This window comes from Planococcus citri, chromosome 2 (assembly GCF_950023065.1).
Source record: "Planococcus citri chromosome 2, ihPlaCitr1.1, whole genome shotgun sequence".
In the NCBI taxonomy this organism is placed as follows: Eukaryota; Metazoa; Arthropoda; class Insecta; order Hemiptera; family Pseudococcidae; genus Planococcus; species Planococcus citri.
The window spans coordinates 31,441,338-32,018,053 of record NC_088678.1 but is presented as its reverse complement, the minus strand read 5'-3'; the positions used below and the strand labels follow the sequence as shown (position 1 = coordinate 32,018,053).

The 576,716-nt window shown below is 35.0% G+C and overlaps 12 protein-coding genes and 1 long non-coding RNA gene across 22 annotated transcripts; 3 read left to right on the top strand and 10 right to left on the bottom strand.

The window, feature by feature from the left end:
* Positions 1–4,071: 4,071 nt before the first annotated feature.
* On the bottom strand, positions 4,072–5,689 carry LOC135833687 (uncharacterized). Its single transcript, XM_065347449.1, has 3 exons — positions 5,352–5,689; positions 5,215–5,274; positions 4,072–5,081 (listed from the first exon to the last, which is right to left on the bottom strand). Exons 1-3 carry the CDS (start codon positions 5,673–5,675, stop codon positions 4,170–4,172), a joined length of 1,296 nt encoding a protein of 431 aa, XP_065203521.1. The 5' UTR covers positions 5,676–5,689; the 3' UTR covers positions 4,072–4,169.
* A 16,099-nt stretch (positions 5,690–21,788) lies between these two features.
* On the bottom strand, positions 21,789–23,497 carry LOC135833686 (uncharacterized). The gene is made up of 4 exons (XM_065347448.1): positions 23,457–23,497; positions 22,969–23,354; positions 22,832–22,894; positions 21,789–22,745 (listed from the first exon to the last, which is right to left on the bottom strand). Exons 1-4 carry the CDS (start codon positions 23,482–23,484, stop codon positions 21,876–21,878), a joined length of 1,347 nt encoding a protein of 448 aa, XP_065203520.1. The 5' UTR covers positions 23,485–23,497; the 3' UTR covers positions 21,789–21,875.
* A 1,538-nt stretch (positions 23,498–25,035) lies between these two features.
* LOC135833685 (uncharacterized) lies at positions 25,036–27,845 on the bottom strand. The gene is made up of 5 exons (XM_065347447.1): positions 27,628–27,845; positions 27,459–27,503; positions 26,911–27,296; positions 26,761–26,820; positions 25,036–26,650 (listed from the first exon to the last, which is right to left on the bottom strand). Exons 1-5 carry the CDS (start codon positions 27,692–27,694, stop codon positions 25,715–25,717), a joined length of 1,494 nt encoding a protein of 497 aa, XP_065203519.1. The 5' UTR covers positions 27,695–27,845; the 3' UTR covers positions 25,036–25,714.
* Positions 27,846–30,183: 2,338 nt separating this feature from the next.
* LOC135834059 (uncharacterized) lies at positions 30,184–33,151 on the top strand. The gene is made up of 2 exons (XM_065347896.1): positions 30,184–30,189; positions 30,740–33,151. Exons 1-2 carry the CDS (start codon positions 30,184–30,186, stop codon positions 33,149–33,151), a joined length of 2,418 nt encoding a protein of 805 aa, XP_065203968.1.
* Positions 33,152–35,164: 2,013 nt separating this feature from the next.
* Positions 35,165–38,636, bottom strand: LOC135835425 (uncharacterized). The gene is made up of 8 exons (XM_065349665.1): positions 38,508–38,636; positions 38,242–38,301; positions 37,996–38,064; positions 37,716–37,784; positions 37,601–37,636; positions 36,872–37,254; positions 36,600–36,665; positions 35,165–36,529 (listed from the first exon to the last, which is right to left on the bottom strand). The coding sequence occupies exons 1-8, from the start codon at positions 38,566–38,568 to the stop codon at positions 35,480–35,482; spliced, it is 1,794 nt and encodes a 597-aa protein (XP_065205737.1). The 5' UTR covers positions 38,569–38,636; the 3' UTR covers positions 35,165–35,479.
* Positions 38,637–63,735: 25,099 nt separating this feature from the next.
* Positions 63,736–66,571, bottom strand: LOC135833684 (uncharacterized). The gene is made up of 5 exons (XM_065347446.1): positions 66,442–66,571; positions 65,486–65,844; positions 65,354–65,407; positions 64,759–65,004; positions 63,736–64,678 (listed from the first exon to the last, which is right to left on the bottom strand). Exons 1-5 carry the CDS (start codon positions 66,503–66,505, stop codon positions 63,998–64,000), a joined length of 1,404 nt encoding a protein of 467 aa, XP_065203518.1. The 5' UTR covers positions 66,506–66,571; the 3' UTR covers positions 63,736–63,997.
* A 13,210-nt stretch (positions 66,572–79,781) lies between these two features.
* LOC135833683 (uncharacterized) lies at positions 79,782–81,298 on the bottom strand. Its single transcript, XM_065347445.1, has 3 exons — positions 81,251–81,298; positions 80,900–81,148; positions 79,782–80,811 (listed from the first exon to the last, which is right to left on the bottom strand). Exons 1-3 carry the CDS (start codon positions 81,281–81,283, stop codon positions 80,176–80,178), a joined length of 918 nt encoding a protein of 305 aa, XP_065203517.1. The 5' UTR covers positions 81,284–81,298; the 3' UTR covers positions 79,782–80,175.
* Positions 81,299–92,162: 10,864 nt separating this feature from the next.
* On the bottom strand, positions 92,163–94,038 carry LOC135833682 (uncharacterized). Its single transcript, XM_065347444.1, has 5 exons — positions 93,929–94,038; positions 93,572–93,852; positions 93,396–93,449; positions 93,041–93,289; positions 92,163–92,952 (listed from the first exon to the last, which is right to left on the bottom strand). Exons 1-5 carry the CDS (start codon positions 93,987–93,989, stop codon positions 92,314–92,316), a joined length of 1,284 nt encoding a protein of 427 aa, XP_065203516.1. The 5' UTR covers positions 93,990–94,038; the 3' UTR covers positions 92,163–92,313.
* Positions 94,039–158,770: 64,732 nt separating this feature from the next.
* Positions 158,771–210,114, bottom strand: LOC135834057 (uncharacterized). The gene is made up of 6 exons (XM_065347895.1): positions 210,018–210,114; positions 160,115–160,521; positions 159,955–160,020; positions 159,596–159,857; positions 159,268–159,434; positions 158,771–159,157 (listed from the first exon to the last, which is right to left on the bottom strand). The coding sequence occupies exons 1-6, from the start codon at positions 210,112–210,114 to the stop codon at positions 158,771–158,773; spliced, it is 1,386 nt and encodes a 461-aa protein (XP_065203967.1).
* Positions 177,871–450,213, top strand: LOC135835428 (LIM domain only protein 3-like). 10 transcript variants are annotated; one of them, XM_065349672.1, is made up of 9 exons: positions 177,871–178,429; positions 225,087–225,117; positions 270,325–270,408; positions 336,720–336,793; positions 405,518–405,615; positions 441,626–441,872; positions 442,180–442,305; positions 448,662–448,803; positions 449,083–450,213. In XM_065349672.1, the coding sequence occupies exons 5-9, from the start codon at positions 405,594–405,596 to the stop codon at positions 449,275–449,277; spliced, it is 732 nt and encodes a 243-aa protein (XP_065205744.1). In that variant the 5' UTR covers positions 177,871–178,429; positions 225,087–225,117; positions 270,325–270,408; positions 336,720–336,793; positions 405,518–405,593; the 3' UTR covers positions 449,278–450,213. The 10 variants fall into 10 exon arrangements, with proteins under 10 accessions (XP_065205744.1, XP_065205742.1, XP_065205745.1 ...); XM_065349670.1 differs by lacking the exon at positions 270,325–270,408; XM_065349673.1 differs by lacking the exon at positions 336,720–336,793.
* On the top strand, positions 381,851–393,350 carry LOC135835426 (uncharacterized). The gene is made up of 7 exons (XM_065349666.1): positions 381,851–382,744; positions 386,555–386,785; positions 386,868–387,065; positions 387,387–387,485; positions 387,585–387,799; positions 390,982–391,144; positions 391,217–393,350. The coding sequence occupies exons 2-7, from the start codon at positions 386,575–386,577 to the stop codon at positions 391,330–391,332; spliced, it is 1,002 nt and encodes a 333-aa protein (XP_065205738.1). The 5' UTR covers positions 381,851–382,744; positions 386,555–386,574; the 3' UTR covers positions 391,333–393,350.
* Positions 450,214–455,703: 5,490 nt separating the features above from the next.
* Positions 455,704–457,495, bottom strand: LOC135835424 (transcription factor Jra-like). Its single transcript, XM_065349664.1, has one exon. The coding sequence runs from the start codon at positions 457,328–457,330 to the stop codon at positions 456,713–456,715; it is 618 nt and encodes a 205-aa protein (XP_065205736.1). The 5' UTR covers positions 457,331–457,495; the 3' UTR covers positions 455,704–456,712.
* Positions 457,496–475,522: 18,027 nt separating this feature from the next.
* Positions 475,523–476,487, bottom strand: LOC135835423 (uncharacterized). Its single transcript, XR_010556886.1, has 3 exons — positions 476,263–476,487; positions 476,015–476,184; positions 475,523–475,912 (listed from the first exon to the last, which is right to left on the bottom strand). It is a non-coding gene; the product is annotated as an uncharacterized LOC135835423 (long non-coding RNA).
* Positions 476,488–576,716: the final 100,229 nt, after the last annotated feature.

The following is a 576,716-nucleotide window of genomic DNA, read 5'->3' as shown; positions in this document are numbered from 1 at the left end:
ATTGAATGTTATGGAGATTTCAAGGGGAATGGAGGTTGGTTCGGCTAATAGAGGTTTTCGAGTTGAAGAGTTTCGAGTTATCGAGGTTCCACTGTATTACGATTTTATCGATGTACCTAGACCTACTTGTTCCCTAAGCACCTAGGTTACTACATATGTATGTATTTGGCTTTTATGCTTTTTATCGTCACATTATCAGTGCAGATACATACAATTCTCATTTTTAGCCACTTATCATTCGCACAGCATTATTTATCTATCTTTTTTTTTCAGTTCAATTCATTTAAATTACCTCAACTTTTTATGTGTACCTATTTGTATGGAAAAAATTGTGTGTCATTTTTGCATGCATCATAAAGGTTATATTTATGCATTTTTGAACATTTTTTCACTGTGAAGAATATTCAATTATTATTCAGAATTTAAACCTTTGAATCTCAATCTATGTTTTTTCAATTTTTTTTTTACTAGATTCATTTTACAACATTAAGTAATCAAATTTATACCTAATAAAAATGTCGCAAAAACAAAATTGAAATTGAGTATTAAGACAATAAAAGCCAATAATGATATGTTTCTACAGATCACAGATCAAACAGTCAATTTCATTTTTTGATTAAAAAAATTTCAGTTTTTTTTCAAAATTTTTGTTTTTGCACAATTTTTTATGATTTTTTGTATTGAACATTTTTGATTGAAATGTCAGTGTGCTGAAAAAAAATTGAATAGAATTTTACCTTGGCTAGTGTATATCACAGCATGATGATACAGGAATAAAATCAAAACCAAAGAAAATGTTGCCATTTTTTGAACGTAGTTTCTGTAAGCTCTCCACTCTTGTATTATTGAAGAATGTATTGCTGTAAGTATTCCACCCTTTAATTCTTGGTACCTATCATGTATCTGCCAGCTACATTCTATGTGAAAAAAATAAATAAAGTGATTGTTTCACTTTGAAGAAAAGTTCCTAACACTGATGTGGGTAATAGGAGTTTTGACGTAGGTAGGTAGGTAGGTAGATGCTCGTGTACCTACGTGTATGAAGTTGGATAGGTGATATGTATTCAGTTATGTAAACTGTTGAAATCTTGGTGGCTTGCAATTTTTGACGAGGAGGTATCTATGAAAACACAAATGTACGTTCCCAACCTGTAACCTTGAAAAAAAGTATTGGAAATTTGTGAAATTCTTTGGAATGAACAAAAAACTGCAGGTGAATTCATTCCTCATTGTTCATCGGTGCAGTTTTCTCACGAAATGAGGTTTGGAATCAGTCTGTAACTTCTTTAAAAATTGAAAAAATAAAATCCTCCAAAAAAACTCTTCAAAAAAGAATTACACCCCGCCCTCTCCACGATTCCTAATGAACCTACTCCATGAACAAAAATTAAAAATTTCAGTAAGAAAATGTTATGATATCATGGTGGAATCCGCCCCTAAGAAAAACAACCTACCACTTCACCATTTATTGTATAAGACAATCTATGAAACAGCTAATGAGCCAAAAATTTGGGGGCTGACAAATCTTCCACACTCCGAGTCAAGTTAGATTACTAAACTTATTTGAGGGATCTGTCCGCCCCCAAATTTTTGGCTCATTAGCTGTTTCATAGATTGTCTTATACAATAAATGGTGAAGTGGTAGGTTGTTTTTCTTAGGGGCGGATTCCACCATGATATCATAACATTTTCTTACTGAAATTTTTAATTTTTGTTCATGGAGTAGGTTCATTAGGAATCGTGGAGAGGGCGGGGTGTAATTCTTTTTTGAAGAGTTTTTTTGGAGGATATCAGTACTTTTTTTCTATATTATTGTGATGAAGTGTTTAATCTAATTAATGAAAATAGCATTGGTGGCAGGAGCATGCAGAGAGTGGACAGATTACTGGACATTTGTCATTAAACTGACTGGAATAAAAACAGTGGGTTTTCAAGAGTGATGGGGGAAGGGGTTGACCAAAAATTCGCCGATCAGTTAAAAAAAGACTTTCAATTTTGTCAAATAAAATGACAAATAGCAAATATAAATCTCTAAAATGAAATGAGAGATGAAATGACAAGTTTACCAATAATTGATGAAAATACCTATTAAAAAAATTATTATTTTCCTTTTTGAATTTTTTGAAGTTTCAAAATGGAATTTTTTAGTTTAGGAAAAGGATAGAAAAAATAGCTGAGTGATGCGAGTGAAAAAACGTTCAAAAATTCAAGAGGTGAAAAACAATGCGTTTTTCAGGTTCCATTTTTTGGCTTCAAAATTTTGGAATTTAAATGTCAACTTTTTAAAAATTTAAATTTTGAAAATGAAAACCAAACAAACCTGAACAAAGTAAAGCAAAATGTCATTTCAAGAAGTAAAAAAAAAACATGTTTTTTCAGGTGAAAAAATGTATCTTGTTTGTTTTAAATAAATTTGCGTAATGAAATTTTTTCCATGTTTACTTTAAAAAAAAAAAAAAATGGGCAAAAGAAAATTTGTACTTTAGGAAGTGAAAACCAACGTTTTTTTACAATTTATTTTTAAAAATTGAACATGTTAAATAAAAATCATATTGAAAAAATCAGCTTACAAAATTAAAAATTGAAAAAATATTTTCATTCTGATGGGGTTTGAACCCGAGTTTACTGCGTGGCGAGCGGAAGCTTAAATCATTCAGCCACTAGGCTGTTCAACGTTTTAGCGCATTTCAACTGCATACAACGCCGCCAACACGTGTTGTGCTTCAAAGTTAACGGTCATTTTGATATTGAGCATTTTATGCACAATAATAATAATTATTGCGCATAAAACCAAAGCTCCGTTTACTTTGAAATTAGTAAAAGGCACTTTTACCATGTTCAGAGTATATTTGAACAAAATTTCAGCGTTATTGGTGCAGTATTCGAAGCTGTAGCTTTGTCTAAAGAATCAAAAATGGCGAAAATTAGTATTATTAATTTACTGTTTCTTTAGACAAAGCTACAGCTACGAATAGGGCACAAATCACGCTGAAATTTTGTTCAAATGTACTTTCAACATCGTAGATGTGCCTTTTGATGTACGTGCATCTATCCCAGCTTTGGTTTGATTGTACTTTGGATAAATATACTGCTCGTTTTTTCAAAATTTGTCATTTTTCAGCATCTTTAGACTCCACTCAAGCTTGATGTAATTGGGCTACAAAGCTCAATTTTTGCATGAACATCAAGTTTTTGGTGGAGAAGTGCCTTTTGATATTTTGGGTCAATTTTGAAAATTTTTGGGGCCCAAAAAGGGGGGGTGCAGGGTCAATTTTCAAAAAATTTACAATCTTTTGCTTTTAGTCAGTAATGGTTGACAAATCGAAGCTGTATTCCAAATTTCATCAAAATTGGTTCGGCCAATCCTTCAAACTTTGAGTAAGTGTTGAAGAACAATTTCGCCAAAATAACAAAAAAATGGCTACTTGAAACTTTGCGAATTTTTATCGTACAAAAATTATTCTTATATATTCTGAAAGGTCTTTGAAAAATAAGAAAAAAAGTATTTATGCGTTTTTTGAATAAACGCATAGTTTTTGAGAAAATTGCGTTGGAAATATTCTGGGCTAACATTATGAAATGATTTGAGAATATAACTCCGTCTGGCGTTGCGCCGCCTACGGTAACGCGTTTCATGACGCGTTTGAAACCGTGGGAGGGCGGGGTGGCAACGCTACCGCGTCGCCTGATAAGATGATGAAGTGACAGACATCAATATGTTTTGGCTCGAATGTTCTGAAAGCTTACTTACAAATCCATTGCTATGTGCCTTCAAAGCAGGATTAAAAGTGCCTACTTAAAATGACCATTAGAATCAATTCTTCATTTGACATTTTGAAATAACATTTTTTGCGAAGTGTCAGTCGATTTTCTTACTTTAATCAGCCATTTTCTCATTGTAAAAATAACAATACCAATTTGAGTTCTCAAGTTTGCAATCAATAATGAAAAGATGAAGATTGGAAAATCAATGTAATTATCATTTGGCTCCTACATTCAAGCGTTGGTATAAAAAAATGTAAAAAAAGCTATATTTTTATTATTTAAATTGAAAAATCTCAATGAGCACTTTACAAAAAAACTATTGCGAAGGTTCCAGTTGAACAAAAAAACTTTAAAAACTTAGTTTTATCCACCTTTACTACTATTTAAAGTCTTGACACGTTTGCTTACTCAACAATGATTGTTACAGGCAATTCACCTTTTTCTAAACTTATTAATTCTTGTAAATTGAGGTTTTTCTGTATGTTTAGGCTTATATTTGTAGTATTTATTGAAAACAGTTCTTGAAATTCGTCTTGCTTGATTGGGCAGCAATATGCATGCTTTAGATCATCCGAAGCAATTGAATCTGGGTCTTCAGCCCAACTTCTGATATCGCATGGTAATATTTTATCATCATCGCATTCCTTTCTTGCAGGAAGAGCTTCTTTAGTGTTATGCAGTACAATGAGAATTCCAGATTGATCATCTTCATTAAGAACGGTTATGTACCACATAGTTGGTCTAAATACATCAGTGGACATTGTTGGCATTAAAGATGTCATCATCGTTTTAAGGTTCAATGCTGACAAAGCAGCGTGTTTGTACGAAAATATTGTTTCAGCTTTGGTGTAAATTGTCAAGAAGTTTTTAAATGTCCGATACGCGTAATTCGAAGCCAATAAAATTCCTTTATGAATAGCTTTCATCAACGGTATAAATTGAGGAAGAATGGGTCCTGCATTGATCATGTGGTCAGTGGATTTTTTCCAGTAGGGCAACGCCATGTGATCTTTAGGCACTAAATGATATATCTTCATGTTTGGATATAAGGGATCTTTTTTCTTATCAGTTTCAATAGGTTCATACGGTTGTTTCATTTTGATAAAGGTGTCGTCATCCAATCTCAAGTTGAAGGTTTTTGTGTTGAATTCTCTTAATGAAACCGTATCCAGGTATTTGTGTGCATAATGTTTATGTGTGAGAAGGTCGGGAGTCAGGATCTTATGTTTTGTCCATAATGTTTGTTTGTTTTTGAAATCATAACATATTTCGTACATTTGATAAGTTTCTGATAAAAACTCTGGTTCTTTTTCGCCCTGAAATATTTACACTTATTTGAAGTCAACTTGTTGAATTGAAGTGAGTATTAAAAATGAATGTTTTTTTCTTTTTTCGAATTGTCATGTGAAGAAAGCTAAGCAGAAGATTGCATATATTGTTCATTCATACCCGTCCAGTGATAGATAAACTTTCATTATATGCTTTGAAATACTTTTCTGAACCACAATTCTGAAATAGAAAAGGCATGTGAGACACGATTATCAATAAATTTGTGAATTAAAAGATTGCATAGTAAAGGTATGTACATAATAGACAACAGCGATTAATTGCTGTAAATCTTTGGCACCACAGATGAAGTTGTTCCCTATTTCATCTGTCTGTGTTACCAGCCAAGGCTGAGGTTCTTTGTCACACATTTGCTGTTCGTTTTCTGTAAATTTGGCTACAAATAAGCAGCCTAATGTGTCAGGCATTTTGTTGTTAAGTGATTCCAAATCTTTCTTGAGTGTTTCATCCATAGTTCTCAATCCAGGACAAAGTGGAATTTCTTCAGGATATGTATCATCATCTGCAAAGGGTGCCAGGTTATGAGGTTCATTTAGGGTAGAGTTCTTCTCCTGGAACACCATGAATGGCGGATAATGGTTTGCTGTTGAGTGAACAGTCGTGTTATTGCGATTTAATTGAAATACGTAGATAGGTACTCGTATTTTATTTCTAGGTGCATAAAAAATGAAGCATACTAGAACTTTGAGGCTGATTGTCATCTTCAGTATTTGTTGTTATTGTAGAATTTCCTGTGAAGTGGTTATAAAATTGTAAAATGTAAGCAAACAAAAAATAAGTACATACATATTTATGTAGATTATATTCTTAAAAATATAAGATTATTTTTGTTCTGTATCATTTCGTAGCTTTATTTTCAGAGGTGGTAGTATTTTGACTGAAGTATATGGAGGTTTTCATTCAGAGTTAAACATTTTGGCCATGAGGAAGGACAGTTAAATCTTCAAACAGATAGCGTTTTTGAAAAATGGTTTATTCGCTCCAACTCCCTCCCAATCGCTTTCAGAAAAAAATGGTCACTGTCTTTATTTGAAATTAGGCATCGACCCATGCCAATACATCAAAATATAAGCCTACTTTGAATGTACCATGAAACTTTTGTGGATTCCTTCTTTCTTTCATTCTTTTTCCTTGGGTACATAGTGACAATAATTCTATTGAAAAATACGCAGTAACAAGCAGGTCTGCGGTTTTATTATTTGAATACATTCCCTGGGAAGATGATTTGTCATTGGAGGTTGAAAAATAATAAGCTTGAAAGAAATTCAATTTGTCTTCTTAAAGAAATTAATTTGAAATAATTACCTTGTTTGATAAATGTAGAAGCACAGTACAAGACCAAAATTGAAACCAAAGAAATCTGTACCATTTTCAATCATACGTAGAATGAATGCATATTTCTTGACTTGATGAATTTATTACTAAGTAATAGGTGTTCTACTGAGCTCTTGGTAATGTCTGCTGCAGAAGCACCTACGAAATGAATAAATAAAAAAAACAGTCGCATTAGTGAATAAAGTGATTTCATAACCTTGAAAAATATTGGTAGGCTATGTGAAACGCGTACATTAATAGCTAAAAATCGAATGAAACGTCAACGATTTGATGTCGTGCGTGATTTTTAGTGGGTAGGTAGGTAGGTAGGTACCTACTTCATAAAAACACAAGCGTCTCTTCTGCATGTGTTACACATTTTTGAGAAATAATCACGTAAATGATGTGAATTCAACCACTATGAATTGTAAATGTTGTAATTATTGTGACTTTGTTGGAATTTGTAAATGCTCATTTTTTTTTTCATTATAATATGTACTTACCATATGCATAGATTCATATTACTCTGAAAAGTGTGACTGTTTTTTCCCATCCTATGTACCTACCTACATAAAAGTTTCTCTCCCTGGCCAATTTGTACATAGGTTTCATACAATATTAGAAAAGGAAAGTGAAATGTCATCTTCAGTCCCCAACCACCCTTATAGGGGCGATGGGATGGTTTTTTTTTCAGTAGGTATAGTTGAAATGTTGCGCCATATAACCCAACATTGGAGTCTAATTTCCAGGGATTGATACAACTGGGAGAATTGATCTGTTTGTGGCGCTTTGAAGGTTAATTGAAAGTACTTTTAAAGCACCTTTCAAAAATTGAATAGAAATATCATTTTTTTTTATTTGACCTCTCAGATGACCCCTCCCTTGCACCTGTCTCTTGATTTTTAAAAAATTGAAATAATCACTTGACACATGAATGCGAATATCAACTTAGTTTTTTAGGTTTTGCTCTTTCATCATCCTCATAAGCCACCAAAAGCTAAAAATCCAAAACAAATCTGAACACTCTTGTTTGAAAAGATACTAACTTGTAAATTTTTTCAAATTAATAAGAAAAATTACAACGTAAATACCTTAATTTTTTTGAAATCTGTACTTTATTATTATGAATTAATTTGAGAATTTAAAAATGTTAACGTATTTACACTGTATTACCTTCATGGCATGAAAAATATTTATTTGATTGTACCTACATATTATACTCGTGCAATTATGCATCGGCTTTGAAAAAATTTAACCATTTAGAAAAAATACTAATATGTGTACACTTGTGCAAGACCTACCCTTGTTTTGAAATACCTTTATAATTTCTTATAATAATTTAAGATTATTACGCTGACCCATATCCATCATAATCATCACCAAGATCTGCTTTAGATAGCTTACCTGTCTCTAAATCTACCAATTTTTGAATATCGAGGCTTTTCTCTATCTGCAAATCAGTTATCGAAAACAGAGTTTCAACTCTTTCTTGCGTTATTGGGCAGCAATACGCATTCTCTAGATTATTAGGAGTAATCAAATGCGCATCTTTGGACCAACTTTTGAAATCGCATGACATTTCATTGACATCACATTCCTTCTCTTCTGGAAGATCCTCTCTGGTGTTGTGGAGTACAATGAGAACTGCATATTCGACATTTTCATCGTAAACCATCATGTACCACATACTTGGTCTGAATACATCGGCTGATGTTTCTGGTACCAAGTGATTCATCGCAGATTTAAGGTAAAGTGCCGAAGACACATCGTGTTTATAAGAAAATATTTTCTCAGCTTTGGTGTAAATTGTCAAGGAGTGTTCGAATTTTCGATGGACGTAATTCGAAGCCAATAAAATTCCATTATGGATGGTTTTCATGAGTTGGATAAATTCAGGCAGTAGAGGTGCTGAATTGATCATGTGATCGGTGGATTTTTTCCAGTAGGGTAATGCCATGTGATCTTTGGGTACCAAAGGGTATATCTTCATATTGGGATCCACAGGGTGTTCTTTCCTGAGTGAACTAAAAGGTTTATAGGAATTTTTTATATTTATGAAAGTCATATGATACATTTCCAAACGAAATGTGTTTGTATCGAAGTTTTCTAATTCAACTGTGTCCAAGTTTTTGTGTGGGCAATCTTTATGCGTAAGAAGTTCCGGAGTCAAGATGTTATGTTTTGTCCACAATGTTTTTTTGTTGCTGAAATCGTAACATACTTCGTACATTTAATAAGGTTTTGGTGTGAACTGTGGTTTTTCAGTGCCCTAAAACACAGTAAGATATTTTGAGTAATTTTTGAGATAGGTATTGGAAACAAATAATTTTTTTCAAGTTTCTATCAGAAGAAAGCTGCGCAAATAGAATGCATTATTTATTCATACCGACTTCCGAGCAATTGATATCCTCTTGTATGAGAATCTTAACCTTGTGTATTCTTTGAAGTGCCTTTCTGTACTACAATTCTGAAAAAAAAAGACACATGAGATAAGATTACTGATGAATTGAGAGAGCTCATGGTTAAAGGTACTAGAAATTACATAGTATTCAGCACTGATCAACTGCGAATCTTTGCAGGGCCTATTCTAAGGAAAATTTGGAGCTGCGCAAACATAGCTCACGATGCGACTGATCAACAAATAATGAGGGCCCGAGCAAAGCGAGGGCAAAAGCTTTTGAAAATTAATGATTATTCAGAAGTAAAACAACATTAAGTACCTATTTTTAATGCGAGAAGTCAATTTTTCTACTTTTTACTAACATTTGGTCAGAGAAAAAAAAAGAAAAGAAAAGTGATCTAGCCCGAGCGAAGCGAGGGCGAAAACTGCGAAAAATTGATAATTTGAAACACAAAGAACATTAATCTTGATGCAGAAAATTAATTTTCATGGCTTCAAAATTTCTTGTTTTCTGGAAATTAAAACATTTTCAGAAGTAGGAATGCGAGTGCAAAGCTATCAGAAATTCACAATTCTTCATTTTTTCAGGACAAAATTCAAAATTTTTACGAATTTTTGACGAAAAATAGAACTTTTTTTTGGTATTTTAGCGAAAAATTGGGACTTTCTGGTATATATGTACTTAATTATGAGAGGATTGAAGAGACCATCTTTTGGTAAAATTCAAGTGAAACAGCATTATTTCTAATGTGAAAAGACAATTATTGTTCTACTCTTCAATTTATACTCAGAGAATGCAAAGGGAAAACGATTTAGCCCGAGCGAAGCGAGGGCAAAAACTTTTGAGAATTTTGATTTCAAAGAAGTAAAAATCCATGGTTTTTGGTAACTTTTTTATTTTCCGAATTGTTTGTCCAAAATTGTTTTTTAATGAATGAATGAATAAAATGAAAAATGCACGCAGCTGAATTTTTGGAACTGCGCAAAATGTGCGGAGCTGCGCCTTAGAATAGGCCCTGAATCTTTGGAACCACAAATCAACTTGTTTCCTTTTTCATCTGTCTCTACTGCTAGCCATGGCTGAGGCTCTTTGTCACACATTTGCTCTTGATTTTCTGAGAACTTTCCCACAAATAAGCAGTTTGCTGTGTTAGGTACTTTGTTGTTGAGTGATTCTAAAGCTCGCTTTAGTGTTTCATCAGTAGTTTTTAGTTCTGGACAAAGCAGGATTTCTTCAGAATTTGTACGTTTTGCTGCCAATTTCAGTTTTTCATCGATGATTTTGTATTTTGATGGTAATATGAGGTTATCAGGTTTATTTATCATCATGTGTCTCTCCAAGAGCACTATGAATGGTGAATATTGTTTTCCTATTAAGTAAAGAATAATAATACATATTAGAATACAATTTTATTGAAGTAGGTACCTATTTGAATAGTCAATTTCCTAGGTTAGGTATACTTAATTTTTACAATTATACATATTGAACATTTTTGCTTTTTATCGCCGCCGCATCAAAGCAGATTCATAAAATTTTAATTATTAATTATCTACTATTCAGACATTCGGTGCATTTGTTTCTTTCATTTGTTGAATGAAAAGAATTACTCTTTGATCTGATTCCATTACCATTATTAATGCTATTATTTTTCTCTCCAAACAATATTTTCCTTATTTTTATTTAGAATTTGAACCTAAATTTTTGTTTTATTCCATTTTTTTCAGAAGTAATGCAAAACGTTTCCCAAGATGAAAAAAGTTGTTTCATTGCAGAAAAAAGTCCATTTATTGGAAAATGGGTAATTTTGTTTAAACATATCTTTTTTCATTGAAAGTATTGAGAAATGATATGCCTACTACTTTAGAATAATTTGAAATATTACCTTGACTGGTGGTTAGAGTCACATGGTACAAAACCAAAATCAAAACCAAAGAAGATTTTGCCATTCTTTAAACGTATGGTATGAGTTAGCGTAAGCGTTCAACTTTTGTCTCGAAGAAAGTATCACTAATGAAAGAATTCCATTCGAACCCTTGATTTTAAGTAGGTATCGCCTACTGTGAAAAAAATAATGCAATTGCGTCAGTAAATGAAGTGATTGTTCCACCTTGAGGAATAGTTTCAAGCACAGAAATGGGTAATATGACTTTCAGCACATGCGTAGGTAGAAACTCGTGTTTGAAGTTGAACAATAATGTATCAGTTCATTATAATGATTGAAGTGAATCATCAAAATCCTTGCCATCTGGGAATTGTGTCAAAAGGTCTATGAAAACACAAGTGTGCGATCCTCCGCGTTACATTGAAAAAATTACTAGAAATTTGTGCATGTCCTTGAGAAACAACGAATCATTTTTTCGTTGAAAGAAGATGAAATTTTATTCAAAGCAATTTATGCGCATTATAATGAAGTTTTCGAGCTTTAATGATTTTTATATGCCGATTTATGGACTATAATACCTACGTAGAATTTCCTGTTCGATCGTGTAATTTGTTGAGAAAAAGTACATATTATAGTTACATTATTCTTTCAAAAAACTGCCATGAATGGTGTTGAACATATATATTTTTTTTAAATATTTTATGGCCACTTCAGGGCACATTTAGGTGGCCAAATTTGGCCAAACACAAAATGGCCAAATTTGGGAAAAAACTGCAATTTTGAAAATGAAATTTTGCGCACAAATTGATCACATTTTTTAAAAGCGATATGTGCAATAGATTCAAAACTTTCTCTACTTTCAATTGATGAGATTTTGAAGCCAATAAGTTTCATCTATGGCTTGTAGGGTCAGATTTATCAAAAATAAAATTAAAAAAACTCAAGGTGGCCAAATTTGGGCACTTAACCTCACTCACTGAATTAAGTATAATTATTCAATTTATAACCAAGCATAATATTATAGGTCTATGTGAGTACCTACCTAAGTGCAATTTTGCTCATTGATTGACATGAGAGTTCATCAGATTCATTAGAGAACAATAATGATGATTGAAAAATTAAACTAGCAACTCGAGAATCGAGAGTTTTTGCTATATTTACATCATTTTAAAGAAAATCATTACCTAGTTATTGTGTAAAAAGAAAATTTGAAAGGATAATATTGCAGTGAAACATCAAAGTTTTGGTCAAAATGTAAAATAATGTAAAATGTCGTGTGACTAATTGATTCATACGTTTTTGAGATCGCTGAATAGAAATATGACTTTTTATTTGACCTTCTCGGATGCCCTCTCCTCTTGCACCTGTCAGTCGATTTCCAGAAAATCGCAATAATCATGAGACACATGGTTTGTTAGGTTTGGAAGCGGTGAACACGAATATTAACTCGTTTTTTAGGTTCCACGATTTAGTCTAAAAATCCAAAACAAATCTGAACAACCTTGTTCGAAAATATGACAAATTTCGTCGAATTAACAAGAAAAATTAGAACTTGTAAATAATGTTTTTGAAATCTGCATTTCATTTATAATGAATTTATTGAGAATTAAATGATTACATATACATTGTATTACCTTCATGGAATGAAAAATATTTATTTCATTGTATTATATTATGCAATTATGCATTAACTTTGAAAAAATTTAACCTGTAAAACAAAATAATATACTAATATGTACACTAGTGCAGGGACAACCCTTGTTTCGTAATACCTTTGTAATTTCTCATAATGATTTATGATTATTAAATCCATGCATGTCCATCATCATCATCATCATCATCAAAGTCTGCTTTAGATGATGTAACTTTCTCTAAATTTATTAGTTTTTGAATATCAAGGCTTTTTTGTATCTGCAAATCAGTTATCGAAAACAGAGTTTTAACTCTTTCTTGCGTTAATGGGCAGCAATACGCATGCTCCAAATTATCCGCAGCAATCAAATGTGCATCTTCGGACCAACTTTTGAAATCACATGACATTTCTTTGACATCACATTCTTTCTCTTCTGGGAGATTTTCTCTTGTGTTGTGCAGTACAATGAGAACTGCCTGTTCGGTATCTTCATTGTAAACCATCATGTACCAAATACTTGGTCTGAATACGTCGGTCGATATTGTTTCTGGCATCAAGTGATTTATCACAGGTTTGACGTAAAGTGCTGATGACACACTGTGTTTATAAGAAAATATTTTCTCAGCTTTGGTGTAAATTGTCAAGGTGTGTTCGTATTTTCGATGGACGTAATTCGAAGCCAATAAAATTCCGTTATGGATAGTTTTCATGAGTTGGATAAATTCAGGCAGTAGAGGTGCTGAATTAATCATATGATCAGTGGATTTTTTCCAGTAAGGTAATGCCATGTGGTCTTTGGGTACCAAAGGGTATATCTTCATATTATTGGGATCCACAGGGTGTTGTTTCCTGAATGAATTAAAAGGTTTATAGGAATTTTTTGTACTAATGAAAGTCATATAATTCAGTTCCAAGCGAAATGTGTTTGTGTCAAAGTTTTCTAATTCAACTGTGTCCAAGTTTTTGTGTGGGTAATCTTTATGCGTGAGAAGTTCGGGTGTCATGATCTTATGTTTTGTCCACAATGTTTTTTTGTTGCTGAAATCGTAACATACTTCGTACATTTGATAAGGCTCTGGTTCAAACTGTGGTTCTTCAGTACCCTGAAAAATACATGTAGGTATTTGGGTAATTTGTCGAGATATTTTCATCAGAAGAAAGTTGCACAAATAGAATGCATTATTTATTCATACCGACTCCTGTGAATTTGATAACTCCTCACTGTATCTTTTGATATACCTTTCTGTACCACAATTCTGAAAAAAAAAGACACATGAGATACAATTAATTGATGTATTGAGAGGTTTCATATGGTTAAAGACTCTAGCAAATTACATAGTATTCAGCACTGATCAACTGTGAATCTTTGGAACCACAATTAATAACTTTGTTTTCTTCTTCATCTGTCTCTACCACCAACCACGGCTGAGGCTCTTTGTCACACGTTTGCTCTCCACTTTCTGAAAACTTTGCCACAAATAAGCAGTTTGTTGTGCTAGGTACTTCGTTGTTGAGTGTTTCTAAAGTTTCCTTTAATGTTTCATCTGTGGTTTCAAGTCCTGGACAAAGCGGAATTTCTTCAGGATTTGTATATTTATTTCCTGCCAATCTGAGTTTTTCATCGATGTTTACGTATTTTGATGGTAGTATGAGATTATCAGGTAGATCTATCGTCGAGTCTCTCTCCAGGAACACTGTGAATGGCGAATATTGTTCTCCTATTAAGTAGAAGATGATGTTAATATGATTTTATTGAAGTAGGCACCTATTCGACTAGTCAATTGCCTAGGTTACGTATCTACCTATTCTTAGTTTATATTGAACATTTTTGCTCTTTTATTGCCGCAGCATCTAGGCGGACCCATTAATTTTCAATTTTTAATTACTATTCAGACATTTGAATACAATTGAGGAGTCGGCCTGCAAAGTGACCTAACTGCAAAAAAATGATTTTTGAGATAGCAACGCTATCTGATAGTTTAGGACATGCCCTACAAAAGGAATATATCACCTTCATCCAGTTTCACTCGTAACACCCCTCCCCCCCCTTGAAAATGATAAAATTAAAAGCATGGCCTGCAAAGTGACCTTATTTTTACGATTTTCCGAAAATGTGTTTCATAGGGTACTGTTTGTTGAAATCAAAATTAATTTTAACCCCTTCTGAAGAAATTCAAAAATTTTAGAGACATCGAAAATCGCACTGGAGGCTTCAGAGTGATTCGAAATGGTAAAATCGTAAGTTGAGAATAAGCCACAACTCCAGTTTTAGCTAGCTTCCTGTACACTAAAAAATCTTGAATGAATGAATAAATCTTTGCTCTCATAAGAAATAACATACGCAATGAAAAACCGGAGAAAATTGCGTACATATCACTAAAAAACAAAAAAAAAAAAAACGTATGTGCGGCCTGCAAAGTGACCTTAACTGCAGCATTTTTCATTTTTGTTGCACCCTGTAGCGAACCCGTGTTCATATTTTTCAGAAACGAAAAGGTGATTAAGTGAGTGAGGGTTGACCCTTTCGATTCCCTAAAACAGATTTCGAAAATGTGACTTCATTTTCCTAGGACACGTTTTTCTCATTTATCTCGAAATCAATTTTTTGCAGTTAGGTCACTTTGCAGGCCGACTCCTCAATTGTTTCTTTCATTTGTTGAATGAAAATGATTACTATTTGACCAGAATCCATTAGGTATCAACTCTCTAAATTTGAAACAGTGAAATTTCACTACTGAATTGGTCAGTCAAAATGATTTTTTACTGACCAGATCAGTAGATTTTTCACTGTTTTGAAGTAAAAAACTACTGCTTTTAAGAAATCAAAATGTCATGACTGCTAAAGCAGTGAAATTTCACAGTTTCAAATTTAGAGAGAATATTATATTTTTTTTCTCCAAAGAATGTCTTACTGTTTTACATTACATATTATTTAATGCTTCCAGAAAATAAAAAAAAAATTATTCCATTACATATAAATTAGAAAATGGTTAATTTTGTTTAAATTCATATTTTTTCCTTAGGCGCATTGAGAAAATATGTTGTGTCTACTTGATAGATTAATTCGAAATATTACCTTGACTGGTGGTTAGAGTAACATAGTACAAAACCAAAATCAAAACCAAAGAAGATTTTGCCATTTTTTACACGTAGATATGAGTAAGCGTAAGCGTTCAACTTTTGTCTCGAAGAAAGTATCACGAATGCAATAATTCTATCTGAACCCCTGATTTTATGTACCTATGTATCGCCTAATGTGAAAAAAATCATGCGATTGCTTCAGAAAATGAAATGATTATTCACCTTGAGGAATAGTTTCAAGCACAAATGTGGGCAATATGACTTTCAACGCATGCATAGGTAGAAGCTCGTGTGTAAAGTTGAACAATAATGTATCAGTAGTTCATTGTAATGATTGAAGTGAATCATCAAAATCCTTGCCGTCTGCGATTTGTGTCAAAAGATCTGTGAAAACACAAGTGTGCGATCCTTCGCGTTACATTGAAAAAATTACTAGAAATTTGTGCATGTCCTTGAGAAAAGACGAACCATTTTTTCGTTGAAAGAAAAATAAAATTTTCGAGTTTTAATGATTTTTTTCTTTCAAAAAACTGCCATAAATGGTGGTGAACATGATTTTTAAAAAAGAAATTTCTGCTATGAGTACTTTTAGTTTGGATTAAAATGTTGTTTTATGACATTTCTGAGTCATAAATACTTACCATTTTATTCATCTTTTTCAATTTCAAAAAAAAAATCAGTTTTCATAGGTCAATTCTAGGAAATTTTATTATTTGTTTTTGAAGATGGCCTTTTTGGGGCACATTTAATTGGCCAAATTTGTCTTTTCACGAACTCAAGGAGGTAAATTTGGGCAAAAAAACTAGAATTTTAAAAACAAAATTTCGCCCACAAATTCGATTAAATTTTTAAAAACGAGATGTGCAGTAGATTCGAGATTTTCTCTATTTTCGATTGATATGATATTGAAGCCAATAGGTTTCATCAATATATTTAGCTTGCAAGGTTGGATTTATCCAAAAAAAACAAAACAAAACAAAACAAAAACATTACGGTGGCCAACCATAAAGTTATAGGTCTATGTGGGTATCTACTTGCTCATTGATTGAAATGAGAGTTGATCAGATTCATTAGAGAACAATAATGATGATTGAAAATGAAGCTTCCAACTCGAGAATCGATTTGCTATATTTACATCATTAAAAAAAAAATCATTACCTAGGTACCTACTTATTATGTGAAAAGAAAACTTGAAAGGATTAATATATACGTCTTAGGGGCGTATTTGCCTATGTATAGATATATTTCTTTAAATTGAATGTTAAACGAAACTTCAAACGTTCTTGTCATTTTCGGATAAAGTTTGAGACTCTTCCTTGGTTGGATTGATCACCTCTTCAATATTCAATGATTTTTCAAGCTGTAATTCATTTATCGAAAACAATTGTTTTATGCGTTCCTGCGATACCTGACAACAATACACGTGGTTTAGTCTCTTATCAGGAATCCAATTAGAATAAAGCGACCATTTTTTAAAATCACAATGTAGAATTTCATCTTCGCTACATTCTTTCTGTTTTGGGAGTTCTCCATTTGTATTATGAAACACAATCAGAACTCCGGATTTCTCACTATCATCGTAAACAAATTTATACCATACATTTGGTTTGAATAAATTAATTTGAGGAGCGCCTTTCTTAGGCTTCAAATGTGTTTTGTCTCCTTCTACTACGAGTATATCGAAACTTGATACGAAATTCATCATTGGTATAACCTCTGTATCAGCTTTGGTATAAATTTTCAAGATTTTTTGCGATGTTGTGAACAAATTACTCGATGCTTTAAAGATTCCGTCATTTATAGATCTTATTATTGGGATTAATTCGGGTAATATGGGCGCTGAGTTGATCATATGACTGGTGGCTGTTTTCCAATATCGTAACGCCATGTGGTTTTTTGGTACCATAGTGTACACTGAAGTGATATCCGGCTTAGTGAGTAGATATGATTCTTTCAGTTTTTCGAATGTAGTGGAGCTCAAGTTCAAGGAGGAGGTATCAGTGCTGAAATCTTTAATATCGATATCTTTGGCTCCGTGAAGCTCGGCAAACTCATTGGCGAATAGCGGAGGTGCCATAGGATTATATTTCGTCCATAATGTTTGATTTCGTTGAAAATCGTAACATATCTCGTACATATGGTAACGGATTGGTTCGAATGAAGGGATTTGACCGGTGCCCTAAAAAAATTCGGAGTAGGCATAGTATGTATTAAATAAAATAATGTTTTGATTTTTTTTTTGAAGTCGTGGTGTAATTTAATCGAACACCGCAGTCTTATTTTAGAGATGCTTACTTCTTGTGTAGCCTGTATTACTTTTGCCGCGTCCTCTGATAAAGTTAGGTCTGAACCACAATTCTACGAGAGAAAGAATTACCTAACTTACAAAAGTATCACCATTAGGTATTGTTTCATGTGAAAAAAACTTACGTAATATTGAGCGTCTATTAACGTCTGTTGGTCATTGACGCCACAAGTAACCGGTAATCCATCATTTTGCTTTCTTACTTCCAGCGATATTTTTGGTTCTTGTGTACAATACGAGGTGTATTCATTTGATTCGAAATTCCTCACAAATAGGCACTTTTCAGAATCAGGGAATACTTCGTTGAGGGTTTCTAGTATAATTTCTGCTTTTTGATCATTGGTGCGTAATTCAGGACAGAGTTCAATTGAGAAGTTGTCCAGGGCTCTCATAGTCAAGCGCGATTCCTGCAGTTCTGAGTCTGGTGGTAGTACGTAAACAGATCTTGGTGATAGGGATGGTTGAGATTTCACTAACAATGGGTCATACTTTTCTGCTGAAAATTATTTGAAAAGTTGACGAATTATGCGTTTGGTGATTCAACTTAAGAAAAAGTACCCGTTTGAATTTACGTGTTTGGAAATTGATCTACATTGATTGTTTTATTTCTCCAGCTTTTGGTTGTTACATCGAATGAATTGTCTCAAGATATTGAGAAAAGGTTTACCGATTTATTTTGCTATTAGAGTTATCCGGTTGGGAAAATCGAGAATAAGTTCAGCTTTTTTATTTAGCTACGTAGTACGTACCTATATTTTAAGGGAAATGGCGATTGTTCCCTTGTGTAGAAAATATGTCAATTTTCCTATTTGTTATATTGTACCACTGCCCATTACCAAAAAAATCTAGCATACACATACCTGAATTTTTTGGATGATTTTTGTCGTTTACTGCAACTCCTAGAAAATAACTTGAAAATTAATAAAATGCAGGGCAGAGGGATAGTTTTTTCCCTCGGAGAAATTTGTATGCATTCGGTTCAAGCATAAATAATTAGTTCAAGAAACACTACTGAAAATAACACCGTAATTTTATTACCTACCTTGTTCGATGAAACTGATGATGCTGAAGGAAACAAAGATGAGAAATATGGGAAATTTGTCCATTTTTTTTTTTTTGGTTTCAGAAGAAGATATTTTCAAGTCGAATGCGCTATTCAATTTGAACTTGAATCATTTCATAGAACTGGAACTTCCTATTAAATTATGTATTCGTTATTATTATAGTACATATGTTGCTGTGTAATTCCCTTCTTTGAAAAATTTTTCGCGAGCAGAACAGAGACACATAAACTAAGATTTATTTCTAAAATTACGACATTTTTAGTAACGATTCATGCAGAAATTTTGTTTATTCACATGCTACAAACAATGATTTATTCAAAATTGAAATCGAAATGTTTTCTTATAATGAAAAGTGTGTGTTAGTCAGAAGGTTGTAGGTATAAGCCATACTTGCGTACTGGCAAACATTAGATAATGACGTACGTACCCAATTCTGAAATGGGAATCATTTTTTATTTTCATGAATTGGACATTTTCCTGTTTTACTTTACCCATTGTCTTAGGGGGAAACTTCTTTAACTGAAACTTATTGAAAGGTAACACACTGATAGGTTATATTTTCAATCTGAAGCAACGGAATTTAAGCTTATATGTACCATATTCAATTGAAAATTTCAAGACGTTGTTTATCGTGAAACCAGAAGATTTCAAAATGAATAAGAATATACCCATTTTACTTTTTGATGCTCTATGTTCAAAGGTTTGGAAAAGAAACCATGTTAGGTACTTTCGAAGTATTCAATTCAATTCAATTCAATAAGGAATTTCAGACATGAGCGCACATTTTAACCGTAGAGAAGAGAATGGCAAAGATTAGGGTTGGACTCCGGGTCCAGATTTTAATGATACTGTATTATGATTTTATTTCAGGTCTATCTCATTTGTGTCTAAAATCGGACACTCGTATGAAAAATAATAATTTTGAAACGTTTGAAATTTGACAAAAATTCAATGATTTCGGAACGTATCTATACCTACTCTTCGCAGAAATTCAGGTTCAATTGAAATCAGAGGTGGCCATCTTCTGCAATTCTCTTGATGTTGGTGGACTTATAGTAGATTTTTTTTTTGTTTTTTCCGCTCCCACCCCCTAAAGTTCTTACCACTGGTGAGAAAATCAGGTCATGAAATTTACACCCACTTCGGTGAAAAATAAGTAGTGTGGGTAAGATCTCCCCTCCAATTTTACAAAGAATGAAAAAATTCAAGTATTTGACAAAATTTTTAAAATTGTCAACTTTCTAGTTCCAACACCTCAGTCAAGTCCTTCCTTGGTAAAATCAATTTCTATACCAATTTTAGTCTCATATCTCCATTCTCCACACACGACTAACCTGTGAATTAAAGGGGAAAGCTCCTATTTACACCTATTTGTGAAAAAAATTCCTAGCTCCCCTTCTCCTCAGTTCTCAAAATATAGAAATCCGAGAAATCCTGTTAAATATTTCTGAACCATCTACATGATGAAAAAGTAACACTTGTCTTCTTCCTCAAAAAATTAAAAAAATGTATATTTTTTATTATTTTTCAAAAACTTTAATACTTAGTCAGAAAAGCAATATTTAGCATTTTCGACCCCCCCCCCCACCTCCACGATGAAAAAATAGAACTTGGTGTCTTTCTAAGTTCCTAACAATGATTTGATCTGTTGAAAAATCAATTTCAGAGTTATCAAGTTACCTTGATTTTTCAGCTTTTATTTTAATTGGATGAGTTGAACAAGCCCAGATTATCGTTTGAGGGACCAAGGAATTAATATCATTTAGTAACTGATCATTTCGGCGTTAATTGTCAATAGCTATAGGTATGTACCTAATGAAAATGAAACATCAAACAAGTAAAAAAGTTTTTTCTTGAAGAGAAGTCTTTTTGAAAAAAAAAAAAAAACTATGAAAGGAGATTAAAATTGATACCTACATGAAAAAATAAAAATACTGATTTGTTTATTTTTATTTTATTTTTTCAACTTCGGAGGTCTCTATGTAGTACTCCAAAATTGTTGGGGAACTGAGGGAAGGATTTCCGTGGAAAAAGAATTATCTACGTACATAGCAGTATTTTGCTCAGAGTTGAAAATTTGTTCATTATACCTAATTTGTTCATACAGACATCAATTTTTCATCCTTTTCGATATTTTTCAAGTTTAGAGGTTTTATGCTAGGCGACCAACATCATTTTCACTTGGAGGACCAAGCGAGGAGGTTTCCTGAGAATGTAGTTATTCATTGTTGATTTTTTTTCCAACTTGGAGGGGCTTTATATTACAGATCCAACATTATTTGGGAGACCGGGGGAGGGATTTCTTGAAAAGGTGTCTATTTAGAAAGATTCTACGGACATCAATTTTTCATCTTTTTTGTTTTCCCCCTGGGAGCTCCATACAAGAGAGCCAATATCGTTGGGGCTCTTTGGGAGGCTTCTTACTAGGTGCCTAATATGGATTGAAGGGCAGGGGAAAGTTTTTTCTTGAAAAGGGGATTGTTTAGAAAGTTCTGACGTAGAAACAAAGAATTTTGATTAATGTTTGTTGATTTTTTCAACTTAATAGGGGCCTCCCGGCGTCAGTTTTTTGCAAATAGGGGGAAAATAAACGTAGGGAATCATTTTATCACCGGGGGTAACAACTTTGAGGGGTGAGAGCTATCAAATTTTAACCTTTCAAGATAAAAGGTATACATTCTAAAAAGTACGTACAATATGTAAATGTATTCCGAATACTTTTCAACCTCACAAAGATTACTTACCTATAATTCAAACTTTGGCAAGAATTGATCAATGGAAAGAAAGAAGTCAAAGCTTGAATTCAGCGTTTTTTGAAAATAATGAATTGGTATTCGTTATATTGGATGCTACAAATTTATTGAAAACACATAAAAAGCTAATAATATTCACTGAATTTTCCTATAGGTATAAATACATGGGTAAAAATTACAAAATTTTCTTGAGACAATTAGTAGGTACTAGGTAGGTAAGTATAGTTTAATTATTTGTCTTCGGTAATTTCGCTGTATGGTATGACTTGAAGTCTTTACGTACCTACAGTCTCATTTTGATAGGATACATGAATCTTACTTGTATATAATCAACGATTCTTTTTGTCAAATTCTTCATCGTGTTCTAAACGTATCATTTCTTCAATATTAAAATCTTTACTAATCTCCAAATTGTGTATCAAAAACAACGTTCTGACTTTTTCTGGCCTGATTGGACAGCAATACACATATTCCAAATTTTTTTCGGTGATTGAGTGAGGGTCTTCGGACCAATTTTGAAAATTACATGGCAGCCGTACTCCATCATCGCATTCCTTTTGTTCAGGTGGATCTTCCCTAGTGTTATGTAAAACAATGAGAACTGCAGAATTGGCATCTTCGTTGTGAACAATTATATACCACGTATTGGGTGTAAATACCTCGATTGATAATTCTGGCACGAGGTATTTCATTGCTGATTCCAAGTAGAGTGCTGACGACGCAAGATGTGTTAATGAAAGTATTGTCTCAGCTTTGGTGTAAATTGTCAAGGTTTCGTGGAATTCTCTAAGGACGTATTTCGAAGCCAACAAAATTCCATTGTGAATGGCTTTCATTAGAGGTATAAATTCGGGAAGTAGAGGAGCCGAATTAATCATATGATCGGTCGATTTTTTCCAGTATGGTAATGCCATGTGATCTTTGGGTACTAAAGGGTATATTTTCATATTGACGTCCGCAGATTCATAGTCATGCTTCATAACAGTAAAAGTTTGTTCAGGCACTGACAAACTAAATTTTTCCGTGTCAAATTCATCTAGATTTACAGTGTTCAGGTTTCTATGAGGGTATTCTTTATGGGTGAGCAGCTCAGGAGTCAAAACCTTATGTTTTGTCCACAATGTTCTTTTGTTTTCGAAATCGTAGCATATTTCATACATTTCATAAACCTGAGGTAGAAGCTGAGGCTCTTCAGTGCCCTGAAAATAAATATATTTCAAGTCTAGTTGTTGAAACATCATCAGAAGAAAATTTAGTGGGTACAAGTTCAAATTTATATTCTTACCCATGCTCTGGCGATGGATGCTGCGTCGTGATATTTTTTGAAATATTGTACTGAGCCACAAGCCTTCAAAAAGAACATGATACATTACATGAAACATGATTAATAAATTATATGGCAGCATAGTATGGAGCATTTACTTTGTATTCAGCACTGACTAATCGCTGTTTTTCGGCGGTACCACAAATTATCCTTTTTCCTTTTAAATCTCTCACAACTGTTAAACGTCGTTTAGGTTCTTTCTGGCATACTTGATCTTCGCCTTCTCGAAACTGTGCCGCAAATAAACAGCCTTTAATAGTTCCAGGTTTAATACGCTGAAGTGAGCGTAAAGCTTCCTTCAGGATTTGGTTTTCTGTTCGAAGTTCAGGGCAAAGCGCAGTTTCCGGAAAATTTGACTTGTCTGTAGCCAAGCTCAATTTTTGATCAATGAATGTGTACTTGGATGGTAGTATGTAATCGTCAGGTAAAGGTATTGACGGGTCTTCTTCATCAAACAGCACCATGAAAGGTGGATATTCTGGCGCTGTTATCGTATAAACAAGAAATGCGTTAATTGCTTTTTCACGTGAATAAGGTTCTACGTAATCCGTTTGCAAGTGGGTAACTATACGTAGATAGTACATACCTGGTTGTTGAGCACCTTCCGTGCTCATGCCAAGTCCAGAGTTGACTGTAAAATAAGTGCAAATGGTTGTGTTGTAAATGTTGGCAAAATAAAAAATACGTCTGATTAGTAATTTTTGGGCAGGAAATAGGAATCGACGATTTTTCAAGACATTTTTACTCTTGAAGATAATCGATAGATGCCCTAGCTGCAGTTTAATGCAAATTCGTTCATCATTTGTTAGATGAGTAGGTACAAGGCTACCAAAAATATTTTCCAGCTACAGAAAACTTTTTTATCATTTTCTGCTTTTTTCTCCATAAAAAATAAGAAAAAAACTAGAATAGTTTCTAGAAATGTGAAAATTTTTGAAACAATTAATCAATGCTCAGCTGATAAGATGTCAAATAAAATTGTTCAAATAACTTATTGCTCTTTGCAGAAGTATTTTTTTCTTAGTGCTGAAAAATAATCCAACTTGAAAAAGATTCAATAAAATTGTCTTGAAGAAAATTCTTACCTTGTTTGATAAATGTAAATGAATAATGCAGGGTAATAATCAAAATCACAGGAAATTCTGCCATTTCTAAAGTTGATTATGAATGCTCAACTTTTGCCTTGAAAAACGAATGATTATATAATATTCTACTCGAGCGTTTCATGACTCTACCATTATGTGAATACAATAAATCAATCGAATGATCATGAAAAGAAGTATTTGCACAGGTGGTAAAATTTTTTCAAGAATGAGGTTTCGATGGTTTCGGGTAGAGTTAGTAGATAGGTATCAACTTTCGTTTTCCATTTTTACCTATCTAACGCCATGGCGCAGTTGGCGGCGTTCAAAAATCAGGGTTTGAATTTAATGTGGAATTCTCCATTGACTCCAAAATGCTTAAGTTTTATCGTGGTGTACTCAATGGAGAATGTTAAAGCTTAATTCAAATTACTACCATACTTTCAGTCCACTCAAAAAAATGATTTTCAGTCGTTTTGTAGGACTTTGGCGATTTTAAATTCCATCTTGGAGTCTCAAAAGTGGAATTTTTCGAAACTGCATACGTAAGTACATCAATTAAAACGAGGGGGAAAATTTGACAAATTTTTATTTTTTAGTATTTGTAATTGTGACCTGGAATGAGTGAGGAGTTCCAAAGGCAACGCAAAAATTGGGTAAATACACATTGTAAAATGCATTTCATCCAAAAAATACGATGTACAAGCCATCAACTCGGATTGAACTGAAATTTTACTCACAGTAGGAACATGTCAGTAGACCTTAGAATGAACACTTTCTGGAGCGATTGGAATTACTGAAGCAAAGTTAGCATTTCGTTGTAGCTTTCAGATCGACTTGAAAACGGTGGCTGATCGATTCAAAAGAAACCGATTTTCAGGTTTTCATCTCTATTAAAGTTATAATTTTTTTAGTACATATCAAATAATTCAAAAATTCGCCAAAAAATCGAAAAATCATCTTTGGCAGTCAAAATTGAAAATTTGGTTCTTAAGCTCTCGTGACATGCTCTTTCATTGAATCCTATCTAGTACCTACACGAGAAAAGTGTAGTGAATTTATGAGTAGGAAGGAGGAAAAGTTCTCAAAACTTGGGAAATCAAATTAAATTAAGATTTTTAGTAGGTATGTAGGTATTTCAAAACGTGTGAGAAGTAAAAACACAAATTTTTGATTTTACTTCCTCACTCAATTTTATAAAAAATGTAGGTTACCTAATTCAGTTGGCAATTTGGCATATAGTTATATGAAGCATGTGTTTCCAAAACGCACCAAGTCCATTTTTAAAGATTCTGAGGTTGCAAGGCCATCTAGTGCGGCCCAAAATGGCTGGTTTTTTGATATGTTGTGCCCAAGGGTCTTGGCTACAACATATCAAAAAATCAGCCAATTTGAGCCATTTCTATAACGTTTCCAAATTGTACTAAGTAAGTATCATGAATTTCTTATCAATATTTTTTTGGACTTAGTGCGTTTTGGAAACACATGCTTCATATGTATACTTGCTTATGGTGATGAGAAATGTGTTTTTTTTTTTCTAAATAATAATAATACTTATGACTGATTATATTTATATTAACATAAACGGTATCGTAATTAACAATTTTTATGGAGCATCGGTTGCTTTTAACATTGACTGAATCATTATGATAATTGATAGGTAGGTAGTAGGTACCTATTTTATATTGGCTAATATGTAAGAGCTAACATGAAAATGAATAATTGCATATTTTTCTTTTGAATTAGTAATCGAGGAAAATGTTCAGAGATTAATAGCTGTAGTTTCCGCTGCCTCGGAGGCGCTGTCGTTTCCTTTGTATTTAGGGAAATCTTTAAAGGTCACTCTCTTCACTGGAATCATTGCTTCGATATCAAATAATGCGTTCTCGAGCTTTACTTGTATCGAAAACATTTCTTTTACCATGTTCTCCGATGCTCGACAACAGTACACATTGTCTAGACTTTTATCGGAGATATGCTCCGAATAAGCAGACCACTTCTTGATATCACAATCTATAATCTCATTGTCTGAACATTCTTTGAAAGGGATATTTTCACGGGTATTATGCAGTACAATTACAACTCCGGATTTTTCGCTTTCATTGTACACGAATTTATACCATATATTTGGTTTGAATAAATTAATAATTTCAGCATCTTTTTTGAGCTTCAACTGGATTTCGTCTCCCTTTACAATATCAAAACTTGATATAAAATTCATCATCGGTATAACTTCCGTGTCGGCTGCGGTGTAAATTTTCAAAATATCTTTCGATTTTACAAATAAATTATGCGACGCGTTGAAAATTCCATCGTTGATAGCCTTCATTATGGGGATAAATTCATGCAATAGAGGTGCCGAATTGATTATGTGGCTAGTGGCTTTCTTCCAATACAGCATCGCCATGTGGTCTTCGGGCACCAAAGTGAACACTGAGCTGGTGCTAGGGCTGGTGAGTTGATATGATTTTTTAAGATTTTCAAATCTCGCCGAGCTCAAGTTTAAGGAGGAGATATCTGTGCTGAAGTCTTTGATATCGATATCGCTTAGGGTTTTGTGAAGCGATATTTTATCAGCGATTAGTGGCGGAGTCATGGGCGTATATTTTGTCCATAGTGTTTGATTGCGTTGAAAATCGTAGCATATTTCGTACATGAAGTAACGTATCGGTTCAAATGGAGGGACTTTGGTGGAATCCTGAAAACATGCGGATATTAAATAGGTACCATTTCGCAAGGTACTCAGATAATTCAGTCTAAAATAAGTTAACAATGTTACGTTCTATGAGGATAACTAGAAATGCGTACTCTTTGTGTAGCCTGTAATTCTACTGTGTATTCTACCAATCTCTGGTCTGAAACACAATTCTGCGGTGGGAAAATTAACATAATTATAATTGTATGTACTTACTACATACTACTTGTATTCTATAGGTAATTTTTAAAAAAATGACATACGTAATACAGAGCATCTATTAATTGTTGCTGGTCACTGACACCGCAAGTAACTGGTGATCCGTCATCTTGTTTTCTTTTTTCTAACGATATTTGCGGTTCTCGTTCACAAGCATGCGGTTCATTCCTTGTAAACTCTCTCACAAACATGCACTTCTTGGAATTGGGGAATACTTCGTTGAGGACTTCCAGAATAATTTCCACTTCTGGATCCGTAGTGCGGAATTCAGGACAGAGTGAAATTACGAATTTTTCCTCTGATCCTGATGCTAATTGCCATTTCACGCCCGTGTCGTCTTTTACTATTAATTCAGATGGCAATTCGTAATTAGATTCTGGTGATAACCACGTGTCGGATGTTACGACCAAGAACGGTTCGTATTTGTCAGCTGAAAATTATTTGAAAACTTGAAATTAGCGAATGTTATTCTGATCTTTTTCTAATCTTTCAACAAGCACAATTAGAAAAAATTATCATATGTAATACGTATCTAGCTACCTATGTACCTTGCACCTACCTACAATCCTATATACAGACGTACTTAACTTACCTAAGTTTTGTGATTGATTGCTGGGACTGGTTATTCCTGCTTCTCCTGTGAAATCATTTACAAATGAACAAAGCATTTACTTATAGGTACATAAATGTGAATTTCAACCAAGTGAATTAATTGAATTTCAGTACTAAAAACCATTGAAAATAAAATCACAAATTACTACCTTGTTTGATGAAACTGAGGGCGCTAAATGAAACGATGATCAAAAATAATGCGAAAAATTTGGCCATTTTTGTGGTTAGAAAAACTAAATCTCCTCGAGGAAATGGTAATTTCCAATTTGAATCCCTATTTTACTCGTACAATTTGAAGTACTTATTGAAAAATATGTTTATTCACGTTCCTGTCACGAAAAAACCAATGCAAATTGCAAAAGGAAGGAACACAATATTTAGTAGGTACTTAATGGTATCGAACTTATTTCACTATACTTCAACTATGCATGTAGAATACGTACCTAGCCAAGATTATATGTAGGTAAGTATTGTTTATTCAGTTGTTAGGTTACAATGATTCATTTTAAAATTTTCATCGAAATTTTTCAAGTATTAGATGTGCTGTACAGGGGTGTACGGTTGGTATATCTTTGGCTAGTTACGTGCACCTGACATTGACGTAATCAACATTGGAATTTTTCATTGTCATGACTTTCAAATTTTCATGTTTTATTCTGCACGTATTTTGAGCTGAAAACAATTTGGAAAATTCATATTATCATGTCTGGATTTTCTGTCATATTTTTTTTGCTTGCGTAGGTAGGTATGTTTTGAAATAGGTAAATGTGTTAAGTTTCCTTTGATTGAGAATTTTCTCAAAAATGGGTACCTGTAACGTCTTCTATCTGAAGAAGGTTTTGAATTGTGAATATGTTTTTTGTTCAAATGAACCCAATGTTTAGAATTCCAGGTTTAAAAAATACACTCACGCGAGAAGGCCGACTTTTCTTCAAATTAAAATCTTTTACGAATAAATTGATTCACTTAGTTTGAAACATTTTTTCAGCAATTGATCTGTTTACAATGATAATTAATTCGATTTTTTTTGTGAAACTATTGTGTAGGATTCAAGTGAAGTGAATCGAATTGAATCATTCACAATCGATTGGCGATTGAACAAATTGATTTCTAGATGAATCGCTCGCGAACAAATTGTTCAATAGTTACTGAATCATTCGCAAACGAATTGAATTTTTTAGTAAATCATTCGCGAACGAGTTGAATAATTTTTGGTGAATCATTTGCGAACGAATCGATTCATTTGATTAATTTTTTATGAACCATTCACGAACGAATTGATTATTTTGTATAAGTGACTCGTTCGCGAACGAATCGATTCATTTACTCAATTTTTGGTGAATCATTCGCGAACGAATTAAAATATTTTTGGTGACTGAAGACTGAATCATTCGCGAACAAACTGATTCGTATAAGTGACTCGTTCGTAAACAAATTGATTCATCTGCACAATTTTTGATGAATCATTCACAAACGCATTGATTTGTATAAGTGACTCGTTCGCGAACAAAATTGATTCGTATAAGTGACAAGTGACTCCTTCGCGAAGCGAACGAATTGATTAATAAATTAAAGAGTTTGATCAATTTGTTGGCGAATGATTCGCCAAAAATTAATCTATTTGTTCGCGAATGGTTCTTTCAAAAAATGTGTCAATTCGTTCATGAATGATTCACCAAAAATTAAGGGTCGTATTAGCACTTTGTCGGAATCGTGGAGGCCTAGTAAGATGTCAAGTTTCATCGAAATCACTTCAGCCGTTTAACTGATATGAATTGTTTTGTTGAAAAAACAATAAAATAAGCCTGTGATGAGCAGGACTGCCCTGACCGCCTGTAGGTGTTCTTAACGTAATTTCTCCTCAACGTAGTTTTATGATCTTGCCGACCTTAGGCAAGATTACGCGAATCTTACTGTAGGAACGCGCTCAAGGCTATCGTGCGATAATTCTGTTGAAGCTGGGGTCCAGCTCCAACTTCCTATTCGCTAAAAAATCAGTCTTCTGAAGAAACAGTTCGCGATCGTTTCTTCTTAAGCTCGACCAGCTAAATGTTGCTGGCCAGAGTATCCTTATGGTACTCTGGTCCCTACATTGTAGTGTACCCATCTGTAGATGGAATTAATTGATTTCTTTTTATAACGCGATCCTTTGTTAATTTCCTCGTAAGATCGTGGTACTTTTTTGGTTATTACCCAGATTAATCCGGAAATCTGAGGTTCTATCCCTACAAATATGGTTCTACTAAGCATACCTGCCGAAGCGACTAGTATTGGGGTCGCCAGGGAGAGGCAGGCAAAGTGTACAGTTATTACAGAAGCGTACCTCTTTTCCCAGTTAATCGTCGAACCTTTTAATTAGGGGTGCGTGCACCCTCACTTTTACTAATTAGATATACTAAATTAAATGTAATTGTATAAATCAATAGGTGATTATCTTTGTAATTTAAACTAGCTGTTTTACCTTACTTTTTGTTGTTTTGATCTGCCTTTATACCAATCTTCCGAGCCTAGCTCGTGTGCGTTTTACATCATCCGCATAATCTTGGCCGATTATGCTGCCGCCATTGTAACGTCATGGCAACACAGAATAATTTACACCTGGACTCTTGTAAATTATTTGGTACAGACATCTCAATTATTGTATATATTTCCGATTAAATTTATTGTACATTATTGCTCCTTGAGTTATCATTTCGCTCTTGATCATGAAGGTAACCAAGGATTGTTCTAATTAAGTGAATAGTGAAGTCGAATGACTAAGTCTCTCCAATTCGAGCTAAGCAGGCACCTGAGAAATATTTCCTCTCTAACGAATATTTCTCAGAATTTGCCTATCACAAAATTATAAGAATTTCTATCATATACAGTCATAGTCATATTATTTATCCTTCTTCTATCAGGCTTTCTCACTCTCACTATTACAAGCCCGCCAGAAACAGTTTACAAAACAATAAAGTATTTAAAAATCTGAATTTATAACGTGAGTATATTAAACGCAAACCAATGAGAGCGAATGCGGATCCTGGTGTGAAAAAACAAAAGAGACCATTTTTTGCAAGTTTGGCAGCTTTAGCATAATATTGCTTATCTCGCATACCATTACTTTTGTTTTTGAACAATAAATTTCCAAAAACATTTGCCCTCGGTTTCGAAAGCTGGCCCAATTCTGGAGCTATAATTTAAAGATTAGATTTTAGGCGAAGTTTGTATGTACCTAAATCGACGCGTTCCTTCATTTTTAAATCTATAAAAATACAGTAGATAATAGGTCCCAAAGAACCATTGACCACTAACCAATACCAAAGGTTACAGATTAAAGTGAAGTTGATTGTGTGTGATATACATTTCCTTAAGAAGTGTCAAAAGTGTGATGTGTTCCCCAACTTCATACAGTTAAGGACTAAAACTACTACCAGAACTGGACAAATAGCCATCCTCAAAGCTAAAAGAGAATGGCTAAAAGCTGAGATCAATGAAAAATACAGAATAAGAGCTAACCTGGAAATGGATTGTTATAAAGCTCACAAACAACTGAGCAAAGAATACCACCCTGTTGAATGGGATGTGTTTGAAACCAGACTGTACAACACCATTTACAAAATGAGAAAAAGCAAAACAGAAAAACTGAGCAACAAACTGAGAAACCTCATAATCAAACAGAAAGGAACAACAACAGACCACATTGAGAATGATAATCAACCTGAGACAATAAAAAACCTGACAAACAAAACCTTCACTGTAGCTGAACAAGAACTACTCAAGAAAGGATTGAAGTTTGCCCTGCCACCTAAACAAGCACCCATTGAGGACATAATAACTGACATTGATGTAGCAACCAAAAGGCTTGATTACAACACCAAAACAAAAATCAGACAACAATGCATAGATGTCATAACAAAGACTAGAACCACCAACCAACCAACAACACACCACAAAACCATGAAAAGTCTCAAACAAAAAGATGTGCTATACATGAAAGCAGACAAAGGAAATGCCATAGTAGTTATGGAAAAAGATGACTACAACAACAAAGTCAATGATCTGTTGAAGAATGGACCCTACAAAGAACTTGCCAAAAATCCACTGAACAATATGATAAAAACCACAAAGACAGCAATCAAGAACAAGAATTACAAAATACCCTCCAACCCAAAAATACCAAAGTTATACTGTCTGCCAAAGATTCACAAACCAAACAACCCAATGAGACCAATAGTATCCAACATAGATGCACCCACATACCAGATTGCCAAACAACTTGTCACTGAATTACAAGCCATTAATCAGCCTGTCACATACCAAATAAAGAATAATGAAGAGCTTGTGGAGAAACTGAAAAACTACCAGATAACACCAACTGATAGACTCATTTCCTTTGATGTCACCAACTTATTCCCCAGTGTACCCATACCAGAAACCTTGGCCATAATGAAAGACTGGCTCCAAAAAGAGAAAGTTTCCCAAGAAAGGATTGCTGAACTCATGAACCTCACAGAACTATGCATGAAACAAACCATCTTCCAATATGGTGGAAAGTTCTACCAACAAACAGGAGGAACAGCAATGGGGAACCCTTTGTCACCATTCATGGCAGACATTTTCATGGGCCACTTGGAAAGCAAACTGAAGGAAAAAGAAAAAGACTTCCCTAAGATTTGGTTCAGATATGTGGATGACATATTCAGCATTGTACCAGAGGACTTCAACATAAATGGTTTCCTTGAGACCATGAACAAACAATATGCAACCATCAAGTTCACCTATGAATATGAAAACAACCAACAACTGCCATTCTTGGACATCCTAATCACCAGAAAAGACAACAAATTGGAATATGACATCTACAGGAAGCCTACTCACACCAACAACTACATTCCTGCTGACTCTTACCAGCCCTGGAGCCAAAAACTGGCTGCTTGTAATAGCATGGTCCATAGATGTTGTGCACTACCCTTGAGCCCAGGAAACAGAAAGAGAGAATTTGACCACATTAAAAGAGTAGCCAACAATTTGGGATACAAGACCAGAACCATTGACACCCTCATCAAAAACCATATAAGCAAACAAAGATTAAAAGAGATCACCACATTCCAAAGAGATAAACCAGACAATAGAAGAGTCAAGTTGGCCCACTACCCAGTCATAACCAACAAACTTTGTCAGATCTTCAGGAAAAATGATCTAGAACCTGTCACAACTAATCAACATAAACTGAAAACCCTACTGGTAAGCCTCAAGGACAAGGACCCAAAAACTGACCAATCAGGAATCTATAAGATCACATGCTCTGGCTGTGACAAACTTTACATTGGACAGACTAAGAGAAACATCATAACCAGATACAAGGAGCATATGCACAAAGCTAGATACAATATTGAAGGAAAATCAGCAATAGGAGACCACATTATAGCAACTGGACACACAATAACTGAAGTCAACTTGACCCTAGAAAAACCAGTTGCCAGAATATCAGAACTACCAATTAGGGAAGCAATAGCCATGCACAAAAACAATAGAGAAAAACTCCTCAATGATGACTTGGGACCTTTGGACATTGACCTGCTCAAATGCCTACATGGAACCAGTCACATACACATTCCAACAAACAGACACACCCATCCTGGTAGTGACCACACCCAAGTTTTAGGACCAATCACAACACAGAGAAACTGACACACCCAAAGGAGTGACCACACCCAACTTTTACTTTAAGATGTACACTTTGTATTAGTTCATTAAGTGCTCTTGCCTGATGATGAAAAGTTGTACTTTTTGAAAAGATCTTTGCAATAAAAAGCATTAAAAATAAGGAGAGAGTTTTTTCTTTTTCCAACAGTAGATAATACTTGATTTGAATGAGTCAGTTGGATCAAATTCGTCCACATTTACATTTTTTTATACGAATTGAAAAAAATTAATAACGACACAGGTGTGCAAATCAATCAAATAACGTACAAGTTTCGTTTATTTCTGGGTATCTATTTGAACAGATTTTCTGATATTTTGCAACTTGCGACCAATTGTACCTATTTCTTTTTTTTTGTTTTAGGGTTGGTTTGGTTTTTAGGAATATTGTGATTCACTCAAAACAAAAAAAAAATGACTAAACACAGCCAGGTTATTTAAGTTGAATTTTTCGATTAAAATGAACAGATTTCATTCTACTTCTTCATAGAATCGTTTCCTGAAGCTATTGGTTCTTCACGATTGTTATATCGTTGCAAATTCTCGACTGCAAATTGTCAACTATTCCTATACCCAAAACTTCAAAACTTGAGTAAGAAAGACTACATATTTTCATTTTTTATGATTGTTTGACTTTTGCATTTTTGGCTCAAATCAACTGAAGAAGAATACTCGTAATTTTTTTCGAGTCCACTTACTTATAGGTCATTCCATGCCAAATCGGCGGATTTTCGCACGAGGATTCTTCGATTTTTTTGAAAATCAGATCATGTGTAGAGGTCATCAAACGATGACGAATGACGCAAACCGGGCATTTTTTTCAATTTTTTTGACGGAGCTGTGGTGCTTCAAAGTTCTCAAAAATGGCCAAAAATGGAAAATTTCAGTTGAAAATTGCTCCGGTTGTACGTGGTATGGAATTTTCAACTTTTTTTCAAATTGTAGTACATTGAGAGGGTAATCGACGAATGATGTCAAAATCAGTGTTGCCACCTTCTGAAACCTAAAAAACTCGATTTAAAAACTTATAATTCAAATATAACCACGATGGCCCCCAGTAAAAATTCGGAAAAAATTCTCAGTTTTAGTCCTTCTTATGTAGAATGACATATCAAAAAATTGGAGGGGCCTTTTTTTTCATTTTCGAGAAAAAAAAATTACAAGTTTTACAATTGCTGCAAAAGTACCATCCGAAACCTAAAAAATGAAAATTTTTGCATTTTTGAAATATTTTACCAATGTGTAGACGATAATGTGAAAAAATCCCTCTCCCACCCAATTTTTCAACAAATTGATGAGAAATGCCATTTTTCATGCTATAATTTTATCTTAAGAGTGAAATATATTGAAAAAATGTCGCCGCCGTTGACAAATTGGGGTGAGGGGGATTTTCGTCACATATTCGTCCACACATTGATAAAATATTTCATTTTTTAGGTTTCTGATGGTACTTTTGCAACAAAAATAAAACTTGTAATTTTTTTCTCGAAAATGAAAAAAAAGGCCCCTCCAATTTTTTGATATGTTATTCTACATAAAAAGGACTAAAACTGAGAATTTTTTCAGAATTTTTACTGGGGGACATCGTGGTTATATTTGAATTATAAGTTTTTAAATCAAGTTTTTTAGGTTTCAGAAGGTGGCAACACTGATTTTGACATCATTCGTCAATTACCCTCTCAATGTACTAAAATTTGAAAAAAAGTTGAAAATTCTATACCGCGTACAACCGGAGCAATTTGCAACTGAAATTTTCCATTTTTGGCCATTTTGGAGAACTTTGAAGCGCCACAGCTCCGTCAAAAAAAAATCGAAAAAATGCCCGGTTTGCGTCATTCGTCATCGTTTGATGACCTCTACACATGATCTGATTTTCAAAAAAATCGAAGAACCCTCGTGCAAAAATCTGCCGATTTGGCATGGAATGCCCCTTATGTGCTTAAAATTCAGCTACCCTTTCATTTATTTTAAAAAGGGAGGAGAAAAGTTGAGAAATTATGGCCAATTAATATAGTTATTTATTGAAAAAAATAAGAATTTTTGCGTAATTTAAATATAATTAACTACAATAAATAATTCTTAAAATTAACATAAATATCTTATCTTATCATTTAAAATGAATCATTTTTTTTACATGCGAACTTGCACGCATGTAATTTTTGAAGAAAAAATCCCTCTTTTCGGGTTTCTTGGCCAGATTGATTTTTTTTGTGTCTGTTGAGTAGGTAGGTATTATGTGCGGTTACCCAAATATGTCCATTTCATGAATTTTATCCATTTTCTAATTATTGTTTTCGCTATCTCGGTATCAAGTGGTTATGTTAAAACTATGCTTTTTTCATTAGCAGGATCGTGCGACTCTGTGTCGACTTCTTGCTTAGGTGTGGATGGATCAACTGGAACGAGGCTCAAATTATTTTCTCCAGTATTTGGCGAACCTTCTTCATCTTCCAATGATGTATCACTCAATTCCGATTGCAGAACTAGGTCTAGTGAATCTTTTGGGTTGTTCTTGAGGAATGCTAAATTAAAGTCGGTGTGGAATTTTTTAATTAAATTAGTTAAATCAATAGTACTTTTTATTTCTACATCCACTTGGAATAATTCTTTAGCTACTGTCGACGAAATTGCAGTACATCCGACAAAATCCAGCACTTTTTGGGTGAATGTAGTCTGCCTTGCAAGCCACTTAGCGAAATTACAAGCTAATGTATTCTCACATGGCGTACCTTTTGGCAGTTCATTGTAATTGTATAAAGTGATCAGTGCTGCAGATTTGTCAGTTTCGTTGTAGATGAATTTATACCAAATATTTTCAGCGATATGCTCTTCAGACGGTCCCAATCCGATATAGTTTAGGAGAGGTGTTATGAGAGGTGTATATACGTTAGTATTAGTCATCGCTTTGGTAAAGATGTGCAACTTTTTGCCATCATAGTCGAACGCACGAACAGATAGTTTGAGTAAGCCTTCGTTAATGACGCGCATTAATCGGCGAAATTTTGGCAACAGGGGTGCTGTGTTGACGAAATGGCGAGCCGATGTTTTCCAATGCGACATGGCGAAATGTTTTGGTGGAACTAGGTATTCTGGGTTCATTCCTAACCGTGTTGAGTCAGATTGGTATTTTTTCTTTAAACTTTCGAAGGTATCAGTTTTTATTTTGAGATCGTACGTTGAAGTGCTTAAGGAGTCCAATTTTATGTGTCTTTCTGCATCTTGCGGTGTTTCTGGAGTGAAGAATAGCATAGGTTCTAATACCTGATTTCTCGTCCACAGAGTTTTATTCGCGTCGAAGTCGTAGCATATTTCGTACATGGGGTACGTAGCCCTGAATTTAAAAGGAGTTACGTTTCGTTCGTGACCCTGAAAATATTAGTTTGGAATTGAGCGATGTTCTTATACAAAACGGCATGTAATCACATTATTCACTTACTAATTCGCGAACTTCGTCCAAAGCATTGTGTCCATATTGTACGAAATCTGTTTCTGAACCACAATCCTGTATATTAATTTTGTGATTAGTAAACGTTTGACATAAGAATGGAAAATTTTTATACTAATTTTTTTTTAAAACTTCGTAACAATACAAAGTGAAATTTGCGTCTTAAAATCAGCGCTTTTTAATCAAAATATGCAGGCGCCTATCCTGTTATTTTTTAAAATTCTAAAATTTTTATCTCATATTGTCATGATTGTTAGGCTTACATTGAATTCAAAAACAAGCAGATGGTGGTTTTTCTGTGCTCCACAATTAGTTCTTATAGGCGATTCAAGTGATTGCTGGTCCTCTCGTTTTTTCCTCAGCCAGGGAGTTGGTTTTTCGATACATTGTTTTACGTCGTTTTCAGTTGTAAATAGGCAAGTTTTTGTGGCGGGGTTGGCTTTGTAGACAGCATTTAATAACCCTTGTTGGTAGTCCAATCTTGTTTCAGGGCATAATTTTTCTTCTTGGGTACCTCGGGCACCTATTACAGATAGTTCTGTTTTTCCATTTTCTCCTCTTAGTATTTCGGATGGAAGAAAGTAGTCATAAGATTTTGTCGCTCTATCCCATATTTTTACCACAGTGAAAGGTGGATTTGTTTCGTCTGAAAATGAGTGTTGTTATAAAAGTTGGCGATGAATTTTATAGTTTTTAATTTGTAGGTCTAGGTATTTATAAGAAGAAATGATAATTTGCAGTTTCTTCTTCAGAGTTGAGATGAAATAGTGTCAGGATCCTTTACGTAATAATACATATTATATGGTTGGAAAATTATGAAGTACTATTGAAAAGTAAAAAAATATTTGACTTTTGAAATTGTTCATTTCAATTTTTCAATGCAGTTTTCCTCGACAAAAAATGATCCAAAAAGATATGTAAAGCTTCCACTTTTTAAGAAATTAAGGTGACTTTGAGCTTCTGCTTGCTCATCAGATACCCGTCATATTTACCTGTTAATAACAATGGTTTTTCTTTGTCAGCAATTCCTGCAAAAAACATGATTTTAATGATGATTAGGTATTGAAGATTTTAATACGTAATTACTAAGTATTGAATTAAACTTACCTAATGGGTCTTTGGATGTGCTTTGACTATTTTTCTGCTGATTTCCGGCACCTTCGAAGGGTACAATCGCTGTAAATAATTATCAGTTATGATGAAAAGTGAGAAAAAAAGTAGATCATCTAAAGAGTGTACCTTACAGACTTTTTGATAATAATTGTTGTGAGAATTCTAGGTATTGCTTAGGTATAGGTAAGTAGGTACATATAAACAAAATAATAAAACAATACTCCATGAAAATATTCCCATGATTAGGCCTACTGTACTATTGAACTAGACTCACCTAATGGATCATTAGAGGCCTCTTGATCATTTTTTTGCTGATTTCCGATATCTTCGTATAGTACAATCGCTATAAGTAAATGTTCAACAGTCATAATTAATAGTGAACAAAAAAGAAAAAATTCAATAATCTAAAGAATACCCGAAAGACTTTTTGGTGATAGTTTTTGAGAAAAATTAAGATATTAAAATAGGTAAGAGGTATTCACTAAAATTATGACTAAAAAATGGGTACTCATCAACATACCTCCTGGTTTTGACTCGGAGTCAGTCGTGTCTTTTTCTATTACACCGTTTACAATATTTTCTGTAACGAAATAATAATTATAGATGTAATAAGTAAGTAAGTATGTAAAATGAAGAAGGAATTATTACAGCTAAAAGTATAAAAGATACATGTGATTATTTTTCAGTTTTTTTATTCTTAAATTTTTTTAATTAAATAGCTCATTTGAAACATTGTGTGATTTCGATTTTATATTTTAAAAGTTATACTTGAAAGTGAATTCTTACCTTTAACAATGCAGTTGAATGCAAGTAATATAAAAATCGGTGAGAAAATAAAATTTCGCATTTTTAATCTTCGTTTTTTTTTGCTCTACAGTCAAATCTGAGAACAACTTATGATTCGAAAAATCTAACGGTTTTTGAGTGATAATGAAGATATAGGCGCTGATTTCAATACCTACTTCGTTCATACACATCTGTATTTCTTCAAAATGTTTTCAATATTTATTTAGGTGCGAATAAAATGAGTCAACCTGGTGTTGCATCGATTTTCTGACGTGCGTAAATCTAATGCTTGTCGAAAAATTATTCGAGAAGAATACGCACCCACGAGGCTATTATCAAGTACATTTTTATGAAATGAATAATTTTGCATGACGGAAAATTCCAACTTGATTTTTGAAAAAAATATATGCTCATCAAATCTATAAATTTGTCCAAATTTTCGAATAGTTCTTTTGTTCCAACTTTTGCTTGAATTGCTAATAAATTCCTGATTTTTTTACCATCCTAAACATCCTCAAAGTATTGGATTTTTGCCTTCGCTATCTGAAAAGCCTGACTTTTATTTCCAACATTGTCAAACGAAAGCCCTGTTTTTTGACAAGAACTCAAAGAATCCTGGTTTTTGCTTCAATTCCTCCCACACTCCCCCTCCTCCCTTGAGAAAAAGTTGAATGTACACCATAAATTGGCAACAATGCAATGTTTTTCGTCAAAATTTCCGAGAAGAATCTAGGTTTTTATAAAAATTGTCAGGAAGTTCCTTTCCACTTCTGTAAAAATTAGCAAAAAGTCCTAATTTTTGTAAAACTTATCAGAACGTTCCTGTTTTCTGTTTATGTGAAAAAAGTTCTGTTATTAGCGAAGCTGCCAAAAAAGGTCCCATTTTTTGATGTCCTAATTTTTGTCAAGTAAAAGTCTTGTTTTTTTGCCATTTGCCTAAATTATTGAAAAAGTTCTGTTTTCTGTCAACGTCAAAGAAGTCGTGTTTGTTTTTGTTTTTTTTTTTTGCTTTTCTCAATCAACCTTTGCAATTTTCCACTATTTTTTCTGGTTTTATTTGAAATTATTGGAAACATTTTGACCCAGAAAAATTCTGGCTTGAATAAATTTGAAGCCTCAGTGCAAAATTCGTGTTGTAGAATAGCAATATTGAAATTTTGAATTTTTTTCAATTCGTTCCATAATTGAATAAAACAGTTCAAAAAATCAAACGAATTGGTAGGATGTTTAATTTGTTTATTACTAGATCAAAAATGAAAGGTAGATATAAGTGTGGTTGAATGTGATATTATATGGTTTCAAAGTTGGCAATAAAAAAAATCACGTTTGACGTTTTGACGAATTTTCATGTAGAAAAGTTCCAGAAATTCAACAATTGTCACTACAGTCCTTCACCTTATTGCTTCGAAGAAAGAAGTTGAAGCTGTTCAAAGTTGACTACACGAGTTTTTTCTGCAGTAAAAAGATTGTCAAAAAATCAACATGGAATATCAAAAGTATGAGTATCAACATGCGAACCAAAATTTGAAGAAAAATTATTTTGAGTATTGTACCTTACCACGTATGTAGATGTTGAAAAAATGGGGAAAATCAATTGAAGCGTATAGATAAATTTATTGTACATATGATTTGAAGGATACATAAAAATTGAAAAAACTTCTCAACTGAAGTTACTTGGTGGGTTTGAAAAAAAATCACAAAATTATTATGCATACTTATCAACTACTTATACATATAATATTTTAATAAATTACATCAACTTTGAGACAAATGCATAGGTATAATTTACTACATAATTAGATACAGATATCTACTTATTGAAAATTCATATCTACTTAAAACACTTCAACTAAAATAATACGCTTTTTATGTATACGTACACATTGAAATTTTGATTGAATTTCCAAAGAAAAAATTTTCGGTAAGGATCTTCAACATAGGTTCTTACATAATCAATTTAAACAATGAGGTGATGATACACTTGATACTTTTCATAAAACTTATCAATATCCAGCAACTCGAGGTTACCTTCTAAATTGACATTAAAAAGTCTCTTGACTTGACCTTTATCCACTTCACAACAATAAGCGTATTTCAATAAATCATCTGATAAATTTCCAGGATTTTGAGACCATTTTCTAAAATCACAAACAACTGGTTTTGTGCATTCTTTTGGGAAATGTTTTGTCTTCGAATTTTCTTGTGCATGATCGATATCTTCTTGTGTATTTGCAGGAATTTTATTTTTATTTTCTGGGGTAGAATTGACATTTTTTGGTGGATTATCTGGTGTGTTATGCAAATAAATCATAATTCCTTGATTCACTGCCGGAACGTGAATGAATTTACACCAAATATTCCAGTCTTCAGTATCGTCGTTTCGAAATAAAAAGCGTTGAACAAAGTTGAGGAATTGCCAAATCAGAGAAAAAGGCGAATGGGTTGTTGTATATATGTCCACTTTCTGGTTGTACTCGAGTTGTGCTGATGCAGCGATTTTCCTGATTCCATTGTTTATAGCTCCCATCAGTGGTTCTAATTTATACCACAGGGTCGCTGTGTTCAAATAATGAGTAGTTGTTTTCTTCCATAGTTTCAATGCCATATCCTCTTTTGGTACAAGCATTTGTGGGATCATTCTGTGAAGTGAGTCTGGATTCTGAAATTATAATAAGTAGATGCCAGGATTTAGTGAAAGAAATTCCGCAAAACCAGGTAATGCTTTTGGATAGTCCCTGGGCCATATTGTAGCCATTTTTCAGGAGCAGGGGAGGAAACATAAAAATGCCAACTTGCGATTTTTTTTTACTTGAAATTTCCTACTCAAAATTTTTGAAGAACGAAATACATAATTATACACAGGGATTGTGTTCAAATTTTTCTCAAAACAGCAAATTGAGTAACCGAGAGAAGTGGGGAGGAGGGTGAGCAAGGCAAACTTTTACATTCAAATTGTTCGTTATTAAGTACAATGTCTTGAAACATCCCAAGACTTTTTTTAATGAAGCAAATGTTGAAAAAATAATTTTCTCATTTCAATTTTTGATTTTATTTTTATCTTCAAGGTTCTTGATAACCAATGTAATGAAATTATTCCAATGAAGAACTGTTTTCAACATAAACAAATTTTTTAAAATGATTATACAAAAATTTAAAGGAAAATTTAAATCAGTATATGTAATTTAGGGAAAAAAAAGGAAGAGGAATTTTTCCAGTCGGTATTTTAAAATCCAGTTGGCAACAATGGTAGTCATGTTGGAATTCGGAATTGCCAATTTACCAACTTTTTTTCTATTTTCCGGACGCTTGGAGAAGAAAGCCCCCCTGTCCCCTTGCCACCACTTGGGTTCACCTTGGATCGACATGTTATTGAATTGACATGTGATTGATGTGATGACTTTGCTTATGTAGAAGGTAAGTACTTGAATTTTAATGACATCATTTACTCATTATTTTGGAACTACAAGTAAATACGTACAAAGAAAATGCTATTTCAAATACTTGAGAATCCACCAAAAAGTGCACTTTGACTTTGAAAACTAAGAATGCAAGTAAAACATATCAAATGTACTTGTGAATGTTGTCATACCTGATTTTTATACTTGTCAGCTGTTTTTGAGAAGTCGTGTTTGCGCCATAGTGAGAAGTAATCTGTGCTCAATCTTGCTTCTTCCTCTGTCATTTGCTGTGATTTGAATTCGCCACCTATTAACATCGATTCGGTTTGTACATTGTGCCTTGTCCATATTGTTTTTGAGTCGGCGGGATCGAAACAGACGTCGTACAAGCTAAGAAGTTCTGATGTCACTGGCCTCGGGCTTACCACCTAAAAAAAAGTGAATTGTGTCAGTGAACTACTGTGGGTATAGTATAGGTGTAGGTAGGCACAATATTTCAAATATGAAGATAAGTAGCTTTTCAGTTCTATCAATTACTTCATACTTACGTTATTCTTTTGTGTGTTTCTGCAAAACTACGCGTACGAATATAGATACATTATGTAATATGCGTGTTAGAATTAGTGAATTTTTATTAAAATAGATATGCATAGTATTACTTGTGTAAGTACATAAATGTATGCATGCTCATTGCTCATGTGAAAAAACTACTTACATTGAAACCAAAACGATAGAGACCATAATTTACTGAACTACCGCATTCCGTTGGCCTGTATCGACCATTTACAATAGCTGTAAATAAAGGCATCACTTCTGCTTCGCAATTTGAAGTGTTGCTATTAATCAAACAATATACATCATCAGGGTACATATTAGCAGTATTTTTCAAGTATTCTGTGACGTCTGACTTTCGAGGGCATACGCGATAGGAAATTTTATTATTTTGTTCAATTTCCGGGTAAATCATACTGCCATTTTCTGATTCTTTAGCTTCTCGAGGTAGGCGAACTTTGATATCGTCCGAGAGGACAGACTCCTGAATAACAACTAGAGCTTCATGAAGTGATACTGTATGGAAAAATTGTTAGGATTTTATTTAATATTTGTGTTTTTAAACTCTGCACATTGTGTTAAATTATTAGGTAGGTATTCATTCTGATCGTATTTTTGGGCAAGTAATTCCAGATCTCAACGGGTACAATGCCACAGATAGCAATAAAAAATACTCATTTATAGGCTGACTCCCCGGACACGCTATAATATGCATAATTAGGATGACGTGGAAAAAAATACAAGGAAACACGTAGGTATCAAAGATTTTCAGAAAAATTGCCGAGAAGGCTTACTTTGAGTGGGGGACTATCCACAATTTTTCAATTTTCTCTCCATTAGAATAAAAAATTTAGAGATTTTGAAAATTCACCTTTACAAGCAGGTGAATTGAAAATGATTTTTACCGAATTAGAATACCGCGGATAAAAATTCAAAATACGTATCGTCTTCTCATGTTAGAATTATACGGTTGAGGAGTGTCCAGAGGAAATTTGTACAATACGTAGTGAGCAACATTGAAAAAAAATGTTCTTTTGCTTAGTTGTAAAAATCCGTTCTGGAATTTCTATAAACAATAATAATGAAGATATGCCTACCTGGATTAATGTTGAAAAATGTATAAATGACCAAAAGAAGTATTGTCTGAGATGTCTGCATTTTTGAAACGACTGTTCTGTACTTCGTGCAAAAACAATATGTTTCTGAAAACGTAGTTTATGAAAAACAAGACCGTTTGTTTGACAAGCTGGGTAAATTTTACGTCAAGTAAAATATGTACTAGTGCTTTGTTTGCTTACAAAGTACGTAGATTTGAGGTGAAGTCATCACGTTTACCTATGACTAAGAAATTCGCAACTGTTTTCTCGCAAATCGCTGAAAATTTTTTTAAAAATGGAATTTGATATTTGACTAAGCCATATTCATGCAATCGTATAGCATAGGACGAATCTGATTATTGTAGCAACATTTCATTTGTTTTGGGTCTAGTCTAGTTTTTCATTGAATTTGGTTGGCTTGCTATCAGAGAAACAATTCAGATGCTTAATCAAAAAATTGTGGTCTTTCAGGATTTAGAAAAATTTTTTCAAATTATAATGGTAGAAAATTTATCCCCCATCAAAAATCATTGTTTTACTTCGTAAATTATGAACTTTCAAAAGCTCTTGCTTTCGCTGCGCTCGGATTTGAAATTTTTGATAAGAATTTAAATCCAGAAAAATTGATTTTGGATTAAGAATTTCCAAAACTTCTGTTCTCGCTTCGCTCAGACCACTTCACATTCCTTTTCTAAACTGAAATTTCTGAAAAACTTATGCCCAAATCTGAGAAGTACATATTAAATCCAGAAAAAACAATTGTACCTTCTCATCATAAACATTGTTTGTTTTTATTTTAATGCGTGAAAAATTTAAAAATCTTCCGCCCTCGCTTTGCTCGGATCAATTCGCTTTTCTTTTTTACATTGAAAATTTTTAAGAAATTTTAATTCAAATCTGAAATATAGACCAAATTCCGTCGTTCGAAGTTTTAATTTCAGAACCTATTCCACAAATTTAAGACCTTTAAAACCAAAATGACTCCTCCTCCCCTTCTTTTTAGGAGAAAGTACTTGAATACTTGAAGCTTTCGATTAAAAAAAAAAACAAAAAAAACAGCCTCTTAGCTTGAATGAGGGGCTGAGTGAAAAGTGGGTGAACTTTTTTCTCCCCTTTTCTACTTGTGACAGCTCAATTGTAGCACATACTTACTCATTTATTTATTTTTTTTTTTTCATTAGAAAAAAAATATGGATAAATTGCATCAAATTATTTCTGAAATTCTGCTACCATACCCAAATAATATATGTATAAGTACTACCAAGAAAACGATATTAGTTTACTTGAATTATAAAACATTTGAACTAGCTAAAATACGAGTAATACTTTAGATGAACATTGAAAATATTGAAATGAATTTCTAGAACTCTAGAAGTACCTAGGTACCTAATAATATTTCCATATTTACTTTTATAGAACTAATATCTAATATTCAACCATTAGATTAGATTTGGTTTGATTTATATAAACGTTGATATGGTACTTGTGATGAATAATATCAGCAAAATCGATGGTTTTACTTCAGCATTCGCCTTTTCAATCCTATCTTCAATATCCAAAAATGCAAGATTGTATAAATAATTCAAGTTGAATAACTTCTTCACTTGTTTATTGTCCATTTTGCAGCAATAAGCATATTGTAGTATTTCATCTGACAAGGTTTCAGGTTCGTGGGACCATTTCCTAAAATCGCAGGGAATAGGATTTTCGCATTGTTTTGGGATAGATCGCGGATTCGATTTTCCCGTTGCAGGATCAGCATCTACTGGAGGGTTACCTGGCGAATTGTGCAAAAAAATATTAATACCTTGATAGAAGATCGGGTGGAAAACAACTTTGCACCAAATATTTGATTCAATCTGCTTGTCTCGGAAGATGGACTTTCGAATGTTTCTAAACCATTGCCGAAGTGGAGAACGAGATGAATGTACTGTAGTATAAATATCCATATTTACAGGTTGTCCTTTAAAATATGTTGCAATAATAGCTTTTCTGATGCCATCATTTATAGCTTTCATTAGTGGAACTAATTTATCCCAAAGAGGTGCCGTATTCACATGATGAGTGGTTGTTTTTTTCCATATCCTTAGGGCCATATCCTCTTGTGGTACAAGCATTTGTGGGACCATTTTGTAAGGCTTGTCCCGCTGAAATTGGTTGTTGATACAGTTAGTAGCTTTTGACGTAAGATGAAGTGGGGTAATTGCAAAATCGCATTTGGCGATAATGCGTGAAAACAGTCATGTTTTTATTGTTCTAATGAAATTTTATTTGATATTGAAATGTATTTAGAAAAATGCTAGACAGTGCTGCCAGACGTACGGAAAAATCCAGATTTGTACGGAATTTTGAGATGTACGGATTGCATGTACGGAAAAACGTACGGATTTGCCAAAAAATACGGAAATGTACGGATTTCTCGATTTTTACCCTATAAAACATGCAAAAATGGACGTTTTTTTGGTTTTTGGAACCATATTTTCAAAAAATTTTCGCTCTCGCTTCGCTCTCGCTTCGCTCGAGCAGTAATTTTACCTTCCTTCTTTTGAAATAATCACACATAACGAAAAGTTTTCAAACAATTATGTCTGATTTCAATTTTTCATGTCTAAAAGGTCAGTTTCGCACGAGTTCAAAATCAAGAAACATGATATTTTTGGGTTTTTTTAGCGTACGGAAATGTACGGATTTCCTTTTTCATGGGCTGGCAGCACTGATGCTAGATAAGTAGGTACCTATATTCCTAACCTGATATGTTATGTTATGTCTGCAAAATCAATACCGAAGTCACGTTGATTTTCAATGTGACAAATATGTATAACGCACTTGTATCATACCTGATTTTTGTACATTTTGGCAACATTTGAAAAAGCTTGTTTATTTGACAGTGTGAAGGGATCGTCGTTGAATTCTTGTTCTTCTTCAGTTTTGATTTGTTGTGATTTTAACCCCTCGCCTTGGAGCATGGAAGGAGTTTGCACATTGTGCACTGTCCATACAGTTCTCGAATGATCAGTATCAAAACAGACATCGTATAGGCTTAAAGTTTTTGATGTTATTTGTCTCGTGTTATTTTCCTTTTAGAAAAATGTGAATAATTAATTACTACCTATGTGGGAAAAACTGCACAAACTGGTTTCAGATATAATTTTAATTATAGGTAATTGTATCAAGCATATCTAGGTATACTTACATCGGTTCCTATGTATCCACAATACTATACAAAATGTACAAACATGTGTGAGAATGAATTCGTACGTTGTTGCATACTTATGTGATCAATCGGTGATTATGTCAAAATTAGTATGTACTTGGACTTACATTAAATCCCATGTGATAGAAGTTGTATTTTTTTGAACCATAACATTTCTGATAACTTTCGCCACCTTCATTTATAAAGAATATAGGCTTTATTTCTTCTGGACAAGGAGACCCTCCACAAGAAAATAGGCAATATTCATCCTGGAGTGCGGTAAGCGCCAAATCTTTTGAATATCTTGTGGTGTTTGGCTTTCCAGGGCATAAAAAAATGATTCCTTTTCCATCTTCCTCGACTTCTGGGTACATTATTTCGCCATCTTTTTCTATAGCTTTGCTTGGTAGGGAAACTTCGGTTGATGAGTGAGAATCTTTCAGAACGACTAAAGATTCGTAGGATGAAGCTGTTCAAAAAATAAGTTACAGTCATTAAGGACAGAAAAAATCTTATTAATTATTAAAAATTTGATTGAAAACTGCCAAAGATAGAAATTTCAACCAAAAATATCGAAGTCTCTTTGTCAGAATCCTTTCAGCCAGAGGCCTCTTTGCCATTCTGAACTCGCTAGGTATGCTGTTTTCAGAATTCGTTTTTGTTTTTTCTTATCGAATTCTTACATAATATTTATTGTGCTTTGTAACTGCTTAAAAAAATCCAAACAGAACACGAGAAATTGGAGTATTTCAATTTTCAACCTACCTTGAGTGATATTGGAAAATATGTAAGTAATAAAAACAAGCAATAAATGCGATGTTCCCATTTTTAACGACTGTTTTGTACTTAATACGAAAGAAATATGTAGCTGAATGTTTTTTTTTTCGAACAAGATTTTGTGTTTGTTAAGTTGAGTCAAGTTTACGTCAAGTAGGGAACCTGTGCTTTGTTTGCTTTTTAAGGTAGGTATAGATTTTAAACAAAGTAACGACGCGACATTGACTGATTTCATATTATTTTTCACACGCGTGGACAGGATACTTTGGCAAAATGTTGAAAAAATATGATTTATGTACGTTGTGTCCGACTAATTCCTATTTTATGAAATCACATATACCTGGTAGCCCAAGAAGTCTTCAAAAACTGGGGGATAACTCTGCGAATGGTCACAAACATTTTCTTGCGAACAATTATTCGCTCGCTGCGGAAATTTCGCGCGTGCATTGCGTGGTAATAATAATTCTAGCGATAACATACTTAGTTCACATTATTTGTTTAAAAAAATGGAAAAAATCGAATACAATAATATCCTTTTTTATCGAAAAATTGTGTTGGAACCTTCTTTGAAAAATGCTAATTTTTATTTTTTCAGTGTGCCTATACCTATAGGGTTGAAAAATCAACTTTTGAAGCTGAAAATTGGGATCTGAAGGATAGGGTTTCTTGAGGTCCTCTTTCGATTTAAATATCCATGTCCTAGTATACAAATTTCTTAATGGGTGTAATAGAGTACCCTATCCAATTGACCAAATCACAAAAAAGTTGAGCTTTTAAAGAAAAATTATGTTGGAAAATGCAAGTTTTGAAAAATCTCAAATCCTTCATTTCCTACAAAAGAAATGAATTTAAATTGGTAATTTTTTTCAAAAATGATTCAACAACACAGATAAAAAACATTAAACAAAAACTTTTTTTGAAAATATTTCTAAAGGAATTAATAAGGAAAAAATTGTAATAATGATAGTAAAGAAGATCGTAAGTATGGCAGTTCACAAGTTGAGCAAAAATTAAAACTTGGTGAAAGAAATAGTACCTTAAGACCAAAAAATGAAAAAAACAAAAATCTATGTCGCTAAGAGAGGACTTTTCATCATGTCATAAAATTTTGTTGGAAATCGGACCCAAATATGACATAAAATTTGGCGAAATTGCGAGCTTCGTTTGGGGGGGGGGGGGAATTAATGATAAAAACATTTTTGCTTTGAAGCACGAGATGTAGCATAGAATTTTCTTCCATTTTGAAAAAAATTATTACTTTACCACTTAACTGGATGTTGGAATATGAAGATGATCATGGAGAATAATAGTGAAAAAAAAAACATAAATCCATAGGGTAAACAGAATGACAGACTGAACTCACTGATGAATTTTTATTTTTGTTTATTTTCATCACTATTTCTCTCTATGTTCATCTTCGTGAAATTTAAATCCGGAAAAATTCAATTTCACACGTTTAAAAAAAACATGTTTTACCTCTTGGATTAAAAAATTTCAAATTTTCACTAGATCACTAAAGATGTGAGGTAGCATCCATACCAGTACTTGATACTATGTTCATGACTGCATTATTCTCTTCCTTGGTCTATGCGTCGACTCCCATTTAAGCCAAACCCCAAAGTGACTGGAACAGTTTGAGGCTTCATGCACCAAACTGGAACATTCTCTCATCACTGCATAAGTAGCTGCGGCGAAGAAATACAAAGGAGAATTTGGTTTGTTATGCTTATGTATGTCCTCGCACTATAGGTGACCAAAGATGGTAATCTCGGGTAACTGATCAATACTTGAGCCCTTTGTGCTTGTCATGTTGTGATTGTGATATGTGATTCTATTAATTGTTGCAATATACATTTTTTACATCAAGCCCTTAAATTGTCTATATACATATTGTCGGATGTTACTTATTACTGGGTGATAAAAATGATTATGGAAACTATGAAAGCTAGAAAGCTCAAATTTGAGATGTGGAAAGATTTTTGTAACAGGTCATCAGGAAAAATCTAAAAAGTTCAAAATGTCAATTAAGAAAGCTTCTGGAGCAATTTAAAGCTCAAAAAAGCTCAATAATTATTAAAAATTCATCTCTTGGTAACACTGCATAGCAAAAAACTTTATGGCAAATGCTTAGCAAATAAGAAATACATCACATTATCGCTTCGTTCATAAAGCTCAATAATTATTAAAAATTTATCACTTGGTAACACTGCAGCAAAAAATGTATGGCAAATGCTTAGCAAACAATTTCTTCTTCATACCTATAAATAAACTTTTTGAAAAATTTGTATTCATGGCTGCATTTTACAAATAGCTGAGAGAGACTTAGCGGCACCCTCTAAAAAACGAGTTCTGAGAGCGAAAAAAGAAATCAACAGGTGGTTTGAACATGAATATGACATCAGATTTTTGATTGGCCCACATCCATGGCCTACAACAAATTTTTTGGACTTTTACCAATTGGGGTAGGTTCTGGGAGCCATGGGTGCAGTCATTGTGAAAAACTAAGGCTGTATTTGTGTTCAGCAACATGAAAAACATGATTTTTCTCATGAAAATTGGTACATTTTTGATATGATTCTTGATTATTCCAGTTTTTTAAAAATGAATTTTGGTACAATTTTGATATGATTTTCTTATTTTTATTTTTCTTCATCTTTTAGATACATTTAGAGATTTGCTCCATGAGTAGCAAATATATACATGTACATATATGAATTTGATTTTTATACTCCCAAAAGCATTGAAATTGATTTGAAAATTATTCATAAAGTTCTGGAAGAAGTAAACATCCATAAGCAGGATATTTCACTGGATTATACCTAGATTTACATTATTGACTGAGAATATTATCAACTGTGCTATTTAAAAAATCCTATTTCAACTTGACCTAAATTAATTAGCAGGACTATTGGCATAGAAATGAAAAATGTTCAATTTAATTTTTTTTTCAACTTGGCGTAAATTTATTTCATGACTCTTTCATAGTTTCCATAATCATTTTTATCACCCAGTAATAAGTAACATCCGACAATATGTATATAGATTATTGAGATCAAAATTTGTGACTCTTGTGTCCGTGGGGGGGGGGGGATGTTGAGAGTCAATTTTGAAAATTGTTTTATTAAAAAGAGACTAGAAAAGGGTCTTAATTTTTTCAAATTTTTAAATGGTAGGTTTCAGTCTTCTGTTAATCATGACCAAAAGTTACATTTTTTAAATTTTAGCCAATTATCAATCTTGAGCCTTATATGTATTCACCTACTCCATGTCCATGGAAAACTTCTGAGACAGATTTACTCAAAGTCAGATCAGTCTCGAGCTATGCGCCTTCGACCAAAGCAATTATTTCTGACATTGCAATTTTGAATTAAATGCAGATGTGACCTTTTAATTTGATTTCGTTTACCTACCTATTTGAATAATCGTTTGAAATATTTCATCATCAGTTTTCTCTATAACCTTTACCCAACTATTTCAAAACATTTTGACGAAAAATAGAGACTTTTTGAGAATTTTTTGGCAGCAAGACAATTTATTTCTGTCCAATACTTACCTAAAAGCTGAGCTTTTACTTGGATAATTTTGAAGAAAAAAAATGTTTAAGCAAAAACTAGATAATTTTAATAAAAATGAGCAATTTTTTCGAGGCTTTTCAGCTGCGAAAAAGCTAGAATTTTCAGCAATAGGAAAGACTTTTAGGCAATTTTTTTGAAAAAATAAAACTTTTTAGAATTTTTTGCAAACAACCGAGCATTTTTACAATTTTAAGGAAAAAGCAAAACTGACTATTTTTGGAGGAAAGCACGAATTTTTCATAATTATTGGGCAAAAAAATGATACTTTTTCGCAATCTTTGTTGAAAATAGTGGGTACACATTTTTTAGTATATTTTTTCGTGTAAAAAATGGGATTTTTAGGACATTTTTAGGAACAGGAATAAATACTTCTTGAATTTTTGTTGCGAAAAGTTTTTTCAGGTAAAAGGTGTGTTTTTTGGATAAACATTTTTTTTTTTAATTTTATGTTGAGTATTCAGGGGGGTTGGGCCGCGAAGCGGCCAGGGAGCGGAGCCCCCTAGTTGTGATATATGTTGGGTACTATTTTGAAAGGTCTACCACAAACATGGATTCCTTCTCATCATTGTTGTGGTATGTGTCTGTATAGTCTCTATTAATTTAGGATACAGTTAGTTATAATTACATCTAGCTAATCTGTGTGTTGTTATAAGGTGTATATGTGTAGATTTACTGCAAATGTACGAGTGTAGATATAGTAATTTTGAGTTCTTATTTTGTTACAGACGCCTTCAATTAAATAGGAGCTCTAACTAGTATATTATTAGTTGTGAATATTGTCAATCCTATACTTGATAGTTATAATAGGTGAGGTTACATTAATGTAGAGTTAGGAAAAGTAAGGGAACGATACGTCTATTCTTTGTGAATATATTCTGACCTTAACCACCCCTCAAACCAATCTTGAAAACATTCTCATTACCATTCTCTCCTAGTTTACCTATTACATACAAAGATACTATAATATGTAATGCTAAAATGTGCTATTGTGTTTCAGTTATTTCATGTTAGGGAAAAAAGATTGACTTTGGTATTTGAGGCACATTTCGGCCTCCACGGGAGTTGATACCAAATCAGTTCAAATTTTCTACGTTAGTTTTAGGACCCATTCCATAAATTTGAGGCCCTCAAAGCCAAAATTGCGCCTCCGCTACATTTTTAGGAGCAAGTAAGTACTTGTGTAGAACTTTTGATTTAAAAAAAAAGTCTTCTAGCTTTAGTGAAGGGCCGTGTGAGAAGTGAGTGAACTTTTTTCTCTTTGCATTTACGCTCAGTTACAGCCAGTGATGGTTAGTTACCGGTAATTTATAATTGGGTAACTTACCAGTAACTTACCGGTAAGTTACCAGTAATTTAAGTAACTTATAAATTTTCACTGAAATGGTTCTGAACATCAGAATTGAGATGAAGGTTACCTTGAAATCATCCATAACATCCAACAACTGACAGAAATGGGTAGGGACTTGTGTAGATGTCCCATTGTTGCGCCTTTGGGCTTGGGCAATACAAAAATTGCTGCCCCTTGCTTTCAATTACCAAAAAAATTCCTAATCAGAGTGCACCAGCTTTTTCTATTACAAAAAGAGAACTGAGAAGAGAACTGCATTAACTAGTTGCAAGAATGAAATTGAGGCAAAAAAAAATTACGTTTTCTCACCCTCAACACCAATCATTTCTCAAGTTCAAGTTCAACAAACTACAGAGCATTCAAATCAAACAAAAAAAAAAACAAACAAACACTTTTGAAGATTTGTAATAGGTACCTATCTATGTATTGAAGTAGTCAAGTAATACAGTGTGCTTTGTATCAAGAGGTTCAACAAAATTAAAATTTACAGCTTTATTTTACCTCACAATTCAATTCATTTTTTTTTGATTTTACAATTTATTATTTATAGGCCATCTCACAAGAAGTAGGTACGTACCTACTCTCTAAATTTGAAACAGTCAAATTTCACTGTTAAGTGTTAAGAAGGCAAAGTCCAAAATGTCATCACTGAAATGAATAGTGAAAAAGTACTGCAAAAGTCAGTTATTTAAAATTTTTTACTGCTGACCAAGCTGATCACAGTAGTTTTTGACTGATCAACACAGTACCTACCTACCTACCTAAATAAATAATAAAATTCGTTTTTGACTGATCAGTTCAGTAAATAATTCACTTTTGAATTTTGATTTGACTGATCAGATCAGAAAATTATTTACTGAAAAATTAAAATCCAGTCAAAAACTATAGTTTTTAAGATGCCAGAATGTTGTCATACCCTACTGTTAAGTGCTATACAGTAAAATTTGACTCTTTTAAATTTAGAGAGTACAAATTGTAATTTGTTATATCTAGACAGCTACAGCAGTACATGCAAACATCAAAAATTACCCATGTCAACATTTCTGTTGAAAATTTATAAATTACCGCGGTAAGTTTCCATGCATCTCTGGTTACAGCACATATTCATTTATTATTTTTTTTTAAAAACAGATACTGGACAAAATCCTCAATCAAGTTTGCATTGAATCATTTTTAAAATTCTGCTAGGTACCTAAGGCATATATTTACAAGAAAACAATAATAATTTATTTGAATTTTAATACATTTGAACTACCTATCTATAGCTGAAATACTTCTTGAGATGCTCATTAAATTTAGAGGAAATAATTCCCACAATTACTTATAGAACTACATAATATTTAACTGAATATTAGTTTAGATTTACCTAGTTTGATTTCGATAAAGTGTGATATGGTACTTGTAATGAATGTTATAATCAAAATCTATGGTTCAACTTCAGAATTCACCCATTTCATACGATCTTCAATATCCAAAAATTCAAGGTTGCACAAATAATTCAAGTTGAATAATTTCTCCACTTGTTTATTGTCCACTTTGCAGCAATAAGCATATTGTAGTATTTCATCTGATAGGCTTTCAGGTTCATTGGACCACTTTCTAAAGTCGCAGGGAACCAGATCTTTGCATTGCTTTGGTATAGATTTTGAATTCAATTTTCCCGTAACAGGATCAGCATCTACCGGAGGTTTACCAGGCGAATTGTGCAAAAAAATCATAATACCTTGATTGTCGCTCCAGTGGTGAACAACTTTACACCAAATATTTGATTCAATCTTCTTGTCTCGGAAGATGAACTATCGAATTTTGCTAAGCCAATGCCGAAATGAGGAACGAGATGGACGTATAGGTGTAACTGTTGTATAAATGTTCAGATTTGCACCTCGTGCTTTAAAATATGTTGCAATAGCAGCTTTTCTGATTCCATCATTTATAGCTTTCATTAGGGGAACTAATTTATCCCAAAGAGATGCCGTATTCAAATAATGAGTGGTTGTTTTCTTCCATAGTTTTAATGCCATATCCTCTTGTGGTACAAGCCTTTGTGGGATCATTTTGTAGGGTTTGTCAGGCTGAAATTATTATTGATAGAGTCATACTTAGTATAGCGTCCGATGAGTACTACTTATAGGTAAATTATACGTACCTAAGTATTTTATACTCAAAAAAATCATTAATTAGCAGGTATATACGTGAAAATGGGCATGTTTTTATTGTTCTGATAGGATTTTATTATTTTGATATTGAAATGAATTTAGTAAATTATATATTCCTAACCTGATATGTTATTGTCTGCAAAACCAAAAAGTCATTTTGATTTTCAAAATGACAAATAGGTAGGTATTTATGATGCACTTGTATCATACCTGATTTTTGTACAGTTTGGCAACATTTGAAAAAGCTTGTTTATTTGACAGTGTGAAGGGATCATCGTTGAATTCTTCTTCTTCAGTTTTGATTTGTTGTGATTTTAATCCCTCGCCTTGGAGCATGGAAGGAGTTTGCACAAAGTGCCTTGTCCATACAGTTCTCGAATGATCAGTATCAAAACAGACATCGTATAGACTTAAAAGTTTTGATGTTATGTGTCTGTTGTTATTTTCGTTCTATAAAAAAATGAATAGGTACCTATAGCTATGTGCGAAAAATTGTACTGCTGGTTTCAGATGGAAATTGTAATCGCACCAAGCATACTTACATTGGCTTCTGTGTATCTGCAATACTGTACAAAATGTGCAAACATGTGTGAGAATGATTAAATAAATATTCATCTGTGATTATGTCAAAATTAATAATATGTACATTGTACTTGGACTTACATTAAATCCCATGCGATAGAATTCGTATTTCTCTGAACCGTAACATTTCGTATAACTTACGATACCTTCATTTATAATCAATAAAGGCTTTATTTCTTCTGGGCAAGGAGGCCCTCCGCAAGAAAATAGGCAATATTCATCCTGGAGGGCAATAAGTGGCAAATCTTTTGAATATCTCGTGGTGTTTGGCTTATCAGGACATAAAAAAGTGATGCTTTTTCCATCTTCTTCGACTTCTGGGTACATTATTTCGCCATCTTTTTCTATAGCTTTGCTTGGTAGGGAAACTTCGGTTGATGAGTGAGAATCTTTCAGAACAACTAGAGATCCGTAATACGACGAATAAGCTGCTCAAAAATGAGTTACAGTTGCATTATTGCATTGCGATGAATTAAAATTAAAAAGAACATAATATTATCCTATATTTTAAAGAGAATTGGCAGGGAAGTTTATTTCAAGTGTGAGGCTACTCAGAAAAATTTTGTTTAAGGTTCCTTGGGTAAGGAGTCCTTAAAATAGGTGCAGTTTTTTAAGTGGTGTTCCTTATTCGGTATTGTTGATTTTTTTCCTATTTAAAGTAAGAACATAGCCTCAAATTTGAAAATGATCATATCTTATAAGAATGGGTGGAAAAAATTGAAGATTTCTAACTTAGCTGAACTTCATATGACGCGGACGTATCTATTATGGAATTTTGGTTCAAATTCAGATTGATAGTGCAGTTTGGTGCCTTTCATCATACATTGCGAAGAAAAAAATTGACCAGAATTGCCAATGAAGATTGATAATTGCACCTCTGAATGAATTTATCAAAAGTCTTATTGAAAAACTAAAAATGGGTACCGATATCATGAAGAACACAGTAGTAAGTTCGAAAAAATTCCAAAAATTTTATGAATGACCAAAAATTTGATTGAAAACTGCCAAAGATAGGAATTTTCTACAGCAATATCAAATTTTCCTTTCAAAATCCCTGCCAGAGGCCAATTTGCCATTCTTAACTCGCTATAGGTGAGTATGCTGTTTTCAGCATTCGTTTTTGTTCCTTCTGATCAAATTCTTACATTATACGTATTTATTGTGCTCGGTAACTGTTTGAAAAAAATCTAACGAAAACACGTGAATTTCAACAATCCGAACAAAATGTTTATGAAAGATATGGAAATTGGAATATTTCAACCTACCTGGATTAATATGGGAAAATATTATGTAAGAGATAAAAACAAGTAATAAATGAGATGTTCCCATTTTTAACGACCGTCTTGTACTCGTACTCGATACGAAAGAAAAATGTGACTGAATTTTTTTTTTTCGAAAAACTATACCTACTTAGGTACCTTCTGTTTGTTAAGCTGAGTAAATTTGATGTCAAGTAGATAACTTGTGCTTTGTTTGCTTTTTAAGGTTGGTAGATTTGAAACAAAGAAACGACGTTCGCCGATGACTAAGAATTTCATGTTTGTTTTCATACGTGTGACAGAATACTTTGGTAAAATATTGGAAAAATATGATTTACTTTGCGCTGACTAATTCCTATTTCATGAAATCACACATATGGTAGCCCAAAAAGTCTTCAAAAACTTGGAGGTAACTCTACGAATTGTCGCGAACATTTCTTGTGAACAATTATGGTACCTACCTATTGCACTCTCTGCAGAAATTCTGCACGTGCGTGGTAATAATACTTAATTTTTGCAATAATATTGTTTACATTGAGAAAATGAAAAAAAAAAAAAAAAATCGAATAAAATGATATCCTTTTTGAGCCAGGAATTGTGTTTGATAATTTTTCAGAGGTTTCTTTTTTGAAAAATGATCGTTTTTATTTTTTCGTTGTATGGTTGAAAACTCAACTTTAGAAGCTGAAAATTGGAATTTGGGGGATGGGATTTCTTTTGAGCTCCTCTTTCGATTTAAATACTATTATCCATGTCTTACAGTCTTAGTGGTACATATTAGGCAGTTCTAATCAGAGATTTTGGGATTGGCATAAGTAGCGTATGGAAACTTCGAAGCATTTGCCAGTTTTTCCCCAAGTTTTAAAATTGTAGTAAATGGTAATTCATAATATTTGTATCCAAATGCATGTCTTGACTCTTCATTTCAGCTAATAAGTGAATCGGTTAATTAAGAAACTGCATAAGTCCCAAAAACCAACTTTTCAGGAGAGACAAAAAACTTAATTACTTCGGTTCCTCGAAATATTGAATTGTACCACTACAGTATGTTTAATACTGTCACATTACACACCTTTTCCACCTATTAGCCGAATTCGCCGATGAAGGCTGTGGCAGTGAGTGCGCATCAAAGTTTTTGGAATTATGTTGTTTCATGAATAACTCGACGAAATTTGGTCAGAAAATCGTAGTTGGTGAATGAAATCGTAATTTTCGAATATTTTTCAACGTATTTTAAGGTGTTTATCACTTTTGGAACATTTGGACTTCCATTTTCAAACCATAAGATGTCCAAAAAACGTATACTCGTGGAGAATTCTGTTTTGATAAAATGCGTGGAGTTATGTAGTTTCATGAAAAACTGAGGTGGAGTTATGTTGTTTCATGAAAAACTGAGGTGGAGTTATGTTGTTTCATGAAAAACCGGTATCAAAATCTCCATGTTCTGCCGCGAGATGGCGCGTTTCGACACCACCAGTCGACGCGGCCGGGCCGAATTAGTAATAAACGACAATAAAGTGAAAAGTGCCAAAACTGGACTTATGCAGTTTCTTGATTAACTGATTCAAGTAATAACAACGAAGTAATGAATAAAAACATGCTGATAAAATTCATAAAACTGTATTTTAATTATGGTTATATCTACTACATTTATATTGTTGTACACCAATGCAGTATGCACGTAGGTATTCTCATTTCAGTTGTATATGTATTTACTAAAATTCCAACTGCCTGGAAGCCATTTCGAAAGTTTTTGGATCATTTCATTTGCCATATTTTCTGTACAAAATCGATGCGAAGATTCATTAATTTGAAATGTCTACTTTTTGTATTAAAATATCTATACTTAGATGGAAGATATGTACTTAAGATGTCTGAATAGATTCTCACACTCACCATTTCCATCTTGTTGCTCAATTATCATCGAAAATCCGAATGTAAATGATAGAAAAAACCAAACCAAAATAATGTTATACATTTTATTAATGAGAAACTTCATTCGTGGCATTATGAATGTATCGTGACAGATTTTTGTCTCGTCACAGCAACAACTTTACATGTACGAATTAGGTACCTACATACATAAATTCTGACGTGTTGAATTCTGATTCAGTATTCCAATCCTGCGGTAGAATCAAAAAATTAAAAAATTTGTGAACTAGACCTCATTTTTTGTTTATTTGATCGATTCGAAAAAAATCTCAGTGGAAAATAAAAATTCCAAAAAAGCTCATTTTTTAAAAAATTGATTAAAAACATTTGTCAAAAGTACTTTTTCAAAACAAATAAAATAAAAAAAGAAATTAAGTAAAAAGAAATAAAAAAACAAAATTAAAATTTTTTTCAAATTCATTTTTCTATTTTTTTAAAAAAAGTGCTTGTAAAAAAACGCTCTGGTCCACCCTGATCACTCCTTGCATTGGTCTCCGTATTTTATTCCAACATTTGTCAAAAAATGTTCCCCAAAAAAGGGCAAGGTGTTTATCCAAAGTATGCTTTCACTCATTCATTACATCCAATGAAACCACATCATTAAGTTCCAAAATCAACCCAATAACATTTTTTACTTTCTCGGATTTGGATGATACCTAATCAAATAAATACGCACATCATTTCCGAAATGGTTTCAAGGGACTGGGGGGGGGGCTGTGAGTCAAAGTGAAACTTGTGTTGATCTAATTTAATAGGATTCACATGGGCCTTTGAGGGTTAATTTTAACCTGCCAGAATTTCGGATGGATCGCGTTTTTTTTTTTGTGGTCTTTTGGTGGCAGATTACAGATTAGAAGTCGAGTTTATCCATCTTTGTGCATGAACATACATACTTAGGAGATCAGAAAAAAATATACCTTCTCGTAGTTCTACAAATTGTTTAGGGATAATTTTTGAGATATTAAAGTGACCATTAACTTCTGAATCATTTTGTTTTTGATCGGGAATCCTCTGAAATTTGAAATAATGTGAGGGAAATAATACATACAAAATCGTTAGGAATCGTTTTATTAAAGCTAGAATAAAATTAAAAATCGTTATGATTGCATCAGGTTCTTATCTGTTCGTCGTGCTGGCTAGTCGTATGCGTTATTATACCTGTGCGTCGAGTTTGCTGTGTGTTTAGAGCTCCGTTCTTATCTTGTATTACGTGTAAATGTAGTTATTCGACCTGCTTCGTTATAACGTGATACTAGTTTCATCCTATGGATGAAGTTGCAACTCTCAGGGCCGAAAATGCCCAGTTAAAATCACAAATTGCATCTCTAGATTTTCAAGTTACCAGCCTCCAAGCCAGACTGGAGCAAATGGTAAAAATTCAAACAAATCGTAACCAAAAACGCCCATCTTCTGTGTTATCCAACTCTCCACAATCTCAGGGGAAGAGTGAAGATGAAGATAGTGATGATAAAGTGGAAAACCAAACTGATAAAAATGCGAGTAAACCACCGCCAATATTCGTCGAATCTGTTTCAAATATGAAGTTCTTTGGACAATTTCTTAAAGAACAAGGTCTCGAGACTTGTGAACGAAAAACCCTCTCTTCTGGGAAAGTTAAACTGCAGTGTAAATCAGTGGACGATTACCGTAAATTGATTCAAGCATTTGATAAAGAAATAATCGAGCGTAAATACGTTGCAATGGGTGAAATTGTGTTTCACACATATCAAGTCAAAGAAGATAAACCGTTTGTATGTTTTATTCGCCATCTTCATCCAACTACGGACACTTCTGAAATCAGTGATGAATTGTCTGGCCTAGGTTACAATGTACGTAACATTATGAACGTTCAGATTAAAAAAAAGTCCGAAGGTAAAATCATTACCACACATTTGCCACTTTTTCGAGTCGAACTTGAACCTGACAATAACAATCAAGACATCGAAGATATTGACACCCTCCTGCATGCAAAAATTAAAGTGGAACGACCTAGAATCCCAAAAAATAAGGCGGATCGAATTCCGCAATGCAAAAGATGTCAAGACATTGGACATAGTCAACGTTACTGTAGAAGATCACCCCTCTGTGTGAAATGCGGCAGTAATCATCTTACATCCGAGTGCAAGAAATCTAAAAAAACACCAGTCAAGTGTGCCAACTGTCAGGGTAACCACACTGCAAATTACAGGGGCTGCCCTGTCTTCAAAAACAAGATCAAAGCAATTATCGATCCATCAGCTAAATCTACCAACCTGCATTCATATGATAAAAAAACACAGGACGATACCCCTGCATCAACTCAAGTAGGCAACTCCTATGCCTTAGTGGCCTCTAAAAACACCTCGGAGGGACATGGTTCCGAGCCAAAGTCATCGTTGGACTCAATTATGTCCAAATTGAACGAATTATTTGATTCAGTAAACAAGATAGACTCTAGGGTCAACTCCCTTGAAAGTAGCTTAAGCAAGCTCACTACCACATCAGTTAAAACTCGTTCTTCAAACAAGTAACAATGGAAGTATTTACAAAAATTGTTACTTGGAATGCTAATGGCCTCATCGGAAGGAAACTTGAATTGGAGCAATTTCTGGTATCTCATAAAATCGATATAGCCCTGATCTCTGAAACTCACTTCTCCAGCCGATTCGATATCAAAAAAATGAGGCATTATGACATATATTCCAGTAACCATCCTAGTGGTAAAGCTCAAGGTGGTGCCGCCGTCATTATCCGCAAAGGAATTTCACACTTCGAGCACCTGAAAATCCAAAATCCAAATCTACAAGCTGCCTCTGTAACCATTCAGATTAATGATATTGCTACAAATGTTGCAGCAATCTACTGTCCGCCCAACGCTCGACCTAGTGCTGATAAGAATACCTTCACAGACCTATTTGATAAACTAGGTACCAGATGGATATGTGGTGGTGACTTCAACGCAAAACATACAACCTGGGGCTCCCGGAGTACTTCTAAAAGGGGGCGTGAGCTCCACAAGGCAATCTGTGATGGCAATTGCTTTCCGATTTCTGATGGAAAACCTACTTATTGGCCTTCCGACCTAAATAAAGTGCCAGATGTCATCGACTTCTTCATTGCCAAAGGTTTATCAACAAACTACATTGAAGTAGTTAGCATCGAAGATCTGTCCTCGGATCACTCTCCCGTGCAGATGACAGTTAGTGCAACAGTTATCAAGAAAATACTCCCACCCAGTATATGTAACAGAAACACAAACTGGGACCTATACAGTGAAGAGGTCTCTAGAAACATCAACCTGAATACCAGACTCAAAACACCTAATGAGCTAGACGATTCTATTGCTAGCTTTTCCAACATCTTGTTAAATTCAGTTGCTACAGCCACCCCAAATAAAGCAACCGTCTCGAATAAGGAAATCTTATACCCAGAGGAAGTGCTCGAAATGGTCCAAAAACGCCGCAGAGCCAGGAAAAAGTGGCAGCACTCCAGACATCCTGCTGATAAAGCAGCATTCAACAAATTGAACAAACTCACCAAGCAGCTACTGTATACAGTTAATAACAATTCTTTTGAGGACTATGTCTCAGCCCTGGCACCTAATAAAGCTAGCAATTACTCTCTCTGGAGAGCCACAAGGAAAATAAAAAGACCAATCAATCGAATTCCTCCAATCAGAGACATCAATGGGCATTGGGCCAAGAGTGATGAAGAAATCGCCGAGGTTTTTGCAGATCATTTAGCCAGAACATTCACTAATAACAATATCCAGTCAGAAGTTACACCTAACTTGAACTTCTCATTACCAAGTTATAGTACATTCGTTACACCCAAGGAGACTTCTAAAATAATCTCTCAAATCAAGTCCAGAAAAGCTCCTGGTAATGATAAGATAACTCCCATAATGGTGAAGCAACTTCCTAGGAAAGGTATCCTGTTTTTGACCTACTTATTCAATGCTGTCATCCGCCTCAAATATTTTCCATGCTCTTGGAAATCTGCAAAGGTCATAATGATCCTCAAACCTGGGAAACCTGCTGAAGATCCCTCTTCTTATAGACCAATCTCCTTGCTGCCAATCTTCTCCAAAATGATGGAAGCAGTTCTTCTCAAAAGGATGGAAAAATTCACAGTAGAGATCATTCCTGAGTACCAGTTTGGATTCCAAAGAAAGCATTCAGCTATTGACCAGGTTCATCGTGTGGTCCATCAGATCGAGGGTGCCCTGGAGGATAAACAGTTTTGTGTCATCGTTTTTCTTGATGTGAGCCAGGCTTTTGATCGGGTCTGGCATGACGGCCTTCTTCACAAGTTGGGTTCAATTTTGCCCGCCAACCTATGTGAAATTATCAGTTCTTATCTCAAAGAACGCAGATTTGCTGTGTACTATAATGGTGAAACCTCATATGAACAGACAGCTGAAGCTGGAGTCCCACAGGGAAGCAAATTGGCCCCCAGATTATATCTACTGTTCACTTCTGACATGCCTACAAATCCTAATGTGATTGATGCAACGTTTGCAGATGATACTGCAAAAATCTCAATACATAGAGATCATCAAGTTGCAGTAAACAACTTACAAGTGGCTATGGACAAGTTTGCCAAGTGGGCAAATTGTTGGAAAATCAAATTAAATGAGAGTAAATCTTCAATGACCACATTTACCTACAGAAAATATGGCTATGCTAATATTTCAATCAATGGGTCAATCATCCCTCTGACAAATGTTTCTAAATACCTCGGATTGCATCTTGACTCCAGACTTAATTGGAACCACCACATCAAGGTAAAGAGAAAGGAGCTCGATTGCCGACTCAAAAACCTATATTGGCTACTAGGCAGAAATTCCAAACTTAGCCTAGAAAATAAACGTCTTGTTTATAACTCGATACTTCGGCCAGTCTGGCAGTATGGAGCGCCTCTTTGGGGATGCGCAAAAAAGGCCAACAGAGACATCATCCAACGTTTTCAAAACAAAACACTGAGATTGATGAGCAACGCCCCTTGGTACGTTAGCAACAGAACCCTACATAGGGACTGGAAAATTATGTCAGTGGACGAAATCGTCAGGATATCAGCAAAATCACACTCAAAACGATTATACCAGCATACCAACTCGGAAGCGATACAACTACTGGATAATAACTTCACAAGAAGACTTGCCAGAACAAAGACCACGGATTTCTTCGTGTAACTCTTCATTAAATGCCGAATAGGTAGAAAATTGGGCATTGGTCCGCTTTTCTTTTCTCCTCACACTATTGTAAATTTGTGTCTGTAAATTGTATGTGGTGAATGCCTCACGGCAGTTCTACTGTTTCTTTGTTAAATAAAAAAAAAAAAAAAAAAAAATGATTGCATCAGTTGTTGAAAAATTTATTGATAATTACATGAGAAGAGAAATGCGAAATACTTTTTTGTATGCTTATGTGTATAGGCTCAGGTACTTAAGTACATTTATTTTTAAAATTCGAATTTGATTCTTTTTATTAATTAAAGTAAAGAAATATCGTATATTTCTGTGCATAGGTATGCTCCTCAGAATCGTTGCTATGTGAAATAAAATTATTGCAACATGCTGGCATGAGAAAGAGTAGGTACATATTATAATATTGTGAAACTGGCTATCGAAGAGGGTGCATCTACCGCGTAGATTTGTTTTCACGATTTCGGCCCATTTTAATTTCGTCTTGAGAATCAACTACGATTTGCGGGTATGGTCCTTCCTCCTGGTGTTGAATAATTTTGCCTAATTGATTCGACTTATGTGATTGAGCTGGTTGATTATTATCGATATCGTTCGTCTGCAGTTGTGTATCGATATTTAAATCTCCCTCGAAATCCAAATACACGTTGAACAGTTTTTTAATTTCTTCTGTGCTTGGAATACAACTTACCGCGTATCGCAAAGTATCCTCTGGAACATTGGGAAGCCAGCTCCTCATATCGCCTTGCTTTCGCGTGTCGCATAATTTGATTTCCTTACTGGGTGGTTTATCAGGTGTATTTTGTACTATAATTAATGTAGCCGAGTTATTCTTTTTTTCGTGAAGCAGTTTGTACCATGTATTGGAAATCCTAGTTCCCCAAATCATACTACTGGTTGATGAATCGACTACTTTGGTGTAAACGGTTAGAAGTTGATTTTTCGAATGTAATATTAGAGCTAGTTTCTTGATAACTGAGTCAATTTCTGTCATCAGTAGCTGTAACTGGTCCCAGAGTGGAGCTATGATAATATAATGATTGATGGTTTTTTTCCACATCTTCACAGCTATATGTTGTCTAGGCACCATCAAGTTTCGAATCATTTTGGGCTTTTTCTGCAAAGTATTTTTAAAATTAGTTTTTTCGAATTTCAGTCAGATATCTACCATGGTGTTACAATTTGTTTCAAAATTACCGGATCGTTTTGTTTGTCGTATAATTTTGCCTTTGATTCGTAAGTTTTCCCATTGAACAGTAAAGCAGCGGTACTGATTGTCGGATTTTCTTCTTCTTCTTGCTTTAGTCTTTCTTCGTTGTATAATTTAAAAATAACCGGTGTCATGATGCTATGCTTTGTCCATACAGCCATCCGTGTTGACGTATCGACACATAGTTGATATATTGGAAAGAAAGCTGTGTCCAATTCAAACAGTAGCGGATGCTGAAAAAAAAACAAGTTGCACATGGCAAAATATACCTACAGATAGTCTTTGAGAAAAACTTCCATTTTTATTTTTAAATGCACGTTTTTGAATATTTTTATGTTGTTGCTCATATTTTTGATAGTCAAAAACATTTTATTAAAATTGGTTCCCTGCTCACGTAGTTCATCTTAACCTGAGCCGCTCCAGCTTTGAGAATCTCAGTGTCTGGAATTCGGTTGCTTGGAATTTTCCCATGCTCTTTCAATTCAATCTAGTACCTTTGTTTGGACCCAAAGACACTGTTTCGGGTATCTCCTTATAGTTACGTAGATAAACAATGGAAGTATTGAATGAAAATTCGCTTACTTTTTTTATTTTTCTGTTTTCCAACTGTGTCAACCTTCCAGGCTCTCCACAATACTACAAAATACGATTTTTTTCATCAAATTGATGGAAATTTTACCTATATTTTACGAAATGATCTGATGTGGCACTTACATAGAAACCAAATGAATATAACTTATGTTTCTTTGAAAATCCGCATGATTTTATTTCCTCGGTTCTTCCGTCGATCTCCGCTCGAAGCAGGGGTCTCACTTCCTCTGTACATATCTTGCTATGACCCTCGCCAAATGGTTTTCGAAACAGACAATACTCATATTCGTAAAACATATTTTGCTTCTTTGAAATTTCGGATAGATTTGTTTGGTCCTGACCTTTTTCTGCTGGGCAAGCTCGGATTACGTTTTGGTCTTGCAGCGTTGGAATATATGTGAGTGGAAGTTGCAAATAATTATCAGGATGCGCGTCTACGTTTACGTTCAACACAAATGTTTCGGATTCCATACCCTGTGCATCTGAGAAAAATAATGAAATAATATTTTTGTGGCAAGATTGTTTTTCGTTAGCTGTATTCACTTCAAAAAAAAAAAAAAATGTAAACTCTGAACGCAAGTATGCACAATTGCACATAAATGTTTGCGTGGGCTAACAATAATAAGTTATGGTTTCGTGAAAAATTGCTGCTTTCGATTTTATGAGGAAATTATCCTCCTTGAATCCCAGTTTATGCAAATAATATAGAACTGTACTCAGAATGGGTTGCCTATGTTACTCGTGAAGGAGTTTATTTTGTGACAGGACACCCTGTATAACTTCTTTTATTGATTGTTTTAAAATTTGAAATGGAAAAAAATAAATGTCAAAACAATTCACCTTGAATTACATTCTTATAAAATGTTATGTTAATCTCATAAGAACGTAGAGGGACAGAGAGGCGCGGGTTAATCTGCACCAACTTGTCTAAATTTTTTTTTTTTGAACTATAAGTACCTACCCCTGTAGGAAAAAAAATGAGGAGGTAATGACACCTGAACATTTCGAAAGTTCTGTAATGTGGTCAACCCTTATATGTATTGTATACCTATTGAAATATTGCAATAACAGATCCTCACCTGTGTGCACTGCTGAGTAAATAAATGCGAAAAAGTTGACGATTAGTAGAAAATAATTATTCATTTTTCCGATTTCTACTACTTTTTGAAAAAGTAACGTGTCGCGCAAAATATGATTCTATGGTACATGATGTGAAAAAAAATCGGAATTGTACCTAAGTTGTTGATGAGCGATGAAACACTTGTGTCAATACTGAAAACTTGTGGTAATTCTGACTTCTTCTTTAAACAATAAGTACACGATACCTGCGCCTATCGGTGATATTACAGCATAATACAATTTTTCGATTCATTGCTATGACGTAAAGTGGAAAAGATATTATGCAGACATATTTTATGTTACTGTCCTAAAAAATGAGCATTATCCAAGTACGAGACTGATTGACGAAACAATTCCATACCTCTTACCTATATTGAAATGAATCCCAAAAATAGATATCACATTTTTCATCGCCAGTGAAGCTTGAAAAAGTTGTACTTGACGATTAAAAAAAAAATAGGGAATAATTAATCCAAAAATTAAATCTGAGCCTGAATTTTCTCAATTTTTTTGGAATATTTTTCGGAAATTAATCACTGTTTGCCTGAAAAATAACATGAGGAAGAATGGAGAGTGTGTGGAATATTTTATAGAAGCCCCTTTTCATCATTTTTAGGTACTTACTCGTACATCTAATATAGGTTAGTTGTATCTGTACCTACCTCTGTACCTGGGTAATTCTCAAAAGGTGGTAAATTTTGTGTCCACAGCAAATTTCTCAATGGTTTTAGCATTTTTTTTTTTTGGTCCATACAAGCATCACCTCCCTTATATTTTACACTTGATATTGAGCTGTTCGGCCCCCCTTTCATTGGTGTACATTCGATTTTATACCCCAAATGTCCTTCGACTTGCCTGTCTCACACCATGTTTTTGAAAATGAATGTTATAAAGTGTTATGAAATCCTTTTTTTTTTTCGGAAAAATTGACACATTCTCATTATCATAGAACACTAAGGTATATTATTGTGCAAATTGCAGTCTCAATAAGTCCATAGGAAGCTCACATTTCACATTTGAAAACCGTCTCACAGTTTTTGCGCCAATTTTAGAGCAATATATAAGCAAAATTTGACATTTTCCCCCTCCCCACGCCTCACCCTCCACCTCTACAAAAAATTAACCCCAGATTCGAATTCTACGACCTCGAAAACATATTAATCGACATATTACACATCTATGAGGGTCGAATCCTAATTATCGCCGTTTTAAGGGGGGTTAGGGCCTACAGTGGGGGGATTGAGTTGAGGCCAACACTAGACAAGGGATCTGGGACACCTATACAAATGCTTCCCACTTGAAATTTTCCAAAAAAATGATTTTTGTTTTTCAAAATGATGCATATCAAAATTGACCTTAATTTTTGAGAATTACCCACCTAGGTACATAAGTATATTTTCCTTTTCAGTTTTACAAACGTCTCATTTATCAGAAAGTGTGGTTCGAACCAAAGATTTTATTTTAATTTTATAATTAATTGATCCAGAATAATAGTATTGGAATTAAAGTGACTGCGATGGCAATAAATCGTGAAAAATATTGAGACTGAAATCAATCAGTAGAAATTCAAGTATTTATATCGAAGCAAAAATCAAAATTCTGTAGACTTTTTTGTTGGGGGGAGGGCTTAAAAACCCTCACCTCTCCCTTCTCTGCTCTCATTCCCCTAAAGGTAGAAATCCGAAAGCTAAAATACTACAGTGAAAGACAATCCTGATGTTCCTTTTCAAAAGCTGTGAATTGTCAATTCCACGTCGCTCCTAATTCTTAAAAGTACCTACATAGATTTTTACTGACACTTGGCACTATTAATAATAGGCAGGTTTCAGTGAGATATGACTTAATATTGTACATGTTCAGATTAATTAAAATGAACTACATAATTTGCAATTGTATTTTTCTTTGTTTCAGGCTGGTATGGATTTCCATCTAAAAGGTGAGTGAGTAATTTTATGATTCAAGAAAGAATCGTATACTTATACGTATCAATTCATGAAAGGAACAATTACCATATTCATGCATCATCCTTTAAGTTTGAGGGTGTCCAAAACTCTTGCTTATCTTGCTTTCTTTGATTTCATACAACTTTTTTGTCGCGTGTCCCGCTATTGTCCTGAATTTTTTGCAAAAACTGCCAAAAAAGTCCTACTTTTTGCCAAAGCATTCAAAAAAGTCCTGATTTTTGCCTTAATTGCCCAAAAAATTTTTGTATATCGCCAAAATGCCAAGAAAGTCTTTTCTTTTTTGCCACCCCCAAAATATCGAAAAAGTTTTGATTTTTGCCTTAATTGCCCAACAATTTTTTGTATATCGCCAAAATGCCAAGAAAGTCTTTTCTTTTTTGCCACGCCCAAAACATCGAAAAAGTTTTGATTTTTGTCTCAATTACCCAAATAGCCATATTTTTTTTTAGCCAACATTGTTTCAAAAATCCATTTTTTTTGTCATTATCTAGAAGTATTTTTTTTTTTTTTTTTTTTTTTTTTTAGAAATTTACCATGATTTTGGAATTTTAAATTTTGAGCATTGTAGTATCTTCAAGGCTCAGAAGAAAAGTGTAAGACACAAATATTTTTAATGGAAAGTCCACCTTTAGGATTCATCTGATAATAGAGCCGCTCAAACTACACAAGTGTAAATTAGTTTGCTGGCTTTAGAAACTGGAGGAGCATAAGGTGTTGTATGAACTTGGAAAACCGCATTCATTTGACTGTATTCCAATTTCAGAATTGAAGAGGTTATAGGCAAGTAATTTAAATATCCAAAGTGCTTTAACGCCTTCAATTTTAAAGTTAGTCAAAACACTTTGAAACCCATAAAAAATTGAATTTCATCTCTGGAAGATATTGGAAATTTTAAAGCAAGTTTTTAATTAGGTAGGTAGGTTATAACATTCTTCTGAACTGATGAGCATCTCTAAAACTTTTGAAGAATTTATTTTGTTCTATACATTTGAGATTCTCAAGAAATGAGAAATTGTCACGCTTGAATGAAAATTTTATTTTCTTATACATATGAAAAACGTCTCATAACAAATGAGAGTAAATATCCAAAAATGCTACAATTTCGACTTTTATGTGAAATATCTTTTTCACTTCTTCGACTGTAGGTTTATAACAGTAAGCATATTGTACTCCAGTTGTCAAAATGGCCTTTCGCATCTCGACATCTTTGGTCCATTCCTTGAAATCACACCATGCTCGACTTTTTTTCATTTTAATCGGTTTATTAGGTGTGTTATGAATCTGAATCATCACGCCTGATTTTCTCGCACCGCTGTAGACGAATTTATACCAAATATTACGCTTGAAGAATTTCTTTTTGGAGAATGTTGTCACCCTGCTTTTAATTTTTGACCAAAAGTAAGGCTTGGTCCGTGTGAAAATTAACCAGGTTTCACCCGATGTGAATGTTGCGTAATTCACTTTAATTGCAGCTTGCTTAATGGCGTTGTCTATGACGGTCATTAGAGGTACCAGTTTTGACCATAGGGGCGATGTATTGATGTAGTGGTTGGTAGTTTTTTGCCATGCTAGAGTTGCGAAGTGCTGGACCGGTACCATTGGGTGGGGGATAACTTGAATGCCTTTTGAAGAGTACTTCTGTATGTATGAAATATACGTATTTAGTGACATTATAATTTGGTTTGATTTTTTTGAAAGCTGAGTAGAACTGTTTCTGTGCATTACTTCGTATTTTTGTTTTATCTGTAAGAAATGTTCTTCTGCATTCAATAAATATGGCTCTGTACTGATTTCATCCGCACAGAAGTATTTTTCTTTGAAATAAGGGCTACGAAAGAATGATGGCTTCATGATTTGATGACTTGTCCATATAGTGGTATTTTCCTCGGTATCGTAACAAATCCGGTACATTGGTATAAATTGTTCGAAATAGAAAAAAAGGTTAATCTGATCCTGAAAGAATTTTATCCTTTACTCATTTTGATCATCAGAATTATACGTGTTTTGTGAAAAATGGTACTTCCCCCTCACCCACTTGTAAATCTTCTGTTTGACGGATTTCCTCTAGATTGCTTATTCCACCGCAGTACTGAAATAGAACAAATGGTCGTACCAGTCACAGCTTTATTTACCTATGGCGAAATAATGATTTTCAATGACTCACGGCGTATCCGAAGCTATAAATGAACCGATTTTCTTTATCGCCACATGGCATTGGTTGATTGTCTTTGTCTTTGTCCTTGGTCTGAATAAATAACGGTTTCACTTCTGCTTGGCATAATCTTTCAGACTTGTGTGGTTGTGGAAAATTTGTCACAAATAAACAAGATTGTAGTTCTTTGAGTTCGGTTGATAATTTTTTCAATTGATTCGTTTTTTCAGGTTGAGCTGGGCAAGCGTATTCGCCATTGTGAGAAGCAGAACGAGGAACAGAGAAAGCTTCCTTGGGATTTCCACAAACTGTGTCTGGGTTTATGAATGCGAAAAGAGGAAGTTTAAATAGACCAATTCTTGTGGGAAATTTTAAGCTATAAAAATTCACTTACCTTTTCCAGCTTGATTTGACTCCAAGCAAGCAAATATTGTGAGTAACAGAAAAAATATCAACATTCTAGATCGAGCTTTTAGTTTGGCTTGTGAAGAAATGATTAATTTCTCATGGGGAATTCACTGTTGTGATTATTCGTGAAGTTTAAAAACCATCCAAATCGTACCGACTTCTGTTATTATGCAATGTTATTCGTCAGAAGTTACGTGAAGTTCGAAATATTATGGCCTATGTATAATGAATAATAAATCATTGACGTCAATAGGAATCTTCCGTTGAAACATGCTCATTATTGTGATGCACAAAGTGGATAGCGAGGTGTGCAATCTGTTTTGTTGGATTTCTTACAATTTTGTTGTGAAAGCTTTGGAAACCTCATTCGAATGACAATTTTATGATTTCGGTGCCGAACTACAGAGCACCTGAGCGCCTGGTAAACCACGAGGTTTCATAGGATGTCGATTAGAGTGCGAAAAAAAACCAGTAGGTGAATGTAATGATCTATGTATGTATTAACCATGGCACCACATACTATAATATTCAAAAACTTAACACTAGATTATGATGCCAAAAAATCGATATCTAAAACTTTATCTCGAATCTTAACATCGATGGAATATAAGTTTTTAACATCTTTCGAAGTGACTTTGCCACAATAAGCGTAATTTTGAAGCATACTCGAAATAATAGTTTTTCGAATACTTTCATCATCAGTCCATTTTTCGAAGTGGCATTCGACTTCTTTGTGTTTTTTGGTAATTTTAAGAGGATGGGTATTGTGAACATAAATCATAACACCTTGTTCTTCCACCGGATCGTATACGAATTTGTACCAAATATTTGGCTCGAAGCGATCCCTTTTGGTGAACAATTTCAGTACGTTGTCCACGAATGATGAAGCTGATTTTACTCTCGTGTAAATAACCAACTCGCGGGGTGGTTTGTCAGGATCTCTTTCAATGAGGGATACTCTCCAGTTAGCTATTTCAATTCCTTCGTCGATTGCGGTCATGAGTGGAACCAGTATTTCACAGAAAGGCGCTGTATTGATGTAATGATTGGTGGTTTTCTTCCACGTACGTAATGAAAAATGCTCGGAAGGTACTAAACGTTGAGGTATCTGGGGGAAGTGGGAGGTTGGATTTTCCTGAAAATATTGGTGAATTTCAATTTGTGCATTATTATAAAGAAATGCCCAGGTAATTAAAATCCACGTAATATCCATAGTACATAATGATTACCTTCTCGATGGCATACTCTTTTTGTAATTTTAGAAAATGATTTTCTGAGTTTTCGTAATACGGATAGGTGCTGATTTTTTCTGGACAGTATGGGTCGTCAAATATGGTGTGCTCGTCGGTGAAAATATTTCTCACTTGGTGTTTTGTCCATAGTGTTTCGTTTTTCGAAATATCGTAACACACCTCGTACATCATGGCGTATCTTACTATTGTATCATCGTCTATTATTGTTAATTCTGAGTTGTTTATGGTGTCTTGAATTTCTTTTCTTTCTTCATTCAGTTTTGTTTTCATTTTCTGGCAATACTGATGGAAAAATTCATTTATCAATGTATCACACGAGCATGAATATGCGTAGATCATTGAAAATTATGTAGTCGAGGAATGCATTTTAGGGAAAAGTTACCTATGGGTCATTCCACGTCAACTGGACCAAAAAGTGGTAGGTGGTTCGGCGATTTTTTTGAAATTTTTCCTGTGGAAAGACCTTCCGAAGGGGTGACCAATGGCGCAAATCGCAGCCCTCTAGCCCATTTTTAACGGTAGCCAGGGGGTGTCAAAGTTTTCAGTGAACCTAAAATATCATCCATTTCAGCAGTCGATTGCTGGATAACCGCGATACCTACCAAAATGGAACTTTTTCCCATAGTTAGAGGTTTTGAAAGGCTTTTTGGTGATATCATAAAAATCAGTGTTGCCACTTTTTTTCGTACAAAAAATTATCTCAAAACGTTTCAAAACGTAGGTTTCATATCGTTCCGACTCTCAAAAATTCTGAAAAAAATATATTGTGGACAACTGTTCATGCTGAACAACGTATTAAAAAATTGGGATGGTAACTTGTAACAAAGTCGATTTTTAAAAATTTGAATTTTGCGAAAAAATGCGATTTTTTTATTTAAAACATGAAAAAAAGTGTTGATTGGTAAAGTTGACCTATTTGACCCCTATTTTTACGTATCTGTTGAAAAAGTTGAGAAAACCCTTTCACTCGATAAAATGAAGTCATCACAAAAAAATCAAAATTCGAAAAAATTCAATTTTGAATTTCAAACATCAAAAAAAGTTTAAATTTATTTAGTTGTCTTATTTTGACCACTTTCTGACGTATTTCATGAAAAAGTTGATAAAAATCTCACTCACAGCAAAAAAAAATGAAATTTGCTTTTTTTTGGATTTTTTTGAATTTTGATTTTTTTGTGTTGAGTTAATTTCACCGAGTGAGGGGGGGGGGGTTTCAACTTTCTCAACAGATACGTAAAAAATAGGGGTCAAATAGGTCAACTTTACCAATCAAAACTTTTTTTCATGTTTTAAATCAAAAAATCGCATTTTTTCGCAAAATTCAAATTTTTAAAAATCGACTTTGTTACAAGTTACCATCCCAATTTTTTAATACGTTGTTCAGCATGAACAGTTGTCCATATTATATTTTTTTCAGAATTTTTGAGAGTCGGAACGATATGAAACCTACGTTTTGAAACTTTTTGAGCTAATTTTTTGTACGGAAAAAAGTGGCAACACTGATTTTTATGATATCACCAAAAAGCCTTTCCAAACCTCTAACTATGGGAAAAAGTTCCATTTTGGTAGGTATCGCGGTTATCGAGCAATCCACTGCTGAAATGGATGATATTTTAGGTTCACTGAAAACTTTGACACCCCCTGGCTGCCGTTAAAAATGGGCTAGAGGGCTGCGATTTGCGCTATTGGTCATCCCTTCGGAAGGTCTTTCCACAGGAAAAATTTCAAAAAAATCGCCGAACCCACCTACCACTTCTTGGTCTAATTGACGTGGAATGACCCCTATTGTATGTAATTCCTCTAATAAGAAACTGTCTACCAAAGTATTAATCAACTCGAGTATGGGCATACTTACTTACATAATATCCGAATTGATGTAAAAATCCATGCTTTCTTGAGGAACACCTCACTGGTTTATTTTTATGTGTGACCTCATAGAATGCTGGTTTCACCTCCTCTTTGCACAAATACGTTTGGTCTTCTGGAATTGGAACAGTTTCCTGGTACATGCAATACTTCAATATGCTGTTCGAAGTTGAATCAGTTTCCGATTTGTTGATTTCATTTTCAAATTGAGCAGGACAAATGGGTGCCTGCGTTTTACCTGTGGGTGTTGAAATGTTAATGTATACGGGTTCTTTTGGGTTATTACAACCTGAAAAAAATCAGAGGAAAAATTTAAAATGTGCTTATGTAAATGTTATTGCCGATCGATGGGTAAAATACATATGATGAATCGTTGGTTTCGGTGAGTATCGTATCGTTTATGTTTATTTGATACATCGAATTCGATGCTCGAATCTTGCTAAAAGTTGCCAAAATAATATAATTTTTTTGAAGAATTAAACATTTGCTGAATATCTATTAAACGAAAGGTTTAGGAATCTAAAAAATTTCCCAAATGACAAAAGTTCTAAATAGGTAGATCTACATTTCACCGATCGCGAATATTTCAATTGGAATTTGAAGCTATCATTAAATTTGAGTTTTTAAAAGTTGGTTTGACAATGATAATATGAACAAATGGAACTGTCGATGACTTTGAAGGAAAATTTATGCAATTTTTTTCCATTTTCAGGAGAATCAATGGTCTATAACAATTTGAAAAGTAGAAAAAAAGAGTTCCCCCTTTTTTTACAGCAAAGATTGAAATATTATGGTACTTGTTTGCCTGAAATTATTTCTAGACAGTGTTGTTATCAAAATTGACTTACTTTCTATGGCCAATGCCGATGTATATGTGATCAGGATCAACATCAAATGAACTATCGTCATTTTTATACTGACATTATCGCGGAATGAGTCTTGGTTTCTGGGTGTTTCAAAATTTTAGTTTTCAAGTACCAATTCAATTTATATTTTCTTGAAAACTGTGTAGATATTCGGAAGTGTTTGGTGTCTGTTCAAGTGTTTATTTACAGGCTTACGATACCTGCACTATTATGCGTGGATTCAATACGTAAGAGAAAAATAATAATATTTAGCAGCTGCGAAGTAACCTTGTCAGTTGATTTTTTAAAGTTATGATTTTCTGAAAGGAAATAATGTACGTACTGGTATATTGGTGACTAGCGCCACATTATTAGTTACCTGTAAGCGAGGTTAATCCTTTAGGATTCAAGGGTAGTCTTGATTGTCAGACTTGTAAAATAACCTATGTATTGAAAACTCAAAATCTCTGCTTTGAAATTTTTGTATCTACGTATCTAATGAAAGTTCTAGAAAAAAATCGTCGATTGACACTAGATAGCTTATGAATGATGTCAACAAAAACTTACTCCAAAAAACGTCATCTAAAATGTAGAAAATGAATTTCAATGAGTAGGTAATCTTGTGCTTTGCAGTTTTTATCATTTCGCTTGCAACTTGAAAATTAATCACGATGTTTCTTACCTATAACTGAAAATATTTCATAGTAAAGGTGGTTTGGATGACGTTGGTCTGATGACGTATCCTCTGTTCACGAAATCTGACTCATTAAAATTGAACGAAATACCTAAATATCATTTGTCATCGTAGATATATACCTATTTGCTTGCTTCATAGAGTATGCTGTATAGGTATTAATCCACAACATCGTCATCTACCTACTAGGTTGAATAAAACATCCGATGAATTCCTATAGATTTCAACATGCGATTTTTTCTTGTTGCGCTTAGTTTATGCTTGCATCATGTGTTCGCTTTCGGAAACTTTCGATTATTTAAAACCAAAGAAAGTAATACAACCTTATTTCTACTCATTATTGCAATTTTTCGTAGTAAACTTGATAGAAAATCGTCTCCCCATCATTTCAATTAGAACCAGAACCAGATTACCCACTGGCACTCATCGAATACCTAGACAGAAATCATTTACCAGAGGATACAACGCAAGAAGATGGTCAGCTGGTTTACACGAGGAATCCAGAAGAAAAAGTCAAGTTTGCATGTCCAGTTGATAAGAAGAATAAAATTATTAAAAAAATCTCGAAATATTTTTGGGCTTTGAAATATTGCCTGATAGAAGAAGATGAAGATTCATCGAAGGATAAACCATGCACTCAGCCAATGGAACCTGTACTTGTAAAAATGGGTAAACATGAAACCGAACGAATTTGTGGACCGATCCAAATGGATTACTTGTTGAGATTTGTTTACGTGGTATGGTCCAGTCTGGGTTGACTGATGGTGTTAATACATCATTTCAACAAATGTGCGCGTTTATTTACTAATTCTATTTAAATATGAAATGTTCTCCGATTTATAGAATTGCTACTCAATGAATCGCCTAACAGAATTTTTGCGGGATATAGTGAAACAAAACCTGCGCTATAAAGTAAGTAAATAAGTACTTATGTAAGCAGTATAAGTAAGCACAGTCAATCAAGAGATTGAATTTCGTTGTGGTAGACCTTTCTCGTGTACCTACTATTATCTTGAAATTTTTCCCATGTATAGATAAGTGCGTTGCCATCATATCCACCAATAGTCGAGATGTATCGAATTTGCTATAACGACAAAACAATGAAAACTGTCTACACTTTACATCATGTTCTATCACCTTCCTTATTACAAAATGAAAATTTACCCGTTCAGCAAATTCCAACCAACCAAGAAATCAGCACGGTGCAATATATATTTGAGAACAATTTATTTACCGAGATGAAAAAAGCTTTTCGCCGTCAAAAGGTACCTATTCTAAACTCGAAGAATAATTTATTGATTCATTATCAACTTCTCTCTAAAAAAAAATGTCTTTGAAGCCAACCTCCGAGTATTACATGGTGCCTCAAATGTTAGTCCCTACAGAAGAGATGGCATTTGCAACTTGGAAAAAGGCAACCTTTCATTATATCAATATAGCTCCTCTGTGGTATCCTTTAACACCTTTAATGAATTTGATCAATGAACGAATTAGAATGACAGCTTTTCAAGTACCAGTTCCACTCATTCTACTACACACAATAATTTGTTAACTTACGAAAGAAAAATCCCATTTGGCTCAGAAATTTTCGAACCGAATGAAAGGGAATCGAATGAGCATTCTAAAATCCACAATCAGTTACAATTTTCAGGGTTGAAATTATTTTTACGATTTTTGGCAAATTATTATTACAAATTAAAAATTAACTCATTTTTTGTGAAAAAAAAATCAAAATTTGATCACGTAGACGTAAAAGGCTGAAATTTAATGTATACCCTATTCTCGACATTCCTAGTGGATTGGTGATGGTTTAAAACTATTCTGAAGCCTCCAGCGAATTTTTGGATTCCATATCTCAAAAAAAAAAAACTTCTGTTAGTAGGGTGAAAATGAAATTCAGCATCTGCCTATAAACTTGGATTACCGTCTTTGTGGCCCTTTCGATCAATTAGTCACATATTCTCAAAATATTTTTGTGCTAATTCACAACCCAAAATTTCTGAATTTTTGAAAAGAAGACTTACCTAATTTATTGCTGGAGAAAATTTTGGAACTTGAACCGGCACAAAAATAGTTTTAAAATATGTTCCTAAATCGATCGAAAGAGTCACAAAAATTGCCAAACCAAATATATGTACGTACGAGTATATATAGGTTCTGAATTTCATTTTCACTCTACTTACAGAGGTTTTTCTAAAATTGAAGAATCTGAAAATCCACTGGAGGCTCCAGAACGGCTCTTACCCATCACCAATCAACTTGATAAGCCGAAAATAGGGTGCAAACCAAATTGCAAATTTCTAGGTCGATTTGACGACATTCTGATTTTTTTTCTATTTTTAGCGTAGATAAATAATTTACACGAAATCGCCAAAGATCCAAAAATCATTTCAACACTTGAAATTGTCAGTGATGGTCTATTTTAGGGTCTTTTTTCGATTCCTGTTCGTCCAACTCAAAAAAATTTGTTTTGTTTGGGCGAATTATTCTTGTTAGGTAAAATGAAGAAGAATAAGAAATGAAAATATATTTTTTTTGTTACAGCAAAATCTAAAACTATCTGTCTATACAATGGTCCTAAATATCGATTTGGAAGATTATTCAGAAAAATTGTATCTAAATGATGTGGAGACCTTGCTGATTCCGAATATTTGGTGTAAATTAGTTTACGACACCGATAATAAGTCTGGAATAGCGGTTGTTGTACATAACACACCAAAACAACCTCCTAGATCAAGAATATGTGGTGAAAATGCCAATTGTGATTTCGAAGTTTGGATAGAGGAATCAAAATTATTTGGAATTGAGTTTGATGAAAGAATATCTGAAATAGATATCACAAAATACGGATATTGCTGCGAAGTTACTCCAAAGATCATGGGTTTAATTAAAATTCACTTGCTTGTAGAATCTGTCTTGACTAACATCAATGGAAAGACAGTTGAGGAGGGAAATAAAACGAAGAAGGTATTTCAATTTTAATAATTATATTATAAAATATACTTAAGCATGTAAGAATACCAAATAAATTCTTGCACCTACTATTTGTGTGGTCCCCTCAATTTTCAAAGTGTGCAAACTAATGTGGTTTAGATTGCTGATTTACCAATGAAAGAAGCGAAAACTTTTCGAAAAATGGCACGGAAAACCCGTTAATTTTTGAATGTTTTATTTTTTAAATTTTCGCTCGCAAGGGAGTGGGGCGAAGGCCTCCTTCGCCCCCTCTTGCCTACGCTTTTGCTGGATTGTAGTCATATTTCAGGAAGAATGGGATGTAGCTCGACACAAAGTTTTAATGTGGAAGAAATTGTAGGTATAAATTTAAATACATTTGAGCATATTTTTTCAACATGTACACTGAGAAAAAAGAGTAGTACTTTCTACCACAATTTCTAGGTGTTTATGCCACAGAATGTAGCATAAAAGGCAAAATCACTATAGATGTACTTAAAAATGCTACAAAACATAGCAAAATATGTTCTGTGGTTCATTTGACTACAATGTGTAGCACATTGAGATACACAACGTATCATAATGTAAGATACTGTGTAGATCATTTGACTACAAAGTGTAGCACATTGTGATACACAATGTAGTGAGGTGCTTTTTCTTATCACGTACGTACATACGAGTACTTAATCATTTTATTCGATCGCAATTGAATGTTTTGGCTAATAGGTAATTTACCATTCACTAACGTGTGAAACTAATAATATTCACTTACATAACAAGTACCTATCTACATTTCTGTCAAGTTTGTCATCGAAATATCAACAAGTTTTTTGGTGAAGTGATCGTGATATTAAAATTTTTAAAAGTATTAGTTCCAGATTTTATTTTTGACAACATTACTTGCAATGTAACAGTGACATTGTATGATTACATGTACTTTTTCTTGTTAGCTAGTGGTAAGTGTTTGAATACAAGTAGAAAACTAACAAATACATAGGTACGGTTAAAATAGCAGCTTCTTTTAGAATCACGAAGATTAATATTGTTAAAAACGTGCAAGTTTCAAAGAAGTCCCCGTAGTCTAGTGGTTAAGGTTAGGTAGTTAGGAACGTAGGGTCGCAGGTTCGATTCCCAGTTAGGTTAGGAATTTTCGGATATGAAATTGGAAGTTATTAGCATCATTGGACGAAGAGATGAAATGTAAAGCTGGCCATACTAATAAAATTCGTATCAAACACACTCGTTATTTTTAAAAATTAAATTTAAAAAATTAAAATTACGCACTTTTACTGGTTATGATATGTATTTGTAGTTGATAGTGCTATAATTTGTGGTTGCTCAAAAGAAAGTACTATAGTTGTAGTGCTTGCTTCAAAAGGAAGTACTATAGTTGTAGTACTTGCACTACTACACTTGTAGTGCTTGAACTGCTACACTTATAGTACTTTGTACTACATTTTCCAACTGAAGGTAAATTACTACACTAATGTGGTATATTACACTACGGTTTTTTTTCTCAGTGTAGGTACTACGATCTTTCTTATTGGTAGTTGAGATCAATTATTCCACTGGAGGCACTGGATTTAATATTGAATCAATATTTAAAAAATCGACCATGAGTAACTTCGAATCAAACATGTTCATGGCATCTCCTATAGACGCTTCACAACAGTACGCGTATCCAAAATCAATCTCGGTGCTGGTAGGGGTACCCGTGCTGGTGCTAGCCTCACATGAATCCGTGCTATATGCCCACGTCTTGAAATTGCACTCTTTCAACATACTACTTCTGCATCTTTTTTCACTTTCTTTTGGTTTTTCAGGCGTATTATGAACATAAATAACAATACCTTGTTTTGTTACCTCATTAAATACCAATTTACACCAAATATTTTGCTTGAATAGGTATTTTTCTATTTTTTTCCACCAATTGGTGATTTTTCCGGGATACTTGGGATTTGGAATCTTTATTATTGTGGTAGAAATTATTAATTCTTCGAGTTTGGTTGCTTTAAACACGCTGATCGCAGCTCGTTTTATTCCTTGGTCTATGATATTCATTAGAGGAACCAGTTTATCCCGAAGAGGTGCTGTGTTGATGTAATGATTAGTGGCTCTTTTCCATGTACGATCAGCGAAATGCAGAGGAGGAACTATGTAGTGAGGTACCACTTTGAATTCGTTGTCTGAAGAAGTCTGAAATATAAATGTAATACATGCTTTTTAAATTGTGTATTTCAAGTGTTCTGCCATTACAAAGTTGAGCTGGAAAAAATAAATGTACCCCTTCTTCTGATTTATAACGATCTCTCAATTCAAGGAAAACTTCTTGTTTCATGTAGAAAGGGTCGGTGCTGATTTCTGTTACGCAGTCGCAGTTGGATTCTTGCTCTAATTCTGGAGTGCGTACGTAAGCTGGTAGGTTCAGAATTTTATGAGTTGTGTAAATTGTCTCGTGTTTGGACTTATTAAAACAAACGTCAAACATGTTCAGATCTTTCGGTAGGTCATTTTTTGCGTAATTATCCAAGTCCTGCAGAATATTTCAGCAAAGATGTATGTATAATAAGTACATATGTACTCGTACTTATATGTATCAAAATGAATACAGATGAAGTGAGTCGGTTTTTTCTACCTTTTCGGTCTTTGCTTCCAGTAGTCGTCTCATGTCATCATTTTTTCCGCAATACTAATAACACAGGTTAAAAAATAAAAACAACTTGGTTTTGATTTTGATTATGCCACGTCAACAATATTTATGTAGGTAGTAATTTCGTTAATGTGAGGGTAAAAAATTCATTGTAAGACTCACAAAGTATCCGAAATAATGTAACCAATGCTTCTTTTTCAAACCGCATTTTACCGGGTTCTTGTGTACTTTAAATATAGGCTTCAAATCAAATTGGCATACTTTTTCTTCACCTTTTTGAAAAACTCTATCGAATAAACAATATCCCAGTATCCACGATAAATTCTGCGCAACTTGTTTCAAATTTTTGAGTTGGTCTTCAGTTTCAGGAGGACATAGGTCTTTTCGTCGTATTTCTTTCAATTCTACATTGAGCGCTTCTTTAGGATTTTCACAAGCTGTATAAGAAATATTATTAGTAAACTTTGTGAAATGTTTGCACCTAAGATAGATCTACTATACCTTTTGAAGTGTGTGAAAATCCATGAAGCACGAAAGCTGCGATTAAAACGAATTTTAACATCTGTTCGCGTTTCAGATTCCTCTACCTACGAGTATGTAACCAAGTTGACGAATTTCGTTTGATATGGTATCGCATGATGCGTTACCCGATTGTGATGTGTAATTGTTCAAACAGTATTTTCAGTGATTGAAAAACGTCACAGTTGAAAATCGCAGGTTTAATGTTTGATCAAAGAACGTATGAACGAAAAAGTGATACTGGCTGATATGTAATCGAAGTGAAAAATTCTTGTTCTTTTTCAGAGCGTTAATGTGGAGTGAGGAAATTGAATAACTTACCCAAAAAATGTTCCAAATTTAAGTAAAAGTGAATTTCAAATTGAGCTGTGTAAAAGTTGTATGATTTGAAATACGTAGGTACCTATAGGTTTGTAAAAACCTATAGGTTTTTACATATCTAAAGTTTATCTAAAATTCATTACAGAAGAATAAAATATTATCAAAATACAATAATTCAAGTCAAGTCTGACTGGTAACCCCTCGAGATAAACGTCTCCGACTTGAATGGAATCGCGATTTTTGAAAAGACCGGAAAAGAGTACAGTCTGATACCCTGATAACCAATATTTCTGCAGCTCAAATTCATTTTTCCATTTTTGACGAATTTTTGAAAAATTAAAATTGCCATGTTTGGCGATTTGAGTACGATTTTTTTTTCAAGTAGGTATTTATTCAGCGAAAATCGTAAAAATTAGCCCCGAAAATGAAATCAACTCACCCTAATCAAATGTTAACAGTATAGGATACTTCGGTGCTTTCTGCGTGATTTTCGACTCTTTTAGAATATTAGAATTTTTTCAGAAGACCCTGAGATTAAAATGAGCAGCTAAAAATTGAGTTGTGGCTTATTCTTGACCCATTTAACCAGTTCATATTCACATTTGAGTCGATTACCTAGCAGGTCCTTGCAGTATGCAAATACGTATAGGTAGAGAGAAGGCCAATGAACCAAAACAAGGCATAGGTAAAACGATGCACTTGCTAGGTTCGTGACTAGAGGCGAGAAAAAATATTCATAACAATAAAACAACTTGTTAGTTGGTAAGCCTAAATTATCCATATAAATATAAGCTAATTGATAGCTTAATTTATCATTTTGTACACCAAGTTTAATCGTGAATAAACCTATCCGAATAGTGCACTTGTATTTCAATATTTGGTAGAAGAACTCACCATACCTACACCCAAACTTCATACAACAGTCCTTTAATTCGTATTTTTGAACTATATACCGCAAGGAATTTACAAAAAATCACCAAAAATCCAAAAATGATTTCAACACCTAAAATTGTCACTGATGGTCCATTTTAGGGTCCTCTTTCGATTCCCCTTTGTCGAATTCAAAAAAATTTGTTTTGTTTGGGAACTACTCTTGTTAGGTATACTTAATGAAGAAGAAAATATTAAAACATTTTTTTTTGGTGCAGCAAAATCTAAAACTATCTGTCTATACAATGGTCTTAAATATCGATTTGGAAAATTATTCGGAAAAATTATATCTTAAAATGTAGAGAGCTTGCCGATTCCAAATATTTGGTGTAAATTAGTTTATGACGCGGATAATAAATCTGGAATCGCGATTGTTATACATAATACACCAAAACAACCCCTACATCAAAAATATGCGATAAAGATGCCAATTGTAATTTTAAAGTTTGGATAGAGGAGTCAGAATTATTTGGAAATGAGTTTCATGGAAGAACATTGGAGCCAGTTAAGGAGGGAAATGAAACGATGAAGGTATTTTAATTTTAATCATCATCATAGTGACTAGTGTGCAACCAACATGAGCTAGCGTGGCCGCATCACAACTGAACCAACTATTTTCCGGACTGTATCAGTCCATCTTGTTGGAGTTCTTCCTTTCCCCCATGTTCCGGGGACCTTGCCAAAGAGAATTCCTTTTTCAATGTTTTCCGGTCCTCTTCTGGCTGTGTGTCCAAAGTAACTCATTATCCTCGTTTCACATATTTTATTTAGCCTGGTTGATTCTTGCAGTTGTTCCACAATTAATGCATTTGTTCACTTGTTCAGTGCGCAGTGTATGGTATCTTCAACATCCTGCGCCATACCCACATTTCAAAAGCATCAATTCTTCTTCGATCATCTTGCTTAAATGTCTAGGTCTCTGCTCCATATAAGAAAACTGGAAAACTAGCATCCTGATTAGTCTCCTCCTTGTTTTTATGGAGATTTTCCATTTAGTGGTGACTTTTCTCAGCCGAGACATCGCTGCTTTTCCAAGAGCTATTCTTCTTCTAATTTCCTTGGCTGATCCTTCATCAGCATCCACAAGTGAACCCAAGTAAATAAACGAGCTCACTTTTTCAAATTCATTCAAGGCTTCCGATTCTGGTAAGTGTCCAGCTCTATCAACTACCATGACCTTGGTTTTCCCCATATTTATGAGGAGACCCATGTCCTCACTGACTATCCTGACCCGCTTGATCAGTTCTGCCAGTTCCTCTTCACTTGCAGCTATTAAGGTGGTATCATCAGCATAATGAAGATTGGAGATTCTTCTTCCTCCTATCTTGATGCCGCCTTCCCAGTTCTCCAAGGCTTTTTGCATGATGTACTCACCATAGATGTTGAACAGCAGAGGCGAGAACATGCATCCCTGCCTTACTCCTCGTTCTGACTGAAACAGGTTTGACTCTTCTCCACCTACTCTCACAATCATCTCGTTCTTATCATATAGCGATTTGATCAGCTCAATTAGGTGCTCTCCCCATTGGGTAAAAATCTGCCGATGATACACGACAAAAAACGTGGCAGGAATTGTACCGGGAGATTTTAAGGGATGATCGTTCGTAATTACGAGTAATTTCGGAAATTACCAAAAATCATAGATTTATGGTTTTCGAAATATGGATCTATGGAAATATGGAAACGTAGAATAGACTAATCCATATTAACTTTGTTGTCTGGATATCTTTTTAAGCACTGGGTTGGTCAATTATAGATGTGATTAATTATAAGGTGATATCTCTCGCGATCTGGTTGTTAGCTCAGTGAATCTTCAGGGTCGTGATAGATCGCGGACGATTATTTGGGATTCCCTCCTGGAACATAATTCAGTTATGACGAATCATAACAGTTTAAATTTAACGTGAGGTCGTATAAGATGAATCCATGATACGATTTGGGTGTAAATCCCCGCTGGAATATAAGATGAGGCGTAGATTTATTTTCTGGAACGGCTATAAGGTGAAAATTAGATCGATTCTATGGTCGAAAATGAGATTTTCGACAGTATTTATAAGTTGATATATTATTAGATGGAAATACTTTGGCGATTCAATGGTCTATATGCACGGGACCATTTTATTAACTCGACTTATACACTGGAGCTATTATAGAGCGAAATAAATCGAGAACACACAAATAACTTCGAAACACGATTATATTGGATTGAAACGCATCGCAATACCAATAATCAGTCGCCATTTAAGGGATGAAAATTGAAGGTTATTTGACTATTATTTCGAGGGAAAAATAGATTTTAGGATACTTAGGTCAATAACACGAGGGTACTTATCAGAATAAACCTAGGACTGTTGGATACACGGGTTGCTTAGGTCAATAAAGGATTCACTGGTTGCTTAGGTCAATAAACTTAGGTCAATAACACGAGGATGCTTAGGTCAATAAGGAAATAATAAGGAACAATTAGGATACGAAACAGAAATAATAAATCGATCTCCACAATAAACTTACAGAAGGCGATCCAATAATAAGGAACAATTAGGATACGAAACAGAAATAATAAATCGATCTCCACAATAAACTTACAGAAGGCGATCCGAGGTCGATGAGCAATCTCCAACAGTCCCCTTGGGGACGCGAAATACGTAATTATTCAATTACGGACTCTCTTCAGTCCTGGGGGTTATTTCGCTGGTCCATATGAGATGATTATAAGATGAAAGGTCGCCAAGTTGACCTAGACTGGAAACATTACTAGTCCAGAAGTGAAAATATTTCTAAGTCGAAAAGGCGACACTTAGAAAATTACGGCATCGAAACGAACTTAGAAAGAACGGCCACTGGGTTGGGAGCAAGTCCCAAGCCCATAAACGAACATCGATCTCACACTTAACACAGGAACCGAACCAGAACTTGCACTTTACCGAACAGTAGAAGATACGAGAGAAGAGTGCTGAGAGAGTTGTTGCTCGGATCGTTTCTTATAAAATTGTGAATTTTAGGAAAAAGAGAGGGTAAGTTGTGCGCGCGCCATGAGTTATGATTGGCTAAGCATTACCCCCGGAAGTATTAAGGAGCGAATAGGAAGTCGAGAATATGACGTAATGTCTAGTCGATTGCATCATTTCGGAAGTAATATTTCCGGAAGTTGCGTCATATTCGATAATAAATAGGTAATATCGATTAGGTAGGTATACGGGGCGGCAGGTAGGGTCGATCTATAGATGAGTGGTCATTAAAGTCGTATAATTTCAGTGATGGAAAAATTTGACATCGATCGAATGAGAAAAATTCCAAGTATTTTTCTCCCACTTATAAGATGACGGATTGTGTCGTAATATTTCTCCCACTTAGGTGGTATGAAATCGATGTAATTACATACGATGTAGGTCGATTTTTTCTCCCAGTATAGACGCAAGAAAAATGATATTTTTCTCCCAGTACCCAGTAAGCATTGGAATGTCACAGTGACATCACATAATATCACTGCGGAGATGTGTAATATCACTTTGTGATGTCTCTGAGATTAACTGGTGATATAAAATGTACCCATCAAAATGGTCTCACAGACATCACTCAGAAGGGCCCACTGACATTTTTTAATGTCACAGAATGTCACAGATATGTCACCAGGAAATGTCTATGCAATATTGATGTAAATATTTCTAAAATATTCCCATTGAATGTCGTTGAAATACCAATTATTGGGGTTCATTTGAATTGTGTAAATAATAAGATGTATTTTCTGCAAAAATATTCTCTTCTCTCAACTCCTGAAGTTTGGAGTTGAGATTTGAGGCTGTTGACTCCGCCACATTCGGCAAAGTCTCCAGCGCCCATCATTAATGAGGGCAAATTCGCATGAGGCAGTATCTTCCTTATATACTAATTATCAACATACTTTATCTGCGAGAAGTAAAAATGATATAGTTTGAGGCAGAAATATCACTGTAATATCTTTTAGTGATGTCTATGTGATATCATCAAAGTTATATTTTTGAGACATTGCAGCCAAATATTTCTTTTTCCATTCCAAAGCAATGTCGCAAAATGTCACAGAAATATTACTTTGTAATGTCCTATACACATCACAAAATTACATCACTGTGATATTAATGTCACAGCATGCTTACTGGGTATAAGATGGCATAAAATGTTTTCTCCCAGTATAGACGACTGGTTTCTAATAGCTTTCTGTCACTATAAGTGGGAGAAATCGATTAGTTTTCTCCCAGTATAGGTGACATAAATGTGATCATTTTCTCCCATTACAGAATTTCAACACTTTCCGCCAATACTTTTCTGCTCATTAATCGGCTCGCGTATTTTTTCACGCGATAAATTCTGCCAATGTCCAATATCGATGAAAAAATGTTGGCACCACTGGGGATCGAACCTGGGTCTCCAAGTTGGTAGACGACTTCTCTACCAACCTGGCCACCAGGAGATGTATTGAAATGAATGCAAACTCTCTAAACTACGTGAAAACATACGCGTAAAATACCACATTTACGCTTGTGTTTATAAAATACGCAAAAGAATTACGCCAAGAAACCTGCTTGTAGCGTATTTTGTAGCTGGTTTCTTCCAACGCAAAAAACACGCCACTTAATTTGAAAGCATTGTGGCCTTACGCGAGAAAATATGCTACAGAATAATTATTGTAGCGTATTTTTTAGCAGATTTTTCTTTCAGTGCCCCAATCTGCCTTCTGGACAGCGCTTTTTCACGTGTATATTTGGAATACGTCAATAAACCAGCTGGTTTTGGCGTCTTTTTCAGCGTATGGGCAGATTTTCCCCCAATGGGGCTGGAACTCCCATCTCGCGTAATATCTCATATAGCTTTGTCCAATTGACACAGTCAAAGGCCTTTGCATAATCAACAAAGCATAGTACCATAGGGGTGTTGAATTCGCGGAACTTTTCGATAATTTGTCTGATGTTCAAGATCTGCTCTCTTGTACCTCTTCCAGGCAGGGATGGAAACCGAAATGAAAAAAAATATCGGTTATTTTTTTAGCGGTTATTTTTTTCAAAATTATTTATTATGGTTACAGTTAAAGGTTACGGTTTTGACCCAAAAAAATAAAGGTTTACGGTTAAAAATAAAGGTTACGGTTTTTTCCATTTATCAAAAATTAATTGCACTTCAATGTCAAAAAAGTGCGCCTGCGGCCAAAAAAAAATGAGAAAAAACGCAATTTTACAGCCATTTTTTGAGTTTGAAGAAAATTTTAGACAAATTGAGCCCTTTTTTTCTCAAAAATCGTAATAAATGTCATATTTTACACAAAAAAAAGAGATTTTTACTCAAAAAAATAACCGTTATGTGTTTAACCAAAACAAAAAAATGATTGGGTTAGGGTTATGGTTAAAAAATTTCAAATCAATAATATTGGTTATGGTTACAGTTACGGTTACGGTTACAGTTTTTGCCTCATTTTAGCGGTTAAAATTCATTTCGGTTAAAAATTTCGGTTACGGTTTCCATCCCTGCTTCCAGGCATAAAACCTGCTTATTCAGGTGGAATCTGCCTATGTAAGTATGCTTTGATTATACCAAATAAATTCTTGCACAGCTACTATTTGTATGAGTATAATGGTCCCTAATTTTTCTGTTTTTTGATTCTATTTTTTTTTTTTAAATCTCCAGTTAGTCCAGTTCCCACTAAAGTGAGTACTTAGTTGAGAGATTTTCTGATGAGAGTCAAGATAGTATAATTTTTTACTTTCATTCGAGTATCATAAAGCAGTATTTTCTGGCTTTCAGTGAAGAAGCCTGGATTTTCTCAAGGAGGGGACAAAAACAGATTATCAAGCTCGAAAAAATCGAAATTTAAAGGTAATTTTCTGAATTGTATGAAAATGAAAATCCTATATATTAAAATGATGTCGGTTTTTTTGTTCCCTCGAGATCTCAGTGAGTACTCAACCAATTTTCATAAAAGACCCCTCAATAGAAAGCTTGTGAAGTGTAGATTTGCAGGCTATTCTTAAAAGTTCGAAATGTTTGTCCAAAAGCTCAAAAAGCTCAAAAAATCATTTCAGCCAATCACAACGCAGCATTCGGCATATTATATAATTCCCACGAGATCTTAGCAAGTACTTAACCGATTTTCATGAAAGACCCCTCAATAGAAAGCTTGTGAAGTGTAGATTTGCATGCTATTCTTGAAAGTTTGAAAGGTGTGGTTAAAAGCTCAAAAACCTTGAGAAATTATTTCGGCCAATCACAACGCAGCATTCAGCAATCGACGTTGGATTATTTGTTCCTGCCAGACCTCAGTAGTCAGTATGTACTCAACCAATTCTCATAAAAGGTCCCTCAATAGAAAGCTTGTGAAATGTAGGTATGCAGGTTACTCTTGAAAGTTTGAAAGGTTTGGCCAAAAGCTCAAAAAACTTAAGAAATCATTTCGGCCAATCACAACGTAGCATTCGGCAATTATAATTCCCACGAGATCTCAATAAGTACTCAACCGATTTTCATAAAAGACTCTTCAATAGAAAGCTTGTGAAGAGTAGATTTGCAGGGTATTCTTGAAAGTTTGAAAAGTTTGGCCAAAAGCTTAAAAACTTCGAGAAATCATTTCAGCCAATCACAACGCAGCATTTGGCGATTAGAATGATGGTTTTTTTTGTTCCCACAAGACCTCAGTATGTACTCAACCGATTTTCGTAAAAGACCTCTCAATAGAAAGCTTGTGAAGTGTAGATTTGCGGGGTATTCTTGAAAGTTTTAAAAGTTGGCCAAAAAACTCAAAAAGTCGAGAAACAATTCGGCCAATCACAACGCTGCATTTAGCAAAGTTTTTTTGATTCCATGAAACCAGAGATGGGGCAATTAACAAAAAAAAAATGAATTGGGTTCAATTAGGGCAATTCTTCCAAAAAATTGAATCTAATTCAAAATCTGCGATTCAGTTTTCAAATGAATCCGATTCCTTCAAAAACCGCGATTCGCGATTCAATTTTTGTTATTTTTGCTACCTACTGCTGACTAGAAATGAAGTTTTTGATGTAAAATATAATAAAAAAATTTTGTTTTGAATCCAATTCTGAATCCAGTTCATACATGGTACATACATATCTAACAAATTTTTTTTTGTGAAAAAACGCTACTTTTTCACTACTTTTTTCAACCAAATTTTCACAAAGCTATGCATTTGACCCTCCCCCCAAACACACAAAAAATATACAAAATTGGAATCGAAAGTAAATTTGTATGTATACAAAGTATTTTTTAATTCCAATCAAAATAACTTTTAAAAAATAATACAAATGAACACATGTTATAAGACAAGGTGTCTTACAAAATTTCAAAATGAAAAAGCAGGACTTGAGAAGGTCGACATTTTTTAAACACTTACGATTTTATAAGAAAAGGAAGCAGAGGGGGGGGGGCAAAATTTTACATTGAAATTTTTTACTTTTCCAATGTCTTCAAACATCCCAAGATTTTTTTCAAGCAAGCGGATGTCAAAAATATAATTTTATTATTTCAATTTATGATTTTACATATTTTTACCTTTAAGGTTCGTGCTAATGTAATGAAACACGGCGAATAAAAAAATTTTTTCAACGTAAAATTTTTTAAAAATATATATATAATATAGGTATGTACTTACAAAAAATTGATGGAAAATTTGAACGACATTTGAGGGAAAAACATACCAATTTTTCGAAATGAAATGGCGAGCTTTAAAGCGAAATAAGTAGAAGATAAAATAACAATTTTGTCATTTGAAAGGTACAATTTTACTTAATACATATTCATAAAAGGTAGGTATAAAAATTTCGATTTCTCCTTCAAGTCTGGAATTTTTCAATTGCGGAAAAGAGAAACAAACCGACCCTGATGAAGCGAGGGCAAAAGCTCTCAAAAATCAGTAATTTGAAAAACTCAAAATTGAAAAAAAAACTAACGAGCCCGAGCAAAGCGGGGGTAAAAAGCTTTCAAAAATGCATGTTTTGAGAAGTACGAGTAAAAAAAAAGTTTCTTCATGCAGGGAAGGAATTCATTTTTCTGATTCAAACTTTGAACATTTCTTGATTTGAACAATAAGGTTCTCAGGTGGAAAAAGAGCAAATAGCTCTCAAAAATGTGTAATTCAAGCTCTAAAAAAGTCAACAAATGAGCTCTTTTCTACGGAATGAAGATTGAGAAAAATAAACGCATTTGAATTTTTCATTTTTTCACACCATTTCAACAAAATCTGCTACATTTTCACTACTTTCACTAACTATTTTGAAAATTACTACTTTTCCACTACTTTCACTATCTGTTAGATACCCTGTGAATTCGATTCAAAAATCAAAATCGATCCGCATTCAATTCCGCGATTCGAATCGTCCCATCTCTGCACGAGATATGCAGTAAGTACTCAATCGATTTTCAGAAAAGACCCCTCAATACCAAAGCTTGCGAATGTGTAGGTAGATATTCAGGCTATTATTTAAAGTACAAAAAATTTGGCCAAAAGTTCAAAAAGTTCAAGAAACTATTTCGGCCAAATCACAACGTTGCATTCAGCAAGGTTTTTTTGATTCCACGAGATTTCAGTAAGTACTCAATCGATTTTCATAAAAGACCTCTCAATAGAAAGCTTGTGAAGTGTAGATTTGCGGGGTATTCTTGAAAGTTTTAAAAGTTGGCCAAAAAACTCAAAAAGGTCAAGAAACAATTCGGCCAATCACAACACTGCATTTAGCAAGTAGTCTATCAGCGTTGTTAGCCGAACGGGTTAAGGCGACGGACAGATTATTGATCTCGAGTTCAAATCCTAATTTTACCAGCTCAAAAAGCTTGATACTACTTTTATTACCTAATTGTTGATCTCTAAACAACATTTTAAATCGCAAAGCTTTAATTTTTTGATAAGTACTACTTTTTAAAAGAACATCAAAATGCTCAATCAGCTTGATATTGCTATACACACAATTACATTTCTCATATATCATATATTTTCAACATTATTATTTCCACGCTCTAGGAGAACCGCGCAGTATGCGCGGTTTTAACGGGTTTTCTAGTACCTAACTGAAAATTTTCGAAAAAATGGCTCCAAAAAACGAAAAAACGTCCATTTTTGCATATTTTATTTTAAATTGCCGCTCACAAAGGAGGGGGTGAGTGATAGCCCCCTTTTAGAGTTATATTACAAAAAGAATAACTAGATGTAGCTCACAAAAGTCTTAATGTGGAAGAAATTGTATAAATTTAATCAAATTTGCGCATATTTTCTCAATATGGACTACGATCTTTCTTGAGATCAATTATTCCACTGGATTTATTATTGAATCGATATTTAAAAAATCAACCATGAGCAAATTCGAATCAAACATGTCCAGGGCATCTGCCATGGACGCTTCACAACAGTATGCGTATTCAAAATCAATCTCGGTGCCGTTAGGGATACCCGTGCTCGTGCTAGCCTCGCATGAAGTCGTGCTATAGGCCCACGTCTTGAAATTGCACTCCTTCATCAAATCACTTCTGCATCTTTTTTCACTTTCTTTTGGTTTTTCACGCGTATTATGAACATAAATAAAAATACCTTGTTTTTGTTCCTTATTAACTACCAATTTACACCAAATATTTTGCTTGAATAGGTGTTTTTCTATTTTTTTATCCTTTTTTTTCCACCAATTGACGAATGCTCCGGGATACTTGGTATTTGGAATCTTTATTATTGTGGTAAAAATGAGTAATTCTTCGAGTTTGGTTGCTCTAAACACGCTGATCGCAGCTCGTTTTATTCCTTGGTCTATGATATCCATTAGAGGAACTAGTTTATCCCGAAGAGGTGCTGTGTTGATGAAGTGATTAGTAGCTCTTTTCCATGTACGATCAGCAAAATGCAGAGGAGGAACTATATAATGAGGTACCACTTTGAAGTGGCTGTCTGAAGATATCTGAAAGATACATATATTTATTTTTAAATTGTAAATTTTAAGTGTTCCGATATTACAAAGTTAAGCTTGAAGAAATAAGTAAATATACCCTTTCTTCTAATTTATAACGATCTCTCAATTTAAGGAAAACTTCTTGTTTCATGTAGAAAGGGTCGGTGCTGATTTCTGTTACGCAGTCGCAGTTGGATTCTTGCTCTAATTCTGGAGTGCGTACGTAAGCTGGTAGGTTCAGAATTTTATGAGTTGTGTAAATTGTCTCGTGTTTGTACTTATCAAAACAAACGTCGAACATGTTCAGATCTTTCGGTAGGTCAATTTTTACGTAATTTCTCATGTCCTATGGATTATTTCAGTAAAGATGTATGTAATAAGTACATAGGTACTCGTACTTATAGGTATCAAAATGAATAAAGATGAAGTGAGTAGGTATAGGTTTTTTCTACCTGTTTGGTCTTTGCTTCCAATAGTCGTCTCATGTCATCATTTTTCCCGCAATACTACAATAACAGGAGTTGAAAAATAGAAGCAACTTATTTACGATTTTGATTATAGCAAGCCAAAGATATAGATTTTTGTTAATGTGAGGGTGAAAATCTCGTTATTAGTACATATGACTTACAAAGTATCCGAAATAACGCAACCAATGTTTTTTTTTCAAACCGCATTTTTCTGAGTCCTCGTGTGCTTTAAATATAGGCTTCAAATCAAATTTGCATACTTTTTCTTCTTCTTTTTTAAAATTTTTATCAAATAAGCAATATCCCAGCATCCACGTGAACTTCTGCGCAACTTGTTTCAAACTGTTGAGCTGGTCTTCAGTTTCAGGAGGACACATGTCTGTTCGTCGAATTGGATTTCTTAATTGTACATTATTTAGCGCTAATTTAGGATTTTCACAAGCTGTGTAAGAAATACGTATTATTGGTCAACTTTGTGAAATTTTTGCACCAAAGATAGATCTATGTATGTACTATACCTTCTGAAGTGTGTGAAAATCCGTAAAGCACGAAAACTGCGATTAACACGAATTTTAACATCTGTTCGCGTTTCAGATCCCTCTACCTGTGTAACCAAGTTGGTGAATTCGTTTCATGGGTATCGCATGATGTGTTAACCGACTGTGATGTAATTATTCAAACAGTTTTTTCAGTAATTGAGAGCGCGTCACTGTTCGTAGGTATGTTGATTTGTCAAGTTGAAAATCGCAGATTTAATGTTTGATCAAAGAACGTATGAACGAAAAAGTGATACTGGCTGATATGTAATCGAAGTGAAAAATTCTTGTTCTTTTTCAGAGCGTTAATGTGGAGTGAGGAAGTTGAAAACTTACCCAAAAAATTTTGCAAGGTTACATGCGGGATTAAGGTTCTTATTTTAAATGAAAGTGAATTTCAAATTGAGCTGTGTAAAAATTGTATTATATTATTAATTGTATTTAAAATAAGTAGGTACCTACGGTTTTTACATATCTAAAGTTGATTTAGAATTCATTACAGAAGAATAAAATTTTGTCCAAGTACAATAAGTAATTCAAGTCAAGTCTGACTGGGAACCCCTCGAGGTAAACGTCTCCGACATGAATGGAATCGGGATTTTTGAAAATAGTACAGTCTGATACCCCGATAACCAATATTGCTGCAGCTCAAAATTCATTTTCTCATTTTTGACGAGCTTAAATCCAAATGAAAGGTGACAAATTCACCACCAGTCACCAGTGGTTTTTTTTGTCTTTTTTTATGGCGAATTGTTGGTGAAGAAATCATCAGAATGTCTCATGTCTCTTGAAATTTTTTTTTGAATGTCTGGTGACTCCTTAGTGAATTTTGGTGAATTTTTGGTGAAAGATTCACCAGAATTCACAAAGTGAGTTTTTGACCTTTTTTTAGATGAATTGTTGGTGAAGAAATCACCAAAATGTCCTCATGGCCATAGAAATTTTTTTTTGAATGTCTGATGAATCCCTGGTGATGGTGAATTCTGGTGACTTCTTGATGGCAGATTCATCAGAAGTCACCATTTCATTGTCTTCTTTAGGCGAATTGTTGGTGAAGAAATCACCAAAATGTCCTCATGGCCATAGAATTTTTTTTTGAATGTTTGATGACTCCTCCTTGGTGAATGTGCCGACTTCTTGGTGGCAGATTTACCAGAAGTCACCAAGTGGGGGTTTTATCATTTTTATGGCGAATTTTTGGTGAAGAAATCACCGGAATGTCTTAATGGGAATTTTTTTGAATGTCTGATGACTCCTTGGTGAATTCTGATGACTTCTTGGTGGCAGATTCGCCAGAAGTCACCAAGTGGGGTTATTGTCTTTTTTATGGCGAATTGTTGGCGAAGAAATGCTCAGAATGTCCTCATGGCCCATGACAATTTTTTCGAATAACTGGTGATTCCTTGAGGAATTCTGGGGACTTCTTGGTGACAGATTCACCATAAATCACCAAGTGGGTTTTTTGTTATCTTTATGGCGAATTTTTGGTGAAGAAATCGCCAGAATGTCCTTATGGCCCTAGAAATTATTTTTGAATGTCTGATGACTCCTAGGTGATTTCTGATGATTTCTTGGTCACAAATTCACCAGAAGTCACCAAGTTGGTTGTGTGTAATTTTCATTTCGTGGGGCATTCCCTTTCTCGCGGTGTGATTTTTCTATTTGTCGTTCGAGGTCTGTCGTTCAAAAACCATGATTTCATCGTGGGATTATCCTGTTGTGCAATTCATTTAATCTGTCGTTCAATTAAAGTTTTCCCGTTCCCAATTGCCCCAATTGACTTTGAATGTGCAAATTCAACATTATGGTTTGAGTATCAGAAATTTCATTGGTCTTGGTTTCAGTTTTCGTGGATTAAAATCACATACCTATTACGAGTGGGTAGATATAGGTATTTATCTTATAAATTTTCTCCGAAATTCCTAGATTTTACATTGAAATGAATCAGGTTGGATAAATTGTATACCTCATACCTGGGTGATTGGGTAAATATTTTAATATGTACCTACTTGTACTTATGTTCAATTTGAAATGTCATAAAAAGTTAATTTAAAATTTTTTTTGAATAATAATACCTAATAACAATAATAACAAATTAATAAAATACCTAAAACAAAACAAAAATGCGTTACGCAACTAATACGCACGAGTGTAATGCTCGTTATTATTTTTTATCGCAAAGTACCTAATTTAACTTGCTTACTTACAAATATATTCTATTTTTTTTACACATACACATTATGTACATCCAAATAACTACCTACCTACTTACTTATTTTTTCTTATCCTTACTCGAATAATTACTATAGTAGCCAAAGATTTTCAGTCTGAAACTTTATCTTTACCTGTAAAGACTGTTGTAATCTTTTACTTGCACCTGCGGTGCTAAAGTCTTACATGGTCTAACTTCACCCTAACGACCTAGTTAGACCTATACCTAGTGCTAAGCACAGATAGGCACTGGCGATTTACCGCCTCATATACCTACTCTTCGGAGATAATATGAAATATAAATTATGCATATAGAGAAATATGAATAAAATGAATACTCGGTCGACTATAACGTTACATTAGCTTTATTGTTAATTAAGCACTGTATTATACATAGTCTGATTATATTACGTAAATAGAATTACGATTTAAATAAAGGAAGCGAGTACACAGTAGTCGCAAATACGTGTTAAAAACACCACCCAGGGACAAGGACATCTATGCCGGATAGGGCAGGTCTGACATAAATGACTCATTATGAGAATTTAGAGATGCTGCAGTTCATCTCTTGAGTAACCACGATCCAATCCAATAGTCCATTACGTAAAAGATATTCCATATCCCAGTAATTATTAGGTGGAAAGTACGTGCTCCATACGTCGAACGTACTGATAGGGCTCCGCACCTCGACCTATCTATTGAATGGGAACTAAGCTCTCGCTTAGTGAGTCCGTGGTTGACTGAAGTTGTGATCGGATAACGTGAAACACTTCACTGACGCGAACTAAACCGCTAGATAGCGTGGTTACGTAAGAGAACTGAGCGAAGGGTAGAAGGAGAACAATTTTCTCTCGCCTAAACGACAGAAAATGGCGCAATTCCTCCCTTTACATTGCCCCGAGTGTTTACTTATAGGAATATGTAACCACTCTAACAAATAAAAAGGGAGAATGACCCATGTGCCCTATCCTTGCCCCGGGTGTTTACATGTTGCTATTGAAATAAATAAATATAAACAAAACAAATTAACAAAATCTTCTTATCACATATGGAATCATAGTGATTACAAACTAAAAAATATAACTTCTGGGAGAAAAAGGATAAAAATAATTATAGTAAAAGACATGAAAAGAACATTTGAGATATATATATATATCAAATATTAAGTGAGATTAAATTACGTAATACAGAATAGTCAGATTACAATTGGGAATGTCAACAAATCGAACAGGAGATCGAAAATACATAACGGAATTTTGCCAATATTACAGTATGTTTTACATGTGTATATTATTACGTTGCTTTATGCTATTGTTTACATGAATTTATTTATTGTTTCAGGTTCCAAGAGAGATGCTGCGTATCTTGACTTATGTCTTCTTCGTGATTTGCTTTTTTCCGGGAAGTAAGAATTACGTAAAGTTGATAAGTTTCCAACTGTTCGATACTTTGTGACGTGATTTCGTTCTACAGGTGCTTACTCAGCAAGAAGAGGTAATAAACCCAACACAGCCTCTAGGATGATGCGATGATCAAGAAATGGACATTTATCAATTATCTTTTCCGGTAACGTTCGATCCAGTATGCTTTCAAGTTGTTTTATGTAGTTTGTATTGTGAGTATCTTTTTTCGATATGCTGATGGCTTCTAACCAATTTCTGAATTTCTTCGTTTTATCACTATGTATCGTGTGTTTTATAGGTGGTATGACGTAGATTTTCTTTACGCCTGAGTTATTCAACGTCTTAATCAGCGCATTGAAATCGTCTCTCATTTTTTCTTCGTTAACGGTTTCATGGAGATCTTTATGACCTATTGATATCAGAACTTTTTTAGGTAATTTCGTCACGTTCTTTGCGATTGATCTATTTAAATCTGTTGTTGATATAAAACCATTTACATAATCATTATATTCCAGTTTTTCAGTATAAGCTTGATCACCGGCTATCGCAAAATGAACCATTTGATGTACTAAGCCATCGCCCAGCATCCAGTACTGCTGCAGAAAGAAAATGGTTTCCGTTCCTTTGTTTCGTAACGTAAGCGTAGCACCAGTTGTGTATAGGTTATATCTAAACTTCCTACACGTCGAGCCAAATTCATCAGGTATGGAAGTTTTTAGCGTCATTCTTCTGATTTCTTCTTGAAATATTTTTCTGGTTACCGGTAAATGTACTACTTGTTCTTTATTGTCGTAGGTTGAGATTGTCAATCGATTTCGGTAGTTTTTTACATCACGGATTGCCCCGAAATGTCCCGGTTTGAGGGGGCTACGAGTTTGGTTGTTATCTATAATGGACTCGAACTTATTCTGCTCATATTTTGTTCTATATCGATTGATAGCATTACGTCGGTGAGTATTACGTAAAGGAGTTCTTGGTACGTATCTTGAGCCTGATGGCTTAAGTATTACTTTTAGATTTTTCGTATTAATTGGTTTTCTTTCAGGGGACTTACGGCGTAGTTGAATCATGGTTTTGCTGTTTTTTGGCGATGGCGGTAGTTTTTTCGGTGGTGATTTCTTCGGTGAAGATTTTGCTGGTAATTTCACTGTTTTCGTAATGGTTGATTTGAGTAGCGGGATTTTAAATTCGGCTGTTTTTTCTGTTTTCAGGTGTTCGTGTTTCCAATTGGTATCCTCGTCTGATGTATCTTCATATTTCGGTTCGAATTGCGATTCATCGATTTCTTTTTCGTTGGATGTGGATTCCGCCGGGATCTGTTCTTCATCGCTTAAAGGTTGTATAAATTCATCCATCGGATTATCATATTTGTGTTCCGGTGTTACGTTATCGATTAGTTCACATTTTTTCAGGTATATGATTTTTTCTACTGATGTTTTTACTCGATCATTTAGATGCTTTACGTCAGAGTTTAATTTCGCCACCTCGTTCATATAATCGTTATTTTCTATTTTCAGCTCTTGGTTCTCTTTGCGTAATTTCCATAATTGTTCGACTAAAGTGGCTGGTGACGTCGATTCATCTTTTACGGTTGTAATTTGGATATTATTTGCTTGTACCTCAACGTCGGATGCAAGAATCAGCGGTGTATTGCAGTTGGAAAATACGCATTTTTCGGTTCCAGGAGCGTAAGCCGTATACAGATTGGTTAGACATTTTTCGTGGTAGATATGTCTACACGAAGTTAGCTTTAATTTCGTATTTGTCCGGTCTTGGTCTGGGCCTTGTCCAAGTGATTTGTTGCAGCTTGAACAAGTAATGATGTTTACTCGTATTGCATCCATTTTCTTCCTAGTTGGTTCAGAATACGGCTTTTCTTCCATGAATTACGTTACGAAACTGAAACTTGAAGCTCGGAATTGTATGGAACTGAAGATACTCGAAAACAATCGACTTTGAATTACGTAAAGTGAAGATTTTCTTTTGGCCAAGCGTTACGAATTGCCATACGTGCCTGGGAATCTGTTGGATGTTTTATATTTGTAATCCAATGTATTTTATATGTATTGTACCTGTATATTATTTTGTACTTACATGTATCAGCTTTTCAAATGATATTTGTGATCGATGTATTCGTTCTGCTAGTCCCTTAACCACAATAAATGTTAACTGTTGTCACGCTGTTATACGTTTACACAATTAAATACCATTTGATGGCTTTGAGCGTCAAGTATAAAGCTATTACCTGTGATCTTGGTTTTTCACGTTATATCTTGTTCTACTTTTTTATTTTATTCGAATACTTTGTGCGATTTGTCTGTGTATTATTTGATTCGTACTAATGGATGAAGTTGCTCTTGTTGAATAAATAGATTTTACTCTCACGATGATAACATGTATTTTATTTTGATAAATTTATAACAAGTCAAGTATAGAACATTCAACAGGTACAATAATATAATAAGGAACATCAATATTCTACTCCACAACTGCTGGATGTATTGAATACGTTACGTAATGTCTAGATACGCTATGAACTAGGCTTAATTTGATTAAATAACAAAGAAAATCAGATACATTTCCACATCTACCGGAATATTCGTTACATAATATTTAGCACAAGTCTTAGGATTAAATACTGGACTGATCGTTTTGTATTTGACGATGAAAATATTTGATCATGCATTACGTAATGTGTCGATTCCTATGCGGTCTTCATATTCTTTGTATCTATTTTCTGGTATCTTGTCAGGTTGTTCAGGTACTTGGATTAGGAATAATTCGCTTTCATCGTGTATATCCTCTGCGATTAAAGAAACCATCTCGTAGTTCGCTGTATACGAATGAAACATGTTTTCTTGGCGATCTATGAAGTATGGAATCGGGTGTTTCTGATATAATTCTTCGAACTGCTCCATGTAAATGAGATCTGCGCCTTTTATCAACACCGCCTCTTCCTTTAACCATTTGTTGAACTTTTCTGCTTTTATCGCGTATTTTTCCATGGCTGCATAAGAGTAAACCATTGGAATCAGGAGGATCCGTTTTGCACCTTTACTGATCATAAGCTGGAGTAGTTGCTGCGTATTTTTGATAACGTTACGAAAAATTTCTTTTTTGACATCATGGCTTCCGATGGATACCACTAGCATTGGTGGCAGCTGTCTGATTGCATGTATTAGATGGTTTGTTAATTTCTTCGGCGATAACGTACCGGTTAAAAATAATGAGTTCATCATTGTCGTACGTAGAGGCTTATTTTCATATAATCCCTCCCATGCCATCGCGCAGAGGGCCCCATCACCGATCATCATGTAATTTCCGATAAAGTAGCATTTGATATGGTATCCGCGCAGATGTTCATAGGTATATTGGGTAATAAAATCCGTTTGGATTTTGTTAGTATACTGGTAGGAATATCTTGTCATTACGTCACTATCGAATCTGAATCCTTTCTTGAAGCATTCTCTTCGTAATTCGCTGATGTTATATTCAATTGGGATATCGTAGGTTTCTCTGTCATACATCGTCATTTGTCTGATCTCGATCGGTTTCTTGAATTTTACGTAATAAAAATCGTTATTGTCTTTCAGGTTTTTCCAGTGTTGATACGGTGTGGTAGGCTTTGGTTCGATGTCGATGTCGAAATCAATGGTTATTACGTTATTTGAATTAGACGTTGACGGCTGCAGATCTTCTGAGATTGGTTGTATTACGTCATTTCCGGCTGCTGGTTTTGAGTCTAAGTTTTTACCGAATTGGTTTGTTTCGAATCGTAATTCTTCTCCTAGCTCGATTCCATCTTCTTTTCTCATCTCTTCGTATACACGTTTCATTTCTCTGTCGTATAAAATATTTCGGAAGTCTTCCACTTCTTGTTGTAGGTGCGTTATTTTTGAATTACGAGAACGTATTTCTGTATCTTTATCGTTGACCTCGTCTTGTAATTCGGTAATGATCGTTTCAGCCTCATCTAGTTTTTTCTGTAACGTGTTGTTGTAATTTATGTATCGACTAATTACGTTACTGGATAAGTCGGTCGCTATTCATATTGGTTTTTCCGTGTTCACCTCGAAATCTGTATTACACCCTTCTATCTGGCATCTTCCGTTTGATTCTTTTTCTTCCAGTGCCATTAGCGTGTGTGTCATTCTATATATGCACATTTTGTGTGCTACATGTAAGCAGGGTCGTATGTATGCTAGTCCAATATAATAGTCATCAATCAGAAACATTTTACATATCGCACAAATTGGTTGTTTAGATTTCTCTTCTTCTTCCGTTAGTTCCGTCGCATCACTGATCATCTTATTCGCCATTCTGGTTAACATATGAATGGATAGTTAGTACTATTTGATTCGAAAATGACGTGTCTAGTCATATGAGATAAAATTACCTTAGTATGTCGATTAGAAAGTTTCGTCCTTTTCGTGTTCGGTACACCGTTTATGATGTCAGTTTCAGTCTTCGATCTCACCTTTGTTAAATTCCTTGGCTTTTTTCAAATAACTTCTAAATTTCAGCAAATTTAGTCAATTAATAGTACAAAGCACTTCACATCGTATTTATTTACTGTATGGTTGATTTCACAATGTGTTTCAATATTTTTGTTTGTTGTCAGTTTCGTCTACTGACCTGAGGTGGTGGTGTTTTTCTCATTTGCCTATGTTTGGTGGGTGAGGTGTCTATGGAATAATTTGAATTCATTGACCGTTTTAATCTTTATTTTATATGAAGTAGATAAACAAATAGGATACTAATTCGATTCTTATTGATAATTATTGGATAGCTGTGGTAACAAAATTCTTACGACATAAATAAATAATATAAAACGAACATGATATAAGGAGTATTATACTGGGCTGTAAACTAAAATTTTGCTTCAAGTAACGTAATCTTTAATAGTCAAACTATCTTCTCTAATCTGGAAAAAAAATAGCTCAGTTTTCTTATCGGTCATGTCTCGGTATTAAAGACATCTTCTGTAACGTAATGTTTAATCTTCTTGGTTTGATTCTCGATACTGCTGTGAATTTGTTGTTACCTTTATTGATAGGCTTTGAATGAGGTTGATTTACTAAATTGAGGCTGGATCATTACGTTATTTACTCGTGGAGTTTCGACGCAAGGTATCGTACCGCCTCAAAGTATGCCTGCGGCATAATAAATACATTTTTTCTTGAGTCTATGAAAGTTGGTCGAGGGTATTTTATATTAAGTTCTTCAGCGATTTCGACGTATGTCATTTCCACCTTGGTTTCTCTTTCTGCTTTCTCTTTTAACCATTCCTTGAACCATTTTGTCTTTTTGATGCACATTTCATCTTCTTTTGGTTCGATTGGAGGGAAAATTAAAATTTTCTTCGCGCCTTTTTGTATTATTAGATCGATGGCTTGTGTTACGTTATTCAAAACGTTTTGGTATTTTTCCACGGTCAAATCATGTAGCCCAAATGAAATTGCCACCTTTGTGGGAAGGTATCTTAAGTTCTCGTTTATTTGACGTTTTATTTGTCCTGGTGATATTGTGCCTCCTGTTAGCTCGCTACCACCGTGGATCGCTTGCAGTATTTTATTGCCTTTTAACGCTTCTCGAACCGTTCCATACAGAAAACTATCTCCAATTGTTAACCAATTGTTTATGAAAAATAATCGAATGGGTCCTTTTTTTCCTTCATATATATAGACTGATACGTACTCCCATCTTGATTCGAGTTGGTATTTTTCATCCGCTTTTATTTGTGGCAATTGATCAAACGTGTACCCTTTTCTTCTACATTCGGACATGAGGTATTCGATGTCGATTTCGATCGGCATCTGTACCTTTTCCTTCTGATCATGAAATTTAACAGCAGTGTAATATCGTATCGGATTATATGTAACGTAACGTAACTTAGGTCTTTCCGGGCTTTTCATACGCTTGCTTCTGCAGTCATCGTACCCTGAGTCTTCATCGCTGAGTGTTCTGCGTTTTCTATAACTTGTTTCATGATATCGAGTTGGTGAAGATGTTGTTTCTCGAAAGTGTCTTTCTTGTGCCATATTACGTGAGTTCATCGGTTCTTCGTTGAATTTTCTTCTTAGTGTCTCGTAATTATACTCAGTTTCTTGCAGTCGTATTTCCAGGTATGCGATTCGTTCTTCCATGAGTTTCTTTTCTCGATCTCGGTAACGTAATTGCTCTTCTTTTTCATCTAGTTTCTTTTCGAATTGTTTTCGATAGTTGGACTGATACATTTTTTCTTTTCTGAAATCCTCTGCCAGTATCTTGTAGCTTTTTTCTTTATTACGTAATTGTTCATCATTTAAACGGAATCGTTTTTCGATTTGGTTTAAATCTCGTTCCAAAGTGGCAATTTTGGCATTTTTGACTGCTATCAGCTTCTCAAGTTCGATATTTTTCTTTCCATAGTTAGCCATTAGTTGTTGTATTGGCAGCGTCACATCCATTAGTTCTCTGTATACCTTCGGTTTGACATCTATAGGACAGTTTCATTTGATTAATATCTGTTGTTGGATTGTTTAATATGGCATTTTAGCGATTTTTGTTCTTACCTTCTCTTTCCGATTCTTTATTTTCATCCATTTTGACACGATATTGTAAATCACCACTGTAAACGACGTTGTTTGTTTAAATGCTCCGGTTATTATTCAACACACTAGTTTAATAATTCCTTTAATTTTAATTCAAAGACATAACGATTACTTAAATTCGGACAAAACACATTCAACTAGTTGTTTACTTTCGAAATGTGTTAGAAGACATTTCTGATTGGTCAATCAAAATTATCCCCAACTTCTTTCCATGTGTTTTGAAAAATGGTTTCTCAGCTGATAACTACTTTGAATATTTTTCTACGTTGCGATTTTTATTTTACGAATGTTTATTGAAATTTCTATTATCGTTGGGATTTCTAATTTGCGATGATGAATTAAAATTTACTTCTCCGTAATTTGAGTATGATGTTCGACCTTTGTCATCATTGCTCAGGTAATAAGTTGAACACGTATGTTATCAGAATAATTTGACACAGGTAAGGAAAATGATAATTTTATTCTTCTTCTTGATGTAAATTATAACCAATAACTAAAATTGATATATTTCTTCTTATTACAGATTTATCTTACGTAATGTGAATCGATAATTTCCGGTGTCTTCTTATCATCCATTTTACAAAGTAAATAAAACGTAGAGTAAACAGTAGTAATTATAACGTAAAGAATAATGATATTTCTAATTCTAGATCGATTATTGAACTAAATCTATTACGTAAAAGTGATGGAAGTTTTTTTTTAGTCTGCATGTGCAACGAATCGTTCGATTAAGAATAAAGCTATCTGTAGATATATCTCTCGTGACAATACTAAATATTGGGAACCGATAACGTAATCTGGAACTTGCTCGTCAATGATTTCTTCTAGCCCTCGTAGGTAGTGTACGATAACACCATCTGCTTGATTTTGTAGAAATGCTCTGTAGCAATTTCTTGCACGGTGATTAATTGATCCAACTTTTCTGTTTGGTATAGGTGCTAGGAATATTTGATTAACGCCACGGTAGACAAAGTGTTTTATTATCGCCTTGATGTCATCGTAGGTTTCATGCTTTCTTGCCGCATCGTCGATCTGCGCTTCACCGAACGAAAGTAGAATCGATTGCGGTATTCTGATCAAATATTTGTCGATATTTTCGATTATTGTTGTTCTTGTGATTCCGGCTCTGGATAATGAGTTAGTCCTCCATCTTTTTCTTCTTTCTTGATTATTGCTAATCGCTAAATCCACTAAGTCGTGTACTAGGCCATCGCCCATGCACATGACGCCATTTAGAAAGTAAGTCGTAGTGCTGCCGGATGACGAATTTGCTAAGTATCTCGTAACGTAAGCGTAATCGTGATCTCGTTCGAATGAGTTGGAATCCAATAACGTCTTTGGGATTTTTGAACAGATATGTAAATCTAGTTCCCGGATTACTTCCATTACATTACGTAAAGTTCTTGGTAAGAAATGATGGCAGTCGGCAAGTACATCACGATTGTCACAGGGTCTGTTTTCGTTACGTTGTGTTCTTGGTGCTTCTATTGACAATTGCTCAATCTGGAGTCGCAATTCGTTAAGCGTATCGGCTTCTCTGCGTTCAGTAAGTAGATTTCGATGATTAGCTTCATGAAGCTCTATCATTAGCTGACTTCTTTCTCTGCGGATATTTGTATGTTCAACATGTAGTTCCGACAGCTGTCGCTCGAGATCGATCATTCTTTCTAGGTATTCCGATTCGTCGATCAATAAAGGAAACCGTTGCACAGTAAAAGTCACTGGATAAATGGTTCGATCGTCCAATTGCCCGGTGCACATTGGCACCATACAAGGCGTAGGGATGCGGAATTCGGGTCCGAAGTCATAAATGATCTCTTTATGGCAACGCTCATGAAGCACATGTGAGCACGATGAAGTCCGGACAAGGGCCTGTGTTGGCAGGAGGGCAAATTTACAAATGCCACAAGTTGGAAGTGAGATGGAATAATCATTCGTCGTGTTGTCAGCCATCTGTGAATTTACACGTGCGGTCAGATTTCCGTAACGTAATGACATTTATTGATGTATATAGAAGGATTACTTTACCTTGAGATTACTGGAACAAATTACGTAAATAATAACAAACTGGAAACTGGAAGACTTTTACGCAAGCAAAATTCAACACGTTTAATTAGTATTACGTAAAAAGACGACAGTGCAGAATGAATCTTGAAAAATTTACTCAGGTTTTCGCGAACACGAATATAACTTGACAAAATTAGTACGTTGTGTATCGGAGAGGATTTTTACAATGAGATAATTGATAGCTAGAAACCGCTTTCTGTATTGTTTGGTTGAAACATGCGCAACACTCTCATCATAATTTAGTTTTCTATTCCGCTTTCGTAGATTGTATCTTTGGTTAGCAGTGGATTTGATCAAGTTTCGCTCTGTGTCGTTTTCGACAACTTCTTTCAGGATTGAGTCAAATTCAGATTGCTTATCAGTCGATAGATTATTACGTAAGCTTCGTTTTATCATTTTAAATTCATCATTGTTATCTTTGGCTTGTTTCGTTGAAGATTTAGCAACAAATTCTTCAAGTAATTCCTTCTGGTTCGTGAATTCCAGCATTTTTTGCTCCAGCGTTCTGTTATTGAATTTAGAACGGAGTTTAGGCTCCTTGCGTAGCATTTCTTGTTGGTGTAACGTGAGGTAAGATATAATTTGTCGAACGCTTATCAGCTTTTTATCTTCACTGAATTTAATGTGTACTAACTCATAACAATTCTTTCCAGCACGTACGACTATTAAATATGGACCAGAGCGTTTTGTATACAATTTTTCGGTTGTTCCTTTATCAGATGAAGATTGCTTGTGATTCGTGATCATCACAAGTTCACCTGGTTGATGTAATCGTAAATCTCCTCGTTTATCATTGAACTTTTGTTCTTCTTGTTGTCTTTTTAATTTACGTTTTTCTACATTTAGATTGATTAATGCCTGGTGGTCTGTCATCTCATCAATCCTGGAGTCATCAAAGTCATCTGTATAAACTGCTTTACGTGCCAGCTGGTCTGCTATACAGTTTCCGTAGTCAGTCTGTCTTGCATACGTGTGATGGAGTTGGAAATATTCAAATTGTATTTTCAATGCTACGATTTCTTCGAATAATTCTTTATGATACACAGGTTTGTTTGACGAATTTTTCCATTGGTTAGCTTTCCATTTATTGTATTCCGTATTGATTGCAGTAGTGAGGTATTGTGAATCCGAAAATATCAATAATTTGGTGACTTTATTACGTAACATTATTTCCATAGCAGTTTTCAGTGCTATTAACTCGGCTAAATTATTCGTATTAATGTATTTTTCGTGATTGATTCTTTCAGATACGTTTTTAGTACCTTCTGGATGCCAGCAAATCCCAATACCCGCTACTGCGTCTTCGCTTCCGTTATCAGCACAGGCTCCATCCACAAAAATCCATATGTATCCGTCACTAGCAGTGTATACGTCGTTTAACATATCCAATGGAGTTTCTAAAAGTTCAGCACTCGTTACTGAAGGTAAAATTTTTTCTTTTATTTTACGTCTGGTAGCTTTTAATTCGAATTTTGCATTAATGGGTACATAATTTACAGGTAAACCGGTTTCAAATCCTGGTAATTGCCACAATTCATCTGGGATTATTTCGACTTCATTTGGACGATGGTTAATTTCATTTTCGATGGTTTTGATATGTTGATGCCAACCATGGTGAGTATAAGCACCGTCACTATCAAGGTTAATCTTTACTCGAAGGTGTTCTCCAATTAATCTCATCGTTCTTTCTACAATATTCGATTGAGGATTGTATGGAGTTGATTTTCCATTTTGTATACAATAACGTTTGAGTAACTTCTTCCAAATGTTGTTCTTGAATTGTACTGCATTATCAGTGTTTATTTTTCGTATCTTATGTCCTAGTGTAACAATTTCCTTAATAACTTCTTCCATTGTATCTGCTACCGCTTTTTGTTTGATGCTAATTAGTAAACGTAACCATATTTTTCCAGAGAAGACATCTTTGGCTACGAATACGTATTTTGGTTCGTCAGACTCATTCGCGATGGGACCCAATAAATCAACTGATAAGACATCTGCTAGTCGATATGCATTTACGTAAGCAAATTCAATTGGTTTTTTCATACCATAATTTTTATTTGCTTTACAATATAAGCATGCACTAGTAAGATAACGTACGTAATGTTTTGAATTCGCAGAATAGTACATTCGTCGGAAAAGAGTATCCAGTTTGTTCGCACCTACATGCCCAAATACTTCGTGTAAATGTGTCATCGTATCAGTAAAAAGTTCATCTGGCAAGACTGGGACTACTGTTTCATCTTTATTATTGAACATCAAGATTTCTTTACCGTTTTGAGTGTGTATTGAGAATCGCAGAGCTAACCTTTTCTTAGCTTCCAAATCACGTTGGTTTAATCTCTCATCAGGGACTTTTAATCGATATGTTATTCCTTTGCAGGTTTTATCCTTCTTTTGGAATTGATCTATCTTACGTAAGCTTGATATGAGACATTCTCTGATTTTATCTCCAACATTCTGGTCGATGGATACTAAATTAGCAAAGCTGCAATAATTTAGCGTGATCTCTGGAGCCTGTATTCCAAACCATCGTTTGTGTTTCTTACGTAAGTCATAGATTAGGTTATAACAGTTCAGTTGCGTAATCCAAATGGCAGCTTTCCGGTGTATTTCAGCCATTACTTCAAAATTAGCTACAATTGATTTTAGATCACTCCTTACGTGTATCTTCCTTCCATGGAGCCATAATTGTAGTTTACGTATAGTTTTCGTTAAATTGTACATTTCGCGTTCGATTAACGTATATGATTTTTGATGTTCTTTAAAGCTAAAACTCGTGAACATAACGATCTCATCTTGACCTTCGAAGGTTTGGTATAACACAGCATTCATCGCATCTGGTGACGTGTAAGTATCTAAGTATAAATCATATCCTTTTCTTGGTGAGATTAATACAAAATCTTTGATGTATTCTGCTTTTAATCGTTCGAAAGCTTCCTCTTGATCAGGTCCCCATACAAAAACTTCTCCCTTTTCTGTTAGCTTATAGAGATTATGTAATATTTGTTGATAACAAGGGATGAAACACCGGTATAGTCCCGTTAATCCAATTAGTTCCAGTACTTCATTGGCATTTTTCAGTTCGAATTTACCAGTTTTCTTATTTGTATGTTTTTCAACATACTCTAAAAATTTTAATATTTTCTTGGATTGTTTCTTGATAATCCCTGGCTCTAAATCAAATCCTAGATGATCCGTAGTTCTCCTGAAAAATCTGGATTTGGTTGCGTTTAATTTGAGTCCGTTCTTACGTAAAATTTCAAATACCTCAACAAGCAATTCGAGCATTTCTTCAAAAGTATCTGCACAGAGCAAGATATCGTCCACGTATTTAGTGATACCCTTTCTGTCTGGGATGATGTCATTAACGAGATTTACGAATAATGCTGAAGATATCTTGAGACCGTACGGGAGTCTTATAAATTGATATACTCTACCATCAATCTGGAATGCGCAGTATTTACGAAAACGTTCCTCAAGTACGATTTGCCAAAATCCAGCAACAAAATCTAATGTGCTGAAAAACTTGGCTTCGGCGTATTCCGTAATAATGCGATCCAAGAGACCCGCTTCATTATAATTCTCGTTTAAGATTGGATTGAGGTCCACTGGATTTAAACAGATTCTCATTTCACCATTCTTTTTTATATTGATAACGATCGGGTTGATATATCTTGAGTTAGAAGGTTCAATTACGTCAATTGCTAACATAATTTGGATCTCTCGTTTTACAGCTTCCATCATTTTTTTCGAAGGATTGTATTTTCCACATTTGTAAATGATTTCTTTTTCAGGTATGTTGAATTGTTGGCGTTGGCAGTACTGGGAGTAATCTCAGCTTCGATGCGATACTTACCTGGCTGTTCTTCTTATCCGGGTGCTCTCCTGTTTACTACCTCGTTGATTTAGTTTATAGACGCGACTTCGATGATATTCTTGATTGATGATATTTTTATACTTTTATAACGAATATATTTCCGTTTATTTCTCGATGTGTTTATTATTATTCGAATATACGATTAGTTCTACATGGTAGACAGAAGCGTAGGTTTCGATTCGTTGCTTGTTTTTTAACATTTCGGTAGTGATTGTGTACTTGTGTAAACTTCATTCGGACAAGATGGAGGCTATAATAAATCCTATAGTGGATCGTATCAAAGCTGAGCTGGAAAGTTTTATGCGATCGACAATCAGTGTTCCTGTGAGCAGCTCAGTAAGTAATCAGATTTCTAATCCGATTTCGAATGCGAATCCGATTTCGTTAGTGGGCAATTTGCCAAACTACTTTTTCATGCCGCCACCACCACCACCTCCGGTGACATCTGCTGTTCCGGTGACTTCGGCAGTTCCGATATCAGTATCAATTACATCCAGCGCATCTGATATGCCGCGACTTACGGTGACAACGTTTAGTAAACCTGCTGGTCGTTATGTGACAGCTCATAAATTGGTGAATTTACATACCACTGCTGCAAATGTGGTTTCGAGTAGCACCACATCCGCATCTTTAAGGCAACCTATCATGTCAACGGGTGCCTCCGCAGTACCGATGCCACCACCGGTGGGAAATATTGGATGTGCTCCGCTACCCTTCAATTCTATGTTACCGAATATCGATTATAAGCTGACGGAGAAAAGTAGCTACCGAAATTGGCGGCAGATGCTGTTTGACGAATTAAGAGTACGCAGACTTACTGATATTGTGGATGCATCAGTTCAGCGACCGAATACAAGAATCGATGATTCCATTCGGAAAGCGACTACTCGTTTACTGATAGTAGGTCGCCTCGACGAACACCACCAGCGTTTAGTCGAAAACATCAGGGAACCGGCCGAAATCATAAAATGGTTGGATAATGAGAAACTGCCAATATCGGAGAACTTACGAGAAGCTCTCTTTCAGAAAATCACGAACTTACGTTTTGAACCGTTTATTGACGAGCCGTCGAAGTTTACCAGGCAATTGGAGGATTTATTCGAACGAAGTAAAGAAGCAGGCATGGTGTGGACGGACGATTTCAAAAAGAGTATGCTGTTACATAAAATAAAGAAGGCGCGCAGCGACATATCGATGTCCATCCGAACGAGTAAAACCAACTACCAGATGATCAAAAAATGGCTATGTGACGAAGAGGCGACTGAGAAGGAGCTCAAGGCAGTAACCTCAACAGCGGCTTCAACAGGGGTTCATTTTGCCTCTGCCAATTCTTCGAACTCGAATGGAAGAGGAAGAAATTTACGAAACAATCGACGTGGCGATAGACGTGAACAAAACAACGATCGACGTGGGGAGCGACGTGAACAATACGATGATCGAGATCGACGTGGCGATAGACGTGAGCAATTCGACGATCGACGTGGCGAGAGACGTGAACGTGAAGACAATCGACGTGGTTCCTATCAGCGCAATTACGACTCGAGAGATTCCTATCAGAACCGTAACTCATCCGAAGGCAACCATTATGGAAGGTGTCGAAAATGTAACATGAGAGGTCATGCGATGAAAGACTGCAAGACGAATGGGTCTTATTGCTACTGCTGCAGAAAAGTAACCGATCATATTGCGAAGAACTGCCCCGAGCGTAAATCCGATGAAAAGTCTGGTAAATCTGGGTCCGGCCAAGGGAAAGGCGATAGCGGTGGAAAATCTATGATGGTCCGAGGCGATAGAAATTTCGAATTAAATTCGAAGTATTATTATCCTGACGACTGCCTTAACTCGGCGGGTAAGTGTTTCATGACAGCAGTACTGTCAGTCAATTTTATAATCGACTCTGGGGCAAGTTATCATTTGACAAATGAGCGGCGAATTCTCTCCAAGGTAAGAAAGTTGAGTAAACCAGCGGTAATAGATTGCGCTAAGAAAGGACAGGAGTCTGTTCTGAGTATAGAGGAGTTAGGTGAGTTTCATACTTACACTGTTTTAGGTAAGCCAATTACTTTTACAAATGTCTTATATTCTTCAGAAGTTTCTGAAAATCTGCTGAGTTTACGGCAGCTGGTACAACAAGGTGTGACATTTGATGGAAGTTCGCTATATTTTTATATCAGAGATGGAAATTCTGGTGACATAATTATTAGAGCTCAGTTTCAATCTCCGTTCTGGGTCAGTGATCTGCGTGTTCGTAATCCAAATGAAGTGGCTATGTTAGCTAATGCTGATGGAGGAGGTCCAAGTCCAACGCTTCCGACGATTCGTGAAAACTTGGGTCTTCTATGGCATACGAGATTGGCGCACGCTTCGCTAGGTTATCTTGAACTATATAAATCGAAGATGGCGATTTTGAAAAATGTAACTTTTGGTAAGGATATTATGGATTGTCAACCTTGTGCGTTAGCTAAGGTTCACAGGAACCCTTCGAAGAAGAAACGTCAGCGGAGTAAGATAGCTTTACAACGAGTTCATTCTGACGTGATGGGCCCTATAACACCTCTATCATTCCCAGGTAAACGTAGGTATGTGATAACATTTATAGATGATTTCTCGAGGTTCGCAATGGTATTTGTGATGTGTTATAAAAGTGATGCAGCTGACTGCTTTAGAAAGTACTTAGATGAGATGCGTAGAATGTTGGGAAAAGATGTTAAGGTACGGTACTTACGTACGGACGGAGGTACCGAATATTCAGGTGAGATGGGAAGGTTATTGAAACAGGAGAAGATTGAGATAGAGGTAGCTGAACCGGATACCCCAACTCATAATGGTGTTGCAGAAAGAATCAATCGGACTTTGCGCGAAAAGACAACAGCGATGCTGAGCGATTCGGGAATCCCAATGTCCTTGTGGGACCATGCTATATCTCAGGCTGTTTATATCTACAATCGAACTCCTCACAAATCGAACGGTTTTAAGACACCTTATGAAGTATTTTGTGGTGAAACTCCTGATTTATCGTTTATACGCCGGTTTGGTTGTCTGGCCATTCCGAAGAAAACTAGAGAGGATTATGAGAAATTTGATGAAAGAGGTATTAGAGGTGTAGTTTTGAACAATACTAGAAGTGGTTATCGAATTTTGTTACCTTCGAGGAAAATTATAGAACGTAAAGATGTTGAGTTTATTGAAAATATTACGTATAGAGATTTATTGAAAAGTAAAGATGTTGTTTTCGATTTTAGTTCAGACGAAACTGAAACTGATATTAACTGGCACGACACGGTAGAACGAGAAACTACCAACGAAGAGGTAAGTGTAGAAGTACCCAGCAAGACTTCTGGTGAATTGAATGTTGTCCCAAGTACTAGTGGTCAAAACGATGACTCTGATGAATTTGACATTGAGAACGTCGAAGAAACTGTGATTTTTGATGACTCGTCTAACGATACGTTTTTAGCTTTTGATCGTGTTACAGCATTACGTGCATGCTTACTCGAAGATGAAAAGGATCCAATGACTTACGCTGAAGCTTTAGACCGTACTGATCGTGAGTATTGGATAAAAGCCATGGAAGATGAAATGGCGTCTTTAGAAAGAAATGATGCGTGGGATTTAGTTGTACCGCCCAAAGGGGTGAATATCTTAGATTCTAGATGGGTATTTTGTAGGAAAACTAACGAGAATGATTCTTCAATACGATATAAGGCACGTTTGGTTATACGTGGATTCAAAGATAGAGAAGTGTACGATATAGGAGATGTGTACTCTCCGGTGGCTAGTAAACACACAGTTAGGGTAATTCCTGCGCTTGCAAATAAAGAAGGTTGGTCGATTATTCAATTAGATGTTATTACTGCCTTTCTTAATGGCAGATTGAAAACTACGGTATATATGCATCCGCCTGAAGGAATGGAAGTTGATGAAGGCCTGGTTTGTGCTTTAAAATGTGCTTTGTATGGGCTCAAGATTAGTCCGTTAACTTGGTTTTGTAGGTTCGATGAAGCAGCCAAGAAAATGCAGTTTACCAATCATCCAAATGAGCCATGCGTGTATATCTGGCGAAGGAAACATCTGGTGGTAATTTTAGTACTTTATGTAGACGATTTCCTAATCACAGGTAATTGTAAAGATAAGATTGTTGAGACGATTAGACGTTTAAAAGAGGAATTTCAAGTAAAAGAGTTAGGTTCTCCTAAAAAGTTTCTTGGTTTGGAAATTGCTAGATCGGAAGAATATCAAACGTTGACTTTGACTCAAACTAGTTTTATTAATTGTGTGTTGAAACGCTTTAACGCGTTGAATTTGCCAGCTGCTCATACTCCAGCTTTAACTCGAAATTGTGAAAAGAAAAGTAAGTCAGAGAAGAAAACACCAGAATGGAATCCTGGTAAGCCTACGCCTGGCAAGTCTTTGTTTAGGGAAATTACTGGCTCGTTATTACATCTAGCCAACGGTACTAGACCAGATATTATGTTCGCTACGAATGTGCTATGTCAACATCAAAGTAATCCTCAGCCCGAAGACTGGGAACGTGCTCAGAGAATTCTTCAGTATCTGAAAGGAACGGCAGAGCTAGGGCTAACTTATAGAGGGGTGATTAAGAAAGAAGGTGTATTTGTAGATGCGTACACCGATGCGTCGTTAGGGACTGGAGAAGAAGGTTGCTCTATTACAGGCTATTTTGTGCGAGCGTACGGTGATCCGGTTGTTTGGCGTACGAGAAAACAGTCGGTACCAGCGGGTTCCTCAGCTGAAGCGGAATATTTCGCTCTATCCATGTGTTCGAAGGATGCTGTCATTACGGTAGATTTATTAGAACGTTTAACAAAGAATAGACATGGACCAGCTCTCATTCATAGTGATTGTCAGCCTGCTCTCGCTATCGCTAAAACAACTGGAGCTCCCAAGCTCAGGCATATAGCTAAACTCAATTATCACATAGTTAGAGATTTTGTCAAGGGTAACAAGATTATTTTGAGATTCGTTAAGTCGGAAGATCAGCCGGCTGATGCCCTCACGAAAGCTCTTGCCTCAGGTCGATTTCAAGAACATTGCAGCTGTCTGCTCAATATGTAACATAATTTTTGTATTTCAGGCCATTATTAATTCGAAGACGATAGTTCCATTAGTTCCTATGTTTACGATGTACGTTATTGATCTCCGCCTCTCCGCTAAGATTAAAGGGGTGTGTTGGCGTTGGCAGTACTGGGAGTAATCTCAGCTTCGATGCGATACTTACCTGGCTGTTCTTCTTATCCGGGTGCTCTCCTGTTTACTACCTCGTTGATTTAGTTTATAGACGCGACTTCGATGATATTCTTGATTGATGATATTTTTATACTTTTATAACGAATATATTTCCGTTTATTTCTCGATGTGTTTATTATTATTCGAATATACGATTAGTTCTACATGAATTCTAATTTTTCCTTTTTCCCTTTGAAACGTCCTGGGAATTTACTGAAGATGTCTTTAAATGGAGCTAAAATATTGTACGCATGATCCGCTTGTTGAGGAGTTATTCGATTCTCGGAAACAGCTTCATCTAAATCTGCTCTTAGTCGGTTGAGATATATCTCTGGACCGGTATCATTTACACCTTCAGGTAGTTTGTAATATTTTCGTAATGTGTTTGCTCTGTTCAATAGCATGTAAGTTTCTGGAAGATATGCCTGTTGGATCGATACATGATTTAATTTCAATTTCGTGACGTACTCTTCTGGTTTCAAGAAAGGTATAGAATCAATATCATGTTTTGGTGTAGGTTGGCAATAAGCAACTCCTTCGTGTATTCTAGGATCAATTCCGAGTTGAATCATCGTTTGCATTCCAATCAAAAATACCTGATTGCAATTTTTCATTACGTAAAAAGGAATTTTCAGTGTATGTTTGCCAAATCTTAAGGTTGGTACCAATGCATAATGGGCGGTTTCAACAATTTGTTCGTTAGCTAATACACAACTCACTGGTTCGGATAACGGAATGTAATCCATATCTTCTGAATGATTTTCCATTAAGTATTTAGCCGTTTCTTCAGATATTACGTTAGGAGTTGCCCCAGTGTCGAGCTGTGCAGGATAATTACTTTTTCCAATGCCTACACTGACTACTGTTGTTCTGATCTCTACTTCATCTCGGTCCAGTTGGGATAAGACAGATGGATCATTTTGAGCACCCTTTTTCGTAATGTTTAGAATGTAATTCACATTTGATGTTCGGTAGTCTAAAATGTGTTTGTTGTTCTTTTCCCACGGAATTTCTCCATCACCTTTTTTGACGCTAACGTAATCATGAATTGTAAAATTATTCGTTCGTTGTATAAATGATGATAACAAATCTTTTGAATCAACGGTGTGATAATCTAACTTCTTACGGTGTCTGCTCAAGGCTACTATTACATGGGATAGACTTTCATACACAGGATTGCGTTGTTTATTTAGGCGTACAATGATAATGTGATCATCTTGTTTACCCTGATACTCGTGTATCGTGTTAACTTTGAATTTTCTGTTTTCAAGTATGGATTTTTCGTATTGCGTAAAAACAAGATATTGTGCCCCAGAGATCCGTGGAATGGTATCTACTGAATAGTAATCAAAAATTTCCATCTCAGAATGAACTACGGACGTTGAATACATGCCACCTTCGTATAGATCTGTGAGTAATTTAGCTGTGGTAAGTGTGCACCTGTATGATGTTGATAGATGTTCTTTTTCGTCAATTAATTGATCGGGTATTAATTGATATTGTGTTTTTCTTAAAGGTGAACGGTTGATGTACTTAATTTGGCGATCGTCCCCAATTAATACCGCGTTTTTAGCTTGCGATTTCATCATGGCAAATAGCACTTGACCAAAATGGACCAATAATGCTTCATCTATGAAGATACGTTTGTATAGACAATCATTTCCGTGCATTAAGTATGAATCAATAGTTCGATAATTACGTAACAATTCAACATCATCTATTGAGAGTCCTAATTTTTTAGCTAATCGTGTACGGAAATCTATTGCAGCTTCTTTGGTTGGAAATAGTACCAAGTCAGAACCATCATGACGAATCTTATTTAAGATATAAGTTGTTTTTCCACAGCCCGCTACTCCTTGGACCAACTTGGTATATGGTAATTCAAAGTTGTTGATATCAATGTTTTTACACTTGAGATACAAATCGTAATCACTTAGAACTCTTGATTCCTTGGTAACAATTAATGTTTCAGAGGCTGGGACTCGTTTGTTATCTTCCAGATCTTTCGATTTAATAAAACGCTTTCCATCATGTTTATATTTGTGATCTATTACGTTAGAAGATGGTACATGTTTAAAGAAACCATCAGAATTGTCATAAATACCGACCTCCAAATCGTCAATATCAATTAATTTCTCAATGTTATTTTCATCGGTGTTAATGATTTGATTATGGATTCGTTTAGCATTAAGGTGAGCTGTTTTATATGTATGATACCATATTGCTAATTGTTCGCGTGTTGCATTGATAATGTAGTCAAATTCATACTCAGGTTCTGGTATAGGTGGTCGGAAATCAATAGTGAAAGCATTGACTGGTAGGTCGAATGTTGGATCGTAATTATCTGGTTTCGAATAATCGTAGTTGTTAACTCTATTAGCTTCACTCAGTTCTTCATTAATAGTTTTGTCTTTTTCAGCAGTATTCGTGGTTGTGGTACGAACAATTACTGGACTGGAATCAGAAATTACATCAGTGAAGATTTCTTTTAATTTATCGTTCAATTTTTGTATTGGATAGTAAATTCCGGCATTGTTTTTGAAAAATTTCGTAATATCGGGTTTTACGTTACCATTGACATCTTCATCGACAACATAATTACCATCAAGTGAAGTATGTGGATTAACAGAAGCGAATAATAACGAAGTTTCGAAAATGACTCGTACGTTACGTAACTTTCCCAAAGCTGAATATAACCTTTGAAATGCGTGCCACCGTGTAGTTGGTACTTTGTGAAGATCATTCTTTGGTGGTAATACCAAAGGAAATAAGATGATAATATCTTTGAATTTTTTATCGATAAGAGCTTCCATTAATTGATCTGCTAGATGGGTAAATTGCCTGAAATCTACATATTTGCTGTTTAGTTCGCGTTGACCAAATGAAATGATAACGTTCTTCTTATTATATTTATTGTTTTTGACTTGATGTAATAAATCACGTAAGGCAATATCGTTACGTAAATATGCAGATGGTGTAATATCGCATTCGGCAATTTCAGACAATTTTTGGGCTAAAGAATCCCCGAAAAACTCGTATTCCGAAAATGGGAATTCTTTTCTTTTACGTAACTTATTATTTACTCCTGTTCGTTGTTCCCTGTCCCCTCCTCGTTGTCGGACGTGTCGGAAGCTTCCCCGTTTTTTGAACTTTCTTCATTTTGTTGTTGGAAATCGTCTTCATCGTTGTTTTGTTGTGAGGATGATGATTGGGGAAAATCAGTATGGTTAACTTGCGTTCTGAAAGTTTGAGCGCCGGAGCTCCCAGGAGTTGGCTGATTAGATGCCCCAGTGGTATTCGTATTGGGTTTAGAATTATTTTGCGAACCCTTACCAAATTTGACGAATTTCTTGTTCTTCTTTGCAGGAATTACCGGGGTAGATTGATACAATAAAGAATTAGGTTGACGTAACGAAGTAGGTAGTTGTCTGATGGTTAAATCACGAATGCGTTTCTCAAACGTTACTCTATCACAAGTAATCTCAAGTCCAAAATGATGTTGCATGTTGGTTGGAACAACTGCGTATAAAGTAGAGATAAGGTCATCATCAGTCATATTAGTATCACCAAGGATAATGTACCATTTTAGAAAGTCTAAGGCCCAACTTCTGGTCGAATCAGTAGCTAAGTTGATAGTTCTGAAATGGTTTTTTGCAACTTCATGTTGTTGTTGGTTCCACATGGTCAATATGAACGATGTACGGTGATTGTAATATAACGTAAATGGACGTTTGAGCGAATCCTTCCAGTTAATAGCGGCCTCACTGATCAAGAGTTCATTGAAAAATTCAATATACTGGGAATCAGAAGCTCCTTTATTACACATTTGTTGTTCGAATTTGAGAATAAAAGAAATCACCTCGAATAAATTGGCATTGGTCAACCTGTGTCTATTGTCAAAAATATTTTTTGATTTTAACTTATAATTATTGTTCTTTGCAATGTCCAATTCATAACTTAACTGTTGTTGTCTAGGATTAGCATCAGGTGTTTTCATTAGGTGGTTTGTTCCGAGCTGAAATTCGACCACCAGTTCTTCTCCCTTTTGATTGTAAATTAATCCTGAATTATTAATCATGCTGGCCATAACTTCCTTCGTTTGAGCTAGTCTTCCACTTTCCCTCAGAATCTCAATACCTGGAGCAGTTTGATTTTGAGTTGTATCAATAGTATTGTTAACGGCAGGAACATTATTCGGGATCAATACATTTGCAATGTTTGCTGTAACATTGTGTGTCGTATTGTTCTGAGGGATCGAGTTGTTTTGTGGGTGAACTGCCTGTGGGTATGTAATTGCTGGAATCGTGGGAACAGCAACCTGTGGCTGTGGGGTAGGCGGCGGTGGGTTAGGTATTCCATTGGGTGTGAATAAAGGAACTCGAGCAATTTCGTTGAAACGTTGTATCATTGGCTGTAAAACTTCATACGTATCAGACGCAGCATCTAACAAATCTTCACACATAGGTCTAAGTACTCCTATTTCTCCTGTGGCTTCCAAACCCATTCTCATGCTATTCAAAGCAACGTGATTGATGTAGGAATTTTGTTCATACATTTCTCTGAATAAATTTTTAATGGTTCGTGTATCCTTGATCATAGCTTCACGAAAATATAATAATCCTCTTTCGATTTGTTGAGTTACTCTTTTATAAACATCTTTGATATCCTCCCGTGTTTCAGACAATTCTCTTTCAAGTGAACGTATTCGCAGCTGCATATCCTCAGTAGATTTAATACGATCTTCATTACACTCAAGAGACCATTTTATGTGATCGCGTAATTCAGTATTCTCATCCGGAGTAGGTACTGTAATTTCAGCACTATCGAATCCCAATGAAAAATCCAGTGCATCGAAATTATAAACTCGTCGTGCTGCTTGACCTTCTCTTCTAGGAGGATCTATGATCGCGGCTATTGATAAATTTTTATTGGAAACGTCCTTGCCAATATTTTCACACGCAGCCTTGTTATCAAAATCACACCATTGGAGAGTTTGTTCAAGTGTGAAAGCACTTTCTTCTCTTTCCTCGCGAGGTGGTGTGGTAGCTTGTTGTTGAGTGGACTGATTTTGAGAAGGTTGGCTCTGAGGAGGTTGACTCTGAGGAGGTTGACTCTGAGGACGCCTGTTCATAGATTCATGTAATTCATCTAGTAATCTATTGTGAGCTTGGCTAGTGCGGGACTGTTCCTCATTATAACGTAAATTCAGAGCTTTGGAAATGCTCTTTCCTAACTTATATCCTTTAGCAGACACGAAATTAGCACAGGCTCTTACGGCTGGATGATCTTTTGTTTGAATAGTGGCTTTTAATTCTTCCCTATATCTGGAAAAATTACGTGATTTCGGATGATAACTACGACCTTGGCCATCTACCATCCTTTGAGGGGTTGGTTGAGACTGAAAAGCCTGGACAACGCTTGTATTCTGTCCCTGAGTACTCGAACTCGTTTGTATATTTTGAGTTGAGGTACTAGGTTGAGATACAGCTGGGTTCGGAATCACAGTAGTATTGCCAGTTTGATTGCCATTTGAGGAAATCGAATGATTTGCCTGATTCGGAGTTTGGCTTGGAGGGTTGGATTGAACAGTGCCTTGGACTGGCTGGACCAACTGAGGATTTCCTTGAGGAGCCATGTATTGGATTGGTTGAGGTGGACCATAAACCATGGATTGATTCGGAAAATAGAAACCAGGGGTTCCATACGGCATCGGAGGTTGACCATTCTGAGGCATGATTTGAGTTGAACTCGCGAAATATTGCGGATGAGGCCACTGTTGAACATAGTATCCAGATTGGTTCACCGGGGCTGCTGGAGTGTTACCTTGGTTTTGACCATTGGATTGTCCGTTGACATTTCCCACGTTATTTGATTGATTGGAATCCATTTCAATAAATTGAGCCTTTGACTGGAACTGAATGAACTGAACTGGAACGCAATTAATTACGCAAATGACACAACGTATCTGTAACAGAGCTAACGAAAAACGTAAGTTTGGAAGTATAACGAAAGCAAACGCTAGGTTACGCAAAATAAAACGGTATTGATAACTTCTTCATACGAAAGAAATAAACATAATGATTCGAATATCGTATCGAATACTCGGAGCTCTGTTGAAAGTGAGAGATAAATAATCTCGATGGTGGGGATTATAGGCCAAAGTACAATGCCTGTAGAGTTGGTATTTTCCCATAAAAACTTGAATATAATTTCCATTGTATAAAATTCAGCAAAAATCACGTTCCTCCGTTATCATGGTAACATGTTTGAACGTATTTTCATCGTAACAATGCTGAATATTCGAATGTAATCGCTGACTCGTAGGTAGGTACCTATTTCGCGTTGTTGAACACATTGAAATAAATGTAACGTAAAAATCCCCATCTATTTATAGCTCGAAAATACTTGTACAGTAAGATGCAAGTGTAAAACTTGTATTCTATTGCCGTATCACTGCTTGATAAGTAGGTAATGAACTCGCATTCCTACCTTCTCGAAACATGAAATCTTCTTGAACTGACGAAATAAATGGTTCATTCTTCATTACATAAAAATACACATGAAATAAATGCGAACCATAAATGGTACCATATTTCCATCTATTGACTGCTGGATCAAATCCTTACGTAAATGACTTCTTTATGGTGATTTATGGTCCAAGAAACTTAGAAATAACATCTTATGAACTAAACACACACATGTAAAAAGTAGGTATGGGTGTTGAAGTTGACCTTGGATGATGGTATTTGGTCCTTGGATCTTCGTGATTCTTATGGAAATTTTATGGCATTTATGGCACTCGTGCCCCACGTTGGGCGCCAAATGTAAAGACTGTTGTAATCTTTTACTTGCACCTGCGGTGCTAAAGTCTTACATGGTCTAACTTCACCCTAACGACCTAGTTAGACCTATACCTAGTGCTAAGCACAGATAGGCACTGGCGATTTACCGCCTCGTATACCTACTCTTCGGAGATAATATGAAATATAAATTATGCATATAGAGAAATATGAATAAAATGAATACTCGGTCGACTATAACGTTACATTAGCTTTATTGTTAATTAAGCACTGTATTATACATAGTCTGATTATATTACGTAAATAGAATTACGATTTAAATAAAGGAAGCGAGTACACAGTAGTCGCAAATACGTGTTAAAAACACCACCCAGGGACAAGGACATCTATGCCGGATAGGGCAGGTCTGACATAAATGACTCATTATGAGAATTTAGAGATGCTGCAGTTCATCTCTTGAGTAACCACGATCCAATCCAATAGTCCATTACGTAAAAGATATTCCATATCCCAGTAATTATTAGGTGGAAAGTACGTGCTCCATACGTCGAACGTACTGATAGGGCTCCGCACCTCGACCTATCTATTGAATGGGAACTAAGCTCTCGCTTAGTGAGTCCGTGGTTGACTGAAGTTGTGATCGGATAACGTGAAACACTTCACTGACGCGAACTAAACCGCTAGATAGCGTGGTTACGTAAGAGAACTGAGCGAAGGGTAGAAGGAGAACAATTTTCTCTCGCCTAAACGACAGAAAATGGCGCAATTCCTCCCTTTACATACCTTCAGTTATTAGAGAGTCAATCTTAAAGTATCCCTCGATAGTGAAATTGTAAAACAAATTCCTTGTATCTTTACTCTTAACTTTACAACAATAGGCGTACGCTTTCATTTCGTCATTAATACCACAACGTATTTCATCATCTTTCGTCCATCCGCGAAAATCACACTCTTTCTGTTTACCTACGAGACATCCGTTGGGAGGAGCTTTTCCAGGAGTGTTATGAATGATAATCAGAACAGCCGTCTTTTTCCCCTTTCGAAATACTAACTTATACCAGATATTTGACTCGAAAATCTTCAAATTGAATGATTTCTTCGAAGTTCCGTCAGTTTCTTCGATTGTGGTAACACTGGTAAAGATTGACAGTTCGTCGTACGAAGTTCTGGATTTTGAAGCTTGTATTTCTAATTCGAGTTGAGCTTTTTTGATCCCTTCATCGATGGCGGTCACCAGAGGCACTAGTTTTTCCCAAAGAGGTCCCATGTTCATGTAATGGTTGACTGCCTTTTTCCAGTTCAAAAAAACGAAATGTTCCGGAGGAACTAATGGTCGAGGTGTCATTATATAGGAGTTGCTGGCAGATGTTGATGTATTTTTCTGAAATTCAGAACTTATTAGACCTATGCATTGATACGTTTGTGTTTTACATTGAAAAAATTAAACCAGAAGTTTACCATTTTCTCCCGATCGTATTCTTTTTTTAAAGTTAGAAACACGTCGTGATTCATGAAATAAGGATCGGTGCTGATTTCAGTTGTATCGGACATTTGTGCAGTTTGCAAATACGGATTTTGAAAAAGTTGAACTGTTGAGATGCTATGGCTTGTCCACAGAACTTTTTTTTGAATGGTGTCGTAACATACATAGTATACGTTTGTAGTTGTACCCTTATGATTCCATAATCCGGGATTCTGGAATCAAGAAAACCTTAGGGTTTTTTTTTTCTGAAATGTTATGCACTGATACAGAACACGCTTACCTCTCGCGTTGTTTCATCTTGGAATATGTGCATGTGTGTGTTTTCGCAAAGCTATAAAGATTCATTACATTTACATGAAAACCTAGACCTAGTAATATTATTATACCTAGTGCATACTTAATTATTTTTGATCTTAGAATACTTAACACGTTATTATAGGTACATACATAAAATGAAAAAGCGTGTAGTCTTATGTGCTGCTTTTTTATGTATGAACATTGATTAATTTTTCCAGTCTGAACATCGGGAACTTCATGGAGAACGGGTTTTACTTCTTTTTTGCAATATCTGTCCTCAAAAGTTTGAAAAACTTTCTTGAACAAGCAGTATTTCATTTTGTAGTAACGCTGAGAAGCATATTCTAAGTTTGCTATGTCTGCTTCGGTTTCAGCTGGACACATATGCATCATTATAAAGGAAGTATCCTGTAGGGAACTTAGATCATCGAAACGAAATTTTTTCATTGCTGGAGATCTCACGTCTTTCATCACCATGTGAGGTTCGTACTTTTCACCATTTTCTGAAAATAATTAAGGTTGTATGGTCATCTATATATATTAAAAGAATCTTGAAAAATGTTGTTCCAGTCGGCGAGCCTCTCCCACTGGACCGATTTCGCTAATTTTTTTTTTAAATGTTCCTCATGACGCGTAGATATGTCATCAAACATTTAGAATTCAAAATTTTTTAGTTTTAGCCCAAAAAATTAAAAATGCACAATTTTGGACTATTGTAACTTTAAGCTTTCATTTCGCGGCCGAATATTTCTCATTTGCTAGGCATTTTCCTTATCAGCAAATAGTAAACAAAACATCCAGCTTATACTTTGCAGCCGACCATTTCTCCTTCTAACTACTCATTTGGTTTGAAAATTCATGATTTTTGAAGAAGTGAGGAAATCTGAATAAAATGAAACAAAGGAAAAAGATAGCAATTGAGAATGAGAGTATGTACTTCTAAGTATATAGGTCAATAAATTGAGAAAGTAAGTAAACCAGAAAAAAAAAGAAAGAATGAAGAAAATTAACATGGACATCTGAAAAAATTGAAAACGAAAATAAAAAGTAAGGTAAAAGTCATGAAACAAAGAATGAAAAGTAATGGAAAACAAATGCATAAGGAATAAAAGAAAAGAAACAAATTAATGAATTAAACAAAATCTAAATTGAAACCGCATCAATCTCGAAAAAACTGAATGAAAACGGAATGAAATCAGATCAAATTAAAATCAAAACCAGCTAGGAAACAATTGTAAGAAAAGAAAATGTAAAAACAAAAACTTAGTTAACTTTTTATAAACAAACTCAATCGTTGAAAAACAAAAAAAAAATGAAGGAAATTGAAATATTTGAAAATTAAAATGAAAGCTGAGAAAAAAAATGCCCCCCTCAAAAAAAATGTATTGAAGTGAGATAAAACAAATATGGTTGAAAAGGAATAAAAATGAATTCATGATGAACAAATGAAAAAATGAGTAAAAAATAAAACGATAAAAAAATGATAACAGAAAAGTTATGGGAATTTGATAAATCCAATAAAAAATGAGATAAGTATATGAAAAAGGAATGAAGAAGAATAAATGTTAAAAATTGATGAATAAAAACAAGAAAAAATGATGATGATGATGAATGTAAAAACAATTGGCGAAAAAAAATGAAGGATATCAAAACAAAAAAAAAACTAAAATTGAGTGAAAAACTGACATCAAGAAAAAGTGCAAAAATAAAACTGAAGAGAAAAAATTGAAAGTAAAACATAACAAAAAGAAAAAATTATAATAATAAATGTGAATTTAAACAAAGAAAATTGAATGACATTTAAATAAAGAAAAACTGAAATTGAATTGAAAACTGAAACTAAAAATGGAAACCTTGAGATGGAAGGATTTTTTACATTGGAGAAAACCATTGCCACTTCATCAACAATTTTGAACTTTCAGGGGAAATATTTTCAACTTTTTTGAGGGGGAGGGTCGCGAGCCGGGGCTGGGGCTGCGGAGCAGCCCAGGGGGCGGACACCCTAGTTTCATTATTATTTTTTAAATCGCTCAAAATAAGGTGTGAAATGAATAGCTGCTGACCTGCATTGGTGTAGATAATGTGTAGGTGTATGAGAAGTAATATAAAATCCACTTTCATATTGATAAGATATGCGCAAAAATTGATGTGCTGCTTAGTCGACGATAGTTCACCAAATTGCTGAGCGATCGTGATAGATGAGCTAGATAGTTACGTCTTTTCGTTGAAAAACACTTGGTTGTAAATCTTTCAATAAAATTATTTCATCACTTGGAATAAGCTAACAATTGAATCATCGATGAACAGAAAAATGTGGCGGCTTGCGAATCATGTTCATCCAGCTGTTTGCTGAAGCTGCATTGCTTACCAGCTTACCGTCGTAGTTTGAAAAAAACAATCACTTGTGGATGGAAAACTAGAATCGTGAAAAAAGAAGCTGCACGTTTCGTGAGGAGAAATAAAGTTTTGGCAATTATTACTTTAATATCTCAGGATGTCTACCAGGTCGCGAGAGTCGCGAAAGGTCACGATTTTTAACAAAAATCGCCAGAAAGTCGCTAAAAAATTGTCCCGACTTTAAAAGCTATAGATGGTGAATTTGCCCACGAGAGCTTCAGGATTGATACCTATTTGCATGGAAGGTGGGTAGTGGGGACCCTTGAGCACCTTCCGTCAGGAAAGTTTCAGACCCTCAGACCCCCCCCCCTCCTATTATGAAAATATCTCAACTTTCGATATACCAGTGAAAATTAAAGTGGAGGCAGAGACACTGGAGGGATGTGGATGAAGGTAGCATAAAATTGGACAACATATTCGTGTTCGGGGTGTTCGAGTCACATGAAAATGACTCCAACATTATGAAAATAGCTCAACTTTTACGTAATATAGTAAAAATTGAGGGGGGCAGAGGCACTGGAGGGGTATGGATGAGGTTTGCATAAAATTGGACGTCATATTCGTATTTGGGGGTTTCGAATCATATGGAAACGACACCTCGTTTGCCAAAAACAATAATTTACACCAGAATCCACTTTTACCCCCTCATGTAGGTAAGTTTTTTCAATTTTTGACCACGGTCCTCAAATTTTTTTTTTGAAAAAATATATGTTTTTTAGGCGTCAAAAGCACACTTAAAAATGCTATTCCCATTTTTGTGCCGAATCATGGTCATCGCTAAAACAGGTAAACCAAGCTAAGAAACTCCATTTTGAGGGGAAAATATGGGGGGAGGGGAGTGAAAATTATTGTGCGGATACCTCTTATGGATGTTTACAACATACTAAACAATTGGAAAAAAATCGTTTCACATGGGACTGAAAAAAAAAATTGTTATTGTAATTTCAGAAAAAGGGGATAGTTTCTCAAAAGCGGGGGGGTCTGGGGGGTCTGAAACTTTCCTGACGGATGGTGCTCAAGGGTACCCACTTTCCATGCAAATATCAACCCTGAAGCTCTCGGGGGCGAATTCACCATACTTATCCATTATCCACCTATAGCCTTTTAAAAAACATTCCTCAGTAAACACACCAAATGCTATTTGCCCTCGAACACACACAAATTTAGCAGTGATTTTTTTCAATTTTTTCATACGATTTTCTCATTTTGATTCGCCTCCCAATCGAATGATTTACATAGATTGATTTATTGATTGTTCATCGCGGAAAATCACATGACTTTACTTGAAGTCTCAGCTTTTTGTTCATGTTGATTTCAAATTGGTTTTCTTGTGTTGTTGATGATTTTTTTTCGAGCGATAACAGACCATTGTTTTTCTTGATGATATAAAATAAATTGTTCGGCGATGAATCAGTTTGGAATTTTTTTGTGATTACATATTTCGAATTATTTTTTTTTGTAGCAATTTCTAACATGTTTTTTGGTGATTTTTAGAATAAATTTTTCAATAATGATATGAATGATTCTGGTACATTTCCCCGAATCCATTATCCTGACCGGACATTTCCCCGAACAGTTACCTATTTCCCCAAATCTCGTTCCCTTGAATCCCATCCCATTCCTTCGAATCCGACCCCCCTCCCCCGTATTAAAATTGCCCGAACAACTCTTCTCCCGAATGGTTTTTTTTCTCAATTCGTATAAATATTGCCAAGCACTTCGTGTATTTAATGTAGGTATATCTTTTCTGCCCTTCAAAATAAGAAACTTCTCTAATTTTTAAAAATTCCAGGTATGCACTTGATCCAAAAACTTGGAAATTTTTCCGAATGATGAGTGGGTTAAGAAACTACTTTGCGGGTGAATGCATAAAAATTACTTCTATTGCTTATTTGATGTGTTTTTAGAAGTTTTTCAGGTGTTGATTGAGTTTGAGATTGATTTTTGTCTTATAATTTTATTGAACCTTTCAAAATTAAAATAGATATTGTTTCGGAACCAAAAAAGGCGCATCACACTAATGACTAAATCGAGGAATTTTAATTGATAAAAAAATACGCCCGCAGTCGTTTTTATCCTTATATTTTCGGAGTTATGAGAGAAAAATTTCGATCAGAGTTTCAACATCACATCCAATGGAATATTATTGATAAAAATTATAAAAGTTTTCATCAAATTTTGTGAATTCGGGTAAATGGGATTCGAGGAATCGGATTCGGGGAAATGGAATCCGAGAAATGGGTTTCGAGAAATCGAAATGGGATTCAGGGGAACGAGATCTGGGGAAGTAGGTAACTGTTCGGGGAAACGCCCGGTCGGGATAATGGATTCGGGAAAATGTACCAGAATCCTTTTTCCATGACGCTTTAGATGGGGAAGAAATCAAAATTTTGTATCACATTATTTTTTTCTCATCTGTAAAATTTTTTACTACAGAATTATTTTAAAGGACCTCGAGCCTAAATTAAAATGAAAGTTGAATTTCTAATCAATATAAACTACATGCAACTTGTTCTAAAATGGCCCCAAGTTCCCAATTACCTACCCCAATTGACCTTGAATGTGCAAATTCAACATGGTGTGAGCATCAGAAATTTCATTGGTCTTGGGTCTCAGTTTTCCTGGATTATCCGAAATTCCTTGATTTTAATTGAAATGAAAAAGGTTGGATCAATTATGTATCTGGGTATCTAATGTATGTTCAATTTGAAATGCCATGAAAAGTTTATTTAAAATTTTTGAAAATAATGATAATAATAATAATAATTAATATGTAATAATTGATAAATTAATTAAAATAAAACAAAACAAAATGCATTACGCAAAAGTACCTACTTAATTTAACTTATCTTTATTTTTATTACACTTAATACAATATATATGTATTTTCTTCGCAAAAGTTTCGCTATAATGACGAAAAAATATTGAAAGATAATATATTTCTGAAACTGAGGAAATATTTTGGAACGTAGTGATGACAATATTTTAGGTTTCAAAAAATTGATAAAGATTGGCAAAAATTCCTAAATTTTTGTTGATTTTTCAAAATTGACAAAAACAATTTAAAATAATAGCATAGAATGGACGCAGAATCTAAGATACAGTCGGCCCCGCTTATTATGGATCCGCTTAATAAAATCACCCGCTTAATGCAATCAAATGGCTTGGTCCCGATTTTTTGTACCTACCTAATTACACAGAAAATCACTCGTTTAATGTAATCAAACTCCCCGCTTAACAGAATCATTTTGTGAAAATATTGAGGTATTTTTGGGAAAATGGCTTGTTTTTTCATACTTTAAATCAAAAATTTTGAATTTTTTAGTTATTATTCTCTTATTTTTAAATTTTGATTTCTAACAACTTTCTCTCAAGTGATGATAAAGGGAAAAAGGTCTAAACATTTGAAAATTTGAAAAATAGATATGTTATGTATACCTAAATCGCGAATTCGGGAGTACCTATCGTAATTTTAATCCATCTTTTTAGTATGCATGTACATTGTGAAGTTGTAGTAATTTTTTTTATGTGAAAATTGTGTTTTTTCAAAAGTTCGCTTTATAAAATCACCCGCTTAATAAAATCAATTTGCCTCGGACAAATGCGACCATAATAAGCGGGGCCGACTGTACCTGTGTTTTATCCAAGTACCTACCTACCATAATTATACTTTCTTATCCTTACTGGAATCATTACTAGTAACCGAGGATTTTCCCTCTGAAACGACATCTTTACTTTCAGTTATTAGAGAGTCAATCTCAAAATATCCATCGATAGCGAAATCGTAAAAAAATTTCATTACATCTTTACTCTTAACTTTACAACAATAGGCGTACTTTTTCATTTCGTCAGTAATACCACGACGTATTTCTTCATCTTCCGTCCATCTGCGAAAATCACAATTTTCCTTTTTACCTACGAGACATCCGTTGGAAGGAGTTTTTCCAGGAGTGTTATAAATAATAATCAAAACACCTGTCTTTTTCCCTATTCGAAATACAAATTTATACCAGATATTTGACTCGAAAAGTTTCAAATTGAATGATTTCTTCGAAGTACTATCAGTTTTTTCGATTGTGGTAACATTGGTTAAGACTGACAGCTCGTCGTACGAAGTTTTGGCTTTTGAAGCTTGTATTTCTAATTCGAGTTGAGCTTTTTTGATCCCTTCATCGATGGCAGTCACCAGAGGTACTAGTTTTTCCCATAAAGGTGCCATGTTCATGTAATGGCTGGTTGCCTTTTTCCAGTGCAAAAAAACGAAATGTTCCGGAGGAACTAATGGTCGAGGTGTCATTCTATAATTGCTGGCAGATAATAATGTATTTTTCTGTAATTCAGAAATTATTATGCATTGATACGTGTGTGTTTCATATTGAAAGAATTTAACGAAAAGTTTACCAGCATCTCTCGATCGTATTCTTTTTTCAAATTTAGAAACACGTCGTGATTCATGAAATAAGGATCTGTGCTGATTTCTGTGTCGGACATTCTTGCATTTTGCAAATACGGATTTTGAAAAAGTTGAGCTGTTGTGACGCTATGCCTTGTCCACAAAACTTTTTTTTGAATGGTGTCGTAACATACGTGGTATATATTTGTGGATGTGCCGCAATGTTCCCATGATTCTGGTCTCTGAAATTAAGAAAATCTTAGGGGTTTTCTGAAATTGTATGATTATGAATTCTTGGTGCCCTGAAACAGAACACGTTTACCTCTCGTGTTGTTTCATCTTGAAATTGATCCACGTCTGTTTCTCCGCAAAGCTATAAATATTTTTACATTTACATGTATACTAGACCTAGGGATATTTTTGTACCTAATGTATACTTAATTATTTTTGATCTTGGAATCTCGCGTTAAGTATACGTACATAAAACGAAAAAGCGTGTAGTCTGATGTGCTGCTGTTTTATGTACGAACATTGTTTAATTTTTCCAGTCTTGGCATCGAAAACTTCATGGAGAACGGGTTTTACTTCTTTTTGGCAATATCTGTCCTCAAAAAGAAAAACTTTCTTGAACAGGCAGTATTTCATTTTATAGAAACGCTGAGAAGCATATTCCAAGTTTGCTATGTCTGTTTCGGTTTCAGCTGGACACATATGCATTGTTATATAGGAAGTATCCTGTAGGGAACTTGGATCATTGAAACGAAATTTTTTCATTACTGGAGATCTTATGTCCTTTATCGCCATGTGAGGTTCGTACTTTTCGCCGTTATCTGAACATAATTACGGTTATTTCATTATTTTTGTTTAAATCATTGAAAATATGGTAACGTGTAAAAAAAAAATCTATACTGACCTGCATTAGTGTAGATAATGTGTAGGTGCGTGAGAATTAATAATATAAGAAGCACTTTCATTTTTTCGAAGTGATGAGCAAAAGTTGACGTGCTGCTTAGTGCTTAGTCGAAGATCGTTCGCCGAATCGCTGAGCGATCGTGATATATAAGGAAGGTGGTAGGTCTAGGTAGTAGGTACCTACCTACGTCTTTTCGTTGAAACACACGTGGTTGTAAATTTTTCAATACAATTATTTTATCACTTGGAATAAGCTAACAAATGAATCACCCATGAACAGAAAAATGTGCAGGCTTACGAATTACGTTCCTCGAGCTGTTTGCTGAAATGTGCTAGGCTCAGTGGAAAGTCAACTAATGCATGGAATCTGTTTTTTGGTAGTTGGGTATGTGGTAAACCAACTGCAATACTTTTTTTTTCAAATATCAATCATCAGCCAGATATCTTGGCAATTTTCGCATTGCTTACCACCTTACCTTCGTAGTTTGAAAAAAACAACCACTTGTTGATGAAAACTATGTAGAATCGTGAAAAAAGAAGTTTTACGTTTCGTGAGGAAAAATGAAGTTTTGTCAATTTTTTACTTTCTGGGGCGATTTGAGGAAAATATTTTAGAATTTTGATGAAATTTTGGACGAATTTTTATTGCATTCATGAACTGCTCCATTTTGTTGAATTATCATAAAAATGTGTAAAACAATAAAAGTTTTTTTTTTTTTTGGGGTGTTTATAATTACAAGATTATTACACCCGTAAGGGGGGGCTAGATTTGGTTTGTGAGGCCGATGTTTTCTACTAGGGAGATGAATTTTTGTATTTCTGAGGGTTCGTCAGGGATAGTAGGTGGGTTTTCTTTTATCTGTAGTGTAAGTCTGTTTTGTTTTAGTTGGGGACAGTTGAAAAGTATGTGTTGGATGGATATGGGTTCGTTTCTGCAAAATTGGCATGAGGGTTTTGGTTCTTTTTGGTATAAGTGGTTATGAGTAATTTTTGTGTGGCCTATTCTTAGTCTGGTAATCAGGATTTCTTCTTTTCTGTTCAGGTGGCCTAGATTTTTCCAGGGGAGAGTAGTTTTTTTTATGTTGGAAGAGTTTGTTTGAAGTAAAAATTATTTTCAATGCATCAGAAATTTTATATAAATTTTTTTTCAATTCAATGGAAATCATTTCGAAAATTCTTGATTCATAAAAAGAGGAACTATGTAGGTAGATTGTGCTGAATAATGCACATTAAAATTTAAAAATAGTAAAAAAATTGTATATTAATATCATTAAAAGCAATCTCGTAAAACAGTGGTAAACCATCATGAAATTAGAAGAACATTAGTATAAGTATGGCAAAAGAACATTGATAATGATAATGGTAAAAAAAAAATTATCAAAAAATGTAAAAATTGTGCAGAGTGATCAAAAAATTGGCACAACTTCATTCATCCTCGCTTCTTTCATTTCCCTCCTCAAAAAACGTGGGCACCTAGATTAATGGAAAAATAATTAGGCCTATTACCTAGGGCTTGAACTGGAACCAATCACACAATCCGTTTTGGAGTCCCAGAAGTTCATTTTCATTTGATATGGTTTTTACCGAACTATAAGGCCATCTCAGCCAGGGGCATTTCAAAAAACTCGCTCAAAATTGGTACATATTTAAACATGGTTTGCGTTGAATTGAAAAAGTTTGAGTGGAAATGACCTTAACTCTGAATTCGCATATGATTATGCTCAAATTTTTAGATGAGGGTGAAGAAGGGGTAGAAAAATTCAAAAAATGGACCAATTGATAGGAAATCGAAAGGTTGGTACATATTTATTACTTACATCTCTTAAATAAATAATTACTCTTCTGTTTATTTTCACTACTGCCAAGTTTTGATTTTTTTTCTCTGCTGTGATCGGATGAAAATTTTCGACAAAAACAAGCCCCAAATAGGCGAGTCACTCGATCGAAAAAAACAGTTTAAGAAAACCAGCTCGCAAGATTAATGAAAAACTATAGAATTGAAGAAAAAAAAGAATCGAAAAGAAAAAAGTTCTGAACCAGGTGTCAGAAATTCTGAAAAAATTACAGATGCCAATTTTTTAAAATCATATTTTTCTGAATCATCGAACGTTTTTGACTAGAGAAACCATTCAAAGTAGGTATAGGTCTAGGTATTCGATTCAAATTTCACTAAAAATTGTACTTTTGGAGGAAGCATGCTCAAAAAGTCCCCCACTCCACCCACCGAAATTGAAGCTGTCCAATTTAATTTTTTAACTTTGGGGTGAATTTAAAAAAAATCAAAAATTTGCATTCAAAGAGGCCATACGAGTATTGCGAGTATGTAATGTTTTTAAAAACTCTGAATTTTGAATAAAATTAATAATCTCTCTTTTCCACTTCTCGATAATCTCTAGTCTCAGAGTCAATAATAAGGTTAGCCATGCGTTCTAAATCACTAGTAAATTATTTATATTATAATTCTACCATCTACTTAGGTATACTTAATTTGTCAATATCTTAATTGATCAATATCTCGTTTCAATTTTTATTGTTTGACTAAATCATCTTCATGTTTAATTATTAAGGAATCAATCTCAAAATATCCTTTAATAAAGAAATCATAAAATAAATATTTCACATCTTCTCTCTGGATTTGACAACAACTAGCATATTTTTTCACGTCTTCTGTGATGCCTCGACGTACTTCATCATCTCTCGTCCATTTATAAAAGTTGCAATTTTTCTGTTTACCCACAATGCATCCTTTTAATGGTAATGGAGGTTTTTCTGGAGTATTATGAATTATAATCAACACAGCCAATTTTTTTCCAGTTCGAAAAACGAACTTATACCAGATATTTGACTCGAAGAGACTCGTATTGAATAATTCCTCTGTGGTGGTATCCACTTTATTGACAGTTGTCCTTGTCACTTTATTCAAAATGACCAGATCGTCGTATAGTTTTGGATTTCTAGATTTCGAAGCTTTAGATGCTAATTGAAGTTGAGCTGTTTTGATACCTTCGTCGATGGCAATCATCAAAGGCACTAGTTTATCCCAGAGAGGGGCCATATTTATATAATGATTGGTAGCCATTTTCCAATGCAGAATAGCGAAATGTTCTGGAGGAACTAGTGGTCGTGGTTTCATTCTGTAAATGCCAGGTATTGATGTAGGTTTCTGAAATTTAAAATTTGTACTGGTAAGATTCACTGTTTCGGTATCAATCTGCCCAAAGAAAAAAGTTTACCATTCTCTCTAGATTGTATTGTTTTCTCAAAGATGTAAAAATCTCTTCATCAAGAAAAAAAGGATCAGTGCTGATTTCTGTTTTGGTCAAGTGTTGATGTTTCAAATACGGATTTTGAAAGAGTTGAGGTGTGCTGATGGTGTGTTTTGTCCATATAACTTTTTTGTCCAATGTATCGTAACAAATGGTGTATACTTTTAATTTAAATCCACGATATTTCCATGATTTGGGATCCTGAAATCAAGAGAATTATTTTTTCCTTCTGAAATGCTTAATAGATGAACTTTGATGCATTCAAATACGTAGAACGCGTTCAAATTACTTCTCGTATACTTTCGTTTTGAAATTGGTCCAAAACGCTCGGTTCTCCGCAACTCTGCAACGATTTATAGCATTAATACAGCTGAGGTGTTGTTGAACCTATTTGAATTATTTGATCATGGACTATAATGAATAGGTATAGGTATTCGCACTTACATAAAATGAGAAAGCATGTAGGCTAATGTGCGGTTGTTTCGTGTATCCGCATTTTATTGCTTTTCCAGTTTGATGATCGATTATTTGATGGAAAATGGGTTTCACCTCTTTATTGCAATATCTATCCTTATTCGTACGAAAAACTTTTTTAAATAAGCAGTATTTTATTTTGTAGGAATACTTGGCAGCGCATTCTAGATTTGCTCTATCTTGTTCGCTTTCAGCTGGGCACATGTGCATCGTTATGTAATAGGTTTTCCGAAGTGATTTCAAATCACCGAAGTTGAATGTTTTCATTGATTCAGAATTCGGCTGTGCTATAGCCATATATGGGATGTAATTTTCATTTTCGTTTCCTAACAGTCAACAATCATTCAGGTTAAGAAAGTGAGCTGAAAAATAGTTGGTAAGGATGTTAAAAGATCATTTGTACTAACCTGCATTGGCGTAGATGATGTAAACGTGCATAGAAAGTAATATAGAACATGGTTTCATTTCGATGACGTGATCCACCTATTGCAGTCGTTGAAATTGTCTAAACTCTGATGAGTCAGTTGAATTATTGTTCACGATTTTGATGTCAACTCGAAGTAGATGACATCTGGCGGACACGTTGCGAACTTTATGTACACAGGGATGACGATTTTCATTACTTGATTTTTATGTACTTAGGTAGTAGGTACAATTTGCACATTTCAAAAAATTATTGCGAAGCTTCACATTTTCGACCGTCAGAAATTTTGACCAATCTGAATCAGTCTTCAACCAACCAGTCACAGTGCTCACCACTTGAGAGATACTCGTTGAATGATTTGTGATTGGCCCTAATTTAAGAAGTTCGTTGATTTTTTTATAAATTGGTGATTCATCTCTTCTTGATGCCAGAGCCAGTGATAGCAAAATGTTAATCGATCTAAAACATATTAAAAAATCAAGGGCCTTCTTTTTATCCTTCCATTGTCCTAGATAATTTTTTTTTCAAAAACTGTTGGATTAAGAGATCTTTAAGGCCTTACGCTCTCACTTTGCTCAGTTTTTGAAAAAGGACAAATTATCCAAAAAAAATGTTTTGAAAAGGAGCCTCATCTGTCATACAATTTTTCTGGGCTGGATAACACGCAATCGATAGAAGATTCCAAAATACATCGACAGTCGAAATTTCAAAAATTAAAATTCATTTCTTGGTTTTTGGAGAATTTTTGAAAACTCATATTTTTGTGCCAAAAGTAGGGAAAAAATCACAATTCCACTGATTTGACACAGGAAACCTAAAATTCGGCCTATGCCCAATCTTTGACCTTTTGAGCTGATTGGTGATAGTTTCAAACTGTTCTGGAGCTTCCAACGAATTTTCAAATTCTCCAGTTTTCGAAAAAAACGTCATATGGAGTAAAAATGAAATTCAACGCTGATAAATATTCGCGTTTACAATTTTGTGACCTTTTCGATCGATTTAGGTACGTATTTTCAAAATCTTTTTGTGCCTGTCCAGATCCAAAATTTTCTCTTAAAATTAAAAATTGAGTATTGAAAATCCACATGGAGACTCCAGAACAGTTTGAAACCATTAAAAATCTACTCGGGAGGTCAAAAATAGGGTAGGAACCTTTCAGCTACATTCCTTTGCGCGTAATAATTACCTACCTATTGGAGAAAATTGTTTGAATTTCGAAAATCAGAGAACCTGAAAATCAACTGCATTGGAGGCTTTAGGATGGTTCGAAATCATTACCAATTGACTTGGGTGATCAAAAATAAGGTTCAAATCAAATTTCAGCCAATAATTTAGTAACATTTTTATTTTTCCCATTCAAGACCTAAATTTTAATTTTCAAAAATTCGCCAAAAATTGAAAAATGAATTTCAGTGCCTGAAATTTTGGTTGGTGGTGTGTTTTGGATTTTTCGATTGATTTCTTATTGTTCGTCGTTTCAAAAATTTTGTGTTGATCGAGACACTTCTCTTGTTAGTTGTAAAGAATACCTACTGTACATTCCTTAATTGTAAGTATATTACATAAATTAATTTCGCAACTTTCACGCAGACGTGACGTAAGAAAACTAGAATACTTGGTCCATTCAATATTTTATTTATACAATTTACACACATAAAATTTCTTCTAATCGTAGGTACAGGTACCTATACTTTGAAATATTAAATTCACAGTATTCACATAGTTCCTTCTATTGAAATTAATCAGACTAAAAATGTTTACAATCTCGACACTGGATTCTGATCCGAAAAGGCTAAAGAGTCTACGTCGAAATAATCTAGATTATTGCCAATGTAGAAATTAAACAAAGTCACAATATCACTCTGGGATACTTGGCAACAAAAAGCGTATTGTTTCGCAGTATCTGTAACACCTTGACGTATTTTTTCATCGCTCGACCAATCCTCGAAATTACAAGATCTTGGAATCCCTATCAAACACCCCTTTGAAGGTGGATTTTCCGGGGTATTATGAATTATGATCAATGCTCCCGTATTCGTGCTTTTTCTGTGTATGAATTTGAACCAAATATTTGATTTGAAGATCATCAGATTGAACCAGGTTTTTGGGGTAGTTACAAAATAACCCTCTTCAGGTAGAGCTACTCTTGTGTAGGTATTCATGTCGTTACATTCGTTTGGATCGAAAGATTCTAATTTCAGTTGTGCCTTTTTTATACCTTCGTCGATAGCATTCATAAGTGGTACTAATTTTTCCCAAAGTGGCGCCATATTAATGTAGTGGTTGGTAGCTTTTCTGAGAAGTTGAATGGCGTAATGTTCGTGTGGAACTAGTGGTTGAGGTACCATTCTATAATTTCCAGGTGTTGATAAATCTTTCTGAAATTTCAAGTCAAGATTTAATCAGAAGTGCTGAAAACATGAAGGGCACAAAGATGAAAAAAGTGTGTACATTTTTCTCTGATTCGTATTGTCTCGCCAGAGTTAGAAAAAGATCCCTGTCCATGTAATATGGATTTGTGCTGATTCCTGTTTTAGGCGATTCTCGACTTTTCAAGTAAGGATTTTGAAAAAGTTGTGGTGTTTGGACGGCATGCCTCGTCCATATAACTTCTTTGGCAATTTTATCGTAACAAATATCATAAGGGTAATAATTAGTTCCTTCATACGCGTAACGTTCAGGTTCCTGGAATCAATAATGGAGGCAAATTAGCATCATATTTCAAAAATAAAAACATTTTTGGCCACCCAAGCTTTTATGATGAAAAATTGTCAAGGGTGGTCCCCTGAATAATCCCTGAGAATTACCACCCCACAGACCCCTTGCTAATTTTTTTATGGGGGGTTGAACCCCCCCAAAATGGGTTTTTTGAAGTTTTATCCTCGGGGGTTGACTTTACGTCAAAAATAGCTTTATTTTTGAGTTCTACGTCAAATTCCCGATCTAGTGACATATCAACTGTCCTTCTACCTCCAAGGGGGGTGGGGCTAGAAGCATTCAAAAAAGGGGGGTTTCCTGAAAAATACATAAAGGTTATAGGCGCCTAAGAGGGGTGAAATGGGCCCCGAGAGTGTTCGGGTTGATACTGGCATGGAAGGTAGGTACCATTGAGAAATTACCGCGTGAAAAATTTCAGATCCACACCACCTCCCCTTTTTGGGGGACCCCCCCTTTTCTGAAATTTCAATATCACTTTTCTCAGCCCCATTTTAACCGATTTTGAAAATTTTTCAGGATGTAATGTATATCCTTAGTAAGTATCCCCACAAAAATTTTCAGCCCCCTCCCCTCGTATTTACCCCTCAAAATACCGTTTTTCAACTTATTTGATGCTTTTTAACTATAGTAAAAATTGAGGGGGCTAAGAGCTCTGGAGAGAGCTAGGTGAGTGTAGCAAAAATTTTGACGTCATATTCGTGCTCAGCAGTATCGAATCATAAGAAAACGACACCCTACTCATTAATACTCAGTTATTTTCCCCAAAATTCCTATTTTACCCCCACTCTCCCTAAGACACATTTATACACTATTTTGAGGGGTAAATATGAGGGGAGGGGGCTGAAAATTTTTGTGGGGATACTTACTAAGGATATCCATTACATCCTGAAAAATTTTCAAAATCGGTTAAAATGGGGCTGAGAAAAGTGATATTGAAATTTCAGAAAAGGGGGGTCCCCCAAAAAGGGGAGGTGGTGTGGATCTGAAATTTTTCACGCGGTAGTTTCTCAATGGTACCTACCTTCCATGCCAGTATCAACCCGAACACTCTCAGGGCCCATTTCACCCCTCTTAGGCGCCTATAACCTTTATGTATTTTTCAGGAAACCCCCCTTTTTTGAATGCTTCTAGCCCCACCCCCCTTGGAGGTAGAAGGACAGTTGATATGTCACTAGATCGGGAATTTGACGTAGAACTTAAAAATAAAGCTATTTTTGACGTAAAGTCAACCCCCGAGGATAAAACTTCAAAAAACCCATTTTGGGGGGGTTCAACCCCCCATAAAAAAATTAGCAAGGGGTCTGTGGGGTGGTAATTCTCAGGGATTATTCAGGGGACCACCCTTGACAATTTTTCATCATAAAAGCTTGGGTGGCCAAAAATGTTTTTATTTTTTCTTATTTGCCTCTATTACAAGGCATGTTGCATTTTTTTTATCGTAGTTGATCATGAGTTATAATCTCATTTTGTGTTTATATGTACAAAGATAGAAATAAATTGTGGTACTTACGTTTCGAAATTTTTTTTTTCGAAAGTCTTTAAAGAAGTCGGGCTCGTAACAAAACTGCAAAAAAAATTTTAAAACATTACAAATGAAACGATTTTTCAATTTAAGGTAGGAATGAATTACTGCCAGATACGCCGTAGATATTTGATGGGACACTCAGTAAAACCTCGTCTGATATATTTGTTTGTATGTACCTACTTACATAAAATGCAAAAAAGTGTATGGTTTGCCATGGTAAAAATCCGCATCGTGTGATCGATTGCGTTTCTTTATGTACTCGTTCCATGAATACAGGTTTTACTTCTTTTTTACAAAGTATAGTTTCATGCGGTTTGTAATTTTTTTTCACTAAGCAGTACTTCAAAAGGTATCTTCTTGCAGAAGCTATTTCTAAATTTGACACGTCTTCATCACTTTCAGCTGGACATCCGTGTATTAGGATAGATTCATTACGCATATCTTGAATATCACCGAAACGAAACGATTTCATGTCGGGTGAACATGGCTTTTTTATCATCATGTAGGTATCGAAATAGGTTTTCTCATCTCCTGTAAGGGTTCAGATTAGATGTTATGGAATCTTACTTTTATACAAAATGTACTTGTACCTACATTATGTAAAAAACCTAGTTGTCCGGTAGGCATCTCCACTTACCTGCTTCAGTATATGTCAAATGTAAAGGCATCAGGTATAACATCAACCATAATCTTACCATGTTGTAGCCGTGTGAAGGAATCGATTGGAGTTATTGCCCACTCGTTGTGATGAATTACTGTGATACGAGTATCTATGAAGACTCTTCGATGTTGAGTCCTTTTAACGACGACGTGTTTTTTTCACTTTTTCTTCAAAACATTGTTGCAAATCGTTCGCGAAAAAGGTGGTGAATTATTTGAACTTGGCTTCGTAAAATGTGAAAATCACAACTGAACAAAACGCAATCGTGCATGCTTACAGTGTTTTTATCATTTGTAAAGCTGTTCAATGTAATACGTTGGAAAGAACCATATTGTAGGTCTAGGTACATATTATTATAAAGAATGATACGCATTACGTTTCTCAGATAGGTACCTACCACCTAGGTCTATCAGGTACCTACGAACCATTCTTTTCTTCTAATGATTTTGGTAAGATTATGAATAAGAACAAAATCAAAATTTTCCAAATCCCAAAACTTTGTATGTTTTTGGAGGGTGAGGAAGGAGTGACGAATAATCTCAGAAAACAGAAATTCTTTTTACAAAATACCAAAAACAAAACGAAGAACTCGTTTTTGAAAGAAATTTATTTACATAATTAATTTGAAAATTTTTGCTTACCTATTCTCACAAATTGGGTAATTCTTTTAAATCATTTCATTAAAAAATTGGAAGAAACCTTCGGTAAACTCCATAACATCCATGTGCAATTTGAAAAACGAATTGTCAAAATGTTTTTTTCACATTTATAGATTTTGAAAGCATCTTGTGTATTAGAAATTGAGAGATCAATGTGCGATCTTTTTTAATTGAAATAAAATCTCAATTTATGATTCGACGTTCGAGCTTATCAGGTTTAAGATCCCAAAATGAATACTAAAAAGTATTTTTACGAAAACAAACTTCCATATATCTACTTGAAGAATTTTAAAAAATGGGGAAAAATGATTTCTTACAATCGGAATGATGAGAATTATGGAAAGTTTTCGGCTCAAGTGAAGCTCTGATGTTATTATTTTGAACAGAATAAATTTTGATAATTTTTCGTATCGATGTTGCTTATTAATTTTAATTGTAATATTGGATTCAACGCGAAATCTTGATTCGGTTCTATAGGTAGTTAGTTGATTCTGAGCATTTTTGGACTACACGAAAAGCTGACGATTATTTTCAATGCAATAATGAGGTTTGGAATTATGCCCACTGCCCAGTGAATGGGAAAAGGCTAAAGTAATCATGATCCGGAAACCTGGTAAACCTTTGCAAAGTACTGACTCATACCGCCCAATTTCACTGCTGGCTATTCCATCAAAATTATTTGAGAAGCTGCTAATTGAGAGACTCCTTCCGTTTTTTTCAAACCAAATGATTTACCAATCCGATTCTTATAGTTTATGAAGTGAGGTCATTATTTGGACTATCACTTCACCACTGCGATTTCTTTTCATGTTAAACATACAGATAGATGCCGCATAAGCTGGCAGTGGCTGTAATAATTGTAAAAAAAAATTGGCAGATTTTCAAGAATCTGGATTTTGGATGTTTTTTAAAATCTCTTTTTTTTACCCGTTTTACATTATAATCACCGACATTCAAATACTCAAAATAAATTCTTCTTTTTTAAAATTTTGATAGCTGCTACCCGAGCGGATTCTTGTGGATTCTAAATCTGCCAAAATTCAGATTTTCGAACATCTGTCAAAATTCATGTAAAAAGAACACATCTAATAACTCTTAAAATTTCTAGAACTGGATTCCAATTTTCAATTTTGACGGATAAAAATTCCGATTTGTTCCATTTCCTTGAAAATTTGATCAAGTTCAATTAGGCAATGGAAAGAGTTGTATGTATAAGTATTCTTGCCGAATTTTTTACCACATATACCTATATCTATTGATTTAGTTTCACCCAGCTGGCAAAGTGCTGCTAATTTGTAAGAAATGCTGCTAATCATGCTGCGGAAGCATGGATAGCAGCGCGCGAACTGGTTTCATAGCTGTGCTGCTATGCTTTGCACCCATTTACGCTACCATACGCTACTAGGTGTACCACTAGTGGCACGTAACGGTGTGCACTACCAAAGGTTAAAAAGTATCCGCATTCTCTATACATTTATCTTGCACTCCCATAGTGCTCCTATGTATACAGCCATAGTGCTGCTATGCACTGCTGTTCATGCTACCATAGCGCTAATATATGTACTCCTCTTTGTGCTACCATAGCGCTGCTATATGTGCTATTATAGCAATTACCATATGCGCTACCATGGTGCTACTATGCGCGCTGCTGTACGCATTACTATAGGTGTATGCTGCGCGTTGCTGGTGTAAAATAATTATTATAATAATTTAATTTCAAATATTTTTAAAAAATAGTAGGACAGTTCTAATCGCATTTATAGGGCCTATTTCAGGATCCTCTCATCTAGGCCTATTATTAGGGATTTTTTTCTACACTGAAAATTTCCTATGCCTGAGGGGGGATTCGAACCTGCGACCTTTCGTTCCTAACTACCTATTCCTAACCATTTAGCTACGAAGACCTGTCTGCAAGATGGACAGTAAAGGCAGTATATTTATTTATGCTTGCGATATGAGTGCTTGTAGGCTCGAAACATGGTTACAAAATAAGAATGAAGGTAAATGCAAGTTTAGTTCTCATACACAGGGCTTTTTTTGTGGGGGGACTCAGGGGGACACCGTCCCCCCAAAGAAAATTTCGAAATTATCAAAAAATTTCCATAAAAACTAAAAAAAATGAACGAATTTGAAAAAAAATGAAAAAATGAATAAATCTTGGTAACTTTTTTAAAAAAATGTTGAATTATCGGAATACTAAAGTGCGAAAACGAGATCAGAATAATTACGATGAAAATTCGTAAATCTAAAATTTAGCATTCAAGTTTGTACCTCAGTACTTATCTTGCACGTCGGGGAGCCCGCTCAAGAATTATTGCATCCCCTCCCCCCCGGTCGATCCTTTGGGACAACTTTTTTCTTAAAGGGGGAGTTCTGAGGAACATTTCTAGCCCTTGTACTAAAAAAAAAAGTGGCCCTACTTACAAAATGGCGGACAGTTTGATTGACAGATCAGCCGAAATCGCAGATTTTGCGTTCCAACATAGGCCTTGCACAAAATTTTTCAAACCTTTCAAAGGTAGATCGAAAGATCAGGCAAAAATTTTTCACCTGTCAAAATTTCAAGTGCTAAAGTGCATTTTTCGATTTTTGGTGAATTTTTAAAAATCAAATTCAGGCCAAAAATGAGGGGAAAAATCAAAATTTTACCTAACTGACCAAGAAAGCTAAAATTTGGGATATACCATATTTTCGACATGCCAAATCGATTGGAAACTGTTTCAAACCGTTTTGAGCAGTTTTGGAGCCTCCAGAAAATGTTTGAAATCAAAATTTCCACAAAATTTCATCAAAATGGAGTTGGAAAGCAGAAATTTTTCCTGCAAACTAATTTCAATGCGCTACAAAGTACTGCAGGTAAATTTCAAATCGTTTTGGAGCCTCCAGCGATTTTTCAAAAATTCTGGAGCCTCCACTAGATTTTTTAAATTTTGAATTTTTACAAAATTTCATCAAATGGAGATGAAAAGCTGAAATTTACTCTACACTCCAATTTTAACACTCTCTGAAGACGACTTCAGGTGGGTTCAAGTCATTTTGAAGCCTCCAGCGACTTTTTGAAAATTACTGGATGCTCCGGCAGATTTTTTAAACTTTAAATTTTTACAAAATTTCATCAATGGAGATGGAAAGCTACTTTGTGGAAATTTCAATTTTCCAAAAAACTCCATACGACCTTTCAAAAAGTCACTGGAGGCTCCAAAACAACTTGAAATCCACCAGCAGTCGACTTCGTAGCGTATTGAAATTAGTTTGCAGAATGAATTTCGACTTTCCATCTCCGTTTGATGAAATTTTGTAAAAATTCAAAGATTTAATAAAAATTTCAATTGTCAAAACGAAAATTAAACTATCAGAAGCAAAGCAAGAGCGAAATCTCGTGATAATTAATCGCTAGTTTGAGGAATTAAAAATTATTTGTTTTAGCTGCATTTTCTAAAAAATTTCAATTTTGAAATAGAAAAGCAACATTGGCATAAGCGAAGCAAGGGCAACATTTTTAAAAATTTATATCAATTCAAAAACTGAAACTGCATCATTTTAGGTGTAAAAATTTAATTTGGCTGATTTAGATACAGGTTTTAAAAATTTGAACAATACGTAATTTTCAAAAAAAATTAATTTTGGAATAGAAAAGTGAATTGGTCTAAGTAAAATGAGGACTAAAGCTGAAAAGTTCGTTACAAAAAATATCAGTTTTAAGTGATCCTTGGTATTTTTGAAAGCCTATATAGAAATAGTTTTCACTTTTCAATATTGCCTTCAACATTAGGTTAAAAAAATAATAACTTTATCAGACAGATTATTGTTCAAAGTTTACTGTACACAAATTTATATTTTTGATTTTTAAATGCTTCATTCTACTTTTTTGAGGATTTGGTCCAGAAAATTTGATGATTTTTGATATCCAGTGTTACACTCAGACTAAAATCAACGAACATTTCACTCATGCAATAAAAAAAAAATCATTTGCTGATATTTTTAATTTTAATTTTACATGTAGGCCAATGACACTGCTATTTTTTTCATCTGAAATTTTCTCAGTAGTAGGTATAGGTATTTTCAAAGTCTTCTTCCAAAAATCGTCGAATAAATCTTTGCAATATACCTGTATAGTGTACAATACCCTACCTGACATACCTATTTGGCATTTTGCACGGAGTGTATTTATCTTTCCCAGGAGCATTTATGCCAAAATGAGAAAAAAAACTTTCGAATGAAAGAGCAGGCAAAATTCAATGATTTTAATACCTACTATTGAATTAACTGCAAGATTTTACTCAAATATTCAAATTTAAGACAGAATCGCGTTTGCGCGGAAACTATCGAGTTAGATTTCAATGATTTCGATATCATTGCATGAGACATGCAATTTTCTGCAGAATGATTATCGTAAAGAATTCATGTTACTCAATTTTCCTGATAATGAAGTTGAATTTCTTATAAATGTATGGCATTGGGGTCAAGTAAATTTCTCGAATTAAGTAGTATGAAAACCGACTAATGGATGACCCTAAATTTTAAACCGTTTGAAAGAAATTATGTCGATTCCTTTCTTAAAAATCAGATTTTTGTTTCATTAGATAGGTAGGTACTTCTATTTTTTGCGTATCTAAGGTGCCAAAATTCCTCAAAAATACATGAAGGACCGTGTTAAAAGAAACTTCAATTGCATATTCGAAAAGAGCTCGAAATTTTCTTTCATAATGGTTGAAAAAAATATTACAATTTTCCAAATGATTTTTTTTAGAGAGCAATTCAATGTTGGTTTTGGTGGAATTTCTTTCAAGTGACTTGTTCTGGGAAAATTGAAGCGCTTAAATAGAAAAATCGCATTTACGAGTGAACTATCCTATGGATATTTCTGGATTTGGTATCATTGAATGAGGGGTAAAATTTTCTACACAGCAGTACCCTCAAAAAATATTAATTTTACCGAATTTTCGTCAAAATGAAGGGAATGTTATTAAAATGTTTAATTTTTCAGTCAACTAAACATCTCAAAACTAAGTAACAGACTGAACAGGTGCTCGTATAAATTTGAGACCATATGTGTAAAAGAAAATTCAATTTCAATATAGCATTTATTGGCGCTGTTTGACTCAAAAAACATGGTTTTCAAACTGATAGGTATAAAAGTTGGTACAAATTGATTATCTATACTCCTAAATGCACAAAAAATGGTCTTCTCTCTACCTTTTTCAGCTCGTAAATTCGTGATCGTGATTTCCTCGAGGAAGACTTTTTTAAAAAATGTAGTAGGCCTACTATTAGAACGACGATAAAATTATCTGTAAAATTGAACCATACAGTAATGGGGTCTGCGATGTGTTTTTAAATTTCTGGTATGTCAAAGTACAAAGTGAACAAATCAGTGACTAGAATCGCGCTACTTTTTTCAGCTAGGTACTCGTAGTAAAATCGTAATGGCATTAGAGTTTATTCAAGCAATCAAAAAAGTCATTCGCTGATATTTTACAAGCAGGCCGATCTTTTTTCATTTCAAATTGTCTCAGACTGATATATTTTAAAGTCTTCCTCTCGAATATCATTGCAACATACCTGTACATTGTACAATACCTTTACCAGATTGAAAACAATACGATTTCAACCTATTGTTTCTTTCAAATGTTTTCTATTTATGTATAGCATCTGTGCTTCTTCACCTTTACGTATACCTAGTACCTCTACCTGCTAATGCAAGTATTTCAACAAAATCTGAAACAGACACTGTCTGTTGTCTGTCTCTGTATATTGTGTTTGTAGTTAGTATGTAACGTGCTAACGCGCTTTGAAAAATAGGCTGAAGAAAACCGGAATCGAATTCCACAACGGCCGAGGTAGAGGAAGTCGAATGGAGGGGAAAAGTGGAAGCATAGGTGATTCACTCTTTATGTTGAATCTTCGCGAACGCGAACAGTCCAACCAGAAAATTAATTTGTCAGATATGTACATTTTAGAACTGAAAAGAAAGAATAGAATCTACGAGAAAATTTACGTATTCGCATTAACTGACTGCTCCATGGTGTTATCAAAAATTAATTATAGGTAGGAGGATATCAACTGGTTGTAGTGACCCATAATTGGCAGCCTATAATTTTTCGATTAGTACTACGTATTAGGGCAGTGCGCGGTATTTCACCACCAGCAGCACAGTTTGCGAAGTGTAGAAAGCTGTACTACCAGTTGTACTGTGGTGGGGCGCGGACTGGCTCAAAAGAGCCTATGGGGAAATCATGAAAATTGTGGCCTACAGGTAAAACCAGTAAAAGTCATTTTTAAAAAAACTTTTCATTGGTTTTTATGATTTTTCAATTTTTTTTATTTTGGTGGAATATTTGAAAAAATGTCGTCAGGATTCTTTAGAGGGGGGGGGGGGGGGGGAGGCAAAACCAAATTTTTAAACATGAAATATCAGAAATAGAGGTACTTTTCAAAAAACTTTTCGTGATTTAATAACGATTTTGTAAAAATGAAGGAAAAATTAGTGCAAGAACAAAGCGAGAGTGAAAATTTTTCGAAAAAATGGATCTTAAACATGAAAAAAAAAACGTCAATTTTTGCGTGTTTCATTTCAAACTTTTGCTTGCAAGAGGGGGGATGGTCCCCTTCCTTCCACACTTCACACTTGGCTAAGTCATTGCCTTTTTATTACGACACATAACTACGTTGCAAATATTCGTCAATTTTCGTCAATTTACCTGAGAAAGTCTTTCAATATTGTAAAATGTGTTTTTCATCATAAAATACCTTTAAAATATGTTTAAAACACACTTTTCTCACGGATATTTTCTTTGGCAGTGAGTGCTGCCATGCACATCTATTTGCACTGCTAGCTGTGTGATTAGTAGCGCAAAGCGGCATTTGCTACCATAGCGTGAGTGGGAGCATAAATAGCTGCACTACTAGTTGCGCTACTGCGGATGCCACCAAATTCTATAGAGGTGCGATGCCGCTGTACGCTTCTATTTGCACCGCTAGCTGTGTGATTAGTAGCGCAAAGCGGTATTCACTACCATAGCGTGAGTGGGAGCGTAGATAGCTGCACTACTAGTTGCGCTACCGTGGCAAGTCTTTTTTTTCTTTGGTGGTGAGTGCTGCCAAACGCACCTATTTTTGCCGCTAGCAGCATGGTTAGCAACAACGCTTCTAGCTGGGTGAATAGGAGCAGAAATCGCTGCACTGCTAGTAGCGCAACGGTAGCATGTCATATTTACGCCATGGTAGTGAGCACAGCTATACACTGCCAATTTCACCGCCACTTCTCATACTACAACATTGCAAAGTGAAGTGTAATTTACTTAAAAATTTGTGAATGTGTTAGTAATAGTAGCGGTGCTACCATACGCTACTAGTAGCGCAGCCAATTCTTTGCCAGCAGGGAAGCCATCGCGAGGATTCAGAGCTAGAAGAGGTCGAAAAAGACAATCTGCCCCAGATCACGATTTCTTGAAGAGCGGAAAAATAAAAACCTGAAATAAGCGATGAATTATCAATGATCGGGGATTAGACTTCCAAACTTTATGATTTTCCATGCTCTAAATTTGAAGATTGTGATCCGGTTGCCTGTTTCAGTTTAGTTTGACATTTTTCATTTAGGAGAGGGGAGGATGTGGTCTTTTTTAAATTTTTAATTCCAAAACTACTGTAGGTAAATAGGGTGTTAATGAAACTCGATTACTTTTTTTGTATTAAACCGAGGGAGGGGGGGTTGAAAAACTGTTTTGTTGGAGGATTGCTATCAAATTCAGTATGCATTCATTTTGAGTTGAAACACACTCAGAAAAAAATAGGGGTAAAGTCTCCTCTTATTCAAGGAAAGTTTTAAATCGTGGATATGTTTTTTGCTTAAAATCAGCTCAATACTTAAAATTCCAAAAAAAAAGTCTGAAAAAAATCAATTTTTGAAAAGATTGTGGATTTTTTACTCTAAACCTTATCAAACCTGCTTATGGGAGAATGACCTAGTTCTAGAAGATACTATTCGACATTCTGAGTCGACCCAGGGCCATTGTCATCAAAATTCAAGGGTTACAAGGCCGCTTTTGGGGCAATATCTAAGCGGTTAGGTAATTTTTTCAAAATTTTTGAGCATGGATGCCTTGGTGGAATATCACTTTTTCATTTTTCCTGCTGATTTTTGGTGCTCAAAAAAGTAGCGACACTGATCTTCACCACATCTCCAAGAAAGTGCTCAGCCTCAAAAACTTGCAAAAGCACTGAATTTGTATCATTTGTAGTTTTCAAACGAGCCCGCTCAAATTTTCCTTAAATACGAGTAGATATATTATTAGAATCAGAAAATGCAAATGTCATAAAAATTAACTCGAGCGTCAAAAATTATGTTGTTTTGGTTTTCAAATCATTAATTTTTCGAAGCTTTTGCCCTCGCTTCGTCTATGCTCATTTTTGAATGATTTTTGAAAATTTTCAAACATGGAAAAATCAATTTGAACGTAGGTAGGTACCTACCTATTTGATGGAAAATACCACATTTAGGTAAGCATAATAATTTTTAGTATAATGTATTATGTGTTTTATGTACAATAATAGGTGACGTCTGAAGTACATTTCCGGACTTGTCTGGTTATTAAAACTAAACTTAAAATACGTAAATAGCCTAGATATGATTTGAGCAACTCTGTGAGTTGTGAGTAAAGAAAATAAATCATTGCTTTGAAATTGGACGTTAATCCGCAGCCATTTAGACAAAATTGAGATCCATGTACCCTTCAATATCGAATTTATAAGAAAATATTTCCTTTATATGTTTTTTCTTGACGTCACAACAAAATGCGTATTGGTTTGCTTGAATCGCGCTTACTTGTTGACGTATTCTCTCATCATCCGACCACGTTGCAAAATAGCAACTCTTTTGCTCGCCTACGGTGCATCCTTTGGCCGGTGGATTTCCAGGGTTATTATGGATTATAATTAACAAGCCTGTTTTGCTAGACTTTTTGCTCCCACGGTGTACAAATTTGTACCATATATTCGGTTCTAACTCGATACCCGTTTTCGCATTTGTGACCACTTTTGTGATAATTGTCAAGTCGTCGGAATGATTGTATCGATTCGGATCTCTTAAATATAACTCGAGTTGAAATTTTCTGATGCGTTCGTCGATGGAGTTCATCAATGGTACTAGTTTATCCCAAAGCGGTGCCATATTGATGTAGTGGTGGGCGGTTTTCTTCCATATTGATTGAGCGATATGTGACGGAGGAGATATTGGTTGAGGTACCATGATGACGTTTACAGGATTGGGTGCATCTTTCTGAAAATAAAGAAATCAAGGCGATGTTGTTTCAAGAATTAAATATAAAAGAAATGTTTGCGTGTTTACATTTGTCTGCATTTCGTATTTTCTTTTCTGATCGAGGAAGGTATCCTCATCCATGAAATAGGAATCTGTGCTGATTCCTGTCTCAGGCAATTTTTGATTTTTCAAATAGGGGTTTAAAAAAAATTCTGCATCCATGATGATATGTCTTGTCCATAGAACTTGTTTGTTAACGGTATCGTAACAAAATTCATAATTGTATCTTTCGATAGTTTTATTATTCCAAGGTTCAGGATCCTGAAATCAAAGAAAGATCGATCAGGCCCGAGATTCTTATTTTTATTTAGGTATAGGTACGTAATATGGGACAATGTTATCCACCTTTTTTTGGTACTCGTCTTCAAACTTTCTTATAATGCCAGCTTTACCACAATACTGTAAGTAAGAATGTGTTTCGATAAAAATGATTAATTAAGTACCTAGTTCAAATGTAAAAAGTCATGCTCGAGGTTTATGATAAGCACATAAGTAGTACATACGTGGTATGCAAAGGTGTATAATCTCTGAGTTGGCGGTGGTCCGCATATCATCCCTTCTATTTCCTTATACAATACGGTTAAAATAGGCTTGGGTTCTTTTCTGCACACCACATCCTCATCATCTTGGAAAATTCTTTCAAATAAGCAGTATTTTAATTTATAGTTATTTTTTGACGATATTTCGATGTTTGATATTTCAAAGTCCGTTTCAGGTGGACATCTGTGCATTAATACTAAATTTTTGTCTCGGAGGGCTTGTGGATTATCGAAACGGAATTCTTGAAGGTCTTGAGGTTTCAAATTAAGTCTGAATGGCATGTATGGTTCGTAGGTATTCCTATCCCCTGTGAATATTTAGAAAAATCGGAAAATTATTTAATTTGCTTACGACGAATTGAGTAGATAATTTTTGTGTCCATCGCGGCTATCCGTTTAAGTAAATTAAGACTAATTGAATTTACCTGGGTAAGCGTGCGTGAAATGTAAGGAAATAAGGAAAAATAGCGAAATCGATTTCATCGTAATGAGTTGATTGGTGAAAACGATTCTGTTGCTGAGTCGTTGAAGTAGGCGTACCAGTGGCGTGCACTGAGTTGAAAGATTACCGGGCATTTTTCATTCATGACGATACCACCACCACCCCCCCCCCCCAAGGCCAAAATTTTTTTCAAGTCAAAGACGAAACTAGACGTTTTATTTTAGGAAGGGATAGGGTCAAGCGGAAATTTTCCAACTGATTTGGAAAAAATACTTATTTTACCAAGAAAACAGTCAATTTTAAGAATTTTGCTGATTGAAGTAGTATTCAATTCAGATTTATGACTGTTGATGAAAGTTATCTAAAAAACAACAAAATTAGAAGCTTCATATGGAATGTTGTATTGCGGAAAAGAGAAACAATAGACCCAAGCGAAGCGAGGGCAAAAGCATTTGAAAATTTGTATTTTGAGATGTGAAAAAACATTGACAAGTTCATTTTTTTGGCTTTAAAATATTCTAGAATTTGAATAAATGTTTTTTTAATTCAATTTTAAAAAGGAAAACTAAGTGAACGGACCCGAACAAAGTGAGGGGTGAAGTAAATTATTTGGTATTTTTTTAAACAAAAAGTAAATTTTTCTATCTTGGGCTCTTCAAAAGGTGAAAAAACATAAAAATTATTTAGCCTGAGCGAAGCGAGGGCAAAAGCTTTCAAAAATGTCTTATTCAAGTTCCAAAAAATTAGGTTTCTTTGTTAATTTACCCATGATAAATCTTGCGATTGATTTCGTCCATGCCAGAAGTAGATTATCAGCTTGTCACTGAAGATCTTATATGTATCTACTTGTTCATTTTTTAAAAATTTTTCCAGATTTTTAATTTGATTTATTTTTTAAAAATTTTCAACTTGTAAACATTTTTTAATTTGAAAACTTTTCAGTTTATTGAAGTTTTTTTTTTTTTATTATTTATTAATTAAGAGCCATTGCAAATCAAGCATTCAAAGTGTTTTGAAAATTTTGAGTATAGAATGAAAAATCAGTTTTTTTTTTTTGAAATGATTAAATAATTAAAATTTAACCAGCTTTGCACAAAATTTTGCATTTTTCAAATGTTCAATATGAGTATTTCTGGAATTTTTCTGTTAATTTTCATACTTCAGTTTTATTCTTAAAATTTTTGAAAGCATCATCATGAAGGGCCCGAGCGAAGCGAGGGCAAACGCTCTTCAAAATTTTTAGTTTGAAGAAGCAAAACTACTGTAATTTTGATACGAAATTCTAGTTTTTCCATCACTCACTCAGTGGCAGACTGGGTCGGTTTGGGCCCCCTGGTGGATGCACCGAATGAGGCCCCCAAAATTTTTTTCTTCCCCTTAAGAATCTTTCTCGTTCTGTTTTTTTCTCAGGTTTGGATACTTGAATGTAAGTTGTGCGATTGATTTTTACTTTTGTCTTTTTATTCAATATTTATTATGTGGGTATAGTAGGTACCTAATAGCAAAAAGAACCGATTTTTTTTTGAAGAGCGAGGATGAAGGAGAAATTTGCCATAAGAAAAAAATATCGAGTATGCCGAATTAAATGAACTTTTTAAAAATGAAATAAAAGATAAATTGACAATTTTGTCAATTGATATATGTACATATTATGTAATTCATATTTGGGCTAATGAAAAATTCTAATTTCCCTTCTGAATTTATGAAAGTTTCAAAAAATGTATTTTTTTTCGATTTAGAAAAGTGATAGAAATTGACCCGAGCAAAGCGAGGGCAAAAGCTTTTAAAAATTTTCATTTCAAAAGGTAAAAAACGATGGTTTTGAAAAATTTGTTCACTTTTTTAGCACAAAATTTTAGAACTTGAAAAATTTCAAATTTGAAAATGAAAAGCAAACAGGCTCTGAGTGGAGTGAGAGCAAAATCTAGTTTCGAGAAATAGAAAAACAACGTTTTTTTATAGGTGAGAAGTGTTTTTTTTTTGTTGAAAGATTCCTTGAAATTTGAATACCTAATCTACTCAATAGATTTTTATAAAAGTTCGATCTCAATTTGAAAAAAAAAACACACAGGCCCAAGTGAAGTGAGGACAGAAAATTTCAAAAATTTGTATTTTGAGTGGAAAAAAACAATGTTTTTTGTGGTGACTGATGAGTTTATTCTTTTGATCACACAATTTCAGAACTTGAATTTACTAAAATTGAAAATTTAGATTTTTGAAGAAAAAATCTCACAAAATTTTTCGTTGGAGAAAGTCCAAATATCATCTTTTTTTGGTTTGAACATGGCCCCGGCGCGGGGGGCCGCTTGTTGTTTCGGGACCCCTCGCAATTATGAATAATTTGAGAAATAGAAGATAACATATTCAGCCCGAGCAAAGAGAGGGCAAAAGCGTCTGAACAAATGAGAATTTTGAGAATAGATTAGTGATTTTGTCCGCAAATTAACAATTTTGCCAATAAATTCCGAATTTTTAAAATATGAATGAGAGGGATATAATACCTCCTCAACCCCCTTAAATTCGCCCCCAGACTTTCTGATCACGTTTCAAAATATTTGTGAAATACGACATTTACCTACCCATTATTTTTTTTCATTCAAGTTATAACTTATTTAATGTAGTACGTATAGAGAAGTACCTAATACCTATAGGTACTATTCTATGGTGAGTGTGTGCAGCAATTATCAACTCGCTGTGTTTAGTGAAGTCAACGATATTATGGAATAGTTTAGAGTTGAAAACAGGGCGGTTCGAGGGGAGAAGGGTGCAAAGGGGCAGATCGCCTCGAGCCCACGCTTTCTGGAGAGCCCGTCAAAAGAAGGGCCCGCTATTAAAAAAAAAACCATTTCCTTAATCGAAACACAAATTTTCGAAAGCTGTTGCCCTCGCTTTGCTCGGACTTGTTTTCTTTTCTTTTCCAAAATTAACATCCTGAAAAGATCTTTCAAATCCTAAACATTTAAAAGCGAAACAAACTCCTCGCATACATATATACAAAAACGTCGTTTTTTGCTTTTTTCAAAATACAAATTTTCACAAACTTTCGCCCTTGCTCGCTGAGGCCACTTTGTTTCTTGTTTTAAAATAAAAAATTCACATTTGGGTCCTCAAAAATCCAAAACAGAAAACCTCATATAAATACGATATCAATCGGCTAAATTGTTATTATTTCCCTACATCAGTTGGAAAATTTTTAGTCAACCCCCCCCCCCCTTCAAACAGCTATATATTTTCGTTCCTAGAAATGTTCCCAAATCATATTTCTACCACTGGTCTTGTACTGATAGGTTAAGGTATAAAAAATGAATTTTGTTGAGTAGAATTGAATATTATTTATAATAGGGTTAATTTATGGCATTTCAATGGCGGCACTAGTTTTTGATCACTTTTCGAAGTTCGTGTGAAACGACATTTGCCATTGCCTGCTTTTAAACATATCAACTGATCACGTATCACAACACTTCATCGCCATTCTTCATTCAAGTCATAATAGGAGGACATAGGTGGCCGGTGGGTACTACTTTGATAGCAGTATTAAGCAGTTTAATATTATTTCATTTCTACTTTGATTTAACAATTTATTTCACAGTAGATTTTTTGTCTGTTTTTTTTCCTAACTAACTCATTAAATATTTGCCTACTACCACCATCATCGCCGCCACCACCACCACCACCACCCCCCCAAAATTTTACCGGGCATTTGCCCGGTAAAGTATTAGAGTGCACGCCACTGAGGCGTACTGCGAGTAAAATTCAAAAATTTTTCTCTTTGGTGAAACGTTGTCTTCTATCATTTCTTGGATCAGAACATCATGATAGGCAATAGGCATGTGTTCAATTGTTTGAAATCTGCTGCGAAATGTGGCAGTACAATCACTAGTATAGTACGACATACCACATTTCTTGCTATTTACCAAAGCGCTCGCCATATGGTATACTTTTTGTATGGAATGTATTTTGTCATTATATGACAGTTCTGCTTCTCCTGCGTAAAAAAACTGATGTAAAATTTGGAAAGAGTAGAAAAATCTTTCTAAAAAATCAATCTTTTTGATCTTCAATTAATGGAAAACCACTATAATGTGATATCTATTCGGCAGCATGATTTTGCGTCTGACATTTAAATTATCACACTAGTAATTTGAAAATAAATTTGGTATTCCATCTTCATCTTCTCCTTTATCAGATTCAATTTCCTTAAAGTCAGGATCATGATCAACTATTGTTCTCCATACGATATTTTTGAGGAAATTGCGGTCAAAAAAATTCATTTGCATATCCATACCTAGCTATAAAGGAACTCAAAGTTCACAAAAAATGGCTAGCACAATAGGACGTGAAGGTGGTTGAATTTTAAAGTCACGCAATCTGTGATTTCGAGTAAAAATGAATGTTGTAAAATCATCCAGAAGTGACCATACGAACAATCAAAATGGGTTGACAATTTTACGAGAAATTTAAATACGAGTTTCGACAAAAATTCTTTTTGACCATTTTTGAAGCATACTGACAAGGGAACCTCTTGAGGTGTCCACATCCAATTTGAACGGGACCGCGATTATTGGAAAGAGCATGGTCTAAAACCCTTAAAACCAAATTTTCAGCTGCCCAACTTCATATCTCGATATTTGGCGAACGTTTAAAAATTCAAAATTGACTGTTTTTGGTGATTTATGCTTTCTTCAAAAACGTAAGTATTTGATCAGTAAAAATGATCAAAATAAGTCCTAAAATTGATATTAATTCCCCAAATCCAAATTTAAACATTTCCAGCCATTCTGGAGCCTCCAGCGCGATTTTTCAATTTCTCCAGAATTTTAAATTTGCTCCAGAAGACGTGAATATGAAGTTGGGCAGCTGAAAATCGAGTAGTGTGTCATACTCGACCTGTTTGACGAATATCACTACACTTCAGCCGATTCTGATGGGGACACCTCAAGAATGGTTTTTTGACCAGCTCTTTTTCAAAATAAAAATATCCAAAAATCAAAAATTTTTCGTTTACGATAAAATTTTCGAAATTTGCGCGAGTCGCAGTATTTTGTCATGAACGAACCCCACGAGGGCGAATTTCGCCATTTCCAGCCATTCTGGAGCCTCCAGCGTGATTTTTCAATTTCTCCAGAATTTTTAATTTGCTCCAGAAGACGTGAATATGAAGTTGGGCAGCTGAAAATCGAGTTGTGTGTCATACTCGACCTGTTTAACGAATTTATCCACATTTGAGCCGATTCTGGAGGGGAAACCTCAAGAATGGCGTTTTAACCAGATTTTTTCATAATAAAAATATCCAAAAATCAAAATTTTCTCGTTTGCGAGAAAATTATCGAAAAATGCGCGAATCGCTGTATTTCGTCATTAATCCAGCTCACGAGGGTGAATTTCCCCATTTCCAGTCTTTCTGAAGCCCCTGGAGAAATTGAAAAATCGCGCTGGAGGCTCCAGAATTACTGGAAATGGCGACATTCGCCCTTGTGAGGTTAGTTCATGACAAAATACTGCGATTCGCGCAAATTTCAAAAATTTTCTTGTTAACGGGAAATTTTTGATTTTTGGATATTTTTATTTTGAAAAAAAAGCTGGTCAAAAAACCACTCTTGAGGTGTCCCCTCCAGAATCGGCTGAAATGTGGATATATTCGTTAAACAGGTCGAATATGACACACAACTCGATTTTCAGCTGCCCAACTTCATATTTACGTCTTCTGGAGCAAATTTAAAATTCTGGAGAAATTGAAAAATCGCGCTGGAGGCTCCAGAATGGCTGGAAATGGTTAAATTTGGATTTTGGGGAATTACGTAATATCAGTTTTAGGACTTATTTTGATCATTTTTACTGATCAAATACTTACGTTTTTGTAGAAAGCATAAATCACCAAAAACAGTCAATTTTTGAAATTTCAAACGTTCGCCAAATATCGAGATATGAAGTTGGGCAGCTGAAAATTTGATTTTAGGAGTTTAAGACCATGCTCTTTCCAAAAATCGCGGTCCCATTCAAATCGGAGGGGCGGACACCTCAAGAAGTTTCCTTGTAAGTCTCAAATTGGATCATCATTTTTATGATTTCTTAAAAAAGGGTCATTCAATCTATCGAAACGGGTTAAAAATTTCTCCAAAAAACTAAAAATTTCTTTCAAAATACTTTAATAGCACTTTTAAAAAATTTCAAATCCAAAATTGATAATTTTTTTGAATTTTTGAAATAGTGTCGATGCAACTGATCAAATGATGGGGTCAAAGTTTTGTGAAAAATTCAAATACTTCAACGTAGTTGTTTTTTGATCACTTTTTGAAGATTTTTGAGCCCAAAATTGAATCAATTTTTCCTGTTGTTATCAAATGTTGGGAACTTGGTAAGAAAAACTACTCATAATTGATTAGCTCGACTTATTTTTTATATACCTACCTATTTTTTAGTGTAATATACTGTAAAGTAGGGTAAAATACCCATCTTTGGTCACCTTAGACAGTAAATTCCGATAAAAAAAAAGAGTAGTGGTTGAAACTGATAACTTTTTTTTATAATCCAAAAGGGCAAAACTGTTTCAACAGATAAAATATCCTCTGAAAAAATCAGTGTTTCAATTTTTTTATAATTTCAATTTCTCAAGTCGAAATCGGAATATGTCAAGTTTTTTTGTAAAAATGTTGCTCAGAAGGGCCTATACCTCAAGGTGGTCTGCGGTATGCAAATTGGAAAAATACTCGTCAACGATTAATTTTCTTGTTGATGAATGCCTAAAAAACCGAGAATAAAAAATTCACGTTTTTTAATTATTCAAGTGGCCAAGTTGGAAACATTGAAAATTCCAACTTTCCATCTTTGGTGATGAAGTAGCCAAACATGGATAAGGTAGGTGTGTCTCATCTTTGGACACCTCGGTATTCTGAAGTTTTGCATGTTGCCCCTTCGATATTTTGTTCGAGTGTATTGTTTAAAATGTCATCAAAAGAGTACAATTTTCTTTAATTATGATCAGAAGCACATGATCGATGGACTTGCCTCTATGAAAAAAAGAATGGACCATAAATTAAGCAGGTCGTGTAAAAAAAACGAAATGCGTCAAGTAAATTTTTCAAATTGAATATGAAAAATATATTGAACTTGCAAGTCAGTCTAACTCTAAAAGCTCGACTTTTTCCAGATTAGGAATTCTGAGTTGACCAATTGTGGTGATATAATCTTTAGCGTTGGAAACGTTGCAACAATAAACATATATATAATGATAAATTTTATGATCCAAATTAAGGTTCCATTTTGATATATCGCATGCAGTAGTTTCTTCTTTGCATGCTTTTGGCAAGTTCTTAACGGCATGCATTATCACTACCACCGCTTTCCTCGGGTCTTTATCCTCAGCGTAAAGAAGTTTCCACCAGATTACTGGAATTGGAACTCGAGTAACTGGGTCATCTCCCAAGTAAACTTTCTGCCTATTATACTCAAATTCTCCGTATGTTCCAGTAAATATTCGTATGGGTCCAATTTTCTTGTATAACTGATGAATTAATTATAAAATCAGTTCTCGAAGAGGTAAAATAACTATATCAATGTAGGACGTATGCGAGCTTTTTCGTGACATTATTCGAGCAAACCTTGCATTCTTACTTGGATCAATTTACCAGAAACGTACGCAGTAATGTTTCTCCAAAGATACGTTCCCCATCCATGTAATGGAGCATAGTTGATCATGTGGTATGTTGCTTTTTTCCAATGACCTAATGCGAAATCAGTTGATGGCACCAACATTTCAAGTTCGTATTGACGAGGCCTTTCTGAAATTTATTAACCTAAATTTAGTGCCGTGACTGTTCCTTTCGTTTTCATCATAAAAAGAATAGATTCCTAATTACCTAATAAGTATCTTAATGTACAATATATTTTGTACCTCAGTATATAGGTATATGTATAGGCCTATGATATTTTCAATGCTCACCTGGTTGTTTCAAAAATGCCTGTAAATTTCCATTCAACGATTTCAGGTTGTCTAATCCGTATGTTTCTATCGAATAATGATCCGAAATATTGTGCATTGCATTTTCATCGTATAGATTTAAATTGCGAAACAAATACGGTGATCTTATTTTATGCTCTGTAAAAAGAACCCTGCCACTAATCTTAAGATCTTTCGAATCGGTGAAATGTTCGTAGCAAATTTCGTACAAATGAGGATGATCCACGTATGCGAATAAATCAGCCTAGATATTTTACATTTTGAGATTTAAAAACAACTGGATTAGGTGTATTGCCTTTACGTAGGTAATTTTTTCAAGGCGAAGTATTGGTAAAACTTACTTTTGGAGTTTTCTTCCATAGTATCCAACGCAAGGCTTTCCCCGTTACTGATTTTGGAGTGCAGATCTCAAAATAAAATAATGTGTAGGTAAGTATTTATTGTTATTTTTAGATATCTCTTCCTAATTTATAATGTAAGTATACCCATGAATTTACTCACCTCGTATGCGAATTTATACAAGAAACCATCCCCGCATTTCATTTGCCCTATATTGTCTCTTATTCGAAGTATCAAAGGTTTAACTTCATCTTTACACATTGGTTCTTCTTCTTTCTTGGATTTTTTCTTCTTGAACAGACAGTATTTATATTCCTCTCTGCCGAGTCTCTCGATATTTTCAAGTAGTTCCTCGTTTTCTTTGGTGTGTTCGATGGGACAATAATATTGACCGTCTCGTTCCTTTGAAAAGTAATATTCCTGTTTTTGATGTTCTCTAGTTATTCTAACTCTTTTGGGGAAATGAAGAGCGCCCAAACTCTCCGTTAATACTAATGGTGTACGATTGAGAATCTGCTTTTCTTCTAGATCTTGATTAAGAATTTGATTTTTTTCTGCAACTGGCTGTTCTGTAATAAAGATTGTTTTTTTTTTAAAAAGTCAACGTTTTTGGTTCAATTTTAATATTGAAAGGAAAGAACGATTTTTTTTATTTTTACAAAAAATTATGTCTCATATTTGACTTCTGCATCAAGTTGAACAAAAAATTATCGAGTTCTCAAAATTCTCTTTCTAGATTGATTTTCACTCATTTGCAATTTTCAGCAGAATTTTTCTAACTTTGAAAGAGTATTCCTGGAGACTGGTTGAATTTTGAGAAAATGTGATCACGAGATATAATTGCAAAAATTATGTATGTACCTGTCTATGTAAGTAACTATGTATTTGAAAATTTGAAAAAACTGAAGTAGAGACTCTTTTAAAGACCTCAATTTTCAAAATGAGATCTCAACATCTCGAAATATAACCACTAGAGTTTTCAGAAATTTAATTGAAATTCAACGAAAAATGGGGATGAAACCCCCTCTGCAAGAAAAATATTGCAACTCGTGATGTATTTTTTCATTTAAACTTGATGAATGATGACGAAATGTTAAGTATTCAAAATTTCTGAAAGTCACTTTTGAAAGAAGTTCTCAAAAGTCAGACTTAAGATTTAGAAGTTTACTATTTTTTTCAATTTTCAAAATTTTACATAATATGATGATAATCAAGAATTCATTTCAAATTGACCAATTTTTTCTCCAATATTTTTTTGAATGTTTCACTGCTCTGAAATTCGTTCATGTTTAGGATTTGAGTTTTCTTCAAAGAATTGAAAATACGAGTGGATATAGTGAGATTCTAGAAATCCAAATGTTTTGATTTATGATACAATTTTTCATTTTTTTTTTCAAAATTTTGATAAAGAAGCTAATTTTGTTTCTCAATTTTCATGTTTTGAAATAAGATTTTTTAAAAATAATAATTTTGGAAAAATTCTGATGTCTAATAATGGTAAGTAAATTTTTGCAACTTTTCATTTGCAATGCTTCTAAAATGAATCAAAATCTGTCATATATGGGCCTGATAGGATCACCTAAAAAAAATTGGAGGATTTTGACCAAATTTAGTGAAAACCTTCATTTTTGATGAAAAGTCACTCGGAAAATTTTTCAACTCCAGAGGTATTCCTGAAGGAAAGTTTTTTGAAAAAATCGTGTTTTTTCGCTCTAGCCCTCGCCTAACCTGCTAAGGAAAAATTGAATGGCTAAAAATGGCTCAGCTCCAAAAACAGGCATCATAGTGGAGTGGCAAATGAAAAAAAAACTGCATTTGATGAAAGAAGTGTGAATTTTGGTATGATGAATTTTTGAACCAAAATGAAATTTTTAAGACCGGGAGCCACTCGAGCTCCCCCTTCCTTCGAGGGGGGTGGGGCTTACAATTTTGAAAATTTTCCCGTGGATAGAGTTTTAATCAGAAATCCAATATTATGGTGTCTGCTGTTAGATATTGATCAGCACTTTCTATTTTCACCATTGAAACCATCGTCCCCCTCTCCCCCTTGCGTGGGGCTCAGCCCCCTAAATTGTGGATCTGGAAGATGTTGAGACTCGGAAATGTTATTTTGTGAAAATATACTATGTAAAGTGTACAAATAATTTTGGTGGTTCATTTTTTGGTTCCCTCCCCCCTCTGCCCCCTGTGGCACCTTAATACTTCAAAAACGCGCAAAATTGCCGCTTTAATGACAAAACATGGTGGAAACGGTGAGCTAAATGCTAATTCTTCTTGAAACTGGCAAGAAACATTTACTGAAAGCATTACATAACGCGAAAAATGATGACTCTCCCCTTTACGCGCCCCCATCAACCCTTAATTGCAAAAAATACTCTACTGGTCAAAATTCCATCAGAATTGAAATATTACGCCAGTTACTGTTCAATATTGATCGATATGTTCCGCTAAAAGTGTCGGAATCATCGCATACCTTCCACCCCCTCATGGGGGCAGACCCCTAAAATGTGGAGTCAATGAAAAACCCACTTATGGAACTGAAATTCTGTAAATATGTACTTCTCTGGTCATGGGAATATATTTAATGGTCCATTTCATCGATTACAATCCTCACCCCGCCCCCACCCATCACCCCTTTATATACCATTATACAAAATTTGATCAAAAGTAACCCCTCCTGCTTTGTAGCACGCTCCATACAAAAATTACAGAAGTCGTTGTACACTTAATACACAGAGAATTTCATCAGCTTTCCAACGGTATGTTTGTGATCATTGTGAGATGAAAACAAGCGAACCTGTGTCCAATAAAGTGAATGAAGGTTTGGGTGCTCGGTCCATGCGAAAGCAATTTTTGAATTTTTTATCTCCTACTTTGTGTCGCGCTTCAGAGGAACGTTACATTACAGAAGTTATTTTATACTCGATCGATAGAGAATTTTATCAGCTTTCCAATGGTATGTTTGTTAAATGAAAACAAGCAAACACGTGTCCAGTAAAGTGAATAAAGGTTGGGGCGCTCGGTTCATTTGACAACAATTTTTGAGTTTTCTGTTTCCTACATTGTGTCGTGCTTTAGAGGAACTTTGCATTACAGAAGTTGTTTTATACTTGATCGATAGAGAATTTTATCAGCATTCCAGCGGTATGTTTGTGATTATTGTCACATGAAAACAAGCGATCCTGTGTCCAATAAAGTGAATGAAGCTCTGGGGGCGTTTGGTTCAAAGCAAGAAGAAATCGTTGAATTTCTGACAAATGGTCACCCCTGCCTTCATCTCTCAATGATAAAAAGCATACCGTTGGAAATCTGATAAAATTCTTGATCGATCGAGTATAAAACAGGGTGTCCACTCATTTCTGGAAATTATTTTCCCTGACTTTTCCAGGTTTTCCAGACCAATTTTTCCATTTTTCCAACGAATTTTTTTTTTATTTCAAATATATCTACTACTATTTTCTATGCTTACCCCACACTTTAATTAAAGAGGATTGGGGGGGGGGTGTAATTTTATTTCATAAGCTTCTCTTCGAACTAGATACTTCTTCGGATATAAAAAACAGCTAAACTTCGATCATCAATTTTTTAAATTAAAAATAAATTAATAAAAAATAAAAAATGCATCAATTTTGGCCAATTTATACAATATTCATATGACTTATACAATTTTTTTTTGTTTTCTGGATTTTTGGAGGCCTGAAAACATGAAATTTGTCCATTTTAAAATGAGAAACAAATTGGCCCGAGCAAAGCGAGGGCTAGAACTTTTGAAAATTTTCATTTCGAGATGCCTAAAAACGAGGTTTCTTTTAATGCGAAGAGTTTATTTTTTGGTTTCTTAAATTTTAATTATTGGAATGATGTTTTTTTGAAAGAAGCTACTTTGGAAAAAGAAAAGAGAACAGGCTCGAGCGAAAGTTTCTGAAAATTTGCATTTCGAGAGGCATAAAAACGAGGGGTTTTTCATGTGAGGACAAGTAGTTTTTTTTGGCTTTTAAAATTTTAGAATTTGAATGATGTTTTTTTGGAAGGAAGTTAATTTTGACAAAGAAAACAGAACAGGCCCAAGCGAGGGCGAAAGCTCTTGTAAATTTGTATTTCAAGATGCATAAAAACGATGTTTTTTTGTGAGGAGCTCATTTTTTGGTTTCAAAACTCGATTTTTATTATCTAGAAATGTTCATCCTGCCTTCGAAAAAAAAAACGAGCCCGAGCGAAGCGAGGGTAAAAGCTTTTGAAAATTTGTTTTTCGAGAAGAAAAAATAACGTTTTTCTTTCATCACAGGTCCTCATCCAAAATTTGCAATTGATGGTTTTTTCAAAATTCCTGGGATTTTTGGTGAAAATCACGAAATTCCCTGACTATTCCCTGACTTTTCCAGACCGACCAAATTCCCTAACTTTTCCAGGTTTTCCAGTCTTGTGGACACCTTGTAAAACAACTTCTGTAATGTAACGTTCCTCTGAAGCATGACACAATGTAGGAGACAGAAAACTCAAAAAAAAATTGTTTTCAAATGAACCGAGCGCCCCAACCTTTATTCACTTTACTGGGCACAGGTTTGCTTGTTTTCATCTCACAATGATCACAAACATACCGTTGGAAAGCTGATGAAATTCTCTGTGTATTAAGTGTACAACGACTTCTGTAATTTTTGTATGGAGCGTGCTACAAAGCAGGAGGGGTTACTTTTGATCAAATTTTGTATAATGGTATATAAAGGGGTGATGGGTGGGGGCGGGGTGAGGATTGTAATCGATGAAATGGACCATTAAATATATTTCCATGACCAGAGAAGTACATATTTACAGAATTTCAGTTCCATAAGTGGGTTTTTCATTGACTCCACATTTTAGGGGTCTGCCCCCATGAGGGGGTGGAAGGTATGCGATGATTCCGACACTTTTAGCGGAACATATCGATCAATATTGAACAGTAACTGGCGTAATATTTCAATTCTGATGGAATTTTGACCAGTAGAGTATTTTTTGCAATTAAGGGTTGATGGGGGCGCGTAAAGGGGAGAGTCATCATTTTTCGCGTTATGTAATGCTTTCAGTAAATGTTTCTTGCCAGTTTCAAGAAGAATTAGCATTTAGCTCACCGTTTCCACCATGTTTTGTCATTAAAGCGGCAATTTTGCGCGTTTTTGAAGTATTAAGGTGCCACAGGGGGCAGAGGGGGGAGGGAACCAAAAAATGAACCACCAAAATTATTTGTACACTTTACATAGCATATTTTCACAAAATAACATTTCCGAGTCTCAACATCTTCCAGATCCACAATTTAGGGGGCTGAGCCCCACGCAAAGGGGAGAGGGGGGACGATAGTTTCAATGGTGAAAATAGAAAGTGCTGATCAATATCTAACAGCAGACACCATAATATTGGATTTCTGATTAAAACTCTATCCACGGGAAAATTTTCAAAATTGTAAGCCCCACCCCCCTCGAAGGAAGGGGGAGCTCGAGTGGCTCCCGGTCTTAAAAACTTCATTTTGGTTCAAAAATTTATCATACCAAAATTCACGCTTCTTTCATCAAATGCAGTTTTCTCCTGTATTTCAGCTGTTTGCCACTCAACTACATATCATAGCGGGTCACTTTTATAGTGACCTAGTCACTTTTTTTATGAAAAGTCACTTTTGGTTACTTTTTTCATCAAAAAGTCACTACCGGTCACTTCTTCCAAAAAAGTCACTTTTTTGATTTTTTTTTCGCTTTTTAAACAAAAAAAAATCGTTTTTCATCCAAATTATCTTTTTTTTACTCATTTTCAAAGGATTTCATGCGAATTTTCTTTACAATTTCAGAATTTTAAAAACACAAATTTTTATTTTTCGAAACATCAATTTTCGAAAGCTTTTGCCCTCGCTTCGCTCGGGCTTGTTTTCTTTTCTTTTTCAAAATAATGATGGAAATTTATTTTTTTTTAAATCAAGTTCTAAAGACAAAAAATAAACTTCTCACATAAAATATCGTTTTTATGTCTCTCAAAATACAAATTTTCAAGAGCTTTCGCCCTCGATTAGGTCTGTATTTTTTCATTTTCAAAATCAACTTCTTTCAAGAAAATATCAAAATTCTAAAATTGTTTAAATAAAAAAATGAACTACTCGTTCTCACATTAAAAAAAAACTAGACAGCTGCGCTAAGCGCAGCTGTAACAGTGTGCGCAGCTTCTTTAGTTAGGAAAGCACAATGCAATTTTGGAAAAGAAGCACAACAAAATTTCAAAAAAAGGCGCAACTTCGAAAAAAGCACAATGCGACTTCAAAATAATAAGCACAATGCGATTTAGAAAAAAATCACAACGCAAATTTCAAAAATAGAACAAGATTTCGAAAAAAATCAAAATACCATTGAAAAAAAAGCACAAAGCAACTTTGAAAAAAAGCAATTGGGATTTTAAAATCAGAACGCAATGATGATTTTAAAAAAAAGCACAACGCGATTTTGGGAAAAAAGCACAACGCAATTTTGAAAAAAAAAGCACAACGCGATTTTGAAAAAAGGCACAACGCGAATTTTAGTAAAAAAAAAAGCACAATGCGATTTCGAAAAAAAAGCACAACGCAATTTTGAAAAAAAGCACAATGCGAACATTGAAAAAAGCTCAACGCGAATTCTGAAAAAAGCACAACGCGATTTTGAAAAAAAACATAATTTTGAAAAGAAGCACAACGCGATTTCGGAAAAAAAGCACAACGCAAACTTCGAAAAAAAACACAACGCAAACTTCAAAAAAAAAAGCACAACACAATTTCGGAAAAAAGCACAACGCGGTTTTGAAAAAAAAGCACAATGCGACTTCGAAAAAAAAACATGATTTTGAAAACAAACACAACGTGAACTTCAAAAAAGAAAAGCACAACGCGATTTCAAAAAAAAAGCACAATGCGAACTTTGAAAAAAAGCTCAACACGAATTCTGAAAAAAGCACAATGCAGATTTTGGAAAAAAAGCACAACGCGATTTCAGAAAAAAAAGCACAACGCAAACGTCGAAAAAAAAAAACTCAAACGTTGAAAAAAAAACAACGTGAACTTCAAAAAAAAACACAACGCGATTTCAAAAAAAAAAGCACAACGCGATTTTAAAAAAAAAGCACAACGCGATTTCGAAAAAAAGCACCACACAATTTTGGAAAAAAAGCACAACGCGATTTTGAAAAAAAAGCACAACGCGATTTTGAAAAAAAAAGCACAATGCGAACTTCGAAAAAAAACAACGCGAATTTTAGGGAAAAAAGCACAACGCGAACTTTAAAAAACAGCACAACGCGAATTTTGGGTAAAAAGCACAACGCGAACTTTGAAAAAAAGCACAATGCGATTTTGAAAAAAAAGCACAACGTTATCTTGAAAAAAAAGCACCACGCAAATTTGGAAAAAAACAACGCGATTTTGAAAAAAAAGCACAATGCGATTTTGAAAAAAAGCACCAAGCAATTTTGGAAAAACAGCACAACGCGATTTTGAAAAAAAAAAGCACAACGCGAACCTCGAAAAAAAAACAACGCGAATTTTAGAAAAAAAAGCACAACGCGAACTTTAAAAAACAGCACAACGCGAATTTTGGAAAAAAAACCACAACGCAATTTTTAAAAAAAAGCGCAACGCGAACTTTGAAAAAAAAACAACGCGAATTTTAGAAAATAAAAGCACAACGCGAATTTTAGAAAATAAAAGCACAACGCGATTTATAAAAAAAAAGCACAACGCAAACTTCAAAATAAAAAAACACACGCGAACTTTGAAAAAAAGCACAACGCGAACTTCAAAAAAAAAGCACAATGCGATTTCGAAAAAAAGCACCAAGCAATTTTGGAAAAAAAGCACAACGCAATTTTTAAAAAAAAGTGCAACGCGAACTTTGAAAAAAAAACAACGCAAATTTTAGAAAATAAAAGCACAACACGTTTTATAAAAAAAAAGCACAACGCAAACTTCAAAATAAAAAAACACACGCGAACTTTGAAAAAAAGCACAACGCGAACTTAAAAAAAAAGCACAATGCGATCTCGAAAAAAAGCACCAAGCAATTTTGGAAAAAAAGCACAACGCGAACCTTGGAAAAAAAAACAACGCGAATTTTAGAAAAAAAAGCACAACGCGATTTATAAAAAAAAAGCACAACTCGAATTTTGGAAAAAAGGCAAAACGCGATTTTCGAAAAAAAGCACAAAGCTATTTTGAAAAAAAAGCACAACGCAAACTTCGAAAAAAAAACACAACGCGAATTTTAGAAAAAAAAGCACAAGGCGATTTATAAAAAAAAAGCACAACGCAAACTTTGAAAAAAAAGCACAACGCGAATTTTGGAAAGAAGGCACAACGCGATTTTGAAAAAAAAAGCACAACGTTATTTTGAAAAAAAATCCCAACGCGAACTTTGAAAAAAAAAGCACAACGCAAATTTTGGAAAAAAATCAAAATGCGAGTTTGAAAAAAAAGCACAACGCGAACTTCAAACTAAAAAAAACACAACGTGAATTTTGGAAAAAAAGCACAACACGATTTTGAAAAAAAACACCACACAATTTCAGAAAAAAAGCACAAAGCTATTTTGAAAAAAAAGCACAACGCAAACTTCAAAAAAAAACAACGCAAATTTTAGAAAAAAAAAGAACAACGCGATTTATAAAAAAAAACGCAACGCAAACATTGAAAAAAAAGCACAACGCGAATTTTGGGAAAAAGGCACGATGCGATTTTGAAAAAAAAAGCACAACGCGAATTTTGGGAAAAAGGCACGATGCGATTTTGAAAAAAAAAGCACAACGTTATTTTGAAAAAAAAGCACAACGCGATTTTGAAAAAAAAGCACAACGTGATTTCGAAAAAAAGCACCACACAATTTCAGAAAAAAAAGCACAACGCGATTTTGAAAAAAAAGCACAACGCAAACTTCAAAATAAAAAAACAACGCGAATTTTGGAAAAAAAGCACAACGGGATTTCGAAAAAAAGCACCACACAATTTCAGAAAAAAAGCACAACACTAACTTCAAAAAAAAAACAACGCGAATTTTAGGGAAAAAAGCACAACGCGATTTCAAAAAAAAACAACTCGATTTTGAAAAAAAAAAGCACAACGCGATCTTTGAAAAAAAAACACGAACGCGAATTTTAGAAAAAAAAACACAACGCAATTTCGAAAAAAAGCACAACGCGATTTTAAAAAAAAAACTCGATTTTGAAAAAAAAAACACAACATGATTTTTAAAAAAAAGCACAACGCGATTCCGAATACACTATGCTATTCTGAAAGCTCCAGAGCACAACACGATATATCAGGAAAGCATAAGCACTGCAGTACTGAGAGAGTGGGAGAACCTCTTGGGAGCACAGTAAAATCACAAATGACTGGAGGGTTTTGATTCAGAAAGGGTAACCACCTGCTTTCAGCGTCTACGTGTGTAAATGAAACACCTGCAGGTGTTTCACAAATGGCTGGTGGGTTTTGATTCAGAAAGGGTAACCACCTGCTTTCGGCATCTAGGTACTGACCGTGTGTAAATGAAACACCTGCAGGTGTTGTAAAATTGAACAATGGAAAAGATAACACTGTAGATAAGAATATTTTAGGACCCCTGCAGTGTTACATTTTAAAACCGATGTCGGCTTCGCTTTTGATACATACCTTTCTCATTGTTCAATTTTGAAAATTTAAAGTTTAGCTCTACGTGGAGCCCCAACATGCTCTTCAAAATTAAATTTTTACCACCCGTTGTGTTCTCTCAATTAAATAAAAACCGGCAGATAAGCGAACACAAAGGGAAAGGCCATATCAAAAGGAAAGCGGACAAAAGCGAAGCCCACTTTAAATTTCCAAAATTGAACAATGAGAAAGGTATCAAAAGCGGCGCCGACAGTCAGTTAAATTTTAAATTTCTAAATTTATGTAACACCACAGGGGTGATTTTTCGGAAATTAAACAATGGAAAATGTTCTTACAACCCCATGCGGTGTTACATAAATTTGGAAATTTAACTGACTGTCGGCGCCGCTTTTGATAGGTACCTTTCTCATTGTTCAATTTTGAAAATTTAAAGTCGGCTTCGCTTTTGTCGGCTTCGCTTTTGATATGGCCCTTTTCCCTTTTTTATTGTTTTTTTGGTACAAATTTTCGTAATTAATTGCAATTACTCAAGAAGCTAATTGAGTAATTGCAATTATAATTACGACATTCCCTTCCTCAAGTTAAGCCTCACCTACGTATGAAAGATTTAAAAAAATCGGCCCATTCCTCTAAGAGAACATTCGAGCCAAAGAATTTTTCAACTTTCGGAACGAAACCAATAGTGTGCTACGCACACTAAAAACTGGATTTTTCAGTGGGGCCAGGCAGGAGAGTAAAGTAAGTAATAGTTTTTAAGTGAGATATTATTGAACGTTTTTTTGCTTTTGTTCTTCGATTTTTTGCTCTCCTGAATGCTGAAATTAAAAAAAAATTGGTCACTTTTTTAGTCATTTTTTTCACTGATGAAAGTCACTAAAGTCACTTTTTTTAGAAAAATTTGGCTACGATGCCTGCAAAAATCAGTGTTTGAGGTTCTGTGTTAATTCAGCTTACCAACGTCAAAAATCAGGACCACTTTTAGGATTCTACTGAACAGGATACAAATTTCCAAATCATTAATTTTTGGAAAAATCATTAATCAATCCGAAACACAGAAAAAATATGATTTCTGAAACTGAAGAGTGGTGCCAATTTTTGGTCATTATTGCCAATTTCAAACAACCAAAAAAAAATAGATCATAAGTTTTTTGCTATTTTTCTCGCTTTTTTAAAATTGACAATAATCACTGAAAAATTGGCACTACTTACTGTATTTCAAAATATATCCCCAGTTTCATAACTGACATCATTTGATGTTTTAGCATGTGAAATATTTCAGAAGGAAAGTACATTTTCTAAAGGACAAATTTGCACAGAAAAAGCGAACTGAAAATTTTCAACCGCCGGTGTACAACCCTAAAAGTGCATGGTCCTTGAATTTTGATGGCAATGGCCTTGGTCGACGCAGAATCTGAAATTACCATCTTCTGGATCCGCATGGGTAATTTTCATCAAAACAGAATGATTAGGGCTATAGAACGAAAAATCCGTGATTTTTTTTCAAAAAATTTGGTTATTTGAGGACCTGAATCTTCCCTACCTACGGAGCCAAAGTTTCTTATGAGTGACTTTCAACTCAAAATGAAAGTCTCCGCTGAATTTGGTCAACATTTTCCGCCATTTTTTTTTTGCTTTTTGCGAATTATCCATGGGCATTGGACATATGACACATCTTATTGAAGAAGATTAAAAGAAATGAAAATACCGTTAGATTTGTTACTTTTCTTGGGTACTTACTTTCTGTGGTTGAAACGAGCCAAAAATTCAATAACAACACGAAATTTCGAAACATTGTTTGAAAAAAATTAGCAAAATCGCGATTATTTCTTGCGTTTATGTCTCAATTGATCTTCTGGAGCGACGAAGCAATACGACGACAAACGTAAATTCATGATTTTGAAAAATATTATGTATACTTTGTAATATCTTACGACATTAGCAGACACGTCAGTAATATAAAAACTGTGTGATTTCGTAGACGATATGTTCGTCAATCGAACATCTGTTTGGTGATGTGAGGGGAAGGTGGAAGTTGTAAAAAAGATGAAAAATCGTACGCGAAACGAGAATTGTCAAAACGGAATTACGTTTTAATATCGACGATAAATACTTTAGTAGTTGGTACAAAAATTGTTTATTTTTCCTAACAATGCATAGGCGCAGGTAAAAATTACGTAAGTATACGAAAAACGTAGGCCTGAAATTTTCCAAAGAGGGAAAAGATATTTGGTAAAAATTCGAAAACTCGGTTGTGTAAGAATCGGCCTCAGTTATTAAGTATTTATCGCGTACGAATCGTAATGTATAGTAAGTAGGTAGGTAAGCTATATCCTGCGAGAAAATTACTTTTATAGCAATGAAGTAATTTCTAGATCTGTCAAGTATTTATTTTTTGTTCGCGAGCGAAACACGTCAAAATTTCAGTCTCACAAACGTAAAAGCATGGAAAAAGTTTTTTCAATTTCTTTATCCGTTTTTTTTCCTCTTCGTCGACGTTGCTCACTCGGTTATAACGACGACATCTGGCGATATTAAAAAAAAATACCATTTACTTGATTAGGTAAAAGTTTTTTGATTAAAGGGTATCACTTGGACGCGAATGCGGCTGATAAATAAGCGGAAGGGTGAAAATAAGAAAAAGGAGGAGATAAAAAGAAATGTAGTAACTTTAATATAACGAAGAAAAGGCGGCAAGTGCTAGTAATTCACTTTTCAAGGTTTTCGCAGTTGGACCGGAATTAGTTCTTTTCGTTTTGCGGAGCTGCGGCGTTTTTATACCAGAAGAAGCAAGGCGAGAAAAAGTTTTTAAACTGATAAGGACGTAAAATTAGATTGGAAAATAGCGTCCTGGATATTGGAATCGAGTTTATAATTGAAACGATAGAGAGCGTACGTCGTTTCGCAGTGTTGAAATGCCAAAAGGAATAGAAAAGTGTTTGTTAAAAGAAGGTATAATCGCTTAATAAGAATGGGGATTTTTTTATAGCTTCGAGGAAGTTTTTGAACGCCGAGTAGTTTTATACGAAAATGTGTGTGTTGGTGAGAGGTCTCTTTTACCAAGCCATACTAATGCGTTTAATTTAATAAGAAATCGCCTCTCGTGACGATGAATTTTACAAGTAAACGTGTAATTTTTATAATATTGAATTTCGTATGTCTCATCCCTTTTTTGTTTGGGTTTACTTTTTCCCCACCTGTTGCGTGTAGCGTTGAAATGTGTCTCGTCGATGTTGGAGTTTTTGAGAGAAAAAGCCATGTTTTTTGATGGTTTGAAATTTTAGTCTCGAATGCTGCTGGAATTGTGATTGAGGATGAGTTTTTTTGGGGGTTAACTTTTAAATGTACTGTAAGCTCTTACTCTGTTACTTGATGTAAAAGTGATTAGATATCAATAGAATTCTAGAAGATAGCAAAACTATTGACATGGTTCTCAATTTTTTTTTTTTTGTAGGTTGAAATTCCAAATTCAATGATTCATTTAATGCTGATTACAAGTCATTATGAGAACTGGAAAGCTTCAGTCAGAAGATTTATTACCTGATGAAATTGTGATGGGTAAGTTGTTTTTTCGTATTTTATGTACCGAGGTAAGTACGTATTATTTATCAATTTATGATTATTTAAATGGCGATAAGGTACGTGTAACATTGAGCCTTGTTAATATCTAAAAGAAATCCACTCGTTAGGCAAATTAGGGCGGAACTTTTGGTAAATTGGTGCATGAATGAATGATTGATGAATGTGCGAATGAAAAATGCAATTTTGTTACAGTAACCTATATTTTCAAGCCTTGAAGTGTTCTCTTCCTTTCCAAGGTTGGTTATTCTTGTTGAAAAATAATTATGATGAGTTTTCCATCAATTTACTCTTATGTGGTATTTTCAAGCTCTTAAGTGTGAGAAACTATGATGAAGCCTGAAGGTAACATTTTTGGAACTCCAAAAAATTGAACAATTACCTAATGTTCTTGTCATCATCTTCTCGAATAAAAATGTATTGAGCGCCTGGCGTTGATAAAAAGAAAATGTCTCTTCAATGTACAATTAGTTGCATATCAGATTTATTTGAAGGAACCAGAGAATATTTATGTCGAGTGACTGATATTCCTTGATTCTTCAGAGTAGGCAAATTATCGAACGTCAGTGTTTTCATCTCGACAAGGAAAAATATCAACATTTTCGATAATTTTTGTAAAGCGCGTTTTTTTTTTCTTTTTTTTTCGAAGAATCTGTTCCTTTTTCTCTTTTACCATAGTTTATGAGGTTCGATTTATAGCACAAATGGGTTATAAATTTATTTTTAGCGAAGTAGTGGATTTTCGTATTACACGATTAAGTGACAAATTATGGAGTATAAATTTTCTCAAATACATTTTGACAATATGAGTGGAAAATTTTATAGGAATTTTTTCTTCGATTTGTTCATTTATTTATGTCATCCATCTCTCTTTTTTTCATGTACGTTATGTATTTCGATCAAACTGTATGAAATAATCACAAGGATAAGGAAAGTTATGGTCTAGAATTTTGAAATACCTAAGTTTGCCAGGAAACCCTAAGTATGTTTTTTTAAAAATTTGAGCAAATATTTTTCAAACGGTTAATTTTTCTGTGCATGAGCAATTGAGCAATTGGACATATGTACATACAATAGCAAAATGTTCGTCTCTAAAAAAAAAATCGATAAACCGGAAAAAGTCAAAGAAATTTAATTTTTTGAATGAGCTTGAAAAATTTCAGGAAATTTTGAAATTTTTATTCCAAAATCGTGTGTGAACAAAGTTAGCTATCTCGTATTCAAGTACATATGTAGGTACATACAAGTACATATTTGTAATTTATTATTTCGTGGTATGTAATTCAAACAGACTCAACATTTTTCTTGAATAAAAATTTGCTAGCTCGTCAATGAAAATAAATGCACCATTGGTTCATTCTCGAGTTTTAGTGAAAAATGAAAAAATGTTTAACGTGAAACTTTTGAGGTCGTGTTAAGATGGAAGTTGAAAATTCGAAAATGAATTTTTCCGTGTGAAAACTCGTTTGGAGAAGAAGTTATCAATTCCCCCCTCCCCTGATGAATCAATATTTCCTTCCTAGACTAATTCTAAAAACGGATGACAATTTTCAAAATCAACATTTCCTCCATTTTTGAACATTCTGTTACCGAATTGACTTTTTTTGCTCTAGAACTAAATGGCAGGTTGTGTATCTCAAAATTTTTTTAAATTTCAAAAAAATTCATTCACGAGTTTTTTTGATTATGAATTGAAATGAATGTATGTTCTGATTTGGGACATGAGGAATGAATGCTCCTGAATTTTTTTAACATTTTTAGGACGTTGAACGACGTTTTTAGAGCTGGAAAAGTCGACGTGGCTACAAAATGTGTAAAAATGAACGAAATGCTGATCTTTCAAGTTTTGGGACATTTCAACACCCCCCCCCCTTCTCTATATCCGGATTAGGTATCTGTTTCAGTGTTTAAACCCAAAAATTGTCGAATTATGTAAATTTTTGCTGTTTTAAAAATTTTCAGTATAGGTATGCATAAATCTCTTTGAATGAAACCCTTGTGTCAAAATTGTTCTCAAATGGTTGCTTTTGAGTATTTTTTAATTTTGGGGCCAAAAAAGTTTATGCAGTGCCAAAATATACAAAAAATTTTGAACTCGTACTAATTTTCAAAAGTTTAAAAGCAACCGGAATCTCTTCGTACATTAATTTGTCTGAAGATCTAGTACAGGCATTCAAATATAATTGAAGGATTACTTCTAGGTTAAGTATTCCATGTCAACTCAACCAACGTTTTTGAGACATGTCTTTCGATTTCGCTCAAATTTGTTTTACAATATAATTATACCCCTCCAGTAAGTAAGAACCCCGCAATTAGTTTGGTCCCAGCCTCCTCAGAGGTCGGGTGGGGGGGGCTTCCATTATTTTCACATTGTCTCGAGGTACTCAACTTCAGCAGCTCATTCCTCCAAAACTATGATACTTTGATCAAAACTGATTTCATAGTTCGAAATGGCATTGCATTTAATACTTTTTAAGCATTTTGAAATTTTCAAAAGTTGAAAGTTGAAAGTTGAACTTTCAAAAATGGCGCTGTAAGTGGGAGCTACCATTTAAAATTTTGAAAAAATTTCCATAGATGAACCATTTGATGCTTTTTAGAAGTATTCATGTTTCGAGATCGGATATCTTAATGGAAGGGGAGCACTCCCACCCCAATTTTGGGCGAAACTTTCGAAAGAAAATCAGGGCTATGTGATATATCGAATTCTATGTTTTTGGAGATTTTTGATAGGACCCAAACCATGGTACTCAGCACCTCCACAAAGGGGGTAAAAGTTCAAAAAAGTGTTTTGTACGTGCGTCACATGGAATAGTACATAATTATGTTTTTGGTGACGCTGAACACGAATATGACGTCAGATTTTTGATTGGACCCCATCTAAAAATTATGGCTATATTCGTGTTCAGCGATATCGAAAACATACTATTTCATGTGTCACACGAACGTAATCCTTTATTTATGTTGAAGTTGCTCAGAAGTTTTCCATAAAGATGTGGTGTGTTTGATGCTTTTGTGTTTATTTGAACTTGGGACCTGAGACCATGAAGATTGAAACAGTTCATGCATTAGTGTTTTGGAATCGAGTTTCAAATCAGATAAGTATGAGGGATTGGTATGTTGGCAAGGGGAAGGTGGAAGTGTGCCTGTTTAGCTATTTTATCTGCTAGCTCATTTCCTTGAATCGGGGAGTGTGAAGATATCCAACATAGTATGGGTGTGCTATTTTGGAAGAGTTGAAGGAGTTCAATAATCTCAAAAATGATATACATATCTAGGATGTGAATACTTTGACCTACAGTTTTTTATTGATGAAAGAGTAGATAGTGAGTCAGTAAAAATTATGACATTCTGCACAGTGCATCCATACTTTAATTTTAATGTAAATGATGAATAAGTTCTGATTTTTCAAAATTACGTATTTTTTAAATTGTGCTTGAAAATTGTCTTAATTTTATAACATCTGTTATCAATAATTTTCAGTTTCAATTTTTCTGTTTTTTTTTTTTTTTTTTTTTTTTTTAAATAAAAATTTGCTTACTTATGATTAAAAAAAAAATAAAAACAGAACGAGGATCAAATCCTGTTTTTTAATGTGAATGATGTGAGCTCAAGACAATTTTTCATCATAAAAGAGAGGATGGAGAATAGCAAATTCTAATTTTGAAATTATGCCATAAAATGAAATCGTTCGATTAAAAGAAAAAAACCTACATTTTACTTCAAGTCGCAAATGCCAACCCTGATTTTAATAGTTCTTATTTAACCAATAAAATTAAAATAGTTGGTGGATTTAACTTTGGACTATAATTTTTTTTGTTTGTTTTCTAGATCTTGAATTTTCCCATTTTTTAATATTAGGTAATGTTTTTTCGTTTTCATTAGTGCTCTATTTCACTTTTTCAAATTCTCAAGTCACTTTGTTTTCTTTTTATTCCAAGGTTTAAGTACCTTACCTATACTTTTTTTTTTAACTTCATAAAATTTATCAAGAATGACAAGAATCCGCGAAATGGACTTAATTTTCTGGTAATTCAGTGTTCAAGTGTGATATCTCAATTTTTAAACATCACAAAGAGATAATGATTGATTAGGGGGTAATTTTGGGGTATCGCATACTCCCAAGTTTGAGTGCATTGAGAAACACTATTTTCAAGGATTTGAAGCAATTTCATTTTCATTGAAAAAAAGAGTAGTAGGTAATTTGGTTCAGAAATCGAGAAAGATGAAAGATCTCATATTTGTTCTTTGCGCATTTCCTTTTTCTAGGTCGTCCTTAGGCAACATGAACTTCCTTCGGTAAAAAATCGTCTGTCATACCAATCACTCCCCCTTTTTTCGTCTACCTATTTTATATAAAAAAAAACACGTTCTTATGCATTTATACAAAAAGTGGAACTTCATTCAAAATGAAATGAAAAATAAAAAAAAAACCGAAAGAAAAAAAAAACTCGACAATAAAAAAGAGAGTTCATTGAAAAGCGTTCGGCATCCCGGCTGGGCCGATACAGCATTTATTTCAAGGTCGTCGTACGCCAGAAGAGAGCGAGAAAAAGACACGCGAAAGAGCGAGAAAGAAAATACAGTTCAGAATCAGCTGTTTGTATGGGAAAAATCACGCCTAACACTATTTAATCAGCCGGTAAGGCAACACTGAGTAGGAAAATTCCCACCAATCGTGTGGCAGCTTTCGCTAGCCGGCTGATATTACTCATCGGTGTTCCGCGTTCAAGTTCAGTATTGCCATATGCTTTTAGTGACGACGTTGTGAGTTTATGAAATTGTCCGCCGCCGTATCGTGTGGTTTTTTTATTTACGTACTTTTAACGAGATTTTTTTTCCATCTTAATTATCTAATTAATTTTTAATTGTTTTGCGAGTAAATCTTTATACTTTTAAATCTTTCAATTATCCGAACAATAAAGTTATTTTTATTGTATTTTACCGCGCGATTCGAACGAGTATATTATACGGTAATTCGTGCGATTAATCGAACCCATATTACAATACCAACGTATATAAAGATAATTAAAGTCAATCGTTAAACTAAAAACAAAACGAAAAAAAAATTGAAAATTTCTCAAATTAAAGTCGTTTTTATTATTGTTTTCGCGCTTGCAGTTCTTTTTAGTAGTAGGTATTGTTAATTTATGATTGATTGTATTCCGATCATATTTCGTCAAATAGCGGAACCTGTTGTAATTTTTACGTGTTCGGAGTTTTACTATTGATAACAACAACAGCAAAAAAAAAAAGGACAAAAGAATAGAAAGACTTGGGTAAGTGTTATTTTACAATAATCAGATAAATATTTATGGCTTTTAATTACATATTGTACAAGATTTTACAATTTAGATACCTATCTATGCAGTGTGTGAGTAGGGACTGGTTTGCCAAAAGGGGAGGTAAAAAAGTCTCAGTATTTGGAAAATTTTCGAATCGAAAGAAAAAATGTTCATTCGTTCGCATTCGTACTCGTATTTACGAATTATGTGAAATTATACCCGATTGCGAGTTAATTAGTTTATAATTATTAAGCTTGTTGTTTGGTCGGATTTCTTGCTCATGGTGGAAAAAAAAGACGCGAACTCGAGGTATTTTATTTTTCCCCTCGTAATACGAGTAAGTAAATTCACATTGCGAACAATTTTCGGTGTAACATTAGAGCTATATAATTAAAAGGTAATTAAAGCTCGTTTGCTACATATTTAAATGTAAGTATATCGTTCATTAAGTGACCACCGTGTAAGTATATACGTCGAATAATTAAATTATATCTTTAACGAGTATTAAGTATGTACTTATATTTCATATTTAACTTAACGAGTACGCTGGCCCGATGATTGTTTTCTTAGAATAGAAATTCCGTTCGTGTATTTTCATATTTTTTTCCAAGTCCACGTGCGTGTATTGTATTGTGTTGGTATATTTACCTAATTTGCTCGATGCGAAATTCCAAAAGAAGAAAAAATTTATGTGAAAGCTCCCATCTCTTGTGTTGACTGTCGTTATGTTGTTGTTTTGTTTCGAAATTAGCTAAATTGATTTTTAAGTGTGTAATCTTGGTTAATTGTTGTTCAAGCTGAAGCTGTGTGACGTAAAGAGCATTATGTGTATAGTTTGTAAAAAAAAGTTTGAAGAAGAATTAACTAGGTTTTTATGAAGTTTCAACGTGGAATTTTTTCTGCACCTGTAGGCAGATTTTTTTTTAATGATGAATATTGATGGAAAAAATTTATGAAAATGTAGTATTAAGTAGGTTGGTAAGGTACGTCTAATAACATTAATCGAGGGAAATTTCATCAAGGTACCTAGGTATAGGTATTGAGAATTTTTTTCCAACTTTATTCTGAGAAATGAAAAATTTGAGTTGTGATCAAGACTCCTCACCGAACGTAATAGCAAGGGGCAGGGGCGTTTCTCAGAAATTGTTTATTATCTCATTTCGAACTGAAAAATTAAAAAAAATGATATTTCGGAATACAGCCGCGAGATGCCAATTTTTGGTCATTTTAAGTAAAAAAAAATTGAAAAAAATTGATGAGTTTTTGGCTATTTTTCTCGTTTTTTGAAATTGACAATAACGAGAATGGCCAAAAAAATTAGCACCTTTGTATTCCAGAATATTTTCCCAGTTTTAGATCTGAAAGATATTTTTTCACCCAAAAATAAGTTATCTGCAAATTTTTAATCGATCAGTAGAACTCTAAACGTGATCTTGGATTCTGACAATGGCCTAGGTCGACATAGAATCTCAAATATAGGTACATACATTTATAGTATGTTTTATCTTTTGAAACTGACGATGAGTCATTTTTTTCAAAACAGATTGGGCGATGACTAGAGCGAAAAAACCACGATGTTTTCGAAAATGCCTCCTCTTTGAAGACCCATATCTCCCTTCAAAGAGCATCTCCTGGACTAAAAAAATTTCTGGGTCACTTTCAACTGAAAATGAAGGTCTTTCCTGAATTTTTTCAAAATTCTCTGACACCTTTTTTTTCTAAATCCATTGGGTGGCAAAAAAAGAGGGCTATAAATAAGATGAAAATTTCGATCATTTTGAAATTTTTTTCCAAATTTTGGATTTTATTTACCTTTTTTCTATCAGAAAATGGAGATCAACAGGAATAGGTAAACCTCAAAATAAACTGTCCTTATACGATGATTTTAAAATAATGTAGAAGCACTTTTTATTTGTAAAATTGCTCGATGAAAAAAATTCTTTACTCTCTTTGATTAATCCAATTTTCGTTTGATAAAATTTCTGATTTCTCATCTTTGTAAGGTGTCCGAGTTGCACTAGTTACTCTGGTGTAATAATCAAGTAATGAAATGGGATAACTGTACCTAATCCCTCAAATTGCCAGGTATAAACTACTTAAAATTTCGTAATAATGGTGAATTTTACGATTTTCAAATTTTTATTGCTTGACGTTGATTTTTATCGACTCAACGAACAAATACATAGGTACTCATTTGATTGATTTTCTCTACTCACTCGTTTAGATGATTTTTGGGTCTCAGTTGTTTGCTTTATTTTTCAATGAAAATGGAGGATTTTAAAAATATCTCAAACAGTGTTCAAATCTTGAAGAAAAAAATTTTTAGGGCCTGGGAGGATTATCTAATTGCCAAATTTTGATCACATGTTCAATTTTTATTAATCTAAAGTAACGTCAGCGGTCCATAATTAAGGTTGTTGAACATTTACTCTCTTCCGTCAAGATTTGATCACTCGTTTAATTTTTAATCCCAAAACGACAGACTTTTTTGAAGGAAAAAAAAAATGAAAATGAAATGAAGAAACAAATTTTGAGAGCTGAAAATTTTGTCTGACCAATAAAGAGTGTTTAGAATTCTCTCGTAGGATTTATATTTGAGATATTTTAAGCAAAAATTAAAATGATCAACGCGTGTTGTTTTTTTTTTTTTTGGAACGAGTCACTCTGAACAAAAAACAATTTTTTTCCAACAAAAGTCCTAAAATCGAATCGACCCTCATGAAAGTTTTTTCAGAAATGAAATCATACTCAGTGCCATGTTGTGACCAAATTGACTCAATTTCTTATCCTTTTTTCCTTCGAAGTGTTGGAATTCTAATATTCTCATCGAGTTGAAAAATATATTCTGAAAAGTGTTTCGATTAAAGTCAATTTTATGAACAAATTAAATTTCAGTCTTCTTTTCTGCGTCAGTGAACCAAAAGAGGTAAATAATTGGAAAACTTATAGTGCTAAGAATTTTCAAAATAAAGATATAAGGGGCTGAAAAATTGTGATTATACTACGTGAACTTCTGAAGTTTTTTAAACGGTATTTTTTTTATCATAATAAATATAAGTAGGTATTACATACATTTCAGTCGTTTGAGGTCCATTTTTAGACCTCTCACTTTATTTGCTATCATTTAAAATTAAAAAATTGTACTTCTTACATAACTTTTTTAATCACTTTCATTATTGAAGTGAACTTCAAAATGTTGGGAAAATGGAAGGTCCAAAAAATTTAATCTACGAGTTATTAGGTACCGCCCAATCAATTTTTTCGCCATGCTAAAAAGAAATTGGGCCCTAAAAATACTAGTTTGGTTCTCCTATTATCAAAAGTGAGTCTCGCGACGTCATTCGAAAACCAAAATACGATATGACTAAAGCAGATCACCATCAAAATTTTAGTCTTCTAATCGATTTTTTTGCGAGTATGAATCGTTCTGCTAAGTCAAAAAGGCGGGGACTTCTATTTTAGCCCATTTAACCACCACTGGGCACAAAGTTCTCCATCGGATCTCATTTTTTGTGTAAGATCCTAACCTTTTGTTGAGTTGTTGAATTCCATCTCTGATTAAGTATTTATTCCATATTGATTAGTATTAGGTGCTATCAAAAATTTATTCTGATTTATTTTATATTTCGGCTGAAATGATGTCATTTTTGAGAATTTTGCAAAACATTTGATTAATCAGTTCTCAACCATAATATTTCAATGTACTAAGCTCACGTTTTTCTGTCTTTAATCGTTATTGCGACATTTCTATTGGTTTGGTTGTCTATAGTTGCTTAAATACATATGAAGAGTGATATTCCAAAACTCGCTTTGTCCATTTTTATCAAAGTTGGGTTTTCAGTGGTACTTGGTAGATGAAGTATTAACTCACATTCCTACATCATCAACCCACCAAAATGAGGTGTTAAACTCACCTAAATAGTCAATTCACTAAAAATTTAAAAAAAAATAATGTTCCAAAACGCGCTTTGCCCATTTTTATTGAAATTTTTTTCAGCAGTATTTAGTGGATGAAATGTATACCTACACTCCTACATCATAAATCCACCCAAATAAAGTGCTAAACTCGCCTAAAAAGCCAATTTACCCGTTTGAAGGGAAACTGTTTTTCCTCTCTCCTGAAAAGTTGTGAAAATGGACAAAGCGAGTTTTGGAATATCACTCTTCATATGTAGTTTATTGTATAGTATGGAGTTGAAGTTTACAAATCCTCTTTGAACGGATATAACTTTCCCCATGTCTGTCAATACAGCAGTTAATTTATGAATGACAAGCTGGTATTATTGTATAGCAGCTACTTGAGGATATTTACCAGAAACTTGTTGGGCGATATGGTATTGGGTGCATTCGTTTGATGAATGATGATTGCTATAATTGAGCTAAATTTAAGGAATGTGTACGTAGTAGGATGTACCAGGGTCGTTGTTATGATACATACGGAATAAAAACACGCTCCGCAGGAATTCCTGTGTAGGAAAGATAGTGAGAAATACTTCATCGTGTGATTATTGCTTGGGTAGTTGACGTATAATATGGTCAAATTCTGTGAATTTTTCAGGTACCTACTGGTATGATATACCTATTCTAGCACATCTGGTTTGAGTTGGTGATAGAAACATAGACCACAAAATTCGACGCCTCAGTACTGAAAAGAGAATGGTTTTTGATGGTTGAGGGAAACAGATCCAAGACGAGGGAAGGGTAAGAGTATATAAGGATATCGATAAAAGACGATATAATAATAATGTAAACACGCTTGGAAATAGGTAGTACCTTTCGTACGAGTGTACTACGTACCTTGCTATATATAATAGGCTGTATAGGCAGGTAGATAGGTAGATAGGACGAAATAAAGTGGAAATTTTTCCATTCTGGGCGAACTGCCGCAGAAATTCAATCATATCGGGTAAATTTTTTTTCTTTTACCGATTGATTCGCCGATAATATGGCAATTTTTAAACTCGAAAGGGGGCTTTTTTGCCTTTTTCTATCGTATATTTCGTCTGGTAGAATTTTTCAATAACATCGCATCAACGACGACTACGACGTCGTATATAGTCGTCGGGATTGAATTTATTTTATTTTATTAATAAGGTATTTGCGCGAGCAAACGGTTCGCGTCGTAATGTATTTTTCTCCGCTCTTTTCCCTTCCTCGGTCGTCAATTATATTCCGAGGTATTATACGCATTTAGGCGTATAACCTTTGAATTTACTACGCTTTGGTGGAGGTTTTTTCATACCCCTGCTCACCTGCCTCAATCTCCTTGGGCTCGTTGCTTTGCTTTTTCTTTCGTCTCGTAGTATATACCTACCTACCTTACTATATCCACATCGTCGCCATTCTGTGTAATTCAGTTTTTATAATGGGCTAATTTCAATTCATAAATGTTTGCGACGTGTTTGTTGAATTTAACATTTTTGTTAAATTGAAAAACGAAACAGTGAATTTAAATATTACGAAATTGTTTTTTAATATTAATTCGTTTTATCGATTTTTTTTCGTGCTTCTTCGACTGTGTGCGGTAAGAAGTGGTAGGTTTCATTTCGGAAATGTTCGCCTTGCCTTGGATGAGGTTTTTTGCCCGGCTTGTTTATTTTTCTACGAAGATGGATTTCTTTGCAATATGTAAGGTAGGCTATTGCTGAATTAATGTTTTGAAGAAAAGCTTCTCTCGTAGACCTATAGATATGTTATTTTCTCAGAAAAAGAACAGATTACTTACTAAATTAAATCAAGTAAATCTTTTAATCCGGTACTTATAAGTATTAATCGATACTATTAAAGCTTTCAAATAAGAGTTTTTATTGTCCTCGTGTATTGGGTAAAGAAGAGAGAAAGGGGCATGGAAAAAACCACTATACGTTATTTTGACCGATTTCAAAACAAGCGATTCTGCTTTCTGCGTTTCCCTTCCCTTCCCTTTCTTACTCTACCGAAAGTATAAAGTTATACTCGTATATTGAAAAGTTGTCATTTATATTGTTTTAAAATGAATTTATCTTCCGTTGTATAGGTTTCCATTAGTCTTATGATTCTTGGCGGTCGCCTTTCAAAAAGTATCCGAGAAGGATATATTGTGAAATGAATTTTTTAAGTGCTAGATAAGTCGTAGCTGGCGTCGTTAGTGCTGACTGCTGATGGCGAAATGATGACAGTTGGTAACGCTTTATGACATTTTTTTGAGTGTTTGACTGATTTTTTGAAATTATAGGAGAGTAGGTACATATGTGTTGGATGTGTTTTATTTTGAAAGAAGGGTTCTTGAGAATCGGTATCAGCTAGGGGTGATTTTTGACCACTCCCCACCCTTTTATCATTCAAATGTTTATTCTTATATGTTTCGAGGCATAGAATAAATTACATCTCATAATTTTAGTAAGATATGGTTCAATGAGTGAATTTTGCTGAAACAAATTGCGAATTTTATCGCACTAGCCAGACGTTGTTGTGATTTTATGAGCGTGGAAAACTACCTAAATAGATAGGTATAGGCTGGTATAGAGATATCCATATACGTGTGTAGATCATATAAATTATCCTGCATATGTTGCGTAATGTAATAAAAGTATTTTTGGAAAAAATTGATGATGTTATACACGGGTTTACTAAGTGGAAATATACCTACTCTTTTCAAAACATCGAAATTGTCATGAAATATGTTGTGTGATGAACTCGTAAAGCTCAATTTAAAATATACAGGAGGTGATCTAGTAATTTGGAAGTCATGTCTTGATCAGATGTCTTGTTTTTCCTCAGCAAAAGAATTGAATGTTGTAAAAAGTCGTAGCTTTGATTTGGAAATGATCTTCTGACTACCTCTCTAACGCTTGTGGTTTTCTCATCCTAATAAGTAGGTAACATTGAAATTTGTTTCAAAATTCAAACTTTCGAACTGATAGTCTCTGAAAAGCTACGAAATTTAGTTTGCTTTAAAAATTGAGAGCAAATTGATTCTCAGACTCAGAAACATTGGCACATCATTATAAAAATGTTGTTAAAAAAATTTCCTACTTTGAATTTTTATGAACTTACGAAAGGTCAAATTCTCAATAGAGGTATTAAAATTCCAAATCAGTGACTCGTATAAAAGTGCTCGTAAAACATTTCAAGTCCAAAAATCACGAATCATTTAATTTTTACCCAGAAAAAACTCAAAAAGCAGTTGTGCAGCAGGCTTCTCTTCATGAGAAAAAATTAAAGATGAGAATAAAAAAACACATCAGTGGCTTTTTCTGTAGAAAAAAATGCAAAAATTTTCAAAAATTGAAAAATTTCTTTCCCATTTTTTGAAAATTTCTTAGATTTGGTCAAAAACTTACTCTTATTTAATCATACACTCATACGCCCCCTCCACCCCCAAAAAAATTAATGGGATGAATGTACATATTATTTTTATTTCTGATTCTACAAATATCAAACGAAATCCTTCATTTTTGGCTGAAATTTCATGTGAAAAATCCATTTTTCCTCTTTTGGCACATCTATTTTGAAAATTGGAGGGGAAGGTAGGGTACCAAATTATTGGCAAATTTTGGAATTTCTTAGCATAGTTTCCAATGTACATACCTACCTAACTTTCCAAATTAAACAAATAAGGTTCTCTTCTGAAACAGCCTATCTCTAAAATTGAATGGATTTATAAGTTGTTGAATTTTTGAAAAAGAGTCAATTTTTCTCCCAGTTCCTCAAAATTTTTAAAAGTTGGAATTTTGTTAACTTTGAAGCTGGATTAAAACACATTTTGGCGCAACTGATTAAGAAAGTAAGTAGCTTTAGTGCTAACCTACACCCATCCCATTAGTGATCAGATGGTCCATCTGCTCCGTTTTGTCAAGTCTGTGTAGTGTTCAAAATCTGAATGCCCAAAACCTTTGCTGCAAAAAACAGTGCATTTTTAAATCATTCAAAACTTGTTGAAAAATTCTGTTTAGAAGCTGAAATTTGATGGATATGTGTTTGAAGTGTCAGTACCGCTTTTGATTTCGGTTTTATAATTATTTTTTTGGTGGTATTGAATTGTTAAACATGTTGATCATTTTTCATGCCATGGGGTAATTCCAATAGCCCTAGCAAAATTGCCCTGTAATGTTTTTTTCTCTGTTTTGATGTATTTTTTTTGGGGGGGGGGGCCGAAATTATCAAAGAAAAACATCAAAAGGGGGCTTTTCTCTCTAGTTTAGTCTAGTTTTCAAAAATTATGCCTCAAAAATGCATAATTTGTAAAAATTTTGTAATTTTTGTTCTAATGATTCAATTTACATGAAATAAAAACCTAAGTATACAATAAATGGTAGATTTCAACATAACTGACTCGGAATTACTCCAGGAGAATTTACTTTTCTTATAAAACTCGTTATTGGAATTACCCCAAAAATGGGGTAATTCCGATAACTTGACCTTTCAAAATGTTTTTTCAATTATATGTATGAAGCCTCCGCACAAATCACTCTTCAGTAGGGTAAATGTGCCTAAGTTTGCGCGCTTCCTAAGATTGCGCAGTGACAATTTCTCAGAACCAGTGAGAGTTACAACATTTGATACCGCCTTTACTTGAAAGAAAAATCAAAATGACCATACCTAACGATTTTTGGTGATGGTAGCACCAAGTGTTGCCAACTGACGAGCAAAAAACTTTTTTTCAAAATTTTTTATAATTTTTCCAATATAAGTGGCACGCGACAATTTTTATGGAAATGGCAGTAGAAATCTAAATAAGCTATTTTTAGATTCGTCATTGTCTGGGGATTATAACAAGCACATATTTCAAGTGTTTTCTGCTTTAATTCGTTTCAATTTTTCAATTTTAAAAAAAACACCCCTGTGCCTAAGATTGCGATTTTTATTTTTTGCTACTTTTCTAGACTAATAATGATACTTTTTGAAATTTTCATTAAGAATTCAATTCATTTGAATGAAATGACACCTTATATACGTATATCGAGTTTACTCCTTGTCAAAAGCTAGGGAGAAATGGGTGTAATGCTGGAAATTCCAGATACGAGCGCATTTCCAGTGTGGTTCACTCAGAAGTTTCAAATCCACGTTCATGTGAGACATTTTGTTTGCTTTCATCATAAATTAAACAATCTTGACGAATTTCTATATTTTTCACTGGTGCACAATCTTGGGAAGGTGAATGCGCAATCTAAGGAAGGCATATTCCTAAGTTTGCGCATTTGACTTTTTTTAGTTTTTGGTCAAAATATCAAAAACTAAATCAATTAAAAATTTTATTTCTGGCGCAAATCATAGCCAAATGTTTGAAGAACCTTCTGTACAAATTTCAATATTCTAGCTCCTTTTCATAAAAAGTAGTGACTGTTTGAAAATTAGGTGCGCAAACTTAGGCACATTTACCCTATAGTCAATGTGTAGCTGAAGGATGTAGGAATAAAGTGGTTTTATCACTTTTGCCCCAAAACGTATAGGAAACCCAAAAAATGAGAAATTGCTAAAATTTTGCATTTTGCCATCGGAATTACCCCACTTTACCTTAATATATAGTCCACAAGTTATCATTATTTTCATGAGCCCCTACAGTTGCAATGTCTGAATCTGCTGAAAGACAGCAATCCTGCTAATGACAACGACAACGACGATGTTTATCTCAATGATGACAGTTTAACTGATGACAATGGTACAAGTAGTGCCTCGACTTCGACTTCAACAAATACAAATAATCGAAATGTATTGAACATCTTACTCAGTGATCTTTGAAAGCTTGGCATTGATTCAGTTATGATATACCTATACCAATACTGGAAATCACCAAATGCGGAAATGCGTGACATACATGACTTAAAAATCAAATTCGATGAGGTCGCCAGAAATTTATTAGCACACTCAGGAGCAGACAATAACATTGAAGATATTTGTTCCAACTTCAATGCAGTATATATCAAAATTTATAAGAAATTTGCTAATTCAGAAAAAACATGACCATCCTCAAGATTTAAAATTAGGCACTAAATCTCAATATACTCAAATTCAACGGTGATGATAAAGATTGGCTAAATTTCCAAAATGTCTACGTGAAGAACATCCATAATAATACCAAGATTCTTTTTGGTTTGCCTTGAAGAGTGTTGTACCATGAAACTGGGTTTGAAGACTGGGCCTTTGGAGGTTCACAAGCTCTCCCTTTCTCAATTGAAGAGCTGTATTCGAAAGTGGCTGGTGTAAATTTGAAATAAAATTAATGAAATCTTGTGAAATAAGGGAGACGTCGATTTTTTTGACATCCTCTCCCCCTTCCCCTTCCCCAAACCTAATTAAATTGGTCATTCGACTCAACAAAAATTTAAGAAATAAAATGTACATAATTATTTCGATACAAATGTAAGAGATAGACGATTGTTATGAGACCTATCATCACCAATTTTGTAAACTGATTGAATAGACTTACGAATTGAAAATTCATTCTCAACATTTCCATTTATTGATCCACCAATTTGACCGCATCATGATCATATTTTTAGTCGTTTGCAAATTCTCAACTTACAAATCATCGTATGTACCAATGCCAGACTTTACCTTTGCAATATGCACCCTCCAAATGTATGCAGTCTATAGAAAAAAAGACCGAAACTTGCCATACATATATGTAGAAAAGTTTTCACTTTCACACGCGTCTGTCGCGTAATTCGCTGCGAATCGAGACCACATATATAGACGAAGCATCTATACCACTTGTGTGTATATGGCGAAAAGGGTAGATAGGTATAAACGAGATGAATGAACGCTCTACCATAACGGATCCCTTCAGCCTTTCTCATTAGTGTCATCCCATCTGTAAACGTTAACGAGGCTTTCATTGTTCGCCGTAATTGAGAGTGTAATACTCGTCGTCGTTTTATACACAACTTGTAACCTCGTTAATGCAAACACGAAACAGTGCCGCATACACGCTCTCAAAATCCACGCTTTGCGCCTATATGTATGTACGTACCTTCCTTCTTTACTATAACATTTACCATACATACCCTGCTGCTGTACAACAAACTCCTGTATATATGTAGGTACCTTCGAATAGTTATTCCATGTAAAGCACCAACGCTGCGTGTACGCAAACGTAAATTGTCAAGAGAGCCAATATATTATGAAATTTTCAACAATAAACGTCGACCTGCAGTAGCCCAATTTTTTTTCTGAAGTTTGTCTACTCTACATGTAGACTTACCCTCTTTTCATTTCACCCTCCTTGGTGACAACTTTCATTCCAGAGATGGCGTGTGAATCGAATACTATTCACAATTTTCTTTATGGAGTTTACTTACATTTTAAAAGGTGAAAATTCCCTACACAGAGGTGAAAAAGAGTGATAAATTTAAAAAAGGTCTTGGTATCCTGAATTAAATCGTTATGTTCGTTGACTCGTCTTTTGAATACAGTCTAGTTGAATAAAGTAGCAATTTTTTTCCAACAATTGTCCCATTTGTGAAAATTTTTAGCAAAGGGGTTAGAGTGGAAGGGGGTCAGAATTTTGAAAAATAACCCCTGGCGTGTTGGGTATCGTTTTAAATGTATTTTTAGCGTAGAATTCAAATACGACGTTGATTTTTCGATTTCGTTCTAATCCGGGCATTTTTTCGTACAAAAAATGCGACACTGTAGTTTTTATCCATGTACTAGGTAGACTTGATTACACCCAGGTGCGGCGAATACCCTTGAGTTAACTTTCTGATTTAACGAATAGCTCATGTCGTAGATATATTCGCGTGTTTGAACACCTTTGACACATTCGAGTACTGTGTTGCATCATTAACGACGAAGTCATTTGGAAAAAACATCACCCAATCACCCATCAACGAACACCTCTGCTGGAGACTGCACACTCGGCAAACATAGGCTATATACTCGTATAGAGCAGACGACAGACAATAAATTTGTCAAATTTGACGAAATTTTCTTCGATGTCGAACCTCGTAGTCGTCGTTAGTTCGCCACACAGCTTTAGCCAATCAACATCGCCAAACGCTATTGATTGGTAAAAGCCGTTACATTTCGTCTCTTAACGAGTTCAACAATGAGTCAAAATTAGCGGATCTGTTTTTGGTAATTTTCATTAGCACGGCGAAATTATCGCCGGTATTCATACTGGCAGACTATAATGCTCGCGAACCAAATAACAAATTGTACCATCTAAACAAGCGATAAATTACGACGCGTAAAACTTTCGCCCTGCTTTTAAAGATTACGATGAAGCAAACGCTGCAGCAGCGCGATGAGCTCTCTGAAAGTACGAGTACAACTGCGACTTGTGGAGAAACAGAGAATGAGGGAGAGAGAAAGAACGAACGTCTTCTCACGTGAATTATCAGCAGCCGAGCTTAATACGAAAATCAAACAACCGGCAGTGGAAAAATTCTCTACAAATTGCTTCATTACCGGATGCCGCAAACTTTTTTTCATCTTTCCTACTTCTTGCTTCCCTAGAGCTCTTTTTGTGCGTCGTCGACTACGACGACGATGGCTCTCTCGCTATGTGTATATAGTCGGGAATCGCGACAATTAACATTTCAAAATAACAAACCTAAATAACCTAAGCTGATTAAATAAAACGAAACGAATCGAACGAACGCTTAGGGAAATATGCCTGCTCGTGTGTATAGTATACGAGTTTACTACTATACGTTGGTATACGCACAGATCGTATCCTTCTCGGTAACTATATAGTGTATACTATATATGCTATATAATAAAAGGTACACAATTAACGTGCTTCCAATACGAAGTCGAATTTGCATTACAATTTACATCGAGAATAACCGAACGAACGAAAAGACCGGGCGTCTCGTTCAAATTGGAATTTCGTTTAATTGAAATTTGCGCCGCACGGTCCCCGAAATAATTAAAATCGAAGCTGCACGAAATTACGGCCAAGTAGTCGCGCTGCCTTTCGCCTTCGCCTTCGTCTCCGCCTCGCTCTGTTCGCTTCAAACCCCCGAAGAATCAAGCCTAACCTTTATTAGGTAGGATTAAACGTACAAGTCATTATAAAGCGTTCCAATTACGACAAAGTTTAATTTTTAATTTTTACCATGCAAGAATTCCTCCTCTCCCCTGACCTCCGCACTTTCATATTCTATCTAGAGGTAGCGTAGATATTAACCTTTTACTTCGTTCTCCTCCCTTCTCAGCCGTGCCTTCAACCCTTGTTCCCCGTTGTCGTGCCATGGCTCTCTCTAAGTCTCTATACTCTTCCGGATGATTCGGAATTATATCATTTTTTTGAATGTAATGTACCTGGCTGGCTGCGTACAGCGAATTCCCTGTGGAAATGGTCAATTTTCACTTTATTCTTTGCTGTTTTTTTTTTTTCGGTACAAAAAACTCGTTTCAGAATGGTCATTGTGTTTGTGGATTGCGCTCTTTTGAGCTTCTTGAACCATTTTAGAGATAGCAGTTTTTTCTTATTTTTTATAAAACACTGACTCGCTCTACATTTTTAAATTTCCAAAAAAAAAAAAAAATGTAAACTCAATTTGGTGAAGTGGATTATAATGAAATGAGTATTATTATGGAGTAAAAATTACCTAAAAACTCTAATTTTTCATCAGTTTTGTCGGTTGATACGATAAACATTTTCAGTAGGTAACCCAAAAATGTCTGAAAAGAAAAATTTTAAGATCTTGAATGAACCTCTCGAGAAAAAAATTACATCTCAAACCTGTAAAGTTAATTTGAAGTGTATTTAGATGTAGGTAAATGAGAAGTAGGACCCCCCCCTTGGAGCAAGTGAGGCGGGGTTCATTTTTCAGCAATTGAAATTTTTTGTCATAATTCCCAACTTTGTAGTACAATTGCTCAAGGGAGAGTCGGAACTTCTACAAATCTTGTCTAAAAAAATATTGATAAAAAATTTCAAAAAGTCAAAGTTGATTTTTTTTGAGAGGTTCATAATGTTTTGTAAACCATTTTCTTTTTTTTTCTTTTTTTTTTTGAAAATTGAAAAACAAGTTTGAATTTTCAAAAATCTAACAAACTATAATATGCTCTATTTTTTTATCCAATATTTGAGATTTGCTTGCATTTTGATCAACATTTTGGGATTCTGTCGCTTCTCCATGATTTTGCGAATCCCGTCGCAAAAAGTTCATCGTTATAAATATCATTGAGCTGTATGATTCTTGGATTTTTTCAAATTTTGGAATTCTATATCTAGGTATATGTACTTCAGAGCAAAAGGAATTGAAGTCCATTTTTTTCGATTTTGTGATTTTTACATTACCTATTTGAAAAAATTGGTTCATGAAATTTCCAAACCAAAAAAAAAAAAAAAAAAAAAAACTTGCAAAAAGAATTGTTAACAAAAATCTGTTCATTAAGTAACTTTAATGAAAAAATTCATGATATCAAAACATCGCCAAGCAATTTTCATTCAGCAGTTGTGATCAGGAATTGATATGGAATTTCAAATTAATTTGGTACTTACTGAAATAAAATATCCATAAGTTTGAGAACTGAATTGAAAAACCGGACCGATAAATTCCGCCGGCGCTTGGCCCGGTTTTTCAATTCAGTTCTCAAACTTATGGATATTTTATTTCAGTAAGTACCAAATTAATTTGAAATTCCATATCAATTCCTGATCACAACTGCTGAATGAAAATTGCTTGGCGATGTTTTGATATCATGAATTTTTTCATTAAAGTTACTTAATGAACAGATTTTTGTTAACAATTCTTTTTGCAAGTTTTTTTTTTTTTTTTTTTTTTGGTTGGCGGTAATTTGCTTTTTAAAAGTATTTTTGATGGATATCACGACTTTTTTTTTTTAATGTGTACATATTGTAAATTGTTAATGCGAATCTGGGTACATACTCCAAGACGTTGAGAATATCAGATTTTTGTTGACAATTCTTTTTGTTTTTTTGTAGGTAAGTTTTTTTTTTTTGGTTGGCGGAATTTTTGCTTTTTAAAAGTATTTTCGATTGATATCACGACTTTTTTTTTTTTTTTTTAAATAATGTACATTATTATAAATTATTAATGGGAATTCGGGTACACCAACAATTTTAGAATAATTTGTTGAATAAATCACAAAGTTTCTCACTAGAAGAACACTACCGAACTGATATGAGTCAAATTTCGTACAGTGATTTAAATTAGGGTATTATTTAAAAATATAACGTTAGTTTTTTAAAAAAATCATTTTTGACTCCCTTTTTCACAATTTGAAAATTGCTTTCCCCCATAAAACCCCCCAAAAATGAAAATTTCTCGTTGTACCGTAGAAAAGGGTCATCTACATTATATTCGCTATCATTTTGCAAAATTTCAAGCAAATCGGTTCATTTGGAGAAGCTGTAGCCTTGTCAACGGAAATTTAAGCATGAAATTTCATGAATATTTCTATTTTTCACCCTCAACCACCCTAAAAATGAAAATTGTTTGCTGTACCATAAAAAAGGGTCATCTGCATCACATTTAATACAACTGTGCAAAATTTCAAGCAAATCGGTTCATTTGGAGAAGCTGTAGCCTTGTCAACGGAAATTGTCATGAATTTTCATGCTGAAATTTCCGTTGACAAGGCTACAGCCTCTCTTAATGAACCGATTTGCTTGAGATTTTGCACATTGATAGTGAATATGATGTAGATTACCCTTTTTTATGATACAGCTAACAATTTTCATTTTTTGGGTGGTTTAGGATGAAAAATGGAAATAGTCATCACGAAATTTCATGCTTAAATTTCCGTTGACAAGGCTACAGCCTTTCCAAATGAACCGATTTGCTTGAAATTTTGCACAATGATGGCGAATATAATGTAGATGACCCTTTTCTACGGTACCGCGAAAAATTTTCATTTTGAGGGTGTTTTAGGGGGGAAAGAAATTTTAAAATTGAGAAAAAGGGGGTCAAAAATAATTTTTTTTCAAAACTGACGTTGTATCTAAAAATAACTCATTAATTTACACCAGTGTACGAAATTTGACTTGAATTGGTTCAGTAGTTTTCTCTTGACACGAAGATTAGTGATTTCAAAAATTACCCCAAAATGCTAACTTTGGGTATTCCAATCTACATCATTTTTTACCGTAGAAAGTTTGTAAGCATACCAAATTAAAGCTCTCGTTGATGCCAACAACATATCAAAAAATCAGATTCGTGCGTGTATTTATTCGCGAGAAATTCATCATCGAAAATACGCTTAGTTGTTCAGGGAATATAAGCAGTAAGTGGCCGGACTGTCATCACGTTTGGTATTATCGGTTTTTGTTTTTTTTTGTGTTCGTTTTTTTTTTTCTTGCTTGGCGGGGCAGTCCGACCGGACTGCTTGATGATTTAAGTAAAGATCTCAAAACCAAAAAAAATCTGAAATTTGGCTATCTAACTTTAAAAAATTGAGCTCTTCATAAAAACTTGACTTTGAATTCTTGAAATTTAAAAAAAAATTCGGATCTGCTTTCACCACAAACAGGACAAACAGGCTTTTTCCAAGTTTCAGCAGTTCCAAGCAATTGAACTCCAAATTTAAGTACATATAGAAATTTCAATTCTGAAAAAATACAAATCCCGCCTCGCCTGCTCCAAGGAGAATTAGGGAGCCAATCATAGTGATTTTCATTTTTTTTGAACGAAGTCAGAGTGCCTAAATCTAAAATCAGGCAGTTTTTTTCAGTTTTTTGAAATTTTTTTATATATGCTTTTTTTGTTTCATGATGGTTGCTTTTGGTCTAGAATTTAGCGCTGATTAGAAAAAAAACAAATTTTTTTACTCATACATATTATGAGTTTTCGGTAAATCAATTTTTCTGCCAACATAAGGAGAAATTCTGAGCCAACAGAGCAATCCTACGAGATGAACGAATATGAAATAAAATATTGTAGAACGTAAAATAGTAGTTTTTTCGTTGTTTTTTTCTTTTTTTCATGAACTGAGTTTTTGTGATGTTTGTGACTGAGGATAAAAGTTTCAAGTTTTGAATTTGAAGCAAAAAATCTTTAAAACTGAGCTTCTTAGGAAAAACTATCATACTTTGATAGGTCATGCCCTACAATTTTGTTTCTTATCATTAATTTTTCTTTCGTTAGATGGTATAGTTGGCCCAGAAAATCCACGTTAATCTTCAAAAATACCTACTTAAGTAACAAAAAATTGGAAGACTTTTTCAATAAAAAAATTGGGGTTGCGAAAAAATTTTACGTGACGAATTTCATTATTAGACATATATTTTTCTCGTGATCATTTTGAAATTTCCAATAAAAATCATCTGTTAATTGGATTTCAAAAATCATTTTTCGTTTCAACCTCTCATGAAAAAAATCACATTCGTTTGGTCAATCTTTTCCAGAATGATTTTTTTGGCTTCTTTTTCGTGTTGGGTCTGAGTTCAATGCCTCTGAAACTGGTTGTCAAAAATATCTCGTTTCTTTGAAAACACCTTTTTAGGTGTAGGAATAATTAACTATAAACCTCATCTTATCGATTTTGTCATGGAATGAGTCTCAAAAAATTTTCATTTCATTTTATTTGACATTTGATGGGTTTTCAAAAAAATATTTTAGTACCTAATATTTAAAAACTGGAGTTTTGAAAAAATTTCAATGCATCAGAAAACCTTTTTGTGAATGTAATTTTTATGGCAGAATTCTAATTCTTCAAAAGTTTGCTTTTGATGTGCACAAATTCTCAGTATGTTCAACGGCCAGAGGCGGATCGAAGTCTTGCTATTTGGGGGGGGGGGGGTTGTATCATGTCATTTTGCCGACAAAAATAAAAATTTTAATGAGCTGAACCAGTGGTGTATACCAATTGAAACTATGGAGGGGAGGGGTCATGTTTTCATTTTTGGTGGTGGGAGATCGAAAAGAAGGCAAAATTACTGCTCGAGGGAAGCAAGAGTAGAATTTTTTAAAAAATTTGTTCAAAAAGTAAAAAAACGACCATTTTTGTATGTTTTATTTCAAACTAATTTTTTTCACCAGAACACAATTCAATTTAGTGGCTCTGTTAAGAAAAAATGAAAAATTCGCACTTTTCAAATGGTTTGAGTGATTTGAAAAAATAAACAACATCAATTTTAACAAAAGAATTCGGGTTTATCTTAGATTTCTTGAAATTGAAAAGTAGAACAATATTGATTTTAATTTAAAAATTCAGTTTTCTCGATCTCAACTTTTAAAAAATTTCATCAACGGTTTCTTGAAATTATAGCAGTAAGAAAAGAACCAAGTTGGCTCGAGCGAAACGAGGGCAAAAGTTGTTGAAAATTTGTGATTTCAAGAAGAAAAACAGTAGTAATTTTTATGTGAAAATTCAGTTTTCTAGAAATGATGTTTTTAAAAGTTTGAATAAAAAATTATGAATAATTTGAGAAACAGAAAACAACAATGCGAGGGCAAAAGCTTTCGAAAAAATAATAATTTTGAGGGTAATTTTGTCAGAAAATCAACAATTTTGCCGACAAATTTTCGATTTTGCCGACAAATTCTGAATTCCCAAAATATTGGAGGGGTGTGTATACCCCCTATACCCCCCTTAAATCCGCCCCTGTCAACGGCTCATGACATTGAAAGTTATTGGTCATAAACAGAAAGCAAGATTGCAAATAAAGGTCTAGAAATATTTTGACATTGAGTACCTATATAAATTCGTTCATCAGAGTAAGTTTTAGGGCGAAAAACGAAGAATAGACTTGTGATATGAAGCACAGCTCAAAATTCTTTGAAATTATTGAGGTTAGTCTCAAAAAGTCAAAACTTCTCCTTAAAGAAGTACAAATCGAAGTCCATTTGCCATCTTACCTCTTGTTAGGGCAGTGGTGCCATTCATTCAAAGGGAAGATGTTTCCGTATATGCTACATATGTACCTACATATTCGCATGATTTAGGCTACGGACATGACATGAGCGTTGAGCGTCAGCGTGAGCGTTTTCAAATTTTCAAAATTCGTTTGCCGCTCTCGCTGATGCTCAAATATCAAAATTGTTTGATATTTCTGAGCGTTGAGTGTCATCGCTCAGAAATATTCTCGTCAAAACCGTCCAACATTAAGATTACGTTTTTTAAATTTTTGCTAACGCTCAACGCTCATGTCATGTCCGTAGCCTTAGAGGAACTTGAATCTGTTTTCGTGAACCCCCTGCCCTATAAAACTGTGATAATAGGTACTTACCTACCTACCGGCTACTTGTACATTGTACACGTAATGTACTCACGCAAAATTCTCCACACAGCGTAACTCGAGAACTAGGTAGTTAAAAATAAATTAAACCTAATTATACACTGTAGAGCTGAGAAGTGAAAGAGAAAAATACCCGAAAACTTGTCATCGCCTCGCGAGCTTGTCCCGAAATTCTGGTAGGTAGTCGTTTTCGTTTTCAGACCAGTTGACTGATGTCTATAAGTAAGTATTTCGGTGTGCTGTAGAATTTGTCCCGAAGATTTATGCTAATAGTGCGGCTACAAATCATCGAACAAATTAACTGGGTGTCTGTAAAAGATACGTATCACTTAATCAATCTCACACTTTCAGGACTAGGAACATCTGCTGCACCGTGTTCTACTATGAGTGAAATTTGTCTTCTTTCATCTGTTTGTCTCATTTCTTATTGAATACTAATACTTGCTCTTTGGAGACTGGAGTTGAGATTCAGTTAGAGTAAACTGGTTCAGTGGCGGAGGATTTTGAAAATTATTTCAAGATTTATCTATCAACCTAGTGGGAAAATGAATAAAATCGAACATTAAGTAACACATCTCTGATCTTTTTTTCTTCGCCTTTACCACGAACAGTCCCGGCAACAGCAACATCAAAAGTACCACCACAACCATTACAAATACAGGGTCTTTATTATTAAACCTTATTCAAATACACCACCAGCACCATTGGCAATCACATATAGGATATTTTCAATGTACTTCTTGATTAGGGAATAGCTGTTAATTTCCAAAACACGACGCGACTGCGACTGCCAGAGGAAGCAGCAGAGACTTGTTTGTATTAGAGAATTAGATACACGGTTTAATGAGGAAGACGTGGCGTTTAACAATGCGACGATAATAATTTCATTTGTAGTTTCGAACGTTAGTTAGACAAAGAGGAAAAAAGGATTTCTCCGCGGACACAAACGTGCAGTGATTTTTCTGTTTTTTTTTTTTTTTTTGGATGGATTTTTTTCAAATTCATTTAAGAACTATTCTCTTTCATTACGGTTGGGTTTTTTGTGCTTTATCATAATTTGTTATACTTGTTTACGAGATGGCCGATGGGAGCAAGTAAGGGAGTGAAAAAGTTTTTTAACGAGTAACTCGTTCAATTTATTTTCTTCGAAAACGTGTACAAAGGGGGTAGAAAAGGGTTGTGTTTTATTTGCGGCTCGGCTTCGGGCTTATATAGGGTGCTAGAGTGTCGTTAAATTACACTCTAATGTTGGTAAAAGTCGCACTTAAAACGTAATGTTTTATCCATTGCGTGTTAGTATAGACTTGCGGTGTGTTGCTTTTGTGACTGGAATTTTTGATTATGGCTGAGGAAGAAGGGAGGAGAAGTGTGCGCGAATGCGAATTTTCGACCGTGTGACATAGTTGAACAACATCGTAGGATAGTCTTACCTGATAGGATGGTATTAGGATTTCTCAAAAACGACAACGAAGCTGCAAAATGGGTCGGTTTTCGAATGAAGAGGATTGTGACGTGTATGAATTTTTACGTCATCATTGTCGAATACTATAATTCTACTTACATTCAAATCTAGGTAAGGTGTACGTAAAATCGTATCTAGCCAAGGCGATGATTATTTTTACGTGAACAGAATGGAGCAGGGACGACAACTGCAGCTGCAGGTGATTAAATTCTTCAAAAAATTTGTTGTTTTTTTTTTACACGCGCGAAAAAATATGGTTTGTGTTTAATCAAGGAAATATTACGATACACAAATGTGCTCACAGCAAATGTCTTATACCTACGCTACGTGTACGATTTTTTTTTTTTTTTTTGTAAATAAATGGCACGACTATGCTGTAATACGTACCACCGAATTGTTTACGTATTTGGTTGTTTTAAAAAAATTTTCGTATAGGTTGGCGCACGTGTGTCAAATTATCAAACGAATTTCATATGATGAAATTTTTTATCGTTGGAAAATTTCGATAACATTGTCGTCTGTGGTGTTTGTTTTTCCTGCTCGACGTCGCGACACGAGCAAGAGCAACCGATGAATCTACTCGTATACGAGAGTACAACGAACAATTCGATAAAAATTCGACGATAAAACGTGTATGGGATTTGAAATTAGTGTAGATTTGCGATTAAATTTGTTGTTTTAAACGATTAATGTAGGTACTGTGCTCTATGGAACGTTGAACCTGAACCTGGTGGAAAAAATTAGTCGAATCAATTAAGGTAAATGGTGAAATTACGAGTATTTACACCACAGCTTGGTTTGCTGCTGCGGTTGACGTTGGTGATATTAGGTTTATTGAAAAATTCAAACGATCGCGACATTTTTCCATTTTCTATTCGCAGTAATTGACCCGAATAAAGTAAATGAAGTTGCGATACTCGCCATGGTGGTTACAAACTCGTATTAATGTAATTACGATAAAAAATATTGCAAAAAAGAACACAGGGGGAATGGGAAAGGGAATTTAAAAAATTACCACGTTTTTTATTGTGTAAATAACAATTTTTTTCTATACGGATTGTTAATAATAACGGTTTGTGGAATGGAAAAACGGATGTTCGGATTAGTTAGATGGTTGTGTTTTCTTTTTTCTGTTATTATGCACTCATTTCATTATCATTGTGTAAATACCGAAAAGCTAAACGGCAGAATTATCGTCGGCGATTGTTGAAAATAAAAAAACAGAATTAAGGGGCTTTTACACGAGGGTTTTTTGGTGTAGATTTTTCTGATTCGTAATATTGTTATGAGAGATTTGGATTTGTTGGGAGTGGGTTGATTTTAATTGGACTCTGTGATAGAGAAATTGGAGCTAAAACTAAAATTTGTTTAAGAAAAGAAGAAAAAAGAACTGGAGCCATCATCCATAAACTTTCAACTTTTTCCTTTCAAATGTTGAAATTTTGTGTAACGACTAACAAAGGAGGTTTTGTATCTAATCATCAAAAAATTATCATAATTCCATACGAATAAATCAAAACCACCTCACTATAGGGAAGAGTCTCGGACACATGGGAATTTATTTTTCGAGCCAGACAGGAAAATATTGATAAGAGTATTCAAAAGTATGCCAATTGGTCAAATTTCGAGTGCTGGATTTCATTTATTGATTTCTAGAAAATTTTAAAAAAATTTAATTTGGCTCACTTCCAATTAAAAAAAACTAAAATTAGATCGATTTGAGATAGAGAGCTTGAATTTGGTTTGTACTCTATTCTTGATTCGCCAAATCGATGGCTAAAAATTTTGAATTTGAATAATTTTGAAAATTTGTGAAAAATTTACGGAGGCTTCAGAACGACTCAAAATGCTCACCTGGCTATTCAAGAGGTCAAGAATAGTGCACAATGATCAAACACTGTTCTGTTATTGTTGTTTTTTAAAATATTTTTTTAATAGAAAGTGAATCAAATCAAACTTTTTAAAAATTTGCCAAAAATGGAAAAAGAAAATTCAGCACTAATTGAAATTTGGTGAGGTGATATATTTTTTAATACTTTTTTGATTTTATTTGTTCGGTTCATTTTGAGGAAAAAATTATAAAGTTCAATTGTAAGTTTCACTTTCGATTTTTTTAAATTATAAATCAAACCCATAGATACATTTTTTTATATGAAAAAAAGATCAAGTGAGTGAAGGCAAAAATTTGAAATTTGATTTTGTATTTTCAAATCAATAGATGTGTTCTTTTAACGTGGATTTTGGCAGATTTAAAATCCACAAGAATCTGCTCGGGTAGCAGCTTTTGAAAATGGATTTTGATTTTACTTTGAAAAAGAAGGCTTGAGGTTTTGAAAAATTGGTGAATATAATCTACATCTAATAAAACGTTTTTGAAAATTTCAAAATTATTCTCAGCTCCCCCCCCCACACAAAAATTGTGTGAACCACATTAGCCAATTAGTTGGGAAAATCTGGCGTGGAAATTTGAAAAATTTGAATCTCATCTCCACCCCTCACAACATGACCATATTTTTTAAATTATTTTTTTGATGATTTATACCTACAGAAACCAGAAGATTTGAGGTGCAAAAATTAATTGAAAGTTCAGATTAGTCACATTTTTTATTTAAAATTTATCCCACCTTTTTAGAATTTAATAATTATAATTTTGTTAAAAATCTGTGCTTGGATTTTTTTTAAATCCAAAAAAAAAACAAAAAAATTACAATTTTTCATGGAGGGAGGGGGTCAAATATTTTTTGTTTTGGTGTTTTGTTGGGGAATCCGAAAAGGTCATGGAAAGTCATGTCAAAAGTCATGGCACAGTTTCATTTGGGATTTGAAAATTTGTTGGACACCCTGTAAAAATGTTTTGTTCATCTTTTGATTTTTCCCAACTTGGAGGTCTTTTATAGAAAGACGAATGATGCTTAAACGATTTAGGTAAATAAAAATTTATTCGTTGCTTTTTTTTTTATTTCTTGAAATCGTGGTGGGGGGTCTACATAATTTAATTTTCAATTCAGAATTCAAAATTTTCCGGAATTTAAAAAAAAATAAAAACTTGCAACTTTGGGTGATGAGAGCAAAAATATTGCAAACAAATTCCACAAGTTTGAACAAGGATCATCCTAAAGTTGATATTCAGGCTGAGTTTCCTCAAAAACACAACAGAGGCTTGAACCTAAAAATCCTGTGCTAATAATGTTGAGTACAATAGCTGACATTTTTTTCAAATTTTTAAATCGCAACTCGGATGAAAAACTGCACTTTGTATTCAAAATTGTGCATTTTAACGAAACTAAAAGTGACCCTTAGTTCCCTAAAAATGGAGTGTTTGATGAAAATTTATCATTCGATCGATAAAAATCAATTCAATGTAGTATTTTCTAATTAGGTACCTATCCTATACTTATTTTCAATCGAACGATACAAAACGAGATTAACAATCACGTTGACCGAAACCGATCGCATCCTCTGCCGTGCTGGTGATCCGGAAACTAGAACTAACGACTGAAAAATCGACCTCAGCGCAGGAAATAGAACGTGGCGCAAAAATTACCGACAACGCTTCGATCCTGAACGGAAATTAAACCAGAGGGATTGTTTTTTGAATTATATGTCTGGTGTTTGCCTTCTAAAATACAGAATCTTTGAAATTTGTACAAGCAAGGAATAGGACTGGTTTCTGGGAAGGATAATCGACACTCGTCTAGAGAAATGGAAAAGTACACAGTGTTGTTGAACCATTCGTAGGATCGTTTCGTTTGAAAAGTCGCGTCGCGTCGTCTCAGGAATGAGTATTTTTCGTATTAGCGGCTGGAGCTCGGGTCCTTTGACCTTTCGTATACCTGCGTCGGTCGGCATAGAGACGTTAAAGTATTAAAATTCAAATTAAGTTTCCATCGCGCATAATGTAAACGCGCCTTTAATTTAAGCCAGAAAACTATTCGAAGCCGAGCAAACATTATTAATAAATCATGGCTTAGAGAAAAAAAAATTGAGAATTTTAAAAGCTGAAAAGAATAAAAACGAATGAATTAATAAAGCGCAACGAGTGAAAAAAAAGGTAGGTGCCCTACGTCTCGTCGAGGAGAGGAGATGAAAACCACGCGGTAAAAAGAAAAGTGGAAAAAATAAAATATATGAAAACTTATGGAAAAAAGTGAAAGAAAGATGGGAGTAATGTAGACGGCGGCGGTGGCGACAAGATGAAGACGAAGAAGCAGAATTATAAGAAGAAGAAGAAAAGTTAAATAAAAAGATTAAACTGAGGAGTGAATTTTTTTTATCTACGTTCGGCCTTAATTACGTTCCAGAAAATGAGAATAGGCCCCTAAAGAGAGTGTGCAGGGAAGGCGGATCGGTGCAGGCAGTTATTTTGATTGGTTAAAGTGATTAGTTTTAATTTAGCTCTTGTCTACTTCGCTCTCTTTGTCCGGTATATATCCGTCTTCGTTTATCCGTTTTGTTTGATCTTGCATCCTTCTTTATCCGATACCCTGTTCCGCATTAATGGCGTTTTCTCTTATTTCCATATTCTAATTACGATTCCACCCTTTCTTCTTTCCTTCTTTACCGCGTTTTCTCTATTATTTGTCACAGGAAAGTAATTAAAATAGCGGCAATTTATTACTCCGGGAATGACACGTGCACTTACAATATAATCGCCAACTTTTTAATGATACTTCTCTTCAACCTTGTATTTCGTTACCCCCCCCCCGCTCGCTCCTTTCGTCTCGTCGCGCTTATACATTTTCCTACCCGGTAGTGCTGTACGCGGTGGTGAAGAAGCGACGACGGCGGACTCTTGTATACCTTTATCCCTCTCTCGTTCTTTCTCTCTCACTCTCTCTCTCTCTCGATGGTAATCCTTTTCTCGCTTTTAATTTATCCCTGTGACTCTTTGAATATTTAAATTTGCTCATTGAAAAGTTTCATCGTCTGAGCTTGGCGTGTAATTGCGAAAATTTGATTGTACCTTTTGTTCCGCGACGACGATATGGTTGCAGTTTCGGTTCGTTCCAACTTTTTAAATCAACTTAGATATGACGAATTTGAGTGCATTAAATAGATTACATAGAGGTGGACTTTTCCGGGTGGAATTTCCCAAAAATGGTGCGATTTTTCAATGAAATTTGCCTAAATAAAAATGCTGAAAGATTTTGATCAAATTCAGTGGAAATGTTCATTTTTAATTGAAAGTTTTCCAGGAATTTTTTTAGGTGTGGTGGTATCCCTGGAGGGGAGTTATGGATCCTCATAAAGGAAGAATTTTAGAAAAAAATTGTGGATTTTTTGCACTAGCCCATACTCAAAAATCCAAATTCTGCATTTTCTTTGTGTACATATCCTAAAAAATGAGTTATGAATTTATGATCAATTGATCATGCATGGAATTGGACTATTCAAGTTGTATGAGAAACAATTGCAAGAAAATGTGTGTTTTTTGAAATAAAAGTTGTCATAATACATATGTACTTTGAAGACCCCTGGCTTGGCCTACTTTAACCCAGGAGTCTAAAATTTGTCATGGGACACCCTTATGACAAAAAAAACCTTTCTGACATTTTTGTGAAAGGTACTCCGAAAATAGAGCCTTTTGAAAAGCTATTCAAGAAATTACATCAGGAAAAGCCTCTACAAACCAAACGACTTTTATTAGCATTAAGAACATGGGTATTTGTCAGGATAAAAAAAACAGTATTAAAAGAGTATATTCGCCAATTAGCAATCCATACAATCAATGTAATTATCAAAAATTAATCAATCAATCAATCAATGAGGTTGTCAGGTCCGGAGTTCTGGCTTGGCTGGAACTTGGATGGATGATAAGCAATCTGTAATAAAAATGATAATTTTTGAGTACACACAATATGTACTACTCATTGATCATGCAAGGCTTGTATATAATTTGTAAATAGCCACTTCTCATAAATAAAACTCAAAAACCTCCGTCTCATAAATAACACCTTAAAGACTTCAGTCTCATAAATAACACTTTAAAGACTCCCGTCTCAGGCGTTGCCGTCTCAGTGATGACCAACTATGGGGCTGCTTCAGACCAGAGTTCCAATAATAAGGCTTTTGACATATTGTGAGTTGCATATTGGTTTGCCTGAACTTTATCAATTTGGTGGGCATTCTTATCAGTGAGTATCAGAATTTCATATTTCGAACAATTTTCACAAGGTGTTTTTGAAATTTATAGCTTTTATTTAATCTTTACTTCAATTTTAAACACTGTTAAACCCTGTGATGGAAAAAGTAAAAGATCTGCTCTTTGTTGAGATTCACAGACATTTTGTTAACTTCTTTAAAACTCGATGAAGAGAGGATCTTTTTCCATTACAGGGCTTAACAGTGTTTAAAATTGAAGAAAAAACAAAATAAAAGCTATAAATTTCAAAAACACCTTATGAAAATTGTTCGAAATATGAAATTTTAATACTCACTGATAAGAATGCCCACCAAATTGATAAAGTTTAGGCAAACCGATCTGACAAGACGTATGATATGCGTAATAAATGGCGACCACTGTACTAATCAAAATCACTGTCCTAATTAAAATCATATCTTGGTGCTTTGCAAACATACTGCATCAAGATACCATGCAAACAATTAAACAAGGCCTATTCTAAACAAGTATTCATGTATCATAGTACTCAGTTAGATAACTTTACATATTCATGTAAGTAATAATTTGTAGTCGTAATCTTCAATATAGCATCGATGGAGCAGGTATATCTTAGGTGACCAAGGAAAGAAACAGCAATGAGCACAAGCACTTTACTCACAGCACAACTTAGAACGACTGAGATCTCTGTGCTCAGCCAAACTCTTTGCTGGTACAATGTACTCACTATTTCGTGAGAACTTCCGCCTGTCACCCATGGTTGCTATGATTACTCCTTTAATTAAGCAACTCAATGCAGTTGCAATATATGCGTATTTGTGCATTGTAATACTTCAGAAAAAAATCGTAGTGAAAACAAAGTTTTACATTTTGTACTCTTGGGATTTAATATGTGAAGAAAAATAAAGTGTGTTTTTTGAAAGAATGAGCATACTTTGAAGACCCCTGGCTCCACCCCATTTTTCACCTAGGGGCCTGAGATTGTCATGGGGCATCTTCAGTTCAAAGTAAACACTTTTGAAGTATTTTGGAAGATGGAAAAAATTCAATCTATGAAATTGGATTTGATTTACACATTTTTTACTTGATTTGCTAGTTTTCAATTCTCAATTCCTACCCGGGGTAAAATTGCAAAAAACTGAGTTTTTTTTCTCTTTAAAAAATACCTACTTTTTGAGGACCCTTGGCTCCATTCTCCTTTCACCCAGGGGGTTTAAATTTTTCAGGGGACACTTTAAACTCAAATTAAACTTCCTCCATGAATTTGGTACAACCACAAATTCAATAAGTTCTTGGAACGGGAGCATAGAAAAGTGAAATTTCAGACTCAGGTTCTCCCAAGTCTATAATAATGAAATAAACTGAAAGACTATCAATTAAAACTGACTAATTTACTATAATTTAATTTTCCTTTGTTTCAGGTGAGTACGAATTTGTATCGTTAAAATTAGCTATACTTGAAGAACGTGCCCTTAAGTAAGTCAAAGCATGATCATACTTATACGTATATTTTTTTATTTTTTGGTCCATCATCAAAGTACAAATTTCCTCGATATTTTAATTAGGGGCATTCACATATCACATATAAAAAGAAAATAACTGCGAAACTATCGCACCAATATACCACCCTACTGGAACATCCTGCATCCTGTATGATCCCTTTTGTTGTCGAATCATCTGTGTACGTCGTGCACCACGCCTTTTGGCGAGTATTCGTTTTTTCGAATAAATATCCGTACTGAAATACATATTACCTACTATCGTCGCGTTTAAAAATCACACCATAAGGTACCACATACCCCTCTCCCAACACATCCCTTTTCGCGTGTTATTGCGTATATAAACAAGCCGCGCACACGGCCCCAAAAATGACGGACCCTTCCCTCTATTTATGATGATTTTTTTCCCTACAAATCTTTTTTTCTCTCGACTACGAGTACGAGTACCATGCTGGAGTTCTTGGAAAAAATTCAGTGTATGTAAGGCAGGGTAGAGTAGAGCAGGACATGTTTATTTTACCCTCACGCCCGACATTGAAAAGCCAACTAATTGCGTGTCGACAATGGAGAGATTATTAAGCTATTAAATGAACATTTGACGATGGACGTGCGCCATGTGATGCGAACGATACATGGAGGGCGAGGAGAGGCGCGAGGTACGCGGTTTTAACAAAATCTTAACGTTAGTCTGTATCTTTCTCTCGCTCTTTGGGATACTAGTACGTATATATCGCCTTCTAACACCTCTCTCTATGCATCTTTACTTCTTTGCCTTTTAATTCCATTCCGTTCCATTCCAATCTGTTGTATAGATTTAAAAGTATGGTATACACGAACGAGCCTATACAAAGTGTAGCTTCTTAAACATGTGTAGAGGTAAGGTTAGGGTGTGCGTGGTGTATTGAAAAAGTAAACCAAAACCACCCCGAGAAGTGTAATAGAAAACCCATTTTCCTAATGTATACACACGTATTTTCGACTCTCGTGCTATGTCTCGGATTAGATGAACTGAACGTTACATATTTTAACATATACAAATAAGACGAAGACAAATATCCAACATCCGATATAGTGAGAGTGTTTACGAACTACCCACGAATGTATCTTTTTACACCGAGAATATCTTAAAATTCCTCCTTTTAATTCTCGTAAATAATTAATATATGCCTGCTCAACTTGTGAAGTGGTAATGCAATCTTTACCTCGTGCCATAAAAACGTATGTATGTACTTACGAAATGAAGAATTATAGATGGTATTTGATTTGGAATCTCTTTTCAATGAGAAATTTCTTAGATATCAAAAAACATTGGAATGTTATTGAATTACGTATTAAGTACATAAGTCTGCCTATGCAATCAGAATATTGTGGAGTATAACAAAAGAAGGTCGTGGATGCATAAATAGGATCGTTCTGAAAGGAGGTAGAGAGAAGGAGTTAATCTTCGTAGTGATTTTTAAGTAAGTTGTGAGATTCTGTGGCTATAACGAATTGGACTTATTATGGAAAAATGTGCATATTTTTTCATTTGAGGGATAGTGTGGGAAGGGAAGGGGAAGGAGGTGTTGACTTGATTTTTGAGGAAGAAATTTGGATTCTACAACTCGAATAGGCATTTTTAGAAAGAATTTGGAAAATATGCCATTTCTTAAAGAATAAAATCCTGTTCTATTTTGTCCAACTGAAGCAAGATTGTCCTCTCTTCCTCCCTCGTCACTCCTCTTGACACATTAGGAAACATTTTCTGTTTAAAGTTTATTGTTTTTCACTAAAATTGCCGAATCGGAGTATCAAACAGGTCTTTCTAATTTTAAAAGCCCTGCTCTTGTCCTGTTTTTCCATCAGAAAGTCTTGTTGTTTGAATTTTTTTTTTTTTTGACATCAGCCTCTGAATTTTAGAATTTATTTTCCTCTTTGTGCTATTTTTGAAAGAATTTGATTACGAAATTCTCAGTTTGATAAATTTTCCAGAAATTTTCATATTGAAATTTTGGAAAACGAAAAAATAATTAAGATGGTCAAGATATCTTTGAAGGTAACCTTTTCACCCCTCACTCAAAAAAAAGAGGTAAATTCAGGTGTCCAATGGTATTGAAAAGGTGAAAAATTAACGCGTAGAATTTTGACCACCCCCTTCTCCTCCTCCTCCTCCTCCTCCTCCTTCTCAAAAAAGTGAGGCATTTGAAAAAATCTTGCCAAAAGTTCTGCTAAATCTTGCTGTTTTATTTTGACATTTTGTTGACACGTTTTGAAAAGTTTGGATTTTTTTTCATTTTTTCATCCAAATTTTGTAATTATTCGTTTACTTTCTTCTTCTCTCAGAATTTCAATTTTTTATTCTTCACCCACTCCCTCCGCCCATTTTTCTAAAATCAACATTTTCCCCCTACATTTGCAGGAATCCTCCTATGAATGAAAATGCCAAATGTCAACCTCAAATCAATTAATATGAGCTCTACAGACGACACAAAGTTGAAAACCATGAAAACTATACAGCTTAGCTTAAGCTGCAAAGTGTGCGTAGCTAGCTGCCTTTCAACAGCTATAACCGTTTACATAGGTAGTGCATATAAGGTGACTCAACCATGTCTGATGTCACAGTGATGAGAAATAATATTTTCGAAACTCTCATTGCTTCTAAATAGTAATTGTTTTTCAGTGTTTTTATATCTTCCAAATTACAAAATTTCAGAATAATTCGTACGCTTACATTGCCTCTAAATTAAGAAATTTCTAGTTGTTTTTCATAGTTTGCATTGTTTTGAAATTTACAAAATTTCAAATTAATTTCCCAAATTCCGTATTGCTACAATTTCTTTCAATGAATTTTCAGAATTCACATAGTTTCTAAATAACAAAATTTTAAATTATTTTTCAGAATTTTTCATTGTGGTTGATTATGAAATTTCCAATTAATTTTTAGAATTCACATTGCCTCTAAACAGAGCTGTAGGTCCAAAACGATTTCAGGATTGAATTTCGGTTTTGGGATTGAAAAAGTTGTTTTGGTCCCTGGTTGAATCGCTTTTGGTTTCAGGATTTCCGTTTCAACCAATTTTAAGCCCAAATTGACTAAGGGATACTGCAAGAGTTTGAAAATGGAAGGTTTTGACATAAAAAATCCAATGGTGTAATTAGTTTAACGTTTTAAATGCATCTTTGCTTAATTTGTCGAGTAATTTTTATTATAATCTGAATGATTGACGATAAATGATGTAAAATGACTATTTATCAAGATATAATCACTGAAGAAAGGAAAAAATTGAAATCCCGAACCGTTCCAGGTTTGTTTAGTTTCTGCCACTGGACACAATCGAATGCTTTTTTATGATCCACAAAGCAGAGCACCGCAGGAACGTTGTACTCACGAGCTTTCTCGATGAGCATTCTGATGTTGAGGATTTGCTCTCTGGTGCCTCTTCCTTTGGTGAATCCGGCCTGTTGTGGTGGGATTTCAGACTGCATGAGTGGATACAAACGATCATAGATGATCTTCAGGAGTACTTTCAGGGTGTCTACCAGGTCGCTATAGCGTTAAAAGTCGCGAAAAGTCGCGATTTTGAAAATAGGGCGCTAAAGTCGCTAAAAGGTCGCGATTTTCGCCAAAAATACCAAAAAGTCGCTATAAATTGTCCAAACTTCAAATTTTAAAAACTTTTCGTATTATTATTCAATGTTAATGCTACTGCCAAATTAGCATTTTAAATAATCATAAAAATTCAAAATTTCAAAAGCTTTCGCCCTCGCTTCGCTCGGGCATATTATTTCGTTTTCTTTAGCTAAATGTTGAATCTTGATGATAGAAAAATTGACTTCTCACATTAAAAATGATATTTTTTCACTTCTGGAGAATTGTGAATTTTCGTGTTACCAGTGCTTTTGCCCTCAGTTGGCTCGGTTCGTACGGGCCATGTAGGTGTATTTTTAGAAATATGTACCTATTGTAATATTTTGGAAATTATTGTTAGATTGCTGGAGGAGCAGGACCGTCAAGAGGGGGAAAAGAGGAGAGTTTACCTAGGACTCGCTCATTCTGGAGGGTCCGACAATAAAGAAAGGGCCCGTGATGGAAGAAAAACGTGTTTTTTTACTTTTCAAAAGTCAAATTTTCAAAAGCTTTTGCCCTCGCTTCGCTCGGGCTTGTTTTCTTTTCGTTTTACACATCAAAATTTCTGAAAAAATATCATTCAACTTTCAAAGTTTTGAAGTGAAAGGATGAACTTCTCGCTTAAACAAAAAGAAAAATTAGTGGTTAAAATGACTAGAAAAAGAACAATCGAAGAAATTGAAATTTTAGAACTGAAGAAAGTTAAATAGATGGAAAAGGAAAAAGAAAAGCTCGAAAATTTGGATGACTATTTATGTCACATGGAAACTATTGAAAGTTGTCCAAACCTCCCCCCTTCCAACCACCCAATAAGTGCAAATTTTATTGGAACCCAATTTTTTTCGTTAGAAAATGGGGGGGGGTACTGAAAAAAAGTCGCGAAAAAAGGTTCTTCATAAATTTTTTTTCATGTTACATGGGAACTATTGAAAAATCCCATTTTTTTTGTTGAAAAATTGGGTGTGGGAACTGTTGAAAAAACCATTTTTACGTTGGAAATTTTTTTTTGGGGGGGGGGTGGGGGGTGGGGGGGGTACTTTTAACTGGAAAAAAGTCGCTAATAGTCGCGAAAAAAAGTCGCTAAAAGTCGCGAAAAGTCGCTATTTTTGAGAATTAAATTTTGGTAGACACCCTGACTTTGCTTGTCGGTTCCGGGATTGGATTTGAATCGGGATTTAATCAGTTCTGGTGTCGGGATCGTTTTGGTCCCACAGCTCTGCCTTTAAATCACCAAATTTTGAATAATTTTTCAGAATTCTTATTGTCTTTGTAAATCAATTTTCAAGTTCATATTGTCCACAAATTGCAAAACGTTTACTCAATTTTTGGAATTCACATTGCCTTTAATTTTTCGGAATTCCCATTATCTTCATAATATACATTACAAAATGTCATATCAGTTTTCAAGTTCACATTATCTACAAATTGCAGAACTTTTAATGGCCTAACCACTCGGCTAAGAGTTCACTTCGAGGGTTAGGGCATTAAAAGAATATAATTTGTTTGGTAAACGCCCCACCAAACCACTCCCACTTGAAATACATGGCTCACAGACTGGGGGTGTAGCAGGGTGAAATGAGACACAGGTGTTTATAAAGTGATGATGGAATAAGACTGGGGGTATAGCAGGGTACAATGAGCGGCAGGTGGTTTACAAGTCCCCTTCACCATTTTTTAGGAATTTATGCATTAAAATAATGAACTAAAATTGCAATAACTCGATCAGCAATTACCCATCCGAATTGAATGGAAAATAATCTGTACCCTCCGCCTTAATGATTCTCATGTTCTGTCCAATAGGTACAAAAAACGGTTGGATAGTTTAAGAGAACATTCATTTCCAATGAAGTTTCATTTCTCAAAGCGAAACCAATAATCTTTATCAGTCTCTGATATTGACCTCTGGCGTCTCGCGACATTATTAAGCTAATCAAAATTTCACTACCTGAGATTTGGCACTTTGCTTTTCATAGATTTAACCCTACCTCTCTCCCTCTTTTCCATCTTAGAAAAAATCGATCACCAGCCATCCTTGAACTGCATTCCTCGTTGAATTTTATGAAAATTTTAAGGATTCGATTATGGAATTTATTTTTCTCGAAACTTTGTGATTTCCCGATTTGGCAAAAGTTGATCGTCATTCAGTCTTGTGCATCATACAAAAAATTTTCAAAATTCTGGTTCCAGAACTCGATGATTTTGCCTGGATCCTCAAAATTTCCAGTTATTGAAAATCAAATTTCGTTCATAAAGACCCCTTCTAACCTTCAATTGGCATCTCGTTTCACCCAAAAAATTTCGAATCCACTTTCTTCCCTGCTTTTATGTATTTTTTTCTAGAGGAAATTCGGCTAAAAAGGGCTTTGGAAGCAACGTCAATTCAATCGTGGACAAATTAGATTGTATAGTATAAGTAAGAACGAGAAGTAGGCTACTCGTCGCAGTCATTGTCGTTGGAAGGGAGGGATAAATTTCATTCGGTTGGTTCGGCAAATTACCTACTTTTAATAAGGGCGACGAATTGATCGGTATATACAGTACACGAAGTTGAAGCTGAAATAACGCTTTGCACGCCGCTTGAGTTGGGTTGGATTGGGTTTGCCAAAGTTGTAAAACGTTCCCCGGAGGAATAAAGAGAGTGAGGCGCTTGACATTTTACGATTTGCGTATACACACGGCTTTATTATAATCCTGGTCGGGATTTTTTTCTACTTTTTCTCTCTCTCTCTCTCTCTCTCTCTCTCTTCTGTTTCTTTTTTAGTACTGGTAAATTTTTGTGCGAGGTGCACGGCTGATGTACTTACTTATTGGACGATGCTATATGTGTGATGGTCGTAGCATATACTACATTGTAGTGTGTTGTAGTACGAGGTCCTACTACGTAGTATATCGAAAATACGAGCGAAGCTGGGCTGGGCTTGTGAGCCGGGTCCGGCGGCCGCCGTCGCGCCGCGCTGCCGTTGACGAAATCGTTATAGAAGAAACGTGTGTGCGGACGCCGGAGCGAGGAGAAATTTAATTTGAGACCAGTAATAAACGATGTTATAATACCCGGGTGGACATTTGTCACCTTTGATTAGAAAACCGTGAAGGAACAAAAAGCTATGAAGTGTCACGACGATCCAACTTTAACAATTTGAATTGAAATAGAATGAATGAAACGTCAAGCCGTATCCAGTTTATTAAAGAAATTCTCTCGGCCCGGACTACGAATCGAATCTGCTCCCTGAACGCTTTCTAGCCTGGCTTGGCTCTTCTTACGCGAGTATCTCCGAAACGGATCGCGATAATGGCGAATTAGTCGCCGCGGTCGCGTCGAGGGCGCAATTAAAACGCTTTGTTGCGGTTGTCGAGAGTTGAATTGCATTTCTCTCGCTTGTGCTGCTGGTAGAATTGCCTCCAGCTTTTTTTTTTATCCGATGCAATCAGTCGAATTGTTGTTTACGTATACTATAAGGGTGTGCGAGCGCCCGTGCTACGTGATCGTGTCGAATTGGCCACCTGCTGGGTGCACGTTTGGATGGAGAAAAATCGCGATGGCTGGTTTTGGTGGTATTTTTGTCGCAATTTGGAGCAATATGGTTGGAATTGCGAGATGTTACGTTTAAAAAAATGCATTGTTCGATTTTCGAGGTTTTTTTGCACGATACGAGCCTACGAGGATTCAACCCGTTGCAAATATGAGCTGCTAATGAAGCTCTATTCTGATTTGCACGAATAAAAGTATTCTTCAAAGGTAGCCAAAGGAGTGTGATGGTAACCGGTGCTTTGATGATGAAAGTCATCGTGGCCTGTGAAATGTTTACTTTATAAGGTCGAGTAAAGAATATTATGCTCCCTAGGGTGGTTTTTTTGCGTAAGTACTTTGTAAACATTGATTTTTTTCTATAAACATTTGGTATAAAAAATATTCGCGGTGATGTGCTCTGTAAAAAAAAGTTTATTTGTATTTTTTTCAATGAATAGCCTGATTTATGTGACAGTCGGTGCCTAATTTTGATGCATTGTGCAACTAAGGGGATAGAATTATGTCTGGAGCTGGGTCAATTGAAAATTGGAGTAAATTCAAGTCTCACAATGAATGATTGAATGCATTTTTAAGGCATTCTAGAGCTTTTTGGCGAATTTATTTACCATGCCCTGTATAGGTAGGTAATCCTTTTTTAGAGCTTCTGAAGCCTTGAAATTTCACCACGGAGACTCTAAAGATCATTAGTTATCTGTGAAAACCTAAATTTTGAACTGTGCTGCTTTGAAATGTGTTCCACCTTTCTCTGGCGCTAGCGAGTATTCTAAAATCTGATGTAAACATAAATTGAGAAATTACCATACCAAAGCAAATGATACGAGCCCTTAAAATCCAGGAAGCCCCTCCACGTGAATTTTGAGCCCTTTTTGTGTCCTTTAAGCAAAAAATAGCTTTTATTTCGAAGACGACGACGACAACGATAGAAATTGAGAGCACGTTAAATCTGTAGCCATCTTTTAGCAGTTTTACGGCCGAACAGCATTTCTGCGGATTTTCTTCGATTAGGTATCGGCCACTGTATGAGAAAGCGAACAAATGAGAGCGATAGAGAAGGACAAACGATGGAAAAGTCACGAAAATAAAAGCGATTATCAGTATAAAACGAAATTAGTCTTCTGAAAGTCGAATGTGGAAACGATTAGTTTTTGGTGGAAAGCAAATAAAGCGAGTGGAAAAAAAGCTAACGTAAAAGACAAAACGAGAGAGAGAAAAAAGGAATCCGAAATCTTCGAAAAGACTAAGAAAAGATTACGCTGAGAAAGTTTAAAGTTTTTTCATCGTGAAATGAAAAAAACAATGTGTACTTATTTTGGTATTCTTGAACTTGAAATTTTAAAAACAATTTTCAACGTTGCATCGTAGAAGAGAAAATTTTGATGGAAATAAAAAAAAATCGCACATTGGAGCTGATTCTCGATTTATTAGTTGAGATTCATAATTTCAAAAATATGTAAGTCTATTTCTTTATAAAGTTGATTCAAAATTAAATTTTTTTAAACATGAATAAATTTCATAATTTTTTCTAAAACTGTCAATTTTTTAAAATTTAATTAGCTTTTTTTGAAGACATTGCTTGAATAAAAAATTTCAATTAAAAAAAATAAAAGTTACAGTTGTGGAAGTCTACATTTTCTATGGAAAATTTTGAAAATTCGTACTCAAGTTTCAACAAATTTTAGAAATTATAGGCTACTCAGTTTCATATGAGTCCACGTCAGGTCCAACATGGGATTTGCACAATATTTTTCAAACCGTACAAAGGTAGATCGAGAGATCAAGCCAAAATGTATCACCAGTCAAAATTTCAAATGCTAAAGTGCGTTTTTCGATTTTTGATGAATTTTTGAAAATCAAATTTAGGCCAAAAATGAGAGGAAAAGTCAAAATTTTACTAAATTGACCAAGAAAGCTGAAATTTATGGATACATCCTATTTTCGACATGCTAAATTAATTGGAAACTGTTTCAAACCGTTTTGAGCAGTTCTGGAGCCTCCAGTAGATTTTTGAAACTCGAAATTCTCACAAAATTTCATCAAAATGGTGTTGGATAGCCGAAATTTACTCTGCGAACTAATTTCAATACGCTACGAAGTCAACTGCAGGGGGATTTCAAGTTGTTTTGCAGCGTCCAGCGATTTTTTGAAAATTACTGGAGCCTCCAGTAGATTTTTGAAACTTGAAATTTCCCCAAAATTTTGTCAAATGGAGTTGGAAAGCTGAAATTTATTCTGCAAACTACTTTCAATACGCTACACAGTCGAATGCTGGTGGATTTCAAGTCGTTTTGGAGCTTCCAGCGACTTTTTGAAAGGTCGTATGGCGTTTTTTAGAAAATTGAAATTTCCGAAAAGCAGCTGGAAGCTTCAGAACTATTTAAAACCACCATGTAGTCGACTTCATATCGTATTGAAGTTGTTTTGCGAAGTAAATTTCATCTTGCAAACTCAATTTGGTAAAATGTTGCGAGAATTTCAAGTTTCAAAAATCTACTGCAGTCTCCAGAAATTTTCAAAAAGTCGCTGGAGGCTCCAAAATGATTTGAACCCACCTGAATTCGTCTTCAGAGGGTGTTAAAATTGGAGTGTAGAGTAAATTTTAGGTTTCCATCTTCATTTGATGAAATTTTGTGAAAATTTAAAGCTTCAAAAATCTGCTGGAAGCTCCAGGAATTTTCAAAAAGTCACTGGACGCTCCAAAACGACTTGAAATCCCCCTGCAGTTGACTTCGTAGTTTATTGAAATTAGTTTGCAGAATAAATTTCAGCTTTCCAACTCCATTTTAATGAAATTTTGTGGGAATTTCGAGTTTCAAAAATCTGCTGGAGGCTCCAGAACTGCTCAAAACAGTTTGAAACAGTTTGCAATCAATTTGGCATATCCAAAATAGGGTGTACTCCAAATTTCAGCTTTCTTGGTCAATTTGGTAAATTTTTGATTTTTTCCCTGATTTTTGGCCTTTTGATTTTTAAAAATTCACCAAAAATCGAAAAATGCACTTTAACATTTGAAATTTTCACAGGTGATAAATTTTTGTCTGATCTTTCGATCTACCTTTGTACGGTTTTAAAAATTTAGTGCAAGTCCTATGTTGGAACGCAAAATCTGCGATTTCAGCTGACCTGTCAATCAAAATGGCCGCCATTTTGTGAGTAGGGCCTTTTTTTTTAGTACAAGGGCTGTAGAAATGTTCCTTAGGACTCCCCCTTTAAGAAAAAAGTTGTCCCGGAGGATCGAAGGGGGGTGCAATAGATCCTTAAGCGGGCTCCCCGACTAAATGCAATTGTTCCAAATTTTTTTCACTCAAAATTTAATTATTTTTTTGCAATTTTTTTCTGACTTCATATTTTGTTTTTTTTTTCAATTTGAAAAAAAATCTTCGCTTTGAGAACTTTCTGATTTGTAGATCCATTTTGCCAAATGGTGAAACAGGGTGCCCTGACCTCCTACCTCCTCCTTCCTCTCCCTCCATCACTCGTCCTGACCTTGAAATTAATCAATTACAACCCATCAACAGAGCCTTTGCTTCTCAACAATTCTCATTCATCTACGTACCTTCTTTATACAGGATAAAAATATCATCACGTGCTTATCTCTAAACCTATCTATCGCATCGTTGATTAAGGTTGGGCAAATTTTCCCGAAGAAAACCGGCCGGTCAAACAAAAAAAAAAACTAAAAAGGATCGGAAAAAGTGGCGTAAAAAAAAGTTTATTGTATTATTAAAATTTCAAGTTTTGTATAACGATGAAGAGAGCAGAAGAAGTACGCTGACTATAGCGAGGGGCAGAGGGATGGGCGTAGTAAAGGAAAAAAAAGAAGCCCCTAATCAAAGTTTAATGAAACGAATTAATCTTATTTTCAGATCTTGGGTACGACGACGACGCGGTGGCGTGGGTTTAGAGGAAAGGCGCTCGCTATCTAATTTAAAATGGCGGGAAAATCCAATCCCGTTTTTATTGTGTAACTTAGTTCATTAGCGTTGAATTTTCCCCTTTTACTTCGTCCTTCCTGACGTTGATCGACCACCTGATGGGTTTACCACTATATCTGTGTGCTGCGGGTGCCGTTGATTGGATAGGGGTGTTTTTTTCTTTAATCAGCGAGTACGTCGGACGATTTTCATTAAAATGATGTTACGTACATAAAACAATGTATATTCATAAAAGACTAAGTGTGCTCTTTTTTTCTCGCCGTATCTCTCTCGCTCGCGTATACCCTGTCCGTGCCTCGATCCCTCGCTCCGTCTTCGTTTCGCTTTCTCTTCTCCGTATTTTTTTAATGAACTAATTCGATCCAACCCTTAATGATTTTCTGCCTGTTATTTTAATGAAAAAAAGTAATTTTCTGCGTTTTGTACACGCGTTTCATTCACGCGCTCTACGCTATACTATGCTGCAAACCTTTGGGATTTATTCGCCGCTCGTATCAAAGGTTGCATTTACAAGGTGTTAGATGCCTGCCTTTGAACTTCGAATATAAAAGGATAAGGGTTCTATGTAATTTGTGGTGATTGTGTTTCAATTTTCAAGTGTGTTGAAGTGTTTGTGTTTAGTACTTTTACGTCAGGGCTGAAAAATATTGCATGTAGTGAGTATACCTACTTGCAGTGTTGCCACCTCGAAGAAGGTTTCGAGTCATTTTGCAGCGTCCGGCGGAATTTTTAGAAATCTCAGTTGTCCAAAAAGGTTTGTCACATTGTTGAATTTTCGGAAGTCAGAAGCCTAAAAAGGTAAAAAATCAACATTTTTCTGCCCAACAAAATTTTTTGGAGATCAGTCACACCCAAAGAAGGTATACAGCAGAAAATCAGAACCATCCAGATTTGATGATCTTTCTGACACCAAATTTCAATCAAATCAAAATCCCATTCAATTCAACAAATTCGTGATCAGGTAGTCTCTTCACCAACAAATCCCACAGTCAGTCTGCAATGGGTGCGTCATTCACCACCACAGCAAAATATATCGGAAAAAACTGAACACGACACGTTTAAATAGATTCATTCATTATTCGAGCTACAAATAATATATGCTGTAGTGTTGACACGACGATTAGAAAAATGAATCGATGAGATTATATGTAATGGTCTTCTAAGGTTAAGCACTTAACGTGGTAAATATAGTGTAAATTCACACCTCCGAGCAAGAAGGTAGATATATGTATGCATAAGAGTAGTTTGAACGCAATTAGCATAAGGAGAAACTCGTCTGGCGACTTCCCTGCTGGTTAAATATTGCAGAGCTACTTGAGTCACTTCATAAATGTACTCGTATTTGTATTAATGTAGGTATAAACGTTAAAGATGATGGGAACCCACACTCTACGATAGATAACTGTTATTTTTCCTTATATTTCTCAAATATAGTTCGGTAAATTAAATTTGTTGAAAAATAAATTGAAAAATTTCAAGTTTATAGATATCAATAAAAAATAAATAGGTTTTTAAATTAATAATTTTAGCTTCTGGTCCATTTACCTAGAGACAAAATCCTGTTCTAAAATATTTACATGGGAATTAAAAACTCACTAAAAAAAAACACACACAGATTAGACTAATGAAAGTAAAATAAAAAGTAGTAAAGGTACTTGAGAGGGATGAACCTGTATGCTTTGAACCATAATGCACGTACTTAAAGAGGATATAGGTGACTTACGTATGGTCTACCTATACATATGTACGAGCATAAGAATTAAGAACAGACATACAGCATATACTATAGACTATCGATACTGGATAATATGGTGTATAGAGGTAGGTTATTTATGTCAATCAGGATAATGTTAATGTTGTAAACTACTTAGAAGTACAATGAAATGCACTTATCATTGTATATTGAATAATATTGCCGATGTTATCGCTTTTTAATAAAACCATCTGAAAACACAGATACGGTCCGTGTAATACTAATAATAACATTTCTCATTGCGACAAAAGATTTATTGCTGTGTCGCAAATACGAGCTCACTCGCGTATTATACACAGATATTTGTAGTATGCGAATGCATTTTAATATTAATAACGATGTTAATGTACGTATATCTGTAATTGATATAATAAAACGCATGCGCGACAATAAAATGAATCCCGATGAGATGATAAGTCGATATTGCAAAATTTATTACCGATGAACGTATTAGTATTATGTATGTATTTTAACCGTGTTTTTTCCACATAGTTATTTTTTTAATTATTTTTCATTCTCTGGCGACAAACTGTTTAAAAGGTGGTTAGATAGGTAGGTATACTGCTGCATCGTCAGCGTTTTTAGGAATCATGCCACCCCGCACCACGTCATCAGCCAGGCAGACTGTAAAGTTATGTGCTGATTTTGTGTTACATTCAGTACATTCTATTCAAGCATACCTAAATCTATGTAGCTACATTTTACCTTACCTATACTCTACGCTTTAGAATGCCTCTGCTTAAGATTATGAGATTAAGTGGACTGGAAATCTGAGACTCTATTCGTGTTTCGCAGAGGGAGAAGACTGTATGCTACCTACGAGATAAATTAGCAACATGTCATTTTATAAATAAACGTTTTGATAACATAGCCATATTGGTGTATGAGAAACTCATTCATACCTACAGGCAGAAAAGAAATCAGGCGAAAATATCTATCTGTGAATAAAAACTAATTCTTATCCTTCGTTTGATTTCAATTCTGTAGGTAACCACCCCTTCTTTCCCACCAAATGGAAACATGCATTACAATTTTTATAGATTTTAAAACAGTCATTATGAAGGTACAATTACCATCTTGACATAATTATGCCAGATCTGAAATAATTTGAAGTGCATCTCATCTCAGTGATCTCACATTAAAAAAAACATAATTTTTCAGTCTATTTAGTCGAGGAGCCCGACTTTTTTCTTAAAAGGGGAGTCCTAAGAAACATTTCTAGCCCTTGTCCTAAAAAAAAGTGGCCCTTCTTACAAAATGGCGGCCATTTTGATTGACAGGTCAGCCGAAATCGCAGATTTTGCGTTCCAACATAGGACTTGCACAAAATTTTTCAAACTGTACAAAGGTAGATCGAAAGATCAGACAAAAATTTATCACCTGTCAAAATTTCAAATGCTAAAACACGTTTTTCAATTTTTGGTGAATTTTTAAAAATCAAATTTAGGGCAAAAATGAGGGAAATATCAAAATTTTACCAAATTGACCAAGAAAGCTAAAATTTGGGATACACCCTATTTTCGACATGCCAAATGGATTGGAAACTGTTTCAAACCGTTTTGAGCAGTTCTAAAGCCTCCAGCAGATTTTTAAAATTCGAAATTCCCACAAAATTTTATTAAATATGGAGTTGGATAGCCGAAATTCACTCTGAAAACTAATTTCAATACGCTATACGAAGTCAACTTCAGGTGGATTTCAAGTCGTTTTGGAGCATCCAGCGATTTTTTGAAAATTACTGGAGCCTCCAGTAGATTTTTGAAACTAAATTTCCTAAAAATTTCATCAAACGGAGATGGAAAGTCAACATTTATTCTGCAAACTAATTTCAATACACTACGAAGTCGTCTGCTGGTGAATTTCAAGTCGTTTTGGAACTTCAGGTGGATTTCAAGTCGTTTTGGAGCATCCAGCGATTTTTTGAAAATTACTGGAGCCTCCAGTAGATTTTTGAAACTAAATTTCCTAAAAATTTCATCAAACGGAGATGGAAAGTCAACATTTATTCTGCAAACTAATTTCAATACACTACGAAGTCGTCTGCTGGTGAATTTCAAGTCGTTTTGGAGCCTCCAGCGACTTTTTGAGAGTTCGTATGGTGTTTTTTGGAAAATTGAAATTTCCAAAAAGTAGCTGGAAACTTCAAAATCATTTAAAACCATTTGAAACCACCATGAAATCGACTTCTTATCGTATTGAAATTAGTTTGCAAAGTAAATTTCAGCTTACCAACTCCATTTGCGGAAATTTCAAGTTTCAGAAATCTACTGGAGGCTCCAGTAATTTTCAAAAATTCTCTGGAGGCTCCAAAATGATTTGAACCCACCTGAAGTCGTCTTCAGAGGGTGTTAAAATTGGAGTGTAGAGTAAATTTCAGCTTTCCATCTCCATTTGATGAAATTTTGTGAAAATTTAAAGTTTCAAAAATCTGATGGAGGCTCCAGGAATTTTCAAAAAGTCGCTGGAGGCTCCAAAACAACTTGATATTCACCTGCAGTACTTCGTATCGCATTGAAATTAGTTTGCAGAATAAATTTCAGCTTCCCAACTCCATTTTGGCAATTTTGTGGGAATTTCGAGTTCCAAAAATCTGCTGGAGGCTCCAGAACTGCTCAAAACGGTTTGAAACAGTTTCAAATCGATTTGGCATGTCGAAAATAGGGTGTATCCCAAATTTCAGCTTTCTTGGTCAATTTGGTAAAATTTTGATTTTTCCCCTCATTTTTGCCCAAAATTTGATTTTCAAAAATTCACCAAAAATCGAAAAAATGCACTTTAGCACTTGAAATTTTGACAGGTGATAAATTTTTGCTTGATTTTTGAAAAATTTTGTGCAAGTGTTATGTTGGAACGCAAATTCTGCGATTTCGGCTGACTTGTCAATCAAAATGGCCGCCATTTTGTAAGTAGGGCCACTTTTTTTTGAGGACAAGGGCTATATGTTCCTTAGAATTCCCCCTTTAAGAAAAAAGTTGTCCCGGAGGATCGAGTGGCGGTGCAATAGATCCTTAAGCGGTCTCCCTGACTAATTTGTATTTTGACCTGAGAAAACTTCTTCCAATAGGAAGGTCAGAAATAATACTTAATAGATATCTACCAAATTTCAGCATTCTAGCTTACGTTAGCTACGTCACATCACTTGAATTAACGCTTTCCTATTCCAACAAAAGTTTCTAAAATTTCAGGAGCAAAAGTTCATTTCTGGATTTTTGGTGAATATTTGAAATTTTGAAAAAGCTTCCAATTCGAAAACAACTGCTTTTAGGAGTTTGCAGCAGTTTTCATATTTCTAGGGAACATTGTTAAAATCTTTTTAAAGGGTTCTTTCGAAGAAGAAAGAAATTACAACAGCTTTCTCTATGGATCGTTTCTAAGATTTCTTTGGCCAGTCAGATGGGTCAATGACCTTAAGAGGTTAAACAGGAAGACAGACTGCCTTGGGAAGTCAGACATACAAGTCAATAGGCTGAAAAACTGGTCTGGATGATCAGACAAGACCAGACCTGATCAGATCAACACAACAGACCTGAGCCAGGCAGGCGTCAGGCTGCAGAAGATTTCAGCATTGATGCTCAGACTCATCGGTCCGGATCAGGCTGAAAAATCTGGGCCGGATGATCATGTATTGTCTGATCGAGCATCAAGTCAACTTGACCAAAAACATATACATGATTTAAAACTTTTTTTTGGCGAGGAGACTTTTACATCCATTTTTCAAAATTTATTGCCTGAAAAAATTAGGCTCCGAAAATTTTAAAATGAATACATAATGATTTGTCTCGCCTTTTCATTTCTCTGATCCATCATTGGGGTCACAAATTCAAGGTAGAAACTTGGATTTTTTAAATTCTGAATTTCCTTTCAAAATTTATCGCCCAACTTCTTCCTTTTCTTTAATGATTCGTAATTGAAATTCAAGGTTCTGCATTATTTCATAATTTCCCAGAAATCCATATTTATGCCAAAATAATTTTCAGACTGGTCATAACTCAAGTTCTCATAAGCTTTTGTACATTTCAAGACTCCCGAAGTAAAAACAGAATCGATTCGGCCAGTTTATCACAATAATGAATCCCTGAGAGTTGAATTCAGAGACAAATTCTGCGGGCTTAGGATCTCCGCAAAAGGCGACCGAATAAGACAACAGACAAAACGACAGAGGAAAACGAAAGAAAGCCGAAAAAACGAAAAAATCCAACGAAATAAGAAGAAAAAATCGCGTAAATCTGTTAACAAATAGAATATAGCGTCGAAGATTAAAAGGAATTATTGAAAACATTTTATTTGTGAAGGAACGGATGGCTAAAAACACTTTACCGAGAAGAAGGAAAAGTTGGACAGAAAGCTTCCAATAAACACAATATTTTTTTGCTTCTTATACCGGAGAGTTTTTGCTTCGCTATGGGACGAAAGTAATAAGCTTTGGAAGCCGGATGCGTATCTACGTTTCCTGTATACCCATAGTCAATTTTGAAAGTTGTAAGCCGAAGCCACAGCTTTATATTTTTTATCAAAAGCTCATAGTCAGAAGCTCAGCTTTATCTTTTGGCTTTCCAAGTTTGATTTTACGTAGCCTCTGCGAGTTTATTGGAACAATTTGTAATATCATTATGTTTGATGTGTGATATTAAAACTAAAGGGGGAAAAATGCATAGCTGAATGAAAAGGAGTATAGAAACCTGTGTGAATTACTCGAGCAATCGAGTGTATCATGAGAATAATAATGAAATAAGGTTACAACGTCATCGTCTATATAGTATGCAAAGGAGTCGAGACAGTCAATGGTGGTTGTGCTATTCAAATAACGAGGATAATGATTACGTTGCTATTTATATACGTATTATGTGTGCTTGAAACAATGTAATGAGGTGGATTGCATGAAGTAGGTACGAGATATAAATATCGAATCAATAACTTAGTTTTATATGCGTTCGATGAATGGAATGAAATGTATCGACGATAATTCGTTCAAGTACAAGAGCTATACGTACTAAAAAATGAATATCCATGGATTCGAGGTTAAGTAGAATTTTTCTCCGCCTGCTGCAAATTGAAATGAAAGAAAGGCATAGTAATTAAAAAAATTTTACCCGAGACACGACGGGAGGCCTTATTTTTTTGCATATTTGTATGCAGAGATTTATTAGATTGGCGAATACAGTATGTTGAAAAATTACTCAGTCGAGCCGACCTATTACAAACGCTATATTATCGTTTAACCCTGTCAAAATGATAAGGGCGGGGGTAGGTGCGGCGATTCACCGTGAAAACAATTACCTCGCACCGAAAGTTGTTCGATTTATATGCACCTAACCCTATAGGTAGGTACTATGTGACCGAAATGAGTAATTACTCGAGTCGCTCGAAACAAATAATATAATTCCCGTTCAATGATAAAAATTTCGAAGAGGAAAAAAACCCGAGATAATTAATAATTGTCTCGGTACGATGGCGGTGGTTTTGTATTGAAATAAGACGCGAAACGATATTAATAATACTTAACAATGTTGCGAAATATTTAATCGTATGTACCGGCTTCTCGGTTTTTATTGATTTTTTTCACCGTGTGTACTTAGCTTACTAATGATTTATATTCGGATATTATTTATGTTTCAGGTTAATAAATGAAAATCGCGATATATTATTGGTAAGTACCGTTTTGAAATTCACTATAGGTAGAGATAAAATTGATGCGATTAGCTGTAAAAAAAAAAGGGACGAGTGGATGGGCAAGGGGGGTTAAAGGGAAAGAAAAATTACTTCGAATAAAGGTATATAATATTCGTAATAACGCGACCATGCGAGTATAAAAATTTCCGTTTTTTCTCTTTGCAAGTTTTGCAATACTAGAAGAACGAACACTCGCCTCGCTCGGACACCCGAAGTGTGCGAGGATATTTTTTTATCATTCCGCTTCAATTTCCCAAAGTATCGCAGCGTTTCCTGATCTTCCAATTTCAACGTCCATTGCCGCCTAAACCTCTCCCTTTCTTTCTTCGCTTTTCCTTCTCTTGTCCTTTTTTTTTTTTCGCACGCAACTTATAGCCAGAGTACCTTTTTCATACCCTCTCTGCTGGCTTTTTTCTCTTTTTCTTTCGCCATTGTAAAATGTAATAACTACACATTCGAAGTTACTAGGATCAATTCTTAATATTAAAAGTTGTTCCTACTTCAGTGAAATATAACGCCAAACTGGCTCTTCCAATCCAATTTTCTATTCAAAATGGATACCGCTTTCCAGCTAACAAATGTATTTCACAGTCATTCTCCCTCGCCTTGCACCTTGCAGAGCCGACCGACGACGATGTGTGGTGCGGTGTAACGTGAAGCATTTTCACCCAAAAGTAGATCAGAATTACGTATATTGGATTTTTACCTTTTTTCCCCTTCTCGCAGTCGTCATCCTTTCCTCTCTGTATAACTATCTCTCTTATACTATATTGTGATGGTGGTTTGCTGCTCTCTTTTTGACGTGGTCGAGCGACCGAGGTAGTTGGAATATGCGTTCGTTGGAAGGTATCGAGAGAAGTTGAAATGAAGACAATTTTTACTCTGGGATATTTTTACGAGGTGGTTGGATGTCTTTTTTCTCTAGTTTTCGAAGGGGGAAAAGTTGATTATGGAAAAATACTAGCAAGGTGTGGACGGTGGCGGCTGTGGATTCCAAATTGGCGAATTCTTTTTGGAGTAAAAAAAGTATCGAAGGGTTTATTTCGGATAGAGGACTTTCAGCTTCGAGGATTCTGTAATAATTAGCTTTTGGGTGGTTTGGCATTGGTAGCTTTATTTTGTCAGGTCTTACATTATCAGATTTTTCATCTTGTCCATGGTTTTGTACACTTAATATGCTTATGAGCGAGAATCAGTTCATTGACCTTGATGGCTCACCCAAATACTTCACACTTCATCAATTAGTTCATTGAAAAAACAAAACAATACTAAGAATTAAACATGTGTTTTTTCCTTATAATAATAATTTTTTTTTTCAACGTGTCCAGATATTCTTTATGATTACCTATTAAAATGTCATCAAATCGGTGACTGGCAATTTGTTTGTCAGCCACAAGTTGAACTCGTTATCATTTACTAATAATTTACGATGTTTGATTCAAGTATAAATGCAAGGAAATCGAAAACGAGGTCAAAGAGAGATAGTGAGAATTATTTGTTTAAATTTTGAATGAATCATAAATTTTTTTCTTTGATTTTCAAAAAAATGGTGATGAAAACTTTGAATTAAAATAAATTTAGAAAAATTGTTTTATCGGAGATAAGGAGGAAAAGGGGGAAGGAAGATTTTAGCAACTTTTCAATTGAATTCTGTTTTCGTACAATTTTTTTTCTCTTCTTAAAATTCTTTGGCACTAAAAAAAAAGAAATCTGATTTTTCCATCAGTGTTTTTTTTATCCCTTGCTCTCGATTTTGCTTTCAAAATTCAAAGCTTCTAAAATTTCAAACAAATCTCAAACTTTTTTCAACGTTTTTTTTTTGTTTTTTTTTTTAATATTTTGAATAAATTTTATAACCCTGCAATATTGAGAAATTTGCTTATCAGGATGCCCATGGATTGGCAAGGACTTTGTGAGGAGAATATAACTTGATGCTTGAGTACCTACAACTTTCATTTCAAGCTTTGTACTTTACAGTTCTTAAAATTGTAAAGAAGCTGTTTTCAAAAACTACTCGTATGATATGAGTACAAATTTGAATATTTGAATATTTTCATATTTCACTAAGTACCTATTAGGATTATTTCTGATATCTATAAGTGAAAAGAAAGTCAGAAAAAATTGTTTATAGAAATGAATACTTGGAAAAATTTCGGAACTTTCTCTAAAAAAAAAGTTGTGGTGAAGGAATAAAAACTGTTGTTCTGAAACAAAAAAACATTATTTTTTGCTTGATAAATTGGTAATTTTCACTAAAAAATCAGTAAATTTTGACAAAAATCAGAAAGTTTTCTGAAAAAATGAGAATGTAAGTAGGTTAGAAAATTCGTAGTTTTTTTTGTAGGAAATTGGTGAGTTTGATTGAAAAATTTACAATTTGCTTTAAAAAATGACTAGGTAACTTTTGCCCAAAAAAATATTTGAATTTTATTTTCACAAAAAAATCAGCATTTATTTTACTGAACAAAAATCTGAAATTTCTATCTAAAAATGAGTAATTTTTTTCAAGTTGATAATTCTTCTCAAAAGTAAACGATTTTCACAAAAAAAAAATTCATCATTTTTTTCTAAAAAAATTAGTGATTTTCATCAACAAAATTGATCATTTATTAAATTGACTAAAAATTGTGAAATTTTTCTATAAGTCAATGAATTAGCTATTTTTACATTGAAACCAGCCAGCAATTTTCATTGAAAAAAAATAATTTATTTTGACATGAAAAATTGTTATTTTCATTTTGAAATGAATTTCAGTAAAATTTTTTGGCAGTATTTTGTTGGGTAAGTAATGTTCACTTTTTTCTAAAAAATTGTTTTTTTTTGCACATAATAATGAATGATTTTTACTGAATAATGAGTCATTATCATTTTAAAAAAATTGGTTATTCTTACCGAAAAATGAGTAATTCTCACTAAAAAAAAATTGGTCGTTCTAACGGAACATAAATAAATCTGGATAATGAATTTATTCTATAGGTAAGTTGATAATTTTCCACCGCAAATCAGAATCAAAAAATATCAGTCAGTTTGACTTGAAAAATGACGATTTTCTCTTCTAAAAAGTGAATAAATTTCCCTAAAAGTTGATGCAACACTAAAATAATTTCCACTTGAAAACTAGCAGTAAAATTTCAACTTGAAAAATGAATAATGCATATTCACTAAAAAGCAGTCGTTGTTGTTGGGTACAAATTGGAATTTTCTACTTGAGAAAGGTCAAAAAAAAAATTTACCTAAAAAAATCTTCAGTTTTCACCAAAAAGAGCAATAATTTTCTCATAAAAGGTAACAGTTGAATTTTCACTGAAAAATTTGTGATTTTTACAAAACATCTGTGAATTTTACAGTAAATAAGAAATTTTTTCGCAAAAAAAATTTCACTAAAAAAATTAGGTAGTGATTTTCAGGTTTTAAATCAACTTTCTTTGAGGAAGTTTCACATTGAAGTGATGGTCTTCTGGAAAAGGGGTGAAGGAAGGGGTTTGTGTCATATGAAATTAATGATCTCAGAAAATGGACTTTTTTAAACGATCAGTTGTAAAAAATGAATCAATTTCAAAAAGTAAAATTTTCCATGCATTTCTTCTCAAAACCTCAGAGATGAAATTAAGATTGCAGAAAGCCTAATGATCTACTATAATGTACGTATTGGCCTAAAAAAATAATATTGTGCTCATATGCAACATTTAAGTTATCTAACCGAATTAAAAATTGTTTTTGAAAATTTTTAAAATTTTTTATAGAAAGAAAATGTTTGAATTTTCTCAGCAAATAGCACAATTTTGCCCAAACATGAGAGTTGAATTACGAAAAACAGATACAATGTACATACCAATGTATGGCTTAGGCAAAAACTCGAAACCCATTTAATCATTTTATTCGCTTTAATTAAGGATAAACGCAAATGAAATCAGCATCGTTAAAGTCCGGCCAGAAGCAAAATCAGCTCAAAATTACGCAATCCAATAAAATTATTTTCGATTCGATGCACTTGGAAATACCAGCGATAAAATGAAATTGAAAACGTATAAAAACTGCATCGAGATCGTGAGCAGGCTACACCGTGAAAAATTTCTTCAACTACCTACGCTAATTATATTGAAAGGGCGATTATGGACGCTTATTATAAAAATGAATCTTACAAATTGAAAATTAGTACCACACGGTAGCTGTTTTTAATTAGGTAGGTTTAGGTACTAGGTATAACATATATCGACTTGGAACCACTTTCACAAAAAATCCGAGTAAATATACATACATACTCTCGAACGAGTATCGAGTATGCGAAATATTGCTCCACTTGAAAAGATGTTACGAATTGAATCCTACTATTTTTGATCAAGAGCTTATCGCCAAACTGCTTCATCTTTCAAGGAGGGGGGGAGGGATAGGGAAGTATTGTCGCCAAAAAAATACTTTTTTTCTGATATCGATATCACTAGTTGGTGACACAACAAGCTAGCAATCTACAAAGTCGTCAAATTATACCTAGGCACTGGAATACGAGTACCTACAGCACGAGCAAGTGGAAATGAACATATAAGATAATCCTCGACGATATGAAAACAGCATTGTCGACTATTTTCAACTTTCGTTTTCATGGCAAAAAATGCTATAAAAGTTGCCAGCACAAAAAGTACATAGGTACACCGACGTATTTTTCTTGTTAGCTTATTTTTATGTATTCGTATCGCTGCCCAAACGACGACCAACACCGCCGACCTATAAATTTTCACTATTGTGTACAATTTTCTCACACATTCTGGTTGGGAAAAATAAGACGACTTCGACTGCTGTACGACGACGTAGTATGCATAAAAGACTACGTGTAATATTTATTCGACAAATTTGATTTTCTCCACTCACGCTTATACGTTACGACTACGACGTCTTGAAAAAATAAACCCGACTCGACGGATTTGTTAGCTCGCGAAAATACACCGACAACACCGGCAAAGGCAAATTTTTCCTAATATTTTTTTTATCGCGTAAAATTTATCGAATATTGAAAAAATAAAAACAATAAACTCGTTATACATCGACGTTGCGAAAAAAAAGAAAATGATAATATATCGCCGAGTAGGTATTATATTATTTCAAAACAATTTATTCGCAGGGCGGTGCCACCGTCGCCACTGTGTATACCCGAGAAAACTGCCTCCAGAGAGAGAAACACGGTGATAGGGAAAAGCTAATAAACGAATTTAAAAATTGGATATCATTATGAGAAAATGAAATTGAACCCAACGCAAACAACAACAATGATACAGCCGATAACAAGATAGAAATCGCGAAACAGACAGGCTTAATAATAAATTGGTTTTAAATTCCCGAAGGATTCGTTTATTCTTAATTGAAGTGGTAAAAAGGATGGCGCGGAGACGGCGTGTAAAGCGGTAATAATAAGCGAACACAGCCACCGAGAACAAAAATCCGGCATCCGCCCTCCCCCCCCCCCGTCACCGCGGTCTGCGGCGAGCGAAAAAAAAACGCCATAAAACCTCCTCGTGTATAAGAAACGATGAGGAAAATACTGCGAAAGATCCAGAAAATGAATGCCATCACTATAAAGGGAGGCAAGAATGAAAAATGAACCAACTTTCCCCACTTAACTTACACAAATACACACAGCCAACTCGGCAAGTCGTCCAAATGAAAAGAAAGTTCCCAAATCTAAAGTGGACAGTCGTTTCGCTGTCTTACGCGACTACGAGAGTAGAGCGAATTTTTCGCAGGGTGTACCCGGCCTTTGGCCTTTTTCGTTCGTCTTGGTGGTGTTTCGCGCACTACGCAGGAAATCAGCTCCTTATATATAATCGAGTCGTCGTATATTCGTGCTTATCGTTGTTTTTCTCTGTTGTCCCTCAGCATACTCGTGTGTACTCGCATGACCATATAGCCAGTCTGTCTCCCTGTATCCCTGCCCTGCCATCTCGTTCGAATTTCTTAGCAGTCATAACATTTCGAGAATACAAATGACAAAACCGCGCCGAAACGTACGTAGATATTGGCCACCAAAATGAAAACTGCTCGTACTTTATTACCATGTCAACTTTGAAATTGTTTTCGCCAACTTTTTCGCATATGTGTCGAATACTTACTTACTCGCTCTCGCTCCGGTATATACAATCTTATTATACTCGTACTTACGAGTTGTATACGTCGCTCGTTCCTTTACCGCGTCTGTAATACTACGTGCATTTGCTCCCTCACACTCTCTGGCTCAGTCGCTCGTGTGTACCTTGCACGAATTCTGTTTCTCTTCCGCGTTCACTTAGGTACGTTGCCCTTGTATAATCAAACGAATCACGTTCGTGTTTCAACCTCACAAACAATGACGTATGTGACTTTTCAATTAACGTTACGCCAAAATTTACAACCACGTTTCTTTCTCTTCCTCCCTCGCTTCTGTATAACTCGAATTTCGCACTCTTTCTTATACTTCGAGGTTTTGGCGAAAATTACCATTGTTTAGCCAGACTACGAGTATGTACGTACTCGAAAGTTTTTGATTTTCCTGCTTGTTCTTTTGCTGCTTATATTTAGTTGTTGCTCCTCCTACGGTTCTGTTTTCGAGATCCTTTTGTAGAGAGACACTTTTTGATTGAACCTGTGCTTTCATTATAGAGTGAACTTATCTCCTGAATTTTTCAACCAACATGGAAAGTTCAGATCAGACGAAGAGGAGTCGGAAGAGACTCCATAAAACACCATCAACAGTGATTTCAGCCCCTGAAATTCATTTCTCGATTTTTGGAGGATTTTTAAAAATTTCATTTTTTGGCACATTTCCTATGTAAAAAAAATTAAAACATTCAAATTAATGTTAAAGGCAGAAATTCAGTAAAAACCGTCGACCATATATAATGGACAAATAATTCAACGTTGAAAATGAGGCAAAATATGACGGCTAGATTTTGGATGCAGAATCCAGAAAACCTTCTGCTCATGCGCCAAACATGATGTTTATAGTGTCCTGATAGGTCAGGCGCTGGTGGAGAGAGAGAGACGATTCAACGTTGCAGTTCCTACACAGTCGATGTCAAACGTAACACTAGTAAACTGGCGCATGTGCAGAACATTTCCTGGAATCTGCTTCCAAAATGTGGCCATCATCATGTACCCCAATTTGAAATATTCGTCCATTATATACGGTCGATGGTAAAAACCCATATCTCCAACCATCTTTTTATATGCCCCACAATTTTTATTTTTTTCTAAAACTGGAGAATCCAAAAATCTGCTGAAGGCTCATCTGAAACAGCTCAAAACCATTGTTACATACAAGTAGACATCGGTATGTCTGATGTTTCCTATCGCTCATCAATCAGCAGTAGATGAGCTGCTATATGCTCCCAGAGATACATGCCTCGACGTCACGCAGTTGGCATCTCATTGAGATCTCTGAAGAATTTTACCACTGAAGACATCAGCTGTCTGAAATGCAAATCAAAGACAGCTCAAATGTTCCTGCTATGCTGATTTTGCCGGATGTCTGAGTACATTTCAATCAACAACTGGTGTATACACATCAAAAATGCTGATGCGGCGATATTGTGGATAAATGTAAGGTGCACTGGGGCAAGTCAGAATGATTTTTCGCAATTTCAACTTTGACCAGCTGTTACTCCCCTTCTAATGAACCAATATGGATCAAATTTATTATGTAGGTTCCCATAAGGGTTCTTAACCTATGGTGAAAATTTGAGCGCGATTGACACAGTAGCTTTCGCTGAGTGGAATAAAATATAAACTGTTCTGACTTACCCCAATTGGGGGAAGTCAGAACAGGCTAAACTTTGCAGAGGTGTTGATCACAAATGGAGCGTCCTAGAAAAATTGCACAGAAACAAAGTTGTAGAGAATTTAATTCTCTTTGAGATTACTTTCATCAGATTTTCACTAGGACGCACAGTTCGTCCGCTATATGCAAAAAACTAAAAAAAAATAGAAAGTCTGTATTTTAGAACAAATTCAAAACCAGTTTAAAACAACAACAAAATACAATTGAATCAAAGACATCTAAAATGAAACTGAATCGCGAAAATTTTTATGCCGTGATGAAGTAGGGGTAGTACCCTCAAGTCACCTTTAGTGGCACTTTGCCAGATATAAACCTCTATGCGCTAGAGCAAGTTTTCTAACTTACCCCGAATTCCAACTTCCCCCGGTGCACCTTAGCTGATTCGAGTTGCTGATCCGAGCTGATTGCCGCTAACAAAGCATCTTCAACATTGACCAAATTCGAGAAAACATGATTGACGTTCTCCAAGTATGGAAAAAGATTATGCTCTTAAGATAGTCATAGCATTTTACGTATGTGTTACTTACTGCGCATGGCAGGTTGGTGTCGTTACGTGGTGGAGCAACCAATGGGGTGCAACGTTGCACAATGTGAACATGATTTGATGCGTGCACACTCTGCGCACTACATAAAACTTACATAAAATGCTAAGACTATCTTAAGAGCATAATCTATTTCTATACTTATGTTTGAACCAAAGCGTTTTTTTCAGTAATTATTTATTATGGCGCTTTTACTGGTAATTCTTCAAACTATCGAGATACATTGTATTTGAGAAGTCAACAAACATCGAAGATGACTTTGTAATATTTTTATACTCAATCTCCGTTATTCTAATTCGAATATCACATTTTTTGGTTCGCATTATTATGGCAATTTTCTACCGTTTTTATTTTGTGTACATATTTCTGTTTTTGTAAATATGTTTGAATACTTAGATTTTTTATTTCAAAGTGCGCATCATATTTTATTATCTTCCAATGAATAGAGGCTCTCAATCATTCTCATTCAAAATTCTCTTGTTCAAAATTGTAACCCCTCCCCCTCTTCTCGATTCCGTTCTTGACTTTTCTACCAGAAATGGGCGTTAGAAATTTCAAAAGTTCGCTAAAAATTAAGAAATGGATTTCAGCAGTGGTTCAAATCTTTTTCTTAATTATTCTTCATTCAAAATGGAATGTATTCCTACTTTTGGGCTAGACATCAAGTTTACATGCTAAAATAATGTACTTAGTCTTTGTTTTACTTTTTTTTTGGAAGGGAGGGAAAGGAAGAGTTGAGTGGTCCCATGGTATTTTTTTTTTTGAAATTGGACAGATGGTTTGACACTTTGACTTTCAAAGTGTCTCTAAAATCAGCTGATAGAAAACCTAGTCAGTACACTTTCATAGCTTGTGGTAGTTGAAAAATTTGATTTTCTGCAATTTTTCTCTCGAAATTTGTTTGTAGGACCCTGTTACTTTGGCTCAGGAAATCAACCAGACACGGTAGTCGTGATAGAAAATTTTCATTCTTTCTACCCAATATGAAATCAGAATTCCAATGAAAACTGCATAAAAAATTTGAAATGTTGACCACTTTCTCTCCATGTGGCTCTTCCTCCCACTCTTCCTCCCTCTGTAGGGCTCAATTCGGTGTTTATAAAGAAATCCAGCATTAAAAACGGATTCAGCGACCTTTGACTTCCCTATCAAAAAGAAAATTTCAAATTTTGAAAATAATTATAATATGTACATTTTTTTTGAGGATGAATTTGAAGTCTAGAGCAAAACTCCTCATTGAAAATGGATTCAGTGACTTCGAAAAATTTCAAGTTCACGATCCTTTGCGAGTTTTCATCGTACATACAAATTCGGAGTTGTGGTACTTCCATCTCTTCGATATATTTTGAATTTTTGGAAAAAGAGGTATACCTACAGTACCTACGCCTATATTAAAAATCAAAATTTCTGCAGCTAATCACAATTTTAGCTACCCTGATCAACTTATTTGAAGAATTTTTGAAATTTAGTAAAACCAGTGATGTTATAAAGATTTTTTTTTTCGTTTCAGAAATGTCAAAATTTTTAGTTTTGGTATTTTTTTGTTACATTAATTTCATTTTTTCGCTATTATACTTTTTTCTGTTTCGTTTTCGTTAAACTTTTATATTGTTGCTATTAAAATTCATCGTTTAATTATTTTTGAAAAATTTCCAAAATTTTGAAACTGCCTGAACCTTTGTGGAAAAATCAAAATTTGATAAAATCAAGGTAGAAAGCTGAAATTTTGTTCATAGGTAGGTACATACTTTATTTCTGACCTTTCAGAGCCGAGTTATGGTGGTTTTGAGCCCTTTTGAGCATTCAGCATAAGTATTTGAGGGGCTTCATGGAAAAGGGGCCTTAGTCAATTTTTTTTCACTGATTTTTACGTTCAAGTGGACTTGAAAAATTTTTCTACAAGCAAACATTTTCCAATTTGTTTTTTTTTTTCATGGAATTACACTTCAATATCACTGACTATGGTGAAATTGATAAAAAAAAATTTAATTCATTCAAAATTGTAAAAGAAGAAAAAAACAAAAAAAATGACCAAGGCGCGCCCCTTTTCCATGGAACTCCTCATTTTTATACCCTCCTGTAGGAATCTATTTAAGAGATCAAATATTAGACGACATATCCTAACTCAATTTTATTACTTAAGGTTTAATCTTTCTCATAGAAAATTGGCCAAACTTCGAAAAATTTTGATGAAATTACCTCATTTTATTGTTTATTTCGTCCTAAAAAAACAACCAAAATTACCTAGTTTTTTTGGTCGAATTTTGAAAACAAAAAAAAACTAAAATATTTGAGATGATCAGATCAAATCAAACTGCAAGCTCGCGAAAGAAATTACTCGTACATGATTCGCCATTTCCAATTGATCTGGAGCCTCCAGTAAAATTTCATGGGTTCGCCCTTCTTTCATTTTCGCTTGATTTCGAAGTAGGTACCCCACCTAGCTACTGGACCTAAAAATCCACGATTCTTACTAATTCCTGTCTGGTACTTGAATCGTGACTTTCTGACTAAATTCATTTTAGAAAAATGTTTAAAATACCTACTGAAATAACAGCGATGAAAACAACTATGTATTTCTCAAATTTCACATTTCATATCTACTTATTTTGAGTGGGAGGAGAGGGCTGTCAAGAAGTTCCTTTGTTGGTTGACTTTAATTTGAAATTCTCACGTATGAGTTCATTGTTTTCATGGCACCTATTCAACTGTTGATTAATTATTGGGTCTTATAATACTTTAGTTTCTGGGAAAATGGTACTCTGCACTTTGCCCTGGTACTACAATCGTGTTTCAAATTTATTGAACTTAGCGTAGGTAAAGAAGAAAGTACGCACTATTATCACAACGCTGTAGTGATACGACATGTCAACAGCTCCTGTACTAATAAAATAATTTACTTACTTTATATCCAGCATTGTCGACAACACCGCTGGTAGTTGGTATTGATGGCGATTATACCAACTTACCAACATTGTAAATTTTTTACCTATCTACGTAGGTAGGTAACATACAAGCTGTGAAATTAATTTGGCAAAATGGCAAATGAACGAAACGTACGTAGGTAATTATCTTGAAAAATGTTATCGTACTCGATGACAAGCGAAATATACTCATTGTCAGTAGGCTACCTGTTCTTATGGGACCTGCAGTACTTGAATATGGTATTTATAGGTAAACGTTCGAGTCGACGGACTTATGGTTAGTTATGCAGATAGGGGAATGCGGTGTTGTATGCGAACGACGATAGGAACGATGATGATGATGTGTCTCTGTCTATATGCTGCAGCAGTCGTCGAACGTATAGAATGTACTCGTATGTAATACACATTTGTAGCTCTGTACATTTTCAGCCAAAATACATTGTTAGTCTACTCACGTTTATAATAATGTGACAGAGCGAATACGATTTATGCTGTTTTACTCCTCCGCTATGCCATCCTTGTGGCTTCATCATGCTCCTCTTGGTCATGTGTTTCTCTGTGTGTATTGCTGTGACAAAAGCTCAACCACCTATCTGTGCAGTAGTTTACTTATTACGATAACAATTTATTCATAACCTATAACGTTGCGAAGCGATAAGCGTAAGCACGCTGGAGTATAATTCGTATACAAATTCGTAGAAAAGTTTTTATCGAATCTCGTCAAAGTATTCGACTCACGTAAACCTCATTCGAATATGAATTCGGCAGTTAGTCGGTAGCGTTTTTATTTTCACCATGTGTAGGTATATCTGAGGATGGGGAATATGGCAACGCAGCAGGGTGGTTTTTCCCCAACAACGCAGAAATAGAAGAATTTTCCCATCTTGGTGCCTTATCATCTGTAGTAGCGTAGGTAAAGGAAAACTTTAGATAAAAAAATTGGCCACAGGGTGTGGGAAAAATTTGTACCTATAGATAGTATAGGTTGGCTATCTTTGCGTTGGATACATTCGAAAATATTCGGTATCAGTTTCGATTAAATTTAACGTCGATTTTATTATACCGTAGGAAAAAAAAAGTGTAAAAATTGGAAGAAAAAGGGTACCAGCGATGTATTTAATATTCCGAGACATGCTCGTTTTTATACGATAGATAGAATATAAGGAAGAGTCCACGGTCTACACGTATGTGTAGAAGTTGTGCAGCTTTCGGGTCGGATGGCGTTGGCGAAATAAAACAAATCTGCTGCGGATTGTCGATCGAATGCGATATTTTATCTCGCAGTTATAATGTTGCGGGCGGATAAAATATATCACTAGTAGAATATAGGTAGGTACGAGTAAAGGAAAAGTAAATCTGACGCAAAAAGCGTATTTTCTCAGCAAAAAAATGTATTTGAGCCAATGATGTGGAGGTGTGTGCGACGCGACGTATTATTATCAAATAGAAAAAAAATATTTATTCGAGGTTTTCGCCACGTTGCGTTGCGTTGTATATTAGGCGAAAAAGGAGGGAGTGTTTCGATAGTACGTGATCGAAAATCTGAGAAAATTTTCTTCGCAATTGTGATGAGATTTTGGCTGCTAATGCTGTCGCTGCTTTTGGTGAAAATCGAGTTGGAAATAAATTACTTTTGGCGCAGGATACACGCATTTCGCACTAAGAGGAGAACATATATGAAGGTTGCACAAGTTGCAATTTTGTCTCGAATGTTTTGGAAACGGTCGCGCGTATAGATTAAAAATTCCAACCATGTTTTCTGCGATGCTGTTCTATACAAAATAAGTACATAACATATGAGAATGCTGCCAGACTAGAGGAGGTTTAGTATAATGAAAAATACTCGTATATACGGAGATTTTCTTGACACAAAGCAAATAATGTGGTGGCTGATATTGAGTTTCATTATCTATTCGATCGATTAAAGTTTGCGCGAGTCTCCGGAGAGGCCAAAAAGCAAGGTGGTGAGGTGAGTAGAGGTACGCGTGTTTCGTATACAACGTATGCTATACACTGTGCTGCGAACAGATTTTTTTGACTTGCTGGCACAATGAGTCAAGTACAGAGATGTGTAGTTCCCAACTTCTCAGGCGAAATGCTCTTTTATGAGATTAAAACCAACCCCCTCTTCTTCCCGAAACGATTATAAGGGCCTCGAGTTGTTTTTAAGCAGTTCTGGTGACTTGATGGGGTGAAACTGGGTTGAAATTGTGATTTCCAGCTTGTGACTTCAGAATTTTTCAAAATGATTTTTCCAGTCCTTCTGGAGGACGGAGGGTGGAGGTTCAAGAATAGAGTGCATGCACACCAAGTTTCCTACTGTCTGGCTCCATTGGATGAACTTTTGAATTTTTTTTTGCTTTTGTCTGAAGTTAAATTTTTTAATTTCCTCAAACTTCGAAAATTGAATTTATTTCATGCTTGACATTTTTCTGTCGATGAGAATATCCCCTTGTTGGGATTTTGAAATTTGTTATTTCTCCCTCCCCCTCCAATTAGGTATATGTACATATATTGGACGTGGCTCAACTCGAAGGTTTAGAAAATCTTACGTCGTTGTGAGCCTTTTTGGTACTCTATGAGAGTCAATGTAATTTTCAAGGTTTTCAAAATTACCACGTAAGTTACGTTGACACATAAATTTTTATTTTTTCATGTTTTTTTATGGGCCAGATGGAGTGATTATAGCCGGGTAAAAAAAGGAATTTGATCTCATTCTCAGATTTTGAAATTAACCAACAGAAGTTGTTCCTTAAAGCCCAAACCCTCTGCGATGAAATTTTTAGATTGACAAATCACTTCTAACCCCTTCAAATAAGGTGAAATTGCAATTTCAGTTAAAAATGTTCAACTTGGCAATTTTCATTCGATTTTTTTCGAACTTGCAGGGATGTTAGACACTACTAAGGTCTATTTTTGGAAATTCTGAAATTTTTTCAAATTATATCTTTTGAGCAAAACACACAATTTCAGATTTTATACGGGACTTTTGATCATTTTTTTCAGGGATGCAATTATGAAAAAAATATACATATTTTTCAGCATTTTTTATATTACGAATTTCGAGTTAATATTAGTTTAGACGTGAATTTTGACCACTTGGGTGACTGAAGGGGGAATTCAGGGATTCCCAAATTCGTGAATTCAATTTCTTTAATGAAATAAAATTATTAAACATAGAAAAAATTGATAAATTTGATCCAAATCCGGATTGATGGGGAACAACTTTTGCTAGTTAGTTTCAAAATCCAAGGATGAGGCCGAATCATCTGTTTTATCCGGCTCTGCTCTTTGAAAATTAGTTTGTTGAAAAAAGAAGCCCAGTTTTCAGATTTTAAATTTTCAATCATGTTAATTTCATCTTTCTATCTATTTATTTTAAAAGTTGGCAAATGGATTTCCTTCTAGTTCAAAAGAAGCTGTAAGTAAAGTTCACGAATTAATTTTAAAAATAGTGATTGGAGATTCGGATTTTCTAGTTTGAAAAAAAAATAATTGAATTTGTGATCATGAAACTTGACGAAGATTCCTCAACAGAAATTGTACAATTAATTTTTTTCTTTTTTTTAGGGTATAGCACAACTTTTGAATAGGTCCAAAATTGTATCATTTTTGAGAGTGACCAAAAACTCCTGGAGGGGTGAAAAAAATCCGAAAATGGTGCTCTTTCTTCCAAGTGGATATAATATGGGGTCATTCCGAGTCAATTTGACCAAAAAAATGCGATTTTGAAAGTCATGTCATTTTGATTTCGCTATTTTTTTTTTACAATGTTTACCCACCCAATAAGTAAGAGACCCGAAATCAGTTTGGACACATGAGATAGTATATTTTTGGTGACGCTGAACACGAATATGACGTCAGATTTTTTTATTGGACCACATATGTAGAAATCATTACCTATTTGTTGGACTTTTACCTATTTGGGAAGGTTCTGGGGACCATGGGTGAGATCAATTTGAAAAACTATGGCTATATTCGTATTCAAGCGTTATTGAAAACATACTATTTCATGTGTCACACGAATGAAACCATTTTTTTGACTTTTACCCCCTTTGGGAAGGTACTGGGGGCCACGGATGAAGCCCAATCAAAAATCTGACGTCATATTCGTGTTCAGCGTCACCAAAAACATACAATTCGATGTATCACATACCACAGATTTTTTTTTGAAAGTTTTGCCAAAATTTGGTAGAGGGGGTGCTCCCCCTCAATTACAAGATCCAATCTTGAAAATTAAATATTTTGAAAAAACATCAAAAGTACATCTATGGAAATTTGTTCAGGGTTTTAAATGGTGGCTCCCACTAACAGCGTCATTTTGAAATTTGAATTTTCAATTTGAAAGTTCAACTTTCAACTTTTGAAAATTTCAAAATACTTAAAAAGTTTAAAATGCAATGCCCTTTCGAACTGTGAAATCAGTTTTGATCAAAGTATCATAGGTTTGGAGGCATGCGCTGCTGAAGTTGAGTACTTCGAGACAATGTGAAAATAATTGAAGCCCCCACCCACCCCCTGAGGGGTCTGGAACTAAACTGATTGCGGGTTTCTCGCTTATTGGGTGCGTAGACTTTGTAAAAAAAAATTGAGTGAAATCAAAGGGCATGACTCGAAAACGTTGGTCGAATTGAGGTGGAATGAGACCCATGGTCAATTGTTGCCAGAAAACTTTTTTCCCCCAATTTTCAGTGTAATTTACAAAATTTGAAACTCCGCTAGAAAAAAAATGACATTCTCAGGGGTGAAAAATTTTTCCTGAAGTTTTTTAAGTTTGCCCCCCCCCCTTATAAAATTTTATCGAATACCACCTCCAGTGTTCCAAAAATAGTCAAAGATTGTCCACTCACGTAAATATGTAGTTTCATTTTCACTTTTTCTTTTTGATGTAATCATTGATAGGTAATTTTGAACTTCGATTTTTTCCATCAAATTGAGTCGAATCCTCGGTGTTGCACTTTTATAAGCTTATGAAATTTCATCTTCACAAAACGCATCTACTTCACCGCAACCATCTTTATTGGAGATTTTTCCAGCGCGAAAAACTTCTCAACCTACACCATTTTCGAGTATCCTACACGGTAACGTAACGTGTGTTACATAGAATAAGATACTAGACAGGAAATTGTTATCTGGAGCGTATTTTTTTTTCTTGCTCGACGATAATGTATATGATAGTATGATTTGAATGACAAATTGGATATTTGCTATTTTATTAGATTTTTTTCATATCATTTGGCTGTTTTGCTTTTCGTGCTTATTTTTTCGTTCTTACCATTTCGTCGTATAGACGACGACTACGACTACGACGACGTCAAGTTGTTCATATTTTGTTATATTATAGATTTGCGGCGCGGTTTTCATTTCTCCTCGTCTTTAGTTGGTTGGATGGGCCATGAAGTGTATACCAAAAAAAAAAGAGAGAAAAGAACAGTATATACGATACCGAAATGCTCTCAATATCGAATATGAATTTTTACCGTTCAATGCGACATAAAACGATAATAATAAATATGAAATGAATTACCGCGACGTTTTCTTGTATTTTTATAATAAAACGGCTATCTGCCCGGAATACTAAATCAGGCTTCATAAGGTATTTTGCATTTTCTTTCTCGTTCTTGCTTTTTCAGTCTATACTCGAATTCGTTTCCTTATGTAGTATTACAGTAGTTGTGAAAATATGAAAAAATTTTATTATGGTAGATACGTTTTTACGTAGGTACGAGATGGTAGGTAGGTATAGGTACCTATCTACTCGTATATATACTTACAATTGGTATAGAATTAATCTTTCGTATCTTTGTACCCTGTCTGTACGTATATTGGAGAGAAAATTGCAGCACATGGGTACCCTGGTAGCGTAATTTCGATACTTGTATACGATCACTTTCGGGTTTTCGAACCGAATAAAGATGAACTGGTCCTATTAGGTGATCCAAACTTGAATGATGTATAAACAGTAGCAATGTATGTAGTTGGTCATATGGTGAACAGGAACACTCCCTGTTTTGTGAATAATCTCGATCTCGCGGTGTGTGGTTCTATTGTGTTAGGTGGAGGAAAATAAAACACAGTCAGAACAGGGTTAGGCAGTAGATCGGAAACATGGTGTGACAGGTTGGTGAGTTTTTTTTACACGTGTATCACAGACCATGCCACTAATTCGAGCTGGTTGAGTTGATGTTGAATTTACCTATTTACGAGATAGATCTACTTATGTATGTGTATGGTAATGCATATTATTACCTACTATACAGCTACATATGATGAGGCGCGAATTAAAAAATCGTAAAATCCTCTCGAATCGATACAACGATATCGTGTAACCGGAGTGTTTTCAGAGCAGCAGGGCAACATGACGAAACGAATATGTATATTGTATATGCTGTATACTACGTGTAGTAAAACCGATACGATGGAATATACTTACTATTTTGAAAGTCATTCCATTAGTTAAAATGTATCCTAAATGGCGCAGCGGCGTCGAATTCTAAATGGTCTTTTGTATTCGTATGCGGAAGGCGCGCATCTATCTCGTAATTCAGATCGCTTAAGAGACACATTATTCAAGTACTTATAAAATTCTTTCCACCATTAGAAATGGGAAAAACACTAAAACTGTGAAAGGAATTCGATGTCGAGAACTTTTTTTTCCTACTTTGAGATGTACGAGAACGATGGTGTATTGGGATATATAGGATTTTTCATTTTGAAGGGGGCAGTGGGAGGAGGGTGATGGAAATGTGTAGGTCTAGTTAGCGGGGTGTGATTTAGGTAGGGCTATGGTTAATGACTGTGAGGAAATTTATAGATCATCTACCCTCCTCATCGCTAGGGAGGATAAAAAGTACATTTTAAATTTTGACCAAATGTACTAATTTGTGAGGTATTTTTCTTCAAGTTGAAATCCCATAATGAGGTGTCCACCTGGCAAGTCATCAAAGTCATCCTTTTGGCCAAAAATTGGACACAATTACTAAAAATTAATTAAATATTATCAAAATTGAATGATAATTTGTCAAAAATGCAGAAATTATTACCAATAAAGAATAATATTGTTGAATTGACCTTCCAGTCACTGAAAATTGCTATACTTACTTAAATTGGTGAAAAATTAGCTTTATGCAAAAAAAATGAGCAAAATTCTGTACTTCAGAGCAAAAAGGATAGAAGTCCATTTTTTTTGGATTTTGAGATTTTTACATCATTGGTAAGCTCTTGAAAATCGCTTTCTAATTATGTGAAAATCGCAAAATTGAAAAAAAATGGACTTCCATCCTTTTTGCTCTGGATGTATAGAATTGAGGAAAAAGATTCAACAAAAACTGTGAAATTATTATGAAAGTAACTCGAAAGTTACACCAAAAATTGATAGAATTCCAAAGATAGTGGTGACATCAACTCTGAAAATGAGAAAAATCTCAACGTGATGGAATTTTTTCATTTGAAACTTACAAAATTAAAAAAAAAGTTGTCCAAAATTGAAAATTTGGTTATCCAAAAGTAGGTAATCAAAATATTTTTTCTTTGATTTAGCAGACAACTTGCGTAAAAAAATTTTAGAACTGCAATTCCAAGGGAGAAGGATCTGGGTTCCCTAAATAAGTTCAACAAGCAGATGAGTCATGTGCTTTATTTATCTTATTTTTTTTCAAAATTATTTATTTATGGAACTGATTCAAAAATCAACAACCTAAAATTATCAAAGCTATTTACAATACTATTTGAAAATTTTATTTAATTTACAGTCATTTGAGTAGTGCACTTGGAGGCTGATAAGGTCCAACTTGTGGAGCCTGCGCAGCCTCCTTGTGTCATCACTTTGGTCTAAAAGTATCACAGCCTCACAATTCGGGTGTTTATGGAGCCAGTTCATGTATGCGTTTGCTTTTTGGTGAATAACTATGTCTACTGGTTCAAGCCGGAGGTCACTTCAAAGTTGCTCATTTGAGACAAACCAAGGAGCCTTAGTTATGGCTCTCATGAACTTATTTTGGAAACTCTCGATGACAAAGTGATTTAACTTTTTCGTGATCCCCTAAATTTCACATCCATATATGACCACACAGGGAGAAATATGGTTTTGTAAATTAGCCTCTTGTTGGCTACGCTCAATTTTGAATGGCTTCCAATTAACCATTGAAATTTTCGAAATTGTAAGTTCATAAGGTCACGTTTCTTTCTAACATGTTCTTGCCAATTCAGCTTACAATCTAGAACTCGTTACCTAAGTTGCAAAGTAGTGTATGTTCATCTGTTCACTTGATACCTTGTGTAAAAGTGCCTTCAATCTGGAGCGCTATCTATTGGGTTTTAGTGCTCAATCAATAGGTAGGTATGCTGGTGGAATGTCTCTGACATACCTACCCATTGGTTGAACACTAAAACCCAATAGATAGCGCTCCAGATTGAAGGCACTTTTACATGAGTTATCAAGTGAACAGATGGGCATACACTACTTGGCAACTTGGGCAATGGTAAGCCCAAGTAGCGGGTGTGCTGTGCCATAGGGACTGGTTTGCTATTGATGATAGTAGGAACATATCCGTGCTTGCGGAGCGCAAAATCTACCTGTACTGATGTATTTTCATTCAGCTGGATCTTCCATTTTCTGACCCATTTGACAATATTGTTTACAGCTGTTTGAAGACGACTTACATCTTTCTCATAATTATCATCACATGCAATGATACCAGAGTCATCAGCAAAAAGCATGGCTATAGTATCTTCAGTAACTGGGAAGTCACTTGTGAAAAGAAGAAAGGCCTAGCATACTGCCTTGTGAAGTGTGCTTTATGATAGAGATTTTAAAGATAGTCTGTGGGAGGGGAGGGGAGGGAAGGGGGGCTTGAAAAAATCCTGGAGGATTTCGACCGAATCAATGGAATGGACTCCTTCATACTGAATTGAAAGTCCCTGACAAAAATTTTAGCTTCAGATGTGATCTTGAAAAAGAGATACATATGGGTTCTCTAAAAGAGAGCATTTTTTGAAAAAATAGTGTTTTTGACTACAGCACCTACTTATCTAGATTCTGCGTTTAATACCTAGCCTATTGCCATCAAAATTAGGACCACTTTTTAGAATTCTACTATAGAGCGATTGAAACTTGGCAAATCGTTTATTTTTGGACGAATTTGTGTTTTTAAAACTTTTTCTTCTCAAATATGTATTTCACATCATCAATTATGCCAAAACATCGAAAGATAGCGTTTCTGCAACTGGGGAAATATTTTGGAATGCAGTGATGCCAATTTGTTCAAACAAAAATTCAATAAAAAAAAGCTGCTTCATTTTGAATAGATTCTCGATTCAGACAGTTGTTGAACAAACTCGTTCGTACTAAGCTCAAAGCACCTCTGCACAATTTTTTGCTCAAATTTTTCCCATCCTAGAATATCCAGCTTCCCAGTGGAGGCGAAATCGACTTCAAATGTCATCTACACTTGATAGGTATTCAATCACTTTCATCCGTATTTGGTTCATCTACATAGTAAATTGAATCCAAGCCCGACAGAATAACCCCACCGGCAAGAACAACCTCACTCACTTACTCTCACCTTCCAAAAAATATAAGAAAATCTAACTTGATGAACATCGTGTACAATCTACTTATACCTACCTGTGTGTCTAAGTGTGTGTGTGTAAAACTGCGCAAATTTATCGCTACCTGAACCGTTCATCCATTAAAAATGGAAATAAACATTTTCGATCATTCGGTGAGATTGCCTTTTTAACGTTTTTCGAGCTTCGTTGGCAATAATATATAGATTATTTTCAGTAATAGCGTTATTGTAACACTCCTTTTTCACCGATCTCGTAAACTTTTACCTTCTAACGACTCGAAACGTTTCTCTTTTTATAGGCTTTTATCGTTTCAAAAGATATAAAATGCTTATTGTGCTTATATAGCCCGGTTATTATTTGTTTTGACGTTTACTTCACGTACAGCCCGTGCGTACCTAGCTATACGAATACGTACTACTACGTAGATGTACATACATACGACGCACTGTACTATACGTCATACAAATTATCGTTTTCTGCTGTGGATTTTTACTTAGGTATAGTACATGATAGAGGGTAATTTATTGAACTATTACTTTTGCTGGCCTCTTCTCTATTGTAATCGTAAAAAAAAAACTTCTAAATTAAAATTTTTATGCATCGTTGAAGCGCAATCGCCTTCGTATATATGTATATTGTACAACCCTTCAAAATGAAAATTTCGGTTTCACGGTATAGGTACATATTATCATCTCGACGAACGATTAGTTTATATGTACTTACGATACACTTACCCTTCTAGTTGAATTGCAAATTTAACTGCACCTTTATAAGTAGGTAGAAAGAAAACGTTGCATCGAAGGTTATCACAACCCTAAAAAAGGTGACACCCTGCCTATAAATTATCCGTATCAACTGATCTTTACAAAATCACAATCCCTGTTTCGTATTATTACCTAGGTCTTGAAAAACCAGACCTGTACGTATACTTAATCCATTTTCAGCTCTACTGCTTCAGATTAGTCTCTTTATGATTTTTTTTTCACCTTCCTTATTAAGTAGGTATGCCTTACGGCGGCATGCTGGTGATTAAAATTCGGACAATATTCAAATTTAGTCTGAAATGATGCTTAATTCGAGGCGAGGTACAATCTTGTGACAGCTTTAATTTTTGAGGTCTGGTGATGAGGGAATGTACGAGTAGAAAAGGAATAGTACGTGTAATTAATACCGTGAGAGTGTAATGGCATAACGTGTAGAATCTGAAAGAACTGCTAAATAGATAAAATGATCCCCTGGCGGTTCCTGTTTTTTTTTTTAGAAAAGTCTTGTGAAAATTTACGAAACTGGAAATCGATACCCACGTAAGTTTGTTAGTGGTTTTTCTGTTGAAACGCTGTGAAATTGCGATTTTGGGAACACGTGAATTTTTCGTTTTTCCACCTGTTGCTTGCAAGGAGAAAAATATTGTGAAGTCTTCCTGAGTGTGACGATTGTACATTTTTGAATTTTGTTTGAAATCATTGTGGATTTTTTCACTCAGTATGTACTCGTATTTCCTTTATTTCCCCTTCTCTTGTGAATATTCAAAAACAATGTTTTTTATCCTTAAGTAAATCATTTTTGTTCAGATTTTTTGGTAATTTCCACAACTTCATTCACATCATCAATATTCCACAAAGTTTTTCACATCGTTTTTTTATATTTGAACTTGAAAATATTTTTCCATTAATTTTTAGTAATTTTTTGATATTTTTGGGCACCTATAAGGGTAAGGTAGCCTAATATGGACTGGTTTTTTGTTTTTGAATGTCGTGGCCGCTGTAATTGAGCTAAAAATTTGGTTGATAGCTGAAAATATACCTACATCTATCTAGTTTCATATTCCAAAGCCTCAACATTTTTGAGAAATTTTAAGTGTGTCAAAAATTTCATTTTCTGAAAAGTGTCAAAAATCAAAAATTGAATTTTGGGTTCCTAATATGGACTGTTTCAAAAAATCAGAAAAAAAGTGCTGAACTATCGTAAAAATACGTTCAATTGCTGAAACACTGTTAAAATATGTTTAATCAAGACAATAAGAGTAAATTCTAAGTGGGACAAATTAATTTTTTCCTGAAAGTAGTCAAAATTTGAAAAGTCAATTTTGGGTCCCTAATATGGACTGTTTTAACGTGAAATTAACTAAACCCATAACAAATGTACACCAGTCCATATTAGGCTACCCTATAACTTTGAACTTTGAAAAATCATAAGTATATGTACCTTGAATAATTTCTAGATTGTCTTGATTGATTCAGAAAACTTCATCACTTCTTAATATTAATAATAAAAAACATTATAGGGTGTCCCCGAAAATTTTTCGAGAAGCTGGATTTTCGAAACATGTGAAAAAAATTTTGAAGTTCTCAATTTCGTTTTTTTGCTCTAAAATTGCGAGTTTTGGGTTTAGAGAGTTGATTTTGGTCTCATTGTGTTTTTCTGTGAAAAATATGCCAGATTAAGTTTGTTCCCACCAAGTAGCGCTAGTAATAACCACCGAGATCGGCCATCAGTCCATATTAGGAACCAGTCCATATTAGGCTACCTTACCCTTACCTATTCATATTTTTGCTGATTTTTCGAAAATTTTTGAAGTTTTTCAACTATGTACCTACGAAATATTTTTTTAAATCTCTATCACTCTCAAACCAACGAACAATTTTTTGGGATAGACGTAGACTAGATAATACAGATTTTTTTAGTCCATTTTTTTTTTAATTTTTGCCCTTTAATCCAAAATTTTCCAATTTTAGAATCTCTTTTTTGATTCATCCTCTGATTGCTAGGCCATAAACAGAGATCTGTTGAAACGAATTCATACCTAAATAAAATCTACGAGTAGGAAAACCTCCTGATGGGCGAAATTGCGGAATTTGGCGATTCGAACGAACGTGGTGGACGATAAACGATTAAATTTAACGTTTACTTCTTACGTATTTATATAATACGTAGTATACGCAGCAGATAGCTTTCGTCGGTATTCGATTAATTTTTCATATGGCATACGTCTGGCGGCGCGGCGACAACAACGTCGGCGTTTATATATGTACGAATGGAATACGACGAACCAAACCTCATCGAGCCCATGCGAGAGCTAGAGAAAGAGAGAGAAAAAATTTAATATCGTGAAATGCGGTCGACGTTTATGATTTGTCTCGAATGATGTAATTTGGAAAGCAGCGCAGGCTTCTAAAGTAAATTTTATTAAATGGCAAGGTTTGTGTCGAGTATAGTCGTATTCACCGGTAGTAGTCGTTCTGTAGTGGTAGTTGTGTTCGAACGTTGCTGTCTGCTTTATATCATTTGACGTGTAAAGTTTTTAGACGCCGCGACGCGACCCTCTTCTCCCCCCCGTGTATCTAGCCCTAGCCCATCACCTATCTCTCTGCAGTAAACGTAGAGGTAAGGGGTACAACAAAACCCTTTAGAACGGCATGGCTGGCGCGAGTGTTAAGAGTAATTCGAATTAGGTGTACCTGCGGAGTGCTGGAGACACGACAGAAGAGAAGCTTTTAATGAAATAACCTGGCGCATATATTATTACACAGCGACCGACACCGAAGACGTGACGTAAGAGGGGGTTGCTTTTAAATACTTGCGCGGTGCAGCGTGACACAGACAACTGTACTGTGCTGAGGGTGGTTTTCACAGTGAAGGAAGGAAATTCAGAAGTTGTCTTTGTCGTTGATGGGAGTTTTGATTGTGCGAAGAGCGACGATATTGTTTCAAGATTCTTACATAAACAACGAGCTGAGTTGCCATTTTTGGAAAAGGATAGGAAAAGTAGAGAAATTTAGGGGTTTTTATTCCTAAATTTGGAAATTCTTTGAACAAGTGGGCAAAGGATCACTGTATTAATTTCTTCAGATGGTTGTTGTTCCCTTAAGAGGAAGAAATCTGACTAGACAGGGATACTTTCTTGAAATTTGGGTTTTGAAAATTGAGAAGTCTTTTTTTGCTATTATTATCCAGTTGATAAATCCAAAAACTAATTCAGTCTTTCTTTAACCAGTTCTGAAGCAATTATCTGTACTATTTTAGATTGTTTATAAAGTTAATAACGTGCATTTTAAAATGATTGTCAATCCACTAATCGAGAACTTATTTTGTTTTTTGTTTCAGGTGAGTGTCAATTTTTGTTATAAGAGTAAGAAAACTTGATAATAGGTGAGTAAATCCTGTACGTAGGTATACTATAAATAAATACCTCAGAATTTTATGAGTGTATGAAGATTACACATTGATTTAGATTTTATTAAATAATTGTTGAATTATCAGGAGGAGAAATCCAGAAATTTTTGTTTTTTTCTGCTGCAGAATCTTTTTGACAGGATCTGGCTTTTTTTGATAATTAATAAGAGGCTAAAATTGGATCTATGGATTTAAAAGATGGCAAAAATGACTTTTTCAATGATTCATATCAATTTTAAATCTCCCTTACCCCAGTTTTGTGTATTGCAAAAATAGACTGTTACACTTGATTGAATTACAAAACACGTATGAGATGAATGAAAAGCGATAACAAAATGTTTGAGTTTATAATAGATACCAAATAGCTTACAATTACCTAGTTATTCAATGTACTTATTAGATTGGCCTTCAGCTCCATGGATCTTGACGGTCATTTAATTTCGTTCAAGACAACTTGGCTTCAAAAAAAAATTTTGAACAATTGTATTCATCTGAATGTAAAAAAAAAAAATGATTTTGAATGTTGGTGGTGAAACTTATTGGTCAAGAACTCAGCAGGATTCTTTCCAAGTGTTGATGAGGATCCACGTAACAAAAATTAGAGTCTTAGAAATTACCAGAAACTTACTGAAATATACTACACATGTAGTATCTGATCAAAAAATTACCAAAAATTCCTCAAGAACACCACAAACCAATTTTCCAAAAATCTCCTACTGGTAAATTCCAAAAAATTACCGGTAAATCAAACATTTAGTTACCAAACATTTTGAAAAAATTACCAAAAACCTCCAGTAATTTTCAAAAATTACCAGTAATTTACCAAAAATCACCAAAAATTTACCTAAAATGACCGGGAATTTACCAAAAATTCTTAAAAATTTACCTAAAATTATCAGATATTTATCTAAAATTACCAAGAAATCATAAAAAAAGACCAGTAATTTACCAGAAATTACCAGTATTTTTCCAAAAGTTACCAAAAATTACCCGTAATTTACCAAAAATTACCAGTAATTTACCAAAAATTACCCGTAATTTACCAAAAATTGCCAAAAATTTACCAAAAATTCCCAAAAATTTACCAAAAATTCCCAAAAATTCCCCAGGAATTACCAGGAATTGACCAGAAATTACCAGTAATTTACCAGAAATTACCAGTAATTTACCAGAAATTACCAGAAATTACCAGTAATTTACCAGAAATTACCAATAATTTACCAGAAATTACCAGTTATTTACCAAAAATTACCTGTTATTACCAGTAATTTACCAATAATTATCAGTAGTTTACAAATTACCCGTAATTTATCAGAAATGAGAACTTATCAGTAATATACCAAAATCTGCCAATAATTTATTAATGTCCTCCAGTATAGATTCACTAAAAATATAATCATTACTTATTCTCCCGAAAATTTCCAATAATTTTCCAACAGTTACAAGTAATTTACCAAGAATTTAAATTTGATATACCTACCAAAAATAAGAAATCAAACTTTATAGGATTTTTTCCAAGTTTTCAAAAGTCTGCTCAAATAACTAACATCAATTTCAAGAACTTGACAAAATTTTTCCGTTTTCAAAACCTGATAAAATGTCAGAAAGTCATTATTGTTGAGAGCTTGACTCAATTTTACCAATTTATTGATTTTTTCCAAGTTCTCAAAAGTCACCCATGGAAAAATAATTCTATAAAATTCTATAAAAAACACTGAAAAATTTTCTATAGAATTTTATGTCCAGAATGTACCTATAAAATTTCATCAAATCTCATTTAATTTGATTCACTTGGATAAAATTCTATCAAATTCATATTCTTTTGTCTTAAAAAATTATATTTAATTAGTAAAAATGGTCTAATTAATGTTGAAATGTAATTTGCGCTTAAAATGTGAAGTAGTGTAGTAAATTTCATCAAAAAAGCGAAAAAAAAATTTCAAAAAATTTCACTGCCAGTGTCTGGGTTTGAACCTTCAACCTCTCACACCTTAATCTGTTTTCTTAACCACTATACCAACCTGTTCCATGAAAGATCAGGTATTAAGGAAATTTATATTCTCTTTCCCAGGGTCTGGACTTGGAAAATTTTCAGGATTGTTTGATCAAATTTTATAAAATCTGGTCAAGTTTGATTAAATTTGATCAAACTTGATCAAGATGAATATCTTTGTCATAGAGAAATTTTTTCAGTGAAACAGAAGTTCATAACTTTTATCTAGTTTTATGCAATTCTATAAAATTGGATAAAATAAATGTATAACAAATCAACTAAGTGATGCATACTTTGATCAATTTTGATATAATTTTATAAAAGTTGATCAAACAATATCACATTTTATATAAATTTCAAGAATGCATTACATCCAACTCTATAAAACTTTATACTACTTTATGAACTTTTACAAATCTTTATAAAATCACATCAAACTGTTTGTATTGCACTACATCAAATTTCATCAAACTTTATTAACTTTCATCAATTTTTATAAAATTAAATAAAACTTTGTGTGTTTATTACATCAAACTTTATCAATTTTTACCAATCTTCATAAAATTGAATAAAACTTCACGTGTATACTTCATCAAATTTCATCTAACTTCATAAAACTTTATCAATTTTTATGAATCTTTATGAAATTATAGAAAACTTTACATTCACAGTTGAAATCCACTGGATCTAATCAGATATAATTTTATGAAATTTGATAGAATTCTACAAAACTTGATCAAATTTTTCATCCAATTTGATCAAATAAGATCAAATTTGATGAATTTTTATTGAATTTTATAGAATCATTTTCCCATGGGCAGGCCTAGAAATTCATTTTTGAAAATCTGACTCAATCTCAGCACTTACCTAATTGATTTTTTTTCAGGTTCCTAAAAATCAGATTTCACTCTAGTCTGCTTTGTAACTAGAAATGACTGAAATTTGTCATGGTTATTCAAATTCTGATAATTCATCCCAATTTTTTCCAATGTTCTTGAAAATCAGATAAAATTTTACAAAATTTCTGAAGATTGAAAATTGATTCTTTTTTTCAAGTTTTTAAAGTCTGGCTTAATTTTAGACAGACCCTCACCAAAAAACGTATCCATGTCAACATTAAGACTGCGATTTTCATCTTCGTTATTTTTCACTTTGCCTAAAACGTTCCTTCCCACCTTCGTTAAAGTGACGTGGTTTACTCTGACGGGAAATTGGGACTCTCTTTTACACATCACCTTTTGTCGCGGATAATTTTAAAAGGTAAGCTGTATGTTTCAAAGTTTATTACAAGTTACCAAATTTTGCCAAATTTATGATGAGTGAGGACGGAGTGGAAAACTGAAATTTCCAAAAGGCACATTTAGATTATACTTTCCCTTAATTTATATACGAACTTCCAATCCTGAGATCAATTAGAGCAGCCCCAACGCTAACACTGCGTTAAAAATCGTTTTTAAAAAAATATGAAAATTCATCTTCTCGGTCTGAAAAAGCTAGAGTTTTTCTGTAAGAAAATCAGCTTTGAAAAAAACCACCTCGTAGAAATATTCTTCAAGATATGGGTAAACTAAAGAAGAGAGCACGATTTTACGAACGTCCTGCGTCGAAATGACGATTAGGTAATAAAAGGAATGAAAGTGCGCCTTTTATTATTAAATTCCTGATTTCATAAAATATAATCGAATAATCGTTGCGCCGGAGAGCTTATTGTATTGTATTGGTAATTGAATTCCAAATAGCGAGAGAGGCGAATGGCTGGGCTACGGGGTGCGGTGGTGTTTGTATATGATGACGGCGAAGAAGACGCCCGACGTGAAGGGAGCGCGGCGCAGTGTTGGTCCCCGAGTCGGGTGTGGGAGCCAAAGGGTGGAGTATTATGAAAATTGAAATAATATGAGTTTCGTTTGACGGTGCGCTCGCTGTGCTTTTTCTTTTCATACTGTATGATGCTATGTAATGCGTGCTATACTCCTCGTACATAGGGAAAAAGACAGAGAGAGAAAGAGAAAAAAAGGGCGACATAATGACAGGTTTTATATTATTTATTTTCACACAGACACAGCGTATATAGCCTACCTATTTCAGTCCGGGATATTTTTTTAATATCGTTGCAATTTCAAGATCGCGAGCTGTTTTAGACGTACGTACGTACGTAGCCTACTCGTAATACTCGTGTGTGTGTGAGAGCTCTTTTTTTTCTCGCCTTCGTATATACTCCTATGCTGCTTTCTGGTCTACATGGAAAAGTACCCTACAACAAGCGTATAACTTTCCCCTAGTGTTGTTATTGTGGAATGAGAGCAGTCATAGAGACGACGGCGTGGCATGGCGAGACTTTTTACGAGAGAAATTTTAATTAAAAAGTTTTTTTTTGTGATTGTGCAACGTTAACGTAGCCGCGTCTAAGCGACGAAAAAATATTAATTAAGAACGATCGCGCCTCGATTTGGGAACCATTCGGTGAAATATGGATAAAAGTGGTACTCGGCGAGGCGTCGAGCCACGAGTATATATAGTCCTACCTATAATGATAATAAAAATAAGCGGAAAACAACCCTTCTGTGTGTAGATGGATGGAAGAATGGAGATGAAGATTGGCTTGGCTGCGATGGTAGCGGTGGTCGAGAGCATATGCGTCGACTTTTAAAGGGATAACTTTAAAACCGGCCAATCTTAATTAGATCACTCAACCGTCGTTTTCAAAGCTCTCTGCTCCCTCATCTACGAGTAGATACTACGGTCGCCCATGTCTCTTATGTATAGGCTCACATATTATTATACTTACACTGGTGTAGATTTAACGTGTAAAAGCACATACTCATTATAAGCGTAAGTGCGAGATGAGGGGTTACTATAAAGCAAAGGCTCGGCTTGGTTCCTCGGACGCATATATTTCTCCCGTTTTAAGCCTATAGTTTTTCGACCAAAGGCGAAGAAAAATTGCGAATGTAATTTATCTGACCAACGTTCGCGTATTACCGAACCATCAGGCGCACCATATCGTCGTAATTATTGTTTGATTTTGTATTTGCATAATTTAATTGCTGAGAATTTCACGGCGTGGTTTGTTTAGTTCGCTAGGTGAGGTGCAATGCAAGATCAACTTGCGATTAGTGATGCGAAAAAAAGGGGCGACGTTTCGGTGGTGACGAGGTGTTCTTCTAAAGCGTGAAAACATCGTACGAGGATATACTGAAACCAGTTGCTCGTCGGGTCGTTTATTATAATCGTATTAATTTTAACGCCAATTCCGAATACGCGTAATTAGATCGTGAAATTGACCGCGATAGATGAATAGGATTATCACCGAGAATACGATGGGACGAAAATGGTAAAATTATGAGTACAGTTTTTGCTTTAAACATAATTAAACCGGTTATCTGTATAGATGTTCATCTTGTGATGGTAATCCATGGAGAATTGGAGAGTGGCTCACCGAAAAAATATCAGGTGCCTTATCAAAAAATTAAAGGTGTACAGGAATCTAAAATTTCCGAAATATACCTAAGCAAAAATTGCAAAACAAGTAGGTATTTATTTCACATCAACTCGGACCAAAAATTCAGGTAGTCAGATTTTCTGATTTCGCTCGATTTTTTTATGAATTCTATTTGATTGTTGGGTAAAATTGCCCACATCAATTCTGTTCCCTCCCTCCCTTCTCCTCTCTCTCTCTCTCCCTCTATCCTCAAAGTGTTGGATATTCGCCCACATTTTCGCAGATCAGGAGGTTAAATCGATCTTATGACTGAATCGTAATCTGGGAAGTTGAGATAAAGACTTCAAAGATTATGAAGGAAATTCCAAACTTTAAAAATATTTTTCCAAAAATTATTTGCAAAAAAATTGAAAATTAAATACTATTTGCATTTTTAAAAGCACTCTCGATTTAAAAAAAAAAAAAAAACTGTGTTCGTGACCATCTGACCTGGTTTTTAAATCAATATACTGTTGTTGTTGTTTTGTTTATTGATTCCCTGAGAAAGATCGGAATTTTAGGAAATTTCTCTCAAACCGATGCAGTGGTTGATTAGTGCACCTGACCAAAACTTGTAGAGGTGACTAAAATTTTATTTGGGTTCCATTCTAAAGGATTTTTTCCAAAACTGCGAGCTCAGGAATCCGTTGGAAGGTGTGGTGTATGGTGGCTCAAATCAAGTCCTAATCGGTGCCGAATGGGTAAAAGTAGGATGCCATTTTAAAAATTTTGGTATTATTCATGAGCCAAATTGAAATTTTTGAAATTTTCGCCAAAATTGAAAAAAAGGTAATCCTCCAAAAAAGTTTAAAAATCATATAACAGGTGGTTTACTTGAATACTATTTACAATTGAACATTTTTTTCGGTGGCATTGTGTAGGTACCAACTCAGGCATCACGTGCATATAGTTTCACGTCCCCCCAACCCCCCTCCATTTGGGGTCTAGTCCCCTCCAAACCCCAAAAATTCCATCGTCGTGGCTTGTAACCACTTTCAATTTTTCAACTTCATCTTCAAAAATTGACTTCTGAAAAAAAAAAGGATACATATTATTGTGTGATATCCAGAGTAAATGATAGAACCGATACAAATTTTCAGAATGATACATACCCTGAAACCGAGCCCATGAAAAGATGTAACCAGTTTTTGCTCCATCGCCGTGGCCAATTTTTGTTCATTTTTTCCTGGCTCCCCTATTCGATTTTTTTTGCGGTGAAATGGCTACGCTGTATTGTTTCAGTGATAGCAGTGCTGTACCCATTTCACAATCATCAAGCAAATACAGTCGATCGTTCTGCGAATGGTAATCTGTGAAAATTGTACAGATTACCATTTTTAAAATCCATCGCCGTGGCTCATCATTCTCACGTTTAAAAGAGACATTTTTTTTCTTGAAAAAAATAAGAAAAATACCCTATTCAAATGGTAAGTATTTGATGACCACAACTTTGAAAATTGAAAAATTATTGATTCTATTACCAGTAAAACAAATTTTAGTTCTTTTTTTCTTACGTCGTGGATAGTGTAGTTTGGTATTTTGTCGTGGCTATCGAGAAGTTTTTTCCACGGTGAACGAAAGAACCTACCTTATCAGGACTAATTACTCCAATTAAAATGTATGTACCTGGTACCTCCTTGATGACCTTTTTGTGAGCTAAACCTATACAAATAACTGCTCCAGTTATACGAGTACCTATATACTTACCCAAAAGTAGTGAAAACAGCTTTTTTTTTTCAAAAAATGACACCAATTTTTTTTAAAGCCCCTGCCCCCGCCCCTATTGAAGATGACTTGGGGCTGAAGTCATTTTAGGGATCCTGGGTAGGTATGCCTAAAATCAAGTCCCTTTTGAAAAAAATTTAAAAAAAGGTTTTCATTTTTGAAAAATTTTAGTATTGAAATTCAAACTTTTTTGGAGGATTACCCAAAAATAAAATTCAGCCTCAGAAATTTTATCGCAATCCAAATTTTTTTCAGGTAAGTACCTACCTAGATATTCTTTGAGAAAAAAAATTGCCAACAATTTTTTCCAAGGTAGATATTTTTTCAAGATTTAAGCACTCATTAAGAAAAATGAGAAATTTCGGGATGGCTGTAAGTATTGGACCTATTCCTTTCCCTCAAAACTCATTTTCAACAATTTTTTGTATTTTTTAATATTTTTTCAAAAAAATGTAAAGGAACTTTAAAGAAGTAGATGGGATTCAGTCATAGAATCACTTTCAATTTTCTGAACGTGCGAAAGTCCTTATTGATCTAGCCACAAATCATTTTTCATCACATCATAAATGTCGCATTTTTACATCACTTTCGTATCACTGCCCTAATTTTCGCTCCAAGACTAAAATAGGTATTTCTGACGCAGGTTGAGGAAAAAAAACAAGTATATGTAGATCACGAGTTCCACTGCCAATTCCGTGAGAGAGAGAGAGAGAGAGAGGGAAAAACGCAAAAAATCCTTTCATCGCGTACAATTCTACAAGGTGTTCGAAGATTTCTTTCTATTCAGTCTTTATCCATCCGAGTTTCGAGGAAGGAAAAAAATCGTTATGCATAAATAGGTTTAGTTACATGGATTTATAGGCGAGAAAAGACGTCACCGCGACGAGTATTATCGTAGTTTATAAAATTTTCTACGCTTTTTACCCATCTGTACTTACTTACATGCTACTGAAAGAGTACCTACCTATCCGCAGTCTGATTTTCACGAAGGAAAAAGAAAAAAAAAAATCGTGGCGTAAAATATTAATTTCAAAATGAGTTTTAAATCTTCGTTTGTAGTATTACAAGTACTTCATTTTCATACCGACCGGAATATTTTGTAATCGTATTTAATACGGATGTAAACGAAAAGATACGAAGAAGTTGCAATTGGTTCAGAAACTGGCCGGTGTAACTGGAAAAAAGAGAGCTTGCCAAACAACGAGTATCAAATAGAGAGAAAAAAACACCGCTGGTGAAATGAGCATAGCAAGATACCTAGGTCTGTACTCGTATTATTGAAAAAGGTACGTGAAGTGTAGGACGAACAAAGAAAAAGAAAAACCAGTTGAATTTTCATAGGTACGAAAAGTATTCGGACCATGAAAACAGAATCGGGTTTATATTTAAATGTTTTTTTTTTCTTTTCTATACATGAAGCTACCTAGTATGTCATGGAATCTGAGTTTGTTGAAAGAAAATAAGAAACACCCGAGGAGATGATTTTTATTCGTATTACAAATAAACGAGAAGAATTTTTACTGAGCAGAGAAGATGAGAAAAAAGGGTTCGTTTTACTTTTTTTTTTTTGTTTTTTTTGCTGTAGGTAGCCAGCTTAAAAAACAGACGTGTCGCATCGTATTGTACAAGTGAAGAAATTTGAGTTAGCGAATCGAGACTATTTTTCATTTCAGTTTCGTTGTGTGTGTATTGCTGTGTAGTGGACCAAGAGATGAGAATAATTTTTGCATGGATAACTTTTTGTTTTGTTTTTTCTGTCAACTTATTTGGATTTTCTATGCGAGTACATAATACTCGGATTAAGAGAAAAATTGGTTGGTAAAGTGCGTCGTCGAGGCGATTTCCACCCCAAGGACGGTTACCTCGAGGTATCTCGGCAATAGAAAATACATGATGGGAGGGGAGAGAGGGAAGGTTATACACAATACATAACACAGCGAAAAGGCCAAACAGCGAGCAGAAAATCTATTTCTTGTTATTTACACCCGGGTCTCTCTAATTTCTTTTTTCTTTTTTCCCTTGCTTTCTTTTTTTTTTTTTTTAATCTTAGCTGTCAACGAGGATAGGAAATTCTTGGTTGTCTGATATGATAAGATGATAGGGGCTCCTCACTGCGCGCTGCCGCCGGCTCCAATGCTCAGGCCGACGAGTACGCGGGGTACTCAAGGTATATCTATTTAATGAGAAATTTTCACTTCGATAATTTTTCCATTAACTTTTCTTTAATGCGGGAGAAGAAAGACTAAAATGAAAATGGCCCGTTAACGTGTACTAGTATAGTACAACAGCTCCCTCCTCGTGAGCTGCTGTTTCGGGGCCCCTCGATCCTCTTCCATTGGTTCCTCATGGTCTCGCGAACGTCTATACTCACATATACAATATAGAATGAATGGAGTAAGAAGAGGGGATAGTGCGAAGGGGGCAAATGAACGTACTCTTCTACTATAAGGATAAATTTATAAGACGTAGGGGGATACAAAGGGTTCTATTAGCTGCCCTCTGAGAACTTATTACTCCGAGAAAAAGGTACATAATACCGTTTTCTTCGTTACTCCGCTCCGCCTGCCTCTGCCTTGTCTACGTGTCTGTACTATACGTATACGAAGCTGTGCGTTTGTGTTTGTGTGTAGTTGTGTGGGTATACTACGTTTTACTATATATCTATGTATCGCTAAGTTTTCCATTAACGCTGACAACACGCCGTATTGTTATTAGCATTATGGCAACATCCTACAATAACGGAAAACTTGAAAGAGATAAGAATAATAGCGGAAAATTGGAACGAGTTTTCGAAAAACGAGTTAACGTCAACGAAGAAATAAAATTACCATCGTGTGGACGAGAAGAGACGAGAGACGAGATGATGGGCGATGAACAAGCAGGAGATCGGGGTAGACCCGAACCTACGACAGACGAGCAGGCGAGCACCAGTATTGTCGTTCGAGGCTGACTGGCGAAGTCGACGAATACAGAGAAGTGATGGAGAAGTGGGTAGAGAGGATGATACAGAAGAATATCTTAAACGAAGCAAATTTTTTCTTATTCTTGTGTGCGATATGATTGCTGAACTCGATATTTTATTTTTGCAGAAAATCACTTAAGACATTCTGTGCCCCTTTCTACCCTCTCCTCACCACAAGTTGACCTTCCAAAATGTTGACGATTCTCAAACGTTGTGGACTAGCATTTTTTTTTACTTTTGAGATATTCAACCCGCTGCCTCAGATCCGCGATTCACCTGCCTTACACGAGAACCTCTTGAGGTGTCCGCCTCCGATTTGAACGGGACCGCGATTTTTGGAAAGAGCATGTTCTAAAACCCCCAAATCCAAATTTTCAGCTGCCCAAGTTCATTTTTCGATTTTTGGCGAATTTTTGAAAATCCAATATTGACTATTTTGGTGATTTATGCTTTTTTTAAAAAAAAGTACGTACTTGATCAGTAAAAATGCTCAAAATAAGTTCTAAAACTGATATTAGCCCCCCAAATCCAAATGTCGCCATTTCCAGCATTCTGGAGCGTCCAGCGCGATTTTTCAATTTCTCCAGAATTTTCAATTTACTCCAGAAGGCGTGAATATAAAGTTGGGCAGCTAAAAATCGAGTTGTAGTTTATCCACATTTGAATCGATTTTGGGAGGGACACCTCAAGAGTGGTTTTTTGACCAGCTTTTTTCATAATAAGAAATCCAAAAAAATCAAAATTTTACCGTTTCCAAGGAAATTTTCGAAATTTGCGCGAATCGCTGTACTTCGAACACAACAAACCCCCTGAGACCGAGTTCCGCCATTTCCAGCCATTCTGGAAACTCTGGAGAAATATAAAAATCACGCTGGAGGCTCCAGAACGGCTGGAAATGGCGGATCCAGGACTCGGGGGGTTTGTTGTGTTCAAAATACAGCGATTCGCGCCAATTTCGAAAATTTCCTTAGAAACGGTAACATTTTGATTTTTTTTTGATTTCTTATTACGAAAAAGCTGGTCAAAAAACCACTCTTGAGGTGTCCCTCCCAAAACCGACTCAAATGTGGATGAACTCGTTAAACAGATCGAGTATAACACACAGCTCGATTTTTAGCTGCCCAATTTCATATTCATGCCTTCTGGAGCGAATCATAAAAAATTCTGGAGAAATTTAAAAATCGCGCCGGAGGCTCCAGAATGGCTGGAAATGGCGGAACTCGGTCTCAGGGGGTTTTTTGTGTTCAAAATACAGCGATTCGCGCAAACTTCAAAAATTTCCTTGGAAACGGTAAAATTTTGATTTTTTTGGATTTCTTATTATGAAAAAAGCTGGTCAAAAAACCACTCTTGAGGTGTCTCTCCCAAAACCGGCTCAAATGTAGATTAAACTCGTTAAACAGATCGAGTATAACACACAACTCGATTTTTAGCTGCCCAACTTCATATTCACGCCTTCTGGAGCAAATTCAAAATTCTGGAGAAATTTAAAAATCGCGCTGGAGACTCCAAAATGCTGGAAATGGCGAAATTTGGATTTGGGGGGGTTAATATCAGTTTTAGGACTTATCTTGAACATTTTTACTGATCAAGTACGTACTTTTTTTTAAAAAGCACAAATCACCAAAATAGTCAATTTTGGATTTTCAAAAATTCGCCAAAAATTGAAAAATGAACTTGGGCAGCTGAAAATTTGGATTTGGGGGTTTTAGGAACATGCTCTTTCTAAAAATCGTGGTCCCGTTCACATTGGAGGTGGACACCTCAAGAGGTTCCCTTGTTAGTTGATTCCAAAATAATGGACTTGTGAACAGATCAAATTTTCAGTGGGCGAAGTCGATTAAAAAACCTTCTGTGCTGATTTGAAATTTCTGGGAAAAGTGAACTTTTCTAGGTGACTTGAACAGGCTTAAAAGTGATTGAAATCGATTCGAGGTGGGGGTGATTTTATGGAGTAAAAGAAGAATCGAGTATTTTTTTTCTAGAAGTGAAAAACGATCAAAGTATAATCACTAAAATTAGTGAAAAATAAAATTAAAACATTTCATGAAAAAAAATGATTAAAATTAGAGTAAAAAGCTCAAATTACGAGTATGACAAATTCACATTCACATGAACACAATAATTGGAGGCATAGGATTCCCACGACTTCGATTTCTTTTCAGAAAGAAGCAGTCATACTTATTTTATTTGAATCTAACAGCAACGATTTTTTCAAAATTTTATTTCCATCTATATCAATTTAAACATCTATTTGGAATAGGTGAAGGGTAAAAGGGGAATCAGAGCCATTGCCATTACGTTATGAAATCCACATAAGATTCGTAGATATCATACTAAAAAGTCACGTGACCGGATTTTTCACAAGATACCTTCGAAAAACGATCACGTTGCCTACCTAGACACCCCAAGGAGTCAGATTTTTCTGAATCACCCTGTATGCGTAACATACTTGATATTCATCGCGTTCAATTCGCATTTACCCAAGTGCGATTACAACTCACTCGATAGCATTTTCAAATATTTATTTATGAAAGAGAAAAAAAGCGAAGGATTTTTTCGCAACAATGATAGATTGATTTTCGCAATTCGGCCTTGACAGAGGTGGTTAGAGCGGCGAGCACGTCGTTCGTTACACAGCGTAGTACATATAGGCATAAATAGGAACAGGAGCCAAATAAATCGTAAAAACGAGCATTTTCCAACATACGGTTTACCTACACAGAGATGTACATTATACCCACATACTCGTACATATATTTTATACTCGTAGTAGGTATGTGTACATCACGGTGTAGGTTTTACATTTACTCGATTCAAAAACCCCATAGCTCATTACGAGTTGCCTTACACCGATATTGAATTCGCCTCCCATCGATATCACAATGTGAACATTAATTCGTTCGACAAATGAATCGGAAAAATGGAATCGCGACGGCGGCGTTTGTACGAGCGCGCGGACGCGTATAAACGAAACATACGCGATTAAAACGATTATATGGTTTTTATTTGGCATTTTAATGGGCTACGATAATAACCCTTGTGAAAATGGTTGTATAATCGTAGCTGATGTTGTATAGTTGTTGTTGTTGTTGTATTATGTAGTTTATATGCGATAAAACCAGAGTAAAAGAGAAAGAGCGAGAGAGCTTTGTCGTTAGAGGTACCAATTTTCCTGCTTCTTTTGGGTTTCAGCGAGAACGAACGCGTTTGAAAATATACACTGCGTTCAATAGGGTTGCTTTAACCTTAGCTCGTATTGTTATTTGGTAAGTACACCGAGTAGATTTTTATTCAGTCCGAGCTTATCGTACTACACTTGTGATATTTCCAGCAGATTTCGCACCGCAGATCGTATTTCGACGCGGATTTCGCTTTTTAATCGACACCGAAGAATCTATGCAGCCACAACAAGTTGGCCCCTCATCGTCATCGTTTATTAAATCACGAAACAATAAAAGCTCGCTTCCTCACCGCGTTGCGTTGTCCCTGTTGACTGCTCTTTGATTCGCACAACATGGCGAACGAGATAAAAATGAAGTTTTCCGGTTACCGTACCGCTTCGATTGGTGTAGATGTACGAGTATTTTTCCAGAAATAAAAGCCAGAAGCGTCGACTTAATGGAAAAATTTAATAATTTCATTCTCTCTTTCGTTCCTTTTCTAATTCCGATTCGGACGAATGAGGAATAGTACATAGAAAAATAGAAAGAGTGAGAAAGATTGCGGGGAAAAGTTCATCATAATCGACGAGTTTCCTTTTTATACGAGTAGGTAGTAATCGTCTAGAATGGAAATTGATATGCTGTTTATGGTCTTTGTATGTATCTACTTGGACCTACTAATTTACGAGTCAAACTTTACAGCCCATCAAATCCATGTTAGGTACTCAGACTTTAGAACTAAAATTTGAGCTTCTGAAATTTGTTTGTCGTTTTTTGGCAAATTTTTGAAAAAGGCAGAAATTCTATTAAATTATTATTAATTCTATTCAAAACAGCGATTGTGATACCACTGTTCAAGAAAGACGATATGTCAAACCTGAAAAACTACCGAGGAATAAGTCTACTCAACACCTGCTACAAGATACCTATATGTGAAAATACTGGCAAAACGACTGGCAGAACATGCAGAAGAAAAGATGTCAGAAAGTCAAAATGGATTTAGAAAAGGAAGATCATGCACTGATGCATGTTTTACAGTAAAACTACTGATGGAAAAAAGAATTAAATACAACCTAGAAACACCCATCCATGTGCTTTATAGACCTGGAAAAAGCATATGATAGGGTCAATAGAAAAAAATTGAAGTCCTAAAGGACGAAGAGATAACATACATATAAAATGTGAAAAGTAATAAACCGCATGCATAGGAACACTCAGCTCGTTAGCGTAGTGGGTTGAGCCATGGCTTTCTGAACAAGAGGCCCTGGGTTCAAATCCCGCTAGAGACGCAGGCGTTAACATGTAATGTATACATTGTAGTGCATTTAACATCTACAGTAAAAGCTCATTATAACGCTTTCGGATATAACGCTGATTTCTTCCAGTCCCTTGACATCCCCATTTAAACCAATGTAAAATTAATCGCGATATAACGCTCTTGAGCATTTAAAAATCGCGTTTTAACGCTCTAAAATTTCGACAATTATCATTCAATTTTGTTGATTTAAGACATTCAACGACTAGTTTTTGGTAAATCATTCAGATGACAATAAAAATTACTCAACGAATTCAGCAAAATATACACTTAAAACGTTAAACTAATCACTCCATTGGATTTTTCACGTCAAAACCTCCCATTTTTTAGACCCTTGCAAGGTTCATTGGTGAATTTGGGCTTAAAATTGGTTGAAATGAAAATCCTGAAACCTAAACCAAATCAACCTGGAACCAAAATAAATTTTTCAATCCCAAAACGAATCCTGAAACCAAAATAAAAATTTGAAAAACGAATCCCAAAACGAATTCAATCCCAAAATGAAAAAATTTCAATCCTGAAATCTTTTCTGTCCCACAGCTCTGCATATTATTGAACAAAAAAGGTTTACTCAAGCTCGAGCAATGAACGTTCATGTTGATGGTCCATTATTTCAGAGTAAAGCTCTAGTCCTTTATAACGCTTTTTTCACTTTAAAACGAGAATTCGCGGTATAACGCTAATCAGCGTTAAAACAAGACTTTCGGTTATAACGTGCTTCGGCTTATAATGCTCTTTTTCTCCAGTCCCTTGAAGAGCGTTATAACAAGCTTTTACTGTATTACACATTAAGCTCCGAGCACCAGAACAGCAGAGGCAACAGAAATGCATGCAATCTGTTGTCGGTATCAAAAAGCTGTAACTAGTTGAGCAACTGTAGGTAGCAGTGATTACGGAACTCGGGGTTGTAAAAACCTGGCTAGTGAGTGATGTATGAGCTACTTTGTAGATAGTGTAGAAAGCAACGGGAAACTACTACATGAAAGCTCAAAACAACGTTGATTCCCCAGAATAATCGCAGTGGCAATAAGCATTCACCTCACCCTGTTAGGGTACCACAGAAATGCGATTTCCAATGTCCTGTAAAGGACAAGGAACCACGATGACGATAGGAACACTAGAATAAGAGTACAAATTGGAAATAAACTCTCAAAACTAGCAGAAATAAACAGAGGAGTTTGCCAGGGATGCCCACTGTCTTGTGTTTTATTCAACATGTACATGGATTACATGGTAAAAGAATGCCAGAAAACGAAGCCAAAAGGAATCAGAACAGACAGAAGGTAGGAAATATCAACAGTACTATTCGCAGATGATCAATCAGTACTAGCTGAAACAGAAGATAACCTACACAGATCAATGTACAATCTAACAAAGACATCGGAAAAGCATGATATGAGAATATCATCAGAGAAAACAAAAACAATTCGGACTGGTCTCTCATGTAGAGGGTGCTAGTGAGCAGATGGGGCTTTTCTCATCAGCGTTTACAAAAGCGTTAATAATTTCAAGGGTTACAACTGAAGAAATAATTCAATGAATATTATTTTTAGGATTCCAAAGGAAAAGAACTAGTAAGAAGCAAGATTGTAATAAATGGAAAAATCATCGAACAGGTCAATAATTTCAAATACCTGGGAAACACAATATTATACTAGGGAGAAGTAGATGTTGGTGGAAAGATTGCAAAATTCCTGTGAGTCGCGGGACTGATAAATAGATCTCTGATGAAGCAGTAAGGTGCGAAAAGAAACAAGATTGAAGGTGTACATACAATACCCTCGCAATACCGATGATGACTTATGGAAACTAGGTATGGGCTTTGAAGAAATCTGATAAAAGAAGAATAACAGCAGCAGAGATGAAAATTCATGAGGAGAATGGCAGGAATGACTCTCAGAGATAGAGTCCCATCGGAGAAAATAACAGGAGATCTTAGAGTGACACCAGTCATTAAGAAGATGAAAAAGTATATGAATTATTGGAGAAATCGTGTAGAAAGGATGGAGGAAACAAGATCACTGAAACAGGTCCTCCAATAAACACCAAGGGGGAAAAGATGTGGAGGGAGATCAAAGAGTAAACTCACTGATACCTCAGGCTCATCCTCAACAAGTTCCACACTATAGCACAGGCCACCAGACCTACCGCTTATAAGGAAACAACGACAACGAAAAAAAAAACAAAAAAACAAAAACCTCAAATACAAAAATTTCAAAATTGTTTATAGATTTACAGTGATTTCCATCGAATTTTAACAATTTTTCACTACGTATACTGCAGGCAATTTTTTGCAAATTTTTGTGTGATTTCTTTACCTACTGATTGTTTTTATTTGTCAAAACGATATTTCACAAATTTTTAGCAATTTTTCATCAACTTTGAGGATTTTTGTCCAATTTTAGTTTTTAGTGAGCCACCTAACTGATTTTGGTGATTTTTCCAACTAAATTATCTGTAAGGCATTCGTTCTTAGTATTTTCTCACTTGTGATAATTGTTGCTAATTTTTGAAATTTTCTTGTAATTTTCCTCTGGTTAGTGATTTTTAATAATTTTTTTTTTATTTCTCATCAATTTTAGTACTTTTTTGCCAAATTTAGAGAGCTTTTACCCAACTGTGTGATTTTCCCTTAATTTAAAAATTTTTTTCGTTAATTTTGGTAATTTTTCATTATTTTTAGTGATTTAATCGACTATTTTAGTAATTTTTTTGATAACTTTGGGAAAATTTTAGTCAACTTCAGTAATTTTGTTCACTTTGGCGAAATCGTATTTGCCAATTTTAGAGTTATTTTTTTAGATGCTAAATTTAGTCAATTCCACCCATTCGTGAAATTTTTACCAATTTTTTTGATTTTTGCGAATTTTTGTGTTTTTTTTTTAAATTCAGTAAGTTTATATATATAGCACTTTTAGAGAAACTTCACTCATTCTTGAGATTTTCTGCCAATTTTTTTTTTTTTTGTTTTGTTTTGGGTGTTTATAATTACACGATTATTACACCCGTGGTTAGAAGGGTTTAGATTTGATTTATTAGGTTGGTGCTTTTAAGTAGGGTTATAAATTTTTGGATTTCAGAAGGGTTATCTGGAATGGTCATTGAATTTGGGTCTATTTGGAGAGATAGTCTTGTTTGCTGTAATTTAGGACAGGTGAATAGTAAATGATGGATGGATATAGGTTCATTTTCACAGAATTGACAGGGGGGTTTCGGGATTTTTTGATAGAGATGATTGTGTGTGATTTTAGAGTGACCTATTCTTAGACGGGTTATAATTATTTCTTCTCTTCTGTTTAGGTGATTAAGATTTTTCCAGGGGTAGATTGTTTTTTTGTGTTGAAAGAGTTTGTTTGATGTCTGTGATGTCCAGAAATTTTGCCATTTAGAGTGAGTATTTTGTTTGAAGAAGGATTTTATATCGTCAGGGGTGAAAATGGTGAAGGGAGGGGGGATAGTGGCTGATTTTGCATAGGTGTCAACAATTTCATTTCCTTCAATGCCTACATGACTAGGAGTATACATAAGGTGGATGGTGTGGTTTGAATTTTGGAGATCTAGCAGAATTTTGTGAATATTTTGAACAATAGGGTGATCTGAAAAAATGTTTTGTATGGATATCAAGGAACTAAGAGAGTCATTTTAATATTTTTTTCTGACACTTTTATAGCCTTTTGGCAACTTTGAAAAATACGTTTTGTGATTTTCGCAGTCTTCTGTGAAAATTTTAACAAATGTTGGATTTTTATTTATACCAATTTTGGTGATCAATGAAAATTCTTTGCTCTCGTCTGCCTATTTTGCTATTTTTACTGAATTTGAATGGTTTTTACTTTTTATTGATTCATTTTTTTCAGATCAATTTTTTTATTTTCTTTATTTTCAAAAAATTATAAGACAAATCTACGTATTTCCTTGATTCAGCTTCCTGTCTCGCTGATTCAAATTTTCAGGCTGCTTAGGGATTCGTTTCAAGAGTTTGAGAAGGTGCTCTTCTCTAAACAATCTCATCGTCTAATACAGACAACCCGCTTTTCATACACGTGTTCAAGTACAATATTGATTTAATTGACTGAATTTGAAGTATCTTGGTAAAAAAATCTTATCTCGAGTTAATTTTTGAAAAATTCCGTATCTTGTGAGAGAAAAAACAACATCAAATACGTGGTCGAATGATTCCATTAGCGTTCTATGTACTATACGAAAACAACGATTTGCCCCGATCTCTACCGCTCTGTCTAAACGATTGGGTCGACTCGACTCGACGCGAATTATAACAAGACGACGATAGCAGCGCGGGGGTTGTGGCATTTCGTAACGCCTCGGCTGTGATTCGAATTAATTACATCGTTCTACTTTAACGTAAATATTAGATTTTATTTTTACGAATTTTTTCGCCATTGTTTATAAAAATAAAAAAGACGAAAAAAAGAAACGAAATACGAAATAAAAATAAAACGAAGTCGGGAAAAAACACGAATATTGCACATTAACAATAAAAGCGAATTAACACTGACTGGCGTACACAAGTCCTCGACTCCTCGTATACATACTTATACGCGAAACTGTGCAGAGAAGCCGCCATTAATCCATAACGAATAATGTTTTCTGTTTCGGATGATTTGATAGGAAACGGACCGTATCTTTGTAACGACCCGACAGAGTCTATAATAAAGACTCGGAATAGATAATTTCTTTCTTTCTTTTCGCATTAAAATACCATGTTAAAAGAAACGACGATGTATATGTACGTCGTCGAGTGTATAATTTGTCAGTAACGTTTGAATTGTGGAATGACAAATGCCACGAATCGATATTGCAATTCAATTTACTTATAGTCGAGAATACGTACTCGTTGTATACAGTTTGATTCCATTTTGCTCAATTAGGGTGTACGATGAAGGAATTTTATATCGGTATATATTTTTTAATGATGTTAAGAGTTTCGATTTGGGTCGTATGCGTGTCGGGTTGTTTATTTTATTGATGCAGCTTAAGTCTCGAGTGCTGGCTACGATTGTTATATAAGTTGGATTGCGAAACCTACCTAATGGATGGGTGCTGGAAAAATGTACGTAATGGGGTGTTTGGCGAAGCCCGAAGCCAATTATAAGGGTTTAGTTGTTACTTTGTTGTACACGGTGCAGGGTGAGTAGAGATCATACGAATGAGTAAACCTAATTGTGAGTCTTTCGACTACCCAAAGTGATTGGCCTGATCGTTAAAGAAATCGGGTGGTTTATTTCGCCATACGGTTTACTGTGCGAGGTGGTGTGTTTTTATTCAATTTTTTGTATCCTTGTGCGATGTGTTTGGACGAGAAATAAGTTGTTTTTTAAATCATAATTTGAAAGCAGAAGTAAGCAGATGTTGCCTGATCAGTGCACCTTGTCGTGGTCTTTAAAAACGTGTAAAAAATGTCTATGAAAATAATTGTATTTAATTACTTAATTTAAATTTAGGTTTCAAATGAAGTTTATTTATTTTTATACTGATTAACTTACTTATGTTGCTTTAATTTTTTTTTGTTTCAGGTAGGTGAATTACGTACCAGCTTTGTTTTATGAAGTACATATTATTACAATAGAATAACCGTCTCGTAGCGATTGTCCAACTTGGTAAGTTGTGTTGTACTATATAATTAGGTTTCTACTCGTAGTTTTAAAAATTGCGTATGAAGGATCATTTTTGTGAGAGTTTTAGTTTTTGAAAATATAGCGCCGAAAAATTCTTCAAATCATGATCATTTTGAATTCTGTAGATGAAAAGGTTAGCTGTGGAGTTTTGCTGCCTTTAAATGCGTGACAGATTTCAATGCTTCGAATTATTTTCTTCACAATTCCAGTGAATATTGAATGGCTTTAATGCAGCGTTGAAGTCACGAATAGAGCCTGAATATTGTATGATGGGATTAATTTCAGAAATGAGTTTAGGTATAGCTTTCTATTGACTTCACTAATAATTATCTGTGACTCTTCAATTCAAATATAACTTATGGCAATTTTCGAATTAGATACCTCATAGTAACGCAGACAGCGATGAAGTTTAAAAGTTGGTCTTCATCATTAATACATATTTCAATTGGCACACTTGAAAGAAAACTTCTTCGTCATTGAGTTATTGATTTCGCTTTTTTTTTCTCTTGGGCAAGAAGATTTAACTACCTGTAGGGCAACTGTCAAAAAAACTTCACCCACCGAATCAAAAATTGAGGATCCTACAAGATTGTAAATTTTCCAAAGTAGGCTAAAAATTTCAATAAATTTCAAAATTTTGATAATCGTGAGAAATGCTGAAAAAAAACTGTAAAGGATTCAAAAACCAGGTTAGTGTTGGGTACTTATGGGGTAAGGGGGTATCCAAAAAATGATGAAATATCGTCGTACAGAAAGCGTAAAGAAATGTGACGTTTTTCTTAATTTTTAGGTATAAAATCATCAAAAGTGTTCGAAAAAAAATTTGCTGTATTAATTGAAAAAAAACACATGTAACTAGGTAAAACTCAATCTTGAAAAAAAACGCATTTTAAAAATTTAAAAATTCACGTTGCTTGTTGAAAGATGAAAAAAAATGTCAACTTTGATCATTATAAAATAAATTATAATTAATTTAATAGGTATATCAATTTATCAGGTTTTTTTTCCGAAACTTGAACTTTGAGTCCAATGAAAACTTGAAAGATCCCAAAGTCATTATTATTAAGTATAAAAAATAGAACCAAGTAAAATGTATTTTCTCTTCAAAAAATGAAAAATTATAAAAAAATGAATAAACATTTCAATCGTAATGTTGTTTCCCAAGCAATGAAAAAACAAAAAAAATTGGGAAATTGTGAAAAAATGAGACAACAGTGACAACACTTGAAAAAGATTATAATTGAAGCATTTTGTATCCTACCTATACGTCAAAGAAGTAGTTATCTGCCATAAAAACTGAAGTGAGATGAGAATGAACTACAATGTTACTAAATTTACAAATGTCAAATTTTAACAATTTTTTTCAAAATTGGAATTTTAAGTCCAATGAAAATTTGAAAAATCCCAAAGTCATTGAAAAATATCTATGTTTGTATTTTAATTTTTTTTTCTTCAGAAAAAGGATCGGAGAAAACTGGGAGAAATGAAAATACGTTCTAATCTTGGTATAATTTCTTAAGAAATAAAAAAAAAAACAAAAAAACAAAAAAAGAAAAAGAAAATTGAAAATGTCAATAAAATTTAGAGTTTGTAAAAATTATACTGGATTATTTCGTCGAATATTGAAAAAAGTAGATAGTAATCTGCCAAAAAAAAAAAAAAAAAAATTGAAGACACTGAAATCAAAATACCTACTACAGAATTTTAAAAAATGGCTGAAAATTGAAACAGAAATTATTTTTTTAAGACAGAATCTCTAAAGTCATAGAATTTATGTTTTTGAGCTTCCATTTGTATTTTTCATTATTGTGTATTTTTTTCTGTAATAATTCTTGATTCAAGTATTGCTAAAATTATTAAAACTTTTCCAACTTTTTTGAATTCCTACAAAGATATTCGGCTTACATCGGAGCTTTTTTCATTCATTTGATTTTTTTCAATTTTTTAAAAATTTCTTTTGTTTGTAGAGATATTTTTAAACATTTCTGAGGCTGTCCCTGGTAGAAAAATCCTATAAGAATTCGTAAAAAAATGTATAGTGCAGCACTATAATAATTTCGGACATATTTTTATAGTGTTGCACTATAGGATCCTATAGTATCTTTCCTATAGTACCTGCACAGAAAAATCCTTTTTTCCCTCAAACAATTCGTAAAATGTGTGAATCATTGTTAGAATACATTTATTACACGCAATAAAGCATTATATGGTAAAAAATCCTACCAAAATTCTTTTTCCTGGAAAAAAATTTTCTGCCTGGGGTAGGATTCGAACCTGAGTTCTATAGGGTGTATCCTATACTGAGCCATGTCTCTAACCACTAGACCACCGTGGTTGTTGAATCTAAGGGTATAATTACTTCATATATGCATTTTTGTAATGCACCAAATTTAAGAGAAATGGTCGATTTTAAATTGTATAGCATGGTTTCTAGAATAATTTTTTAAGATGAACGAAAAAGGTTCTCTTAAGATATGGCGCATCTTCAAAACTGAAAGAGTAATCTGGGATTGTATGTTTTTTTTCAGCAATTTTTTCCAAGTCCCTCGAAATTTTCAAAAGTTGAAATTTCATTGTTTTTGAAAGTAAATTTAGGTGTAATTTCTCGAGAAAATCAAATATTTCATTTTGCGAGGTTGCTTCGTTTGAAAATTAGTAAGGTGCACGGGGGAAGTTGGAATTCGGGGTAAGTTAGAAAACTTGCTCTAGCGCCTGGAGGTTTATATCTGGCGAAGTGCCACTAAAGGTGACTTGAGGGTACTACCCCTACTTCATCACGGCATAAAAATTTTCGCGATTCAGTTTCATTTTAGAATGTCTTTGGTTCAATTGTATTTTGTTGTTGTTTTGAACTTGTTTTGAATTTGTTCTAAAATACAGACTTTCTATTTCTTAGTTTTTCGCATATTAGCGGACGAACCGTGCGTCCTAGTGAAAATCTGATGAGAGTGATCTCGAAGAGAATTAAATTCTCTACAACTTTGTATTTACGCAATTTTTCTAGGACGCTCCGTTTGTGATCTACGCCTCTGCAAAGTTTAGCCTGTTCTGACTTCCCCCAATTGGGGTTGGGGGAAGTCAGAACAGTTTATATTTTATTCCACTGAGCGAAAGCTACTGTGTCAATCGCGCTCGAAATTTTCACCATAGGTTAAGAACCCTTATGGAAACCTACATAATAAATTTGATCCATATTGGTTCATTAGAAGGGGAGTAACAGCTGGTCAAAGTTGAAATTGCGAAAAATCATTCTGACTTGCCCCGGTGCACAGTGACTCGGATTGCGAAAAAAGGCGCGCATGGCGTTTTACAGCAAAACTATGACCATATCAAAAGTTGAAAGTAGTGATTCCGTAGTATTTTTCAACGAGGAATTCGAATCCGATGTCCTTTTTTTTCGCCAGACCCCTTGGGGGGTGGTACCAAAATCAAATTTTGTAAAAATGAAAAAAAAATCGAGTAATATGTCAAAATGTAGGTTTTTTGGATCGAGAAACACGATTCTGAGGTCCTTTTTTCCCTCAGACTCCATGGGGAGGTGCTACCGAAATCAAATTTTGTAAAAATGAAAAAAATCGAGTGATATGTCAAAATATAGGTTTTTTGGGACGAGGAACACGAATCTGAGGTCCTTTCTTCCCTCAGACCCCTCGGGGGCCCTTGGAGAGGTGCTACCATTTTTGAGATATCTCGTCTCAAACGCAACTACATTTTAACTAAATTAACGCGAAATAATTGTAATTGAATATGGCATAAGTTTTTTCATTCAACTCCCTTCAAAATCGCGATTGCGGGAAAATGTGTGTTGAAAAGTGTAGAATTTGGGTGTGTGTTCCTTACGGTGCGACTAAGCGCGGATCTTCTAGTAATGATACAAAATAACCGAAGATATCGGGTCGAATGATTGAAAAACTGACTAATTTCTACCCTCAACCAAAAAAATCTAAATTTTGATAATCTACTCAAATTTTTGTGATTTTTTGAAAATTTGATTTCGGTAACACCTTCCTTAGGGGCTGAATGAAAAAAAGGACTTCAGATTCGTGTTTCTCGACCCAAAAAACCTACATTTTGACGTATCACTCGATTTTTTTATATTTTTACAAAATTCGATTTCGGTAGCACCTCCCCAAGGGCCCTCGTGGGGACTGAAGAAAAAAAGTACCTCAGATTCGTGTTTCTCGACCCAAAAAACCTATATTTTAACATATCACTCGATTTTTTTTATTTTCACAAAATTTGATTTTGGTAGCCCTTCCCCGAGGGCCCCCCAGGGGGTCTGAGTGAAAAAAAGACCTCAGATTTGTGTTTCTAGACCCAAAAAACCTATATTTTGACATATCACTCGATTTTTTTCATTTTTGAAAATTTGATTTCGGTAGCACCTCCCCAAGGGCCCCCAAAGGGTCCGAGGTAAAAAAGGACCTCAGATTCATGTTTCTCGACCCAAAAAACCTACATTTTGACATGTCACTCAATTTTTTTTTATTTTTACAAAATTTGATTTTGGTACCACCCCCCAAGGGGTCTGGCGAAAAAAAAGGACATCGGATTCGAATTCCTCGTTGAAAATTACTGCGAAATCACTACTTTCAACTTTTGATATGCTCATAGTTTTGCTGTAAAACGCCATGCGCGCCTTTTTTCGCAATCCGAGTCACTGTGCGGTGCACCTTATAGCTAAAGACAATAGTGATGAAAATTTCAGTCCTTTATAGTGCATTTGAGAAAACTATAAGCAAACTGTATTTGTATAGTACATTACACTATAGGCCCATAGTTTTTGAAAGTTCTTATAGTGAAGGCGCATACACTATAAGAAAATTAAGGTTCACTATACATAACTTTATAGTGTACCTATAGTACAATAATGAAACTTATAGTTTTTGAAAGTTCGTATAGTGAAAGGCTCATACACTATACGAAAAGTGAGGTTCACTATACATTTCTTATAGTTTCTACAGTGAATTCATAAGTTCCTATAGGATTTTTCTACCAGGGGTGTTTTTGTTTTTTCTAAATCTTAATTCTATTTTTTTAAACTAATATTTTTTAGTATTTCGCTTTTTAAAAATTATTTCGAGGCAAATAAATCGCTCCACCTTTTTTTCTTTTAGAGTTAATTTGACCTTTTTTATTTTTTATTTTTCAATTTTATTTTCGTCTAAACCGAAAATCAATTTCATGTTTACAACCGAATGCTCGCAATTCGATAGATTTACTACCCGATCACAATACTTTAAACTTCATTACATTCCCTCTCTTCTGTCATCCAATAAGGGATTTGATGGGATTAAAGTAACGTACATTCCTTTCAGTAAATTGAATAGCCAATTCAAAGGAAAAAACACTAATAGGCACAGTATATCTAGGTGTAAAGTCTTGATAGGTAGTATTTCGTTGCTCATCGAATTGTGAAATAATTAATTATTCTGGTGCGTGGACGTACTATACACGTGTAGGCCTTCTGAAGAAGAGGATTGAATCTATTTAAAAAAAGGAAATGGATTCTTTTTTAAATAAAAACAACAAACGATATAACGCGCGAATGTTTGGTTACCTGGTTTTTTTCCATTCCATTTTCTTCCATTCAGAGAAAATTTTTCACGTTTCACGATCTGGTTCAGCTTTGGTATACCTACGACTGTACGACGCAACGTATGATAGAGAGTGAGGTACCCCTCTCCTCATGTGGACGATCAAATGAAGCGAAATAGGTTTTTACATTACGCTCGAACAAATCCTTAGCGAATACAACATCACCTTTGTAATGTTAATGATTCGTTTAAGCCTGGAAATTAGCCGAAGATGAAGAATATATATGTGGCAAGTACCATAGCATACGAGTATAAAGAATTTATAAAGAACCGGTGTGTGCACAACTTGACGGAAATCTCGAAACGTTTGTCGATGTGTAAAAGAGCAAACGGATAGGATAGAGGCGGTGATACGAGCACCTAATACCTAAACCTACGAACCAATGCACACTTTACGTGTGCTACAAATGTATAGAAAGTGTTAAGGCGAATCTTCTGTATGAGGTATAAAATACACGTGAAAAAGGTCTAAATTGATTTTATAAGCGTATTTGCATAATGTTTTAATGGAATACGCTACGTATCTGGTTCTTCTTTTTCTCTATCGCTTGTCGTCTCGTTGTATTTTTTTTTACGCATGATGCTGTATGTTGTGTTGGTATCTTCACATTGTGTCTAGCTAACTATATAAGAATACGCGAGTACGCGTATTTCATTGTATAATAATTTCAGGTGTAGCCGGGCTAAATGGTGAAACAAATTGTAAAATTGGTAGAAAAAAGCCAGCGTCTGGCAGATGTGTTATGACGGGTATTAGACATTAGACAATCTGTGTAGTATGTGACAAGCGTGGAGAAGACAAAAAAAAAAATACACGAGCAAAATACGAGAGAGGAGAATGAAGGTAATCGTTGACGTATGAATTGATATTTAGGCTAGTATGAGATTATTCTTCATTCCCCTTACTGTGTGTGTATTCGCATGGCTGCGATTCCGTCTCTTTTTTTTCAAATTTCAATTCTTTTTGAGTGAGGATGCAGAGGGAGGAGGTGAATATGAGGTCTAATAAAAAAAACTAAGATGATATTCGTGTTCAGCGTCCTTAAAAACATGCGGATTGATGTGTCACACCACAGGGGACACTTGTTTGGATTTTTGACCCCTTTGCAATGTGGAAGGGGTCTATAGGGGGTTTGGAAAGGCTGCGATTGAAAAATTAATGTCATATTCGTGTTCAGCGCCCCGAAAAACATGTCAATTGATGTGTCACACTACAAGGTCATTTTTTGGATTTTTGGCCCCTTTGTGATGTGTAATAGGTCTGTAGGGGACTTGGAAAGGCTGCGATTGAAAAATTAATGCCATATTCGTGTTCAGCGCCCTAAAAAACATGTCAATTGATGTGTCACACTACAAGGTCATTTTTTGGATTTTTGGCCCCTTTGTGATGTGGAAGGGGTCTATAGGGGACTTGGAAAGGGTGCAATTGAAAAATTAATGCCATATTCGTGTTCACCGCCCCCAAAAACATGTCAATCAATATGTCACATGCCCCAATTTTTTTTTGAAATTTTGATGAAATTGGGGGGGGGGGGGTCATTCTTACATCATCGAAAATTCAAATTTTTCGAATACTTCATTTCAAAATTATAATTATCAAAAATGGAATCGATCATAATTTTTACGCAGTTTTTAATCGTAGCTTGCAATGGCCAGGTCGATGGTCATTTTGAGAACTTTAAAGGGCACAGGGGTCCCCAATTTTGATCAAAATTCAAAAAAATTCCGTAAGTCGAGTAACATATCGATTGTTTGTGATTTGAAGGTGCTGAGTTCAAATTTTGGCTCACTTTTTCGATCTGACCTTTTTGAGTCCCCCTTTGCCCCAATTAGTGTCTTCAAATACGATAAAAATAACCGGAAAAATTGCGAGTTCGAATCTCTGTACATTTTTTTTAATTCGAAAGCCTTTTGGTGGCTTTTCATTCACTCATTTTTAGATTTTCACGAGTTCTATTTCATGAGCAGCCAAAACCGAGACTGCAGCGTTATTCGAAGAGGTCGAGGTTTTGAAAATTGTTGAATGCAATTATCGTGAAATTCTAAAATGTCGATAGATTATTGGCACATCGAGCAGCGTATGGGTAAATACGTCTGACTAATACGTACTCTAATAAAATAGGCATCAGGAAAATGGAGAAGGAAGTAAGGCGAGGGTGAGCAGGGTTGTGAATTGTGTTAGCGAAGCGCATTATATCAATTAAAACGTCATTATTGTTAATGTATAAGATATAATGGTGTACTCTAGTAAAGTTGATTTAATTATGTAACTCTTTATCTGAATTCAGTTAATGGTTAATGTACGTACTAATAGAAACATACCTTGGCAAGGTACACCATACGTGTTCATATGTATTTCTAGTGTCTAATACGTTCACCTAGGTAGGTAGTACTCGCACTCAGTGTGTCTGGTCTCGTCGCCACCACCGCAATACCCCTTCTGCCACTCTGCAGTCTTCTATTATATTTCGAACTCTGTTATGCTCAAGTAAATGTTTAAATTGCTTTCTGGATACGTTGTGTCAACACTTTAAGGAATGCTTTATCTTCCGAATGCTGTTTCCTGAATGAATTTTAAGTAAACGTTTAAATTGTACGTACCTACGTGTGATTGAAAATACGCGCGAACGCCTCGCCTCACCTCCTCCTCCTCGGCTACCACGCTCCCTAGAGTACCCCAACCAACCAAATTGGTACAGTTGATGTGTGAGAAAAACGACAAGTTCGATGAGAGTTAACGAGTTAGTTCATCGTGTAGGTATAAGAAATGAAAGCAAGCGACGGCGTGGAGGAGAGTAGAGGAGAGATGTTTTAAAGCGCACGAAAAACCATAATCCGCTGATTGGAGATTTCACGCAACAGCGCTGATTAGCAATGAGGTTTTGTCGGAGGGATGCGGGTTGCATAAACGCCGAATTCGCGGCGAGGTCGTGTTTAGTTCTCTTTAAGGTTGAGTACCTGACTCGGGTTAAATATGATTTTTACGTACGGTACGAGCGATGCGAGAATAACGGTCGTGTTATTTCACGTATTCGCGATATTTCGCGGTTTAATAAGCGTATTTTTCGGATGTACTGCGAGTTCATTGGAGCGAGATGAAAATTGAAAAATTAAACGATGACGGGGTTGCTGGTGCGAAGAATTTGACGATGAATTATAAAAGAAATCTGGTTTGAGTGGATTACTTTGTTTTGGGGGTTCTTTTTAGTGCGCATAGCACATCATTACTTTGGGTCTGAAAGTTGAAAATCTTTTTGGCTCCAATGTTCAAAATTGAACAATGGGAAAGATAACACCTTAGATAAGAAATTTTCAACACGATTTTCAACCAATTGTACTCGCTTTTTTGTCTCATTTTATAAATGAAACCTCACAATTGATAAATTTGAAATGGCAGTAAGTTAATCTTATTTATTTATAGCCTTTAGGAAATAAATTTGTATTTTTGAAATTGAACAATGGGAATGATAAGACCCTAGATGAGAAATTTCCAAATTTTAGATAAAAGGATTTTATGAAATTGTGACCCATTGTGTTTTCTTATCTGCCTTTTTTATAAATGTAACATCACAGTTACGTTTTTCAATTTTGAAAAATCAACTTTTACCTTTTCTCTTTTTTCAAAATTGAACAAATGAAATGGTAACTTTAGATGGGATCCGAGAATTGCAGGAGGCACGTTTTTACTACCTACTGTATTCAGGAAGAAATTGGTTTGGAGCGTGGAGGGCTTGCGTGATCAGTTCAGCTTTTCTCAAAAAGGCGATTTCACCCTTACTAAGGAGGGGGTAAAGTTGTCAATTTTATAAAAATTGTTTTAAAAATGAAAATCGACAATTTAAAACGTGAATTCTGCACACCGCAACTTTTCTGCAGCCCCCGCAAGAGGTCATGAACCTTTGTCGATTTACGTTATTCGGCTATATCGCCGAAATGAAGGGTCGGAGGGAAAAAAGTGATTGAACTAAAATTATTCTACGCCTATAAGCGTGACCAATTCAGTTAAAATATATTTTTCAATTTTTGATAAAAATTTTTAAAAAATCAAACGCCAGAAATGAGAAAAAAAATCAAAATTTTACCAAATTGAGCTGTAAAGCTGAAATTTGGATATACTCTATTTTCGACCTTCCAAATTGATTGGAAACGATTTCAACCAGTTTTGAGCAGTCCTGGAGCCTCCAGCACATTTTTGAAACTTGCGATTCTCACCAAATTTCATCAAATGAAGTTGGAAACTGGAAATTCATTCTGTAAACCAATTTTAATACGCTATGAAGTCGACTGTAAGTATATTTCAAGCCGTTTTGTAGCCTTCAGCGAGTTTTTGGAAATTACTGGAGCCTCCAGTAAATTTTTGAATCTTGCAATTTCTACAAAATTTCATCAAATGGAGTTGAAAAGCTGCAAAAGTTGATTCGGATAGATTTTGTAGCATTTTTTGAAAAACAAATTTCTAAAAATCTGCTGGAGGCTCCAAAACGGATTGAAACTGCCTGCGATCCGCCTCAGAGTAATGTCAAAAATGGAGTGTCTCTGTTTGGTAAAATTTTATGGAATTTTTGAGCATTGAAAAACCTGATGGAGGCTCCGGTAATTTCCAAAAAGTCGTTGGAGGCTCCAAAACGACTTGAAATCTATGAGTAGTCGACTTCATAGCATATTGAAATCAGATTACAGAGTAAATTTTAGCTTTGCAACTGTTTTTTTTTATGAGATTCTAAAATTCTAAAATCTGTTGGAGGCTCTAGGAATTTTCAAAAAGTTGCTGGAGGCTCCAAAATGACATGAACCAACCTGCAGTCGACTTGATAGCGCATTGAGATTGAAGTACAGGGTGAATTTTGGATTTCCAACTGCTTTTGATGAAATTTTGTGGGAATTTCAAGTTTCAAAAATCTGCTGGAGGCTCCAGAACTGCTTAAAATGGTTTGAAATTTTTCTCATGTTTGGCCTTTTGATTTTCAGAAATTTACCAAAAATAGAAAAAACACGTTTGCACTTGAAATTTCGACTGCTGATGAATTTTTGCGTGCTCTTTCGATCTAGCTTTATCTTTTTCTATAAATTTCGTTCGAGTTTTACTCGTACTCGTATGTTGGAAAGCAAAAATTGCAATTTCGCGAACAACTGAACTGGTCATGCTTCTAGGAAAGGCGTAGAATAATTTTTCACTTATGATCAGTTGAAGTTGCCAAAAAATATGATGAAATGTTGTGTTTGGATTTTTCCTTCGAGTATCCTAAACAATTAGGGGAGGAAGTTGAAAGAAAATTCAGACGATGACATTTTGTTTTTTTTTTTACATTTGGTTTGGGAAATCATTTCAAAATATAGTAGATTTTTTGAGGAAATAGGAATCCTGAAATGTCTACAGTGAATGATGATTTTTTGAATTCAATTAAATTTTCAGTCCAACGACTCGTTTGAAATTTTTTAAAAATCTACCCGCTTAATTACTCCGAGGCCTTAAAGCATCAAGTAGATACCTACTTCCTTGTGTAATGTACCTATCTGTGATGTGAAAAAAATGAATAGGTACCCATGGGAAAAGAGTCAAAGGGAGTTGGGGAGGATTTGACCAACTCTTTGAAAAAAACCACATTCAACGGTCTTTTCCACTCATTTTTGAAAAGAATCAGACAAAAAGTTCACTCTGATTCAACTTCGTGTTGGAGTTGAAAAAAATTCTTCGCTCAACCCCGACTGGAGATAATGTGCATCTAAATTATTTTATGCACTCTGAATTGAATTTGATGCAAACTTATTATAAGTTCCTGTTTGACTAATCCGCAAATACATTACAGATATGTGTACTTACACTTGTAAATCTAGATATGGTCGGTGTTAGTAGGTAATGGATTGTCACACGTTGAAGACACGTCTCATGTCACAGATACCATCTTGAGGCGGTATAATGAGCTGCTTACAAGATGCTTATCCTCCATCCTATACCTAATGAATATGTTATCTATTCGATCGGCTCCTTTCAACATGTTTACCATATCGAGTACCGACTACTTGTAGGTAATTAGAGTCGATTATAAAATTTAATTGGACATCGTACTCGTATATCGTATACCACTAGAACTCGTACTTTTTCCTGATTCATTCTACGGTTTTGGCATTTGGTACAGCTCATCTCATCGTGAACCACAGGCACTATAGGTGCTTTTAGAATTCTTGTCATTCGCGCCATCCACACAATTAGCGAGGTGGTCTACGACGTGGACCGGTTTTTCCATTGGTCATTGGTCGCGTAATCGCGGTAGCGCAAGCACGGTAGCGGAAAATGCTCGAAATTGCGGATCGAATTTGTATGGCGCGTGTCCAGCCACATCCAGTGCAGTCAACTTGGACTTGGTATCTTCTTACAGCCTTAGGAAAGCGCACAACTTCTTTAACGATGACTTATCGAAGGTCATTAAATATGTTATTACCGATCGGCCGAGGATGATTATGGTGCTGCCGGTACCGCGAGAATGAGCTATGTTCTTTACACGACGAGATTAAGACCACGTACCAGGAGTCTGCGGATTGGAAGCTGGATATTTCTCGCGTGTACGTCCACGTATTATTACGATTCGATTCCAAAACAGACTCGTCTCGCAGCAATGAGCTATATAGATATACGAGTACGAGCACATATTTAATACAGCACACTAACGCAAACGGTAGTATCTGCCATAATGTTATTTACTAATGTGAGGCGGCACGCCTGTTTCCCTAGTATGGAATATGGCGTTAAATCCTGTTCAACTCGGACTCCCCAGGTTGTTATCGAGCAGTTAATTAGGATTTTCTATAAAGCAAACCAGTTATACTGACTCGGACTCTATACGTTTGGACAGAGAGAACTGTGGCGTGAATTTAAAATAATTTTTTTTCCTACCCTATTAAATTCTCGAAACATTGTTGTCGTCTTCGCTGAGAAGAAAACAGGAAATATACACAGATGACGTTCGCTGTATATACGATAGTGTATTATATCAAATTGGTATAAATATTTTTCATTTTTCTTTTTTTTTTCTAGAGTGTACATCTTTGGGTATTTATTGGTGCGAGTTATATCGCTGCAAGTCCGATAGGGCATAATATTTCCATCTCCACTCGTATTCGTTTGCTCTTATGTACTGTGTGATGCTTTTTTTTTACATTTCTTCTTCTTTTACATAGAGAGAAATCATCGTTTGGTTGTTAATTAGAGAAGATCGTTTATAGAAGCGGTTATTCCGCATCATTTATTTTCATTAATACGACAAGACGATGAGAAACGACCGAATAATTATTATTTACAATGTATAACGCGATAGAGACGAGACAACGACCGCGACCATGGTAAGATCAAAATTCTTCATATTGGATTTTTCGCCGTATTTATATGAGCCTGATTGGCTGGAACTTTCCAAACTACGAGTTTTCCGACTCCATCTCTTCACATGTATCGCTTGATGAAACCGGTGCACAAAAAATATTTCGTAGGCCCTTCCTCTTCTGCCACATCTGGGTACAGAATTGGATGAAAATTTTAGCTCGTTTTGCCACAAAAATATGAAAAATTGATTGAGTAAATTCAACTCTTCACGTGAGACTAGATGTTATTCATGAAGGACGAAAATTTTCATCCACCCTCGATCAAAAACTGTAGGAGATAAGAGAAAAATAGATTGTTACCTACAGATTTTGTGCTCATCTGCTCATGATTGAATCATCGAAAAAGGATTATGGAAACAGTTCTTAAATTTCAGTTTCTGCTTCCTATATTTTTAATTTGGCTAAACTTTCATTTCTTCAATTCAATTCTCACACGTCAACAACTAAGTACTAGTTTTTGGCCGTTCTGGATCCTTCAGCAGTTTTTCATATTTCTCCAGAAACTTCATCCAGAATCTTCAGTTTTCGAAAAGATGCCATAACTAAGGCCAAATTAAGATTCAGCCCTATAAACTTGGATTTCCGTCTTGGTGTGAACCGTTCCATCGATTTAAAAAACGTTCACGCATTTAGCGTGAGAAGACCGACTTTTCTTTGAATAAAATTTTTTTACGAACGAATTGATTCACTTTTTTTGAAACATTTGTAAAGCAAATTGATCTGTTTACTATCGAATCTAATCATTTACGAACAATTATTGGCGATTAAGTAAATAAATTGATTGATTTCTTGGTGAATCATTCGCGAACGAGTTGACCAATAGTTACTAAATCATTCGCGAACAAATTGATTCGTATAGGTGACTCGTTCGAGAACGAATCGATTCGTATAAATGACTCGTTCACGAACGAATCGATTCGTATAGGTGACTCGTTCGCGAACGAATCGATTTGTACAAGTGACTCGTCCACGAACGAATCGATTCATTTACTCAATTTTTGATGAATCATTCGCGAACGAATTGATTCATATTGGTGATTCGTTCGTTCGCGAATCGATTCGTATAGGTGACTCGTTCGCGAACGAATCGATTTGTACAAGTGACTCGTCCACGAACGAATCGATTCATTTGCTCAATTTTTGGCGAATCATTCACGAACGGATTGAATTATTATGAGTGAATCATTTGCGAAAGAATTGATTTGTATAAGTGACTCGTTCGCGAACGAATTGATTTGTATTGGTGATTCATTCACGAAAGAATTGATTCGTATAAGTGAATCATTCGCGAACGAATTGATTCGTATAAGTGACTCGTTCGCGAACGAATCGATTCGTATAAGTGACTCGTTCACGAACGAATCGATTTGTATAAGTGACTCGTTCGCGAACGAATCGATTCATATAATCAATTTTTTATGAATCATTCGCGATTTGTATTGGTGATTCATTCGCGAGCGAATCGATTCGTATCTAATCAGTGACTCATTTGCGAACGAATCGATTCATTTACTCAATTTTCAGTGAATCATTCGCGAACGAATTGATTCGTATAAGTTACTCGTTCGCGAATGAATCGATTCGCATAAGTGACTCGTTCGCGAACGATTCGTGGCGTTTGGCGAATGGTTGTTTCAAAAAATTGATCAATTCGTTCATGAATGATTCATCAAAAATTGAGGGTCTTATTAGCACTTTGTAGGAATCGTGCAGGCCTAGTGAGATTTTAAATTTGATCAAAATTGGTTAAGCCGTTTTCTAGATAATGAGTTTTAAAAAATGTCGAAAAAAAATTTTGTCGCTCGATAAACTTGGAAGCTTTGAGCTTTTGGAACTTGATGATGATGGTGAAATGTACAAATTGAGCGAAATAATCACAAAGAGAGTGCATTCTAGTGGAGTTCAACCTATTGAAAAATACCAATTCAAGATTTAGGTACCTACGAGTTTAAAACGAGTTGTTGAGCGATAATATCTGCAGCTCATTTCTCCAAAACTGGAATCCTCGGTAGGAAATTCGATTTTTTAACTAGATTTTTCATGAATAAGACTATAATGGAGTATACAAGATACTTGATTATTCAGCATTACGTCACCACCATCCTATTTCAAATATCCGAACTTTAGTTTTTATTTGATCGGCGTATTCGGCTAAACACTAAATAAATAAATATATTTGTACGAGACAAGTCTCAAATTGGTTTTCGAAACCACTCGAGCGGATTTCATACAAATATCCCCCCTTCCACCTTGCTATGCACTCATCTACTCTTCGTATAATTCACACTCACAGTCGGGTTAATACACCGTAATAGGCTGGCTTTTCTCCTTGACTGAATGACTAGGAAGAAAATCCGGCTAAAAAATAATTACCTGCGAGCTGCGCTGGCGATAATCGAAAATCCCCTCGATATACGTAGGCACCCGGTTATCTTCTTATAAAAATACCAACTAATTGCTATTTCAATAGCGTTATTTTTTTAAATTAGTATTAAATGAACCGTAACTGTGAAGAGTTGGGCTAGGTAATTATTTAACGCAGGCGCAGGCGGAAATCGCGCAGTGTTTCGTACGATTAAACATTAAATTCATCATCTTCATTTTCGATTTATTTAGGTACCTATTCTACGAGTTAAAGACCTTCTTTAGCATATTTTACGTACGTACATATATATAAGCTCGCATTTTGATGGTTGATTTTTTAAATTATGAAAACTCTTCGTGTTATGCATCAAAAAGTACTAGTAGGTACCTACTACCTACGTACCTAGTCGACGTCCGACGACGTTGACAATGTTTCCGTATCATAAAATTTGTATAGATAAGTATACCTTGAAAAAGCCTCTGCCTTATATGTATTTTACCAATCATAATATTATCGTCACTGAGGTAGGATATCATGTTTTGTGGTCACCAGTCTGACTTAACTTAATAATAACGCGGGCGCAAAACAAGGTAATGACAATTTTAAACGAATTAACTAAACGGAAATACGATTAATTAGCATATAATTAAAAAGCAATATCAAGAATTAATTTATCTACGGTTGAGTTAATTCTTTTAAAAACTCCAGCTCAGTTAACAAGATTATGTAGGCATAATATATGGTAGTTCGGTGACTGCTGTATTGTTAAGCTGTCGTACACTAGAGGTATGTCTAAAGCTACGTAGCAGCTATTTTACGAGTAATAATATTCCAACTTTCCGGCACTCGATTTTTAATAAGATTATGGATTTTAATGCTACCGTTGACTTTCATTTTAAATACGATTACGTTATATTTCTCTAAATGTTTTTATATTATACCTACTTACGTGTGATACGGGTAGGTATATTTAAGTGTAGGACTTCGCTTATAATATAGGTACTCGTATTGTGAACTGAGACTGAGAATAAGAGTCGAGTTTCGTTCGAATAATGTAATTATTCCACGTATTACGTTTTAATTTTTACTCGAGTATAACTATAATATACGTACAATCGTCGTTATCGTTTAATTAAATATTATTCTAAGGATAATTACCTAGCCGACATATTTCGTGTATTTTAAATATAGCTATATACCTACCTACACTCGATGGTATTATGTTTTTAACGTGATTATACGAGAATTAAAATTGTTGAGAGAAGGAAAAAACACACATAGTTACTGTTGAAACTTTCCACTTTCTAAAATTCGATTAGTAATTTTAATATTAATAATTCGTGTGTATGAATTTCTCAATATAATATGTACTAAAGGTGTACAGGTAGTTTGGGTACTGAAATTATACCCATTCGCATGAATAGAGGTAATGCCAATTTTCACATTAAATTTTACTCGTATAACCGAAAGTGGGTCTTGTCTGTACCAGTGTTGACTGTTGAGTCAACATGCTACGTGATTATGCATCATTCTAGAATAATAATTGTACCATTTACGCGAACATGTTCTCAATTAGCATTTACCTATCTTCTTAGCGACGCGACGGATGAACTTTTACCACGAAACGAGCTAATAAAATTTAATTTTTTTACTCGTTCGATTAAAAAAAATTCGGATGCGATTCTTAGAAGATTGTTTTCCACTTGTACTAAAATTTTGGTTGGCAGATTAATTTGAATAATAATGATGATAAGAAGAGTACCTATCTTGGGTACTAAAACCTAAAAGGTAACACTGATTCACTTTAATTGGTTTTTGATGTTCAATTTTGTTTTGAAATGTATAAACGAACGTATACTTATATGAAATAGCTCATAAATATTGAAATTGAAAAAATACTCGTAAGTAGGTACATGATAAGAATATGAAAAATACAGAAATGGATTTAAATAAAAGATTAAGTCGCGAAATTTTTTTCGCTGTACTTGCGAAACGAGAAATACTTATTTTGAGAATTTCAAAAGTGTGTAATGCATGTAAGTGGGTAATGTATTTATCAAACTAGTTTAGAGCTCTGGTGATTTTTTTTTGTAGAGTGGGTGTGCCGAGTTTATTTGGCAGATGCTGAAAGCAAAATATATGAAAATATGATTCAATATACAGTGGTGAAAAAAATGTGATGATGAAATATCTTGAATAATTTTGTGTAGATTTGAATTTGAAAAAAGAAATCTAAAAAGGAGAACTAATATAAAAATTTTCTGAAAATTTTGAATATCTAATTGGTCGATCTAATTTCAATAATTTTCATTGCATTTCAGTTTCACATGAATGGTGATTTTAATATCACTCGTTAACTTACCCACAATAATCCTTCGTCATAATTAAGTTCCAAGGTATCCACTTAATTATATACTTGGAAACTTTTCGCGAAAAATCATATTTTTGTAGAAAATTTCATACCAATTATTTTTCATTATCATTTTCCTCATAAAGTTTAAATATATCTAATTAACTGGGGGAAAAGTGAAAAATGATGAAATATAAAAAGTCGGCGATAGATGCCATAAAATGAGTATTTTATGGAACCCGAGTAAATAATGAATAGTAACGTACGTAGGTATTTGACTTTTTAAATAAGTAGATCACACGCTGAGTTAAATTGTCAAAAAAAAAGTCTTTTCATTGTTGTGCAGTAATTAAAAATTCAAGGTGTTTCGAAGTTAAAGCTATAAAATTCCAATTTTTCTAAACCTGAAAATTTTAGATGTAGGAGGTTAGAGATTTAAATAGCCTGATCAAAACCGAATCCTGTCTCCTCAAGCATTATTACGCCCAAACGTACAGCAAAAAATCATCGAATAATATTAAAGTCCCTAGCACGATATGCCATTAAGAAGAAACTCTTTAAAAAGCCAATTTCATACGAGTAGGTATCGCCATCACCATCATCATCATCGGTCATTGGCTAAAGAAAGAAAGAGAAAAAACGATTCAAGAAAAGAGACGTAGGAAGTGGAAAGAAAAGAGAGAGTAAAAACGAGGGAAAAATCCTCGCCAAAAGAATAATAAAAAATAAAACGACAAGAAAGCTCGCGCGAGCAAAAAAAAGATATGAAAAAGATGTAAAAAATGGGGTAGAATTGAAATTTTGATATAGGTAAGGCATAGTAGGTATTACTTTTCGCACAAATATCAATATCCGAAGCGATATTATTTTTTTAATTTAAACTTATGACAGGTGGCGGCGGGAATATAAGATATTAAAAAAACTGGCACAACCAAGAGGTTCTCGTGGTCTTTCTATTTTCGCACCAACGTCGACGATGACGACAACGACGTACTACGTACGTACAGAGTGAGCGAGAGCAAGAGCAAGAGCAAGAGCAGAGCAAAGCAAAGCACCACACCGGTGTCTCACCCCCATGTGACTTTAATATAAAACCATCCCGCCATGTTGGCTCATATATGGACGAGAGTGAAAGAGACAGCGTGATAGAGAGAGAGCAGGTCTTCGTCTCCTAATATTAATCTGCCTTCGTACAGCAACGTATATATATACGAGCGCGAGCACACACACCATCGTTCACGAGTCCATTTTTCTGCCCTTAACCGGCGCATGGGGCAAGGGGAGGGGGCTGGAGCGGTATTTCATACTGTATAGTAATCATATAACGACATTTTTCACCATCCAATATAATTTCTTATCCCTTTATAACGTCAACTTTCCAATTTTCCTCGTTCTCTTTAGACCTTTAGTTTATTATTTGCGCGCCTGTGTACATGTACGACGACGTGTAACCCCTCTCATCTTCTTACCCCTTTCGCTGCTCACATCTTCACGTAAAACTACCATTCGTTACCTCGTGGCCCGGTTTTCAAACGTACTTTTTCAAGGTAAAAATACGCAGAAAAATGTGGGTGCCTTTTTTTTCATTTTTTTGCAACCAGTTACCCTATTAAAAACGACCAACCACGTGTACTCGTAAAATGTCACCAGTCATCGGTCGACGAATTACGAATTTCCTCTTCCACTTTTTTCTTCGTCTGCCAGCCTTCGCGGGGCTTTAATAATGTGCCACCAGCAACGGCGACGAAAAAATTATTACATTTTTTTAATAATTTAATTTCGATCACGATCCGCATTCGCGAACGATTTAATAAAATTTATGGTTTGTGTGAAAAAAAAACTTCCATTTGGGCTGTGTTAGCGTCGAGGTGGTGTGAAAAAATAAATTCCTATAAAATTTCTCTTTCTCTTCTCGTCTTTCAACTTATTAAATATTTTATTGCTGGCAATTCTCGTACACACGTAAAAGTGTTCTCGTAAAATCGAATTAGCCGGTCTTTATTAATTCGCTGTTGATACCATTTTCAGCAGCCGTTCGAATTTATGTGCAATGAGACGTACGTGTAACTGTAACCGAAACAGTAACGGTATTAATGATTTCACATCTTCAAAAACATCTCACTTAAGATTCCAAATTTTGGTCATATTTGGTAATGAAGTGGGGGAGGAGGTGTAGAGTACTCAGATGAGATCCAATTGAAAAAGTAAGACTATATTCGCGTTCAGGATCTTCAAAAACATATTATGTAGTTGACAGGTCACACTATTAGGATCCATTTTTTGGAATTTTTGCTAAGATGGGGGGGGGAGAGGTGCTAGAACCTTTGAAATCAAGAATCTAAGCTCATATTCATGTTCAGAGCCTCTAAAAACATGTCATTTGATGCATCACCATCATCGTCTTTGGTGTTGCTTCTCCTGTACAGGAGATTGCATACACCATGTCTAAATTACTGAGCTTCTACGAGTAGCATATCTGATAATGTCTTTCAAGGTTTTTGCAGGATGAGTTTGCTGGTGAATTGGTTATCATCAGCTCCAAAAGTTTTCTTCTCTTATAGTTTTTCCATACATCTTTCCTTGTACCTCTAGTTTGAAAACGCCATTTTCAAGAACTTGGTGTGTGTGATTAATTTCATTGACTATGATATCTTATTGTTCTTTCATTCTTGCTAGGACTGTTTTATTGGTCATAAAGTCCTTCAATGAGATCCTTAGTAACCTTTGGTAACACCATCTTACAGAGACTGCAATTTTCTTCTCACATTCTGCACTCTTGTGGTCCATATTTTGCAAGAATACATTAGAACTGTCCATACATAACAATGCAAGATCCTCTTTCGAGGGCTCAGGTGCATTGTTCAATTTCAAAACACTCTGTGTAAGGTGATGACTGATGACTGATGAGTGCAGTTCTGCCCTACCCAGAGCTGTGGGTCCGAAACGATTTCGGGAGTGGGTTTTGGTTTTGGGATCAAAATGTTCATTTCGGGATTGGATTTGTTTTAGTTTTGTTCTTTTAAATTTTTATATCGGTTTTTGGATTGGTTTTTGGATTGAAAAAATTGTTTCAGTTCCGGGATGAATCGGTTCCGGTTTTGGGATTTTCATTTCAACCAATTTTAGGTCCAAATTGACTAATGGTCCTGCAAGGGTTCTAAAAAATGAGAGGTTTTGACGTGGGGAATCTGATAGTGTAATTAGTTTGATGTTTTAAATGCTTATTTTGCTCTATTCGTCGAGTAATTTCCATTATAATCTGAATGACAATGAATGATGATAAATGATGTAAAATGACAATTTTTCAAAATCAAATCGGGGGAAAAATCAAAAATTTGAAATCCCAAAACTAAAACGATTTTGATTCAGTTATATCGGTTCCAGGACTTTTTCGGTTTCAGGATCAAGAAAAATAACCTGATTCAAATCCAATTCCAAATTCTATCCCAAAACCGAAATCGTAATTTTTCTTGATTCCAAAACTTTTGAGGTCAGTACAAATTTTTGATCATTTGCAGGTCTCTGTCATCAACATTGTATGTATTTCTTCAACATTCTCAACATTTTCTCATGGTTAACACAATCAAATGCTTTTTGATAATCTACAAAGCATGCCAGAATTTCTATTGGTGGCATTGAATGTCGTTTGAATTACCACTTACATCGAGGCGATTGCACCACTGGTTCTTTTTTTTTTTTTGACATGAAGCCATACTGAATTTTACTAAGCTTTTCATCCATTTTCTTCTACATAAATTTTGAAATTAATGATGGATAGCAGCAGTTTGAGTGAATGACTCATCAGAGCAACGGTTCTTTACTCAGAGCAGTTCTGTGTGTGTTGTTCTTTCTTATCATTCCAAAAGGGGAATGAGGCAAACCAACAGCGTTTTTTCAAGTTGATGAGTGATGAAAAAAAAACAACAACTGAAAAACAGAGGTTCAAAATCGCATTTGTTTGACCAAGTTGATTTGGAAGGAGAGAAAGATATAGTAATATTAAGTAAGCTGCCTGAGTAAAGTAAACTGATGGAAATCCAAGCTATATTTCTTTTTCGATCCCTTGACGTTTAATATTCATGTTCGAGCTTTGAAATTATCGTATTCCGAAGGGGTAAAATCAAGGTCTACGCAAACGAGTATAATTATAAACCGTAGGTAGGTAACTTTACACATCAAATGTTTGAAAAAGCAAAACAAAAAGCGTCGTTGTAAACACCATATTTGCATAAGTACGATTATGTGTCGTAATCTAAATATATATACCAAGGTATAGGTTAGGTATGTACTTTCATTAATACAGTATACATATGTGTACTAAGGCGTACTTAGAAAACGTATTACACGTATACCTACTCCATATACATTTATAAGTGTATTATACTAGAGCAGTTCACTGGAACGAGTTACTTGTGATTCTGAATCTTAAGTGCTATATTCTCCGGTATTTAAATGTGTGTTCGGCGCTGTACACATACGTGTAGACGTACAAGTATGTAGATGTACTTTATTCGACATAAGTTTCGCATAATGATTTTATTATCAAAATAAAATGTCAATTAGAATTACTGCCGTGTCACCATTTAGCGCGCCCCACCTAGCCTTGTTTCGAGTGTCATGACGAAATTAGTATATGCGAGATTTTCTCTCGAGATAACTCCCGTCGCGTCGCGTCGTCGTCGCTCGACTATTCGTTTTTTTCGTATTCGCATCAAGACGCGATCGTCAACAAGAAAATATGTTCAAGTATAGAGTGTTGAAAATCGCTCATTAGATATACCAGATTTATTATTGAGGATCGTTAAGCTTTGACATGGTATTCGTACCTTTTTACACCAGGATGCAAAAACGAGTACTTATGTACACTGTACAGCTGCTAATTTCCAACCTGAAAACTACACGTAACTACTTCCTTACATAAAAGTCCAGCAAGGGTTATTTGTAACTCACTCGATGAATAGTCAGAAAATTTCTTGAGGAACTGATTTCAAATCTGGGTATCTTCAAAGATGAACTAAGTACAAGTAATTGATTTCAGAATATGGATTTAAAAAAACTATAGACAGCTAAGCAAAGCTTAGCATTGCCTCTAAATCACCAAGTTTTGAATCATTTTTCAGAATTCTTATTGTCTTTGTACCTGTTACAAAATTTAAAATCAATTTTCAAGTTTTTATTGTCTACAAATCGCAAAACGTTTACTTAATTTTTGGAATTCACATTGCCTCTAATTTTTCAGAATTCTCATTATCTTCATAATTATTACAATATTTCATTACAGTTTTCTAGTTAACATTATCTACAAATTGCAGAACTTTTAATCAATTTTTTAAATTCTCAGTGTCTCTAAATTAAAAAATTTCATATATTTTTTTAGAATATCCATTGTCTTCAAATTTACAAAATTTCAAATCAATTTTCAGAATTTGCCTTCGATTCTAAATTATGAAATCTTAAAATATGTTCAGAATTCGCATTGCCTCTAAATTACATGAAAAAAATGTGGGTAATTTTTACAAATTGTTTTCACTATTTTAGCACAATAACCGAATCCCATTCAAAAATACATATTATTATGATAAAATTTGTTTTGAATTAACTGTTCAGTTATAATAATAATTTTTACTGTAATCTTATAGTAAAAATTATCATTTTAATAAATTTTGCTAAAGGGTACCAATAGTAAAAATCATTTTGTTTTTAATATTTTTACTAAAGCACAATAATAAAAATTAAGTACATAAACCAATTGTGTAAAAATGACTCATCTTAAAGTAATTTTTATACAGTATGCTCTCAATAACTCGAAATCCAAGGGGAATGGTCATTCATTCGGCTTATAGAGGTTTTCGAGGTAATCAGTTTCGAGTTATGCAGGTTTGATTTTGAGAGCGTTCGAGTTATAGAGATCTTATGAAATGAATGAATTGAGAGATATGTAAGTGCATAAAAGATAGAATATGAGTGAAAATATTTGAGTTATAGAGGTAAACGCCCGACAATGTACAACTTATAGAGGATTTCTCGCTAATTTTTGGCAAAAGTTTAGCTTTGAGTTACAACTGCAATATGTAAGTGTACCTAATAAAGCCCGGAACGATGCCGTTAGTGATGTAGTTATAACAGTTATCACATCGCTTAAAAGCAATACCCATTAGTAATCGATATCACCAAATAAAACCAAAACCTGTTAGCTGTTACAATCACTTTTCATAAAACGATTATTTCAGTATTGCTTATGCATCAGCACAGAAATCCTTATCTATTGCATGAATACATGAATGGTTGCGTAAGCTTATATGAGCGCGCGCGCGTGTGTGTGTGTGTGTGTGTGTGTGTGTGTGTGTGTGTGTGTATGAGAGTCAGTATCCAAAAGTGATGCGATAGCGATACTAACAGTTTTATTAATGACATCGCTTCAAATAAACTTGTTAGAAAACGATGTGAATAATATCCTGATAAGAAAATCCTGTTACTAACAGTATTGTTAACAGTTTTGAAGCGATGTCGTTGTAACAGCTGACGACATCATTCCGGGCTTTATAAGTGCATAAAAGAGGTATGAATTGAAATTTTCGAGTTATAGAGATAAATGCCTGACAATGTACAACTTATAGAGGCTTTCTAGCTATTTTTGGCAAAGTTTAGCTTCGAGTTACAACTCTTTTGTGTAGTCAATTTCGACTTATCAGAGTAAGGTTAACATTGAGTGTTACAGAGATTTCAAGGGGAATGGAGGTTGATTCGGCTAATACAGGTTTTCAAGTTGAAGAGTTTCGAGTTAAGGGTAAAACACCCCTATTCCCCCCAGTGCCTAATCCCTACCACCATGTAGTATATCTCATCTGTTATTAGTGCTACCTATTGAAAAGTGATATAAACATGTACCTCTATCACAGACAATTAATTTGAGACATTCCTGGCCACTGTAAAGCCAAAACTCGCAAAATAAATTGAATTTGAAGAAATTCCATGATCAAAAAATTGTTTTTCACCTTTTTTTATCACCAAAAATTTTCAACTTGTTATAACTAATTTTGTGGTGTTAAATATGATTTGTGATCGTGATTAAAGTGAGATTTTGATGGTATTGCCGTTTTTGTAATCAATCGCAGGTATGTATAGAAAATGTTTACAAAAGTGTAAAACAATATGGGTCTCCTAATCCCGACCACCCATAAGATCATGTAAATTCAGGGTGGTTGGGATTAGGGTACCAAATTCAAACAGTCATTTTTGAGGTGCCTCGGAAGAAAATTCCAAAAAGCCATAAAGAATTATTCTATAACCCCAAAATTTTGATATGAGTTAGAGGAAGGTTCAACCCACATTTTAAGCCATTTACCACATTTTGAAGTGAAATAGTCTTCGATTGGTGGCAGTTTTACTAAAAGTGGTCGGTTTTGAGCGACTTCACCCTTATCAAGATTTGAATAAATGAAGTGAAGATTTTGATTTAGCAAATGATATTATCATATTTGTATTTCATAACTCATTTTTTTTTAAAATTAAAATGAGGGGGTTAGAAGGTTCCAACTCACGTTTATTTTTGCACCATCATGTACCCACTCCGAAGCATTTACCTATCCAATATTTCCAACAAAAAATCCGTCACTTACCTACCTACATGCCCTAAGCCCTAACCACTCGGCTATGAGTACATATGTAGGGTTAGAGCATTAGAAGAATATATTTGTTTGGTAAACACCCCACCAAACCACTCCCACTTGGAATACATATACAGCAAACAGACCAGGGGTGTAACAGGGTACAATGAGACAGCAGATTTGAAAAGTGGTGATGAAATAGACTGAGGGTATAGCAGGGTACAATAGTGGCAGGTGTTTGAAAAGTCCTCTTTACCATATTTTAGGAATTTATGCGCTGAAATAATGAACTAAAATTGCAATTACTCAGCAATCACCCATCCAAATTGAATGAAAAATAATCTGTTCCCTCCGCCTTAATGATTCTCATATTCTGTCCAATACATATAAAAAACGGTTGGATAGGTAGTTTAAGAGAATATTAAGGTGTAATGAAATTTCAATTCTCAAAGCAAAACCGATAGTGTGCTATGCACACACACACAAAAAAATACAATGAAAATAATAAACGTGCTTCGAAGTGACAGTGGATAATTTTGTGAGCGAACATGATCACTTTTTGAAAAGATAAACTGAAATCAATTCACTATAATTATGTATTTGGCTCTATTCTCGTACACATTAATGAACACCCATTCCTTCTCCTCCTCTCTCCCTCCCCCAAAAAAGAAGAAGAAATCATCTGTAGGAAAAAATGGTCTGGTTTTAATCATTATTACTATATCTATGTACTCATCACTAATGCAACGATCGTGAAATAAATAAAAATTAAAGTGATAGAATCGAATCAAGAAAGAAGAAAAGATAGGGAACCAAGTCAGAGGATGGACTTGTGACACGTGACGTTACATCGATGTCATTGTCGTGCTGGCCCACAATTTTTGCTGCTCGTTGCGTCATCGATGATTTGAAATTGCATTTAATAATTGCTCGATTATACAATAAATCGATTATACAGGGGGCAAATTGGTTGTTACTACGTTGTCAACGAAGCAGAACGAAAAAGCAATTCGTCCTCTGTACGTAATTGAGGTATACGCATCGACGCGATAATTAGTATTAGCGCGTGAGTAATTAAAAAGTGTCGATTCTTTTTTTTTTTTCAAAACTATGTCAAGTGAATGCCACTGCGGTCGTAAAATGACGTTTTTTCGCAGTTGAAAACTAATCGTTTTAAAATTAAAGTACTGTACGTTAACTAGGTAGGTGCGGTTAATTAAAAGCGCGTACCGTGTACTGTGAATTTGTATCGTGACGAATTGGCAAAGAGAGAAGTGGAGAGAAGAGGTACGGTACAGTACATCAGTGTACACAGTTCACAGTACCCCTGAGTATTGTGTGCGATAGGCAACGACGTGCGAGAAAATGTTAATATTTTTGCATACTCTTGTACCGCGAATACCACACCAGTTGCCAGATAATCGTGCAGAGTGGAGGAGTGTGGCGGAGGTTTTCTTCGCATTGGTATGTCGACTATGTTTCGGCTGGCTTTTTGACGGAGGTAAATTATTTTTCGGTACGCTTTTGCGTATAGCTTCATGCAGAGAGCACTTTCTAGCTTTGGGAAAACACGCAGGCCGTATATGAGAGATACCTTTACGATTCGTTGTCGTGTACAGAGCACCTAGCCAGGTACACGTAGAGGTACGTAAACGTACCAACTACTCGTATAGCAACGTATACTATACCTAAAACCTATTCGAAGTTTGCGAAATTATTTTCATTTTATTAGCTAATGTAAAATAAGTTCGCGTACTAGTATTTCAAAGTTGTTTAATATTGCTCCGTTTATGCGCATTTTATTATGAAGATTAGAGCAGAAAGTTACGTTGCTGCAGTAGGATTTATTAGGTATGGCGTTAGGCGTTATAAAATAACGAAATAGGGATTAAATTGAAGACGTGATAGCGTTCCACTTCATACGTACAAGCGAATACGTACACAGACACACGAATTATTACACGGTGAAATGAAACGATGGGATAGCGTGGCGGCGGTGCGGCGGTGCGGTCGCATCGAGCCGCGCCGGGCGAGGATGTTCAGCCAATTAACCGTTGTTAAAGTCGAACTTTCGAGTCGAGGAGTCTTTTACAAGGTGGTAGTAGTTTTGCCGTTTTTATCGAAGATGTGATTTTTTCTGCGGTGGACTGAATAGGGAGGATATTAGTGGTGGATTTGAGAGTTGTTGTTGACTGGTTATTTGAGACATTGACGTGGGAGTTTGGTTTTTTGATATGTAGATGTTTTTGGGAACCGGTTGCTTGGGTACGGTTTTTTCAAGTTATTGTTATTTGATCGAGAATGAATTATCTGCTTATTGAAAATATGGTGCGAGAAACTGACAAATTTTGGTAAGTTTCATTTCAAAATGATGACTGAAAAAGTCCAGCTGATGAACCGGTTTTCGTTTTGAACATAGAATTTAAATAGTTACGATGCTATTGCGCGACGTTGACGTTGCCATTTTTTCAATTATTATTGAATGTTGCTCATTGCTGAAACAACTATTGACGGTATCTAACTAGTTGATTTTATACTGGTTGAAACTGGTTTATGTTGATTTTGATTGGACGTGGCTGATTGGGATTTCGACTCTCGTCGCAGAAAGTAATGTTGAAATACTTTTTTTTTTTGGAAATTTTTACCTACCTATTTTCCATTCCGTCAATTTGACGAGATTATACGAAACCGGTTTAATCCCTGCTTTGAGTGAATTTGGAATTATTTTGGTGAAGAAATTTCATAACTTCATCTCAAATTGGTCTAAAGTTCATCGCTGAAGTGGATTTGATCACTTTAGATCTGGACAAACCTCGGTGCAAGGAAGGTCATCTGTTCCATTACTATAGCTTCTTAAGGTCATTGCCCTCTGACTGGCCTTTCAAGGTCACTAAACTCCCTGCCTGGTCTCCCATGGTCGTCTGTCTGCTTGTCTAGCCTCTCAAGGTCATCTGAGTGCCTGTCATTTCTGACTTCTTAAGGTTATTGAATATTGACCCGTCTGGTCGGCCTCTCGAGATCATTGACCTACCCATCTAGCCTCTCATGATCGCCTGTCTGTCTGTCTGTTTGTTTCTCGAGGTTATCTGAGTGCATGTCTAACAGTTCAAGGTCGTCTGTCTACCTATCTGGCTTCTTGGGGTCATTGACCCGTATGGCAGGACTCTCAAGGTCACTGACCTCTAACCTCTTGTGGTTGTCTGCTTGTCTGGCTTCTTGAGGTCATCAACCCGTCGGTCTAGACTTTAAAGGTCACTGACATACCTGTCCAACTTCTCGAGGTTACCTTAGTATCTGCCTATCTGGCTTCTTGAGGTCATTGACCCTTCTATTTGGACTCTAAAAGTCAGTGACTAGCTTTATAAAGTCGACTGTCTGCCTGCGTGTGTGTCTTTCTGTCTTCCTGAGGTCATTGACCCGTCAGTATGGCTTCCCAACGTCGTCTGTCCACCTTCACTGCACAGTTAAGTTGGAGAAAAATCGATTTCCTAGTTCATCAACTTAAGCGTTGTTTTCTCATCAAGATGCAGTATTCGTACAGAATTTAATTCAATTAGATTGGATTGAAAAATTATTTCACTCTTAAAAGCGAATTTACTATTTTTTTTGACCCCTTTCGAATAATTATTGATTCCTAGTTCACTATTTTGTAACCCTCTTTTTTGGCTGCTATTTAACATTTTATACCCAATACCTAAATGAATGTTTGTGGGTCATTCCACGTCAATTCGACCAAGAAGTGGTATGGGGGAGGGGAGGGGGTCAGCGATTTTTTTTGAAATTTTTCCTGTGGAAATATCTTTTGAAGGAATGACCAGTAGCGCAAATCGCAGCCCTCTAGCACTTTTTTAAAGGCTGCTACTGCTGCTAGGGGGTGTCAAAGTTTTCAGTGAACTTAAAATATTATCTATTTCAGCAGTGGATGACTCGACAACCGTGATATCTATCAAAATGGAACTTTTTCCAATAGTTAGGGTTTTTGAAAGGCTTTTTGGTAATATCATAAAAATCAGTGTTGCCACTTTTTTTTGTACGAAACATTAGCTCGAAAAGTTTCAAAACGTAATTTTTATATAGTTCCAACTCTCAAAAATTCTGAAAAAAATATATTATGGACAACTTTTCATGCTAAACAAACATATTAAAAGATTGGGATGGAATTATTTCGTAAAATCGATTGAAAAAAATTTAAAGTTTGCGAAAAAATGCGATTTTTTAATTTAAAACATGAAAAAAAGTTTTGATTGGTGAAGTTGACCCATTTAACCCCTATTTTTGCATATTCGTTGAAAAAGTTGGAAACCCCTTTTCACTTGATAAAATAAACTCATCACAAAAAAATCAAAATTCGAAAAAATTCAATTTTCAAATTACAAACATCAAAAAAAGCTCAAATTTATTCAGTTGTCTTATATTTTGACCTCTGGGGGTTACTAAAAAAACTGTAGAGCTTTTTGATAAATTTTATCAAATTTTTTGGTCGATGAATACTTTTATTAAACCTTATATTTATGGTACCACACCAGCCTTGCTTGCACAAAATAAATAAGAAAATAGCCTAAAATACTCATACCAAAATAAAATCACTTCTCTTACCCAAAAAGTAGATTCTAAGGCGTCCTTAAATGACGATTTTTTCTTTCAAGTACCATTGGTTTTGTTGTTTTTTAGTATGATAATTTTGTTTTATGAGGAGCATATTTACCCCTTGCAATGTTGTCAAATCGTTATAATATCAGTGATGGCTTATCATGAAGTAGAAATTCAGGGGGTCAAATAATAGTGTCGAGCTAAAAAAACCGGTTCATTTCGAACTTTCATTATGAGCCTTCGCATAAGCTTGAAATATGTACATTTAGTTGAACCCTCGAACTCTTTCCATAAACTTTTCTGGCCAGAAACATAATCTTTCCGCTGGTAAATCAGATATATTTGTTACGATATATGAATATAACGACAACGATACGGTGTTTTAGCTTATGCTATGTGGATACGTTTTCCCTCTGCCAGCTCTGCTTCACCTCTCCGTCCCTTTACCTCTTGTTTTTTCATTCGAAATGTTAAATTACGCGCATTTAGTTATTATTTTAATTTTGGTATAATACACGTTGATGATAATAAAATTCCAGCAGCATATTCACGTCGTAAAATGAACGCTTAGCGAAAAGGTTATTACGTAGCGTGTACATGTATCTGTGTAGGTGTACCTATAGCCTACCGACTACTAGTTGTATGCTCGTCGGAGAATCCTTTCCACGTGCCAAAAAGTTAGTGTAATCCTTTACGACAACGACGATGAGGATGAGGGCGGCGGTTGGCGTCGTTCGACCCTCGAGTCATAATTTTCGTGTTCAGTGTAAAATGTTAAATTAGAATATTTGCAAAACGGCGCGGCGCTCTGCCTACTAATTAGTTCGCTATACCAGCTATATAATACGAGTATAGGAAAGGTGTATTATGTATATGGTATACCTACTCATCGCGACAGCCTCCTATAATACAACAACGCGTAAAGCCTTCCAGAATGAGACGACGCGACGATGAAGAGGTCTGAGGAGGAGGGAAGAAGAATTTCATATTGGTTCGAGTGTAGGTATACGTATAAAATAACTTACTAGAGATGTTGTTAGGTATACATATAGTAAGTTGGTATTTAGAGATGGATACTAGGATTGGGATGTTTGGGGGAGGGGAGTACAGAGAGGTATGGTTTCTTCGCTCGTTAATAAATTTCGCAATAAATCGTTAATTACTTTCATCAAAAATGAGCAGAATAGAATAGGTAGCTGGGAAGTTGGTTGTGCGATGTTGCTTATGTCGTGAAAACGTGATGAACGATTGGCTGCGTCACGTCGCCGTTCTACTGCCATATAAACGAGCTCACTCGACGAGTAGGTATCTAATTAGTCCTATTAAAAATCGATAGCTTGGTGTTTTTTTCCCCTTGCTGTCGCTAATAGCGCTTCAGCTTTGTTAATAAACGTTAACCAGGGCGTGCTGTTGTTTTAATGCTTGTATGTGATATAATTGTAACGGAAATTAAGCTTCGGATTTCGGTTGATGAGGCAAAGGTATACGTAGAAGGCATAAGTCGTATATACGACGTCATCGTCGTACTCGGTGACATATCGCGTTTCGTTGTATCATTACGAAAGAAATAATACCATATACACGTATATTATAGAAGTTAGCTACAAAAAGAGAAAGAGGAAAAGAAAGAAAAGCTATAGTAGAAAGAATGAGAATATTATAGCTAGGTAGAGAAAAGAGATAGAATATGTTGTGATTTTTCAACGTGCGGCGAGGTCTCTTGCGCGTTGAAAAAGATTTACGATTAGTGGAGTTTTAATTTTTAGCGAAGCCGTATTTTAGTACAGCGCTAATTAGAAAGTAATCTTATTCAAAGGCTTAATGAATGGTGTTCGGTGTAATTTCGCTATATAGCAAAAAGTTTGACTAGTTTTAATGAAAACATAAATTTTACCAAAGCATTCAACTTTCCCTTTTTACACCGAAATTAACAAGATAATGTTGAAAAGATTAATTACCAACTTCTTTTTTTTCCTTTTTAATTCGACGTTTTTCGATTCATTTCTGCTCTTTTTTCCCTTAAATTTCTTGCTCGTACTGTAGGCAATTCGTCGATTCGACAACAAATGTCAATTATTAACTCGAGCCGGTGACGTTATAATATTGGCGATGAACGCAGTTTTGGTATCACTTTTTTTTTCTCCGTTTTATATCAAACAATACTTCAATTGTGAGGACAAATCGTTAATAATGAACGCTCGGCCTGACGAATAAGTATAATTAAAATTCAAAACCCATCGAATCGGCTACGATGAATCGATTAATCAAAATTAATTTAGTAATTTAATAAAATCGAGGTCAATGTTCACGATTTTTCAATTTCATTACACCGTGTACGACTACTACATGTATATGCGACGAATTTATTGACGTGCGGATGGTGAGTTTTAGGAGCGGAGTAGGTTTTTTTTCGTCTATAATATAATTGGATGGGGGGGGGAGGGGTGAATATTATGTAGGGTGTTTCGAAAGTATGATGTAACTTGCGATGCTGACTTTATCTTCTTTTTGTGTTTTTTGAACTCGAAATTGGTCTCGTTTTTCAATATCTAATTTTTAGGTAGTAATTGTATATTGGGGGGAGAGGGTGGCCCTTATGTCGTACATATCTTACAGACCAAGCTTTTGGAAAAAACTATTTTATGCCCCATGATTTCGTTTTTTTTTTAATTTTTCTCCTGCAGCCCTAGGGTTTTCCCAAAATGTCACTTCTGGCAATAAAAAAATATTTCAAGAATTGTCACTTTCAGATAATTTTAAACCCGGTTCACATCGTTCAAAATCAGTTTCAAATTAGGTACACATTTGAAATTTAAACCCCTGCTCAGGTCATTCAAGATGAGTTTTAAATTACTTGAAACCACATTTAGATCATTTAAAACCAGTTTCAGATCACTTAAAACCGCCTTCAGATCACTTTAAACCAGTTTTAGGTGATTTGAACCCAATTTGCAACCTGGCTCAGATCATTTGAGATCACGTTCCAGATTAATATTTGGAATCCCTACTCAGATCAGTTGAACCAAGTTGATCAGTTGATTCTAGCTTCAGATCATTTGAAACCTATTTCAGATCTTTTAAAATCAGTTTCAGTGTACCTATTTGAAACTAGTTTCACTTTCAGATCATTTGCAACCCACTTCAGATTATTTGTGATCAGTTTCAGATCAATTTGATATCAGTTTCAGATCACTTGAAACCGGTTTAAGTACACTTGAAAGCAGTTTCATATCACTTGAAAAAAAATCAGATCACTTGAAACCAGTATCAGATCAATTCAAACCAGTTTCAGATCACTTGAAACCAGTTTTAGATCACTTGAAACCAGTTTTAGATCAATTGAAACCAGTTTAAGTACACTTGAAAGCAGTTTCATATCACTTGAGAAAGAATCAGATCACTTGAAACTGGTATCAGATCAATTTAAAGCAGTTTCAGATCATTTGAAACCAGTTTTAGATCAATTGAAACCGGTTTAAGTACACTTGAAAGCGCTTTCAGATCACTTGAAAGCATTTTCATATCACTTGAAAAAAATCAGATCACTTGAAACTAGTTTCAGATCAATTTAAACCAGTTTCAGATCATTTGAAACCAGTTTTAGATCAATTGAAACCGGTTTAAGTACACTTGAAAGCGCTTTCATATCACTTGAAAGCATTTTCATATCACTTGAAAAAATCAGATCACTTGAAACTAGTTTCAGATCAATTTAAACCAGTTTCAAATCATTTGAAACCAGTTGCAATTCACTTGAAATAAGTTTCAGGTCGTTTGAAGTTTGAACTCAGTTTCAGATGAAATGTATCCCGGCTCAGATCATTTGAGATTAATTTCAGATCATTTGAACCAGTTTCAGATCGATTGAAATCAGTTTCAGGTCGTTTGAACCTAGTTTGAGATCATTTAAAACTTGTCTTCAGTGATTCACAATCACAACTCAACTCAGGTTCTTTAAAATCATTGAGATTACATTATATATGTAGTTGAGCTTCTGAACTAAATTCAGAGGGAGGAACCTAAAACCGTTCTAAACCAGTTTGAAATTCATATTAATTGGTCAATACTGGTTCTATAATGTCCCTCATCAATTTGACACCTATTTTGCCTTATTTTGAAACTAGTTTCCCTGGAAACTGGTTTCAAGGGATACCTACTTATTTTATATGAATCTAGAGCTGGTTGCTAATTAATCCAAAACTGGTTTTTGCTGATTCTAAAATTGGATTCAAAATCAGTTTCACGTTGTAATTAGTGATGCATAATTTTAGAAGTAATTCATTGGGAGGTTGAATTTATTCTAAATAAATTGTTCATCAAATTAAAACCAGTTTCATGCTATTCCAAAACCAGTTTCAAAGCAAATCAGGGTCACATTGGAACCAGTTTCAAGATCATTCCTGAACCAGACCCAAATCATTCCAGAACTAATTGAGAATTGTTTCAGAATTGGTTTTTACATCATTTAAAGTTGGGTTTCATCAATTAAACCAGTTTTACATCAAAATTGAATTGTGTAGCTGTTTATAAATTCGGAACTGAATCTGCAAGAACCTTAAACCGATTGGAAATCAGTCTGGAATGAATTTCTAACATTTTTTTTCAATAATTTAAACCAGTTTTACCCTTTCAAAACTGGTTTCAAGTCAACTTGTAGAACCGGTTGTACGTTTTGCATTAAAAAATGGTGAAGTAGAGTTTATGCTATCACGTTTTCAAACCAAAAATTGGTTCCTTTTTGATCCGGAACTGGTTTAGAAAAACGTCGTTTCTATTGCTTGCGATAAAAATATTCATCAGGATGAACGTTATCAACTGTCAAGGGACAACTTTTTTTTTTGTTGCAAATTTTGACACTTTCAATTCCGAATTAGGAGAATTAGGTTTCAGTTGAGAAATCATCAGAAGTGATGAGTAGGTACCTATGGTTTGGAAAAACAAAATGAAAATCAGAAGAAATTGTGCATGAGCTGCTGAAATTGTAAAATGTTTATTTCATGTCAAATTGGAAAATCAAGATTTCTGTAGTTGATAATTTTTTGACTGTCTGGGTTCTTTGAATTTTTTTATGAACTCATTATTGGTAAGTACATGTAATAATATCCCTGATGCTAAGCATTTCTGAGAGTGTTTCAATTCTTCAAGTGCTGTTCAACGTTCATCAGATAATTATACCTGCCCATTTTTGAATTTTGCAAGTATTACCTATCCATTTGGTTGCACAGAGTGTTCTGGTGGTATGTATTTCATATCAAGGCTTTGAAGTGAAGGAAACAGACAGTGAGAAGCAGGCTCAAGAAAAAAATCAAAGACAATCGAGAAATAAAGACTAAAATTTCGTAAAATTACGTTTTAAAAAAATATCCATTTCCACTGTATTTAATAATCGAATTGACAACTTGTAAAAAAAAAAAAAAAACTGAAACAAAACCTAATTTTTCCATCATTTTAGTGCAAAACTCAAAATCGTATTTCAATTCGAATTCGTCCGCTCAACTTACCAATCTGTTGATTAGAATTGACACAGATACCGGATCATATCGTCAATCTCGTTTGAAACGAACCCAGACAATCATAAATTTAATAACAAATCGTACCAAAAAAAAAAAAAAAAAAGGAAAGAAAAAGGGAGAAAACGACGAAGAAAAAAAATTCCAACGTTTTGTTCTACGCGTAACGGACGCTTAACGCGGCTCGATGACAATTAAAAGTAAATTTATTCGATTTAAAGCGCGAAATTTGCGACGACAGCCTACGTTAAATATTACTATCGAAGTTGGCGCTAGAAGGTTTCCGTAATGATCTGTTTTATTGGCAGAATTACCATAATTTCACTATTTATTACTACCACCGAGAGGTACCTACTACGGAGTGAGAGAAAAAATAATTGTTTTAAAATATTTCACCGAGCCTGGTTCTCTGTCTGCGTTTTTTTTCTCTCCTGTTCTGCTTTCCTTTCGACATTAAAACGAGAGCATCTCGTTAAAAGTAAATTTTTTACAACGTCGCTTCATGGTAACGTGTTCGTGCTCGTGTTTGGTAAAACCCCTAAGTATAGATACCTACCTATCTATATAGAACCTGCTTCTTGTATATTCCTATTTAAGTTATAGACACCTTTTTGGTACGTGCAACTCGAAGTGTATGAAAAATCATATAGCTGGCTTTGGCTAATCAAACCAATAAGCACCAGCTGCATGTATTTTAATGAAAAGTGTTTTATTTTATGAATAGATATCCAATTAATTTCTGAATAGATGAAAAGCTATTATCCGTCAAAATTAGTCTTCTTTTTAAATAATGTAATTTAAAACTACTATACATTGGTAGGTATATGTATGTGTGTGTGTGTGTATGAGTGAGCTGGAGTTGATTACGTGTGCGTACATGGGCTATAGTGTTTGTGTATTTCGAACCCTCCTAATAATGTACTAAACCATACGGTAATGCCCGGATAATAATGTTACCGAGAGTATTATACATTTACTGTGTACGTATATTATCGTTCTCGGTTTATTATTTTTTATTTTATTTTTCATTTTCTTATTCTCTCCGGTTGCTTATTCTACGTACATTTTTTAAATTATTTTCATCACCAGTGTAATTAGAATCCGCCTTTTGTTTCGTAAAGTGATACTATAGAATGTTAAACATCTTCTTAATTAGTTTTACTATGCAATTTAATTAACTTTTGCTTTTACTAATCGAAATTATGGCTTTCGATTGGCGCTGCTGATGCAGCCAAGAGTTAAATGTACTGTTACAACGTTCGCGATCCGATGTACTTTGATCGTATTTTATTTAATTTCGTTTGGTATTTTTTTTCTTTCTGTTACAGGTGAGTTGTAATAAATTTAGATTTGCTCGAGTATACCTACTTATAATTACTAAACGGATTCCGTGTATTTTTGGAAATCACTTACGTACGCGAAAAAGTTCACCGTGTAGATTAAATCGTCTATATAAAAGACGAAGGCGAAGAGGTAAGTGGGTAAAGGCACCGCCTATATTACGAGTACAATAAGTAAACCATTATAAAAACATTATTTAAATGTAGTAAGAAAATGAGAGGAGAAAAAGCAACACTTCGTTGAATAGGTAAAAAGGTTAATTTAAAATATCTGGTTAGCTTAATCTGAGTTGAATTTATATTCACGATTCACGACTAGCTTAAAAGTTTTTTTTTATTTCTTTACTTTTTTGTTACCCGCAAGCTGCGTCCTTATTGTTATTTAAATATGAACGTTGTACTACGCTTAGGTAGGTATAAATATCATAGAGCTAGTTAACTTTTTCCGTAATGGTTTCACAGAGGTATATAAGGTAATCCATTATATAGTCCTTCATGGCTATATATGTGTAGTATCTTTAATTTCGTATAGTGTATTATACGTCTTGTGCAGTGCTATATGTATAATAAGTAAAGCAAATGTTGTGCTGTATAGTGGGAGCTGAAGCATTGTGAAATTAATTTACATAGACTTCGCGACGTACGTTTGATATATATTATAAATCTATTTATGAGCATAATGTACGACTATAATGTCGTTATTTTATTATGTAGTTAATATGTAGCTTACCAAACTTCTTAACAACGTTACAATGACTCTCTAAAAGTGTATAATAATTAATAACTTATTGGCTATATAGTGTACCTTGTACCGTATTACCTGCCTGTAAAGGTGTCCTATGCTTTAGGATTATAGGTACAGTTAGAGCTTCTGTTCTGATGCTACTTATACTGTAATTATCGTGATCTGCTCGCTATCTAGCTTTGCCCCTTCATATCCCCTTGTCACTGTATCGTTCACTCTACTGCTGTTATAGTGAAGTTAGGTCTGGGTATACCTTCTACTTATAGGTAGTTAAGTAAGTAGGTATTAGTAATATCATAAGGTTTCGTTTATTAAGTTTTACCACGTGTCATTTTTCGTTACCACTGAAATGTTAATTTGCTGAAGAATGTTGCCAGTGTGCAAGGAATTCGAACGTGTATGCGGTTTTTTCGCTGTATTGTCATTAAATTTAAGGCACAACGAAGGACAGCAGGGGAAAAGAGGGGAAATTCACTACCGAAATTAAAAAATATCTACTTATTGCCGTGTCAAATGAGCCATATCATAAGGGGAACTCTGTTTGAGATGGGGAAATTTCGACGCTAAATGTCGAGATGGATTTTTATACCTAAATGAAATTGCTTGTTCAAAGAATATTAAATTGAATTTTTTTTTTTTCGTGAAATTAGTTTTTTTTTAAGGTGATTTTAGTATTTTACTAGTAAGTACATATTTCCACGGTTCAAGTGGCCAATTAGTATTCCAAAACAACACACGTCCCACCAAACATGAAATAGTTACAATCGAAAAGATTGCCACATGATTGATTTTTCCAAAACATGAAAATCAGTTCAAGGAAACTTCTTTTAAACAAATTTTAAGAATAAAAATCAGTTTAGTCGATAAAAATGTTTCGATTGTTGCACATGGTGTGTTTCCTAATACCTAGATATTTATGCACGAGTGAGGTGATCATGGATTCTGAAAATCCATCGAAAAGCAAAGAAAGCAGTCTAGTAAAATCTTTCTTCAACGACACCATCAGCTATGCTGGGTTTTTTGATATACACAGTACCGAGTTTAATGACAAATTATTCTTTTGGTTTTTTCCTCATTGTAATGAAAAAGCTCCTATCATCGTTTGGATTCAAGGCCAGCCAGGTAAATTTTTCAATCTCAAGTTTGGTACCTCTAGGTGTAGGTACCTATCTAAGTTTTGGGTGTAAACTTCGTGAATAAATATATAAACAAGCTAGGTCATGAAGTGGTGACGTCAGGTGCTCCGACTCGGCTGGCTAAACAATCAATCCTGGTAACATTAATTCATAGTAAGTAGGTACTTCTACCTACCTACATAATAATGCAGTTTTAGAGCGATCAATCATATTATCTACTTCAATGAACAAAAAAAATTGTGTTTTACGAGTAAGGTTGAAGTAGGTATTACATTTTTACATTACCTGTCTCCCTTCAATCAAACCACCTACTAATCTTATTTTCAAGACAATGAAAAATATAGAAATTTGTTGGAAAAAAAAATTTAAAAATGTGATGAATTTTTGTTATTTATTGATCATTTTATTGCATTCCTCTCCTTTCCACAAAACCCTCGAAAAACCATTGCAATACATTTTTGAAAATTGTCTGACTGAAAATCGGACACCCTACTCCCCCCCCCCCGTCAAATCAAAAATAAAAATCATCAAATGTGATAAAGTTTTGCTATTTATTGATCATCTCATTGCATTCCTCTCTTTCCACAAAACCCTCGAAAAAGAAAAAACCCTTGCAATAAATTTTTGGAAATTGTCTAACTAAAAAGCAGACATCCACTTCCCCATCAAATCAATAATCAATCATTCTGGTAATTAATTTTTGAAAATCCTCTCACTCAACGGAGAAGAGAACATCATGCTTCCCTGTCAAATGTCAAATCAATATAATAATTATAATAATCAATCCTGGTAATTTGAGTAGTTGAAATTTCGAATTGAAAAATATTTGCATTTTAAATATTTTCGAAACGAAACTCACTAACGAAAGTCGAAAATACTGACAATCAATGAGTACTTAGACTTAAGTTGATTTGATGCAGAATGAAATGAAAAAAAAAAAAAAAAAAAAAAAAAAAAACGCGTTTGTGTGCACCTATTTTACGTACCTACCAAACGTTGTAAACAAACCAACGCTGGGTAACGTGAAAAAGCCAAAAAATTTACATACTTTCGCTACTGGGGAAGTGGATTTTTATATAACTAGCGGGAACCCGTGTACAGTGTAACGGGTACTCAGGTATCAGGTAGAGTGAACCCAAGTACCCCTGTATCCGTAAATTAACAGCAGAGAAACGTACATAATATTATGAGACACAATCAGTTTGTCATTGTAGATTGTATTGTACAAGTAGAAATTGTGTAGTATAGTAAGTATTGACTGGCAGATAGATTTCCAGTCGTTTTGGAGCTTCCAGTGACCTTTAGGAAAATACTGGAGCCTTCAGCAGATTTTTCAGCACTCGAAATTAAATTTCCATAAAATTTTACAAAGCAGAGTTGGAAATCCAAAATTGATTCTGCACTCCAATTTTAATTTAACGCGGAACGCGGTATCAAGTCTACTAAGTCATTTTGGAGCCTCCAGCAAATTTTTGAAAATTCCTAGAGCCTGCAGCAAATTTGAGAAACTTCAAATTCCCACAAAATTTCATCAAATGGAGTTGGAAAATCGAAATTCACTCTGAAAACCAATTTCAATACGCTTTGAAATCGACTGGACACTGAACCAATCCGTTTTATTTGGAACCTCAAGAGGCTGTTTAGAAACACTACAGTTTTTCAAAAAATGCCACAAATACCAACATTGAATCGCGAATCGAGTCCATTGAGTCCATCGTTGATTTTGAATCGGATTCAATTTTTTGGGTAAAGTGAATCGCGCCATTTGAATCCGATTTTTTTGCGAATCTTCCCATCTCTGCACCTCGTCCAGCAGTCAAAACCATGTTTCCCCGTCAAATCAGACATCAGAGTTCTTGAAAATCGTTTTACCTGACTCAACATGATTCCTGATGATTATCATTTAAAATCCTTTCACTAAATGAAGTAATTTCCACGTCAAATTAAATCAAGCACGAATTGTGGTTAGGTACCTATTATAACCTATTTATAATTTTCGAAAATCATCATATCTCACTCAGTGACTCAACCATGCCTAATTTCCCCATCAAATAAAACTTGAATATGAATTGTGGTCATTATAATAATTTTAAAAAAACCATTACATCTCATTCAATCCCCGTCAAATCAAACACAAATCCTAATAGGTAATTAATAATTTTTGAAAATCAGCTCATCTGATTCAACGTGATATTTCCCCATCAAATCAATCAACAATGATATCAATCCTGGTAATATTAATTCATAGTAAGTAGAGGTACTCTACCTACCTAATTAATGCATTTTTACTTAGAGTGATCAATCATATTATCTACTTCAATGAACAAAAAAATTGTATTTTACGAGTAAGCCCTGCTTCCCTTCAAACCACCTACTAATCTTATTTTTAAGATAATGAGAAATATTCTAAATTCGTTGAAAAAAATCAAAAAATGTGATAAATTTTTGTTAATTATTGATCATTTTACTGCATTCCTCTCCTTTCCACATAACCCTCGATCTCGAAAAATCATTGCAATAAATAAATTTTTGAAAATTGTCTGACTGAAAATCGGACAGCGGACACCCTACTCCCCCCGTCCCCCGTCAAATCAAAAATCAATTGCAATAAATTTTTGGAAATTGTCTACTAAAAAGCGGAGATCCTATTTCCCGATCAAATCAATAATCAATCATTCTGGTAATTAATTTTTGAAAATCCTCTCACTTAACAGAGAAGAGTACACCATGCTTCCCTGTCAAATCAAATCAATAATCAATCCAGGTAATTTAAGTAGTTGAAATTTCGAATTGAAAAATATTCGCATTTTAAATACTTTTGAAACGAAAGTCAAAATTCAAAAATACTGACAATTAAAATGAGTACTTTAGACTTTAGACTTTAGTTGATTTGGTGCAGAATCAGAATGAAAAAAAAAAAAAAAAAAAAAAAAAACTCCTTTGTGTGCACCTATTTCACGTACCTACCGAACGTTGTAAACAAACCAACGCTGGGTAACGTGAAAAAGCCAACAAATTTACATACTTTCGCTACTGGGGATTGGATTTTTATACCTATAATTAGATTAGAAATTAGAATTAGATTAGATAGATAGATTAGATAGATTTGTGTGTTGAAAATATGGCTAGGTATGTAAGTGGATGTAAACAGGTCTATAAATTTTTATGTGAAGAAAAATTACCTACTGGGTGGAATAGGCTTTGGCAATTCATTTTCAATGCAGTTTTTCTGCTGGGGAGAAGTTATAGTTTAGTTTTGGTCGTAATAAAAAAATGGTGTGAAGTTGAAATTTTCTAGCTTGTTACTTATATCTCGTATTGAAATTTAAAATGCATTAAAATTATTCTTTATCTATTTAATGTATAACTTTATGAGGACTAAACTTTCTAAAAATTAAATTTGCAAGTTTCAAAGCTGTGCGTTTTTCGGACCAGGCGTCGAAAAACCGCAAATTTCCTAAATCAATCGTGCTTATAGACTCTTTAGAATAAAAATTTCTAGAGCTTTTCAACAGGTTACTGGAAAACGAGTTTGTACTTGATGGTTGTCTCAAATTTAAAGAAATTATACGAAAAGATTATCTATCCTTGAGAAGAATGCATTTGCAAAGGCCATTTGAGCAAGTTTTTTTCTTGGAGGGGAGGAAGTAGGAATTAGGAACAGAAATGCCGAATTCTTTCAAATTGTAAAAAATGAAAATTTTGTACATGGGTACTGGATAGGCCGTTTTCCAATTATTTTTTTTTGAAATTTGATGCAATTTTGCAAAAAATGACCTCAACAAGACGCAGAAAAAATTTCAAATTTTGAAGCGAATTCCTTACTTACCTCCTACTCCAGCAAGAGCTCCAAGTTTGAAAAATTTGAAAATTTTTCATATGATTCATAATCAATTTTTATTGGTTCAGGGGATCTTTTTATCCTCACTATTACGTGTACTCGTAAATGTAAATTATAAGTAGATGTTCAATTTCAATTACAAATATTTCAACGAGATGATCTCAAAGTTATCATACTTTTGTCTATTTATTTCGGAGGAACTCCTTTGTTTTAAGAAATTCTGAAATGGAAAAAATTAACTTTTAGCGTTTCCTGATGATATGGATACCTACTAAAGATTGAAACGTGTAATTTTGGTGATCTCTTTAGGAGGAAGTATTTGGGTATCAACATAGAATTATGACTTTTTGCTCTGGGCTTCATCTCATTTCAAAAAAAAAAAAAATTAAAAAACTTGGAAAAATGTCTTTTTTAAAAAAAATTAGGTAGAAGTTTTCAATTATTGCTTTGGTATCATTTTTGAAATTTGTCGAGTCAATAAAATTATTTTTTCTGCCTAAAACTTGAAAAATTGAATATTTGTAATTCAAACACTAAAAAGGTCCAAAGTTCAAGCGTAGTGATGGTGTAGCATCGTTGAAAAATTTCTAATTAAAAAATTTATGCAATATCATTTTTGATATGAGAATTTGATTTTTTCAGTTGAGCATTTCTCAAATTTAATATCAGATAACACACTGTTTATTTTGTTTGTTTTTTTTTTAGAAATTTCATGTAGTTAAAAGGAAGCGAACCAAAGCCGGAGCAAAGCGAGGGCAAAATCTTTCAAAAATTCAAAATTCAAGTAGTGAAAAGCATTATTTTTTGTGTGGGAAGACAATTTTTCTGCACTAATTCGTAGTCATGTTTGAAAGTTTAAACTACACATCAAGTGAAAAAAAAAAAAGGAAAAAGTCAGCCTGAGCTAATCGAGGGCAAAAGCTCTTGAAATATCATAATTGTAGAGAAAAAAAATGCAATGATTTTTGGTGTTGAAATTTGAAAAATTGACGAAAATTTTTCTGAATTTCATTCAGTTTACTGAATCGCAGAGTGAAATTTGTGTGGATGAATATTCTTCCTCCCTCTCATCTCCTCTCCTCTTCCATAATAGAAACGTTTTTTGATGTCTTTATATTTTTCTGGGTTTGTTATCAAAATTTTGGATCAGTTTTAGGGGTTTAAAATTTTTAAAAAGTTGGCCAGGAATTGTGGAGGAGACAACGGTGTTGTAGCCAAGATTTTCCCGACCAAAAAAATATACTTAACAGCAGAAATTTGAAATGTTTTTTTGAAAATTCTTCATAATATGTAAGTACCTATCACATTAACAATTAAAATATTAGGTATTGTAAAAGTGAAGGTAAAAATCATGACTCGTGTGAAGCGATAGACAGAATTTTTTGAAAGAATAAGTTCAACAAGTAGAAAAAAGTTCGAATTAATTTTTTTCTTGTTTGAAATTTTTTCATCGTTGCTTCTTTAATGTTGAGTACACTCGAATTTCTTTTTTTTATTCATTTTTTTTCTGTTACCTTTTAAGAAAAATGTTTTAATAGCATTTACTTATGTTGTAACGTTGAAAATTTGGGGAACTTTTTTTACATTCCTAACGATAGCAACAGATTAACTACTGATGTGGATCAATATTTTGTATTTTTTTTCACGTCAGTTTTTCAGTATTTCAAAATCCAAAAACTATTAACAGACCTGTGACTTGAATTTCTTATTCCTTCAAAAATTGTTTTTTTTTGTGTTTTCTATTCTGTATTTCAATTCTTTTATGATTTTCTAAAAAAGTTTGTAAAACTAGCATTTTCCAACTAATTTTTTGTAAAACACTTTGAAAATATTATCACAGCAGAAAGAAAATTATATTTGACGAGCATTATTTTAGAAAATATATATGAAATATCTCGATAAAAAAAAATTACCCCAACACATCATCTGCTGTATATAAACATGGGGATATGTGTGTGAAAATATATATATTGCTCTATAAATTTCTTCCACTATTCCGCTCTCTTCTTCTAAAAATCATTGGGATTTTTCCGTCAATTTTTTGTTCATCCAATTCAAGTGAGACCTAAATATTCTACCCCTTTCGAATTTTTTCTCAATCGAATCGAATCGTATTCCTAAAAAAAGAATTCTCGTATTTTTTCCTTCGTAAAAAAATTCGAACGCGTGCATTTGTGACGTGTGAAAAATGACTCGAATACTTTTTAAATTATGATATATCCAGATCTACCCTTCGTTTCTCTTTTTTTTCTACCTTCACGTAAATTTGCCAACTTCGACGTATGAATTTTTTTATCGAAAAAAATTGATCAGGAATTTTAACGTTATGTGGAAGAAATAACGACGAAAGAACACGCAACGATGAAGATGAGAAACTTATTCCTGCGTGATGTACATATAAAGTACGATAGAAGTACATGTAACTACTTCGATGATGAAGACGAATGAAGAGGAGGGGGGTGGGTGTTTCGAAGCGAAAAACAAAAACTATTCTACGCTGGGTAGTTACGTTTGTAATTTCACGTACATATTGGCAAAATAATAATCATCATACCCATCCATAGGTAGGTAGACAGCCAAAACAAAGATGCAAACATACTCGTGCCCTCGTGCATAGAAAATCAAAATTATATCTATGTGTTTTCGATTTTGTCGAATTGGTGGTGAGTATGGGTATGCGAAAACTTGGCGCTTTTATTCGAGAAGGAAGGAAGAAGCGAGGAGGGCAGGAGTGTAGCGGCAAATGAAGGCGCTTATTTACGACGTAGGTAGGTAGGTAGGTAGGTAGCAGGTACGGTACAGAAAGCAGGATGCAGGTAGACAGGAGAGAGACGCGACGAGGCGATATAAATATAACGAGAGGAGTTTGCTGCTTTATTTACCTGACCCTTTTGTTAACAATTAAGGAGCTTTGGTAATTTTGTAACTTTCGACTAAAATAGGTTTACATTACGTTCGATACATTTTATCGAATGGCGGGTAGAACGAGCGCGGTACACGGCTGCGGCAAGAGCCGGAGAAAGAGGCACGCTATTAATTAATGTAATCAGTTCCGGAAGATGATTGGATTGTTAGAAGAGGAATACCTATGGGAGAAATGCCGTTGTTAACGAACCACGCTCGATCCGGATGCGTAATTACAAAGCTTCGGCCAGAGCGTTCGACGACAAATTTCAACTCTTGTGTGTGGGATTAACCCTTTTCCTACATCATTTCGAGGTTTCATATTATAGAGATGGAATTTTTCCACCGAATACGTAGTAGCAACAATTTTTTCAGCGCTAAATTAGTACCGGTCGATTACCAAAGGGAAGTCGTTTTATAAATAGGCCTATACGATTGAAAGATGTGGATGTAAATACGTTACCGAAATACGAGTCGAACGTTTCAGTTCGGGTTTTAAGGTTATATAGCGAATGAGCGAAAGAGAGAAACAGAGAGAGGTAAATTGTTAAATTAATTGAACAAGTCGAAGCGATGTACGTGGCTCATTGGGGTAGGATGCTGAAGTAATGCTGGGGGTAAGAGGAAGAATGGCAAAGCGAACGGCTTTACTGTTCGGTGTGTACAGTCTCCAGTTTCTATATTGTACCTATAGTAGCAATCAGTGAACCGTTCATTTGGCTGTAATGAAATCTTCATTAAGGATCCGATTTGCCTTTTAAGTCGAATGAGAAAAGAGAGAGGATACCTTACGCAATTATAATTGAGAATATTAACGCTGTTTTTGGCAAAGCTCGGCGATGGAATCGTCGTCGTCGTCGCTCGCTCGGCGTTGCCATTTAATACGGTTTTGCGAAAGCGAAAATGTATCAGCGGCGAAGAAAATAATTCTTCGCTTGGCTTACTATTAAATATTCCAGCCGACCTAGATGCTTTTCAAAAAAGGATTTATTTTAGTATTTCTCTCTCTCTTTTTCTGTCTTCATTTGAAATTGAAACTCTTCTAAGAATAACCAGAGAGGTAAAAAAAAAACCTACTCATTGGCTCGCTAATCGAGTCTTTTTCGTGGCACTGTCTCGTTCTGTAGAAAACCTTGGCGAAACTAGGATGAAGTGTTTGGTACACATTTACAAGGTTGAAGAGGGTGAAAAAGAGAATCTGTAGAATGAGATGTTGAAAAAGAATAGAAAATTCTCGTATCCACCTCGCCAAAGTGTAACTTTTTTTTACCAACTGGTAGGTAAGTATAAAGTTTTTTAAACAACAAGACGAACGTGAAAAAAATAGCCGACTTCGACATCTCTCTAAGTAATTATTAATCTTGTTTGGAAACGAATACGCGTCTCGGTGCCAGACTTCGATCAAAGTAAATGCTCGAGTTAACGCTGATTTTGTACGCAGGAGGAGAAAAAGGAAGCGAGGGTTGGCGAAGGCGAATACATTTTTGCAGATTAACAACTTTAATACGGGTAGTAAATTAAAAGCAGCGTCGATTTTATAAGTGGTGTTTTCAAGGTAAAAAGGACGAGCTGGAAGGGTAAAGAGGGATGCTTTTTCAAACATGGTGAGTGCTTGTTTGGAAAATTAATTGGCAGTCTTAATAAGGATTTTGTGATGTAATTAACCCACCCTCTTCGTCGTGGATTTGTGTGAAAAGATAGGAGGTCTAAAATTTGCGTTTATATTACTTAGGTTAAATCTGTACTTGCTGTTTTTTCTTATGTATTGTGTCGAGAAAAAAATTATTTCATGGCTTTCTCCTTTGAAGATCTGCAAACTTGGTTTGAAATTATGTAGATATTTTTTGTCGATTTCCGCCATTGCCATCAAAACCTAAGACCTCTTTTAGGGTTCTACTGAAGTACTGAGCGGTTGAAAATTATTTGCAAATTGCTTATTTTTGAGTAAATTTCTGTTTTGAAAATTTTTTCTCAAAAATTTCGCATTATTTATGCTAAAACTCCGAAAGATGTCATTTCTGAAACTGGGGAAGTATTTTGGAACACAGTAGTACCAATTTTTCGGCCATTATTGCCCATTTTAAAAAAATTGAGAAAGCAGCCAAAAATTTGCTAATTTTTTTGGTTTTTTGAATCGGTATTGATGGCCAAAAAATTGGCACTACTGTGCTACAAAATATTTTTTTAATTTTAAGAGTGATATTCTTCGATGTTTTGAGTTGATTAATGTGAAATATTTGAGATGAAAAAATTTTCAAAATATGAATTTACTCAAAAATTGACGATTGGCAAATTTTCATATACTTAGAACGGCAGAAGAGCCCTAAAAGTGATCTTGGAATTCTACGGCAATGGCCACGCTCGACGTAGAATCTCAAATATCATTTTTTGAAACTGGACTATTTTTTCAAAAACAGGACGGGCAGGAGCTATCAGAATGAAACAGCCACAATTTTTCGAAAATTCTATATCTCTTTTAGGATCCATTTTTCCTCTCCACGGACACCTCTGAAGCCCAATTATTTTCAATTCAACAAAGAATTGGCATTCCCGCCCCTTTGTGATCCACCACGATGTACAGGGTACAGGGTGTTCCAGGCTATGTTGTGAGGAATTTCTCTCAGTAACTACATATACCTGTCATTCATTCTGAATCTATGTAAACATGTCTGCCTAACTTTCAAGCCGCAGGGGCAACGGTGAATTCGTTAAATTTTCTTCAAACCCAAAGTATAATTTTCAACTCAACGCAGTTTGAACCTAAATTTTTGTGCTTTTTGTCATTTATATATCTTGCCCTCATGGACTGTTATCATTTTAGATCTTCTTGAAAGAAAAAATTGTACTCTTTTTAATACTGCAAATTTTAAGGTTTCATCTAATTTTAATTAAAAGTTGGATATGAATTTTTTAGTGTTTTCAATTTGAATAAGATGGAATGTCTTTTCGATACCCAACGAAGTTATTAATCTAAAAATAAATCAAAATTTTGTTGCGAATTTTCAATTTAAAAACATCTATTTCAAAAATTTGGAAAAAGAAAACAAAAATTGATAAAAATTATTAGCAGTCGATATTTTAAAAATATTGGTGTTGTATCGACATAACTATTTCATTTTTCCTTATATCGCTGTTAGGACAAGCGAAATTGTGTATCGAGTTAAAATTTTGTGAACAAGTTTGTAAGACAGAAATGTCCCCTTTATTTTCCATTTCCAACTAGCTAAACTTAATTTTTGAAGCTTTCTTCCTTTCCACGTTTCTTGAAATCGCGATAGAGTTTGTTCACTTTTTTGTACGCAAGCGCAGAGTTGAAGAGCATATCGAACGCGCATACAATCTGCGCATGTTTTGCGTCAGTTGAAAGTGAGAGAGCGTGCTGCTATGTTGTCTACTGCTGTGTTCTTTTCATTTACTCGAGTATTCTTTTTATTTTTGAATACAACGTGTTTATTGATGATTGTATTGTCATAAGTAGGAATAGGTAGGTAATTTATTGATGCATTTGAAAGAGATTCTGAAAAATCAGTCTGGCTAATCAGTTGCATTGAAATTTTGTTACTTGTTCGTAAAACCATTAGACAAAATTGTCATGTTTTTCAATTTTTTTTTCTTCAATACAGTATGTATTTATTTTTTTTCTCCATCATTTGTTCATTGAATGATTAAAGAACAACGTTTCCATGTTGAAATTAGATTAAACTGAATTGTTCAATCCTCAAATTCGAACAAAAAAAAACTATTCGAATTCAACAATTTTGGGGGTTCGGATTTGAACACAATTTTAGTGGATTTGTGGTGAGCTTTGCTGGAGTTTGAAGAGGTCCTCTTGCTACTTAAAACTTCAACTTTATTAATTATGTAGGTACAACAAAATTTTATTTTTTGCACAAAAAAATGTTGCTTTACAATCTTGAGATTATTCCATCATCGGTTAAATCGCGTTTTTATTTCATTTATACGAACTCTTTTATTATACCTAGCTAATTGGATTTGCAACTTATTTCGCCCATATCCAATTATCCATCCACTTTTCTCGCATATTTTTCAAAATAAGCCTGAAAGGGTTAGGTTAGATTTAAATACACGTTGAATTTACAATTCCGCGTTAGTTAATTCGAGTTGGGCTGGGATTATTTTATTTTTAAAAAAGAATCTCATCTCATCTGTACGTAATATATACCTTTACCCAGTACCTATCTGTAATAAGAATGAATAAATTTTCGCCTAATTTACAACAGCATTATAGTTGGTAGGTATACTCTTTAAAGCAGGTTCATTAAAACAAGCGGCTGCTGGAGTCTGAAGTGGTCTCGAAGAGCTGGCGCTTGATTTCAAGTGTAATGAAAAATTGCATTGTTTTTTTGTCCGTATACCTAGTCTATGCATCGTAGATTGTACTCACCATGCTAATATAGAGAACTATACGCGGAAAGACTGTACCATAGCGAAGCGAAAAGCAATGCAGGGGGAGGGGATTCTCGACGCATGGAGAGTATAGTAGTACATACGGATACATATTTTTTCGTAGAGCTTTTTAATTAACGCCCCTCATCTCGTCGCTTCTACTGTGAAACGAAAAAGTAATTTTTAATTGGTATCGAAGATAAGGGGCGAATCGAGGAGGTGGTTGCAATGGATGAGGGCCGCAAACGTCTCTTTCTCGTTTATTATATTATGTAAAAGGATACGTCGCAGCGCAGCAGCGTACAAATAGGAGCCAGCTTTTTTACACTTGCGGTTCAGCGAATACCATACACCAGCAGCAGAGCACAGAGCGCTTAACAAGCCATAACCAAGGAATCAAGTAGCTTCACCGTACGTGCTAGTTATTCCCTAATTGGGATACGGATCCGTTGAGGAAAAAAAACGCCATTGAGATAAAGATGATGGAGGAAAAAAAACCGTCTAGTTGGGGTATAATATCGAAAACAATCGATCTTACGTACGATATATCATTGTGTTTAATAAGGCGATTTCTTTTCTGGTGTGTGCGGTATTTTTTTTTTCGCTCGTGCTGCTCTTCTTAACTTACTTATTTATACTTCGAAGTTGAAGCCTTATGCGGGTTAGTTGCATTTTTAAAATCACGTACAAAGTAGGTAGGCATGGTCTCTGTGCTGTGTGCAGACGAATACACGTCGAATGTAGTGAAAATCATAACGTGCGGTGGTTGCCATAATCCAAGTTGGTGTCTACTTCTTCATTTCGATCATATATACCTATTACCTACCTGCCTTATATTGGATACTGGTTTTTCATCATGTAACTCCCCTTCATCACATCGAGATTTATTCATCATTAAGAAGAGAATACTTACCATCTACCCAGTTGTGCACGAGCAGCCATATCCGCATCCGTATCCAGTCTGTACGTCTAGATTTCTTAATTTGGGAACCCTCGCGAGCGAAATATCGTCGTATTATCCCAAGCTATCTGCAGAGTTGTAGTAGGTTGAGAAAAAGCGAACATGGAGGGAATAATTTTCATTTTTTTTTCCATCGTGCAGAATACGTATATAGGAAAAAAAAGACGACACTGTGGAGTAATTTTATAGACGGTATTTTTAATTAAAATTTTATAATCAATTTTACCAAATCGGCGGATTCGATTAAAATTTAATTTATTGCGTGATGATGTATATAGTATTATTTTTTTTCTCTCTGGCATGGTACGGCGTATGCATACCGTATCCATCTTTATCTGTTATTTAACAGAAGTGTTTGTTTCGATGAATAAATCTGCTCTCTAACTGCGAGATTTACTTACCCTGTGTTGGCCTTATACTCGTCGTGGCCGTCGTAGTTGGGCATTCTACCCTCTTCTGGGCTGAATACCGTTTAAATAAGGCTTTATATGGTCGTTGAATTTAGCTAGAGTGAAGACTATCTGTACGAGAATATTTTAAATCGACGCGTGCTGCGATGGATTGTGTTAATTTAGAGTTGAAGGGTACGAATATCAGACTTTTTAATGATACTAGTCATAAGGTGATATATTTAGATTTGTTTGTGGATGGATTCTTAAAAAATATACTTTCCTACCTACCTACTCATTCTCGGTTTTAATTTTCCATATTTTGTCTCTTCAGTACATACTTATTTGAGACGGTCATTGTTAAAAGGTACTTAATCGTTCCACTAAAAGTTATTTAGCTGGTTTGAAATTTGGTTGGCCAAATGGTCTTTAAATTGTGTGTTTTCGACGGATTTAATTTTTTGAATAAACCATATGCCACATTTTTTCAACTTTCAAGAAATTTTGAAGGCCAATAATGAGGGGCATTTTGACTAAAATTTTAGGACTCCGTACCCGTTTTGCGAATCCTATCACGATATGTTCATGATTCTAGAAACCATAAAGAATCATGCTTCCTAAATCTTTATCAAATTATCAAGATACCTACATGCTGGATCATTCCACGTCAATTGGACCAAGAAGTGGTGGGGAGGTTCGGCGATTTTTTTGAAATTTTTCCTGTGGGAAGACCTTTTGAAGGGATGACCAATGGCGCGAATCGCAGCCCTATAGCCCATTTTTAAAAGCAGCCAGGGGGTGTCAAAGTTTTCAGTGATCCTAAAATATCATCCATTTCAGGAGTGGATTACTCAATAACCGCGATACCTACCAAAATGGAACTTTTTCTCATAGTTAGGGGTTTTGAAAGGCTTTTTGGAGATATGTATCATAAAAATCAGTGTTGCCACTTTTTTTCGTACAAAAAATTAGCTCAAAAAGTTTCGAAACGTAGTTTTCATATCGTCCCGACTCTCAAAAATTCAGAAAAAAATATATTATGGACAACTTTTTATGCTGAACAACGTATTAGAAAATCGGGACGGTAAATGTTGAAAAGTCGAATTGAAAAAATTTTAAATTTGCGAAAAAATTCGTTTTTTTATTTACAACTTGAAAAAAAGTTTTGATAGGTGAAGTTGACCCATTTCACCCCTATTTTTACGTATCTGTCGAAAAAGTTGAAAAAAACCCCTTTCACTCGATGAAATAAACTTCTCACAAAAAAATCAAAATTTTAAAAAATTCAATTTTCAATTTGAATCATCAAAAAAAGTTTAAAGTTATTCAGCTGTCTTATTTTGACCTCTTTCCGGCGTATTTCATGAAAAAGTTGATAAAAATTACACTCACAACAAAAAAATAAAAATTTTGATCATTTTTTGAATCTTTTCGAATTTTGATTTTTTTTGTGAGGAGTTCATTTCATCGAGTGAAAGGGTTTTTTCAACTTTTTCGACAGATACGTAAAAATAGGGGTCAAATGGGTCAACTTTACCTATCAAAATTTTTTTTCAAGTTTTAAATTGAAAAATCGAATTTTTTCGCAAACTTAAAATTTTTTAAATTCGACTTTGCAACATGTTACTGTCCCGATTTTCTAATACGTTGTTCAGCATGAAACGTTGTCCATAATATATTTTTTTCTGAATTTTTGAGAGTCGGAACGATATGAAAACTACGTTTCGAAACTTTTTGAGCTAATTTTTTGTACGAAAAAAAGTGGCAACACTGATTTTTATGATACATATCTCCAAAAAGCTTTTCAAAACCCCTAACTATGAGAAAAAGTTCCATTTTGGTAGGTATCGCGGTTATTGAGTAATCCACTCCTGAAATGGATGATATTTTAGGATCACTGAAAACTTTGACACCCCCTGGCTGCCTTTAAAAATGGGCTAGAGGGCTGCGATTCGCGCCATTGGTCATCCCTTCAAAAGGTCTTTCCACAGGAAAAATTTCAAAAAAAATCGCCAAACCCCTCTACCACTTCTTGGTCCAATTGACGTGGAATGACCCACCTCTGAAAGGCAAGATTTAAAAAATTTAGCTTTAAAAAAAGCTCAACTTTTAAATTTTGAAATTTCTGGCGAATATTTTTGAAATAACTCTAAATCATCCTCAAAACGCAGCAAACAGATTTTTTCCGAGACTCCAAAGTTGGACACAACAATAAGAAATTTCAATCAGGTAAATACTAAAAAAAATACATCACCCAGCCAAAGGGGTGGGAGAGGGATCAATCGCAATTTTCCTCTTCTCCTTACATTAGAAAACACAAAAAATTTTGAGCAAAATTGGAATACCTAAACCCAAAACAAGGCTGATTTGAAATGAGAAAATTTGCAAGAGAGAGAAGAAAAATTCATTACAACAGAAAAGGACCTGCAAGGAGTATCTTAAGGGAGAGGCCAGCGTGAGACTCGATTAAAAAATCTAAAATATGGTGAGATTTCTTCGAAATAACTTGAGAAAATATTCAATTCAATTGAGAAATTTTTGGTGAAAAGGAAAACATCGGAACACACTAACACCAAACACGTCAGACTTTTGCTGGATATTTTGGAGAGGGAGTGACTTAAAGGCACGCAGAAAATTTCGTGTGATTTTTTTTTTCTTGAAACAGGCAATTTTAGACCTTTTTCTAGTAGGTAGTTACGGGATTTTAAACCTGTGAAAAAATACATTTTACGAGCCCCGACAGCATTAAATTTTCAATTGCCACAATTGATTACAACATCATCATCTGGAGCAATTCCAATTTGCTGAGTTTTAACGGTTCCCTCGTGAGGAAATTTCAAAGTACATAATGGTGCTGAAAATAATTAATAAGTGCGAAAAATTTAAGAAATGGTACCTACAAATATTAAATTTTTTAAAGAAACGTTGACAAGAGATTCAGAAGTGTAATAAGATGATAATATTATAAAATCAAAGCTGATGTGCCAAGTTTTTAATCCTAAAAAATTGAAAAATTTTCGAATTTTTTGATTTTTTGAAAAAATTGCCCGTCTTCTTTTTAGAATTTCTTCATGAAAAATATACGAGTTGCTCTGAAAACATACGAGACTTGAATTGAAAAAAAAACAGCAGATCCACGACCTGATTCTAAAAATTGCGAACTTCATTTCAAAAAATTAAAAATAATAAATGTTTTCAATTATTTAATTTAAAATTTTTAAAAATGAAGTATTTCTGCAAAATTGAGAAAATCTGAATCGATTTGGTGTTTTTGAACACGTTGAAATAATTGTGAGCAACATTTTTTTGGAACCCAGTATGCTGAAAAATATTCGAAACTTTTTTAAGCAAGTTAGACTTAAAATGTATTTGAAAGGGGTTACAGGTTAGGGCCAAATCAGATGGACGAAATTTTTGCAGCTTTTGTTTGTGGGGTCCAGAACTGTAACATTTGTACTTATTCTCCCTTTCTCTCTCATCCAGCTTCCAAAAAACACTTCGAGTTAATTTTTTAAATGATGTCTTTTTTGAAAAATCTCACTTTACAGAAAAAAATTCCCCATTTCCTGACTCGCCCAAGTGATGCCGACGTTTCATAAATCTAGATCAGTACAGCTTAGCCCGCCCCCCTCCCCTTTCGAAAAATCCTCTAGTTTGAGCCAAGAATGAAAACAATTGATATTTTTCGCTCTCATCGTAAAATTATTATGTATGTATTACCTACGTGTATTACCAAGTGAGTTCTTTCTTTTTGATAATACTTGCCTACGCCACCGCCTAGCCTCCGGAACTGTACATCAAAGAAAGAACAAACATTGTAATATTGTAGAAAATTATTAATATCTTTTTTTAAAAAATTTTATCAACATGCAAGCAAAACGAAACAATTATCACATGTTAAAATACAAAACAATAAAAAAAAATTAACAACGAGAGCTTCATTTTAAATTGAAAAAAAAACCAACTGTTTTTTCCTCGTTTAATTTTAAATTACAAACACGATAATATATGAATTATATCGTTGAAAAAGAAATGAAAGATAACGCGTTTCTAGTCTTGTACGTAATATGTATTGCTTGTTCACGTATCCTACGACACGATCAACCTACCAAAAATTATAAACGAATGGAAAAAAAGTAGTCAGTTGTAATAAATATTCGTGCAGATAATTTATGTGAAATTATAATACATACTTTTTATTATGTGTGAAAATATAAGCTTATCAACAATACGAAACGTCTCGTCGACAAAATACTATATGAGAGGCGTTTCGCGATATGGGTCCTTGTGGTGATTCGATGTTTTTTTTTTTTATTGGCGATTCCGACTTACTTTTTCACGAGAAATCGAATGGTGCAATCAGATTTCGCCTATCTCATCAACTTCTCGTTTTAAAATTACTTGAACATGAATACTCAAAAACTCACATTTTTGGGAAATCGAAAAACAAAGTTTTTCGTTTGTTTTTGATTTTAAAATAAAGAAAAAAAAGGTCGATGGAAAAATTATTTTATTGTTGTTACCTACGTAAAATTTCATGGCGAATCCGAATTTCTCGGTATTTTTTTGCGGGGTAGTCTGTAACGTTGTGTAAATTCGGCTGTTCACCACAAGGTCCCTTTTCTAAATCACGGATATCAGGCGATGTTGAACGAATTTCGTCAAAATTTCCCATCCAACCTATGCGCAAGACAACACTGCACCCGAAAATCAAAAAAAAATAAAATCGAAAAAATCGAAGCGATTCGATGTTTTCTCTCTCCTGAAAAAATCGAAATATCACCACAAGGGCCCTTATCGCAAAACGCCTCTCATATCTACTTATTACCTACCTACACTACGAACGCAACATTGAAACACATTGTTGCTTTCGCGACTTTTCCAAAATTACTCGTATAAGTTCCATACTCGCGCCGAAAAAAATTGGCTTTTCTTTTTAAATTCTGGCCAAGTTTTGAAAAGAGAAAAAGAAAAATATATCCGAAAATGGCTACGTTCTAGAAACGAACCGAGGCAATAACGATAATAGCCTTTAAATTATGTTCTCGTTTTTATGGATAATCCATTACAAAAAAAAAAAAAAGTTTCGCCAGTTTCGCTACATTTCGCTAATAATAATATTACATAATATAATGGATATCAAAAAAGGAAAAGTGTATTGCTTTTTTTCTAGTACTTAAAAAAAAATAAATGGATCATGTTTTTTAGCAACGTTAAGATGAATTTTCTGCTATCGGATTGTGACATGGGAGAGGAAAACGAGTGTACTTTAAAAGCTACATGCTAGCGAATGCTTTTAGCAAGAATGAATTTTATGTTTTGCGCGGTTTTCAATCTATTACACGTAGTATGTATGTATACTGCCGTTTGTGTACTTGTCTGCGTGTGTATAATTTCACGGCGACGACGACGACGATGAAGATGATGATGATGATGATGACGAGGCGATGAAAACGACGATGTATAATGTTGAAATCTTATATGTATATGTGGCATAACGCGAGAGATTTTCATTACGTGGTTTTAAAAGATTAAAGCGAATTTTTCAATCGCTGGATTTGTTACTTTGATATTAATTTTTTATTCGGCTTCAGATATACTCCAGCAAAAAGCACCGACTTCAAAAGTGTCATTTGATGTAATGAGCGTAATGCTGCGTATATGGCGTAGATAAATATCCCCATACCTTGGGCTTCGACCATGATTCCCCTTTTTCGCTTCGTTATTTTATACTTATGTATCATTCAGAGTCAGTATGGGCTTAAATGCAAAGTTGATAATGTGCACTCGTGTTCCGTCCATTAAAATGATTGAAATCAGATAAAGTGAGATGAAAATGAAATTTGAAAATGTTTGTTTAGTTTTTTGATTTTGTGCTGAAGGAGGGTCGAGGGGATGGTCTTGGCATGTGAAAAAGAGATACAGAGATTTTTTTATGAACACTTACTGGATGAACTTCTCATATAAGTTCCCTTTTTTGCAAAATATTTTTTCATTTCTCATAATATTTCTTCTCATCAACAATTATTTCATCCTCTTTGACGAACTTGAAGGAAATTTTCAAAGAAAGGAAGCATCAACGAAACCTAGCGAACTTTAACGATCCTCATCGAACCTGAATATAAGTATGTCCGTACGAGCCTCACCCAACCCCAAAGTACCCCAACGAAATTCAACAAACCTTCAAAAACAAACCCCTGCGAGCCAACCAACCTCATACGTGCCTCAAGAAACTCCAACGTACCCGAAAATGAACTGTAACAGTCTCCAAAGAAAACTAAAACGAACTCTAACAAACCCCAGAAAATTCCAAATAAATTCTAATCAACCTCAGCATGCCTCAGCGAATTTCAACTAACTGTGAGGAAACTCCATCCAACTCCAACGACCCCGTCACTCTCAAAAACATCCCAATGAGCTTTGCAACTCACCTCAACGTGCCTCATCAAGCTCCCACGTGCCCCAACGAACTCATCATTTTTGATTTTTAGCGAATTTTTGTTGACAATTCAACTTTGAGTCGAAAATGGAAAAAAATTAAAATTTCACCAAATTTACACAGAAAGCTGAAATTTGGTTTGTATCCTATTTTCGACCTCCCGAGTCGATTAATTATAGTTTCGAACGGATCTTGATCCTCTAGCGGATTTGAACTGAGAAAAAAATATATTGAAAATATGTGTCTTAATCGATCGAATGGGTCATAAATATAGTGAATCAGAATTTGTAGGGTCTAAATTAAATTTTCATCCTGCCTGTGGTGTTTTTTCTGAAACTTGAAATTCAAAAATCCATTGGAGGCTTCAGAACGGTTTGAAACCATCACTAACGGACCCAGAAAGTCGAAAATAGGGTACCTACACAATCCAAATTTCAGCTTCTCAAATCAGTTTGAGAATTCTGAAATTTTTTTTCATTTCTACTTACTTCAAATTTGAATAAGTAAAAATTCGACAAACATCAAAAAATTCATTTCACAACCTGGAATTTTGGGTGGTGGTGCATTTTGGGATCCTCCGTCGATTTTCTTTTGTTCAGTTCAAAATTTTTATGCCAATTGTGATACTTCCCTTGACCAAAAAAAAAAAAAAAAAAAGGGTGTGAGGTCTTGGCCTCAACTCGAAATCATCAAGTCAAGACTTGAATAAATAAATAGTCAACAGACAGGTGTGTGACAATTGACAAACGTTTATTAGAGGAACATACAAAGTAACAAACATGATAATCGCGCGCGAGATATAAACGTAATAATGTAATGAATAATAGGTGAACTGGGTCTGTGGCTAGAGGTACTATGTCTCCCACTACATCACAGTGAGCTGCGCGCGCAGATGCGCTTGGCAGCTTGACAGACTGGCAGACGTCTGCCAGTTGACGCTACAAAGGGTAATGAGAAAGATAGAAAATATCAAACCTGCATAAAAATTATAAAAATGAGCTTGAATTTTTTTTTTTGGGGTCGTTTATAATTAATTGATTATTACACCCGTCGTGTGAGATTCAAATCGAGTTGTTCAGGTCAAATTTTTTAATTAGGTCTAAGAATTTTTTATTTTCGGAAGGGTCGTCTGGTATGAATAAGGATCTTCCATCTATTTGTAGGGATAATCTGTGCTGGTGTAAGGAGGGACAGTGAAATAGTAAGTGTTGGACAGATATAAGTTCTGACAGGCAGAACTGGCATGTGGGTTTTGAGGCCTTTTCATAGAGATGATTGTGGGTGATTTTTGTGTGGCCAATTCTTAATCTGGTTATAATGATTTCTTCAAGTCTATTTAGTCGAGATAGGTTTTTCAAGGCTGCGTAGTTTTTTTGTGGTGAAAGAGCTTGTTTGATGTTTGGAGGGACCAAAAGTTTTTCCATTTCTTAAGTGTGTTTTGGGTGAAGATAGATTTAAGGTCGTCAGCTGTGATAAATGTGAGAAGGGAAAGAGTAGTGGCAGATTTTGCACTTTCATCTACAATTTCATTTCCTGTGATTCCAACATGGCTAGGTACATACATAAACTGGATGGAGAAGTTTGAATTTTGTAAATCAAATAGAGTTTTATGAATATTTTGAATTAGGGGGTGGTCAGAAAATAGATTTTGGATAGCATTTAGTGAGCTGAGGGAATCACTCTGAATTAAGAAAGACTTATTTTCTGATTCATAAGTGAATATATCACAGAGGAAGTGGAAAATAGCTGTGAGTTCGGCAGTGTAGATTGAAGAGCAGTTATGGATTTTAAAATTTGAAATTTTATCATTAATAGTGTAGGCATGGCATACCCTGAATGAAGTGTTGGTATTTTTGATCCATCTGTAAAGCAGAGATTGAATTTTTTGTATTCTGATAAGATTTCAAGATAGTTTTGTTTTATTACTAGTGGAGAGTGGCTATTTTTTGAGTAGTTAATAAGTTGTGTATTGACTTGAGGAGGTTTGAGGAGCCAAGGGGGATATAATATTGGTTTTTAGATGAGTGTTTTAGGATTGATTTGAAGATCATTCAACATTGTGATGAAATCTGAATCATAAATCGAATTTTCTGCATCTCATTGGCCCACCTTCTCCATCATTCCGACAAAATGTGCAATAATTTTTGTCGTTTTCAAAATTTAAAGTGTTGCGTTTCCATCTCCAATTCAAGAACATATCAACATTAAAATAATGTCTGAAAATTGAGTAAATCGTGCTACATGTGAGATGAAATCCAGTTCAATTTTACACCGGTTAAATTAGTATGCACATTATCCCTTCACTCTCTGAGTATAAATTCACAAATTTTATGGTAAGAAGGAAGTAAATAAACAGAAATCCATTTTTTCCCTTCACCTTCACTTTCTTAAGTGGTAAAAAACTACGCTTAGCCTTTTTTTTTCTCGATGGTTGGACTCATACGAGAATCCAATTACCAACCCTATTAACAAGGTAATTTAACGAAAATTACGTGAAAACCTAAATTGGCCCACTCGACGCTTTATTGCCTACTTTCAGCTGTAATAAATTTGTTAAAAACTCTTTTAAAATATTCGAGTACCCGCGCAAAGGCTAAGATACGTATATTTTTAGGCATTAACGCTGTATAAATTTCTCGCAAAGAATTTTGCCTTGTATACGAGTAAAGGCTTTTTTGTAGGTGGTTTTTTACGTAGGTATATTGTATAGGTAGGTACTTGGGATACTTAACATAACGCGATATGGGAAAAATATAGTTTTGAAAATTTTCAAAGGCCTATAGTACGCGGTAAACGTTTTGAAAAGGCATGTTTTTCAAATGAAATTGTATATTATTGGGCTGTTTGAAAAAAGGACGAAAATCGACAAGAGGTAATGTGCGTATTATAAACGCATACGTCCGAAAATAACTTCAAGAATAACGAGAAGTGGACGTAAAATATACTTATATACTCGAATAAAAATTGAAAAAGCTTTTCTTTCAGTCGATGGACGAATGTAGAGAGGGAAAAAAACGAATTAAATCGTCTAAAATGAAGAGAGAAAACTTGTAAGAAACGGTTTATGGGCACGACAAAGAGTATTTTGTTTGTTGATGAAAGATTTTTCGATATTTTTTCTGACGTTTTACGTAGTTTTTATATTCAAGTTTTTGCGAACTGGAGAAAGAGATGGAGAGAGCTATGCTACGTAGAAATGGGGGAAGCGAGAAATAGAAAGGGAATCGGTTCAGGGAGTAAGAACTAAGAACCCCAGAAAAGGGAACAATTGTGTATCACATTAAGTGACCATTGTTTCGAGGGACGTTGATAGCGTTTCGCTGCGACTGCCACTGTGATGCTACACGAGAGTATAGTAGTAGAGTAGATGGAAGAAAAGGCGGATGATTTAAGTGCCTTACTATATCGGCTTTAACAAGAGGAAAAAGGGAAACAAATTGTTAATGGAACAGGATGTTTCGTAAATTAGTACTACACTCTCAGGATCGCGTCGTCGTCGCGTCGTTTCCATTCATGTAAATTACTAAAATGGAATAGACAGAGAAAGAGCTCATCGCGAGTCGCGACAGTCTTCGAATCTATACGGGCCCAGGTACATGGTATGGTATGCCTTCGATGCAGATTGCGCTTTTTTTGCCCATTATTGTCGATTATATTGGTTGAAATGGGGCGCGGGCGCGAAACCTTTTGAATTATTTTTCAATATAAGAGACTAGGTAGTAGGTACCTAAATGAATAGGAGCGAGGAAAGTGAATGAGGCTGATTTGGAATGTGATTTAATTAAATTAACACTCCGCGGTGTCGCGGATTATTAGGAAGCGAATGAGCTCGGTGGAGCGCAGCGGACAGGGCCGAGGTGTCGATAATTAAAAAATTATACCGTCGTGTTTTCTACAGTGTTGGAATGTTTGAGTTATAAATTGATTGGATTTTTAATTAAAAGCCTATATTTATGTCGGCAGTTTTCAACGTTCTACGGAGAGGTTCGCCAAGCTGGATGGGGTGGTGTGGAAGGGGTCTCGGTGCCAATTGTCATCTTTCTCAATAAGGCGAATTTTCCTCCAGCGTTTTTACGGTCGTTGAAATGGCTCGTTGCTTTTTTTTTTTCTTTTCAACGTTTCAAGGTCGAAGAGGCGTTTAATCGTCAAATTTTATGATTAGGTTTGCGATCGGTGAGAGACAATGTTATTGGTATTGATTTTAGATAGAATTTTTTAGAGGGGAAAATATTGAAAATTGGGAAAATACCAGAGTTATCAAGTATGTAGGTGTTTTGATCTTATACATCTATGTATTTTTCAACATACAAATGGGGTAATTGAAAATGAAGGGAAAACACGAAATTGAATTTGTAAAATTTGAAGAGTAAGCTCATGAAAATCTGTGAGCAATTCAAAACTCAAAATTTGATAAATTTTGGAATCTTAAAAATTAGATTTGGCGGATTTTTAATTTTTTTTTGAATACTGTGTAATTTTCTCCTTATCCTCTGTCTTCCTTCCCTCTTTCACTTTCTCACCATTTCTTTTTGTAAAAAATAATTTTCAAATGAGTCCTAAAAATGGGAGTTCTTCTCATTGAAAAATAAATAAATACTAGCTGCAAAAATGGATAAAGTTTCTAAATATAAATTGAAAAAAAAAATAATTCAACATGGAAAATTTTATTCTCACCACTGTTTTTTTGTAGCATGTCCTTGAAGAATGCTTTGGAAAACTTGAAACACGTTTTTCTATCATTTTTGTTTCAACTCTCCCCCCCCCCTCTCTATGTATGAAATAGAATTTTTTACTTATTTTTTACTTTCCATGTTGTCAAAAGTGCATCACTGTCTAGTTTTTTGAGATGGAAAGAGCTAAATTTTCACTTTTGAAAATTTCTCAAAAACTATAAAGAAAGTTTTCAAAAATGTTAATTTTTTTCCTCTTGTCTGGTCGGCAATATTATCTAAATTCCCTTCTTGTCTCAATATTCGAGGAACTTCATCCCCTTGTCATCAATTGTCTGGTCCAGTATGTCTGACTCTGAGCCAAAGTCACCATATAATAGGCACCTGAAAAGGTGTCTGTCATCTTGTACCTCACCACATTCGCATAGATTGTCATCAGCTAAGTGCCATCTGTATAGGTTAGATTTTGAGTGTGTTGTTCCGCTTCTAATTCTATTCAGCATTTTCCAGAGGCTGTACTTCAGTTGGTTGCCTTTTGGAGCAATGATTCGCTCATAATATTGCTACTTGATGCTGTAAGCGTTCAACTTTGGCAGGAGCACTTAATTCATTCACTGTTCTCAGGAAACTGTGTTTGGATTTCAGTCTGCTCTCTGGTAATTTGTTGTAGCCATGCATTGGGTGTAGGGGGTTGTGTGTTGCTTTAGTTTTTTCTGCTCTAGCAGCCACCTCCCTACATACCTCCGGTGGGGCAATCCCTATGAGACAATGCAGAGCTGTGAGTGGAGTTGGTCCGAGGCATCCTGTCACCAATCAACAGGATTCATTCAGGGGCACAACTACTTTTTTAGCATGTGCTGATTGTCTCCATGCTGAGCAAGTGTATTCTGCAACTGAGTAACACAGCGCTAGTGCTGATGTATGCAGGACCTGTGGTTCAGCTCCCAATCTGTTATATGTAGCAGCCACTTTCATTTTGGTTTTTTCACAGTGTTACCAGTAGGTGAGTGATCTATCCAGTGTCACTCCTAGATATTTGGGGTGCAGTGTTTCCCCATCGGATGTTGAGCTGTCTCTTGGCCTCAGCACGGGTTTGCAGGTGGAATGAACAGGTTTCTGTCTTGGATGGATTTGACCTAAGGTGGTTGGCTTTTTAGTATTTGTTGAGTTCTTCTATTGCCTGATTCAGTGTGTCTTCCACCTCCACAAATGTGTCACACTATGCTGTGAGTGCCAAGTCATCTGCATAAAGGAAGCAATGTGCAGGTCCTCTAATTGATTGGTCATTGGTGTATGTAGATATTAAAAAGGATGGGTGACAGGACACTTCCCTGTGGCAAGCCGTTCTTTTGCCTTCTCCAAGTGCTATTATTTCCATCTAAAGTCACATAGAACCTCCAGTCTTTAAGCAGTGTTGTGATGATTTCTGCAAATTTGTAATCCCAGGTCAATTCATAAATCTTGTACCAAAGTATCTAATGACACACTGTGTCAAATGCTGCAGTGAGGTCCACAAACACAGCACTGGTGACCTTGCGCTCTAAACCATCCTCTATGTGCTGTGTTAAACTCAGGACGTGGCCAGTACAAGATTTCCCAGGTCTGAAACCTGCCTGCTGACTGATTAGGTTCTTGTCAATATGCTCAGCTATTTGATGTAGGACCACTCTTATATGGATCACATAGTAATGATATAGGGAGGTAACTTTTAGGGTCATGTGGGTCTTTGCCTGGCTTCTGGATAGCAATGGCATGGGGCTGTCTCCACAATCAAGGTATTTTTGATGTTTCTACACAGGTGTTGTACAATTCCTAGATCCAGGTAACAGTTTTTGGCCAAAAATGTTTTATCTGCTCCACATACATTTTATCAACACCTGCTACTTTTTGATTTTTGGCTGAAAATATACTTGCTGTGACCTCTAAGTATGTGAACGGTTACAAAAAGTTATTCACTTCCTCTGCATGATTACAAGTAATTTTCTTGCTTCTAACACTACCATCTGTCTTTCCATTTATGAGCAGCTGGTTAGCAATCTGGTTTGCTGTGTCTGTGTGAAACTACTTGCTTGACTTTTTTCTCCATTCAGTCTTTTGAGCAGATGCCATGCTCTTCAACTGTCCTTGCCAAAGTTGAGATTTTCCACCAGTCCCTGCCAGTTTTCCTGCCTTGACTGATTTAAGACCAACTTTTTTTTAAAAAAAAGTTAACCAAAATTTGAATATTTAAGAACTTTGGAACGCAGGAAAAAATAATTTCTAGAAAAACCATTCGAAAAGCTTCAGTCTTACAGAAGAATTTTCTGTTATTTTTTCCAAGAACATTGCGCCTCAAACTACTGAAAACAGAGTTCAAAAATCATTCTGAAAAATTGAAATAGTCACCAGTGAGTTGGAGGTGGTACTTTGAAAATTTCAACAATTTGTAAAATTCTGAATTTCATGACAGGCAGTAAACATTTTTCAAAGTTGAAAAATTCAAAACCCTCTGCAGGCTCCAATATGGCTCGAACAGCTGCTGATTGATTCGAAGGAGAGGGCAGTCGACATCAGACATGAACCAAATCTCAGCTTTCTGCGAAGTTCATTATTTCAATCTCTTGTTGTTTTTTCCAGGGAAAGTTGACTTTTAAAATCAAGAAATTTTTATGAATTGAAAAATGAAATTCAGTATTTTAAATTTGTGCAGTGGTCTATTTTGGTATGTCTTACATAAATAGCAATTTTTTTCTGGTTCGATTCAAAAATAAATTTCCATTAAAGATACTTGCTTTCTTTGTTTGTTCTTGTGTTGATGAATTATCATTTTCTAACTAATGGAAAAAATTGAAAAATTGGACCATTCCCATCCCATCCCAACTATTTTTTAATGAAGAAAGAACATAGCTTTCTTCTCTGAGATTCCTGAACAACAGTTACAGCATTTTACACACGTCAAGTTTCCTTGACGTTTCCACAATCCTGCAACCGTTTCCAAGTTTTGAAAATTTACCGACTATTTGGTATTCTTATGATTGATAAATTCCGGTACAAATAGACTGATATGTACTTACTCAGCTATTCAGTATTCACATTTGAAAATTTGAGAAATGCTAAACCTGGTATGGTTTGTTTTTCCACTTTGAGATGACAAAATGGTATCAAGTCTTACCTGCAGATAAAAGACATTTCAACGACGATGTAGATCTTTTTTCGAGTACATATTCAGTGCTTCAACTATATTCGCCTGTAATCATGCATAGATACTTTGTACAGTATGTAATACGTTCATAACGTAACGAAATAATATTTCAGAATGAGCCACATTACAATAATACGTTGTACGTACCATTGTCTGACCCAATATGATAAATTTTACTCGGAAACGACTGACGTAGTCTGCATATAATGCGTACATATTTTCCATTTGGCTTTTATTTCGAAATTACCCGCTGGTTAAATTTATTTTTAATAATTTTAATGGATTTTCTGCGCAGCCTATGGAATACACGCGGCGTAGCGGCGGCGGCGGCGGCCGCCGCAGCGCCGGCATACTCTAGTGTCACGGATAACGCTATATTAAAGTATACTCTTTATATTGGCTCATATTCATTCTATAAAATATTTAATAGAAACGAGCAATCGGTACTAAGAGCTTTTCGTAGAGGTTCTCTGCCAAATGATAATACACACTCCTTTACCCCGTCAAGCGACCTTTTCACTTTACACATGCTGATGGATGTTATTTCCGCAACGAAGAATAAAAACATTTTCAATGTACTACATTCCACCAAATGGAAGGTGAAATTTTACCCGAGATAACAAGTCGATGTGCGGCTGCCTCTCTGGAAAGAGAGTTCAGCCCCCCGCCTTCCCCTCTGCACCTATCAGCGGGGCTCTCTTTAGGCTGGAAATTTAGGAATTTTTTATTGTTCCGAGTCGAATAGGAAAACAAACTGGCAGCTTTGTGCGTAGGCTTGTTGTAGCTTGTGTACGATTTGTGATTCGAATAAAAGTTGAATTTTTTTCCCTCTGTAGGTATTTTTTTGTTCTCTTTGAATAATGTTGTTTTAATATTTTCTGTTTCAGGTGAGTGAAATTTGGCTGTGCTGTTTTACTTCTTTGTCTGTTTTGTGAAATATTGGCCTTTCCGTTGTAATTCGGTAAGTGATGTTTTACGTATTCCAAGTGGGGTACATACTTTTCGTTAAAAATATTGAATTATTCAAAGTTTTATACTTTTTGAAAGTTGTTACTGGAAATTGACGCTGTAGCTTGTTTCTGTGGGCCTTTTTTCTGGTATACGGCGCGGTTAGATAATTCGGCGTGTTTTCGTTGGTAGTTTTTATTTTTCTGACAAATTGTCTCGAGGAAAAGAAGACTATTAAGATAATGCACCTCTATACGCGTTGGTATATAAAACAGATTTCAGGATTTGGTGTAAATTGAGTTGAGAAAGGTTGCAGATTGACGTAAGGCCGAGCAAAAAGTCGTAAATTAGGGTAGATTAGACGTGCTGTGTCAAACTACAGTCGGAAAAAGAAGAAAAAGGTGAGATTTGGCGAAATTTTTAGCTTGTGAATCGTGATAGTGTCTCAAACCTGCTGTTAGTTTTGAAGTATAATAGTGAAGTATCTAAATGTTCATTATACATCAAAACCAACAATTAAAAATGAAAAACTGTCAGCTCATGGTGTCTCAAAGTTATCAACAGTTGGCTTCCCAAGTATAAGTTTTCAACAAAATTTGAGAATTTCTTGAAGAGAGAGAGTCAATACGGTATGTTGAAAATGAGGTGTTTTGGTGGGATGAGGAGGAGGAGGAGGGTAATTGGCCGAAAAAATCTGATTAATTTTTACTGCATACAATCTTTCTCATACGACAGATAAAAATGATTTTTTGACAAATTTTGAAAATAGTGAAAATATAATGTAGGTGGCTCATTAAGTTGAGTATACCAACTGGTAGAAAATTTTTGAAACTAGCCACAACTAAATTGGAAAAGCATGCAAAAAGATCAGAAATTGAAATTTGGCCCAAAAATCTGAATAAATCAAAATTTTACCAAATGGACGTAGGAAGCTGAAATTTGGCATGTACCCTATTTTTTCACTCCAAATTGGTTGGGAATGGTTTCGAACCGATTCGAGCAGTTCTGAAGCATCCAGCAAATTTTTGAAAGTGGATGTTTTCATAAAATGTTACCCAAGGAAAGTTGAAATCTAAAATTCACTCTATATACCCTAATTTCGACATTCTGAGTCGATTGGAAGTGGTTTTCAAGCCGTTCTGGAGCCGCCTGTTATACTCTGGAAATTCCAGAATTTAAAAAGATGCCATATAATTGGTTGGAAATGGTTTCGAACCGATTCGAGCAGTTCTGAAGCCTCCAGAAGATTTTTGAAAGTGGATGTTTTCATAAAATGTTACCCAAGGAAAGTTGAAATCTAAAATTCACTCTATAGTTACCCCAATTTCAACATTCTGAGTCGATTGGAGGTGGTTTTCAAGCCGTTCTGGAGCCTCCTGTTATACTCTGGAAATTCCTGATTTTTAAAAAAGTGCCATAAAAACTTTTCAAATGAACTTTAGCGCGTATAGAGTTTTTGGTGCTTATAGTGCTGGTTTAGAATCGTAAAATCTTTCAAATTTTCAATTATTGCATTGCGAGAGAGGTATTCTTGTTGAAAAATGGTGTGTAATCGATCTAGTGGGCCCCTATAATAAGCATAAATTATTTTACCTACATGGTGAAAATCTCATATTTAAAAAAAATCAAGATTCCTCTTTTTCTGCCAAAAATTACTGAAAATTCATTCTGCTCGTTAAAATCGATCTCTCTCCCCTCCTCCTGAATTGATTGTAACCCTTTGTGGAAGCGATCTGGAGCATCTAATAAAAATTATTACTTTTTTCTTTATCTCCAAGATCAAACACCCTCTCCAAATCTTCTCCACATTGAAAGCAATCATTTTCAACCAATTTGAAATCTTCATCCAAAGTTTGTTTTCATTTTTTTCCAACATGCTAAAATTGTGTACTTGCTTTGGATTTTTTTTTTTTGAAACTCAATCGATTATTTTTTGTTTTTTGGTTTGAATTCTTTATTTATAATATGTTTTTTTTATTTCTTTTTTTGAATTTTTCAACATTTTTTCCAATTTTTTTAATGTTTGAGAAATGCTTAACTTCGAAAAATTCTGACTGATCCTTTTCAAAAAATGAGAAAAAATCTTGAATTGTCGAATGTAGGTACCAATTTTCAGTTTCAAATTATTTTTGTGTCTTCTACGAATTTCCTCGAGCTCTATTGCTGAGCGTTTATTGTCTGATATCATACTTACAATTGATAAAGTTGTGAAAAAGGGTGTGTAAGGTCATTTTATTCGAAGAAATGTTGACAAAAATTCGCTCTTCGTTGATTAGGCTTGATTTGGAATTTGATTGATGAAGGGGGTTGAGTAGGGATGACCTTGATAAAAAATACGTAAGTGTCGAGATTTTTAGAAGGGAGTGAAAATGCCTGAAAAACATCAGAGATAAAAAAAATTGCTGAAATTTAATTTGAATTCCTCAGAATTTGCAAAAATCTATGAAAATGGTGGAAAAATTGATAAAATTTTGTTGAAAACCAAAATTACCTAGAACATTGAAAAATTGGCCAAAATTTTTAGAGAATTTTTTATAATTAAGTACTCAAAAAAATTAGCAAAAATATCAGCATTTTCCTGCAAAACTAAACTCTGGTGAATACCATATTTTTTTTCTTCTTTTCTCATATCATCGGAATGATCGTCAAAATTAAATACATACGATCCAGATTGATTTCTAAGAATTCAAACATTTATGAAAACTAGATAACCCGTTTTCGCGCATACTGCGCTCCTCTTCTAGACGTGAATTGTTCATTTTGAAAATTTTGAAAGTATCTTTTTTCGCCTATAATTCCCAAAAAGTCTTGCTTTTTGTTAACATTGTTATTGTTGCTTTTTGCCGGAAATTGTGAAAGTTTATGACTGTTTTAATAATTGACAGGAAAAAAAATTGTTTCAAAGCAAAAATTCCAATAATTCTTACTTTTTCATCAAAAATAACCCAAAGTCTAAATTGTTCTCTAAAATATCCTGAAAAGCATCACTCTGTCATCGCTTTATCATTCATTAAAATAATGTCCTACTTTTCTACAAAAATTGAAAAAAAGTATCAGTTTTCTTATAACAATTGCCTGAAAAGTCATGGTTTCATTTAAAGTTGGCAAAAATTTCAAGTTTTAGGCAAAATTGCGAATTAGGCTACCATCACTTTTTTTAGCAGAAGTTGCTGAAAAATTCCAAGAATACTTGTTTTTTTTTCCTACAGTTGAAATGAAACTAACACATCGGATTGGATCTAATACCACATAACTGAAAATTTCAAAGTTTCACTTAACTTTGACCTGGAACTTTTTTAAGCTTTCTTCAAAACTGCGAATGTGTAAAAATGTATTTTATGGCAAGCTTTTTCTAAGCAGACTATGAGTACTCTAAATATTGGTTTGGTACTGGAGAATACTTCAATAAAATACTTACTTGACACAATTTTAGAAATATTCCAAGATTTCCGAGTCAAAAATTCAATTAGGAATTTCCTTAAAACGTGATTCTAATTTTGTCAAGGACTCGCAAAAAAAATTCAACCCCTCAGTTGAAAAATCTAAACTCCTACATATAACAGTAGAGATTTTCCCAAATAGTCCGAAACTTGCATAAGTTGATGAAAAAGTGAGATGCTAGATATAACCACTCCAGAACTCGAAAAAATGAAAACATGGTTCCAGGATTAATTTTGATACCCAATGTGCTAAAAATTGCACTTTTTCATGTGTACATCAACACCATTGTTTTTCTGTTTTGAGCTATTTAAAAACTTTTTAAAGCTCCCTTCAGAAACTTTTCAACTTTTGATAAAAACCATCACAACTAAAGTTTAAAAGCTATTTTCAAATTAAAATATTATTGAGTAGTAGAGAATACTGATTGTATGAAGCTTTTTCATGTTTTTCAAGCTTTAGGATTTCATTTAAGCTTTCTTCAAAACTGCGAATGTGTCAAAATGTATTTTATGGCAAGCTTTTTCTAAGTAGACTATGAGTACTCTAAATTGGTTCGGTACTGGAGAATACTAATTTTTTATGTCATATCTGAAGCTTTCTAAAAAAGTTTCAGCTTTAAGCTTTCTTCAAAATTTTACGAATATGGTCAAAAAGTATTTTTTGGCAAGCTCGATATAGGTAGACTATACATACTTTAAAATATTCATTGGGCACTGGAGTATTCTAATTTTTACATCATATCTGAAGCTTTTTGAACATTTTTCAGCTTTAAGCTTCCTTCAGAATTTTGCGAATATGGTCAAAAAGTATTTTTTGGGGAGCTCTTTTTAGGGAAACTATACATACTAAAATATTCATTGGACACTGGATAATTTTAATTGTTCTTATGAAGTATGACGCTTTTTGAACTTTTTAAAGCTTTAAGCTCCTCCATGACTCACCCCACACCTCACCAAAAAAATAAATCCAGATTCGAACTCTACGACCTCGTAAACATATCAATCGACATATCACACAATAATATAAGAAACATTTGACATTTGAGCTTTTTTGAACTTTAAGCTTTTTTCAAAACTTTACGAATATGGTCAAAGTATTTTTGGCAAGCACATTCTAGGTAGGCCATACATACAATAAAATAGTTATTGGGTACTGAAAAATTCTAATTGTTTATGTCACATATAACGTTTTTTGAACTTTTTTCGAGCTTTGAACTTTTTCCAAAATTCTACAAATATGGTCAAAAAACATTTTTTGGCAAGCTCTTTCTAGGTACACTATACGTACTTGCGCGTATACATCGACACAGTCATTTATACTGCCTTGAACTTTTTGAGCTTTTTGAAGCTTTTCAAAGCTTTAATCAGAACTTTCCAAAGTTTTGATACCACAACCCCACCAAAAAACTGACTCCAGATTCGAACTCTACGACCTCGTAAACATATCAATCGACATATTACACAATATAATATAAGGAAAATTTGACATTTGAGCTTTTTTGAGCTTTAAGCTTTTTTCAAAACTTTACGAATATGGCCAAAAAGTAGTTTTTGGCAAGCACTTTCTGGGTAGACCTCTTACGTAATTTAAAATGTTTATGGGGTATTGAAGAATTCTAATTGTTTACGTCATGTACAAAGCTTTTTCAACTTTTTCGAGCTTTAAGCTTTTTATAAAACTTAACAAATATGGTCAAAATGTATTTTTTGGCAAGCTCTTTCTAGGTGGACCATGCGTACTTTCGCGTATACATCGTCACGCTTGTTTATACTGTATCAATTTTTGAGCTTTTTGAATCTTTTGAAAGCTTTTTTCAAAACTTTTTGAACTTTTGACCAAAACCTGCACATCTACGGGCCAAAAGCTTTTTTTTTGAGACATCATCGAACAAAATCGGTTCGGCGGTTCTTCCAAACGAATGATCACAAAAAAAAACACCTTGGTATTAATATATAGATATTGAGCTTTTTTTGAGTTTTAAAGCACAAATTTTTTGTGAACTTTTTTCTTCAACATTTGACTTTTTTAGATGCTCTTTCAAGGTATAATATACGTACTACTGTGAATACGTGACATATGCTACATATAGGCTAAAATCAATTATTGAGCTTTTTTGAGCTTTATGGCACAACTTTTTTGTAAACTTTTTTTTTGACATTGGACTTCTTTCGATGCTCTTTCAAGGTATAATATACATATTTCTCTATATATATGTCGAATGCACTACGTATAGGCTAAAATCAATTATTGAGCTTTTTTGAGCTTTAAGGCAAAACTTTTTTGTGAACTTTTTTCTTCAATATTTGACTTTTTTAGATGCTCTTTCAAGGTATAATATACGTACTACTGTGTATACGTTGAATGCGCTACGTATGGACAAAAATCAATTATTGAGCTTTTTTGAGCTTTACGGCGCAACTTTTTGAACTTTTGATTAAAACCTGCACATCTACGGGTTAAAAGCTTTTTTTTGAGACTTCGTCGATCAAAATCGGTTCAGCCGTTCCTGAGATCTCGCTGTCACAAGAATCCGGTCATAATCTTAATATATAGAAGATATAGAATCAATTGTTGAGCTTTTCTGAGCTTATGACAAAAAATTTTTGTAAGCTTTTTCTTTGACATTCAACTTTTTTTTATGCTCTTTCAAGGTATAATATATGTACTACTGTGTGTACATCGAATGCGCTACGTATAGGCTAAAATCAATTGTTGAGCTTTTTTGAGCTTTATGGCGCAACTTTCTTATGAACTTTTTTCTTCGACATTTGACTTCTTTTGATGCTCTTTCAAGGTATAATATACGTACTTCTCTGTATACCTCAAGTTGGCTACGTATAGACAAAAATCAATTATTGAGCTTTTTTGAGCTTTAAGGCACAACTTTTTTGTGAACTTTTTTCTTCAACATTTGACTTTTTTAGCTGCTCTTTCAAAGTATAATATACGTACTACTGTGTATACGTCGAATGCGCTACGTATGGACAAAAATCAATTATTGAGCTTTTTTGAGCTTTACGGCGCAACCTTTTGAACTTTTGATTAAAACCTGCACATCTACGGGTCAAAAGCTTTTTTTTGAGACTTCGTCGATCAAAATCGGTTCAGGCGTTCCTGAGATCTCGCTGTCACAAGAATCCGGTCATAATTTTAATATATAGATTGAATATTTTTTATTGCAGTTTTCAGCAAAAATGTGATATAATTTTGTTTTCTAAAATGATTTAAAACCGTTCAGAAATTTAAGACAAGACAGAGAGTATTAATTTGTTCTGACGAATTGGGGGAAAATGATGTTTTGGGTCAGTTTTCTCTCAAAAAATATTACAAAAGGTACCATAAATTTTCAACATTTTGATCTCTTGCCTGTTTTTAAAAATTGTTTGGAAAATTTTGTAGTTACTCGATAGAAAAAAGATGCTAGTCAGTAGGTACGTAGTCTTCTTTATGGGCAGAAAATCCGTCTAAAACACTTCAACAGAATATCTCATCTCGAGTATATATATAGTTTAAAATCTACAGCAGGATAGACTAAAGTATCTCTATGGATTTGTGCGAGCACCCCGAACCGCTCCACCAATCACGGGTGCGTGAAAAGAGTGTATACTGTATACATAGTACGCTACCACAAACTTATTTCAGTTTGGTTTGGGTTTTTCTAAATGGCTGATAAAGGGTCGTTAGCTTTCGCGTTGTCATTTAGGGTGCGCTTCGCCGCCGCAACCCCTATTTTTAAGCCGTTTCGCGCGCTCTAATTGCGTATTTAGTGGCTTAATTTCGCCCATATTACAAGCGCGTTTATACTTTTAAAAGAAGAAAAACTTCTCAGGCGCGATTTTCCTCTTTTTTTTCCTTCACCGGCCGACTGACGGTATTTTTTCCTCGAGATATCGTGCAAAGGCTAAGTGTTTTTTTCCATCGAAATATTCTTTGGTAATATTCTTGTAGCTTTTCTTCGATAAATCTGGTGGTATTTTTCATGTTTGACCACCGATGATCATTTTTGGCATTTGTATGGAAAATCAGAAAATCTACCTACAGAGTTACGAGGTATAATTTCTTCAATTTTAAAAGCGTTATTTTTATAGGGGGATTTGTGCTCTGTATAGTTTGAAGGCGTTGACGCCTCGAATTCAAAATCTTTCAAACTTATACGGTCTTTCGTAATATTAAAATTTTCCTAATAACCATCGAGATTGCAGACTTCTTGCGTTTAGCAGCGAGTTTTTTTTCTCCTCTTCTTTTTAATATAATGGCTAAAAATTCGTAGTTGTAAACTTTGGTCATATTCTAAGCGTTCCATCCTCTTTCTTTTGCTTATACTTAACGTTAGTTACTCTTTTACTTTGCAGCTAGATCATAATGTTTCAACTTCCCTTCATCTGTACCAAACGAGACAAGACCGGCGTACTTTAAATATTCGCGATTCCCAATTTGCATTTAATACTCGTTAAAGTAAAAAGCCTTTCTGAGTATCAAAATTTGTAACTCGTGTATCATAAATGATCATCATTTATTTGCCCCATCGTTGCATAATTTCATCTCATGTTTGTTCAAAAAACATCTAATACCAAGATCATCGAAACAGCTGAAAAAGTACCTCACCATGGCCAAAATTTCAAAAGAAAATTCAATTTTTGAGCCTTGACGAATTTTTGAAAATCGAAGAGTCAACGTGAAAAAATCGGAGTTTTATCTAAATGAGGTATGAAACCTATTTTTGCCCACCAATGTAATTTTCAGACTTTTTGATGGTGAGGGGGGGTGTTCTCCTCTCAACTCTATTTAAATTTTTAAGACATAAGAGTAGCCTATTTTGGAAATCCATACTTGTTTAGATATTCCCTTGGCTTGATTGCGTAAAAAGTTGGATAGATTTTACACAAAACATGGTGGCTGGGGTTGGGGGTTGTTTTTCCACAATATCTGCGTTGCACGATTTCAACGATGCTACGATGTCTTGGTTATACTGGTAGTAGCTTATAAGAGTATATATAGAGTGGCCTGTTATGTTTGTTATAATCAAAAAACCTTTTCGCAGCCATTAAATGGTGCGACTTTCAATCAAGCCAGGCTCTATGGTGTCTTTGTCAAATCGACGATAACGTTACTTAAATACTTAGCGAAGAGTTAGTTTTTGAAATCCATTAAGAGGTCTCTTAATGTGTAGGCTTTTAACGTGGTGCTCTCTTTTTATACATAAGGAGTGGTTAGGGCATGATGAGGCGAGGGTGTGCGGCAGGGTATACTCTGTTCTAGTCTGTGGTCGAGAATAGTAGATTGATGTTTAGTATACCGCATCGCGGCTTCGTATAGTGCACAGAATGAACGGAAATCGCGAAATGTTGCTGCACGATGCGAGAATAAACAAAATATACTTACTTTTTAAATGTTTAATTGTCTGAGAGAGAGATGATTATTTATTTAAGATGAGTGGGTCGCCGCCCTCGTTGCTTTGTGGTGGTTCCCTGAGTGGTGAGATGGGAGTACGACGACGATTTAATTGCGAGTATTTTTGCAGTCCTTTCTATCCTGTTGCGTTGAGTGATTTTTTTCCTTTTTGAATTGGAAATGTATGGCCGCGTGACTCGTTGATTAAGTTAATAAGTGTATTATACGAGTATATGGCTGCCATAATCGAGTGTACTATACTGTAATGTGTGCTGTGCTGTGTACGACGTCTTAATGCCATTTTTCTGATTAAATGTTGTCGAATTATATGTACATGTACGTATAGAACACGTATACCTAGACCTACGTATAGTTTGTGTGTAGAGGGTATGACGAAGTTAGAATGAAATTACTGAGCGAGCCGCGTGCTCCTTGCTCGCCACCATTAAAATGATTAAATTTTACGACGAATTATTGTGGCCCGAAATTCACTCGTAAGAACGACGAGTTGATGGAAAACAATTTGTTTTTCGTTTAATGTATTTTATCAGAAGCTCGGAAACAGTTAAGTCATCTACAATTGATGAAATTGTGAAATTGAGTAGGTGATTTGGGTTTATAGAATCTGAATATCATGTGAGCACTTTTTTTGCGAATTGGGAAATCTGTATAGTTCACTGAAAGCTCAAGAGCGTTTTGAAACCACCGCCTATTGATTTTGGGAGTCAATAGGATGTAACCCAAATTTTACCCTTTTAAACATTGATTTGGTCAAACTTTGATTTTTACAAAAAAATGAGTCATTAAAAAAAATTTTATTTGGTCAACATCGCTCCTTCAGGGCTCGCCTTTTTAAATGGCTTTTTATTGAGATACACGGGTCACAGATCTGTGTTCACGATATAAAGGATCAAGGATCGAAATTCGGGTTCAGGGTTCATTAATCGAAATCCTTAAGGATCTGATCGGGATCAGGTTCAATTTTTATCTCTTCCTCTTTGTGAGTTTCTTTGCCTTCAAGGTCGTGAAATTGTAAGCAAACCATATAAAAAATCATATTTTCGTTTCTTTTTCTTTTTTCAAAAGTTTCCAACCTTCAATCTCTTGAAGATCTCAAATCCACTCCACAACGTTCCGAAACTTACAATTTTTCTAAATATTTCAAATCTTTATTTAGGATTTAGATTCAGAACGATCACTCAATCTTTAAAAGCCCCCCCCCCCCCCAAAATTGAAAAATATTGTATTCAGTGGTTCCAGTAATGCTCAGATATTAATGTTTTGGGAACACCTTAAATTTTTTATAAATGCAGTTTCCTTTTTTTTTCAGGATATCTAACAGGTAGTGAAAGGAGTGAAAGTGGTGAAAAAGTAGTGATTTTAAAAATGGGTAATGAAAGTAGTGAAAAGGCAGTGAATTTTGTCAAAAAGGTAGTGAAAAAAATAAAAAAAATTGTTATTGCATTCATTTGTATTTTTTTATCAAGCTTTTGGTTTTGCGTTGTGCTTTCGAGCTTTCGGTTTTGCAAAGTGCTTTTGATATCACATTGTGTTTTCGAGCTTTGAGTTTCGCGTAGTGCTATTGGTTTCAGTTTTGATTGAAATTGAAAAATACTTTGCTGAAAACAGTACTCACTAACAGCGGGTAACTACTGTACCCACACCATAAAGTCCCGCTGCTGGCTAGTAGCTGGTATCAAGTTGAAAAAATTTCACACCAATTCACATTGTAGCTGGTAGCATGTTGTATGTGTAGCAGGTGTACTGGCATTACATCATCATTGCCATCAATCACTGTCAAACGTAAATCACACACACCTACGACAGGTGCCAAAATGTAACTCCTCCCACTTACCCATTATCAAGATTTGGGGTGCGTGCGCAGACCAAGTGCGAAAGCAATTGGGTTGCGCTCGCTATACGCTACTATCTGTACTCGAAGCAACTCGATACCAGCTACTAGAGGGTTCACTGTTATTTTAAGCAGATACTGGTTAGCGGGTAGCATAAACATTTTCAGCTCTGGTACCTACAAATTTTCTTCAAATTTCAATTTTGTCGAACATTTTCTTCTGAAAAACTCAACTTTATTATTTTTGTGGGGAGGGGGAGTATGGTCATGTGGAGAGCTTTCTGAAAATTTGGTTGAAAAAAGTAGTGATTTTTTCAAAAAAGAATCCTAGATACTACCGTGTTCATGTTTTTTTCAACTATTTTCACCTTTTTTGAAAGGCGGAGGTTATTTTTTATTTATGTAAGTATTTCAAATTCATTTATTTATTTATCTACAGTAAAAGCTCGTTATAACGCTTTTGGATATAACGCTGATTTCATTATAACGCTGATTTTGTTATGATGCTGATTTCGTTATAATGCTGATTTCTTCCAGTCCCTTGACATCCCCATTTAAACCAATGTAAAATTAATCGCGATATAACTCTCATCAGCGATTATAACTCTAAAGTTCAGGAAAAATCACATTTCTTTCATAATTTTAACAACAAGAACCCAATTTTTTGCAAAAAAAGCTTACTCATGTGTAAAAAATTATCACTTTCTGAAAATTTTGGCACAACAACAGTTTTTTTTTGGAATTTTTGTAGTTTTGATTTTTAAAAAGCAAAAAAAAACTTTTATGGCATTTTGCCAAAAAATCATTTATAGGTATTATTATAGCAGACCTCAAAATCAAAGTAAAATTTCAGATTTTTTTATTTCCAACTGGAACAGTTGTTAAAATTCAAAATAAAGTTCACGTTTCCACCTCCTTTATAACGCTTTTTTCGCTTTAAAACAAGAATTCGCTGTATAACGCTAATCAGCGTTAAAGTGAGACTTTCAGTTGTAACGCGCTTTGGCTTATAACCAGGGCTCGGATTTTTATGCTGGAGCATATTTTTTGCATGCATAGAGGATAGGGAATTTTTCAATTATCTCCACGATTCATGAAATTTCAAGTAAAATGAGCCTAATTCGTTAGAGCATATTTTGGCATATTTCACCATAACAGCATATACAAGCATATTTTGGCATTTTTTAGGGAATATTTTGCGTTTTTAGAGCATATTTTACGTTTTTAGCAATTTTTAGGGAATATTTTGCTTAATTTCAAATTTTTGCATAAAATTAGTATTTGGCTATTTTTCATTTTTTCCCCTCAAAATTTGTGAAACTGGCAATAGCTCTCTTGTATCTTCTTATTTTTTTTTTTGTTCATTCTATTTGTTTTTTATTCTTTTTATAATGGAATCAGAATTACCTTTTTGTGATTTTAAAATGCTCTGTTTTGCATTCATGATCGTGAATTCTTGGTACCTATTACACAACAAGATTAGAAAAATTGTATAGGAATTGATTTTTCCTGTAAAACAATTCCTGTATCGTTAGGGAATATTTTTACTTTTTAGAGCATATTTTGGCCTTTTTTAGGGAATATTTAAGCGCATATTTTGGGTTTTTAGGGAAAGAATATCCGAGCCCTGCTTATAACGCTCTTTTTCTCCGGTCCCTTGAAGAGTGTTATAGCGAGCTTTTAATGTATTTGAAATTATACTCACTTCAACCTTTTAGGTTATTTTGTGAGTTCATAAATACATAATAATTTAAACTATAAATTTATGCAATTTTAAGTCTAAATGATAATGTGCCAGATTTGAAAGATTTTTTAGCGAAATAAGATTTGTTTTATATTTCCTTCTTTCACTGTCAAAGTTGATACAGTGTGGGGAATGATGTGTTTGACATCAAATCCATATATCTGAGGTCATCCTGGTGTCTTCTTTAGGATGTGCTCGTGTGTCACTCTAGTATATTTGATAACACTCTTCCAATTGCTACATTGATGATTTTGGTTTCTTTGGTTTCTTGTATTGTATACAAACTGTTTTATGGGGTTTTGCATCTTAATGAATGATGTTAGATGGTTATTTGTTTGATTCCATTCAAATTTCCAGTGTATGTTGTAAGATTCCGTTTTTCCAGTGGTTTGGAGATCATAACACCATATTAATTCTTTGGTGATCCACATTTCTATTGGATGTTTCGTCACTTCATCAGCCTGTTCATTGGAGGTTAGTCCCTTACGGCTGGGGATCCAGAGAAATGTGATAGTTTTTTGTTGGAATGTTAGTACCTATGTAGTAGATAGTGAATTTGGTCAACAAGTGGATTGTTGTTTTCATTTTCTGTGTTGTTGGTTGTCTGTAGAGAACTAAGAGAGTCAACATGGATCAGGAAATACGAATGATAGATTGTTGGTGATTAGTGATAATGGCTACATAGATAATAATTTTGCTATCCCTCTGAAATTTAGACATGAAAAAAATTAGAGGTTGATGATGAGCTGAACATCATGTATCATTGTACTATCTACAACTTTAAAATCCCAGGGTCTGTTACAATCAAATTGTATACTTACCGACCAACTCAGCACAAAAAAAATTTCAACCACAAATCACTGTCTCTATAGAGTCAACTATTGGCTTAAACTTTTCAGGTCATTCTTTTGAGCCCATTTGGTCATCACTGAGACCCTCTCGATGCTTCAAAGTTGAAAAAAATGTGAAAAATGACTCAAACTGTTCAAAAAAATTACTGAAAATTGTTCGGGTTTTAATATTTTCATCAACCAATTCGTTTGCAGCAGTTCTGACCCTGAACCCGAAAGATCTTGATTGATTATTCGCGATCAGAGTTTTGAGGTTCAGGTTCTAGGGATCAGGTTCAGGGTCTTGATCTAAAACAGGAGGAGGGAGAGAAGGTAGTCTCAAGCTGCTCCCCATATGCAGACCCATTTGGGACACCCTTCGAATGTGTATGCTAAATTTTAACCTCCTTGGTGAATTTCAGCGGGCTTCAGCAATGACACAAAATCAAAAATCATTCGAAAAGGCATGAGATTCCGCTTTTCGCTGTAAAGGGGTTTGGAACAGGCTAATAAAGCAAGTAGATCTATGAAGTTTAAACAAAAACACTGTTTGGTGATATACTTTTAGATGTTTTTTCTTCATTCGGTCGAAAAATTTTCAACTTTTGGGCTTCGTGGGTTAAATAGTAGGAAATCATCGAAGCTTCTAAAAACCTATGGGTAGCTGCTCTGTATTCACTTATTGAAATTTTTGGTTTACTTATTCTTCTGGTATCCAGATTCCTTTGCTCTCTGGTAGCTTTTACAAACTACAAGAGCACTTGAACGTTATTAATTTTGTTTTATATTGCTTTTTGAAAACCTCAAGAGCCAATTACGACGACGACCTGTATAATTTGGCGAGAATTTCAAAGTACGAGTATTTAGTGAAGTTGGTTTTTTTCCTACTCTTACAGAACGAATATATACTGGAGTGTTTTTCTGTACGATTCCCTCTCGTATATTTAATCCGATGAATGATTAAGTACCCGGCATATTCGATGTCTTTGCAAAGCAAACGTCAGTCGTTCGCCTCGCGCCGGTATTATTTTATAATTTAAAAAAGCGTGTCAAATGTAGGTTTTCAAACGTATGTGTGAGGCATAATATACGTATAGGGAAGTAAATCTGTTTGTAAACGACGAGACGCGAGATAGACGCGCGGTCTTTTCAAATGGATTTTTACCCTTTTTTTTCTTCCTGATTTTTTCCATTCTGCTAGAACGGATGGCGGGTGATGTTCAATTAAAACGTACGAAGCGGTTTTAATATGCTTATAATATCTGCATGACCGGAACCTGAAAGTCGTAGCTCGCTCTCGACACTCGCCACAGGCCTAATCCACGCCAATAATTGAATTAGCACGATTTGCTTGCTCCTCGCGACTCGCGTATCCTATCCACCATCCAGCACACACACTCTGACGTCACCTACTCGATCACGTGTCGTTTTCATTATCTGATTGCAGTGTGGTGGCCACCACATACGTAATATGCATTGGAAAAAAAAACCACCATCGTCGTCGCAAGAGGGGTAGTAGGTATTATAATTTGAAAAATAGAAAAAAAAATAACCTATACAAACGATATTTATTCTACGAAAGTATCCGCCAAGTAATTGTAAATAAACCGAGCCGATCCGAGCCTTTTGAAACGGTAGTGGGAAAAAAATCGAAAAAAACGGGGGTTATCAAACAGATGGTTTTTCCGTCAAAAGGATTAATTTTAATCGAATCGAAAAATATAACGCCTAACATTTTTTTGCGCGTTAAATTGTATTTTTTTTCGTGTATGTTGAACGTACTGACCCGAAAACGTGATTTGTTTCAATTATTTCTGGACGTTATTTATTCAGCTGAAACGTTTTGCAGAGAAAAAAAAATTCAATCTTCGAATGTGTCGAGAAATATTCGAGCCGGCAAAAATTTCCTAATTCGTGGCATCGAACGGATTTTCATTATAGGTGATGATGTGCGAAATTAATTCCTTATCTGGTATTTGAAAATTATACGCGTTCGTGATTCTTTCATTTTGGATTTTGGGACTTACTCGTTCAGCTTTCGGTATTTTTATTTGCTGCTAGCGCGCGAGTTATACCTACTCTTCCCTTCTGCGTGGCTTTTTATTATACTTTATTTTCTCCGGCGCCATATGTCATTTTTACGAGTTCGTAAGAACGTTTTCATTAACGAGAAAGGTGCGATTGTTATGTGAACCAAAGGAGAGGCAATTTAGATGACGGGATGGCAGGATAAGGATGGGAATTAATTTTTTCGTTCGAATGATGCTTCTTTTTGTACGTCGACGGTTGCTTGTTCTACAATAGCGTTTTGTCGGATGAGTTTGGCGGAAAAAGATTTTGATGAAATTTTCGAATGGATATAGGAAGTATAAAATGTCATGAAGATGAGTAGGTATACTTTACTGGCCTATTCTTGCGTGGAAAGTTTTTCGACGATTTTATTTTTCGACGAGTACCAGAAAAATTTGAAGATTGGCTAAAAGTTGAATCGATAATTTAAGTAAATTTTTGATTTTCGGGAATTTTTTACCATAGTCTATCTCAATGGTCCATTTTAGGTATTTAGTGTTGGTTCAGAGTCGTTGTGGAGCCTTCAGTAGAATTGTTGATTTTCCGGCTACTGACATACGAGACTACAAAAAGTTTAAAGAACATAAAAAAATACTTACACCACCAAGCCAATTTTGAGAGGCTAAATTTCATTTTTCGATTTCTGGAAAAAATTTTGGAAATATAAGTTTGGCTCATTCAGGGTGTCCACAAGCCTGGAAAACCTGGAAAAGTCAGGAAATTTTGGAAATTTACAGCATTTTTTACTCAAAAGTCAGGGAATTTTGTGAAAGGTTACTTCAAACAGAATTTTCCATTTCTCATAATGAAAAAAATTCACCTTCACTTTGCTCAGGCAATTTTTTCGCTGGTCAGTTTTGTCACAAATCGCCAAATTCCCAGAAAGTCTTGTTTTTTGCAAAAATTGTTGAAGTCTTGCATTTTATCAACTCATGAGTTATGAGTAATTGAGTATCATTAGGTAATAAATCTCAATCTTTAGCGCTGAAATGTTTCGCTTTTTTGATAAAAATGGTTAAGAAGCCCTGCCTTTTACTGAAATTATTGTGGAAGTCTCGGTTTCTGTCAAAAATAGCAAAAAGTCTTGCTTTTAGTCTTAATTGTCAAGAATTTTCTTCTTTTTTTTGTGAAAACGATGCTAAGAATTGTGTTGTTTTTTGCATCCGGAAACTCTCACTCTTTTCCAATAATAGTTCTAATGTGTCTTTTTTTTCACCAGAAATTGCTAAAAAAAAAACTTTTTTTGCTGAAATTGTCAAAATCTCCTATTCATTGCCAGAAATCGCAAAAATTCTCAATTATTGGTCTAAAATTATCAAAAAAATCTCTTTTTTTTTTAATCCAAAAGTTGTCAAATGTTTTGTAGTTCAACTTTTTCAACAAAAATTGGAAAAATTTGCTGAATTTAAACAAGTTTCTACCTAGTTTCACTTTTTTGGTTACTTTTAGGTTACTATTTGAGCGTTTTAGGTTACTGAAGTCACTTTTTTCAGGAAAAAAATATAGGAGCCCTGGAACTTCAAAAAACTATTGATTAAATTTGAGTAATGTTGACATTAAAAAAATATATTTCTTCATGAGAAGTGGTCCTTTGTTTGGAATTGTAAATTTTTCAGAGCTTTTATCCTCGCTTCCCTTGGGCCATTTAACATCGAAAAGACAAGTAGACAAAAACACAAACAGACGAAAAGACGAATAGTCAAGTATTTCATTGTTATTATAAACATTAGTGAGTGAGTTGTTTCGACTTTTCCTCTGGTAAAAAGAACGTAGCTCGATTTTTCACTATTGATTTTGATTCTTCAAGTTTGACACAATTTGTTTTTTGTGTTTAAGTTGTTTTGTAATTTGTCCATTGCAATACCTGGATCAAAATCTTTTATGATGGCACCTAATTGCAGTGTCATCAGCAAATGTTGCCAATGAGATGTCGCTTCTCAAAGGGATGTCACCTGTGTTGTCGTCGACGTGGTTCCATATCCTTTACAGGATATTGGAAATCGCATTAAGTGGTACCCTAACAGGGTGAGGCGAATGCCTATATGCCACTGCGATTATTCTAGGGAATCGACATTTTTTTTGAGCTAACACATAGTAGTTTCCCGTTGCTTTCTACTCTGTCTACAAAGTAGCTCATACATCGCTAGCAGTAATCACTGCTACCTATAGTCACCCATGTAGAGAAGATATAATATTGGGCTCAATACGCTTCCTTGTGGTACTCCTGCTTGGATTGTTCTGAAGTTGGAGAAAGCATTATTGTATTTGACTCTGAATTTTCTACCACTTAGATAGTGAGCCAGAAGATTGTATAGTATGTCTGGAAGATGGTTTTCAAGTTTCATTAAGAGACCAGCATGCCATACACGATTGAAAGCTTGGCTTAGATACATAAAGCTGCAGCGCAAATTTTTTATCTTTGAGAGAATTATTAATTTTTCCACGAGACGATGTACTTGCTGAATAGTTTTGTGTTTTGAACAAAATCTGAATTGGTGGTTTGGAATCAGCCTTCTATTTTCCAGAATTGGCCATAGCCTTTGTAAAACCAAATTCGAAACTGGAATGAAATTCAAAACGTGTCAAAATTGTTGATGTTCTATTCATCCTCCCTTAATCAAAAATGTATTTTGAGTTATGGCTCCTGACTTGCATTTGCCCCTTTCAATTCTGAAAATAGGAAATACTTTCATTTCCATTCACAGACACCCTGTATGAGTAATGACTGTAATGAGTATTTTTGAGAAAAAATATTGAAAGTGGAATTACGCAATCACTTTCAAAATCTGAATTTTTTAAAATGAAGTTTCCAGCTGTACTAATAAACTTTTTTCTTCATCCTTCGAACAAAGTATGAAATCCAGCTCAAAAACACCATGAAATTGCATCCCTTAATTTTCAAGTTCAAAAGGGCCGCTGCGCATGCGTGATTTTCCCCTCCACTTCCAAGTGCAACTATCTTTTGAGGCATTACGTTTCCAGCAACAACGCCAAACAGACGCTTCTGATCGTGTTCGTTGTATCTGGAAAAAGGAAAACACTACCTAAATGGGCGAAAACTGAAAATAGCCGCACTAGCGAATTTTCTTCGACGAAATACAGCTGAACAGTCGAGGCTCAATTTTCACCGGCCAAGTCTCGTAATCGTTGGAAACAATCAGAGCGCGAGAACCAAAATGAGTATCTACGTAGTACGGAGGAGTTGGCGAAACACAGCGAAGCAAAGCAAAGTGAAAAAAAAAATCAAAAACAAAAATATCCTCCATCGTGATGGCACGGCATAGCATGGCACGGCACAGAGTAACGAAAAACGGCGGCCATTTCATTTTGGCTAAGTTTTTAATTTGTGGGCGAGAATACGCAATAAATTTTCAAAAACGTATAATAAAAGGACGAAATTCATTACGAAATATAATTTAACTGTCTTTTTGAAATTAGTTTTTATAAATGAACGTAAAAAGAGAAAATGAAAGAAGGGAAAAACTCGGCAGCCAGGCGCAAGGCGCAAGGAGCGCGGCAACAACAACAGCCAGTGTACGGAAATGAGATGAAAAAATTAATACTCCGGCTACGGAGGATATAATAAAAGGAAAAAACCGTAGCCAACGACGGAAACTCCAGATATAATTAATTTTCATAAAATTTAATTTTCAGAGTTTGGTTAAACTGCAGTTAGATAGTTTAATAAAGCTTATTATATTAAAATACCTGGTTACGATTCACGCGAGGCGGCGCGGCGGCGCTCTCGCACACGCTCACACAAACGCACGAGCCCGCAAAGAAGAAGGAAATTAGCTGTATGATACGACGTTTGTTCGGGACGCCGCCGTCGACGCCGCCTCCTCGGTCCAGCCATTCTGCAGGAGGGAGGCTCGTAAAAACTTTACTTTTCTGCCTCCCTTAACTCGTAACAAAAGTAATTTTAACTTATAATTGAAATTCGTGTTAACGTTAAATATAAATAGACATTATAGTTAGAAAATCTCATTTTACGTCTTCCTTTTCTTATTTTCCTTTTCAGTTTTCCTCGCGTTCGTTTTCCAACTTCTACTCTCCTCATCGCTCTGTCTTCTCGCGTCCTCTTCGCGCTTTCGCCCGCGAAAGTTCGTGTTTTATGAAAATTACATATTACATAAAACCTATTCTCATCATATTCTCCGCATCCATTCTCCCTCGGTACTATATCTGTCTCTCTTTCGCTCACACTCTCATCGTCTTGATGAGTTTCCACCTTCATTTAATAACTTCGCTACACTTCGCCTCATCTACTATATACAATACGCCAACCAACGATGCCTATTTCTTCATCGTCGAACTTTTCTAAAATTTACCATCGATTTCATCATCGAACCATCTATGAACATACCTACCTAGTTGATAAAATCATCGTTCATCGACCGAAAAAATACACACAAAAAAAAAGGCCTTTGGGACTTGACACAAATTTACAATGCAGAAGCGTTAACTATCCTTACTAAACTCAACTGTAGGTAGGTAGTACTAAAAATCACAATTTCCAATAATACGAGTACTGAATACAGAAAAATACGAGTACACTCTTTCACACCGTATAGCTGGGTAATTCTCAGAAAAAGGTAAAATTCGTGTACATGGCAAATTTCTCAACGGTTTTAGCATGAATTTTTTTTTTTTTTGGTCCATTCAAGAATGACCCCGCACACATTTCACACATGGTATTGAGGTTTTTAGACCCTCCTTTCATTGGTGTACATTTGATTTTATACCCCAAATGTCCTTCGACTTGGCTGTCACACATCATGTTTTTGAAAATGAATGTTATAAAGTGTCATGAACTTCATTTTTTTTTGGAAAAATTGACACATTCTCATTATCATAGAACATGAAGGTCTGTTATTGTGCAAATTGCAATTGCAATAAGTCTATAGGAAGCTCACAATTCACATTTGAAAACTGTCACACACTTTTTGCGCAAATTTTCGAGCAATTTTCAATTATTTTTGGTAGCTTCCCAATCCAACATTTTTTTCTGGTGAGTGGCTGCACTGGTTCACTGTTCTCATAGAAATGTTACCCCGCACCGTTCTTTTTAAAAACTACATTACAGCTCGTTCTGATCGTACTTATCTGTGAAGTTTTGATATTTCGCAAAATCTATGTCCTTCGGCTTGGTGTTTTCATTTACGCCAATGAACCCGCCAAAACCAATAATTGAGCACGGGAAGTTATTCTACACGATAAGTACACATTTATTACGTGTTAAAAATCGAATAATGTCCAGTAGGTACGGCTAGAAACGAAAAAACGTTGAGATTGTCCTTCGGCTTGTCCAGCGCCCATTTGTCCTTCGACTTGGCCAAATTTCAGACAGCTGTACTTTTATCGCGCTAGTCGGCATATTACACGATAATACAAGCAAAATTTTACATTTTCTCCCTCCCCACACTTCACCTCTACCCCTACCAAAAAAATAAGTCCAGATTCGAACTCTGCGGCCTGAAAAACATAAATCGACATATTACACGATAATATAAGCAAAATTTGACATTTTCCCCCTCCCCACGCCTCACCCTCCACCTCTACAAAAAAAATAACTCTAGATTCGAATTCTACGACCTTAAAAACATGTCAATCGACATATTACACATCGATGAGGGTCGAATTCTAATTATCGCCGTTTTAGGGGGGCCGGGGTCCACAGTGGGGGGGATTGAATTGAGGCCAACACTGGAAAAGGGATCTGGGACACATATACAAATGATTCCCACTTGAAATTTTCCAAAAAATGATTTTCGTTTTTCAAAATTATGCATATCAAAATCGACCCTTTTTCTGAGAATTACCCGCTATCCATATGTACTCGTTCTTATATATTACATAAGAGTATTTCCGTTCATGTTTACAATTGCCAATATGTTGTATCTCTACCTAAATTACCTTACGTTTGGTATTTTCACGTAGACCAAACTTTATTCAGACTGTTTCGAGAAAACCTCGTACCGAAAAATAAACTATAAAAGGATAAATCAACGAAGAAAACTTTATATAAATAAAGTATAGTTAAATAACGCCAATTAATTTTCCAATATGAATAGCGCAATTAATTCGTTCTCGATTTGATCTCAAAGATGAAAGAGTAAAAGGCTTCGTTAGCTGAAGAATGATCTTTAATTACAGTTCCGCCAAAAGCTACCTGTGTAATTTTTTTGCTGTAATCAAATAAAAACTTCATTTTTGTACGAGCATTTCATTTCCTTTTTAATACTGATTTAGGGATATTCCTATGTTGGGCTATTAATTGTTGTGAATATTGAGAATTTTTTGATCATCCGTAATAAATTTGATGTGATACTAATGAGATAATCGTCCGAAGTATCAATTAATTGTTTTCGTAATGTTCCTCTATTAATAACAAAATTTATTCAAATATTTTTTTGTTAATAGGTGTAAGGTCTGCAGGTATATCTTCTACGATCAAAGTTTTAACTCATAGCCTTTTCGACCACAATAGATAAAATTCTGGTAATTTTATTTAAAAAATGACAGGGTGTCCACTCATTTCTGGAAATGATTTTCCCTGACTTTTTCAGGTTTTCCAGACCAATTTCTCCAATTTTCCAGATTCTTGAAAAATTAATTACTTATGCGATCAGGTGGCGTGGGAGGGGGTCAAATTTTTTCGAACTTCATGAGCTTCAAATAATATCGTTAATAGATCTACAGTTGTGCCCAGTTTTTCCAAGCATGACTGTGTGCTCAATAGAGTGGTCCTTATTTAAACTTGGTGGGAATTTTTTTTTTTGGTTTTTTAAGATCATTTTTTCAAATTTTTCTATATATGTGTACTTACCCAATTTTTTAAATTAAAGAAGTTTCGAGGGGGGGGGGTCTAAAAACGAGTTTATTTTTTGGTTTTTAAAATTTAGAATTTGAATGATGTTTTTTTTTTGAAAGAAGTTGATTTTGAAAAAGAAAACAAGACATGCCATAGGGATGGTGAAAACTCTTGAAATTTTGTATTTCGGGAGACATAAAAACGATGTTTTTTTTTGTGAGACGTTCATGTTTTTGGCTTTAAATCTTGATTTTTTAAAAGAAATTTTCATCTTGATTTCGAAAAAGATAAGAAAACAAGCTCGAGTGAAGCGAGGGCAAAAGTCTTTGAAAATTTGTAAATCGGGGAGTAAAAAATAATGCTTTTCTTTCATCACAGGCCCATATCCGAAATTTGAAATTGATCATTTTTCAAAACTCCAGGGATTTTTCGTAAAAATTACAAAATTCTCTGATTTTTTCAGATCGACCAAATTCCTTGACTTTTTCAAACTTTCCGGGAGAATGGACACCCTGATTAATAAAGTCAAATTTTTCACAGGAAAATTTTCAAAAAATTAAAATTGGAAGAAAAATTGCTTACGAAGTATTTTTTGATTATCTTGAAAATAATAAAAATGAAAATCTACGAAAAAAAAACAATGTGGTCTTTGTAACTGAGTAAGACCATAAAAAGCAATTTTTCATTTTTTATTTTTTTCTACTCGTAAGTATGTAAGAGTAAAATACGGTGATAAAAAATCACACACACAAACAATCCTAATCTAACACCATACTCTAAGAAGGAAACGAGTGAAATTAATTTGCTATTTGACGTTTGTTGATACGCACCAAGAAGCATTATTGGAAGATTATACAACAATTTATTGAAATAGGATTATCTGTGTAGAATTATCGTATAAGAGAAGGAAGTTGATAGAGAGAAAAGAAACAAAAGGGAAGTCTCTGCATACAATTCGAAGTGTTGAAGAGAATAAAATACGTGTAAAAAGAATTTTCAATAAATACGTTTATAACTATTATACCTACGCTCGCTGAGAAGATTTGAAAAAAAAATTATGACAGCGTTGAAAGTATCGAGTATAATAACCTATAGACCCTCCTTCTCACCTGTGATCGATACCTGTAGTTATCTGTTTCAATTAATCGGGCGGTAGAAGTTCATACCTATACGCTTCGACTGTATACGAGATAGGTATCGATAGATTAATAGAATAGTACCTAATTGGTTTATATGTAGGTACGTGAAGTGTAGCCTATAGGTTAGTTAATTAGTTTGAATTTTAAATAACCTGTTATTTTTTTGGCATATTTCTGATAATTTTGTAATATAGGTACATGAAAAGTTGAGAACCCCGTGTTTGATAAAAGTATAGACAGAGGTACCACCACCGTACCGTACCGTATTCCGACTGTATGGAGCTTTTTTTATCCTCCACACTGGCGGGTTACAAGTTGTAAATAGAAAAAAAATAAAGTTCTTTTTATACATAATAAAGAGGCAATTAGACTAATTGGATATGTACGTGAAGGCGTGCGCGGGGATCACGTTGCCATCGTCGTCGTCCGAAAGGTAGCTCTGGAATATAAAAAAAATACTGCCTTTTAACTCTCTTCTCCAGTATCGTATAATATAGTATAACAGAAAAACTGTATAATTAAGTTTTTTTCTTCTTCTATTTTTTTTTCGTGTATAATTATTATACTCGTTCAAGTACACAGCATTTGTTTTTCGTTGCTATTGCCTAATAGTACCTTTTTCCATCGTCATCGTGCATATAGTCTATAGTTTTTCTGTCACAGGGCACAACAGGAGGGGCAGAGCGAGATCCCGATGTGTAATTTTTTTATGTATGTGAGTCGTCGTCGTAGTCGTCGATGCAAAGGTAAAAGAGTCGCAGATAATATGAAATTAATACGTATACGCCGAACCGAGAGTTATACTACGAGTATTTTTGTACCGAACAAACGATTTCTGATTGTCTTAACCTATTTTTTCTAATTACCGAACGCCGAGTATGTAATTAGAGATTTATTGTTTCGTGAAATTACATTGTAACTAGAATTTCCGGTAGGTTAGTTAATGCTATTAACTTCATTAAACGTCGAATAAAGGTATCAAATTATAGGTTTCATTATACTCATGAATAACGTGCCTAATTAGAAATCAACCGTAGTATTTAAATAGTAAAATGAATTCGCGATCGCGTGTGATTTCACCGCTGCTGTTTTGCCTGCTGAATTGTGGGGAAGCAGAGGTGCATAAGTATACTGTTTGGCAGTGTTGGCATCTTTCTTTCGTGATTTTTTTTCCACGAGTGGATGAGTTGTGCGGATTTTTGACAGTTTTGAAGTTATAGTTCGTTATCTGATTTTGAGTATTTAAAACGGTTATCTGTGGTTTTTCGATTCGTAGAAGCAATAAATCAACTAAGGAGTTTTCAAATTCTTGTGTCAAGTCGGACGAAGTGAAAAAGAGGAGAGAGGGGAGAAAAATTGAAATTTCCGAACATCATACAACTATAATCCAACCATCTCGACTCACAATACCTCTCTTGTAAAGAAACTAGGTAACATGTTAGGTTCTGAAATTGAACGAATTTTTGAAAAGTCAAAGGGCATGATATGGTGCAATATGCCTTCACTGCTTAGGTGGTTATTCTAATAATGCATCCTTATGTCATTCTATTTATATCCCATACCCACTTGACAATAGATTCGCTGTTTTTCCACCAAAATTCGCCTTTTTTTCACAAAAACTGCCACTTAGAATGCGCGGGAAAATGACAGTAAACTGCCGGTGAAAAAAACGCCTGTTGGAAGCGGCTACTTTTATAAAATCAGTCACTTGAGTAGCCCTCAGTTCTTGCTTGTGAAAAAAATGCCGGAAAAACAGCCGCTTTTGAGCTGCATTTTAAGCAGCAGATTTTAGAGTTTTTGCGCGAAGCGCGAAAAAACTCTATTGTAACCACTTTTTCATGGTCGTCGTCGTCGTCATCGAGTAGAATTTTAAAATGCTAAGCAATAATATGCAAAAATAATTAGCTACGTTTATTTGTTTCTAAATTCCGATTTCAATTCGATATGAAAATGAAGATAAAACGGCGAGGATGTATGTAATAAGCCAAAACTGAAATTGTAGATATAACTTTGGCGGGTTACTTTCATTTTTTTTTTCAACAACGAAAAACAAATCGAATCGGTGAAGTTTGTAATTTTCCAAAATAAAATATATCTAACGGTATTTCGTGTAGTAAAAAGATTATTTTGAATTTAATTTTATAAAAATCGGGCATCTTTCTAAGTATCTATACAAGAATTGAAAGGGTAAATTCAGAAAAATTAATAATTTTTCAAAATAAAATAAATTACGATATTTTGTGTATGTCTGAGGTGAGATTATATTGATCATACCATCAAGATTTGTTGCAGAACTATTCAAAAGCATACAGCATTAGAATTTAGATCACCCAATAAGCAAAAGGTAAATGCAAAAACTCTCTTGCAATCAGCGAATAGCTGATGGCTTGTTTATTTGCTGATTCGCTAGTTCGCTAATTACCTAAGAAAACGTCAATTTTTTTATGTGTGGTCACACTGGTACTCTAGTGCACATGCTCAACATGGGTGCACAATTTACTTTAAAAAAATTAAAGTTAAAGAAGGTATAGTGCGGTACATTTGAATCGGTGGGAACGGAAAGGGGCTAAGTCAATTTTCGCACTTTTCAGGAATAACAAAAAACTGATTTATTTGAAAATCAAAAATTTTTGGTAAACATGCTTAAGGTCATTGAAAGAGGACCCCAAGACACAATTTTTAGCTCTGTTTAGAAAAAAAAATATTCACGTGCGCCGGCGCTGTTGCTGCCTAAACAAATGGGACTTAGACCCTTTCTGCACCCAATCGACAAAATTTCTTTTGAAATTGCTCGGGCACGAATGGGGCTTGATTCTACATCTAAGTACATCATTTAGACTGCTATCTCGTTTAAATTGACCAAAAACCCCTTGAGTTCTAAGACTTTTTGCCGAAGTTGTTAATTTTTTCATCATTTTTCAGTTCAGAGATTAACTTAAATTTCAAAAAATGGTCTTCTCAAAAATGTTAGTTATTTTTCATGGAATCAAAAAAATTTTACAAAAAAGTCATAAATGCGGATCCGTCCTTTTTCTGCGCCCAAATACCACTTTCCCGGCAGTTTTGCGGAAATCTGACATCACCAGTCGATCCGCCGTACTTTGAAACCCCTATATCCGTGAAAATTTTTTTTTCCAAAAATGTGACTTGTTACCTTTCCGTTCCCACCGATTCATTTATACTGCTTGAAAACCCAGTTCATTACGTTGCACTGGTAGTTGTGTGGCAAGAATGCCAGATCACCGTGTGGGAGTCGTGGGTTCAATCCCCAGTCAGGGTGAAACTTTTTTTGTTTCTTGGTAGATTTCATTCCATATTTTAATGAATCAGCCACTTGAACAGTCGCTTAAACCGAGGCTGCTTCTAGCAGGCTGCCATTTTCCCACAGGCTTTTCTAGAAATTCTCAATCCACTGTCAAGTGGGCTTCGTAAAGATGCATGGTCACGTGGGAAATTATATACTTAAAGTGTGATAGAGGACGTACTTGAAGGTCTTAGCAATATGCGCCAAAGACCAGAAGTATGTACAATCACTTGATTCTAGCTATTTGCAGTGACAGGAGTCTCATCAACAATGAATTCTATTTATCGCTATGCGACAAGGATTTATCTTAAATCGCATTGTTTTTTGTAGCAGCCCAATACTTGCTTGGTGGTGACATGTTTTATTTACTCATCAAGTTGGAATTATCAAGAAAAACGATGATCCAAGGTTCTGTTATCATTTTACCTTTTGCGGCCAATTTGGGATGAGCCATGGTATCTACAAATTGGTGTGTGTGTGTGTGTTTATAAATCCTCTTTAAAGTAAAGCAGCCACCAACAGCCACTATTATTGGGGTAGGCTAAGGAAAAGAGGTGGTGAGACGGTCAGCACTGTTTTGTAAGTAGTTGCTTACATGGTGGTGTCTCCACCTAATTAATTATAGCCTAATCATAGTTAATTGATGATGTCATTTGATCGTGATTATTGAACAATGATCCTCTATGATTGAATGTAAGAACCTATTTCACCTATCTGAAATATAACAAATATATTTTGATAAGATTTCAATGTCAGTTAATTGCTGTGATCTTCAAGAGAATTGTACCTTCTTTGGTACCCATCTTATTTATTAAATCGGATCGCATTTGTTGCATGCTATATATCGGTTCGCTCAGTGGCGTAGTGGGTTGAGCCACGACTTTCTGAACAAGAGGTCGTGGGTTCAAATCCCACTAGAGATGCAGGCGTTAACGTGTAATGTATACATTGTAGTGCGTTTAACATCTATTACACGTTAAGTTCCAAGCACCAGAACAGCAGAGGCAACAGAAATGCACGCAATCTGTTGTCGGTATCAAAAAGCTGTAACTGGTTGAGCAACTATAGGTAGAGGTGATTACAGAACTCAGGGTTGTAAAATCCTGGCTAGTGATGTATGAGCTACTTTGTAGATAGCGTAGAAAGCAATGGGAAACTACTACGTGAAAGCTCAAAACAACGTTGATTCCCCAGAATAATCACAGTGGCAATATACATTCGCCTCACCCTGTTAGGGTACCACAAAAATGTGATTTCCAATGTCCTGTTAAGGACAAGGAACCACGACGACGATATATTTGGTATAATACGATGAATGCTGTTGAAACTTTAATGAAATAAAAAATAAACCTATACATAGTACCTGTCTTATATTGTTCTTTTATTATGTAATTTGTGTATCTTAGTCTGGTTTGATTAATTGAAAGGAAAGCCTATCCAAGCTAGCTAGGACGCTAGGTATAAGATAAATCTCCCCACTAAAGGGATATTTATTGACCAAACCACCAAGAAGGTCATTATTGATCTCTCTTCCTACTTAATCATTCTAGTTCTAACGATAACAGGCTTCTTCCCAATAAAAAAAATTGAAATTTAATAAATTGAGGTAGGTAGAAAACTGAAAGTTGAATTATAGTGTATTTTTAAACCTCAAAAATAAATCGATCAGTGAAGGTCTCAAGATGTTTTGGAGCCTCCAATGGACTATTAGATTTTCCTAATTTCAAACAGTGCAAGTCCTTGAATGAAAAGTTTTTACCTACTTAAATCCAGAGTTAATCATTTTCACAATAATTTTGATACGAGGGTTGTCTGGAAAGTTAGTCACCTGGCTGGCGCTCTCGCGCGGAGAGATAGAGTATGGGAAATAAATTGGTGTAGGCAATTTAGGCATGTCTTATTATTTTTATGTGTGATCCATTGCTATAAAACATTCTCGTTTAGTATAGTTACCTTCTATCGATAAGAAGTATTTACTACTTATTGAATGCTTGAAAACTGAGGTTTCGGTCAAGCATTGACGATGAAATAACGAGAAAACTGTTGTAAAAACAACGAGGGGATTTCGCAAATGACTGTAACAAGATGACGGTGGACACGAAGACGGCAAATTGTCGTCAGTGGCAATACGAAAAAATTCTATCAACGTGTAGTAATTGACTGCAATTTCATTACAAATAACGATGGGGTAAGAATGGGGAGGGAAATAGAAACTGCTGTAGCAACTTGGAAGTCGCGAATAAACAGTATAGGAAAAACCTCGACATTAGGAGCAAGTACATAGTATGGTTGAGCAGACGAAAAAGTGGTAGAAAAGTCAAACGAACGGCACACAGTGTATAGGAGTTTAATACCGATATAAAGCGAGAGAGAGCTAATATTTATACACAAGACATTTGGCAAATTGTTCATTTGTGGAAACAATCGTAAAAGTTGATGAAAACGCTGCCGGTAATTGCATTATGATGGAATAGATAAAAGAGTAAACCGTCGTCGTCGACGTCGTCGTTGCCGCGAAACAGAAGAATAGTCGACAAAGAAGGAAAATCCAAGAGTAAAGTGTGTGGTGTAGGCAGGTTGCCGTTTAGCCGGAGATGCGAAGGGAGACGAGGGTGAAAAAAAAAGAGAGAAACAGAGAGAAAGAGAAAAAAAAGGGAAAACAGCAATTTGATTGAGAGAAAAGCTATTTTCTGACGAGGTTATTTCCTGTCTTTTCCTTCTCGCTCTCCTGAATCAGATTGTAAAGGATAAACCACGCGGAAAATTGACAATTCGATTTCAGTTTAGTTGGCGCTGCCCCTCGTTCGCTATCCATTTACGTTCGGTCCTGTATAGTATAAAAACCAGAGGGAGAGAGCGAAATGAGAAGCGTTACTCTGTTGTTGGTTCGGGCTGGCCACCGTGGCTATGCTATATCGTATATACGAGTAGTATAGGATATATGTGTGTGTTGTGTATCCGTATATATGTGCTCGATACCTATCGATTAAATAACAATATTACTTTCGCGATACTTGAAATTGGTTTTTCTTCCCCATTTCATTCATATATTACATTTTCGGGTAGTCGGTTCTTTTTCTCATAGCGAGCTGACGTTGATCCGTATAGCGCGGCACGTTGTGCGGTTAAAAATAACGCACTCTCTATGCTGAAGATGGTTTCCAAAAGTTGCGCCATTGCCGTCTTCTGTGGCTGTACAGCAGCCTTTGCAGCCTTATGGAACGACTGCGACGACGTCATCGTAGGTCGGTCCGTTGGTCGCGTTAAGGCTGATCGAAAACACGTAGGTATCGCGCTATTATTTCGATATAGGTACTCGTATCTCGCGTGTTTTCAGACAATTTCATTTGTTGGGGAAAAAAGAGGAGAATCGTGAGTGGAAGCTTATAAGTTGGAAGAAATTTTATGTGATCATTTTGTGGTACTGTGAGTTTAAAGGTAGCTGTGCGTTGGATGTCTTTTTGCTAGCGAATTGCTGTACAGGGTGTCCTGATTGTGAGTCAAGTTGTGTCCCTCATCTAATAATATGAGCAGCCCATCTTCAATTCGTGTATCATGGTTTGCCTAGTTCTTGAAATCAAAGGTGCTGTAGGCTACGTTATTCAAGCAGGAAAATTTATTTTGGATTTATGTACTAAAGAATCAAATTTATAGCAAATCATCATTTTAAAAAAAGTTAAATGTAGGTACATACATAATTATTATACTTATGTATCTACTTAATTTGAAATACTCGGGCAAAAATGGTTCTTAAGAAACAATTGCATTAGGGTGGATCCGAAAAAAATCCAGCGGATTTTGACTAAATTCGACGGAAACCTTCATTTTGAATTGAAAATTACTCAGAAAAATTTTTAGCTGTGGGGGTGCCCTTGAAGGGGTAAACTGGGCCCTTGAAGAGAGAGACTTTTTGAAAAAATAATAGTTTTTTTGCTCCTATCGCTACCCAACCTGTTTAGGGAAAAATGGCCCAGTTCTAAATGAAAGTATTTGAGAGTCTGCGTCGATCTATGCTATTTGTGTCACAATCAGGGCTGTAAGGTAATTTTTGTTGGTAAATTACGGCGGTATTTTACCATATTTTACCAACAGTTTATTACCGTATTTTACCATAATTTACCAAAAAGCCAAATTAACACTTTTTTCCCATCTTTCCTTCATAAATTTCCAAATTTCTATGAAAATTTATGATTTGAAAGTTACCAAAAATTTTCCCCATAAATTTCCAAAAAATGTCCATGGAAAATTTTCTATAATCTTTAATAACACCTAAAACAGATGAAAATTTACTTCAGAGGCAGGTCAGAAGTTCACAACTTCGAAGTCAAACTACAAAAAATAACTCTTCATATCCAAATTAGTAAAATACCATAAATACCGTAAAATACCGTATTTTACCGCCATATCTTACCAGCGAATAAATTGCGGTAATTTAACAGCCCTGGTCACAATCCATGACCATTTTTAGGGTTCTACTGAGCAGTTTAAAATTTTCAAATCACTTATTTTTACTTACGGTTTACTTTTTTCCATTAATATGCCTTTACTGCAACAAAGGCCAGAGGCACGGCAGGTAAAAAGGTTACAGTTGAGTTAAAAGTCTACTGGATTGAAGAAACTTGAATAGGTTGGTTATGGTCTGTGGGTCATCAAGTAGAATGTCTGGTAAAGTAGTTGGTAGTTTAAAATTATTTCTCAATTTGCGGTACTTTGGACAGACTACTGAAATGTGCTGGATTGTGATTTGGACAGAACATAGGGTACACAAAAGAGGAGGGGGTTTTCAAGGAGATACGCATGAGTAAGTTTAGAGTGACCAATACGCATTTTACACAGAACTGTTTCCTCTTGGTGGTTTATTTGTTAGGAGGTGGACCAGAATTTGGCTGAAGGTTTGATGGATCTCAGTTTATTAGATATTGTGTTGATACAATTCCAATTATTAGACCATTCGGAGTATCTGGTTTTTCTCCACAGTTTTGAAGTCAACACTGTGGACTGGTATGTTTGGTACTGGTTGAAGTGAGGCTGCTTCTTTTGCCATTTTGTCAACTAATTTGTTCTCTTCAATGCCTTTGTGTAGAGAATTAAATTTCCAAAAACCTATAAGAGGTTTATTTTTCTCCTAAATGCATAGTTTTTCCATTTTTCTCAAAAAACAGAAATTTTATGGTAATCATCATGAGGTTTTTGTTTTTTGAGAAAAACGGAAAAACTATGCATTTAGGAGAAAAATAAACCTCTTGTAGGTTTTTGGAAATTCAATTCTCTACAACTTTGCTCGATGTATTTTTCTCGTAGAGCGCTTTGTTTCGCCTCCAGGTCGATTTAAAAGTTGAAATAATGAAAAAATAAAAAATAAATAAAAAAAATAAAAAAAATAAAAAAAATGAGCACACTTCTGACTGGATTACCATGTATTATGGAGCTATGCAAATCATAGGGACTTCTGAGTGGTTTTAAATGATTTTTGAATGTCCGAGTACCAAAAATCCGTCAAAAAGTGAAAAATAATTTTTTAGGTCCGAAGGTCGATTTTGTCCCATCACGTCACATATTACTATTGTTTGGAAAAAAACGTTGATATTTTCAATGATAAAGTATTCAGCCATCTATCTTAATCCATCAAAAATTCAGAATTTCTTGATCGATTGATTTCTAAAAACTAAAAATCCATCAAGTATCAACCTTCAAAAAATGTTTAAAAACTTTTTTATTCATTAAAATATTGTTGAAAATTTATTGAACAGCTTAATAAAAATAGAGAATTCATGTTAAATTTTTTTTTGAATTAGAGGAAAAAATATGGTTTTTGGCGAGGGAGAAGGGGGCCACTGTTACTCAGTTCTAAAAAAAAAAAAAAAAAAATGTTCAATTCATACTGAACTTTTAAATTTTGATGAAAATATTTTCTGAAGGATATCTCGACCTTGAAAAAAAAATGCTCTTTCTACTGTAGGAAAATTCCATATTCTGCAGTCTAGTTTTTTCTCAGTCTCAGCTTCCTCAATTTTTCTTGAAAATGCGTACGAGTAAAGTTCTTTTTTCAATTTTTTCATCAGAAAACTTGGTTTTTGGAAAACTAGTAAGGAGTGACATTTTTCACTATGTAGGTACCTATCATCTATAAAAATGGTAAAAATGATTAATCTTTAAGCAATTTTTTTCATTTTTTGCCTTGCAATGTGATCATGATTAGAAACTCGACCCCCCTCTCCCTTCCTCACCCTTTCAAATATGTAGTACGTCAAGCAAACACGTACCAGTATATTATGGATTCACGATTGGTTGCCTATGTGACCTATATGGAAGGAGACTTCATCTAGATAGGACACCCTGTATACAACATCTTCTATAAAATGAAATTGACGATGTAATAGTGGTTGATTGTACTTACATACACGTATTTTAGCCATCACTGTGTCGTAGAAAGCAAATATCAACAACGAATTCTATGGCAATAGTTTAAGAGTTAAAAAATGGGTATTTCTTTCCATCGTATCGTATCGTTTTACTCTCCTCGATATGTGTATATATATACGAAGGCAGGCAGGTAGGTTAGAGGTGTACCGATACCAATACCGATGTACACTATCGTCGTTCGTTCGGGTATTTCAACTGAAATCGCGTCGCACGTCGCGTCGCCTCTCACCCGGGTGCTGTTTTTGCAAAATTGATAGAATGAAAATCTATATCCAATCTTGTAAACATCGTATTCAGTAATTTCTACCGCAATTTATAGACATGGTTTGGCTTATATGTGCTGTGTAAGTGTGTATAGGTGAGAAACCGCATTCGCCCTGCGTTGCGTTTCATTTCGCTTTTCTTTTTCCTCGTGGTGTGTTGCTTGCTGCGAAAATTCACCCAACGAAGCGTTCTCGCTTTTGATCCTGTTGCTTTAGAAAAATATAGCGCGTTAATGGTAATAAAAAAAAGTTAAGGAGGTGCTGGCTCCGTTTCTAAGGTTTTATTTACATTGGGGTTAAAGAATTATTGTACGGTTTTGCAATTCCAATGTATTTATATGAGGGGAGCGCAACAGAGTGCAGTGTTGGTCGTGTGTGCGATTCGAATGGTTTGAAGTTATCATTTCAATTGCAAGGTGTAATTTCGTTTTCGAGGTTTTTTTTTTCATAGTTGAGTGTAGATAGGATAGGTTGAGAAAGAAACAGTTGAGCTTATTTTTGAGCTATTCGTACATTTTTTTGTATGGAAGAGCAAAGTATCATTTAATTTAGCTTTAAAAAAGTAAAGAAAATCACTTCCATGTTACTCGTATGAGGTTGAATGAAAATTCTTTCAAATTATTGAAATATTTTACTGTAAATTTTGAATTTAAAAGTGACATTTTGATTTGAAACTGTTGCGCCTTCAAATCCCATAACATAATGCATCCTGTTACTCGTTCATAGTTGAATGCCCAATTATGGCAGACGTTTGATGGGACACTCTCTGTATAAAATAGTCAATTATTCGGCAGACTGTAAGTCTATAATTAATTCGAATGAATTGAACTTTCGGTCTAATTATGTCTTTCGAATGATAAATGATCCAGCATCATATCTATAGCAATTGAATACAGATAACTACTCAAACCTATAATTTCTAATGCGACCAGGTATACGCATACTAAAATAACAGCATCGTGTACTAGTTAAGTAAATTGTGCCATTAATTCGAAATCCTCGGCGATATAAAATTTTATTACATGAGTCTCTCGCTCGAATCGCGCATACCATCTAAGGCTTTTTCAACAACGAAACAGAAGAGCTCGGGCAAGGCAGGCCCCAGTATTAAATTTTTTTCGCGTCGAAATCGCCTAACGAGATTAAATATTTTAAATAGTATATATTCCAACACGGTAAAATAAATTTTCTCGCACGCATTCACCAAGTTTTACTGTAGTATACAGGCTACAGCATAGCGAAAGAGGAAAAAAACTCCTTCAACGAGCGTTAATACCTAGTTACTATAAGGTGAAATTAACTTTCGTGAAAAGCTATAAATTTTCTATACTTTCGCCGCCTCTTGCAGCAACATATCCTTTTTAACTGAGCATCATTTTTGTAATGTAATTCCAAAAATGTTTTATTCGCCGAAAAGGGCTCTTTACAAGAGGCTGCTGTCATAATAGAATTAATCGACTCGAGTTGAGTCGGCGAGTTCTTCAGGATGTAGGTATTTTCCACGTGTAAAAGTTACCTTAGGTCTCTTATACTATCATCACGTGTAGCTGAGACTAACACCGAGTTAGCCCAGCTATTCCTTCGTGAGAGGAGGATAATATTGTGCCTAAAGTTCAATTTTTCAAGATCCTTGGACTCAAATTTTGAGATAATTAAATCTTGTACCTATGAAAAAATTGGCTAGTCAAGTAAAACTGATCTGCAATTTGTGGGTGGATCAAAAATAAAAAATATAATCCTAAATCACCCCCAAAAAATTCCTACAGTAGAAAGAGCAATTCTTTTTTTTTTTCAAGGAGATCTTGTTCAAAAAAATATTTTGATCAAAATTTGAAAAATCAGTATGAATTATAGAACTGAGTAACAGTAGCAGCCAGTAACCACTAACCCCCCCCCCACCACACTAAAAATAATGTTTTTCCTCTACTTCAAATCTTAAATTAAATTGGAAAAAATTCTATCATTTCTGAAAAATTTATTTTGAATCACTACTTCAACAAAATTAAAAGTATTAATCGTCGATCTCAAACAAAAATTACTAGACTTTTGATTGGTCACACTAGATTAACTCATAATTATATTTTGAAAAAAATTAATCCCCCTTTATGTTGTAATTGTAACGTAATTTTTGATAACAACCACTTGATTGTTTGCCCCTTTTTAAACCTTCAAAATCTAAAAGATGATTTAAATAAATTCATTGATAATAAATTAAATTTTAATAATATTATTAAGTTAATTAAAATTGATAATTTACTCCATCTAGTTTAATTTTTCAAAAAATAGTATAAGTGCTTTTAAAACCAAAATATTATTGTGTTGTAAGCACTTTAAAAATAAATGTCTTGTCTTGACTACTGAACAAAAATTAATTTGAAATTAGGGTACTCACTGTAAATTAGAAAAATCCATAAAAAATTCATTTTGTGATTGCCCCAAAAAAATCATCAAAATTCCAAAAACTGATTTGAAATCACGAAAAAGTAATACCCAGTTTGGAATAAAGGCGCGAAAATTCTTCATCAAATCGATCAATTTCTATGTACACCACCATCAAGAAAAAAAATCATTCGAAATTGTCTGAAAACATTTATTTGAACCTAACTTTCTCTAAAAAATTTATCCAAAAATCACTACCCACTAAAAAAGTAGATATTTGAAATCACAAAAATTAAATTCAAAATGATCAGGGAAAAAATGATTTGAAATAACCATCAAACATTTATTAATTATTAAATATGATAAAGAAGAAATCCTAATCTGAAAAAAAAACCACAAAATTCCAAATCATCTTGAAAATGTTACTTATTCTAAATCAGCTCGAAAAAAATTTATTCGAAATCATCACATGAAAATTTCATTTGAGATTATTCCAAAAATGTTCATTTTAAATCAACCTGAAAAATTTATTCTAATCAGAATCCCTCCCTCTCCCACCAAGCATACCAGTACCCCACACTAACAAAATAACCGAAGTTGCCCCTCACCAATTTTTAGTAAAAATGAACTGTTGTACGTACCTACCTACGTAAAAGTGACCCGGTGACCTATCAAAATGGATTAAAATTTCGCGAGGAATTCAAATATTTTGACGAAAACTTTTGTTGAACATTTTGGAAGAATTTTGAGCCTAAAATTAGGTCATGATTTTTGGAATTTTTTAAAATGTGTCATGCGACCGTTCGAAATGAGTTGAAATTTTGCAAGAAATTCGAATACTTCAACGAAGATGTTTTTTGAGCATTTCTGATGAATTCTGAGGCCAAAATCAGATTATGAGTTATTTCTGAAAATAAGTCATGCGACCTATCGAAATAGGTTAAAATTTTGCTAGAAATTCGAATATTTCAACGAAAGTTTTTTTTCGACCATTTTGGAAGGATTTTGAGCTCAAAATTGGGCCATATGAATTTCTGGATTTCTAAAAATAGATATGTCATGTAACGTATCGAAATAGGTTGAAATTTTGCAAAAAATTTTAATATTTCAACGATAGAAAAATTTTGAGCTCAAAATTATGATTTTTGGGATATCTAAAAATATGTCATGTGACCTATCGAACTAAATTAGAATGATGCAAGAAAATCGAATATTCCAGTGAAGATGGGTTGAGCATTTTTGGAAGGGTTTTGAGCTCAAAATCGGGCCATGATTTTTGGGATTTCTGAAGACGTGTCATGTGACCTATCAAAATAAGTTAAAATGATGCAAGAAATTCGAATACAATGAAGATGATTTTTTGAGAATTTTGGAGGGATTTTGAGCCCAAAGTTGAGTCCTGATTTTTGGGATTTCGGAACATGCGTCATGTGATTTTTAGAAGTACTTATCTTGGTAAAAATGTTGCTAGAAATTCGAATATCTTAACGAAAATGTTTTTTGAGCATCTTTGAAGAATTTTGAGCCTGAAATTAAGTCATAATTTTCGAGCTTTTTGAGGAAGGTGTCTTGCGATCTATCAAAAAAATGCATTAAAATACTGACAGAAAATCAAAAATTTTTATGAGAACTTTTTTTGGACTCTTATGAACAATTTTGAACACAGCAATATAGGTCAATTTGTTGGAAATTAATTTTTCTTCACGATGGTAAGATGATTTTTTTTAAATCACAAAAATGTTTGCCCATGATGTCTACTTGAAAAATCGGACTTGAGGTCCCTAATCTTTTCTTCCTCCCACGAAGACATAGCTGGGCTTACTCTTCCTTGTGCATTCGACTCATTATGGTCCGAACTATCGCTGTACTGTATATAAACCGCCCTCTCACCGCTGGCAGGTTAACGAAAGGAAATCCTGATGCTGGTTTTGCCGGCTGACGTCGTATAATCGTCAATTCCCCATCGCACCTTCGCTCAGAGAGTAGTCGACGTAATATACCTATAAGAGAAACCCATTCGGACTTGGAACTAGGTAATTTAAACACGATTTGGAAAAGCCTTTTGCAGCAGCCAAGAGAGGCAGAGGGAACGAGAAAGGCATAGCAAAAGCGAGAGGCACAGCAGCGCAAATGCACATGCTAAAAGACGGTCGCGCAGAGTGCGTTTTACCAACGACATGAAATGGCAATAAGACGTAAGACGGCTGCGGTACAGGCATCGCTATTTATTTTACTTTTAAAATACAAATACATCGCTTTTAGTGGTATTTGCTCGCGCGTCGCTCGCTTACCCCGCCACACCGCTGCCGTCTGCCTTGTCCCTTCGCGTTAGGCAACCGGCATGGCAACTAAAAATCCGCGCCAAAGCGAGATGGTGCGATAGGCGCGCGCCAAAAATCAGACGAAGAGAAACAGGCCTTTTCCTTTTTGGTAATGTGCGCGACCGCTGTCACCTACCTTTTACCAAACTTAACACTCTGTGCTGTATGCCCTTCCCCCTCGTCACGTCGCCCTGCTTCAGCCAGGCTACCACCTAACCTTCTGTGTAGCATGCTACATCCTACTCCATTAGCTAAGAAATAAAAACCAAAAGCTTTCCCTCAGCGCATCACATATAAAACAAGGAATAGCTTTCCGAGCCATTTCCATTATATTGAAAGTTCCAATTCCGAACTTCCTGTCCTCGTTCTCTCTCTGTTCATCTCTCGGTTTCTCTACCCTTGATGCTTTTCATTTCTCCAACTCTTTCGCTCGCCTTTTGCCAGTCCATAGAGCTCTCTAGCTGTACACAGAGTTGCTGGTAATACTGTAACGCGTTGCTATCACACGAAATTTTTTTCTCTTATTTTTAGTCTTCTCTCCGGTCTTTTTTTTTGTTATATACACAGCTAGGACATCTATGCATGTAGAGTCAATGTTCGTCGTCGCCTTTCTCTTCATATAGAATATCAGACGAGATTTATATTTACCCACTCTTTATTTCGAGTCTTTTTTTTCATTCCAACACGAGTTTGTTTCGAAAAAAAAAAAATTGAAAACTTTATCGAGAAGAGATTCTGTGTGTTTTTTTGTTTGTTTGTATAAATTTCCAAATAGTGCGGCGATGTCCGCAACGTCCGTCCGGTAGTTTATCAAACACTAGTCGAAAAGGGAAATCAATCTCGGTAAATATTACAAGACGCCATCGTACATATATACTCGAATACTTTCTTATTCATCGGTCCTTTAGGAGAATTTTTTTCCTTTTTTTTCTCTTGTCCCGATTCGTGTCAGCTTTTACAGCTTGCGAATTACATTTCAACAGCTTTATTCTCTTTTTCTCGGTTTTATGTCGCGTCGTCGTCGATCGACGGTCGTCGCCGAGAAAGCTTTCAATTTTTCAATGACTTATTGGCTTCTAGCTTTCCATTCTTATCGCAGGTGAAACGTTGATTAAAGTATCATTTGAATGATTTAACTCCTTTTTTACGCACTGTTCGCGTCTCGTTCTCTCTCTCTCGCTCTTGCTCTTTTACGAGTACCTACGTGCGAACGAATCCTTCGACCCGATGTAATTTATAAAATGCTGCCAGTTATTAGTCCTACTATTTTCAGACTCTTTTGTGAAAATTGCGAAAAAGTGTAGCGAGTGATGAAAAAAAAAAAACTTTTGCAGTTTTATTACTCTGGAAATTGAATTAGTTCGCGTAGTTGAAAGTAATTCATCAATGAGAAAGTGAATTCGAAGGCGAAGTGATGGAAAATTGAAAAGAAATGCGGACTTTTTTTTTACTACTGGTTCGGTTTTAGTTCTATTCAGTGAGTGAGAATTGAAATTATCAATGTATGGGATGGGTCATGTATAAAGTTGTAGAAAGAAAAATCTTTCGAAGTTGCATGAACTTCCTAGTCCCCCCCCCCCCAGTAATTTACCTCACCACAACGTCATAAAAAAAGTTTTAATCATGCTCTGCAAGTGAGAAATTTTATAATTCATAATTTTCTTCCTCTTTATTATTTTTTTTTTGTCAAAGCCCTGAATTTTTCAAAAATTAATTTTGTGAGATAAAATGGAGGGAAATACCATATTAAATTTTTCATCTTAAAACCCAATTTTTATGAAAAAATAATGTTTCATCAGAATTTGAAAATGAACAAAATTGTAGAGCTTCAAATTTAACACCCAAAAAGTAATTGAATTCTTTTGTTTCCTGGGGAAGCTTTATTTTTGAGATTGCAATGAAAAATCAGAAAGATAAAAAAAAAACAACTTCTCAGCCACCCATTTGTCTTTCATTTTGAGAAAACTTGGTGGCAGAGAGATTTTGAGAGGTCAGATTCCTTTTAAAAATGAACAAATAATCGAACTCATTGACCACCAATGCCTCGTAATCCACCTCTTACATATTTATAATTTCAAATTTGATTAAAATTGAATGCTGGAGAGGCTCTAATGATGGATTATATTCCAAAAATAGCCGGGTATCCGAAGTCAATGCTTCCAAAAATCTGTCAAATGACGTGTCATCAAATTTTTGAAATTTTTATCAGATTTGAGTGCTATAGAGTGGTCCTTATTTTGAAATTTATTTTTTTTATACACTCGATCACTTTCTAAAGTGGTTGGATTTTATGAGGAAAAATATGTACAGAGTGGCCCAAAAGTCAGTACCCCGATTTTCACGTTTTAGTTTTTTGTAAAAAAAATCAAAAACTAAGCATCCTAGAAAAAACTACCGGCATTAGGTCGATTGGAAATTTAATTCTCTACAACTTTGTTAATCATGAAAGTTTTTTGGAAGCTTCCTTTCGCCTCCAGATCAATTTTTGTGACTTGATGATTTTTATGATCAATTTTTCAAAAGTTCATTTCCAAGAGTCTTAGTTTTTTGTAAAAAAAAAATTCAAAAACTAAGCATCCTAGAAAAAAACTAACGACATTATGTCGATTGGAAATTAAATTCTCTACAATTTTCCTGAGTGTAATTTTTTCGTAGGACGCTTCTTTTCGTCTCCAGATCAATTTTTATGAAGCTCAGTTGGCAAATTTTTCAAAAAATTTTAGTTTTTTGTAAAATACTCAAAAATTAAGCATCCTAGAAAAAAATTAACGACATTATGTCAATTGGAAATCTAATTCTTTACAATTTTCTTCAGTATAATTTTTTCGTAGGACCCCGACGGTGCCACGCATTTGCCATAAATGTGCCATGCCACATGTCACATAATAGAGCATATAAATTTCGTTTATCATGCAACATTAATGTAACATGAGCAGAGGCCTTTTTCATTGGCATATCTATTATACATTTCTGCATCATGTTAAAATTTCATAAATGGCACATGAAAAACGAAATTTATAGGCTGTATTATGTGACATATGCCATGGCACTTTCTAAGTACAATTTCATGTTACATAAATTTTATCCCTCCCAAGTGACATAAATGTTGCATGAAAAACGAAATTTATATGCTCTATTATGTGCCATCAGCTATGGCACATTTCTAGCCTGATTTCATGTCACATAAATTGTGTTCTTTCCAGGTGACAAAAATGTTGCATGAAAAACGAAATTTATATGCTCTATTATGTGCCATCAGCTATGGCACTTTTCTGTTGTCATTTCAAGTAACTTGAATATCATTTCATTCAAGTGACATAAGTGCTCCATGAAAAACGAAATTTATATGCTCTATTATGTGCCATACATCATGACACCTGTATGAGAAGTTTTTATGAACTCTAAATGTTGTCCTTTCAAAGTGACATAAGGGCTCCATGAAAAACGAAATTTATATGCTCTATTATGTGCCATAATCTATGGTACTTTTCTGTTGCCATTTCAAGTTACTTAAATAGCATTTCATGCAAGTGACATAAGTGCTCCATGAAAAACGAAATTTATATGCTCTATTATGTGCCATACATTACGACACCTATATGACAAGATTTTTATGTACCCTAAATGTTGTCCTTTCAAAGTCACATAAATACCTCATGAAAAACGAAATTTATAGGCTCTATTATGTGCCATAAATTATGACACATTTAAGTCGCGTTTAAAAATATTTATTTCGCAGTAGTTGTTGAGTAATTAGTTTGCTTAGCGTGTAACGTAACATTCTCATGTCACAGATTTGTCACATTTATGTTACGTTATATCCATTTCTGAAACGCACTATGTTTCAGTTATTTATCACGCATTACTTACATTTATTATTTTATATTTATTTTTCCTCGATTTACCGTACATCAATTCCATTTTCATAATCCCATTCGTCGCGATGATCGAATAAATTTTTTGCCGGCGGCGGGATTCGAACCCGGGTCGTCTGGATCTCGGAGCGTGATTTAGTGCAAGCAGCTACCCTGTGAACATGTGGTACTAGGGCTATAGCGCGAATACTACGTGGCGTTCTATAAAAACTGGTGGTTCCAAATGTTCTAATAAATAGTATAATTTTGCACAAGCAACGAGAGTTCATTTAAATGAAACATCATTTAATGGTCTTTAGATATCTTTACATTATGTATTGAAGATTATAGAAGAAATAAATTTCATCATCGCTAAGAGTTCTATAAAATAAATACCTCCATTTGAGTTAAAACACAGGAGGTGTACTGTACGTATGAATAATTAAATAATATCGATAATGATTATAGAAACGCACGGCATTTAGACTTGTTGATAATTCATCGATGTTCAGTTTTCTCAGAAATTTGTTCACGATGTAATAATTAAATTGTTCCGAAAAATTGAGAAAAAACTGTATAAGAAGCTGCGTTCATTTTTCAACTGGATTTAGTTCACAATTCTATAAAATACCTCCATTTGAGTTGAATTACACGAGGTAGCGTATGAATATTAAATAATATCGATAATAAATGGGAATGCACGGCATTTAGACTTGACGATAATTTATCGATGTCCATTTTTCTCATAAATTTGTTCACAATGTAATAAATATATTGTTCCGAAAAATTAAGAAAAAACTATAAGAAGCTGGCGCGCGTTATTTTTCAACTGGATTTAATTCTCATCGAATAAAGAATCACAAAGAAAATGCTTAATCTCAATTTTGATTAATCATTCGAGTACCTCCAGCATATTTCTTACATCTTGAGTATCTTTCCTTTCTCGTTTTTAAATTGTAAATTTCCAAAAACATTTGCTCTGAAATTGCTATACCTAAACTACATAGTACTCGTACATGAAATGAATTACATTCAAATTTCAAAAGTGCGAGCGATGGGTTATTTAAAATACTCGTATATACAAAATATCAAGAAAATGAACTACTGACTCTATTAAAGATTGTGTGGTTTCTTTTAAAGAATTATAAATTTTCCAACAGGTACATAGGTAAGTACCTTAAGTATACTTAATAGTAGTTATATCTACTTGCTCTTTTATTCTAAGACTGAAATTTTGTTGTCAAAGCCCAAATACCGAAAAACTAACCTGAAGTATGTCATTCTATCTCTCTAATTGGAAATTTTCAAAAGCTTTTGCATTGCTAGATTATAATTTTTTGAAAATTATTGCTCAGAAGCAGACATGATTCAAAGCTTGCAAAAATCAAAACAAAACTAATGTCGTTTTATTTCTTGAGAACTATAAGTTACTGAAAGCTCTTGTCCTTGGCTTGCTCGAGCCAATCTTACCCTTCCCTTCAGATTCAAAATGAAACTTTTTGAAAATGATTTTTCGTATTTTAAACGTGTGAAAAGCGATGCTGGTTTGTTTTTTGATTCATAAATTTTCAAAAGCTTTTGCTCTCGCATTTTTTTTTGTTTCAAAACTGAATTTTTTTGAAAATTTTGTTCAAATTTTTCTAAATAATTCAACATAAAAAACAAAAACTCGTACGTCATCCGAAAATCATTGCGGTAAAATTCATTTTGAATTCCTCCCACAGAAAATTAATTTGTAACAATCAATCATAGCTTTCGATTTCAAAATGCAATTTTTTGAAAATGATTTTTTAAATTTTAAACGTGTGAAAACCAATAAAATTAAATCTTAAACGATGCTGGTTTGTTTTTTGATTTAAAAATTTTCCAAAGCTTTGCTCTCGTATTCATTTTTTTTTAATTAGGTACAAAACTGATTTTTTTTTATTACAATTCAAATTTTTCAAAAGAATTCAACATTAAAAACAAAAGCGCAAGTCATCCGAAATCAATGTGGGAAAATACATTTGGAATTCCTCCCACAGAAAATTAATTTGAAACAATCGTATCATAGCTTATTACGGTTTCAAAATGAAATTTTTTGAAAATGATTTTTCGATTTTGAAACGTGTGAAAACCAATAAAAAAAAATCTTAAACGATGCTGGTTTGTTTTTTGATTTATAAATTTTCAAAAGCTTTCGCTCTCGCAATTTTTTTTGTACCAAAACTCATTTTTTCTTGAAAGTTATTACTGTTCAAATTTTTTAAATGGATTCAAAATTAAAAACAAAAGCTTAATACGTCATCCGAAATCATTGTGGGAAAGTTCATTTGGAATTGCTCCCACAGAAAATTAATTTGAAACAATCAATCATAGCTTTCGGTTTCAAAATGAAATTTCTTGAAAATGATTTTTCGATTTTGAAACGTGTGAAAACCAATAAAAAAAAATCTTAAACGATGCTGGTTTGTTTTTTGATTTATAAATTTTCAAAAGCTTTCGCTCTCGCAATTTTTTTTGTACCAAAACTCATTTTTTCTTGAAAGTTATTACTGTTCAAATTTTTTAAATGGATTCAAAATTAAAAACAAAAGCTTAATACGTCATCCGAAATCAATGTGGGAAAATTCATTTGGAATTCCTCCCACAGAAAATTAATTTGAAACAATCGTATCATAGCTTATTACGGTTTCAAAATGAAATTTTTTGAAAATGATTTTTCGATTTTGAAACGTGTGAAAACCAATAAAATAAAATCTTAAACGATGCTGGTTTGTTTTTTGATTTATAAATTTTCAAAAGCTTTCGCTCTCGCAATTTTTTTTGTACCAAAACTCATTTTTTCTTGAAAGTTATTACTGTTCAAATTTTTTAAATGGATTCAACATAAAAAACAAAAGCTTAATACGTCATCCGAAATCATTGTGGGAAAGTTCATTTGGAATTCCTCCCACAGAAAATTACTTACTCTAATTTGAAACAATCACTAAAAATTCTTAGGTCTTACTGAATAAGGAAGTGAAATTCTGAATCTGAATTTTACATTTAATTGGGAGAGGCGAATTAAATGCGAAAATCGCACATAAAAAGTCTTGCAAAAAATTCCTCCAATTTCGTGTTCTAAACTATTCAAATGCGAACCGAATTTTTAAAAATTTCGAACACAGCAAAATAAAATTTTTGCATCTAAAATGATGTAGTTTCATTTTTTGAATCATAAATTTTCGAAAGTTTTTGCTTTCGTTTCATTTGGACCTATTGATAATATTATAGTTTTATGTTTTGAATTCTAGTTTTTCAAAAGCTTTTTCTCTCGCATGTATGTCGCATTTCTCGGATCAATTTTCTCCTCGTTCAGGGATAAAAAATTACTGTAGTCAACACATTACGTATTTTTTTTCATCCAAATACGTTTTTCACAATTTTTACCGTTAAATTATTGAAAAAAATCCCAAAGATGATCATGGTACGAGTAGGTTAGTTTGAACGCTACAATTATTTATGAATATGAAATTGATCGAAATTTTGAAGCATTGTTGATGGCATGTAATTAATATTAACTTATTATAGAATCGATATTAAAAATTTCTGGATTTTATTTTTTTAAAAATTCATAAATATTAAAGCACTTAAAACACAAACCACACTTTTTTTTTTAATACCTCGTACCTAAATGAATACATAATAATAAGACTCTCTGATTCAATGACCATAAGTACAGATACTACAAATTTTAAAGTATGGATACTGTTAGTCTGACAAAATAAAAAGAATCAATAAATTAAATTGAATAACTTTACAAATTAAGTCATCCTTTGAAATTTAAATAAATTTCAATTTGAATTGAAATATGGTAATGAGCGCCCTCACCGCTATTGTGTTGATCAATTGAAATGTGACGAACGTGACATATCGTTGGCTGTCTGTATGCTACTCAAAACGCGTGAAAAGGCCACCTACAGCGTGAATGATAAAAAATTGTCTTCGCAGAAGTACGGAAGCCAACAAAAATGGTTTTTTAATTTTAGATCGATATATTCGATTGAATTGAAGTGAATTTTTGCGGTTGTGCATATGGTGTTTAGGTGTTTAATGTGTGATTCCAGATTATCCAGAATTCCAGATTTTATCGGGTCAGACGTAATTAACATTGTTACGTAAGTACAGGTATCATTTTTTTTCAATATATAACTATGGCGAAAAATTACCGGATATCGGCCGGTAAAAAGAAAGTTAAATTTGAGGGTCGTTTCGTTTCAAAACGGCGTGCTCAACAAATTCGCAAGGAGAGGAAACTATTGTTGGGCACTTCTACGCATACTTCGAATGATGTTGTAATCTTAAATACTGCAACAACCTCTCCGACTATCTCTTCAGTGAATTCAACTTGTACTACGAATGTAATCTTGAATAATGCAACAACCTCTCCGGGTATCTCTTCAGTTAGCACAACGTGTACTCACACTACGTCGCATACTTCGAATGATGTTGTAATCTTAAATACTGCAACAACCTCTCCGACTATCTCTTCAGTGAACACAACTTGTACTACGAATGTAATCTTGAATAATGCAACAACCTCTCCGGGTATCTCTTCAGTTAGCACAACGTGTACTCACACTACGTCAAACAGTAAGAACGAAACCGATACGGTTCCAATTTATAACAATGCAACATCTTCAGTGATTGATGGTAACAATAGTTTCTCTGATTCAACGCCGATGACCACTGACAACGAAAGATTAAACGAGTTTCGGCGAATAATTTTGAAACACAACTTGACACGATCTGCTACAGACGACATATTACATTTTTTTAAACCTCAAGATATGCCGATTACTTACCGAACAATAATGGTACGCCAACGAACTAAACTCGGGATAGAAACTTTTTCGAATGGGGGGCAATATTATTATTTTGGCGTCGCGAGTGGGTTATTAAATTTTAAAAATTGTTACAAAATGCCAAACGACGGAATCATCAAGCTAAAAATAAACGTTGATGGGCTACCGTTGTTTGGCAGTTCTAAGAAAAGTTTGTGGCCAATATTGATGCAGGTCGACGGCGATCTGCGTAATGAAGTGATCATGGTGGCAGCGTATTGGGAAGGGGAAGGTACGGAATCAGTTACCAGCGACGAATTTCTCACCGACTTTGTTGACGAAGTTAATGGATTAATTAATAATGGCATTGTTATTGATGATAGAAAATTTGAGGTACGTGTTCAAAATTTTATCTGCGATGCGCCAGCGAAGGCGTTTATACTGGATATTAAAGGTCATACAGGGTACAGTAGTTGTCATCGTTGTTCGATTCGAGGCGAGCGAATTGGAAATCGAACATCGTTTAGAAAAAATCCAAAGGAAGAAACACCGGTGAATAGAACAGCTGCCGATTTTTTAAATGTAGTGGATCCGGATCATCATAGAAAGAGAAACAACGAAGAAACACTTTCACCTATCGCCAATATTATCGATTTTGATGTAATACTCGGATTCCCCTTCGATTACATGCATCTGATGTCATTGGGAATAACAAAAAAAGTGTTAGATTACTGGGTAAACGGACTGCCAAAAACTGCTGTAAATAAAGGTTCAAGTAAAGTTAAAATGACGAGCGATGACATAAAAACTGCGAATACCGTATTATTGAGAATCAAACCGTTTACTCCTGTCAAATTCCAGAGACGTTGTCGAAACATTGACGAATTCGCGTTCTGGAAAGCCACCGAATTCAGACAATTTTTAATTTACACGGGTCCGATTGTTTTGAGTCAGATATTTTTTCCACATGATACCTTACGATGGAAGATGTATCAAAATTTTTTAAAGTTTCACAAAATAGGTCGTTTGTTGTTAGGTTGTGAAAATGTCGAAACAAATGCAGTTGAAGCACAGAAGATGATCTCAAAATTTTTGAAGGAGTTTGAAAAAATTTATGGTGGTGATCTGATCAGTCACAATTTTCATTCTTTAACGCATTTACCAGAAGACGTGTTACGATACGGTCCCGCGGACAACTTTTGTTGTTTTCAGTTTGAAAGTTTTTTACAGAAGGTAAAAGGATTTGTAAAGCAGGGAAACTTACCGTTGCAGCAAGTTGTTTTAAAGTATAAAGATCAAAGGTTGGCGGCTGTAAATCTAACTCGAAATGAAGACATCGAATTTTTCAAAAGGCATTCAGTGGATCGATTCGCAAAATTATTTATTAGTGATTCGGATTTAAGCCATTATGAATTGTACGAAAAATTAAAAACGAAGGAATTTACGATTAAGACAAAACCAAAAAATCCGATTTTTCAGAAACGAGAAATGAGAAATTCGTTCGTGATTTCCCGGAATGATGATATCTGCGTTGTTTTAGAAATTATTAAATCCTTAAAAAGTAACGACGTCTTTCTAGTGCTGGGTAAATTTGAGAAAAAGGAACGTTTCCTGAAGAATTATTTCAAAGTGGAAATGGCGCACTTCAACGAACGGAAACCGATGTTGTTCCCATTGAATTGTATAAAAAGTAAACTCTTTGCAATGCCACTTACCGATGATGAAGAAACATTTGCCACAATTCCGATATCACATATCTGTCGTTTTGCAGCCCCGGAGTAAACTATGCCGAAGTTTTAGTTTTTATGTTTAGTTTTTATGTGTAACACCAAAATTTTTCTATTAATTTCATATTCAACATTTGTGGTTTTATAGGTACTCAGTCGATTTCATTTCGTCAATTGTCTCAAGTTTAGGTATAGATCGAGTAACGGTAGTGTATGAAGGGGATGAACTTACTTAAATTTTCAACAAAAAAATCTAAAATGCAAACATTTTTGAAAAAAATTTCAAAATGTTCATTTTTAAGAATTTTTTTTCTTAAATTTGAAAACTTTTTACGAATAAATTTGACTTTGTTTGAAGGGAGCAATTAGATTTTAGTTACCTACATAATTTTTGAAAAATTTCTAAAAATTAGTTCGTGAAAAATGAATAGAAATGAGTCTCACTGGATCTCTGCGACGAAAAATTCAATATTTCTTAATGTTCAGTAGGTAGGTATATTAAATCAGTCAACTCATTTCCAAGTTTTTTTCCTGGAATTTTTGAAATTTCAAGTTTGGTTTCCCCGAAATACGAACATTCTCAAAATAAAATCAGAAATTGTTCATTTTAGAAAATTTTTTCTCAAAGAGCCTTTCACGATGAGATGGTGAAATCAGTACTTTCTCCAATTGTGACGATTTGAAAATTTGAAAAAAAATTCCCAAAATGCTCAATTTTTAATTTTTTTTTTCGAAACTGTTTGCATTTTTGATTTTTTTTTGTTGAAAATTCAAGTAAATTCATCCCATTTCTATATTCTCACCGGATCTCACTGTGCAGAAAAATTTGATATTCCATTAGCGTAATTTTGGAAAGTTGGTTATTTTTTTTTCAAGTCAAAAGTTGATATTCAGGAATTTGTCAATTTCTTTTAATGGAAATCAATATTTCTTAAAAATAAGACTGTACCAAGTTCAATGTGAAAAATTTTTACGAGTCAAAAATTTTGTACAAATCCTTCTAGCGCGAAAAAACATTTCGTCTACGTGGGAGGTACTGATTTTAGAAAAAATATACCCCTTAAATACATAATTAGAGTTGCCTCTCTCTTTCTCTCTCTCTCTCAAAAAAAAAAAAATGATTTTGAGTATGAAAATCTGGTATTTACAAAAAGTATGTACAAAAGTTATGAATTTCTTAGGTTTTTTAAAGAATTTGCTGGTTTTGCTATAATATATTTTTTTTAATAACATTTGCTCCAACTTCGTTTGAGCAGTATAGTTAATTTCACGTTGATCTTCATAAGCTAGCTTTCTTAATCGTCTCTGAAACGACCGATAGTTACAGAATAATTATACCTACGAGCATGGAAAAAATCCAATAAGTAGAAATACGAGGGTTTTTAATTTTTATTTGTTTTGTTTTGATTGATTTTAGAAGGTACATATTTTTTGAGCATGGCGGCATCATTTAAAATTGTATCAACAAAAAACGTTGACAGCGGAATCGTGGAGATATGTACGGTTCCAACATGTTGGTTCATCGAAGGTGAAAAGAAGTTTTATTACCCACCTCCGAAACACGCTACAGTAAAAAGGATTTCATCTGGAAAAGAACCTAATACAAAATGGCCTGTGTATTCGGTTGAAAATATTCATCATGTCTTGGGTAAGTTGAAAAATCAGGTATAAAATTTAGGTAAGAAGGTATACTTTGATGGAAATTTTAAATCTTGTTGTCTAATTAATAGACGATTATGATAAATGCAAGCCGCTCGAAGAACAGCTTCTCCAATCCAGTTCGGCTTCATTAATTGCACCCCGTAGGGACGAAGTTCATGAAAAATCCGATAAAGATAAGGAAAAATCCGATAAAGATAAGGAAAAATCCCATAAAGATGACGAAAAATCCGATAAATATGACGACGAAAGCAGCGACATAACATCAGGTAAAAATACAAATTTTAAAGTTCAAACATTTACCTATATCCGTGAAAAAAAATTTGGAGCCGCGAAAAATTATTTTTACTATCAAAGAAAAAACAGCATGTAAAAATTTCTACACTAAAAAATGTTCAATTTTTTTTTAAATTGAAAAAAATGACTCACAGAAAAAGTATAATTTATGTATAAAGTGCAATAGCAAAATTATATGTATAGTTCTTTCCAGCACTCTACTTAACGTCCCCGCATATATATTTTTCGCGAAAACATTCAAAAAATTTGAAAAGTAATGTCAATTTTTACTTTAATCTGTAATTTTGTTTCAGACACGGACAAAAGTGATGATACGACTCATCCCACTCCTGAAAATAAAAGAAAACGCGTGAAACGATTTGTGGTGAAACCAAAACGAATGAAATACTTGGGTGAGTTTTAAAATCCAGAAACTTCACGTACCTATACATCGTACCTGTATTCGAAGTTTTATTTTTTAATAATATGAATTTTGCTTTCCCTCTGTTTAGAAGAAGATATCATCGATATCAAAAATCGGCTTTTCTTAATTGAGAAATCTAATAGAAGTCAACAAGATGATATAAAAGAAATTAAAAACCTCGTCATCGATTTGGCCCGTTCTTCTAAAAGACATATGGACTTCGATAGCTTTCCACTTGAATGCATGGATGATTTTATGCAAATGGAAGAAAAACTGAAGGATGTCGATTATTTCGAATCGATGGTAATTCATACTAAGATACCTACTGAATTTTTACTCGAGTACTTTTTTTTTTGTTTAGTTAGAATATTTATAAATTTTGAATTTATGCTGCATAAAGGCTCACATAGGAATTGTGTATAAATGAAATTCGAATTAGTGAAGTTCTCAATGACCAACATTTTTTCTATTATTGCTCGGACGTGAATGGGACTTGATCCCGCATCCAAAGTACATCAAATGCCGGTGTTCTACCGATTGAATTTACCCGAATGCCTCGAAGAAATTTTATATTTCGTTAATTTTATTTTATTTTTTTGAAAATCGCTCATTTTCAGTCATTAAAAATGTCAAAAATTGTACTTTTCGAAGTGAATGGTTATTTTTTTGTAATAGACACAACAAATTTCCCAAGAAATTCAGTAAATTTCAATTTTTTTGAAAAAAATAAAAAATCCATTTTTACTGACACTCTGAAATTACTACATAGGCTACATATTAGTAACTTTTGGTTACTTTCTAAAAATGTTGGTTACTAAAAGTTATTTTTTTCTAGTTTTTTTATTTTTTTTTACAAATTTCCTTTTTCCCCCCAAAATTATAACTAGAATTTTTGAAGAAGAAAAAATTAAAATTGTTACGAATTTCATTTTTCCTGATTTGATGGTTTTTCTTTAGAATTTGTTTGGGGTTTTTCTAATTTTAACAAAGTATTGCTCATTATTTTTGAATTTCTCGATAGTTTTAACTGGATTTGGTTCTGTTTTGATCGATTTTTACATCTTGAGTTGTAGCGGTTTTTTTAATGATTTTGTTTTGAATAATTTTGATGTTTTTTTTTTCGCTTGAATTGTTGCTGAATTTTATCACCTCAAATTCTCGTAATTTCTTTATAACAATTTTTTCTTTTGAATTTTTAAGAATTCTTTTTTTTTGGTTTTTCAATGATTTTCCCGCAATTTTCATTTTTTTTTGTGTTCAAATTTTTGCAAAGATTTCTCCAGTTTTGATGGAATTTTTAACTTCGAATTTTCACGATTTTATTTTTGCTTTAAATTACGGTTATTTTTTTGCCTTAATTTGGACTGTTTTCTTAGCAGTTTTTTATCTGGTCATAGTGCTTTAAAAAAACTAGCTTGTGGAATTGTGAATTTTTTTCTTCCAAAAGTTATGATTTCCTTTGAATTTTGATAATTTTTTTAGGGAGGGAGGGAAGCTTCTTCATGATTTGATGAGTTTGTTTTTTCATTTTCATCTTTTGTGGTGGATTTTTTTTCGGAGTCTTGATATCTTTTATTCGTCGATCCCTGTCTTCTTTCTCTTTCCCTCTCAGTTATGAGAAAGGTCCTCAGGATTTCCTCTCTCTCTCTGAACAATTTTTTTTTTCAAGTACGAATTATTTTTTTCTTTTGAGTCGTCTTGAGTTTTACTCGAAATTTTTTGATGATTTTTCTCAAAATGTTTGTGGTTTTTTCTGTAGATATTCATACTTTTAATTTAATTTTCGCGAGTTCCATGTCCTGATTTCTCATTGATTTTTCCTGAACTGAATTTTCGAAAGTTTTCCATTTTCATCCCTTCCATAATTTTATTTTGAATTTTATGGGTTCGTTTTTCTGACTAAATTTTTGTTCTTAATTTCGGCGAAACCTTTTTTCTTGAATTTTCGTGACTTTTATGAAATTTCCTCCTAATTTTGCGCCAAATTTCAGTAATTTTCTTCAGCTTACATACATTTTTGTGAAATTTTTTTACAGTTTTTTTTTTTGAGTTTTGTTTTGGTTTGGATTTCAAGACTTGATGTTTTTATTTCGAATTTTTTGGGGAGCTTTCTTGTTTTTTTTTCGCGTTTTAGTTTTCTCTCAATTTCAATAATTTTGGTTTGCATTTTTTTTTTTTTTTTTTTTTTTTATTGAAACTTGTGTCAATTTTTTCCAGGTTTTGATGTATTTTATTCGCGAAATTGAGGATTTTTTTTTGAATTTTGATGTTTTTTTTCTGGTTACTTTTTCAGCTACCAAAATGGAAGTTTTTCCTATAGTTAGGGGGTTTGAAAAGTTTTTTGATAGTATCATAAAAATCTGTGTTGTCACTTTTTTTCGTACAAAAATTAGCTCAAAAAGTTTCAAAATGTAGTTTTTATATCGTTCCGACTCTCAAAAACTCTGAAAAAAATATATTATGGACAACATTTTCATGCTAGCTGAACAACATATTAAAAAATTGCGATGACACTATGTCGTAAAGTCGATTTAAAATAATTTCAAGTTTGCAAAAAAATATGATTTTTTTATTTAAAACATGAAAAAAACTTTTGATTGGTGAAGTTGACCCATTTAACCCCTATTTTTGCGTGTCTGTTGAAAAAGTTGAAAAGGGTTCAAAATTACGAATATACAGGGAGTTTTATTCATCTTTTTCATCTAGATTATTGAATATATACTTCAAAACGTTACGTTTGGCGCAAATTACAGGTTTCTAATTTTCCAGGGATTCCCAAAACATCGAAATTACGAAAAATCAGAAAATTGGATTTTTGAGTACCAGCGCAAAATTTTATTGAGCTCAAAATTTGGTATGATGGAGGTCTTTCAGATACTAATAAACTGTAAGCAGCTTTTTAGCGGGGCTTAGAGGGGTAGGTCCAAAATGGTGGTTCCAAAATTTTCCAAAAATCAAAACCCCCCAATTGCTGCCCTCGAGGGTTGAGAATAGAAAAATCACCTCGCATAACGTTTATTGGGTTCAAACAGATATTTTACGCTGAAAAAGTTTTTGAAAATGATACTCAGTGGTTCCTAAAATTCTTTTTTTATTCACAACTTTGGGAACCCCCCTGGAGCCCAAAAATGGGGATTCGTATTTGGGACATTTTTTACAACATTTTATGAGTGATCGAGTCGATAAGGTAACTGTGCAGGGCCCAAAAAGTGGCCTTATCGGGACTCCTTTATTCAGTTGCCTTATTTTGGCCTCTTTCTGACGTATTTTATGAAAAAGTTGATAGAAATTACACTCGCAACAAAAAAATAAAAACTAGTTTATTTTGTGAATCTTTTCAAATTTTAATTATTTTTTTTTGATGAGTTCATTTCATCGAGTGAAAGGGTTTTTTAAATCTCAAATTAATCTGTTTCTTCGTTTTTTCCTGGGCAGAAAATTACGTTTATAAAATATGTGTGTTATAATTTTTTTTTTTTTTTTAGAAAACTTATCTGACGGATTTCGGAGGGAAAAGCCTGAAGGAAACAGTACCAGTCATAATGAAGGCGGTCCTGACCCCAGGCATCGTTCGCAACAAAATAAACTTTACCGGTCAAAACAACAAATTAACATTTTGTAAATCCAGTATTTACAAAGTTATTGAAAGTGAGTACACCTGAACAATATTAAATTTACATGACAGGTAAATAATTCTTCATTTTCATTTGTTTTTTGCAGAAGTTTTGAGTGAAAAACATGGTAAAAACGAAGCGGCGGACATACCTGCCAGAATTTCGAAGTGGTTACGGTATACGCATGATAATTGTAAAGAGAAGAATAACGAAGATGCGTAAGTCCAAAAATCGAAGGTATATAGGACCGTAATTCAAAATTTTTACGGTTAAGATGGCTCGGAGGTCTCAAATCTTCAAGTTGTTTAAAATTATAATTTAGATTTATCGTTTCGTGTATTTTTAGATTTTTATAATTACAGATTTTTTAGATCTTATTCTAGAACTGTTTAGTTAAATTCAAAATTTAATAATTGAGAGGCGTTTCGCGATATGGGTCCTTGTGGTGATTCGATGTTTTTTTTTATTGACGATTCCAACTTACTTTTTCACGAGAAATCGAATGGTGTAATCAGATTTCGCCTATCTCATCAACTTCTCGTTTTAAAAATTACTTTAACATGAATACTCAAAAACTCACATTTTTGGGAAATCAAAAAACATAGTTTTTGTTTGTTTTTGATTTTTTTTTTTTAAAAAAAGGTCGATGGAAAAATCATTTTATTGTTGTTACCTATGTAAAATTTCATGGCTAATCCGAATTTCTCAGTATTTTTTTGCGGAGTAGTCTGTAACGTTGTGTAAATTTGGCTGTTCACCACAAGGTCTCTTTTCTAAATCACTGATATCAGGCGATGATGAACGAATTTCTTCAAAATTTCCCATCCAACCTATGCGCAGGACAACACTGCACCCAAAAATAAAAAAAAAAAAAAAAAAATCGAAGCAATTCGATGTTTTTTCTCTCCTGAAAAAAAAACGAAATATCACCACAAGGGCCCTTATCGCAAAACCCCTCTCAATTTTTTTCAAGAAACAATAATTCTTTATCATCTCTTTTCATTAAAATACTCTTATCATTTAAGATCAAGTATGATGCAACTATAGTCTGGTAATTAGTGGCCAAGGTAGCCTTACATAAAGGGAAATGAGAATGGTACATACTCAAACAAAAAGGTTCATTTTTTTCTGGTTAATGATCAACTGATTCAACTGAAGTGGATAAAACTTGATCACATTTTGCAACAAGTTAAGAGAGACTTTGTTCTCAAAAAATTTGCTGGACACCAGTTGATGTGTGCACAGGGTTTGATATGAAAGCCAGTTGTGATTTATGGTACTGTGTAGTTTGTCAGAACACCGTCATATTTTACAAACTCGTGTGAACGATTGCACTGTTTATCTCGATCATTTTTCAACTGATTCAACCGAAGTGGATAAAACTTGATCACATTTTGCAACAAGTTAAGAGAGACTACGTTCTAAAAAAATTTGTTGGACACCTGTTGATGTGTGCACAGGGTTTGATATCAAAGCCAGTTGTGTTTTATGGTACTGTGTAGTTTGTCAGAACACCATTACCCATTCATATTTTACAAACTCGTGTGAACGATTGAGAAAATTTATGGAATAATTTTCTACAAATTTCTGCGTTGTAAGGCACGCTCATATTAATGAGAATCGCTTATTTAGGTATAGTTGATGACTGTAGTTGATGTCAGAGTAATACTGAGGGAAACTGTACTAATAAAACCTTCGATAACAGTTTATTGCTACGATATCTTCATGCATTTCACTTTATCATGAAGAAATGTTCGAAAGAATGATTCAAAAATTTTCTGATAATTTATAATAGCTACATACGTTGACAAATTCACTATATTTTGGTAAATTCGAAAATTTATTTAATTCAATATTTTCTCATTAAAGAAATTTGCATCTTTATTTCTTTTTAAAAAATATGTTGATAGTTGTAAGGCTACCTGACCTGCTATGCACAACTCGTTGTTGAATTCACTTTTTTTTCACTTGTAAACTATGTATAAATTGCAATTATGTATTTACAGTTGGCATTTTTTGACTTGTTGAAGACGTTGTCACCCTACACACATTTGTGTTACATAATATGCGAATGTTCTTATTTTAATTTGTCATTTAAAACTTTTTTGACAATCTCTTGGAGAAATTTTGTAATGTAATTAATTATGGTTTGCATTTATTTTATTTTAATCTAAGTTTGAAGGCTAAACTACACATTTACTGTGCATCATTGAGTTTATTACACTGTTTTTTTACTGTGATGCGTCTATTTTCTTTCAATACTTTGCTCTTCAAAGTATACCTATGTCATTTTTTGGGACATTCAGGTGTCATGTCATTCCTATGGGCCAGGAGACCCCCTACAATGGGCGCAATTCAATATCTTATCCCAGTATATATAAATATTAAAAAAAGTTAATGACCCACATGTTTTGAGGTAGTAGAATCTGAATTTTATAATATTTTTTGTGGGGAGAGGTGAGATGTTAAGAGCGGGAGAAATGACAAATTTGAGCATATCAACGTGCAATACATCAATATGTATGTTTTTGAGGTCATAGAATCCGAATTTGATAATATTTTTTTCATGGGGTGAGGGGATGAGCCGTTAGCAGGGAAGAAATGAACATTACTTTTTTCAAAAATAATTTTTCAAAGAGATACCATTTTTTAAATGATGGTGATTTACATGTTTCTATAAAAGTAATCAAATACCCTCTAATCCCGCGTACTTTTTGATTTACATAGGTTCAGTAGTATGTTTAGGTGTAGAATTAGGAATGCATGATTTTTGGGTGCTTGCAGGTGCTCCTAGGATTATTTATGAAATTTTTCAGTTTTCAAAAATACATAATTTTGATGCAAATCTCTCCAATCTCACACACATGAATTTTTCTCTTCTCTCAAAATACGCACTTCATCCACATCCCTTAAAAAAAAAAAAAACAAAAAAAAAACAATCAAATTCGGATTGTACAACCTTAAAAACGTGCTTTTCAATGTGCCACACGTTGATATGTTCAAATTTTTCATTTTAAGGTCATACAATCCGAATATGATGATGATATTTTATTTTCAAGAGATATTTTTTTTTGAGTGCAATTTAAAGCCTGTGTTCAAAGCAGTTTTATGTTGCATGGGGAGATATGTAGTTATGTCATGTAATCAAGAAACTTAAACAGTAACTAGAAACTGTATCATCAAAGTGCCAATTTGGTAAAAGATTTGCGGCATCTTGTGGTGGTTTCATGAATACATGCCTATTATTTGTCATTGCAAGTTTCAATTTATGTACCATCATTATGAGCCCTTATATTGCACAATGTGAAAAGTATATAATACCATCATTTAAAAGTGCCATTTGTAGTGATGATATGATTGCCCATAATTCCAACAAATTACGACTCACTTCATAGCATGCCATTTTTCAGTCACAATTTAAACCATCTGTATACAGTACTGAAATATGACGTTTTTAATGCGCATATTTTAGTTCTTGATAATGAGACATGGGTGGTGTTTTTTGAGTGCAATTTAAAGCATTTCTTTAAAGCACTTTTATGTTACACTGAGAGATATGTAGTTATGTAACATAATGGAGTCACTTGAGCTGTGATTTGAAACTGTATCAATAATGTGCCAATTTAGTGAATGATATGCGGCATCTTATGGTGGCATCATGTGTACATGCCTATTATTTGTCGTTGCAAGTTTCAATTTAAGTACCATCATTATGAGCCCTTATATTGCACAACCTGAAAAGTCTATAATACATCATTTGAAAGTGCCATTTGAAGTGACGAGATAATTGCTCATAATTCCAACAAAATTACGACTCAGTTCATGGCACACCATTTTTTAGTCACATTTCAAACAACTGTAAATAGTATTGATATATGACGTTTTTGATGCGCATATTTTGGTTCTTGATAATGAGACATAAGTAGTACTTTTTCAGTGCAATTAAAAGCATTTCTTTAAAGCACTTTTATGTTAAGTTGAGAGATATGTAGGTTTGCAACATAATCGAGTCACTTAGAAAGTGACCAAAAAGTGTATCTTTAATGTGCCAATTTAGTTTGTGATATGAGGCATCTTGTGGTATTTGGGTCATTCCATGTCAACTCAACCAACGTTTTTGGGTCATGTCCTTTGATTTCGCTCAAATTTTGTTTACAATATCTACCCACCTAGTAAGTAAGAAAGCCGCAATCAGTTTGGTCCCAGCCCCCTCAGGGGGCGGGTGAGGAGGCTTCCATTATTTTCACATTGTCTCGAGGTACTCAACTTCAGCAGCCCATTCCTCCAACACTATGATACTTTGATCAAAACTGATTTCACAGTTCGAAAGGGCATTGAATTTTGAACTTTTTAAGTATTTTGAAATTTTCAAAAGTTGAAAGTTGAACTTTCAATTTGAAAGTTCAAATTTCTAAATGACGCTGTAAGTGGGAGCTACCATTTAAAAGTTTGAAAAAATTTCCATAGATGTACATTTTGATACTTTCTTGAAATATTTAGGTTTCAAGATGGAACTTTTGACGGAGGGGGAGCACCCCCTCCCCCCAATTTTGGGTGAAACTTTCGAAAGAAAATCTGGGGCATGTGATATATCGAATTGTATTTTTTCGGCGACGCTGAACACGAATATTACGTTAGATTTTTGATAGGACCCATCCACGGCCCCCAGCACCTCCCCAAAGGGGGTAAAAGTTCAAAAAAGTGTTTTGTTCGTGCGACACATGGAATAATATGTTTTTGGTGACGCTGAACAGGAATACGACGTCAGATTTTTGATTGGACCTCATCCACGGCCCCCAACAATTTTTTTGGGCTTTTACCTATTGGGGGAGGTTCTGGGGGCCATGGGTGAGGTCGATTTAAAAAAACAATGGCTATATTCGTGTTCAGCGTTATCGAAAACATACTATTTCATGTGTCACACGAATGTTACAATTTTTTGGGGGTTTATCCCCTTTGGGGAGGTGCAGGGGGCCATGGACGGGTCAAATCAAAAATCTGACGTCATATTCGTGTTCAGCGTCACCAAAAACATATTATTCCATGTGTCGCACGAACAAAACACTTTTTTGAACTTTCACCCCCTTTGGGGAGGTGCTGGGGGCCGTGGATGGGGTCCTATCAAAAATCTAACGTCATATTCGTGTTCAGCGTCGCCGAAAACATACAATTCGATATATCACATGCCCCAGATTTTCTTTCGAAAGTTTCACCCAAAATTGGGGGGAGGGGGTGCTCCCCCTCCGTCAAGAGTTTCATCTCGAAACCTAAATATTTCAAGAAAGTATCAAAATGTACATCTATGGAAATTTTTTCAAAATTTCAAATGGTAGCTCCCACTTACAGCGCCATTTAGAAATTTGAACTTTCAAATTGAAAGTTCAACTTTCAACTTTTGAAAATTTCAAAACACTTAAAAAGTTCAAAATTCAATGCCCTTTTGAACTGTGAAATCAGTTTTGATCAAAGTATCATAGTTTTGGAGGAATGAGCTGCTGAAGTTGAGTACCTCGAGACAATGTGAAAATAATGGAAGCCCCCCCCCCACCCACCCCCTGAGGGGGCTGGGACCAAACTGATTGCGGCTTTCTTACTTACTGGGTGGGTAGATATTGTAAAAAAAATTTGAGCGAAATCGAAAGACATGACTTTCAAAATTGACTTTATTTGGTTGAGCTTGACATGGAATGACCCATTTGTCATTGCATGGTTACATTTATGTATCATTATTATGAGCTCTTTTGTTGCATGACATGAACGGTCTATAACGCATCATTTGTAAGTGCCATTTTTAGTGGCGAGATTATTGCTCATAATTCTAACAAAATAACGACTAACTTCATGGCACACCATTTTTTAGTCACATTTCAAACAATTGTAAATGGTATTGATATACGACGTTTTTGATGCGCATCTTTTGGTTCTTGATAATGAGACATAAGTAGTACTTTTTGAGTGCCATTTAAAGCATTCCTTTAAAGCACTTTTATGTCACGTTGAGAGATATGTAGGCTTGCCACATAATCAAGTCACTTAGACAGTGACCAAAAAGTGTATCTTTAATGTGCCAATTTAGTTTGTGATATGCGGCATCTTGCGGTGGTATCATAAGTACATGCCTATTATTTGTCATTAATGGTTAGATTTATGTATCATCATAATGAGCTGTTTTGTTGCATATCATTTGTAAGTGCCATTTTTAGTGGTGAGATTATTGCTCATAATTCCAGCAACATAACGGCTCATTTCATGACATGCCATTTTTTGGTCACATTTTAAAACACTGAATATGGTATTGAAATATGACGTTTTTAAATGCGCATACTTTAATTCTTGATAATGAGACAGAAGTTTATTTTTTTGAGTGCAGTTTGAAGCATTCCTTTAAAGCACTTTTGTGCTACCTTGGGAGATATGTTGGTATACCACATAATCAAGTCACTTAGACAGTGACCAAGAAGTGTATCTCTAATGTGCCAATTTGGTGAATGATATGCGGCACCTTGTGCTGGTATCATGAGTATATGCCTATTAATTTGTCATTGAATGGTTAGATTTATCTATCAGTATTACGAGCTCTCTTGTTGCATGACATGAACAGTCTATAATGCATCATTTGTAAGTGCTACTTGAAGTGATGAGATAATTGCTCATAATTCCAACAAAATTACGACTCACTTCATGGCACGCCATTTTTCAGTCACATTTTAAACCAGTGTATTTAGTATTGAAATATGACGTTTTTAAAGCGTATATTTTAGTTCTTGATAATGAGACATGAGTGATATTTTTTTGAGTGCAGTTTATAGCATTCCTTTAGAGCACTTTTATGTTGAGTTGAGAGATATGTAGTTATGTAACATAATCAAGTCACCTGAGCAGTGATCAGAAACTGTATCAATAATGTGCCAATTTGGTGAATGATTTGTAGCATCTCATGGTGATATCATGAGTACAGGTATATTACTTGTCATTGTAATGTTTGATTTGTGTATCATTATTATGGTCCATTTTGTGGCCCAACATAAATAGCCTATATGGCATCATTTATAAGTGTCATTTACTGGGGTGAGATAATGACTCATAATCCCAACGATATAACGACTCATTTCATGGCATGCCATTTTTGGGTCACATTTTAAAACACTGAATATGGTATTGAAATATGACGTTTTTATAACGTATATTTTAGTTCCTGATAATGTGACATAAGTGATATTTTTTTGAGTGCAGTTTAAAGCATTCCTTTAGAGCACTTTTATGTTGAGTTGAGAGATATGTAATTATGTAACATAATCAAGTCACCTGAGCAGTGATCAGAAACTGTATCAATAATGTGCCAATTTGGTGATTGATTTGTGGCATCTCATGGTGATATCATGAATACAGGTATATTATTTGTCATTGTAATGTTCGATTTGTGTATCATGATTATGGTCCATTTTGTGGCCCAACATAAATAGCCTATATGGCATCATTTATAAGTGTCATTTACTGGGGTGAGATAATGACTCATAATCCCAACGATATAACGACTCATTTCATGGCATGCCATTTTTGGGTCACATTTTAAAACACTGAATATGGTATTGAAATATGACGTTTTTATAACGTATATTTTAGTTCCTGATAATGTGACATAAGTGATATTTTTTTGAGTGCAGTTTAAAGCATTCCTTTAGAGCACTTTTATGTTGAGTTGAGAGATATGTAATTATGTAACATAATCAAGTCACCTGAGCAGTGATCAGAAACTGTATCAATAATGTGCCAATTTGGTGAATGATTTATGGTGATATCATGAGTACAGGTCTATTATTTGTCTTTGTAATGTTCGATTCGTGCATCATTATTATAGTCCATTTTGTGGCACAACATAAACAGCCTATATGGCATCATTTATAAGTGTCATTTACTGGGGTGAGATAATGGCTCATAATCCCAACAGTATAACGACTCATTTCATGGCATGCCATTTTTGGGTCACATTTTAAAACACTGAATATGGTATTGATATGCGCCATTTCAAAGTCCATTCATGTCACTTCAATATGGTTTGATTTCTTTCCATAAAAGTACAAGTTTTATGGCATGAGATAATTGCAACTTTTTTATGTCACGTACTTGATGTCCTATTTGAAGCACTTTTATTTCTTGTCATGAAATGACGCAATTATGTCACTTTTATGTGCCGAGGGTGCCATAAATTTCGTTTTTTGGCACCGTCGGGTATGGCATCATTTATAAGTGTCATTTACTGGGGTGAGATAATGGCTCATAATCCCAACAGTATAACGACTCATTTCATGGCATGCCATTTTTGGGTCACATTTTAAAACACTGAATATGGTATTGATATGCGCCATTTCAAAGTCCATTCATGTCACTTCAATATGGTTTGATTTCTTTCCATAAAAGTACAAGTTTTATGGCATGAGATAATTGCAACTTTTTTATGTCACGTACTTGATGTCCTATTTGAAGCACTTTTATTTCTTGTCATGAAATGACGCAATTATGTCACTTTTATGTGCCGAGGGTGCCATAAATTTCGTTTTTTGGCACCGTCGGGACGCTTCTTTTCGTCTCCAGATCGATTTTATTGAAACTCAGTTGAAATAAACTTTTGAAAAGAGCCCCCCCCCCGCCAAAAAAATTGGAAACATCGAAAACATGGAATAGGAAAAGTGCATGTCATTGAACATTTCTCAAAATTTTTCAATTTATTCGCATTAAAATTTTTCCAAGTAAGTACCTATCTAATCTTCTTTCCAATAAAAGTTTCTTTCGGTGCCCCAAATAAAGGTCCCCTTGTGCAAAGCTCCCAAAATGAAAAATGAGAAAAGAAATAAAAGAAAAATTGATGAGCATTTTTAAAGAAATTTTTGGATATTTTTCATGTTTTGGAAACCCCTCCTTTGCCCCTCCAAACATTTTTTGAAAAATTTCCTTTCTTATTTCACTTTTAGGATTTTTGCAGAGATCAGGAAAGTCTTTTTCTAGGAAAGAGGTTACTTAGTTAAAGTGATTCTAACAGAGAAATTGAAAATTATTTACAAAAATTTTCCATTTCATTTTTTGATTTTTTTTCAACTGTGGTTGGTGCGGAGATTCGTGGAGAGGGGCCAAAATACGATTTTTTTTCATTTTGAAGGGCTCTACAGGAAGGTCCAACATTTCTTGGAAGATCATGGTGGTTTTTTTTCGAAAATGAAGTTATTCAGAAGAATTCTGATGCATAAATTGAGAATGTTTCGAATTTTTATATTCCTTCAATCATTATTTTATCTGTTACATTTTTTTGATTTTTTTTTTCAAGGCTGTCCTTCACTCTGGAAAAAATGTCCAGTACGAATACTTACAATATAAAAAAGAATTAACTGGAGGAAGGAGGTTCTTGGCACTCTTGATTTTCACTTGGAAAATTAAGATTTTCATGGACTTTTTTCATGGGATGAACCAATGACTTATGGGGATGAGTGCGAAAAAAATCGAAAAAAATTTTTCACGAGTAAAAATAAGGATTAGGTACTTTATTTCTTGGGAACGGTATCTCCTTCTGAAGTAGGTACCTAGATGGCTCACATTTTGTATAAACATTTTCAATTCAACTCTATGTACCTACACTTGTGATGAATTTGATCAAAAATAATGTTTTTTTTTTCGATCTATTCTGCTGTTCATATGAGAGAATAAGGGGTACTCAAAGTGTATCATCGTAGGCAGCTGTATAGTTTTTTTTCCTCTTAACGAAATAAATTTAATCATGGGCATGTGTCATTACAACTCTCGCGAACCTTACAGGTACGACCGAGATTTATCGAACACCCTGTATAATACGTACCTTTACGATACTCGTACTCGTATATGTGTGTATAAAAGTCGACACATTAGAAAACGAATAAACTAGTTTAATTGCCCTGGTATAAATTGCGATTCGATCATTCATTCTCTCCTTCTCGCTCTATCTATATACGGATGAAATTAATAGAAATTTTTTTAATTAACTTTCGGGCTTATTATTTATAACTCTACGTTGCAGTATTGAAATTTACCTGGCAGTAATTTAAACGACGCCGCGAAGATAATTAAGCAATTAAATTGTTTTAGTAGTTGTTTTAACGAACGAGACGCCGTCGTCCTAAATAGGGATATCGAACATCTGTTCGAAAGTAGGTATAAAGCGAAAACGTACACGCAGGGCGCAGGGAAAATGGGGAAGAAAGCCGACCGACGCTGCGGTAATAGAAAATTTAATTATTACAATTTTAGCCATAAATTCGATTAAAATAAGAAACACCGCCGCCGCGCCGCACCCGCCTTGTCCCGCTTCGCTACATAGACTATGGAGCGGTAGCTCGGCTCGGTTACGAAATGGTGTTTTTTTTACGGTGACGAGATTTTTTTCGGTCTTTTCTTTACCCTTCTTTTTCTTTTATACGCTCGTGTAAGTGGGGTCTAAAATTGTATACGATGATGGAAGAATTACGTCGTTTAGCTCGGTTTTTTCCAAAGATGACTTTTTGTTTTTCAATGCGAAAATAAAATTAATTTTTTTGTATTCCTTGCGGTCATTTAATAGTATATGTAAGAAGAGAAGAGAGAGAGAGAGAGAAAAACTGGTGATTGCTGGGGAAGGAAAGGGAAAAAGGGGCAGAAAAATATCTACCTACGTACTTTGAATTCTTTTCAAAATTTACAACTTAATTTAATTTTACTTCTCTCTTCTCCCTTCCTGTGTACCTCTTTAAAGCAGATGAAAACTGGTAGGTAGGTAATCCACTTTTTATACTGTCCATTTCTATTCGAATCTTTCAAGTTAATTAAGCCTTACGGGAAAACGAAACCAAATTATAATGTGTTGATGTTGACGAATTTTTTGGTGTAAAAGGGAGCAGGTGGACTATTTTTGGCATTTTTTGATGCTAAATTTTTAATTAAGGATTACTCGTATAAATTCACATTATTGCATCAAGTATAAAAATTCCAAATTTAGGTCGCATTAGGTAAGCTGTGTTTCGAAAAGAATGAAGTAAGTTGCTTTAAAATCCTGCCTGTACTTTCAATCTCATTTTTCAAAATTTAAAAATAAAATCCAAATTTTAATGTCGAATCAATTTTATTGAAAAACTTATAATTTTCAAACGTTCACCTCCTTTTGATTTTTTTGATGAATTTCAAAAATTTTTGGGAATTTTTCATTTTTTCAAGGATGAGAAGGGGGAGGCGTACCATGAGATAAAATATCCTAGGGTTGAAATGTTTGAAACTAAACCTGTATTTAATGAGGAGGAAATGAATCTATTGTTTTCGTGCTCCAGTATTTTATCCCACCTAAAATCGAAATTCAACCTCACAAAAGGGAGCTTAGATCTAAAATTTCAGAAAATGTACTGCATTTTGATTTTAGAGATAATCATCAGATTCTCTGAAACCTCACATTTTCATAAGTAAGGTAAAGTACCAGTCATGGACCACTTTTTTATAATTAATCGCCAAGTCATCATTTATGACCCAATTTTTATATATATTTTTTTAAAAATAATCCTTGAAGTTTCCTCTTTCACTTCAAGGTGTTCAGTTTTTAAAAAAAAGTAATTTTCATTTCCCTAATTCCTTTTTGAAATAAGGTCTAAAAAAAGGCAGTTTTTGAAGAAGTGCCAATTACGGATCATTCAAATATGAACGAAAGCGTTTAATTTTTTTTCACTCTTAGACCAGTTATAGTACCCTGAGAACCACATTAGAAAATTTTCATCAATAAAGTTCACAAATATTGAAGTGGAAAACTACCAGTTGTGGACCAGTCCGCAATTAGTACCTGACAACCCTTTTGAAATTGAAAAAATCATAGAAAAAAATTAGCTACCAATTGCGGACCAAAACTGAATTTCACAATTTGAATGTTTATTTACCAGAACTTGAAAATATATGTGGTATGCAACATAAATACATAAGACTTGGCTTATAATCATCAATTTTGAAAACATTACAGTGATTTCATGTTTGAACATTGCCATTCTACCAAAAAGCGCCTAACATAAACCTAAAATCCTCAAAAAAGTTTGAACATGCAAAAAAGTAGTTCTTGGTACCTACTTAGCTTCACACATAAAAACCAAATGTTCATCAAATATACTTTTTGGATCGATGTAATTAAATTAAGTATCTAGAATTCCATTTTATGAAATTTTGATCTTTCGAGCTTTTTTCCCAAGGAGTCAATTTTAATTTTATGGTCAGGCAGCAGGGTTCGGAATCAGAATCAGCTCTTTCGAAAACCTACGAATCGACATCAATATTGCATTTTTCAAAATTCCGAGATTCAGTCTTCCTTCCGAAATTGTGTGGAGGGGGGTAGGGGGTGTTTCTCAATTTGATTTTGGAGTCAAACTGACTTCAAATCGGAGTCAGTGGCTTTATGAACCTACAATTTGGTACCCAAGTCACATTTTCCAAACATTTTTGGTTCTACGCTTCCCTTCAAGTTTTTATTGGGGGGGGAGGGGAGGGGGGTTGCTCAATTTTGATGTTTTAGTAAACGTCAAAAAGTCCAAAATTTGAGATCTGAAGGTGAGGGTATGAAATTCCACGCCACATTTTTCCCCAGAGGTTGGCATTTTCATGTTATAGCAATAAAGCCCTTTTCTTTTCTTTTAAAACGTGGCCAAATCTTCCCAAATTTCAAATTTGACTCACTGTGCGCCTTTTCCCCTCTTCTTTTCAAACGCATTTCTGATCATTCCAACATTTATTCTTATTTAATGAAGTATTTTTTAAAAATTTCGAAGGGTTCGATCCCAGAACCTGATTATTTTTGTTTGGTGACATGTCATTTTCATTTCTAAGACTTTAAGAAGAGTATGAGAATTCACAATTTTGAACTGAATTCAAACTGTGAGTAACAGGTGCTAAATCGAAACTTTGGCTCACTTTTTTGGATCCATTTATTAAATTTGGCCGAAAACCGAAAAGAACATGGCATTTCACGTTATTTCAGGGGCTTTAATTTTGAATTTCGTATAATTTTTTCAAATACTACCCTTTTCATTCCCATAATTATTCACTATTGAAAAAAAAATATCTAATGACCGAGGATGGAGTCCAAATTTTGAGTACTTACTTACCCCTTTATTTCCTTTGACCAACAAAATAAGGAAAAAATGGAAAATGATACATAAATATTTGCAGATGCTAAATTCAAAACTCAATATCCGCAAAGAATAGAATTTATGAAAAATTATTCTTCAAAAATGAGAGTCACTTTCACTCTAGCTGAGAATGTTTTTTTTTTGGGTTATCAAAATCCTTCAACCTAACTTCTGCTGTAAAAAAAAAAACAAAAAAAATGAAAATCTGAGACACAGAAAACAGAAGAAATTCCAGCTAGAGAGGTGAGAAAAAAATCTCTATAACCAACCCCCTCCCCCCCAAAAAAGTGGTAAAAAAATAATGCAGTAGAAAAAGACAGAGAAAAAACACTTGATGAACGGAAAACACAAACGGGCACCTACGAGGTGAAAACGAATGAAAGAATATTTAAGAAAAGCGACCTAAAACGAGCCTCTGTATCGGATACGATGGAAGAAATAAGATGAAGACGAAGGAGAAGAGCAAAAAGATGAAGATGGTTTAAAAAGAGAGAACAACAGTAGGAGATATTACAGTATATAGGAAAAGAAAGATAAAGAACGAGAGATGGCTCGCGTACGAGTATGTGTAGAAAAAAGACCCAAAGGTGAAGTTGTTTGTTAAATTGAAACACTTCGTTATATAAAACATATCGGTTTATTTACGATTCGTTAAATTCATCTGAGTAAAAAGTACTCCACTCTTTGCCATACACCGCAGCATGCTATATAGAAATGGAGAGAAGAAAAAAGAGCTGCATCGTATCGTTACTCTCGTAGAGAGTTTGGTAACCACTTACCTCAATCTCTCAATTCTCGTCTTTTTTTACTAACGTTAAAAGCCTCGAAAATCTTCTGAAGCCTTCTTCACTTCCTTTTTCTCACTCATTTATTGATACTTACTTATTTGGGAAAATTACCTCTAAATCCTTTTAGTCGTCGGAAATTGTTTAAAAAGGAAAAAAATATGAAGTTTTGTTGTTTGGCGTTTTATAAATATAAAAAATGTTTCTTTTCCACCCTAGTTTTGTTGGTATCTTCGCGCTTTTAAGTTACCTAGGGTAATTTTTGAAGTGGTTTCGTTGAACTGAGATTTTTATGCTTTTTTTTGTTGAATGAAAATGTGTCTTTTAATATTGAATAAATTTTACACTTTTCAGCGAGAGGAAAAAATTATTTAATTTTTTAATTAACTGATTGCTCATTTTTATTGTTGAATTTATTTTGATATTTTTTTAAAAAATGAAGTAGACTAATCATATTATTGTCTTTTATAGGTAGCCGATGGAGGCGATTTGTTGGAAAGCTCGGTAACAGCAGCTGAATGTTGAATAAAGCGAAGATTACGAAATAATGCTCAATACTGGCGAAAACAGTAAGTAATCTAAGATGTCAATACACTTAGCTGGTATATTTGTCGATACGATTGTTCGACGAAAAGGTGATTTGTCTGGCAGACGTTGAACCATTATAGCCTAGCGATAGTTTAATTTTTGAAGTACCACTCAGCTGCGGAGTCCGGCGGCGTACAGCGCTGCGAATTTGTGATTTATGAAAGCAAAATTGTTTTCGTTTGGCATTTCAGATGGCCAGGGAAGGAGGGAGGATGTTTTTAATAAATCAGAAAAACGCTTAAACCCTTTTCATTTTAATTAAAAAGCAACGCGCAAGATGAATAAAAACAAAAGATACTTATACCAATCTATGAATATTTAAAATGATAAAATTCTACTCGGTAACATTATTGGAAGCGTAATTAATATGGTAAAAGCTACAACGAAGATGAGGAACCATGTAAAGCCTTATTTCCCTTTCGATTGGAAAATTCCCTTCTTTTTAATACCGCAGCAGCAGTAAGTAAGTTTAATGCTGGAGAAAAAAATGCAGAAGACGACGACGTTGAAAGAAAAATAACGACGTTGTTGCTCATAAATCAACAAAAAATTTAACTAATTAAAGCGATTATATTAAGATTAAAAAGCTACTCGAATTGATGGCTGCAATAGCGAAATATAAATACTCGTACATAATAATCCATCCCATCCGTTGGCCGCGAGCTATAGATGAAAACGAGTAATATATTTTTTAATTTTCTAAAGTGTACTACATAGTAGAATTTGTTTTGTGCAGAATTGATTGTTGTCTTGACGCAAGCACGGCGCGATGTGTTAACGCTAATTCGTATACCTTTAGTGGAAATTTTCATCTTTTTCCCCCTCCGCGCTGCATCTCTTTCTATCTCTCTCTCGCTCTTTTTAATTAATTTCCATATCTGTAATGTAAACAACATCATCGTAAAATAAACAAGATATAAAATTTACCAACTGAAAGAAGAATTTAGTTAGAGAGCAGGAATTCTTAAAATGCGGAATTTCGCGAACGCGTGTTTCGGCAATTTGATGAAATAATGTTTACTTTAACCTTTGACGCGATCAATCAACGTATGATAGATGGATGTGTTAAGAGAGAATCATACTACGATGAGTATGTTATTGGCAAGTTTGCTTCGTTTGGGGTTGTCCTCCCTAGTCTTCGAGGCTGTGAAGATCGAGATGGTCTGAGATACATATATATGGTGGAGGGTTTATGTAGTTGAATGGAGCGAAGTGAAATTGAATTTAGTTTTCGTAGAAAATTGATATTTTTAGCGAAGGTATATCGTGGGAAATTTCCCAATTGTGGAAAAATTTAAATCGAGAAGAAATCTTTGAAAAATGGGAGAAAATTAGAATTTTTCGCACCAAGGGTTGGAAAGAAAGGTGAAGATTTTCAGTATTTTTTCATTGTTCTTTTCCTATCGCTTCGTGTTGTGTTTTATGATTTTTAAGAAATTTTTTTATTTCAACTTCCGTGCCTCTCCCACCTCCCCATCTTTTGTATGAGTATGATGAAGAGGTGATATTTGCTAATCAACTGTCTGTTTGAAGTTTTTTTAAATGATTTTTTAACAATCGTGGAATATGCGAAGTTCACCCAAAAATTGAAAATCGTGTTTGAATGACGCTGAAAAAGAAGTGTTGAAAAATGAAAGCAAATGGGGTGGGATTGAAAAGTCAAAACTCGCAAAAAAAGGACCTAGAATACTTACCCTCCAAAGAACATGCCAAATTTCAGCCCAGCAAGTATTTTTGAAAGGACTCTAGCGATGACACAAAATCAAAAATATGAAAAAAGGACGCTAAAGCACGCCTTTTTTACAGCTTCAATGGGTCGATTTGGAGTAATTGAGGCCTGACATGATATTTTTCAAGGTTGGAAAAAATGAAAATCCAGGATTTGTCCCATCCAAATTACTGCAGGATGCTGATTTTTGTGATTATGCCACACAACTTTTAACGTCCTTTCAATTATTTCTATTTTAATTTTTCTTTTAGCTGTTTTCATTCACCTTCATCTCCTGGCGAGAATTTTGGGTCAAAGTCATAACTTTGAAACCTCTGAAATCCAATGACAAAGCCAAAATACTATATTTGAGCAAATTTTGTTGAAATTACTTTGACTGGAATGTGAAAAAAGAAAAAAAGAAAAGGATACTTGAAAAATAGCTATTCTTAAAGCATTAAATGGATTTTGTTTGTGCTTTCTCCCAAAATCATGTGATTTTTTTAATGAAGGTTGGATAAAGGTGTTCACAACCAAACGGCTCTAAACTGTACTGAATTAAATGCATGAGATCATGCACTGGATGAACCACTTGCCCTTGTCAAGGGTATGGTTGTGACTGTATATAATTGGCCATAAGCCAATGTAATTATCTCTAGGAGATGTTAACTCTTCCAAGTGTAGGACCAAAACTAACTAGGAGAGCCACTAAAGGCCTTGAAGTAACCTATAAAAGTGGGAGGAGAGAACTAGTTCTACCTCCACCAACCATTAACCATGCAGGTGTTATTTATTCAAACCCCTAACCTGCAGGTGTTGGAAGGACTGGGGGTTACCAAAGGCCTATAATCGAAATTTCCCCAAATTAATTTTTTCGTTTTTTATCAATTTTGCACCAAAAATTTCGCGAAAACTACTAAGAATGAATAATTAATAGGTATAAAATAAAGTTATTTATTGAGTTTTTCAATTTTTCAAAAATTTTGTTCAAGGTGAAAAGAGTTGATTTTTCCAGCTTAAGCAGGGCCTATTCTAAGGCGCAGCTCCGCACATTTTGCGCAGTTCCAAAAAAAATGTGTGTAGTTCCGAATTAGTTTGCGCAGTTCCAAAAATTCAGCTACGTGCATTTTTCCATTTATTTATTTTTAAAAAATGTTGAACAAACACAAGTCATAAAGATAGACAATGAATATGAGAAGTAGAATTTGTGTAGGTTCGGAAAATCAAAAAATTATCAAAAACCATGGATTTTTACTTCTTTGAAATCAAAATTTTCGAAAGTTTTTGCCCTCGCTTCGCTCGGGTCAAATCATTTTCCCTTTACATTTTCTTATTCTAAGTTAGAGAGTGGAAAAATTTTCTTCTCACATTAGAAATAAATGCTGTTTCACTTGAAATTCACCAATAGATGGGCTTTTCATTCCTGTCATAACTATCTACCTACCAGAAAGTCCCAATTTTTTGCTAAAAATACCAAAAAAAAGTCCAATTTTTCTTCAAAAATTCGTAAACAATTTGAAAACATACTAGGTAGAGGTACCTAACCTACTTCTACTTAATTTTGTCATGAAAAAATGAAGAATTGTGAATTTTTGAGAGCTTTTGCCCTCGCATTCCTACTTTTGAAAATGTTTCAATTTCCTGAAAACAAAAAATTTTGAAGCTATGAAAATTAAGTTTCTGCATCAAAATTGATGTTCTTTTACGATCCGAATTATCAATTTTTCCTCGCTTCGCTCGGGCTAGATCATTTTTCTTTTCTTTTCTCTGACCTAAGTTAGTGTAGAGTAGAATAATTTGACTTCTCGCATTAAAAATTGGGTACTTAATGTTGTTTTACTTCTGAAAGTTCTGAATAATTATCAATTTTCAAAAGCTTTTGCCCTCGCTTTGCTCGGGCCTTCATTATTATTTTTGATCGGTCGCGCCGTGAGCTATGTTTGCGCAGCTCCAAATTTTCCTTAGAATAGGCCCTGAGCTTAAGCCTCATTCAAATTTCAATAAAATGGCACTAATCCTCCAAAATGTGGGCCGATTGCCCCAAAAATTTGCATGTTGACTCTCCAGAACATACTTTTCAAGAAAATCACAAAAAAAAATTTTCAAACTTTTTTTGTAGTTGCTCTGTTTTTTTAACCTTGAATTTAAGGTCAAAAGAATCGTTCGCGAACGTTTTAACCACCACAGGCGGATTCTGCACACTGAGTACTACCAATATCCATAAAAAAAAACCAAATCGATTTTTTGGATACTAACCTGGTTTTCTCGTGACAGGTCACATTTTTGTTCTTTTAACAGAACGTCTCTCTTTTTAAAAATTTTGATACCATCGATTGAGCTCAGCACGTTAAAATCTTGATTTTTTTCCACTAGAAAAACCAAAAAAAAATTCCCCATCGAGTTGAAATAAAGGCCATCCTATTGAGCACACAGTCATGCTAGGAAAAAAAAGGGCACAACTGTAGATCTATTAACGATATTTGAAGCTCATGATGTTCGAAAAAATTTGACACCTCCCTCCCCCCCCCACCTGATCGCATGTGTTATTCACTTTTTAAGAATCTGGAAAATTGGAGAAATTAGTCAGGAAAACCAGGAAAAGTCAGTGAAAATCATTTCCAGAAATGAGTGGACACCTTGCGATATGAAAAAAATCGCGATTTTCAGGATTTTCAACTATGTACATTGAAGGCTACCTATTTTCTCATTAGCGATTCCTAAAGTGAGGATGGCACCATAGTATAAGTTGATATCTATTGTCTATAATTTCGAAATTACGAGTACTCGGAGAAAGAAACTAAACAGTTAAAAATGATATTTTGTTTCAAAAACTGAGGATTTGCCTGCTCGACGTACTCGTATAGTGTTATTTGAAAACAAGACAACAAACGCAATACTTTGGTAATCCCTATGATTAGCGCGTAAAAAATTTTAATTATTAATCACCAACGGTTTTAATTACATTTTACACGAGGGGAAGTTTTTTTTGTGTCGTTGTTGCCACTTGATTTTAATTTGTTAGTGAAAAAATTAAAAAACGAGAGAAAAAATTCAACGAGTACGCTACACGCGTGCTGCAATATAGGAGTACTGCTATGGGTGGGCAATTATACCGTTTGAAAGTTCACACATACAGACACGCACGTAGACATACAGCAGACTACAGTGGCACTGAAATTCACAATTTCACACGCGGCAGGCAGGCATGAAGCGGGGGAAAAGAGGAGGAAAAAAAGCGCGCGCGTTTCTTTACTCGTGTTGAATGAGCTGAGCACACAATTTTGATATTCATTTTAGACGATTATAAATCATATTCTTTAAAGTTAATATTTAAAAACTGAGCTAATTACATTTTTCCTGGCACATTCTCGTTTTTAATTTTTTCTTCTTTTGTTTCGCATTTGCTTTTTAATCGTTTCTAAGAAACGATTTCATACTGTTATACGTGTTTTAAATATTCATTTCTAATAATTAATGGTTTAATATAGAACAGTTGAAGTTTTCTTTTATTTTTTCGCTCAAGTTTTAATGAAATTTTTTTTTATTAACGGAGTTTTTTTTCTCATCGTGTAGCCCGGTCGTCTGTTTTCGTATAACAATGCAGCGCGAATATTGTGGAAGCAATTAAACGAACGATGGCGTGTACGCGCCATGAACAGGGAAAAAAATTTATCAAAATTAATAAATTTTTTGGTATCAACTACCACCATTTCCCCCCTCTCCCCAACCTTTTTCTGTGTTGTTTAGTATGCGGAAATATATACGTTGTAATTTTGTTTCTATATTAATGGGTTTTTGACAGGGAAGGTAATTGAAAGAATATAAGGGATGATTTTTAAAAAGGCACTTTAAATATTAATGGGTTGACGATCGCATGTATCAGTTTTTAACGACTATTTACCATCTCATTAGTATAAAAGATTTGTGTACCTAAATAATTTACTCGTATTATAAGAAATACAAATACACGTATTATGTTCGATATAAATAGCACAGGCAAACAAATTAAATGTGATTTCTTTTTTGACAAAAATTTCATTCTGGATGGTTGCTGGTGTCATCTCGAAAATAGTAGTACACTTTTTCGATATTGTATTTTATCTGATGGAAACCGAGTGGTAAACGTGAACACGCCGACGGGGAGGGTGGGAAAAAAGTGATTCTATTACATTTTTCCTTCTAACAATACAAAGCTTTCAGATATAATGATCTTCATTTCTTTGGCATTTTGTCACTTAAATGGCATTTCGCAAATGAATCAAAAATGAGAAGAAAATGTAATATTTAGTTTTATATCGTTTAAAATGAGAAAATGTCATTCCGGCTGCGATTTAATAAACCAAACTTTTGCGTTTTTTTTTTTTCGCTCTCGCTCTTCTTCCTCTTTGCCATCGCATCAAGCTCGTTCTCTCCTTCGAGAAATAACAAAATATGACGAAATGTGAACGCTCCACGAAAGGACAGATATGGTAAAAAAAAAAGAAAGAAGAAAGAATGAAATGTATTTCTATTCCGTTATACGTAGGTACTTGTAAGGCAACGGAGAGTTTTTACCACGTCTCTTGAAAATATGCAGATAAATCTTTCTTATATAGATATTTTTTGTTTCGTTGACGTTACCATTTCTTGAATTTTTTTCCCTTCGCGACCACGTTCGTTTAGGAATTGGCACGAATGAATTTAGTAGATACCGGAATTTTCTCCGGTTTGCGGTGGTAGGTATTTGATTAGAGACACGATTCGCCAACTTGACAACAGATTTTATTTGATTTTGATGCCGAGTGAATTGAAAATTTGATGTGAAGTGTGGTGTCCCTTGCAGAAATTCTGTGACAATGACTGACAGTAATTTACAATTTTATAACAGTTACTGTTAAGAACTGTTAGTAATTAACAGTTTTTGTTAAAAACTGTAAGTAATTAACAGTTTTTCATCGATTGCTGATGCTGACAGTTATACTCAGTAACAGTTAGTTTCTTGATGATTTCCAAATGTTACCAACAGTTATTGCCAGAGACATGTCGGCTACTTAATAGTTACTTACAGTTACCGTTAGTGTCATGACAGTGTCTAAATGTTAGCATAAGAAAATTGGCATTGATTGGGAAACGCTTGCATACAGGCTGAATTTTGGTATACAGGCCAATTTTTATAACCTGAACACGAATCCTTGGTGTCTCTGATGTCTGTCCCTAGTTTGCTTTCCCACCAATTGTGGATTTTAGCCCCCCAAATGAGGTTTTTCTCCCGTATCTTCTCAAATTGCGGTCCTAGCCCAAAAATAAGGTCTATAGAAGTTGTTGTACGTCAAATTTCTCGTCAGATGACCTATGAATCAACTTCGTCCCCCCAGGGGAGGTGGACCTAGAGTCAAACTGCATCGAATAATAAAAAACGCTCAGGGGGAAGTTGAATTTTGGTATACTAGTCCATTTTTACACCCTAAACACGAATCCTTATTCCTTATAGTGTCTCACCAGTTCCTGGTGACCTTTCCCCCAATTGTGGATTTTAGCCCCCCCATTAGGTTTTCCCGCTACCCCTTCAAATTGCAGTCCTACCCCAAAAATGGGGTCTATGGAAGTTGTTGTATATCAAATTTCCCATCAAATGATCTATAAAACAACTTCGTCCCCCCGAGGGAGGTGGACCTGCGGTCAATCTAATACATATAAGGGGTTTTTGAATGTGAGTCCCATGATAATTGATAGGTACGAAATCTGTTTTTTTACAACAATTTTGACCTCACACAAGTGTTGGGGAATGGATTATAACCTCAAATTATTCCAGTGGGGGGTACCTCTTTCCACCCTTCATACATATCGTGGCTCATATTCAAAAACTCCCTATATTCAATTAACTGTAGGTCCACCCCCCTCGGGGGGGACGATGTTGGTTCAAAGGCCATCTGATGGGAAATTTGACGTAAAACAATTTTTATAGACTCCATTTTTGGAGTAGGACCGCAATTTGAGGAAATATGGGAGAAAAACCTTATTTCCGGGGGTAAAAATCCACAATGGGGGCAGCAAGCTAGGGACAACTGAGGTACACCAAGGATTCGTGTTCAGGGTTCAAAAATAAGCCAGTATACCAAAATTCAGCTTGTGATACAATGTTGGTAAATGAAAAGAAAAAGTTGAAATCATTCATCACTTGAAAATTTTTAAAGTCCAGAGTGTTGAGAGGTGCATATAAAAGCATTCAACACCAGTTCTTTCATCAGCTCCAGTGGTCCAGTAGGTAAGTTAGGTGGATAATGCAGTGATGTGTAGGAGGTCTCAGGTTCGATCCCTACCCCAGGTGGAAAATTTTTTTAGGTTTTTCAAAATTTTTTTGGAAAGAATTCTTCAATTCTAGCACTGCAGCTTACAGGGAAGCACTAAATTCAATCATCAAGCCACATATTTCAATTTTTTACATTCACATTTCACAATGTAGGTAATTTTTAGTCAAATCACCAACAGTTATTGTTAGTGATTTTACTAACAGTTTTTTACATCCTTAGAAGGTGACGAAAAAACTGTCAGTTTTTTTACTAACAAAAACTGACAAGGAATTTCTGCAAGGGGTGAGACGGGAGAGGTGTACAAAGCAAGATAGAATGGAAGTTTTTTAGTTTTAGTGTTAGCAGCTTGATTGGTTTTGATGGAGTACCATAGATATTTGGTGGCGTCGTCGAAAGCTCGAATAATGCTTTATTTTTGAAGATTGGCTAATTTTTTGAGAGTAAAATGACATGAAAATGGTATTGAAACTCACATTGTGAGAATAAAATGTGTGTGTAATTTTCAAGAGATAAAACAAGATCATATCGTGAAAACCTGCATTCGCCTTTGAAAAATTGTTACCAACATAGTAGAGTTAGAGTTTTGATAACTTCTGATAATATTCTAGTAATTTCTCATATGTATTTACCTAGTAATTTCGGACCGTTACACCGTTAGTGGGTAATTTTCAGTGATTACCGAGTAATTTCAGGTAATTACCGACTAATTTCCGGTAATTACCGAGTAATTTTAGGTAATTACCAGATAATTTCAGGTAATTACCGGGTAATTTGAGGTAATTACCGAGCAATTTTAGGTAATTACCTAGTAATTATAATTAATTACAAAGTGATTTCAGGTAATTACAGAGTAATTTCAGGTTATTACAGAGTAATTTTAGGTAATTACAGAGTAATTTTAGGTAATTACAGAGTAATTTCAGGTAATTACAGAGTAATTTCAGGCAGGTAATTACAGAGTAATTACAGGTAATTACAGAGTAATCACAGGTAATTACAGAGTAATTTCAGGTAATTATAGAGTAATTTCTGGTAATTACCGAGTAATTTCTGGTAACCATCAAGTGATTTTAGGTAATTACCGAATAATTTTAGGTAATTACCAAGTAGTTTTAGGTAATTACCAAGTAGTTTTAGGTAATTACCGAGTAGTTTTTGGTAATTACCAAGTAATTTCAGGTAATTACCATCTACCGAATCATTTCTGGTAACCACTGAGTAATTTCTGGTAATTACTGATTAATTTCAGGTAATTATCGAGTAATTTTTGGTAATTACCGAGTAATTTTAGATAATTACCGAGTAATTTTAGATAATTACCGAGTAATTTCAGATAATTACCGAGTAATTTCAGGTAATTACCGAGTAATTTCAGGTAATTACCGAGTAATTTCAGGTAATTACCGAGTAATTTCAGGTAATTACTAAGTAATTTTTGGTAATTTTTGGTAATTACCGAGTTATTTTTGGTAATTACCGAGTAATTTCTGGTAATTATTGAGTGATTTCATGTAATTATCGTTATCGAATAGTTTTGGCTAATTATCAAGTTATTTCTGGAAATTACTAACTATCGAGAAATTTTTGGTAATTACCAAGTAATTTCTAGTAATTACCTAGTAAGTTTTGATGATTACTACATAATAATAATAATAATAATAATAATAATAATAATTTTATTGAAGATAACATTACACGGCAAGTAGGTACACAAATTAACGACACCCCTATGCCAAAGGCGAGCGGAGGCCGGTAAACAATAGACAATCAAAGACAACAAAGCAAAAAACAAAAAACAAAATAAAATAATAAGTATAAAACGCAGATATTTCAACCAAACTATAGAAAAGAGCTGACAAATTACAAAGTAATGGTATGAAAAGAGAGAGAGAGAGAGAGAAAGAAAAAAAAAAAAAAAAAAAAAAAAGAAAAAAAAATGATTAACAAAACTACGAAACATAGTACAATATAATGTTGGAGGGGAGGTGGAGAGTAAATGGTATCAAAAAACAAAAAAAACAAAATAAATTGAAAAGCCAATGCAGCAAAAACTAGACTATTGCAAGAGGTATTTCTTTATGGCCCTGTCCCTCAATCTTCCACTGGCTATCCCCCTAATTGTTGCCGGTAGCGAATTGTACATTTGTGGCCCCCTGAAGCCAAACTGTGCCTGAGAGTGTGCCTTAACCCAATTAGGTACCCTGAGCCACATTTCACCAGCTCCACGCAGGCCTGAACGCATCTCTCTCCTGCCAACTGTCCCACCCATTTTTCCAATTAGTCTACATGTTTCTACTTTTAATATATCATTCAAGGCAGGTACCTCTGCTTTCTGAAATGCTTCTGTGGCTGATGAGTACCTATCTAAACCCACCAAGGTCTTACCAGCTCTATGCTGTAAAACCCTGATTGGCTGAAGATAACAATCAGCACACCCTCCCCAGACAGGTAGCGCATAACGTAGCACTGGCTCCACAACAGCCCTATACATCCTCCTCAAATGATATTTCCCTAAAAATTTAGACAAGTAATATAAAAGATAATTCAGACTTCTCATTTTACCCCTTAATAATACACAATGATCCATCCATGAGAGTGTTTCATTGACTACAACTCCCAAGTATTTGTAATTTGAGACTCTTTCCAAAGGTAAGCACAAGCAGTCTACTTCCTCATTTTCACAAGTGTGTACAATAATTGGTAGTCTCCATTCATACCCTATTTTAAAAGCATAGTACACACATTTTGATTTTGATATGTTCAATTTCAGTTTATGACACCATAACCAACGGACAATTTTTCTCAAATCTTCCTCCAATACCCCCTTCAGTTCCCCTCCTGTCCTTCTAGCACAAACCAGTGCAGTGTCATCAGCGAAAGAGTACAAGGTACCATGCAAAGTCAATTTTAAGAGATCATTAATATAAATAAGAAAAAGAATTGGTCCCAATACACTTCCCTGTGGCACCCCTGCTTTTATATCTCTCCAGCTACTCCGAATATTGCCAACTTTAATTCTTTGCTTTCTGCCACTTAGATAGGATTTGAACCAGGCCAACATGAACCCACGAATACCACAGTTGGCTAGCTTTCCGAGTAAAATTTTATGATCCACACTGTCAAACGCCTTCCTTATATCAAGATAAGCAGCCGCCACCCGCGAATTCTTTTCAACCTCATCTGTTATCTGAGTTATATGTTCAGCCAATGCCTGCTCTGTTGATCTATGTGGAAGAAAACCAAACTGTCGCTCAGAGAAAACCCCCATTTTAGTAAGAAAATTCAAAATTTGCTTTTTAACCACAGTTTCAAAAATTTTTCCTACAATTGGCAAGAGAGAAATAGGCCTATAGTTAGATACCTGAGTGAGGTCTCCAGTCTTAGGTACAGGCACCACCTCAGCGTTCTTAAGACATTGTGGAAATCTACCACTATATACGGCAGCATTGAATACTTGAGCAATAGGCCCAGCTATGATCTGTGACACCCCCTTGAGAGCATTTATCTTAATTCCATCATAGCCACAGCTATCTTTTTTAGGTAGAGCATCAATAATGGTTTTTATTTCACCTTGCTGAATTTCAGAAAATGCAAATGAGTTAGGCAAGACCTCACTAGTAAATTGACTATCCATAATTCGATCATCATCAATTCCTTCCACTGTACCCGCAAAAAATTCATTGAAATGCTCAGCTATAAGTTCTCCATCTCCACTATGTACTGATCTCATCTCATTTCCTACTTCTATTTTGTCAATGCCTTTAACACTTCTTCCTGCAATCTCATTCAAGAACCTCCAGTACTGTTTCGCATCAGGTTTCAGTTTATTAGCCTTTCCATCATAAAAATTTAATTTATCACGTTTTACCAACAGAGTTACACGCCTGGATGCTTCTTTATAATTATCCTTCAGGCATTGATTTCCAGGATATTGCCTCATCAATTTATACAGTTCCCCCTTAATTTTGGAAAATTTCATCAACTCAATAGAGGCCCATTCCCTCCTTTTTTTCAGTGCACCTTTCTTTAATCTACTTGTTTTAGCACCAGCAATGCAGTCTTTGAGTTTCACTATAATATTGTTCATACCATCCTCAGCATTCTCATTCCCAATTAAACTCTCCCAATCAACTTCCCTTACCAACGTTTTGAAAATATCCTCATTAAACATTTCAATTTCTATCGAATTCACATGTTTCTCAAAACTTAGGCCAGGTAGTTTCAAATCAATGATTATTGCTTCGTGATCTGAAAAGTGCACAGACTCCAGAGTATACATGGTCTTAAGTTGTCTTTCATTTGGTAAGTGAGAACCCTTAACCAATAGGTGATCTATACAAGTACTACTGGTGAGACCTATGCGAGTGGGCTCATTTATGATACTTTTAAAACCATAAGAATCTACAATATCTAAATATCCAGCACATTCATCCCTATTCATCAAATTCAAGTTGATATCACCTACTAAGACTGATGTTTCCGCACAATTTGAGATGTTTTCTTCAAGTTCTTGGTGGAATAGCGTTTTATCACCATGACAAAATCTGTATAGTAAGAAAAAAGTCAATTTACTGGCCCTGTAATTAGGCTTAGCATTTGTCAAACTAATATCAGCCCTAATACCATTGAAGGTAGAGGTACCTATACAGGATACCCTAGAAGTTAGTCTTTTATGCACATAGAGGAGAACTCCACCTGATCTGCCAGATTTTCTTTCATCTAAGTATACACAATATCCCTCCAGAGCATATCTATTAACTTCAGTAGGCCCAATCCAAACCTCAGAGAGGGCAATAATATCGAATTCCACATTTCTATCTAAAAACCCCAAAAGATGATCAAAATTTCTCCGAATAGAGCGGATGTTAAGGGACAGGACCTTTAGAAAACTATTACTAGGATACATATAGATAATTAATTACTACTACACCAATATCATAAAAAATACAACAAAGTACACTTGGATTTCTGAGAACAAATTCAAACAAAATATATACCATTGAATGAAAAAAAATGAAAAAAAAACCTCCAGATTCCAAATACTTGATAAATACTTTTAAGCTGCATGGCATTGAATTAAACTTAACCGTCACCATGATGACTAGTATCCATTGACACAGAAGCCAATAAATCCTGTGCCTGCCTGACAGACCTAATCTCTACCACCTTAGCCCCCTCTGCTTTCTCCCTCACATAAATGTTACAGTTACGGGTCCAAACATAATAATTAATCTTAGTTAACTTGCGTGCTTCACGGTGAATGGCCGCTCCCAGCCGAGTAAGATGCTCATCAATAAAAACTTGTAATGTATTCCCACGTACTCGAGTACTCTTAGCAGCACGGATAATGCGTTCTTTGAGATGTCTATTGACAAATTTCACCACAATGGGTGCTGGGCACTTCCTGGATGGTAAACGATGACATGCATCAATGTCCTGGGCACTAACCTCAATTCCAATTTTTGAACAGTATCCAATTACACATTTGTAGACATCCTCATTGTCACTCAATGGCACACCAGATATAATAACATTGTTGCGACGTGTATATCGCTCCATCGCCTCAAATTTATTGTCTATCTCGACTGGCTGTGCCACATTCTGGGCATTTTTCAGACTTTGGACTGTCGCATCAAGATCAGAACTTTTCGTTTCAAGTGACTTGATTTGTGTCTCCGCATCCTTCAGACGTTCGGATATCGAGTTAAGCTGAGTACTTATACCTTCCACTGTTTTCTTTACTTCCTCAACTTTCTGGGCACTTTTCTCGATCGAATTCAGCCTTGTCTGGATTGGCTCCATAGCTTTTGTAAATAGCATCTGGATTTGAGCCATTGTTGCTGGCTGTGAGCTGACTGAACTCTTGAAAACCTCCTCGTCTATCTCGTATTGCTCTATATCACTCTGGATACCATCACTCCCAATGGATTCTTTCCGCGATCGTTTATTCTTACGTTCCACCTTATTATCACGACAGGGTAAGCACCTCCAGGTGGCCCTATTATCTTTAGATTTGTGTACCCAAGAGGTATCAAGCATATTGTTGCACTTCGGATGGCTGTATAAAAGGCAGGCAGTACACTCGCAATAAATCTTGTCCAATTGATCTTTACATATGCCGCATTTATCCATCTTGAAGCCAGTAACGAAATTTTCCTGCAACTTGAAAAGGGTATGCAGCCAAGATGACACGAACTGGTTTTGTAGGTAGTTGATGTAGGTATGCCTCAACACAGACTCTGATAAACAGTCAAACTGACAGTCCGTGAAAACTGACACTGGTAACGCCAGAAACTGGTTGCGGAGGTTTCAGAAACTAGTCTTCCTAATCACCAACAGCTAGGTCTTGACTACGAACCCATGTAGCCCAATGACTTCGCAAATATCGAATAAAAATCTCGAATTACAATTAATTTTTAATTTTTGGCAGTTACTTGATAATTTCTGGTGATCACCAAGTAATTATGTACTGGCATATTTATTTTGGGATTTTTGGGTTATCTCTGGGTAATTACCGGGTAATTTCAGGGTAATTTTTGATATCTACAGAATAATTTTCTGTAATTTTTCTTTGAACTGTTTTCTGGTAATCACTGGGTAATTTCGGGTGACTATTGATTGATCTCTGGCAATTACTGCTCGATTTCTGGCAGTTACTGGGTGATTTCTGATAATTACCGGATTGTTTCCGGATTTCTGTGATTTTTTGGTAATTATTGTTCCATTTCTGGTGAATTACTGCACCATTTTTGGACTTCTGTCTTTCTGGTGATTATTGAGTATAATCCTGGTAATCACAGCGTAATTTCTGGTAACTAGTGGTGAATGTCTGGCAATTACCGAACCATTTCTGGTGATTACAGGGTAATTTCTAGTGATTAAGTTGGGTTTTTTGTTGATTTCTTGATAATTTATAAACATTTACGAGTATTATGATTAGGTATCTAGGTACCTGAAATTACGAGAGGTACTTTTTGGCAATTAACGGGCAAGGTACTTCACTGTTTGAAATTTTAACAATTTTTTGAGAAAAATTTCCATTTGTTAAAAAATTTCTTGTTAAATTTTTTTTCAATCACGAAAGTTGCCTATAGTTCTCTTTACATTCAAGAAAATTACAGTAGGTACTTACGTATAATCTTTCAGCAAAATAATCGAGCTGATTCAAAACATGACATGACCCCTTCAATAAATCTTACCCTATGTAAATGCATTTCTGAGAAAATTTGCCAAGAGGAGAACATCTCACTAGAAAATCGAGGCACTTACTATATGCTACTTTGCGTTATGGTAGTATACGGCGCTAGGAAAACAATATCAGAGCAATATTTGCGATTACAAAAGAATAAGTAGCGAGGTCGTATCTTCGTATTGTGTACAGATATAGGGAGATAGTAGACAGGGGAAAAAAACGAGGGAAGTAAAAACATATTGTAATTTAAACGCGAACAACGTAAATGCACAAGCCATAAAAACGACGAGCATCATTTACGTCGCTATGGTGGCTGTGGTTGGCGTATGCGTAACCGGAATATCTCCATTTAGTGGTAAGAGAGAAAGAGAGAGCGATTTGATGGTAACTCGGTCGAATTGAGGCTGGCCGGGTATATGGTACTCCATATTATGCGAATACGAACAAGGGAGGTATCCGGAAAACTACATAGTATGTTGTGTATATGTACTTACCCCTTGTATACTTACATATAAGAAGAAAACCACCACCATAGCCCCCTTTTCGTTTGCTTCGCTTGTTCGTCTTTAGGAAAACTCTGCGGCGGTCATGTTGCGAAAATATATAACGACCATATCGTTTATATAGTATTTTGATTTTAATCCATTGTCATAAGTACGAAATGTGCTCAACTATAGGCTGCGGGATAGAAGGGTGGTGAGAGAAGAAAAGCATATCTTACAAGTTATGGACATGAGTCAAGTACAAATCGTTGCTCGGTTGTAAAATTTTAACTATTTTTGTTCGAGTTGCGGAGTAATGTACGTAAAAACTATTCTTTATGAGTGTGTTTTATTTGAAAGTTTTGAAATTTATTATGGCCATAAAAGTTGCGTTTTTCGAGTACTCGGTTGGTCGTCGGCGCGGCCAGCTTAGCCCCCGGTCACGTCTTTTTTGAATTGGTGAAATACCGAATACCGCGAATACGCGTCAGCCTTTTGACCGATAAAAATGAATTTGCATGTTACCCTTTTTTGTTTCTCTGATAGGAAGAGAAATAGGGAAGAAGAAGAAGAAGAAATTGATGAAATTTCTAGTCATTTTGGGTTGTGATAAGGAATAGGTTTTTTCGTTGCCTATACGAATAATAAAAGTACACGGTTTATAGGATACAGCACAGAAGAGGAGTACCTACCATACAGGAGAAGGCGCTATGGAAAAGGTGCGAAATTACACGAGGTAAACACGGCGTAAAATTTAATCCGTAGGTTATTTAGCCGGTTGCAATAACCATAGCGTACATCCTGCTTTAAATGCCGCCCATTTATCACCACGTTTTGCGCGCTGCGCTCGGCTCCTGGCGCTGAACCCCCCTTAGCTGTTTTGCCTTCATCGTCGTTGTAACTCGAGTAGCGTAATTTGTGTGCAGTGTGTACTCGAGTAACTCGTTGTCGGTTGCGGAGTTACGCGATTTAGTTTCGAAACGGAGAATTTTTGGTGGAAATAAGAGAGTGAGAAGACTGTGTGAAGGAGTAAATGCTGTGTACTTGTAGTTACGCACCCAGAGTTTTGGAGAATGCATACAGGGTGTCCCATCAAGCGTATTTCGTGCTTGAAAATGATAATGGGAATGATCTTGAATGAGAGACAACACCTTGTGTAGACAGGATATCTACATTCAAATTCAAAGGGTTAATTGTTTCAAAATTTTGAAGAAAAAAAACTTTTTACTTCGCCTTTTTATTTTATTTTCAATTCTTCTGTTGATTTTTTTCATATTTTTTTCTATTTTCAGCCTGATTATCCTCAGAATGGTGATTAAGCCTCTCGTCATAGAATTTTTACTTTTTTTTTTTTTTTTTTTTTTAATCAAACCATAATGTTTATTTTAGTGGATAGTATTTCAACGAAGTTCGCTCAAATTTGGTAATTGGGCTTGGTCTGGCGTTGGATAGAAGAGTTTTAGGTAATGATGACCTTGACTCAGAATTCGTGGGTGTCCAAATTTCTAGGACGGGGGTGGAGGGGATTGAAAAAGGTCGCAAAAGTAACACTAGAAACTTACCCATATAGGAATCAGCGTCTTATAGAAATTTGAAGGGGAGAAAATAAATTTTTTCATTTTTTTTTTTTTTTTTGATTTTTAGACCAGATTTTTGAAGAAAAGTTTCAAACTTCATGGTTTAAAAAGAGATACTCAAAAGTCAAAACCTGACTAAATAGTCAAGGAAAGAAGGAAAATCGAGGAAACTCATTCGTTTCTTTGCACATTGTTTCATTTCGATTTCTTCATTTCTCTTATTCTCTCTTCTTCACTACAATATTTCCCTTTTTATCATATTTCAATGTCCATTTTTTCTATCCCATTGCTTCCATCAATTTTCTTTCTTTTGATCATTAATTTTTTACGTTTTAAAAATGTTTTCAATTTTTGAGCTTTTTACTCTTTCTCTTTTTTTTTCATCTCTGTTCATTTTTTGGCTTCTGATTTCTTCAACTTCTCTCTTCATTTTTACAAATATTTCACTTTTATTTAAATTTCATTAATTTTCTTGAGCTTTAAAACAAAAATCAATTTTCTTCATTTCTTCTGTATTTTATTTCTCTTTTGTTTCATTTTCTTTTCATTTCTCAGCTTCTTAAATTTTCAATAATTTTATTTTCTCATTATTCAATTTTCTTTGGTTCCTTTTTCTCATTCTTTATCAGGTACCTACATTTTTATCACCATCTCCTGTTTTCATTTTTTCAACGTTGAAAATTGGTGCTAGTAAGTAGGTTCTAGCTATAGGTACCTAATTTTCACATGACTTTCAAATTTTTAAAAAATTTTCAATTTTCTGAGTTTTTTTTAATTTTTAGCTACTTTTAGTTTTTTTTTCATTTTTTCTGAAGTTTTAATTTTTTGATTTTTTAAAAAAAGTTTTTTTCCTATTTTTCCTATTTTTCCTATTATTTATTTATCACTTCGTTTAAATTTCATTTTGATTCCAGTTTTTCATATTTCTGATTTTTAAATTTTCTCATGCTCTAATTTTTTCACTCATTTTCATTATTTGTATTTTTCATTATTTTCCTATTCTCATTTTTTCAATTTTCAACATTTTTATCAATAATTTTTATTTTTACTTTCAAGCTTTTAAATTTTTCTTAATTTCAAATTTTAGAAGTATTTTTGCATTTTTTATTGTTTTTTTTAACTTTTTTTATTTCTTTCATAGTGGGGAGGCCCACATAAGGATCTATTGCACCCCCCGGCTGATCCTCCGGTACAACCTTTTTCTTGAAGGGGAGTCCTAAAAGGAACATTTCTAGCCCATGTCCTCAAAAAAAAGTGGCCCTACTTACAAAAGGGCGGCTATGCATTCCAACATAGGACTTGCACAAAATTTTTTAAACCGTACAAAGGTAGATCGAAAGAGCAGCAAAAAATTCATCACCTGTCAAAATTTCAAGTGCTAAAGTGCCTTTTTCGATTTTTGGTGAATTTTCAAAAATCAAATTTGGCCAAAAATGTGGGAAAAAATGAAAATTTTACCAAATTAACCTAGAAAGTTGAAATTTGAGATATACCCTATTTTTGACCTGCCAAATCGATTGGAAACTGTTTCAACCCGTTTTGAGCAGTTTTGGAGCCTCCAGAAGATTTTTAAAACTCGAAATTCCCCCAAAATTCTACAATGGAGTTGGAAAGCCGAAATACATTCTGCAAACTAATTTCAATACGCTACGCTAAGAAGTCGACTGCAGGTGGATTTCAAGTCGTTTTGGAGCCTCCAGCAACTTTTTGAAAATTACTGGAGCCTCCAGTACATTTTTATAAACTTTGAATTTCCTCAAAATTTTTTCAAATGGAGATGGAAAGCTGAAGTTTACTCTGCACTCCAATTTTAACGCCCTCTGGGCCTCTGAAGACGACTTCAGACGTTGGTTTAAGTCTTGAAAAGTCAAAATCCTTGTAAACTGATTTTTTTGTTTCACTCTAATTGTTCATATTGAAAAAAAATTGTCTTGAAACTTCGCATTTTCAAAACCATTTCAAACGCTGAATTTAGAGGCATGAAAATCACAGAAAAACACCTGTGCGAGTTGTGCGCCAGGAGGAGATGAAGAACCAGATGGACTACTGTGCGAAAAGGATGAGAAAAACACACCTGAATGGGGGAGGGGTTAGACAAAGGGGGTCAGGAGGGAAAACAAGGGGGAAAAGGTGAGCAACTTTGGTGGCGTCTGTATACTGTATACGAAACGTGGAAAACGAAGCCATTACCGCTAAAAGCATATTTCCTGACGTAGTCACCATTAAAGGTACTTTGGTGGCTCGGATTCGATTTGATTTTATTTCGTTGCTTTTGTCCCTAAGTGACAAGTCAAGCACACGCCTCACCACAACCTCGCGTCCACCATCATCGCGACCAGGCCCGGCCGATGAGAGAGTAAAAGAGAAGAGACACAGTGAAGCAAGACGGGGCGTGCAGGGCGGGAATATGTCTCTCGTATTCCAAGTTGGAGCGCTGCCCTCGTCGCGATATCGTACTCTCTCGGCAATGATTTAATGTTAAAGAGAATAATAGCAAATACATGTAGCCGTCTATTAGACAAAAGAATTTATTTTCATTTAAAGCTTTATTCTCTGTAAATGGAATCAAGACGTACCCTTCGTATAACTTCGTGTCGTCAAATCGGAAAGCTTTTTCGTTATACGACTCATCGGATTCGCTGTGTTTTTGCTTCTCACTCTGTTGCACTACTTGCGCCTCTCTTCGACCCCTCGCTTGTCTGCTTTCTGCAAGCTTTGTCTTTGTTTTATGTGTCGTATTAGGTAACGTTGGTTCGTTGGTTCGTTCGCACAGGATACCTTTGCAATCTCTCTCTGTCTCTGTCTCACTGAATCTCGTTCTAGTATATCGGCGCTTTGCGACAAACTACGTATCGAAACTGAGAATTATACGGTGTTATCCGGCCGCCATCGCCATCCTGGTGACAGCGTGTCAATTGAGACGGACGTGGACATAGACGTGGCGAAAAGTCACACCGGTAAAAGTTGGAATTGGCCTTTATCGAAAGATAATGGATTTGTATCAAAGTCCTATGTATTGTACTCTTTGTCCCCTTTTATAGTATAGGAAAAGATACTCATTTAGACGCATTACGGCAAGCACCGTTTTTAAGTAACGAAATTAACCGTATTCGTGAGCCTAACAACGCAGCCTACTACGTCGCGGACCGAAGATAAAAGGCAAATGGGGGTCGGGGCGAATGGTGGAAAGATCGATCCGCAGGATAAACACAGAAGCTTTTAAATTGGCGCAGTCGTCGAGATATTGTACTTTCATATAGTCATTAATGCGTGTACGTGAATATAGCGCCATTTATCGGGTGCGAGGGGGCAGAGGGGGAGGATGAAAAAATAAAAGAATAAAACGACGTAGCAGTCTCTCAAAAACGTCAACTTTTCTGTACGCTGGTTGCTCGCTCTCCTCCATCGAGTGTGCCTGTGTATAGTGGATGGAAATGATAATATTTTTAGCGTCGGTGAGCTAATTCGGTGTTTACCGAGGGGTTGGTTTAGAAAAACGATTGAATGAAAGTTAATCAGATATGCGTGCCGGGTTTACTTAATTCACTTATGAATGGCGATGTCATTTCGTTTATGGAACAATTCCGCCGAGTCAGAGAGAGAGATAGACAGAGAAGGCTCTCTGCTTCGTTATACTGGATTTCATCGTGCTGCATTGTGCGTGTGCGTCTGTCTGTGTATCTTTGTGTTCATGCAAAACTCCAGAGAATTCGAATGGTTTATAGGAGTAGTTGAACGAGCGAACGAGCGACCGACGCTGTGCAATGCCGCCACACCGAATGCTAATGCGAAGTTTAACAAAAATATATATAAGTCCATTTTTATCGTATGTATACTCTCGTATCTGTCAAAATTTCCATCGGCTGTCAAATGTTTCTAAATTAATTACCTCGATCGTTTGACGGAAGCTTTCGCTGTATAGTTTTATTTTTCGTTCTACTCGACTACCTACGTATGTATTCAAACGTGTATATTTAGTAAACGCTTCGATGTGGGGTTTCTTCTGACTCCTTCGAGTCTTTTCTCTGGGTATATCCTTTTTTTTTTTTTTTACTTCGAACACGTACCATGATCAAAAATTGGGCCAAAAACATCTTGTTTTTTGCTCTGCACGTTGAAAAATTTCGATTATCGCGATCATTTAAGGAGGTTCAAAGAAGTTAAATCAAGAGATGAGCCAATATTAAAATTCAGAATTTCCAAATTAGTCAGTAACGAATCTATTAGAATCGTTCCGTGTCAAATCGCCGATCTGACTTTTTTTCAAATTGTATGCGGGTAGAGGTATAGAGACATACTGGAAGATCGAATCGCATTTTTGATTCAATGAATTCAAAAAAAATGAGGAAAAAAACGTGAAATTGAAAATGCAAAATTTTTTTTAATGAAATTTGAAAAAAAAATTATTGAAAAACTGAGAAAATTGAAAAATGAAAAGTAAATGATGAAAAAATGTACTTAAATGATGAAAAAGATGGAGAAAAATTTTTAAAAATTAAAAACCTCAGGAATGAAAATAAATTGAAAAAGAAATGATCTGAAAAATAAGAAAAATAGAACCAATTTCACAATCATACAAATTGAAATGAAGAACAAGTAAGAAGAAAAATCAAGTAAAAAATAGAAAAATTAAAAAAATTAAAAATAAAAAAAACGGAAATGAAAAGAAATGATCAAAAAAATGAGAAAAATGGGACAAATTTTTTGTGGTAATTGAAGTATAAAACAAGTGAAATAAGAAAAAAACGCAGAAGAAAAAAACTTGAAAAATTTTATGTAATGAAATTTGAAAAAAATTATTGACAAAAAATGAGACAATTGAAAAATGAAAATTGATTTTAAAAAATGTAAAGGTAAAAAAGATGGAGAAAAATTTTTTAAAATTGAAAACCTGAGGATTGAAAATAAATTGAAAAAGAAAATGATCTGAAAATAAGAAAAATGGAACTAATTTCATAAGCATACAAATTGAAATGAAAAACAAGTAGGTAGGTAAAAAGGAAAATTGAGAAAAAAATTGAAAATGCAAAATTTTATGTAATGAAATTTGAAAAAAGTTATTGACAAAAAATGAGAAAATTGAAAAATGAAAAAATGATTTCAAAAAATGTGAAGGTGAAAAAGATGGAGATAAATTTTTTAAAATTGAAAAACTGAGGAATGAAAATAAATTGAAAAATAAAATGATCTGAAAAATAGGAAAAATGGAACCAATTTCATAACTATACAAATTGAAATGAAAAACAAGGAGGTAAAAAGAAAAATTGAGAGAAAAATTGAAAAGTGAAAAAGATTAAGAATGAAAAAAGCGAAATGAAAATAATTGAATGAGGAATGAAAATAAATTGAAAAAGAAATTGTCAGAAAAATAAGAAAAGTGGGACTAATTTTGTGTGGAAATTGTATACCTAAAACAAGTGAAAGAAATCAAACAAGAATTGCAAAAGAAAAAAACTTGAAAATTTTAAAAGTTGGAGCGAAAAAAGATGAAAATGCAAACTATTAAAAATGAGGAAAACATATTTAAGAACGAAAAAATACTCAAAAAAAATGAAAAATGAAATTTTTGCAGAAGAAAAGTGAAAGGAATTGATTGAATGTACCTACTTAAGAATTTTTTAAAAACATTTTAAAATTTTAATGTAGAAATGAGAAACAACTAAAAACTATTCATAACAAAATTTTAAACACCTGAGTAAGTAATTAAGTAAAAATGAAAATTATTGATGAAAATTTTGAAAACTTGAAAGAATTGAAACATAAAAATCATGAAAATGCAAACAATGTAAAAGAAGAGAAAAATTAGAGAATGTGAAAATGGAAAAAAAATAGAGATTTTGTAAAACTGGGAAATAGAAAGAAACTGAAACAAAGTGAAAATAAGTGATAGGAAAAAATAAGAAAAGTGCAAAGTCAAAAATAATTGTAGAAAACTTGTGAATAATGCAACAGAAATGAAAAAAGTAAGGAATTGAAAATGCAAAATACTTGGAAAATTTAAATGAAAAAAACATTTGAAAGTAAAAATGACAATTTTTGACAAAAATGATTTAAAGTTGAAAAAATAGAAACAGGAAAATTATAGAAATGTTAGCAATGAAAAAGAGGAAAATCAAAACAAAAACATTTAAAAACTGGAAGAAAAAACTGAGAAATGAAGATAAAACGAAACAAAGTGAAAAGAAATTATAAGAATAATAGGAGGATGTTTTTCAAGTTGAGGAAAATTGAATAGATAAGTATATCTGAAAAAATTGAAATAGGTATTTTAAAAAAATGTATAGTAAACAACAATTAAGTAGTTCAAAGGTCCAAAAATGAGCAGGGTGGTAGTAAAAAGTAACAAAATGGATAAGAATAAAACATGAAAAAATGGAAAGAAATTTTTTAAAATCTGAAATGAAAAACATTTTGAAAATTTTTACGTAAAATAGTGGAAATTTTAAAACTGAAAAAGTTGAATAAAAATTTTTTTTTCATATATTTAATGCTTTTACTGATGAAAATAAAAGAAAAGAAAAAATGAACATCAAAATATGGTGAAAAAGTGTAAAATAAATATGAAAAATTGAAAAAAAAATAGAACGTGAAAGGAAATGAAATAAAGTGAAAAGGAACAATAAATAAGGTAAAATGAAATAAGGAATACAAAAAAAATGAAAAGAACGAAAAAATATTTTTTTTAAAGAATCTGAAAAACCAATAAAGTGAAAAATCGAGGGGAAAAAATGGAATTTCGAGTAGGTATTGTTTATTATAATTTAATGAACATTAGCTCTTTTTATCACATCACTGTTGATCCATTTCTGTGGTCAATGAAAGTGGCCCAATAAATCGAACCCAACAACATGTAGCTATCTACTTGTTGATTTGTCCCCATTCGACAAATGGTAGGTAATTATTACTTTATCGTTCAACGAAACGTAGACTGCAGAAAATGTTACTTCCTCTATAGCGAGATTCACTATTGTATGGGTCAAAGTTGAAACGAATCGTTTAATGCACAAATAAAAGAGACTTTCAGTATTGCACTTTCAAATGATATTACATATTACCAACTTATTCCTCTGGTTGTCGAATTTCCCCCATGCAAGTTTTAAAACCACATCTTTCGCTATCCACCAGTTGGTTGTTGTCATTTTGTACTTTATTATAAGGTTCTCTGATCTTTATATACGATCTGATTCGCGATTCTTCTAAATGTCTGGTAATATTTCCACGTAGGAAGACCATCGAAACGGGATCGTTGAACGCCACAGTATATATATTTTCTGCGGTATTTTCTTTTCTAGTCTTTTTTTTTATGTACGAAGGGACGCACGGATAATCTGATGATTAAATCTGGAAGCGTGCATGTTAGAAGATGATAGAAAGGGGATGCAGTGAGTAGGAAAAATCTCATTTTCAAGACCGATATCACTCACCTCGTATACGCGTGAACTAACCCAACATACACACGTATAATAGATGTGAAAAAAAAAGAGGAGAAAAAAACACATAACAGGACAGAAATTAAAGAGGATTGGAAGAGGGTAGGTTGCAAAAGTGAGAGAAAGTATACGGAAAAGTGGGTACCTACTATACCTACCTCGAGTGAGAAAGAAGAAGAGAAAAATACATACTATGCTACTTACTTTAGGCAGTCTCAAAAGCCCACAACTGTCGATTCTAATCTGTAAACTGCGATACGCATTTGTTTGAAATGAGTTTTTCTTTTAGCAGCAGCACAACAACTTGGCTTCCATTTACAAAATACTGAAGACGATTTCTAAGTAGCTGTTTTTTTCTATTCTTTCTCGTCGTCGTTGTGCTGGTTGTTTTGTTTATCGGAAGTAATACGACGTATAGAGGATGTGTTACTGCGGCTAAAAATTCGCGTTACTTGTATCAATATGGCTGGTAATTGTTTAATCGAGTGAAACAAACATATACTATACGTATATACAATGGCTGGAGCGCAATTTAGTAAAAGTTAAAAGAATCGATATGGCTTTTGGTAATTCGCTCCGGTAAGTATAGAAAAAGTTTTTTAAATTGCGGTTTTTCTTCATTCTTCGCCTGCTGAGCTCGTTACTCGTTTTGCGAAGAACGAACGCGAAGAAACGAACAGAGTAGATTTTCTTATTGCCAGCGAAAGCGAAATAACGCTGGCGTACGTACCTATATGGTACGAGTATTATAGAGAAATACAGTGAATAATGGTCGCGTATTGACATAAGTTTCGTACCACTGGAATAATGCAAGTTTTTAATAAGCTAGTAGAAAAGTTTGAAGAGGGTACGACGTTATGTATTGTTACACACATATTCAATTTGGAAAATGGCTACCTTAGGAATTTATTTTCGCCAGATGCCTTTAAAGCTTGATTCAACGCTATCCGATGCTGCGTGTGCTTCGCCCCGCTCTTAAAATAATGGAATCGGATATCTTCCATAGAGCCGGCGTTACCTTTATTTATTATCTTCTACGTTCGTATCTTTTTGCTCTTCTATGCATTATGGAAAAGTGTTGGGATACGTTTTCAAAAAGCAAAAGAAGAAGGAAAAAAAAATACACACACCTTGAAACTATACGTATAGGTTAGGTAGTTGAGTAGGTATACATATCTGTAGTCGAGTTTTTGAGGGCTGCGAGAAGTCGCCGCTGTTCGCTATTCGTGTATGTGTATACAGGGTGTCCCATAGATTTTTATTGCCATTTTTAAGCAGAAAAGTTGAGTGAAAGAAAAAGTACCATATCTAGGTAGATACTTCAAATTTTGATTGAGAAGGTGCCAAGGAAGTTTACTTAGAGTTTAAAGTGGCATATGAAAAATTTGAGAACCCCGGATCGAAGAAGATACAACTGTGAGTGAGTTCTCAAAGTGGGGGTGCTTTTCAAAAACGTCCAAATTTTTCATTCCTCCCAACACATGCCGATGTGCTCGAATAAAGCTAAAAAGGAATAGGTATTTTCAAGACCACAATTGATAAAAAAATAAAATAAATACATGTTTGCTAAGATAGACTACCAGCCAAAATTTCAGATGCTGGAATCAATTTTTTGATTTTTGGCAAATTTTTGAAAATTCAAATTTGGCCCAAAAATGGTAAAATCAAAATTTTGCCAAATTGACCTAGAAAGCTAAAATTTGGTTTGTGCCCTATTTTCGACCTCCCAAGTCAATTGTTGATGGTTACGGACCGTTCTAGAGTTTCCAGACAATTTCTGGAATCTCCGGTTATTGAAAAAAAATAACACTGTAAGTGAGGTGAAAATGAAATTCAGCGCTTACAAACTCGAATTTGCCATTTTTGTCACCCATTCAATCGATTTAGGTAGGTATACATATTATCAAAATCATTTTATGCTACTTCAAATCCAAAAAAATTTTCCAGTGATTATTTTGGGGAAAAAATGAAAAGTTTTCACATCACTTGGGCCTACGTTTTTTCAAAACCTGAAGGATACGAAAATCCGTTAGAGGCTTCAGAAGGGTTTTAAAACCATAAACAATCGATTTTAGAGGTCGAAAATGGGAGTTCAAAGTACAGCTTTCTTGGTCAATCTGGTAAAATTGTGATTTTTTCAATTTTTGGCCCAAATTTGAATTTTTTAAAGTTTTCCAAAAATCGAAAAATGAATTTTAGCCCCTGAAATTTTGGCTAGAAGTGTAGGTATTGTTGAGTTAAGTATTTATTGGGTCCTCTTTGCCCGATTTAAAACTTTATTTTCCATTATCTCAATTCCAAATGCATTTTTGATGCTAATCAATTTCCGATTTTTTGATCAGAAAGTATCTACCGAGAAAAGGTATAGAATAGGGTGGGTGGTCTTTGATTTTTTTTTTTTGAAAAATGGGGGGGGGGGTCCATATCTTGAAATCTCACTAGATCTGCACGATTCCTACAAAGAACTAATACGACCCTCGATTTTTAGTGAATCATTCATGAACGAATTGATCAATTTTTTGAAAGAACCATTCGCCAACAAATCGATCAATATTCAGTTCTTTAATTTAAGAATCAATTCGTTTGCGAATGAGCCACTTATACGAATCAATTTGTTCCCGAATGATTCACAAGAAATACTTAATTCAATTAGTTCGTGAATGATTCACCAAAAATTGAGTAAATAAATCGATTCGTTCGCGAACGAGTCACTTATACAAATCAATTCGTTCGTGAATGATTCACTAAAAATTATTCTATTCGTTCGCGAATGATTCATCAAAAATTAAGTAAATGAATCGATTCATTCGCGAACGAGTCACTTATACGAATCAATTCGTTCGCGAATGATTCATCAAAAATTAAATAAATGAATTGATTTGTTCGCGAATGATTCAGTAACTTTTTATCAACTCGTTCGCGAATGATTCACCTAGAAATCAATCAGTTTGTTCAATCGCCGATCGATTGTGAATGATTCGATTCGATTATAACAGATCAATTGTTGTACAAAATATGTTTCAAAAAAAGTGAATCGATTCGTTCGTGAATTCGGTCTTCTCTCGCTAAATGCGTGAGTGTTTTTTTTGCAACTGTAATTGAAGAAATAAATAAAAAATATTGATTATAACATGTGTTCCTAATAAGGCCACTGTAAACAAACAGTAAAATACTTCCAAGAAACCGTCTTCAGAACCACCCTGAGGCTCCAAAGGTGCTAAAAACCTGTTTTCAAAGTCTTTCAAGATTCAAAAAAAGGAATTGGTATTTTATTTTGCAAAAAAGGTTACCAAAAAATGATTCGATTTGAATTGAATTGATTTTAATCTGCAGTGTTACATAGATTTTTCAACATTCCAATACATTTTTTCCCCAAAAATTAGATGTGGCCTCATTAGGACTACCTGCCTGACCTGCCTACCTGACCTACCTTAATTGATCATAAATCATCTCCCTTCAGAAAATCGTTTCTGAATTTTGTTAAAACTCTTCCAAAGGGTTTGCATAACTTACAATTTTGAACTCATCCAAAAGTTGGGTGAAACAACTTGAAAAAGTAGGGGGGAAATCAAAAACTTCGCACGGTGTTCTCAGTTCCAAGTAAAAAAAAGTGTTTCATTTTCAATGTGAATTTTAAAATCTGAAAGCCCCCCCCCCCCAAGTTATGGTTCAGGTCAGGCATCTAACATTTTCCCTGCAGTCTTTTGAGGTTCGACTACAAATTCTTTATCAAATCACCTCCAATTTTCTGAAAAAAAATCCAAAGATGACCCACGCTGGACCATCAAAGAGAAGGCATTTTTGAAAAAATGAATCATGGTTTTTTCGCTGTAGCCCCCAGTCTCCCACCCAATCTATTATGGAAAAAATGATCTGATTCCAAAGAAGATATTCGTATTTGAGATTCTGTGTCAACCCAGTCCATTGCAGTCAAAACCAAGACTAAATTTAGGGTTCCACTGAGCAGTTGAAAAAATTTAAAAATCACATATTTTGAGAAAATTCATGCTTTGAAAATATTAATTTTGCATCGACGAAGCATGAAAAGACACTATTTTCTCGAATTGAGGGAAAATTTTGGAGTACAATAGCATCCGTTTTTTGATCACTCTGGCCAAATTCAAAAATCCGAAAAAATTTGACTGGTTTTTGCCCATTTTTGTCAATTTTTCAGCTCGAAAAATTGACTGCTTATAAAAATGAAGGCAGCACTTTTTTTTAAGGCCACAAAAATTCATACAAAAAAGTTCAAAAAATTTAATACATAAATAAATTCATTTGACGGAGCTGCACCTCTTTGATTCCATAATCTGTCTAAATGTCAAGATTTTCAAACGATACTGGTGTGATAAAATCTTCATTAGAGTGTCGACGAAATTGGTGTAAAAGTGTAGAAAAATTCTCATGTTGAGAACATGCAACGCGAGCATATCCTCACATAATCAAAATACCCTACTAGATTTTACGGCGCTTGCAGACATTATAAATTAACCGCACCCAGCGTACCCTGCGCGTATTCTCAAGTCAACAAAAGCGTGGCTGAAAAAAACACCCCGTTTTCTTTTTTTCGGTACATTTGTTTAACGATAACAATCGTATTTTTAATTAAAAAAACAAAAGAATGAAAAGAAAATCCTCGCCGCTGCGAAAAAATTAAAACGAATAACTCGATGAAAACCCACTTGAAAGAATAATCAAGTACATTAATATAAACGTAGCGTGGTAAAAATCGCGAACGAAACGGGGAAAAAATGGACAACGAAAAACTTATACAGGGTGGCCCGCATGTCATAAGAAGAAAAAAAACTCCTATTCTACTCATTAATACGAACAAAAAATACAATATGCTTAAGACTCTTGATAACAAATTTATTAACCCCTAAAGGTGCCGAAAAATTTCATAAAAATCATCCAAATGAGTGAGTTGTTTGATGTAAGTACCGATATTTTTTCAATTTCTTAATGTAATTCTCTGAAAAAAATTATGATTGTACTCTAAAAATGTAGTCCAGTTCACCCCTAGGTTCGTTTTAAATCACGAATATCTCTTTAAGGGTGTGTTTATTTGGAACGTTTTCCAAGGAAATTTTTTATTCGTTATTTCACATGACATGTGGGCCACCCTGTATATCGTAACAAAGCGCATAAAAAGAATAATAAGGTATAGTACGCGATGCTAGTGCATGAGCCAACATGGAACTCTTAAAATTACCCGCCAAAAAAGGGGGAACGAAAGCACCGAAAAGAGAATAACAGTTAATTTATTCAGACGGTAATTAAAGATAAGAAAGTAGAAGAAGAAATAAACTAAATTAACGGGATTATTAAAAATTTAAAGCATCCCTTCGTTCATTTGTGTAGAATTTGATGCGCTTTGCGAAAGCACAAGTGTAGATTGTACAGCGCGCAAGGTAGAGTGAACGAGGGAAAGATGGAGGAGGGGGTGTTCTCCACTTGTTTTGTCTTAAGACTGCACACAATACGTACAATGAAGCGCACGCCAGCGCCAGATTTCATTATATAACGATGTATCTGTAGTACACGATGCGGCGAGCCAAGCACGATGAAAAGGGTAAGAACGATGATGAGGGAATTTCGCGGAAAGAATCTGTTCCCTTTTATCATGGTTTTTGTAATATCTTTACGTTTTCTCTTCGACAATGTCTTGTCCTTTTTCATCTTATGATATCCTATTATTAATTAAAACTAATCTGTTTAAAAGGTTGAGGATGCAATCTCTATACGTCAAATGGCCTTGAACTTTTTAGTTCAGAATTGATTACAAATTGTTGTGACAAATCTTCTTTAGCAGTTCTGTTTTTGAACATAATTTGATCACTTTTCAAAAGGATTCTTTTAATTTAAGTGCATGATGCAGATCAGGCAGTTGAGCAGACAAAACAGGGCGAAAAAGAACAGATAAGCTCTTGAGAGTGGTTGAAAAGCGTTAAAAATTGCCCTCAGGTGTAAGATTCAAAATTGAAATTTTTGATGATTTTTTTGGTCACTTGACCTTACCAGTTTTCACGACGAAGTGATTCCACCTCACTACACCTTATTTAAAAGGCAAACCTCGCAACTCTTTTTCAAGCTTTTGAGAAAATTCCATCACTCCTATACAAAACACCATCAGCTCGAATAAATGTGTTATTTTGCTAAAAGCTTTTCATATCGCCATTAGATTAGGAGGAACCTGCATCACAGCCCTGTACTGGCGGCCGTCAGTATGCTAGAGAGGGCAAAGTGAGCCGAGGAGTAAACCAATTGGGGTAACAGTATATAACAAGCTTATTTATACTACATTTATAGAGCATGTAACCGAATACACCAGTGCAAAACATATGCGAAAATATTAAAGTAATTTCTATACTCGTACGAGTATTTCGGATCAACATGGCTGGCGCTGGTATACTCGTATATGCGGTATACCATACATATTTATAGTGACCATTGCAGGGACGCAGATGCGAGTTTCTGTGTGTGGTTTTTTTTTCTGAGCACTCTTTTTGATTAATAAATCTATCAGCGTCGTTACGTTTCATATTTTTTATTCATTGTGACCATTTTCATTAGATGGTATCTATGTGTAGTTGTATGTACATGCTCGTGGATAGAAAAAAAAACCGCTCGCTATTTTCCTCGGGATAGGAGTAAGTATCGTTTATCATTTGTGTACAGTAGTCACTTCGCAGACATCTTCGATAAACGGTTTATCCATTTCGATAAAATAGAGCTTATTTAATTCGCTTTATTTTTCTTAAATCGAAGAGAAACGAGTCGAGTAAAATAGCGCAAAATGACTGTGGAATTTTTGAATTATTAACCGAGCATATGCGCGTTTCCATTCGGCCAAAGCGAACGAGACAACTGTGCGTTGAATTTTTAACCGTCGAGTGGAAAATCTACGGGAAAACGTTTTCGTCTGTTGGCATCGTTTTGTATGAATGTAGATGTATACAGGGTGTCCCATAAAATTTCTCCTTTCAAAATTAAATGGCAAAATGTTTCATACAAACAAAAAACATACACTTGGATAGGTATCAATATTTTAAGGAGTGGTGGGGTTTTGAAAACTAGAGAACGGATTTCCAAAAATCTTGTGGACAAAAGGAGAAAAAAAAAAGTCGCTCTAGTAAGGCCCTCCAGTACAACCTGACATAATACACAGGTAAACTACTTATTTTCGCCTCAAAAATGGATTTCCCCATTAAAACTCGTTCAAGATTAAAAATCAATAAAAGGCCTCTCGATCACCAATCGATTCGTTTGTCATTTCCGATCTCATATTATGATCGATCATGTTCGAAATGAAAATTAAATTTTAGCTTCAATAATAGAATTACTGATGATACATCATTCGTGATCAAAAATCGATTAATCGCACATCGAACCATAAAAATCGATTCATTTGCGATTATCGATTTCATATCATCTACAATGGTTGAAATGGAAAATCATGTTCAGCCTCCAAAATTAGACGATTAGACCTTTTGATCACAAATCGATTAATGGAACCTGAAAAATCGATTCGTATGCGATTTTTTATTTCCTATCATCAATCCAGGTCAAAATGCAAAATCGAGTTTAGCCTCGAAAATTAGACTTTTTGATCACAAATCGATTAATCGAACCTGCAAAATTGATTCGTTTGCGATTTTTAATTTCCTATCATAAATCTTGGTCAAAGTGGAAAATCAAGTTTTGCCTCGAAATTCAGACCTCCCGATCACAAATCGATGTATCGAATCTCAAAGATCGATCATGGTCGAAATGAAAAATCAATTTCAGCCTCAATAAAATAGACTTTCCAATTAAATATCGTTCATGATTGAAAATCGATTAATCGATCATCGAACTCCTAAAATCGAAAAAATCGATTCATTTTCGATTTTTGATCCATGCTTGAGTATCGTGAAAATGAAAAATCAAATTCAGCCTCTAAAAGAGATTTTCTATTGGAAAATCGTTCGTGATTAAAAATCGATTAATCGACCATCGAACCCCAAAAATCTATTCATTTTCGATTTTTGACCGAAGATCGGTTATTGTCGAGATGCAAAATCAAATTCAGCCTCTAAAAGATATTTTCTATCGAAAAATCGTTCATGGTTAAAAATCGATTAATCGAAAATCGAACCCCAAAAATCGATTCATTTTCGATTTTTGACCTATGATCGATTCGATTATTGTCGAGATGCAAAATCAAATTCAGCCTCTGAAAGATATTTTCCATCGAAAAATCGTTCATGATTAAAAATCGATTAATCGAACATCGAACCCTAAAAATCGATTCATTTTCGATGTTTGACCTATGATCGATTATTGTCGAAATGAAAAATAAAATTCAGCCTCTAAAAGAGATTTAAAAAAAAAAACATTTGTGATTAAAAATCAATTAATCGAACATCGAACACCAACAATGGATTCGTTTTCGAATTTTGATCTCATATGATCGATTATCGTCGAAATGAAAAATCAAATTCAGCCCCAAAATGAGATTTTCTGATGAAAAATTGTTCGTGATTAAGAATCGATTAATCGAACATCGAACCACAAAAATCGATTCTTTTTCGATTTTCGATCTCATTTGATCGATCATAGACGAAATGAGAAATCAAATTCAGCCTTTCAAAATTTAATCTTCTCGATCACAAATCGATTTATTGAACCTGGAAAATCGATACGTTTGCGATTTTCAATTTCTTATCATTGATCAATGATCATGGTCAAAATGGAAAATCAAGATCAACCTCAAAATTTAGACCTCCTGATCGGTGATCACGATCACAAATCGATTTATTAAATCTCACTCTCACAGATCGTTTTATTTGCGACTTTCGATCTCATTCGATCGACCATTGTCGAAATGAAACATCAAGTTCAACCTTTCAAAATTTAATCCTCTCGATCTCAAATCGATTTATCCTACTTCGAAAATCGATTCATTTGCAATTTTCGATCTTATATGACCAATTTTAAATTCGTAACGAAAAATCAATTTCGTCCTCAAAAATATACTTCGTCCTGATCAGAAATCGTTCATGATTAAAAATCGAATAATTGAAAATCGAACCTCAAAAATCGATTTATTTACGATTTTCGATCTCATACAAGTAATTTATCACGATCGAAATGAAAAGTACAGTTTAGCCTTGAAATTTAGACCTTTCGATCAAAAAATCGATTAATTTTCGATCTTATAAGAAAAATTGTTCAAAATTACCTTTTCTTCTCAAAAAACAATCTTTTTAAAATCGATTTTTTCTATCGATTAATGATTTGATTTTTGATTTCATAAGGATTAATCAAATTCAGCCCGTAGGTAAGGTAGGTTAGTATAGGAAGATGTCACAGATTCGCCTCATGCAGATTTTGACCCGATTTTCAAAGTCGAGGAAGAATTTGTTTGGGCCATTTTTGCATTTGTTTTACTTCTTTTATCACTAGCCTGTAATTTTTTTTTCATTTAGATTAGTAAAAAAATTCTTCCCCTCTTTTCTAACCATGCTTGATCCCACTTCGTTTTCCAAAATGTGACCTAGCCTCGCTGGCTTCTGTATACTCCAGTGAAGTCTGCTCGTAAAAAAATCACATTTTGAGAACCTCGCTGTCGAAGATTTCTCCATACTTGTCTTTCGAACCGAAACTATGCTATTTTGTCGTATAGTTTGCGAGAAAATTGCAAAATGGTGCGAAATGTATGAAAGGGTGAGTCGACTCCACTCCGCTAGACTTAGTTATATAGGTGGAACGATGCCTTTATGTGTGTTATGGTTGTATATAGTAGGTATAACCTACCTAGCTCGTATCAAGAGAGAGAGTACCTACGCGTATATCGAGAGCAACAATTTCGGTTACATATTCACGCCCAATTTAAATTCTTATTTACTGTTAGCGGAGCGAATAGTTGTTCAGTGAAGTAGCTTAAAAGTTTGTACATTTTTCAACGGATAAACGATAACCGGCTATATAACGACGTCTCGGAATGGTGTGCGAATTTCCAAAGACTAAATCTGCATCCTAACTATAGTATAGTGCCATATATACGAGATATACGATATACGAGTACGTTACGTATAGTGTACGTAGACGTACGTAGCGTTTGTATTCCGCTTCTTATTTTCCATATATAGAATTGTTTCGTTCAATTTTTATGGCCGTATAAATCTTAATTTTAATAGCGTGCCCGGATATATGGCTTGTTTAACGCGCCAGCAGCGTTTTAGGCTGTAAAAATCGAAAAATTCGCGACTAACTTTAGATATGAAAAGCGTCATTTGCGCCAATTGCCATGCCAGCGTCTGGTAGAGGTAATATTGTGTTTTCACGACATCTTGGTTATTCGATTGATGGGGTAAATGGTGCCTTATTGAGATAGGATGTTTGGAGGAAAATCGTCATCTATCTTCAGACCTGATTTTTTTGTTGTTTTGAATGGATCGATGGAGTATGAGATGGGAGCTTGTTACGGAGATCGCGATTCAATAAATATACTGGTATCTACTGACGTATGTAAAATAATATTAATTCCATCGATTATATACTGAATATAATTAAGGTTAAGCCTCCCGCTAGTTGGTGTTCGATAGAATAATGCACACGCCAGCATAAGGAGTGCACTTTGAGGATATTCAGTATACGTCGATCTAGTTAAACAGCTATCACGCTGTGATTAATATTGTGACTATGGTATATCCTCTTATAATAATATGTCTAGGCGATTGATTATTATTTTATATTGTTGTACCTACGTTAGACGTGGTGCTCGTACAGTATTATTGGCAAATGATATTGAAATTCGATCTAATACACCGGGTTGCGTGCTCGCTGGTTGGGCTAGGGCACCACGGGCGCGAGCCAACCAAGTTATAGAAATGCGCTGTGCGCAACTTATTTATAGGTACCTACGAATATTCCATCTCCTACATGTTGAAGTTGTCTAAACTGTAAAATATTACCCTAACAGGTATAAAATTACGAATGGTTTGAATATTGGAGGTATTTTTAAACCATGAATGTTTCGTTGTGATTGGAAGGAGGGATGAAATTTGAAAATTTTTGCACCAGGGAATGATCCGATGGTTCTTGATTTTATATTAGCTGAATTTCACTTTCAAAGAAATCTTCAATCGAGTTCTTTTATTTTAAGGCTGTTTTTTTGCGAACATCCTCACCCGGAAATCTACCTCTAAAGTACTCTTCTTATCCCAAATTATGGTCTAACAGATAAATCACCTTTTTTTTTTGTGGTGTAGCTATGAAAAAGTACTTGAAACTAATAAAAACGTGTTGTTTTTTTGCATTTTTTCCAGAAGCAAACGGCTTACTGACTAATTCGATTAGCACTTCTACGACAAACACAACGATGCTCGGACCACCGACCAAAGAATGTGCCCAATGCGGCAAAAGAATCACAGAAAGATTTCTACTAAAAGCGTTGGATGTATTCTGGCACGAAGACTGTTTAAAATGTGGCTGTTGCGATTGTAGATTAGGCGAAGTTGGATCTACATTATACCACAAGGCTAATTTAATATTATGCAAACGTGATTACTTAAGGTAATAAATTATTTTGATTATTGAGAAAAATTAATATATTTTTTCCGTCGCACTATTGTTAAGTATAATATTGTGAACTTTTACATGAGATTAAGAACTACATCTAGGTAGGTTCGAATAATGAAGTAGGTAGGTGGAAGAAACGTTAGAGTATTTAAAGAGGTGTTAACTTATTACCTCCTGTACGTCGTTTATTATGTGGACTTTATTAATTATGTTAATTCTATATCGCTTAAGTGCGCCTTATTGCCAGTATTTATATCGTTGTAATTTTTTTAATTCGTTTGTGTGTGTTTCTTATGTACAGATTATTCGGTACTACTGGTTATTGTTCTGCTTGTAATAAGGTTATACCAGCTTTCGAAATGGTTATGCGAGCCAAAAGTAATGTTTACCATCTAGAATGTTTCGCTTGTCAACAGTGCAATCACAGGTAGGTTGAATTTCAGATCTTTAGGTACCTTAGTAATAAGTATACACTAATATACAGTAGACTTAAGTATGTAAATCGAAAACAAATGCCTGCGAAGTTGTGAAGAGAGGTGCATTAGATCGAAGTAAGAGTCGAAAAATGTTTTTGATAGTGTGGAATACAATAAAGTAAATTTTCATTACTTACCATAAAAAGCGAGAAAGTTGAGAAGAGACAGATATGTTTGAAATGGGAATTTGTGGAGAGGACATTAAGTGTAGCTGCAAGAATTCTGCTAAGTCCACTCTCAAAATGAAATTTCTCTTCAGAGTCTTCTTACATGGATAGAGAAAAGGGGTTACAGTTTTTGTAGTAGGTATGAGACTTCAAGGTCCTGATTTTCGGGCAAAAAAAATTAAAAATTAGTGTACTCGGATTTTGAGGGGTTGTAGTTTGCAAAATATAGGCATAGATTTTCGGGGTACAGGACTTTTAGGCAAACTTTGAAACAAAAGGAGGACGTTTTAGGCGAGCCAGGCGGAAATCAATGCTTTTTGGACGTTTTGGCGAAAAAAGCACAAACTTCCTTAGCAATTTTGGCAAAATTACGATCATTTTGACCATTTTATCAAAATACTGAGTACTTACTTCTTGAATTTTGACAAAAATGAAAAAAATTACATCTTTCCACCATTTTATCAAAAATTAACGCTCTTTGACAACCTTTTTAACAATTATTTTACCAAAAATTGGCCTTTTTTGTCAATTTTATCAAACAGACCTTTTGACAATTTTACCTAAAATTATTCCTGTTTGACTGTTTTACGAAATATTGACCTTTTTTGACAATTTTTTTTTCAAAAATTTACACTTTTTTATAATTTTGACCAAAATTGGCCCTTTTTGGCAATTTTGCCAAAAATTGACGCCTTTTGACAATTTTATCTAAAATTGGTCCTGTCTGACCGTTTTACCAAAAATTGACCTTTGACGACTTATTTACACTTTCGGACAATTTTGACCCGAAATTAACACTTTTTGACAATTTTACCAAAATTGGCATTTTTTGACTGTTTTACCAAAAGTTGACCGTTTTTGATAACTTTTTCAAAAATTTACACTTTTTGACAATTTTGACCAAAAATTAACACTTTTTAAAAATTTTACTGAAATTGGCCCTTTTTGACAATTCCCAGTTGACCACACGCTAGCAAAAAGCTAGCAAATTTTACGCTAGCGCAAATGGTGCCGGAATTTGAGACACTTTTTTAAAAAAATGCTAGCAAATCAGTTGCGATTAGGTCGCATTAGCGTAGCAGAATTGCGCACAAATAGCTAGCGCGTAGCTGGCATAAAGCTAGCAAAAAGCTGTAAAGTAATTATTACTATTAGTTAATTTATGAAAATTCTGAGTATTTACTTTTAATAGGTGGTAGTTTTTCAGGAAATTCCAAAAATTAGGCGACTGGCCTAGTATGCTATCTCAGAGCTAGCATAACGCTAGCATCTTGGGATAGTGTAAGATGAGTGATGTCACTCTTCTTACTTTTCAAGTTTTCAACAAGATACCACCTTGAGCTTATATTCACATTGATGACATACTTTATCTAAGAGTAGCAAAGTATACCATGAGAGAGATCGACGCTAGCGCTTTGCTAGCATTATGCTAGCACTTGGGTTAAAAAATCTCTTTATTAAATAAAAAATGTTTTTTTTTTTTTTTTTATAGAAAAATTGCCAAAATTTAAAATTTGAAAATGAAGTATCAAACAAACTGAAAATAAAAAATTTCAAAAATATTTGAACAACATTTTTAATGAACAATAAAATTACTTTATAAAAAGTGAAGTTAAACAACTTGAATGATTTTTAAATAGGTAATGGAATATTCTTCAAAATTATTTTTCAAAGTTAAAGGTAGCCAAAATGAAAAAAAAGCTAGCGCTTAGGTTGAAAAATCTCTTTATTAAGTAATAATAAAAAATGAATGGGAGTAATTGCACCTCCCTGCCGATCCTCCGGGACAACTTTTTTCTTAAAGGGGACATCCTAAGGAACATTTTAAAGCAAACTTGCTCAAAAAAAAATTGGCCTTACTTACAAAATGGGGGCCATTTTGATTGACAGGTCAGCCGAAATCGCTGATTTTGCGTTTCAACATAGGACGTGTACAAAATTTTTCAAACCTTACAAACGTAGATCGAAAGATCATGCAAAAATTCATCACTTGTCACAATTTCAATTGCTTAAGTACGTTTTTTGATTTTTGGTGAATTTTTGAAAATTCAATTTATTAGGCCAAGAATGAGGGAAAAAAATCAAAATTTTACCAAATTGACCAAGAAAGCTGAAATTTGGGATATACCCTATTTTTGACATGCCAAATCGATAGGAAACGGTTTTAACCTGTTTTGAGCAGTTCTGGAGTCTCCAGCAGATTTTTGAAACTCGAAATTCCCACAAAATTTCATCAAATTGAAGTTGTAAAGCTCAAATTTATTCTGAAAACTAATTTCAATACGCTACGAAGTATTGCAGGTGAATTTCAAGTCGTTTTGGAGCCTACAGCGACTCTTTGAAAATTCCTGAAGCCTCCAGCAGATTTTTGAAACTTTAAATTTTCACAAAATTTCATCAAACTGAGATGGAGAGTCGAAATTCATTCTGCAAACTAATTTTAATACGCTACGAAGTCGACTGCTTGTGGATTTCAAGTCGTTTTGGAGCCTCCAGCGACTTTTCAAAGGTTGTATGGCGTTTTTTGGAAAATTGGAATTTCCTAAAAGTAGCTGGAAGCTTCAAAACCATTTGAAACCTGCGAAGTAAATTTCAGCTTGCCAACTCCATTATTTGATAAATTAATGTTGTGGGAATTTCAAGTTTCAAAAACCTACTGGAGGCTCTAAAATGACTTGAACCCACCTGAAGTCGTCTTCAGAGGGTGTTAAAATTGGAGTGTAGAGTAAATTACAGCTTTCCATGTCCATTTGATGAAATTTTGTTGTCCCCTTTAAGAAAAAAGTTGCCCCGGAAGATCGACGGGGGGGGGGGTGCAATTACTCCTATTGTCATATGCCGGATTATTTAGAATGATTTTTGTATGCGCGTTGAGGGATGGAAGATACTTGCTCGCATTTTGCTACAATAAATAACGCAGAAAAAGGTTTATTGGTGAGAAATGCGTAAGATCTGGTAGCACTTTCCTATCATTTGACTACGAAGAAAACGCCAAGTCACCAGATGCAGAAACTAGAGATATGCTTACATTTTTCTAGAGCCAGATGGCTAAGTAAATGCTAGCTCAGAGATGCAAGAATATTACCTGCAGTTTCCTATCATAAAACTGTGAGCAAGTACATATTAGTCAGTGATACGCTGGCATTAAGCGAGCAGGTATAGAGTGAGGCAAAAGCTAGCTGAGATACGCGAGAATATTGCTTGAACTTTCTTGGCATAGAATTGCAAGCAAGTATCCATCAGTGATACGCTAGCATCAGGCGAGCATGTATGAAGTGAAGTAAAAGCTAGCTGAGATATGCGAGAATATTGCTTGAACTGTCCTAGCATAGAATTGCGAGCAAGTATCCGCCAGTAATACGCTAGCATAAGGCGAGCAAGTTAAAGTGAAGTAAAAGCTAGCTGAGAGTCGCTGGAAAACAGCTCGAAAATTGCTAGAATTGAATTTGCTAGCGAAAAACTGCAAGAAAATCGCTTGCTTTTAGCGAGATAATTATTGCTGGCCACAAAAAGCGAGTAAATTGCTAGCAACTTATCAAAACGCGAATAAAATGCTAGCTTTTTGCTAGCATGTGGTCAACTGGGTTTTACCAATAAGTTGGCCCTTTTTGACAATTTTACCATTAATTGATGACTTTTGGCAATTTTACCAAAAATGCATGCTTTTTAACAACTTACCATGAGTTGGCTCTTTTTGACAATTTTATCGAAAAAGGACACTTTCTGACAATTGTAGGTACCTAAAATTAGTCTTTTTTGGAAACTTTTTCAAAAATTTACACTTTTCTTCACAATTATGACAAAAAATTGACACTTTTTTGACAACTTACCAAGAATTGACCCTTTTTGACAATTTTACCAAAAACGGACACTTTTTGACAATTGTATGTACCAATGATCTTTTTGACACTTTTTCAAAAATTTACACTTTTTTGACGATTTTGATCAGAAATGAATGTCTTTTGACAATTGTTCGAAAAATTGGCCTTCTTTGACAATTTTACCAAAAACTGACACTTTTTGACAATTGCGCCAAAAATGGACCCTTTTTAACAGTTGTGCCAAAAACTGACACTTTTCGACAATTTTACCAAAAATTGACGCTTTTTGACAGTTTTGCTTAAGATTGGTCCTTTTTGACTATTTCACCAAAAATTGACCTTTTTTGGCAAATTTTTCAAAAATTTACACTTTTTGACAATTTTGACTCATAATAATTTTACCAAAAACGCACACTTTTGTGACAATTGTGCCAAAAAATTGAAACTTTTTGACAATTGTGACCAAAAATGAACACTTTTTGATAATTTTATCAAAAACGGACTCTTTGTGACAATTGTGCCAAAAATTGACACTTTTTCACAATTTGTGTCAAAAATTGACACTTCTTGACTATTTTACCAAAAAATGACGCCTTTTAAGAATTTTGCTTAAGATTGGCCCTTTTTGACTATTTTACCAAAAATTGACCGTTTTTTGGCAATTTTTACAAAAATTTACAATTTTTGACGATTTTGACCAAAAATAAACGCTTTTTGATAATTTCACCAGAAATTGACCTTTTTTCACAACTTATCTACCCAAAATGCACGCTTTTTGACAATTATACCATTAACAGACTTTTTTTTGACAATTTTGCTAAAAGTGAATACTTCTTGACTATTTTACCAAAAATTGAAAAATTTACACGTTTTGACTTCCTGGGCAAATTTGGTAAAAAAAAAGCACCAGATCCTTATAAAACAAGTATGGCAAAAAAATGACTTTTGTTTGACAATTTTGAAACAAAAACAGTACTTTTTAAACCGATAAGGCGAACATCGATGGGTGGGGGAGGGGGAAGATACACTCTTGGCTGAAAATTTAAAGTAACCTAAGTACTTCATGCCAACTCTAATCAAAAATAAACTGCAGTTCGATTCCAAAAAATGTGAAATCAAAAGTAGGGATTTCTTTGGTGGTGGGGATTTGGGGGTGAAAAAGGGATAAAAAATTTATTATTTTTCAAAATTGTTTTTGATTAGGTAGGTATAAAAAGTTTATTTTTATTATTCGATCGACAAATTGAGGTTCAAGTGTTGTGTGCCAACCATATAATATAGACAGTTTTAATGTGTTTTCTACGCGCTAGTTGAGAAATTTTCTCAATTTTTTTTACGTAGTGGATGGATCAATTTTTAACTTTTACTGAAAGAAAAAGCTGCTCATTATTTTTAAATCCTTACACATTGAAAACGAAGCGTTTTAGAATAAAATTGAATAGAATAAAAAAATAAATTTTCCATCAGTGGAGGTTCGTCAGATTTTTTCAGGGCGCACACGTTCGGTACACAGCAAAAAATAAGCAATAGAAAATCTGTCCATCTTTACTTAAAAGAACTTTAATAAAATTTTGGGATAGAATTTTTTTGGTTCAAACAAGTTGAAATATGTTGAAGGATGGAGCTTCCACCCAAATTAATAGATATTATTGCAGCAGGAAGTGAAAAAATAGTGAGATTTCACGTTTTTATCGGTGTCACAATCAATCTCGAAGATCACTGTCAGGATATTTAATTGATTGAGAATTAAAATTTGTTTTAAATTTTCAAGCTTTTCTCCCTTCTTTTTCCTTCTCGATAACCTGATAATAATTTCACATTATTTGTAAAAAAACACCTCAGTTAGATAAATACTTTGCCCCTTTGAAACCCAAACATAGGCAACTGTATCACCGATTGGTTGAATTGGTTGGCTACGCAGTAAAGAAAGGATTTTTCACGTTGCGAAATTGGTAGCAGAGGTTCATCATTTATATGTTGTGTAGCGAAATAAATTGCCTATTGACTGATAGAAAGGCGTTTTCAAGGGTGAAGCTTTTTAATACGAATGAATTATCAGTACGAAAATCGACTACTGTGCTGATGGTTTGTGTGTGTGTGTGCGTTGTGTAGCATAATCGAGAATACAAGGTTGATGTTTATCGAATTACATTGGGCCTTAATACTACACTACGTCGGAGAATAAGAATGTAGCTAAATTAATTATTTTGCAATTTAAGACGTCGCGTCTCGTTTCGTTCGTAGGTCTAGGTAGGCTACAATCTACCTTCTTATTTAACGAGAAATTAATCTTTTTTGTTTTGCGTTTCGATGTGACAGGTTTTGCGTCGGCGATCGATTTTACCTTTGTGAAAATAAGATTCTTTGCGAGTACGATTACGAAGAGAGGCTGGTGTTCGCGAATATGGCTTACAATCCTTCCAGCCTGGCTCATATTAGAAGGCAAGTCAGTAATTTACAGGTACGCCCTGCTAAGAATAAGTTTAATAAATATGGACGGTAAAATTATAAAATGAAACACAAGTAAAAAAAAATCAAAATACTTATCCATTTTTGTGAACTTGATTTTGATATTGGAGATGTAAAAAAAAAGAATAATTGAAATAGTACAGTGTACGTACTGGATATATTTTATTTTGAAAATGACTTAGCCAGGGCTTGTTTCATTAGATATTAAATTAAGTAAAGTGATTTTACTTCGATGGGGTGGGAAAATGACTAATTTTCGTCCATTTTACAGCCACCAGCTACAACAAGAGACAATCTAAGCGTTAATCCGGATCCAGCTCGGAGATCGGTGCCGGTATACACGTCGACAACGCTGATACCTCAACATTCGCATCCGAATCAACAGTTACAAAATCAGCAGCACCGAGACGATGGCTCCAGCGGATACGGTAGCCCGGATTCTGAAACTTTCGAACCAGTACAATAAACGCAAGACTCCTTTTTATTCGTTTTTCTCTTCATTATAAATTATGTTTACGTGTACATATTGTAAATTTTGTTGATTATTGTATTCGAGTTTTAATAACTTTTAGGGAAAACCCCCCCTTCTTTTTTCAAGTTACTACGGTTATGTTTTTGTTTGTGCTCCTTTTTTCCCCTCCTTCATCTTTCGTATTTTTTTCTTTTTTCGTCGTATTAATGTGACAAAAATTTACCAGGAAAAAATACTGTGCCATGAGGTATCTAAGTATCTACATAGGTACATGTAAACTTGAAATGCTTGGAGGTATTTTTTTCATTGATCTCGTATAATGTTTTTTACTCGTCCGATGATCAAATGGATTTTTTCGAAAATTTTAAAACATAACGTGGGTTTTTTCGATTTCGATTACTACATTCTTCTACCTACTTCTACTATATTTCAGAGAAATCAAAATTATTACTTTTCCTATCTAGGGCTGAAAAGTACTACTTTTCCAACCTCGCGAGAATCGCTCGGATGTAAAAATAAGTACTTTCCACCCTCGTTCAGGAAAAATTACTTCACCAAACTCGGAGAAAAAGTGATTTTGAACTCGTGTGAGTTGTTCCCCTCACTTCGTTCGGGTCACAAACCTCACCCTCGTCAAAAATCACTTTTTCGGCCCTCGTTGTGTAATATACTATTGTTGTATTCATTATTTTATCGATGCCGTATTTGTTACCAAACAAACTTTTTATCGTTTGTTAGAAGTTACAAAATTTGTTTTTTTTTCTTTTTGTCAAATCCATTATACTGTATAGTTTTTAAAAATTATATACTGTGTTATTATATTGTATGATAACCTAGTCTTATTATTTCAATTACAACGTATTTTATGTACAGTTTTAGATAATAAATGTTTATTTTTCAATTAATAAAAAATTTGTGTTGAATTCCATACCTACTTTTTTGAGGTACATTTATTTTCAATTTTTGTATTATTCTTTATCGACTTCGATGTGAGTGTGAGGATGAGGTGTGAATTCTGGAATTGAAGGAAGATTTTTGAAAAATGAAAATTCCGCAAAGTTTAATACTCAATGAAACTGGAAAGCTAAAATTTTCTTTAATAGCTTAATTTTTCTGTGCTTTGGAAATTCTAGGTTTTCATGAAACTCCATCGAAATTGTGTTATAAAATTCGTGATAAGGAGGTTCAAAAACATATTATATTTTGAAACCTCACGTGATGAACTGATGACTGAGCTTATTTCCAAATTTGGCCCCCACTCTTCGAAGCCCTCTCCTGTTTTTTGTAATGAAATGATATCAAATTCGTACTAAAGAGGTTTAAAAACATTTATAAGGTAAAGTACCAGTTGTGGATAGGGGTCCCGGTTGTGGATAATCGTTCCTATGGGCTAAAAAAAAAAATTATCGCTCATATCTTTTTCTGTGACATTTAATCATTTCCTTGCATTCATGACAACATGAAAATTCACCCATGAAGTCTATGTACAAAAGCATTGAAGTTTCAAAATGATAAAAATGCAGATTTTAAAATTTTTTAGAAGGAAAATTTCAATGATGGAGAAAAGCGAGTCAAATATGTAATTTTTCATAACTGCGGAAGTTTTTGGATAGTAATAAGATGAAATAACCACCTCTGCATATTTTTGAGAATTTTTGATTTCATTTAGTACTATTTAGAGCAGTCTTTGTCCGCAACCGGGCCAGGGGGCCCGGTTAGCGGATAATTGGAAGTTTTTAAGATTCTCTACTAAGAAATGAAATATTCTTGATTTTTTTTTTCCTCCCAAGTATTATGTAGTTCAACAGTTACACTACACAACAAAATCAAAAAAATTTGAAAAAAGTTGAAATTTGGGCTTCTCAGAGCATGTTGAAAAAAGTATAACCACAACTGGTACTTTACCTTAAATATTTTAATAGGTAGGTACCTCACATGATGATTGAATTTATTTTCTTGTTGAGGATGTTCAAGAACATTTATCTCGATACCTAGAATGATGATTAAGCTCATTTTCAAATGTGGGCCCTTCCTTCCGAAGTCCCTTTTAATTTTATCGTTGAAATAATATCTAATCCTTGCTGAGGAGACTCAAAAACACATGTACAATGTACATTACATATTTTAATAAGTATCTCGCATGATGATTGAGCTCATTTACGAATTGAGACTCTCCGCATTAAGGCCCCTATTGATTTTAGCTCTGAAATGATATAAAATGCGTGCTGAGGCATCCCAAAAAAATTTATATTTGGATACCTCACACAACATCTCAGTTAATTTTTCAAGTGTGCGTCTCATTAAAATACAATAATTATTACGTAATAACCTCGAATTGTAATGAATGTCTTCAAATTAGCATAACACCTCATTAAAATGTAATAATAACGTCAAAATCGCGATCAGCGACCTCAAATTAGTAAGAATCTGTTGATCATAAAAAAAAATCCATCTTGATTTATCGTAAAAATTGAATTGCAGATGAAAAATTTAATGATACGCCTGCAAAAAATCATGATAGGCAACTATTTTAAACGTGTCTGGAGATTGCCGAAAGTGTTTAAAATTCTAATTTAATCACTGATGTATTGAGATTCATAAGATCTGATTCGAATTTTCAACGCACACACAGCGCCATGCATCTATGGAAATAAATCAGGAAATGGCAAGCCAAGGTCGTCTGCCCGCCTATCTGGCTTCTTAAGGTTATTGACTCGTCTATCTGGCCCCTCAATGTCCTCCGTATTTCTTGTCGGGCCTATTAAGGCCACATTGACCTGCGTGATCGGACTCTCAAGGTCACTGACTCAGCAGTCTGGCTTCCCAACTCTGCCTGTCCAGCCTCTTATGGTCATTCACCCATCACTATAGCTTTCCAAAGTTGTCTGACTGCCTGTGTAGGCTCTTGAGGTCACTGAACTGTCAGTAAGGCTTAAGAAGGTCGTCTGCCAGCCTTCTGGCTACAACCTCTTGAGGTGTCCGCCTCCGATTTGAACGGGACCGCGATTTCTTGAAAGAGCATGGTCTAAAACCCCCAAAACTAAATTTTCAGCTGTCCAACTTCATATCTCGATATTTCGCGAACGTTTGAAAATTCAAAATTGACTGTTTTTGGTGATTTATACTTTTTTCAAAAAAGTACGTACATGATCAGTAAAAATGATCAAAATAAATACTAAAACTGATATTAATTCCCCAAATCCAAATTTCGCCATTTCCCACCATTCTGGAGCTTCAAACGCGATTTTTCAATTTCTCCGTAATTTTTAATTTGCTCCAGAAGACGTTAATATGGAATTGGGCAGCTGAAAATCGAGTTGTGTCTTATACACAACCTGTTTAACGAATTTATCCCCATTTGAGCTGATTGTGGGAGAGACACCTCAAGAGGGAGACAAGGGTTTGAGATTTTTTTGTTGCGTCATTCTAATGAGGGTTGAAACATTTTACATGATCAAGGAGGAAACACGGGGTTTGAGATTTCACTTCACCAAGGGGGTGGCAAGGGATTGAGAGTCGTTCTAATGAGGTTTGAAAAATTTTACATGACCAAGGTGGAAGGAAGGGTTTGAGATTTTACATAACCGAGGGGGTGGCAAGGGTTTGAGATTTTACATAACCAAGGGGGAGGCAAGGGTTTTGGATCTCACATAACGAAGGGGGAAGATTGGGTTTGAGATTTTACATAACCAAGGGGGAGGTAAGGGTTTGAGATTCTACATAACCAAGGGGGTGGCAGGGGTTTGAGATTTCACATAACCAAGGGGGAAGATTGAGTTTGAGATTTTACATAACCAAGGGGGAAGATTGAGTTTGAGATTTTACATAACCAAGGGGGAAGATTGGGTTTGAGATTTTACATAACCAAGGGGGAAGATTGGGTTTTAGATTCTACATAACCAAGGGGGAGGCAAGGGTTTGAGATTTTACATAACCAAGGGGGTGGCAAGGGTTTGAGATTTTACATAACCAAGGGGGAGGCCAGGGGTTGGAGATTTTACTCAACCAAGGGGTAGGTAAGGGTTTGAGATTCTACATAACCAAGGGGGAGGCAAGGGTTTTGGATCTCACATAACGAAGGGGGAAGATTGGGTTTGAGATTTTTTTGTTGAATCGTTTAGAGGGGGTTGAGAAATATTACATAACCAAGGGGGTGGCAAGGGTTTGAGATTCTACATAACCAAGGGGGAGGCAAGGGTTTGAGATTTCACATAACCAAGGGGGAGGCAAGGGTTTGAGATTTCACATAACCAAGGGGGAAGATTGGGTTTGAGATTTTACATAACCAAGGGGGAAGCCATGGTTAGAGATTTCACATAACCAAGAGGGTGGCAAAAAATCCCATGCTTTTTTTCAAAATAAAAATATTCAAAAATCAAAAAATTCCCGTTGGCGAGAAAATACTCGAAATTTGCGCGAATCGCAGTATTTTGTCATGAACTAACCCCACGAAGGCCCACTTCTCCATTTCCAACCATTCTGGAGGCTCCATCGCGTTTTTTCAATTTCTCCAGAATTTTTAATTTGCTCCAGAAGACGTTAATATGGAGTTGGGCAGCTCTAAATCAAGTTGTGTGTTATACTCGACCTGTTTAACGAATTTGTCCACATTTGAGCTGATTTTGGAGGGGACACCTCAAGAGTGGTTTTTTGACCAGCTTTTTTTCAAAATAAAAATTGTATCCATGCAAAAATTAAAAAATTCCCGTTTGCGATAAAATATTTGAATTTGGCGCGAATCGCTGTATTTTGTCAATAATTATCCACAGAGAGCGAATTTCGCCATTAGGGGCCTCCCTTTAATTTTTGGATGTTCAAAAGTCTGGTCAGAAAACCACTCTTGAGATGTCTCTTCCAGAATCAGCTCAAATGTGGATAAATTCGTTAAACAGGTCGAGTATAACACACAACTCGATTTTCAGCTGCCCAACTCCATATTAACGTCTTCTGGAGCAAATTAAAAATTCTGGAGAAATTGAAAAATCGCGCTGGAGGCTCCAGAATGGCTGGAAATGGCGAAATTTGGATTTGGGGAATTAATATCAGTTTTAGGATTTCTTTTGATCATTTTTACTGATCATGTGCGTACTTTTTTTAAAAAAAGTATAAATCACCAAAAACAGTCAATTTTGAATTTTCAAACGTTCGCGAAATATCGAGATATAAAGTTGGGCTACTGAAAATTTGGTTTTGGGTGTTTTAGCCTAGCTCTTTCAGAAAATCGCGGTCCCGTTCAAATCGGTGGCGGACACCTCAAGAGTTCCCCTTGTAAGTCGTAAGTCCTAAAGCCATTGACCTATCTGTCTGATTTCTCAAGGTGGTCTATTTTCGTACCTGGCCTTTTGGGGTCATTGACCCGTCTGTACCGACTGTCAAGGTCAGTGACTAATCTGCCGGTTTTTCAAGCTCATATGTCTGACTAATCTACCATTTAAAGGTCATTGACCCATCAGCATGGCTTTCCAAGGTTGTCTGTTTACCGGTCTGTCTGGTTTCTTAAGGTCATTGACCCATCTTACTGGCCAATTAAGGTCACTGGCCCGCATATCTGGCCGTTCACAATCTTCGGTCTACCTGTCTAGGTTCTTAAGGCCATTGAACCGTCTGATTAGCCTCTCAAGATCACTGACCTACCTCTCTAGCCTATCATGGTTGTCTGCTCTCCTGCCTTCCTGTCTGGCTTCTCGAGGTTGTCTGAGTGCCTGTCTGGTTGTTCAAGGACCTTGCTGTTTGTCTGTCTGGCCTCTCATCCGGACTCTAGAGGTCACTGACTTACCCGTTCAGCTTCGTAAGGTCGTCTGTTCGTCAATCTGGCTACTCAAGATCATTGACTCGCTTTCCATGTTATCTGCGTAGGGTTCTACATACAAAGTAAGTATCATTTCAAACTTTTTTTAAATCTGATCTACCTATATTCATTTATTTTTTTTTAATTTTTACTCGATTTATCCATTTTTTAACACTTTATTTTTCAAATTGAAAATAGTTTGAAACGGCGTGAAATTCAAAGCAAGTGTTTCGCTAAGACAATTGTTACTTTCATTCTATGCCGAATTGCAGAAAACCAATTTTTTCACAATATGAAGTTTCAATGTTTGTGACCAAAAAATCGTGTAAATCGCCAGCCAACTCTCTTTCTTATTTCAAAAAAATAAAATTTAGAGCCGTTTAAAGTTGTCAAGTCGAGATTTGTAAAAAAATTACTTAAAAAAATCCTCACGAAAACTCGGAGTGGGGTTTTCTCGGAAAAGATATTTTAGTCACTAGCAGAGAAATCTAGCTTATTCCACGACACTACGTCACACTCGTAATTAGGAAAATATATTATTTTCATTTGTACGTTAAAAGAAAGTCGAGTCAACAAATGCATCAAATTCGTAGAAAGATTTTTTTTCAAGTTCAAAAAACTAATCACTAGGCTTATTCAACAATTAAAATTAATTTTATTGCAACATTTATGAAAACCCTTCTGTACAATAGCACGAGTAAATAATTACAAAATTACGTTACCGGAACAATAAAAAATCATACATATGACATATATCTTTACATGATTTCGCTCTTACACATAAAAATGATGAATTTTTATCACTAAAATGACTAGCGTCAATATGAGATAAAAGCCCGATTAAAAGGAAATGACACTCGTGAATTTTTTTTACAAATGCAAACGTGATGTGATGATCTTATCAACTTCCACACCGATATGAGACAATTTTTCGCTGTAAAAAATGGTGACCCATACCCACAGGATATCTTATCTTTTTCCAATTCTATTTAGTGAGATGGATTTTCCATACAATTTTCATGAAAAAATGTCGGTATTTCTTTCAAAATAGGTATGTGAAAAAGAACTACATAATTTACATTTGTAATCAAATAAGCGATTCCAATTAAGGAGATCAAAATAATTTGCATTAAAAGTCACGTAATCATCAGACGTTCACTACATGATTCGTTTCAATTGTTTGATTGGTAATCTTTATAGGTAGGTACCTATTTGACCAAAAGTTACTCTTCACAAATGAATCAAAATAATGTGTGAAAGTTTGACAAATTATTTATAGTTTTCAAGATTTCTTACATCATATGACATTTCAAACACTCGAGATGATCCATGAAAAGTGGAAAAATAGACCGAGAAATTTTGAGAAATCTTTTAATCAATAATCTACCTACGAGTCAAATTGAAAATTCGATGAGGTCATTCAGGTTTGTTTTTAAATTCGAAACCTAGTAAGTAGATATTCAGAATACCTCAGCAAGTAGGTACCTACGTATAAATGTTACATAACGTATCTGAGGAAATATAAAATATGCACTATCAAGTTTCAAAAAAATGATTTTTTCACTCAAGAGTGTGAGGGAAGGAAGTAATAACTTGATAAAATAGGTACCAACCACCATGTCTATTCTACTCGAGGTAAATCTATATATCACAACCATTATCACGATGCTTATTAATCTTCTGTTCTAATTGGTCCACTTCTTGTTTCAGTTTTTTAAAAGCGTTCAACAAATTGAGATTCTCCTCCCTCAATAATCTGGCCTTCTCCTCCAACTGAGCGATCTTTTCGAGCTTCTTTTTACGACACTTTGCTGCAGCGACTCTATTCCTCTCCCGTTTCATAGACATTTTCTTGACCTCTTGATTTTCCATATTGATCGGAGACTGGATTTCCGACGGAGATCTTTTCATCACATGCGAATGGTCGCCTCCGGTCAAATGCATCGTTAAATTCGTACCGCCGCTGGGTGGAGTACTCATTATCCTGTAATCGTGGCCCTCTGATAAAAGCGAGTAGTCGGACATTCTGCACTGTAACGGGCTGTTGATCGGTTCGCAGCTGATCATATCTTGGTATTCGTTGAAAGGAATCGGGTACCTTACAGGATATTTCACCGAAGGAGATGATATGTTCGAAACGAAGTATATGGTGTCCTGATATTTATCCGCATTTAAAGGTGATAAATGAGGCACGTATTGAGAAGATTCGTAAGGCAGATCTCTGCAATAACCTCGCTTCGGATGGTTATGATTTTCCATGGTTTCCGCTTAGGTACTCGTAAGGTCACCTTCGAGTCAGTTAATTGAAAAAAAAATTCACCGAAATGAGGTAACACACATTGAAAATAAAAAAAATGAAATGCCAATGTAGACTACGTAAAATATGAGTAATTAAATAACATCATTTCACCAGGATACTAACGAAAACACTATACTCTATTACACATTACTTACTCGTCAAATCACAATTTTTAAACCTCCCTCCTCGAAAATTTATCATTTGAAAAAATAACATCAATTTCTGATTTTGATTACTCATTCGTCATTCGTCCAGCTTTTATCGTGTTCATCGGAAATGCCGCAATCTCTATGGACTCGTTTGTCAGAATTTAATGTTATACAAAAAATCATATCCGTTAAATCATATAGATATGATACGTTAACCCAAAAGTTTACTGTTTTTATTTTAAAAAAATAAAATAAAAAAAAAATAAATGGACGGGACCGCGATTTTTGGAAATATTATAGTCTAAAACCCCCAAAACCAAACTTTCAGCTGCCCAAGTTCATTTTTCGATTTTTGGCGAATTTTTGAAAATTCAAAATTGACTGTTTTTGGCTATTTTTGCTTTTTTTTAAAAGTACAAACTTGATCAGTAAAAATGGTCATAATAAGTCCCAAAACGAATATTAATTACCCAAATCAAATTTTACAATTTCCAGACATTCTGGAGCCTCCAGCGCGATTTTTCAATTTCTCCAGAATTTTGAATTTGCTCCAGAAGGCGTGAATATTAAGTTGGGCAGCTAAAAATCGAGTTGTGCATTATACTTGACCTCTTTAACAAGTTTATCTGCACTTGAGCGGATTTTGGAAGTGACACCTCAAGAGTGGTTTTTTGACCAGCTTTTTTCAAAATTAAAAATTTCAAAAAATCAAAAGATAACCGTTTGTGTGGAAATTTTTGAAATTTGTGCGAATTGCTGTATTTCTTCAAGAACTAACCCCCGGAGCGCAAATTCTACCATTTCCAGCTGTTTTGGAGCGAGAGTGACACCTCAAAAAACTATTCTTGAGGTTTCACTCTCAAAATCGGCTCAAATGTGGATAAACTCGTTAAACTGGTTGAGTGTAATAATACTTACAACTCGATTTTTAGTTGCCCAACCTCATATTCACGCGTTCTGGAGCAAATTCAAAATTCTGGAGAAATTGAAAATGTCGCTGGAGGCTCCAGAATGGCTGAAAATTGTAAAATTTTGATTTGGAGGGTAAGTTACGGACAAAATTTAGTGATTCGCGCTATAATCTGTGTGAATGGAGATAAATGTGAATGAGAGTGGGATTTTCTGTTTCTATCAAAACGTAAGGGGGATTCGCACTAGGCTTGTTGATTTTCGGCTGTCCATTCTACAGCACATGTACGATGTGGTGGTTGTAACTGAGACCTGGCTACATGATGGCATTTATACATCGGAAATATTTGATAGTAATTATAAAGTATACAGGAAGGATCGAAGTGGCCAGGGTCGTGGAGGGGGGGTGCTCATTGCAGTGAAGAATAATATCTCTTCTGTGGGGATGGTGTTTCAAGAGTTCAATAGTGAATTATACGATTGTGTGTGGGTGAAGGTGAGGTTACCAAACACGTTCCAAGATACCTACATTGGTGCATTCTACATTCCTCCCAGTATCCCAGGATCTGTACACCAGAGCATCTACGATGCAGTGTCTTTCTCCCCAATACTCTGTCAGAGTAACAATGTCATACTAGGAGATTTCAATATATCTGAGTATAGGCAATCTCAGGCCCTTTCTTGTAATGGTAAACTCAGAGATATTCTCCAGTTTTTGCAAATGTGTCAGCTTGAACAAGTAAACATAATCCCTAATTTTCATAATAAGTTCCTAGATTTAGTTATTACCAATCTACCCCTAGTCTCAGTGCAGAGAGGAGAATCCTTGGTAAATGTAGAAGACCCGCACCACCCTCCCCTACTAATTAAAATACCCCACCATAAAAGCCCAAAAGCTAAGAAACATAGTCGTCACTATTTGCCTAAACTAAATTTTGCAAAAGCTAACTTTCTAGGTATGTACTATGCATTTAGAGATTTCAAATGGGATCCCTTATATACAATAACTGAAGTTGATCAGGCAGAGAAATCCTATAGCAGTGTAGTTAATGAAATAATTTCCAACCATGTACCTTATTTTAATGAAATCAAGTCAGGAAAGGGAACAAAATATCCTCCATGGTTCAGCCGAGATATAATTAAAAAATTGAAAGAGAAAGAGAAGTCGAGGCAACTGTTTATTAAAACTGGTCTACAGGAGCACAGAGAAAAATTTAAAGACCTTAGGAAAGAGGTAAAGAAAATGACTAAAATTGCCCTTGAGAACTACAATTCTGGACTAGAGCAAAATTATACCACTAATCCACAGAATTTTTGGAGAGAAATGAATTTAAAGAGATCAGCTAGAAATAACTCTTGTGACATAATGTATGATATGCATGGAACAGAAAAACATGGGGATGACGTTGCTGACTCATTCGCAGAGTTCTTCCAATCAGTTTATGTGAAAGATGATCAAATTTATAGCGACAACTCAATGTGGGGTTCATCCCTCTCAGGTGTATGTTCCATAATATCAATTGGTCAGGTTAGTGAAAAAGAAGTTAAGTTAGCTATTTCAAAGCTGAAAGCTAAACGTACACTAGGACCAGATAATATACCCTCCTATGTATACAAGGGTGTGGGAGAATTCTTGCTCAAACCCCTTACCTTTATATTTAATCTCATAATTTCCAAGAATAAATTTCCAACTGGATGGAAATGCTCAAAAGTCGTCCCTGTTCCAAAAAAAGGCACACTTGAAAAAGTCACTAGCTACAGACCAATATCATTAATTCCAATCCCTGCAAAACTGTTTGAAATGATTATATATGGCAAACTATATCCTAAAATTAAAAATCTCATTTCATCAAGCCAACATGGTTTTGTTGAGGGTAGGTCAGTCAACACAAATCTCATCAACTTTGTTGAGTTCTGTCTGAGCTCCCTTGATGGTGGTGGTCAAGTGGATGCAATATATACTGATTTCAAAAAAGCATTTGATAGTGTAAACCATAGAATTCAAATACTAAAACTTGGAAAACTTGGTTTCTCTCACAACTTGTGTAGTTTATTCTGGTCTTATCTGAATGGGAGGGTGCAGTATGTGTCCTACAAAAACAGAATATCTAGTATATACCCCTGTCCATCTGGTGTCCCTCAGGGTTCTAACTTGGGCCCCTATTCTTTCTATTATTTGTAAACGACCTCCCATCTGTGCTAGAAAATTCAGAGAGCCTGCTTTTTGCTGATGATGCAAAAATATATAAGAAAATTCAAACTGTAAAAGATAGCCAAGAACTTCAGACAGATTTAGATAGGTTTGTTGAATGGAGCATTGAAAACAAACTTCCCCTGAATATTTCTAAATGTTCTACAATTACTTTTACTCGAAAAAAAAATGTTATAGGTTGCACATATACTGCCAATGGGGAAGAACTTTCTCGCTTAACAACAGTTAGGGACCTGGGTGTGATTCTAGATGTGGGGCTTACCTTCAAGTGTCATGTTAATACTGTGTTAGTCAAGGCAAGACGAATGGCGTATTTTGTGGTCAGAAATTCTGCTCATTTCAGGAGGATAAACAGTTAAACACATTTAAGATTTTATATTTCTCATGCATAAGATCAATCCTTGAGTTTGGAATACTAGTCTGGTTTCCTCATACCAAAAAATTCATAAAAGAACTTGAAAAAATTCAAACCAGGTTTCTAAAATACCTATATCTGAAGACCTTCGAATATTATCCTCATGACCTAACTCAAAAGGAACTGTTAGAAGGATTTGAAATCAACTCATTAGAAAAAAGGAGAGAAATAATAGCACTGTTGTTCCTATATGATATTATCCATGGTAATATAAACGAAAGTAACCTTTTGGGAAAAATTAATTTCTGGGCCCCCAAAATCCATTCTAGACAAAAAAAAACATTCTCCTTAAGCAATTACCATACATCTAGGATGAAGTTGTCTCCTATGAATAACATCATGGGCATCTCAGATGCTTTTCTCTGTAGATGTGTAGATGCTGACATTTTTAGTATGGGTAGGTCAGCCTTCAGGCGTTTGGTGAGGGGGGCGTGGGAGTAGGCCAGTAGGGGCATGGGCGCATTGGGTGTTACTTGTGGGTCACGTTATTATTGCATTGTTATTATTATACTTTATTTCTTATTTTTTATTTTGTTTTATTTTTTTGGTTGGTTTCATTTTTCTTCTTTTTTTGTTCTATGTTTTTTTTTTGTTTTTTTTTCTCTCTCTTTATTATTATTATTATTTTTTTTCTCTTTATGAACCACCACTTATTAATGGTCTTATCTTTTGTTGTTAGTATTGTATTTTTCTTTTGTTTCTGATAATTTCTCACTTTACCTCATTACCTTTTGTATTTTTTTGTTTCTTTTTTTTCAGTTTATAAAGTGATATTTAGTTTTTATTGTCCTATAGTTATAATCGGTCTCTCCTGTAATTGGCTTCTGGCTGTTGGAGAGACCTAAATTGTTTAAATAAATAAATAAATAAATAAAAATAAATAATTTCAAAAGTTTCCTCCCAAACAGTTATCTTTTGATATCTTGGATTTTTTAATTTTGAAAAAAGCTGGTCAAAAACCCACTCTTGAGGTGTCACTCCCAAAATCGGCTCAAATGTGGATAAACTCGTAAAACAGGTCGAGTGTAATATACAACTCGATTTTTAGCTGTTTAACTTCACATTCACACCTTCTGGAGCACATTCAAAATTTCTGGAGAAATTTAAAATCGCGCTGGAGGCTCCAGAATGGCTGGAAATTGTGAAATTTGGATTTGGAGCGTTTGTTTTGGACAAAATACAGTGATTCGCGTGAATTTGCGAAAATTCCCACACAAACGGGAAACTTTTGATTTTTTTGATTTTTCAATTTTGAAAAAAGATGGTCACAAACGCCACTTTTGAGGTGTCACTCTCAAAATCGGCTCAAATGTAGATAAACTCGTTAAACAGGTCGAGTGTAATATACAACTCGATTTTTAGCTGCCTAACTTCATATGTATTCACGCCTTCTGGAGCACATTCAAAATTCTGGAGAAATTGAAAATCGCGCTGAAGGCTCCAGAATGGCTGGAAGTGATGAAATTTGGATTTGGGTAATTATTATTAGTTTTGGGACTTATTTTGACCATTTTTACTGATCAAGTTTGTACTTTTTTTTAAAAAAGCAAAAATCGCCAAAAACAGTTAATTTTGAATTTTCAAAAATTCGCCAAAAATCGAAAAATGAACTTGGGCAGCTGAAAAGTTGGTTTTGGGGGTTTTAGACTATGCTCTTTCCAAAAATCGCGGTCCCGTTCAAATCGGAGGGTGATACCTCAAGAGGTTCCCTTGTTAGCTACCTACATTGACTCTTTTTTTCATTTTATGGTCTGAAATTTCCATGACTAAAATTTCAGCTTCCCAAATTTCCAAATTAATTTTTCGATTTTTGGTAAATTTTTGGAATGTCAAAGTTGATTATTTTCAGCAATTTATGTTTCTTGAAAAAATCAGTAAAACGAAGACGAAAATTTTCCCTGAAACTAGTAAAAGAACTTTCTTGAACCGAATTTTCCCGTTTTCGGTTATTCTGGAGCCTCCAGAACGAATTCCGATTTCCTTCTCCGAAATTCTAAAATTTCCCCAGAGGGCATTCTGATCCTCGTAGGGTACCTACATAGGTGCCTATCTTTGAGAATCAGAGCTGTTCAAAGACTGTATAATATTCATTATTTATAACAAAACAAACTATCACCATTTAATTCAATTATTGCTCGAAACTGCTGAAATTTTAGTAAGTAGTTTCAAAAATATCTGTTAAAAATTCCAAAAGTTTGAAGTCGACCTTTGGTAATTACCAAAAAACAAGTTTCATATTATTTTTTTACTTCCATCACCCAATTTTTTTAAAACACAAACACTACATATTCGATAATATTTTTCATCCTCAATTTTTTTTACTATATTACCTATTATATTAACTAGGTATACTACATCATTCCACGTCCATTTAAAATTATCGAATAATTATGCCAAAAAAGACCCTTTGCTAGCGTTTCCACTTGCCAGTTTTTTTTTTTTAGATCGGATGCTTTTTTAGATCCAAAAGATGCTGTTTGGGTGCCAAAATCGCAAAAAAAAATATGCTAGATTGGATGTTAAACAGGATTTTTTGTTTTTGAACCTTCATTTCAAGAGTATCAGTGAAAATGTGGCCAAAAGTTCAATTTCGATGGATGCTAAAATTCAAAGAGTATGCTAAAATTGTATGGTTTTCAAGATACTAAATTTTTCAGGTACCAATTATGGACCCAGGTACAAATATGGACCCCCCATGGTTTAGTGTACAACTACATACAAGCGCTACGGTCATGCTGAGTACTAAAATTTTTGCCCAATTTTTTCAAAATTGCTATGTGAGAATCGAAAAATCCCGTTAACAGCTGAAATATCAACTTCAGCAGCTGATGCAATATCAAAATTTTTCAAAAGAAAAATTTTTTACCAGAGAAAACTACTGGACGGAAAAGACATGATAAATCTAAATTTTTCTTCGCTGTTGAGTATAATTTATTTTTGGAATTTAGGTTTTGAATTTGGTAATTTCTCAATTTTTGGCCTACATTGAAATGAGCTGCTTGCTTACATTTAATTTTCTATTTCAAATACTAACATGAATTTTCAACAAATTCTCAAAATTGGGCGCTTTTGTTCTCAATCTGAACACAAATTTTTATTTTATTGAAAATCTAAAATTTTCATAATCTAATTTAGAAAATAAAATGTTTTCTTTTGTTGAAAATTTCAGTTTATCATCAATGTTTTTCTGAATTTGAAAATCCCCAAATAAAATAATTCCCTGTATCTGACCTCATGTCGTTCAAATCTTGTATTAATGGAGGAAAATAAGAAAATAGTCCAGTCATTAAAGACCAATTTTGTCCCATCTACGGGAAAAATGAATATCAAACAGATCTTTTGCAGATATTGTTCACAGTGGTCCCCTCAACAACATACTAAAAGTCCCCGCCCCTACGGGGTCCGGAACCCCCTTAAAGGGGGGTGGGACCTCCCCCAATTTCAGTTTTTGCCATTTTCTCCCCCCCCCCCATTGCATTTTAGCGAAAAATATGCAATACATAAAAGAATCTACGTCAAATTTCCGATCTAATGACGTATCAACTTTCCTTGTAGGTTCAAGGGGGGTGGAACCACAACCATTTAAAAAAGGGGGGTTTCCTGAAAAATACATAAAGGATATAGGCGCCTATGGGGGGTGAAATGGTCCCCGAAAGCGTTCGAGTTGATATTAGCATGGAAGGTGTATACCATTGAGAAACTTCCGCGTGAAAAATTTCAGATCCACACCCCCTCCCCTTTTTGGGGGACCTCCCTTTTTTGACACTTCAATAACACTTTTCTCAGCCCCATTTTAACCGATTTTGAAAATTTTTCAGTATGTTATGTATATCCTTATTAGGTATCCCCACAAAAATTTTCAACCCCTTCCTCTCATATTTACCCCTCAAAATGGTGTTTTTTTCATTTTTTTATGCCTATTAAGAATCAAGATTGCAAGGTACAAGTTTAGAAACACGTTTTTTGGATGTATTTTTGACCCCCAAACAACATGTACTTTTTTCGAAATTTTTGCTTTGGTGCGCCGCGCTGAAAAGTTGAAAAAATGTGTCTTAACCGGTTGGGGGGGGGGGGGTGGGGTGAAATGAGAATTTTGGGAAACATGAATATCAATGAGTAGGGTGTCGTTTTCTTATGATTCGATACCGCTGATCACGAATATGACGTCAGATTTTGTTTAACACTCACACAGCCCCTCCGAAGCCCTCAGCCCTCACCTCAATTTTTGATATTTTAAAAATAAACTTACTTTGATGATTTTGGTGTCGTTTTCTTACGATTCGATACTGCCGAGTACGAATATGACGTCAGATTTTCTGCTACACCCACACAGCCCCTCCGAAGCCCTCAGCCCCCTCCTGAATTTCCACTATTTTTGAAGTTAGGCTACTTTAACAACATATGGAATATGACGTACTGTCTAAAAAAAACTTGAGGGAATTGGTTGTAGTTTATAAATAAATGGGTAGTTCTCAAGAAAAGGTCAGTTTTGATATGCATAATTTTGAAAAACAAAAATCATTTTTTTCAAGTGGGAATCATTTGCATAAGTGTCCCACTGTTATGAAAAGGACATAGCACGTCTGTGTATTACAGTATTGAAATGTCCTATGACTTGCCTGTCACACGCCATGTTTCTGAGAATAAATATTATGAAGCGTCATGAACTTCATTTTTCTGGGGGAAAAATTGGCACATTCTCATTATCATAGAACACAAAGGTATAATTATTGTGCAAATTGCAATCGTAATCAGTCCATAGGAAGCTCACATTTCACATTTTTGAAAATTGTCATACAGTTTTTGCGTCAATTTTAGAGCAATTTTTAATTATTTTTGCTAGCTTGCCAATCCAACATTTTTTTCTGGTGGGTGGTTGCACTGGTTCACTGTTCTCATAGAAATGATACCCCACACTGTAATTTTGAAAACCTACGTAATACGTAACAGCTCGCTCTGATCGTACTTATCTCTGAAGTTTTGATACCGTAAAATCGAGCAACTTGGGACAGGGTGCAACTTGGGACAGTTTTTACCTATATAGTTTGAGTGGAGGTGGGACTGGTAAAATGTTAGCTAGCGCTGTGGAAAAAATTTGAACGTGTTGTGCATGGTTAAATGCCCAGGTTCTTAATGAAATCCAGGTGCCCTGATGCTACATGAGTTGATAAAAAAATATTATTCATCAGACTCCGATTTCTACAAAAAAAAATGAGGAAATAACTTTTTGTCGTCCTCAAATGTGAAACTGTCAAGTTAATTATTCACTTTACTTTCTATTAGATAATTTCTCAAGCTTCAATTTGAGACATCGCGCAATTTTCTAGGGTAATTTGTTCATGAAATTTTTAATGTTAAAGGGAGTGCTGTCTGAAAAAAAAAAAAATTTTTTTGTCCCAAGTTTTTACAATAAAAAATTTACCAGTATTTTCAACCTTTTTTTTTTTTTTAGAATTTTTTTGCTGTTACAGCTCACTTGCTCACTCGCAAAAAAAGGTTTCTACCGCATACCATACCTGGAAAAAGTTTGAAGCTGCTGTTGACCCCCCCGCCCCCCCTCAATCCGATTAAGATGTCAATCAACCTGAATTATCCGAAACTTCTAAAAACCTCGCTCAATCAAAAATTCGTACAGATTTTAAAACTTTAGTTACCTTTATAGTGGTCATAGAAAAGTTCCACAGAAAATTTAAATTGAATGCATGAATTCAAATGGAGATATTTATACTTTCCATGGAATTTTTCTAAATAAAAGTTAAAGTATTTTGACTTTTACTTGGAAAACTGAACAAAATATAAAGTTAAGAACTTTTTATCAAAGTGAATTAATCATCGGAATGTATAAGAAAAATGTTATTACATATTTTAAAAGTCTAAGTTCAAAAGTCTATACAATTTTCTGTAGAAATTGTCTATTGCCAGCTTATTTCCACTATAAAGGAAGCTTTACTTTCTCTACTTTACTTGTTAATCCAGGCCCCAGCAATGGTTTTTTTTTTCAAATGAAAATACAAATAAAATTGAAGTCAAGGAAGGCAACTTTTTATTTGCTTCATTGATCTATAATTTTGAAACTAAAACAGAAACGACTAAAAATTTCATTAGTCAGGTATTGGAAAAAAATATTGGATGCCAAAGAAATCAAATCAAGGAAATCAAATCAAGGTCGACATGCTGTGGAAAGGTCCAAAAATCGAAGATGACTAATTATCAGTTTCAAACGACCTCAGATTCCTGATACATGGTGCATCAGTAATGACCAAGTCATCAAAAAACTAATTCTTGTGAAGGAAAAGAGGAAGGTGTATTATTTCTGTGGTGATGAGGTACTTCAGAAAATTATTTTTTTTGTTAAATTTTTACCTATTGTGAGTTTTATTTATTCCTCTTAATGCAATAATGCATCAAGGAGTGTATTGCCAAAAATGCATTTTTTTGTTAAATTTTTACATATTTGTAAAATTTATTTGTTCCTTTTGATGCGTGGAGGAGTAAATTGCCAAAAATTCATTTTTTGTTCAATTTTTATCTAGGTATTTGTAAGTTTTGTGAGTTTAATTTGTTATTTTTTTGATAAATTTTTCCAAAAAAGACCAATTTCAGACCATCAATTTTTAAAAGGAATTTGGTCATTTTTCAGCGTGTGTTTTGATATGGGGAGGGGAGGGGATTGGTTTGTGATCCATTTTTTCTTCATTTAAGGTGTCCCTTGATGTTTCTTAGAGCATACAACTTGATATTCAACGTCATTTTTTTGCTTGTCCCAAGTTACAATCACTAGGGGTACAACTTGGGACAACACATTTTCAAAAAAAAATATATTAAGGGGAGGGGGTAGAATTTTTTCTAAATTTGATATTTGAAGTACAGACCGCCTTCTAACTTTTGACACTTGAATGAATAATTTCGGTCCATTATATCAAAATCCATAAGATTTCAAAGTGAAAACTGTCCCAAGTTGCTCGATTTTACGGTATTCAGATTAGAAAAATCTGTGTCCTTCAGCTTGTGTTTTTATTTACTCTAATGGACCCGCCAAAAACGATAATTGAGAAAGGGAAGTTATTTTACATGATAAGTAGGTACACTTTTATTACGTGTTAAGAATCAGATAATGTCCAGAAAGTAAGGCATGAAACGAAAAAACGTTGAGATTGAAGCCGAAGGACAATCACGCTAGTCGACATATAACACAATAATACAAGCAAAATTTAGAAAAAATAACTCCCGATTCGAATATGTACTACAACCTCGAATACATATCAACCGACGTATTACACATCGATGAGGGTCGAATCCTAATTATTGCTATTTGGGGAGGGGAGGGGGAGGGGGTCCAGGGGCAATAGTGCGGGGGATTGAATTGAGGCAAACACTAGAAAAGGGATGTGGGACACTTACTTATGCAAATGATTCCCACTTGAAAAAAATGATTTTTGTTTTTCAAAATTATGCATATCAAAACTGACCTTTTCTTGAGAACTACCCATTTATTTATAAACTACAACCAATTCCCTCAAGTTTTTTTTAGACAGTACGTCATATTCCATATGTTGTTAAAGTAGCCTAACTTCAAAAATAGTGGAAATTCAGGAGGGGGCTGAGGGCTTCGGAGGGGCTGTGTGGGTGTAGCAGAAAATCTGACGTCATATTCGTACTCGGCAGTATCGAATCGTAAGAAAACGACACCAAAATCATCAAAGTAAGTTTATTTTTAAAATATCAAAAATTGAGGTGAGGGCTGAGGGCTTCGGAGGGGCTGTGTGAGTGTTAAACAAAATCTGACGTCATATTCGTGATCAGCGGTATCGAATCATAAGAAAACGACACCCTACTCATTGATATTCATGTTTCCCAAAATTCTCATTTCACCCCACCCCCCCCCCCCAACCGGTTAAGACACATTTTTTCAACTTTTCAGCGCGGCGCACCAAAGCAAAAATTTCGAAAAAAGTACATGTTGTTTGGGGGTCAAAAATACATCCAAAAAACGTGTTTCTAAACTTGTACCTTGCAATCTTGATTCTTAATAGGCATAAAAAAATGAAAAAAACACCATTTTGAGGGGTAAATATGAGAGGAAGGGGTTGAAAATTTTTGTGGGGATACCTAATAAGGATATACATAACATACTGAAAAATTTTCAAAATCGGTTAAAATGGGGCTGAGAAAAGTGTTATTGAAGTGTCAAAAAAGGGAGGTCCCCCAAAAAGGGGAGGGGGTGTGGATCTGAAATTTTTCACGCGGAAGTTTCTCAATGGTATACACCTTCCATGCTAATATCAACTCGAACGCTTTCGGGGACCATTTCACCCCCCATAGGCGCCTATATCCTTTATGTATTTTTCAGGAAACCCCCCTTTTTTAAATGGTTGTGGTTCCACCCCCCTTGAACCTACAAGGAAAGTTGATACGTCATTAGATCGGAAATTTGACGTAGATTCTTTTATGTATTGCATATTTTTCGCTAAAATGCAATGGGGGGGGGGGGAGAAAATGGCAAAAACTGAAATTGGGGGAGGTCCCACCCCCCTTTAAGGGGGTTCCGGACCCCGTAGGGGCGGGGACTTTTAGTATGTTGTTGAGGGGACCACTGTGAACAATATCTGCAAAAGATCTGTTTGATATTCATTTTTCCTGTAAAAATTTCTTTAATGACTGGACTAAAAAATAAAAACTAAAACGTACTTGAAGAGAACGGACAAACGAACCACATCGGAGATGTTTATTTAAGCAAGAATAGTACATGACTGATTTGATATTTTTAAAACTAAGATACGCCATACGGCATGAGTAATCTAGCTAAACTAAACTAAGATAAGAATATGCTGACGACATAACAACTCTTCCCCTCTAAGAAGGCTGAAACCACTGGGGCTGTCGACGAATACGTGATGATCGACGCACTGCCGGCTGAGGCTGGATGGGCAATTCGGGCTCAGCTTGATCAGGTATAATTGGTGCAGAATCAGGCGCAGGATCATCGATCAAAATTGCAGAATTGAATTCATCCAAATTGGTTCGGCAAAGATGATTTATATGACGGCGATGAGTTTTACCGCCAGATTTAACAAGGTAAACTACATTTCCCAGTTTACCAGAAATGGATCCAACTTCCCATTTTTTAGGACCACAAAATAGGCGAAATTTAACTTTTTCACCTTCACAAAATTCTCTTTTCGACAGTTGAGAATTTTGCTCAAATTTGGAAATCGGTTTGACCGCAGAAATTACAGTTCGCATTTTTCGCCCAAACATCAATTCGAAAGGCGATTTTCCATTGGACAAAGGTGCACGGCAATATGAACGTAGGACCGCTTGAAGACGTTTGATAAAGGGACCATTTCGGGTGCATTTTAATCCCTTTTTAACGATTTGCATAAATCGTTCAGCTTGCCCATTTGACTGAGGATGATAACTCGGAGATGTCAGATGATGTATGCAATTTTGGCGAAAATATTCCCTCAGTTCTTCTGAAACAAACTGAGGCCCATTATCACTGACAGCAACCTCGGGCAAACCAAAACGTGAGAAACATTTCTCAAAACATTCGATGACTTGAGCAGAATTGGTTGACTTGACAACGAAAACTTCAGGCCATTTTGCATAGGCATCAACGATTATAAGAAGATTGGTATTTTCAATTTCTCCAAAATCGAAATGAATACGTTGCCATGGCTGTGAGGGGGGCAGCCACGGATGAGAAACACATTTTGACGGATTTTTAGCATTTTGGTCACAACTGGCACAAGATCTGACCATATCTTCGATGTCATGATCTATACCAGGCCAATACACATAACTTCAAGCAAGACTTTTACATTTCACCATACCAAGATGACCTTGGTGCAATTCGGTGAGAACACATTGACGCAGTTTTTCAGGAATGTATACTCGATCATTACGAAGAATACAGTTGTCTTGAAGTGAGTATTGAGCCAATTCAGCAGTTTTCATGTGGCAGGGCTCTTCCCCTCGTAACTGGCGAAGCAGGGTGGCAGATGATGTCTCAGCTAACGTTTCAGCTCCAATTTCAGCTGCTTTGACTGGAAGCGAATGAAATAAATTTGTGTAGCACCAAGCTGGGACATCAATTTGATTTGAATTTGCAATTTGGCAAGGAAAACGTGATGCGAAGTCAGCATTTTTATTGCCTTCACTTCGGCGATAACGAATTTTGTAATCAAACCCTTGCAAAAATAGTGCATAATGCAACAAACGAGTAGCACTCAACGATGGCTTGGCAGCATGAGCAGCAAGAATTGAAGTTAAGGGTTTGCAATCGGTGAATAAAATGAATTTTCGTCCAAAAAGGTAATTGAAAAAACGTTTAACAGCCCAGTAAATTGCAAGACTCTCACAATCAAGTTGAGAATATCAGCGCTCTGTTTCTGTTAAAGTGCGAGAAACAAAAGCAATTGGGCGCTCGCCTTTGCGAAATTGATGACTCAGCACAGCTCCAATAGCTTAAGGGGACGCATCAGTAGCCAAAATTAATGGTTTAGCAGGATCGAAGTGGCATAAAACACGTTCTGAGGCAATTTCATTTTTAATGAGCTGGAAAGCTTGCTCACATTCTTCTGACCAATCGAATTTCGCATTTTTCCGAGTCAGAGCATTTAAAGGTGCGAATTTATCACTGAAATTTGGCACAAAACAAGAATAATAACCTACTAATCCTTCAAGGGACTTCAATTTGGTGACGTTCGTAGGTCATTTGGCATTCAAAATTAGATCAATTTTTTCAGTGGTCTTATGGATTCCATTTTTATCCACAACAAAACCCAAAAATTTCAAGTGATCTGTCAAAAAATCGCATTTTGATTTATTCAAACGTAAATTATTTTCTCTGCATATTTCGAAAAATTTACGCATTCGGGCCAAATGCTCAGCAGCAGTTTTTGACGAAATTTTTCCATCATCAAAAAACCATTTACACCATTTTAAACCTTTGAAAATACTTTCAATAAAACGTTGCCATTTGGCAGGGGCGCATTGCAAACCATAATTCAAACTTGTAACGTAAAAAAGACCTTTCGGAGTATTGACAGTCAATAATTTGGAACATGCCTCGGAAACACCAAGAAGCATGTAGGCTTCTCTTCTTTAATATCGAACTTTGAAAAATGCACACAGTTCGCAAAATCTTGAAGTATTTCCTCTTCTATATTTGGTATAGGATACTCTTCAGGTATTATGGCTTTATTTATCGTTACACTGTAATCGCCAACTAATCTAATCTTACCATTAGATTTGATAACTGGTACAATCGGCGTTGCCCACTCGGATGACTCAGCAGGCACGTATATACCGGCGGCAACTAGGCGATCAATTTCTTTATCAACTGCCTCGCGGAGAGCAAAAGGAACAGTACGTGCGCGACAGAAGACTGGAGTTGCGTCAGCTTTCAATTTAAAGTCAGCACAATAATTCGGCACGTTGGTTATGTTATCAGAGAACAACTCCAAGAACTCTGATACTAATTTGTCAATTTCGCTTTTTAAATTTAAATTCACAGAAACGCTTATCTTGTTTGTTTCTATGAACTCACGAATACCAATATTCATAGGCAGAAGCCAATCGCGACCGATAACGGAGTCATAATTGCCTTGAACGACGCGCAATACTTGGCGATATGATTTCCCTTTGAAGTTAACATGCACTGGAATATATCCACGAATACGCACTATACCACAATCATAAGTTTTTAAAACGAATTTGCAAGGTCGCAATTTTTCACTAAGATTGAGCTCACGAAATGTTTTCTCTGAAATTAGGGTGAAACCAGAACCGCAATCTGCCTCGAATTTGACAGCTTTTCCCTCAACTTGCACATCGATGAAAATTTTGGGAGGGGTGGATCATCTCCATCAGCAATTGTAGGTAAATTTTCTTCACCAAGCTGCCCAATATCAACTACGTTACATGATTTATTTTCAGCCACAGGTTTTTGAATTTCTAATAATTCTTTCCTACTTTTTCCGCAAACAGTGTTGAGATGACCAACCTTTTGGCAGGAACTGCAAACAGCATTTTTATGACGACAATCCGGAGCTTTGTGGTTTTTCTTCCCACAACGGTAGCAGATAACGACCATATTTGGAGTAGAATTTGATTTCGACGAATTGGCATGACGCATGAGAAGCACCAGGATTTGTAGAATTCGAATTGGAATTTGAAGCATAATTCTTTGAACCATTCGACTTTTTCTTCTGGAAGTGTTTTTTATTAACTCGTTCATTGACTCGATTTACGGAAGATGATTCTGAGGCTTTGACATTTGGTGCATTAAAATGGTCAACGCCTTTGGTAGCTTGTTCAGAAGCAACAGCTTTTGCAACGACATCTTTCAAGGCCAATTTTGGAGTAGCAAAGCAATATTTTTGTAAAGTTCCGTCATTGGTACCACCAATAATTTGAGCTTTCAATTCTTCATCAAGACGCGTTTGATCGGCAAAATTGCAGTCTCGAGATAATTCTTTCAATGAAGCATAAAACGAGTTGAAAGACTCACCATCTTTTTGCTTTCTGTGGCGAAAAATATGACGTGCAACGTCCTCCAAAGGTGCAGGATGATAATGATCGGTAAGCAATTTCGTCAATTTATCATAATCCAAGTCCTTTGGATTTTCGGGAGCTGCTAAGCGTCGGGCAAGGGCAAAAATTTCGGCACCAGCACTCGCAATGAAGAATTTTGGCTTTTGAAGATCAGTAATTCCTAGGCAATCGATGTAGCAGTTGAAACGATCGAGGTAAGGTGCACCGGGGCAAGTCAGAATGATTTTTCGCAATTTCAACTTTGACCAGCTATTACTCCCCTTCTAATGAACCAATATGGATAAAATTTATTATGTAGGTTCCCATAAGGGTTCTTAACCTGTGGTAAAAATTTGAGCGGGATTGACACAGTAGCTTTCGCTCAGTGGAATAAAATATAAACTGTCCTGACTTACCCCAATTGGGGGAAGTCAGAACAGGCTAAACTTTGCAGAGGCATAGATCACAAACTGAGCGTCCTAGAAAAATTGCATAGAAACAAAATTGTAGAGAATTTAATTCTCTTTGAGATCACTCTCATCAGATTTTCACTAGGACGCACGGTTCGTCCGCTATATGCGAAAAACTAAGAAATAGAAAGTCTGTATTTTAGACCAAATTCAAAATAAGTTCAAAACAACAACAAAATACAATTGAACCAAAGACATCTAAAATGAAACTGAATCACGAAAATTTTTATGCCGTGATGAAGTAAGGGTAGTACCCTTAAGTCACCTTTAGTGGCACGTTGCCAGATATAAACCTCTAGGCTCTAGAGCAAGTTTTCTAACTTACCCCGAATTCCAACTTCCCCCAGTGCACCTTAACTTGCAAAATCCTCAACCCCAGCATTGAACTCGGAAAAAAGAGCAGGAAAACCGTTTGCAGCCATAACTTCTTTTGCACGTTTTTTCTTTTTAGTCATTTATCATCACGAACGAATAAAAAATAATGCGCAAAATCGCGAAAATTTGTACATTATTTTGGGATACACGCACTTGAGGATCCCATCCTCGTCGCCACTAAAACGTACTTGAAGAGAACGGACAAACGAACCACATCGGAGATGTTTATTTAAGCAAGAATAGTACATGACTGATTTGATATTTTTAAAACTAAGATACGCCATACGGCATGAGTAATCTAGCTAAACTAAACTAAGATAAGAATATGCTGACGACATAACAAAAACATTTTTGGCCACCCAAGCTTTTATGATGAAAAATTGTCAAGGGTGGTCCCCTGAATAATCCCTGAGAATTACCACCCCACAGACCCCTTGCTAATTTTTTTATGGGGGGGGTTGAACCCCCCCAAAATGGGTTTTTTGAAGTTTTATCCTCGGGGGTTGACTTTACGTAAAAAATAGCTTTATTTTTGAGTTCTACGTCAAATTCCCGATCTAGTGACATATCAACTGTCCTTCTACCTCCAAGGGGGGTGGGACTAGAAGCATTCAAAAAAGGGGGGTTTCCTGAAAAATACATAAAGGTTATAGGTGCCTAAGAGGGGTGAAATGGGCCCCGAGAGTGTTCGGGTTGATACTGGCATGGAAGGTAGGTACCATTGAGAAACTACCGCGTGAAAAATTTCAGATCCACACCACCTCCCCTTTTTGGGTAACCCCCCTTTTCTGAAATTTCAATATCACTTTTCTCAGCCCCATTTTAACCGATTTTGAAAATTTTTCAGGATGTAATGTATATCCTCAGTAAGTATCCCCACAAAAATTTTCAGCACGTAAAGTCAACCCCCGAGGATAAAACTTCAAAAAACCCATTTTGGGGGGGTTCAACCCCCCCATAAAAAAATTAGCAAGGGGTCTGTGGGGTGGTAATTCTCAGGGATTATTCAGGGGACCACCCTTGACAATTTTTCATCATAAAAGCTTGGGTGGCCAAAAATGTTTTTATTTTTGAAATATGTTGCTAATTTGCCTCCATTAGGTATATGTAGTTGTTAAAAAAAAAAAAAACAAATGAAATATTGAGTTGAAATTTTTGCTTCGCAAGTCCTATGAAAATTTAGGAAAAGGAAAGTGAAAACATTTTTCAGGTAGCAGAATTTTGTATGAATTTTTCATCAACTTGGCGTGTGGTCAATGGTCATCTTTGAACTTGAAATTTAGCTTTGGAGATCAATATTGTTAGGTATCGCAATTTCCCAACTCCAAATTTCACAACATTACATAATGTACATTTAAGTGTTCTGTTAAACTTCTCGTTTGAAAATTTCCAAAATCTATTCGTCTTCGTCGAGTCACTCTGGGCTCCCTGGTAAGTATGTTGAAGGACCAGTCGAAACTGTCGAATCGCATAATCTGTTCGAGGAATGAGATAAAAACACGTCGGATTATTGGAAAACGTATCAAGATATAGGTCTAATTGAAGACGGAAGTATTTCAATGGAGGTATTTTAGTACCTGAGAGAAATTAGGAACGCTGGCTGTTTTCCTCATCGCAGCACTTTGGTAATCAGCGGCGTTATTATTGTTGCCTCGAGCTAGTAATCGTTCTTTGACGGCGACACTTTGTCGAAGTTTATCCAATGTCAGAATACTTTCAACAGCACTGACACTTTTGGTGTATTTTTCTACGATAAAGGAATAACGTTAGTTAATCAATGAGCTTTCAAGACGTGAAATGGAAGTGAGCAGAAGACTAAATGTACCGATATAAGTTTCGCCGTCATCCAACGATGTATTTTCTCCGGGAGCTGTGATCTGTGCCAGTGATTCTCTCTCTTCTAATTCTTCGCTGGCCTGCAAAAAATACAGAAATAACTAGTTTCAGGTTAGAATTTGAATCAAAATCATCGCAACTAAAGAGGGAAATATTACCTTAGGAACATTTTGACCCATGCGACATTTGACCCACGGTATAATGTCAGTGTTGCAATGCAATATGCCATGGAGAAAATTCTTTTTGAAATATTAATAATACAGTCAAATAGGAATTTCACCTGGAATAAATTGGGGGGGAAATTTTTTTTGCACCAAAATGCTCAGGATGGTGTCCTAAATGACATACTAAAACCCACCCTAAATCCGCCTGGAGCTTCTCCCCCCAGACCCACATTTGTGCCCCCCAGCACCGTTTTTCGCGATTTTCTCGCGAGCAGTTGATTTTACGTCGAAAATAATTTTATTTTTGTGTTCTACGTCAAATTTCCGATCTAGTGATGTATCAATTGTCCTTCTACCCCCAAGGGGGCGGGGCTGGAACCATTCAAAAAAGGGGGGTTTCCTGAAAAATACATAAAGGCTATAGGCGCCTAAGAGGGGTGAAATGGTCCCCGAAAGTGTTCGAGTTGATATCAGCATGGAAGGTGAGTACGATGGAGGAACTTGCGCGTGGGAAATTTCAGATTCACATCCCCTCCCCTTTTTGGTGACCCCCCTTTTCTGAAATTTCAATAACACTTTTCTCAGTCCCATTTTAACTGATTTTGAAAATTTTTCTGGGAGTTATGTATATCCTTAGTAGGTACTCCCACAAAAATTTTCAACCCCCTCCCCTCATATTTACATTTACCCCTCAAAACGGCGTTTTTTTTCATTTTTTTATGCCTATTAACAATCAAGATTGCGAGGTACAATTTTAAAAACACGTTTTTTGGATGTATTTTTGACCCCCAAAAATCATGTAGTTCTTTCAAAATTTTTGCTTTGGTGCGCCGTGCTGAAAAGTTGAAAAAATGTGTCTTAGGGGGGTGGGGGCGATTTTGAAATTTTGAGAAACATGAATATCAATGAGTAGGGTGTCGTTTTCTTATGATTCGATACCGCTGAGCACGAATTTGACGTCAGATTTTGTTTTACACCTACACAGCCCCTCCGGACCCCTCAGTCTCACCCCTCAATTTTTAAGATTTTTAAAATAAATTTACTTTGATGATTTTCGTGTAGTTTTCTTACGATTTGATACTGCTGAGCACGAATATGACGTCAGATTTTCTGCTACACTCGCACATTCAACTGCCTCCATTGGATGCAAGGGCTGACCAATTAACCCCCCCCCCCCCCAGTAGCAGAAAAATATGAGCTAATTTGACTGGACTATAATAACAATTTGTGTTGTTTGAATCATTTAGCGGCAACTTCAACGACACCGGTACTTGTCATGTTGTATTGTAGTAAAGAGCTACTTAAAATTTTTCTAGTGGAGCCACAAATTTCTGAATTCTGGAGCGGAGGCACTCACAAAAAAATCTCCGGAGCCGGAGCCGGAGCTGGAGGCGAATTGCCTTCAATAAAAAATAAAACTAAAAAGGATGAGGAAGCACAACAATAAGTAAATTAAATGTTGTGCTTCATTGGCAGTTCTCTATTTATATAGGTACTTAGTATTTTCATATCTCTCTTGTAATAATATGAAACTCTCTTACCCAAATTTGGGTATTTAAATGTGTTTGTGCCGGGGAGGGGGGGGGGGTATTCAAATCTTGAAGTCTCGAGTCTTGTTTGAAATCTATCTTCATATCAGAAAATGTACGTTTTTGTAGGCGGTGCTGGTTACGATCCTGTGACCCAAATAGGTGCCCGACCCACTTGAAACCCCTCGAGGACGTCTTTATGGGAGGAGGGGTTCAATTAAAAAATTATTGCCAGTGAGGTATATCAAAAATCAAAGTACAGGCCCACCTGAAATCAATTTTCTCGAAAAATTGAAGAAAAATTTTAAATATCAGTAGACGGCCTCCAGATCACCCAAAAAGACGCTCATTTTTTTACGGATGCTCGGACCATTCAGGCACCAAAAGGTGGGGCTGTACCCAAAATTTGGATTTTGAGGCACAAAAAATTTCGCCGGGGGCTGAAAAAAATTAGGATGTCATTTCAGTCTTCTCTCTTCACTACCTCTTTGCCAAATTTGAGCCGCATCAGACAATTTTTTCAAAATTTGTAATTTTTCAACTTGGCCAAAAAGTTATTTAGATTTCTGATCTGAGACAGTGAGACTGAGAGAATAACGCACATATGGACAACGTCAACACCTCATGAAAATGGTAGGAAAAGAAAAGATAACAAACAAAAATAAAACAAAAAAAAGTAACTATTTTCAAATAGGTAAATATTTTGTTCTTCAATACAAGTGAAAAAAAGTAACAAAACAATTTTTCTGGTTCGTATCATATTATGAAATTACAATGCGGTATGGTATATGCCTATGTGTAAAGAGAATTATTCGAAATTGCTTTTTGTATTTGGAGCCAAAAACATCAATACCCTGGAACAGAATGCCAGAACTGCCATCACCCAACTCACTATTATGCTGAGTAAGCTTGGTTTAAGCCTAAATGCTGCAAAAACCCAGGTGATGGTATGTACTAGGAAGCACCACACTGAGCCCATAATAACAGTAAATGGTCAGCTAGTCACTACCTCTAGGGAAATCAAATACCTTGGAGTGATAATTGATCAAAAACTCACCTTTATACCACACTTCACTAACATACACAAGAAATCTCAACTGTCACTCAACATTATAAATAGATTGTTTGGACGCACCTATGGCTATGGTTATGAAGCAAGGAAAATCATGGCGCAGGGGCTGATCAACTCACTCTGGTATTATGGGTCAGCAATCACGCTGCCAGCCCTGAAGTACACATGCGTTCTAGAAAAAATCCGTAAAACTCAGAGAGCAACAAACCTGAAGATTATCTCAGCTTATCGGACAGTGTCTGATACTGCAGCCTCTGTTATTGCTGGGATGCTCCCACTTGACCTGGCAATAGCAAAAATGGCCCTTAGAAGAGCTGCTGACATAGGGTATCGCACTCAAGCTCCAAACCTAGACACAGGACCCATTACCTTACTGCACAAAGATTCCAATAGGACCAAGAATGCCTACATAATGCAAAACAGATCATTCTCAAGGCGTCAGCTGGATAATGAACTCACCTCAATGGCATACCAGATGTGGCAGAGCCGCTGGGATCTGGCTACAACTGGAAGAGTCACTTATGAATGGATTCCTGATATAGCTGAGAGAATGGAAGGTAGCTGCGCACATCTCAAACCAAGCTTCTTCCTAACCCAGGCCCTCACAGGCCATGGTTTCTTCGCCGATTACTTGAAGAGATTCAAGATAATAAGGAGTAACCTCTGTGTATGCGGTAATCTACAAAGTCCACAACACCTCATCACTGAATGTACAAATACCCAAATTGCTGAGATCAGGGAACGGTACCCAGTAGAAATGCTTGATGTCACTCCCACCAACTTACAAAATCTGAATCAACTCATCAAAGAACTCTTTCACATCCGGGACTCCATTAAAGTTATAGCTGACAAATCTACCACAGATACTGAGGGAACGTCAGATGTGGATGATCCATCACCTTTAACCACACTATATAGTCTCCAAGAACTACCTCCTACTACCAGTATCACCAGCACACCAATACCAATGCACCTGCAGTCACCATCACCAGTCTCTATACTCCAAACACAACTAACACAAGTACCAGAAACCACCAACAAAAACAACGGAGTAACAAGCTTACCTACCTACTCACCATCAGCACTGAAGCTTGTGCCTAGAACAGTGCTGATAGCTAGCGAGCTACTCAAGAGGAACCAAGAGGTCTGCAGCAGCCCAGTCACACAACATTCAACTGAATCCTGTATTAGTTCGGAGGCCTCACAAGGAGGTGACCAGCATCATTCACCAGGGTTCGAAAACGAATGGCTAGCTGCAAGGAGAAACTTCACAGCAATTAACCTACCCAAATTCAGTCCAATGGTGCAACCTATCAACCCAATCCTGCAGCAAACAGACCACATACTTGGCCCACTTTCTTCACCAACCTCATCCCCTAGGAAGAGAATCATGGTATCCAACTCCCTTTTCCAACATACTACAGCAATGCCACACCCTGAGCACAATGTACTGTATTCTCCTGCCAACACAACTACAACAACATCAACAACTACTGCCCAACATGGCCGTGTCATCCGAAACTGTAAAAGCCCCCCTGCACACAACATTAGCACAACACTGGGAACAGGGAGATATAATATTCCTGTTGTACACTCCAGTCCAGTTGAGGGGCACAGCACATCAATACCAGTGTACAATGGTTGGAACAGCCCAGGCTTTCAACCCTGCAACTTCTCACCGTTAACCCTCACACCAACAGCTCACCAACATAGAATGGACTACACAAGTAGCTTTGAGGTCCAGTGCTCTCCAAATCTGATCCAGGTACCTATCAGCAAGGTGTATCCACCAATCAACTTGAACAAAACATCGCTGAAAGCTAAGCAGGTAGCAGACGCCTTTGAGAGTCACAAAAACAGAATACAGTTCATGCATGGAGGGGTGACTCCAGGCTCTGTAGCTGAGGAAACACCAAAACAAGATCATTCAACTTTCTCCATTGGTGGGAAGCTGGGCATCAAAAAACCTCCATCAAACTACACACCAATGGGACCATATGTAAACCGACACATCTTGGAGGATGTAAACCGACGAATAATATTCCTAAGGACCACCTTCCCCCCAACTCCCAGAAAGAGTAGCACTGAGCTCTCCACTTCTGTGGCATACCAGCACTGGGAAGAGGCCTCAAAGGAGGCTGAACCCAGGAGGATAATCTCAACAGCCCAGAGACAGTTGCTCACTCAAGGAGGCCTGGATCATCCATACTCCCTGATATTCAGTGACCATGTCTACATACCTGCTATGCAATACCTGGTGCTTCGTGGAATCCAAGAGCGCTTCTACGCCCCAGTCAGTGCTGCTAGTGTGGGGGATCTTCTCCCATACGAACAATATCTTGACATGCACGAACCAACACCTCGTGATGTCGAGACCAGACTCATCGCCTCTGCTGCAGAAGCAATGAGGAGAAGAAGCTTGGGAAATATGGCTTTAACAGCAGTTGAGTCCAACGGCCTACTCACGCTGGAGGAAGCCAATGAAGACATATTTCTTCAGGGACCCTCCTTTGCACTGGCACACTGTGTCAGCCAAGACCTCAGAATGTCCGCTGGGATAGCGAGGGACTTTGTCCGCCACTTTGGAGGCAGAGAGATGCTACTGACCCAACCACACAATGTGGGGGAAGTGGCAACTCTAAAGCGGAAAGTCGAAGGAACAGTGAGCCAGGGACATTATATAATATTCTGTGTCGTCACAAAAATCCATTACTACGACAAACCAACATATAAGGACTTCTCCCTTGGCATCCAAAATCTTGCCAGGGAATGTACCAGAAGAAAAATAAAAAAACTCGCTATCCCACGGATTGGATGTGGGCTGGACCAGCTTGACTGGGGCCAGGTACGGCCAATCATCGTAAGAGAGTTCAGGGAGATACCTATCAATATCAAGGTATGTAACTGGACCTCCCCTAACACCCGCTCTAAAACGAATTGATAGCACTTGTAAATAGATTATATAACAATGTAATAAAGTAAATATTCTCCCCAAATATATCTTATTTAATTTAATTTAATCTATATAGTACAATGTATGTATATTATTGTAGCACTACCCTAAGCTGAAGGATGGAAGAAACCTATGGTATGTGTCCATTCTCAGCATTCAAAACTACTCCAACGTTATCCACTATGTAAGGTAGGACCGAGTGTTCCCACTTTCACACATCAGAAATAATATCCTTTTGGACAATCCTACTCTAGGAGATCTCTTTCTGAGGTAGTTAAGGGTACAGTGGTGCCCGGAGACCTCCTAGGCCTACCCCAAAATGGGAGACGGGTCGGGGGTCGCTCCAAATCCGCGGAAGGGGGGAATGGGCTACATCCTAGGGTGACCACTCCCTCAACCCCGAAGTGGTGGGAGCGATTCTGGGATACTGCCTAGGAGCTCCGGGCCTTTGGCCTGGTGCTGGGGGGGTGGGTCAGCAGTCCCAACCAAAACTGGGGCCCCCCACTCACTGCGGCTCCAGGACCACTGGGTGGCCGAACCGTCCCCTTCCCCTCCTAGTTTTAAGCAAAATTGAAACACTCCTAATCTTGGCTTAGTTTAAGTTGTACATAGTCTTTATAGCTAAATTTTAGTATTAAGTTTGTAATTTAGTATTAGAATATACATCACCCTCCCCTTAAACTTAAGATTGTACTGGTATTATCTCTGCGGAAGGGGCGAAGATGTAAATATTATTCAAAATAAACCCTTTTTTTTAAAAAAAAAAAAAAAAAAAAAAATTCGAAAAACATTGAAAACCCATTTGTCGTTTATATTGGGTTCAATAAGACAGCCTAGACAGGACAACAGTGTTATAGTTTTGAGTGTCCAAATTTTTCTGAAGAAAGGCTCAAAATTCTGAAATGTTCAATTACCTAACCTGCTACAACTCTTAGAATCAGCGTTCTCGCATGATAAATGTCAACTTCCAGAATGATTGAAAAAAAATGAATTTTTGGGTATTTGTCAACATTTTTGGGAAAAATTCAAAACTTCACAGGCCTTCATTAGAAGTTATTTTATGAATACTCATGCTATGGTGAAAAGAGGGCAAAATTGGTACCAACTGGCAATGACTTGAAACGTTCCATTGCAAGTATTTTCACCAAACTTGGAAAAAATTATGCAGATTTTTGAAAATTTCGAGCAGGATACTAAAAAATCATTGAAGGTAGTTAGTCGTTTTTACATTTTTTTTTTCAATTTTGAAATTTTTCAACTATGGAAAAGCGAAACAAACTGGACCCTGGCTAAGCGAGGGCGAAAACTCTTGACGGAAATCAGCATTCTGAGAAACAAAGCAACAGTTTTCGAATGATTTTTTTCTTTTTGTTTTAAATTCAAAAATTCAAAATTTAAAAATAAAAGCAAAGGGGCCCAAGTGAAGAGAAGACAAAAGCTTTCGTAAATTAGCATATTGAGGGGTATGAAAACGATCGTTTTCTTAATTCTTGTGTGATAAATGAAGAAAGTTAGCTATTTTTGCTTCAAAATTTGAATGATGATTTGAAAAGAAGTCAGAATTGGAAAAAGAAAAACAATTCCAAATGTAGCTAGGTCAAAAGCTGTCAACTCAAAAATTCGTGTTTTGAGAACTTGAGTAAGTAAAAATAAAGTTTTTTCATGGTGGGAGGATACGCACAATGGGCTGTGAGCACCCTCAAAACGCCTGTAATTCAAAAACTTACAATGAATTCTAAAACAATGGTACAATAATATCCTTCCTTGGGGTCGCAGAATACTAATTTGACAATTTTTTTTTGTACGGGTGAGGGGTGAGGAGGTGAAGGAGGGTTAAAAATTCAAAATTTGACAATAATGATGTTTGATATGTCGAAATTTATGTTTTTGAGGGTGTAGATGACGAATCTGACAATATTTTTTTCATAGGGGTGAAAGGTGGGGGATGAAGGGGGTAAAAACGGTGAAAAAGTCAAAATTTGACTATAATGATGTGTGATATGTCAAAATGTACCAAGTATGAATAATTCAAATGAAAGTAAGTTCTTTTCATCAATTTACTGGATTTTAGTTTTTATAAAGTGATTATAGAGATAAAATTCACCTTAAAACTCCGTTTTTTGCCTACTTGGCTGCATAAATTGGAATGGAAAAAATTTTCGCACGTAGATGCACGAGAAATTCCAGTGGCTGGTAATACTTGAGATAGTGTATTTCAAGATGTCAATTGCCATTTTTGACCAAAAGTGACCCAACGACCTCCATAGTCAATTGTAGTGAAAAATCATGGTGAATATTGTTTAAATGTTACAAATTTTTTCTTACTGGGACTTTGACGACTCCCCAACATAAATTTCTTCATCCCCCACCTTTCACCCTTCCTTCACCTTCGAAAACGTACATTTTGACATATCACACATCGTTATGGTCAAATTTTGAATTTTTTACCGTTTTCACCCCCTTCATTCCCCACCATTTACCCCCACGAAAAAAATATTGTCATATTCGTGATCTACGCCCTCAAAAACATACATTTCGACATATCACACATTATTATGGTCAAATTTTGAATTTTTCACCCCCTTCATCCCCCACTAATCACCCCTACGAAAAAATAATGTCAAATTCGTATTCTGCGACCTCAAAAACATACATTTCGACATATCACACATCATTATAGTCAAATTTTGAATTTTCACTGTTTATACCCCCTTCATCCCCCTCCCCCACCATTCACCCCTACGAAAAAAATATTATCAGATTCGTGATCTACACCTTCAAAAACATACATTTCGACAAATCACACGTCATTATTGTCAAATTTTGAATTTTTCACCCCCTTCACCCCGGCTACAAAATAAATATTGTCAAATTCGTATTCTGCGACCCCAAAAACATAAGGGAGGATATTATTGTACCATTGTTTTAGGATTCATTGTAAGTTTTTGAATTACAGGCGTTTTGAGGGTGCTCACAGCCCACTGAGGGACGGAGGAGTTTATTTTTTGATTCTAACTTTGAACGTTTCTTGAATTTGAACAACAAGTGTTCTATATGGGAGCAAGGGCAAAAGCTCTCAAAAATGTGTAATTCAAGTTCTAGGAAAGTCGACAAATGAGCCTTTTCCGTTTTCCACAAAATTTGGTTCAAATTCCAGAAAGCGGAGGAAAATTGAAAATTTGAAAAAGTCTCATTGAAAAAAAAAATAACTAAAGGACTTCGACTTTTGTATAAAATTGATGAAAGCAGGACTTTAGCAAGACTACAAAGACCCATCGGTAAAAAACAAGACTGTTCAAACCCCCCCCCCCCAAAACAAACCCTGAAAAAATTAATTTAGTTGCCGCTGGATGATTCAAAGGAGAAAAATTGTTTTGATTTTCAATATTCAAAAAGAAAAAAGAATTTTTGCCGCGGCATATTGCAACACTGACATTAATTACCATGGGTCAAATGTCGCATGGGTCAAATGTCATTTTATTTTTATATTTTACTGTGGGTCTAATGTCGCATGGGTCAAATGTCCTACTTTGTTTCAAATTGTGGGCGAAATGTCCCATGGGTCAAATGTCTCTATTTTAAATTTCTGTGGGTCAAATGTCCTATGGGTGAAATGTCGATTTATTTTTATATTTTACTGTGGGTCTAATGTCGCATGGGTGAAATGTCTCATTGGTATTTTGTAAACATGGATAAAAACCTGGGTGAAATGTCCCATGGGTCAAATGTCGTTTTTTAAAAATGGCGAATTTACAAAATCGTGGGTGAAATGTCGCATGGGTCAAATGCACATGGGTCAAATGTCCTGGTCCCACAATTATGGTATCGTTTATCATCATACTGTTCGATGCTTTGTAAAATGTACATAAATGTACTTTTTTTCATCCTCATATATTCAAAGAATTTTGATTCATCTGGATCTTCTTTAAATTGGCAGAATGAGGTGACATATTCTCCTAATGTAGGGCGCAATTTATTTATGTTGTGAGCTGTGCATCGGCGAGGCAAACGTCGTTTATACATCAAATAATACAATGCACTACTACTTAAAAACAACAACTCATTATTTAAAATATTCATGATTTAATGAAATGTAAGCTCATTTATTGACACCTTCAATAACATCTAGACAGATAATCTTTCACGGACTGATAACATAGCATAGGGCAATCTCGATTGTAAACAATCTGCCTTGCCTTGCCTTGCTCTCACTATTGGCGAGTTCTCTTTAACTTGGAGCGCTAGTGTCAACCTTGTAGATAAGGATGATTATATGATCCGAGTTGATTATGGCTATTGCTTTACCATTGTGGTTCAAGTTTTTTAAGCATTTTTTTGAAGAATTCGCCGAAATGAGTGATGAAAGTGATGAACTGATGAAGAAATTTGTATGCCTTTGATGTCAATAAATTATTCCCACAATGCTGTTCACCCTTTTATAGAAGGAAAGGTAACTTTGTTCTTTAACTATGAACTACAATGACGATGAAATTAGTATATTAAAGTACATTTGTGGCAAGTTGAACTCACTCTTCCAGTGTTTTCGCTATCCCTCATAATTAATCTGTCTGTAAAATTTCATCATTAATTTTCACTTCTTAGGAAAATGATTAGAACTACAAAAATGAATAGCAAATTATTAAATTGAAAATTATGAGTTTAAATCTCAATAAGTAGGTATCAAATTTTTTAAAAGAAAAGTTTTTCATTTTTTATTTTTGTTTGTTTCTTTAAAAATTTTAAATAGCTAAAATCATTTTCAATTTCAATGAATATTTTTATGTAATAAAGATTGTATGAAAACAATTCGGAATTTGGATCATACATTCAGTAATGCTAATTAAGTTCTCCAAAACATTGCATGAGAAAGAATTTTACTGATTTTACATGGAAATGAATTCCCTACAAAAAGTTGTAGATAAGAAGAATATGCAAAAAAATCTTGCAAGAAGAATCTTTGGGGGAAGATTTTTCCAAAATTGGCAATTTACCTAATATTTAAAAAATTTGAATTTTTCAATTGATTTAATTACGTTTCTGAAATTCTTCAAAATGAGGCACAGATTTAAAAAATATCTTTAGTCCAAAATTAATAATTTTTTCAATCCTTATATATTAAAAGATGTTTGAAGGAAAACCTTGATAGAGTCCGCCAGCCTTTTCTACTGAACCGATTTCAACGAATTTTTTTTTAAAACGTTCCTTTAGACGTGTAGATATGTCATCAAGAAAAAAAAATCGAAAATTTTGAAATCAAGGGCCGAAAAAATTGAAAAACCACGTTTTCTATTGTGTTTAAACAATAGAATTTCGAGTAGAAACCTTGATAGAGTTCGCCAGCGTTTTCTATCGAACCGATTTCGACAAATTTTTTTTTCAAACATTCCTTTTGACGTGTAGATATGTCATCAAGGAAAAAAAATCGGAATTTTTCAAATTAAGGGCCGAAAAAATTGAAAAAACACTTTTTCTATTGTGTATAAATGCACGTATTACAATGCACACCGACAACAATACACTCAGAACGTTGCTATGTGGGCGTGTTTACAGTGTAGGGATGTTGAGGAGGGAATGATGTTGTTGTGTTGCGAGTTACATTCATTGCTATAGTATTTTATTTTTTCAAAACTGGAATGTGGTGTCTATTAGAATAATGAGGAGAGGAGGTTCAACACTTGAGATCATTTTTGGGTTAGGATTTTATTTCAACAGCACAAATTTAAATGTTTAGTGGAACATTGTTTGTAAAAAAGTTAAAGTGAAAAGATCGGGAAGGGTTCAGTACAGTGTAGCCAAAATTTTCTCAAAGAGAGGGCAAAACCAGATTTTTAGGTATGAAAAATCGCAATTAGAGGTAATGTTATGGAAACCTTTCGTAATGTATGATAATTTGTATGGAAATGAAGGTGCAATTACTGCTCAAGTGAAGTGAGAGCGAAAATTTTTTGAAAAAAATGGGTCGAAAAAACAGTTTATTATTGCGTGCATTATTTCTAATTTTCACTCGCGGGGGAGGGGAGGGGGGGGCTCAAGTCACGTCCCTACCTTAGCTAAGCCTGAACTGGTAAGGCTTCTATACTTGGGATACAAATTTGACTATCCCACCTCCGATTTTCATTTTACTCCTAAAAAATGATGATAATTATCAAGTCAGTAAGTATACCAGAGTAATTCAACACCCCAAGTATAAATCTGAAGTGAATAGATGTAAGTTTTTTGAGAAAAAAATGTCGTTAATTCATTGTAAAAATTGATAGAATTGTTCAAACTTGAATTTTTTTTCTTGAAAAATTTGATTTTTTAAACAGTGTACCTACTGTAGAACTAGAGTAGAATTTGCTATTGACACATGTCAGCTGATTTGCATTTAGGAGCAGGGGCATGAGTTGAGTTGTCAAAAAAGTGAGCCCCGGAGGGGCGAGAGGCCTGAGCGAAGCGAGGGCCAGGGCGAGCAGCACGAGCGAAGCGAGTGCACGAGCTGGCGGCTGAGGTCGAGGAGCGACCTAAGGGGCGAAGCCCCCTAGTCTAATTTTACAATTTTTTGCATTTTTTTGAATTTTTGATTATCTACTTGGCAAATTTAGGAAATTGTCAATTTCATCTGAATCTAATTTTCATCTTCAAACATGATTTCACTGTGTCATTTAGGATTTTCTTCTATGTATATAATTTAAAAATTTCACTATGGTTGTTCTTCATCCTCAAAGATAGGTACCCTCAAATAATTTTTCCTTTCTGAAAATTTTTTGAACACCTAAATAAGCACCTTTGTTACAATATTACTCATTTCAGTGATTTTTATGGAAAAAATAACTAAAAATATTGAACTAAAACCATTTTCGTCATGGTAAAGCAATAGCCATAATAGTTCCGATCATATAATCATCCAGTTCCCTCAATAGACTGTAGAGCGTGTACCTTTGGTGAGAACTCTCCAATAGCCACCCCCATTATATGTAGACTGCGCTGCTTAGCTGTTGCCTAGCTCTGCCATGCAATGCTTTGCTCCACTATGAAGGGCCGTGCGAGGTTGCTCCGGTCCGCCGCGGTATGTGCTCAGTCGGTGAGCTAAATAAAAGACAACTCAGGGGGTAGGTTTGAGGGTTCTGTATTTTACCTAAAATATAACTTATGAAAATAGTAGTACAAAAATGCTCTTCAGCTTAAAAGCTCTGGATCCCAAGTAATCGAAGTGAATAATTCTTGGACAAATAATCGTCAAATATTCAAGTATCCGTCTCGAGTATATGTATTCGCCGGCTACCCAAGTAATCTGCGAGAAGAGCAATGTCGCAGTTGGCACGTAATGTACCCGAAACTCGCACATCTCCCTGCCACTTCATTGCCCCCCCGCGTCCTGCCATCGGATATCCGATGCGTGACGCGAACAACAAATCGTGACAGGAGATGTGCCCCCGGAACAAACCAAAAACAACCGCACCGACCACGGTGATTTTTTCGGTTTGAGATGTAATCGTAGAACGCTAGTGGTGTTAAGTATCGTCGAAAAAAGGTATCGATTAGTATCGAATGATTCTGATTGAAGGGGATGCGATTCAGGAGTGCCACCACATGGCAAGGATCTTTTGTAGTCCAACCCGCCCATGGGGACCAGTGTATAACTGGGCCAGAGCAAGGCGTTCTTCTTCTGAGATCCCCGAATTAGTTGATATTTTAGGAAACACGTACTCTGGTAGTTTAAAATACAAACATCTCCTCGAATCAAAGTTTCCTAGGGAACCAGGTCGAATTACGGAAGATCAGAACAGGCTCTATGAAGAATTTGTAAACCATATTAGGACACCAGTGGAGTATAACGAGTATGTAACCTATGATTCGTTAAATGGTATAATTCGTAAGTTGAAAAGGAAAAAAGCAGCAGGAGTAGATGGAATTACTACAACTACTGTCAGGTTGCTCTTCTATAATCACTCGTTACTTCTTATGCGGTTGTTTGATTGTTGTATTTCTCGTCGGTACTTTCCAAAGGCGTGGAAAGTGGGTAAAGTGGTGTTCATTCCGAAGCCTGGTAAGCCAAGGAATACAGCTGATGGGTACAGACCCATAACCTTGCTTCCTATTCTGGGGAAAGTGTTTGAGAAGGTGATCAACTGCCAATACTGGGAAACAATCGAACAAAAAGGCTTGTTAAGCGAGTTCCAATTTGGCTTTCGTAAGGGTAAATCATGTGAGGATGCAATCCATGCTCTTTTACATAACTTGTCAGTGCTGAGAAACAAGTTTCCCTTTGTTGCTATTGTTTCATTAGATGTCCAGGCGGCATTTGACACAGTCTGGTGGCCAATGATAATGAAGGTCCTTAGAGAGCTTGGTTTTCCCCTGGTAATTATTGATCTGTTCCATAGTTATTGTCAAGATAGGGTAGTCAAAGCTGGCTTAGAGGGAGTTTTGGAGGAGCTAATGGTAATGTTAGGATGTCCTCAGGGCTCTATCTCGGGGCCAACTATTTGGTTACTTTTTTACAACAGGATACTCACTATAGCGAGGGAGTATCTCTACATACAAGCATTTGCTGATGATACAGTCTATATTGTGGGTGCTAACTCTCAGGTAGAGTTGGATAGTAGAGTGAGTGATGTAATGGAAGAGATAGCGAGGATGCTTGAAGAGGGCTTTGTTAAGCTGAATGCTGCCAAGACACAGATTATGGTTTTCTACAAAAAAGCAGACCCAAGTACTGACCACTTCTTTATACACCGAGGGACTTACTTGGCAGTCTCTAAGCAGATTAAGTATTTAGGTGTAATTATAGACGAGGATTTGAGTTGGGATCCCCATATCGACAACATGGTGTCAAAAGCAAAAGCAGTGTCTAATTCTCTTGAGGTTATTATGAGAAATGTCTACGGGTATTCAAATACACTGAGGCGCATAATGTATAGGGGACTGGTTGTGGCCTTCTTCAGTTATTGTGCTTCTGTTTGTCTGAAAAAAATTGCTCTGAAAGGTACCCAAAAGAAATTACTTTCGGCTCAAAGGGGTTTCGCACTCAGGATAGCTAGGGCCTATCGCACTGCTGCTACTGAAAAAGTCTTGGTTATCGCAGGTATTCCTCCACTCTACTTGGAAGTCATTGAAAATGGTGTAAAGTATTTCGCTAAGAAAGGTATCCAGACTAGGAAGTATCCATTCAACTATCCGGAGATATATAAGGTAGAGCCAAAGAAGTTTACATATGTCATGTCACCAAGGGTGAGGCTTACATATAGGGAGGTTAAGGATAGGCTGAGAAAGCATACGATCAGGCTGTGGCAGAAGGACTGGGACAAATACGACGCTTTTATGAAGACCATGTTTCCTAATATCTCAGATAGGCTACAAGCACCAGACGTTGCATGCAACTATTGGTCCTCCCAAATCCTGACAGGCCATGGCGAGTTTAGGTATTATCTGTACACCATTAATCGCACATTCAGTCGAAAATGCCCATGTGGGGATCTAGAACAGAAAAATGAACACATTGTGTACGACTGCCCAGCATCCTTGTTCATCACTTCTAAGTACGATTTCATCGACCGTACAAATAGGAAGATAGCCATCAGCAAAGAATTCGACACTTTTGCCAAGGAGCTGATTGAATGGCTAAAAAGATTTAACATGGAGTATGAAGCTCGCCGCCGCCACATTGCTGGTAATGATGGGTAAACCCCCTTTGTAGGGTTTGCCAGATTCCTTTCTTCACTTCAGGCCACGTGTGTCGCCTGTGGTTTCTCCTGAGTTCCTTCCCCTTTTCCACAGTGTGGTCTATCATCCAGTTGTCTTGCGGGCTGGCGCCTTGGATCGTTGCGCGAAAGAACAAGCGTTCTTTTTATCCTGAGGGGGAGACTGGGCAAGAGATCTCTGTAGTGGAGTCACTCTTGGTCGGTGGTCCTTGGCTAGGCACGTGACGGTCCATTTACTCCGGTTAGCAGGGCTTCCCTTTCATTTCTCTTGTTATTGGTCCGGTCAGTGACCCACAGTGATGGAGCCCTTGGCTGTTCGGGCTCACGTCGGTCAAGTCTTTGCGGCAGTTAGTGGGCCTTTGGGTCCACTTTCGGGTTTCGTGATGCTTTTCCTGCGTTCCCATTCCGGCATGCTGATCTGCGACAGGGGTCATCTGTGCGGTGGGAGTAGTCACTGTCCAAGGCACAGTCCGGTGCCCTAGGGAAGCTTTACCATGTACGAAGTCTCTTGTTGTTTTTATATATGCTTATGCCTTATGTTTTATGTAATATGTACTTAATGATATGTGATCTGCTGTTAAACTGTTCCAGGTAGAACCACACTCCGCTGCAAACCTTGCTGTCCGGAGGCAAGACACCGTTCGTCGGTAGCCACCGAGTTTGGCCCGCTGCTGGGTGCCTCTACTAAGGGGCAGAATTGAATAAACAAATAATAATAAATGCAAATTCTCGGCACCTTCTCCCGGGGCCGTGGATCCCTTGTGCGAGTTGTCCCGCGTGAGTTGTGGGTTTCAGGTTTTTGGGCTTGGGACTTTTCGGCCATGTTGGGTGGAGTGAGCGCGAGGTGGTCTGAGCGGTAGGTGAGGTTGGTGTTTAGGAGAAATGAGCAGTTTTTCGAAGTACAGTATGATAGGAATACAAAAAAAAAAAAAAAAAAAAAAAAAAAAAGTATCGAATGATTCTCCAAAAGTATCGATAAGTATCGATACTATCGATACTCCCAATTTTTCTCACTTTTGCCGGTGTTTTTTTTTCACCATGGGCCATGGCCTAGAGGAAAAAACGAAAAATGCAGTGACAATTTGACAACAGCTGGAATTTCACAAAAATTTGAACAGTTTTTGGTATATTTGTTTGTTTTTTATGCTTTTACTCGTATTTTGAGGAAGTTTAAACGATATTTTGCAGCATTTTTGTTAAATTTTAACGAAATTTTGTATTCAATACTCGCTCAAAAAGTATCGATAAGTATCGAATACAGCCAAGTATCGATACTATCGATACTATCGATATTTTTTGACACCACTATAGAACGCCGATGCGTAAATAAATAAACACTTTGTATTCGATGAAAGTTTATGTCTTCTTCAACGAAATGAACTTTAAAAAACGGCTTAAAACTACATTAAAACGGTCAACACTTAATTCTAAGATAAAATATCACTTCGTAGGTGACGTATTAAAACTTTAAAACGTTAAAAACAGTTCGGTGAAGTGAAATATATACAAATGGTAAAATATAATAACAATGGCCGAGCCATTTTTCGTGAAAAATATTTACAAGGTATCGCTACGCGATTTAAAACAGAGAAATAAAAAATAAAAACGTAATCGTTGAGCGTAAATATCTTCTTTCACGCTAACTGGTATGTATTCGCTGGTCGACGATGAATTAAATATTGCTGGTACGTATTCGATGTACGATTTCTTCCTCTAAATTATGATCTTGTCAAAAAACAAAATCTTCTCATGTAAAGTGATACTTCCTTTTTTTCCAGGCCTGTAATCGAAGAGAAAATGTTCAATGATCGTACCAGCATTCGTCGACATTGTAATCGAAGAATTTAATTTCTGTTACCGATAGCTACAGGTGATATCGTTATGCGGCACGTAAAACTTATTGATATTTTTAATGAACTTCTCTTCTCCCTTATAATTTTCCATGTACGTTTTGATGTCACTATTTGTACAGTATTTTTCTCGATTTAATTCTGCTTTTTCCACCAAGTAATCGTTGATCACTCTGATTTTATCGTCTATCTTCTTTTCTCCTACGTACGGCAGCAATGAAAGGCAAAAGTGCTCGACATTTTTCGACATTAATTTGATCGCAGCTCCTATATGTTCACAGATTTGAACAGCAGTATATACGTCACGCTGCGAGTCTTCAAACCCGAGTTCAATCAATACTGTTCTGTCTCGAATTTCATTCTTTTTGATCTTCTCAATGAAACGCGGAATCGTTTCTTTTGGGGCAGCAAGAACGTTGTCAACAGGCTGTATATTTCGAGAAATTTGCCCAACGATCCCAGTACCAGCGAGCAGCAATTCATTCAAATACACTTTATTAAATCTCCTTCCTCGAAATTTCTCAAAGTAAGCGTATGTATCTTCGAACTTTACTTTTCGTTGTTCGGCTATTGACGTGAATTTATTTCTTGAATGCATATTATAATTTTGTAGAACAGTATTCAGCTTGAAGGAACTATCGATTGTCTGTTTGAGCAACCTAATACGTTGATCTTTACGATCTAATGACGCTTGTAGTTCTGCTTCGCGATTCCGAGCTTTAACAACATCACTCGGTATCTTTTCAATTTTCGACGCTGGCTTATTAACTGTTATGGTAATCGTAGATGACATGTCTTCTTTTTCTGCAGCCACTCTACGAGTGTTAGTATTCGATGATGAAACATTCGACGTAGAAACTTTTATATCACTTTTCGGCAAAGTAATCGACGATTGGTTATTCACTGGAGATATTTTTCGCTCATCATTCGGTACTTTTAACGACAAGACCGAATTTTCCAACCTTTTGCGGTATGCGACTGCGTTTATGCGAATCTTATCGCACACACGTGACCGTTTTGGTTTATTTGACGTCGCATGAATTCCAGTTCGTAGTGGAACAATATTCACTACCTTTGGAATTGTGTACCCTTTCCACGTGAGTGACTTTTTCGGCGTAGTAGGAGGTTTTATCGTAGGTTTGAGAATACCTTTTAATTTAACACTTTTACCTTTTTCAACAGGTTCGGTTTTTTCGATAGGCTGTTTCGAAGAATTATCCGGTTTTTTGATTGATCTTTCCATCAGGTTTTTGTTCGACGAATTTCTTTTATCGTGAATCGTATTCGAAGGTGAAACCATGCTGACACTTCTTTTCAAAGTCGCACGGTTCAACGTAATCGATGGTTTGAGCACAACGTGATTTTTTGCGGCAAGCAAAAAATCGTCCAGTTCTCTGACAACTGCATCACAGCTCAGATCCATCGGCTGTTCGACAGTGTCATCTTCCGACAATGTAAGATGTAAGTCTTCTTTAAGTATTTTGGCACTCATCTTTGCTCGTTTAGTAATCGATGAATATTTTCTTCGGAGTTATAATCTTGCATTTGCGTGTAAATACTTCGAGAGACAAAAATCAAATGCTACGTATTCTCGTTGGTCTGTTTCATCGAGCTGCAATATTTCGATAACTACCCCACCTTCTTCGTATTTGATAATGGAACAATATTCGCCAAACATTTACGCGTGCGCTTATCTAGGACCAATTGTTGATAATCCTCAGCATCTCCTCCTTGCCTATCTTGTTGCGGACCAGTTCACTAAAGTGGTGAAACGCATTTTTTCCAGATTCAACTTGCAACGCTGCTATCGTCTTGCTGTACGTTGCCTCTGCCGATGGGTAGTTTACCACCTTCTGGATACACGTTTTTACACGTACGTCATCGGTACGTAGGATGGCTGCAATTTCGTGTACTTTTTGTTCAATTTCTATCCCTTTATTTTCTTCTTCTATTTTTCTTTTCTGTACCGCTCTTTCCCGCTGTATAATTCTCCTCATGTTTTTTAAGTTCAATAGGTGTTCGTGCAAAATTGGATCGTTATCTCGAATAGGTAGCGGGGACTTCCACTTTCTGGTTAATAGGTATTCCTCCGTTTGTCCTATTTCATCAATTTCTCTTTTCATCATCCGTTCCTTTCTTTCATTTTCACGCCTATCATCGATTCTCAATTCTTCCATCGTTGCTTCGATATTTATTTCTTCTTTAATTTCTCCTTCCTTTATTCTTTTTCTTTCCTCCAACCTTCGTCTGTCGTAAATGCGTTGGCAAAATGGTCGTTCGTCAAATATTGACCTATATTTAGAATCATCTTCCAATAAACGTAATTGCTCTTTGGTCAAGAAATGTGTCATCTGGTGTACACTTGAAATTGGGCGATCTGTAGACAAATTCTCCTTGTAATTTTGAAGCCTGAAGCAATTCGTATTTACCTCAGATACTACCACGTAAGGTCCTCTGCGTTTTGGGAAACGTTTTTTGGCAACAGTTTTTTCAGATTCCAATTGATTATGGTTCTCAATCATAACTAGGTCACCTATCTTGACTTGTTTTGAAGTGTCGTGGGTTTTGTTGAACTCCTTTTCATCGTGTACCAATTTCTCATGTTGCTTCATCCGTACGTACGTTGAAATAAACTGTTGGCATGTATTCGGTGTCTGTTTTAAAATTTTATTCAGCTCATCTTTGTAAACCGCAGCTTTCGCCAATCGATCAGCGATATTGTTACCGTAGTCGTAGGAGTGACCTTCGACATATTTGGCTGCAAATTTGTCGAATTTTTTGGCTAAATTGTGTATACGCATGAGTATTTCCCGGTTGGCTACTTCTTTTCCTCCTATCTTCCAGTTCTTTAAAATGTAGGTAGGTGTCCTATCTATCGTGTCTATCGCGTATTTTGAGTCAGTATTAATGATAAGTAGTCGATGTTCTGTTTTACGTAGGATAAGCTCCATTGTAATTTCTATTGCGCATAGTTCAGCGATATTATTGGTGACTTTTGAATCCGATACGATCTGATAACTAATGTTTTTCTTTCCTCCAGGTTTCAAGACAATTCCAACTCCAGCTACTGCGTCATCGTTACCATTTTGCGTACATGCGCCGTCACAGTATACTTGGACAACACCGTGCTCGATGAAAAGATTTACATCTTCGATCGTCTGATCATTCTGGACTTCATCGAGTGATACGTAGTCGAGTAAGGTAGTTAATTTCAATTTAGTTTTTTGAAATAATTTTTCAATTTTTATTTCTTGTATTTTGAACAATTCTTCGTCGGGTTTGTCGTCTTGTATACCCATTACGTTGTTTGGCGAAAGCTCATATTCAGTCGGCCTCATGTTTATCGTTGCCTCGATATCGCGTATATATCGATCCCAGCCTTCGTGTGTGTATTTTTTGTCGTCATTGTGTTCTTCATTGATGGCAATACGTAGCAACGTACCGAGTTCTCGCATAGTACGCTCACAGCTGTTGGCTTGCGCATTAAAAGGAGCAATATGCGAGTATTTTATCGAGTTTGTTCGACACGCCAATTTCCATTCCTCCGAAATGAACTGTGGTCCATTATCCGTCGTTATAGTCTTCAACGTATATCCCTGGATGCCTAGCTCTTGTTTAACGCGTAACAGCAAATCCGTACAACGTTTTGCTGTCATATCCGGTGCTGCGTAAAGCCATACATAGCGTGAGAAAATATCCTTAGCTACGATGACAGCTCTATTTTCACCTTCTGCGTTAGGCAACGTACCAAAAATGTCCATAGTAACCAGTTCACCTGGATTTTGCGCTACGATTTTTGAGTATTGAGGATGGCGTTTAAAACCATAAACTTTATTGCATTTGCAAGTTCGACATGCGTTGACAATATTCTGGATACGTTTCTTCGAACTAGGAAAGTAATACATTCTATCGAATAACATAGTAAGCCTGTTACTGCCTAGATGACCATACCACTGGTGTAGATAGGTCACTACGTCATATAATAACGTTTCTGGCAGTATAGGTAACATGTAGTCGACGAGTTTTCTGTATAAAATTCCATATATGATCGTGTAGTTATCGTTGATGTATTTCTTCTTTTTTTCTATCGCTTTTTTGCCCCTGCATTCTGTTTTAATATCAACCTTGCCAGTTATGATAATGTTCTTGATCGTATGTAGTTGATCATCGAGGTCTTGTCGAACTTCTAACTCGTTTATGGCTCTTCGTAGATCATCTGAAGCTTCTTGTCGAGTAAATGTAAGATGTAACGCATTTACATCAAGCGTAATTTCCTCCACCATTGGTTCGAAGTATTTTTTATGCTCCTTTTTAATCGAAAAATTAACATCGAAGCAGTTTGTAATTGTTATCCAGTATGAAGCTTTAATATGTATCTGCGCTAATTCACGTAGTTTGTTGATAGGTGTACGTAGGCTTTCTGGAATATTTATTTTGCGATTAATTAGCCACATAGCTGCTTTTTTCAGCACTGTTACAAGTGCCAGTACGCGTTTCTCAATTAGGGTGTAATTTTTCTGATGTTTTTTCAACGTTGCGGAGATAAACATGACTACGTTATTCTGCCCCTGCTCGTCCTGTTGGTAGATGACACCATTAACCGTATCTGTTGACTGTGCAACTTCAATGAAGAATTCTTTCTTCGGATCTGGTGAGTAAAGCTCAAACTTCTTCGTGTATTCGTCGTATAGCTTATCAAAAGCTCTCATCTGCTCTTCACCCCAGTTCCAATCTTTCTCCGGTACGGTTAGTAGCTTTGTAATCGGTCGTAGAATCTCTTGATAGTTCTTTATAAATTTCGAGTAAAGCACAGTAAGTCCAGTAAGCTGCTGGATCTGCCGAATTTTTCGCAATACTACACCTCCACGACGTTTCTGCCAGTATTTATTCTTGAATTTTGTAAGTTTTTCGCTTTTCTTGTCTTGCTTGCCTATCTTGTTCTGATTTAAAACGTATCCAAGGTGTTCGATGCTTTGTTTAAATAGCTTGGTTTTTTCGGCATTCAGCGTTAATCCTGCCTTCATTACGCGATCCAAGAATTCACAGATAGTATCCATGGCGCTCTTCGAACGTTTTGCTTTTAACTCTTGCGTCATCTACGTAGATATCTAGTCCATTGACCCCGTGTAAAATTCTACGTAGCATTTTGATGAAGTAGGCTGCTGCTACCTTGACTCCGAACGGCATTACACACATCTCGTATACTTGCCCCTCCACTTTGAAGCCCATGTACTTCCAAAAACTAGGGTGGAGGGGTATCTGCATAAAACCATGTGAGAAGTCGAATGTAGATTGGAACACCGTTTCTGAATTGTCATGGACAATCCTATCCAATGTCGAAGGCTCTTCGTAATCATCCTGGAGTAATTTATTCAACTCTGGAGGGTCCAGGCAAATACGTACACGTCCGTCTGATTTTTCTCTCGGTAGCATGTTGTTAATATACTTCGTATCGCTGGGTCGAGCAAGTTTATTGGCAAGCATCCAATGTAGTTCGGCTCGTATTCGTTCTTCGAGGTGTTTGCTAGGTCTGAAATTAGGAGATACCCATTCCATATCTGTAGGATCGTACCGGAACTTCAAATCAAAATCACCTCCATTATATAGACCTATTCTTTTTCTGAAAACCATTTTGCACGGTGTAATTCTTCTAATCGCTTCCATTTTTTGTTCATATTTCAGATTGGAGTTCATTATCTGGTTAATGATGCTGGAAAAATTATCATCGTCGATGCGCTGCTCTTCGGTAGTCGATACGTTGTATACCTTCTTGGATTCTACGACGAAGCTGGTCTTTTCTACGCCATATAATCGCTGGATCGTGTCTGACGTGTAAGGTATGACCCTTTCAAAATCTGTATATTTGGTACAAACTGCTGCCCCTCGACTAGTAATCGAGTCGATATGTTCTTCAAGCATTGTTTCCCGCGATATAATATAACCACAGGGTAATCGCTTTATTACGTAAAACGTAATCGCCATCTCTACGTCCTTGAATTTCATCGCTAACTTTGCTGAGTATGCTTTGGTGCTTTCTTTTTCACCGTTGGCAACTCTAATTACCACCGTGTGCTCAGGTATCGCGTATTTCAAAGCTCCACGATGTTTACGCTCGATTCTACGTGGTAACCGTTCATCGATCAAATTGACCTCTGCCCCTGTATCTAATAAGCCGTGGTATTCTTCATCTTCGATGGTCATCGGTATTACGCTTGTATTTCTAATTCTCTGTTCTTCTGTTATAGGTGCAGCTTGTTTACTAGATTCAACGTTGTTAATTGCCGAGTCATCAACTTTATTGACTGTTTTTTCTTCGACTGGTTTTGCCACTTCAGTATTTGTCTGCGTAGGTTCAACAGCAGCAAACATAATAGCTTCGACCTTCCTTTTGTCTTGTTTGGTAGGTATCTCTTTTTGAAGTGTAGGACTCCATCTTACTTTTCGCTGTTTTTCGTAAACATTTTTTCCTTGTTCCAGGTTATTATACAAAAGTGGAATTGGCGATCTTGGTCTACTAGTCGATGGTTGAGGTTCCTGAGGCAACGTTTTTTGAGGTGAGCATATTTCCTCGATAACTATGTCGCCATATTGCCACTTATTTTCATCGATTTGTGCCCCTGCAGTAGTCGACGAATCTTCGACTGTATCTGACTCGATAATATTTTCCTGGGGAGTATTCGACGTTACGTGACGGTAATTTGAGTTGTATAAAACCATCGTAGAGATCGTATTCGTCGTATCTTTTTTCTTTTCCGGTACGCTGCTTTCTGAAACTTTTTCTTTTTTATTTTTTTGCTCTTTTTTCGCGAAGAAAATTTCTTGGTATTCTTTGGGATTCATTTTTGGCCACAAAATGCGTTCTACCATGCGTCGAACTACTCGATCTATCGTTTTGTTGAAACTGGGTAGGTAGGTAGGCTTCCTATACCCTTCACCGTCGTTGAATCGATCGTTTAGAATGCAGACACAATTGAATTCATCTCTTTTAACGAATCCAATGCTGTCTCTTTCGATGAATAAATCAGCTACATGAGTTATCCAGTATGTCTTCGTGCACCAAGCTACGTATTCGTAGATTTGTCGAATATCTGAGTATCGCTGGTAGTCGTTGGCGTCTTCGCGACCTTTTACGAATGGTAACAATATCGGGAAAATTAAAAATAAATTAATACCACCATTACGCTTGATATAATTTATTATCTTGAATAAGTAGTATTCGATGTAGTCGTAGTTTATATATTTTTCATTTAATTCATCTTCACCGATGTAAATTAGAACGTTTTCGTTGAAATTTTTCGTTTGTTTTAAATTCTCAAACTGTTCTTCAATATTATATCTGTTTCGAACCGTATTAATAATACCGTCACCCACAACGTCAAAAATTAAGTCATTTATTTCGATCATTCCCACGCCCCTCCTCTTCGTAATTTTATTAATTACGCAAGTCGTCAGAATTAGTTTTTTGGAGCCGACGTGGAACCACTCTGGGCACTGGACGTCGATGCATTTTGCTGTTGATTCGTCGATCTGAATAGTAGACTATCACTATTACGTTGACCATTTTGCTGTTGAGTATTCGTAGGTCCAAATGATAAAGTCGCATAATGTAAATTTTCATTTGTACGATTGTTTTCAGGTTGCTGTGGCGTATGCTGGAGATTTTGTTGGTTTGTACGATTATCATTCGTGTATGTTTCTTGTCTGCCTCGCCATTCGTTGTTTGCTGCTTGACGATTATTCCAAAAATCGTTATCGTAATTTCTACCATTGTAACCACCTCTACGACCTCTATCACCGTTGGATTCTCTGTTACGGTAAGAATCGTTTCTACGATCGTTTCTACGGTCATCGCTACGATAGCTATCGTTTCTACGTTCTTCGTTGCGATACGTATCACCTCTACGTTCTTCCTGGTGACTTCTTTCTTGTGTTTCTTGCTCCCATCTCGTCACGTAACAACTTGTAAGAGTTATTGTCGATTTCACGTATCCCATTTTACGAATCAATGACTCTTTATCGACCAGTCCTTCAACAATGACTTGATCCCTGATCCATTTAGGCAACTTCTCATGTAATTGATCTAATATCTGCTTTGTCGTCCAATTGGTCTTTTCAAGCGTATCATACCACATAGATACATGTTCGATGTACTCTAACAAATCTTTTTTCGTTTCAGATTGTTCAGTCAGAAAAGCATTGATTGCTGCATTTTGAGATTGCTGTGTCCAGTAAGTTTCCAGAAACAGTCTCTCTGTATCGCTGAAATTTTTCGCCTTTGTCGACTGTGATGACCATACGTTCAGGGATCGCGGAGCGGAGCGGAGGTGGAGGCCTGGAGGCCCCCGGAGGGTACCCTTTTTTTGTCTTGCTCCGGGAGCAGGAGCCGGAGCAAGAGGTACTTGAAATTTTTTACTGGAGCCGGAGGTGGAGGCGGAGGTACTCACAAAAAAAAACCGGAGCCGGAGCTGGAGCCGGAGGTATTTTTTTTCAAATAGCCGGAGGGGAAGGCTCCAAACCCCCCCTCCTTGACCTCCGGAGGTGGAGCTGGAGGTCAAGGAGCCCCCGGAGGGTACCCTTTTTTGGGCCTTGCTCCGGGAGCCGGAGCCGGAGCCGGAGCAAGAGGTACTTGCAATTTTTCAAGTGGAGCCGGAGGTGGAGGTGGAGGTACTCATGAAAAATCTCCGGAGCTGGAGCCGGAGCCGGAGGTATTTTTTTAAAAATTTTGGGAGCCGGAGCTGGAGGTGGAGGCACTAGACCCCCCCCCCCCTCCGCGATCCCTGCATACGTTCGATTTGTATTTCACGTACGTATCGAACAATATCATTCGTATTTCTTCGCTCAATTTTTGTAACATTTGTGGTGTTTTAAATTGCGCTATAAATCTATGAGGATGGTATTTCAATTTATCGTCGAACGGTTGCACGGTTTTCTTCAACAAATCAACAGTCACTTGCTCAGCATTCTTCTCGCCAGTTGACGTATTTGGTGCTACTTTTTTCAACATGGCACGTGCCCCTTCGGTCCAGTATGACATTCTTTCTTCCAAGATACTAGCAAATCCATCTCTCATTTTCTTGATCTCGTTCGTACATTCATCTTCGTAGTCTTCAAATTTTTTCTTGTACAAATCATCTAAATCTTGGTATTTTTTATTTTGGTCTCGTTCGTATTCGGTGTATTTTCGTTCAAGGTCTTCAATTTTCCTATTTTTTTCTTTTTCGAGTTCTTTAAATTTCACGTCGTATTTTTCTTCAATTTGCTTTACGCATTCTTGAACAATTTCTTCTTTATTCGGCATTGTTCTAACGTATTTTCTTTTTTCAGGTACAATGGATCGATCAACACTCTTCGTACGTAGTTGAAGAATCGGAGATATTCGAGCTGGAGACGAGGTATTCACGATTAGTCTGGTAACAGGTAAGGTTTTCGATTTCCTACCTATTTTTATGTAATAAATAAATTCTTATTCGAGCTGCCGTGCAGCCAAATACGTGTATTTATTTCGCGAAGTAATCGTAGAATAGCAGAGCTATATATTTTTCGCCAACGTTGCGTATTGGTAATTCTACGTGAAGCTAAGTATTCGCAGAATAGATTTTTCGAAGATAAATACCACCAATTTTATCGAATATGCTTGGAATGGGCACCACTGCGTATTCGACGAACTGTGTATAATTCAATCTTCTCTGGTCAGCAATTTTTCCGTTACGTATACCCTGGAATGGTCACCACTGGATACGTAATCGTTGATTAATCTTCAATTAAAATGTGGTAAAAGAACCACCGTTAATTAAGCGCCAGTGAAGGGCCGTGCAAGGTTGCTCCGGTCCGCCGCGGTATGTGCTCAGTCGGTGAGCTAAATAAAAGACAACTCAGGGGGTAGGTTCGAGGGTTCTGTATTTTACCTAAAATATAACTTATGAAAATAGTAGTACAAAAATGCTCTTCAGCTTAAAAGCTCTGGATCCCAAGTAATCGAAGTGAATAATTCTTGGACAAATAATCGTCAAATATTCAGGTATCCGTCTCGAGTATATGTATTTGCCGGCTACCCAAGTAATCTGCGAGAAGAGCAATGTCGCAGTTGGCACGTAATGTACCCGAAACTCGCACATCTCCCTGCCACTTCAACTATAACCGTACGGACACCTTTTAGTCGGCGACAATATTTTCAGAACTCTACAACAACGCTTTCTAGCGTCATTTAATGTAATTTTTTTTCTTATTGGAGGTTTTATTCATTGTTTTTATTGGTCGAAGTTTTTTTTTCATTTCTCATGTTGAATAGACCCGTTCGCGTACGAGTGTTGTGTGAATTATAGTGGGTGTCTAAGCATTGTTTTTCTATGCAAAAGTTGCAGTGTTGCAAGAGTGGAGTAAGAGTAGGAGTAGGAGTAAGGAGTGCAAGGAGTGAGAATTTTTGAAAGGAGTAGGAGTGGAGTTGGAGTGTTGTCAAATCAAAACTCCTTACTCCTCTTTTTTCCCCTAATTTTGTGACTAAATTACAGCAAAATGTTGCTGTTACTCACGTATTTTCAGTATTTCCAATTTTTTTAGTTGTTAATTTTACTGTTTTTCTCATTATTATCATCAATGATACTATTTTATCAATTATTGATATACTTTTACCATCTTACACCTTTAATTTATGGATATAATCAATCACTCAATATCTGTAGAGTCAAAATTCCTGAAAATAGAGATGATAAATTTCCGGAAATTTATTTTTTGGAAACTTTCAGAAACTTTCGGAAACTTTCCGGAAACTTTCTGGAAATTTATTTTTCTTCGATGAATGATGCACCCCATACCTGTTTTTAACAAATGCCAGTTTTAAAATGCTATTGGTCAACTACAAACTGATGAATTTCCAATAATTCTGGTTTTTTCATTTATTCTCATATTTTCTGCAATAAAATGTAATTTGTGTGGTGTTTTATGAATTAAAAAAATTGACCAAGATCAAGAATTCAAGGATTACTTCACAACAAAAAATAAAAAACTGCATCAGAAAAATGTTAAATAATGAAGAAAAAAAATTCAGGGATGTGAACCAAAATTTTCAACTGTAACTGGAACTAGAATCAAAACAATATTAAAATCAACCAGAAAATTTTTGGGGAAATAATTTTTAATTTTTTATCCAATTAGCATTTACTGAAATCAAAACAAAAATTGGAATTGGAACCCAAATTTGAAATTTTCATTTCTCTAACCATAAACTTGTACCTAACCTTTGAATAAATTTGGTTAATTATATGGTCCATGAAATTTGCGACAATTGAGACAAATATTGCCATTTTCTCTCATTAGTCATTGAATAATTTTTTTTATTTTAAAAAATTTATTCTTGAATCATTGACAATGCATATGGGTAAAAAACAAAAGTATTAATGAATTTCTCATATTTCATATTCTGAACTTTGTCTGGATGGAAATGGATCTGAAGAGTCTTTGAACTTCTTGAAGAAGACAACTAATAAAGGGAAGGGGACTTAAATTATTCACTTGAGTTCATCACACACAAAAAAAATTGTAATTATAGGTATTTATTTTTGAAAAAATGTGCAGTATTTTTTTAAATTTCAAGAAATTGTCTCAAAATGGTTCATCTGCAGGTTTGTTATTGTTACATCTGCTGAAAAAATGATACCAAGTCGTGTATATACGCGTATTTTGAAAATTTCATTCAAAATTTTTTTTAAAAAACCAAGAAAAACATATTTTATTGTTTTAAATGTCATAATTTAGTGGTGTTTGTTTACTGTTTACAAGCATTTCCTTATTATGAATGAAAATGCTGAACTTTGGTGAGTGTTTTGGTGAAAATTTATAAATTGATATAGTGTGATTCGGAATAATCAGGAATAGAGAGGGGGATAATTCTCCCTCCCTAGGAGGTGAGATTTGGCTAATTCCCAACATAGGAGAATTATTGATTTTTTCCTAGATAGCTCAGAAGGTAGAAAGATCATTCTAAATCCACTACACACATAGTATGTTGTGAAGGAATATTATTGAATACTCTGTACAACAAATTAGATGATTTATTAAAACGTATTTAAGCAACAAAGTACATATACACAATACAGGGTTGCCTAAGTTACGTTTCAAGGCAGAATAATACATATTCTAAAATAGGTACCTTTAATGTAGCTAAACTAGAGACATCGCAACATTATACTTAATTGATAATATTACGATCAATTTAGATACATGTTCAATACAAGATGTAGTCATGCATTACTCCATTATTTACAAATTAGGTAGGTACTTAAACCTCCAGTTACGTACATACCTATCTACACTGATTAATTGATGAAGTTAATTAATCTAGTTGTTTGGGTTGAGGGAATTTCACCACTCACCATCGACACTGTTCACATTCTCCATTCTTTCAGGGGCTCTACCAATACTAAGAGCATCATGGAATCCTTAACTAAAAGAAGTAAACAAATATACTTCGCATAAATCACGAATGTCCGGATTCACCGCGATTTATCGATAAATTCCATTATGTAATCAAAGATCAACATAACGTTAAAAACAAATTATTTTATCCACATGCGAGGTGGGTTATGCTATAAGACTCTAGGCATGGAATTCGCGGGACTTCCATGTACCTTAAATTATATTCACGTGACGAAGAACCAGCTAACGCGTATTGCCGAGACCAAGTGAGGATTTGCCGCCAAAATAGCTCGTTATATAGGCATAAATCTTCTTCTTCTACATCACGTGGTACTTTTGGCGCGATAACTATGTACACGTATAGGTCGTAAATCATACTCATAGCCCTATCTGCGGCTATAAATGTCATAAAGAGCGCGAGCCGCGAACCCTCTTTCCTACCTATCTACATGGGAGGGGAAGGGGTACAGCTGCATACATCGTAGAGACGATCATTGCACATTCCACAATCCTCCGGTTGTTGACTCGAACCTTTTCACACATAAATGTACCAGTGTGCCTGGCTAAGAGGAAAGGTTCAGCCAATATACCATCAACGGACTGTACAATGTACCAAACGTAGTTCTATTCATAAATACACACGTTGCCAAATATTTTCAATATAGGGAGGAGATCTTATAAGCACTACCTACGGCAGTGAGGCCAATCTGCCCTATGTCAAATGCCCCTTCGTGGGTTCACTCAGAGGAGAGTAGATCATCGAAGTGGAGCACGGATCATGAAAACAAAATAGAGCAGATTGGGCCCAGTGCAGTCACTACACCCCCCTGCCGCCCTATGCGTGCCACTGCCCCTCCGTACTTCGCTGCGCTGAACGCAGTCTAATTTCTGAGGGAACAGTTTCCAAGAGATGGTGCGGAGGCGGGACTATTTAGTTTGCAAATGTACTGAACGCATCGCCTGCATCCACTGCCATCAAACCATCACCAGAGTTCAGTTTCAAGTATTATTCTTATAGAAAGGTAAGAATGGCGCTTAAAAAGCTTCTGACAAAGTGTGAAAGATCTAGATCATCACAATAACAAATCTCAGAAGAGATATCGAGACAAAGTCTCTACATATACTCGAAGTGCAATACTGAAACTCTAGGTAATGCTCAATAAACAGGAAGACACATTACATACGTCAATCACATCACAATAGGATTGAAACAGGGTGGTTTAGATCAAGGGTGTGGCAACGGTGTGTCAGGGAATTCCACTTGAAAAATGAATGAATTTTTGTTCATTTTGAAAATTCTAAGTGGAGCGAGTATAATCCAAAAAGTGCTCTCTTTTAAATTTTGGAAATCCCCAAACAAACAAAAAAAATAACAAAAGTTGAGACATATGAATTATTAAATATTAAATTCAAAAATAAAAGGTAATCGAAGATATGATCACTTGGAATGGCAATAGGCAAGATAGGCACCTGGTCCTGTTGTCAGGTAAGTGTAATATAATGTATCTATTATTTTTTGCCTACATTTTTTAAATTTGTAAAATATTCGTTGCAGGTATGATGATTAAAAAAAAAAAAAAATCTAGAATTTTTTCAATTTGTAATAGACAGTAAGTATTTCTTCTTATTTGTTTTATATCATACTGCAACTTTTGGATTTACATTTTAGTCGCACCATTTTTTGCATTATTTTTTAAGTGAGACGAAAGTTCTCAAAAAAAAAAATCAAAAGTCAAAAAATTGAAGATTCATACCAAAGGTGAGAAAATAATGTAGGAATCCGGACCATGCAAACCTTAAATTATGTGGACCTCTTTTAAAAGGATATTTTTTCTAGTCTTATGACACCTTGAAGTATAAAAAAAAAAAATATATATATAAAAATAAAATGACCAAAAAATAAGAAAAATATGTCTCTGATGACTTTTTGAATTTTGAAAAAGATCTAAATTTTTTGGGAAATTGTGAACAATGTTTGGTCAGTGGTTACATTATCTTACGTATTATCATCTAACAAGTTGAATATGTGCAAAATGATGGTTAAATTTTCTAGCATAAATTAACATGAAGCATTTTCTTTTTTAACTTGTGTCGTAATTGTCCGTTTCAGGTACTTTAGATGTTCCAGATGGAGTTCAATATTGTCAACTCGTCGTAATTGAAGATAGGATTCTTTTCCATTGGCGATTATAAACTACGCTGACCATATTGGAATCTCTGCTTATACCAGGTACGTGTATTTTCTCTGTTTTAACAAGTAAACAAAAGATTAGTGGGTGTCAAAGTTTACCTATTTCAAAATTAAAGCAAAAAACCATGCACAATTAGTTATTAGGGTTAATCATCGATATTTTTCTTCGTAAATCGAGATCAATTACTCAACAAAATTGTGACGACTTTTGGTTTTCTCTGAAATAGATACACAAAAAAAAAAAAATGCTGTTTTTCCTAAAAACTTAGGATTTTGATCAGACAAATAAAATGAAAAAAGAAAACAAAATATGCATTCTGCATAGAAATTATTATAGCTGAGTTGTACACATAAATTCTTATTTTTCATTACTGTATATACCTAAGCATGCAGGTAGAATCCAAAAATAGAAATGTAGACACTTTACCTTGCTCAGGCCACATAGATACCATAGATTGTTATGGCTATTAGGACTTATTTTCCTCCTCCTTGGATTTGGATTCAGTGGTCGTACTGAATTATAGCTCATTTGATCAAACGTGGTTGAATATTGGTTTACATTGTGGAAAAACTTCAGGTATTGGAATCGTTCGTCCACCTAAAATCTTGCCCCATTTGTAATTTGAAGCTTGATCTACCATTGAGAACGATGCTAACGTGTGGAAGTTGTAGTATGATGTGTCCTGGTGTACTATTGGTTGCATTGAGTTACATTCAGGAACATCCTATAGAGATAGCTGTTCAAGGGATAAAAATGTTGTATCGTATCCTAATTGAAGCATAACTGAAATCGTCATTCAACTTCTCTTAGCAGTGCCCCTCAATAACAGACACCTTTTGTTTAGTAAATCATCCTGACACAGTGATCAAAAATGAAGTCTCGATTCATTTTGAAATGACCACAGTTATTTCACAATAAACGAAAATTCAAATTATTGTATATCTAATTGATAATTGTCATACCTATGATGCGAATTAATGTACATGCACTCAAACAATATTATAGGTATGTAATATGATATTGACGAATACGATATTTCTTATCCTTTGGACATTCCTTGGCCTCGTTTGGCTGTTGCTTTTCAATTTGGTTACTCCATTCCTTCAGGTTATCGACAGTTGAATTAATCGAGTATTCTTCAGTTAAAACAGCTTTACATATTCAGGCTAATGAACAAATTGTAATTAATTGATAGCATAATTGAAAAAATTTGTTTTGTATGAAAACAAACACGTAGCTATTTTGAGACATATATTGATATGGGAAGGGAGAAGTTGATATAAAGGGAGTGAGAATGACTGCGGTAAGGAGGAAGGGTTCGAAGTTTCCTCTACGCGGTTGTGATTAGAAATATTCCTTACGTGGGGAATATATGCCTTCATCCCAGACTAGCTCAATGTGGGAGAGGTTTTGTCATTCACTTCTCTATATCGATATTTCCTGATACTATTTAGAATAAAAACACATTTAACACCTTTCAATGATATTTTTAATACAAAATAGTTCAAGTACTAGAGACATTTCTGTACAACTACACTAACCTATACACAGGTACGAGTATATGCTCGTATATGTTTTAATAGATAGACAATAGGTGGGTTTTCGCTATTAGAATTATTAAACACGCGATGCGAGTTTCTCCACTCTTAGTTGTAAAAATATTTATCTTAGGTAAAATTCGACATGTTACAATTCGACACTAATTAGTATTTTTACGTTATAAGAAATATTCATCCGGAAAAGGCCCTTATGTCCTAAGTATCCATTCACAAAATGACGCTTCACCGTGGACTTTCCTATCCCACCCTCCCAGGAGTGACAGATAGGTCGTGGGTTTGAGAATATGTTTGAAAGTTTCCTTGATACCGATTATTAGGAATTATTTTAAGAGTTATTTTAAGAGATTTTCGAGATATTAAACTAGATAATTCGCATTCGTCCGACACTTCCGAAAACTGCGCGAATCACCTCTAAAAGGTCAACGGTAACGGATTTAATCAATTATGTTAATGACTTATAAATTTCCACGCCGAAAGTGGTACAATTAAAAATGCGATGACATGAGCTTGAAAAGCTCATGCGATCATAATCAGATGTGGTGGCCGAAACCATCTCACCTACGCGGAACTAAAACCAACTTGTCGCGAACTGTCAGATTTTAAGAACAAGCTAGCAATGCCTGTGCATCGCTTTATATAATGTAAGGGATGTAGACAGGGTGCACTGAGGAACAGGTACAACCCTTTTATGCACGATGCGCAAACTATCAAACCAGACATGATCGATTAATTCGCATCACACTATTAAAGAAAATACACACAGACAGTCGTCTGTGAATATGTGTGTGTAAGAGTGACGTTTTAACCCTTATTTCCCCTACAAGATGCATATAAAATGCGTCTGTGTGTGTGAGCTGTCTCCACCCTCGCATTAAAATATACATGACAGGTGATTGATTGACACTTCCCCTACAATATACACACGAATCATTGCGTGTGTCTCTGTGTGGGTGAATTAAATGTAAGACGATCCTTTTTATAAATGATCGTCTACCTAGACTAGCAGTTAACACATTACCGCAGCTTCCAGCATAGGGGAGGAAAAGGAATGTACTTTAAAGGTACATATAAATGTGTACGTATTTCGACGCATTTTCCTAAGAAAGACTGATACGAAATACTAGTAGAGTATGTAGGGCAATCCTTCCCATAACATTGCCCCTTCGTGGCTTTGATTTAGAGAGCATAGATCACTCAGAAAAGCACGGATCATGAAAAATGGGAAGACACTAAAGGTCATTGACCTACAGCTCTACACCCCTCTTCCCCTCTACCTGACCCTATACTGGAAGGTACCACTGCCCCTCCGTACTTTGCTGCGTTATCTGCAGTCTAATTTAGCCACACAAATATGCAAATACATACTTATGTCAAAATGAAAGAAAATTCGGAGGCGGGAAATTTTGAGGTGAAGAGTGATACCATCAGCACTTCCGCACTTAGAGACACCAATCAGCGCACCAACAACCAATTTCCTAACATATTAGAGGTTAAATGTCTGATTAATGCCTGTAATATACGTCGTCTGTGATGATATCGTATGACAGGTTCAAAAAGGTAATGATTTTATGGGAGTAATTTTTGTATAAATTTAGAGTTCGAGATTGTTGGTGAATGGGGAAAAAAATTCTAAAATTTTGTAAGTAGCCAAATAATACGTGAATATGGGGGTCAATTCCTAAAGAGACTTTTACCTATCATCCTAACAATTTTGATTAAATACACACACAGGGGTGTGTATTCGTTAAGCGAAGTTGGTTCGTCGTCACCGCGTATGATTTAGCCTATTGTTGTAGAAATTTGTTTTTGCGAATTTCGATTTTTAGAGGGTATGACGGCCAAGAATTTCGGTATCTTTTGTTTTCGTTGAAAAAATTTGGGATGCGTCATCTAATTCTAGTTAAAATTAAATTTAGGCGTTTCTTTGTGTCATACCAGAATTTTGATAAAAAAAAATTTACGTTAAGTTGTGAGTGACGAGATAAAGATAAAGTTCGATCGAAATTTGAAACGCTATGTAGTCTTAAAATTAATTCCAAAATTTGTCACTCGTTTTGTGAATTTTTGTGAATATTTTTGTTTATGATTAGTCCAAAATTGCGTTGTCGATTAAAATTTTGCGTAATTCTAGGTCAACGTATTTACAACTTAAAATTAACAGATGCATACGAATACAAAATGCACATGAATATAGAATGCAATGTCAGATCAAAAAATACAAGTATAACATCATTTCAAATTATTCAAAAAAGTACATTTTACGATAAATGGATGCATACACGTGTCAAATCAATTCACATTATTTCAGAAAAATACATCAGATCACATCATTCGAAGATACATTTTGTGATTATGAATGTTCATGACTGCAAAATTCATTTCGGTTTGTTTGATGGCTATTGTTGTTTTTGGTTGGGAAAATAATTTCGTCGTCGACATAGTATCCAGAATATTTGTTCAGGAGCGTCGTGGGGGAGGAGGGACCTCTCGGTGCCACGGGACCTTCCGAGATCTTCTTGACTGCGATGTCTTGAAGTGTTTATTACTGGTTACACTGTGGAGGAGAAATTATTAGTAAAATTTTTATTAAAATACCTACTTTTCGTTATTATTTGTAAGCAGCATTTTCAATAAGATCTGAAATTAACTTGATTAGGGTTAAATTCAGGTTCCTTTGAGATTCAAGAAAATCGATTACTTCTGAAATTAATTTGATTAGGTCTGAAATTAAATCATTCATTATGCTGAAAAAATTTGATTTTTTTTTTTTTTTTTATGTAAAGAAAATTTTGATTATTGCTGTGAGAAAAAAAAATTTTGTTAATAGTATCTTCGTTGTGGTTGAGCTCGTGAATTGATTCGATTTCTCTTGGATCGTGCTTTGAGCCTCTTCGAAATGTATTTTATTTTAGTTGCCTGTGCTGTGAGAAAATTTATTAGTTTTGAGAGAATATCGATTATTAGTAAAAGCACACGTCGCATTATTGGAAAAAACAACTAAAAAAAAATTTGAAAATTGTATTATTCTTGATGATTAATTCAAGTTGATCTGAAATTTGATTGATTCTTAGCAATCGTATTCGATTTGTGCTTTCTAAAACAGATAAAAATGGGATTAAATTCTAGTCTGAAATAGTGTATACGTGCATCTAAAAAAAAAAATATGATTAATATCTATTTTGAAAGGCGATTTTTATTTACAATAGCGAGAGATCGAGGGAATTTTTTATGAAATTTGTTCTTTGGCACGAATCTATGTTCGTGTCGGGGAATTAGAATTTCTATTTTCTCGTCTCAGGTATGGATCGATTACGAAGGATTTTTACAGTTCGTAACTCTTTTCTCATCTCATCAGTCCAAGATTTGAAAAATGGTAGACGATGTACGGCTGACTCAGATTTTTTCTCACATTTCTCTGTACATTTTTCATGTACCTGTACTGAACATGGCTGTATCAAACATTCATTTGATGCCGTTTCGGAGGTTGATGGTTCGTCCTCTATTTCAATTACAGCTGAACTTGTGTCATCTTTACTTTTCTCGTTTAGTACTCTCGTCTGCTCTTCTTCTTCTTTCGACTGAGATTCATTCATTTTTTCTAATCCATCTACTTTCTCTGACTCTTTCTCAGACTGAGATTCGTCTACTTTCTCTAATTTTTTCTCTGTCTGAAATTTGTCTATTCCAAGTACCTGTTTTAGAATTCTAAATTTTCCTACGTCCTTGTAATTTATTTTCTCTTTCTCCTTTTCGGGCGATTTAGAGGGAGTAGGTATCCTGCTTACTTCCTCAATCTCGTACTTCGGGCTAGAGGAGTCAGACGTTTCGCTATCTTCCAGTGAAGATTTCGAATCAGTGCGTTTGATTCTAAATTTAGGAATAGGAGGACGATTATCTTGGCTAGTCGGAGTGGTAGTAGTTAGATCAATTACTACGTTGTTTTGTTCTTTTTGAGCCTTTGCTCTTGTGCGAACTTTGGGAATAAATTGATCACTAATATCATTAATGATTTCCTCATAGTCTGCTATTTTTATGCATGGGACTTGATTGTTGACATAAATTGAATCGTAATTTACTGTTCGGAAATGATATTCGATTCTTGTGACTGGAAAACCTGTTATTACTTGCCAGCCTAGATCATAAACTTGAGATATTCTGGTGAGGATTTCTGACTTTCTATCCGGGTATGGGATTAAAGGAAGGAGGATTAGTTCCTGTACACCTTGTTTTCTGAACAATTTACACAGTTGTGTAAAGTGATCTTCGAATTCTTTAGTGGTGGTACCGGAATATGCGTCATAGTGTCCTATAGACAGCATTATTCGTTTAGGTAATGTATGAAGAGTTTGAAGGTGCTTGATTAGTTCGATAATTAGCATATTGGGTCGATATAATTTCGTATCAACATGTTCAGTATATTTCTTGCCTGACATTAGGAATCGTGCTATGCCGTACGCATGGCCGTCACCCAGTATCAATATATTGTACGCAAAAAATGCTACCGCATATATGTTTTTACTACTCTCATAGGTGGCTGCTAAATATCCTCTCGGGTACGAATTGGTGGGAAAAAATGGTCGAATCTCCGCCGAGCTTGTACCATATCGTTTCTGAAAACGACGATGGTACATGGCTTTCTCTATCAATGAACGAGCTTTCTGGGGTGGGTCTTCGATTTTTTGCCTTTTCACTACCTGAGATTCACTTTCCTTTTCTACGACTGTTTCTCGCGCAAAATACGCGGGATTCCAGATCGCAGATTGGAAATTCTGCACGCTATTCTCATTCATCATCTCGTACGATCTTTTTCCTTCATTCTTCTGTTCATTCGCATTTACGAGTGAACTATTTTCCACTACCTGGATCGAATTTACAGGATATTGAACCGGAGTTATCGGTGGCTCAGGTCTATGCGATTCGGTTATCATAGGTGTTGGTTTGAATGCACTTGTTTTATGGGTTTGGAAATTAGGAAATTGAGATGGATTCTTTATGGTTGGATGTACTGTTTTTAATGGTTTAGGTAATATCGGAATGGGTTTGTTAACAGGAGGGGGAATCGGATTTTGCATTAGTGGTTGCGTCGGATAGAGAGGTATTAACATAGGTTGGGGTGGATGAGAAAATCTAGGATTGTAATTATTTGTAGTCGGATTAGTGCGTACGTTTCCTATGGCCGAATGGATCGCATTGTTTAGAGTCATGTCATATCTAGCCTGCAAATTGGCGTGCTCACTCCGGAGTCCGTCAATATGTTTTCTCAATATACAATTTTCCCCTATTAAGGTGTTCTCCATCCTAATAGTGTAGTCCTGCTGAAGTATCAATTGATTCGCAAGTTCGCTTATTCTTTCATCCCTATTTCTCACTTCGCGGGTAGAGTACTTAATTTCCCTATAGTCTAATGCCTTATTCATCTCGTTGCAGTCCTCCTTCGCGCATTTCGCTACTCTCAAATCGTCCTCATTGACCTCGTTTGATTTCATACGTAATGCGAAAATGCATCCATAGTGGTAAAGATGACCACAGGATGTTGCATTAGGCGAATCTCTCATCGTGAATTTGTGGGGGCCGTCTTGCAACAAGGGTTGCTTACATCCCTCACAGATAATATCAAAACAAGTCGTCATCGTGATGAAAGGTAATTTTTACGAAGTCAAAATATGGAAAAAAGGAACGAAAATTGATGGCTTTGGATATAAAATAAATACGCGAATTTTATTTCAAAAATAATAGTCAATCTAATATTAATGGCACACAAGTATGTGCCACTAATGTAACTTTACGTTAACACCTGGATTAAGTTCAGAAAATAATCAACGATTGCAATTGCAAACTTACCGTTGGTACCTCGGAGAGCTTAAACTGGAGCACAATCATCAATCTCGTCAACATCACAAGTAATTTTTGTTTCAGGATGATCGATCCTTCTAGCTGATTTTTTGGCTAAAATATTTACTCTTACAGGGTTGGCAAGTGTCCCCACTACCTAAGCATAGATCTTAGGCTGTGTAATGGACATTTACGTGTAATTGTATAGGGGGTGAGGTAAATTTCTTCGAAAATGGGCTGAGACAAAATCGTTGTGACGTAAATTACGAGTCAATTATTGGCTTCTTAGTGGTGTATTGGCTATTACGTGATCTTAAGGAGGCTGGGCTTTCTTTCGTTTTATTTACATGTTTAGGGGTAGGTGACAGGAGAAAGAAAGCGTCTCTTTGAAATGAGAAAAAAAATCTAAAGTAAAAAAAAAATTCGCAAATGGAGAAGACCGACAAAGTTTGTATGAGTTCTGGCTGAGTGAAGAAAAAAAATCCCTGTCTCGACGAGTAGGCATCTGTTTAGAATACAATTAGCTCGCAATATTATTTATTACCGCATTTGCGTACTGGTCACCGTTATCCGGCTAATGGGTCGCGTGTCAATCATTCGGTGCATACATTCGTATGCATCGGTAACTGAAGGGTAGTTTTTAAGCGCCACCTGCTCGACTACCTGGCGGCTGGACCGCTAATGTGTCTGCTCGCGAATGTGTCGATGTGGTTTGCGTGCTACTATTCTTTGGACAAGTATTTTTTATAATCGTCTGGTCAGATTCTTTAAGTGGCGGTATCGTCTCCTAGATGCGATACAATGTATGTTGTATAATATCTTTTCGGCATTCAATTATTAGTACACGATTTTCTATCTCTCTCTTTTCTAAATTAATATATAATGCGATGATCTAGAGTGGTTGCTCTTGATTGATGGTTTATGTTGGCGACTTTGGCTGTCAGAGATCTTAAAAAACCGTTGGTTTGGGATAGGATAAAACGAGCGAGGTTTTACTTATGCAGGTGTTCTATTTGTGTCGCAAGATTTATTAAAATTTTGCAACGTTATGGAACATGGAGCCATTACCATCTCGAAGTGCGGATGGTGTACACATAGGTAAGATAGAATATGTTGGGAGAAGCTTGTCTAAGGAGGAGGAGGGGAAAGGAAATATTTCGGCTCATTTTGCCTATATAGCTGTGGTGGATGTAGGGGGTTTGATTTCTATGTGTCGTCGTGAGGATGGATCACATATGGATTGAGCTGAAGATTGCTCGGGGGGTAGGAGTGTTAAGTAGTGCGATTTACGAACAAGTTACGCATTAAAGGGTTGGAATGATTTTTACGTGCGTGGATGAGTACCTCAAGTATTTGCTTGATTTATTCATTACGACGTAATAACTATTCGGCATTGGGAATGGAAACTGATCATGATTTTTACGCATTTACATAATAATCATGATTTGAAATTTGGACAATAATGTTACTTTTTATCGTCTTAATTTTTCTCTGCATAATGGGACAATGCTTTGGGCTTGGAAATTATTGAGTAATCATGACGATAAAAGATTCAAAAAGTTGTAGTGATTATAACGATGGATGGTATGTATTTAATTGGAAAGAAATGTAAAATTACCCATTATCGCGATTTATGCATGATGGGACAATGCTATGGGTTTGAAGATAATTGCGGCAATGGATAATTTTTGATAATTGAAGTGGTTTTTCCTATCATCGCAGTCTCATTTATAGATAATTACGAAGATAGAAAAGAATGAAAAGGAAGAAGGAGAAATTGACATTGCCATATTTTTGCATCGTTTGGAGCAATGCTATGGGTTTATAGTACCTGATTATAGCAATGTCAGAAAGAATTTTTGGGTGAAAGGATAATTTTCATGGGCTTATAACAATTGGTTGTGTGCCATGATCATGATAGAGTGTTGAGAAAAAAAAATCGTCATGTGTATAGCACAGGCGAGGGTAGGTAATAGGTGTGACGGGGTGTGTTGGTAATCACCACGTTCGATCTCTGGAAGCCGTTCGCGTGTCCTATATGTGTGTATACGATGCGTAAGGTGTAGCGAATCGTGTTTAGAATGTTCGGACAGTGGGGTTTCTTTTTGTCGCATCGTTGTTCTTAAAGAGAAAGGATAGATTCATGTATAAACGTTAAAAGCCATTTTACTTCCTAGTTTTTTCCTGCCTATGCGGTACTGAATGTACAAAGGGGGCGGTCTTTTGAAATTTATCAAAACAGGTATAGGAGTAAAACACATGTAACAAGCGACGTGATTCTCTAGTACATAATTTTTGACAAATTTGTTGACACCTCTATTGCTTTGTTATACCGAAGCGTGTATGATTTCTCTTTCATTTACTCCTTCATTCGACATTTATTATTTTTTTTTTTTTTTTTTTTTTTTTTTGTCAATATTGGGCAGTATTTTTTTTTTTTTGTTTTTTGTTTGGGTTTTTATTCCGCCTAATATTATTTTTTATTTTCCTATCTAATTTATGTTAATTAGTGAGTCGAACTGGTCGAGACAATAATTGTTTTCTTATGGATTCCTACTCTATTAAATTACACAGTACAATGTGATGGGACAATGCTAAAAATTTACCTATCATACCGTGTAACTTTTGAATAAATATTTTTTGGTGGGATATATTTTTTTTGTAATTTTTTAGTCCAAAATAAATTTTGGTTTTTTGTTCCCGTAGCTCCGAAGACATGTGACATGTATGACTTTTTCTCGGAATGGTTTTGTAACCCACGTCAGGCGCCAGACGAAGTGAATCGTCAATTTGGACAGGTAACGTGTCTTTGAAGCCTTTATTTCCGAAAAATTTAGAGGAGAGAATTGGTTCAAATAGGTTAATTAGTGAATCGAACTAGTCGAGACAATAATTGTTGTCTTACTACGGACTCCTATTTGAATATCATACATAGCACGATATGATGGGACAATGTAAAGATTTATGTATCGCACTATGTATTTTGGTAAGAGGGATTTTATTCAAGTAGGTTGATTATTGAATCGAACTAGTCGAAACAGTAATCGTCGTCTTAATTCCTATTTGGGGTGTGTGCATGGTACAACGTGATGGGACAATGCTAAAATTTACACATTGTATCATGTGATTTGTTTGTAATTTAGATAGGAAATTTTTAGTCGAATTAGAGTATTTATGGCTGGATTATTTTTATCATAGGTCTGTACCACTGCTTGATGCGGTGGTGTTATCCTTTTTTAGCTTTTCTATATCCTCAGGTGTCAATTTATGTAGCTGTACAACTGGTGTTTTATAAAGATTTGGTTCAATTCCTAACACGTTTGTATCGTAAGATAAGGATCGTGTTGCAGAATCGAATTTGGCAGAAATACGATCCGATCGTCTCCCAGTTGGGAGGGAGGTGGGTCGTTGAATTCTTGCCCCAGTCCTTTGTACTCTCGCATTAGTTTCTTGCGATTGTGACGCCTGTGTGTCAGCTATTCCTGAATCCGGTGGAGTGTCTAGTTGACCTCGAGCATTTTCTCGAGTATTTTCCGGTGTATTTTCAGGAATTATTGGATTTCCGGGCGAATCAGGAGTGTCGTGAAATAAGTCATTGTCGTGATCTTGGTAATCATTTTGACTATCTTCGTCAGTGAAAACGGTTTCTTGAGAATCCTGAGATCCAAAGGGGATAGTCTTTTTTAATGGTCTTCCTCTTTGTGACCTTGGAATTGTGTCATCCTGTGCCCCAGCTGAAGTGGATGCTGAGGGGTTCGCTATGGTGGAACCATGTAGGATTCTCTGATCGAGTGACATATTTTCGGCTTGTCTCATTCGCGCTTCAGCACGCTGTTCTCGTGCTGATTTATTGATCTCCTTTAAGACTACCTGGGATGCTTTCTTAAAATCATTCTTATTGATTGAGATCTCTGGTTCATTATCTGTATCAGATTCGATTGGTTCATCGACGTCTTCTTCGTCATCAGAATCTTTCTGATGATCAGTGAGAAAATCTTTTATCTTTTGTTCCAATGTCCGTGAGTCAAGCTTTGATTTGAGGCAATTTTCGTCTCGTAAAAATTCCAAGTTATCCTTTGTGATGAATAGCGTTAATTGACGAATATTTGCAACTCTTTCAATGTCTGAGTCATTGGTTGGTTTGAGTAAATAACAGTTGTGACCGTTTCGTTGAATTACGATGAATGGACCTGTCTTTTTCTGATACAGTTTTCCTGAAGTCATTTTTACAGCTGAGGATTGTTTGTGATTTGCCATGAGAACCCAATCCCCCGTGTGGAAAAATGTTGGATCTGGGTGTGCTTTATTGAATGCATGTTCTTCTTCAATTCTTTGGAGTCTACGTTTTTCTCTAATGAACGTTTCTACAAGTTGTCTAGGTGTCATCTCCTCAATTTTCAAAGTACTTTGTTCAACTGTATACACTGCTTTCTTAGCTAAGGAATCCGCGATGATGTTTGTGAATTCATACTTTCTCGCAAATACGTGAATAAATTCTACTCTTTCAAATTCCTTGCGCAATTCGAGGATCTCTTTAAATAAGTGTTCATGATGAACTGGCTTATTGCGTGAATTCTTCCAATTGTTAGTTTGCCATATCGAGCAGGAGTTGTTGAGTGCTTTGATTGCATAGTTTGAGTCGCTGAGCAGTTTTACTTTTTGTATTTCATTTTCTTTGAGGACTTGCAAGGCATTACGAATTGCAATTAATTCCGCTAAGTTGTTAGAAATTGGGTATTCTGCACTTGTGATACGTTCAGAGATGTTTAAAATTGAGTCTGGTGCGAAACATATTCCAATTCCTGCGATAGCGTTGGGATCTCCATTCTTTGAGCAAGCGCCGTCCGCAGTAACGCGTACGTAACCGTCGGGATCAAAAATGAGGTCAATGTCATAGTTTAGTCCTTCCTCTAGACATCTTTCAGTAGTGACAGATGGGAGTTCACGCTTCGCTATCTTTTCACGAATTTTCCTGAGTTCTTTCTTGAAATTGAACTTTGTGCATTCGGTGGGGATTCGCAGACTAATAATATCAGCTATGCCCCATGCCTCATTGGGTTTGAATCCAAATGATGTTGGTGTATTATTGAGTTCATTTTCAATCTCATTGATGACTTCTTGCCACCCAAGATGTGATCGTGACGGATCGTATGTTTCGTTTATTTTCAATCGAATCTTATCACCGATACAACGCATTGTACGTTCCACCGATGAGGATTGTGGATTATGTGGGCTAGTATGAGCTGCCTGTATATGGTGAGTATCGAGTAGACTATACCAAGAATTAGAGATAAATTGCGAACCGTTGTCCGTAATTATTTTCTTTATTCTGACTTTATGCATTTCAATATCATGGATCACAGTTATCATTTGTTGGCATACTGATGCCTTTTTAATATTATATAGTGTTCTTAGCCAAGTTCGGCCTGTAAAGATATCTTTTACAACTAGCAAATATTTGGGGTCATTTCTCCTTGCTGGTAGGGGTCCATACAGATCTACTGATAAGACATCACCTATGGAATAGGCCTCTATTTGAGCATATTCGATAGTCTTGTGATTCGCATAATTCTTATTCACCTTGCATACTATACACATATTGCATATCTCGCGAATGTACATCATGGAATTACAATGATAGAACATTCGTCGGAATATCACGTCGAGCTTGTTGGACCCTACGTGTCCATACGCACAATGTAAATAGTCTACGGTGTCAAAAAATAGTTTATCTGGCAGACAGGGTACTTTTGAACCATTCTCTAATTTTCTCATGAGAATTCTCTCTCCTTTGTTATTCCTGAATAATTCAAACTTTGCTCGTTTATTCTGTTGAGAATCCCTTTGTTTCTTATTATTTGCTGGTATATTTTCTTCTAAACATTCAATGAGCTTCATGCAAGTCTCATCCTCTCTCTGATATCTTGCGATATCCTCAAGATGTTGATATAGCTCTGGGATGTTCTCATCTATAAAGTTCAGTTCAAAAGGTTGGAGGTTTGATTGGAATTCATTCGTGTTGTTAATATCTGGTTCAAATATTGGGGATCCTGTATCTTTTAACACTTCCACGTTATGGATTTCTAGCTCAGGTGCCCTCACTTTATAAAGGGTCTTATTGGAAAAATTCATATCATAACGTAGGTCATAACAATTCAGGACCGTTATCCAATGTGCTGCCTTTCGATGGGTTTGTGCGATTTCACGGAATCGATTGACTATCGGTAGAAGGTTTGATCTGACATGGGTGAGTCGTCCATGTAGCCATATTTGTAGCTTTTGGACACACTTCACTAGACACATAATTTCACGATCGAAAAGTGTGAAATTCTTTTGGTGTTCTTTAAATGCGATTGATATGAACATAATGATTCGTTTCTCTCCATTGGCCATATGAAAGAGAACTCCGTTCATCGCATCTGTCGAAAGTTGAGTGTCTAAGTATAGATCTCCTTTCTTTGGTGCTTGTTGCAATTTGAAATCTTTCTTAAATTCCTCTTTCAATTTCTCAAAGGCACGTTGTTGTATCTCAGTCCACTCTACTGGTACGTCGCCTTTGGTTAATTCGTATATCGGGTTTACAATTTGAGAATATTCTGGGATAAAGTCTCTATACAATCCAGTGTTGCCGACTAATGCCAAGATATCATTTTTCTTGGATAAAGAGAATTTTCCACGTTTTGTATGTTTTTTCTCGAATTCTTCGAGTTTCTTGATCTTGTCGCTTTGTTTTCCAATTCCTCTGTCAGAAATCACAAAGCCAAGATGGTCTGCGCGGTTCTTGAAGAACTGCGTCTTAGTCGGATTTAATTTCAAACCGTTCGTTCTTATTGCCGTGAAAACTTTTATAATTCACTTCAGAGTCTCTTCAAATGTTGTTCCAGAGATCTTTATGTCATCAACATACTTTGTGATGCCATCTTCGCTAACAATCACCTGATTGATCATATTTACAAATTCCCCTGATGATATTTTTAGACCATAAGGTAACCGATTGAATTCGTAAACTTGACCTTCTACTTGGAAAGCAGTGAATTTGCGCGATTTTTCATCAAGTTCAAGTTGCCAAAACCCTGCGGTGAAGTCAAGGGTGCAAAAGAACTTGTCTCCGGCATTGTCGTATAACAGACTGGAAATTGTATCAGGTTCAGTGAGGACATTGCGTAGATATTTGTTGAGTTCATCAGCATCAAGACATAATCTAATGTCTCCATTTTTCTTTACGACGGGTGCAATGGTGTTGATATAGCAAGAGTGCGAGTAGCAGATGATACCAAGCAAGAGCATTTTTGTGATCGCTTTTCGTATTGCAGGTAATAGTTTTTTACTGGGACGAAACTTTTCACCTCTCCATGGTTTCAAGTGTTCGTCTCCCTCAATGAAGTTGAAGTGAACTTGGTGTCCAGTGTATTTTCCAGGATTCATGTCAAAAATGTCCCAAAATTGGTTCAGATGTAATAAAGCTGTGCACATTTGTGCTTCCGTGATGAATCCGTTCTCAACTGCTTCATTGAGGTCGTTTCGTAAATTCTCTAGGTATGTCGATTTGGCTAATTGTTGCTCCTCGAATACTTCTTGCTCTGCTAAGGTATATATCGTTTCGGTTGGATCTGCGTAATAAGTATCGAAATCCTCATCATCATCTAAATCCAATGCGAATACCGTTAGCGCACTTTGAAACTCGTCAGGGTGTAAGAATGGGACTACGAAATTCTTGCAAAATGTTGGTTCGCATTTTGCGAGTCGATTATGTATCTCTAGTGTCATTTGTAGATAATCCATGGAAATTCTTCCCATGATGAATGTTTGACCAGGTGCATCGATGATGTAGAATGGGACTTTGATGTATTGTGCCCCTATTAGCATACGAATTTTCGACAATGTGGGTCGCTGATTGGATTAGTGAATTGTCGGCTAACTTGAGGGTAACTTGTTTCTTCAATTTGATGAATTTTACCCATTGTGGTGCTTCCTCGAGGAAGGTCTTAATCATGACTCGAGAGAGAACGTTAGGAAGTGCCCCAGTATCCAGTTGCAGTGCGACTCTCCTATTTCCGATCATTACTGGGATAGCGCATGCTGGATCGTTAGTTTTCTGGGTCACTATTTAGGCTGAAGTTGAAGGATCAGGTTCCTCATTACTGAAGTAGGTGTTATCAATTGCGTCGATCGACTTGAGTCCTTTATTTTTTGGTTTTTGAGTTTTTTCAGATTCAATGTAGATCAGCGGTTGCACCCATTGATGGTCATATTGTTCTACTAATATTTCACCGAGGTCCTGAGGTGACAATTCTGATGCTAATTTGGTTTCTTCGCAATGTTCCTTCGTTCTCGCATCAATTTTCTTCTTACCTCGGAGCGTCTCGCTTCGTGATTCGTCGGGAAAATCTTTGGTTACTATCGCTTGAAAACTCTCCATATCCTCTTTGGAGTTAAATTTAATAGTTTCAATGCGGGCCAATTGGGGTGTTTGCAATTTTTGTTGCGCGAGTTCGACCTTGGCAATCTCAGAAAAAATTGTCTCTCGAACATCCATGTACTCAGAATTTGCCATGAAGTATCGATTTAAAGTCGTGTTGTGATGGAATTTTTGCTCAATTGGTCTAAGTTCCGCGGATGCCCCAATCGTAGGTCTTATTATGGTCTTATCTCCTGCCATTGCGGTCTCCGTATATAAGAATTTCATTGATGGAATTTTTAAGAATGTGACTCTCGGTCTATTTGCCACACGTACGTAAATATTTTTTATGTCCCTATACCGGTTCAACTTTATATCCTGTTCTCCTTCTTTTCTAGGTTTCATTACAGGGAATAATAGTATAATGCTCTCTGCAGCCTTATCAAGCAGTTCATGGACTATTAGGCTCAATTGAAGTTCAATTACCGCGTATGGTTTTCTCGAGTAGTTGAATTCTAACATGCCAGCTGATAGGATGAAATTCGATTTCTTTGGGAATTTAGCTCTTTTTACTCTAAGAAGGATTTCTTCGAAAGAAAGTTGGTCTCGTAAATATTCTGGTAGCTCTGTTTCAGGTGAGATTTCACCTTTTGCCATATAATGGGATAATCCATCGCCGACCCAGATATATTTCTTGGTCACTGCTTCAACTGGGGCTTTATAGGCACTAGGAGTTGCCCCTTGGCTACCTAGTGGTTCTCGTTTCCCGCTGTTGAGCATTGAACTTCACTCTCATCTGATTCTGATGGGATATTCATCATTAAAGACTGAAGTGCTGCTGTGAGACTCTCTCTTTCTACTTCTGATTCCGAATCCTCAAACATGGTGTTAAGTAAGTTACACATTGCTACTTGGTCAGTCGGATCTTCCTGAGGGGTATCGATGACAACATATTCGTTTAGTTCAGGATCGTATTGTATAGTTTGAATGGGAGCTGGTGGTATAGTTGACGCGGTTTTAGGTTGAAATTTGTTTATAAAGACTTTGCCATTTTTATCGATAGTGAATGGTTTTTGGCTCGTATTCTGAGGTATAAAGGTCGTGGTTGGTTTTGGCTGTTGAGGATTTTGATGTATCGTTTTCTGTTCCGGCTTTTCCATAGTAGGATAAGTTGGTGCAGATTTTGTTGTTGGTGTAAAATTAGATGTTTCGGTTTGCGCGGGAGTACGATTAAAGTTGGCTTTGAAGTTAGGTTGTGCCGTTTTTATGTAATTCCATAAAGCGATTAGTTGATCGTTCGGTGGAATCGGTAAGTTCGGATTTCGTTGAACTGGCGGTGCAGCCTGAACTTGCGGTGTTTGAGTCGATTTGTTTATGAATTGTGTATTTTGAGGTGCAACTTGGTCATCGTATCTGCGTTTATATTGACGTCGAAACACTATCGGTACTTCATTATCCGGGTCACGTTGGATTTTCGTTAACTTGGCTAATCTCTCCAAGAACTCTTCCATCGTCTGACCTTCTCTAGTTAACCTGACTTGATAATCTTCTGGCGCTTTGCCTATCAGGAGGTCGATGATCTCTTCATCATCCATATGACGATGATGTATGAGCGATCTAGCCCATCTTGCCATCTTATTCGCCATATCTTTCAGATCCTCACTGTATATGAATTCATATCTACACGCCTTTAATGCCTCATTCTGGGCTTTGCGGTCCCAGTAGTAATCCAAAAACTTCGATTTCAATTCCGGATAAGTTTGAACATTTCTAACGGTTTCGAGGAATGAATTTCTCGTTTTGGTCTGAATAACTCCTTTGAATGCAAGAATTTTATGCCCCTCGAGAGCGTTGGTCTCCATAAAATAATTGTCAAATTCGTCAAGAAATTCATGAGGAAAGTTTAATTGATCGTCAGTAAATGAAATCCCTGCGTTCTTTACGGATCCTGCGTCGATCGCGAGCGATTTCGATTTTATGCCGTGAGTGGGTGGATTATGACGTATTGTTTCTTTAATAGCATTAATTTCTTTCACCATTTTCAGACTCCCTTCATCACGTTTCCCATTATCAAGATGAATTTTATCTATGGTTCTCGAAATTTTCCTAAGATCGAACGAATTTTCTTTCGCGGCATTATTAGTTTCTTCTATCGCTACATTTGTCGCTTTTAATTTATCATTCAATTCGTCCATCCACTCTCCAACTTTCATCAAATTTTTATGAGATTCAACCGCGACGTTAGAAACTTTTCCGTTTACGTATAGTGAAGTCTCGCTAACCTTAGTTAAGTTTTTTGCTAACGAGGCTATTTCCTTAGTTTGTTTTTCTAGATTTTTATTCACTTTTTTCTGAATTTTCTCATTCCAGTCCCATGTCCTTTTAAATATTGCATAAACTTTCTCGTCAGTGGTATCTCTCAAAGCTTCCTGGTCGAATGGGCATAGTCTCTCTTGGGTACCTTCTTGAGTTCCTATTCCTTCATCACCTGGTACTAGATAGAGTTCATCGTCAGATGAGTCCTCTCCTACATAGATTTGAGTTTTATCACTAAAGAAAGAATGCTCAGAACCTTGACCTTGAGTTTGAGCCTGTTGGCTAGTCGAGGTACTGGGGACGTTGGGAGCACTGGGGTTATTTTCAATATTTTCGTTTAATTCCGCCATCGTTACGTTAACTTGGGGTCTAGATTCACGAACTGGTCTATCGGAATCTCGGGGTTGGAGGTTAGATGGTTTTGTACTCACTCTACTGCGTGTGTTTAAAGCTGGAGTATTCATGGATCGGACTGCAATATTTGACTGGATCAATTCGGCTTCGAGTACTGGATTAACTTGGTATGGATCTTTGTGAAATTTGCGCGAGTTGGACCACGACACAAATTTACGAATTTTGACAAATTTGCACAAGTCTGTCAATACGATCTACGATTTTGCGAATGTGATTTCGGATGTTGTGAAAATTGACACGAACTTCGACTGTATTAGCACAATTTGTACGATTTCGCGAGGTACGAATTCGGAAATTGATGAATTTTTCGAAAATTATTATGAGATCACGGATGCGAAGACGGCACACAATTTTTGAAGAAAAATTCACGTAATGTCGAAGGTGTGAGTTTATTGAAAAAACACGAACGCACATACAGCAGTTTAAATCGATTCGAATTCGAATAATACACAAACGCACAATTAATAGATATCGATCTTGGTTTTAGTATTCGAATTTCAGAAAAAATAAACGCAGGAGAGAATACAATAAAAAATTCTAAGTTTTTACTGGCTACCACACTTTAGAATAGCTTGAGAAAAAGAGAGGTCCGAGGAGCTCAAGAACTAGTCAAGATATGATTTTTGGTTATGACCTAGCTTGGCTTATATAGTCATCTCGCGATCATCATCCCTTGTGGAAGGGTTGGTGGGGATGATTTCAGATCTTATAAAGTTTCTCCCAGACTTGGGGTGGTGCCAGAGACTTCGATTAAAAGTTAATAAAAAATCGATCAAAAAATAAAAAAAAATTGTTGACATGTACTTGACAGGTATAGTACATATCTCTATACAATTACGATTAAAAGAAACGCATATGTCATTTCTTTTGTGTCGCGAATTTCTATTTGATTGACAGGTCTAATTGTTCCGTTAATGGATACATGCACGATACATGTATCTATTTAATTCAATTAAGAAATTCTAATGCCGATTAAAAGAAGCGCATCTGTCGCTTCCTTTGTGTCGCGAATTTCTATTTGATTGACAGGTCTAATTGTTCCCTTAATGGATACATGCACGATACATGTATTTATTTAATTCAATTAAGAAATTCTAAAAAACCTGTGTATTTTTCTGTGAGCGTGTGCCTTTTCTTTAGTCAGAAGAAATGGATTAAAAAAATTTTAATCCAATCTGTAGGGGTGGTGGTGGGGAAGCTGAGGTATATAGACTCGTGAGAGCCATATTCTCGAGCTATTAAAAACATGTACTACGCCATGTTTTTCTCCCTTTCTGAAAAAATATTTTTCTTGCCTTTAGTTGAAAAAAGGAAATTGAGAAGAGATTTAAGGGTTATCAAAATAATTGATTATAGCCGAAAAAGAAAGGGGGATTATTAGAATAAATTTTGATAAAGAGACTATTAAAATTGGAGGCAATAATACAGACGCTACTGTATCACTGACCCTTTCTAATACCCTACTCTATGAAAAAATTACTCTAGGTGCGTTTTGGGGATTTTTTCACTAGTTCGTTTTCGTGAACCAACAACCTTTGTTTTATCTAATTAATCGCGAACCACAAAAAAAAAGGTTTTAACTAATTTTGATACTCCAAAGAAGATTAATCAAAGCACAACTTTCTAATCTCAGGCACGGTTAGGCATAGAGCTGCATCATTGATCCTTTCTATCTTATAATGTTATCAAAACTACTTGCCAAGTAACTCGTAGGCGTTCCGACTTACTGGCGCATTTTTGGGGTTAAAAATCTTCTCAATTTTGAAAAATTAGAAGAGCAAACGAGATTATCATTTATCGTGTTTTTATGGACAGTCGTCCATAAGAAATGAATGAAAAAATAATTCGTTGCAAAGACCTACCGAAAGTTTATTTTTTGGGCACAGGCGCTCGAATTAATGACTTGTGACTTAATTAATCGAATACAATGGGTTATTTTCAACACAGAATTCCGCGAAATATAACGATTATTACTTTAAAATAAATCTCAACGTAATTTCAAAATCGTCCTATTTGTTGGGTGTGTAAAAAAAATCCCTGTATTTTTAATGGCTCTTAAATTTGATTGATTTTAATGACCTAATTATTTAAATGATCGTCATATTCTATGCAAATACATGGAAGTATGATCGACACATTTTTTCCTTTACCTATTTTTAAGACAGTCTCACTGTCGCCTACAGATTGTTGGATTTTTACCCTCAAATCCATTAAGAGACACGCGATTTTTTACCTGCTTTTTTTTTTTGCTAAGTGGTTGTCTAGACATTTCTAAAGCCTTGTATTTCGCATCAACGAAATCAATTAATTGGAAAGTAATAGCAAACACCTATGTATTTTTTTTTGTTGGTATTAAAATATTTTTAGATCTTATTTTTTTTTTTGTTTAGGATTGATTGAAAGTATGATGTTGGGTAGTTTAATGATTTGTAATTTTTGACATCGAAATAATTAAGTAGTATTCTCACTCATTAATTTTGCCTCTATGCTCCTAAACTTGACCACACATACGCCGAGAGGTGTTGGCAAGCACACATACGCCGAGAGGTGTGGGTGAATAGAAACAAATTTCAGAGTGAGTTTCCTACCTAATTAGTCACTTCTCGGATTATTGATTAAGACATTGTCTTAAAAAAATCGTCCGAGAATAATTATTTATAATTGAGTAGTATATTCTCAATGAATTACGAATCACTCAACTGGGAGCTAGTTAACTTTGAACCATCCTAGTTTTTTATGTTATTTTTATGTGATCTAAAAAATATTCTATGCAAGGATAATTAGGTATTAACTAAGAGGCCTTATATCAACTCTGGAAGGATCGTAGTTTTTAATTAAATAAAACTAGGTTCCTAACTTAGATCTACTTCCAGAGGATCGTAGTTGATAAATTAAGTACACTATTATATTTCTAGTCTATTAATTAGTTTTTTATTCTCGAGTCATTTTGCTAATTAAATTAACTATTTATTGAGGATTTTTGGAAAGAGTTTGTTTTCGAAAACTTACCCAAGTAGGCGGGCAGGCCACCATAAATGAGTGTTTTTGTGAGAAGTAGTCAAAAAACTTACCCAAGTAGGTGGTCAAGCCACCATAAATGAGGGTTTTTTTGACTAATAAATGTAGTCGAAAATTACTCCAAGTAGGCGGGCAGGCCACCATAAATGAAGATTTTCAACAAGGAAAAGACGGAATTTTAGACTCTCAGAATAATAAAAAATTCACATTAAGAGATAGACCATTACTTCAGGTCAGCCAGGGAGAGTGCCCTGTTTCTCTGTGAATAAGATGATTTTTCTGAGAGGCAAGGATTGAAAAAGTTAGTCGAAAATGATCTCAAGTAGGCGGTCAAGCCACCATAAATGAGGATTTACGACTTAAGAAAGGGATTTAAGGAAAGAATAAAATTAATTTAAGGTTAATTTAGATCGAACCTAATTATCAATGACTCGTGAAAAAGACACTAATGGTTCAAATTTTCTGATTTAATTATTTATGACAGTGGTGTTCCTAACTAGGCCTATTTTCTAATTATTTTTTCGTCTTGGTGGTAAATTTGGTGTGATTCGCAACCAATACGTTCCTCATTCTACACTCTAGAAACTTAGGTTTTTCAGCCTTTGTTTCTCGTTGACTCGAATTAATAACCAGCAAAAGACTTTCGTGATTATAAAAAAATCCACATTAAGAGATAGACCATTACTTCAGATCAGCCAGGGAGAGTGCCCTGTTTCTCTGTTGGATAAGATGATTTTCACGAAAGGTTTTGAAGGTATTAATTATGAGCCAACTAATGAGATAAAATTGTTGTCACGTATTTTATTGCGAATCACGAATTTTTCTTAAAATGTTGATTTCATCCGCGAATAAAAATGCAAAAAATGAAGTTGTACAAAATTCCAGTTTTTGACTTAGCCACGCATTCCTCAAGAGGTGTTGGTATGTCGGAATCAGAATAAAGTACAATCCAAACTCGCACTTGTATTTCACAGAATCGTCAACACTTTTGAAAAGAAGATAGAAGAAATAAATAGACTTACGTGATTTTCAGGTGGAATAAATTGATCTAAGAGAGATTTTTCCCTAATTAGACTGATATTTTCCTGTACTTTGACAACCATTCGAAGTCCAAGAAATATTACGTGATCGTAAAAATGACCTGATTAAAACACCATTAAAAATTTTGAAACTATTCCTATTTTCTTTTTCATGCACGACACATGAAAAAGACTCTGAAAAAATTCTCATTTTTTCGCACTTACAAAAAAATATGAAAATTTTTAGATTTCTATGGGTGGGTTAAAGCTTAGGTTATTTCTGCTAGTTTCATGCAAAACTAGAAGATGCCTTACGTGCAGGGCGCCAAAATATGATATAAAGGGAGTGAGAATGACTGCGGTAAGGAGGAAGGGTTCGAAGTTTCCTCTACGCGGTTGTGATTAGAAATATTCCTTACGTGGGGAATATATGCCTTCATCCCAGACTAGCTCAATGTGGGAGAGGTTTTGTCATTCACTTCTCTATATCGATATTTCCTGATACTATTTAGAATAAAAACACATTTAACACCTTTCAATGATATTTTTAATACAAAATAGTTCAAGTACTAGAGACATTTCTGTACAACTACACTAACCTATACACAGGTACGAGTATATGCTCGTATATGTTTTAATAGATAGACAATAGGTGGGTTTTCGCTATTAGAATTATTAAACACGCGATGCGAGTTTCTCCACTCTTAGTTGTAAAAATATTTATCTTAGGTAAAATTCGACATGTTACAATTCGACACTAATTAGTATTTTTACGTTATAAGAAATATTCATCCGGAAAAGGCCCTTATGTCCTAAGTATCCATTCACGAAATGACGCTTCACCGTGGACTTTCCTATCCCACCCTCCCAGGAGTGACAGATAGGTCGTGGGTTTGAGAATATGTTTGAAAGTTTCCTTGATACCGATTATTAGGAATTATTTTAAGAGTTATTTTAAGAGATTTTCGAGATATTAAACTAGATAATTCGCATTCGTCCGACACTTCCGAAAACTGCGCGAATCACCTCTAAAAGGTCAACGGTAACGGATTTAATCAATTATGTTAATGACTTATAAATTTCCACGCCGAAAGTGGTACAATTAAAAATGCGATGACATGAGCTTGAAAAGCTCATGCGATCATAATCAGATGTGGTGGCCGAAACCATCTCACCTACGCGGAACTAAAACCAACTTGTCGCGAACTGTCAGATTTTAAGAACAAGCTAGCAATGCCTGTGCATCGCTTTATATAATGTAAGGGATGTAGACAGGGTGCACTGAGGAACAGGTACAACCCTTTTATGCGCGATGCGCAAACTATCAAACCAGACATGATCGATTAATTCGCATCACACTATTAAAGAAAATACACACAGACAGTCGTCTGTGAATATGTGTGTGTAAGAGTGACGTTTTAACCCTTATTTCCCCTACAAGATGCATATAAAATGCGTCTGTGTGTGTGAGCTGTCTCCACCCTCGCATTAAAATATACATGACAGGTGATTGATTGACACTTCCCCTACAATATACACACGAATCATTGCGTGTGTCTCTGTGTGGGTGAATTAAATGTAAGACGATCCTTTTTATAAATGATCGTCTACCTAGACTAGCAGTTAACACATTACCGCAGCTTCCAGCATAGGGGAGGAAAAGGAATGTACTTTAAAGGTACATATAAATGTGTACGTATTTCGACGCATTTTCCTAAGAAAGACTGATACGAAATACTAGTAGAGTATGTAGGGCAATCCTTCCCATAACAAAGTTGAGCAGGGTAATCAGATTGTTTTGATATTTTAACGTTACTTTTCAGTATTCCATTATACTCCTCATATTACTTTCTTGAGTGTTGTTGCTTTTTCCAGGTTAAACGTTCAGCTGGACTTTCCATTTAATCAGGACCAAGACTGCTTCATCAGGCTTTTCAGTCAGATGAGTATAACGTAGTCTTTCTCTGAACAAATGTATACCAATGATTTCACTTCGTGAATTCTGTTTTACTTTTCAGGTATTTCCTTGAGAAATTGAGTCACTCCTAAGCTACTAGATATTTGAAAAAGTAAAATGTCATAAAGAAAACAGAATTTTCATTAGTCAATTATTTACAGGTAAATCAAATATTGTTACGTCTTGAGTAGGTATATTATTATCAATATAATAATATTGAAGAAATCAAACAAGACTATCAGTCTTTGAAAGAAATTAATGCCTAAATGAGGAGAAAGTCCTATCACCTAGGTATAAGTTCTAACTGAGATTTGAGTAAGGAAACATGAATTACGATTGCCAGACTATTGTCATTGGATAATTGAAAAGAAATAAAATTTCTACAAAATTTCAACAAACGATTTGTATCTATCAATATAAACAAACACGTTAATTTTGGAAAAAAAAAAGAAAAAATTAAATCGATGGACTGGATATAACAATCAAAATTCAAATCAAAACTTATACCATGACGGAGACTCAAGTTCATGTCAATATATCGAAAAAATCAAAAAGTTTACTATTTTTTGGATAAATAGTCAAAGCAAAGCAAAAAATAATTTTAATTAATTCACTAAATTAAATTTATAGGGATATGAGCGAAGCAGGAAAATTCACTTTCCAAAATAGCACAAGGCGGATATCAGTTTAATTGAAAAATATTTGAAACTTGCTACAGTAACGAAATAGGTCTTACAAAAGTAAGAAGAAAAATTGAATTAAATTGAATTAAATAAAATTTTTAAAAAAAATTTAAAAAAAAAAATAAATAAATAAAAATAGGTATGTTCGAAATTACCATCGTTATGATATTCTCTGCATATCTATCTAAGTACCACGTTGATTTATGTGGCAGAACAAAAACTTCCAAACGTATGTAGTCGAGATATAATACTAACTCATCGTGAACAGTTCGCCCCTTTTTCATTTCATCACCTTAGGTCATAAAAATCTTGTGGTTTATGACTCTGGCTCGCGCTTCCGAGTATGTAACACGCCTACTCAACATCAAATCGTTTGAAATATGCCGCCAGTGGTAGCGGGGTATGTGAAGGTGTTACATAGGTGGGAGTACTTCATTCTATGAATAGAACGTACATAGTCTCCCTCTTCAAGTTGTAATACTGGCCATCATCATCATCTTGGAAAAAGTCAACGCCCTAAGCCTGGGCTAGGGTTAATGAGCTCTTTTCCCGCGAAAATGAATACCAGAGTTACCAGCACCTTTCTTGAACATTGCACCATATTGGTAGTTCAAAAAGCGCGCCAAATTCTTATACTAAAAAATATACCTAAATAGGTGCCTCTCTTCAGCATTGTTCTACTCGTAAGGTTTGGTAGGACAATGTTGAAAACGAGGTACTCTGATGCGTTTTATTTTTTGTTTTCGTAATGCTTACATTACAAAAAACGAAAAATAGAAAACACATTTTTAGTGAAATTGGACAAATTTTGAACATTGAGCGTTCGCATTTGTCAATTACATAGGTCTATTTATTAAAATTAAATAAGCTAATATCTACATAGATGCCCCATCCCAGCACTGCTTTATTCATAAAATTTGGCAAAACAATGTTGAAAAACGAGGTATTCCAATGCGTTTCAATTAAACAAAAAATGGAAAACACAGTTTTAAGAAATAAATAAATTCAGTACTACAACCTATCCGTATCTTTGCATTGATTTTTAGAATTTAGCAACTCCAGTATGCAAGACTATGCCAAAAAGTGACGTATTGCTGACATCAATTTTCTCATTTCAGATAATTACGAGTTGAAAATTCAAACTAATTTTGAGGATAATAGATCAGAAGGAAATGAGGGAAATAGAAATGGGAAATTTATTGAATGTAAAATAAATGTTTGAATAAATTGCTTGCGTTGAATTTTATTGCTATTTTTTACAGGAAAGTACATTAATTGTGTCTTTATTCAAAAACCAGACAAAAATGACTGAATGCGTAGTATTAATTGAATCAAAAAAAAAATAAAAATAAAATTTGAAAAGTGCTGAAATTAATCAGATTACATTAATTGTTTCATTATTTCGAGTTTTTGTAATTTGGTAGTTCAGTACAGGAGATAACAGAATGAAAATTCGATCTGTATAGGAAAGAAAGAATTTGATGAAAAATTTGCAATTGATCAGTGCTGATTTTTTCTGTTTAATTGATCAATCATTTTATGAAAAAGTAGATTGAATTTTACGTTATTAAAGAGAATATTTACGAAAAAAGGATACTTAGTACGAGTTTAAATTTAAAAAAAAAATTAGATTATTGAACAAAGATGGGGGAAAAAATAACAAAATTGATCAAGTGAAAATGCAACTCGTAATGTCCAAAAGTTCAACAGATGGAAGTTGCAAGGAGCTTGAGAAGGTTTTTCGTTTCGAACAATGAACTACTGAAGTTGGCTACTTGATTACCATATGATCAAGATCATATGACTTTAATTTTCATAAGGTCCTGGGACATACAATAAAATGCTATAGTTTAGGCTTTAGAAAATTGAATGAAATATGCTATCATATTTCAGCATATTTTAAGATGGATTTTCATAGAGAAATTGGAATTGAAAAATTGAAAATCGTTTTTATTGCTGATACCAGACAGAAGTTGGAAAATTTTTCAGAAAATTTTTTAACTTATTACAAAATCTCCAAAACTGAAGAAAATAATTAGCTATTAAAAAAGAATTATCAAAACCTTTCGAAAACAATTAAATTTAAAAAAAATTATTTTCAAATAAAGTCATTGACCCGTAGGTACAATAACAATACAAACGAACAGAGCTTTTCAAGTTCAAGCTCACAAAGTATGACGTTTTTCTAAGACAATTTTTAACATAATGACGTCTACATATTTTGAAACGTCAAAAAATAAAGCTAATGGCTATTTAGTAGCCAATTAATTGTATACTTTCAGTACGTTTTATAACACAAAAATTGAATACGTAGCCATCAAATTTTGAATACATGAATAAAAAATGAAAATCAACAAACGACTTACGTTTCAGTTACTAGACAGTGAGTAATTTACAATAATATCAACGAAAATTATACGTTTTTCATTAAAAAAGTTTGATTAAAAAATGAAAAAATGCTTTTATGAAAAATTTAGTATCTATCTTGAATTTTATTCAACGATTTACGTTAAGTTTTTAGATTTTTAATGAAAGAAAAGCTACATAGATCTTCATTGGCTATTTTCAATAATGAAATCAGTTTTGAATTGAAATGAAAATTTAAAAAGACATTTTACCTAGGAAAATTTTAAATGAAAATTTTTCAATTTCATTATTTTCGCGTCATGATGAACGTTAAATGAAAATAATGGGATTTATGACAAAAACGAAAAAAGAAGAAAATTTCAATAAAATTTTCAATTGGTGCCATGTCAGAATTTTCTCTTTATGGTTGGTTGATAGGTGGGTAAGGTGGGGTATTAAATACTGAGCTTTTTGCCCCAGAAAGCATTTTGATGATTTCAAAAGGAAAATCTTCAAGCATCCAATCCAAGCCATAAAACTGAATTACGTTTTTAGGATAGGATATATAAAGAATGAAAAATAAAATAAAATAAATAAATAAATAAATAAATAAATATTGCTCAGTCACTTTGGACTGTTTGTTCATTTTGAAAATCGAATTTGCAACTTCAAATGTTACAATTCAAGTTTTCAAAGAAAAGCGAAAATAATTTTTCAAGCTCACCACAAAGATGAAGAAACATTGAATTCGTTGAACAAGTTGCTAGGTACCTATACTTTAATGCGTTTTATACACATGAAGGTGTTGACAATGCCAATCTCTAGGCACACGACTAAGTGTATTTTGCCGCCAGATTTTTATGACATTTGTACCTATTCCTGGCCTCTTATTCTCGTACAAGAAGTTCGTTTACGTGTAGAATTCGCAGTCTTTCCTACAACATACGATGATGCGAGGCACCCCTTTCATTTTTAACGGCCTCTTTGACACATGCCGCTAGTCGTTGATTTTATTACCAAGGAGTACGTCTAACTGTAGGGTGACAGGAGGTAGGGGTTTGCGGATGGTATGTAGTAAATTCTAGGTATAGTATACCATTTCATTTTTAGAAAAATTGAGAGGTACATACTGGGTTCAACAAACTCACCATACTTCAGATCATGAAAAAATATTTCTGTCCCTTGAGTGTACCTCTTTGGTAGGTACATTTGCCTATCGAAACTCTTGGTACACATACTGGATTCAATAAAATCGCCATTTTATGTCCGAGCCTAGTGTACCTTTTGAATTCGCGCCATAATTTACGAGGGAAAAAATAGAAATATGTACTTCTCCTTTCAAAGAAAAGAAAAGAAATCAATGTATAATGTGCCGAAGTACATATTATAGGCATTATGACGAGTTGGTATTTGCTGAGTCAGAAAAAATAAATGGTCAATTTTGTTTCAGAATTGGTTGAAATTCTCAAAACATATCTCATGTGATATGTATTTTAAACTGAATTTCTTGCCAATTTTGAGTTGGATTTTTGAAATTTTGTAACATGACAAATACTCAAAAAATATGAGATCAAGATAAAATGACATGAGATGACATATTATGTCATTCATGTGATAGAAATTTATCCCTGACTCAACAAAAACCATTCGTTCTTGCTCCTTCTTGAATTTCTGCACTCTTTACTATAAATCTTGATTTATGCAAAGAGTCCAAAAATTCAATTTTCAACTTATTTCCAATCGATTTTCATCATAAATTGCGGAAGTTGGTTGGGTAGTGAGCATAAAAATAATTTAAATAAATTAAAAATCAGATTGGTGTTTTCTCAGACTCAAGAAAGAACCATCTATTTAATACTGAAGTAAAAAACGAAATTTGTGATTTGAGATTCCAATAAATCTCATCAGACTGAATTTTTATTCAATTTCTATCATTTTTTTAAATTTCATGTTTCAAAATTTTCAACAACATGATTGTTTAGTAAAATCACATGCCATGACATCTTTATGTCATTTACGAGACAGAAAGTCATTTTGAGTCTAAGAAAAACCATTTCTAATTTCTTGATTGATTTTTTCACTTTCTCTCCTGAATTCGTGAATTTCAAGAAAGAGCATGAAAAAAATCAATTTTCTAACAATTATAGCATAATTTATATTATAGGTAATATGATGTTGAGTTGATTTTTTGCCAAACTGCAGATAAAAGCCATCTGTACCATACCTATAAAATTGGCTTCAATTCATATGTGGAGGTACATACTATTAATTTGAGCATTAATTAAATTTTACAGTGGTACAGACGAATCTATCTTTGCAATCTGAACAAAAAATCGTCAATGATCATAATTCTGAATTTTAGGGCTCTTTCTCGGAATTCTATGATTCATGGAAAGAGTCAAAAAATTCGTTTTTCATCATATCTGATCATTTTTAACATCAAACGTATAAAATGATCAACTATGATTTACATAATGTAATATTTACAATTATTATAAGCATAAAATGTGCAAAAATAGTACCTATTCTAGTTTTCTGTATTTTTGCCTTCTTTTTTGAAAATCTAAAATTCATGTAAAAAAGTTCAAAAAATTCAAAAATTCATTTTTTATTGTAATTCAAATATTCACAATCACAACAATACTAGGCACTTGTGGCTGTACTATTTTCGAAATGCAAGAAAAGAAAGAAGAAAAATCAATATCAAATAGAACAGAAAAAAAAGGAAAATTTTTAAGTGCTAAAAAAAAATAATCTAAAAAATTTTAATTTAGCATAAAAGAAAAATTTTGATTTGAACAGTGCTCATGATCGGAGCTTTTTAGGTTCAAAAGTGATCAAAAATCAGAAATTTTTGTCTTGAACAATGCTTTTTATTCAGCTTTTCGAGTTCAAGAATTGTAGAAAATCAAAAAAAATCAAAAAATCAAAAAAAAATTAAATTTTAGATTTAGGGTCAGTTTTTTATTGCATTTAAAAATTTTTTGAATCGGAAAAATGCAATGGTAAAAGTAACATATTTTTATCGCAATAATAACAAGAAATCAGCAATTATCAAATTTTTCAAATTTTTGCTGTTTTTCTTGGATGTAAAGAAATCAAAAACCGTAATTTTTAATCATGATCCTAAGTGCATACATCTGATGTACAAATTTGAAAAAATGCAAGACACCTAGATATCCAAAAAATTAAATTTTTGGGATGAAAAAACTAATCAGAAAGATTTCGTTTTGCATAAAAGGATGAAATTTTGTTCTGAACAATGTCCATGATCGGAACTTTCTGGGTTCAGAAAATGATAGAAAATCCAAAACCAAAAAAAAATTAAAGTGCCTCAATAGACCAAAATAAATTTACTTGGCTTACAAAGGCAAAACTTTGGATCTGAACATTGCTCATAATTAAAGCCTTTTGGGTTCAGAATAAAAAAAAATTTCAAATTTTGGAAAATTTTCAAAATTAAAATTTTTTAAAAGTTCGTTAGTCAATTTTTTGAATTTTATGGAAAATTCAAAAAACAGGCCTCATGTCCAGGGCGCCAATATGATATAGTGCGATTCGGAATAATCAGGAATAGAGAGGGGGATAATTCTCCCTCCCTAGGAGGTGAGATTTGGCTAATTCCCAACATGGGAGAATTATTGATTTTTTCCTAGATAGCTCAGAAGGTAGAAAGATCATTCTAAATCCACTACACACATAGTATGTTGTGAAGGAATATTATTGAATACTCTGTACAACAAATTAGATGATTTATTAAAACGTATTTAAGCAACAAAGTACATATACACAATACAGGGTTGCCTAAGTTACGTTTCAAGGCAGAATAATACATATTCTAAAATAGGTACCTTTAATGTAGCTAAACTAGAGACATCGCAACATTATACTTAATTGATAATATTACGATCAATTTAGATACATGTTCAATACAAGATGTAGTCATGCATTACTCCATTATTTACAAATTAGGTAGGTACTTAAACCTCCAGTTACGTACATACCTATCTACACTGATTAATTGATGAAGTTAATTAATCTAGTTGTTTGGGTTGAGGGAATTTCACCACTCACCATCGACACTGTTCACATTCTCCATTCTTTCAGGGGCTCTACCAATACTAAGAGCATCATGGAATCCTTAACTAAAAGAAGTAAACAAATATACTTCGCATAAATCACGAATGTCCGGATTCACCGCGATTTATCGATAAATTCCATTATGAGTAGATGTAAAACGACGCGAATTGCACAAAACTGCAAAACTGCACAGTCCCTATATGCGCTGACTGCACAGTTTTTATTTACAATGCGCTGACTGCACAGTTTTTATTTACAATGCGCTGACTGCACAGTTTTTATTTACGATGCGCTGACTGCACAGAGACTATAGAAGGTAGGTAAAGCACTGTACATATACAGAGATAGGTTTTGAATAAGTTGTCGTTTGTGAAGTGTACGAAGGCAGAGATGTTGCAGTGTGTTGAACCAGGTATTTGTTTTCTCTTTCATACTAACACAGTCTCTCTCTCTTTCTGTTACCTGCTGCTTTGCATTTGAACACATTGAAGAGCAACATTGATCATGACCCAGAGATTTTTTTTTGTTTTGCTGGAAGTTAAGAAACAAATAGAATTTTTCAACTCGTCTGTATGTATGTAGGTACGTGTATTTTTAATGATCAATGAACCACTGAAAAAGAAAATGAACCAATTAACTTGATAAACATTTTGATTTTTTTGGCTACCTAATATTGTATGATTGAAAAAAACAAGGCTCCTTCTTTGCCTAACCAGTTGCTTGCATACATTGTAACGCATTAGATTATTAATATGGAACCAGATTGCTTACATTGGATGTTACATGAAGAATAGATTTTATCATTTTTAACTCGACTGGTTATATGTATGTACATAAGTGTACATTCAATGATCTGTGTACCATTGAAGAGAAAATTACATCGCGAATAATATAGAGAGATTGATGTGGATCAAGTTGACTAATGAGAGTACGAAGCATAGGAGGTAGCGGAGCAGACTTGTGTTGAATTTATTTTATTTCTCACACCTACACTCTCTGTTTCTTTCTATAACTGATTGATTTACATTTGAACACATTATACAGCAATTAGTATGGAGTATATTACATAACTAACTATCACCATAGTCAGAGGCTCGGAACTTTGTTAAACTTGAAGTTACATTCTAACATACTTTTACATGAGCACAAGTGTACAGTACCTTGGTTCTCATCTCATTTTTATACATCAATTGTTGGGTTGAGTCAAGTACATAGGGATAATTTTTTGTTAGGTAGAATTGTTCAGCTGTCTGCTTGTTTTACCCAGATTTAGTTGGTTATTATATTTTTCAAGCTAAAATTTTCAAAAAATGATTCAATATCAACCAAAAACAAGTATGCAATCACTTCAGAGATTGTAAACATTGAAAATTCTCGTTTTTAGCTTTACCTACCTTCTTTCACAGTGCTCCAGAACAGATCAAAAATCAACCCTGCATGTTGAAATCAAAATGAAGTGTGAATTTTGGCTTTTCAGCTTCTTTTGTTAGAATTTTATGGTAATTTAAATTTGCTTGAAATGGTTCGAACTATTTTGGAATCTATTTGAATTTTGATTTTTCTATGTTGGATAGATTTTAACACTTTTTTTAGAAATTAAAACATCTAACAATTTTCTGGAACCTTTAAACCCATTGTCCATTGTCAAACGAATCAATTAGGTGAAGTTATGATATAAATTAAATTTGGACTTTGTAAAATTGTGTGGAAATTTCAATTTTTAAAATCTACTGGTTGAGGCTCCAAAACTGCTTAAAATGCTTAAAATGGTTTGAAACTGTTTTCAATCAACTTGTAAGATCAAAAATAGGAATCCATTCCTAATACTTGAGTTGGATTGACTAAACATATACTTAATACAAGTAAAACAGACATTCTGATCATAAAATATTGAGAAGTGAACATCAGTTTCAAGCTAAGAACGTGTTCAATCAACTTGTAAGATATCGTACATCTTCACCAAGCAAAACTCCATCACCATAACCATCACCTGATTTCAAAATTTTGATCAATTCATTGTTATTTTGAGAGATTTTTAAAACATTTGGGGTATTATGTATTTTGATGCACTACACAATACACAAAATTATAGACAGTGATCAGTGAAAAAACAATTTACTCTGTCTTTGATCACAGTTGTTACATTAATTGGGATTATTCAAGTTGTGATGAGACAAACTGGACAATATTGTTGGAGTAACATCAAAATGAATGAAAAAAAAGTTGAACATTTTTTTACATTTCACAACAAATAGTTCGTTGAGATTATTTTTTCCCTTGCTTCTGTTCTGTTGCTTATCACCCCAGAGTAATCATAGATGGAATACCATCTCACCATCACAATATGCACTAATTTCATTCATTTGAGGAGTTTAGAATCAAAATTCACTTTTGACATCGGATAAAGTTTTGAGAAAATCGATAGTAAAAATGATTTTGCTCAGTACGTTGATGATAAAAAATGTTGAAAAGTGTATTGTGCTCTTGAGTAAGACAACTGGATAGGATTCAGTGAGAATTTTTTTTTACAAGTTGACATGAGAACATAGGTAGTTGAAAATTATACTTATCTACCTTATTATTATGACATGTGATTTTCATTTATGTACTATTCTGCATCGTGATTTGTGAGTGGTTACAAAAATCTTAAATTTATGTAAATTGAAAAAAAATTGTTTGAATGGATAACTTTTGATTTTTTGAATGGTTTTTCCTTGATAAGTATATTTATTTGTTTTGCTTCATTTTCCCAAATAGTCTCACTTGCTAAGCTCTCTGAGGTCCAAAATGTGGATAAACTCATCAAAAAGGTTGAGAATAAACTAGGTACAACTCGATTTTTAACTGACCAACTCAGTTTTCCTCACCTTTTGAGGCAATTTTGAAATGCTGGAGGATTCAAAATCATGATGAAGGTTCAAGAGTGATATCAAATGATGAAATTTGGTTCCAATCATATGTGATCAAGTGGAACAGACTGGTGGGTCAAGTAGTACGAAGAGTTATTCATAAGAAAACATTAGAAAATCAACGTATGATTCTGAATGTTTAATACCTTCTTTGTCTCAACTAGAGCTCTAATTTTATATTTTTACAAGCTTTCTACTGTAAAAAATAATGTAGACACAGGAAAAATCTGAAAACAGTGAATGTAAATTAACGTGTTATTTCAAATGATAATACCATTTTTTTGAAAAAAAAAATCATGTTTAACCTCTTTTTTTCTTAGTTTGAAAATTTCTTTCCCTTCAAAATAAATAATTTGTCACTATACCATAGAAAAGGGTCATTTGCATCGTAATTTCTATTAGGTACTCTACAAAATCTCATGTAAATCAGTTCATTTGAAGAGTCTGTAGCCTTCTCAACAGAAATCTCAGTATGTAATTAATTCATTGTCAATTTGTTGATAAATCTACAAATACTGGTATCTCAATAAATACAAAAATTTTCATTTTGTAAGTTTCTGATGGTATTTTTTGGAATTAGTATCAAGCTTGTAATTTTTCTTCTCGAAAATGAAAAGTGTCAGTCCAATTTTTGATATGTTATTCTACATGAAAAGAACTGAAACTGAGAATTTCTCAAAATTTTTGTTCTCGGATTCATTGTACCACAGAAAAGGACCATTGGTTTCATAATTTTTATTACGTACTATACAAAAGTGTATGCAAATCATTTCATTTGGAGAAGTGTATGCAACATCAAGAACGAAAAGGAAAGGAACATGCGCTGCTGAAGGGCTTGGTGTTGAGTCTGTTGAAAAAAAGTGGACTCTTGTCTGCTCTATGTGTATTGTGTACCTAGTGCTGTATAAATTTGTTCATTCATGACGACTGCTGCTACAACGAGTATGAGCAAGACCTGGTCAAACAATTTACCCGATGGCAACAACAAGGAAGCAGTAGCATCAGTACAGAGAGACAAAGAGAGAAGTGCGAGTCGTGATTACTAGTACACAAGCGGTTATTGCAATCAGTTTTTCATGTTGTTGTGCTCATATTGTAGGTGGTACACTCAATGATGTGCATTGACATCGACACACTTACTACAGACCTAAGTTCATCTTCGAAAAACTCAACGAACATGTTTTGCACTTAAACTTATTACCTTAAAACAGAAAGAGAAATGTACCTGAAAAAAATTCTATATCGAGAGATTATTGTTATGAAAATGTGTACACAATAAGTAGGTAAAGCAATCATATCCCTCCCTAAATGTCACGTTGCACTAGACAAACACTCCTAATTTTACATTTTTGCTTCAGTTTTGGAATGAGTTAGTGGCTTGATATTACACAGTGCATGGTACGGTATCACTTTTGTATCTGTTGAGATGGTGATAAATGAAACAATACGTGAATTCATTTTCATCTTCATTTATTTAAAAATTCCATCATTTCAACCTTAAATAAAAAATTACTCGTTGGAGGCTTTGGAAAAATACCTTGAGAAAAATTAGAAACACACTGGAGATGTGTAGAAATGGTCATAAGTGATTGTTTTCCTGTTGAGAGGGATTCGAATGAAATAATCATTCTCACCATTTCATTGAAAATTTTGATGAAAAAATATCGTACAATGTGAAATGATTTTACTAGTCTTTTTCAAAATTTGTGAGTCTGATTTTCAAAGTAGATTCAAGGATTAGGTACTTATCATTGTGGTGAAAAGGAAACCTCCTAGATTGAAATAATTTCACTCACTGAATGTAAATTTGTAAATATTGAGTTTTTGAGTTGAAAATTTTTCATTTCTTTACTTTGAGCCAAAAAATGTTCATAATTGTTGCAATAACTTGCTGCTTTACAATGTATTTCATGTGACAAATTGTTTTTTCTTATGCATTGCTTACGTTACCTATTTTTAGAATAAATGTGTATTAGATAAAATCTCAGGCAAATCAATTCATTTGGTGAGCTTGTAATCTTATCAACGGAAATTTTCAACAAGTGATAGTGAATACATGGTCAATTCATTGACAAATTGTGAGGGAGTGAAATTTTTTTAAAATGTTTGTCTTCAAATTTCCAACCAATTTCAATTTCTAGATCACGTTTTTGTCATTTGAACTGTAAGATTGAAAGTGAAAATGTGAAATGATTGAATAAAAGAGAATAAGTATGTACTTCATATTTGTTGTCTGAAGCATTACTCCAATGATGGTAGCTATTTGATATTATTTCATATTGAAAAGAGATTTCCAAAGGAATCTGTGTTGTAAATACAATGGAGCTTTAAATTCTTCAACTTTTGAAAATATTTCAATATTCAAACAGGATGTTAACCTTTTTTGTTGACTTGATTCCCTCAGTTTTTAGCATAAACATTGGTTTCTTGTTGCTTAATGGGGAGTTGTATACAATCATAGAATTCACACATCTTATTATTCCATTAAAAAAATTCTCCAATGTGAACATACACGAGAAAAACACTGTTTTTTTGAAAACTTACTGATACTTTTACAACAATGTGTCAAACTTGTAATGTTTTTCTCCAAATATGAAGCGGATATAACTGTGAGAATGAAGGAAAAGGAAGGTGCACTGCTGAAGGTTTCAGTGTCAAGTCAGTTGATGAAAAAAAGTAGACACTATCTGCTCTGCATGTACCTAGTGTAGTATAAATTCATTCATTTCATAACAATGACAACTGCTGCATTGAGTAGCAACAACAACTGCTGCATTGAGTAGCAATGACAACTGCTGCATTGAGTAGCAGCAAGACCACAAGGAAGCAGTAGCTGTGGTACAGAGAGTCAAAGAGCAGTCAATGAAAAAAAGTAGACACTATCTGCTCTGCATATACCTAGTACAATACAAATTCATTCATTTCATAACGACAACTGCTGCATTGAGTAGCAACAACAACTGCTGCATTGAGTAGCAATGACAACTGCTGCATTGAGTAGCAGCAAGATCACAAGGAAGCAGTAGAGGAAGCAGTAGCTGTGGTACAGAGAGTCAAAGAGAGAAGTTCAAGTTGAGAGTACTCCTACACTCTTCTAATAGATGATGTTGTTGCATTTGATAAGAGGGTTACAGGAGAAGGAACAAGTTGTTTCACCTTTCTCTACACTGGATCACACCAAAACCTGGTACATACCAAACAGAATGTAGGGAACTGTTAAATTGGGAGTCTTGTTGATATACATTACAGGTGGAGGAAGGACTTTGATAATAACTTACAATGAATTTTGATGACAGCTGCATCAAGTAATCAAGCACTTACCTTTGTCAATTTTTGGCTACTTTTTCTACTAAATGTGAGGAGTGATAATCCTACTTCAGGTAGTAAAAGTTAAAATTTTTTGGACACTCAACTCAATCAGGAATAATTCACGTCGTTCTTAGCTAACAAAGCTGTAATTAAACATAACATGCACTAAAAAATTTATCACAAACAGTCGAATTGATCATGTCACTACGTTACCATTAATAATTGATGATTTGATTATACAATGAAAGTAGGAAGATACAACCTGAGCCAACTATTTATTGTCAATTTTTCAAAATTACTTTGAAAAATCAAAATACAGTCATCATTGAAATTGGTGAATGTCACTTGGAGCAGCTTCCTTTTCAGTTAGCAAAATTTTTTCCAAATTTCATTTCAAAAATGTTTATTTTTTGTAAATAAATTAAAAAACGTAAGCATTCTACAGAAGAATTATTATTGACATTACATTTGTGATATACTACTATGCCGTACATGGTATGTTTAGGGCGCGCCCACATGGTAACACTGCGTTGTGTCGGCAACACTGCGTTGTATTCTCGTCAGCTAGCCATACGAGCCAAGCGACGAGAGTACAGAACGTCAGTAGCTTGTCCGGTTCAAAACGGAGAGGTTATTCATTGTTAAACGGTTAATGCAGTCATTTAGTATATAAGTGTTTACTCGCGCGTGTTAAGTATTAGTGTGTAAGTATTAGTATATAAGTATTTCATTTAGTTTTAATTAGTTTAATTATACATTAAGGTCGATGCACTCACGATGTCGTCGGAGTGAGGCGAGAAGGATTGATGATCTACTCGCCGCCATCACGGTTAGATTACGTCGACGAACGTACCGGAATCTCCGTTGAGGGATACTGTAAGACCACCCCCTCGCCAATGTGCGAATGAAACCTCGCTAATGTGCGAAAGGTGCATCGAGTTAACACTTATTCTACATCAATGTATGTAAATGTAAGTAACCATTTAACATGTTAACCCCTTTCATGTACACCAACGTGTGTTAATTGAATAAGTCATGTAAAGTGTTGTTAATCTCATGCACATTATAAATATTTCATGTATGTCTTCCATGTTGTTATTTGTGGTGTGTGTGAACATCTGTTAAGAGTGTAAATGCAACTTTTCCTACTCACGCCCTAGCCGAGCATTTGAGGTATTCTAGTAAGTATTTCGTAGAAAGACTTTAAGGAATATTTCTAGGAAACAACACGACAGCAGGCTTAGGTATGCTTCCCCTACCACCATTAGGTACCCTTGAAGTCATACTCTAAGTCAATGCTTTAAGCCATTTTACCCTCTTACATTGGCGCCCTTCCGAGTGTCCAAAAAGCTCAAATTCGTTGAAATTTGAACTTGGAGGAAGTAAATTATTACGAGTACAAAGCAAAGACTGCAGCTGAACTTTGGAAAATAATACTTGGAGTATGATTTTAATTGTACCTAATAATTCACTTCTTGACTATTATCAGACCACTATAGTGTCAGAGAATAGAAGAGGAAAGAATACTTGTGAAAACTTCGGTGAAAGTAATCACTATAGTATTACGTTGCTTTCACCTTAAACACATACACCTAGTCAAATCAGTTAGAATTTGACGAAAACGTGTTCGTTTTCCTATGTGTACGTGAGGTGGTGGATGATGAAATCCACCGATGGATAAAAATCTGTTGGAAATTTCTCAGAACTCAACTACGTTCGTTGAAACGTGAAAACGAGTTCCAACTTGTCCGCCTCGTTGCTGCGCGACCCCCGCCACCTCCCAAGGACAAGACACACGCCGTCCGAGCTGCTACTGTGCACTACCGTTGCTGCAGCCGCTGCTTAGCCACCAACCGTTGAGTTGGAAGCTACCGCAGCACATGTTATCTGATTTTCCTGGAACGGATGACCACGATACAAGCCACGCTTCTTGATGAAGTAGCCCAGGCTTTGACATTATGTGATATTCGCGCGCATTTTTTGCGCCACACGGTGTGTCTGTTGTCTATACGTTTCACGTTTCTAAATTATAAAATGAACACGATAACAACTGGCCCTTGCTATAACGTTTCCGTAGAAGGTGTACGTTTCAAACACCCAAGTTTTGTCACCACGTGTGCAAAACCAATACCATGTTTTTACATGAGTACAGACTTAGCTTCAGTAAAAAGCCGCCTTTGGTTAGCAATATCATTGAATATTGCTGCTGTATTTCGCAGATAAAACTAGGCAAACGACTCGGGCATAATATTCAATAAAATATTTTGCAACCAACATTCGTTGCTGCGAATAATTCAGTGCTCTTTATCTTGTCCGAAATACCTTGTAGTATTTTTGCACTTTTGAATTAACTTGCAGCACATGGTTTGTGTTTGCATTTTATTGAAATGAAGACATTTGCTCACTGCCAACATAAATTACTGGCTCGAATTCAGTGCTCTTTATCTTGTTCGGGATACCCTTTTGGCATCTTTGCACTTTGAACTCGCCAGTGACACTAAGCAGGCACGTGTACATAATTCTTTACCGAATCTGAAGCAATTGTCAATATTCTAGCGCTCTTTATTTTTCAGGAATATTCGTTGAAATATTCTTGCGTCTAGAATTAATGAGTCATCTTGCATTCAGTGCCAACAAATCGTGAAAAATATCCAAATAAGGAATATTTTTCTGCCAAATTGAATTCGCAAAAAATGAAACCAAAGTACTCAACTTTTCTTGTCAACAATACCCAATGAGGTACCATTGCACTCGAAACGCTTGAAAGACACGTTTTCTAACATGTGTACAATTTCAGCTCCAATTCAGTCATCTTTTATGCAAAGATTACATTAAAATAACACTCAAAATTTTGTATCGAAATATTCATTAAGAGTATTTCCACAAAATGGAAAGCATTCATTGAAATGCTATCCCACCAAACTGATGAATCTGAACCTAAAATGGAGCGAAATTGAAAACATCAAATTAATGACGTATGAATTGCGGACAGTCATAAAGCAACGTGTCCGACTCTGAGAATTCATATTCAGAATTCCAAGTGGAAAAATCAAATGAGTCTTTCCAAATAAAATAAGATTGAAATAAATACAAATTCGCTCAAAGAAGCGAAATTGCTATTCAATAATCATTCCTCGCCGAATCCCTCCATGAAGGAAATCAGCGATGATGAGAAACTCATAATGGGACGTTTACTTATCAGAGGCAAATCTTTGTCCCAATTATGAAAAATATAGCACACATCTTACTACTTCAAAAAGGAAGCTGTGAGATTAACCTCTAAAAAACTACCTGTCATTTATATTGCAAACTTCAACGTCGAAATCTCAGCCAGGAGATCCATCGACAATAGAAAGCGCATAAATGACAGAAGATCCGTAAAATGACCAATTCTCAAAATCGAATCATAACTATCAAAAGTTACAAAAATTCATCATCACCACATTAAGCTGAACTACGTGATTGGAAACAAGTGACGGGTAACCAAAGACAAATACTGATACTTTGCTAAAAGTAACTACTTGCTAATTGTATGCTCCAAACCCTCACAAATACTGCAATGACAGCATTTACGTACGATTTCATATCAGCCTGAGGTGAGAAACTCGGAACGGAAAATTTTAATCAGAAAACTATCCATTCCATCACATATGGTTCATAATAAGAGAATTTCGTTGAAAATTCACTCAAAGTTGCAAAATGTGCAAACAGGCACATGAAACGCACGAAATTAGTCATTTTATTTTGCAAAATCGTAGTTATTTACGATCAAAATTTGGACATTTCAGCAATGACTGAAATAACCAAAGGTCAGAATTATTAAAATTTGGACCACAGAAAAATTCATTTTCAACACGAAAATCTCAAATTGGGGATTTGAAAACGTTGAAATTGATCAGAATAGAAATGACGAAATTTTGAGTAAAAAAATAAAGATTCATTGGTCAAAACATTTCGTATTAGCGAATTAGAGAACGGATAGAATTTAAATTACTCAATATCGGAATTTATGTAATTTCCAAATAATCAGATTTGAGAATAGACATAAAGTTATCAGAATGCGGACTGGGGCATCCAAGATGTTTAATTTTGAAAATAATTAGATTTTTGAAAGTGAAAACATCAAGTTAGCCTACTTTGAAATTTCAAAAGGTGAAAATTTGGTAAAAAAACTAAATAAAAACCTACAAAATGGCCAAAATGCGTTAATTATTCCAACAGAGAACAATTACGCATCGAAAATCACGTTGATAACGTAAAAAATTTCGTTTTATAGTGAAAACTTGAAATTTTGAAAAATAACGCTACGCGATGCATTACGCTGATATAAGGGAGATTGGAATTATTGGCATAGATAGAAATGGTAAGAAATCTATCTATATGAGTGACGCCCAATATATTTCCTTTAGTGGGGAATATTGGCGTTTGTCCTGGCTAGCTCTAATTCGGACAATTGGGAATTCCAACCCGCCTTGTATCGCATATAAAAAGTAAGTATATTACTAGAAATAAACCAAACTCGTGAGATGCACTGATTATGTCTAATTGAAGTAATATACATCACAAGGTGAAAATCGTGGCAATCACACAATTATGTGATTCCAGAGAAAATACACATAAAGTAGCATAACAATTATAAGGGTTCGAATCATAAAACAATCATGCGAGTTCTAAGGGGTTTTATGCATATTTGGTTACTTACTGACACTGATACCAGTTATGTCGTCGCGACGCAGACATCACTCAGAAACGTACGACGATATTTATCGAGTTATTCGCACTGTTATTCCGGTTACGTTAAAGAGTTATAAAAAGATTCTAGCGTTATTGATACTTTCATTTAGAGTTATTCGCGAAGTTATTAGAGTCATTATGTAGTGTAATTTAAACCGTTTAATTGAGTTATTAGTTAAAATGGAATATTCTCAATACCGCCATATAAGCTACATTGGTATAAAAGAATATCCAGTAAATTTCCACGCTTATAAGTGGTACAATTAAAAATGGAAAGACACAGACATCGGTCTGTGCGTTTATAATTTGATCATGACGATGGTTCGACACATCACTTGGACATAACTCCAGAGAGCTCGAGATTCCGGTGCTAAGTAAAGAGCTTGGATTTCGCGAGATGCTTGGTTGATGCCGCATATTAACAAACCCCACCCCGTTAGACTGCATCTCGTGAACGAACGTTGATTTGATTCAGATTCTAAAAGTAAACAAACTGATAAACACTTGGGACTTGTAAAATGAATTATGAAAATAATATTTCTATCATTTCTGCATTTTTCTGCTCTAATAAATTATTATAGAAATGAATAAAAAATTAATTAATTTAGACATTTTCTAAAATGTACTGCACAGTGAACATATGTATATTTGTAGCTACATCATACCTACGGCATTCTTATGGAATACTGAAGTTACTTCGAAGTTCAAAACAAGAATGTTCCTCAATGCAAACATTTTCAATTCAGTCTTCTGTTACTTACTGTCATGATTCTTGCTTTCTCAATTCATTTTTGATTTTTGAAAGATTGCAATACATACATAGTGAATTTAAAAATGCTTACATTGAGAGGAACATACATAAGTACGTAGTAGTTAGTACGTACTTTGAAGCACTTCCCACTTCGGTATTATTTCAATAAGAATGCCATATAGTAAGATACAGCTACAAATATACGTAATACAAATACAACTAACTGTTCACTATTCATTTCAGAAAGGTATAAGGTAACGACATTTTTCTACGACTGTTTAGAGTGTTTACTAATCCAACGAAAGAAAACAATGAAATTTTAATTTCCTAAAAACCGGGATCAAAATGATCATTGATCAATTTATGTATTTATATCACTGTTTTCCTCATTGAAAATTGAAATAATCAATGTCGAGATGAGAAACTAGTATTTGTATTGTAGATTTGCAGAGTTTTCTACTCTGATGTTGATGTTGTTGAATGGAGAATGCAAATTGGCAAGTCAAAGACGTCAAAGTGGTTGATAAGAATGTTTTTGAAAAAAGAACGAATTTGAACATGGTTTCAAGAAATGTGCAGTCTAACGGGGTGGGGTTTGTTAATATGCGTTGATGCCAGCATCTCTCGCGAACATAGCAGTCCCCACTTCTCTATAAATAGGGGAGGATCTAACGGATAGGGTTGTAGACGAGGTGTAAAGGGGTACCTGAGCTACCCTAACATGCGCGATGCGCAACCGATTACAAACACATGATAAGTGATTCATGTTTTTATAAGGAATGATCGCCTATGTGTGTGTGCAACACACACACACACACACACACGATCATGTATTTAATATAGCAGTTCACACGTAATCGAAGGGATGTTCATCCCTGTAGGAAGACAGCTCATAGTACACCCTATGGTGGTACTGATAGAAATAACTGCTAGGCAGTTGGGCCACGCTTGTCCCTGACAACGCGTTACGTTACGGTCAAAAGCGTGAGACACCTCATCCGCATACAACTAGATCAACTAACAGCCGGCAAAAACGCTTTCTTATCACAATCTTCATCATTCCAAATGAGAATTTCGATGAATTAGAGTCTGGCAAAGTTAAAAGTGCGACTTTAAAAGGTAAAACAGCGAAATACGGTGACATCTAGGAATCAAAATTCCTCTCTGTTTGCATTTATCGCCGAATAAAAGCAACGGGTAAGTTACTTTGATAATAGCAATTCCTAGCTCAATACTAATTGCTAACTCTCTTAGAAAATGGATCCTGCACCCAACCACGAACGGACGCTTTCGACTCAGAAAATACGACGTACGTGCAAAGTTGAGAAAGTGAACGGCGAGTTTTGCCGACTGTGTTATGTGAAAAACTCACCAAACCAAGAGGAGTACCCCAAATGGATACGCTTGGACTATCTCGAGTGGTGGGATGATGTAACAAGAAACCAACCCTGGTACGTAAAATTCAACAGAAATTTTAACAATATCAACCACCATTTCACTCGATTGCATTATACTCACGCTAACGAAACCATTGTACGCATTTTTGCTTGTTTTCGTAGAATATTCGATCCAGCTTTTATCGATCTAGCGAATAGATAGATTTGCGAGATCCAGGAGCTATAATCGAATCAACGGAAATAATTTAGTTAGAATTAGTTCATTTTTGTATTGTAATTGTGTATAATATACTTCGTCGAAAGTACAATATGCATAATTTTTGATCTGCTTCTAACTAATAATGCGCAAATTACTTCGTTGAAAGTAACAACTCTACGATCATGTAACCAAAGCCAACGTAAATACTCTTCCAATAGTACGGAGAAATGAGCAGTTTTCGAAGTACAGTATGATAGGTATACACAAAAAAAAAAAAAAAAAAAAAAAAAAAAAAGTACCCATGTCAGTACATCCATTAATGCTTACATTTATCACAGTATCAGGTGCATTGTTTTGGATATTCACTTCATAATACAAATCACTTTGATGAAAGTAGAATGATAATGCAATAAGTTCTATTATTTACTTCGCTGAAAGTAAAACGCACTAGAATTTTGTAGCCAAAATTTACACAATGCACTTAGATGCAATGCTAGCTTCAATCAATTATTCGGAAAATACTACAATGATAGTAAATTACGATTAATAGCGCTTTATTGCTCTCAGTAACCATTTTGACTAACGAGGAATATGTAATTTTGCTTTGAAACCGCTACAAATGATAAAGTTACTTCGCTGAAAATAACTAATTGCACGTAATATTTGCAGAAAATTGCAACGAATACTTCAATGAAAGTATCTAATAACAACATACGGTTCATTTCAGCCTAATTACTTCTTCAATCAAAAGAAACGAAAGCAGTTAAAATTGAAGCTAAATGTAATGGAACGAAGCAACGAAAACATGGAAATAAATGCGAAATAATTCAGGTAAATAAACTTGAAATTGATCGCTAATTAGAAACAAATGAAAAGTTCAAATCAAAATGCAATTTAAATTTAATTTACACTGAATACGGAGTGTGCCGTAAATCAGTACGAAAGTGCCAACTTTTCAAAGCTAAATAAGAAATTGCTAGAATTATTTTACCTAATGATAGTTAGAGAAAAATAATCATTGATCTGAAAACAATCACTCTGTTTTACTTTCCATGAACACTGATATGGTTGAAATCAACGGAAGAGCTACGAACGCTAAACCGGTGATACGAGCAAAGTGAAAATTCTAAAGAAAAGCTACGAACATGAAACCGGTCATTTCGGGACAAAACAATAAGGTTTGTTACGAATAATCAGCTGAATAAATACCAATCACACAATCCATCGTTGAAGGTACTAATTAAAGCAATTTTCCAGAACCAGTAGCATTATTTTTCCATCGCCGAATGGAAAAAACAAACCATTATCACTGAATAAATTGTTTAAAAACCTACTTGGCTGGAAAAATAAGAAGTACGATCGATAAATTATGTAAACGTTGATTAATGTAATTTATCGATGATAATTAATGGATACGCATATTTATTTTGGTATTTTTCATGTTCGAGCACTTGGATCGAGTAACAGCTGGAATTTCAACGATGATTGAAAGCGATGTTAAACAGCAATTTTACGAAGAAAGCTCCTGCTAATTCCCAGCTAAAGGTAACATTTGGCAACTAAGCCAAAATCAACCTACCTTCATACTCGACTTAGAATTATTCAACTTAGTTCAGATTCGCATACAATAGCTAATATTTCAACGATGAATATAGTCAAAAAAGTAAAACTTCGAATTCAGACATAATTTAGACAGTCAGAAACTCTCTTTCAAATTTGACAATGATCAAAATTGAAAAAGCAGAATTGTGAATTGGAAAATAACCAAATCCAGACAAATAAAAATTTACTAAATTTGACAATGATCAAATATTAGAAAATTTTGGATTTTGCTAAAGTTAACTGAAATAGTAGATTTTGGTAAACTCTACGACCTCGTAATACAGTATTCAGACTGTGATACGAATTCAAAATTTTTCCGACTACTAAAAAACTGTCTACACGAAGGTTTGAAATTTTCTGAAGTACTAGCCTCGCAGTAAAAAACTACAAAACTAAAATATCTCTTGATACAAAATTTTGAAAAATCGAAGGAAAAATGCCACACAGTAAGAAGACTGTGAAGCATTGCTATGAACTTTTTCTGATTAGAACAATCGCTACCTGAACACGTCAAAACACATGGAAATTTCTAAAATTGAAATTGAAGCTATTCAGAACAATCGATTTTGACATGCTTCACGAATACGCTATGCAGTAAACAGACTGCGAAGCGAATTCCAAATTTCATAAATCATTTTGAATTTTGAGGAAAAAATTTCCATAAAGTTGAATGCTAGAAATTTTCAAATTCAATTTGCCATACAGTACGCAAACAGTAAGGTAAATGGATTTCTCGATCACGACTTAACCCGAAATGAAAAAAATACGCTGTAAAAAGACAGTAATATATTTTTAATTTAGAGATTTCAAAATGATTTGACAAAAATTTCAAAGCGATTTTAATAGAAATTGCAGAAGTTTAGTATCAAACTCATGACATGAATCTCTCATAAAGGTTACAATGAAATGCAAATATTTCGAGCTACCAAAATTTAATAGAATTTTGAAAATGATTTCGAAACGCATATTCAAACAAACTGATCAAAAGTAAAATTTTAGCGTAATTTTCGACACGCTCGAAATCACAATATGGTATGTAAACCGTAATGTGAGCTAAATTTACAAGAAACCTGAAATAGAAAATGGACATAAAATACCACAGGATGATGACATTTATTATATTGAAATGATTACTGGAATAAATAAATTCCAATTCATTTTCAAAACCTTTAAGTAAGCGAAAATTTCGTCTCATCAAATTCGATAACAAGATCGAAATTGATAAAATGAAATAACGCGGTAAAGTAAGCACAAAAGAGAAACGCAAATTTAGTAAAAGGCAGATGTTTTCGGTTGAAACGAAACCAAACGTTTATCTAGCGTCGACTAGAAAAATGATAAGAAAATGGCTGACAGGCAATAAAATTCGATAGAAATTATATTGCGACGTATTGGATTAACAATAAAGATACCAAACTACGCACTTCGGCTCATTTTGACAAAACCTGTTCCAGGAAAATCGGCGCCGACTGATATTTCTGCTTAGAACATTCTAGAAGGTTATAGTCAAAAACCTGCCGTTCGAACGCTTCGCTACCAACACGACGTCGCATCCAACCAATCACGTACGCTGCCAATTGAGCAGTGTAGTGGGGGAAGGATAAGACAGTTGGAGCGAACGACGGACCTGATGCGCTCAGCCACAATCATTCCAGTTTTTATAGTTGATGTAATATCATGTTTTTCAATGAGTCTCTTTGAGATCTATTTTTCGATGTGTTTAATTCGCCATAACTGCAATACTTAATTGAGTTTGCTATAGTTATATCGCGATCGGTAATATCTTTCGCTAATTTTTCGTTTATTTAAAAATAAATTATCATCTACCCTGTGGTAAGTACCAACGTTAATTTACGCATGATTTCTTCTATACTCCAGTGTTAACGTAACATGTGCAACCAGCTAATAAAGCCAGTGCCATGAATAAAATCTAGAATATTATTTTCTAAATACGCTATATTCGAGTAACAATTACCACCAAGAAAGATTTCTAACGTAAATTCGTCACATTTGTTCACAGCTATGGAAGAAATCGTAGCCATTGCGTGCGATCTATGCGGCAAGTCGGTCACGGCGAAAAGTCAGATACCTTTCGATAACCAATCGAAACCCGACTCCGTTTATATCACTCAGTGTCAACACGTTTTCCATAAATCGTGTATTTACACCAGAATTACGACTTCTGAGACACTCGATCCTGTCAACGAACAGTCGATCCAGTGTCCACATCCTAACTGCGGCAAAGACATCACCAAACAACAATGCTATAAAGCAGACGTGACCAGGATCATCATTAACGTACCGATTAACGCAGAAGTCGCATCCGCTGAGGTGCAAAATCTTCAGGCTCGGGTCGCTGAACTCGAAGCTACGTTATCAGTACGCCAAGATGAAGCTGAGGATATACTCAGCAAATCACGAAGTTTCGAAAATCAGTTGGAAGAGGCACAAGCCCAAATCAAGGCACTATCAATACAATTGAACACGACGAACGCAAAGTATGAATCGCTACGCAAGACGAATATTTCAACCCTATTCGCAAAACCGACACCGACGGCAGCACCTCAATTGAACCTGCAACCGACGGCTCTCGCAGCACCCATTCAACCGATTTCAAACGTGATTCCGCCTGCAGTTACGGTGAACCAACCGATGGCTCAACAACCCAGCCAGGGGTTTGTCGAGCCACAATTAGCGCCTCCCCCGCCAATCCACCAGGGTCCGTCGCTGAACGAACCCAAGACAGCTAAGCAAAACAAGCCGTCAAAAAACGCGGTGGGAGGTATCCCCGCGCCCACGATTACGGTGGGTACAGGGATACCTCTGAAAAACGCCGGCCGGGGCGCAATCAACCGTACCCAACACGTCGCCAATCATCCGCACCCAGGATTCGCAGTAACGAAAGGCACTACGACAACCGGTACTACAAAAACCAGCAAAACAATCACGACGACCGCTACTACGAAAACCGGCACTACGATGACATACGCGACCGCCGCTACGACAACGACGTACGCCGCTCCCGCCGAGGACGCGGCCGCCGCGGCGGCTACAACTAAGTTCAAGATTCCGCTTATTGAACCGGGTACAGCGCAGACTGCACCTTTCATGCAGCACTCTTCCCCGTTATCGCCGCACTGGATAAATCAACCCCAGCAAAACACGTCTTCGTATGGTTGCCCGTCAATCGGCAACTCTGCCAACACCGGTTCGGGTGTCAGCCAAGTTGCCAACCTAAACAACGCCTTGCCCGATTGCGCTAACGTTCAGAATCGCGCTGAAGCGAACGCGAGTCAGAACGCCGCTGGCATTGGTTCAAATGCTAACAGCAAAGCAACGGGACAACAAGCGGGTCCGGGTGCCGACGAAAAGAAAAAGAAAAAACGGAACAAGCCGATGCCATGGTCGAACACTACGTCCAATTGCGCGACTTTCGACTCGAGATACCCAAAGATCACGACAGCGGTGCTACATCCATTCTACCCAACGAATGCGTACCCATTACACTTCGCACTACGTGGTCGTCGAACCTCAGAACAGAAGACAGTAATGGCGCTGTTTGCGTACGATTATCTACTACTTGGTGATATCCACGCAGTGGGTCTTTGGGACGCGATCACGTACGATAAACCATACAAGGATAGTTTTGATCCAAAATTATACCGAAAAGATATGACCATCGCGAACTTGGCTCGCAATTTGAAAGAGATGGAGGAATTGCCGGCGAACCTGATGATTTCGATCGGGACGTACGACATTTTTCTAAGAATGCCTCTTAACCTCTTTCAAGAAGGATTCCAACATCTGGTGAATGTTCTAATTGCCAAACGCGTAAAGAGAGTAATCATCCTACCACCAGTTCCAAGTCTACAGCTAGACCTGGTAACATACAAAACCCTAATCCCCGAATTCAGTTGAGGATGGGGCTCCGGCTTATTTGCATACCTACTTGCGGCCAACTGGTTGGAAAATTTAGATGAAGAACTCCCAACTCGCGACCATTTAGGTCCATGTTATCAACGCGAAGCCTACCTAACAGTAGCGCAGAACATAGATAACGCGATCATACCTGCGGCAGTACTTACGCATCGCGAATCTACCGCTGAGTCGAAACACGATGCTAAGCAGGGGCAGGCACCTCAATCGAAGGCGAAAGCACCCCCAAAGCCCGGTAAATCTGTGCAACAATCGGCAGCGGTACAATCGATGCCGCAACCAACTACGTCACAGGCGCTCACAACGCCAGGACCTTCAAACTCGATGGTAATGCAATACCCCTTCGTAAACCCGCAGCCGCAACAAGCGACAGCAGTTTACTCAGGCAGTAAAGCGGTTGGCACACCACCTTATCCAAATAAGCTAATGGGTGGCTCGACAAAAGCGATTTTCCACCCAAATGATCTGAGAGGGGCAAATCGAAAAACAGCGGCGACGACCGCAGTAACGATTTCTCCCCACAGCGGCCTGCACTTGGCAAGCGTTGGTTTCTCCGACGACGAAACAAAACCCCTCGACGAGAAGGTGGTATTGGAACGTGCCGGCGTTATGACTCACCATCAAACAGCTATCAAGAGCAGTAAGATGCGTGAGCAAGAAAAACTTGCTGCCAACGCCGCTGCTCGTGAATCATTACAACAAAAAATGGAGTGGAAAAAAGAAGATGACGATAAAAAATTCAATCCTTTCTCGCTGATGAAAGAATTGACGAAACAACCACCCATCCATCCATCTGAAGATCTTAAGAAAGTTCGCTCACGGTCATCATCGGCTTCTAATCGCCATCGTTCACCTTCCGTCAAAAGAACGGAGCGTAAAACGAGATCGGGAGATGAAGCGACTGACTTCAACTCCGGCAAAACGTTGAATCCAAAATACATCGGTCAAATGGTACCGAGCGATGATGAACTATCGAAAAGGATACAACAACAACTCGAAACCATGTTTGGAAAACCCGATTGATATGGGAAGGATTGCCCTACACACTCTACTAGTATTTCGTATCAGTCTTTCTTAGGAAAATACATCGAAATGCTGGTACACATTTATATGTACCTTTAAAGTACATTCTTTTTCCTCCCCTATGCTGGAAGCTACGGTAATGTGTTAACTGCTAGTATAAGTATACGATCATTCATAAAATGATCGTATAGTATTTAATTCACCCACACAAAGACGCACGCAATGATTCGTGTGTATATTGTAGGGGAAATGTCGATCGATCACCTGTCATGTTTATTGTAATGCGAGGGTGGAGATAGCTTACACACACAGACACATTTTTATATGTATCTTGTAGGGGAAATAAGGGTTGAAACGTCAATCATACGCACACATATGCACGGACGACTGTCCGTGTGTATTTTCTTTATTAGTGAGATGCAAATTAATCGGTCACATCTGGTTTGACAGGCCGCGCATCGCGCATAAAGGGTTGTACCTGTTCCTCAGTGCACCCTGTCTACATCCCTTACGAGTATATAAAGCGATGCACAGGCATTGCTAGCTTGTTCTATTACTTTGACGAGTTCGCGACAAGTTGGTTTTAGTTCCGCATAGATGAGATGGTTTCGGCCACCTCATCTGATTATGATCGCATGAGCTCTTCCAGTTCATGTCATCTCATTTCTGTTTGTACCACTTTCAGCGTGGAAATTTATAAGTCATTAACGTAATTGATTAAATCCGTTACCGTTGACCTTTTATTGGTGATTCGCGCAGTTTTCGTACAGTTTCGATCAAACGCGAATTATCTAGTTTAATAACTCGAAAATCTCTAATAACGACTCTTAAAATAATTCTTAATAATCGGTATCAAAGAAACTTTCAAACATATTCTCAAACCCACGACCTATCTGTCACTCCTGGGAGGGTGGGATAGGAAAGTCCACGGTGATGCGTCATTTCGAGAATGGATACTTAGGACATAAGGGCCTTTTTCCGGATGAATATTTCTCATAACGTAAAAATATTAATTAGTGTCGAATTGTAACGTTGTCGAATTTTACCTAATATAAATATTTTTACAACTAAGAGTGGAGAAACTCGCTTCGCGTGTTTAATAATGTTAATAGTGAAAACCCATCTATTATCTGTCTATCCAACATATACGAGCATATACCCGTACCTGTGTGTAGTTTATAGTAGATGTACAGAAATGTCTCTAGTACTTGAGCTGATTTGTAATAAAATATCATTGAAAGGCGTAAGGTGTCTATTTTATTCTAATTAGTATCAGGAAATATCGATATAGTAAAGTGAATGATATATTCTCTCCCCCATTGAGCTAGTCTGGGATGAAGGCAAATATTCCCCACGTAAGGAATATTTCTATTCACAATCACGTAGAGAAAACTTCTAACCCTTTCTCTCTAACGCAGTCATTCCCGCTTTATTTATATCATATTTTGGCGCCCTGCACGTAAGGCATCTTCTAGTTTTGCATGAAACTAGCAGAAATAACCTAAGCTCTAACCCACCCATAGAAAACCAAAATTTTCATATTTTTTGTGAGTGCGAAAAAAATGAGAATTTTTTCAGAGTCTTTTTCATGTATCGTGCATGAAAAAGAAAATAGGAATAGTTTCAAAATTTTTAGTAGTGTTTTAATCAGGTCATTTTTACGATCACATAATGTTTCTTGGACTTTGAATGGTTGTCAAAGTACAGAGAAATATTAATATGATTAGGGAAAAAATCTCTCGTAGATCTACTCTTTCCATCTGAAAATCACGTAAGTCTATTTATTCTATCTTCTTTTCGAAAAGTGTTGACGATTCTATGAAATACAAGTGCGAATTTGGACTGTATTTTATTCCGGTTCAGACATACCAACACCTCTCGAGGACTGTATGGCTAAATACCAACACCTCTTGAGGAATGCGTGGCTAAGTCAAAAATTGGAATTTTTGTGCAACTCCATTTTTTGCATCTTTTCGCAGATGAAATAGACATTTTAAGAAAAATTTCGTGGTTGGCAATAAAATGTGTGACAATATTTTTATCTCATCAATTGGCTTATAATTGATACCTTCGAAACCTTTCGTGAAAATCATTTTATCCAACAGAGAAACAGGGCACTCTCCCTGGCTGACTTGAAGTAATGGTCTATCTCTTAATGTGGATTTTTTATAATCATGAAAGTATTTTGCTGGTTATTGATTCGAGTCAAAATAAAGAAACAAAGGTTGACAAATCTTGGTTTCTCGAGTATAAGAGTTAGGAACGTGTTTGTTGCGAATCACACCAACCAGACCACCAAGATAGAAAAATAGTTAGAAATTAGGCCTACGTTGGAACACCACTATCATAAATATTTTAACTAGAAAATTCGAATTATTAGTGTCTTCTTCACGAGTCATTAATAGTTAAGTTCGATCTAAATTTTAGGCTAAGTTCATTCTTTCCTTAAAATCCCTCTTTAAGTCGTGAATCCTCATTTATGGTGGCTTGACCGCCTACTTGAGATCATTTTCGACTATCCTTGCCTCTCAGAAAAATCATCTTATTCACAGAGAAACAGGGCACTCTCCCTGGCTGATCTGAAGTAATGGTCTATCTCTTAATGTGAATTTTTTATTATTCTGAGAGTCTAAAATTTCGTCTTTTCCTTGTCGAAAATCTTCATTTATGGTGGCCTGCCCGCCTACTTGGAGTAATTGTCGACTACATTTCTTAGTCAAAAAACCCTCATTTATGGTGGCTTGACCGCCTATTTGAATAAGTTTTTTGGCTACTTCTCACGAAAACGCTCATTTATGGTGGCCTGCCCGCCTACTTGGGTAAGTTTTCGAAAACAAACATTTTCCAAAAAATCCTAATCAAGTATGAAAATAGTTAATTTAGTTAGAAAAATGACTCGTGACTGAAATCTAAACCAATCTTATAAATATAGCCGCACATCTAAAATCAAAGGAGAATATTCTTAGACAGTAAAAATCTACATAAAAATAGGATACTTCAAAGTCGTAGGCCAACGCTTTAAACAACTCTTATACAAAAAAAAATATATGTCTAAAAATAGTCAAAAACCAATAAAAATCACAAATACATGTTTGTGAGAATTTTTTGAAAATGCAAAAAATTCAAGTTAGGAATACCTTTTTGAACCATTAGGCTGTCATTCTCGAGTCATTAATATTTAGGTCAGACTGTAATTTATTTAGAATAATTATGACGTAATAGAAATAATTAGACTAGTAAATAACTCAACTTATCTCGAAAGTAGGAAACCCTCATGTATGGTGGCTTGACCGCCTACATGAGATCGTTTTCGAAAAAGAGAACTTTTTATTACGATCCCGAATGGTTGATCTAAGTTAGAAAAATGACTTGAGACTAAAAACTTAATTAATAAAATAGAAATATAATAGTGTACTTAAATTATCGACTACGATCCTCTGGAAGTAGATCTAAGTTAGGAACATAGTTTTATTTAATTAGAAAACACGATCCTTCCAGAGTTGATATAAGGCCTCTTAATTAATACCTAATTATCCTTACTTAAAATATTTTTTGATCACATAAAAATAACATAAAAAATTAGGATGGTTCAGAATCAATCATTTTCAATTAATCCTAAACAAAAAAATAGGTCTGAAAATATTCTATTACCAACAAAAAAAATATATAGGTGTTTGCCATTTCTTTCCATTTAATTGATTTCGTTGATGCGAAATACAATGCTGTAGAAAGGTCTAGACAACCACTTAGCAAAAAAAAAAGCAGGTAAAAAATCGCGTGTCTCTTAATGGATTCGAGGGTGAAGATCCAACGATCTGTTGGCGACAGTGAGACTGTCTTAAAAATAGGTAAAGGAAAAAATGTGTCAATCATACTTCCATGTATTTGCATGGAACATGACGATCATTTAAATAATTAGGTCATTAAAATCAATCAAATGTAAGAGCCACCAAAAATACAGGGATTTTTTTTTACACACCTAACAAATATAGACGATTTTGGAATTACGTTGAGATCTATTTTAAAGTAATAATCGTCATATTTCGCGGAGCCCTGTGTTGGGAAAATAACCTTTCGTATTTGATTAAGTAAGTCACAAATTATTAATTCGAGCGCCTGTGCCCAAAAAATAAATTTTTAATAGGTCTTATGGCAGCGAATTATTTTTTCATTCATGTCTTATGGACGACTGTCCATAAAAATATGATGAATAATAATCTCGTATGCATTTTTCAAAATTGAGAAGATTTTTAACCCCAAAAATGCGTCAGTAATTTGGAACGCTTACGAGTTACTTGGCAAGTAGTTTTGATAACATTATAAGAAGAAAGGATCGAATGATGCAGCTCTATGCCTAACTGTGCCTGAGATTAGAAAGTTGTGCTTTTGATTAATCTTCTCTGGAGTATCAAAATTAGTTAAAACCTTTTTTTTGTGGTTCGCTATTAGTTAGATAAGAAATAGGTTTTCGGTTCACGAAAAAGAACTAGTGAAAAAATCCCCAAAACGCACCCAGAATAATTTTTTCATAGAGTAAGATATTAGAAAGGTTCAATAATACAGTAGCGTCTGTGTAATTGTCTCCAATTTTAATAGTCTCTTTATCAAAATTTATTCTAATTTTCCCCCTTTTCTTTTTCGGCAATAATCAATTATTTTTGATAACCCTTAAATCTCTTCTCAATTTCCTTTTTATCAAAAGTAAGAAAAAATATTTTTTTTCGAAAGGGAGAAAAACATGGCCTAGTACATGTTTTTAATAGCTCGAGAATATGGCTCCCACGAGTCTATATACCTCAGCTTCCCCACCACCACCCCTGCAGGTTGGATTAAATTTTTTTTTTAATCCATTTCTTTTCATAAAAGAAAAGGCACACGCTCACAGAAAAATACACAGGTTTTTTATAATTTCTCAATTGAATTAAATAGATACATGTATCGTGCATGTATCCATTAGCGAGACAATTAGACCTGTCAATCAAATAGAAATTCGCGACACAAAAGAAATGACATACGCGTTTCTTTTAATCGGCAACTGTAAAGAGATATGTACTATACCTGTCAAGTACATGTCAACGATTTTTTTTTAACCTTTTAATCGAAATCAAATACATCTAAACGATTTTTTTTTACTTTTTAATCGAAGTCTCTGGCACCACCCCAAGTCTGGGAGAAAGGGTATAAGATCTGAAATCGTCCCCACCAACCCTTCGATAAGGGATGATCGCGAGATGACTATATAAGCCAAACTAGATCATAACAAAAATTACATCTTGACTAGTTCTTGAACTTTTAAGACCTTTCTTTTTCTCAAGCTCTTCTAAATTGTGGTAGCCAGTAGAAACTTAGAATTTTCTTTTGTATTCTCTCTCGCGTTTATTTTCTCTGAAATTCGAATTCTTATACTAGAACCAACATCGATTTAATTGTGCGTTCGTGTATTATTCGAATTCGAAATTAATTAAATTACTGCATGTGCATTCGTGTTTTTTCAATAAACTCACAACTTCGATATTACGTGAATTTTTCCGGAAAAATTGTGTGCCGTCTTCGTATTCATGACCTCGTAATAATTTTCGAGAAATTCGTCAATTTCCGAATTCGTACTTCGCGAAATCGTACCAATTGCGCCAATACCATTGAAGTTCGTGTCAATTTTCGCAACATCCGAAATCGCATTCGCAAAATCGTAGATCGCATCGACAGGCTCGTACAAATCTGTCAAAATTCGTAAATTCGTGTCGTGGTCCAACTCGCGCAAATTCCATAAAGATCCATACCAAGTTGATCCAGTGCTCGAGTCCGAATTGATCCAGTCAAATATTGCAATCCGATCCATGAATACTCCAGCTTTAAACACACGCAGTAAAGTGAGTAAAAATTCATCTAACCGCCAACTCCGAGATTCCGATAGATCAGTTCGTGAATCTAGGCCCCCAATTAACGTAACGATGGCGGAATTAAATGAAAATATTGAAAATAACCCCAGTGCTCCCAATGTCCCCAGTACCTCGACTAGCCAACAGGCTCAAACTCAAGGTCAAGGTTCTGAACATTCTTTCTTTAGTGATAAAACTCAAGTCTATGTAGGAGAGGATTCGTCTGACGATGAACTCTATCTAGTACCAGGTGATGAAGGAATAGGAACTCAAGAAGGTACCCAAGAGAGACTATGCCCATTCGACCAGGAAGCTTTGAGAGATACCACTGATGAGAAAGTTTATGCGATATTTAAAAAGACATGGGACTGGAATGAGAAAATACATAAAAAAGTGAACAAAAATCTTGAGAAACGAGACAAAGAGATAACCTCGTTAGTGAAAAACATACAGAAAGTTAGTGAAAATTCATTATACGTAAACGGAAAAATTTCTAACGTCGCGGTTGAGTCTCATAAAAATCTGATGAAAGTTGGAGAGTGGATGGACGAATTGAACGATAAATTAAAAGCGACAAATGTAGCGATAGAAGAAACTAATAATGCCGCGAAAGAAAATTCGTTCGATATTAGAAAAATTTCGAGAACCATGGATAAAATTCATCTTGATAATGGGAAACGTGATGAAGGAAGTCTAAAAATGGTGAAAGAAATTAATGCTATTAAGGAAACAATACGTCATAATCCACCCGCTCATGGCATAAAATCGAAATCGCTTGCGATCGACGCAGGATCCGTAAAGAATGCAGGGATTTCATTTACTGACGATCAATTACACTTTCCTCATGAATTTCTTGACGAATTCGACAATTATTTTATGGAAACCAACGCTCTCTAGGGGCATAAGATTCTCGCTTTCAAAGGAGTTATTCAGACCAAGACGAGAAATTCATTCCTCGAAACCGTTAGAAATGTTCAAACATACCCGGAAATGAAATCAAAGTTTTTGGACTACTACTGGGACCGCAAGGCCCAGAACGAGGCATTAAAGGCGTGTAGATATGAATTCATATACAGTGAGGATCTGAAAGATATGGCGAATAAGATGGCGAGATGGGCTAGATCGCTCATACATCATCGCCATATGGATGATGAAGAGATCATCGACCTACTGATAGGCAAAGCGCCAGAAGATTATCAAGTCAGATTGACTAGAGAAGGTCAGACGATGGAAGAGTTCTTGGAGAGATTAGCCAAGTTGACGAAAATCCAACGTGACCCTGATAATGAAGTACCGATAGTGTTTCGACGTCAATATAAACGCAGATACGATGACCAAGTTGCACCGCAAAACACACGATTTATAAACAAATCGACTCAAACACCGCAAGTTCAGGCTGTACCGCCAATTCAACGAAATCCGAACTTACCTATTCCACCAAACGATCAACTAATCGCTTTATGGAATTACATAAAAACGGCACAACCAAACTTCAAAGCCAACTTTAATCGTACTCCCGCGCAAACCGAAACAACTAATTTCACCCCAACAACAAAATCTGTACCAACTTATCCTATGACGGAAAAGCCGGAACAGAAAACGATACTTCAGAATCCTCAACAGCCAAAACCGACTACAACCTTCATACCTCAGAATACGAACCAAAAACCATTCACCATTGATAAAAATGGCAAAGTCTTTATAAACAAATTTCAACCTAAAACAGCGTCAACTATACCACCTGCTCCTATTCAAACGATACAATTTGATCCCGAACTAAACGAATATGTTGTCATCGATACCCCTCAGGAAGATCCGTCTGATCAAGTAGCGATGTGCAATTTGCTTAACACCATGTTTGAAGACTCGGAATCAGAAGTAGAAAGAGAAAGTCTCACAGCAGCACTCCAGTCTTTAAGAATGAACATCCCATCAGAATCAGATGAGAGTGAAGCCCAGTGCTCGACAGCGGGAAACGAGAGACACTAGGTAGCCGAGGGGCAACTCCTAGTGCCTACAAAGCCCCAGTTGAAGCAGTGACCAAAAAATATATCTGGGTTGGCGATGGATTATCCCATTATATGGCAAAAGGCGAGATATCACCTGAAACAGAGCTACCAGAATATCTACGAGACCAACTTTCGTTTGAAGAAATCCTTCTTAGAGTAAAAAGAGCTAAATTCCCAAAGAAATCAAATTTCATCCTATCAGCTGGCATGTTAGAATTTAACTACTCGCGAAAACCATACGCGGTAATTGAACTTCAATTAAGCCTAATAGTCCATGAACTGCTTGATAAGGATGCAGAAAGCATTATACTACTATTCCCTGTAATGAAACCGAGAAAAGAAGGAGAACAGGACATAAAGTTGAACCGGTATAAAGACATAAAGAATATTTACATACGTGTGGCAAATAGACCAAGAGTCACATTTTTGAAAATTCCATCAATGAAATTCTTATACACGGAGACCGCAATGGCAGGAGATAAGACCATAATAAGACCTACGATTGGGGCATCTGCGGAACTTAGACCAATTGAGCAAAAATTTCATCATAACACGACTTTAAATCGATACTTCATGGCAAATACTGAGTACATGGACGTCCGAGAGACAATTTTTTCTGAAATTGCCAAAGTCGAACTTGCGCAACGAAAATTACAAACACCTCAATTGGCTCGCATCGAAACTATTAACTTTAATTCTAAAGAGGATATGGAGAGTTTTCGAGCGATAGCAACCAAAGATTTTCCCGATGAGTTACAAAACGAGATACTCCGATGCGAGAGAAGAAAGGATTCGACAATGAAGGAACATTGCAAAGAAATTAAATTAGCATCAGAATTATCACCTCAGGACCTCGGTGAAATATTAGTAGAACAATATGGTCATCAATGGGTGCAACCGCCAATCTACATTGAATCTGAAAAAACTCAAAAACCAAAAAATAAAGGACTCAAGTCGATCGACGCAATTGACAACACCTACTTCTGCAATGAGGAACCTGATCCTTCAACTTCTGCCCAAATAGTGACCCAGAAAACTAACGACCCAGCATGTGCCATCCCAGTAATGATAGGAAATAGGAGAATTGCACTGCAACTGGATACTGGGGCACTTCCTAACATCCTCTCTCGAGTCATGATTAAGACCTTCCTCGAGGAGGCACCACAATGGGTAAAATTCATCAAGTTGAAGAAGCAAGTTACCCTCAAATTAGCCGACAATTCGCTAATCCAATCAGCGACCCACATTGCCGAAATTCGTATGCTAATAGGGACACAATACATCAAAGTCCCATTCTACATCATCGATGCACCTGGTCAAACATTCATCATGGGAAGAATTTCCATGGATTACCTACAAATGACATTGGAAATACATAATCGACTTGCAAAATGCGAACCAATATTTTGCAAGAATTTCGTAGTCCCATTCTTACACCCTGACGAGTTTCAAAGTGCGCTAACGGTATTCGCATTGGATATAGATGAGGATGAGGATTTCGATACTTATTACGCTGATCCAACTGAAACGATATACACCTTAGCAGAGCAAGAAGTATTTGAAGAACAACAAGTAGCAAAATCAATATACATAGAGAATTTACGAAATGACCTCAATGAGGCAGTTGAGAACGGATTCATCACGGAAGCACAAATGTGCACAGCTCTATTACATCTGAACCAATTTTGGGACATCTTTGACATGAATCCTGGAAAATATACCAAACATCAAGTTCACTTCAACTTCATTGAGGGAGACGAACACTTAAAACCATGGAGAGGTGAAAAGTTTCGTCCTAGTAAAAAACTCTTACCTGCTATACGAAAAGCGATCACAAAAATGCTTTTGCTTGGTATCATCCGTTACTCGCACTCTTGCTATATCAACACCATAGCACCCGTCATAAAGAAAAATGGAGATATCAGATTATGCCTCGACGCTGATGAACTAAACAAATTTCTACGCAATGTCCTCACTGAACCTGATACAATTTCCAGTCTGTTATACGATAATGCCGGAGACAAGTTCTTTTGCACCCTTGACTTCACTGCAGGGTTTTGGCAACTCGAACTTGATGAAAAATCGCGCAAATTCACTGCCTTCCAAGTAGAAGGTCAAGTTTACGAATTCAATCGGTTACCTTATGGTCTAAAGATATCATCAGGGGAATTTGTGAATATGATTAACCAAGTGATTGCAAGCGAAGATGGCATCACAAAGTATGTTGATGACATAAAGATCTCTGGGACAACATTTGAGGAGACTCTTAAGAGAATTATAAAAGTTTTCACGGCTATAAGAACGAACGGTTTGAAATTAAATCCGACTAAGACGCAGTTCTTCAAGAACCGCGCAGACCATCTTGGCTTTGTGATTTCTGACAAAGGGATTGGAAAACAAAGTGACAAGATCAAGAAACTCGAAGAATTTGAGAAAAAACATACAAAACGTGGAAAATTCTCTTTATCCAAGAAAAACGATATCTTGGCGTTAGTCGGCAACACTGGATTGTATAGAGACTTTATCCCAGAACATTCCCAAATCGTTAATCCAATTTACGAACTGACCAAAGGCGACGTACCAGTTGAGTGGACCGAGATACAACAACGTGCCTTTGAGAAATTGAAAGAGGAATTCAAGAAAGATTTTAAATTACAACAAGCACCAACTTTCAACAGACGCGATGAACGGAGTTCTCTTTCATATGGTCAATGAAGAAAAACGAATCATCATGTTCATCTCGATCGCGTTTAAAGAACATCAAAAGAATTTCACACTTTTCGACCGTGAAATTATGTGTCTAGTGAAGTGTGTCCAAAAGCTACAAATATGGCTACATGGACGACTCACTCACGTCAGATCTAACCTTCTTCCGATAGTCAATCGATTCCGTGAAATCGCGCAAACCCATCGAAAGGCGGCACATTGGATAACTGTCCTGAATTGTTATGACCTGCGTTATGATATGAGTTTCTCCAATAAGACCCTTTACAAAGTGAGGGCACCTGAATTAGAAATCCATAACATAGAAGTGTTGAAAGATACAGGATGTCCAATACTTGAACCAGAAATTAATGACATAAATGAATTCCAATCGAACATGGAACCTTTTGAAGTGAAATTCATAGATGAGAACATCCCAGAGCTATATCAACATCTTGAGGATATCGCAAAATATCAGAGAGAAGATGGGACTTGCATGAAGCTCATTGAAAGTTTGGAGGAAAGTATTCCTGCGAATAATAAGAAACAAAGGGATTCTCAAATGAATAAAAGATCAAAGTTCGAATTATTTAGGAATAACAAAGGAGAGAGAATTCTCATGAGAAAATTAGAAAATGGTTCAAAAGTACCCTGCCTGCCAGACAAGCTATTTTTTGACACTGTAGACTATTTACATTGTGCGTATGGACACGTAGGATCTAACAAGCTTGACGTGATATTCCGACGAATGTTTTACCATTGTAACTCCATGATGTACATTCGCGATATATGCAACATGTGTATAGTATGCAAAGTCAATAAGAATTATGCGAATCACAAGACTATCGAATATGCTCATATAGAGGCCTACTCAATAGGTGATGTCTTATCAGTAGATCTGTATGGACCCCTACCAGCAAAGAGAAATGACCCCAAATATTTGCTAGTTGCAAAAGATATCTTTACAGGCCGAATTTGGCTAAGAACGTTATATAACATCAAAAAGGCATCAGTATGCCAACAAATGATAACTGTGATACATGATATTGAAATGCATAAAGTCAGAATAAAAAAGATAATTACGTTTAACGGTTCGCAATTTATCTCAAATTCTTGGTATAATCTACTCGATACTCACCATATACAGACAGCCCATACTAGCCCGCATAATCCACAATCCTCATCGGTGGAAAGTACAATGCGTTGTATCGGTGATAAGATTCAATTAAAAATTAACGAAACATACGATCCGTCACGTTCACACCTTGGGTGGCAAGAAGTCATCAATGAAATTGAAAATGAGCTAAACAATACTCCAACATCATTTGGATTTAAACCCAATGAGGCATGGGGCATAGCTGATATTATTAGTCTACAAATCCCCGCCGAATGCACAAAGTTCAGTTTCAAGAAAGAACTCAAGAAAATTCGTGAAAAGATAGCGAAGCGTGAACTTCCATCTGTCACTACTGAAAGATGTCTAGAAGAAGGATTAAACTATGACATTGACCTCATTTTTGACCCCGACGGTTACGTACGCGTTACTGCGGACGGCGCTTGTTCAAAGAATGGAGACCCCAACGCTATCGCAGGAATAGGAATATGTTTCGCACCAGACTCTATTTTAAACATCTCAGAACGTATCACAAGTGCAGAATACCCAATTTCGAACAACTTAGCGGAATTAATTGCAATTCGTAATGCCTTGCAAGTCCTCAAAGAAAATGAAATCCAAAAAGTAAAACTGCTCAGCGACTCAAATTACGCAATCAAAGCGCTCAACAACTCTTGCTCGATATGGCAAACAAACAATTGGAAGAATTCACGCAATAAGCCAGTTCATCATGAACACTTATTCAAAGAAATCCTCGAATTGCGTAAAGAATTTGAAAGAGTAGAATTCATTCACGTATTTGCGAGAAAATATGAATTCACGAACATCATCGCAGATTCCTTGGCCAAGAAAGCAGTATATACAGTTGAACAAAGCACTTTGAAAATTGAGGAAATGACACCTAGGCAACTTGTAGAAACGTTCATCAGAGAAAAACGTAGACTCCAAAGAATTGAAGAAGAACATGCATTCAATAAAGCCCATCCAGATCCGACATTTTTCCAACCAGGAGATTGGGTTCTTATGGCAAATCATAAACAATCTTCGGCTGTGAAAATGACCTCAGGAAAACTATATCAGAAAAAGACAGGTCCATTCATTGTAATTCAACGAAACGGTCACAACTGCTATTTACTCAAACCAACCGATGATTCAGACATTGAAAGAGTTGCAAATATTCGTCAATTAACACTATTCATCACGAAAGATAACTTGGAACTATTACGAGACGAAAACTGCCTCAAATCAAAACTTGACTCACGGACGTTGGAACAAAAGATAAAAGATTTCCTCACTGATCATCAGAAAGATTCTGATGACGAAGAAGACGTAGATGAACCAATCGAATCGGATACAGACAATGAACCAGAGATCTCAATCAATAAAAATGATTTCAAGAAAGCATCCCAGGTAGTCTTAAAAGAGATCAACAAATCAGCACGAGAACAGCGTGCTGAAGCGCGAATGAGACAAGCCGAAAATATGTCGCTCGATAACAGAATCCCACATGGTTCCACCATGGCTGACCCCTCAGCATCCACTTCAGCTGGGGCACAGGATGACACAATTCCTAGGTCACAAAGAGGAAGACCATTAAAAAAGACAGTACTCTTTGGATCTCAAGATTCACAAGAAACCACCCTCACTGGCGAAGATAGTCAAGATGACTACCAGGATCAAGACGACGACTTATTTTACGACACTCCTGACTCACTCAGAAATCCAACAATTCTGGAAAATACTCGAGAAGATGCTCGAGATCAACAAGACACTCCACCGGATTCAGGAATAGCGGATACACAGGCGTCACAATCGCAAGAGACTAATGCGAGAGTACAAAGGACTGGGGCAAGAATTCAACGACCCACCTCCTTCCCAACAGGGAGACGATCGGATCGAATTTCAGCCAAATTTGATTCTGCAATGCGATCCCTATCATTCGATACAAACGCGTTAGGAATCGAACCAAACCTCTATAGGACACCAGTGGTAAAGTTACATAAATTGACACCTGAGGATATAGAAAAGCTAAAAAAGGATAAAACCACCGCATCAAGCAGTGGCACAAACCTATAAAAACATGAAATGTACAAAAAACTCTAACTCGATCAAAAAATCCTATCTAAATTACACATAAAAATACACAGTATGATATGTAAATCTTAGCATTGTCCCATCATATTGTACTGTGTACATACACAAATTACACAGTGTGATATGTCTCAACATTAACCAATCAGGTCGTATTGTGTAAATAGGAATCTCTGAATAGGACAACAATTATTGTCTCGACAAGTTCGATTCACTAATTAAACTACTTGAATAATCCCCCTTTTAAACACATAGTAGGATACGTAAATTTCACATTGTCCCATCATATCTTGCTATGTACGAGTTTCAAATGAGAGTACATAACAAGACAACAATTATTGTCTCGACCAGTTCGATTCACTAATTAACTCACTTGAAACAAAATTTCCCCAATTTTTCGGATACTAAGGCTTCAAAGACACGTTACCTGTCCAAATTGACGAATTCACTTTGTCTGGCGCCTGACGTGGGTTACAAAACCATTCCGAGAAAAAGTCATACATGTCACATGTCTTCGGAGCTACGGGAACAAAAAACCAAAATTTATTTGGAACTAAAAATTACAAAAAAAAATATCCCATTAAAAAATAACCTCATAACATTTCTTCAAAATTACATGGTATGATATGTAGCATTGTCCCATCATATTGTACTGTGTAATTTAATCAAGTAGAAGTCCATAAACGAAGATTATTGTATTGACTAGTTCGATTCAATAATCAACCTACACAAAAACGTAAGATAGATAGGGAATAAAAATAATATTAGGCAGAATAAAAAACCCAAACAAAAAACAAAAAAAAAGTACTGCCCAATATTAACAAAAAAAAAAAGAGAATCGAAGGTAAGAGTGAAATAAAAAATGAAAGAGAAAATACACACGCTTCGGTATAATAAAGCAATAGAGGTGCCAACAAACTTGTCAAAAATCATGTACTCGTAAATCACATCGCTTGTTGCATGTGTTTTACTCTCACACCTGTTTTGATAATTTCAAAAAAAAAATACCGCCCTTTCTGTAGAGTCAACACTGAGCAGATAAAAAGGAGTAGAAAGTAAAAGGACTCTAATGCGTATACACGAGTCTATCCTTTCTCTTTAAGAACAACGATGCGACAAAAGAAACCCCGCTGTAGCTAGGTATCTGATTTAGTCCCGAACTTCCCAAACACGATTCGCTACACCTCACGCATCGTATACATACATGTACGATACATGAACGGCTTCCAGAGATCGACCGTGGTGATTTCCAACACACCCCGTCACACATATTAACCTACTTACCTGTATTATACACACGACGAATTTTTTCTGTCAATTGATTGTTATCCTTCCACCAAAAATTTCCTTCCTTTTTTTTAGACATTGCCACAATTAGATACTTTTTAAACCCATAGCATTGCCCCACGATGCAACATTATGGTAATGTCAACCCTTTCTTCTATATTTAAAATCACTCCAAATTTTCAGTCGTCGTAATTACCTATCCATAGCATTGTCCCACAGTGCGAAGACAGATTACGATGATAGAAAAAAAAAAACCATTTTCCAAAATTCTAATCATGATTATTATGCAAATGCATAAAAATCAAGATCATTCTTCAATCCGTTAATGCGTAACTCGTTCGTAAATCGCATTACTTAACACTCCTACCCCCCGAGCAATCTTCAGCTCAAACTGTATGTGATCTGTCTTCACGACGACACATAGAAACCCAATATAGGTAAAACGAGCCAAAAATATTTCCTTTCCTCTCCTCTCCTTCTATAATTTTTTCCAAATATATTCCTTCTTATTCACGTGTACACCATCCGCACATTCGAGATGGTAATGGCTCCATATTCCGTCGCGTCGCAAAATTTTATAAATCTTGCAACATAGATAGAACACCTGCATAAGTAAGCCCTCGCTCGTTCCGTCTTATTTTTTCCAACCAACGGTTTTTTAAGATCTCTGACAGCTAAAGTCGCCAAGGTAAGCCATCAATCAAGAGCAACCACTCTGGACCATCGCTTTGTATACTAATTTAGAAAAGAGAGAGATAGAAAATCGTGAGCTAATAATTGTATGTCGAAAAGATATTATACAACATACATTGTATCGCATCTCGGAAACGATACCGCTACCTAATAAATCTGACCAGACGATTATAAAAAATACCTGTCCCAAAAAATAGCACGTAAACCACCGCGACACATTCACGAGCAGACGCATTAGCGGTCCAGCCGCCAGGTAGTCGGGCAGGTGGCGCTTAGAAACTACCCTTCAGTTACCGATGCACACAAATGTATGCACCGAATGATTGACACGCGACCCATTAACCAAATAACGGTGACCGGTACGCAAATGCGGTAATAAATAATATTGCGAGCTAATTGTATTCTAAACAGATGTCTATTCGTCGAGACAGGGATTTTTTTTTCCATTAGCCAGAATTCATACAAACTTTGTCGGTCTTTTTCCTTGCGAATTTTTTTACCATTTAGATTTTTTTTTCTTTTCAAAGAGACGCTTTCTTTCTCCTGTCACCTACCCCCAAAACATGTAAATAAGATGTAAATAAGCCCAGCCTCCTTAAGATCACGTAATAGCCAATACACCACTAAAAAACCAATAATCGACTCGTAACTTACATCACAAAGGTTCTGTCTCAGCCCATTTTCGAAGAAATTTACCTCACCCCCTACATTATTACACGTAAATGTTCACTACACAGCCTAAGATCAATGCTTAGGTAGTGGGGACACTTTCCAACCCTGTAATAGTAAATCTCTTAGCTAAAAAATCAGCTAGAAGGATCGATTACTTCGAAACAAAAATTACTTGTGATGTTGACGAGATCGATGATTGTTGCTCCAATTTAAGCTCTACGAAGTACCAAGGGTAAGTTTGCAATTGCAATCGTTGATTATTTTTGAACTTAATCCAGGTGTTAACGTAAAGCTATATTAATGACACATACCTGTGTGCCATTAACTCCATATTGACTATTATTTTTTGAAATAAAATTCGCGTATTTAATTTTACCAAAAGCCATCATTTTTCGTCTTTCTTTTCCATAATTTCGACTTCGATAACCATTCATTACGATGACGACTTGTTTTGATATTATTTGCGAGGGATGTAAGCAACCCTTGTTGCAAGACGGCCCCCACAAATTCACGATGAGAGATTCGCCTAATGCTACATCTTGTGGTCACTTATACCACTATGGGTGTATTTTTGCATTACGTATGAAATCGAATGAGGTTAATGAAGACGATTTGAGAGTAGCGAAGTGTGCAAAGGAAGACTGTAAGGAGATGATTAA

What these genes read in the sequence shown, in the direction of transcription:
- LOC135833684 (XM_065347446.1), bottom strand. Translation starts at nt 66,505, where the DNA reads ATGAATAATTATTTTCTACTAATCGTCAACTTTTTCGCATTTATTTAC. An exon ending in TTACTCAGCAGTGCACACAG is followed by an intron (nt 65,845 to 66,441) that starts GTGAGGATCTGT and finishes TATTTTTCTCAG; the next exon opens with ATGCACAGGGTATGGAATCC. An exon ending in TATATTCATTTGGTTTCTAT is followed by an intron (nt 65,408 to 65,485) that starts GTAAGTGCCACA and finishes CGTATTTTGTAG; the next exon opens with TATTGTGGAGAGCCTGGAAG.
- LOC135835426 (XM_065349666.1), top strand. Translation starts at nt 386,575, where the DNA reads ATGGCGGCATCATTTAAAATTGTATCAACAAAAAACGTTGACAGCGGA. An exon ending in TCGATTATTTCGAATCGATG is followed by an intron (nt 387,800 to 390,981) that starts GTAATTCATACT and finishes TTTTTTTTTTAG; the next exon opens with AAAACTTATCTGACGGATTT. An exon ending in TATTTACAAAGTTATTGAAA is followed by an intron (nt 391,145 to 391,216) that starts GTGAGTACACCT and finishes TGTTTTTTGCAG; the next exon opens with AAGTTTTGAGTGAAAAACAT.
- LOC135833687 (XM_065347449.1), bottom strand. Translation starts at nt 5,675, where the DNA reads ATGGTGTTCCAGGAGAAGAACTCTACCCTAAATGAACCTCATAACCTG. An exon ending in TAATCGCTGTTGTCTATTAT is followed by an intron (nt 5,275 to 5,351) that starts GTACATACCTTT and finishes TTTCTATTTCAG; the next exon opens with AATTGTGGTTCAGAAAAGTA. An exon ending in GTTTATCTATCACTGGACGG is followed by an intron (nt 5,082 to 5,214) that starts GTATGAATGAAC and finishes TAAATATTTCAG; the next exon opens with GGCGAAAAAGAACCAGAGTT.
- LOC135833686 (XM_065347448.1), bottom strand. Translation starts at nt 23,484, where the DNA reads ATGAGCACGGAAGGTGCTCAACAACCAG. An exon ending in GGAAGGTGCTCAACAACCAG is followed by an intron (nt 23,355 to 23,456) that starts GTATGTACTATC and finishes ATACGATAACAG; the next exon opens with CGCCAGAATATCCACCTTTC. An exon ending in CATCCATCGCCAGAGCATGG is followed by an intron (nt 22,746 to 22,831) that starts GTAAGAATATAA and finishes ATTTATTTTCAG; the next exon opens with GGCACTGAAGAGCCTCAGCT.
- LOC135835425 (XM_065349665.1), bottom strand. Translation starts at nt 38,568, where the DNA reads ATGCGAAATTTTATTTTCTCACCGATTTTTATATTACTTGCATTCAAC. An exon ending in ATTCAACTGCATTGTTAAAG is followed by an intron (nt 38,302 to 38,507) that starts GTAAGAATTCAC and finishes ATTTCGTTACAG; the next exon opens with AAAATATTGTAAACGGTGTA. An exon ending in TGGACGAAGTTCGCGAATTA is followed by an intron (nt 36,530 to 36,599) that starts GTAAGTGAATAA and finishes TAATATTTTCAG; the next exon opens with GGTCACGAACGAAACGTAAC.
- LOC135835424 (XM_065349664.1), bottom strand. Translation starts at nt 457,330, where the DNA reads ATGGAAAATCATAACCATCCGAAGCGAGGTTATTGCAGAGATCTGCCT.
- LOC135835428 (XM_065349667.1), top strand. Translation starts at nt 405,594, where the DNA reads ATGCTCAATACTGGCGAAAACA. An exon ending in TGTCAACAGTGCAATCACAG is followed by an intron (nt 442,306 to 448,661) that starts GTAGGTTGAATT and finishes TCGATGTGACAG; the next exon opens with GTTTTGCGTCGGCGATCGAT. An exon ending in GGCAAGTCAGTAATTTACAG is followed by an intron (nt 448,804 to 449,082) that starts GTACGCCCTGCT and finishes TCCATTTTACAG; the next exon opens with CCACCAGCTACAACAAGAGA.
- LOC135834057 (XM_065347895.1), bottom strand. Translation starts at nt 210,114, where the DNA reads ATGCAGTCTGAAATCCCACCACAACAGGCCGGATTCACCAAAGGAAGA. An exon ending in GGCATTTTTGAAACAACCAG is followed by an intron (nt 159,435 to 159,595) that starts GTGAGCATTGAA and finishes AATAAATTTCAG; the next exon opens with AAAGGCCTCGTCAATACGAA. An exon ending in TTTCTGGTAAATTGATCCAA is followed by an intron (nt 159,158 to 159,267) that starts GTAAGAATGCAA and finishes TTAATTCATCAG; the next exon opens with TTATACAAGAAAATTGGACC.
- LOC135833682 (XM_065347444.1), bottom strand. Translation starts at nt 93,989, where the DNA reads ATGTTAAAATTCGTGTTAATCGCAGTTTTCGTGCTTTACGGATTTTCA. An exon ending in ATTTTCACACACTTCAGAAG is followed by an intron (nt 93,853 to 93,928) that starts GTATAGTACATA and finishes TTTCTTACACAG; the next exon opens with CTTGTGAAAATCCTAAATTA. An exon ending in GTTATAAATTAGAAGAAAGG is followed by an intron (nt 92,953 to 93,040) that starts GTATATTTACTT and finishes TGTATCTTTCAG; the next exon opens with ATATCTTCAGACAGCCACTT.
- LOC135833685 (XM_065347447.1), bottom strand. Translation starts at nt 27,694, where the DNA reads ATGGCCAAATTTTTCGCATTATTTTTGATCATCGTTTCATTTAGCGCC. An exon ending in CCTCAGTTTCATCAAACAAG is followed by an intron (nt 27,504 to 27,627) that starts GTAGTAATTTGT and finishes ATGATTTCACAG; the next exon opens with GAGAAGCAGGAATAACCAGT. An exon ending in AATTACAGGCTACACAAAGA is followed by an intron (nt 26,651 to 26,760) that starts GTACGCATTTCT and finishes GCATGTTTTCAG; the next exon opens with GATTCCACCAAAGTCCCTCC.
- LOC135833683 (XM_065347445.1), bottom strand. Translation starts at nt 81,283, where the DNA reads ATGAGACGACTACTGGAAGCAAAGACCGAAAAG. An exon ending in TGGAAGCAAAGACCGAAAAG is followed by an intron (nt 81,149 to 81,250) that starts GTAGAAAAAACC and finishes AATATTCTGCAG; the next exon opens with GACTTGGATAATTACGCAAA. An exon ending in GTTATAAATCAGAAGAAGGG is followed by an intron (nt 80,812 to 80,899) that starts GTACATTTATTT and finishes TTTATATTTCAG; the next exon opens with ACTTCTTCAGACAACGAATT.